Source organism: Oreochromis niloticus, linkage group LG19 (genome assembly GCF_001858045.2).
Source record: "Oreochromis niloticus isolate F11D_XX linkage group LG19, O_niloticus_UMD_NMBU, whole genome shotgun sequence".
In the NCBI taxonomy this organism is placed as follows: Eukaryota; Metazoa; Chordata; class Actinopteri; order Cichliformes; family Cichlidae; genus Oreochromis; species Oreochromis niloticus.
The window spans coordinates 19,161,205-19,628,506 of NC_031983.2; the positions used below are offsets into that span (position 1 = coordinate 19,161,205).

General features: G+C 40.9%; 14 protein-coding genes across 32 annotated transcripts; 6 read left to right on the forward strand and 8 right to left on the reverse strand.

Annotated features, from left to right (window-relative positions):
- Positions 1 to 22,782: 22,782 nt before the first annotated feature.
- On the forward strand, positions 22,783 to 26,908 carry crip1 (cysteine-rich protein 1). The gene is made up of 5 exons (XM_005477282.4): positions 22,783 to 22,957; positions 25,741 to 25,835; positions 26,025 to 26,082; positions 26,460 to 26,504; positions 26,654 to 26,908. Exons 1-4 carry the CDS (start codon positions 22,918 to 22,920, stop codon positions 26,498 to 26,500), a joined length of 234 nt encoding a protein of 77 aa, XP_005477339.1. The 5' UTR covers positions 22,783 to 22,917; the 3' UTR covers positions 26,501 to 26,504; positions 26,654 to 26,908.
- Positions 26,909 to 37,332: 10,424 nt separating this feature from the next.
- mideasb (mitotic deacetylase associated SANT domain protein b) lies at positions 37,333 to 63,080 on the reverse strand. Of its 4 annotated transcripts, none has more exons than XM_005477285.4 (13): positions 62,680 to 63,080; positions 55,849 to 57,619; positions 53,791 to 54,063; positions 52,884 to 53,220; positions 52,568 to 52,634; positions 50,879 to 51,021; positions 50,433 to 50,536; positions 46,958 to 47,033; positions 45,970 to 46,058; positions 44,161 to 44,304; positions 43,646 to 43,768; positions 42,483 to 42,682; positions 37,333 to 40,768 (listed from the first exon to the last, which is right to left on the reverse strand). In XM_005477285.4, the coding sequence occupies exons 2-13, from the start codon at positions 57,328 to 57,330 to the stop codon at positions 40,534 to 40,536; spliced, it is 3,273 nt and encodes a 1,090-aa protein (XP_005477342.1). In that variant the 5' UTR covers positions 57,331 to 57,619; positions 62,680 to 63,080; the 3' UTR covers positions 37,333 to 40,533. The 4 variants fall into 4 exon arrangements, with proteins under 4 accessions (XP_005477342.1, XP_005477343.1, XP_013125513.1 ...); XM_005477286.4 differs by lacking the exon at positions 62,680 to 63,080 and adding an exon at positions 59,674 to 60,109; XM_013270059.3 differs by lacking the exon at positions 62,680 to 63,080 and adding an exon at positions 59,674 to 60,108 and having other exon boundaries at positions 43,646 to 43,765.
- Positions 63,081 to 63,232: 152 nt separating this feature from the next.
- ptgr2 (prostaglandin reductase 2) lies at positions 63,233 to 67,165 on the forward strand. 3 transcript variants are annotated; one of them, XM_005477283.4, is made up of 9 exons: positions 63,233 to 63,365; positions 63,494 to 63,575; positions 63,713 to 63,831; positions 64,020 to 64,211; positions 64,438 to 64,608; positions 64,749 to 64,958; positions 66,158 to 66,367; positions 66,491 to 66,530; positions 66,616 to 67,165. In XM_005477283.4, the coding sequence occupies exons 2-9, from the start codon at positions 63,539 to 63,541 to the stop codon at positions 66,678 to 66,680; spliced, it is 1,044 nt and encodes a 347-aa protein (XP_005477340.1). In that variant the 5' UTR covers positions 63,233 to 63,365; positions 63,494 to 63,538; the 3' UTR covers positions 66,681 to 67,165. The 3 variants fall into 3 exon arrangements, with proteins under 3 accessions (XP_005477340.1, XP_005477341.1, XP_003442939.1); XM_005477284.4 differs by having other exon boundaries at positions 63,260 to 63,370; XM_003442891.5 differs by having other exon boundaries at positions 63,273 to 63,407.
- A 380-nt stretch (positions 67,166 to 67,545) lies between these two features.
- On the reverse strand, positions 67,546 to 76,014 carry tmem62 (transmembrane protein 62). Of its 2 annotated transcripts, none has more exons than XM_013270060.3 (14): positions 75,814 to 76,014; positions 75,452 to 75,656; positions 75,044 to 75,155; positions 74,760 to 74,897; positions 74,302 to 74,347; positions 73,778 to 73,919; positions 73,430 to 73,554; positions 73,003 to 73,125; positions 72,754 to 72,909; positions 72,493 to 72,652; positions 72,028 to 72,226; positions 71,735 to 71,830; positions 71,380 to 71,498; positions 67,546 to 70,521 (listed from the first exon to the last, which is right to left on the reverse strand). In XM_013270060.3, exons 1-14 carry the CDS (start codon positions 75,849 to 75,851, stop codon positions 70,201 to 70,203), a joined length of 1,980 nt encoding a protein of 659 aa, XP_013125514.1. In that variant the 5' UTR covers positions 75,852 to 76,014; the 3' UTR covers positions 67,546 to 70,200. The 2 variants fall into 2 exon arrangements, with proteins under 2 accessions (XP_013125514.1, XP_003443075.2); XM_003443027.5 differs by having other exon boundaries at positions 75,452 to 75,692.
- A 3,748-nt stretch (positions 76,015 to 79,762) lies between these two features.
- ttbk2a (tau tubulin kinase 2a) lies at positions 79,763 to 100,744 on the forward strand. Of its 2 annotated transcripts, XM_025901066.1 has the most exons (16): positions 79,763 to 80,112; positions 84,875 to 85,036; positions 87,952 to 88,099; positions 89,211 to 89,284; positions 90,486 to 90,626; positions 91,015 to 91,119; positions 91,579 to 91,644; positions 91,781 to 91,873; positions 91,955 to 92,080; positions 92,228 to 92,385; positions 92,566 to 92,773; positions 92,873 to 93,096; positions 93,214 to 93,766; positions 94,612 to 94,950; positions 95,737 to 96,704; positions 96,863 to 100,744. In XM_025901066.1, the coding sequence occupies exons 2-16, from the start codon at positions 84,968 to 84,970 to the stop codon at positions 97,299 to 97,301; spliced, it is 3,711 nt and encodes a 1,236-aa protein (XP_025756851.1). In that variant the 5' UTR covers positions 79,763 to 80,112; positions 84,875 to 84,967; the 3' UTR covers positions 97,302 to 100,744. The 2 variants fall into 2 exon arrangements, with proteins under 2 accessions (XP_025756851.1, XP_005477346.2); XM_005477289.4 differs by lacking the exon at positions 94,612 to 94,950.
- A 2,162-nt stretch (positions 100,745 to 102,906) lies between these two features.
- On the forward strand, positions 102,907 to 116,153 carry cdan1 (codanin 1). Its single transcript, XM_025901159.1, has 29 exons — positions 102,907 to 102,984; positions 103,494 to 103,965; positions 104,016 to 104,157; positions 104,251 to 104,451; positions 106,145 to 106,335; positions 106,536 to 106,655; positions 106,745 to 106,823; positions 106,912 to 107,032; positions 107,197 to 107,306; positions 107,582 to 107,671; positions 107,790 to 107,865; positions 107,982 to 108,187; positions 108,326 to 108,464; positions 108,658 to 108,801; positions 108,998 to 109,164; positions 109,257 to 109,338; positions 109,512 to 109,601; positions 109,694 to 109,748; positions 110,728 to 110,864; positions 110,954 to 111,057; positions 111,432 to 111,581; positions 111,686 to 111,749; positions 111,906 to 111,984; positions 113,248 to 113,480; positions 113,717 to 113,824; positions 113,924 to 113,987; positions 114,119 to 114,330; positions 114,975 to 115,088; positions 115,209 to 116,153. Exons 1-29 carry the CDS (start codon positions 102,907 to 102,909, stop codon positions 115,329 to 115,331), a joined length of 3,951 nt encoding a protein of 1,316 aa, XP_025756944.1. The 3' UTR covers positions 115,332 to 116,153.
- A 154-nt stretch (positions 116,154 to 116,307) lies between these two features.
- stard9 (StAR-related lipid transfer (START) domain containing 9) lies at positions 116,308 to 154,265 on the forward strand. Of its 3 annotated transcripts, XM_005477292.4 has the most exons (32): positions 116,308 to 116,615; positions 118,780 to 118,849; positions 121,481 to 121,597; positions 130,847 to 130,963; positions 131,146 to 131,178; positions 131,304 to 131,365; positions 132,118 to 132,230; positions 133,364 to 133,506; positions 133,677 to 133,744; positions 133,940 to 134,037; positions 134,171 to 134,377; positions 134,537 to 134,634; positions 134,724 to 134,801; positions 135,095 to 135,172; positions 135,538 to 135,717; positions 136,502 to 136,553; positions 136,811 to 136,936; positions 137,513 to 137,595; positions 137,795 to 137,856; positions 138,280 to 138,473; positions 138,634 to 139,114; positions 139,226 to 145,993; positions 146,250 to 146,438; positions 146,562 to 146,745; positions 146,920 to 147,084; positions 147,175 to 147,268; positions 147,524 to 147,672; positions 147,851 to 147,915; positions 148,055 to 148,257; positions 150,074 to 150,153; positions 150,518 to 150,676; positions 152,243 to 154,265. In XM_005477292.4, exons 1-32 carry the CDS (start codon positions 116,569 to 116,571, stop codon positions 152,342 to 152,344), a joined length of 10,665 nt encoding a protein of 3,554 aa, XP_005477349.1. In that variant the 5' UTR covers positions 116,308 to 116,568; the 3' UTR covers positions 152,345 to 154,265. The 3 variants fall into 3 exon arrangements, with proteins under 3 accessions (XP_005477349.1, XP_025756996.1, XP_019204369.1); XM_025901211.1 differs by lacking the exon at positions 137,795 to 137,856 and having other exon boundaries at positions 138,305 to 138,473; XM_019348824.2 differs by lacking the exons at positions 116,308 to 116,615; positions 118,780 to 118,849; positions 121,481 to 121,597; ... (14 more) ...; positions 137,513 to 137,595; positions 137,795 to 137,856 and adding an exon at positions 137,883 to 138,172.
- A 316-nt stretch (positions 154,266 to 154,581) lies between these two features.
- Positions 154,582 to 195,180, forward strand: sptb (spectrin, beta, erythrocytic). The gene is given in 38 exon segments (XM_003442890.5): positions 154,582 to 154,924; positions 159,045 to 159,314; positions 170,759 to 170,910; positions 171,016 to 171,189; positions 173,116 to 173,213; positions 174,175 to 174,255; positions 174,380 to 174,495; positions 174,603 to 174,715; positions 174,789 to 174,976; positions 175,214 to 175,331; positions 175,853 to 176,011; positions 176,464 to 176,766; positions 176,846 to 176,996; positions 177,356 to 178,226; positions 178,393 to 178,530; positions 178,915 to 179,674; positions 179,918 to 180,120; positions 180,777 to 180,867; positions 181,244 to 181,390; positions 182,567 to 182,833; positions 183,268 to 183,492; positions 184,002 to 184,091; positions 184,597 to 184,887; positions 185,089 to 185,219; positions 185,449 to 185,653; positions 186,176 to 186,399; positions 186,616 to 186,766; positions 188,011 to 188,255; positions 189,263 to 189,401; positions 189,761 to 189,845; positions 190,212 to 190,408; positions 190,514 to 190,596; positions 190,952 to 191,015; positions 191,172 to 191,422; positions 192,086 to 192,259; positions 194,321 to 194,363; positions 194,858 to 194,936; positions 194,939 to 195,180. Coding segments are annotated over 37 exon segments (7,065 nt in total). The 5' UTR covers positions 154,582 to 154,924; positions 159,045 to 159,166; the 3' UTR covers positions 195,049 to 195,180.
- Positions 195,181 to 197,904: 2,724 nt separating this feature from the next.
- On the reverse strand, positions 197,905 to 211,272 carry snap23.1 (synaptosome associated protein 23.1). 3 transcript variants are annotated; one of them, XM_013270089.3, is made up of 8 exons: positions 210,203 to 210,405; positions 207,001 to 207,115; positions 203,595 to 203,636; positions 203,054 to 203,102; positions 202,096 to 202,213; positions 200,728 to 200,901; positions 200,483 to 200,627; positions 197,905 to 200,095 (listed from the first exon to the last, which is right to left on the reverse strand). In XM_013270089.3, the coding sequence occupies exons 1-8, from the start codon at positions 210,208 to 210,210 to the stop codon at positions 200,033 to 200,035; spliced, it is 714 nt and encodes a 237-aa protein (XP_013125543.1). In that variant the 5' UTR covers positions 210,211 to 210,405; the 3' UTR covers positions 197,905 to 200,032. The 3 variants fall into 3 exon arrangements, with proteins under 3 accessions (XP_013125543.1, XP_013125544.1, XP_005477352.1); XM_013270090.2 differs by lacking the exon at positions 210,203 to 210,405 and adding an exon at positions 211,137 to 211,272 and having other exon boundaries at positions 200,033 to 200,095; XM_005477295.4 differs by lacking the exon at positions 210,203 to 210,405 and adding an exon at positions 210,935 to 211,092 and having other exon boundaries at positions 200,033 to 200,095.
- Positions 211,273 to 216,169: 4,897 nt separating this feature from the next.
- Positions 216,170 to 301,950, reverse strand: efna2a (ephrin-A2a). Of its 2 annotated transcripts, none has more exons than XM_003443023.5 (4): positions 300,785 to 301,950; positions 224,192 to 224,484; positions 219,326 to 219,391; positions 216,170 to 217,828 (listed from the first exon to the last, which is right to left on the reverse strand). In XM_003443023.5, exons 1-4 carry the CDS (start codon positions 300,925 to 300,927, stop codon positions 217,704 to 217,706), a joined length of 627 nt encoding a protein of 208 aa, XP_003443071.1. In that variant the 5' UTR covers positions 300,928 to 301,950; the 3' UTR covers positions 216,170 to 217,703. The 2 variants fall into 2 exon arrangements, with proteins under 2 accessions (XP_003443071.1, XP_005477353.1); XM_005477296.4 differs by having other exon boundaries at positions 216,170 to 217,825; positions 300,785 to 301,947.
- Positions 301,951 to 305,312: 3,362 nt separating this feature from the next.
- On the reverse strand, positions 305,313 to 320,007 carry LOC100701082 (polypyrimidine tract-binding protein 1). 2 transcript variants are annotated; one of them, XM_003442888.5, is made up of 16 exons: positions 319,854 to 320,007; positions 319,116 to 319,169; positions 318,808 to 318,838; positions 315,346 to 315,406; positions 314,978 to 315,150; positions 314,440 to 314,586; positions 314,003 to 314,176; positions 313,667 to 313,777; positions 313,297 to 313,474; positions 313,099 to 313,176; positions 312,768 to 312,925; positions 311,297 to 311,330; positions 310,118 to 310,210; positions 309,622 to 309,838; positions 309,369 to 309,446; positions 305,313 to 309,096 (listed from the first exon to the last, which is right to left on the reverse strand). In XM_003442888.5, exons 1-16 carry the CDS (start codon positions 319,859 to 319,861, stop codon positions 308,964 to 308,966), a joined length of 1,728 nt encoding a protein of 575 aa, XP_003442936.3. In that variant the 5' UTR covers positions 319,862 to 320,007; the 3' UTR covers positions 305,313 to 308,963. The 2 variants fall into 2 exon arrangements, with proteins under 2 accessions (XP_003442936.3, XP_019204346.1); XM_019348801.2 differs by lacking the exon at positions 319,854 to 320,007 and adding an exon at positions 319,279 to 319,557.
- A 3,208-nt stretch (positions 320,008 to 323,215) lies between these two features.
- On the reverse strand, positions 323,216 to 348,048 carry palm1b (paralemmin 1b). Of its 3 annotated transcripts, none has more exons than XM_013270088.3 (7): positions 347,406 to 348,048; positions 335,274 to 335,375; positions 332,368 to 332,410; positions 331,624 to 331,704; positions 327,714 to 327,829; positions 327,384 to 327,454; positions 323,216 to 327,130 (listed from the first exon to the last, which is right to left on the reverse strand). In XM_013270088.3, exons 2-7 carry the CDS (start codon positions 335,318 to 335,320, stop codon positions 326,751 to 326,753), a joined length of 738 nt encoding a protein of 245 aa, XP_013125542.1. In that variant the 5' UTR covers positions 335,321 to 335,375; positions 347,406 to 348,048; the 3' UTR covers positions 323,216 to 326,750. The 3 variants fall into 3 exon arrangements, with proteins under 3 accessions (XP_013125542.1, XP_005477355.1, XP_005477356.1); XM_005477298.4 differs by having other exon boundaries at positions 335,274 to 335,332; positions 347,406 to 348,047; XM_005477299.4 differs by lacking the exon at positions 335,274 to 335,375 and having other exon boundaries at positions 347,406 to 348,045.
- Positions 348,049 to 356,948: 8,900 nt separating this feature from the next.
- Positions 356,949 to 377,877, reverse strand: plppr3a (phospholipid phosphatase related 3a). The gene is made up of 9 exons (XM_019349228.2): positions 377,597 to 377,877; positions 372,872 to 372,975; positions 372,322 to 372,507; positions 369,143 to 369,272; positions 368,234 to 368,429; positions 365,970 to 366,027; positions 363,513 to 363,686; positions 361,853 to 362,676; positions 356,949 to 361,420 (listed from the first exon to the last, which is right to left on the reverse strand). The coding sequence occupies exons 2-9, from the start codon at positions 372,950 to 372,952 to the stop codon at positions 360,469 to 360,471; spliced, it is 2,601 nt and encodes an 866-aa protein (XP_019204773.1). The 5' UTR covers positions 372,953 to 372,975; positions 377,597 to 377,877; the 3' UTR covers positions 356,949 to 360,468.
- Positions 377,878 to 381,860: 3,983 nt separating this feature from the next.
- On the reverse strand, positions 381,861 to 459,685 carry LOC100692877 (glutamate receptor ionotropic, NMDA 3B). Of its 4 annotated transcripts, none has more exons than XM_025901089.1 (13): positions 445,109 to 445,157; positions 444,903 to 444,966; positions 419,514 to 420,214; positions 413,019 to 413,515; positions 411,676 to 411,947; positions 410,789 to 411,025; positions 406,094 to 406,240; positions 404,678 to 404,823; positions 401,778 to 401,893; positions 388,476 to 388,627; positions 387,100 to 387,264; positions 385,729 to 385,796; positions 381,862 to 384,938 (listed from the first exon to the last, which is right to left on the reverse strand). In XM_025901089.1, exons 3-13 carry the CDS (start codon positions 420,194 to 420,196, stop codon positions 383,981 to 383,983), a joined length of 3,441 nt encoding a protein of 1,146 aa, XP_025756874.1. In that variant the 5' UTR covers positions 420,197 to 420,214; positions 444,903 to 444,966; positions 445,109 to 445,157; the 3' UTR covers positions 381,862 to 383,980. The 4 variants fall into 4 exon arrangements, with proteins under 4 accessions (XP_019204683.1, XP_025756874.1, XP_019204684.1 ...); XM_019349139.2 differs by lacking the exon at positions 445,109 to 445,157 and adding an exon at positions 435,138 to 435,293 and having other exon boundaries at positions 444,903 to 444,976; XM_019349138.2 differs by lacking the exons at positions 444,903 to 444,966; positions 445,109 to 445,157 and adding an exon at positions 458,860 to 459,685 and having other exon boundaries at positions 381,861 to 384,938.
- Positions 459,686 to 467,302: the final 7,617 nt, after the last annotated feature.

Sequence of the window (467,302 nt, forward strand, 5' to 3'; positions counted from 1 at the left end):
TGGTTAACATGTAACACCCATATACTGCTTGGACACAACACACAGACACAGATACCTGCTACATGTGTCTAGTATCATTGACTGAGACTAATAAAGACTATCCCTAAAATGGGCCGCTCATAAAATACTTAAATTTAGCGCTCTGTCATTAAAGTACAAACTTCATGGATGGTCAGTACCTCACAGTGAAGTTCATACTTGTGATCTTATTCATGAGTGATAGGAAGGTGGGACCAGTGGATTGGTGCAGTGATTTCCCAGTGTTTCTATGTCCCAACCCTTTCCTGAGGTCATGAGATCTCGTTAATGATCAAAAGTGTAAGGTAGTGAAAATAAGCTGCGAAAATGAGATAGGGTGAGGACCATAGATATTTGAGGGAGCATATGCTCCAAAAGAAGCCAGTTGAGGTAAGGATGCACAACTGGGACAAGACCCCAAGGTAGACTCCGAACCTGCTCTATCTCATCTGGGCTGAGAACACCTTGGGATCCCTCACAAGACACTGGAGAGCATTGCTGGGGAAAAGCCTGCTTGGAATAGCATGATTAGCCTGCTGCCAACGTGATCTGACTTTGAATAAGCAAAGTATCCAGCCATGTATTCATGGCTGGATACTCTATTAACATGAGGGAACCCACACCACAACCATAGCGGAATTAGTGAAGATGAGGCCTGGCAGAAAAAGGCTACAACTGTAACCACACCTGTCAACCACACCCTAACTTTAAACCTTTATGGTATCCTGATGGATGTGTAATATAAAAAAATAAAACAAATCACCCTTGTAGAGTAATTATGGCAGAAACTATCCATGGAGACCGAAAATGTGTTTTGTATCCAGCTGTAAACACGCTGTTAAAGCTGTTTTAACATTAGAGTCTGTGGGGATTTGCCCTGTTTTGGAGCCAGCCTCAAGTGGTCGCTCCAGGATCTAAGTTTTTGGTTTTGGGCACTTTTTAGTTGTTCAAAGCAGCCCTGGAGATTTTTACTTTGCTGTGACCAAATCCAGAGCTAAGGGTGGAAAACTCCAAATAAATAATAATCCTTTCAAGTCTGAATAAGAGAAAAAGTGTTTATTGAATCAAATTAAAAAATATAAATTAAATATCAATTTGCATACATTAGTTTTAATTTGTAACATATTTGTTACAGCCTACTTTTATTGTAATCTATTGCTTTAAAATGTGTTATATAATTTATTTAGGAGGTGGGGGGCATCACACTGATGATGCATAAGTCTCAAAACCTCACAAAAACGAATGCATCAAATACAAAACACTTGGTGTTACGAGCTTAAGCGTATGCTTTCATCTCTTATAGCAAGAAGCTGGTTAACAAAAGAGTTTTTCAGGATGTCTTCAGTGACTCTTAGAAGTCGTGTGTCAGTCTGACTCTGATGCTGTCAAACAGCTGTTCAGCGCTCCTCTGGCTCACATCCACGTTAGATTAACTTCAGTCCCAGTGAAGTGGGTGACAGACTGCATGGGAGTCACAGCTTTGTTTCCCCTTCGGTCAGGCAGTCTGAATGAATTATTGAGGCGCCTTTTGGTAATTACATTTCAAGTTTTTAAATGCCCTCTGATCTCCTGTGATATTAAAGGGAGCAGTTACAAGATAAGAAATGTACACCTCAGTTCTGGTGTTTTTACCAAAAGACTTTGCTCCAACCAAAGAACATCTGATGGGAGGTGCGCGTAATAAGCATAAAGTCATATTAGAAGCCCTGGCTTTGCACCATGGGTTTGGTTTAACTGTACAGCTACATCAGATCCTCTGTATTAGTAAAAGGCGTCAGAGGTTTTATAAGCAGTGTCCTTTTCATTACAGTGACGGTGCTATCTGTACACGCTTCCACTGCCTGTGACGGTTTTCAAAAGACGCTGCGAAAGCTTTTGTTTCAGTTTTCATGTTTGGCATCAGCATCCAGTGTGTTTGTGTGATGCTAATGCAGAGAAGCAGATGTCAGAGTTTAATCACAGCACAGCCATTCGGCCTCTCCCTTCTTCTGCTCATAACATCCTCCCTGTGGCTGCCACAGCTCAGGCCAGCCAGATGGACCCACACTGAAAGTGCGATGACACGATTGCATGCGATGGATAAAAACGAACCCCAGAACCTCCCTGTTACCCTGATAGACCAAAATGATATGCTGTTTCTCCATTGCTTCCCCCAAGCTACCTCACAAGAACAATCAGCAAGCACAGGTGGGCCGTCTGCTGTTTCAAACAGACGAGTACAGCAGCGGAGAGACATGAAACCATGGCGAGCTGCCACTGTCTAGGCCTAGAGCCAAGGCCTTCCCTCTCTCCCTCTTCTGTATCGTTCTCCCACTGTTCCCCCAGGGCCTAGCCCAGCCTGCGATGAAGGGATTTTTATCATGCTTTTGGTAAAGAGAGCTCTATTTTTCACAGATATCAGTGACTCAAAGAGACCAGCTGCCTTTCTAGGTCATATTACAATTCGTGGCAGGGGTAATTGAAGGCTGGTGGCAAAGAAAATGAGGATAACCTTGGTTTTGGCTCACCTTTTGTTTACGCCATCAAAACATGACACAGATTAGTTAACGAGGTATGCAAAGACCAAAGTCCCTTTGGTTGCAAATCCAAGAGCAACAGCAGAGCCTTTTGCTGGCATTTATCTCATCTGTCAGGTCGGAGAACAGATAAAACAGAAAGTGAGATTGGAAAAACAGACTCGGTGCTGATATTGGAGGGATGCTTTTGAAGCCCTGGCTGAACTTCCATGTACCACTCCCACTTTGACCTTCCCATCAGTCCTTTCTGCAATATCTTAAGCAAATAGAAACCCAGTGAAAAGCGTGCTTTTGTGTGTTTACTGATGTCAGATGGGTTACATAATGTTCAGCCACACCCTTCAGACAACCAGGAAGCAGCTGCTAAACCGCTCACATGAAACAGCCGGCTCCTCATCACCACATCTGTCCAGAGTCTTTTCCCTCTTTTGTCCCCTTTTCCTGTTTTTCTTCTCTTTTCAGTTTTCCATTGTGCACAATTTAATTGAACGTAAATACCTGCATGAGCTACAGCAGGGTTATTAAAAGGATCTAATGAGCGATGAAAAGAATAAAAAGGATCTCGAGATAAATAGGGAAAGTTGGGTAGCCTCCTGCCATTAAAAGCAAAGTTGGCACTCCCTTCGGGTTTTAGGTTTTTTGGTTTTTTCATTGTTTTGTTTTTGGGGTTTTCTTTTTTTAATCCAGTTGGAAGCAGAAGTGAGATAAAACAGAAAGATCTGGTGGGATTCACAGGTTACAGGTGGACTTCTGAATTCAGACTTTTACATGATGCCCTCACTGAAAAGAAAGGAGAAGAACAAGGGCTATAATTTCTATTTCGATAGCTGCACAGCTAACAAATGCAGTAGAATCAAACCAGATTCCCATAAAGTCTCTCAAGACATTTTCTCTTCGCTGGCTTTTTAGAAATGCATTAATTAACTGGAAACAACAGAGCTGCACTTTACAAAATTACTTTTATGCTTCTCAATTGAGAGTGGAGAGCTATTAAAGCTACACTAATCAACATTTTTTTTAATTTTTTTTTAAATTATGTGTATAGCAAAAAATGTTGCTGTCAGGGATGAAACCTCTTACGTCTCTGTCTCTTTTTATCTTACTGTTTGTTTTGAGGAAGTCCATCAGCCTTCATCTTCTTTATGATCTTGCCACAATTGTTTAAGCAAATACTTTGATAAAAAGCAGCCAGACGTAAGTCACTAAACTTCACAACACCGTGTTTGTTGGATCTGTAAATAAGTTTGTTGTATCCATCACAAAGAGAGCCACGGATGCGATTTTAATAAAAGTGTCTGAATCTTCAATATCTTGTTTGAGTGAATTTCTTATTAGCAAATACTGCTGCATTAAATGAGAAGGCTGAACTTCCTGAAATGTGTGTGACTGAGTGTCTGTGAATGCAGGAGCAGTCACAAGTAATTCCCTTAATTCTTATCTCTAACCGAGCTCAGATAAAACAATGAGCTAACAGTGGGCCCTGAGCCCCTCTGAGCACACTAACATGCTCAGAAAAATCAGTAGCACATGTGGAACAAGAAGGCAAATATTTAACCGCCATGTTGATTTTGTTTTCATTCATCTTTCTGCACATGTTTACATTTTCGTCATACGTATCCTTAATAAATGTAAAATAAGCCTCGCAGTAAATGCGTCTGTCTGTGTCCAAGGCCGCGCCCGCCGACGTCACAGCGGCTTTCCTCATTGTTGAGTATACTGTAAATGGGGACAACCTCCTTGTGTACAATGGACTCAGTGTGCATGCTGCCAGACTGAGCTGGAAAACAAACGAGGAGGGGTGCTGAGCTAAAGCGCTGCAGAGTTTGTGTCGCTCGTGGAGGAGGACGAGCGATGACTGGAATGTGAATGAGGGGAGATGATAGGACAACAAAGACACTGAGGACAAGAAGAAACTGTGTAAAGCTCCAAAACTAGAGTAACTTCTTGAAGTAAAAACTGAATTTAAAAAATAAAATGCATAAAATAAACAGCTATCTTTTTCTTTTTTTAAGCTTTTGTTCTTAGTTGCTAACAAATTAATTACAAAGAAGTATTTTTCTGCTGTGAGGTTACTGCCACTATTTTTTCATTGATCGAGTAGCTGTGATGTTTGAACTACTGATTCAAAGTCTACACAGGAAGTGAACCAGCTAATACGCCTTCAGTGTTTGTCATGAATCGTTAACATTATCTGTGATCTTATGTGTGTTGAACACACACAGAGACACCAAAAATCTGGGTGGGGAACCACGGCGGAAGCTAGCTGGTCTACTTTCTGAGCATAATTAATAACATATAGAGCAACCCAATTACTAAAAGAGAAATTAAAAATGTTATATACAAAAAACAGATTTATACATTCGCCAGAACACCAACACTAGGTTGGACCCTCTTGTACCTTTAGAACTAGCTGAATTCTTTGTTTTTGTACACAGATCCAACAAGGTGCTGGAAACATTCCTCAGACATTTTTGTCAATGTTGACATGATAGCATCACACAGCTGCTGCAGATTTATCAACTACATTCCACGATGAGAATGTCTTCCACAACATCCCAAAAACGTTCTACTGGATTGAGATCTGTGGACTGTGGAAGTCATTTGACTACAGTGAACACAATTTCATGTTTAAGAAACCAGTTTGTGACGTGGTGGATTATCCTGCAGGATGCAGCCATCAGAAGACTGTGGCACACTGTGGCCATAAATGCAACTCAGTTAAAGCGATGTGTTTGAACGATGCCCAGTTGGTATTAAAGGGCCCAGAGTGTGCAAAGAAAATATCTCCCACCACCAATGATGATCCATGCTTTCGTGTTGTTTACAGTAAATTCTGGCCATGCTAGATATTACTGCTTTCCAGGCAAGGAATTGAGACTCATCAAACCAGTCGATGCTTTTCCAGTCTTTGATTGTAACATTTTAGTTACAATGCCTCAGTTTCCTGTTCTTAGCTGACAGTTGCAGCACCAAATATGGTCTTCTGCTGCTGTAGCTCACTGCTTTGAAGTTCAGCCATGCTCTTCTGCGTACCTTGGTTGACTTCCGCCAGCTACATGGCATTACCACCCAGACTAACTGCATCTCACTGGATGTTTTCAGCCATTCTCTGTTAACAGTGTTTGTGAGAAAATCCCAGCAGATCGATAAGTGCTCAGACCAGCCCATATGGAACCAACAACCATGCCACGTTTAAAGTCACTTATGGTAGCGTTATTCACTACTTTAATGCTCGGGTTAAACTCCAGCAGGTTGTCTTCATCATGTCTATCCGCCTAAATGCATTGAGTTGCTGGCATGTGATTCTCTGATTAGATATTTGCGAAAGCAAGCACTTGAATAGATGTAGTTAACAAAGTGGCTGACAGGTGTTGATGGACTGTACAAAGCCTACTAAAATTCCTCAAGTGGTGGAATTACAAAGAACTGAGCACACCACACCTCTGTAGCCTATGTCCAGGCTGGCAGGTTGAGGCTTTTAGCTCTTGCTTGTATAATACACCCACATCTGCATCCCGAGCTGTAGGCATTGACTTACGCTGCGGGTAATGTAGGTGCCAGGTTTCAACAAGAAGGAAGAATGTAGGAAATAAAAAAGACATCCATGATGCGTCTCACAGCTTCACCAGAGTGCAAAATCAGTGGAAAACTCTCAGTGTTATGAAGTGTTTTGAATCCTTGTACAAAGCACATAACAAAAACAGTTGTGTTTCCACACAAATGTGGGGGGAATTCATATTTCAGCATCCTAGCAGTTTCATGCTGTTTTAATTTAGAAGTCTGTTGTTTTCCATCCAACTGTACTCCCGTATCGCTGAAAAAAAAGCACAAGATGCCAGATGAAACAAAAACCAGAGCAAATAACGTGGGCACTGACAGGATATGAATTGTGCACGCTCAGCCTGCAAAAACCCCAGCTGTTGCTCCCATATTATCTCACAGACTTCTTCAGTGGTCACAAAGCGTTCCCACATAATCAAAGTCCACCACGGGGACCCTCCAGAGACCATCACTTGGGAAAACATTCTCTCCGCTTTGGCCCGTTATTTGCCTGGAGCAGGAATCAAGGTCTGTTTGTGTTATCGGGAGGCGGTTGCCAAGGAGACCTATGTTTCTCAGACGAGCAGCATTCCAAGTTATTTTGAACATCTCTCACTTTTGCACCGTGTCCTTTCTGATAAAGCATGTCTTCATGCAAAAATCTGCATTCAAAAATTGCTCCGTTTTCTCTTCGGTGGTGGACACCACTTAGGAAAACATAATCCAGATGCAAGCATGTCTGATGATTGATACGTATTTGGACTAACATGCTATTAGTGCTTGATTATTCACCAGTGTGTGGCTGCACAAGCTTCTTAGGACTGCCAGAAATGTGGCTTAAATATCCCCCGACCAAAAGAACCTTTATTTGATTTGGCCCAAGCAGAAATTGGTTAGAGAAAACCAACAGATTTTATGCTTCCCTCCAGCCAGAGAGAAAGCAGCTCGCCTTAAAAATAGTCTTTGTTTTGGAAAATGTCTTTTGGTTGAGCATGGCTAATCAGTTCTGCTATAAATGAATTTCAGTACACTGTATACTGTGTATACTGCTGTACTGACAATAAAGCTCTTGAATCTTGAATCTTGAAATGCCACGTTATATATTTGTGTGCAGTATCAGTGTGCACTGGTTTTACAGGATCATATATTAAAAACCATATAGCAAAAAGTTAAGGTGTAAGCAGTGTGCTGATCAAACTAGCATCAGAAGACATTCTGGACCGACTGAGCTTTTCTGATTTCGTCTCATAGATGCAGTTAGCTTTGCAAATATGTGGGCCAAAAGCTCAGGTTTCAAAGACTTCTACATGCTCAGTTTCAGATTTTGTAATCATGTAATGTAATAGTCTGTCTAATTAAATATGCAGATCCAGCTGAAATAAGATAGTTAGGTCATAAGCCACACAGCTCTGGCTGACCACACAGAAGCCACACCCACCTGCTGTTCAAATTTGCTCCTTGTGAGGGGCAGCCAATTGGAAGGAAGCTGGCTTAAAAGGGAACTGCAGTTATTTAACTGGAAGGATGCATGAAGGCCTGTCACATAAATGAGGATTATTTTGAGAGTAATTGTAGCTATTTGAAGTCTAAAGTCCTACATTATCTGATATGACAGTAAATCTGCCCTCAACCTAAAAGCCTTCTTCCTAAAAACGACACTATTTTTTTTTAATTAAACTTAATTTAGCCATAGCTTCCTAACCCCTGCATTAACATTTCCAGAAACCATTTTTCACATAGAGTGATTCAGTAATTGCAGTTGTTTGGAGACCTCAAACTGCGAAATCCTCTGTTTTCATTATGGAAGCGATAAAGTGGTCCAGTGTTTACCAGCCCTGCTTCAAAGCTAAACTCTAAACTCGCTCTCAGATTCTCTCCTACAGCCCAAAGAGATGCTTGCTATTAAGTCACTGCTTACTGTGGATGTGAATGTAAGCATGAATGACACTGCCTGTTGGAGATTTGAAGCAGAAGGTTGAATGCATTGATTACAATTTTTTAATTTTTCTCTTTATCATATATAAAACCTCTCTGGCTCCTAGAAAAGGAAAACACACATGGAAATTTGAACAACTGAACAACAGATTTGAACAATTCTAATGAGCTAGATAGTAAATATTTGGTAAGACCACCTTTATTCTTTAGCATAGCCTGAACTCTTTTTGACAAGCTTCTTGTCATTTCTTTAAGTATTTTGCAGGAATACTTCTCCAGGCTTCTTGAAGGACATTGAAAGCTCTTCTTTGGCTCTTGGCTGCTCAAAATAATCCCACACTGCTTCAATAACGTTGAGGTCTAGACTCCGGAGATGCCAATCCATGACTGACACTGTTCCATTGTATGTTTTTTGCACTGGTAGTGTGTTTTTGATTATTGTCGAGCATTAAAAAAATGAAGAAGTTAAAATCTGACGTTATTTTTCTGTAATCAAACTCTAACAATTTTGACGAGCTCTCCACTTTTAAAATGCAGTCCCAAATCATTGCAGAGCTTCCACCGTGTTTTACAGATAGCTGCGGACATTCACTGTTGTCCTCCTGCTTACATACTGATGACAGTTTGAATCAAAAGCTTTCTATTTGGATTCATTACTCTGTGAGACCTGTTTTTGGTGCCTGTATGATCCTTGAATGATTCATAGATTAGTGTTAAGTGGATAACAAACAAAAAAATACCTCTGAAAATTCCAGAGTACAAGGACTGGACTAAAAATGGGTGAAATAGGAAGTCTGGCTCCTTGGAAACAAAATATAAATAAATGACGGGTAGCTTGAGATTTTTGCACAGTACTGTATCTATGATATCTGCACAAAGCTATGGGCCGAGTGGGAATCTGCAAGTGCAAGTTCCCCCATGTGACTAATGGGGGAAAAAACCTGCCATTTACAGTACAATCTCCCAGTAAGAAAGCAATCCTTTGACTCTGTGTCACTAGTCTGCCCTCAAGCAATGCATAGTAGTACCACCCCTCCAATACAGCAGCCAAAATACAAAACAGCAATGCGAGAGAGTTCCCAGATTCAAATGTGTGTGACAATGTCGCTGATGAAATCGAGAACACACGCACAGTCAAACTTTCCTGAATGCAAACCATCATGAATCTATTTGCATGTTAAGCTTCTTCAGAATCTGTCTACATCCACCTCATTATCCGGTGCTCTGTTCAATGCAACATCCAGATCTCTCCCCAAAAGAGGCCCCTTCTTAAAGTGCACCACATCACACAGGGCAATTGCAAAATCCGCAGCACAACTTTGGAAACGGGGTTATCTTTATCCCGATGGAATGAAAGGAACGGTTCGCTGGAGGTGAGCTATACTGCTCCGTGTGCGGTCAGTCTAAAAGCTGAAAATCGAGGCCTTAATGGCAAACACACTGAGCAAAGGTATTTGCGAGGAGCATATGAGGATTTCTGCTTTAAATCACATAGTTCAGACCCGCCCTTGATTTACAGCCATGTGCAATGGGCTGAAGACAACAACAGCAGTTATAAACAGAAGACCGCAAAGATGGCCGCCCGCCTTACTCGTGGAAATAAATCTTGCAGCGGCGAGAGCAAACAGTATACACAGAGTCAAGTTTCACGTTTCTATAAATTCTGTCACACTGAGTACATTTCATAACAGCTACACAGAATCACTGTATTTGGATCTGAAACGAGATGGTGGTGCTCAGGGGTAAAAAAAAAGAAACAAAATGTCATATTAAAATAATCCCCGTGTTTCCATTACTGCTCTGCAGCCTGTTTTTGATACGGTCAAATCTTTACCTTTTACTGAGTTGCACATAAACTCTCATCAGCTCTCCGTAGTATAACATTTCACAGTTGCTGAACCAGATTTATGAGAGTTTATGGAAACGCAGACAAACAGACACGAGCGCTGGATGATTAATGGCTTTCTGACTACAAGTCGACGTCCGCTGGCATTCACGGATTCTTTCTCGAGGAAAGCCTGATTAGTTTTCCGGTGCAGAGGCATAAATATCATGAGATCTTGTTGTTTTAGTTTTCCACTGGCTTGGTGAACTCTCCAGTCATACGGAGCATACTGTACAGTGGTTGTAATACCAGCATTCAGTCATTTTGGCCTACTGATATTCTAAAAACGGCACATGGGAAAGTGTGAGAGAGGACGAAGGGGAGGTTGTAGAAAATCTAATAGGTTTAATCTTTCCTCCAGGGTGACATTTGATTACTTTGAGTACCACTTATGGCTTTAATGATGACGATAGCTGATTGCACAGCTGGTTCATTGGGTCATAAGTACATAACGTTGCTTCATTATTGTTCGCAGACTTTTAAAAATCTAAACAAAAAGATTAACTTTTTATAAACGCATTCAGCTTCGTACTACTACAGCTCTGATGCACTATGAGCTTAATAAGGCATCGCACTAACTTTTTCATCATCCAAACCTCGGTTATTGATTGTCCGTGAAGTGAGACTGTGTAAAATTTATAGCTTGTCACCAGTCACGACAGCCTCTCCTTAACATGAAATGCAGATAGATGGAGAGCACTAACATATAATTTAGTGCGCGTTGTGAATTATTAGTCCCGTGATTGATCTGAAGTGGGATTTAAGTGGCATTTAAGGGATAAAAAGTGAAACCATTCAAAGTAGTTTGGTTGATGATTGCTTAGTGTTCAGGGTTTAAGAGTACTTTCAGCCTGGGCCGAAACCAACCGTGAAGCTTTAAAAAGAATCAAAGGAAAACAGCTGTGCGAAGAAAACTCCGCGTCAGGAACACTGGATGAGTGGCACGACTTGGGTTGAGCAATTTTCAGACCTGCTGTCAAAACCTGCTAACCTTGCGTGGCATTATTCCTCCTTATTGAGGAAGCTTTGATGATTGATTGCTTCTCTGTTAGTTCGCTGCCCTTGAATAGGATTTCGGGAACCACGTAGTTTCACTTTGTGCAAAGTGGGCACAAAGGCTATGGCTAAAGAAAACCTAGACAAAGGACACTGAAAGAAAGGTTTCAACTAATTGTGCTGACTGTCAGAAGGCAGAATAAACCTTAGGATGAGTTAAACACACTAGAAAACTCAGCTCGACAAACTAGGAACAAGTGCTGTATGTGTAGCAAAGTTCATTCTGAAATGGCAAAAAAGGAAAAAAGATGCAGGACCTAGTCGCTGACTTGACAGATATATTACTTAATTGTGGCTAATTAATAATTTCCCACAAAATTAAGCACAGACATATCATATGCGTCGTTATTGATGGTGTTCTGTTTTTAGCTGGGCTCTTGATGTTGTTCCCCTCACCTCTCTTTAAGGAGTCATGCTGCAAAATAGAAATCAGGAGTGTTTTTTGGTCATCGTTGCAGAGGCATGAGAGAATGAAGTCTTCCCTAGCCTTGAAAGCATTTTTGGCACTTTTACAGAATTTGGGCATTTTTGCAGTGTGCTGCACAAGACAGGGTTATTGAGCTGTCTTTTGTCCAAGTCAAAGCCCGGTGATGCAATGCACCACGGGTCCACCTACTGTAAACTTTAAAAAGGCCAAGAAACAGAAAAGAAAGGGAGCTGGTCAGCTGGAAATGCTTTCAGACTTGTGAATGTTTTGACTGCTTGCCAAGTCTACAATGAGGTGAGAGTAGACCCACTGACTTCCTACAGACTGACAAATGAGTCCCGATCTAGAAAACACAAACCCCGTGTTTGCATTAATGCGTTGCCATTTATACTGCGAATGATATAAAAGTCTCCCTCCTGGCCTTCTCTTACCTTTAATACACCCTGTGCTGCTGATATAAAACTGTACGACTTGGCAGCACAGCTAAGCGTAGGCTCTAATGAGCAGGAATCTTAACACATTTCGGAGGTACCAGAAGGGAAGTTATGAACAACTGCGAAGCTGTCAACAGGTGCTAAATTATACAGCAATGATCAAGAGTTATTTGGCATTTTGAGGTGAAAAGTGGTTTGATCTACAGTGAGGATGGAAGCTGCTCGGCTTTTTTCAGTGGGAAATGCCTTCAGGGGAGAGACTTCATTTGCAGACTGCAGACAGTAGAGGTTGTGGAGGCCAGTGAACAAAGAGGGGATTGTATTGTTTTGACCGCGTATTGAGATGGATGAAGAAACCAATTCCAAGCCAAATAGAGAGTAAATATTTAACCAACACTCACTTCTAATCAGCTGGGGAAAGTAGGAAACCACTGGCCTGAAATCCTAAAAGTAAGCAACTGCTGTATAAGTGATGAAAAAAAAGACCAAACTTCCTTTATTTATGATATTATTACTTAATTCGAACCACACGTGGGTGGGGGATGGCTGTGTCACTCGGTTTGGTCATCCATCACTTGTACAGTACATCAACAATGGATGGCTTGCCATGAAAAGTGGTTCCCCACAGGATAATAATTTAGCATCCAATCTAAGGGCATCATCAGTTCAAAAAGTAACAAGCAAATGTCAGCATGGAAACACAGACTAGATGTAAGCATTATCTTATAAACCAAATCATCTTGGCACTCTAGTTATAGGACAGCGGGCCTTTTAGTTTATACGTTTATTGTGGGGATAATTGAAATTGCCCTTTATCACATGCAACATACAACAGGAGATAGCACAGTAAAGCTTGCAGAGGGGGCTCGAGCTCTAAAAATGCCCATGATGTACTCATACTATATGAGTACAAGTAGTTTTTTACAATTTAGCAAAGCAAGCATCCGCTTATTCACAGTGAGTTCCCAAGATAATTACAGGGCATTACACTGACCTTTTGTGCCTGATCGATCTGCAGGGGACATTTGCGTTCTCGCTTGCACCTCTGTTGTGCATGCCTGCAGTGCATGAGTGAGACAGCCACAGTAATGCACAGCCTCAAAACTCCCTGCCACGCCTACAAATCACAGCAAATCAAGAATGTGAGAGGGGAGACGCAGTGTTTGAGGCACTTATTAATGTATTTGGCTGTTCAGATGAAGAGTGAGTTAAGAATTTTACTTAAGAGTTAGATGTCAAGCAATCTGTAATCACAGCATATAGTGAGTGTGAATGTCTGATGATCGGTTTGGTGAGTTCAGAAACCAAACTGTCCTCAGACCAGCACTCAGGAGATGTGGCTTACCAAGTATTCGTTCAACTGGCAAGAAGCATACTTGTTACATATTTCTATCACCAACAAGCTACCTCTTAAGTATTATATTAAGGGCTGTAGAGAACTGAAGCACAATATAAAGGCATGAGATGAGTGAGTGCTGCCAAAGCAAGAACTCCATAGAAACCCATTTAAAACATGTGGTATTGTTCCACATTCTCACCGCTGCTCCATCTTTCCTCTGCTGTGCTTTCATTCAGAATAATATCCCACCTTAAGCTATTTTATATAAGCAATGGTGGAAAACTGGAGTTACACTTTTTTAGAACAAAATGCTCCCTAATTTGATTCGACATACCTTTCTGCTAGTGATCGTGCAGCTAATGAGTTCCAGGAACAGTAAATCTGAGGCGTTAATATAAACGTGAGGTTTTAAAACTGTTACTGCTATCATCAAACTAATCGTAACCCCTTTACTGGTTGATGAGTATGATAGGCTATTAGTGTCGGTGAATGGCCTTTACAATCCCCAAAACAGGTTTTTACAATTAAGAATGAAATATATTTTTGCTCTTGGTCAGTGAGCAAATCATGTGAAGTAGGTTACTGTAAAATGAACAGGCAAGTATGCGCAACAAATCTTAAGACTCTCGGGAAATCCGTGAGGCTATAGTCTACTGTAGTTTCAAAACCAGATGTTGATGATTTACAGACACTCCCTGGGTAAAATATATTCTGTGATGTTACTAAGCAGCAAGCTACTTCTTTTATTGGCACATACATCCTGAATTTATTTATAGATGTATAATTAATAGTTCCCAAGTTTAACTACTTGATTTTTTTCCTTTATTGTTGCCTGTTTTTTCCCGTTTCTACTACACATGCAGTCCAGCGCTGGAGCAGATTTGACAAAAAGGCAGTACACCGTAGAGAAAACCCCAACGATCATTTGATCCCCTTTTGTCAGCATTTGGCGACGGTGGAAAGGAAGAACTCCCTTTTAACTGGCAGAGAGGATTGTTTTGAGTCTAATTGTCTGTCTCCTGAATCCAAACTGGGAGCTGGTTCCATGGTAGACGGGTCTCATAGCGTCCAATTCTACTTTTAGGAGGATCGTTTAGGACAGGGGTGGGCAACACGAGGCCTCGAGGGCCGGTGTCCTGCAGTTTTTAGATATCACCCTGGGTCAACACACCTGAATCAAATGATTAGTTCATTACCAGGCCTCTGGAGAACTGCAAGACATGTTGAGGAGCTAATTGGCTGTGTTGGATCAAGGACACATCTAAAACCTGCAGGACACTGGCCCTCGAGGCCTTTACTTGCCCACCCCTGGTTTAGGATAACATGACACTACAAAGTCTTTAAAATTGGATGGGGCTTGATTATTAAAGACTTCATATGTGAGAAGGATTTTAAATGTAATTTGAGTTTATGATTTTGCTTTCTCTTCCCTGTCAGGACTCTCTCTGCATATCTTCTGGATATAACTGGAGACATTTCGCAACAACTTGACAACAATAAATTACAGTAGTCCAGCCTAGAAGTAATAAATGCATAAAACTTGCTTTTAAACATCACTCTGAGACTGAATGAGTTCTGGAAACTTGCCAATCAGAAAAGAGTGGAAAAAGTTTACCTCATAAGCCCTTGCAGATGGTCTTATTTTCAACTGTGTTACATTTTTAAAGTTAAGCAATCCTTATGAAGAACAGAGCTGACTAATTCACTCTCTATGAATTAAACCTATTCCAGTATTTTTGCATCTGAACCTAATAATAAAGTAGTTGTATTCCCTTAATTTAACCAACAACTGAACACCAAATTCAAAAAATTATCCCAGATGAGAAGGTTTATTTTGAGGTTGAGGTTTTAGGTTTGTTTGTGCCTCCTTCTCTGGCTCTTAAAGAGGAAACCCTGGGAACAAAATTTGGCTGGTGCAGCATCGTGAGGGTCTCCTGCAAAACAGTTCACCTTACATAGCACTAGCATTAACACATAAGACAAATAAGCAATGTCGCAACCATGTTACTTTTACATTCTAAAAAGTTACAAAGTTACAAAACATAAGATTAACTTGACACCAGTCAGGAAAATATTTTGTATCTTTTTATATATATTGTTCTATGATGTAACTGCAGCATTGTAGAAATGCCTGAGTGTCATCTGGTTATTTTGAAACTATTTTGTCACCCACTAGTGATGTTGCAACCTATCAAATTATGACCACAGGCAGCACTGGGATTGAGTAATGTGTTTTTAGGGAACACTCCTGTAACTTCTTGAGCTGTGTAGAGCTAGTTAGTAGTGGCTGTAATGTATTTGATCCCATTTCTGGCTAATGTAAGGTCACACTCAGTGTTTATTTCAACATAACCAGCCAAAACATTGAACTAAGTGTATTGGCTGCTTACTGTTTGTCTGTTTAAGCGCTTGCTCAGACACAAAAAAGGCAAATGTATGTGATACTTTCACACTGTGTAACATTGTACTCTCTTTCATGTCTTTAAAAGGAAACGATCTTGTAGTAGGCTCAGAAACTTGCAGCCTCTTCACTTCCTGTTATTGAGGAACTCACAGTTGCCATGGCAGCGAACACAACCATCCTAACAAACAATTACGGTTGCTAAGGAAATTGCAGCTTACCACAGTGTTTATTTGTTTGACCTTTCTTTTCCTACTAAATTGTTGAACTGGTGCCCGGTCCCAGCCTTAATGACAGCGGTTTACTGTAGCACACTGATTTGAAATGACTGTTTTAAATTCATTCAGTCTGAATAGTCTTTACTGGAACTTTTTTTTTCTTCTTCTTTATCAAATATCGCCTGCATGTTTTCATCTTGATGATGTCCATTTTGGACTTTCCGCCCTTGACATTTCCCACGATGGACCAAATGCTTGATCTGTAGCATTCCTCAAAAAGCAGGCTTTGCACATGCACCCTGCATGTGTGTTTGTGTGTGTGCGCGCGCACATGAGTGTATTTGTTTTGACTGAGGGACCACAACTGAAAGACGCCCAAGATAAACATGGTTTATGGAACTTATCTGCCATCAGTGACTTCTTGCACAGTGTACTGAATATTTAAGTGGCACTTTGCAACCATGGGAAGAAAATGACGTAAATCCCAGGACTGGAGGGTGCAGGCTCAAATGTATTTGCAATTTTAATATATTTTGACACAACAAGGCAAACGGAAAGACGTGCAAGGCCAATTAGATTGATTTACAAGTGAAAAAAGATCATGCAAATTTGAAGTCTTACACGCCTCCCCAACCCCTACTCACATTGCATTTGCAGCATGTTCCCAAGGTTTAATTGCTAATTGTAAACACCTAACAAAGATAAGGATAAAGGAATGCCTGAGGCAAAACTCTGGGGAGGGACTACTTCTTGCCTTCATACTCTCTGGGCTACATCTTTAGCTGACATTATGAAGTTTTTAAAAAAACAATGTTTTTTCAAACTCTTGATGTCAGCTTTCACTTTATATCACAGCTTGTGAGCCATATTAGCAGGCTAAAAAGAAGCATTGAGAAACACAAACCATCATATATGATACATAAAAAGTTTTTAACTCAGTAGGAAAAGGCAGACCTATCCCAGAGGATCTGGAAGGGTCTGTATTGATCGGGTTTGGCTTGAAGAGCCCTGATGATTTGAAATTCAATGCAAAGACTTGCCTGTAGTGACGTGGTGGGGGATCTGAATTAGCAGTAACTTGTACGGAGGCAACCTTATCTTAGATTTAACTGCACAATTTATTGAGATAAAATCAGAAAGCTGTGTTTGTGCATACCTCATAAGAAAATCGTCTTGCTGGCACGACATCAGGATTCACCTCGACAAGAAGATCACAGGGTGTACATGTTCGAATCAGAAAAGTGCAGCTTGACATGATGAAAGAGAAAAAAAATGCCTCGGAGATAGTATGATGCAAGACAAAAGACAACACGAGCTGAGTGACGATAATCTTTAGGGCATTTGAGGGGAAATTTATGAAGGAGTACAGTGTTATGTGGTATGACATCACTGGTACTACATGCAGTTTGTAATGCATATATCAAAAGGGAGTTTCACTGGGAAAAGATCCCCTTATTACAAGTAATTATGTCTAATTTGCAGTATTTCATTTTGGCATGCAGTTATGTTCCTGGCATCAAGACAGGAGGAGTTTTCTTGTTTTGGTAAGACAGGTGTGGTTACAGTACTGAATGGGAATACAGTTCACCTACAGCAAAGAGTGAGTCAAGTGTTATGGTTCAGATGCGAGGATAAAACCAGAGAACACTAATCTTTCCAGAAACCTCGACAAAGCACAGACAGTCCAGCGTTTCTGTTCGTTTCAGTTCACAGGAAACTTACGTGGAGGCTGAGGTAATTGGCTCATCAAAGGAGAGCAGAGATAAAGACCTAATGTGAGATACTGCAAATGTGATAAAACTGGGAGCTGATAGCAACCCTGGAAAAACCTGGAGTGTGTCTTTGTGAGTGAGCGAGGGGAAAAAAATAGAGTTTGGATCTTTGTCGCTGATTAAAGTTGTGAAATCTGTGAAAGTGAGTCTAAACAATCATAAAACAAAATTAAACAGTGAGTTGAACGATGATGAAATGCTCCACAAGCTGAGTGAAAAACTAATTAAAGTCTCTTTGAATAGTATGTAAATAGGTGTATGTGCAGAACGTTTTGCATACTGAATCCACCTACAGTAAATCAGAAAGGACTTCCTTCCATTGCTCAGCCACAGTTGACACAGTTTACTCCTCCAGTTGGCTTTTGTGATTCATCTGCTCCCCTACTCCACCTCCATCCCCTGGGCACCCATCTGACAGATCTGCAGGAGTGATGGCCAACACCTTGCCATGATTCCTTTTTTCCCTTTACTCCGCGTTTCCCTAAAAACAGATTAAGTTTACTTGTGTTGCTCCTTATGCAGAAACTGATCCATCACTGTGCATAATTACAATGCGCTCACAAAAATTCAACAAAACCCAGAAAAAAAAAATCAAACAAGCAGGGCAGAGGTTATTTTGAGACCCATGACATTAAATTTATTGGGCTCATTTTGCTGCTCTGCAAGTAATTTTGGACTTTTTCCATGGGCCATTAATCTTCCTGCAAATTAAGGGGCCTCTCTAATTTTCCTCTTAATTTTCTGATTAATGCGCATGCAATCGAAATGTCAGATTTTACTGCATCAAATGCACCAAGCAGTGATGTCATGCACCCCAAGAATAACACAGTATTTAGCTGACAGTAGCTTGCAGTAGCTGCTCCGTGCACAGGGCGCTCGAGCCAGAACCTCACATGGATCGCATGAATTCTCTGGTTTAAAGGTCACGAGCCCTATCAGAGTGTTTGAATGATGTGACCAGAATATAAAACAGCACTGTGACGACATTCGAGGAAGACATGACGTAGTTTCAGCAGAAATACTGAATAGACTTTTTCTGTCATAAAATATAAACCTGTCAAACTGACTTCTTTATAAGATTTTACCATGAAAGTCTCAGTTTTCCAGGATTGTACTTTAAAACTGAAGTTCAAGGAAAATTAAATGAGGGAAAAACGCCAAAGGCACAGCATGCAAGGACTTTCACATAAGTAAATTTAGCTGAAATGCTGAGACCTCAGCATAAGTGACGCATTTTATGTAGTTGTGATTCTACATGAATCCAATCCAATCCATTTTAGTAAATATTGAATCCTTAATCATGTTAATGAAATGATAAAACAGTCATATTAGGAATCCTTAATCTGAAATATAAGGTAACTAAAAAGAATTCCAAGTCCTTGAAGAATTTGCCTGGGCTGCGATCAGAGAGGCTATATCACCATGACAACACCCACTGGTTTGTCAGCTCCCTTTTCGAAGTGTCATGTCAGGCATTTTTGTCACTCTGAAGCTTCTTTCATCTGCTCCTTTATTTGCAGGGGGTTTCCACAGCAGGTAGCCCTGCAGCTCTGATCTGATAGATTTTTACCACCAATGAATTATTTTTATTTATTTAGTTTTTGCTGTCTAAAAATCCAAATCTGGGCTTTTATCTCAACACTAAACATTAAACTAAACCCAGAATTCTGACTTATGTATGGCAAAAAAGTTTCAGAAAAACAAATAAATAAATAAATCTGTAAGTACCCTGTACTAGTTGCCTGCAAAACGCATGTAAGTATGGGGTACTTGCACCTTAGTCACTCCATAACACCACCCATGCATCAGAAAGTATAGGGTACTTACAGTGTACTTGTTTCATTGTTTCTTGCAAAAACCTGACTTCTTGCCTGCAAAATGCACCTAAGTACAGGGTACTTGCACCTTATTCGCGGGTTGTGTTATAAAGTGTTACCTAATCCCCAGAGGATTGGTGTAACCTTGCAGAAATTTGCTGAGGATCCCTAACTTCTTAGTCAAATGTGTAACCCGCTACACTATTGAACCTCATGTGTGTTTATCACTCTCATCCTGGATTTCTTGGAGCCAGGAAGCTAGAGGTCTAGCTGGCACTTGACACTCCATAACTTTAGGCATAAAAATAATTTCGATATAATTTGAAGGATAAAAAAGACTCAATCCCCTTGCTTTTGTCACGAAAGGGGAAAATAGCTTTATTTGTATTGGGCTGTAAACACATTAATTCCTGCTGTACACTTCACCATTTTATCATGGGAGTCTATGGGGACTGGCTCAGTTTGGGAGCCAGCCTCACGTGGCCTTTATGCCATCTGCAGCTTTTAATCCTTTTTGGCTCCAAAGACTTTTGAATTTCGTGACTACACCAAGCTGAAAATGGAGTCAGTTATTCCTGATATCATTCAGCAGAGTTCCATCAAAGGTAAAACCTCAAACCAACTAAAACCAGTTTGTCCAAACAATTCTGCCACCCTAAACAGCTTTAACTCTTAAAAAGCTGCAAACTAAAGCTCACATCTGCCTACAAAGCTCAACTCGGCTGATGTGCATGTGTGCACTGTTGTCTTCATGTGGTTCTTGAGTTATTACTGTGCTTGATTAGTGATGTAGAACATAAAACCTCCACCTTAATCTTGCCTATTTAAGGGAGTTGAACTAATCTCTTTTTTCGGTGTAATTACAAGGCAGCAACTCATCAACCTCAATGGCTGGACGAAGCCCAAGCAGACTCTGGAGCAGATCTCAGGACACTGAGGCATAACACCCCTCCCTCCCAGCTACCTGGGTGGCAGGGAGATTAGCTCACCAATTAATCATTGAAGATTAGGCTTCAGCCTTACGTCTCTAATTTAATGGAAACCATCCCATGAAGAAAATTGCGTGGCGATCTTCTCACACCAAGGATTTAGCCAAACCTGCAGGTTAAAACTTCGCCGTGAACCACAGCTAACAAGATTTCAACCATACTGCACTGGATCTTCCTTTTTTTTTCAGCATTGTTTAATTTTCCCCCAGTGCACTGAAATTTGCAGTGCCGAGGACCTGATTAGTCACACCGCTAGCACTGATGGAAGCATGTTGGGTTGGATTTCTCTTTTCTCCTTCTACCTTTTGGTATGTTTCCCGCTGCTGTTAAGTAACACTGCTGCCTGCAGATGAAGAAGAAAATAATTTAATGCCTGACACCTAATATTAGCGGGATATGGGTTGGATCCTGTGTTTAGGGCAATTTAAAATGATCTCAGTGAAACTGTCATCTTGATTAGCTCTGCTATCCTCGTGAATGCTAAAGATAGCTAAAGGTAACATCATAACTGATTGTTTTGTTTTGTTTTTGTTTTGTTTTGGTTGCCACGGTGATCTAATTTCCATATGCTCCTCGGAGGGTTTGAGAAGTCCTTCAGCTGTGGCAGACAACAGGCGTGTCTGTATGCGCAACATGCTAAGGCCCTCACTCATACGCGTATGGATTGTTATGCAACAATGGCTTTTCTGATCAGGTCAAAAGTCGCCCTCGGTTGGGTGTGATCTGCCTCTGCTGAGGTGATTACAGCAAAGAACAAGCATGAGAGTCAACTGACACTAACATTGTCATGAAAGTGATGCAATCTCACGCCAACAGTGACTTCTAAAAGAATAAAAACCAAAAATAAAAACAAGAGACCAGGTGCCGTGCAGCTACCTCCGCACGCAGGTGCACAAACCTTTTGCAACATGTTAAACTGGTCACTTAAACTCACTTAAATTCATTTTTTACTTTATTAATTTTATAAAAGTGAATATTGCTACTTGTCTTTACATCCATGTGTGTTTGGATTACTTCAGGTAGGCTTGCAGCTTGAGTGGAAAACGTTTCAATTTCACCAATTAATTCAACACTTTTAAGCCATTTTCTGTTTATGTTTACATGCTTTTTTCACAGAGATTTAACCCCTTGATTATAATTGTTTTTGGTTTATTTGGAGATTCATCTGCCTTAGAGTCTTACCATAGTCAAAGGAAATTTTTTTTGAGATATCATATGGGTCAGGGTGTCAAACATAAGGCCCAGATGCCAGAATCAGTCCAGCAGAGACTCTAATCCGGCCCATTGCGTGCTTTGGAAAACGTGACGGAGCGCATAAATTTTGGGTAGAAGTTTAGTGATAGAGTAGGGCACTGAAGTAGCTGCCTTTTGGAGCAGCCTAGTCAGAGCCTAAAGCTTAGCCTGAAAGGGGATAACCTCAAAAGAACCAGACATAAGATCTGCAGATAAGAGCTGATCTTTAGTGACTAGAAATTGTTTTTTTCACTGTGGCCAAACGTTCGCTTCCTTTTTCTAATGTTTTTCAAAGTTTAATCACTGTCTACATATAAAGCATGTAATTATTTTTTGTGTTATTAGCTTAAGCACATTGTGTTTGACTGTACTTGTGACTCAGATGGCACTTATTTGCGTAGAGTAATTCCAAAGAGTATGTACATACGTTTTATTATGTCCACAGAAAACCTGCACTCCTGAATACACAAAGCTCTTCGTGCACAGGTGTGTGCACCTCGACTTGGATTATTCATCATGTGGATTAACTTGCCAGCCAGCAGTGAATAGCCATGTGTCAAACAGATCGATGGTGATGACAATGAGGAGGCCCCTTTTACCCTCCTTTTAGAGGAGGTAGCTGAGGTGTGGGAGATTTCTCAGGGTAATGCTTGCATTTTGTTGATATTTAGTTTCTTTCTTATAGGAGTTATAAGTCACACAGTCATTGTTTTTAAAGTTTTAAAATGAGGGAGATGAGATTTAAGTGGACATGAAGATTTAAATATGAATAGAAGATTTTCTGGGATTGAATAATTCAGTGTTTTTAAAATAATTCAGTTATCATACGAAATGCTACACTCTAACTAACTGATCACTGATTAGTTTAAGGAGGAGAGTACAGCAATTTAACATGATTATATTTATTTCATTGCACAACACTGAAACACTGAAACAGAGCAACTTTTGATCGATGTCTTCATGTGACCTTGAAAAGAAGAAATGCTCAATTTGCAGCTCACAATCAGGGACAAAGCAAAACCTTGTTTGATAACAAGTGCAAAAAGAAATGCACTTTATGTGTAGTAAGCTCATTCTTTAATTTCGGTTCCTCATGTGATGTGCTCTGCACGTACACGTCTCTTCAACACAACGTGGTTGAGGCCTCTCCCACTGCAGGAAAAAAAACAGTTGAACTATTTCCTCTGCGCTATAAATGCAGCACGGAGCACGGCAACATCTGCACTTTAGAGCAGGCGTGGTCAGTCAGAGCTAACAGGTGGGCCGGTGACAGCTGCAGGAAACTTTATCAAGACTTTGCTCTCTCCTCCAGACTATCACACACAGCTGCAACAAAAATGCCGAAGTGCCCAAAGTGCGAGAAGGAAGTTTACTTCGGTAAGATCTGAGTTCTCTATTACAACGTTACTCGTGTACTAACACTGTGAGCAGCATCCGGGATTTTCTAGTTTTTAAAAACCGGTGGCTTTTTTGTACAGAGGAGGAAACAGGAAACCAAGAGTCTGACAGACTGACTGAGACGCATGCCTTTCACTTGCATATTAGACGGGGAAAAAAATTAGTAAACCTGTATATAGTGCTTTCCTGGTGTATATTAATAACCTGCTATTAAGTTTAGAAAATAACAAATGGTGCATGTTTTGTATTTTTAGAAGAGGTTAGCGTTAAAAATGCAGTTAAATTGCTCAAAAATACGCAATTTACAGGAAGTCAAATTATGCACGAAGTAGGATGAATTATTAGATTATTGCTAACATCTGTAATACATAATATTATGTATACTGAATACACTTAAGTTTTGACAGTCACAAATAATTAATTAAATATAATCAGATAGTTACACAGATAAATAGCAGCTTTAACAGGTCGCTGAACTCTGGAAGCTTTCTTGCTGTCAGACTACTTTGTAGTTTGAGGTCTTTGCTCCTGGTGGAAGTGGTTTTTCCTCCTTAATGAGAGATGAGCTAGACCCTGTGTTTAGAATAATGACTAGACCGAGGAAACATGTTTCTCCTCTGCTTAAATACACCTCCGTCCATCTTGTGAGAATGCTATCAAAGCGGGGACCAGTTACAGCATCCGGGGAGGAAAAAGGGGGCTCGCTCAGGTTTATTTGTGTCTTAATCCATTTACCACATTGTCTCCTGCTCAGTAGCGCAACAGATAAATCTTCTCTCGGGGAAGATGCACAGAAGCTGAGGCCAATGCAAAATACAAAGACGAGTCTTTGGACTGTCAGTCAGATGGATGGTCCGTGTGACTTTCCATTCTCCCTGCTCGTGGATAAACTCTTCCCTCCTGGCCAATACAAGCAAACCAATTTGTTTCGGCCAGAACAAGCCAGCCAGACATGGGTTGTTTTTTTTCCTTTTTTTCCCCAGTGTAGGAAAAGAAAAAGTTTATTTCCAGCCGAAGGAGAAGAAAGCTAGAACAAAGCTTTGCCTTCTTTGTGTGGGCTCACAGTCTTCTCGTTGTTTTGAACTGTCTGCATAACTGTCTCACTCCTTTCCACATCAGTGTGCGATTGTCTTTATTGCACTTCGCAGCTTCACTACCAATCTCTTTTGCTGATCTTCTATCTTAACGTTAGCAAGCTCTCAGATGGAAAGGATCAGGCTACTGCTGCCTGCCTGAATGATGGAGGTCCAAGTCAAAAAAAAAAAAGAAGCAAATACTTGTTGATGGAAACTTTTCAGACACTCGTGCTTTGTGCTGTTGGGAGCAGGGAGGGCAGTATGTTGATTAGGATGTGTAGAGATTGTGCATTGAGGCTCTACATGGCATTAATATCTTATAAACAGAAGTTCATCAGCTTTTAAGAAAGAGCTGTCCAATAACAGCTTAAACAGAAGATGCATCTTTAAAGCTTAACACTGAGTCTTGTGTGTTTAATTTACCCACATATAACGGATATTTTTAATCAGCCAGAGCCTCAGCTATGCAGCTAGTTATTTTTTTCTGGACGGAAATAAATGCAGGCTGTTATCCGCTTTCTCATCTAACTCGCTAAGTATACTTTCATAAACAAGTGCAGAAAAAAGTTCCCATAACTCTAAGTGCTTAAAATGCCCTGTTTATTTCTCCTTTTTTAGCATAGCAGCCTGTCCTTGAAAATTTGGGAAATTATTTGAAAGTAAAAGTGGGTGAGTCTCCCCTCCCATGGTAGGTTTGTCCATTCAGATTTGCATGTTTGTGTATGCTGGACTTGCTCCAACGTGCTGCAGATTCAAAGCTGAGAGCGAACTTCGTTTTTCTTCTGTCTGGCTCGCCTAATTTCATGTCATATTATGAGGTAAAATAAATACTGCAGCTGTCGCACAAAACAATAAGGCTATCAGATTTATACACGATCAAGGGAGCGTGAATGTGCATCATTATATTCTCCTACATCACTGTCAAGCCACTGTTTGCTCAGTGCATTGGTTTGTTATTTGAAGTTAAGCTCGGTCATTGTTTCAGGGTCGGACTTTTTTGTCCACCGCATTCAGCTGAAAAATTTTCAATGAGTTGGCCTGAGAGAGAGGCTGACCCCACCCTGCATCCACCATCTGTTGCATAATCTCATGCCACATCGGGCTATTCTTGGGAACTAAATAGGTCATTTCCTGACATTTTGACAGTTTCATTCTTTCGTGCATCCGCTGTCCTTTCTCACTTTTTAATTTTTAGAAAATCTGCAGAGGCTAATCTTGTCTTCAGTTACCCCATATGGCTTGGAGGTCTCCCTCGCTGAACCTGAGCAGATTCTTGGCCGCAATTCGACCACATGTTAGCATGTGACCGGTCTTCTCCATACATGAAACATAGGTCTCTGCTGAGTACGGTTGCCTCCCACTTTTACAGTCCTTATGATGGATCATTGTGCAGAACAGCTCTGACAATCTGATAAAAACTGGCTATATCAGGATTTATGAGGGACGCTTCTCAGGGACACTTCTCAGGGACACTGAGGGCTTCGAGTACCACACCCAACTTTTAAACGGACACTGAATTAATATGTATACCTATTATTAATATACCTCATATGCGCCTCAGATCATAACCGGCCCAGTAGGTTATCGTGGAAAGCTTCCGTGTCCTCTCCGGATGAAACTATGTGTGTTTGTGGGGATAAATTAGAATCCGCTGTGATTACATTTGATTTTTTTTGTGCTTTGCAGCCGAGAAGGTGACATCACTGGGAAAGGACTGGCACAGGCCCTGCCTAAGATGTGAGAAGTGCAGCAAGACTCTTTCACCAGGCTCACACGCAGAGGTGAGATAGTCAAATCACATGAAAATATCCTGTAGTTTCCCCTCCCGTGTGCACGGTTTTATCACATCTGCATAACGTTGGAGTGTTTTACTTTACTAAAACCACCTTCTAAATACAGTCATAATGCAGACACGCACAGTAACAGCTTCACTGTTTCCAGATGGTTTGACTTATGTTTGCCTCTTACAGCATGAAGGCAAGCCTTACTGTAACAAACCCTGCTACGCTGCTCTGTTCGGACCTAAAGGTAAGCGCATTCAGCTCGAATAATCCAGATTACACAATAACTGAACTCGCTCTGACCCCTCTCAAGCAGCACAATCAAAACGCCTTGAGCTGTTCAAAAAACTATAAAAGACAGACACGGTCACCTTTGGTACTGAGACTCAGGCGCTGCACCCTGATTGGGGATAATGTTTTGCATCTGTGTTGTTGAGACTGGAAATGGTCCTATCAGAGCACACTTATCACCTGATCGCACATGCAGTAAAACATTTAAACGTCTCTTTAAACGCTCAAACCAAATGAAAGGATTTGCTCTGTCTTAGATTCCTGTAATGTTTAACCATTTAACCAGTGTTTAATCCCTTTTTTTTTTAACATTTCTGTCTTTCTTCCTTCCAGGATTTGGACGCGGTGGAGCCGAGAGCCACACATATAAATAAATAGGTATTCACGTCCATCGTCCTTTCATTCATTTGCTTACATTTGCTCGTCTCCTATAGTTTCCATGCCATTTTCATACACAAAGATAGTAAGCAAATCCCTTCTTGTACTTTGCTCCTTCTGACGTGTGTTTTTCTTGGCTTCTCTGTCAGGTTCAGGGGCCCTGCAGTGAAAATGTTGCCTGGAAACTACATGGAAGAAGCCAGCATGCTCCGAAGTCACAATAAAAACCAGCAAACAAACCGTGCTCTCTTTCAGAGACATTTTGTGTGCGTGTTCTTTTATTTTATGAATTTGAACTCTGTCGTCTGATTTTTGTATTCCCATTATATATTATGAAGTGACTGTCCTCTGGTCTCATCTTTTTATTAGGGCGGTCAGTCTGATTAAACACTTTTTAAAATTTGTGTCGCTTCTTTTGTTGTTGTTTTTTGCTCATTGACTCCCTGCAAACTTTAATTGATCCTATGCATGGAGATCGAACTAGCTGTTGGAAAATAAGGAGAACATATTGGAATAAACGCCAGTAACAGCCAGATACAACACACAGCAGTAGTTATTGCGCGATGATTAACTTTTGTTTGGATTAGAAGATCTTCATCAGCAGACGGAGCTGTCCAATTGTGATGAACTTGTGTATTTTTCTTCGCACTTCTCTCTCTAAATGATGTCGTTTTAAAAGTGTGTGACAGAAAACACAAGACGAGCGGGAACTCGACGGCATGAAAGGTCTATTTCTGGACTCACAAAACTTGCTAATCCACAGGATGACACATTAAAGAGAGATTTATTATCAACATTGTCCCAACCTATGATGTAAAGCCTTACCCACAGCTAAAAATAAATGCCCACTGCAGTGCAGATGCACTGATTACCAGGTCAAGCCAAGAAGAATAACCCATCAGCCTGCTCCTGTTTTTGTTCCGTTTTATGATAATGGAAGATAATGTGAGTTATGACTTCATCCCAGCAGCATTAATGTTTCCATTTTAGTAGCTGTCTTTTGAAAGGAATCGGCACCTGAACCTTGACCGGGCTGTTGGTTAGATGCGTGGTTTGAGTCTTTGCAGATCTGCCGCACGTTTCCGCTCGGTTTCCAGAGTTTTGCCCTTGAAAAGCAGAGCAGCCACCATCGTCTCTCTCCCTCTGCCATCACAGCAGGACGGTTGCTGTGGCAACAGACACAAATAAGCCACAACAGATGAGCAGTGTGTCCGTCAGTCTGGCTGTCACCCTTTTTGTCTTAAACAAAGAGGCTCGCTGTCAGGGGAAAATCTCGAGCAAGGCCTCAGACACTCAGGCAGCTGATGAAGGCATGCAGAGGATGTTTGGCAGTCAAGTCATTTTTTTCAGCTTCTCCTCCAAACTGGCTGTGACATGCGGTGTAAAAACAGCCTGTTCATACATGCTGAAGGTTCTGTCTAAGCACTTGTTATTTTCAGGTTAAACAGCATGCTAATGCCAGTCAGACATTATCAGGGATTGATTGCAATCTAGTATGATATAAACATCCGTATTTCTATGAAGAAGAGCAGCTGATAAATTTCCAGAAGTGCCACCATAAAATTTGTAGTTTTCAGAGTTGCCCCCTTCAGGGCATTAAAAGGAAATAAGTTTTATGGAATTAGCTTTTCAGACCCAGAAGCTACAGTAGAGTGGTCTTTTATTTACAGTCTTGTACTGCACTTAGCAAGCTTGACCATGCTGACAAACTACAACCCAGTTTTAAATAAGTTGAGACGCTGTGTGACGATTCAGACATCTCATAGAAACTGAGAAAATGTACAATTTAAAGAAAAAAATTACATATTTTTGAATTTGATGACAGCAACATGTCTTGTAAAAGTTGGTACAGAGCCATGTTTACCACTGTGTAGGATCTCCTCTTCTTTTAAAAACATGCCGTAAACATTTGGGATCTGGGGAGTCCAGCTGCTGGACGTCTGGGAGAGGAATGTTTTCCTATTTTTGTCTTGTCTAGGATTCTAGTTGCTCAACGCTCCTGCGTCTTCTTTTGCAGCAATTTTTGTACCATGATGCAACAAATCTTTGCAACATTTAAAGATGCATACTACAGGCAGCTCGGCACCTGTATTTCTCTACTATGAAGCCATGTTACATGCAGTTTATCATTTTTGTGCTGAAATATGCAAAGCCTTCTGTGAAAAAGATTTATCTGGATTAATCTGGAACATGTGTATACCTTTTAGCACTGATGATGCCTTTCCACATGTGTACAATGGCACCAATGCACTCCCATAACATTCATTACATGAGAGATGAAGAAGGCTGTTAAAGGTGGATTGCTCGCAGGACAATGATCTACAAAGAATTTGAAGTTCCAAGTCATCAGACCACAAAAGAAAAAAAAAAAAATGGATCTGTTTTTGAACCATATGCATATTTGGCTTTCTCTCTTCATGGTGGAGCTTTAACCTGCATTAGTGGATGGTAGAGTGAATTGTGTTCACAGACAGTGATTTCTGGAAGTGTTCCTGAGCCAATGCTGTGATTTCCATGACACAGTCGAGCCTGTTTTTAATGCAGTGCCACCTGAGGACTGGAAGAATGCAGACATCTCTTTATCCCTACTACGGATTTTCAGCGTTGTACCTTCTTTGAGACATGTAGCTGTCATCAAATTCGAAAGAAGCCAACATTTTTCTTAAAATCTGGTTAATTTTCTCTATTTAAACATCTGATATGTTTTCTATGTTCTATTGTGAATCACATATGAGTTTATGAGATATGCAAATAGCATTGTGTACATTTAACACAGCATCCAAACTTTTTTGGAACTGGGATTATAGCATACGGACCACGGTAAATATAGCATGATGCCAAGTAACAAAGGCCTACTGGGTGGAGTCAGGGATGTAGTAGTTTACCTCAAATTGGGAATCTTCCTCACAGCATTGGCCTTGGTGTGCAGAGCTTTTGTGCCCGCTTATCGAGTTAACAGATGTAAATTTGTGCTGAAATTGTCCTGAACTAGATGCCCGTATCAGTACCGGTTAAGAATTTCCCACCAGTGCATCCTTTGTGCACACAGCAGTAAACATCCGCAATTACACAGTCAACATCCAGATCGAGCTCTTAAACATCAGATTAGCCAGAATCTCTAAAAGAAAACTGGACATCTTTAAATCCATCAAAGATATCAATCAGGCAAGTAAAATAACATGTAGAAAAATGGAATCAGACGTATGCATCAGTAAAGTCCAATAATGATAATGAAGGTATAGAAAAGAACTGATCAAAAGCAAAAGAAACTTTTTATATTAATCAAGCAAATCTATTTAATGCTTATGGGTGTTTACAAGTAGAAAGCGGTGCAGCTTCATTTCTGCATTGGAAAACTAAATTATCTGATTGAAGGGAAAAGGAAGTTGAAGCGGGTTCCCTGCATTTGAATATGTTTATTTGGAAGTTACTAATATGTGGGGTTAATTTTCTTTGAATTGGTATAGTGGGGTGCTGTGCATCTAAATGCCTCCTGTGATGATAATAATAGCTACCACTGTGGCTTCAAATATTTGCCTCTCAGCTTTCTGCACAGGAAATACCACATCTTTGTGGTTGTGATGCCCTCACATGTTTGTGTGAAACCTGCAGCTTTAGTTAAGTTCATAGCTTCATGGTAAACTTTATAACAGCCTTTAGTGCCTGAAATGTGACCATAAGCACTGTAAAAAACAAAAGAACGTGCATCAAATGCAGTCAGTGATGAGCAGACTTATCCCTGGCTCCCAGCGGCACATACATGATTCATGTGGTTGAGGCCTAATTTATTAAAGTACGAATAATTTTGCTGATCATAAAGAAAGCATAGTGCAGGCAGTACATATTCACTAATGCTGACTTACACAACACTTAAAGTGAAGGGCTTCCAGGGTTTTTTTTTCCTGTCACGGAGGAAACCAGGGTAATTTGCCAACACAGACCCGCTGTGTCAGCACGAATAAGAAAATTAGACCCATGAACCTTTTAAAGACTGGAAAATAATTGTCTCACAGCTGTAATAACTCATGCACACACAGACCTGGGAACGCTGCTAGTAAGTTTCATTTAAATAATCACTAAACATCAACAGCACACAACACTAATTACAAGCTCCAGAACAGGTTCTAACTTCTGTTTTTTAAATCTGCTTGAAATGTTTTGACTTTGGCGACCCCTGGTGGCAGAAAAAAAAAAGACTGGGCAGAATCGCACGCTGACCTTATCCCTGTTTAAAAAGCTTTGAAGTAAGGCCCTTTTTTATGATTAGGTGGAGCATACAATCAGCAGGTGAGATCATGGTAAGGATCTGCAGCATCCTGTCATCCACTTGAAAAGGCAGAAAACAGATGACTGACAGCAAATAGTGTAACAACACTTCAATTGTGGTTGAAATCAAAGTGCAGAGGCAACAACATCAAAACAAGACATGACCAGACAATGCTCATGTACCAGTGTTACAATTTTCACCTGATTGTTGTCCTAAAAATATCTGGAAACCTTAAAAATCACGATGATTCTTGCCATATCTGTAATAAACTTCATGGATTTCTTCATAATTTGTTGCTGAACTATGTTATTCTGGAGTTTGACTTGGTTGTCTGAGTGAAATATAAATAAAAAAGGAAAAGCAGCGTATTGCAGATCTCACAAACCCAGCATATCAAATGTTTAAACTGAAAAAATGTTGAATTTTAAAAAACATATTAGGTCATTATGAAACTGATGGAACAGGGCCATGTTTACCACAGCGTAGCATCCCCCTCTTCTTTTCCCAACGGTCTGTAAACATCTGGGAACTGAAGAAACCAGCTGCTGGACTTGAGGGAGAGGAATATTGTCCTATTTTTGTTTTGATATAAGATTCTTGCTGCTCAACAGTCCTGGGTGTTCTTTGTTGTATTTTTCATTTTGTGATGCTGTGACTGACAGGTCTGGACTGGAGGCAGTGCGATTAAGCATTCAGATTCTACTATGAAGCCATCCTGCTGCACAGGACAGTTTTCCACTTTGCCTCAGTCCTTTTTAAATAAGATTTGGCCAAGATAAGATGGCAGTGTTTCTGGGTCTTATTTACATATGGCTTCTTCTTTGCATGATAGAGCTTTAACCTGCATTTATAGATGAGAATGTGAAGTTCACTGATAATTTTAATGGGCTCCTTGCACACAGAGATTTCTCCAGATTCTCTGAATTCTTTGATGATCTTATATACTGTAGATGATGATATACTCTAAGTCTTTTCCCAGTCTTTACTTCTGAGATCCTCCCTTTGAGATGCTCTTTTTATACGCAAAAAGAACATTTTGCCAGTTAACCTCATTAGTTGTGAAGGTTTTCTAGCTTTTTGAATGTTTTTTGTGTTCTTTTGTGAATAAAACATGAGTTTTTGAGATTTACAGATCAATGCATTCTGCTTTTATTTACATTTCATACAGCATCCCAGCTTTTTGGGAATTTTGTACATTACTTGACTAAATCCAGCCTCCGGTTTCTAGAAAGGGGTTTAAAAAGGACAATGCGTGAGAGCACCGAGGGACTGAAGAACAGGAGGGATATTTTACATCCTTGAGCTTAACAGTGAATCTGTATCAGATGTGTGAGGCTATGGAAGTCATAATCTGGAGCTCACCAGTTTATACATAGACAGACCCATGCCTCTGGCAGCACGCTAATATTCCTGCAACATTACATCAGTTTTTCCTACAGGACTGGTCTGCTAAGAAATTAGAAGGTGTGTTTGTGAAAATATTCCTTACACCCACACCGGCCTGTTAACATGTGGTAGAATGTCCGGCCTGCCGTCAGCTGCTAAACCTGTTAGTGGGATTTTTTAAAAGACAAAAAATGAGAACAGGAAATCAACCGTATACTTTTCACTCACTTAAAAAGTGACCCTCGCAGGTAATTACTAATAACTGTTAGGAGTTTAAAAGAGTTGTTCACTTTTTCCCCTCCGTTAGAAAGAGGGATTTCTCTTGCTCTAATGGCAGTAATTCAGTCAAGGTTAGCAATTTTCCTAATTACTTCCAAGTTTAAATATGATACTGCAAAGATGGCTAAAAATGACTATTGTTTAAATCATGGGAGAAAAAACCCTCCTGGAAAAAGAGCTCAAAGGAGCTAAGACAATTATCGAGTCCTTTAGGCCTCTGATTATTTAAACACAGCAATATGAGATTTAGAAATAACCTTTGATTGAACTGCTTACAACTAATCTCTGTGTAAACAGATGGAAAAATACCACTTTCATATTTGTCCAGCTACAGCCAGCAGTCAGTTTGTATAGCTCAGCATAAAAACTGAGGCCTAAAACTTCAAACATGCACCACACAACAAGAAGTCCCCTGCTTCAAACTCCGTTTGGTGTATAAGTAAGGAAGCTAGCTCCATTTCAACAACGGAAAGGCTATTTCAACACTTTTAATGTGTTGTTCATCCTCATTGTTTTTCACTTAAGTCTCTCTGTTTAAGCCCCGTGATAGACTCACAACCTGTCTCTGCTAGCAGCTAAGATGCTAAATTTGATAACTCTAAAAATATATATGGATTTTTTTTTTCAAAAGGTGTTCCCATCATTTTCTTCCTCTACCTCATCTAGAAAAAAAAATCTGTCGTTATTTAAAATTATTTAATTTAACTTGTTTGAGGTATGTTGCAGTTCCAGTGTTGTTTGGGCATAGCTAGGCTAGCAGTTTCCCTTTGTTTACAGTCTTCATGCTAAGCTATGCTAAACAGCTCCTGATTGTAATTTAATAAATTAGCGTATTTCCCAAAATATTGAGCCATTGTTTTCAAAGATAAATTTTCAAGCTTCCCAAATCCTCTAAAAGTATTAAAAGGTTGATTAAATGTGGAGCAGACATTCTTGCATTTTTAATAGCTTTAGCAGTAGCAGTAGTAGCAGGGTGGGGGAGGCTGCACTACTTAAAAAGCCAAAAAACTTCTTGCCTTTTTCTTTTTATCACTTACCAGCACTTCAAGGAAGGTCAAGAAAAATTTGACCTTGAGTGAAATAAACAGCAAAGTATTGTTTGTTATTAGCCTTATTAATGCCACCTAATTTTACTCCTTTTTTATGTGGTCACCTGTAAACACTACAGTTGGACAGTATCTCAATCCCCCACACTCCCATTATCATTTTTGAACTGGCTTTGGCAAAATAAAATCCGGTGTGGGGAGTTTGTAAAATGAGTCTTGCAGAAATCGGGTAAATCAGGGTCATCTCTATCCCCGGAGAGGATCCCAAAGCAGCCTGTTGGCTGTACATGTCAATTTAGAAGTTCAGCTTTCCTTTGAATGACCGTGTAGCAGAAGAATAGCTGGAACAGCTATTGTGAGAAGAATCTGGTCCTTATTTCTGTTACTGAATATTGATGGCTTTCTCAGATACTCTCCCAGTCTTCATCTCCACCTCTTTCACCCCTTGATCCCTTTCTTTCTACCCTTCCCCTCTTAATTTCTTTTTTCCATCCTGCCGCCTCTCCTATTTTTGTCTTCCCGCCTTCACCCTCCTCCTTCCCCTGGTACATTATTCCTCTCTTCCCTCTATCCGCCCTCTCATCTTGTTTACAGGGATTGGGCTGGAGTTGATTAGTGCTGCTGGATGTATCTGTTACCGCTGCAGTGCTCTGTCTCAGCAGATGTGTATAAATAGACCCTCTGGCGTTGTAATTGCTAATAAGGATCCAGTGTGTGTATGTGTGCGCAGAAACGATGAACCGCTGCCATGAACGCTTGTATGGGAGCCAGCTCCCCAAAAACCACACAGAGAGAGGATAAGTCGGCCTTTCCAAGCCCACGAGAAAGCCTCTGCTCTGGGGTAGTTAATGAGACGGGAAGGCCTCCGAGCCTGGGCTTGGATGTTTGGGAAAATAATAAAAAATCTTGTTTTTTTCCATGTGTTTAAGCCAAATGAACAAGTTTAGCAAGCATTCCTCTCTGTTAATATGGCTTCAGGTAGTTTCAGTAACAAGGGCCTCCTTATGAGAATGAAATTCAACTGTATTTTAGTCTGTTTCACACTCTTTGCACCCTCCCCTTCCTCTGTTTAGGAAAGACTAGAGAAAATAAAGTATTTCCGACTGTGGTGAAACAAAGCCATTAATCATTTACAACAATAAACGGGGATTGGAATAAAAGGCCACGGACGTGGTTCTGTGAGGCTGCACTAATCAGCATCCTATCACCAGGTCCAGCATCTTAATTTAGCACATTAGTATGCAAACATTCGCTAATTACGCCTGAATGCAACAATATGCACAGCTGCTTGTGAGGCGGTCAGGCGTTTCCCTCCCGCCCCACCTTGGGGAGTCGCAGAGCAGCCTTCAAACATTTCTGTGACTCTGTGCAACCAACAGTTCACACCCACCTCATTCCATAATTATTAGCCATCTGTACAGCGGTGAGATGGAAGCCAGGGTTTGAATGCAATTTATTTTGTCACTTTTTTGTGCTTAGTGAGTGCAACCAGATGAGAAATGCCTGAAAACACGTTCCAGTGTTCTAATAAGTGGATGTTAAATCTGGAGGAAGGCTCCTCAGAAAGCTATAAGCTACAATAAAATAAGAGCTGGTGGAAATATATTCTGCAAAACCTTTGAGATGATTGCACAGAGAGATAGCTGAGGGGTATATAAATGTCTGCCACAAAATCAGTTTCAGTCAGTCGAAATGTTGCTGAGGTGTTTCATGTTTGACATGGATGGATAACTTGAAAACCTTTCGTTGTCTGCACAAAAAACCAAAACAGATTAAACTTAAATCAATGAACCGAAAAGAGCCCTTTATACTCTTTGTCGTAACCTTGAACTTTTCAGCAACTGTTTGAAAACATTTGTCAGATTTTAGGTGCTACATTTAGGTGGCAGATCCGTCCAGGATTTGGCAGGATCTGGACATCAGGCCAAGAGTCCTCATATCACACCTCCTGCTGGGCTTGGCTCTGATGGTCAGGCACAGAAAGTATTATATCGGGTTTGAGCAACAAAAAAAGTCCCCACATTCATTTCCTCTCTCTCTAACTCCCACACACTCTTGTTCACACACACTCAGGGAGAGCACCTGGCTGTATTTGTCAAGTTTCTCTTGACACATGTTGTCTGAGCCTCAGGGAGGGATTTGGACTGTACGAGGGCTGTTATAAATAACCTCTAGTCTCTCTTTGTTGATGTGATGGATGCTTTGCAATACCAGCGCTGATACAAGTTATCATTAAGTTGCAGGAATGTCTTAGAAGTGTTTTTAGATGTAAAAGATGAGTGCAATTTTTCAAACTCAACCAACGCTCAGAGATGGATGCGACGGAGGTTTTGTGCAATTTTCTGATTCAGTGTTTGCAAAGCTTTGCCCGCCCTGATCTCTAATTTTCTCCAGCTGTAAGATAGGCAGATAAAGTTTTGTGATCAGGATGCCTGTTTCCCTCCTTGGCTCCCACTCCTCCTATTTGTCTTCCTCCTCCGCCTCCTCCGCCTTCTCCTCCCACGGGTTGGAATGAGCAAAAAGAGAACGAGAGGACACATCTGAACAGCATGCTGTTCTTGTTTGCCTTTCCCAGATTGCCCTGCTGCTAGTGGGAGTATTCAGTTCCCCTCATCACTTTATCTCCACTGTCAGATCCTACAGTTATCTCTTAAACATCCTACACAGTCACAGCCATATAGACCCAAGCATCATTGTTACAAAGGCTCAGGTTTTTCCAAGTTTCGTGCTCTAACCTGCGATTTTGTGTTCATTAAGCAGCCATGATATAAAAAGTATTAAGAAGAAAAAGAACACAGTATTAGGGTTAAGACGTTTAAATGTAGCAACAACTGTATATGGGATTCTTTTTTTAAGCTGCAGTGAGAAACCTTTGACACTTTCTCTCAGAAATAAACTCAATAATGAAAATGAAAGTTTTGTATTACACACTTTAGTTTTCACTCTCATCTCACCGATAAGAACAGGAACTTTATCTTTAAGACCATAACATCACAATGAGGATGATGCAATGTTTATTTATCTATGTATCTATATATATATATCTCTCTCTCTATATATATATCTATATATCTATATATATATAGCTAGATAGATATTAGGAAACTGGACTAGACTAAAAGACTAGAACAGATGGATAGTCTCTGAAAGCTGTATCCTGAAGAAATAGGAATAAATCCAGCAAAGACCTGAGAGATGCAGCTGATTGATCTACTGTTCGTTGAAGCCTCAGCAGAAATGGTCTCAGTGGAAGGGTGGTGGTCAAGAAACCATTTTTTAAGGAAGAGAAAATGAGGAAAGGCTGTAGGCAGTACAGTTGTCGTCTAAATTACACCATAACTGTACTGGAAACCAGCAGAAACAGGACTGATGGAGTGATGAACCCAAATGAGAAACCTTTGGTTCAAGTCATTGTAAATATATATGGCGGTTTTTAAGAGATTAAACTGTGTTGAAGAAGAAAGACGGTCATACAAATATGAACAAGCTCTGTTTTTGTCTGATTTACTGTATTTCCATGAATATTTAAACATGTTGGAATAAACTGCTGGACTGACTGGCTGTCATGTCGCATATTTATGATACCAAATAGCGTACAGCTATATGGGTAATATGTGACGTAAGCCAATCAGATGTGATTAAGCCATCACAGAACAGCCTGGCTCTGGGCACAGAACAGCTTCTTCCTCCTTTCCTTCTACCTGCATGAACCGCTGCAGCAATGCTGCCCCCTTGTGTGCTGGCTGTGAAGTAATGCAAACAACAGCAACTCTCACTGTTAGAACTTTCTCAGGTCTGGCTTGGTGTAGTGATCGTGGGGGGTGAAAAAAGTGACTCAGAAAGTCCTGCAGAATATTTTAAAACTTTAATATACAGTGCTTCATAAATCATTACTAAAAACACAGGTGGTAAAAATCAAATCAAAACAAATAAGTTACACTGTAGTAAAAAGCACTTGAGATTCCTTTCCGTTTTCATCATTAGTGTGAACCTCATATGAAAATAGCATAGAAAGTATGCAAACATAGAATTCCATTCTTATATAGATTTCTAATCTTTAGCTAAATAAACCTTTTGTCCCCTCAAAATTCCCTTAACCGGCCAGAAGAAACAAGGAAAGCTCGTGGCCTCGACTTCACCCACAAGTCTGCTTTTAAGAAGCGGGAACATCTTTTTTCTGTCGCAACATCCCCCTCCCCTCCCCCGGCATGAACCCAAATAAAAAGAAATATAAATTAACATATCAAACATGTGAACAGTCTGCAATTTCTTTTCTCCGCACTAACTGGTGTACAGTTAAACATCTTACCTATCAGCAGTCATACACACACACACGCTCTTTTAACACGGTGCCCCCCTGCCACACACATACACAAACACACACACACTCGTACGTGAACAGTCTGTGCATAGACCCAGGTTTAACTTGTGGACTAACCGGTAATTGGAGCCCTTTCTCCCCGCTCCCCCCCGAGCTCCCCCACTGTGGTTTGTCCTTTAAAGGAAAATAACCCTTTAACCCATTTGTTGCCATGGCAACAGAAGCTGGCTCTGGGCTGAAGGGCTTAACACAGATATGCAGCGATAGACGGATCAAAACACACCGTCTCCATGGTCTGATTCAGCGCCTCGTATCAGCAACAAAGTAAACAAAAAATTAGGCGACCACAGATGCATGGATTCCTTATCACAGCTATACCATTAACGTGCATTTTAATCTATTTCTTTTGCACACGTTTCCATTTAATTATCAAATGCATTTGTAAGCTGGGTCACGCTGTCCTTTAGCTGCTGCTGACGACCCCCTCCCCACAGCCAAGCTCTCATTGGAGCGTGTTGGTGCCACAACAATCTAAATGCAGACTGAGACACTTTTCCATGCTAACTAAAGAGAGACACTATTCTTCTCTTCTGTCGCATCACGCTTCAATTTAGAAGCACCAAATATCAGCAACCAGGTGCAAGAACACAAGTTGAATAACGGCACGGACATTCGCCTGCAAAGAAAAAAAAACCAAACCAGGTACTGAAGTAGAGAATGGTCCCTCCCTTTGTCCCGATCTGTATGTTTTATAGTAAACAGTCTGTGTGAAGTGTTTATAGTAAACTTAGGAGCAAAAACTCGAGGGGAATTTGCATGACAGCAATAAAACCCTGTAAAGTTCGAGCTTCCATCTCTCTTAATGCCTGTGTTTCAGCTTTTGCCAGTAAATTATTTACCATCATCAACAGTTTGTGGGGAGCGTAAATAGTGAGCTGTGGCTGACAGGTTTAGCTAGAGGGCATGTGCAAGAAAAAAAAAAATAATAAAAGAGCCAGATTTAAGAATCTGTGAGACAGACGGAGCAAAGAACTGCCTCTAAAAACCTGCAAAACATGACATTTTAGTCTGAATCAGCCATAAAGAAGAAATTTCCTTTTGTATTCAGTCGGTAATTAGATGGAAGTATGAGGAAAAAGCATACTGAGGTAGAAAGTATGTGCTAAAGGCCTACAATATTGGTTCAGTTAGCAGTGAGCAAAGTTTCTGCTGCTTCACCCATTTGTTGATGGAAGTAAATAATTTACTTACACAGGATAACGACAATTTTAGTTTGCTTGAGCCAGATTGTACAAGCAAAAATTTCCACTATTATCGAGACAAATTTAATTGAACTGTCTCGAGTTTGTCATTACCGTTTTCTGCTTCAATGTGTGCATCTGTAGAGATCTGCAGTTTCAACAGTCTGAGTCAATGCTTCCCATCAGTTACAGTGGTGCCAGTGAGGCATCCGGAGCAGCTGGTCGTAAGCTTGAAGGAGAAGGTGGGAGGGGGCGGGTGGGCTTGAACACTCAGGTAACAGGGGGTCAACTTGTTCTATTGCACATACATCTCTGCCTTTTCTTCATTTCATGTTTCCAAAAGAAATCTCACAGTTATAAACAGGCAGCAAGTAGCATTATTTGAGTTTTTTTGTTTAAATTAAAAAAAAGAAGGAAAAGAAAAAAAAGCTCTGGACAAAGATGGGAAAAAGCGCTTAATTAAACTGCAGCCAATACCAGAATATAATATTAATAATAATAATATTAATAATAATAATCATAAACAGGAATATTCACAAAAAACAACAACAATAACCGTATATAGCTACACAGGCAAAAAAGAAAAAAGTAACGTCACCTGTATACATATCAATAAAAAAAACAACAGTGTAAAATTGATTGTCATTTTGAGATAAAAAGCATAACATCCAAGGCATCGACAGTGAGGAACTAACCGGGAGCTATAAAAGGTGACGGGGCTGAAGGTGGAGTAGGTGGAGGGGGGTTCACAGAACAAAAGCCCAATGAACACAGAACCCATTTGGCGCACATGCGTCTGACAAAGCTTTTGGCAGCTTTGAGTCCAGGAGAGCGGCGACACAGAGGCAACAGTTTGCACATGCCATCCATCCATCTGTCCGTCCCGGAGCGGAGAACCTAACAGCACGAGCCTCCGTTCGCTTCAACGCTCCTCCAGCTGTCCGATTTTAATGTCTTCAAAACTTCACCCGATGCTGGACGGTCGAGATGCAGCTTTTAAGCAGGTGCTGTGGCTCATCGTAAGAAGCGAAGTAGAAAAAAAACTAAACAAAAGGGGGTCTGACGAGTTCCACACCAGTCAAAATGATGCAGGGTGAGTTTCAAACTGGCGAGGAAGGCCGCGGCTGGGAGTGGAGAAAAAGGACAGCGCCGAAAGAAGCGGCATGGCTTTGATTTGACCGAGCCCTGTGACCAAGAGAGGTAACACTTGAAAAGCTTTTCAAGCAGAGTAAAGGGGAGTTGGTGAGTTTTGGAAAGCACGTTGTTCCAACACGAATAAAACACTCTCACTCAGTCCACGCGTTCACAGTTAAATGAGGACACGGGAGCTCATCTGTCCCTGAATGTGCCAAGTAACAGAAGTCTTCTTGTTCCACAAAAATTTACAGAAACTTCACGGGAGGGTTTCTTTATTTCTTTTAAACTGTCCTTCTCCTGTCCAGTAATCAAACCTCGCTACCGTTACAGTCGGTGTGTACGGCCTTCCCATTTACTGCCAGTCATCGTCGTCCTCGTCCTCTGCGTCTGAAGAGTCATCATTGGTGCTGTCGCCGCCCACCTGTCGCTTCCCGTTCTGCTGCCGCGCAGCCAGGATGGCAGCGGCCTCGGCTGCTTTAGCCGCCGCCCGCTCCTCAGCCTCCTTCTGCCGCAGAGCTGCAGCCTTCTTCTCTTGCTCGGCGTGGCTCTTCATGTGAGCGCTGCGGCTCTTCACCTTGTAGAAAATCCTGCAGGGTTAGGGAAAAGCAGGTCAAAGATGCGTTTTGCTTTCATTGCTCAGAGTGGTTATACTAATACCTCCATGCTTTACAAACAGCTAAAATGCAACTCTGCATATTCGCCTCATTTAATATGTACGGCTCTATAAATATGCAATCTGCTACTCTTGCTATGAAGAGGAAAGCAGTGCTGTTTGTGTTTGTTAAGCAGGCTCAGTTAAGCTCAGTTTGTAAGTCTGGAGGTTAGGAACACAAAGCTGCTTTTAAGCATCAACAAAAGCATTAATAAAAAAAAAAAAAAAAAAAAAAAAAAAAAAGCTGGTATTGGACGGACACTGGACACCAGCTATGTCCTGGCTATGTGCGTCTGTTTGCAACATGGCAAATGGAGGTGGCTGAGCACACACAGAGACACGTTTAAATAGAGACATGTAAGACATCAGCCTCCAACATCACTGTTATCCAAACAACTAATAATGTGTTGCCAGTGACAGATAAACGTCCTCATCACTAGGTCTGACTTGTTAGATATGAAACTGTGGCTCTCTAGAGTTTATTTTTGAAACAGTCAGTGACACATGGAAGTTCCTCAGCCATGTCATTGACGAGTTAATTTCAGCATATTAAAATAAACAAACAAACAAACAAACAGAACTATCGGGTACCAATGCAAAGGGAAAGACATGCAAAGAAAACAAGGCTGTTTGGAAAAAGGTGGAACCCATTTCAGCTGCTGTTTGCCTGACATGGTCACAGCAAAACAAACCGCTTAAGACTGAATATGCAGAATTTGAATATATTACTTTATGAATTATGGTGTAGAGAAAATGTTAAAAGCCCACTAAGCAAAAAGACATCATTATAAGTAAAAGGGTTCAGCCGGGGGGAATTATTTTATTATTTTAAAGAGCACAAAATGAAAATTAGATTATACGCTCTGGGAACCACCTCATAAAGCCTCTTTTATTCACGTTTTATTGAAACACTGCACATTATTCAACAACTCACACATTTATTCTAAGCTCAGTACTTCCAGACAGCAAAGAATCTGTCTCTCTGTAAAGACTGAGGTCAAAGTTCACTAGCATACACGAACACAAGCTTCTAAACAACAATGATTTTCACTACTTCTTTGTGCTTTCTCATACAATTATGAAGAAAACATTACAACTAAAATTCGATCATTTTAACTCCACAATAAATCTCACGTCATGTGACACAACAGCAGATCTGCGATAAAACATTTCAAAGCTGTGAATCACCTAGCTGGATATCTGTGGTGGAGGATAGTCTATAATGAGGACACTGAGCTGGTGTGAAGAGCGAGCGTAGTGCTCTTCAAGTCATTGGGTAGAGCTGCATTGACAGGAGGTGTGATGTGCCGTATCTACTCTGTGTTTCGGTTGCTAGGACACAGTTGGCAATAACATGGCCGGTGTTGCCAGAGGACGAGTTGTTATTTTACCAAAGCATGACAGGACGGTTTGATTCTTTCAGAGAGACACCATGAGACACTTCCATCTATTTACCATTCATATTCCAAGTGGGCAAAAGAAGTACAAATATTTCCAACAGAATTTTTATTTTTCCCATCTTGTCCTGTGTCTAAGGCTACTTACGCAACTCGAGTGAGCGCTGCTGTCATCTTTACATAAGCAAACAGACTCACCCCAGCCTCTCCGACACAACAGCGGTGACTGATGCCACATTTCTGATCACTGACCTGCCACATTTCTTGCAGGGAAATTCCCCCTCCTGACCAGCTGGGCCTTTGTTGCCTGTCGAAGGAGTTGTCTTGCGGGCGTTGCTTTCGTAGCGCTGTTTGGAGCTGGGAGGTGGCGGATGAGGGGGGTGAATAACCCGAGACAGCGACTGCTCCCTCCCCGCGTCCTCCTGGCCTTTCATAATCAGAACAGTCCCAGGCTGCACACCCAATAAAAGAAAGACGTGCTGTTAACATGAAAGCTCCAAAACACCTTTAACATAGCTGCTTAGTGCAGCTGAAGCCAGTTTACGAGCAACTTTTATGTAGAATAGCTTCACAACGGTATGCATGTGGATGCATAAATGAGGACACAATGAAACTGCAACATACACACAGCCTGAATTCTTCTTTAACATTTAAAAAAGAAAGAAAAAAAGAAAAAGAAAGGAGAAAAGTTTCTTGTTGAGTCACCGTTTCCCAACAAAGGCTACGGAGTTGCACAATGCAGAGCAGAGAGCTGAGGGGAGGACTTGAGTTTTCTTCTCTAAAACCCCAGCGGGGGGCAGCAAAACCAACAGCCAACCAGCAACTCAGGCCAGGTTCAAAAGGACAAATGTTCAACTGATACATTTCTAAAGCAGGAATCAGTTTGCCGTAAAACATTTTTCCATAAAATCTAATCTTATCTTCCGAAACTCTCCTGCACAGTTTCTCTTTGCTTTAAATTAATTTATATCTAACTTATATGTTCAATATAAATCAGTCGAAATACTCGCTTTAAAATATCTTTTAGAATAGTCTGTGTGTGCACAAAAGCAAAAAACTAAAGATGATTAAAATAAATTACATAATTACATTATTTCTACTCTGAAAAATTATTTTTGTAAAAAAGCACGGATAATATACTACTAAATAATACACTGTACGCGATAAGTATAATGAGTATAATAACCACAGTAATGATAGAAATTCAGTGCAACCAAACTAGAGCACCAACCTTCATATTTTGGGGTTGTATTATATTAAAAATACTGTTAACTCATTTTATCTCATCTTTGAGGACAAAGAGGAGAAAACACTGAAAGGAAAGACTTCTGTGCTTGCTGCTCAGCTTTACATGTTTTCATTTAATGTATTCACACCATCATTAATTCATGCAGCTCTTCTAATTGCACACGTACATTCTCTGTGGACGGCAGTGCATGAGACGTCCTGGTAGGGCAGACATCCGGTTTCCTGTCAGCTGACCCTTCCCATTTCCTGCTGTCCTCCTCCCGCTGTGGCTCCAGTCTGTGAGAGCCCTGCTGGTCCAAGAAGAACATTGACATTGAACTTACATCTACTAGTATAAAATTCATTTTGAGAGCTATTTTGTACATGACCACATTCACACTGTGGCTACTTAAATACAATTATAGCAAACATGCTGATATATATATATATATATGCATGCAGCACTATTCAGTTACCATAAAACCAGACCAGCCTGTAGTTGTACTTTTTTTTAACATGCTCTACTTCTATTATCAGTGTGTACGGTTACTATAGACACCATGAACCACAGTTGCAGACAGCTACAGACTTTTACATAGTTCAGTTCAACAGCGATCAGTGAGGATATTTGCATTTATTAACCAGACATCCTTTTATCCGCTATTTTCTGCAGCGCTAATGTGAAACATGGTTTAAGACTGACCTTGTGGTCCATCTCCTCTTCTGTGGTCTTGCTTTCCAAAGGCTCTGTCTCACCGTAGGTTAGCGTACCATTGCGGCCAGTCTTCACACGCTTCTTATAGGTGTAGTAAAACTCCACACACTGGGCCACCGTCTTTGTGGCTACCTGTGAACCGCAACCGTGCTCTTTATTAGTGAATTTTAAACATTTCTCTTTTTTATAGAGTCGACCTACATGTATGAGCATTTCAGAGCTGCTAAAACAAGCAATCGCACCCAAATGACTTCTTTCTGAAAACAAGAGTTCAGAGCTTTAAAAAAAACAAACACATTCTGTGGCGTGTGTGGGGGGTGGGTCTTTTCATTTTTATGCATCATGGCATTTCAACTTCAGCTTAATTATATCCGATTCCCTTGAAAAACCTTGTTGCAAATTCAGCTCAAATGATTCATTTCAATATTGGTTAATCTGCCATTTCCACCAACTCTCTTTTTTTCTTTAGTAGTCAGTGAACTACGTTGTCAATAATGACAAATGCCCATCACAAAGATTGACAATGAAAAAGACAATGTCAGCACTAAATCTAATTCAGAAGTTTAAATTTGATTTGGCTAATGAAGCTAAAATAACCCAGCTAACATTGTGGCTACCACTTGTCCAACTAGGCTTTTTGATGATTATTTTATACTTAATTCAGTTAGCTTAATCAGCTCGCTGATGTGCTTGGTGCAGAGTGGCAAGTAAGGAGCTCTCACTCTATAGTAAAGGCATGGGCCATGCTAGCGCCCAGTATTAGCTTTCTCTGGTTCACTGGCTAGAGAGAGGCTATTTCAGTAAAGCAATAACCTGAATGACAAATGATGCCACATCAGCCTCTTTTAAAGTGAGTGTGTTTCCGTCTTGATGCAAGCCAACGATAGTTTAAGTAACGTTACAGGGGTTATATCACATCCACCATATTGGACGTGCTGCAACATCTTCTGGGGAAAAATGGGTATTCCCAAATGGTTGGCAAGGGATTGCTGGCAGTTGTTGGGTGAAGCTGATCACAAATAGGGTGTTACACCAAAAACATCTTTAGGATTCCTTTGGTCACTAGCAGATATTCGCAGTCACCTGTCGTTGTAGAGACAAACGTCTCTGCAAACAAACTCCAACTACTTTCAGAGCCGTAATAAAACTTGGAAAAATGTGCAGTAAACTGGAAAATGATCAAATTTGCTTTGCTTTGAAAACACATGCCCTAAGTTTCCAGTTCATGCTGCACTTATCACAGTTTCACTATCATTCAGAAAGTAGCTGGCGAGTGCAGACAAGTCTGCATGTAGATGTAGCAATCTGCTCGTGACCAAAGGTGCAGTTGGAGAATATACGTTTTTTTTCCCCTCATGATCCCTGGTTGCCAGATGGTTACGAACCGGCCTCTAGGCCTGTGGAACTAGGGCCTTATTCACTTGACCCTACACTATTACTATGGTTATCATAGCTCCAATATGGCAGATAAGTAAACATCATGTGCAAAATCCTCAGGACCTCAGTGACACTGAAATTTTATTTTTGAAAGAGAATCTCCTTGATCTCTGAAATGGTTCAGACAACAAAACTGTATCACTTTGCACTTTTGAGAAAAACCTGTTGACTATGAGACACCAAAAAAAAACCCCAAAACATCAAACCAAAAGGAAATACTTCTACGAAGCGACTCAAAGGAAGAAAAATATCATGTCTACAGTGATCATAGTAGAAAGTGATCGACAGCTACTAGATGGCCTTGTTCTTCCGTCACTATAGTCTGGACTTCCCTCTCCTTGTGTTTGAAAGGACACATACCTGTTTCTGCACCATGAAGAAGTCTTTCTTGTATGCAGCGATGCCTTTGTTAAACTGGCGTCTCTCAGCTGCTGTCCAACTGTCTGATCCTGTAGAGAGGAGGCACAGAAAGACAGAGGAGGAGGAGGAAGAGAGGTAGAAAGAAAAGAAATGCAGCTGTTAGTTTAAAACACTCCAAAACTATCTGTTTCCATATAAAGGGTGTGTGTGGAGCCTCGTCAAGTTCACTTCCACCCCCACTCTCAACACACACACACTACTGGATAAACAAAGACTCCCCTGTCTCCTGCTTGGGATTAACCACATGCTGCAAGCCTCTCCAACCCCCACCCCCCCACCCAATTCTCCTACTTCCCTCATCACATTGACTCTGACAATCCTCCACAGTCACCGACTACCCCACCACTGCCACACGCTCACTACTGCAGCTGCCACTGCTTTGAGGCAAGGCAGAGGGCTCAAAATCGATCACTGTTTTAATGATGAAAGCACAAAAAGCGGGGCTAAAAAATGGTCTAAAGAATGAAATGAAAAGCCAAAACATGCACACATGGGGTTCATCTTGGGTGAAATCAGAATTCTCAATGATTTATAAGAATTTATTTTGAGTTTCTTGAAGTACCAGCTGTTTGGAGTGTAACAGAAATAGCAATGATGGACTTTTACTTGACAGGGTCACAAAACCAGGATGGTGCATAAATACAGTGCAATTTAATATGAATCTAATCTGATAATCTTACTGTATAGCAACTTGCTTTGTCCAGTCTAAAAACTCCACATTATGAACTTAATATCACTGCAGACCGAAATCAAACAGCTTGGATATGTTTAGTACAGAAAAAGGCTTGAAAGTCAACTTTTTGATAATGAATCCAGTATTTTTTTTTTCAACTTTACAAATAATCTCAAATACCCCTTTTTTTTTTTTTTTTTTTTTTTTAAATCTAAGGTTATTTGAAAGAAAAAGAAAAAAAGAAGCTTAATTTACCTGAGTAATGGTAGTTGGACAAATGATGGGACTTTGGGAAAATTGGATTCCTCAGCATCAGCATGGACAGAGCAGCCTGAAAAACAAATAACATACCATTAGTGTTTGAAAGTGAATAAACACGGCACAGCAGCTGCACAGCAGTGATTGTTACGAGCCTTTATACAGCCAGTCCCTCCTGCTACACAAAGCCAACTCTTGCTCTATTAGGCGCTCCAATTGTGCTTTTATAGATCTGTAAAACACTCTGAGCCAGAGCGTGAATCAGTTTCTCACAGGTAACTAGGGACTGAGATAACCACTGCTCTCACTTTCCCTGAAAATGCCAGGTATCTGAGGGCTTTATATCATAATTGTGCGCGCTCTCTGCCATTGTCAAAATAACAATTAACTTTGTGCTCTTAAAGGAGAAACTGACTGTGCGTGAATGCTGGAAGGCGGCAGCTCGAGCTGGCCCGCTGCAGAGAGTGGGCGCTATGACAGCCCCCTCCCCCTCCCCTCGTGGTTTCCTTGACAACGTTGGACCACTGCTGGTCGCTAGGGCCTGAAATCGTAACCAGCAGCATCATAAAGCACACTGACAGCTCTACTGCTACGCTGCAAGACAACTTCTGCTTCAGTAATGGAAGTATTGACTTAAGATCTGCATTAAAGTCACTGTAATGAAGTGCAACGTAATGCGCAATGCAAAGAGTCTTCCTCTGCTGATGAGTGTCATACATAATTACCATACTATCATCAGTTACATCCTCCTTAAATTGTCTTTACACTAAGCCCATATAAAGTGTGACAGATGGCAGAACACTTGTGTGCTTCAGGAAACAGTGACTGACATTTAGCATTGTTTTTAAAGTCGTATACAACAATAAATTATTATCATTGCCATCACTCTTTTCTATTTCCAATTCTGACCTTTTTTTTTTTTTTTTTTTTTTTTAAATATTCCAGCATCCTATTACAGATGTTGCTCCAACCCTCCCACCTTTTATTTAATTCAAATAATAGTACATTTAATCACACAATAATAAAATATATATATATATGAAAAAGTCACTGGATGTTCAGTTGCTGGGAGTTTAATGGGGTTGAAATGGTGGGTAAGAGCCACTAGAGATGCTGCCTCCTCAACATTTAACAGCAACCACTCTTTGACCTCATTACAACAAGCCCAGAGTCTATTATTTCTCACACACACTGAGGTTTGGTGTGTTTTATGTAAATGTTTTATTATTCTGCTGTTGAACGCAGCTGTGAAAGTTGCGTTTCAGTTGGTGGCTTACATGTTGCAGTATCAGCACTGAAATCTTCACTAGATCGATCTGTTCATGTGCTCAGATGCAACTAGTGGTCTGCAGTAAGTATGAGACACAGGATGCATCATAGCTGCAGTGTAGTGGAACACCCATCTGTCCAGGCAGATTTCTCAGGAACGCCACGCTGAGTGATGGCAAGGTCATAAACATTTATGTCACATGTTGCATTTAAGGCACTTTCTCTTGCGAGTAACGCCAAGAAGAATGTGTGAACCTGCCAACGTGACTGACAGCCACGATACATTTTACTGGCCGTGCTGTCTTTTTCTCTGAGACCAACGTGTGAAACAATGCAAGAAAGCACACTCAAAACATAACACTAATCACCTGGGAATACATTCAACAATTTCATCAACCACTAAAGATATGTTCACTACCACATATGACAAAGAAAAAAGGCAGATAGCTCCAAGAGCATGAGAGCTATCAAAAATGTGGCATATTTCTTTTAAAATCTCCCTTAACCATTATATGTTTATCAACTGATTAAATAAGTGTTTCAGCTCTACAGCCCCCAGCAGTACGTGTACCTCTTTGTGCCTCGATACAGGAGGATCAGTCTGCTTCTGACTAAACGGCCAAACGGTTTAACTATCTCCGTCATCTCAGGCCACCGGGGTTTCAGAACAGAGTAAAGTGAAATTCTACTGATCACTCACTTCCTTTCACTACTCACCAAGTGCTAAAGGCACTGAATGACTACATTAAAAACATGGTCAGCACATGTAAGGGCACTCATCACTAAACCTAGCATGCATAAGCAGGCAGTCAGTATATTCTATAATATACAGTAGTGTACTGCACAAATCTCAAGGCAACACTCACTTCTATCTATGAAAGGTAGAGTATTTTTCTACCAGCACAGTGATTCCCAGTGATTTATTATCCAAAAACTTGGTATATCTCAGCATGATGTGCAGTGTGTCTTTAAAGATTTTGAGGAAACTGGACATGTTGAGCACAACAAGAAGAAGTGGCAGGCCAACAGCCTACAGAAGATTGATATCTGCCATTGTTCAGAAAAGGAAACGGGGAGAAAAGTCTGAGGTATTACAAATTACACGAGAACTGGACTGAAAATCTGTGGCAGTGGGTCCTATAAAGTGCTGAATCCAATCTTGAAATCCAAATCAGTTTTACCATACAACACGATCTGATGATAACAGCTTCATTTTTCAGCGTTAAAATGATCCCAAACACACTCTCAGTTCCATAAATGCATATGTAGTTAAAAAAAGAAAAGAAAAAAAAAGACAATGCAACCCTGTCAGTAATGAATTGGCCTTCCCAGAGGGGATCATCTTGACTGAGAATAGAACAACATCCAAAGAAGAGCTTTGAATGTCCTTCAAGAAGCCTTGTTAGCAATTCCCAAAGAAATTACAAGAAAGCTTACCCAAGAGAGTTCAGGCTATGTTGAAGAATATAGCATTAGAACTGTATAAAGCCTGTGTCTTATATATCTGTATTTCCATGCATGTTTGCACATGTTGCAATAAATCACTGCACCCATTTCCCATATACATTAGGTGATATTGGGTGGCTCAAGATTTTTGAAATAGTGCTGGTCTATTTTCAGTGTACTGAAGATACAGCTTGACATGTTTTCTGCAGGCAGGATTTAATTATTTTGACAAGGACACATCAGTACAAATACTGATTTTTTTCTTCATTCCTCTGCCTTTTTTCTCCTACACTGAACAAGCAGACAGAATTGTTCACATGAGATTTAAAAATAAAATCTCAAGCAAAATTGCCAAATATTCTAGCTATTTAAATTTTAGTAATTTATTAGTGCATTCTTGTCTGCTTTTGTGCTGTGACAAATATTAATCATTCATTCTGTTACATGGAGCACTGCAACAATAAATGAGCATATAAGACCTATGCATGATGCCTTTGTCTCAAATATGAAATATTACCATTTAACAACTTATACCGAATGTTACTATACTGTAACACAATATAATCTGTGTGGACTTTATCTGTGATCTGTAAGTGAAAACAGTCTTTAAGAGGTAAACAGGTTGGTGTAAAGTGTGAGTGGGCTAGAAGAAAACCTGGCTCGAGTCCGACCACGGTGAAGTACAGCTCCCAGTTATGTTTTTATTATTCATGGTAATCCCTGTTGCAGTCAGTATGGATTGTTCTGTTGAACTCACCATTATGTCCCCTTTGCACTCGTACAGACAATGGTGGGCTAACTCCTGGTTGGTGCCTCCTCCACATAAAACGCTGGAGCAGGCCAAGTGCATGAGGTCTTCCACTGCAAAAGCAAGGGAGAAAAAATGATTTTGCATACAGTGATGACAATAAGAAAATGTATTATTAAGATATGCAATACATGGAGACAAAATATGGTTGGTTTCAGTGTTCTGGTATGTTTTTATTATCCAGGACTCAATAAAATTACATACTCCAGCTGTTGAATCAATTTCGCAATATTGCAACATTTATATACTATTACTTGAAATTCTTATGAAGAGAGGTTTTTTTCTTTAAGGCCACTTTAATTTATCAAACTTTTCACTGCACCACCATCTGCGTGCCATTATATAAGCTTTCGGTTTCACTTCATATTCTCAAAAACTCTCAGGCAGTGACTCACCTTTCTGCTCAAGGTCAGGTTTTCCTTCCAGTTCGCTCAGGGGAACCCAGACCAGTTCTGCACGATGATGATCCTGCTCGACAGCAGATCGCTGCCTCAGCTCTGGTACTTCCGCCTGGTACCGTGAGCCAATATTTATGCGTCTGGGAACAGGACATCAGTTTTAAAAACAAGGCAGGAGGTGTTTGATCCATTTAAAATTCATCGACTCTTTCTGCATTCACGAGGCATTTAGTCACTCTTAAATATTTTAGCGAAGACAGCATTTGCTTTATGAGTATCAGTATCAAGTTGCGCTTTACAGTAAAGCTCGTGTTGTTTCTGAGAACGTTTTTATTTTCTTTGCTCGTCTGTTATATTCTTTAAAAGGTCACAGAAAAATTGCTGAGGCACTCCGGCTCTGAACATTGCAGATCTTGTACTGTTAACCCAGCTGAACCGATGGTCTGAATTTAGCAAGAAAAAGAACAAAACCATGCAAAATTAAATGTGAATCAGATACAGTTCTTTAAAAACTTACATATCAATGCAAACCAGATATCTCAGTGTGAAAGTTGTAAAAATTATGCTGTCAACAGATAGCGCTAGGATATCCCCTCCCTCCCTTGCATTTCCAGAGAAACTGCGGTGTACCCAGCTGAGTGTGTGTGTATACTGGCAGCCTCCCCCAGAGAAAGTGGGCTGCTAAAACTTGACCTGCAAAGGCTGTTCTGTGTTTGAAAGCACACCAGATCCAGCTGAAAACATGATTTATGAGAAGCCTCCCTAGCTCATCCCTGCCTAACATCTGAGCAGCTGGCATCAGTGAAGCAACAGCTTGCACAATGCACCCCCATAAACTGCAACTCATCGTTGATGCAACTACAAAAAATGGATTTTCATACACACCCAGCTATCAGTGGCTTTGTTTATTCATGGAGTAACTGCTGACTTTATCTAGAAATGCATTTAAGGTTGTAATTCTTTACATTTTCATTACAGCATCTAGTTTTACTAGTTTTCTGGAGTGGCCATTCTATACATTTACATTCAGTAAATGCATAACGCTCTATACAGTAGTTTTCACTAGCAGCTGTAGCTTATGCCACTCTCACCCTGGATTCAGGGTCTTTCCATCTAGGATCTTACCTTAAACCCTCACAATCTATTACTCGTTCTAGGCATTTCTTTTCCAACAGCAGGCTTTTTTTTTTTAGTTTTTGATTAAATGAAATAACATAATATTGTTTCTCTGTATTTATAACACAGTAAGTGCAACCAGTGAGCATCCTTAAAGCAAAACGCCCTGTTTTACTATCAGTAACGGCTACATGTGCCCATTCTAATCACTTTCCAACTCTGCCAAAACTTTAAATAATATTTGCATATCACACTGAAACCAGGTTTCACGTACAACTTAAAAAAACGAGATGTTCTAGTGCGACATTGGGCCACATAGTTGATTCAAAGAGACAACTTCTGGTAATAATGTTAGCTGTGGATGACAGAGCAAAAGAATTCAGTGGTAACTGTGGTGAAGGGGGAGGCCGCATTAAAAGACGGGATTAGAATTTCAAGAAGTCTATGTTCTCCTTCAAGACGTTTCATAATTCAATTCACTGTTATGCTTTGAATAATTCATTGTAGCAATAGAATTCCTTTCAAAATAGCACTTAACCTCTAAACTGATCGCACAGGAGAAATACTCACGGCTCATTGCTGACCGGAGTGGCTTCGCTCATAGCAGACAAAACTGGTGGTGTGATGTCGCAGCTGTCTAAGGGGGCAGCAAAAACACACACATAACGCACTCACTCCAGCAACAACAAAGACACAGCACAGGAGTACACTAACATGCAGTCCGTCACGATATATTCAAAAAAAAAAATGTACCTGGTCTTATATTCAGTTATTTATGGGGAACTACAGCAAGGTGCTTATTACAAGTGCACAAAACTTTAATCCACAGGAGATCTAAACTGGAAATTCATTCAGCTGAGTTCTATAAACTTCCTTTTTTACTTACTAGATCGCAATAGGCTGCGTGTGGCTGACTTGGGTGTAGCGGGAGGGGGAAGGCCTGGGCCACTGGCCAAAGCAGATGACAGGAAAGTGGAGAAGTACAGTCCGGTGCCTTCACGAACAGGGCTGAGGATCGGCGGTGGTGTATAGGGAGGTATGGTGATAGAATTGTCGGCGAGGCGTACGGGGGAACGTAGGTGGCTTTGGTAGGGTGTAATGCTGGAGTAGACGGGCGGGGCGATGAATAAAGGTTTAGGTGGCGGGATGAAGAGAGGCTCAGGGCGTGGACGGCGTTTGGACTTTTTGCCATCGTCGTCTTTTTCGCCCTCTGCGCCATCGTTCTGGGAAGGAAGGAAAATGTTATTTTAAGAGGTGAGGTTATAGCAGACGTTTTTGTGTCTCAAATAAAAATATGCTAAAATAAATTATACACAAAGCTGGTTTAGTGACTGTAAACGCCTCAAAAAAAAGAGAGAGAGAGAACAGGGACCCCAACCCTCAAATCTTAGGTACATAATGTACAGTACGGCAGTGCTAAAGCCTGCTAATCTGCCTGATCTGGGACAGGGCAAAGAGTTCACCAGCTATCCCCCCTCCATCCAAATAAATGAGAGAAAGGGAGAAAAGGGTACAGGACGAATATGGGGGCAGGGAACGCATGAAGCCTGGCTGGGGGAAGGGAGAATGTGTTCATGGGTGGGACAATGTGGAATAAATTCAAGGATTTATAACAGAAAAAAAACAAAACAAACCAAATGTATATAAAACGTGGGACTCCAATGTATTCTCCCTAACTGCATGGAGACTCCCATGCAACTTCCCTCTGAGATTTTGGTGAATGAGTTCTGCATATAAAAGTGTGTTTTGAGTGTAGAAAAAGCAAAAGCAGCAAGAATTTCATGTGTACCCACCTGCTCTGCACTGTCTGACAAGGAGTTCCTCAGTGAGCGTCTTCGGGTGACGATGACCGAGGGCTTGTGGTCTGTGCGCCCGAGATCCTGGGAGTTTGAAGACCTGTGAGGCCAGTTGGTTGCCAGACTTGCTTCGTCACTCTCGGGAGACGAGGGTTCCTGCCTCCGGACTGGAACAGACACGGGGATGACAAGTGGAACAAGGTTGTCGTCTCGAGGTCGCTTAGGGTTCATAATCTCTTGTTCTGTGGGACTCCATGGCCTGTGTGGCTCCTAATAGAGATGAAAATTCGTTATTGCAATACTCTTTATAAATGGTTTTCTTTTAAAGCATATGACATATCAAAAAATTATACCCATACTAAATGAGTTCTACTGCCTACTTGATAGTATTTAAAAAAAAAAAAAGAAAAAAGCTAATCTGACTTCTCAAACAACAACACTGTGACTGCTAAAGACTCACCAGAAGCAACAAGCAAAAAGGACAACTAATTAAATCAATTGCCAGTAAACAACATCTGTAAACAATGCCACTGCCTACCAACTCCAAGGAAGAGTAGCTTTGTTTTCCAGCTTAGCACACCCCAGTAAATAGATCTGATTAACAGGATGGGTGTTAATTCAGCTGAACAGGCTGCCGAACTCTAATCAGTACAATAAACTGGAATCCCACAAAACAACAATTAAATCAATACTCGAACAGATGCAGGCACCAATCACACTGAAAAAAAAAAAAAAAAGCACAAGAGAAAGTGAACTGCTGTGGAAAGAAACATTTCAAATGCCAGAATTTGAAATATAATAATGTCTCACTCTCAGCCCTTTCACTATCGTATTTTACTGCTAGGTGCAGCACTTTAGTGACATATTTAACATGCACTTCGATGGAACAACCCCCAAAGGCATTCTTCACAGTTTTTTTCCTTCGACAAACCATAATGAGTGGGCCCGAGCAGCCTCTGTGCCGTGATCAACTGAGGAACAACTTCAAAGCCATCTAAACGACCACATTATAGGACAGCTGAAGGCAGATGCATGCCGTCTCTGCACACTGCATCTTCATGGTTAGAAAGGCATGCAGCACTGTGGCTAAGCTGGAGCAGCTCTCATTATTGCTGGTGGAAAACTCCAGCCCTTCCACCAGAGTGGTGGAGAGATATTCTGCTGAGCACTGCAGGCAGGACAACCCTGCACCCCTCCCTGTATAGATAATGGGGGGAGGGCAGGCTGGAGTTTCTCTGCTTTAAAGGGGAGGGTGTGCAAGCATGTAACTAAACACACTGTCTGTACAAGCAGCTAACTGTGAGGGAAATTCAGGCCAAAGCCATGCTTAACTATAGATGTACTGACTCAGCACTGTTTAGCAACAGCATTTGTTGCACAATAAAGACATTCAGCACATAAACACAGATAATTGTATGACTTTGCATGGTACAGTCAGGGCATAATATCAGGTTTGTACATTTAACAAATCCTGTGAGAGGTGTAAAGTCAGACATGGAGGCTTTCCTAGAGCACATTTTACCCCAGTTTAATATTTGCTATGTAAAGTTTTGTCTTAGCTGCAGATTTTCCCCACAGGGCAGAGCTGAGCAGTTTACTTTTGCGGCGTACACTTCACTGGGCTCTGATTACATTCAGCATCTCTTCCAGCAACACGTTAATCACAAACAACACAACTTTTGGCACAGTTTTCCTGGCAGTGGCATTTGTCCCAGTTCCCACTCTTGCTCTGGGAGTAAAAGTCCCAATGCAATTATACCCTGGGATAACGCTAGAAACCTAGACTTCCAGCTCGCACTGAAATATTTGCAATTAAGGCTTCCAGCTTGTAGCGACAAGTTTAGATTTAAACAGCAGTGCAATCACTCGGATTCAGAACATTCTGTCCTTTTATATCAATACTTATTTCTGCCGTCCTCATGCTTGATAGAAAACAGCTGAGAAGCAGATGAGTGAGCAAAACAACATGGAAAACAGAAAGGCACATAAAAGCAAAGGCAAGGGGGGAAAAAAAATAGCTGCATTGCCAGTTTCCAAATAAAATTATGCATTTACCTTAAGATGTGATGGTGGAGACTCCCTTTCTGAGGCCTTCTGAGCAAGCATCTCCAGGTTGACCTCCTGGGAAACCCTGCGTTTCCTGCGTGTGCTTTGGATGACACCTGTCGGGGCTGCCTGGATGTCTCGTGACCCGTTCTGCGGTCCCTGAAGCACTGGTGCCGACTGCTCCAAGGGGACAGGCAGAAAGGGATTGTCTGAAGGCGCGCCACCTTCCTTGGAGAGCCGTCGAGATCTGCGAAGCTGCGTTTGGGATTGAAGCTGGATCTGAGGCTGAGACTGAGTCAGGGGCTCAGACTGCAGAGGGGGTTGCAGCGGGTCTGATGGCTGCTGTGGTTCTGGTGTGATGTCCTGGATGATTGGTTCCTGGATCTTTGGCGGTGCTGGACCAGAGGACTCGTAGGAGTGTACCACAACGGGCTGGGGGTGAGCGTGAGGGTTTGCATTTTGCACACCAGGGTAATAGTCAAGCACATGGGGGTTTTGTTGTTGCAACTGCTGATGCTGCATTTGCTGAATTTGGAGCTGTTGCTGCTGCTGTTGTTGCTGCTGCATCTTTTGTTGCTGCTGCTCATGCTGTATTTGTTGCTGTTGCTGTAGCTGTTGCTGCACATGCTGTTGGTGCTGAAGGATTTGTTGCTGCTGCATTTGTTGCTGGATTAGATGTTGCTGTTGGCGTTGTATTTGTTCTTGCTTCTGCAGCTGTTGTAAGTGATGTTGGGATTTTGCATTCTGTGCAGAGTAGTTTGGAGGGTTAGGTAGAGTTGTCTTGTTACCTTGGAACGTCTGGTAGTAGGCGGGCAGGTGCTGCTTGGGCTGACCAAAGGCCAACTGGAAGGACTGCAGGACTGAGCTTCCTCCTGGGTGGGATGTACTCTGCTGCTGGGTGTTGATCACCCCTGATTTCAAGGTGTCCTGAAAAACTTGCTGCTGCTGCTGTTGCTCCCACTCCATCCCCCGAGACTTGCCTACATCCCTGAACACTTCCACTGTAGGTTTGTCTGCAGCTCTGTTAGGTGGTTGTTGATGTGGCTGCAAGCCAGGGGTCTCTTGCATTGACTTCACAAATACATTCTGGGTCCTTGAGTCAGTTACTCCTCCAATATAACTTGCAAAGTTCTGCCCCCAGTGAGGCATGGTGGTCCAAGGTGCAGCTCTCGACTGCTGCTGATTGGGCTCCTGGTGAGCCCACTTCATGGGTACAGTCTGCTGATAATGACCCCTGCTGTGGTCGCCCTTATCTGGGCTGAAGATGACAGAGCTGAGGTACATATGAGGGCCCTCTGGATTGGATGTCACAGTACTTGCAGCCTCACTCTGTCCAGGCTCTGAAACATTACCACTCGCCACATAGTAGGACCCATCTGGGTGCTGAGAAGTCTCCTTCATTGCTACACTTTGATCGTTGAAAAATGTGATTCGTTTGCCTGTTCTTTTGGCATTAGGTTTCTGCTGCGCCGGTACGCTCATGACGGGCATGAATATTCCGAGGCAGGTAAAGATTTTCAGTCAGCTAAAGTGATAATACTCCACTTGAATGTATCAATCCAGCAATCAAAGATGGGAATATACCGTATACCCTTTTATAGGGAATGTACAATAAAATAAACCAGAAAAATCACACTGACGTCTGAATAAGCAGGAGCCAGGACAAACAAGGTTATCTTCTATCCCCTCTGAAGTTCTTTGTGACCTAATCACAGGTTGTCAGCCGGGAGTGAACAGATATGAAGACGTTTGTGTGTCTTTGTCATTCATGGACAACACCCTGTAGAGAAAATGAGACAGATGTCAAGCACTGAGCTATCAGTCCAAAGGGACTCTCCCCACTGGAGGGTCTCATTAACATCCCCGCCTCAATCATTTAAAAAACCTGTTGTTTGCTTTTTCAGCAATAGACCTCGACCGAAAAGCATGGGTGTGAGAACAGAGCATGCGAGGCGCCTATTCACAAAGCTCATGTGACAAAGGGATGATGTCCTACATGCAGGATAGCATGTATATAACCAGACGTGCGTAGAAAACTGGAACCAAAATAAGGTAGTTGAGAGAGACAGCCAAATCAATAGTTCCTGGAAATGTCACACAGGATATTACTGTGCCGTATTTAATCGCCACTGAAACAAAAACAAGCACTGAGGGAAAAAAAAAAGCTAATTGTTCACTGCACCACTGCTTTATCACCATTATCAAACTTCTCACAGCACACGTGACCTTTGACTAAAAGGAAGCTCTCTTTCCCGCGTAACAGACGGCGGACTGAAAGTGATAGAAACCACTTTTTTTTTTTCTTTTTCTCTTACAACTTGGTGACTCATCAAAGGGAAAAGAAGGGAACCCATGCCCTTTGAACCACGGCCGGAGACTCGAAAAAGAAGGGCAACTGAAAGTGAGCAAAGATGAGTCAGAATGAAACTATCTATGCAAAGGGGGGAAGCAAGGAAAAAGTCAAAATGGCCTTGAAGGCTTTTTTTAGCTTATGGAAAGATCTTGACAATTGCTGGTAACCCATTATTAAAATATTATCTGATGTCCGAGTTTCAAAACAGATTCTGACACAGTTCAGTTTGCCAAAAACATCCTGACTGCTGCTGTTAAAATTTCAAATCAATCCTCTGTCTGTGTAAAACAAACCAAACCTTGTGCAGCACTAAACAACTTCAAGAGAAAAGCATTACAGCTTTGTAATCGCTGCACGGCTGGTCTTGCACACCAACAATTTGGCAAGATGATTACATAAATGAACACGAGAATCTTTACAGGATGGCCTTGCCAAAGGTCCTTTCTGACAACATAGGAAGTGACTGACAATTGTCACCCTTTACTCTGGTGACCTGGTAAGACACACACACACTGCTTAAAATAGACAGCTGCAGCTGTTCAGATCCTGCACTCTCTGCGAGACACCACTGACAGAGTAAAGTGAATCGCCACACTATGTGGGCTAAGAAGCTGTTTCTGCATCAGTAGCAACACAATGTGCTGCTACACATGCATGCAGACACGTTTTCAAACTGTGAAACATCCTCTACGAAAAGCTGCACGTTTCGTGCAGGATGATTAAAATAAACAAATAAATAAATAAATAAAAACGGTTAAGGGTGACCATGCCGAGCATTAACCGCACCATCTGAGGTGAGAGATCATCATGACGCATCACAAGTGCAGCCTTACACAAGCCTTGGGTTTAGCCCAATATACAAACTAACGCGTTAAATGGCTTAAAATAAATGTCAAGCACCATTAGCCGCCCTAATCCATCGCCATTTCCTAATTCAAAATCAGCACCAGCGCTCACACATACACACACACACAATACGCGGCCTGCACAAATAAAGAAAACGCAAGAACACTCAACGTGTTGCCCTGGACCCACTCCCTCCACATCACTTTCTGTTTCCAGCCTGTTTTACGAGAAGCCCTTTGTTGCAGAAAACGGATTATCTACTCACTAATGCCATGTCCCATTGCAACAAACCGAAGCAACAATGCAGCTCCCCGTGACGAGAGAGGAAAAAAAAGTGTGGTGGCACGCTAAAAGACAACGCTATCGATTCAACTTGTCAAAAAAATTAATACGTCACGTTTCTTTCTATGCATTTTCGTTGCGATCCGCGTTCACTGGCACGTTAAACACGTCGCACAGGGCGAGCGGTAAGCCCCGCATGGAGCTCCGATCTGTCGACCGCCCAGTCCGCCACGGGCGAGGTAAACAAAACTTTGTCAGCAAGCTGTGGCCACAATAACGCGCAGTGTCGACCGTATCAACAACGCCACAGTCATCGACAGCGTGGCTCCGGCCCCGTGTTCCCCGATACTTACTGTGTTTGTCATGAAAGCTGCTACTAACGGCAGCTCAGCCCGCAGGATCGCACACTCGCAGCTCTGTGCGGCCAGCAGCGGCAGCAGGCCCGCACAATGCACTCCTGCGATGATGACTGCATATATCCCCGAGGTTGACTCATGCTATGTTGCTGACCTCACTCACTCACTGCTACTTTTCTTCCCTTCACGTCCCCTTACAAAGAGGGAAAATTTGTGGAGAGACACGGGAGAGAGGAGGGGGGCGAGGGTCAACCTCGCTGCGTAAACAAGAGTCCTTCGCGACAGGAAACGGGGTGCTAATCTGGAGAAACGTGAGCGCAGTGATGCCGCTGTCTGTTGCACATTATTGCACTATGATTGCACTAAAAACACACACTGGCAATGCGGCCTACTTGCTGTGCGCGTCTCCGTTCGTCTTGTGATTTCCCCCCTCCCTTAACCCAGCCACCAACCCAGCCCTCCAACACCACCAGCGCGCTGGCCACACCCACTTCCCTGCCCAAATAAGGGGTTTCCTTTGACATGCAAGGCGCCGTAATTTACGGAGCAAGATCCTTCTCAGTCCATGCGGGAAATTCCAACACACATGGGAGGACCGAAGGTCTGAAGGGGAAGGACGTTCACTTTCCTTTCACTACATTCACACTTCTTGTTTTCTTTCTATTGAATATTTTCTCTGTGAAATCTATGTGTAATGTTTACAAGTGGAAACAGCAGAGGAAGATTGTTTCTAGAGGCAAATGCAGAAAGGCCCTTGAGGGTGTGGGGCACAAAGTGTTTATAACCAGGGTTGTGTGATTTAGTTTTCCATATAATAATGTGAAACAATGAAATGCTACTTCATAGGAATCACACTGTCTTCAATTCAATGGGGTATTTTCATTACCTTAGGAAACATTGCAAAATGAACGCCCAATTTCCTGACAAAATACAGATAAGGACAAAATACCCACACTGAATCATAGACTGGAGCCAGAGCATGTAAGGATTTCTAAATGAAAAACAGCTTAAATGGCTATCCAAATAAGTAAACTGTGAAAATAAACGTGGAACTGTGAAATGAGATATACTCTAAGTAGAAATCTGCAGTTTCACAGATAACTAATAAGAGGAAGTACACAGGTGCAATTAAAGGAATGCACTAATATAACAGCTGACTATCTGTATGCTCGGCCTGATTATCCAATGGGCATTCTGGGCAAGTGCCCAGGGGTCTCCACCACCTCCATCTCCTCCAACTGCCAGGGGCACACCTAGGCATTCCCAAGCCAGCCTAGAGTAATCTTTCCAGTCTCTCCAGGGTGTCCTAGGTCTGCCCTGGGGCCTCCTCCTAGTGGGACATGTCTGCAACACCACATCCCCCTAGGATGCCAAACCACCTCAACTGGCCCCTTTTGATGTGGAAAAGTAGTGGCTCATCCTCATCCGATCTCTTAAAGCCGAGCCCAGGGACCCTTTGGAGGAAGCTAATGGAAGTTTTTATTTTTTGCTCAACCAGTTAAGCAAGCTAACAAGAGGATAGCTGTAGCAGCATCTCACAATCGCAGTGGATTTATAACCTGAAACTGTGGTTGGATCTAAATGAAGAAGCCAGGCTGCTCTCACCAGTGGAGGCCTGCTGAACCTCACAAATGAAGAAGCAAGTATCCAGTGAATATTTAATGCCTGCATCGTTATTATTATGTTATTATTATTATTCTCGTGACAAGCAAAAAAAGAACTCCTTTTGTACAAGTGGACACATCTCAAATATGTGCATCGATTTTTATTTTAGCACTCATCCGAATGGGGCAGTGAACAAGTGCAACAGATAGTGATATTGGCAAGTGGTGCTGACAGGAGGAAAAGTAGGAGATCATCATGGAGACAAATAGACAGAAAGAAGACAACAACAGGTGTGTGTGTGTATGACAACAATGACAAGTATTTTTATTATTATTACTATTATTATGAGTATTATTTAAAAACAAAAGTGAAAGAGCCCTGACTGCTTGCTCTAAGTTTTAGCGAAACTGTATTGTGGTGTTCTCTATTCGGAACTATTCTTTGTATATGTATGTACACATTCATGTCAACCATCCACCCCTTTTCTGAACCATATCACAGTTGCAGGGGGTCTGAAGCCTATATCAGCTGACTTTGGAGTTCAGTGAACTGAAACAATTCGATAAACCAAAAGGAAATGTGGGTGTTTTTTCACCAAAGTGCATAGCCTTTTTTTCATATGTGTAAAGGATCAAATTAATTATGGCTGAATCCTTTAATTTCTATTACAACACTGGGCAAAATCACGACAGTGCAGGCCTGTAGTCTCTCCTCCTTCTCTGTGGATCTCAAATTACATGACAGGACTCACCAATATAAGTTTTCAAAGTTTATGGCTGTAACATTTGGTTGATTAATGGGTTAGTCATTAATGTTTGAGGATTCCAGCTCATTTTCTGGATTCTGGATTTTCTGGAAGCAGTAAGAACAAAGTGCAGAAAAGGAAAGCATGAAATCACAAGAAAACAAGCATCTTCCCTCTGTGTGCTGACATTTTAGAGCCCACATTCTTAATCAGTACATCTAATCTAATCTAAATGTACACAACAGGAGATGTTTCTAAACAGTGCACATAAATATCACTGTAAATGCTGACACGCTTTTGCAACGACTGCCCAAAACCGATGCTTCTCCTTAATAAAGTCACGTTTTAGCACATCGCCACATTCCAACCTAACTTACAAGTGTCACTGTTTACGTAGGAGGGACTTTTCAGATAAATGTGACATCGCTGGTATGAATTGTAGTCTGGGGGCTTTCTGGGATTTTTACAACTCGCGTTTGTGAGATGGACGTGGGTTGAAAGGGAAAACAAAAAACAAACAAAAAACAAACAAAAAACAAAACAGCTCGCTGTCTAGTAATGGCACATTAATAGCTTCCCATTTAGCATTCGCCTTCATAAACAAAATACTTAGTAGCATGCACAAACAGCCCTTATGCAGTAACAGTACTTACATTAAACTCTGCCCTTCCATGGCACACAAGCCTTCATCATCTCGCTGTTTCGACAGCGCCCCGCTGCACCTAATGCTGACGGCATGCTAGAATAGTGTAACGGTAGCGACTGACTTAAGCATCAAACTTTTTTTTTTCCTCACTAGGCGTCACTTCCCCAGTCCTACTTTGATTCAGTTTTAGCTAGCAGTCGGTGGTGCAACGGGACATTAACAGTGAATATGTAAATGTCAAACGGACCGACTGAACTGCTAAAATGTTAATTAGCTGCAGTGTTGATAAACTCGACTGTAATAAAATGGGGCTGTTGAGGCCGCGTACCGTTTATATCTTAACGGCTCAACGGCACCTAGTTTATCACAGGCAAGATAGTAAACCCCCGCTGCACCGGAACATCGGTGGAATAATGTCGCACTTTCATTCAGGTATCTCAAGTTAGACCTTATATTATTTCAATATATACTGCATTTAAAAAAAGAATGAATTACTAGCAAATCTAAATGTAGACAAAACTTCTAAAAAACACACACAAAAAAATCCCTCAACCCTAACCCTCAGTCTCGCGGGATTTAAACGAACACGGACTTTAGCAGCAGGGAATTCTCTCGCTCTTGTGGTCGTGACTTTCTTCGTGGTCTCTGTTGACATTCTGCTAGCCTGCAAACTGATAACAAGAAACCTGTTCGGTAATGTAAGCCGTTCGATATCTTCACGTGTTGCTATTGACGGTAAAATACTTTGTCCACATTGTTTTCTCTAACACTGTGACCGAGCTCAACGCTCACAGAAACTTGACGTTTGCTGCCTGTTTTAGTCATTGCTACAAACACAACTTCGGTGCTCGCGATATTTCAGCGAGATGCAGGTGCAAAGAGTCGTTCTTAACTCACGACCAGGTGTGTAACTTTTTTACCCTCCTCTTTTATCGTGTTCTGCACCTTGAGTCTTTAAGTCTTTCATACAGTAACTGATACTGCACCATTACTGCAATCACGTGGCTAGTGTTTACTCAACCTTCTGTTTTTGCATACAGGTAAAAACGGGGCGCCAGTTCCGGAAAATTTCCGCCTGGAGGAGATTACTTTAGCACCTGACCTGAAAGATGGGGAAGTTCTTGTTCGGACGCTTTATCTTTCAGTCGACCCTTACATGGTATTACACAAACACATGACATTGGTACAGCCACAGCAGGCATCAGTCATGACCTTTAGCGTTTCCTGTCTGGAGTAATTAAATGTTGTAATTAAAATTAAAGACTACAGCACAATAAAGTAACAGCTGATGGTTTGTTTTGGGGTTTGTTTGTTTTTTAACTCCTACTAAAACTCTTTCCCTGTCAGCGATGTAGAATGAATGAGGACACCGGCGCTGATTACCTGACTCCATGGCAGATTTCCAAGTGCGTGGATGGTGGAGGTGTGGGAGTGATTGATTCCAGCCGGTGCAATAATTTTGCTGCGGGAGATGTGGTCATTTCATTCAACTGGCCTTGGCAAACCCATGCTGTTATGACCGGAAGTGACTTACAGAAGGTCTCTGTTCCTGTGTGTCACCACTGTTTGGTGAACAGGATCATATTTCCTCTTCCAGACAGGAAGAGGAAACCTGTCTTAATGATATGTACATAAAAATTACACTGTGTTCTGCAAATGTGAAGGAACTGATTCATACCCTGTGTTTGCAAAACACACTGACTAAAAGCAGCTTACCTGCTACAGTATGTATGCTGATGTCATTCAGGTTTTGGTCTCTTTGCAGGTTGATCCACAGCTGGTTGATGGACACTTGTCCTACTTTTTGGGTGCAGTTGGAATAACAGGTCTCACTGCCTTACTGGGTATCAGAGAGAAGGGTCACATAACCAAAGGGGCCAATCACACGATGGTAGTAAGCGGCGCAGCTGGTGCCTGTGGCTCCATTGCTGGACAGGTAAATGCAACAAGTACCAGACAGTTTAGCGTGTTTTGTAGACATTAAACTGTCTGAGATATAGGAAAAACTTGCCAGACTTCCATAAAATTGTAGATCTATTACTCTGCTTGTTTTTGGTTTTTGGTTTTTTCCCCCAGATTGGCAGGTTGGATGGATGTGTGAGAGTGGTGGGGATCTGTGGTTCTGATCAGAAGTGTAAAGCTATAGTGGAAGATTTGGGTTTCTCCACAGCCATCAACTATCACCTGGAGGATGTCCCGACGAAGCTTAAGGAGAGCTGTCCTGATGGCATTGATGTTTACTTTGACAACGTAGGGGGTGCCATTAGTGATGCTGTTATAGCACAGGTACTACATAATTTTTATCTGCATGGATGATCTACTTGATTAAATTTTCATTGTTATGTACAGTTATTCCCAAAATTATTCACACCCCTGTTGAATTTTGAGGGGGGGTTTGTTTGTTTGTTTGTTTGTTTGTTTGTTTGTTTTGGCAGATCAAGTGTTCTCCTGCACAATAACATAAGAAGGTGACATAAGGTTTTAAGAAATGCAGGCACATGAATTTTTAATATATTTAATAACTTGCATTTTATTTGACACAAAAATTCTTTGTCTAAGTCTCTCTTGAAAAGAGATTTTAAACATCAATGAGACTTTTATATTTTATTTCTTATTTGCAATTATAGGGTTAATTATAGGGTTCTTCGTCTAAATGAGCTTTTGCAAAGGCTAGGTGAGTTTTCGTATGCCTGTAACTGAGTGGTTCCTTGGCTGGCCATAAAGACTCCCATCCCCCTTCTAAAATGTTCTCTGCAGTGTCTGTTTTGAAAACTGTAAAAACTTCTGGAGTTGCTGGTATTCTGCAGAATATCCTTGGTTGTGTTGTGTGGGTTACTGTTGGCTGCTGTGAGCTGAGGTGTCCCCTTAGGTATTCTAACAGATCCTTTCCCATTCTTGATGGTGTGGAATACATTCAACTTGTTAACAATGCTCTTTTCTGGCATCAGGAACTTGGAGTCACTTGGATATGGTTTTGTAGCCTATGGCATCCTCATGACTGGAGATCCACACCTAATTCTTTTTTTTTACATTCTGGCGGATGTCCTAGTACTGAGTGTTTATACCAATTCCATTCAATTTATAGCCCCCAGGAATGCTTTAGAAATCAACATGGCTTGGATTTGTTTAAAATTGTAGAGACTTCTGGAAAATACTGAGTGTACTCAAATATCTGTGCAGTAAACAACAATTGGCTTAATAGTGAGGCAGATGAAGGTATGAATAATTTTGGAAAGGGTTAAAAATGCATCTGGAAACTTCCATCACAACTATATTTTTCTGAATATGGGCAAAATTTAACCAGCTAAGCTTTTATGTAGAAGAGAATCATAAAGGAATGAAGTTTTCATAGGGGGATGAATCATTTTTGGGAAGTAAACCGTATGTGCTGTAAAAGAATAGTGTTGGACGTGATGGCTGTAGGTGCAACAGTGTTTTGTGTGCTGTAAGATCAATCTGACACATCGACTTGCGATCATCTCCAGATGAACAACGGCAGCCACATAATCCTGTGTGGTCAGATCTCACAGTATAACAAGGACGTGCCATATCCACCACCTCTGAGCGAGGAGACTCAGAAGAACCTGCAAAGTAAAAATATCACCCGGGAACGCTTTACGGTGCTAAACTACATGAGCAAAGCAGACGCTGCCCTGTGTGAGCTCAGCCAGTGGATTAAATCAGGTCGAATCAAGGTACAGAGGAAATGGTGATGCTGTGTGGTTCACTGTATGGTTCACTGTATAAGCACCTTTGCAAATTGCACACTTCATCTTTGTCTTTGTTTTCATCGCTTTAATCTTGCTTTCACTCTTCAGGTTCTGGAAACTGTGGTGAATGGCATAGAGAATATGGGAGGTATTTAAGTATGAATTTCAACATTTTTGTAATTGTATAAGTTGTTGTGGGCAGTTAATTTTTTTTTTTTTTCCTTTTCTTGCAGATGCATTTTGCTCTATGATGAAAGGCGGAAACATTGGCAAGCAAATCATAAAAATATCCCACTGAAGAAAATCTACAGTGATTCCAGTGGAGGCTGCGCTCTCACCACTCACCATGGGAAATTAACCTTACTGCTGCCTGTTATCTCTGCCATTAACAGTTACTTAATGAGCTGCAGTCAAAATATTGCGCTGATTAACCGAGGCCAGCTAATTACAACTGAATTATAAATAATAAAATCTAGCAATCGAACAAGTCTTCAGTTTTTAATAAGAGTTTGTTTAGTCTTTTGGAAATTGGTGCAGCAGTGAAAGAACCGTAGAGCAGAGTGTTGCAGTACTGACACATGATATTAACCTAAAAATCAGTCTCTTAACGGTGCTGATGTGGGATAAAACCTTGAAATTCCCTGCTTTAGTATAGCAAAAACTTAGCAGGGCTTTTTCTGTTGTACCCAAAGTTACCGGGTACACTGAAGTCATAAAGCGATGGGCATGATCAGTAGCTATACTTGGGTAGGCTAAATGAAGAACATATCCTCCATACCATTACACTACCATCACTAGCGTTAACCACTGAACCATCTATACTTTTATGGTGTTCAGGCCAAAATTTGACCCTAATATCCAAATGTTCTAGTAGAAGTTGAGATTTAACAGACCAGGTAACATTTGGGAAAGTGGGAAATAAGTGGTTTTCAATATAGTGTTTGAGATCAGTGTCATGTTTAAAAAATGCAGCCGTTGCTATCAGATGCTTTCCAGATGGTATTGCATGGTGGATCAAATTCTGACTCTTTATTTCTATATTCGTAGTTCCATTAATTTTAACAAGATATCCAACAACACTGGTTGAAATGCAGCTCGAAACCATGATGGAGCTTCCACTGTGGTTTACAGATGGCTGTAGAGACTCTGACCTTCTCGCTAAATGATTATTTAAACCAAAAATGCCAAATATCACTTTATAACACCAATCACTGCACAGATTTTCACTTTGGTACTTGTGTAATTTGCATACATCAACCTTTTCTCAGTTTTCCTTCTTAAAGGATGTGTTCTTTCAGTCCTTCCACCAAGACCATTTCTGAAAATGGCCTTTCGCTTTTCACATAAATGAACGTTATGAATGAATTGTGTTCTTGCAGCACGTTGCTAGTAACAAAGTGGCTAAAGATGTGTTCAGGTCTAAGGAGTGGACTGAGAATGAATAAAACTTTATATAACCTTCAGAAAGCCTAGAGAACTATTGCTCAAGCCCACTTTAAAAATGACAAAAACATATGTTGGACACAAAACATGAATAACGGGTGGCTCAAGGGGTTTTTTTACATTATTGTATACAGTATTTTTATTTTTTTTTTAAATCTGTCTTTTTTACTGTTTTGCCACCTTGTTCCCTTCTGTGTAACATCATTTGGAAATAAATGAATCTATACACAAAGTTATCATTTACTATAATGAACATTTTTATTTCACAGCACTAGAAACCATTAATAAAATAAAATTGTGGTCGGCTCTAATTTCAGTTGTCACAAGAAAAATATGTGGCAGGTGTAAAATCCTTATCTATTCAATCATATGCTTCAGTGTTTGAACACATTACAATATACTCCTTGTAAGAGATGAAATGGTTGTGGAGTCATTGTCAGTTTTTCTTGTGTAAAGTACAGAACAATCACATCCAGAGTCATTATTAACCATAATCATTTAGTGCCATTAAACTAATAAACCCGTCTTAATAAAAACACAGTTCTGATGCTTTGTTCAAAAACAAAAACAAAACAAAAAACATTCCCATGCATAATTTTAAAGTGAGAGTGAAATGCAGCACAGTCATGATTCATCCAAATTCATTCAACACTGCCTCCTTGTGGACAGATTACACAGCTTGAGTGAGGTACTGAGCATCATTAGAGAAGAAACCCCTAATAACAAAAGTCCAGAATTTCCAAATATCCATCTGTTTCCTGTTTGTACACTTGGTGGTTCTCCTATACAAATGAAGACTTGTCTGTGCAGAAAGGGGTGGAAAAAGTAATTAAACCCCTGTTATCAAGACGGCACATACTTTCATTTATTTAGTGTCTGGCAGCTGTTGTAGTATTAAACTATGAGGGTCAGCTCTCCACAGTTCGTGCTGTGTCTGGCTGAGGTTAAAAAAAAAAGAGAACATTTCTGTACTTCAGATGAGTTCTTGTAGAATCCAGGCGACTGCTACTGTTGACTAGAAAGGACTGAAAGACTTAGTTTACAGTTCCCACAGATTAGCAATCTGAATAACATAGAGAAAACATGTTTGTGCGCACACACACACACGCACACACACGCCGATCAGTTAGATCGACTTCAGACACAAGGAATGCTCTTTTCAACCACATTCATCCCGACAATGAAGAATATTTTCCAGTGCAGATTTAAAACACAAGGGGGGAGAAATAAAAATCACACAATAGAATAAGAATGAATAAATAAAAAACAGCATAGCACTGGCTCATCTCATTTCACCAAAGCTATTAAAACATTCATTTCGTTTTTTAGCCACCACACATTTGGATTGTTTAATACGGGTTTAGTTTACTGAGCTACTCTATGAGTACAAAAACATTGTCCTGAAGTACTACTTGGACCAGCTTTTTGTTCAATTGCTCACATTCCTGAGAAACAAACAGCTGCTTTCTGTAATCATGTTTGAAGGAACATGAAAAAAAGTGGAGGCGGCTTCTCTGTGTTTTGGTAAAGACTGGCATTAAAGTTTTGATATGAATATTCCAATGTGAACATTGACGATACTGGCAGTTGTTTAACTTGAAAACTAGCAGTCACACATCAGCTACAGTACTTGATTAATTTGTACTTCCCTTCATGTGATTATCTGTAATTGTGTGTAAAATTAACTTGAGAATACGATCGTCTAGGTTCCATTACTGGCGTCACCTTCACAAGATGTAAATGGAAAAGGATATAGCATACAAAAGGTGGTTCAATCCTTTCTTATGCACGTGAGTTGTTATCAGAAGGTAACCACAAGGATCATTTTGGCACATCCAGCCTTCATTAGCGTATGAAAATGAGTTTAAAGAGAGAAGAAAAGGAAAGGTGAAATCTTTCTTATTCATCCTTTGGCAGTGGTGAAGTGGCATTTTGGCCAAGGCAACACTTCCAAAAAGTGCTAAATTTGAAGTAAATGACTCAGCTTAAACCACAGGAGAATACAACTCTAATACAGTATACTGTCAACAGCAGCATACGTTGGACTAGTCTGTCACATAGCTCAGATTGGCTAATTTACCCTTATAGTATCCAAGGTATTTTTTGTTTGTTTTTTTACACTGTACACATTGCTATGAATATGGCCAGAAATGTGCTCACCGGTGATTTACAACAACATGCATATTAAGTAAACAACACTATCTAGAAACAGGATAGTGAGTGATGTACCGTGAAGTGGCTTCGGATAGAGGAAAGAAAGAAAGGAAGGGGCTGCTTTGCGGGGGAAACTGAGGCTTGCGCCGTGGATAGAGACAGCAAAATATATCTGAGAGTCAGGCTTGAGGGGAAACAGCGGCGGTACCGTGCAATTACTGTCAAGAGGGAGAGACGCTCTTGCTTGTGTCACGAATGAGAGAGGCGGGGCTTGTCCAGGCGCGGTAGACCAATAGCAGGCTGAGCCCTAACGCCCACGTGCGCACAGGAGACAGGAAAAAGGCCATGGGGCCATAGGTCTCCAGGAGGAAGTAGCAGGAATGGGCCTGCCAGGTGAGGAGCAGCAGCATGAATAGGTGAACAGCCAGAGTCCTCCAGCGGCAGCCCGGCCGCAGGAAGTGGGATCGGAAGGTGTTGCCACGGCAACGGTGGTGGAGGCTCCAGCAGAGATAAGAAGTGAGGGGCATGTTGAAGAAGAGGAGCTGGCAGAGAGGAAAGGAGTTTAGTTGATGTGAACAGAACATGCATTTATGAATGAAGCAGTACCCACAGGTTATATCATCGCTTATAGCTTTAGAGAGAGAATATTGTAATTCCCCCACCCAGCTGCATGCTTTATCCTTCCTCTTTCTGGTTCATGAAGGGTGTAACAGATGAGTCTTTAGAGGAAATATGTTGTCACTCTACTAATTGTTTAAAAAGGATCTTATAGCTACCATTCTCTCTATTTAGTTATTTAGTTTATTTAAGCTTCATTTTGGGTTTAATGTTCTTCTTTTTAAAGATTCTGCCACTGTATATTTACTTTCGGTTTAAATAAAGAGTTTTCAGTTCTCTTCAACTCCATTATTTGCGACATTGCCCAATTATGTCTGACCTTTGATCCAGTTTGTGGCAACATGACCTAACCAGCGATTTTTTTCCATCCTAAAGAGTTTGTTTTCAGGAATCATGATCATCATTATCATTATTATTATTATTATTATTATTATTATTATTATTATTATTATTATTATTATTATTATTAATAAGTATTTTAGGAGAACTTCTGAAATGCTCCCTTCATTTCCATGTCACTGATTTATTTTTCCACGTCCTGAGAAAGCTTTCCACCTTTAAGGGTCCCACAGTGTTCACAAGCTATTAGTTTTTCCTATCCAACAGTCGGTGCTGGGCAGGAAGTTCACATTTCCTAAGAGTTGCTGAAAACAAAATTAATTTAAATTTAAAGCAAATATGTTCAGTTACAGTCTACAGCTGGACATATGACACGTATGTACAGAATCACAGAGAGGCTAATGTGTCCAAAACAAGGGGGGAAAAAAATTCAATGTTCTTACTTGAACAACTCCAACCACATAGGTGAGACTGCCCTCTAGAAAATGTCCATCAATGAACACTCCAAAGGCGAAGCAGGCCCCACTGTGGCCATCAATCAGCTCTCCTATGAACCACGGGCCTGAAGGAAGAGAGGAATGGATTACAGCAACATAGGAGAGATTACTGGGTAATCTTGTAAAGCAAACCAGATGTTATTTGTACACTGCTTTGTACAAGCTTCAAATCTGGCAACCACAAACAACTCTATTGTTTATTATACATGATAGATACAGTGTAGGATGGCAGATAAAATATATTTTTGGACAAAGAGGACGGAAAAAGTTAAATGGGAATAAGGCACAGCATTAAACTCACCTAAGGCCGTGCACAGGTTGAACAGCAGCAGAGAGTAGTAGAAAGTGTCTATTTTACTGACCAAGCGGAGTGACATACACACTTGAGAGGTCAATCCTGTAGACATAATGAAATACCAAACATCTATGATTGCGCACAGTGCAGAGAGACTTCTTATAGTGTGCATTTTAAAAGCTGACATTGAATCCTTATTGAGAACCCTGTCTGTGTCTCAAGTTCAGTGCGACTGAACCTGAACAGTCTGTTACATTATGATGATCTATTTATCTGAAGGTTAGTCAGAGACAGCTCACCTCTGCCCGAGAGAACAGGCATAAACCTGAAGGCCATGAGAACACCAATATTCAGCAGCATCGTGATTATAAAGGCCACCCGGCCCAGGATGTAGTGATCTGTGAGGAGGATGAAAGACTGCACGAAGCCGAAGGTAGGAGTCAGATCGCCCTCCAGAGTAAAGTGCTGCTCCCGCACTGATGACCGGCCTGCCGCGTCCTGACTCACATGCACACATAGAAAGACAAGAAGTTCTTAGTTTTTAGAGAAAGGTAGGAGCATTTTTTTAAAAGTACGAGAGTACAACAAACCCCCATAGCCACCAGTGGGTGTTTTCTAGCTACAATTCCCAGACAGCAAATCTAATACAGCTATTCATAATTCAACAAAGGAAAACAAATCTTCTTAATCTAATAAAAGACCCATGAAATATTCAAAAGTCTCAGAACACAATAAAGTGGAAGATAAATGAATGTTGCACCGACCTCCACTTTAACTCTGATTGTGTGCAGTCCTGTGAGGTAAAGAGACGGATCCCATAGCAGAACATAAAGGGGGCCTCCAGCAGAGTGACCTTTCCCCAGAGGTTCCCCATCTACACTCACATGCACCGCAGTGATTGGGGCCTCTGAGAAGGCCAAGATCCTTCAGAAAAGAAAAGAAAATGAATTCTTAAATATTAGAAATTGAAATTCATTTGCACTGGAACAAAAGAAAACAGAAAATTCAACGCATAGACAAAACACCTGATGTGCGTCGACCTTCGTATCCGACCCAGTGGCTCCACCCCTGGGTGCAGATATTGTGCATCCTTGGGGTTTGTGATGAGCACTGCAGGCCACTGCTCAAACCTCAGATCAGAGAAACTCAGCAGGTCATGGTCAAAGGCCAGAACCCTGTACCTGTAGAAAGATGTTAGAAAAATATGGGCGATAATACGACAGAAACAGAAATACAAGTAAGAAAATGTTGAAACACGTAGTGACTATAAACACCTGCGATTGTCCATCCAGTCACCCAGCTCCAGCTCCAGAGTGCCTTGGGGATGCCGGCTGTGGAGCACAGGCATGAGGCCACCCAGAGTGTGCAGATGGCCGCACAGATATGCAACTGCAGATCTTAACACAAAAACGTAGAAATTTTAGTTAGACTTGTTAAGTGTCTGCAAACAGAGGCAGTTGAATATGTACTTTACTCCACAGCATGAATTTGAAACAAGCAGACAGTCAAAATGCTTCTTACATTTGTTTTTTATCATTCTAAGACTGAGACACAATTTTAGCTTGCAGCCAAAAGGAGGAGGTTGCTGAATGTTTGCACCATGACGTGATGGAAAAAATGTTTCATTTCCTCAGCTCACCCTTAAAATAAAAATAGGAAGAAAAAAAAAAAAGAAGATTCAAAATTGGGGATTGTTCTTGCCTCATCATGTCTCGTACTCCTGAAGAAGGAGAGACGATGGTGGAGGTGGTGTAGTGGCCAAACCAGATCGACTGGTTGCTTTTCAGACTCTCAGCTCTGAACGTGTCCAGCAAGTCCATTTGAGTCTGTCAGATATGACAAAAAAACTTCATGTTTATGAAAACAGACAGCTAAGCAGATACTTTAGTTATTGCTACTCAGAAACTAAAACACTGTGCGTTTACCATTTTCTTTCCTGTTTACCATTTGCTGGACCACATTTTCTAACAGAGGAATGTAGTCCTTCAAAAACTCGCCGCTTTCTAAAGATCTCAGAATTGTTCATGAAGAGGTGTTGCACAAACTCACCTGGTTGAGAATACCAAAGAAATTGTACGGCCTCTTGGGGCCTGGAGTCAGGGTGGCATCCACACAGACAAAGGAGTAGTTGCCAAAGGGGGTCGTGTGAACGTAGTGGAAAGAGCCTACTTTCTGATTGGCTGAGTATTTCCTAGAATAAAAATTGAGAAACCTTAAACATGAGCATCAAGCTACTGTACAGCATAATACAGATTTTTTTAAAAATAAATAAATAAATGCGATCTTTAAAGAATATCGGGAAGATTAAAGACCAGCCAGCGCTAACAGAAGCATCAGCAATGTCACATAAAACATGAAAAAAAAAAACAAAAACAAAAAAAACAGTGTGTAGGTCCTGCTTCTATTTTTGTCGTCAGGATGTTCAGATAGCTGAACTATTAATGGAAAACAAGTCTGCAACTATACTGGTTTATGGGCGTCAAATGCCACAGGATACTCCAATCAGCTTTCTCTTGTTGCTGTGAATTGCAGTAAGGGACTTTACTGGCCATTTACTGGTACTTTGTACTAACCTGTAATAATTGGTGATGCTGTCCAGTGAAATAATGTTGAAAGCATCTGTGAGGAAAAATGAAATAACTGTGAGATTAAGCAGTGTAGAAGCTGTAAGGGAGGTGACCGATGAACTATTCTTGTACTGTATTGTAACAAAGAAAAATCTCCCTTTACTAAAGGACCCACAGATAAACATCCGGGAAACACATCAGCAGCTGTGATCAGCAGCAGAATAGCTGTCAGAGCCACTGCAGATCCAATGAACAGCTTTGCCTTTTTTTTGACAGTTACAAATTCAGGGTATCTTGTTTCACATCCAGTCACAGAGGAAGGGAAGAGGAGGGGTAGAACCACTTCCTGTGGGATGCTTCGGAAAATCTTAGCTGTACACTCAGCACACTAAAGATGTTTCGGCTGAATCAGTGAGCCTTGAGAAACCATAGTAATTTTTGAAAAAAGTGCCATGGTTAATCACCGTGATTTCCGCGGATGTCAATCCACTTGGTGCGCTCCATTACACGTGACCTCTTTAGGATGTTGTGGTACGCCTGCCACTCCACCTCGTGCTGGAGGGATCCCACCTTACTCTCTGTTTTAGCATCCGTCAGATCCCCTGGGGTAAAGGAAAAAAGGGGAGAATCTCTGTAAGCAAACTGTCATCTGATTGCATGAGTCTGGCACTGCATGATCTTGAGCCACACCCATTCAGTCATATTATATGCAAAGAATTTAACAGGAACCAGATAGAGATCACTGTACCTGTTGCAAGCACAAGAGCTGGTTTGATCACCTCAATGGTGTCGGTGCAGAACTTTTCAAAGTCTGGGATGCGCCTTGGGTCATGAAATCGACTAATGTGAATATCGGACACCTTGAATTACACACACACAAATGGAGGTGAGGGGTAAAGGCAAATATTTTAAATGGGGCTCTGTGACATTTTCAGCTCTTGTGGTATAAAGGCTATAGAACAAGAGTGCAAAGTCTGGCTCAAAGTTGCTGTGTTTCTGTGTTGAAACACCTTTTCACCCAACATCGGAGCACTTCTGTGGACACTGACCCCTTTCTGTCAATCATTCAGAGAGTTTAACCTTAACACAAAGTCAAACGCCTGTATTGTATACACACTAGATGTAAATAATCCCTACAGACGGAATAACAGCCCACCTGTACAAACCAGAATATATTGTTCAAGTGTTCGCCGGGAAATGGTGGAGAACTCCCCTTAGATTCAGCTCCATCACCGACAGTCGGGTGGTGAACGCTCCGTTTAGGGTGCCAAGCCGTGTCATAGCTGTCCAGCACCCAGGAGGTGATGCACGCCAGGGCCAGTCCGAGGATAACCAGTGCACCAAACAGCTTCAGCATCCTCCTGTAGTGGCGAGAAAGGGGGGCTAGCTGCCGCCGTCTATCCCGGACAGAAAAAAAGCTAGCTACTGGTGGAAACAGCTAAGGGCACGAATCACACTAACATTAACTACAGATATAACAGACAACTGAGCTACATGGCTAAGAGCTAAGGCTCAGACCGTTTCTGTCGCTGCCATCGCGGCCACACGGGATGCATTGAAGTGCGTGGTTCATTCACGGCTCCGTTCAGCTGCCTTCGGAGGCGGAGGAGGTAGCACGGCAGGTTAGCCAGCAGTTAGCTTCCTGCCTACCAGCTACCAACACACAGCTCTGACCGGGTGGAAGGGGGAACGTCACCAACAATGACGAGGCAGCGTTATGACAGACAGAGCTCCCACTCTGACATTGTTTTTCAGAGCTCCGTAATGATAACACACCTGCCATCGCGAGGAGTTTCGGGAACACCAAAGCACTTGTCAACTTCGGGTTTTTATAATCATTTATTCCCCAAAACCGTTTAAAAAAAAAGGAAATAATTAAAGCTTTCGTACAGTTTTTAATTCTGCCATTTGATATACGGAACTGGAAACGCTTGACATGACCTGGCTGATATTTGAAAGATGAATAAATGAATAAATAGATAGATGAATAGATTAATAAATTTATTTTAAAGACAGAAAAAAGGAAAGGACCCTTTATTTGACATTTTTTCTGTCTTTTTCTGGGGGAGGGGTTCTGTCAAAAAAAAAATTCCATCTCAAGCATCAAAGATACTTTTTTTTTTTTTTTTTTTTTTTTTTTAGCATTTTTAAGTATTTATTTTCACATCTTTGCTCAAATACACCAATTATATAATAATTCAAAATGTTACAAAGGCAATAGATCCAACCCTTGTGAGGTAATAAAAACATTTCTGATCATTTTATCAATCGTGACATGGTAACAGGGTTGCAAAAAAATGACTCGGCTGAATGGATATATCCTTTTATTTGTAGATTATGACATATTTGTGACAAATAAATACTCAGGGCCACAAAACTGTTGTTAATATAATAATATTTTGTATGTTTTTAATATGCATTTCTTATGTTAATTTTATATGATAACAGGGTTGCTAATCAGCACTAATATTAGTGTTTTATCAGTAAAAGATATTATCCGTGGAATTTAATGATCTGTGAAAGTCAAGGATGTAGTTATGTAAATAAAAGGACAGAAACTCTGAAATGAGTTTGTCTTCTTTTGATAACATGTGCAATGGGTTTGCAGTTAGAGTGACACACTCAGTCTTCACTGGAAAAAGACAAAATATGTCAAAGAGGACTGACCTTTGGTCAACCCATGGTGCTAGCACATGACTCAACCATGTCACTTCTTCTTTGTCAGGTCGTCTCCCTGTTTTTGTCTCTTACTCCTCCAGGCTAAATAGGTTTTGGTAACTGGGTTGCACATATGTTGTGAATGGTTTCCTTTTTTTAAAAAAAAAAATGCTGATAGTAAATGGTTTGACATTTCTAAATGAGATCTTTCAACAAAATCAAAACAGAAAAAATGAATTCATAACTTATTTTATATAATATATTATATTTCATATATTTGACATACAGTTTGGCTCAAGAAGTTGGGAGAAGAGAAAAATGCCATTTCTCAGAGGTTCTCAAAGGCCATTTTGTATTTTTAAATAATATTTTTCAAACCAACAATACGTTTACATTTTGCCTCAGGAATGGTGTATTTACACAGCAAATGCATACCTTAGTATTTATGAATTCATTATTTTCAAATTATGGCTGGGACAGAAAATGTCCTGCAATCGTATGTTGACCCAGATATCTGCAAATAGGAGGATACTTATGGCTGTGGCTGATGTTTATCTGATGTGCCACAGCACTTTTGTGCGGGCTAAATTCTCAAAAGTAGTGTGACAAAGAGCTTAAAGGCTTTAAAAAATACTGAGAATTCTTTGATCCCCTGACAGAAAAGAGAGAATAAATAACAAAAATAAAATGAATGAGAGCACACATTAAAAGAAAGTAAGTCAAAGTAATCATTGGAATAAACCCAGTAAAACTGCTGTTCAGTTACAGTGCATTGTATGATACCAATGACTAATCTCGAATGTAATTGAATCAAAGCGGTGCAAAACAGGAAATTATTAAGACTCCGTTTCCAAACAAATTAAATCTTCAGCTGTGCTGAATATACACTGTATAACAATTGTTCCACAGCAATGCACTGTATTGGTGCAAGAAAAATATGGTGCAGTGTGCACACAGCGTGCTAGATAGAATCAAACAGAAATAACTGCATTGCAATCTTGCAGTTTTTTCTGCAGATGGAGCTATATTACAGTAATCTTACATATCTTTTCACTGGATATTTTATCTTTATGCAGATAAAATGGGATAGTCTTTTTACAAACCACATTTTCTTAGGGTTGTATTTTTAGTATTTTCATTTTTAGTATGTTATTATTGTAATATGCAATATATATGTGTAAAAGTAAAGATTTAGAAACTGTGATGTAATCTAACTCTACTCCAGTACTTTACTGACATTAAATTTTCATTATTTATATGTCTTGTGCTGCATTGCATTTCTACTTGTATGCTGCTTTATAACAATTCAAAATGAAGTACTGCACTTTTTAACTGTACTATAACTGCAGGCTTTAGACATTTTAAGTCTATTCAGTGGATGTAATTGAACACCTTCAGTATACACTGAAAATGGGAAGGTGCTGAATGTGTACACCTGTTCAGACAAAATATTTATATACTAAGGTACCACACTTACAGTCATGTAAAAATAAAATAAAATACAAAATATAGCATTTCACAGGACTTTATGAAGTCTTGTGAAAACTAAGTACACCCCATGATTGAATATCTTGTATAAATCGTAGCAGCAATAACTTCTGTATGACTTCATCAGTCTCTCCCATTGATGCAGAGGAGTTTTGGCCCACTTTTTCTTTACAATGTTGCCTCTGTTCATTGAGGTTTGCAGGCCCTTGTATATGTTTAGCTCTTTTAAGATCCACTAAAGCATTTAAATCAAGTTGAAGACTGCCCTTTGACTGGGAAATTGCAACACTTTGATTCTTTTCCACCTATTCAGTTTTAGATTTGTGGGTGGCCTTAGGGTCTTGGTGCCCAGGTCCTGTGGCCGAAAACCAAGCCCATATCATAATGCTTTCACGGTCGTGCTTCATAGTTAGTATGAAGTGTTGCTTTGCTGTGTTTGGTTTTGTGCATTATGGCCACACATGTCCACTTTGGCCTCATCTTTCTAAACGACATTGTTCCAGAATTCGTGTGGTTTGTTTAAATGCAATTTTGCATACCCAACCTGTGCTGCTTAGAGAGAAGAGGCTAGAGAAGGTGGATTTTTTTGCAACTTCCCCTATATCGCACTGTGTAGCATTGTATTAACACACATCTGAATCCTGCAGACCAGCAAACTGCCAAAACCTCTGCTTTTATAGAGATGCTCACACTTGCTGATGATCATTTGATTAGCAACACCTTGCTATTACTTACCCTCTTAATTAGAAGCATTTTGTGTGTACTTTTCACAGGACTCTATGCAGTCCTGTTTAAACTTTCTATTTCACATGACTGTAAGCAGTTTTGAGGAAACTTTTTTACCCAACTCCATTACAATTGTTTTACTAGATCATCTTTCCTTTCTTTAGATTGAACTACAAGAAAATCACTTATTCACTACATGTAAATGTAACATTTTTTGACAATATCTTTGCTGTCGCACTTTTTTTCTGTTCCACTTAAATAAAAACCGTGTATCGTATGTTTTGTATTGTAAAATGCACTTTTCATCACTGAGTGTTGTTGTTTGTATTGCAATGGCATCTTTTGGTTAATGCCGCCCCCTAGTGTTATTGATAAAAAACGGCCTTTTGTGGCCGCGTTCCAAACCAAACCGATTGTATCCTTCATATTATCCTCTAACATCATTTTCTCATATCTCCTTTGTACGTCCATATATGATGACACTCCGCATACTCTTTGGGCTGGGAAAACAAACGCAGACGCGGTGACTGTGTACTGCGCGTGCGCGCAATGCTAAACCGCGGAGACGAGCTTTAAAGAGGGCCCCCTCGCGCGCGTGGCCGAGCTGTTGCGAGGGGCGATCGAATCGGGGCCGCGCGCGCAGGAAGGCTGCTGATCATCACAGAGTTGTCACGTCACGGATCCGCAGCGACAGATAAAGATGCTGAGGTGACAGGCAGAAGGAGAAAACGGACGATCACACTCAGACATATTTCCTTCCCTCCTCCATTCGCTCTTTTATTTTATTTCCAGTCACCGACAACACCACCACCACCTCCGCCTATGGACGCTTCGCTCGCTATGGGATTCCGCTCGTTGTCGTCCCCGCCGCCCCCAAACCAAAAGGATTTTTCGTAACCACACCCGGCTCGTCTTTGGATCAAGGGCTGGCAGCTCAGACCCGAGGTAAGGATCCAGATGATTCAGTGCCTCCTCTTTTTTTTCCCCACCACTCTTAACACCCCCATGTTTGTCGGCGGCAGCTGCGTACATGCGTTCGGTTTGTTAACCTGCATGTTGTCAGAGCTTACAGTCAGGCAGGATGGGCTTGCGTGGCCTGCGGATGGCCAATGTGCGTGGACGCGCCTGAGTAAATCTGCTGTGGCAACCAAATCGCTATGCAACAGCTCTCCACAGCAAAGCCGGGGTCAGTCAATGCAGGCAAGAGAGGGGGTTTCATTTTGCAGAGCGGCGTTACACCTTTGCTGGGACTCGGCTGTAGCTTGTTATCGACACATCCCGTTGAATACGATACAGAAGGCCTGATTGTATTTGCTTGGTCACTGTGGTATGCACTAATAATGATGAAAAAGATGCACTGGAGGCAACTGTAGCTCTTTACGTGAATGCATCTTTGATTCCCTATATAAACACACTTTCTGGTCCCATCCTTCCCTGCTTCCCAGTCTTCTCTTGATAGAACCCATAGTTCTGGAGAGAAGTCAGTCCAGACATTAATTTTCATCCAGCAGCAGTCTCTCCGTCCTACCACTGAACCAGGCCACTCTTGGATTAGGCAGAAGATATTCTCGTTGGATCCAGGCTTATACGCATGTATGCATAGCAAGCTTTCAGGGTCAGGCTTGATTTGTTGTTGCTTTTGTGAATATTCACCATCAAATCACATTCATATTCACTCTCAAGGAGGAGCTACTCTGCGGCAGAATCACTCATTGACATTTCATGATGCTTTTTCTAGCTGTAAACTTGCAGCTTCCAGCAGACCTAAAGGGCAGAGGCGATGACCAGCTGCAGTCAGCAAATGAAAATGGCACTGCACCATCGTCGCCATGGAGATGCTGGGGTCAGGAAGCTTGATGCATTATGAGGCAGGAGCTGGCTGTCATACTTGGCTTTTAATTTTGGGGTCCAAAGGCTGCTTCTGGTGGGCTTGTTGTTTTCTCTCTCGTCATTGGCCGTGTCTGGTATGGAGGAGGAGGAGCAGAACCGTGCCCCCTCTGTAAGGCGTTAGATTAGTCACAGTGTGAGGCAGCCTGGCTGGCTTGTGCAGATGTGTTGATTTGTGCAATATGTGTACAAGCTTATGTTTGAATGAATGCTGGTGTCTTTGTGAGTCAAAGATGGCCTCAGATGAAGCCACTATTTAAAACTTTCTTTCCCCACACCCTATTTGTATGAAATAACAACCTCCAACTTCTGACTAATTTTAAGCAAATTATCTGCTGTGATACCCAGGTGTGACCCTGTGGAAAAATGTCCTGAAGGAAAGCACTGGAACATGCTGTGACCTTGAAGTTCTCACTCAGAGCACTAGTTATTCAATCACAGAGAAAGTTGCTCATCCCTTGAGGATATGAGCATTTTTGTGGAGCACGTTTGATGGCATGCTCTGTGATTTTGCATAAGCAGCAATTAGCTCAACGTTGAGAATTCACAGTTGGCTCAAAGACTTACTGTGTTCATCTCTAATTTACCAAGAAAAATACTTGTATAGAAGTTTAGCCAGTGTGGATTAAAAATAGATTGATTTCATCTTTTTATTCACTTTCGATTCTCTTGAACCAAAGCAGGACAAAAGATTCAGGAGGTATGCTCAGGAGAGAAGAGGAGTTAGAGAGAGACTGGTGTAACAGTGAAGCTGGGGGGAGCGGAGGTAGTGAAGGTGGCTGATTTTAAATCTCAATCTTTCAAAGCAATGGAGAGTGAAGAAGAGAGTGCAAGGCAGTGTGGAGTGGGTGGAGAGTCAGAGGCGATTTGTGACAGTAGAGTGAAAATGAAAGGTTTACAAGATGGTAATGAGACCTGCTATAACATATGGTTTGGAGTTGGTGGCACTACCAAAAAGACAGGAAGCCAAGCTGGAGCTGTCAGAACTGAAAATGGTAAGATTTTAAATGGGAGTGACCAAAATGAACAAGATTAAATATGAGTACATCAGAGGGAGAGCTCAGGTTGAACAGTTTGTAGATAAAGTTAGAGAGGCAAGGCTGACATGTGCAGAGGAGGGATAGATTCTGGGCAAAGGATGTCGATGCAGGTGCCAGGGAGACGGAAAAGAGAAACATCACAGAGCAGCTTCATGGATGTAGTGACAGAGGACACGCAGAGGGTAGGTGTGACGGAAGAGGATGTTAGGGATTATGGGTGAGATGGAGGCAGAAGATTCACTGTGGCGAGCAGTCAAGGGAGCAGCTGAAAGAAGAAGAAGAAGAAGAGTGAATGACCCAATGCTTAAAAGAACTAATGGTGAATGAATGTCAGCACTCACTCTGCTGTGTTTAGTATAGTAATTGGAAAATTCTAGCATGTGAAATGATGACCGTGATCTCTGTTATTCCAAGCCTGCTGACAACAGAATGAGTGGCATAGCTGTAGAGCATACTCTAGTATAATTCGGGATTCTAAAATGTTTTAATATCATTAAATATGGTTTTCAGTCATTTTTACACAATAAAAGGTAAAGATTACGATTAGGATTAGGGTTAGCCTCAAGGCTTCTTCAGCAGTAAATTGTGCTACATCCTAGTTCATAGCAAAACAGTACAATGTAGAGATTAGTGGGCATTTTAAACTAAATCAGAGCATATATACTGAATATTTGCAGTGTTATGAATGACCGCACACAACTTTCCAACCCTGCATTGTCACAAGTCTGATCACTCAAAGCCGCTTCATTGTGCTGCACTGGCCAAAACACACAACCACTTTAATGTCATCTGATATTTGCTGTGCTGTTTTTACGACATTTAGTAAGTCATTGTTGATTTCGAATTATCGCACGTGTCTTGATTTCAGTGAAGTTTTTCCATTATGAAGATATTTGGTTTGTCGTGTATTTTGTTGAGCTCTACCCATGCTCTATGCATGCCATTTGTTACATGTTTGATATGTTTAACCGCTTATAAATAAAGCATAAATTAGCTTATTATCCTCGCTACACCAATGGACCAATTCATGTAAAACAAAAAAACTGAAAAGCTGTAGGAGATGTAGACACATTCATAGTAGGAAGCATATATAAATATACAGCTGGGATCATAATCAAGCCCCTTTTGTCCCGTGAAGGTAAACATTTTAAAATAGAATGTACTGTTAGTGTAATGTAAGTCCATTACAGTAATTGCGAGTCATTAAAAGGGATTTGTTTGGTCCAGTTGTGTCGTTGGATCTGTGTAGCTTCAACAAAGGCCACCTTACTCCTGAGCCTTAACCTTGGGTCACATTTCATGCTCATCACTTCACTGTTATCTGCTCTAACCACACTTCTCCCTCTTCCAAGCCTCACTAGCATGCTGCATGATGGGATTGATTGCCTCCTTGATGTCGGGATCATGCCCTGTAACCAAATAGTGTTTTGAAGGCTCGTTGCGTAACCGTAGATGCTCGGGCGCCGTGTACAGAATGATGAATCAAAGTCGGGCTTGCTGTGAGTGAGTGTTTGAAGGCGGACTAAAGGAAGTATCTAGCGAGTGCTCTCCGGAGGAATGTTTATCTGCGACACGGATGTTGTATAATGCAGGAACACGGACTCGGTTTTTCAAAAGGAAATTCCATTTGAAAGTTGATGTGTGCTAAAGGAGTTTGTGCCACATCATGTCAGCCTAATTAAATGATCAGCAACACTTTTTAACAGGTTGTATTTTATAGAGATTCTATAAATTATTATTAAGTTTATTAATAATTTTTCTATTAATGCATTAGAAGCCAATTTGGCTCCTCTGGAACGTGTTTATCCTCCAGCATGCTGCTTTTCAGACATCTAGTCCAAAAATGTTTTATTAACAAATGATTACCATGTATATATGTAGTAATACTGACACAACTAACTTTATTTAATATGAACTGTAAGTTAGAATTACTACAGAATGATTCAGTATTGTGATAAATGCGATAAAAAGAGTTCATCTACAGCTGGATTTGACATGAATGGTCCATCTTTTCTTTCTTTTATCTTCATCCAATTTCCCAGTTGATGCTGATTTTTCTTTCTTTGGTGTCAGGCGTAGGTATTATGTAAGCTGTAGCTTCAACCTACACATTTTTGGTTTGTCATTTGATTTTGTTTTTTTAATCATTCAATTTCTCGTGATATAAATGAACAGAATAGAAATAATGACTGCAGATATGCATATTTCTGTTGTCTGGAATTAAAAATAAACTTAAAACTGTCTTACAAAATAAAATGAATGAATATGTAACTTATAAGAATAGTTGGTGCTTTGTGAAAATTCAGTTATTTATAAAAATGGGAATTTTTGTGTGGTTTGGTTTTAATCAGTTCACTACTGAGTCGATTTAAATTAAGCAAATTAAACCGACTCATTACATCTGATAATACACTCATAAGGCCTGCCGCTTGGCTTTCATACACAGAAGAGGGAAAATGATACTAAGATGATGAAACCTCTTTGTAATGTAATAGTTTTGCCTGTGAGTTTGTTGGGTGAGCTTGTCTAGAAGGACAGCTGCTGGCAGCAGGTGTGGCAGCTGCTGCAATGGTCACGTATCAGAAAGCTCCAGCTATTGAGGCAGCAGTTGGTCTCTCAACTGAGCGGCATGCATGCTTTCTGTAGTGATTTTAATGCTGTAAAACCTGCTGGATGTTAGCCTGAGATGCTCAAGTGCAGCTTGGTCAAATGTAACCAGATTACAGCTGATTTCCTTCTTCCGCTTCTGACTGCTTTGTTTCTCTCTTGGACTTCCGTAGGGTTCTCCATCAGATCCCAAATGCTCGGCCCAGTGTGAGGCTGCTGGTCGTGGGGGAAGCAGTGAGGGCAGCGTCCCTAGATTTGCCGACGGGATGAGTGGGGGAGCAGAGCAAACTGACATCTTGAGCGTGCTCTCCCTGGTCAAGGAACGATGGAAAGTGGTAAGTGCCGTGTTTTCCAGCTACAATAGGCTTCGTGTTTGTGCAGCCCCATCACTGCCTGTCCCGAGGTCACCCTCTGTTCCACAAACAGGATTTCTTTGTTCCTCAAACAATGCTTGCTCTGCCTATGAGCGCCACCGCTCTCTTTTTAAGTGTCTCACCTGTGTATTCGACAGTTTGGGGTCATGTCTCTCTGTCCAGGTTCTGCTGCTGCAGTACGGGTGATCCAAAAATAGCCTGTATAGCTATTTGTGGCAGTTCATTGTGCTATAGGCAGCAGCAGCAGTGCTCCCCAAAGGCCCATGTCTCTCACTGCTGTGCCAGCCTGGGCTCCGTGTGAGGCTGTTATTCCTAACTGGCTCCACTTCCTGTCATCTAAGGAGTTACATAAGAATGCTGCAGCTAATCCCACAACTTTAGCTCCAAGTGCGACAGAAAACTCTGTGCGAGCATGGAGGACAGTGAAGGGCACATCGGAGCTTAGGGGAAATTAAAGCTGTAGTAGTTGAGATACAAGATGAGCTTGAATACTATTGGTAGTTGAGAAGCAGCTAAAAGAATGAAATAAGGACGATGCTATGCAGAAGTATAGGTGAACTATAAACTGAGTCATATAAATTCCTGCTGGTTAACCAGGAAGAAAATTTCACATTTGCCAGCAGTTTTAATCAGAATCATTTTTTTAAAGTTAAATAAAAAAACAACAACAACCTCTCATTATGTGTTTTCACTCATTCACTGTTTGCTTTAGTAGAAGCCAGTTTCTAGAATTTTTCCCATTAGGGGCCACATCCCAGTGATTAGTTAAGGCAAGGCAAGGCAAGGCAAGTTTATTTATATAGCACAATTCAACAACAAGGTGATTCAAAGTGCTTTACAGAGACATTAAAAACAAAAACAAATAAAAAGCATGATTTAAATTTGATTAAAACAAGCAAACAAACAAACAAACAAACAAAACAGTATATAAAATCAAATATCAAAACAGTAGATAAAATCAGTAGTTAAAAAGTAGGTTTTGAAATTTAAACTTAAGTGTGGATTTGGTGCTTTATTCAAATGCGGCTGAGAATAGGTGAGTCTTCAACCTGGATTTAAATAAACTGAGTGTTTCAGCTGATCTGAGGCTTTCTGGGAGTTTGTTCCAGATATAAGGAGCATAAAAGCTGAATGCAGCTTCTCCGTGTCTGGTTCTGACTCTGGGGACTGATAACAGACCGGATCCAGATGACCTGAGGGATCTGGAAGGTTCATACTGGGTCAGGAGGTCACTGATGTATTTTGGTCCTAAACCATTCAGAGCTTTATAGACCAGCATCAGAACTTTAAAGTCTATCCTCTGACGGACAGGCAGCCAGTGTAAAGACCTCAGAGCTGGACTGATGTGGTCCACTTTTTTGGTCTTAGTGAGGACTCTAGCAGCAGAGTTCTGAATGAGCTGTAGTTGTCTGACTGATTTTTTAGGTAGACCTGTAAAGATGCTGTTACAGTAATCAAGCCTACTAAAGATGAATGCATGGACTAGTTTTTCCAGGTCCTGTTGAGACATCAGATCTTTTATCCTTGAAATATTCTTGAGGTGATAGTAAGCTGATTTTGTTATTGTCTTAATGTGTTTTTCTAAGTTTAGGTCTGCATCCATCACTACACCCAAATTTCTCGCCTGGTTTGTGGTTTTTAGGTGTATAGATTGAAGTTCTCTGGTGACCTGTAATCGTTTTTCTTTGGCACCAAAGACTATTACTTCAGTTTTGTTTTTGTTTAGCTGGAGAAAATTGTGGCACAACCAGTCATTAATTTCCTCAATGCATTTACCAAGAGCCTGTACAGGGCCTCGGTCTCCTGGTGACATTGTGATATATATTTGTGTGTCATCTGCGTAGCTATGATAGTTTATTTTGTTGTTCTTTATAATCTGTGCCAGTGGGCGCATGTAAATGTTAAACAGAAGGGGTCCCAAGATGGAACCTTGGGGAACTCCACATGTGATACTTGTCTGCTCAGATGTGAAGTTACCTATAGATACAAAATATTTCCTGTTTTCTAAGTATGTTTTGAACCAGTTTAGTACAGTTCCTGAAAGACCTGCCCAGTTCTCCAGTCGTTTGAGTAATATATTGTGGTCAACTGTATCAAATGCTGCACTGAGATCCAGTAAAACTAAGACTGTTAAGGCCAAGTTAAGGCCAAGTTGATTTCTATAGCACATTTAAAACCACCTCAGTTTACCAAATGGCTGTACAGATTGTAAATACAGACTTAAATACACAATGAAATATACATCTAAATACCAAAAATGTTAAAACACGAACACTGTAAAAAAAAAAGGGTTAAAAAAAGGACTATTCAGTTCAATTAAACTTTATTTATATAGTGCCAAATCACAACAACAGTTGCCTCAAGGTATTCAGGACTACACTGCTGGCTCACAGAACATGTGACCCATATTTAAACGCGGGATTCAGAGGGACGTTACAAAGGGTTTATTTGTGACGTTTTATGAAGATTAATGGATGGAGGATGGCTGGATGGACTGGCGAATGACTTTTTTCTATACATTCAAATAAGAACAAAAATCTGCAACTAAGGATCAAACCAAATCGCAGTTATATCATGCCACAGAAAGGATAATAAATACTATTAAATCGCAAGGAGGTTGGTTTTAAAGGGGAATCGCCCCCTGCTCGCCATCAGAAAAAGCATAAGTTTGAGGCCTTTTACAAACCCAAAGGCTACATCTGTCTTTTGCATACGGTCTGTGGGCTCATGTGCCATTGTAGTATTCTTGTAGTTGACAAAACACCTAATTGTCATAAACTCTGTGGAGCCTTAAATGATCTTCACCTCTTACTTTTACTCTGTAGAAGTAGAAGTAGTATTTTTATATGCCATATGTGCCATCATCTTTACTCCAGGTGAAGAAGATTGGGGGTGGTGGGTTCGGGGAGATCTACGAGGCGACGGACCTGATGACGCGGGTCAGCGTGGCACTGAAGGTGGAGTCGGCCCAGCAGCCCAAACAGGTGCTGAAGATGGAGGTCGCGGTGCTCAAGAAGCTCCAGGGTGAGTGCAAATGGATTCACTGATATCACTTATTGGTACTGGCCCATTATCTCACACGTGCTGAGTATTTATTGTTATCATCCAGCAAATGTTTAAGAGAAGAAAAAGCATTCAGAATGTCTATCCTTAGAATGTTTCCTTCCAAAAATCTCCTCCTAGGAGAAAATGCTGGTATCGCTTGTTAGCATCAGTAGCAGGATAGAATAAACTCTCCCTCTGAGAATAGATATAGATCTGAAAACAGTTTGACCCAGGGTTCAGCACAATTTGCCTCAGTCCATGCTGTGGAAAAAACATCTGTGGTGGTTCTACTTTTTAACAGAAACAATACAGCAAGTATACGGTTGTCTGTGCTTGGACACTCCCAGGGTTAACATAAAGTTAGATCCTTTAGGGGGACTGTGTTACTTCCATTTCTCTTTCTTTTATAAAAGAAAAAAGGTCCTTCCTTCTCCCCTTTACCCACAATGCTTTTTTACCTCCCCCCTCCCAAGAAGAAAATCAATGTGCTGGGATCATGTTTGCTGTCTAATGGCTTTGGCCTGGAGCATCGTGGTCCTGTTGCTTCCTGAGGGAATCAGCATATAATTTGAGATGGGCTCAACTCCAGCCCCCCAACCATTGCTGACCCGCCCAGCTGTAGAGAGTAAATATCAACCAGCAGATATATAAAGCATAATGGAGTCATATATAACCCACTTTCGACTTTGATGTATTTTTACCCTTAAATAACAATTTTGTAATAACAAATGATCTGAATAGTAGCATTTTAGCATGAAGGTCTTGTCACTAACTATGCATGTAGACGCTGCTAGCTGAAGGGCTTTGGGGTGTGGCTGCAGCCAACCTGCTGGTGCAGCAATGTCCTTCCCATGCATAAACACACACACAAACCCTCAAGGCATCCATGCACACATGTCTAGACCTGGCGTCATGTGCTATATCCCATAAATCAGCAGGGAAATAATACAGTGAAGCTGCTGATGAGAGGACAGGGACATTGGATATGATAGGGTGACTAAGTATGATTCATACAACCACCCCTCAAATAATACAGCACGTGTAAGGTGAGAGGAAGAATCCTGAAACTCTCTTGTCCTTCTTCTCTTAGGTAAAGACCACGTGTGTCGCTTTGTGGGATGCGGCCGTAACGACCGATTTAACTACGTGGTGATGGAGCTTCAGGTTAGTCCCAAAGGAAAAGACTCGTCTCTAAAAAGACTCTAAAAGAAGCTTCTTTTAGAGGCAAATAAATCATTCACCAAGCAAGTGTCAAACATTTGCTAATTTCAGTTTGTACATTATGCAAAGAGTAAGAATAACAACAGAAACAAAGGAAAAACTAAATTAATTAGAAATAAAACTTATAATTGAGCTATTAAACATCCTCATAGCACTTATTCTGCTTTGATCACTAGCTTCTTTCTGCTTAGCGTATTTCCAGTCATGCTGTAACAGTGTCTTGTGGTCATAGCCACCATTCAGTCAATATGTGCTATGTTTGACCATTTTGATTATTTACCCTGACCTTGATTGGACTTTGGGCTGTTGACTTGGAGAAATCATGGTGAGCTCTTACTCAAAGTTACTGTTATATAGAAGATGGTTACATGAAACCGAAGCAAATAAATATTTCAGAAATTTCTAAAAACACTGCTGCATGTAAATAATTCAGCAGCTAACCTACAGTATATGCAAAAAACCCAAATATGTCCAAAAGAACAGTAACTATCTCCACTTTAAATGCATGTAGCAGTTTGCAGAATATCAGGCAGAAGCAAACTCAAGCTGCAAGCTATTGATAGAGTGCATCACATGCTGCGAATTGCAGGTATAAGATTAGTTTTCCATCGACCACATGAGGCTGTGTTACCCAAGACATGATCAGAAATTATAAATGCATCCTACTTGAATTGGAGAGTAGTTGGCCTTGGGGTGTTTTGAACGTGTGATCTGGTTGTAATTTGTTCAACCGTTCCCACAGGAATGTCAAATTTTACTGCACCGCACTGGTTCCCGACCACACCATGTGTTTAAACTGTTGTGTGCAGCTCAGTTCGTGTTGTACCTCACTTTTGGCTTGTTTCCTGCCCACTGAACACATCTGTCTATTGCCCAGGCCAAACATTTCAAACAGCACAGCCTTTGATGTGTATGTATGTTTAAATACTTTGTTCTTTTGTTTCATCATTTTTCAAACATTGTTCACTTTTTTTAGAGCATGATGGATGGATGGATGGATGGATGGATGGATGGATGGATGGATGGATGGATGGATGATTTGATTGATTGATTGATTTGTTGTTCATTAAAAGTGTGGTGCAATGGGGAGATTTATCAGACAACTCTGCCTCTATACTAATAAATCGCTTGCGTGGCCCTTTAGGGTCGAAACCTGGCCGACTTGAGGAGAAGTATGCCTCGAGGAACATTCAGCATCAGCACCACGCTCCGTCTGGGGCGCCAGATCCTGGAAGCCATAGAGAGCATTCACTCTGTTGGCTTCCTGCATCGTGACATCAAACCGGTGAGTTGGGTGCAGGACATTCTTTAAATGCACATATGTCCCTACAGTATATTCAAGGCAGATAAGTAATATAAATATAGTCATATTTTTATTTCTATTGTCAGCATTCGACTCTGCCACTGACATCGTTTTTTTATAATTGGCTGCTAACATTGCTGCTGATTCAATAGTTTGCTTTTTGCTTACAGTAAGTCGGCTCAGCATCAGTGTTGGCTAGATTCCTAAAACTAACAGAATGTAAATATTGTTTGTCTTCTGAGCTGCTGTCTTAAATTATATTGCCTTACTGGAAGACATTTCTTATCTATATATGGATATACTGTAAATAGAAATGACATTTTATTGCACATAGATTTCACTTTTTTTCAACCTCCTGTTTCTGCTGCAGTCCAATTTTGCCATGGGTCGCTTCCCCAGCACCTGTCGTACCTGCTACATGCTGGACTTTGGTTTAGCTCGCCAGTTCACCAACTCTTGCCAGGAGGTCCGACCTGTAAGTGCATTCTCTGTTATGGCTTATATACTGAATCCGAAGGAGTAGTATGTAGGATTTAGTGGCATCTAGCTTTGAAACTGAGGAGTGGAACCATATGAAAGTCCTATTTTAGCTCTATTTTAACTTGCACATTTAAGAACAGGGACATTTCCACTGATAAAGGATCTGCTCTGCTTACTGAGTTTTTGTGTAGCTTATTGTTTTGGTCTGTTGTAAATCCACAATAGAGACAAAGTTAACAAGTAGCTTTTGAATATAATGCATGTTTTGCAGCTATAAAGACAGATACTTTTGTAGTTTCGTGTAGAGTATTGAAATTCAAACCAATTCTTATCTTGTTCTCCAAATCTCTGTTTGTAACAGGAAGCAAATTAAAAGTTTGTCTAAAAATCTTGTGTGAAACTTAGATATCATCAGTATCACGATTTAATGACTATGCCTGTCTTTCTTTGTCAGCCCCGTCCAGTGGCAGGGTTTAGGGGAACAGTGCGATATGCATCTGTCAATGCGCACAAGAATAAGGTCAGTATCTGTAAGGGAGTGTTAGAGGTTTTGTTTGGTCTGTGATGCTGTCCTGCATATGTCTTCCTCTTCTTTTCTTCTTTGATAGTCAGACATTATCCAATCCTGTTAACTCAGAGTTGTTTTCATTCTGCAGGAGATGGGACGTCACGATGACCTGTGGTCTCTCTTCTACATGTTGGTGGAGTTCTTGGTCGGTCAGTTGCCGTGGAGGAAGATCAAGGATAAAGTAAGGGCATTCGAAAAAATTAGCTCTGTCCTGGTGGCTCCAAATGATGACATATAATTGATGTGCATTTGTGTATTTTAGGAACATGTGGGGAAGCTGAAGGAGACTTACGATCATCGACTGATGCTCAGACATCTACCGGCAGAGTTTGGTGTGTTCTTGGATCACATCTCCAGCCTTGACTACTTTACCAAACCTGACTACCAGGTATGATTTACATTCAATAAAGAGTGAAGGTTTTCCTGTATCGTAACTCGGTATTTCAAAGTAAATTTGCTCAGGTTTTGGTGTGCATGTATATTTTCTGCTTCTATCATGATGAATTGATGATTATATATTTTTGTGTTGTTGCAGCTGTTGATGTCAGTGTTTGACAACAGTATGAAAACCTACAATGTCGTGGAAAATGACCCCTATGACTGGGAGCGGACCACTACTGATGGCACGCTGACAATTAGTGCCAGTACCACGACACCTCAACATCACACTCGCCTCACTCCAGCACACATGGGGTATGTTTGAAATGAATACATGTAGAAGTACACAAGCATGTTTTATGGTGTCTATTTTCGGTAACTTCATGTATGGCTGAAATTTCTATGGGGTCCATTTTTTTATATATATATATATATATATATATGTGTGTGTATCGTCAGAGACATTGAAAGTGTGTGCACCTTTTCTTGTTGCAGCATGGCAAATGCGTCCCTGATCCCTGGCGATCTGCTGAGAGAAAATACAGATGAGGTTCTGCAGGATGAGCAGCTCAGCGACGTGGAGAACAACCCTGCTCCAGAGCGTCTGCCGGGCTCTCCCCTCCACCCGCACCGGAACCAGGAGACTGATGTCTGGGAGGAGCTGGATCGCAACCGTAACCGCATCAGGACAGCTGTCTGGAAGGTAAAAGCCACAGGGAATTCAAAGAAAATATAAGAAATGAACTTCGCCTGCTTCTTTGGCTTTTAAGTTACTTTTTTGTTTTAACACTGTCTCCCACAGACGGCAGCGGAGGAGGAACACTGCAACAACCAGGGCAACCAAGGGCACCAGAGCCCCTATGCTGGGCCAAGCCTGGGTTCCCCTGTCAAACTGCACTCTGAGGTGGTGGCTTCAGACCGTGATGGCCCTCTGCTCAGGAAGCTCCGCAACATCCACAGCTTTGAGCTGGAGAGGAGGCTTGGCCTGGAGTCCAAGCCCAGCCCAGAGCGCTTCGTGGATGCCTGGTAAGTCTACTAAGCAACCAATACTTGTATTGCACGGTAATACTTACTTTCTTATCTAAATTCACCTTTAGGTCGATCAAAAGGTTGATTGTTTGCATTTGTCTTGTATATGTTCAGTTCAGCAAAGCAGCAGCTAGGCACTCAACAACAGGAGAAGGAATCTGACAGAGCTGCTATCATCCCAGTAACTCAGGCTCAAGCTGTAATTGCCGGGGAGCGTCCTGATAGGGTTTGGCACTATGATGAAGAGTTCCTATCCGGTGGTGGTTCTCCTAAGCCAGCTTCCCCTGGATCGTTAGAGCAGGGAGAGGGGGCAGCCAGCAGTGGGGGCTTTGTGGCCCTCAATTTGAGCTCTGGGAGGCAGGACTTTGACTCAAGGGAGTGGGTAATGGTGGAACGACCCAGTGGGTCCCCAGGAGTCAAGGCTACCACCAGCCCTTCGGAGGAGGAGGAGGAGCCAGAGGTGCTACAACCAGATGAACAGGATCCTGGATGGGAAAAGGGCAGCCAGAGCCCTAGATCGGGGAAAGCCAAACAAGAAAGCACGGTCTCTTCCAAAGGAAGTGTAAAAATGGACAAGTTGGAGCTTAGTGTGGGCCCTGCAGGGCCTTTGCCCCCAATCACTCCAACTAGCCCGGCTGAAGCTCTGGCTGAGGGAGTCCTCACACAGGTAAGCACTTTCATTTGAATACCATATCATAACATTGCATACATAATCCTGACTATAGTCAGCATTTTACAAGGTTAAAAAGCTGCACAGAGTCAGAGTTCTAGGTATAGAACGTAAATGCTAATATCATTCAACAGAGTGTCACCAGCTGCATCTTGCTGTGGTTTGAAGCTAAATGTTACTGCTTTATGTCTGCTCGCTTCTTCACTTGTGTGTATTTGTTAGAAAAAGATAGTTGTGACACAACTCAGAGCTTTTTATCAGATCACAGCATGGGAGAAAGAGGTCTTATGGCTTTGATTCACTTTAATTTGCACTCAATCTAATTATTTATTTGCAGACATTTGGGTTAAGTGGTTGCTTTTTTCATTTCTTGCTTCTCAAATCAAACTTTTTCTTTCCAAAATATGTTTTGATTTGCTTACCTTAAATTACTTTCTTGCTACTTACCTATTCATAACATCCCAGTAATCTATATCTTCCAGTTCCATATTGCCTCTCTGTCTCTGAGCTTAACTTTGACTGATTTTAACATGTAAGAGAACAGACCTGCTGTCTATCCCCTGACTGTCTCTGCAGTCAGAACTTCTATATGCAGATTGCAAACATGAACTGCCATAACAAAAACTCCCTGACTGGTCTCCATCTTTCTTCACCAGTGTATGCAAAAATTTGAAAACTTCTTTAATTGCTCCTTTCATCACTTAAAGCTCTGCATCCTGCTCCCCGCTAGCGCAGCCTGCTTGTCCCACCTCACAGTACTTCCACTATACTTCCTCAGTCCCTCACAAATCTCACAACCCCTCCTCTCTCCACCTCCCACTTCTTTCCCTCCCATCTCTTAGCTCCCTACCTCTCCTCCATCTCTGCCCGAGGAGGTTGCGGTCCGGACATCCAGCCCCATCCCTCTGCGCTCTCCCAGTCCTCACACCCTCCTGACCACCTTGTCGGACCCACTGCACCAACGTCAGCTGCCGGCCATGAGGCGCAGCCAGTCCGCCGACCAGCAGCCGCAAGAACGCCCCTCCTCTTCCTCCTCCTACCACGCCTCCCTACCTCTGCCACCAAACCCCACCCCCAGCACCTGCTCACCCAGTCGCAGGAAATTGCCAGCCATCCCCGCGGGTGCTGCCAACACCAAGTTTCCCTCAGTCATTCGCATCACCCGTGCCCAGCTTCAGCAGGTGATGAGCCCATCGCAGTCCTGTAAAAAGAGACCTCCATTCAGCTCCCTCTACATCAGTAGCATTACACCCGCTGTCAACATATTTGTTCTTTTTTTTTCATTTAAGTTACTGGTTTTGGCTTCTTTTGTTCATTCGGCTTGCTTATTGTGTTGCTGTCAGGCAGCTCTCTCCAGAAACCATGAGGGCCATTGTGCAGGCCAGACAGAGCATGGGTCAGATGTGTCCTTGTGTCTGGACATGTGTTCTTGTGATCTGAATAGGGTTTGTGTGTTTGTCTGATTGTGGCATGTGTGTTTGGAATGTCGAGTCATGACTACAGGTTGCATGGTCTCTTTTGTTTCAGATCGTCTTTGTCCTCTCTATCTTTCTCTTTCTCTCTCTCTCCCTGTATTTGTTCCTCACCCTCTCTTCGCTGAAGCCCCCTGCGAAGTTGCGTGAACGTTTCCTGTCCTACTTGCTGGTTTAGTACTCACAGCTTGACTGACACTGCCATAGCACTTGTGTGTTTCGGTCTGATAATGGTAGCTATGGTATTGCATGCTGTTGCCAAACTAATCACCATTTATTACCACATATTGTAAAATTGTTCAGTGTTCACACATCTGCAACAGGCTCTTGCTGCAGATCTACAGCACAACTCGCCATGTTGTAGTCTATCAGCAACAGACCTTTGACAATTTAGAATATTACTGCCATTTTTTTAGTGTTTTCTTTTTCTTAAATAATACCTGTGTTTTTTTTCTCTTCCCTCCCATGTCTCCACCTCTTCCCTCCCCACTCCAGTTGACGGCTCAGCGTCCCTCTGGGCTTTCCTCCCAGTCAGGCTCAGACAGTGCTCCACAGTGTCTCCTGCTGGAGAGGCGTGGCGAAGCTGAAGCTGAAGCTCAGCAGGTTCAGGAGCGTACAGTGGATATCAGCTCCCCGCAGGACCATGTGCCCTCCCATCCAGGGTCACCAGTAGACCCCCTGGCTGAGATGCTGGTCAATGGAGACAGCCACACCAAAGCTCAAAGCCCTGCGGCAAGCCGCATGTCTTCCCCACGCTGCCCTCGTTCACCGTGCTCGCCTCCTCCACGCACTGCATCTTCCCCTCGTTCTCCTCGCAGCCCTGTGTTTGCCAATGGCCGTCTTTCCCCTCCTGTTAACAACCAAAGGGATCTAAGTAATGGAAATTTCCTCAAGCTAAAAGACAATGAGAATGACTCTATCCCCACTCCCTGTGTCACAGAGCCTCAGTTGAAGGGGGAAGACCCTAGAGAAGTGAACCTGACCCCAGAACAGATCACTAGCCCAGCCTCCTCCACCCCGCTGGCTGCCCCCCGTAAAGACCCAAGCCGCAGGCAAAGTCGAATCCCTGTGTTGGAGCCCTCAGCCCTCCTGGAGCTCCCTCCACCAGGATCCGCCAAGGAGAAGCTCTTACAAAAGAAAGCCAGCCACCAAGGCCAGGTCCCCTCACCCACTGCCTCGCCATCCCTTTCTGATAGGCGTGGCCCAATGGTAGCCTCCCTCACTAGAGATCCACTGTCCTCCACCTCTGACCGCTCTCAGGAAGAGGACTCTCTTATGGGCTCCCGTTCTGACCGCCAGGGAGACGACGCTCCGTCTCTCTCCTCCTCCTCTAGCCCACTGTCCCGCAAAAGCAGGATCCCTCGTCCCGTTCAGGCAGCTTCTTCTGCTGAGCAACTGGCTGCTCAATTCATGCCGCGTCCACCTCCTGGAAAACCACCGTGTCGCCCCACAGTGGAGGGCAGGTAAGTTGTTGCCTTGCATCTTTTACTTTCATTAAGATACTATGAAGATATTATCTCTTTTATTTATTTAATTTAATAATTTATGCCAAGAAGCTTAATTTATCTCCATTTGAGCTTTACTGTAAAATATCACTCGCTGTTTTTCATGCTTCACTCAGGCTTAGACGTTACCGCATCCGAGCTGGCAGCACCAGTGACTCAGAACTGCTGACGTGTATTGCTCAGCTAATGCATGGCTCCCGTGGCTCCCCCCTTCACCACCGCTCCTCTGCCCAGCACGGGGGCTCCAGGATGGGCGTCTGCAGCCTGACGAGCTCTCCGCACCACCACCGCAGCTCGAGCGCCTCCCCCCGCAGCTCCTCCTCCCTGCAGCGCTCGGTCAGCTCCTCGCCCTCTCGCCACGAGCACCGTGGCGGCGGGGGAGGGGCTGCTTCGGCCGCAGCCGCTCACCCCCTAGCTTCTCCGGCTCGCCGCCTCCCCGCCGCTTCTACCCCCACCACCAGGATACATGCTGTAGCCGGCAGGCGCGCACGAGCCCGTTCCACCTGTCTAGAGGAAAAGGCTGCAGCAAAGAGAGCAAGTGCTCCAGCAAGCTGAGTAGATAGATCCCGACCAGGTTGAGTTGCCATAGCAGAGAAGTTGTAATAGGATAGACATCAGTCAGTGAGTCTTCCTGTATAATCAGTAAAATAGTCTGAACTTTACTCCTCTCACAGTTTCTCAGTGTTCTCTTCGCTCCTTCTGTTTGTGCATAGGCTTTGTCATTCAGTATGTGTCCAGCTTTCAAATACCACCCCAGTGATTGTAGTTTTGCACTAAGGCTGCCGGACTCGTGGAAAACATATTTTAAAAGAGACTTTTATAAATCTTTGTGGCACAAGCCGGGATATCCAGAAATTTTAGTCCACCCCCAAAAATGCTGCCTTTCCCAAAACTCTGAGGACATTAAATACTTGTTCACAAGCTGAATGACGATGCATGACTAGCAGACTGAACTTGAATTGGTGGAGTACGTCCTTTATGATAATTTACCAAACAGGCAATGTTGTGTCAGGGTCTTCTTTTCATTTTTACAATCAATGCTGTAGTTTAAACTGTTCATGCAGCGATTTAAGACATAAATAAGAAGTTAGTTGGACCAGTGGGCACATATATAAAAGTCTGTCCTGCACCGCAATATATTAGAACTTATTTATCCCCAGCATTAATGCATTCGAATCATACTGATGGAATTTGCAACTCTAATTATTGGCCGGGGGGCCTAACTCAGATCAGGCAGGGTATAACATTTTCTTTCTGCTAAATGTGAATGCATAAAAGGCAGAATTTGTGTACAGTTTTATTTATTGAGATATTTATTTTGATGCTTAGCAATGCTTACGACTCCTATCCTCTCGCGTGTGATCGTTAAAGTGTGGTTTTTGTGCATTCGTTTTTAAAATGAGGGGATCGCTCAAAGTGACCCTTTATACAATCAGTCATGTAAAGCATGTGAGGACACACACCTTTTTGTGCCTACTGTGTTGCTGAGAGGGAATCTGAAATGTCACACTGGAGTGAAGGAATTAGAGGTTAGACTTGTGAAGTTTTAGTAGCAGTAGTAAGTTTAAACGACTCAAGGTGCACTGACGTTCGTCTTAGCGCGTGCCTTGGCACTTCGGGCAGCTTGAAGATTCACTTTGGTGTGTTTGTAATTAGGGGAGGAAAAAAAACAACAACAAAAAACCAAGAGCCAAAAAACAGACTTGTGCCAGCGGTTATAAGACAACCCTTTTCATTCATTTATGTAGAAAAGGTAGCAACACAAATGTTTGTTAATCAAACAGAATTTGAGCAGCAGTTTACTTAAGGACAAAGTAGCTATTATTTGTAACAAGAAATATTAGCTGTCCTGTGTACGTACCAGGCCAGTGTTTGAGATAAAACTCTGAACAAATGTGAATTTCAGACCTCAAAAAAATTTTTTTGTCAAATGTTATTGAAAACGGAGGGCATATGTACATATTTCTCACACCAAAACGATGCTCCATGCCTCCATGTGCGAGAATGTTTTATTTCCGTTCCTGTTTCTCCTGCACCGGAGAATGTCTTTTATATAACGGCATACAGCATACGGCTTGTGCACAAGGTAAAGAAGCCAGAGTGTTGTTTGTGTTCAGTTTTTAGTTAGGATTCCTCACTGAAGCTCTCCTCCATAACCTATTCCCACTCCTCTGCTTGTAAGATACTGTAAAATAACTTCAGCTTCCTTCCAGTGCTTCTCTTTGCATGCTCAACAGAGAAAAAAAATCCAAATCGACTACTGAGTAAAAAAGCTGCGTAACACTCATCATCACATTTACCACATTGGCCATTTCCTGTTAGGCGAATCTCTAAATCTTCTTTGCCTCATATTAAAGATTTGTTTTCTTACCTGATGTTAGTTTTCTGCACCGACCTGGGATGATTCCATCATTGCATATAATTGTAGTGACATGCAAAAATAAAAGGAGAATAGACTTTCCTGCATTTTACAGCCTTGCGTTGTACTCACGAGCTGAAAGCCTGATGGTAGTCCCAGTCATAAACCACATTGCCAAATATTTTGATATACTTTGCAGTTTGAGTTGAGATGAGAGCGTCTTGTTTTTGTCGATATTAAACAATTTCGTCTGGCTCATGTAGATTTCGCAGGTACCTACGCTAGCCTCACAGAGCAGCTATGATGACTCATCCTGAAGGCAGACATCGTTCAGTCAGTCAGCCGCCTTAACGTCTCTTCTCTGCCCCTCTGTGCATAGCGAGGGATGACTGAGCCTTGTCTGTGTTGGAGATCATTCCAGTATTAGGCCAAGCCAAGCCTTTCTTTCTCTCTCTTATCTCTCGGTCTATAAATGGCATGTGCTACCATGCAAACCCTCGCCACTGAAATCAGTGCTGACAGACTTCTGTGTCAGAGCCGGAGCGCTCCACTGTGAGAATGTGTGGACCATTTACTGATTGACTGGTTGAAATTGGAGAATTTCAGGGTGCCGTATTCAAGGTGTGTTTGCAGTGTGATAGCTGTATGCTTTCAAATGGCTGTGCAATTTATGCGTCGCCAGCGAGCAGTCTTTGAATTCCCCCTCTTTCAAGTCCCAATTTCAAGGCTTTGAAGTTCAGAACGCTGTTGTGCAGACTTTTAATATATACCTGTAAAATATTGAAAGTAATATTTAAATAATATCATTATCGTACAAATATGACATATATGCTAACGGGCTTCAATGAAAGGGAAGAACAGACACTAAACAGTGTGCTGCTGATTTTAAAAGATAATCAGATTTCTTATCATGGGTTTTATTATTATTATCTCACAAGTGGTGTGTAGTCGTAGGATTAGTGTTACCTTCCAGATGAGATTTTTCTTTGTCACTTTTAAAAGTGGCTCGCTATTAGAAAGTGTCATATTTATAGTAGCTTGTTGGGGTTTTTTGTGGTTACACAAATCCACAGACCAACAGAATAAAGCCAGCTGTTTTGTTTTATTTTGAAAAGTGAGATGGAAACTAATAAAAGCTTTGGTGTGCTCTTGTACACTTCTCATGTCATGATATTGAATTACTTATAAATACATGACAGAAATTATTTATTGTGACTTTTGCTAATTTGCCCATCTGTCATTTTCACTTGAGTTGTTGGGATTTTTTCAATGGTTGATATTTTTGTGTTGTAATGTATGTCGTTGTTTTGAAATGTAACTGTACAGTCTCAAGGAAAGAATGTAACAAGCGGGAGTTTTGCATTGTATATACCTGTAATTATTTATGTTAATTCTATTATTTGTATCATATCAATGCCTTGTACAGTGTTTTGTTTCTTTTTGTTTTCAAATTATTTTGTATTTTATTTTTATAAACTGGTTACAAATAAAATACTCATTCCGCATGCAGAAAGAATTTTGTGACAGATTCCTGTTTATAATCCTGAAATGTTGGACACTGAGCAAGCATACGCATATTAAAATTGCTAATTTATAAAGTGCTTCTTTTTAATTGAAATAAAACCACTGGGCATTCAAACTGTTGTTTTTTTGAAAGAGACAAAAAAAAGCATCCAACAAAACATAAAAAGTAACTGAGTTAATAACATTGTGCTTTTAAGGTTACATTGAGAATTAAAAACAAGTAAAAAGGATTTATTCATTGTTTCTTTTTTATGTAAATGTGGAATTAGTCCCAAAATTAAATAAAATATATCACAATTTTTGAAGATTGCATTCAAAAGTCAGCAATGCTTTGTGTATCTTAATACAATATGCTTTAGACTCAATCATGGGTCTCAAATTTTAGAAGGTCTGGTTAAATAAATAAACATATAGAGATAGACACCCCTTATTTCTCTTTTTCTAGGAACATAGAAAATACACTACCAGTCAAAGGTTTGGACACATATTCTCAATGTTTTTTCTTTATTCTCATGACTGTTTAGATTGTAGATTCTCACTGAAGGCATCAAAACTATGAATGAACACACAAGCAATTATGTAGTAAACAAAAAAGTGTGAAATAACTCAAAACATTTTTTATATGTTTCTTCATGATTCTACAAAACAGCCACCCTTTGCTTTGATTACTGCTTTGCACACTCTTGGCGTTCTCTTGATGATGAGGTAGTCACTTGAAATGGTTTTCCAACAGTCTTGAAGGAGTTCCCAGAGATGCTGAGCACTTGTTGGCCCTCTTGACTTCACTCTGCAGTCCATCTCATCCCAAACCATCTCGCCTGGGTTTAAGTCAGGCCAGGCCATCTGGTGCAGCACTCCATCACTCTCCTTCTTGGTCAAATAGCCCTTACACAGCCTGGAGGTGTGTTTGGAGTCATTGTCCTGTTGAAAAATAAATGATGGTCCAACTAAACGCAAACCGGATGGGATGGGATGGCAGATGAATTTATCCTCAGCAGCAGAGGTGACTGCTGCGGTCCTCATGTGAGCCAGTTTCATCGTAGCACTTGATGGTTTTTGCGACTGCAATTGGGGATACATTCGAAGTTTTACTGATTTTCTGAACTGACTGACCTTCAACAGTTGTCAAATAGGGCTGCCAGCTGTGTACCAACCTGACTTCTGCACAACACAACTGATGGTCCCAACCCCATTAAGAAGGCAAGAAATTCCACAAATAAACCCTGACAAGGCACACCTGTGAAGTGAAAACCATTTCAGGTGACTACATCATGAAGCTCATTGAGAGAAGGTGGTCAACAAAGCAAGTGGTGGCTACTTTGAGGAATCTAAAATATAAAACATATTTGGAGTTTTTTTCCCATATATCTTACTTCATATATATGATGTCTTCAGTGTGTATATACAATGTAGAAAGTAGTAAAAATAAAGAAAAACCATTACCTGAGAAGGTGTGTCCAAAATTTTGACTGGTAGTGTAGGTGCAGTGATTCATTGCAGCTTGCAAACATATGTAGAAATACAGTATGTGAGGCAAAAATACACTTCATGTGAGCACCATTATTTTCAACACACCCTGAGGTTTTCTTGTAATTTTTTTTAAGTAGTTAAGTAGTATTCAGGAATAGTTATTCAGGCTTCTTGAAGAGTATTTAAAGCTCTTCTTTGAATGCTGGCTGCCCTTTCTTTTGTTTTCTGTCAACATGATCCCACACTGTTTCGGTAATGCTGAGGTCCAGGCTCTGGCGATGCCAGTCCGTGACTGATAGTGTTCCATTGTATGTTTTTACTGCATAGGCAGTGTTATCTGGATCATTGTCATGCTGAAAAGTGAAGACGTTGATCAATCAGATGTTTTCCAAAGGGAAGTGCATGATAGGACATTACTTTAGGATACTTTTTTTAGGATACTTTTCAAAAAGTTCTTCCAATTTCCTCAAGTTATTTTAAGGCAACACTGCACACCATGCTATGATTTTCAGAAAGCCCAGAAAACTATTACGCAGCACCACTTAAAAAAATTTAAAGAAAGTCTCCCTCCTTGGAAGCGAAATATTAAAAAATGAGTGGTGACTCGAGATTTTTTTTGCAAAAGACTGTATTTGGGTTGTTATTATTAGTGGGTGGATGACATGTGAAAGCAGGCCCCTCTAACGGTCCTTGAATGACTCTTGACAAGCACACGTGGTTGGCATACGTAATTTGCAACACGCATGCGTACAGGCTAACCCCGCCCCCTTTCCTCTCAGTTCTTCAGCCGCGCAGCGCTTGGCAAGAATGGCGGCTCTTTTGGAATCGCTTCTATCACAGAAAGTGGATATTATTAAGGTGGTGGACTGGCTAAAGAGTGCAGGGGTAAGTCTGAAACGGGTAATACTATCACGAGAGGAGCATTTGTCTGCGTTTTATCTCCGCTTACCCTGTTCTGTGTGATGACACAGCTCGTAACTAATTGTAAACAAAACTTTTAGCTGCTGTGCTAGCGAGCCACGTTAGCTGTAGATCAGGTCGACTACAGACAAGATGATAGCTGTCAGCTTCCCTTTCTTCAGAAGAAATGTTTTCAGTAAAACCTGTCATAATTTACCACAGATACTTAATAATTTTACTATTATTTTCATTCTCCTAAGACAGATGTGGGGTTTTGCCATAAATTAGCCAGCACGTTGTTAGCTAGGTTAGATCATAATTTTTTTTAGGAGATTAACTGTAGCTATCCAGAAGATTTAATTGCGTGCATATCTATTATCTTGGGATGCATCTAGGATTTAATCGCACTGATGTTCTGAGTTATTTCATGGTTGATAGATGTTGATGCGCTTGTCTCGATCCACTTTCCAACAGTTAGTCTCTCTCTTCAACAGGACGAGGAGAAGCTGTCGATTAGTGAACTCGGGCTGACAGTTCACAAAGAGGAGTTCGTCCCTTTTCTTTTAAATTTTCTGAGAGAGCAGAGCAGTCAAGCACTCACCCATGGCCCCGCCACCCCAGCTAAGACCCCCAGCCGCCCTAGGCCTGCTGCACAGACCCAAGTTTTCTCGGAAAGGAGGGGCTGCAAGTCTGCCAGTGGTGGAAGTGGTACTAGGGGTGCGAGCCGCGTCCAGCTGTTTTCTCCTTCATCTGTGTCACCTGGACCTGAAGGATCTCACTGTCTGAGCGGGGTCACTGCCTTCAGCAGCCCCTCCTTTTCTACAACATGGAGCCCTGCTTCCAGGCCTTCAGGATCTGAGCGGCGTGGTGGGCAGAGGATCATGCTTGGGGACTACATGGTTTCTCCTCCTGACTTTCAGCACAGCCCTAGCTTCCAGTCCCAGAAAAGCCGCAAGAAGAGTGGCGGCAACATGTCATTGGGGGGGCGAGGACGTGGAGGGCATTTCGTTGATGAGACTGGGGGGAGGAGATCAGTAAGAGGAGGAGGAGGGGGTATGGTAGGATAATTGAGCAGGTTTCACCTCCGTCTGTAGGTCAGCTCAATTTCAACAACTTGGAGGAGTTCCCTCCTGTTGGCTCCTCACCCATCTCTCCTGCGTGAGTCTGCACAAGTCTAATATAAGTAGAGTCATAAATACAGATTTGAACATGTAATTTTCAAACAATCTGACCACTTCTGTTATTCCTCAGGGCATCTAAGCCAACTAGAAGAATAAACCCGACACCAGTAAGTGCAGAGCGGCCACACTCTAAACCAAAGACCTGCTTCACTTCCACCCCGTTCAGTAAACCATCTAGCCCCCTGTCAGGAGTAGAGCCACTCGAGGGGTCGATGACAGGGGGCAATTCTCTCAGTCTGCAGGAAGAAAGGGAATTACTTAAAAGGGAAAAGTAAGTGCACTTTTCCTCAGTTTGGTCAGACAGATTTGAGTGCATTGTGGGAAAAATGTGTTTGGTTTTTGGATTGGCCAGTAATCCATGTCTGCTACTGGGTGCCATATTACTTACAGATGGGTAATTTATTTCTGTGTTTTACAGGGAATGATGGAAGTGTAATTCATATTTTGTTGGTAATCGTCTGTACACTCTAGATTAGAGTAAAATTCTCCTTCAGGTTCCTATATGTATAACATTCCAGGGCTCGCAAAATCGCTAGCCCGACGTCCCGGGGCTAGTGATTTTTCCAGTCGGGCTACCAAAATCTATCTCAGCCCTGCCCGTCGGGCTATCATAGGAAGGAAAAATATGTGTCAATGCTTTTGCATTTTCTTTCGCAAATGTAGCTGAGTAATTATGTTATTGGCATCGATGAGCCACTGTCAATATGTGACATATCGAAATCGCGTTTGAATTTGCGCTTGTTTTTTGCTTTCACTTTGCGATCGCGCCAACGGTGTATAGAGAGCGGCAGCACTGATTGGTGAGTGACGATTAATTGCGCACCAATTCCTCTGACATCGTCTTATCACTCATTAGCTTACTATTCAAACGTGACAAGTGAAATCTCCCACAGCACGTTTAAACATGTGAGAGGTTGATTGCGCAGAGAATCGCTGACCGTTATGTGAGTGCGTGTGTAAAAGCAGCAGGATTTACGCCGGTATTTTAGTTCTGCTGAGCCAAATAAGACAGGTCAGGGTGAAGAAGGGACAACCAAATAAAAGCCTACCACAAAACGGAAAAGATATGACAAATCAGACTATGAGGCAAAAAGAAAGCTCAGCTTTTTTGGTTTCATGGACAAAAGAATTTATGTGGCTGGAATATGACGAGCTAAATAACATGATGTTCTGCCAGGTGTGTTGTGAGTTTCATTTCATTTGAGTCGACAAGCGCCTTTGTAACTGGGACCAGTAATTTTAAGAAAGACCCCATCAGAACCCATGAGAAACGCAAGAAATGCATTATACTGCACCCAGTCTGCAACACCCAGTCTGCAATATCTTTCCCAGAACAAACGGCAATTGCAAAAAACATACTAAAAATAAACCAAGCACAAGCAGAAGTCCTGAAAAATCTTTCAAAAGCGTACTATGTTGCAAAGAGTGAACTACCATTGGCCAAATTTAGCAGTTTTGCAAACTTCAAAAAGCAAATGGCCTCGATCTTGGTTCCACTTACCCCTTACCCGTGACTTCAGTGGAATTTTCAGATTCAGGATCTGACACAGACTGATTCATGTTCTACACAGTTCTTACAAGTTCATAGAAATTTCTGTTCAATTAGAACCAAGTATTTGAGTTGATGATTGTAATTTTTATACAGTTGTGATTTGTATTTAACAATTTTCTGATTAATTTTTGTTTCTGTTACAATATTATACTTTAATGTATAATATTGTAAAGGAAACAAAACATTAAAAAAATTGCTCTCTTTTTTATTCGGGCTACTTAAATTTATTTTGGGCTACCAAAAACTGAAGAGTGCCTGCCCGAAGGGCTACCAGAGATTTTGAAATTTTGCGAGCCCTGCAGTCTAGGCTGTTTTTGCACCAGCTGAAGCATCTTTTTTTTTTTTTTTTTTTTTTTTTCCACATCTCAGTATATCTTTGCAGTTTTATGATCAGGAATTTCTTGTTTTTTAGGACAAAGCGTGCCCAGCAGGTCGGCTCTCCTCAGCCGTCTTCTTTGGAACCATGCACCCCTACCAAGACAGTGCTTAAAACAGGATCTAAAGTTACACCAGAACATCAGACAACTTGTCCTGAACCATCCAAAGTCACTTTCTCCTTGGAACTGGATCTTTTGGTTGAGCTGTACAGTACCTGCATCTCTGGTAAATGACCACAAGGTGGTGATCATTATCTAAAAGCAATTACATGAGGATAAAATGTACTTGTACAAACAATTTTGCTAGATGAAGTACAGCTATTAGTAAATGCCTGTCAACAGGTTTCTGTTAAGTAATTAATAATGAAAGAAATTTAAAAAAGATTAAACACATTTAAATTAGTTAAAATTTTTATGTGTTTTCAGAAAACCTCGTACCAAACATTTTCCTGGAGCTCTTCTTTGTGATGCAGTTACTAACATCTCGGTCCCCTCACACTCATGACGATGAGCAGGAAAGTTTGTGCGCAGCTCATTCACATTCAGGTGTGCAGTCATATAATATTACAAATACTAGGATTGCATATATCTGTGTGTGTGTATGTTAACGCTCCCGATCTGTTTCAAATTTTCAGATATTCTCGAAAGATGTTATTTAAGACTAGTACACAATTGTGTGTATTTTGCTGTGAAGGTCCTGGAGAATCAGTTTCAGTGAGTGTCTTTTGTTTTCTCCACTTAACAGACTCCTCAACATTCTTACCTTTTTGACTCATAACCATGTCTTCTTGTAATTTATCAGGTTGGTAGCTCATTTGGACAAGTGCACATTGCGACTGCTGGCAGAGAATGAACGCGTGGCATCTTTCTCTCCACATCTCAGGGACCGTCTCACTCAAGCCCAAGATAAAAGCACGGCCAAGGTAACAGAGTTGTATTGTACAGCTGATGAAGTAAATGTAAACATTTATTGTGTTTTTAAATCTTTCCCAGTGCTGTATGCTATGTTATAAACATTACTACCAACCTATGTTGGTAATCCAGATTCTTATTTTGACCCATCTCCACTTAAAAAAATGTATTTCAGCTCTCTCCTTCAGTGTCCACTTTCATCCACTCGGTCCCTTTCCAACCTGACACTGACAACCGGTCCAACTTTAGCAGTGACAAGGCTTTCCACATCTTCAAAAAACAGAGGTGCATTTCTGCTTTTGTCCATTTTATAGAGGTGAACTGCTTTAAATTGCAAACGCAATGTTGTTTGTCGATCGACACAGTGTGAAATATTATAGTTGGATAATTTGTAGATTTAATTGTAAAATTAGAAACTTTTTTTTGATTGTTTCGTGAATTAAGGATTCAACTGTTGAAATAAGTTGATTAAAACCACTGAATTAATTTTATTAATGATCAGTTATATTTTTCCATTCATCCATTTTCTTAATCACCTGATTCTTTTGTTCTTCTCACAGAGATATTTTTTATGAGGTGCTGAGAGAGTGGGAGGACTTTCACAAGGAACCTGGGTGGAGTTTTGACACTGCACTTGGAAATAGGATCAGGTAAGTCCAGTTAGTTACAGCAGCTTTTTATTTATTTATTTTCCCCCTCACGGTCAGGAATTAGGTGGAATTAAGCATTTCAATGTAATAAATGATCATTTTCTGTCTTTTACTTCAGAGGAATGATGAGTCAGATGACCTCTGCAGGAAATCATTCTCATTTTGCGCGTCTGTTCCTGAAGCAGCTCATTCAGGTAAATCATACATTTTAACAAAAGCTATCTATATATCTCATCGCAGAAGCTACCCACCACATGACATTCTTCTTACTTGGCCCAATAAGGTCTCAAATTGACCTTTTTTCCTTTAGATGTGTAAAGGTCCCCGAGTGAACAGCACTTCTGGAGATACTCCTGATGCTGACTTGTTAGGCATGTTGGGAGCTGAGGGTCTGGGGCGCCTGAAGCGTCTTGAAGAGCGTCTCATTCAGCCTCATGGAGTTGTTGGCCCGTGCCCGCCTCCATCTTTTCCTGGTTACCAAGAGTTCTTCAGGGACTTCCTGCAGGCTGCCAGCTGGTGAGACAACAACATTTAAGTAAAAAGATAATAGCATAATAAATATTAAATTTCCTGTGTTCTTACTAGCTAAACTTTTTTTTTTTTTTTTAAATTGACTATGTGTGGTTATAATCCGTTTTGTATATTGTGCACTAGCTGCCAGCTGAACCAGCACCTGCAGGATAGCTTGTGCCAGCAGCTACTCCAGCTGGATGAGGTGTCCATTCTGAGCCCTCCTGCTTCCATCTGTGAGCGGGAGGAAGAGGAGGAGGAAGATGGAGACATGGAGCAGCAGGTATTCTGTTATCTGCATCTGCAGCTTTTTGTGGGTGTTTTGTTAGTTTGGATCAAAATGCTTTACAGCTGTATTTTCCTTTTTTATTTGAAGCAATGTATTTTCACCCGGGTACCTGGAGAGCTCATCTTCTTAAACCTGCCCACTCTAAGAAGATGAGCTCTTATGCTGTTTATTATTTCATCCTTTTTAGGATGAGAAGCAGCGGTTCTCCTCTGTGTTGCTCCTAGCTCGTCTTCTGGCAAAGTTTCTGGGATTCATTTCCTTTCTGCCTTACCAAACATCCGAGAAGCCGTCCAGAGAAATACAGGATACTGCTATAGCCCTGCGCAGCAAGGTGACGAAACAAATACTTAATGCACCAAATGTTCAAGCCTGTTTTTAAATAGTGTATGTAAAAGTCAGCAGTAGTTTCAGAAACTTTTTGATGTTCCTTTTATTTTCATCCTGTACATCTGCACTACAGATATAAATGTATATTTGATGCCATACTTTTTTTTTTTTTTTTTTTTCTTTCCCTCTTGGTCCCACAGAGTGTTCCAGTGCTAGATGTGTGTGCCGTGTTGAGAAACAGTATGAGGAGAAGGCGCACCATCCTCACTGTTCCCTGGCTGGTGGAGTTCCTCTCCATGCTAGACTTTATCGGCCCTCTGCTGCTCTGCTACAGGACCACATTGGGCACACTGCTTCTCCTATATAGGTTTGTCTTCGTATGCATGCATGTAAACTAGTTATGACAGTACAGGTAAATAGTGTATAAAGTAAAATAAAAAGTCTCCTGTTTGCTTGCAGGAGACTGGTTCTTGGTCGATGTGAAGAAATGTGTTACCTAAATAAGCTACTAATGGTGTCAGTATTAGGCTGGCTCTTTCAGGTGAGTTACAATGTGTAGGCAAGATTTGTCTGTTTTATGTAATGGTTTATACAGTGAGCAGCAGACTCACCAATCATGAATCAAAGATCTATTTAACACTTTTATGATGCCTGAGAATAATATTTATTTAATGCTAACATGTAGTTGAACCTGTTGTGTTTTAACTTGTGTAGATCCCAGTGATTCCAGAGGATATTTTCTTCACTAGTGAGTTTACTGAGGTTGCCAAGGTGGAAGAAAGTGACATAAACGTGGCAGGGCTTGTAAGTGACAAATAAACTTTAATAGGTGTTTGTCCATAAAACAGTCACTGCTTGTTTTTATATGCGAGTTGTGCGTGTTCATTTTTTTTTAGGACTGTATTCCTCTGGTGGATCAGCAGCTTCTTTATACTTGTTGTCCCTTTCTTGGTGAGTAGAAATGTGGAATGCTGAATGTAAATCTTATGTGTGAATTGGGTTTCAGGGCACTGTATTCTTATCTTAATTTACAGTAGCTGTTTATTTCTGCATGCCTTAATTTAGATGGTTTAATAGCCGTATTAACATTGGAGTCTTTACCTTCCCCTTTATTACTGAGATTCATGGGAACAAGGAGTCACAAGTTTGGTACAACCAGCCAGCTGATTCGCACATTCATCTACACGTGTATGTTTATCTGTGAGAAGGTTTGGATTTTTTCTGTTCAGTGTGTTTTTACTGGTAGTAGCATTAAAAAAATAATACTAATAAAATGGATTGTCTTGCAAAGTATTTGAATTGCAAGAAAGAATGTCTGTCTCTGGCTGTTACAATTACAGTAACAATTATTACAGTGAATTACTTTGCATGTTATCAGTCACTTGGCTTTTATAGAGTTTTTCTTGGGCTGGTTATGAGCTTTTTCCATAACAAAACTGCTTTGTCATTTCATCTGTAGGTTCGAGGTTGGTCCTCACGTCATTTTTGTGTCTTTTAATTTGCATACGGAGAGCTGGGTTGTTGGACTAGCATGTCCTGGTCTTTTCTTTTGGTTAAAGTGAAGCTCTGTCTTGAGGATGGTAATTCCTTTGTTTTGTTCTACTGGTGCGATTATTCTTAACCATAGACACATTAAATTTAAAGTCTGGCATCAACAGGACTCAATTTTTGCAGGATTTTTTTGCCCTTTGATTGGATGCGGAGTAGCGAGCGCAAGAATGGCACAGTTCTTATAGGTTGTTTGGCCTTTTGTTTGATCTAGTCATTGGTGGACTCGAGTTTCACTAATAAGTTTGAAAAATAAACCGTTCTTTAATCAGAAACTGCACAGCTTTGTTCACGCTTGCTCAACATATGTTCACCACAGATGAGCCAAGGGACAGCAACACGCACTTTCTTTAGATAAATCCATCTTTTTTTATCCATTCAGGTGAATTTCGTAAGCTTTTGGCTGCCTTTGTGTCCGGAAGCACAGCCAAGAGCGGAGGAATTATCCGCAAGATTACTCCCACGTCTGCTGAGCTCAAGGACACGCCAGCGGCTCACAGGTCGCAGCAGAAACTGCAGGTGAATAAGCAAGCGGCACAGCAAATAATACTTAAAATGCAATAATTCCTGTGTGTGGGGGATTTAAACCAGTTGCTTGAATATGACAGGTGGACCTCGAGCAAGCCTTCTTTCACAACCAGCCTCCATCGTTACGTCGCACTGTGGAATTTGTAGCTGAGAGGGTTGGATCCAATGCAGTCAAGCATATGAAGTGAGTATTGTGGAGCTTTGAGAGTAAAATGGTTTTAAGCCACTAGATTGCAAATTAACTGCAGCTTTCACATTCCTTTGTTTTTATTTAACCTGCCTTCCATTAGATTATCCTTTTCCAATTGAAAGTGACTCTGAGAATAGTTTGTAATCAGCCTGCAGCTTTGGTTGGTTGCCTACCTAGGAGGCTAGAGACTGTCCAACAGCTTGTTTTACAGCACTTCAGTGGCAACTGCTGTAAATTCACCACTCTGTGTTTAAATGTATTATATAGATGTCTGCTCAAGACTTACTAAGAGCATCGTTGTTATTTTATTTTAATATTTTAAATGTAATTTTTGTACAGTTGTGTTATTCATGTTGGGCTTCTCGCAGGGCTACCTTAGTAAATGAGTTGGTGGGACGAGGAGAAAAGATGCTGAGAGATGGACTGGGATCGCCAAACTCAAATCCCTCAAAACTGAATGACTCCATTTGTGCTCAATTGTGCGATGCGGGATTGGAGGCTTTGGCAAGAGCCACCAGGTACAAGAGCTTATTTTACAAGTGTCCGGCTGTTTTCTTGTTACGTGAATAGATTTGATTGGGAATTATTACTTTCAGTTAAGAAAACACCCTCTTGCTTGCAGATTTTGCTGTGAGAAGAGCCCTGAAGCCATACGGATATTGCTCCCTCATGAGACTTCGCCTACTGTAAGTCCAAAAATACATATTTGGTTTAAGAAAAAAAAAAAAGAAGCAGAACATAACTACAGCAATATAGACTTTTAGCTAGGAAGAAAAGAAGTGTCTGATAAACCTTTGTGGATGAGTTTGGAGTTGCGTGTTTATGATCGAATTTCTACGCAGGTACTCGCCACTTCGGAAAACATCACCAAACGTCTTGCCACAGAAAAAGCCTGCAGCTGGCTTTCAGCTAACATTACAGGTAATTAAATATAGAGCTGTTTCAGATGTATATTTTCTGCATGTCTGCAGAAGAGGATGATGGATGGATGGATGGAGGGAGGGAGTAAGGAGAGGGACAGCCCCCCCAGTTTGGATAACTGGTTAGAAATCAGGTGTAACCCCAGTTTGAAACATGGGTTACTGTGTAAAGTGTGAAATGCAATAAAACAGAATGCAATAATGTGCAAATCTCATAAGACGCGTGACATTTTATTATTTCATTTAGAAAACATTTTCTTGTGTTTAATTTGATGGCAGCAACATGGGGGTATGGCAGCTGGGGCGGGGGAAGCAAAAGGCTGGGAAGGTGAGTGGTATTTAAAAGAACACACCTGGAAGAAAATCTTTCAACCTAATAGGGTTAACTGATATTAACCTTTGGGCCCTTGGGCAGCACTGCATTTAAAATAGGTATGATTCTGGAGTTCAGGAAGACTTCCAGAAAACATTACCTGGGGAACTGTGTTTACAGACAAATACAAAGAAGAAGCCATATGTGAATATAATCCAGAAAACCTTTTGTCTTTTCTGAGCCAAAGCTAATTTAAAATGGACTGACGCAAAGTGGAAAACTGTTGTGTGGTCAGATGGATTAAAATTGCAATGAGGAGAAGAGAGGGAGCATCCAGCTCCAGGGGTGCATTAGTGTCCATGGATTTTGCAGCTTGAACAGGTGGAAAGGTACCATCAATGCTGAAAAGTACATACAGGTACATCAGTCCCAGGCAGGAGATAGGATTGATGTACTGTTTTTAAAAGATGATGCACAGTGATTACGTGGCCCTATCCAAACTTTTTTTTTTTTTGAGATGTTGGCCTGCCACCCAATTCAATTTTTTTTTTTTTTTTTTTTTTTTTTTTTTTTTTTTTTTTTTTTTTTTAAATGTTTTATTTTGAATAAAATTTTGGTTAGTCATTACTTTGTGTTTTTTCTTTAACTTTTTAAAAACAGTTTTGGAAAGTCCCCACTGCAACATGAATGCATTGATTGCTTTGATCTGCTGAATGAATGTAAATGAAGGAAAGGCTGAATTTTATGGCAGGGCAGTAGTTTTGCAAGCTTTTTGTGCTCGACTTGGGCCCGTTTTTCTACTAACTAAGCCTCCAGACTAAAACATACAAAAACACTGAACTGACCTCAAACTCTCTGTGGTGCCGGTATTATTTTAAGAACATAATTTCCATTGTAGATGAGAGAAGCACTCTCAAGATATCTAATTTCCATTAATTTCTCATTATAAAGCACTCATAAGACGGGAGTGGAAGAGCAGGTATGACCGCGTGATGAAGGCTCTTGGTAGTCCACCTGCTCCAGACTCTACTGATGTGGACAGAAATGTGGTTGAGCTGGTCCCTCAGGAAAAGCCACAAACTCCCAAGAGGAAACAAGGAAGTGAGAGTGAGAGAGTGATGTCCTGTCCTCCCCACTGCGACCACAGTGCTTCACTGCCCTCTGACATCCTCGTTGAAATGAAGGTATTATTTTTTTTTTTTTTATTTTTTTTTATACATGTGTTAGTACTTTTTTCAGCAGTGCTTTGTAATAACATTTCATTTGTGATTCTTTTTTTGCCCCACTATGTCACATAGTTTAGTGTTAAATCACAGGTGTGCCTCACCAGAATGTTAGAAAGTCCATAACAAAGAAGATCTTCGAGATGTAAAAGTCAACGATATATGTCTGAACTCAAGGGGTTTAATTTTTAACGTAGGAGCTGCTGAGCATCGCCGTGGGCCCGAGGACTGATGAGGAGCTGCCGACTGGCTCTCAGCTCCTAACGCTGCTGCAAAAAGTGGGAGAAACATTATCCTGCAGAAAGGTACATCAGAGAGAGACGAGTGTCATAAAATTACACCGAATTTACTGATGCGTCGTTTCCCAGTGTTGATTTCACTCTTCCTTCTTTTTGCTTGCTTAGTTTTTGAATGTATTGTCAGAGCAGATGCTTCTGAACTGTAGTGTCCTACTGGCCTGCAAACTGGGTAAGAGATTCCAGGCTGCTTAATGTTTTAAGTGTTTAACTCTCATCATTCAAAATTGCTCTGCTTCTTAAATGCAAACATTGTGAAGCGTCCTTGACAGACGTGAGAATGTGTTCTGTGTATCTGTTCAGTGTCTGCAGAGCTCCCGGTGCTGCCTCTGTCAGAGTGCAGCGGACGTGGCGGGGTTGCTGTTGGTAATGGTTCAGGGTCAGAGCCTCCTGTCACAGCGCTGCTGGAGCAGCTCGCTGAGCTGTGGGAGAAAGACAGCTGTTCCTCCGCCCCCCTCCACCTGCTCTTCACCCCACTTACAGTCACCGCTGTGCTGAAGGCCAGCGACACACAGGTATGAATGATATAGATGTATTAATAATCATAATATGACAGTCAAATTGCTGTGGTGAACATATATCAAACTTGTTATACATGTCCTAAGATAAACCCTAAAAACATTATAGATTGATGTGTGCACAACATGTGTTGTGTTTTTTCAATTTTTATGTGTTAAAAATCTACAAGACTGAAGAGTGTCGGCAAAATAGAACAGTTCTGTTGATGTTTCATTTCTTGAAAGTTTCTTCACTATAAATTGTTCAAACCTACTTGCCTAAACACTTAAAACATGTTTACACTGGATGGAGACTTTTTTTTTTTTTTTTCCTTCCTGGATTCTTCATCTTTGACTTATTTTCACTGCTTCTCCAGTGGTTTTTACTACTCCTGCTTTCCAGTCTGTCTGCTTCCTAGAGTAAACAGACTGGAAACGAGGCCGAGGGGAATGACATGTGAAACGGTCCCTGTCTTGAATTGAAACATTTGGCCTCCAGCATGCTCTATTCTCCTCCTCCTCCTCCTGCTGTTCCTTAAACACTTTTATTTATATAAATATTTCAAAATTTTAACCTTTTCTACAACCTCTAATTATGTAATTTGAAATCATTTGACACTGAAATCTCTAATTTTCTGCAAATATGTTTTTGTTTTTTTTAGAGGAAGAACTACCTGTTCGTAATTGGCAAACTGGTGGACAGAGGGTTATTGAGTGAAGAAGAGGTCAAATCCCATTGGAAGAGGCTAACAGATCTGGCCTTACCTGTGGTGAAGGTTCATGTTCTTGTCATCTTGTATTGCTTTGGAATTATTTCTTAACATTAATGATCTGACCTCTTTGGCTTTTTCTGCTCTCTTGTTCTAATTTTCTTGTCGTTTTCTTTCTCTCTTTAGGAGCAGATAGCGAATTTTCAGCTAAAGTTAAAGACCGTGAAACCCGTCTTACCTCTGGCTGAGTTGCAAAGCCAAATGGACATTCTGCAGGTCTCGCATCAGACAGTAGAGGGAGCTACATGACAGCAATAGTACTATCCAGTTTCCCCGCCACAACTTTTGTGTTCGCCACAGTGTTTAATGTCACATCTGCGTGTGTTGTTCAAGAGGTACACAGTTCTGAGTGACGTCTTTTTGCTGACCAGCTTTCTGCTACACAGACCGTCAAAGAGGTTCACCAGTCAGCCTCAGGCTTAGGTTCTGTACCTGCAAAGCGAGAGCTCAGGTCCCAAGTAGAACCAGAAAACCCCGTCAGTCAGGGGTAGCATCTATGGACCACACAATCTCATCTTGGATCCAAAGGAATTTCCTGCAGGCAAACCTGGATTGATGCTTGTGTCTTTAGGCAAACAATAAACAAAAGATCGAGAGGAAGCATAGATCCGAGTCACAGTAGATTCACGCTTAAGACTGAAGAAGACTGGGCAATGAAATGGGGAATTTTTGCATTTAAAAAAAGTTGAGTAATTAATATGTATAACAAATACTACAAGTTTCAAAATTAGAAAAAAGTCACGTTTGTGTAAGACACATAATTGTTAATTTGTCTTCATTTCAGTATAGCACTTTCACAATGCCGTTGACCGCTTCACTAGTGACAGTAGTTTCTTTCATAAATGCAAAACAGCATTTGTGATCATGTTTTTGTTCATGTTGAACAAGCGCCCTACTCCCTGCTGCTTTTAAACTGATTTTCTTTTTAATGTTGCCGCATAGTTTAATTTCTAAATGATAATGATGTATTCAGATTTAAGTGTTTATTGTGTATTGTCATGTTTGCAATGAGTAACATACAATTTCGTAATGGAAAAAGAAAAATAAAGTTTATCAGCTTGAATAATTGCAGATTTTTGGGGGTGTTTTTTAATCAATGTAAAACTCAATTTAAAGACCTTTTTGAAATGCAGAGAAATTTAAATAATAACAGACATGCAAAAAAAAAAAAGGATTTGAATGTGGCTAAAAGGGAGGAGTATCCAGCAGCATCCCCTCCCTCTCCTTCCATGTCTGCCCTGCAGGAAGTTTCACTTCTCTGCTCAGACTTTTGGAGACGCGGCGGGCGTTCGGGTTCTCGATCAGAAGTCGGGAGATGGCTTGAACAAGAGCGGGGGGGCTGACCGGACAACTTCGCCCCACTTTATTGGAGAAATCTGAAGCGATGTTCACCATGCTCACATTAAAACCGTTCTTTTACACCAAGTCCGACTTGGACAGCTGCTGAGTTGTGTGTAAAACCCCTCTCAAAACAACAACACACATCATGGCAAACGTAAAAGTTGCGATTCGAGTCCGACCTCTCAACGCGAGGTAAGTTCCCGAGTTAGCTTATCCAGCTAATACAACATAATTTAATAGAGTTTATTATTGTTGTGTTATTGCTTCTTTATGTCTCGAGTGCTGCTACCAGTATTTAAAACCATGTAATTTTGCCTTCTTTTTGGTGTGTACAACAAGGCGTTACACTTCGTATGTTGGCCTCTTTTGCTTCTATTTTGTCCGTTTTGCTGCTTTAAATCGAAATCGAGCGTTAAACTAGCTCGTTAGCTAGCTCAGTACAACGCCGTGGTTTAAACGACGAGTGGTGCACATGTTGAATGATGACAACTGTGGCTGTCAGCGGTGCTGCCTACTAAAGCAGGCTGTGTAGAGCTGAGTAGTAGTAGGAAAATGCAGCAAAGGTGTCTAAATTCAGGCAGGAAGTGAATGAATTACATTTCTGACTGACCCCTGCTTAAAGCCTCGTTTCATGGCTTTTAGCTACAATCATATAAGTCATTATATTCCATTATGTCTGACAGTGTTATGCATATTCCATACAAAACCCTTTTTCACTTTGATCACATGGAAATGTGATGCATATTTTTTTAAGGCATTTGTTACCTTAAACAAGGCAGGAAAATTGGAATGAACACATTGGTTTAATTTTCCGCTTTATTGTTTAGGTGGGAACATTTTGTTTCATTTTATAGTGCTATGAAATCTGCTGGAACTACCAAAAACACGGCAGGAGGTTTTAAAAGCTGCCATTTACATCAACAGGAAATTGCTACAGTATGTTAAATGCAGTTTGTTATTTGGGGGGGGTCTGGAGATTTACTTCATACAAGTTCCATATTTAATTATTTTGAACTCTGGCAGGGTTGCTTAAACTCAGAGGCCACTACAGTACCTTAACAAAGCATTATTCAGGCTATGAAAGGCTGGACAATGATTCTTTCAGCTGGTCTTCCTGGTGTTTTACATAACAAAAGGATTTCTTATATTAAATGTTCACTGTCATGCAAATCTGTCCTTCCTGATTTGGGATTCTGACACCCTCATTTTGCTCATCGCTTTGAAGGATGTATTTTCTTCCTCTATATATTTGAAAAAGGACCTGCTGTGTAACAGAGATAACATTTACACCAGCCAGGTCTGCATTCTTCATTCGACCTTGCATTTGAGCGTGTTGCTCTTCTGTTTTAGTTGACCGGCAGGATTCAGTAGGTGCCCCTGACAATGTGGGCAACATCTCACATATGCAAACAAACAACAAAACATGTCAGCCTATCTGTGCTCATCTTAAGTTTGTATCAAAACACGTTTTTGTGCAAGGTTTACTGTTTTCCAGTCCCCAACCACCTCATGTACACGCTGGTTAGAGCCTGAGATTGAAGGTTGGTGGTTTTGGGTTGGGCCGCTGCTGGGGTTGGCAAAATGAGTCCCACGTGGTGAAGCACAGGGGGATGATTTACAACAGCCGCCTCGTGTGTCCCTAGCCCACCACAGAGATGGAGCTAGATGCCACTGCAGGCAGTATTTGCCATCATTATCACTCCTGGAGATCGAAATCCTCTCAGCTCCGTATTGTGATTGCCTTCAGTTTTGCTTGTGTTGCATCAGATTTGCTTGGTCCAGCTGCTGAAGCACATGCACGCACGCACGCACACACACACACACACACACACAGCGCACACAACGGATGACACAGTGGTCTTGATTACGCTCACAGAACCCTTGTGTGCTCTCTGGACTTTGTGGAAACTGCTCCAGCTGCATCTCAGACAAAGTTTTTGCAGAGCATGTCGGAGTCTGTTTTCATTTGAATCTGAGACTGGTCAGCGGTGCACTTGTGTAGCAATTTCATGGAACACACACACACACTTCATTGTGTTAATTGTCATGTGATGGCCTCAAGGCGAGTGGAGCCAGCGTAAATTTATCTCGACACTCTCTGAATTATATCAGCTGCAGCAAAAGAGGATTTTTAAAACCGATTTGAAACAGTGTATAGAATGATTATACAGCTTCTGAATTTAGAGTGAAAATGTTCTTAAAGCTCTGTCTGGTTTGCATTTGAGGTGTGAGATCCTGGTCAGTACTGATAGCATCCCTTAGAGCCATTTCTCTCTAGTGGAAGCATCGACCTTCTCAGCTGTTACCCACACCTCATAATATTAAGCATACGCTTTTCTTCTTTTCTTACTCGCAGGGAGAGTGCAGATGGAGGAAGGCTAGCTGTTCGGGTGGAGGATAAGTTTGTGAAGATCCGAAATGTGAAGGTGAGTAGCCCTGCATACAAGTGTGACAGAAAGACCCCTAATGGGAGTTGCACATAGCAACAACAGGATGTTTACAGGCTTAGTTCAACTTTTTTCCCCCCTCCTTTAAGCTGCTTCTGTTTGTTGTACAGTATGTGTTGAGCTCACATACATGCACGCTCACACACACACGTGCATAGCGATCCTTCCTGTCAAACACATGCAGTCTGAGCCCTCGGTGCACAAATATAAACAACAGCACAACGACGTCATATTTCAGATACCTCCCAAACATCTCCAAGAAGAAACTGTAAAAGATAAAAACACCATTCAGTAGCTTTACTGTTAAATTAGGAGGGTTTATGTGAATCTGGCATGTGGCTGGGGTTATTATTCGAGGTTTCATTGAAGTTCTTGACATTTGGAACTAATTATTTTGTGAGCTTAGAGTCTTGTAAGCTGATACTTTCACCACATTACCAACCTGCTGTGTCATATAGCTGAGTAGGCATGTCTGATTGGTTGAGCTGCATTGCCTGCACACAGTCTGATGCTGTCTCTACAGCTACAGTATGGAAACTGTTACACTTTGTTTCTGATTTGGAATATCTGTATGAGCTAATATGGAAGTGAGAAAGCTCTATTTAAAGGGTCTAGCCTGTGGAAACAACAGCTATTATTATGATTCAAAATGATAAAGGACTTTCAGCTTGAAACCAGTTTTGAAACTGACATTTAATCTTAAAGAAATGCTTGTCTTTATTTGCATTTTTGTTTTAAATGCATGCTTTCAGGAAGAAGGTTTGGGGGAGGACTAGAGAATCTGTTGCACATGATGTGACAGGAGACAAACCACATATGGCCTCCCTCTGCCTTGAAAAGGGATCGTGAACCCACAGCTCTTGCAGATCTCATGGGAATAATTATTTATGGAAACTGGGACAGTTTTGGAGCGTCTGAGACAGAAATAATAAAGACTGGATTTCAGTCGCAGTAAACAGCAAGTGAAACAACCTATAAAGACCTACTGGAATTAGCCTGTGTAAAACAACAAAGAAGTAAAGAATAATGTTTTACAAGTTGTCAGGTTTCTTTAATATAAGTGGTTGGAGCTTTGTCGTTCAGGAGATTTGCCAGGGGCTGGTGTTGCTCTTAGTTCATCCCTCACACTACAAGTTCATTGTCCGTTTCCTCACAGTGCACAGGGGTTAAGTAGTCATGCTTTCAGGCAACCCAATTGCTGTGAACAAAATTGAATCCCAGGGCTTAGTGCTGCCTAATGCTGCAGTCAGTAAACGATTACTTACACAGATGATAGAGTGGGCTACACCTACAAGACTCTTTTTCCAGCCCCCTTCTTGGTCCTTTTTTTTTTTTTAACCGGCTGTAGTTTTGCTGTTATTACAACTGAATCTGATCTAAACAAATGTAAACACAACATGATGTAATCTCAGCAACTTTCTCAATCTATTCATCCTTTTACCCCTACAAGGACTACGTTCACCAAGAACAGCAGAAAGAAAAAAAATGAGCCTTCCTCAAAGCCACTATGTATGCAGATATAATCTTTAATAATAATAGTAACATGCTATCTTATATACAGTACTGTGCAAAAATCTGACAACCCCTGATTCATTCATATGTTGCTAGAAAAAACATTAAATAGAGGCAGCGATTTATTAAAACACGTGCTCATGTAAACGGAGATACAGTACATAAGGCAGAAACAGGGTTTGTGCAATTCTAATGAACTTGAAAGTCAATATTTAGACTGATCACGTTTATTCATCAACAAACCCAGAACACTCTCAGGAAAGCTTTCTTGTCATTACTTTAAATAGTCTTCGTGACATTTAAAGCACTGGTTGGAAAACGGTCGGACTTATGCACTGGAGTGAAAATGATTGAAAAAGCAGCCAATGTCCACAGAATAAAATTGAAAGTCCTTCAGAAAGCTGGCTGTACCAAAGCCCAGTATAAGAAAATATAATGAGCTTAGTAGGTCTACTTTAAGTTAAATGATATAATGACATAAATATAATTATCACCTTTTCAACCACAGACAAAATATTAAATTGGGAAATTAAGTGCAAGAACAATAATAAAACACACAAATGTTATCATGAGCAGATGTAGCAGAGACTCATTGGAGCCCCAGTAAATTGTAATGATTTTTTTATTTTACATTGCAGGCAGTGACTCAGAAGCATTGTTCTGGTGCTGGACTTTTCCAGTGCAGTTGTTACGCACGAATGAATGCAAATGCTGCTGTGCTGTCTTTCCTCAGTTCAGGATTCACTTGCAGTAAGCAGAAAGTTGTGCAGTGTTAATGCACTGGGGCAAAGAAAGAACTGGAGTAGGAGTAAGCCTGTTGCTAATGAATGGAAAAAGCTTGCTTTCAATTCCACACTGTAGTAGCCTCATAAACAATATCCATAGTACTCACTTCATGAAACAATGTTTTGTTTCATTTTTCTTGTCTTCTCATGTTATTAAAAGCATGCACGCTGTAAAGTCTGTCAGTATGCCTATTTGTATAAGGTAGAATTTAGTACTTACTGACCGTGCTGCTTTACTGTGGTAAGCATTGTTACTTATGTATGTTAAATGTAGACTAATTATGTGTTTTACACTTTTATCTCCTTCCTAAAGTTGGATGGACGGACAGAAGGAGCGGTAGATTCCAGGGAGAAGCTTCTGGAATTTTGTTTTGACTACTGCTACTGGTCGGTGGATCGTGCAGACCCTCACTATGCATCGCAGGAGGAGGTAATGACCTAACTCCCTAACTGACTGTGATTATGTTACTCACCGCAAATAACATGGTATCCTAAGTCATTATTTTTACAAACGTGGTTGCTCACTGACTTATTGGAGATACTTATTTATGTTGTAAGCATCTATAAAGTATATTTAAGCACCAGAGTCTATGTCTATCATTTAGCCTCAAACATAACCTTTCCGTAATGTTAAGCCTGCAGTTCAAACCTTTAAATCCACAACTAAAATTTAACCAAACACAGAGTGAGCATTTTTTTTGAATCCAGTCTAATAGGTAAAAATATCCATGTATTTTTGGTTAACAGGATCTGGTTTGATGTGTAGTTGTTTGCACTGCAGCATTGCCTAAAGCTGTTCCTTGTTTTCGTGCCATATTACATGCACTATTGTGGGTGGACACTGTGTGTGTGCTGATCCAAGTTTTGGCCACAAGTTGACTCTGGGCAAACAGAATCTCCAAAAGAAGAACCCAGAGGAAGCACGGTCCTTGTAGACAAACCACAACAAGAAGGGTGTGTGTTGTTTTCTGTTTTTACACAGACGGCCACTCAGGGGACGTGATATCAGCTCCATCTGTTATCCAGCAGTCTCTTTGCCTCAGAAATGGCATGGTCTAGAGTCAGCTTGCTTTTCATGTCCTGACTGTGATTGGGTGATTAGATATATTCACACTGCTTTGATTGGATAGTGTTACTAGAACCTGAGATAGGTTTGAGATTAAGACAAGGTAGTGCCCTTTTTTTCAAGGAAATTTCCTCCTATGGATTTTTTTTTATTACACATAGGTTTGTCTCATTATGAATTTCATTTTCCATCACGTTATGCTTAGCGCAAAAGCTTAACAAAAAACCTTTGGTTTTAGAGCCAGTCCACTTATTCTGTCCTTTGTTAATGGGGTTTCCTTCTCTGCCACGCCCTCTGTGCTGCACTCCACTCTTGTCAGTACTGCTTTTGTATGTGTTTGAGAAAGACTGGGCTGTGCCGATGGCCCACACACTGCACAGAACGATAGACAACACAACACTTCTTCCTGTCTCTGGTTCTGGCTTTATCCGCTTCTGTCCTCAGCAGAATTGTGTCCAGTCACAGTGGCCTGGTGGCCTAAAGACATTCCTCTGATGGCCTGGTGTGGGAGAAAGGGCACCAGTGATGGACTGAGCTGCTGGATTTAAATCTGACCTCCTTTCCAGAACTAGAATCCAAAACATTGTCTCTTCAATACATTATGTATATCATCATGTCAGTTGCTTACTGATCAGACATTATAGTTGAAAATGTTTAAACTGAGGGTTTCTCTGATGGATTTGATGACACAAGGCCTGATGTAAAAAGGAGAAAAGACTGATTGCATGCTGCAGGGCAAGAATCATGATTAATGGCGCATTGCCAGGTAGACTTTCATGTTCAGAAACCATTTGTAACTATGTTACCAAACAAACTGGCAACTGAACTTTGCAACAATGCCCTGTTGTGCACCTCATTTAACTGCCATTACATTTTGGTCATTGCTCCAACGTCACCCCTATGGATTTTGTTGTTTTTGTTTCCTAGCTTAATGAGCTGATGCTATTTTTTTTGCCAGTGCTGGATTTCTCATAGTTTCTACTCAAGCAAATTATATTTTTGCATGCTTTACTTTTTTCATAGCAGGAAAACAGACTTTGCCTTGCATGCAGTGTAGTTCCCAGGAGACTGAGACAATCTGAAACAGTGGGGAAATGAGACATGGAGAAACTGGATCTTAACTCCTGCTTTTCTAGTCCAGCAGGACTATCTCACCACTCCCACCTCCCCTCTCCTCTCCCCATGGATACATGCCTCCCCCTCCTGCTTTGTGCTGTCCACTGTACATGTCCATTCGTCACTGATAGTTTACACTAGATGCTTGTGGTGTCTTCCAGCTTCATACACAGTTATAGTGAAGAGCGAAGACAGAAATGTAGTGTCTTATACCTGATTATATCTGATTCTTTTCAGTGAGGACTCCTCACAAAAAGTTTACCTTTTAGGTTGGGAGGTTTGGTGTTTAATATTTATGTTTATAGGAGAAGGCTGAGTAGGGAGGAATGAGAATGGCTTTGCCAGGTGATGAAGGGTAAGATTTTGGAAGAGATTTATAATCCGTAATGAAAGCCAGCTGTTTGGGCTAATGTAGCAAAACAAGTGGGACTATTTGTCTAAATGCTGCCTTTGTTTTTGGCTTAGATATTAGGCAAACAAATATTATTTTCCCCTTATTTATTACCGCAAACCCCTCAGCTTGTTTATTGCTTCTGTCTGTAAGAAACATGGAAGGGAAAAATTAAAGAGAAGCAGCAGATTTGAGTTTGGATAGAGACAAATGGCAAGAGAAAGTGATTAGAGACAAAGAGGGAATGCTGCTGAGGAGGAGGGGAAATGGGCCGGGGGGTCCGCTGTGCCTCTGCAGCCCCCAGCTCTCCCCTGCCAAACTCACAGCTGCCTCACTAAGTAATTTTTCACAGTCAAATTTCAGTGTGACAACGTCACTGCTGGGGCTTCAGCTCGGAGCACAAGGTTTTCTGTTGATTGCCAAATGGACTCAGATTGCAGGGGCTTTCCCCTCCCTGTCCTCTGTATCTCTGTGACTTTTGTCAGTGTGCTGTGCGATTTAAATATGGCAGCAGTGTTTCTAGGTCTGTGTGTCAGTGGTGCTGCAGAGCGAGGGGAAGAATGGCTTCTCTGTGCATTGGAATAATCCTTCACACGCATGTGAGCAGTCAGTCCCCCTCAGCACATGGCCGAAGCAACAGCCAACAGCCCTCTTCAGGCTGGTTTGAATTAACTTCAAACAGGGCACCAAATACACCACATGAGGTCAACATAGAAATCTGAGATCTATGCCATATGTGTGCAGTGCGAGCACCTGTGTTTTATGGATACTCTGCCCTCACTTTTTCTATCAGCAAGGGCAGAGGAGGAGAGGAATCATTTACGAGAGTGAGTTAACGTGGGTACATAGAAGCGTACCACGAAGGATGCGGTGAAGTCATTTGAAGACAACTGTAAACTTCAAATGGAGCCTGCTCTGTGTAACATGTTCACTGTGCACACTTTAGTTGCTGTAGAAAGAACCACGTGTGTGTGTGTGTGATTTAAAATGGGACACTTGATACCGTTTTATTTATAGTAGACATACAACATTGATATGTTAGTGTATTATGAAGTGTGGTGTGGACCTCTGGAAGAGCAGCTGATACTCTATAAAAGCTAATGGGGAGCTAACAATATTGGTGTATTTCAAGCCTATCTGTAATGATACTGCATAAGTCTGTTCCCCAGTAAATGAGACTATATACTGTGCCACTCTAACCTACCCATGGGGGATATCACACAAGGCTCCCACCAGTCTGAAGCCTGCAGAAGTAATTCCCAGCTTCCCATAAAGATTGTAATATGCAGGTCCACTGTACAGTGTTCTGCTTTGGCCTATTTAACAGCGATATGAGGGGGAGGAGCAGCAAGTCCCCAAACTCTTTCCAGATATGGTTTTATTTATTTGTGTTAAGCCTTGCCTTTGCCACAGTGTTAGTTGCATCAGAAGTCAAAGCAAAATGAAGTGAAATGCACTGTTGGAGTGCCCCCTGCCTTCATTTTTCTTCACTTCCCCTCTCCTCTGCTCTGCTTTTCTTTCCCTGGTGCCCTTCATTGCCATGTGTAGGGAGGCCTGAGTAATGAAGAGCAGCCTATCTGTTTGGCCTGCACATCTCTGTCTTTCCCTCCTCCCTCTCATACAACCTCTCTGCTCTTCCATGCTAATTTGACCTACAAATTCTGTCCAAGTGTGACAAACGAGAGCGTTGTTGAACTCTGGCCAAACAGCTTCCTCTGTGTCTCTTCTTGCTGCTTGTGATTCAGCCTCTGCTTCCCGTGTCCTCGCGCTCCCTTTTTCCTCTCTGTGATGTTCCCTTTCCCTTTTCTCTCTCTTTCTAATCTAACTCTATAAAGTAACTCTCCCAGATTCCTTGCAGGAAGGACAAAGATCTCCTGTGACCTTTTTTTTTTTTTTTTGGTCCCATGTCTAAACAAAGGCATTTAGTTTTGCTCAGGGCCCAGCTGTTGTGTTTGTGTAACCGACTTGGAAAGTGTAGGACGGGAATTGAGTGACCCTTATCTCTGCTGCAGCTGTCCACCATGGACAGAGAAAACTGGGAGTAAAACCGTTTTCACTTGCAGACTCTCAGCTATGCATTGCTGTTGGTGACGCCCCTCTTGCCGGATCCTTTTGGTTGCGTCACACTCGGCTAAAGCAACGAGAAGCCAAAGTTTTAAATGTGGTTAAATGCTTCGCTCTGCTGGCCGTTTGCCATCACCCTTGACGACATTTACACATATTTACACATAGACACGCTACACATAAATACTTCTCTGGGGTTTAGCGCAAAGCAGGCCACATAAAACCAGACCAGCAGTTGGCACTTCCACACTGAGCGATTACAGGACTTAACTCATTACAGAGGCATTACTCCATGACTTTTTTTTTCACCGTATCGCTGTATTTCTGTGCAGAAATTGCTTTTTCGTCAACTTTTCTCACGCACTTCATTGCCTTCCACCACTTTTCCCTTCTAGTTTGTTACCAAGCCACAAACTAGGCTCTGTGTTTGGGAAAAATTAGTTTTGCTCTGTGTTTTAAAACAAACTTGAACACAGTATTTGCCAGATCTCTGGCATAAAAACCAGCCAGATTCTTGTTTTACAGATCTGCTCCAGCTTACTTTGACGCACATGAGATAACTCAGGATTTTAGGTCTGTTGCTTATATAAACTTTTAGTAGATAGATACTAGACAGGAGTCACCACTTGTGTTAAAAAAAGGCTGTTATAAATATCACGTGGCACCATTTTAATGTAACATTTCTTTACTTAAAAGTTTCATTATAATTTGAGGCAGCAAATGCATTTTATTAGAGATAACGGTGTGCACAGACTAGTCTTGCGCAACCAAATGTTTCACTTAGTGCATCCCTGCGTAGCTGGATGATAAAAATAATATTCTGTGATCTGCATTTTAAGTAATCTTTCCTCTGGAGGCTCTGAAGGCAGTTTTTCTCCATTTTCTTCTTGATTATGTTTTTTTTCCCCCCACTGAAGAGAAGGATTTAGCTTCTGCTAGATCTGGAGCCCTTCTGCTTTGTTTTCTTCTTTCCTGCTTACTCTGTGTTTTGACAGTGACTCCGACCGGTGTTTCCTTCATTTAGAATGAAATCTATATTTTGCTTTTTCATTGTTAGATTGTTTTTCCTCGGAGGGCAAAGCTTTTGTTCTTGTTTTGGTTGCTGTTTCGGCAGCCACTTAACTGGTCAGATGCAGACATGGGCGCGTGCACATGCAGCGACCTTCCTGTTCATTGTGGTGTTTAGTTTCTGTCTGTTTTGAGGAGCTGATCAAGCCTGCACATTTGCTGTCGCCTTGGCCTGGAAATTTCAGTCTCCAGGCTATTTCTTTATTCCAGAAATGCCGTCCGCCTCATATCTCACCTGCTTTGTTAAGCCAGAAATGCATCCTAATGCTGCAGGGTGTTGCAAACTGGGAAAGTAGTAGTGACAGAATGCCATTGTGTTCACTGAAGCAGGTTGAGTACAGTGACACAAATTACAGTCTACTGATTTTAATTTGGTGTGACAATGGCGACAAACAACGGGGTCGCTTTAATATTTCCTGACACTGGCTGTTGAGACAAAACTCACACACAATGTTATTGTGTCAAGAAGCTGAATTAAAGTCGAGCTTCTTCTTGTGGTTTTTCTTCAGAGGTCATTTAAAATATGTAGCCAACTTTGAATAAAAACAGTACAAATGTCTTGGTAGAAACAGAGAAAACAATAGTAACGGTTTACTAGACAGTACAGAGACAGTCAGGTTCAAAGGAGCGAAAAGTTGAAGGAAAGTTCCTGCTCTTTGTGCTAAGCCTGGAGGGACCCTAAGCCTTGTTGTAGCCCCCATAGAGTGAATTTAAGAGGGTCAACTTTAACAAGGGCTGTATTGATTCTCTGTGTTTGAGAGGGGAGACGTTGTCTGTCTGTTTTTCAATAGCACCATGAAGACAAGACAGAGGCGGCAGTGCTTTTTGTCTTCATGTTTAAGCCTTCATTCAGCCAAGAGGCAGGGGGTAACACTTGGTGGTCTGCACCCAAGTGGGCTGCACACTTTGGCATTTGTAGGAATGAGAACCATTATTGAGCTACAGTTACACGGTTAAGGTGCTTTTTACTTTCAAACGATCTCTTTGTATCAAATATTACACTTTACTTTGGCTTTATTCTATTATTTGATCTTTCTCTGTATACAGTATATCATACAGTATATTAAAAGTCAGTTACAAATTATATTCTTACTATCAAGACCCCCAAAAAGTTTTAAGAACAGAAGTTAGCTTAAAGATCTCCTGTGCTAAAGATGGTTAAAATCAATTCCTAATTTGGAGGGAAAATGATGATTGAGGTATTTCTACCTGTGTGTCTGTAGAGTGATTTACGAGGCCATTCAGAAAAACCAGCCGTCATGGCAACACTTTTACAAGCTGGATGTGGCTCTTTCTGTACATTTCTTTAAGCTGCATAAATTTTCATGGTTTTTATTTCAGAAGTGGCATGTGGTGCTAGTTAATATTTGAAGCAGGTGTTTACTATTTGTATGAAATTTTGACAGTTTGCTTTCTTGCGGTTTTTTTTGCTACAATAACACGATATGCTGTTGGTCTCTGCATGAGCTTCGCTCCATCATGTCAGTGCTAAATATTTTACTTGTCTGAGAAAACCCCAGGCTGTTGAATATTACCACACAGCCTCACATAGTCCTAAGAAGAACTAGATGACCACTGAATAGATTCAGAGTACTTTCACAAGGCTCGAGCCTTTCACAAGAGCTTTCAGCCACATCCAACTTAAATCTATTCCCACAATTTTGCAAGGCCAGAGTATACACAGGCTTAACTCCAGGTTCTCACATCTTGTCAAAGGGTTGGTAGTGTGATACACATGTGCACACACACACAGGAGGCATGTTGAAAGTATTCCTTGATCTTTGGAGGTTGTGGTAGCTTTGAGAGGAATCCTCCTCTCTTCTCTGTGTACCCACCACCAGTCTCCATGGTCCAAACTTGAGCCTGGGGGCCTGGGAAAGAAAACCCCTCTCTGATCCCAGGGTGTGGTATGGTTTTTGGGGGAGAATGTGCATCTCAGGTCTGGTCTAGCTCAGGTTGCCAACGCCCCCAAAGGTATGTGTTGCTTTTGGACATAGCTTTTGGGTTGCAGCTGAGGCCACATGTCCTCAGAAACTGGTTTATTGATCGGTTGTATACAACAGACAACAATCAAGTGGTTTATAATTTGCCCAGTTGTTGTTCATCTAACCTGCATGCACATAGTGGTCTGTATAGTACATTTTATAAGTGATAAACAACCACTTTGCTTCATAGAGCCTGTTCCCATAATAGAAGATGTTTGGCTTTGCTAAGAATCATAATAAATATTTGCTGATTTTACACCTCTGTGATGCCAGGGGAAGCTTTTGAGCTTGAGTGGTACTAAAGGGTCGAACGCATTCCAAGAAAATATCCCCCAAATTCAGTATTCTGACCCCACCATCCACATGTTACAGGAGAAATTGAGACTTGCCAGAAAAGGGAGTGTTTTTCCAGTCTTCTCTTGTCCATGTTTGGTGAATCTGTGTGAACTGTAGCCTCAGTTTCCTCTTTCTAGCAAACAGGAGTGTCACCTGGTGCGGTCTTCTGCTGCTGTAGCACATCTACTTGAAGGCTCCACATGTTGTGCATTCAGAGATGGTCTTACACATATCTTGACTGTAATGAGTGGTTACAGCATTTGAGTTGGTGTCGCCTTCCTAGCTTGAAGACGTCTGGTCATTCTCCTGTGACCTCTGGCCTCAAGTACTCGTTGTTTTTGTTTTCCCAGAGAACTGCTGCTCACTGGATGTTTCTCTTTTTTTTAACATTATCTGTAAAGCCTAGAGATGGTTTGAACTGCAGCGGGTCCTCTTGACCATGTCTACATGCCTAAACGCATTGGTTTTCTGCATTGTGATTGGCTGCTTAGAGAGCCTGTGTTCAGGAGCAGTTGAATTGGTGTACTGAAACAGGCTTGTTCACTTTGTATATGTTTATTGAGTTTAAACAACAACTGAGAAGAGCCCAGGCGCCGAAATAATGTCTTAATTGTTTTTGCACAATAGCCATGTGCCCATTGGAAAACAGATTTCTTGTCTATAAATTATGACTGTGTAAGATTAGTATCTTAATAACTGTTGAAAGTGGTCAAGATTAAAATCCTGATTGTTTGCTGTGCTGATCGTAAAGCTCTTTGAGGCCTAATCATGATTTATGATTCTTTATGAATAGAAATGACTTCACCTCATTTTATAAGACTGTGTTATTCAAACCTTATTTGGTATTTACTGCCTATTACTCTATGATTTTAAGACAGAGGCTCAACATCCTGGATTACTGTTATATAGTATATCTGTTTAGATTTTCATCTGTTTTGACATAAGTGCAAGTAATAAAAAGTTAATTTGTAAAAATGCAAGTTGGGATTGATAACAAATTCTCCTACACTACTATATCTCTACTGCAAACACAAAATGATATGACTGCATTTCATTTGCCAGAATAGGTTTCAGGAAAAGTCTTTGTTCTCCTATAAAAATAAGTAGTTGAGATTTGGCCTTGTGCTGGTCAGCTGCACGCTCTGGAGCTCAGATGCAGACACAGTAAGAAGGAAAACAAGAGGCCTCAGTTGATTGTTTTTAGTGGGGCTTTCCGGGATCCCCTGTCCGAGGACTTTGCTGTTAGTCAAAGTTTATTTTCCTGACCCAGCCATTTTTCAGTCTTTTTGCCCTCACATTTGTTTCTCTTACATCTGCGCTCTGCAAAATTGTTTACCTAGAGTATTAGCTGACCTCCATGCTCCCTGCACAAATACATCAGCAGGAAGCAACATTACCTCCCCACCACTGGCCTCATGCCACAGCATTGTGATCAAGAAACCTTGGTGTAAATCTATACTCGTGTAAAACACAACTGCAGTGTAGAGCAAGGGCTTTCAGTTACATTGTAAACAACCCAGCAGACCCTACTTGTTTTATTAGAATTATCTTGGAAGGGATGGAAGGGAGGAATCCAGGTGTGCTTTCTAACTCTGCATACTCTTTATGCATTTGTGGTTAAGGAAGTGTGTGTGTATATGTTAATTTCTTCAGGTGTTCCAGGACCTGGGTGTGTCGGTACTGTCCGGAGCTTCTGAGGGCTACAATGTGTGCCTGTTTGCTTATGGTCAAACAGGATCTGGAAAGACTTACACCATGATGGGGACGCCGGTGAGGAGACTCCTGGAATCACTGCACAATATTAGATGCACTTTTTTCATGCCTTAGTTAATATTATAAAGGATATTGGAGGGTCCAGCTCATGCTACACAGACAGAAAATGCTTGTTTTATAAATCTTTCGGTTGTGGCCCACACGTTAATGTTGGTCATCTTTTTTTCAATTTTCTTTAGGACTCCATGGGCTTGACTCCTCGCATTTGTCAGGTAAGGTGGTTGATTAATACTCAACTCAGGTGGCGACACGAATGAAGTGAGCATGCTGAGCATTCATCTTCCTGAGTATTTAGTATTGTAGGTTGAAGTAACCTGCTGCTGTCCTTTCCTCCCAGGGTCTCTTTCAGTCTGAAGACACTTTTTCAGATGGGCAGAATTCAAGCAGAGTGGAGATCAGGTACTGTTTTATTGCATAGATCTGTGTCTTCTGATTTTAATCAATTTAATTGGGCCTTTTGCTGAAGTTTAATTCGAATTAGATAAGAGTTTATGGCGGGGTTATGCTGAAAAACTGTAGCCAGCAAAATTAAAACAGGATTTATTTCTGTTTTAATTTCTCGGGGAAAATTTGTTAATTTTAAGCTCTTCCTGCCCTTCACTCATAAATGTTAAATGGACTCGCACATCAGTGGAGACGGAGCGCCAGGCTGGAACAACTTTGGGTTCAGTGTCTTCTCCAAGGACACTTTGGTTTGCGGAGGGGCCAAGGATCAAAGTACTAACCCTGCCATTAGTGGACACCTGAGTACACGCCACTTGAGCAAAAGCTGCCAATTGTATGGTTATTACAAGGAAAAATACAGGCTTTTTACAATTTGAAGATTATAATCTCTCTAGCATACACACTGTTTCCCAGTTATTTGACTTGCTAAGCAGTTTAAAACACTGCCCAGGTAGCCATGATTACTACCTGGCTGAACTACAGCCAGCGTTTTTTGTGTTTTCTAAGCTCTCAAAAAATAGAGCAGAAATAAAAACCTCAGAAGAGTAAAATTTAAGACATAGACATACAGATAATGAATGGAGTAGATTTAGCTAGACATGTGGTGTGCATCTAAGTGATGTTAGGGATATAAAAGACTTTAAGCTGAACTTGTATTGAAGCAGATTTTTTTAAACCTCTGTCTCCTTATTTCTCTGTCCTTGCAGCTTCTTGGAGATCTATAACGAGCGTGTAAGAGATCTGCTGAAGGGAGGAGAGCAGAAGAAAAGAGCCACACTGAGAGTTAGAGAACATCCTGAGAAAGGACCCTATGTACAAGGTAAGTTTTCATTCCTTTCCACTGGTAGAGAGAAGAATAATAAATCTACATTAAAAACCCCTAAAATCAAGATGAATGAATTGCATTACAATGTTTAAAACATGACCTAGCAGTTCCAGGTGATGATGCACTAAATGTTGATCTAACGGACCAGCTTTAAGGAGACACAAATCCCTTTGGGGTTGCATCAGGAAGGGCATCCGGTGCAAAAAATCTGCCAAATTAAACAGACAGTGACCCCTTGTGAATAGGGGAGCAGCCAAAAGTATCTTGCATGAATGCACACTCAAGTAGAAGTCAGAAAAAATTCTCCAAGATGTCTTGTTTGTGTTGTTTACAAGTTACAAGTTTTCTTCTCTTCTTGCTTTAGTTGTAGTCACATCTATTTTTAGTTGGGATTGTAAGTTAGATTCCTGTTGCTTCTTTTATTTCACCTTTTCTCTTTTCCCCTTCATCTCTTCATCCTTTCCCTCTCGTTCCCTCCATTTCTTTCTCTCCCTGTCATCCGCCGGACTCTCCGTATTCAGAGCCCCACATCCACTCATTGTCAGGAGAAATCCCACTTGGCCAGAGGAAGTGAAGTCATTTCCTTGTGGTTCCAAGCAGTTCCACACACATCATGTCCCATTTAGGTTTTCCAAATTCTACTTCTAATCCCTCAGTGCTTTTCCATCCAAACACTGTTTTGCTGCCACTCCTGTTTTCCTTAAATAATTTAACTCTTTGTATTGACCAGCTTAGAGAAAACAAAGAGGAAGTGGCTAAATGATGAGCCAAGAGGCTCCATGATGATCTGTGTGCACATGTTTAACAGCTTTTTAAGTTGGTGATTCATGCCTGGAAGTAGAGCATTGTTAGAAACTGTTGTTTCTAGATGCTGTGGGAAATATTAAAAAGCACATGGTGGGAGCAAGGATTGATGCATTTCCTGTTTGTGTCTCTTTTATATTTCTCCCCTCTAAACATTTTAATCCCTGCAAATAATCAAAGCAGCTTTTTTTTTTGGTCTCATCTCCATTCAGTTTCATGTTTTTAGAAGTTTTGTTTGATGCAGAATAAAAATCGGATTGTGTTCAGTCTTGCTCGGGGTTGACCAATACAAATTATCATTCTCTTTGCGTCCCTCCCATCAGACCTTTCATCACATGTGGTCTCAGACTGCAAACAGGCCATAGACCTTCTGGAGGAAGGCATCGCCAACCGCATCACCGCAGCAACCCACAACCATGATGCCAGCAGCAGATCCCATGCCATCTTTACGATTCAGTACACGCAGGTCATCATCTCTCTCAGCTTACATAAAGTCAGACTCTGCATGTTGTGCTGTTACTTTTTTCCAGATATTCACATAATACTCCAGAGTATTGAATTTGTATGACGACTCTATAACTCATCACTGATCAATATGCAGACTTTGGGTTATTTACTTTTGTCTTTTCTCTTTAGGCTATCCTAGAAAACAACCTTCCTTCTGAAACTGTCAGCAAGATTAACCTGGTTGACCTGGCTGGGAGGTGAAAATGTTATTTCCTGTTGTCATGTGCCCTATTTTTTCCCCTTCAGCATCGTTTAAGCCCAAATCGTTGACAAAAGTGCCCCCTAGTGGATACTGACTCTTGCCCTCAGATTGCTGAACTCCCTATTTCACCCATTTTTTAGTCATTTTTTATTGATATGATCTCATACTTTGTTTTTGTTGTGTCTACCAGTGAGAGAGCAGATCCCCACTACTGCAGGGATAGACTGACAGAGGGCTCCAACATCAACAAGTCTCTGGTTACTCTAGGCATTGTCATTTCAGCTCTTGGTAAATAAAATGTTTTAGTATTTTTATTTCACTTGAATAAACTTCCACAAAATTCACATATATTCTCTTGTGCTCTCTTCTGTGTTTGCTTTTTTTGGCACATCCTTCAATCTTTTTGCCACCACCTCCGCAGCTCAGAACTCACAGATGTCAAGCAGCTGCCAGAGTATCAACAGCGTGGCCTCTGAGGGCGATGGCAGCACAGTGGGTAGCCACAGCAGCTCGCTGTCTGGAGGTGGAGGTGGGAGGAGGCACTGCTTCATTCCCTACAGAGACTCAGTCCTGACCTGGCTTTTGAAAGACAGTCTGGGTGGAAACTCCAAAACCATTATGATTGCAAGTGAGTTATTATGTATCAAACTGAGTGTTTCCACTATTAATTTTTATTTTCATATATATTCTAAAACTGTATTTAAGAAAGCTGACCACCTTATGCCAAGTAATGTGAGCGTTAACTGCTGCTGGCTTGCGTGCGTTTCGCGTGTATTTTCTCTTGCAGCGGTCTCACCCTCTGCCAGCAGTTATAACGAGACCCTGAGCACCCTGCGCTATGCTGCCCATGCCAGAAATATTGTCAACAAGCCTCGGGTTAATGAGGTTAGCGGCTGTTTGGAGTCAGATGCCAAGGTTTAATGTTTGATCTAATTGTTTGGATTAGGTTAACGTGCACTTTGATTTCTGTGCAGGATGCGAGTGTTCGACTGATCAGGGAACTGAGAGAGGAGATTGACAGGCTGAAGAGCATGCTGCTCAGCTTTGAAATGGTATGGTGACCTTTTATCGCTAGAGCGTGTCTCTAACTCTCCCAGGGATACACTCGGCTGCGTTTACTCCCTTAAAAAAAAAAAAAATCCTTCTTAGTACTGTAAGGCTTTGTATAAAAGAGATTCCCACATTACACATTTTTCTACCAAATCCTTAATACAGTGTTTTATATCTTGGTGACATTTCTAATCCCCTTAGGTGGTCAGGACTGAATTGCATTGTAATATCTGTGTGACATTTTCCTTTTGCACAGTATGTTGACTGATCATTTCTTTACCCTCTTGATTGACAGCAACGTAATCCCAGTCCATCCTTGAGTGACGAAAGGGATGGAAATCTTTCTGAAATCGTGCTGCAGAACGAGCTAAAGGTAACGCAAGGTCGACACACATGCTTACATCTGCCTGTCTGAGTCTTTGACACGTTAAGCAAGTGTGACTTCAGTGGAATGTTTTTATCAGGTCGCTGCTTTTTCCAATATTTACCATGTAGCTTCTCCAAGATTAGACACCTCCACTAACTGAACTGGGATTGTTTTTTTGTTCTGCCTTACTAGGAGACATTGGAAACTTAAACAGTTAGACAAACCAAGTGTTAGAAATTATTCTACCTGAAGAAGTTTTTTTCAGTACTACTATCTATAGGACTGGACACCAGTAGCAGATGTTGGTGCCAACGTTTTCTACCTCCCATCCTTCCTGACATTCCTTTGCCCTTGCCCATCCTGGGTTGCAGGTGGAGCAGCTGACAAAGGACTGGTCGGACAGCTGGAGAGACAAGAAGGAGCTCCTGGAGGAGTACAGTGTGGACATCAACAGAGACCGGGCCGGCTTCCTCATCAACTCCCTCCAGCCACACCTCGTTGCCCTTGATGGAGATGTTCTCAGCACTGGTGTTGTCTTTTATCACCTCAGGGTATGATGATAAAAAAGGAAATACAGGGTTTATATTCTTTCTCTTTTTATGCAAGTTTCTTTGCAACCCAGGAGATGCGTATTTGTCATTTACAGGCATGCCATAACATGAAAAATTTTTTTTTTTTGCACAAACAACAGAATGCAAACTTTTGCATTTGCTCTACTTTTCTGAAATCTCAAGTTACTGTTTTTGTCAGCTGACTTGACTAAAACCATCTCTGTTTTTCTACTAGATCCCTCCAATCCTCTCAACTTCTTGTACTACTATTTCTCTCTGTACTTCTAGAAAAACTCTTGAGAAAAGGTGCGTTTCTGTTGCCTTTTCTTTTCACTGTATCTTCCAACTGTCCTGTCAACTTCCCCTCTGTGTGTACGTGTGTGTGTGTCTGCGTGTACCTTCTGCAATGCATAAAACTCTGTTGGATAAGAGGCTCTTAGTTCTGAGGCTAGGAGTCAGGGGAGCTTAAGCTGTCCTGATTCTGACAATGACGAGCGTACCCTTAGGCCTGACAGTTACACTGTTTTCTGCATGTGAAGAACTGAGGCCACCTGGGAGCACATGTGGACCTGACACCAAATAAGAAAGCCTTTAATCCCATTAGATAAGACTTCAGATTAAACAAATCACATTTATTTTTCTTCCAGGTAAATGAAAGAATAGACGTTAAAACCCCTTCACGGAAGATTTCGTGTCAAAATATTTGCTTGTTTTTTAGATATTGTCGTATTGTATGTGGATTTTGATTAGAGCTATCATGTTCACAATATATTTTTTGTTACAGGAAGGAGTTACCCGCATTGGACCTCAGGACCAATTTGAAGAACCACAAATAGGTATTTATTTATTCTCTTAAAGCCATGTGATAAGAGAGGTCTGGAAACAGAAATGATACAATACAGACAAAGTATATTTTTATAATATTGAGTTTGTCATGTAGGTTATTGCACACAAGGTGCAGAGTACATTATTATAAGCCCCCTTTTCATTAAATGTTGCATTAGACACTGTAAATGTTGTGCAGTTGAGTAGCAGCAACAGTACAGCTTTCTAAATCAAAATGTGTCACAACATTTCTGCATTCTGTGTGTAGTCTTGCAGGGCAGCGCCAGCTGTGAGATTGAAAACCACAGGGGTGTGGTGACGCTCAGACCAGTGCCGGGCTGCGTCTGCCTGCTCAACGACAGAGAGGTCACAGAGTCCTGTAGACTGGCTCAAGGTCAGCTCATGTCCTCAGCAGAGCACTTTGTTCATACTGTCTTTGGTTCCCAGCAGGTTTGCCCCAGATAATGTGACAGAAGCTGGTTATCTTGGTACAAAAAGGAGGAAAAAAATGCATATTTTAATGTTGGATTTGAGCCGTGCGAGTCCAATTTTGTGATTTGATTGATTATTTTTATGTAGATATTGTAAATCAGCTGTTGGTGAGTTACTGCTTTGCACTGGTGCACGTGAAGGTAATTCATGACTTTAAATGCAGTTGATGCCTTTTGCTTAATTAATGCCGGCCTTAAACGAAACTTGAATTTCATCCAAGAATCAAAAGAACATGCTGTGAGCAATTTGTCTTTCAAATAAGCAGGGGGAAAAATGACGTTCTCGACACACATGTACATTCAGCAAAGCTGATAAAAATATAAATGCACATATGCCTAAAGGTTTACAGAGTTACCTTAAAGATAAAAATGCAGCGTACACACACACACACACACACACACACACACACACAGCTTAGATGAACACAATGCCATGGGTTTAGCACAGTTCATGATGAAAGATTTGTCTCTGTCTCCAGGGACAGTGATTACCTTGGGAGGAGTGCATAAGTTCCGCTTCAACCACCCGGCTGAAGCAGCTGTCCTTCGGGAACGCAGGCGGGTAGGTGCTGATCGTCCCAAAACGAATGTGATGCTGTTGATTAGGATGACAATCATGAAAATATTTATGATGAGCAGATGATTGGGTGATACACTTGAATGCTGATGATACACAGAATTTCCTTTTTCTCCGAGAATTCTCATAATGGCACATTTCTTATTTTGTCTGTAAACACTACAATATAAATTTTTCTTTTAAGGCCAGTGAAGGTGGCATGACCTGCACCTACACAGACCTTTGCCTTGTGACCCCTGATAACAGGTAAATACTGTTTTAAGGCAATGTTTCCCACTCTGTGAATATATGTGGGTAAAACAGGTATTTTCTGTCCCCACTTTCATATTTGATAAGAATTACAAATCCAGTGTCCTTCCTGTAGATTCATGCATAAGTTCTTCCACTTGGTGGAGTGCATGTTTCCATTAGCCCCCACCCTTGTGACAATCCCAGTTAGCTGTTTACGATTCAGGCTCAGGGGTTGCTTAGTTACTCCTGAGACGCTGAACTCAACAGTATCCTTTATTTTCAACCTCTCTGCCACCAAACTGTATAATTCTAGACATCAAACTACACATAGGTGAGGTAAAATGATTGTTTTACTCTCCCTGGTTGTCTTTTTTCTCTCTTATTTCATCATCGTTTCTCAGTCTGTGCTTCATCTGTGTCATGCGTCTCTTTTTGTAGTGTCAAAGAAGTGAATCTCCCACAGCAGGTGGGTGCATGCTTCTCTCCCGGTGAGGAGCCTTCTGCCAGGCACCGTGTGGAGGAGCAGAAACGCTTCGTGGAGAGTTTGCGTCAGGAGATTCAGGCTGAACAGAGACGGGCAGAGAGAGAGCTAGAAAGGGAGCAGGCCTACCTCCAACAGCAGCACACTGAGAGTGAGAACTCTTTGCATTTCATCACTTACACAAGGATTATTCAAAATCCAAGCTGAAATTCTGCATCGTTTTAACAAAAAAAAACAATGACATGCCAAAAGTCATATTGATTGAGATTTCTGGTGCTCAAAATGTCCTACTTTCTGTCTTTAATCAACAGTCCAGCAGTGGATTTTGAAGGAGAAACATCGCCTGACAGCTGTTGAGCAGAGGATCACTCAGGAGTCTGGAGTTCAAGCAGACCTCCTCCCTGCACCCCTGCTGGAGAGGTTAACAAGCCATGTGTTCAGGGATCAGAAAGATGTTTCAGTGGATTGTCCATCCCAGGTGATAAGAGCCAGGAAGAAGGCAGTGCAGGATGAACTGCTAAAGCATCACGCTCTCTGCCGGGCCGAGAGCCGCATTCGGCGCAAAAGGCTGCGTTACCAGCTGGAGAGAATCGCCAGCAAGCAGCATCTGTTGGAAGCAAAGAAAGAGTTACAGCAGCTGGAAAAGACTCTGCCTTTAGGACCAGACAGCCCAGAATCTCCTGAGGCTGGATCGCCCTCAAAGGTCAAAGGACGACCGTTTGATTCTCGTAGACACTCGTTTTCATCCGATCTTTTGTCCCGACTCTACCCACAGAACACACCTATCTTCAGGTAAGGGGACAGTAAAATCTGTTGGTGAGGATTCAGGAAGCAGTTTTTCAGGTTTTCTTAATTATTTAGGTCTTGACTGTTAAAGCATCTGTTTTTCTCCTTCTCCAACAGACACTTCCTCAAGAGAAACAGATCCACAGACCTGACTTTAAATTCACCCACAACGTCCGATTGCACTGGTAGCAGGAAGTGGGTTTCGGATGAGTGTCTTCCTCGGGAAAGGACCCAAAGTTGTTCTGGTTCTATCTCCTCAGAGCAAAATCAGCCCCGCCAGAATGGAGTAACCTCCCCTGAAAAGATCACACAGACTGCCAAAGAGGAACCACAAACCCAGCTCTGCCGGGAAAGGCCAGAAAGGAAACCTCTGCTTCCGAACCGAGACCTGTCTTTTAAGAACAGGTCAGACCAGAAATCAACGGGTACACAGAAGTTGCCTCTTGGATGTAGTTTGCTGCTAGTCGGCAAGGAAAAATTTCAAGGATCATCCAGAGACAAACTCAGTTCTGAGAATGGCCCTGTTATGCATGAGAAAACATCCTGTCATGCAGATAACAGCAGATTAGGAACCATCAGCAAGTCGTTTCCTCGTTCTGTTGGGCCCAGGATAAAAAGAGCTCTGTCCAGAGTGTTCAGAAAACCTCCCTTAGGTGTGAATAGACAACTGCCTAAGCCGCTTGGAAAATTTACAAGTAAATTTCACTGGAGACAAAGAAGAGACAAGAGCCTTAGAGACACCAAAATGAGTCAAAGGAAATGTACCATCAAAACTACAGTCTCGTGTGAGGAGCTTGACCAAAGGACTCTGTTTGAGAGCATCCGACATAGACGGTGGCATAGTACTGAGGCTCTGATGAACAAGACTAGTAGATGGATCGATGAGCAGCAGGGACTGGTTGGATGGGAGGAAGAGCGAGAAGTCAGAGACGATGGGACATCAGACTGCGAGAGCCTTTTCTCTCTTGATTCTCTGTCCTCTGCTTATGCCACAGCTCTAGCAGAGCAGCTGAGACGCGAGGATGCAGCTCAAAGCGAAGCAGAGAGTGAAGACAGTCAAATGTCTAAAGATTCACTCACTTTGGAGAGCACTGTTAAATTCTCAACAGTGAAGAGATTTAGCCAGACACTGGTACCAACTTACTCACTGGTGACGGATTCCACTGATTCATCCAAGCTGCACAATAAGACAGCAGAGACCAGTTTTGAGTGGGACAGCCGTCAGAAAACTCTCGTAATCCCAACAGAGGCATACTGGAGCCATCAAAGCTCCCCGAAGACAAGACAAATTGATCCAACAACGAAGCCTTCTTCTCAAAGCTCATTAGTAGCAGATTCCAGCAGCAGAGACACTGTACATAAATTAACTCAGGACTTTGGGAATGTGGAGGCCACTTTAACCAGTAGCCCACGCTCTCTGAGCAGCTGCAGTGTGAGGGAGCCAGAAAACTCACTGGTTCTTACTGATGCCTGGTCCTCCACGGATGCAGCAGAGAGTCCCAGGATGCAGAGGGATTCTCTACCTTTTCAAAGAAAAATGATGTTCCGACACGCAGAGATCATCAGCAGTAGTCCCAGTCCGACAAGTATGAATCTGTCAGGCTCTCAGGTTGGATCTAGAAGCCATAGCTCTACGTCCACTAGCACTGAAGGCGTAAACATGAACGTGGAAGAACACGACCTTGAAGTTTTGGGGGGTTTTCAGGCCCTAACAACACCAGACAATGCCCTGAAGTCTGATAATCAGAAAGATGTAGGATGTTGTGCAGAGTGTTTAGGAGAACCCGCAAAAATGAGAGATCGACCTATTACAGGTACTCCAAATTTCAGTTACAGTCAGCGTCCAGCGTCTTCATCAGATCAAATGGAGACTGAAATTTCCCAGACCACACAAACAACATCAAATTTGCTTCAGGTGTTTGCAGATTCCTCCAATATGACGTTTGCTGACATTACAGTGTCCTCTGACAATGAAATGTGCAGCTCAGTGTCTCAGTCAGTAATCCATTTCTCCACAAATCCTACTGACCAACGTGAAGTACTGGCTGAGATGCCTGAAGCTGCAGGTCCCTTAAAACCTTCTACTGAAAAGGCAACAGTATGCAGTCTAGATTGTGGAACAGAAAAGGTGAGAGATTTACAGCAGTGTAAGTTTACAAATACCGAAGATGCATTTCTTCTAAGGGATGGAATCAAAGACACTGAGCAGGCCACTGCACTACAGCAGGAAGTTGTTAAATCAACTTGTAAAAATTCCAGGAAGAGGAACAAAGACAAAGAAGATACTTTTATGGGCAGCTTGAAGATACCAAATACACGGGACAGCAGAGAGTTGGTAAGCTTCTGCTGTGCATCAGGTGACAGCCATGAGGAGATTTGCCCTGATGACAATAATAGCACCGGTGATTCTAGTAAAGAAGAGCCTGCAGTAGAAACGAGCGGCAGAGGATGTGATTCTGTTTGTGTTGTTGGCAGCATTACACAAGATACAGTGTCTTCAGTTGCATTGCCAGTATCTGATTGCAGCAGTGGGAAACTCGAACCAAGTCATGGCGTCTTTGAGGACTCTCAGTTTGGGCTTCAGAGTCATGAAAAAGATTCACAGAATAGTATTTCATTTGGCGATAATAAAGTAGTCCAAAAGGGGGGTGTAACGCTAAAGGAACAGTTTGCAGAAACAGAAAAGAGAGAAGCCCGAGTGAATAACCATGGAAAAAAACAGGAAAGGAGAGAACACATATGCAAGTCAGATGCTATTTGCAGTGCTATTGATCTGAGAATCGCAGAAGTGGTGAAAGAGCACATGAAATTGTCATTGATGGATAGTGATGGGGCCAGGGAGAGCTTGAGTCAAAGTCTGAATGCCTTGTCATCATCTGCAAGTCATTTTGTTTCAAACAGTAATGAATGTAGATGGACAGCAAAACATCTGCGAGATGAAAGGAGTAATCAAGCGAAAGAAGGAACAAACCTGAGTGGACATCCTACACTGGAAACTTTACTGATAAGTAAAAATAAGGTGGATAAAAGTGAGCACCTGGCTTCAGCTATGCCAGCTGAATTGAGGAATAGCAGCACGCTTGTATGTACTGAAGTGACGCAAACCGTTGACAGCGCTCATAGCGTGTCTGATGGAACATTAAACAAGCAGGTCTTCAACCCCTGTGTTTTCCAAAACTCACTTACAAATATCCACTCAAGTCTGACTCTGTGCAACCAGGCAGGGTGCGAGCACACTGGCGACTCTTTGTCAGCAAGTGATGCCTGTGTAACACGAAAACAAATTAATGATGCAGGCAAACATGAAATAATAGCTAATCTTCATCCAGTTATTACTGATATTTGCTCCAAAAAAGTGGACAGCCAGACAGATCCCCCAGCTATCAATGCTAAGCAGACATGCCCACAACTTAACCAAATAAGCCCTGAAACACTTTTCACCACTGACTGCATAAAAGTGAATTGTAGCTGTACTGCTATGGGGTGCACTGGTATGGAAACTGCATCAAACGTTGTCAGTAAAGATAATTATTCACCCAAACCAAACTCGCCAAAGATGATTCAACATTTCCAAATCAGTGCCGAAATATCTGGAGCCATGAAGTTATTACCTGGTGGTGGATTGCATCAGTTTAAAGCAGACAGAAGCTACAGCAACCAGAACACACCCCCTGGTGAGGATGTCTGCATGAAAGGATCGGCTGGGCATGATGTAAATGTTGAGCGAGACACCACAACAGGAGACAAACCTTCTGTCACAGCACAGGATGAGTTCAGCTATCGACAGACTGATTCCGATAACTCATCTCAGAGCTGCTGCAAAAACAAACCCCCAAATTTATCTGAGTCACATCCCAAATTTAATGAAAATACTCAAATCATTAGCAGCGGAGATTGCATAATGAAAAGTGACAAAGAGACTTTGACCCAACCATTCGTGCCACACAATCGAGCAGTAACGGCGGAGTCAAAATCTAAAATGCTACAGCAAAACTGCTTTAAAAATGCAAGTTGTTTTAGAACTGTAATCGCCAAAGAGCCCAAGAAAAGCACAACTGGGGGCATGCTAGGAAATTCCACTCTTATGATGCAAAAAGGCAAAACTAAGCGGTTCAGAAAGTCTCACATCAGGACCTGTCCCACATCTTCCTCTGACTCCTCCCTTAAGTCATCAGACGAGGATGAGGAGGACCACGCCGCCACTAGGATGCATCACAGCAGGCTGGCATCTAAATGGGTCAAGCTTGACACTCAGAATAATGTCAAACCTGAAGTCAGACAGCCAAGAAAAAGCAATGCAGGACAATCTACTTTAGCAGCAGCAAACAAATCAAACGTGAAGACTTTTTCCCATGGAAACCCTGGCAAAAACGACGTTAAGCTTAGTAAAGCTTACACGCTGAAAAGACACTCCTTACCTCTTCGGTCAGTGTCACACAAAACGGAACAAATTAGCCCGTATCCAAACAAAAAGGAGCCACAGCATATGCCAAAGTCTCAAGATTCCCCTATTCATTTTGCATCCAGTGACATCAACCCTTACGTTCACCAGTGGCAAGAAGACGACTCAGGCCAACATTCCTATAAGAACCCAGCGTTTGGAAGTGCTGCTGACCTATCCAGTAAATCTCCACTTTTAAACAGCTCAGAGAAACGTATAACAAGGTGCTGCAGTGTCGATAATGGTCTGAATGGGCAGAACTCTCCATTTAATTCTCATCTTAGCACATATGCCACAAATAAGGGACTCTCCAGTACTCTAAGTAGTGTGGAGGATTATAAAGAACAAGCAACTAAAACATCTCAGCTTACACCCTGTCAACAGGCATTTGCGAATATCTGCAGTTGCCCTGCTAATCTGACAGCAGACAGCGGTTCTTCAGTCAACAGTGTTCCTGGCGATCCTGGTAACGCTTCCGGTCGAGTGGATGAAATCATGTTCGTTTACTCATCTGAGCAAGAGTGCCAGACGAGCAAAACAAGCGCGCAAAGGAGGACATGCGAACACAGTACTCAGACTGAGCGTGAGCTTCAGGCGCAGGCTAACGGTAAGAACTGCAGCTCTCTGAAGAGGAAAGATCGTCACAAAAGGAGCAACACAGATGTACCCGCGTCGCAGAAAAACAAGGTGGATATCACAGAATCTCCAACTTGGGCCAGTATGGAAAGCATGTCAGCTCACATTTCTAAGTTAATCAACAGCACCTCGAACCTGCTGGGGGACGTCCAGGGAATGAGGACAGGTGAAGTTCGCAATTCGAGTTCAAGAAGTATTAACTTCTCAGATCTTAGCACATTTTACATCGAGTCTAATGGTGGCGCCAAGAGAAACTGCTCAACTCAGACGGCTGCAGATGTTGGGATCCAGACTGAGAGGCTTGTAGCTCCAGCAGTGAAGGAAGCTGCTGTTCTTCTGTCGCCCAGTGAGAAGTCTAAATCTCATGAAGTCAATGTCATAGTCAAAGTGATTGGTTCTGATGCTGTGAGTGTCTCTCAAGACAAAAATATCCACTGTGTGGTAAAAACAAAATCTAACACAGTTGAAAAGATGCAAAGTATGCCTGACCTGAGGTTTAACACCTCTGTTTCCTCACAGCCTTCGAATGACCCTCTCAAAACAGCTTGTGAAAAGACTGCAGCTGACTGTCAAAGGCGTGTAAGGTCTGCTTCGTCTCGAGTCTCTGAAGCACTGGGCCGCAGAAGTACTGCAGTCCCTGAAATCACCCATAGGTCATCAAAAATCTGCTACCAAGAAAATCACAGCCCTTCAGTAACACACCTCACATCTCCTCATCTGAAGAAAATGGTCACATATACAGACCGTGCGTCATCTCCTATTCTTACAGTGGGAGCAAGATTACGCACGAGGCTCAAGGGTAAACAGTCGGTAACATGTTCTGCAAAATGTAAGGCTCAAAAGACAAACCATCCCTCTGAGGATGACAGCATGACCATTCCTTCTGTTTCGGATGACAATCGGATGTCCTTACGGGATTGTGATTCTTCCTCTGACAAATTAGAATCAGTATCACTTGAGAAAGTGAGTGAAATTTGTTGCACAAGCTCCAAAGGATTAGATAAGTGCTCTTCAAGTCCAAATCCATCAATGGAAACATATGCAGACTCTGATGGGAGACATGTGAACTATCAAGACAAGGACAACCACAAGCTCGGGTCCAAATGGCCGGTGGCATCCCCGCAGTGGACGCCTACTTCAGCAAATGGTTTAATTTTGCAGAACCACATTTCCCCCACATTAAAACAGACCGATGTACACAAACAGCAGGCATCAGACTTCAGAAGACTTGTATCTAATGCTGGGGATTTTAACTACAGTCTATCTCCATTCAGCGACAAGGCGGATCAACCTCAAGAGGATGATATAATGTCACTAGCACCCAGTGAATGCAACACAGATGTGCTCGTGAACATTGAACCTGTCAGCGATGTGTTTCCTTGTCAAGATAATCAGAGAGTCCCAGAGGACCTGCCTATGCACAACAAGTTCACCAACTGGTCGGGGGTCAATCAGCAACAGTCAAAGTGCTCAAAAAACCTGACCACATTTGTGACCAGTGAGCACAACAAACGCAGAGAGTGTGCCGAATGGGGTGAAGTCGGGAGCTTCGGTTCAAATGCAGAATCTGTGGCGCAGAGCGACAGGAGGGCAAAGGAGATAGTGAAGCTGCGACAGGAGAGAGAGCAGGTGATGGCGACGGTCAACCTCAACATGAACCCGACACCACTGACTGTGGAGCTGGCAGAGGCCAAGCTTCATTACAGGCTGGGAGAGACGGACACACTGCTAAAGATGTTGTCCCCGAGGTCCAAAGAAGAGCTTGTGACGCCAGCTTCTGCTTCTACAAAACAGCAGCTGTATGATGTGTAAGGATACAGTTGACGCAAATGCTCTATTATGACATAAGATTTGCTTTCAAATGTTTAATACACACCAAAATGGAAATGCCTAATTAAAAAATCCAAAAGAAATAATAATAATATTCTGACCTGACATTCAATGCCAGCTTTTAAAACATAAAACAGTTTCGTAATTGATACTACGGATACATTGATATTTTCTAAAACTGGTCTTCTCTTAGACTTCATTGACGTTACTGTTTTTTTTAATTTGATCCCTCAGGCATCGCAGGAGTATTGCGGGTTTGAGGCAGGAGAGGGAGGAGCGCCTCCAGACTTACCGGAGAACTCGTAGCCTGAGTCCGAGCAAGCACCCTCGCCTCCGTCCTCAGGAGGCTGCATCTACTGCAGTGCCCAGTCGGCACAAAGAGCATCTTCAAAGGCTTCGGCAAGAAGTGACAGAGAGCGCCAGGTGAGATGCTGAGTTTCACAAAATCAAAGCACAACGGCTCCTTGAATCTCACATTTTGTGCATAGGTTTTCAGGAGTGATATAAACAGAAAATCTATTTGGCTCTTATTTGTTTTTACTGAAGAATCCCAGATGCTCCAAGGGAAGAAAGCCAGTATCCATCTGACATTGAGCAGCTGTTGCGCGACTACGGTCGAGCTCGGGAAGAAGCCAGGACGGAGATCGCAAAGGCACGAGAACGACTGCGAGAACGGACTGAGCTTGAGAAGAGGAGGCTACAGCAGCAGGCCCTATCTCAGGAAGACAAGGTCAGTCAGACTCATATCACAGAGAATAATTAAAGATCCCAGCCAGTGAACTCCAGGGTCTTCATCTTATCATGATAAAAGTGACTATAGAGAGGATGTTGTGAGCTGTGCAGCATTTAGATGTTGTTGTAAATGTTTGGATAAATAGTTTTGTCTGTATGAACTTGACTCTAGGTGACTTGTGCCGGACAGGATGACTTGAGGCATCGGACAAGGATAAGCAACAGCACTTTGTGCACAGGATCCAGTCTGAGTCTTTCCTCTGGACCAACATCAGGGTACAACAGTGGCAACACCACCCAACTACAGCAGGGCAACAGACCAGTTCGAACAGGACAGGTCTGTATATTAATGCTACATGATACAGTAGATTTGAAATAACTGAGATTTAAGACTGAGCTAAAAAGGCTCAACTTTTCTTCTGTCCAGATCATGAAGAATGAAGGGCTGAAGGTTGGGACACGTCCTCCTATTTGTGCTCCACAGAGTGTGAAGACACAGAGAGGGTGGCTGTCAGCCCAGGGTAACAGCAGGACAGTTAATCACCTCCCCCAAACAGACTTGGGCAATAATCATGATTAATTATTATTTCAGTAAGACGTCCAGATGAATCATTGCTATTTCAGGGTTTATATTTGCCTTCTTTGGAAGCTTTGGCAATTTGTTAAATATGGCGACTAATAAATGAGATTATTGCCCAGGTTTGTCACCACTTCTTTACCCTCTTCTTTACATCCTCTGTATCTAAATGTGCTAATGATATCATGTGTTTTATTAGATGTCCAACAGACCAGCAGCTTTGAACCTCTGATGACTTCATCTCCGGCCTGTACGCGCCAGCGGACAGCATCCTTCGGCTCCTCGTCTTCCATATCGACAACCTATCAGGACATCGCATTCAGTCTTCTAGGTCGAGCTCTGGCTGAGGTAATATACCTGAAAAGTCAGCTGTAGAAAAACGTGCTCTAGGAGAGACATTCTAATTAGTATTTTGCATTTGCATTGAAAGATTCACATAGTAATTAATTGTCCTGTATAAAAGTTTTGGGTTTATTCTCACTGGTATTTGTTTTTTGAGTTTGAGTAAGACATTTTGTCTCGACAGGTGCGACTGGCTGCCTCAGGGGATTTTGGCAACCTGGTGACGGGCAAAGCCGCAGCAGGCTGGAGGTGAGCATTCTCCAACCATCTCCCTTTTTCTGGATTTCCTCCGTGCCTGCTCCAGGATAATTTTGAGCAAGTAGACAATTTGCATCACAAAAATCATTTATGTGCTATTAGAAAATGAACTCTGTCTGTCTTTACCCAGTTACCAAGGAGATGAACGGGGAATTCAGGCATACTACAAACCCTCTTCCTGCCCATCTGTCCACGGTTTCCTGGGGGCTGGGGAGCTGGACAGACCACCGGATAGCCTGTGGAACCTAATCTCCCAGCTGTCCAAGAGCCACATGTACAATCAGTCAGTCCGCTCAGTGTGGACACGACCACTAGATGACAGCACTCAGCTTGGTGAGCCAACATCCTCATAGGCAGCAGTTTTAATGTCAGTACATTTAATCTTGACTTAAACTCACAATTTTCAAGAGATTTCTTGCAACTTCATTCCTCTCTATCCATTCATTTGTTATAATGCTAGTAGTTAAAACATCATCTTAAAAAGTAAGATTCTTATTTTCTAATAGAGTTCAGAAAATAAAACACTGTTAAAACGTCATTGCTCAGAAAGAAAAACTGATGAATTACGGTTATGTAAGGTGACCTTATGCAATCCGTTTACCTTGCAAAAACCTTTGTGCTTTTGCTAAAAAGCAAATCTTAAAAATAAAATAAAATATTTACTTTTATCTTGACAGCAAAACTATTTATATTTTGTGCTACGCAGTTAATAGAGCCTGCAAGTTCTTCTCAGCGAACGCATCTGCATCCATTAACTATCTGTACTACAGCGTGGTTCAGCACAGTCTCATTCATCACTGCCAAGTTTGTTTTATTACGCGGCCAGCTCCATTCTCACACCTGCAGTGTGTTTTCATTTAATACCTGCAGCCCACCACGAGGCCTTTTTTACTTCTGCTGGCCTCTTGTTCTCCAAGTTTTCATTCTTAGTACAATTTCTTTGTTTTTTATGCGAGCATGTAGAATTTAAACAAAAGTATCAAGTCACTGTATCGTGAATATGACATTTTTTTTTTTAGTGAACTTTCTTTCCACCAGTCGAGTATCCCAGTATTAAACAGAATTGGTGCTGGATAATTAAAACATCTAGTAGAAAGTAGTGAAGGTGATTTGTTTATAGTGTAGTTTTTCTTTGTTTTTTAAATATTTTATTTATTGATTTTTGTCTTGCTACAGCATACACAATCACAAAGAACAAGCAAGAGTCTGTTAGACACTAAAATATACATAGAGAATTGAAGATAAAGATGCAGCGACCCGAGTTTGAGTCCAACACGAGGCCCTTTGCTGTGTGTCTTTCCACTCTCTCTCACTGCTCTCCTGCCCACGCTCTTCTGTTACACTATCTAATAAAGGCAAAAGGCTCAAAAAATAATATTTTAAGAAAGAAATACAACTAAGAAGATAATCAAAATATATGAAATAAAATCCAGACTTACGTGTGTCACATGTGCTCAGGGGGCGCCGGTGCCAGTTCTGGTATTCTCTGGCAATTGCCTATCGATATGCACGGTACTGGGCTGTAAGCACAGGTGTCACTATCGGGTGTCATGTACTCGTGACGTCCGTTTCTGACAGTTTGGGGCATAAACATGCACAAGTGGCCTGTTGAGACTGTGATGGGAGACGCATCGAAGCTATCAAAGCCATGTGGGGGCTGCAGGTACCGTCTCATGGTACCAGTAACTAGCAAAAAGGAAAACTGGAGGGAAATCAGCCAGGAAGCATAAGAGGAGAACATCAGGAGTGCACCTGCTGTCACTTTCACTTTACAGATTGATATTCCTGCAGTTTAACTGGCTGGGTGTTAAACTGTGATAATTGTGCAGGCCCTTATTTTTTGAGCATTATTTTTATTACCTTTTAACTGATGGAAGTCTGAAACAGGCGACATATGTCATGTGTGGTTTGTTGTAAAGATTATGAGTAGGCTCGTTAGTGTATTTGTGAAAGTCTGAGAAAGAGCCTTGCGCTCAAACATCACACTGCAAATAAAATCCTTGCACAGGAGCTGTTTGGTTTGTCTGTTTCTATAGTAGTAAATCTATTTCCAGTCTTGGGCTTTTATTACATTGCCCCAGTTGTTTTATTTCCAGGTTTTTCTCGACTATACTTGATCATTTTCACGTATCTCTCCATTTTTGTTTAGTTTACATTCTCACAGATCCGTCCACCTGTCACCTCAGCCAGCCGCGAGATTTCTGCTGCATCAGCTCGCAGTCCAAACAGGTGAGCACAGCTTTAACATCAACCAGCCGGCCCGCGTGATTACTGTTCATCTCCCCATCCTAAGGCTCAGGGAGTATGTGCAGCATTTACACGCTTTAGTTTGACAAAGAAAAATCCGGATTACATTGGAGTGCAAACAGCAATTTAACAGCATGACGTTCCTCATCCACAAAATGTTAAACATGCTATTTAGATACTACTCATGCTTAGAAGTCACCGAGCATAAACAACACTCTGACTCAGAGGCAGTGGGTGTGGAGGAAATCGTGTCAGCTGTTGGTTGTTGGTGCCGGTGTACACTTGCCTCTCGGCTGATCAAAAGAGTGCGGCACCTGTTTTATTGATATTGTTTTCTCTGCCGCAGGGTGGCTTGCACGTGCTGGCAATGCAATCTGTGTTTGAGGAGTCTCTCCCTCGGCCCAGTGTGGACGCCATCCGTGGGGAGATGTTGCCCAGTTGCTGGATCCTGCAACCAGTTAGACGTAATGAAAAGGAAGTAACCAGAGTCATCTACCTGCTACAGGTAAAATATGCTTGCTATAAATACATCCACAGGCTCTCATGCATCACTTGCTACTTCATTGGGTGCAAAAGTAATTCGGCCACATAAAGCAGAAGAATAAATCCGACCTTTGTGAAGGTTATGTTCGGTTTCTGTTTTTGTGGTCATTTTGGAGGCTGCAGTTTGTGTTGCTGTTGAATTATATTCCACTTTATTTATCAGGCTAAAATACCACGAAGACATCTTTCAGTGAATTACTTCTATATTCCACTATATTGCTTTTAGATAGATATACTTAATAGATTGGCAGTTGTGTGTATTGCAATACAACCACTTGAAGGGTAGCAGAGTTGAAGTCTATGCATTTTAACTTCCAGTAAATCACAGTCTTTCGAGCTGATTATTGAGGCTGATTGTGCTGATCTAAACAGCAAGATGACTTTATGGCTCTCCACTGGCAGGCCTATCACTATTAGGGAAATTAGTTTCATGGAGTAGAAGCTTTTTTTCCCTCCTTCGTTTCTTGCGAAGTTAAAGTTTACCACAGGAGTAGCTGATACAGCACAGACAAAGACTTTACTCAGAATCCATCTTTATCATGAAAACATAATTGTATTTTTATATTTGCATCTTGTTTGTTTTCTTCTGAAAATTAACTTCACTGTGTTTGAGTAACTTGCTCACTGGACATTTCATTAGGTATACCTATTTAACTACTCATTTATGCAAATATCTAATCAGCCAATCGCATGGCAGCAACTCAGTGCATTTAGGTATGTGAACTACAAACGGAGTATCAGGATGGGGAAGAAATTATTTAAGTGACTTTAAACATGCCGTGGTTGTTGGTGCCTGACAGGCTGTTTTGAGTATTTCAGAAACTGCTGATCTACTGGAATTTTCCCAGACAACCATCTCAAGAGTTTACAGAGAATGGTCCAAAAAGTTCTCAGGGTAAAAATCCCTTGTTGATGCCAGAGGTCAGAGGAGAGTGGCCCGAAGCTGACAGGAAGGCAACAGTAACTCAAATATAACCACTTGTTACAACCAAGGTATGCAGAAGAGCGTCTCTGGTGTACAGCAGCAAAAGATTCACACAGATTTACCAACTTTGGGCTTTAGAAACATGGAAAAATGTTGCCAGGTTTGAATCTCAATTTCTGCTGTAATATTCAGGTGGTGTTGGTGTAAACAACATGAAAACATGGAACCATCATGTCCTGTATCAATGGTTTGAGCTGGTGGTGTAATGGTGTGGGGAATATTTCCTTGACGCACTTCAGGAGGCCTTAGTATCAATCCCTTTATGATCGCAGTGTGTTCCCATCTTCTAATGGCTGTTTCACTGGATGTGCAGCTAACAAATCTGCAGCACAACTGTATGAGGCATCGCTCTGTCATGTCAATGTGAACCAAAAATCTCTGAGGAATGTTTTCAGCACCTTGTTGACTCTTTCCACAAAGAAAATTGGGTCCAGCTCAGAATTAGCAAGGTGCACCTAACAAAGTGTCTGGTGAGTGTAATTTGCAGGCTGTACTACGTGGATGTCATTTGTTATCTCCGTTTCCTCTTCTGTTTATTTTCAGCTGGACCTAGGAACTCCATCTTTTCCTCACCGTCTCATGAACGCAGTTGCCAGACGACAGGCAGCCGTGATCGCCGATCTTGACGCTTTCCTTTCTTCGTAAATCGACGGGACGCGCAAAGACGCATCATTAGCAGCGAGCACTTAGATCCTCTCCATCACGGAGTCGGTCTGTCTTTTGAATTTGCACCTGAAATGTTATTTACTTGATTTTTGTTTAAGGGCACTGTTACATTTTGTATCCAGACACAAAGTTGAAGCAGCTTTTTTTTTTTTTCTTAATGAAGGTATTTTTGTAAAATATTGGTGTTTTTCTATATTTGTACATGCACATGAATATTTTCAAGACTGTTTTACCAAAGATTAGATGTTTTTAAATGAATGACTTGGCATTACAGTTATTGCCAGTTGCTTTTAGGTGCTTTCAGGTTGAGACCACTTAAGTTTCCCCTCTACATCTTATATCCTGATGAGTAGCAGGCATTTTACCTCCTCAGTGACACTTTCTCCTGTGTTTACTTTCTCTTATATGTTGACTGAAAGATACAGCCAGTTCTGTTAATGTTTTAAATCCACCAGTGTACATCTTCCTCGCACATGCACAATAAAAATACCTCCCCCCCCCATTGTAGTGATAGACAAAACAAAATAAGACTATTTTCACAAACTTCTCTTTAGTCCTTTTTCTGCTACATTTGTGTGCCTGCAGCATTTCCTCACATATTCAATAAGATTAATTCAGCAGAATATGAATTTCAAATGTCTCTTAGCAATTCTCAAAAATGGAAAAGCAAGATATGTAAGCTATATACTGTATTATATAGTAGCTCCATGTAGGCAAACCTGGAGGAATGGTAAGGAGTTGTTTTGTAGCTGCAAATGTTAATCAGCTCACTGCAGAAAAACATGAGGGGGAAAAAAAGTTTTGTAGCAAAACAAGGAAGAGGAAAGTTGGGAACCTTTTGACTATTATCAACTCTTAAGGGCATGAGGGCAGATCGGTTTTGAACCAGAACATGATGGTTCATGCCCTCATGTCAAACATGCAACATGCTGATGAGACTTTTAAATATGGAGACTTACCCAGCTCCAGGGTTAAGCTCTCATAGTTTTCAGTACCCCGAATCTGCATGAGGTGAGTTTTTAAGCCCCCCCTCACCCACCCACCCCTACTTGTTTCTGAAGCCTGTTATTTATTTAGTTTCTCTTGCCTTGTGTTTGAAATGCTGTTGAATGTGTTATGTAGCTGTTTTTCGGAGTGCTGTGTTTGCGGCTGCTTGCACAAAACCTTTTATGCATTTAGTAAAATTGAAGAGGATTGTAAAAAGTTTGTTGTTTTAATGTGTACAGGTCTTTTAACTAAGATGAGAAAAGGCCAGACTGCTCTCAGACGTTCCGGGTCTTGTGTATTTGGATATGAAGCCATGTTATGTGGAGTCATTAAAAGACAATGTTGGCTCTGCAACTAAAGCTCAACTAAACCTGTTCCCTGAGGCACCAAAGAAAAAGAGACAAGTGAAAAATGCAGTAGGAGCTGTATGGAAGGTTGAAGGAAAATAAAACTTCAGCAGGAAAAATTAATTGCAAAATTTTAACTTGAGTTAGTCAAAATTTTGAGATGCCTAACTCAAAATTTTGACTTATAGATTGCAATTTTAATGTTGTCAGTGTTTGAAACAAACCTCCGTACAGCTTTTTGTACTAATTTCTTGGTTTTTTTATTGCATATTTTTTATTTCTTAAAAAAAAAAATATATATATATATATTTATGTTTTTCTGGTGTGATATGTATGTATTTTATTATAAGCGCCATACTTCTTGTTGCTAATAAGTTGTTATTAGCCGTTTTTCAAATAATGTTTGTTTTTTATGACACAGAAACTGTGTTACATCAAAACCTCTTGTGTGTTCAGTTTTAGTTACCTTGTATGTAGAAAGCAGAACATTTACCTTTAGTGCTGACTGAAATTCTTTTTGGATATTGTTGTACTGAAAGGTGATATTAAAAAAACAAACAAACAAACATTTCTCCGAGTGCTTCTGGGTTAGAAACATGCTGTTGCGCTATATCTTTAATGAAGTTTCTAATAAGATTATGTCGGTGCAGTTATATCGCTTAAATGGTTTCCAAATGATCTTTATTCCTTTTTTTTTTTATGTGATTTCCTCTGACTCTGACTTCATCACACAGGTGTGTCCACTCTCCATGTCCAGGCCTCTCTTCTCTGCCTTTGAGGTGGCATTTCTGAAAGGGTCTCGATAGGTAGGTGGGTGGTTGCCGTGTGCGCGATTAGAGCCCTTTCTGGGCGGGGTGGAGTGCACTGAGGTGGGGGTGGGAGGCGTTGCACAGGACATCAGAAGTGTCTCTGCCATTTAGAGTCACTAGCCCTTGTCAGGAATGTCCGTCCCCTGCGCGCACAGATCATGTACTGGATGCGCCAACTTTATTTTTAACTCTGCAGGGTGGGTCACTCGCCTGGCTTTCGGGAATGACCGTGGAGCGCGCGGCGCCTTCAACCCCTTTCCCTAGTCCCCAGTGTAGGACTGTGCCCACCTCGAGCTGTGGAGACCTCTGTGCGCTCTGACCAGGACCCCCACTGAGTCAATGGGATTATAACTGGTTTACTGGCAGGAAGAAGACTAAAGATAAACACTTTCGGACAGAAGAAAAACCAGAAGCAAGTAAGTGTAAACTGAAGGCAGAACTAATGTGTCATTGCAAAATTAAATTAATGATCTTTGTGCAAATAGTAAGGGAGCCGTGTTCATTTATTTAGACTACTGTTCGCAGTTGTTTGTTGGTTAAGTTTCCTCCAAAGTACCTGTTGATCCGGGCTGTCATGTTTAATAATAACGTAAAAGCTCTGGATGATTTATTATTGTTATAATATTTACTAATAAAACCGCTAAACATTGTTATAATAAAGCTATATACAAATTCCCAAGTTATTAATTTGTTTTCTTTTACTGTAAAACAGCCAGGGTGGCGTGCGTCTATAAATTTGCGCAGAAATAGGCCATTGCGCGCGATTGCGCACAAAACTGTGCGCTTTCCAGAAGTTATTGCGGAACTATTCAGATAATTTACCAATCTAAAAGTAGCAACACTTAGCTCAAAAGTAGTCTGCTATACTTCAAGTATACTTACGTCACTTAAAGGATCACAATGCTACTGAAACGTGTGCTTAGACATTTCCGAAGTACAAGTACTCAGAAGGTGTCTCCAGTGGGCTCCCTGTCATATTAATACCGGTGCTTTAATGTAGGTAATACTTTAATGCTGCTGATGTCATATTAGTTTCACGTCCAATATATTAGGAGAGATCACTCTAAAGTTGCATCATGGTTCATACGCCTGTCGTTATTTTTTTTATAAAAAGTGTTTATTTTTCTATAAAAGTGACCAAGAAAAGCGCCAGAAATATGTATTTCGTTACATTCCATCGCTTATGTTTGCCAAAGCTTGAAAACATTCCACTGTAGCATGTGAGCTAGTTTTCCCTTTGTTAAAGCACCTTGCAAAGCCTTTTCCACCTTTGATTGAAAGCAGTCTGCTGCCCTTTGAAAGGCAAAGATATGGCACATTTCCTGCTCAAAGAAAGTTCAGCTTTATTCCCCTTAAAAGGACAAGTGAGCATGTGTGGCTCTGTCTGGCCAGGCAGGGACTTCAGTGTAAACACACTCCAGGAATAGTTTATTATCGATTCATCTTAACCTCTTGCAGGATCACAGTCAGTGCTGTTGAAGTCAAAACAACATTGACCACAAGAAATGAGCTTCTTCTTTTAGCTTATGTTTTATGGATTGATATCCTTTCTACTCTTGGTTTCGGTATTCATTCTTTTATATATATATATATATATGTATATATATGTATATGTATATATATGTATATGTATATATGTGTATATATATGTATATATAAAAGCAAGTAATTGTTCTTTACTCCATATTGATCTCTGAGTGCTTGGTGTTTATATCTCAGATTTACTCTCAGCCTACCTCTCCTCAGTCCAGTTGCTCCTGCTGCTACAGTTTCACAAACACACTGTAGGTCACACATCTTGACCACACCCATCTCTTATTTCATCCTCTCCGTCTGACTCTGTGCTGCTCAGAATAATGCATGGCCAGCTAATGTTTTGTTCTGCTCAGAGTGCAGAGCAAGCACCAGCGTAACATTTACTTACAGCTGGAAAAATGATCTGCAGACTTGTAATTCAACTCAGGTGCTGATTTGATGTTTGCATTGGACATACTTGTTCACAGTGTAGTTTTGCTATTTTAAAAAAAAGGGGTCCAGTAAGTCCAGTAACAGGAAGGTTACCAACTAATTTCAGCCAAGCATAAAGGTAAAACTTTCATTCACACCTTTAAAGATTTTTCCAAGATCCTCTGCTGGCGTTATATGCAGAGCTGTTTCCACAGAAGTCCAAGCTCATGTTGCATATACTTACACGCACCCAGGTCATGCAACATGTGGGGATCTGAAGGAATTCCAGCTGACATTCTTATCATCCCTCTTGACATTTTACTGCTTTGGAGAGATTATCCAGCACCTCTTACCCACCAACTCACAGCGTGCAGTCACAAAAATGATTTATATACAACAGGAACGTGTTCTGGGGTCTTTATCTACTGTAGGTGATAGAAATCTATCCACAATCAGCCAAAAAAAAAGATTTAATCAAATTAAGCTTTATTTGTAGAGGCGTAAGAACTTAACTGTGTCAATTTTCCATCATATTTAAACTCAGTAATTTAGTGATATGAGTGAAAATATAACTTTAAACAGAATGCAATCATTTTAGAAAAATGAAAAAGAAGCGAAATAGTGCACACATGCCTTTTATGCATATCAAAATTTACATCTGTGCATTTGTAATTTTTAAATATTTTAAATATTTGCCAGGGTGACCTTCTGTGAGCAAGCAGGTAGATTAGAGTGTTCCCTCTCACTCAAGGACACCACGAAAGGACACCTTGCTATTGAGACACACATGCTGTGGCAGGCAGAGAACTTGTGACCTTTCTGTCAGTGGACTTTCTATAATAAGGAGTTCAGCGTGTCTCCAAATGGAACTGACTGCAGCATCACCGTGTATAAACATGTTTGGATTTGTGTTCAGCAGCTGAATGGAGCGGTCGGTCAATCCCCAAACACGATTAGATTCTCACAGCTTTGTGACAGTTTGTGAATATGAATTTGTGTGCCGTGTTAGAGAGGGTTTGTGCAGTAGAAGTGCGTCGTGCAGTCATGCCGGCCAGGTTGTGCACGAGGTGATAAGGGGATCCCTAGTGGTGGGTGGAGCATCCCTGTGCTGATAACAGCCCTCTGCTGAGGACTGATACTGAGCAGGAGGAGGAGGGACACCTGTAGGATGCCATCACTGCGCATCACTGAGGGCCTCTTCTCTGAATGGACTGAACAAACAAACCACTGTAGTTTGTAATTTGTGTCAAAGTACATTTAGTAAAATACAGTACTTACAGTAAAGACAATTTAAGTTTTTTTAATATATAGGTTTGCCACCTTTTAAAGTAATATTGAACTAATTATAAAGATGTAAAGTACTGATTATCATATGAAATACTGAGGACTGCGACAGGTTAAACTGTTAAAAGCATTACACTTATAATAACATAATGCCATTAGTGATGATAATCTCGTAGAGATGGAGTGCATCTACTGTTTTTAGTGAACTTTAGAATCACATAAAAAACTACAATTATTATCATCAGATTACAGATTATAGCCTTTATCTGTAATCTAGCCTTGATGCCATCCTTTAAAGCTCTAATGTTAGTAAAAGCAAAATGCATTTGTCTTAATTTGTGCTGTAAAGGGGGACTTTGGCATGTTCTTTAACCCCATGCTTCATCTAATGGAGTATTAACCTAAGTTAGACTCCCCGCCTCACTTCAGCTCACATGACTATTCTCACCAACAAAAAGACGCAAACACGAACACGTCCGTACTTCGAACTACGTGAGCGGCATCATTCAAAAGAAGGCGGTTTCGTCATGTTTCTGCAGTACAGAGGGGTTCCCCTCCCCCCGTGTGGCATGATAAGAGAGCTATGCTGCACCCAGATAGAGCTATCTGAGTGGTTGCCCTTCAACCCGCCATTCCACCCGAAGAATACACAGACACACTGCGCTGTGACAGTTGACCAAAGTCACACGTACAAAATGGAGACTGTGGGGAGGGGGCACAGAAACTCATGTGGGCAGCTTGAAAGCTGCCATACATTTGATTTTTGTGTAAAAAAATATCCTAAAACTGCAGCTGATATCACATCAATGCCCCAAATTAAATTCTGGTGTCAGTTATAGATACAGCCTCGTATAGATTGAAACTCAAACCTCCCTCCAAAAAAAAAATGAACTGCAGAGAGAAAGTGCTCCTTACAGAATAAAAGCATAATTTTCCTGTTTTTTTATCAGTTGGATGGCAACTAACTGTAAATATCATCACTGGTTGTGATGCAGATAATAGACATTTAGACTATTAGACTTTATATTGTCCCTAAAATACAGTAAATTAACATTACATTCTGCAACCAACAGCCCAATGATGTACAGTTAACTGTAAAAGCACCAAATTCTGACAATTTTCGGAAAATATTAAAGAAAAAAACATACAGTTTGTAATTTTGTTCTACTAATCATTCTAACTGAAATAATTGGGACAGAGAATAAATGATCTTTTACTTAGAAACTACGAAAGCTGTTATTCTTGTATCATAATCCTAATCAATCATAACCTGACAGCGCTCTGTGTATTTGCCCTCTGTTTCAGGTCGCCTTCAGCATTCCGGGTTCATCCTGCCGCTTTTTCCATCTGCTCATCTCCCTCTTCACCCAGACCACCTGAGGACGCCGCCAGCCGTCCCCCGCCCGCTCGTCACCCTGGCTGCCGCCATGACTTCCACCACAGATTTTGACAATGTGGAGATCACGCAGCAGTACAGCCGCATCAACACCCGCTTTGACCTCTCTGATGAGGAACTAGACAATGACAACAGCTCTGCCAGGCTGTTTGAGCGCTCGCGCATCAAGGCCCTCGCAGGTGAGTGCCTGCATAGTAAACAGGCTGTGTCCTCTGTGACAGATTTTCGAGATGACAGTCTTTATAAAAGCGAAAGAGAAGGGCACAGAGGATGAGCTGTAAAGGCTGAGCACCTGTTTAACTTTAGTGGGGTTGAATAAAACTGTAACCTTCACTCAGATTTCTGTTACGAAAATGACAAAACTCCCACCGCAGGTCAGCTTTGAGTTTACTCCACGGCTTTTGCTAGCACTCTCCAGGGTTTGTTGTGTATGGATGAATCTAACAGTTACACCCAACCAGCAGCTGAGCCCTGACACTGCTCCACACCCTCTGCAAATAACTGGGATCACTTGCACATTCCCTGAATGTCCAGTGTCTGACCGATCTGGACAGCTGCCCTGTCCCTCTTGCTCCCATAGCACAGATCTTTGGGATTTCTGGCTAAGCTGGTAAGCTGCGACCCACCTGTGGGCCTGCTGCTCTGAGTTTTTAAATAGCAGTGTTCCTGTGGTAGCAGGAAGCGAAACACAAAAGGGGAGTGATGGAGGGTCAACACCATGTTCGGAGCACAAGAGAGATGATAGAACACAAATTAATCTCTGTGGAGTTCGGACTTCTGGAAGGGCTTAAGATTTTTAAAGAGATTGTAATGATATTGACACTGAAACATAGTCCTCAATGAACTTTGAACGAAAGCATTTTTTAAATGTTAAAGGTTGTCAAATACACTAGTATTCAACACATCATCACCACATACAGTTTAAATGACAAACCTGTTAGTGGGCAAAGACACCCAGCAGACACTGAGCGACATTAGTTTTTCCCTGTGTCATCTTTGGACCCACCTGACCAACACAAGTCCAATATTTACTACTTCAGGCGGTCGTACAAAGGCAGCAGCGACTGAACCAAAACACCTGCAGGATATAAAAGCAAAAAATATGCTTAAAGACATTTAAAAGGATCCTTTTATTTCAGAAAAGTGAGGGCTAATGTAGAGTTAGCAATCTGACCCACTATAATAAGAAAATAAATATTTAATAGAATGGCTTTAACAATACAGATCAATGAAGCTGATCACTGACACAAAAGCTGACAACTTCAACTTGTGACTGGATTTTGTGTAAGCACACACCGGCTGTTACATTCTGTGTAATATATATTATGCGTGAATGCATGGCATCGTGTGAGGCCATTATGGGTGTACAATTTGAGTCCAGTGTGGAAAAACTGGGCTCACCAACCAACAAGGAAAACCGCTTTAGAGAGAATTATGTTGTAGACACAGATGACTGGTGTCACTTAGCTGCTTTACCGTCATCATGTTCAATCATGTTAATGCTGCTTCTCTCACTGCTGCGGCTCATTAGTCTAACCCAATTTCCTCCTTTTACAAAATTTACAAACAATTTTGCAACCATTTGCTCCAAGCAGTGAACGCGCCAGACAGAAAAGATGGGCAAACACAGAAGGCAAATTCTCTGTAAAATTCTGGACTGGATAACAATGATTAAAGTAGCAGTTTTGCAGATGAACGTCAATCTCTCTCATCAAAGTCATCTTTTTTTGCCGACAGGCACATGTCAGTACATCGGTGCATCCATGCAAAATTTTTACTTGTCATAAATAGTACCGAAATTGTGATTTGAACTTAGATTCAGTTCCTCCCATGCCTGAGTAGTTTTCAATATTTGATACTCAAAAAAACTCCAGAGGTTTGATACCGGCTCCTATTTTGGGTTTCCATGTTTTTTTTCTTCTCTTTTTTTTTTTTTTATAAATAAGCACTACTTTTCTTGCTGTCTCTTTAAGTGATGAAGGCTTCTGTGTGTGGGTGCTGGTGATGTTGTGTTAGAGTGCTGCTGCTGTAATGCAATAAGTGTTTCCTGTCAGAGAAAGAGAGAGAGTGAAGGAGGGACGAAAGTGATAAGAGAAGCAAGAGATGAGAGAGGCTGTGAATGACACCCGCTGCTGATTTACAGCTTGTGAGCTCAGAAATATGCTCTCAGCAAGCCATCAAAGAACATACAGGCCATACTGAATATCCACTAGTTTACACTGCGTCTTACTTCGGCTTAGAAAACACACGTTTCTTTAAGATACGCTTCAGTTTTGTGATGGTTTATTGGCTCAAAAAATAACTACCTCTTCATGTGTACAGTTAACATTCAGCGATGTCACGACTTTGTGGGAGTGTTGGGTACAGGGAGGAGGGGGTTTGTGGGAACACGTGGATGTATTGAAACATAGTGTATGCACGGCTGGAGCTGGAGAAACCACTCAGATCTGAACTGAAGGCTGCCTGAGCTCTCGTGTTGCCTGAGAGTGGAGGCAGAGCATCACCACGGCAGCAGTGAGGAGAGTGAAAAAGTAAAAGGAGGAAGAGGAGGGAGGGAGGGAGCAGGAGTGAACGCGAGAGGGATCTGGAAAGGAGGACAGAGAGCCAAGAGACTGGGAAGAAGAGAGACGTGGAGTGCCAAGCTCCTCTGCTGGCTCCATTGGCGGTGTGTGTTCCTGTTGTTGTTGTTTGGGGGTCAAGATGAGCAGCCCGTGCCTGCTGCGCACTGCCCCTATAAGCCAACCCCGGCTCAGAGAGGTCAAGATCAGCGTGAAGGCCAGCAGCAGGGAGACTACAGCCATTCGGAGCAGCAGCGGAGGGGCCAAGGAGGCTTCCAGCCGCTCTTACATGCCACCTGAAAAGGAAGCACCTGTGCGGGTCAGCGTGAGCAGCAGCCGGAGCAGGAGCACGCCGCCGGTCCACAGGGCCCAGAGACCCGAGAGCAGGAAGTCATCAGGGGGAAGCACCTGCAAGCAGCAGCAGCAGCCGGAGCACCACCCGGAAAAGAATGGCACCATCCTGCATGTCCCGCTTGGCGTGGCACCAACGGGGCTGTCCCCTTTCTCCTCATCCTCCTCCTCGTCCTCCTCCTGCACTCCCAGACGTCAGCGGCCCTCTCGCCCCCATGCTACCCCTACCCCTACCCCTGCCCCTGCCCCCGCCCCCTCCTCCTCTCGTCCTCCTCCTCTTCCTCCTCGGCCAAGAGTATGAAGCGAGCTCGCTGGCTGAGTTACAGCACCTCTAACATCTGCTTCAACTCCATCCTGGACGGGCGCTTCAGGCAGCTGCAAGGTACAGGGTCCTGGTGGCAGAGCTGTGCGCGCGTGTGTGTGTGAGTCTGTGTGTGCTTGTTCACCCTCTTATGCCTCACAGACACTTTTCCAATTATGCCCCTCACTTACCCAACTTGGGTTTCTTGTTAGGCCGGGGTGAGATGGCAGGGAGGTCGAGCTGCGAGTTGAGTAAGTGTGAGGCTAGTTTGTCATCCTGTTGTAAGAACTGGAAAAAGGCTGCAGCAAGTAAGTGCAAACTTCCATAGCAGTTGCCATTTTATTAAATGTATTTGGTTGTAATTTATTTATTTCCAGGAAGCTGTGGCACTGCCCCAATTGTTCACTGACTTGACTTTGAATAATTCATAGGCAAACTCCTAAAAAGGTTGTGATGTTTTTCCCTCCAAAGCCATTCATGGCTGGCTACTGTTACGCATTCTTATGTGCCCTGTTTTTTATTTATAAACAAGAAACATATCTGTCATTGTGCCACCTATTCTCCGTACGGCCCTTTCCACTTATAAACTCTTCCAAAGTACAAAGTATGAGTGCGTTTCGTTCCTAACCTCCTTTTCCCCTGAACGACTTGCGTTGGCGGTGTTAAAAAATAATCAATTTCTCTGATGGTTTTACCTTCTCCCTGCCCGTGTTATTAAGGTTTTAAAAGAGAGGTCTGCCGTCACAGTGGATTTTTGTTAGCTTGCACTATGCTATCCAACTCCCCGATGACAGGAGTGCATTAGTGAGTGGAAGAAAATGGAGGAGACGATGCAGGAACAGAGAGGGGAAATGCTTTTTTTCCCCCTGCCTCTGCTAGATTTCAAGTATTGACTGATTCTGCAGACTGCAGAGGCAACTGATACGTGAAGCAGCAAAGTTTTGAAGCCTCCCCAAATCAGGGATGTGTCTTGAGATGTGTATTGATCCACCAAATGCATTTCATGATATTTTATTTACTTCCTATTTACCTGCTATTAGGGAGATCTGGCCAAGACTGCAGTTGGGCAGAGTAAGATTTGTGCTTCACGTTTATTGGTTTACTTTTGAAATGTACACATGCTCGCTGTTGTCAAGTATTTCTGCTGCCGAGTTGTTTGACTGACCTTTAACCCTTTTAGTTTTCACCAGCGGTGTGTGCACCTCTCTCCAAGCCCTTAATCCTCTGCTGTTTTCTAATTATAAATACAATCTCACTATTGGATTGATTCTCAGATTATTTTTTAATGTCTTCTTTAAGCTTGAGCCAGGCTTTACAGTTCACTTGCTTCTTTTGCATCTGCTCTAAATACCTTGCATCAAGAAACCCTGAGAGCATCAAATATGCATTAATATGATGCTCAGCAGTTGCCAAGTACATGTAATGAAGACTCAGACAATCCACTTGCCCAGTAAGCTAATTTTTTTTAGTCAGTTAGATGTCTAAAAAACATCTGTAGTAGTACTGTAGTGCTTAGATATTTAGGATGACATCTGGTTGAAAGGTCAAGCTTTAGTACATGTACCAAATCCCACATAGACAATGTTTAAACAGCTATATATCTATTTAAAAAAAGGCTTATTTTTGCATTGAGACTGATTGCTTGATGAATGATTTAACCTACTCATCTAGATCCTAGAATATATCTGCCAAAGTATAGCCTGCTTTTAGCCCAATCCAACATTTAGAGATGTTTTTGGTGGTACAAATATGTGATAATAGGAGGGAAGTGTTGGTCAGTCTTGTTAATAAAGCACAGTATAATAGCTGTGGGACAGGTGGAACTGGCAGGGCCATGACTCAGTCATGTAACGGGGTGCTCTAAGACCTTTGGGCCAAACTCAATAAGAGCTGACTGTGGGAAAAGACGGATCAAGCTTTATACAGGGAAACTCCATCAGCATGAATAAGTCATCGGGCTTTCGCTGGAGTCAAAGAGTGGACGAGAAATTACAAAGTAAAAGCATGTGAAACAGAGGAGTGTTTAGTAAGGTTTGCACTGATAGCAGGCGGGAGGCTGGATAAGGGACAAAACGCAGGCGTGACAAGATGCAGCTGCAGTCCAGTGGAAAAAATAAATAAAAGCGGACATACAGTATGACTGCTGCACTTACACTTAATATTTAATAGCATGGCAACAGCAGGGTGATGAACAGCTGAACAGTAAGGTTATACTCAGCCTGTATCACAAATTATTAGTACAGCCAGTTTTATATTTATAAGCTGGACTTAAATGTTCATATTTCACTTCCACCAACATTAATGCTTTCAAATAGCTTTGATTGATCAGTTTGCAAACTGGGATACGTTTGCATTTCACACTAGCTTCACTGATTTTTAAGCTGAACTACATAAATAATGTTAAAATGAAATATTAACCAAAAATTGAATTAATGACCAATAAACCGTCTTCCTGCTCAGTTTCATAAAATCATGGATTTTGGTGCTCCAGTCTTCTTTTTCCTGGTGAGTCCACCAGACCTCAGTTGATGTTACTGTTGGCGTGTCGTTGAACATGGCGCAGACAAACATCTCAATAGCTTTAACACAAATATACAACATATTCCATATTAGTAAGTAATCAGAGGAGGCGTGTCCCGATTCCTGCTCCTTTCTGTGACTGAGTTTGAGCTTGCCTTATTTCTGACGTCTTATTTTTGAAACAAGAGAGCCAAGAAAACTTTTGGACTTAAGAAGAAATGCTATCTTTGTCTCGTGTTAAATATAGAAGGTCAAAAAGCAAATGGAAAACCCAAACCTATGACCCGTAGAGTTAGGGTGTCCGGAGGCTCTGTTATGCAACGTTATGGTTTGGATCACTGCAAATCAATACAGCGCTGTCCTCGGTGACATTCCTCTCCTTATGTGAGTGGTCTCTCCAGAATAAAAGTGCATCCCTTGCAGCAACTATATGTTATATTATTTCCATATTTATTTACTAGGAAACCAAAAAGCTGCAGGAAGTGTCATTGTAAAAGGTTCCAGAGCAAGCACGTACTCTTGAAGCTTATCCAATAAACTGTATGTTACAGTCTCATAGGCAGCAAACTGCTCTATTTGAGCTCTCTATTATTAAGTACTCTCAAGTGTATGAAACCCCTGACTTACATTTACAAATTTATTCTGCTCTCCATCAGCAATTCATGGTGTTAAATTGTGTATTTTTTAAATAATATTTGAAGGTCATAATTCAGCAGGCTTAGTGGCCTCATATTCTCAAAGTGAAGTGCCTCGAAAATCATCAGTGGTGACACTAAATTATTCTTATTATTATTGTTATTATTGTTATTATTATACAGCCATCTGGTCTTAGTCACCCTCCAGATTTCATACCCTCAGTTGCACTTTAGATTTCTTCCTGAGTAATTTTTGACCCCAGGTGTCCTTTTTGTCTTCATCTGAAATGTAAATTATAGTTAACCACTTAACAATTGTGGGACTATGAAATGTCCAGAGGGCTCTATTAATTTTAATTGGATCTGCAATAGATATCTCATTACTTTTAATTGATGTGATTGATTTTTTTCCTTTCTTTTTTTTGTTCGGTGTAATTTGCTACTTTCTGTGATATAAATGCAAAAGCTCCGAATTTTTATTACATTGTAAATCCACTCTGAGACCAGCAAAGAGAAACTCTTATATGTAACTTAATACTCGAATATTAAAATCACAGATGTAACCAGATCTTGAGTCAGTAATCATGTTGAAATTATAATTTTCTGCTGCTCTAAAAAACCATAACTGAGGTTATGGGATTAAACAGAACTTAGTTTCCCAAAGAGGGCTGAGGGCTTTTTTTTTATTTTTACAGAGCACTTATGTCATATTGAGCTTGTTGAACTGTTCATCTGGAGACAGCTCAGTGGGGTGCATGCAAACAACAGCTTCCCTCCCTCACACTCTCCCCTCCTATCTTCCCTCCCCCGTTGTCCTCCCACGCTTCCTAAATGGCCAGGAGCATCCATGTGGGCTGCGTCCCCTCTCAAGGTCTCCCGATGTGAAGTGATACGGCAAAACTCTGTGCACGTCGCAGGGATGCACTGTAATTGTCCTCTCCTCTCTAAAACCCTCTGGAGGCAGCACTCCAAATAGTTCAGAAAGGATTTGTTACAGTTTTTACTTTTATTCGAGCCTTTTGTGTGCGTGTCTCTGCTTTCTGTGCTGCTGACAGATAATGATGTGACCATTTGTGCTAAATCAACACTGACACCACTAATGGAGCTTTGCATGTTTTAATTGTCATTACTTTTTCATGGCGCAGTTATCCATGTGGATGTAGCCGAGCGGTGTGTGCTGTTGTTCTGCTGAAGGGAGCAGAATGAAGCATGATTTATTTACAGTACTCCGCTGCACCTTGTGTTTTACGTACAACAACGCCTGATTTCTTCTCTTTGATATGCTAAAGACCGAGCTGCTGCTTCAAAGTTGCTCACTGGGTGGTTTTTAAAAGTAGGGAAGATGCTGCTGGTGATGTGTCTTGGTCTCTTCTCCTGGATGGGTCTCTTTGGACTAAACCTGAAACACTGCCGTCACTCTCCCCATTACTTTCTTTCAGATCTGACTCACCCTCTTTTTCCTTTCGTCCTCTTGACAGGTTTACCTAGCAGACTCCTCGTCTCCCCCCTCTTTGTCCTTCTTAACCTTTAAATCAATATCTTTAACAACTTCCCTCTACTAGCTCTTCTTTTGTTCCTCCTCTTGAGCTGTTCTTTGCTTGTTCTCGACAACCTCAGTGTTTGAATCATTTATTACACCAGTCCTTAAGGATGCAGTCCTTTGCACTCCGTGGTTTGCAGCTGTATTTGGATTCGGGAATAAACAGGGCGATCTGCAGCAGGCATACCAAAGGGAAGTCATGTGGTGCAAGCTGGGATGACTTGAGGAGAGAATGTCTCATCACTGATCTAAACTTTAGGAAGCTATGTGTGGGATAAAACAAAAGCAGGGGAGAGGTGGGGATTTGTACTGAGTTGTGAGTAAAATCAAGGTCAGTATCATCAAAAAGCATCACCCTTCTGCTTTACTTGATCCAGTCTAAATTAGTGCACCAGGTCTTTGAGCTTCAATTAAATCCTCTGTGTTAAATCAAGTTATCCTTTTACAAATTTCTATTGTGATGCCAAGCAAGATTCAATTTTAAATTGACTTGACTCTGGGGTTTTTACTCTTGCAGAATTTGACAATTTTTTAAATAATAAAATTCTCAATAGCTTAAATCATTTCATGCACTGAACATCCATTTAATCTTTGTTGTATTTGGTTACGCTATGAATGGATTACCTGCTGCAAAGTAATTTGTACAAATGTTTCTGATTTAGGTTATTTTTCATGGGGTAATAACTGCTAACAATGCGATGACCAGCCAGCCATTCTTGTCCATTTATCCTTATCTTAGTTTTACTTTTTCATTGGCTGGTACTGGTACTGATACCAGTACTGGTGACTTATTGACATCCATTCATCCTCTTTCTTAACCAGTGCTCAGAGGAACTGCAAAAAAATGAAAGCTACATGTCAGACTGTTATAAATGTTAAAGTAAATAACCTGAAGGGCTGTTCGGAAGGGTTGCCAGAAAAAAAAGGAACATGGCAGCAAAGCTTAGTTTTGCAAAATTACAAGTGAACAAAGTAGAAGACGTCTGGAACAATGCCCTTTGGATAGACAAGGCCACCATGGAGATGTCTGCCATAATGCACAAAACCAAACACAGCATAATGACAACAAACACCTCATACCAGCTGTCAAGCACGGTGATGAAGGGGTGACACTTTGGGACACAGGACCTGGGCACCTTCCAGTCCTTGAGTCAACAATGAAATCCTCTGTATACCAAAGTAATCTAGAGTCACATGTGAGGACATATGTCCGACTGCTAAAGCTTGCTCCAAACTGAATGATGCAACAGGACAAAGATCCCAATCACAGCAGCAAATCTACAGCAGAATGACTGAAAAAGGAAAAAAATTAAAATGCTGCAATGACTCAGTAAAAGTCTAGACCTCAACCTGATTGATATGCTGTAGTGGGATCTTAAGAGACACATGCATAAACAAATGCCTGCAACCCCACATAGTGTATAAGAGTAATTCTGGCCACATGTTTCTGAAGCCTTGAGTTGAGGATTTCTGCCATCATCACTTTGGTTGGGAAAAAAAATGGATGTGATGAGAAAGTACACATTGTGACTTATGGATAATGGCTTGTGACTGATGACTTGTTAGCCAAAGGTGGTTTCATAACACAGATCATTCATTTTAAACATGGAAAGTATGACTAAAATTTACAAAATAGACTTTTTTTTTTATTTAGTATGGCCTAAAACGAGTGACTGAGTCGGTAAAGTCAGCAGAAAAGTGTTCTCAGAGGTCATGACAGAAAGCCCCTTTCCCATAGACTTCCATGGGAACACTAATCTTTTTGCAACCACATCCATCGCCATCTAGGGGCCTTCAGACAGAATGCAGGCAGAAGGCTTCATTTTTCTGACCCAGGGGCCACATCCATTTTTATACTGTCTGTGTGCAAAAGTGAATGAACTGAAGCAAAATTGTAAAGAATTACTGGCTAAAAATTCTCTATAATGATGTGAGAGACTTACAAAGTTATGCAGAAAATTATTACTTCATGCTAATGATTGATTGATTGATTGATCATACTTTATTCATCCTGAGGGAAATTGGGTTAAGGCTGCCACCCGTGCCAGCGCCGGCTGGCAGCCTAATGCTGATAAAGGTGCTCATACAAGCTATTGAATCGTGGTGCGTGTACTGTACTTTAATACACTGCTTCTACTTTTTGCTTAGTTAGTTGGTTAGATAAATAATGACACTGTAATATGTTATGTTTTAGGTCATTAAGGTAGGTCTTATAGAAACACACTGAATGCCCATTTATAGCAATACACCCACTCAGACCTCCCACATCTCCATTCACAGTGCATTTGGCCACAAATAAAATAAACAGAGTGTAGTACATTGGGTCTTTCTGCCATATGGCCCCATCAAAATTGGTTTTATTTTTGCTGCTGAGTAGGAGGAATATCTTCCGTACATTTTAATATGACGCGCGTGTCTGCGTGAGTGTGATGTGTCACCATGTGGGCAGCGCTCATCCTCCCAAAAACCTCTCAGTGTGCGATGTTCGTGCCATCTTCATCTTTCTGCCTTGCCATTCCCGAGCTCTCGTGCAAATCTCCCGTTGAGCATTTTCAACAAAATTACAACACATGGCATAAATGCGCTGCATCACGTCTGAGGAGGCATTGATAGTTACAGTAAAGCTTTTGCCTTGTGAGCAGACACCAAGCCTCCATTATATGAAAAATCATGAAGAGATATGAGCTGTCATGCTATTTACCAGCTTAAGCGGAAGTGACCGCTAATATCTGCTCCATGATCAAGTAAAAGGTCAAAACTGCCAGTTTCTGAGGTTTTTCAGCATTTTAAGAGGCTTGACGGATGGTTTGATTGACATGCTGTTTGGATTCTAATAAAAGAGATTCACTGTACAAATACAGTGGGGATAATGGGACTGGTCCTTTAAAATTGGCTGTGTCATACAGAGGAGGTCTTCTCCAGAAGGGCAGTATGCTGACGAGATTGATTGTTTAATGAAGATTCTGTTAGGTGGATATTGATGGATTACTGAACCGGCATACGGGGCACAGGCCTGGAGGCCCAGAGCCTGATTCTTCCTTTGAAGTGACATTTCTTGTTGGTGCTCACAGTGTTTTGCACCCGGTTGATCGGTCTTTTAATTCTATCTGCCAATCACATTTAATTAAAATACAGTAAAGTTGGTGAAGGAATATAAATTAGGGGGAAGTGGAATAGTTCTGTTTAATAAACTGCAATGGTTTTCTATGGAATTTAGGTCTGGTGGTGTCTCAGTATTAGGTGTTTCCCATATTTGGAAGGGGTTGAAGTTCATTTAAATGTCTCATTGTCTTATAGTCATTTATGCTGTTGAAGTAATAATATTTCCTGATTTGCAGATTTGATGTATGGTGTGAAACAACATTATTAGCTGAATTGGAAACAATTTGAGTGGATGCTGGCTGCAGACAATGCTGCCAGCTAATTTAGATAACTTCATGTTTTTTAGCAGCAGTGAAGCAGAAGTATACACCTTTGCTTTACCCTGTACTAGGAATTAATTTAACTTGCATGATATCTGTGGCTCTGGAGCAGATTTGCAGATGTTCTGTAACTCCTGCCAGGTTCTTCCTTCAGCCTCCCAGGCTTCCACTCGTCTAACGTGCCCTTGTGCAAGACTGTAAATCCCTACCAGCTCCAGTGCTGCTCCTCTGTAGCTCTGAGGATTTTGCATTATTCATGGGGCTCATGTTCTTTCTTAACTTTGTGCTCTCATCAGACGAGCGAGAGGCGGTTCAGAAGAAGACCTTCACTAAATGGGTCAACTCAATTCTGTCCCGGGATGACTGTCGCATCTCTGACCTCTACCTGGACCTGCGGGATGGACGCATGCTCATTAAACTGCTGGAGGTGCTGTCTGGTGAACGACTGGTAAGAAACGTTTCTGTTTCAGTTTATATTCCTCTTTATATTCTGTGTATTATTTTTCTTTGAAATGCTCTCCTTAAATCGTTTTTTTTGTCCTGGTCTTTGTAGCCAAAACCAACAAAAGGCAGGATGCGTATCCACTGTTTGGAAAATGTGGACAAGGCTCTCCAGTTCCTCAAAGAGCAAAGGGTCCACCTGGAGAACATGGGTTCCCATGACATTGTTGACGGCAACCATCGCCTCATCCTCGGACTCATTTGGACCATCATTTTGCGTTTCCAGGTAAACCTAGGACATGTGATTGTCTGTGTCATGTTGTTTTAGACTATTCTTTCTGTGTACATTGAGATTAAAGAAAAAGAAAAGAAAAACAGAGACCAATTCTTTGTAAGTGTAAACATACTCAGCCAATAAAGCTGATTCCGATTTTCAGTCCAGTCTTTGTACCTGAGCATTTTCAGAGGAATGTTGTGCTGTTAAGCCTCTTAACACTGACCTATGAATCATAATCAAGGCACATAGCTCAAGGGATGAACCAGTCTTCAGCAGCTTATCGCAAAAGCATATAAATGCTTCTCATTTCTTTAGTTGAATCTACGGGCAATGCCACTGATAATACAGACGGACAGGCATAAAACATTTTTTCATGCAACCAAGATGATCCCCAAAGCGCTATTAGTCATATCTCAGCATGGTGTGCAGTGTGTCTCTTAAAAATCTGAGGAAAATCAAAGCTGGAAACCCAAGAACTGGACTGAAAATCAGTGATAACAGGTGTTATGGACTCTTGGTCTTGTCTAAACAGATGGAATTATGAACACAGAAATGTTTGGTCAGATTTGGATCCTCCATGAAATGCCATCTGCATGACAAGGATCCAGAAAAATACACTTTAGAAGACACTCAGTCATGGATTGGCCTCCCCAGAATCTTGACTTTAATATTATTGAAGCAGTGTGAGATCATCTTGACAGAGAGGGCAAAAAACGGCAGCAAACATTATATATTCATATATATAAAATACTAGTGTCATTAATATGTATACTATACTGCAGAAAGGTAATTGAGAGGCGTATATAATTCATACAATAACGTCATAAAAATATAATTATATTTATGTTATTATATGTTAAAAGAAATGAATTACATTTCAGCAATCAAGTAATATTCATGTTTTTTCAGCATGCATGTTAAAGGTTCATCAAACCTGATTAGCTGATCTTATAAGTAGCACAATCACTTCAAGTATGTTATTGTACTTCATATGCTATACTCTAATTATGCTACCACTGACTAACAGCATGCAGTTGCTTTTATTTAAATGAATCTTAATTACATTCTAATCACATTTACATTTGCAGTGAAGTGAAGCCAGGGTATACAGCATATACAGCATGCAGTGTTATACAGACAGCCTCAGATAGTTTCAGCTGGCTGCCTTGCAGTGTTATTTTTTATGTATTTTTTTTTGTTAGTATCTGTTTTTCCTCAGAACCATGCCTTCAGGTTCCAGCCATTATTATCTGCTGCTAGAGGAGCATCCAAAGCATCAGAACATGTCTGTTTGACTCTTTTTATCATCTTGGAGAGGCTGTATATTTATTTTTAATTTGACAGCAACTCTGCTATTTTTAGATATGTTACTTCAAACAATATAGCCCGCTGCATTATTCAGCCTTTTCAAAAGGACAAAAAGAAAAAAAAAAGACCAGGAAACAGAAAAGAAAAGAGTTGACTCGGTCCTGTCTGTATCTTTCAGTCTGCATAAACCAAGGAGAACCAAAGCTGGCTAAATTTAGCCGCCCCTCTCTCAGGGCCTGTCTCTCAGATCACATCACTGCTCTAATTACTGGCCCACTGTGTGGGAAAATAAGAACTTCGATAATTACCACTCGTCTTTCTATCAGTTGGATCCGATGTCTAGTTTTGTGAGAATCCAGCCAGCAGCACTGATAATGTATCGCTTTACATGATTTTTTTTCTTTTCCACAAATAAAACCCCCTTTTTTTCTTCTTAAAGCTGTGATAAATGATGCATTTCATAGTGATATTTGTGCCACTTTGACAAACTGTTCCCTTCTGGTGCAACCCATTAGCAAGATATTAATATTAGTCAGATTTCTTGTTTGTTCTTGTTTGATTGCAAACATGACACATTAGTTAAGTTTCATTATTTACCATCCAGCTGTGCTTGTTGCTGTTCTTCAGATCCAGGACATCATTGTGGAAACGGGCCAGGCGGACCAGAAGGAGACGCGCTCAGCCAAGGACGCTCTTCTTCTTTGGTGTCAGATGAAAACTGCAGGGTAAGAGCTACATGTGACCCCTGGCATCATCAGACTATTGCAACTATCCTTTGGGAATAACTCAATGTGCTTCTGACTTTTTATTAGTTTAAAATCTTACAATTCCCCATTGATATAAGTAAGCACACTTACAAATGCTTTCAATTTTTAATATAATGTTCATTGTAATGTCCCATCTGCACAATGGAAACATAAAGTAATCTTCTTTTTATAACAGTGGAAAAAATATAATAAATGACCAGATATGAAGGCCTCTATTTGCTCCTTGAGTATTTAAAATAAAATAAACGAAGTAGTACTTAAAGTAGATAAATTTGCTGCTGTGTATTGTTCCTTTCTTTTTAAATTAAGCCATAAATAATATTTCTTAAAGGAGTAGTTTGATGTTTTTGGATATACTCATTCAATGTTTGTTTAATGAGTAGACTGGTAACTCTAATCATGTCTATACCAACTAGTAGATGGGGAAAAAGGAAACCCAACATGGCAGAAGTTAACAAAATCCCCCCTGCCTAGTTAACAGAGATGGTGTAAAAGACACTGTAGACAGATTTTGCTACCTTTGTTCACATGTAGCTCGTTTCTTCTTCCGCGACTTACAAACTAAGCAAATCAGTTGCTGTCTTCATGTTTGGTGTGGAGGCACGAGTGGGAGCAGTCTCTTTAAAACAAATGTATCTCCCAAAAGATGTTCATTTGAAGTATGGTTGTTAGCATCCAGCTATTATTAGCATATAGCTGTTATTCTCTGAATCTATGTCGCTATGTCTGTCAAGATCCTTAAAAAAAAGTGTCATCTTTTGAGTAAATAGATGCTGCTGTTCTGAGAAAGCACACGATTTCCTTCAAGGCTTTTAAACTGCAGAACTAAAAGCATGAGAAGCGGGACGAAACCCAGATGCTGATTTTAAACAGCAGCCTCCTCCTGTTCAGTCAGTGACATCTCCTCGCTGTTTTACAGATATCCCAGCATCAACATCACAAACTTCACCACCAGCTGGAAAGATGGCATGGCCTTCAATGCTCTCATACACAAACATCGGTAAGGGGAGATGAATAGCAAAGCCACTCTCTCCAGCTTTAAAGTGTAAACACACATGAAATCCATCTGCTCAGTCTCTCTCTCTCTGCAATATACTCTCTTACCCTCTATATTTCTCTCCCAGCCCTGATCTGGTTGACTATAACAGTTTAAAGAGATCCAATCCGATCCACAATCTCCAGAACGCCTTCAACGTTGCAGAGCAGAAGCTTGGTGTGACCAAATTGTTAGACCCAGAAGGCGAGTGACTGTTTGTGAACATTGTGCTTCCTGGAAAGAAGACCAGTGATAGTCTCTGGTTTGGCTGGGAATGACTTATTTGACTTGTTTTCCATTTTCTTTTATAGATGTTTTCACAGAGAACCCAGATGAAAAGTCCATCATCACTTACGTTGTGGCATTTTACCACTACTTCTCCAAGATGAAACAACTCGCTGTTGAGGGCAAGAGAATAGGAAAGGTGAGTTGGAAGGGTGGTATGCATTTTTTATGCGAGTTTGCCCGGTTCACTTACTTTATCCCTCTTTCTCCAGGTTCTGGATCAAGCCATCGAGACGGAGAAGATGATCGAAAAGTACGAGACGCTGTCGTCAGAACTGTTGATGTGGATCGAACAGACCATTGTCGTGCTGAACAACCGGAAACTTGCAAACTCTCTCAGCGGCGTTCAGCAGCAGCTTCAGGCCTTCAACACCTACCGCACTGTAGAGAAGCCACCCAAGTGAGTCAGTGACAGCTTCAATGCATTATAGTCACAATGGAAACTGGATCAGGAGCTTAAGACACACTCACACACACACAGACACACACTTGCACTCTAGTTTTGATGTCTTAGTGAGGACATCTAATGTACATAATGGTTTCCCTAGCTGTAACCCTGACCCTAAAACCACATTTTGAGTCTCTGATGTCCAGTAGTACTTTTTGTGCAGTTTCTTAATTTCTTGTTTTCTCTCAGGTTCCAGGAGAAAGGTAACCTCGAAGTGCTGCTGTTCACCATCCAGAGTCGCATGAGAGCCAACAACCAGAGAGTTTACACACCTAAAGAGGGAGCCCTGGTTGCAGATATCAATAGGGTGAGATCCCTGGATGCCATTTGGAGACAAACCAGAATCAGAATGCAGGAGATCAACTGTAATAGGAAGATTATCTTTGTGGTTTGGGGTTGCTTGCGTGGACAGAGTTTATTAATTTAGCTAAGTTCATGCTCGAGGCAACAATTAAAACACAAATGAAATTAATTACCCCTGCAAGCCTGTTGTGTGTTTTCCTAAATGACAACATAAAAGCCATTTTATTGAAGAAAATTAAAAAAGAACTTTAAGACAGAAAGGAAAACACAGCTTGGTTTGAACTAAGTTGAAGATTTCTTAGGTGTATCAGTAGATATCTACCCTGTAGTGTCATTACACATAATACTTAAAGTGTACCAGCTCCAGGAGGGGTGCTCTGAACTTGAACTTTACTTTTAAACTCTTTGAAAATGAGGAAAGCTTCCTATTTTCAGATCTTAAAGTATGAAATTGCTGTAGTTGTTATGATGACCGACTAACGCAGATTGCAAATCCTCATGATGATTCCCATCATCTATGTGCAGGCTTGGGAGCGTCTGGAAAGGGCGGAGAATGAGCGGGAGCGTGTCTTGAGAGACGAGCTGATCAGACAGGAGAAGCTGGAACAGATGGCGAGAAGATTTGACAGGAAGGCTGCCATGAGGGAGACCTGGCTCGTGGAGAACCAAAGACTAGTGGCCCAGGTAAACCGACAGCAGCTGAACTAAAGCTGTTATGAAATGTTTTGTGGGGTGACATGGTGGAGTTTTGTTCTGAAGTTTCAGTCTAAATCCAAAAGTATTAAAATAATTTACTCAACATGTATTTAAAGTGAAAGTAGTGGTAATAGTAACATTTACAAAACTATTAGAATAAACTAGACACTTAGAATAAAAATTATAGAAATGTCTACTGAGGGATGACTGTGTAATCAACATTTTTAATGCCGTTTATGGATGGAAGTTAAGCGTACCACTTTTGGATCCCGGGGAGTTTTATTTGATGGATTTGCTGCAAATTACATAATTAAAAAAAATTACATATTTTTCTCCAAAGTGACTAAATCCATATTAAAACACTTTTTACTTTCAGAGTCATACAAATTTAATGTGGCAAAAAGCTGATGAAAGCCCACCCTCCATTCTCTCCTCCTCAGGATAACTTCGGCTATGACCTGCCAGCGGTGGAAGCAGCTAAAAAGAAGCATGATGCTATTGAGACGGACATTGCTGCATACGAGGAGCGTGTTCAGGCCTTGGTGGACATCTCAAAGGAGTTGGATTCGGAGCGTTACCATGATGCCAAACGGATTGATGTGAGAAAAGACAACGTCCTGCGTCTTTGGGACTATTTGCAGGACCTACTGAAGGCTCGAAGGGGGCGTTTGGATAAGAATCTGACCTTGCAGAGGATCTTCCAGGAGATGCTCTACATTATCAGCTGGATGGATGAGATGAAGGTAAGAGAAATAGATTTCAAAAAGAAGAAAGTAAAAATTAAAAGTTTAAGTGGATTAAGTTGCTTCTTTTCCTCTACAGGACCGACTGCTTTCTCCTGACTTTGGGAAACACTTGTTGGAAGTGGAAGACCTGTTACAGAAACATGCTTTGTTGGAGAATGACATTGCTCTGCAGGCAGAGAGGGTACAGAATGCCAGTGCTGCTGCTCTGAAATTTGCCAATGGAGATAGTAAGTCCAAAACTACTTAAAAGTTAACATGAGAAAGTGTGCAGAAGGTATTTTTATGAAGTTATCAATTCAAATAATACCTAACAAATAATTTGGCTAACAACAGAAATCTTTTCTTCTTATTCTTCTTCTTCACCTTGATGATGCTTCTTCATCTTTACTTTCTTCTTCTTCCTCTTCGTCTCTGCATCTTCTTCTTCTTATCCTCCTCAGATATACTTGACAATAAGATGGATTGGACAGAGTATAATAAATATCAGTGACATGCAATATGTGTTAGTACTTACAAGCTGCTCTCTTCTGACATAGATGCACATAGACATAGATGACACTTATGTTGTCATTCGCTCTCTCCTTAGGCTATAAGCCATGTGATCCCCAGGTGATCAGGGACAGGGTGCAGCACCTGGACTTGTGCTACCAGGAACTTTGTGCTCTAGCTGCCCAGCGAAGAGCTCGCCTCGAGCAGTCTTGCCGCTTCTGGAACTTCCTGTGGGAGGTAACAGAGCTGGAGAGCTGGATCAGGGAGAAGGAGCAAATTTTCTCCTCCCTGGATTATGGCAAAGACCTGACGAGCGTGCTGATTCTCCAAAGCAAACACAGCGCTTTTGAAGATGAGCTCGGAGCCCGCCGTGCCCATCTTGAGCAGGTCCTAGCTGAGGGAGATAAAATGATTGAGGCCAAACACTTTGGCTCCCCGAAGATTCAAGAATGCAAAGATGACTTAAAGCGGCAGTGGCAGCAGCTGGAAGAGCTGGCTGCATTTAGGAAACAGAACCTTCAGGACACGCAGACATTCTTCCAATTTCAGGGAGATGCTGATGAACTCAAGGCCTGGCTGCTGGACGCTAAGAGGCAGATGAGCAGCAACGACGTCGGCCACGACGAGTACACCACTCAGCGGCTGCTGAAAAAGCACAGCAACTTGAAAAACGAAGCCATCAAGAATGGAGCCACTATTGATGCTCTGTCCAAACAGGCCAACGCACTACCAGAGGAGCTGCAAAACACCCCAGATATCCAGAGACGACTGAAAGACATCAAGGACCTTTACATGGAGCTCATGTCCCTGGCTGACCTGAGACAGAAGAAGCTCGATGACACTATGGCTCTGTACACCATCTTCAGTGAGACAGATGCCTGTGAACTCTGGATGGGCCAGAAAGAGACGTGGTTGGTGGATTTAGAGGTGCCTGAGAAGCTGGAGGATTTGGAAGTAGTACAGAACAGGTGCACAGACAAATTATATTTCAAGCATTTAATCACTCCTGAATTAGATTTGCATGTCTGATTAAAACTATGTATTTTTTGGAAATACCATTACATCTACTAATCATGTATTTTTATCCAGTAGATTGTGCAGATGCTGTTTTAACCAACCTTTTCTTGTTTTCAGATTAAGTATTTTAGCTCAAGAAATGGGAAATTTCCAGTCACGAGTCGATGATGTCAACAGAGCAGCAAAACAGCTCGAGGACAGCAGACACCCTCGCACCAAAGAAGTCAAGGAATGTCAAACGCGACTGAATAAGAGGTGCCGTTAATGAAGTTCACAGTTATACCTGAGACAAATACCAAAAAAGATGCATATCTGAAGCATTTAATACTGTATAAGGTTTTGAAATTACTTTAATGCAAAGATGACATTCAACAAAATTTCCGAAAAGAAGTCTTTAATTTAGTACTCGAACACAGAGGCAATGTTAAATTCTTCACACTTCCAGTTATGTTTTTTTAGTTTATAACAAGCTCTGCACACCACTTCAAAAATGGGCATGCAGAAATTTGTCTACAGACAAATGAGCCTTCCTTATTTTAAGAAATCACACATCCATAACTAAACATTATCAAAGATACTTTAATAAGAACAGTAACCCACGGAGCATTAACCTCTGTTATATAAAATATTGTTTCCTAGATGGGAGGCTTTCAAGGCGATGGTAGAGGAGAAGAAAAAGAAAGTAGATTCTGCTCTTAGTCTGCACAACTACGGCCTGGAGTGTGACGAGACAGAGGCCTGGATCAGAGACAAGACACGGGTGATTGAGTCCACGCAGGACTTGGGCAATGACCTGGCAGCTGTTATGACCATCCAGCGGAAACTTTTCGGTATAGAGAGAGATTTAGCCGCCATCGACGACAAGCTCAATTTCTTGCGGAAAGAAGCGGACCAGTTGGCCCAGGAACACCCGGAGAATGCAGCAGACATTTTGGCCCGCAGAGGAGAGCTGGACGCTGCCTGGGACATGCTCAAAAAGACCCTGAAAGACAGAGAGGACTCTTTGGGTGAGGTCAGCAAGTTGCAGACCTTCCTTCAAGACATGGATGACTTCCAGTCCTGGCTTTTCAAGACCCAGAAAGCTGTGGCGTCAGAGGAGATGCCCGCCATTCTGCCAGAGGCTGAGGAGCAGCTGAGCCTTCACGATGCTGTGCGCGAAGACATAAACAACCACGAAGAGGACTTTCACCGTGTGAGGGACACTGGCGCTCAGGTTACCCAGGGTCAGGAGGAAGATCCTCAGTACCAACAGCTTGACCAGAGGCTAAAGGGCATGGACCGGGGTTGGTATGAACTCCAGAAAATGTGGGACAGCCGCAAGAACTTTTTGGACCAGGCTCTGGGCTTCCAGCAGTTTTTGAGAGATGGCAAGGCAGTAGAGGCAATCCTCAACAACCAGGTACTGCATAAATAATATGGCTTGTCTTAATGTTGTGTTTAAGTGGAAGAGTCATCAGTTACCACATGGGATGGCTTGCTAATGAAGGGTTAGTGATCCTCCTATTTAAAAGTTTGTGGTGTGAAAGAATGGGACACGGTCAGTTCAAACGCCCAGTGCTGATACACAGCCTTTCTTAAGGTCGTGCATTTTTCTGTTTTCTTGTTATTTTTTTCCAATACAATTATTTTGGATTTATTGCAGGAGTACACTCTAGCCCACATAGACAAACCTGACACATTGGCCGGGGCAGAGAAGGCTTTGAAGAAGCATGAAGACTTTGTGAGCACCATGGAGGCCAACGAGGACAAGATTGACGGAGCGCTGCAGGCCGGACAGCGACTGGTGGACAGCAAAAACCTGTACTCTGGGAAAGTTCAGGAGAAAATGGGCTCGATCCAGGAAAGGTCAGTCAGCATGGTTTTTGGTCAGCATTCATTGAAGTGAAGTGTTGACAGAAGGGCAGTGCACTGGAGAAATACGGTTATGATATAAAAGTATTTGAGCTTCATTTGATTTCAGCAATTCTAGAAGGGATCAAGGAGTTGATGATGATTTTAAAATCCTAATCTGTAGAGTAATTAGTGACTATGAATGTTAAATGAATGTAGTGCAGTATATCCTCCTGAAAAGTCATACAAGTACAGAAAAGCAATGGATACTTAAGCAAAAATATAATGTGAAATTCAGGATTTCAGCAGGATTATAATGTGAAGGATTTTCCTATTTTCAAAATATAACCACAGGTACTGATCTAATCTGTTCAGATCAGCAATTAAAAGACATCAACAAGACGGTGTAGAGAGGGCATGGGAGCGACTCCCATTAACTCCCATAATTCAGCTTGGTAGATGGGCACCTGCAGTAATGGATATTGATCGTTAAGTCAGAGGTATTCTTCACAGTGTAGCAGAGAAGCCGTTTTTTTCAGTGGAGGAGGAGCTCATGTAGATACGTGAGCTACATCTTGTTTGAAATGTGTCACAGAGGGATTTCTTGGAGGAAAAAAAATACTGTATGTTTAATGCATTTTCTTGTTTTTTTGTGCGTTTCTTTACTTCAGGCATGACAAGAATAAACGAAGAGCTGAGGAGGTGTCTGAGAAGCTCAGAGATAACCGTGACCTGCAGCACTTCCTGCAAAACACACAAGATGTAAGTTCACTGACAGTTTACAGTTTATTTGGCCATTGGGAAACATCAATTAGCACATTAATTATTAGCTTAATTATTCCGTCACTTGCACTTGACATCAGTGTTTTCCTCTTTTTATCTCGTGATTATTGGAGTTAATTTGCCAAGCACATCCTGCTGTGCTTATTCTAACACTGTGCTTTTGCCTGTCCTAATGTTTAGAATTGAGGTCCCATTTTACTAATTGGTAAATGCTGTGTTTTGTAAAGATAATGAAGTAAATCCTGCTTGTGTAAAGTTGCTTCTGCATAAACGTCAATAGTTGATGTTTAGATGACTTTCCAGAGTATAGTGGGCATTTTTGCATGGATCTTAGATGTTCTTACTCTTGCTTCAGCTGACAGTATGGATCAATGAGAAGATGCTGACAGCGCAAGACACATCATACGATGAGGCCAGGAACCTGCACACCAAGTGGCAGAAACATCAAGCCTTCATGGCCGAGCTGGCCTCCAACAAGGACTGGCTCAACAAAGTAGATCAGGTCAGTAAAAGTTAAACGCTACCCATTACTGAACTATTATGATTTCTGCTTAAGAGCTGCTCAATCTCTTTATAATTGCATTTTACAACAACTAATTAAGGCTCCCTTTAGTCAATGAATGTTATGGCTATTCCAATAAATAAGTAATGTAAGTGGTAAGATGGCTATCACAGATTACAAATTAGGTTTTATTTATTTAGCATTGCATATTACTTATATTAGATGTACAGTTTTGGAAGATGAGGATGACTGACTGCTGCTCAAATCACAATGAACTGAACCCCCACAGCTCCCCCTGTGGGTGGTGGGCCCACAGGAAGGTGAACCCAGGTACATAATTTGGACTAAGCTTGGCTAGGCGCCATTGGTTAAGGGACAGTCACCAGACGCTCACTACTACCCCGAGGATGTGTCCAGAATGACACCCCAGTAACCCTGACCTCTCTGAATGGCTCTTCATCTGCCGCCTGATCCAGGAAAAATTTGCCATTGGAGATTCTACCATGGTCAGATTTGCCCCAACAACATAGCTCCTAGGGCCTACAACTCCCCTCCACCACGATAAGGTGGTGATTCACTCACAGGAAATGAATCAAAATGCCTCCTAAGTGAGGTGTTTTGGGCATGTCCTACTGAGTGTAGCCAGGACATGCTGAAGATATTATCCAGTGGATGGATGGATTTTGCATATGGCATATATGGTCGGTTCACGGAAAATAGCAACAAAAATCACTTTTTGGTTGCAAAATTTAAAGATTTAGAAATGTTATCTGTCACAATTAATTGAATATGTTCAGTGAAGCGCAGGGTGATGTGCTATTAGGAGCTAGTGTGTAACAAATAATTTTAATTGGAATAAAAAGGATGTAAGTTAAGCAAAGGAAAAGAAGTATGAAGGGTAAAAAGAAGGACACTCAGAGTGTGCAGAATGTACACAGGTACTATTATACTCATGTACTAAGTGTTCCACTTGCTTTAGATAATTTATAGAAAAGCAATACCTGGACCTTTTCTAAAAGGAACAAATGAATTCATATTTGAGGCATTTTACAGTAGGTATTGACATTCCCTTTGAGGTACTTTTTACATGTACCTTAATTAGAAAAAAGCATACGGTGTTTTTTCTTTACAGAAACATTTTGAAAACAAGTTCTTCTGTGTTTTTTGCAAGTACAGGAGGGTCAGGAGCTGATGGAGTTCAAACCAGAGTTTGAGCCAATTGTGACAGAGGAGCTGGCCAAACTTCATGAGCTGTGGGACAAATTGGAGTCCACCACCCAGGAGAAGGCACGGCTGCTATTCGATGCCAACCGCTCTGAGCTTTTCGACCAGAGCCTGGCTGACATGAAGAAGTGGCTGGGTGAGCTACAACAGCAGTTACAGAGTGGAGAGGAGGATGTTAAAGACCTGACTAAAGCCAACATCCTGCTCAAAAACCATCAGGTTTGTCTCTTAATGCACCATGCTCTGCACACTTTAGATTTGTATGCTGTCTTTTCTTTGCAGTTCCCCTTCATACGAGCACCCCACTAAACAGAATTAAATCACTGGGAATGAAGGCTTTATAGCTTTAGGATTTATTTTGTGTGATCATCTTTGTGTTTACTATTTGCATCTAAACACAACAAACTCCAAAAAGCTTAGCATTTGTCTGAAAGAAAAACTGGAACACAAGCTATACTAAATACTAAATTGTAAACATAAGCGCGATCTGTACTATGAATTTATATTAGAAAATTTACATGAATTAAAAACTGTGTCTGAGCTCAGTTTCATACATAAATGGCATGACTAACTTTTACCCTCTGCTACATCCTGATTAGTAGCTTGAAAGGTTATTCATCTTTTTCTCTAATCACGTTTTTTTCCCATGCCAGATGATGGAGAACCAGGTCCGTGACCGAGCTCGGGAGCTGGAGGAACTCCAGGAGGCCGTCAGGAAGCACGGCGGAGGCAGGGAGGACCAGCCGGAACTGGAGGTTGAGCAGCAGGCCCTGCAGAGAGACTTCCAGCAGCTCCTCACCCCACTGGCCCAGCGCAAGGGCAAGCTTGAAGCCGCCAAAGCTGTCCATCAGTTCTACAGAGACTTGGCTGATGAGCTCGTAAGCATGGATCCATTTTCACAGCAAAGTGTTCAAAGTCACTACTCTGACAAAATGACTGATAGCAGAAGTTGAGAATAAAAGCCGTTAAGTGCTAGAGTTACATTTGTGATCGCTTTTGAACGCCACAAAGCTGAGACCTTATCATAACATAAACTTTAAGGTTTATTTCTTCGCTAAAATTTGCAAACCTAAAGTATGAACTAGCAAAAATACCAGCTTTTACTGTGAAACTTCCTCTTAAGGTGAATTTGAGTAAAAAACAGTTTAATCCCTCATGGGTTGCACTGCCTTAATCCACTCTAGTCAGCTGAAGAGAGCTTGAAAAAGGATTTTGACTGTTTAAGACATTTGGTCAAGGGTTAAACATTCAATACAAGTCACTTGGTCACGGATGTTTTTTTAAGTATAGTATACATCATAGATCTATAAATCTCTTCACCAATTTCAGCTGTGTTCTGTCCTCTTCATCATAACCTACTTTTCCTTTATTTTTTTCTCTCTCCCAGCTCTGGATTGAGGAGAGGATGCCCCTGGCAATGTCACAAGAACATGGCCACAATCTTCAAACTGTGCAAATGCTGTTAAAGAAGAACCAGGTAGAGATTTATAGCTGCATAATAACTTGTGGTTAGCTAAAAATTGTAACACTGATTAATTTCATCGATTAATTCACTTTCTTAATTAGTCTATAAATCACAGCTTCCATAACATGTCAGAAAATAGGGAAAATGCCCCTGATTGTTTCCTAGAAACCAAAGCGAGATGGTAAAATTAGTCGTGTTATACTACCAGTGGTTAAAGATAAAAGAAAAGCAACAAGTACTCTCAGCAACTTGAAAAATTATCTCAATAGTTGTAATCATTTCTATAGTTCACGGCATAATTAAGTAAGTAACTAATTGTTTCAGCTCCATCTGCTTTGTTTTTACAGTATACTTGGTGCATAATATGTAATAAATTAATTTTCAGCCGAATATTTCTGAATATATGTTTGTTGGCTGCACAATATATCAAAAGTCTTTGTTTCTGTATATCAAAAAAGCAAATCTGTGTAGTTAAAAAAGCCGTGTTGAGGCCCATAATCTCCTTTTTGTCCCTTAGACTTTGCAGAAGGAGATCGAAGGCCACCAGCCCCGTGTAGATGAAGTACGAGAGCGAGGAAGTAGAATGGCCTTCGCCGCCGGTGCAGAGGGCAAACCTGAGGCAGAACGAATCACGGACCAGCTGAAGGAGCTAGAGGAGGCATGGGCCCGGCTGCAGGATGAGATGGTGAAGCGCCGTGAGCGGCTGAATGGCTCCAACTTGGCCCAGCAGTACTACAATGACGCTGATGAGGCCGAAGCCTGGATAGGGGAGCAGGAGCTCTACATGATCGCTGATGAGAAAGCCAAGGTGAGGCTAAGAGGAAGACCACAGATATATACAAATCTGATCTAATGATCTAAATTAAAACAAGCAGCTCTGCATCCATTAACATAATTACATGGTTTGACTTTTCTTTAATTAAGGTGGCACACTTTTTATAAGTGGCAGCCTCCACTGAGAGTTCATCTGGAGTACTATAACATACTCTTCTTTTCCTTCTCTCTCTAGGATGAACAAAGCGCCATGCTGATGCTGAAACGCCAAATGATCCTTAAGCAGGCGGTTGATGATTATGCTGACTCCATTCAGAAGCTGGCTGACCGTGCCCAAAAGATGTTTGGAGAGGAGCACCCTGATGGGTTTGTACACACTGAAGGAAATCATTTGAACTCTTAGTCAGGATGCTAATTCACTCATGTTGTCCCAGTCAGTTGTGGTTTAGTGTGATAAGACTGACAACCATGCAAAATTGGTATTTTAATCATATGCCTCATCTAGAGTAAACCTAAATTCAATCTCTGTGAGCTATTTTCTCTTATTTCCCTAGATCTAATTTTCTTCTGCTCTCTCCCTTTACCTTTTCTGCAGTGAAGAGATCATCAGGCGACAGAGCCAGGTAGATAAGCAGTATGCAGGCCTGAAGGAGTTGGCAGAGGACCGCAGGAAGAAACTGGACCTCACATTCAACCACTTCCTACTGAGCCGAGAGGTGGAGGACCTGGAGCAGTGGATCTCAGAGAGGGACGTGGTGGCATCCTCCCAGGAGATGGGCCAGGACCTGGATCATGTCACGGTATTTTATACACAAGACATGCAATCACACCTAATGAAAAAATAAACAATTATAGCACAAACGGGGAGGGAAACTGGGAGACAGGCTGGCCACAAAATGGGAAAAATGTTGCTAATGAAATGTGGCTATGGACGTTTTTACGTTTTTACACTCTTCCCAAATTTTTCTGCTTAAGTACTAACCTTTTTTTTTTTTAACCTATTTCAGTCCAAATATAAGGACGTGTTCACAGTGATTTAAAATGTCTTTAACTTGCCTTGTGTGAAAGGGTTTGAGAATTACTATTTAAATCTGAAGATCAAGTTAAAGATTGAATTTATTAAGCTGTGCAATATATTTGATCATACTGGGATTTTTTTGCCACAGCTTCAAAGTTTTTGTTCATTCTTACTTCTTACTGACTTCATTTTCAGTGATTTTAGGCAAAGTGGAAAATTTAAAGTCATTCAAACACTTAAACACATATAAATTCTGATTGTGTTGTTTTGAATTTTTAAAAACAAAACAATCTTTTTCCTTCAGCTTCTGAGGGATAAATTCAGAGACTTTGCGCGGGAGACGGGAATGCTGGGTCAGGAGCGAGTGGACATGGTCAACCAGACGATAGACGAGCTGATCGAAGGCGGGCACAGTGAGGCGGCCACCTTGGCGGAGTGGAAGGACGGCATCAATGAGAGCTGGGCTGATCTGCTGGAGCTCATCGACACTCGCGCCCAGCTCCTGACAGCATCTTATGAACTGCTCAAGTAAGAAAAACAGTATTGACATACCGCTCCACAGGCTGAAAGATGTCCAGTAATCTGAATGGACATAAATAGAAGATTTCGTGTCTAATCCTGTAATGTCACATGCCCAAATAAGCGTCACAAAGAATTAAACTTAACGTGATGACTACATCTGATATTTAAGTAGGATGACAAACACAGAGCTGAAGAGAAAGACATCAATCTGTTTTCTTTAAGGTATTTTGATGATGGAAAGGAGTTGGTGGCTCAGATCCACGACAAGCAGAAAGAGCTGCCTGAAGATGTGGGTGAGGACTTCAGCAAAGCAGAGTCTTTCCACAGAATGCACGCCGCGTTTGAGAGAGACATCACCACTCTAGGCAAACAGGTAATACACACAAAGGGATCAGGCCTTTTACTCTGTGGGAACGCAGCAGGCAGTGGCCAGAAGGTAACTTTGATGATTCATATCTAGAGGGGGGAAGAGAGTGCTGTAATGTTTGGGTAGCTGCGAGGAGTTTTCTCAAAAGGTGAGAATCAATGAAAAGGCTGTGCAAAAAGTGATTCTTAAATTTGTCATCCCTGCCCACAATGTACTGCAAAGGGAAGAAGGAGACTATAACAATTAAAGGTCTAGGAATAAAAATATTTATGCGTGTCAGACCGGTCTATGTAACGTGAAAGGTGTTTCAGAACTATGGCCTCATTCAGCAGTATCCTTTTGATGCCATATCTTTTGCACCTTTGTTTAATTTTAATTTGAAGACAACTAAGGGCCTCCCAGCATTTTAAGATACTTTTGACACTAGATTGGAGGGGAAATGTGAAAAGCTTAAAATTCATAGACATCATTCACGTAATGTCCTTAAAGTGATGTGCTGTGATTTTAAAAGGTTTCATGCTGGCTGCAGAACATCAACAACTGCTCTCTGATAAACAGTGAGGAGAAAAAAGAAACATTATTTTATTTTATAAGGACAGCCTTTCTGTTTTAGTTCGGCCTCTATTTGGTTCAGTAGCACTAACTTTGGAAACAGTATCCAAAGTTACAAAGACTGATAAATACAGTGGAGGATTTGGCTTAAAGAGCCCTGTACTTTTCCCCCTGGGAGTTGGTGGAGGATAAAAACAGAGCTAAAAGCAGTGGATATTTTGCCTGCGTTCTCCAGATTTCTAAACACAACTTCAAATGAATGCAAATGCTGCTGTGCGTCTGTTAGATGTGTAAATAGGCAACTATTTGCTAACCCGTTAACACCACACTGTAGCAACTAATGTCACGGCCTCTCAAAATTCAATAATAACTGCTCTAATAGCACGAATGTTTGGATTTCTTTGGATTTATAATATTGACCAAGTTAAAAGTCACAGCATTACCCCCAGCATACTGTGCAAATATTCATATAAAGAAATCTTATATTTCAGAGACGTGCAATGCAAAAATAAGTGTTCCCTAGTAACATTTATCTTGTGATCTTATCATTCAACCAATGTAAAGATCCCCTCCAGACCTGTTTTACATTTAAACAAGAACAACAAAAAAACAGCCTTGAAGAATATTTTTCGCTGTAATGGTCGTAGAAAAAATTCTGCAGATGACATCCATGATTTGACTTGTACTCCTTCCTCCAGGTTCAGCAGTTCCAGGAAACAGCTTCACGGCTTCATGCCCAGTACGCAGGGGAGAAGGCAGATGATATTCAGACTACAGAGAGGGAGGTGGTGGAAGCCTGGAAGGGCCTGCTGGATGCCAGTGACGGACGCAGGGCGGAGCTGGTGGACACAGCAGAGAAGTTCCGCTTCTTTACCATGGTGCGAGACCTGATGGCCTGGATGGAGAGCATCATCCAGCAGATAGAGACTCAGGAGAAGCCCAGGTGAGCAAGCTTCATTCAAATATGTAAGATGAGGACTGTCCGGCTTTCAGTTAGCTTCAAGTTCCTCTCACACTCAACTTGATACCCCCCCCCTTGGGGGGATGATATCTCCCCCCTGACCTGGCGTCCTGGCTCCCCCTTGCCGTAGCATGTGCGTTGTACCTCATCAATCTCTAGCTGTCCCTGAATGTAGAAGAGCCTACTGGATACAGACGCCCCAGGTGGGAATCAAACCTACGACTCCCGCTCCAAAGGCATGTAGTCTTACCACTACGCTATCCAGCTGCTACATGGGATGCACACTCAGATAAATTAATAATCAAATTTACCTGCAATTTCTGAAATAATGAAAACTCAGATAGAAAAGTATACAAAAGATCAAATCTGATTGTGGCAGCTGAAGACCAAAAATTGTGCCAATATTTGTTTTTAGGAGGTGAAAGGAAAGAAGTGGAGCTTTTTTTCTGGGGTTTATCTCTGCACATGTATTTCCTTTTTAAATAACAGAATTAAAAGAACAGAACAACTTCAACTAACTAATAACATATCTATTTAGTTAATGATTATGAAGTATGTCTTTCACTTAATATATTTGTAAAACAATTTCTGCTACTATTTACATTTGCATTTTACATTTACTTTGTTTACTCATTTGCTCCAAATGGATTTGTTTGTGTTGCACATTAATTCGCTTTAGGATGAATCATCTTAATGAGGAATATTCAGATATTCGGCAAGATATATTTTATTGTCTTATTTTAGAAGAAAAGCTTTAATTTGTCATAAATGGCACTTTGTTCACAAGAGATAATAGCTCTGTCCTATTTATGTGACACAATTCATCTTCCTAAAGATATTCAGCATGACTATAATAATTCTGCAATAGAGAACACTGTAAGTCTGCCAGAGCCGACTGCAACAATGCAGTTCCAGTTGTTACCAACAGAGGTAGGTAATCTTCATGCATTACCTGTTATCACTTAACATCCATCATTTCTCTGCTTTAGGGACGTCTCATCCGTTGAGCTCCTGCAGAAGTACCACCAGGGGATCCGCTCGGAGGTTGAAGCCAGGGGAGCCAAATTCACTGACTGCGTAGACCTCGGCAAAGCCCTGCTGACACGCAAGCACCGAGACTCTGCTGAGGTGAGCCTTCAACAGCAAAGACAGCTCCTTTTCATCCTCAGCTGGGCTTCAAATTGCTGCTTTCATTAGATTTAATTACTTTTCTGGGAGTGATTGTTCTTGTCTGGCTCAATGGAACCAATTGGTTTGCGGTGAAATAAAAAATTCCACTCATCTTACATTCATCAGGGAGACTATAGAGCAAACACTAATTAGAAATGGAAAAGCTAAAAGAATTTAAATGAGCAATTGACCCCGGCCTGAATTTAACATTTGGTTAATTACTCCACAATACTAATTCTTAGAGGATAATGGGCAGTCTTGGGGCTGAGTTGTTTAATAATACTGATATGTAACTGAGACCATACTACTTGTGTCAGATCAAAGAGAAACTGATGCAGCTGATGGAAAAAAGAAAGCAGATGATGTTCAAGTGGGATGACAGATGGGACTGGCTCCGGCTCTGTGAGTAATACTACACTTATCTTATACTTCAACCCAGAAAATATACCCTAACCCTTTACATATATTATCTCTTTAAAAAAAAAAAAAAATCTGTACTTATATCCCGAAGGTCATATGGTTAAAATATGTGAAAGCTCATGCATAGAAAGTAGCTCCCAGGCTTTTGTTCATCAGAAGCCTCCATTAAAAACAAGGATACAAAAATAGTTGCTTACTTCCAACAATGCCCCAATTTGTCACATAATGCACCCCCCAGTCATAACATTCACCTTACAAGTGAGGGATCGCAGCATAATATGAACACATCTAAAAGAAAGACTTTTATATCGTGAACTTCTCATGATGATGTGGCTTCATTGCGTCTAGTGCTGGAGGTCTGTCAGTTTGCACGAGACGCTTCTGTGGCGGAGGCGTGGCTGATCGCTCAAGAGCCCTACGTGACCAGTAAGGACCTGGGTCAAAACGTGGACGAGGTTGAGAAGCTCCTCAAGAGGCACGAGGCCTTCGAGAAATCCACCGCCACCTGGGAGGAACGCTTTTCCGCACTGGAACGCCTCACTACGGTGTGCAAAAATCTTACATGTGGTTTACAGTAATTTGATTACTTCACGTCTCATTTACCCTGCAGCTAGCCAGGTTACTGATCCTCGTTCGCCACTGTGTTGCAGTTGGAGTTGTTGGAGCTGCGAAATCAGCAGCAGGAGGTGGAGCAGTTCATTAAAGATGGGCAACGCTCAGATAAAGAAAGCAGGTAAACATACAACACACTGGCTTTCATGTTCGTACTCTATATGCATGAGGGCATAGTATTAATTGGTAGCAGTGTCATCAAAGTGTAAGTCTGGTGATAAAGTCAGTGTAGTTTTAAGTCAATCCTTCTGTTGTTAAGCCCCAGAGAGAAATACAAAAAACTGCAGTGAGCATCTGTTAAAGGAAATTAGTCTTTTAAAAATCAAAGTATTTATATTAATACCCCAAATTGTGCAGAGCATGAGGCTGCTTTTGCAGACTTTTAATGAGTCGCATTTGATCTCTCTTTCTTTCACATACACACTTCCACACCTGCTGTTCTTAAAAGTCCTCTCATGCTGCCCTGTTTCCTTTAGGAGAGAAGACACAGGCTTTGTGGAAGAATCTTCACAGCTCTATACTGCTGAGGAACAGACTCTGGTTAGTAACCGCACTCAATCTGCACAAGCTTTCTGTGTTTATAATGTTGTCAACTCTGTTTCAGCATACTGACTCAATGAATAAATCAGTTTTCGTCTCTTCTCTAAGGAGACAAGTTCACTTTCTCATGAACTCATTTATTTATTTTTGCTTTAGTCTGGTGCAGCGGAGCCTAGTTCGGGTCTGCAGGAGGGGACGGCCGGTGACTCGACGGTGCCCATAGAGTCAGAAATGAGAGAGAGTGCCTCCCTGGAGCTGGAGCCCTCTGTCTCGGTGGTGACCCCAAAGGAACCAGAGAAAGCAGCCACCATGCCCTCGGACCCCCTCAGAGGCCAGCCTGTGCTACAGGAGGGCATGTTGAGCCGCAAACATGATGTAGAGGGCTCAGGAAAAAAGGCTTCAAATAGGTAGATAACAAATGGACCACAGCACTGTGTTTGCCTCTAATATGGTCTTTACATCATGCCTTTGACTATTCCAGGCATTGTTTCCTTCCTTTATGTTGGGAAAATCTATGAGCCTATTATTACTTGCTTATGTTTGTTCATCCGTCACGGTGAACATCGAGACTTTTCCTTATTTTACTGACCGCACAGTGCTTTCGAAATCACACCACACCTAAAAAAGCGTTACAAAAACCGACCATTCAGCGCAATTTGTGTTCATTGTGATGGATTAAAACAACTCGAGTAAGTTTGAAACTTGTTAAAACAGCAAAAGGAGATCTATACTTTACCTCAAAGTATGGATCAGTTCTGCTTTAAATCAATTTTTCAATAAACAAGTCGCGAAAAGTAGCCCTACAGTAAAAGTGCTTTTTGTCAGGGATCTTGCAGGACTTCATTATAAGAAAATATTATTACTCCTATTTAAAGATATTGCAAAACAGTGGGTTGTTCTAAGTGCTTATTTAAAATTAATGTTCACAAAATGAAGTCTCAATGGAGTGGTGAGGTAGCTGCTCTTTAATGGGGATTAAATGAAATTCATTTCGTGTTATTGCCAGAAATTAACCTGAAATGATGTTAAAGTCATTCTTTTTCCTGCTCCTGCCTCTTCTTCACTGTCAGGTCATGGAACAACTTGTACTGTGTGCTAAAGCCCGGTCAGCTCTCAGTCTATAAGGATGCCAAAAGCTTTGGCCACGGAACGACGTATCATGGCGAGGATCCCCTGCCCCTCACCAACGCCAACTGGGAGATCCTCACCAACTACAAGAAAAAGAAGCATGTCGCCAAACTACGGTAAGAATTACATCATAGGTTCACCTGAGTCATGTTATTCGGAAAGGTAAATATACTATATAAGGGTTTATTAAATTGACTTATTAAGAGCTACAAGAAAAGGTGGTTTGTACTTGTATTCTCCAGAGTTCTTTATTCTGAGAAGCAAAAGGTGCTATAAAAATTAATCCGACTGAATTTTCATTACATTTACTGCAAGTTACTAGAGACATCGGGAATACACCCCTCAGCCCCCAGTCCCATTTACAGCTGAGAAATAGCCCTTTGTCACCAAAACCTCTTCAGCTTAGTAGCCATTACTCAAATGGGGAGTTATTCAATCAGACTTAGAGATACGAAAAAGTGGATTTTCTTCCTTTACCTTTGGACAGAGGTAAGCTGTTTCTAAACTCACCACTTTCTGATTTCAGTGTTATATTTAACAGCGTTATATGGATGTTGGTATTACCATTTAAGATTTGCAAAGGGAGCAAAAAAAAAAAATTTTTCCCAAAGCTACTCCCTTTAAACTGATAAGAGATAGAAGCTAAATGCAAACTCACATCCCTCACGCATACAAGTCTTAATCAATACACGTTGAATTTAGTTGAATAAATTAAATTCTCTGCTCAGAATGGATTGTAGCACTGAAGGTTTACTTTAGCAAGTTTTTACCTTGGTGTGGTTCTCTGGTTTTTAAAAATCAACCACAGCCTCTTGATTTTTTATGAAGGAAAAAACAAGCAGCCAACACAGATTTATATGCAAATTACAAATGAATATAAGCACTGCTCGGCTCTTTGATAAAATGGTCTCAGATCTTAACTGGTTACACATTAATTGTCATAAGGAATTGTCATAGTTTGATAAATTCTCTGACTTTTAAAGTTTTGGTATCACTCAACAGCCATGGGTTGTCCTAAGCAGCTGACTGAAGTTCTGAAACCAAAGACTGCTGATGTCTACAAAGCAGCTAATACATCAATGTGCTTTCAGCTTGCAATTTACAAAACCCAAAGCGCCATTAAAAAAGAAAATCATAGTTAAGGCAAACTGTGGAAGACATGAAAAATATGGGAGACCAAGAAAACCAGAAAAAAAACAAACAAACAAAAAAAAACTACAAATCTGCTTCACACTACAGCATTGATGCACAAACATGGTTCACATGGAAGAGTCCTCAGAGGGATAAACTAGGCAGATCAATTTAAGATTGAGTCCTGTTTGAATCAAAGGAGCATGAAAAAAGCACCTTGGCAACTGTAAAACATGGGATTTAATATATTCTGCTTTAGGGTGGTGCGGTAGTCGTTGGCAGGAAACACTGCACTGATATTAACAAATTCTGAATACGAATGTTTTTATCTCAGGGCGTCAAATACTGCTGCTCTCTGTATACACACGAGGTGGCCTTCAGTACTGATGCCTTGGGACATATGTGCCCCTTTTCCACATTAATCTCTGGCATTGTTAGATGTTGAGAAATAATAGTCTAGTATTGAAGAGCATGTGTTATAAGGATCAAGAGGTGGCTTTGCAGTTTGACATCCATTAGGCAGCAGTTGATTTAATTCACTGTTTTGTTTTTGCTTCTGGATTAGGATAGAAACTAGAAAGTAATTGCTAAAGTTTGGTAAAAGATCATGGTGTGGATTACAGTATCCCCCCCTCGCATCAACTCTAGAGCTAAAAAAAACATCAAGGTCAGCCAGTGTGTCCTTTACAAGCATCCATAAATAATTATTCATCATTATTGGCTAAACCAGGTGCAAGCTGGACAACTGGTGCATAATCTTAATTTTGCCAGCGCCTTTGACAAAATGGCAATATCTGACACCATGGTTTATTGCACCATACGTGCAATAAAGAGCATGCATTTGCTTTACTAATATGAATTTCACTCAGATATCTAGTGGTTGTTAAGATATACACAGACAGGCCAAACTTTGCATGCAGTAAAAGAGTTTTTCGCTTATTTGCCCATTTCAGGGAAATTTCTGGGTGTTAACATGATTTCATTCTAGCGATTTTAATGTAAAACATTAGTGCTTCTAATATTTATATAATTTTAACCTTTTACAGGCTTGGAGATGGCAGCGAATTTTTGTTCCAGTGTAAAGACGAGGTGAGTTGAATTACATCGGACTTTCTCCTGGACTTGATTTATTCTGGTCAAAAGGCATCTCATATAATGGCTGACCCTATGTAAAGCAGTAATCACAGGTTGCAATGCTACAGATAGCAGTTACGCATTTGCATTTAAGTTTCTGAACTGTTTCCATTTAGCATTGCTGTCCATGTCTAAGTAATTTGGCAAGGTTGTAGAATCTGACATAAATGAGGTTATTCGTGTTTCTTTCTGAATCACTATCAGCTAGCGAGAAATTTACCCTGCGGGAATCATTAAGCCTCACAGAATAAGAATGCTGACAGTGAGTTTGTCTTTATCTACATTACCCCAATTTAACCTCACCAGCATTTCAAGTTTCATTGTTAAAAGCGTGGCCACCTCTGCTTGTTTATGCTAATAGAGTGGGAGACCAAAACACTCACTGCCCCTCTGGAGGTGGACTTCCCTTTCTAAGCCGCTGCGATGTGTGCGTGTGTGTTTAATTTCAGGAAGAGCTCCAGCGTTGGAGCCAGGCCATGGAAAAGGCCGTTCAGCCCCTGGCAGCAGAGGAGGCGTCGGGGCCCTCGGGGCCAAAGCCCAGAGCCTGCCCCCTCCCTCCTCCTCAGCTGCACCCCCTGAGCCCAGCTCTGCCAAGAAAGACAAGGAGAAGAAGTTTAGCCGCTTTGCCAAGAAGAAGTGAAAGAGAGGGGAAGGCCATCAGGAGGAGGGGGTTGTCTAGGCAACCTGGGAAGAGAAAGTATTATGTGTACAATCAGAGTATGCTTTTTGTCACTAGATTTTCTATATTATTTTGTGAGAATTACCATAAATATTGTAGTTAAAGTCAACACTCTTTTGCCTGTATTTAAGCCAGTGTATGAGTACAATGGTCCACTGTTTTTCTTTGTTCTTTTTAAGAAATGCCAAATTCAAAGCATTAAATTAAAGCACAGGAATGCTCCTCTTCACACACAACCAAAGAATGTTTGTAAAACTTTTCATTTTGTTAATTTAGCTGAAGTTTTTTTTTTTTTTTGCTTCAGTAAGGCATGCTTTGATATAGCCATGTATAATATGAAGGCCTGTAATGAACATGACTCAAGAGTACTGAAAAGTACTTTTAATAACCTGCCTTATCAAATGGTTGTGAACTGTAATACTGTGCTGTTTGAATTTGGAGCACTAAATGCTACGTAAAGAACCAGAGTTTAATAATCTTTTTTTTTAAGAGCTTTGTAAATGCCATGTAAGATTTGGGGATGAGAAAACCTCAGCATAGTGCTGTACAGTATATACACACACACTCTCCAAGTATATCTGCAGTTATGCAAACTAAATGCTCTATGCACTGTGAATGATTGACTTGAGATTTTAAATTGCTTACCGACATCGCACGAGCGGTCATGTGACACCACAGTGTGTCAGTTTTGAATAAGGACCCATTCAGGTTTATTCTCAACTGAACTGTGGCAGTGTTCATGTCTGTCAGCTTGAAATATATTTAACACTTGTGTAAACTTAAATTTCAGAGCTATCCATCAACATATACCGTATATACATATATATATATATATATGCAGATGCATGAAATATGCTTTACATTAGTTTGATATGGTGCTATTGTCATATTCTTAAAACTTCAAACAAGACCAACTTGACCTGCCTTGTTTGTCTTCAACTTTGGCTTGTAGTGACACACGTAAAAAGTGTTGGAATATCTGAGGGGTGCTTCATAAGCAGTGGTTATTCAGGTTTACATGCATCAAGAATTAATAGCATTTACAGTCACAGATCATCTTAATTACCCTTTTAAAACGCACAAAAAAAAAAAAAAAAGCAGAAATAAGCACAATCACTGCCATGTACAAAAGACAGCTTTTGTTATGGAGTTGTAGGTCAGTGATGAGCTCAGATACACAAAATAGGGATCAAATCTGCAACACTGAACTGTTCATTTGCAGGTCTTTACCTGTAATTATGACTTCACGGGTTCCAATGAGAGCACTGTTTTTCTTTGTGCAGTTAAAGCTAAAACTTCAAGTGCAGTTGAAGTTTCATTGTAACAAAATAAAAGAGCAAATTTATTTATTTTTATAAATCAGAATTCCCCATCTTTGAATTTTACTACTTGGTTTGTATAAGGAAAAACATGATAGTGGATAAATGCCTTCAGGTTTGTACTTTTTAATTACAGAAACATGCTGACCCAAATAAGGCTAAATAAAAATATGGGTCAAGAAGAGAACAAAAGCACAAGCCAAGTATTTAATCTGACAACTGGGTCACGATCAAAGACAAACTACAGGAGCTAAATGACTACACAGAGGTGCAAAACAACTATGAAAATAAAAGACCATGCAGCAGGACAACATGATGGGAGGTTAGGGGCTTTTTACATGTACTGTATTTGCCCCAGAACCCCCGTTATGTGTTCATGCCCATGTACACCTCTCTTGATTTATTAAAAAAACAACAAAAAAGCCTTCAACCAGCAGTCCTTGCTTTATGAAACACCCCTCTAGTCTTGCAAGTTGGATTTTATTCATTACACAAATAGAAATGCTAAAAGACGACAAAATGTTAGCATCAGAATGAACTAGAATTTAAACCAGGTGCTGTTATTCACGAAAGCAGTTTACAAAAGCCTGCGTCATTATTTGAAGTTTTATAGAACTAGCCAAAGTCTAGAAAAGCAAAGGGTTGCATGAGTCTTTCCTGCTTTTCCACACCACAGGACCAGGCATGCTCCCCAACCAAGGTGAGGATCGTACAGTAGCCATACGGAGCTGAAGGAATGTGTTTTTAATATGAATGTAAGGAGTGGAAATAAGTTCATATGGGAATTTCCAACAATAAAGCCATTACAGAAATTTAATTAAAAGTATGTACAGTACATGGATCTGCATTTACACTTTGATGCCAGGATGGGGACTCTGTCAGTCTCACTGCCGTTTTGCCTTGTCCCCGAATTATGATCCAACTCAAGTGACCTCACTGAAGCGATGGAAGTCAAATGTAGGAGGATAAATGTTCAGCTCAAGTGTTTTCTAGGAAACATGGTAGCATCTCTGTCTACAGATTAAAGCAATTGTTAAGCCATGATCTTCTTGTGGCTGTATGAACACAAACTACAGAAGCTTCTGTGCGCCTTGTGCCAGCAGAACATCGTGTCCATGCTACTCAAATTTTTTAGCACCTCAAAATGTTTTGAGACTTGCATCCCACAGATTCACTATGCTTTTTGTTGGTCGATATATCTACAGATTGACACTTCAGACTTTGTCACCTTCATCCACACTGTTATTCCTTCACACCTTCCCTACCTGCCTTTTCCGTTTAGTGGTTTTTAAAATTGCATTTTGTACTTTCCAGGTATGTAAAATATCCAAAAATGTTGACCCTACAAAAAAAAACACAACCCAAAAAACATTTTGAAATAAAGTTAAATTAAAATTATGATACTATACAAGCTTGTTTTGGGTTTTTTTTAACGAATGCAGTCTTTAATTATTGTCACTACATCAAAAAAAAAAAAAGAAAAAAAAAGTGCGTTCAATTGAATTTCAGAATAGATTTATTGAGTACAAACAATTCAACAGTGGCAAGCGTGAAACAGAAGGCATTTTCACTTTGAGCAGTCATCCGTTCACAGAGCTAATTTCAGATAAGATGAGCTCCATATGAACATATTTAAAATACACAAAACTGTTGTATTTACATTCCAGTGGCTGTGGGTGAAACAATGAATAAACAGCTTCCAGACAGCAAGGCAGCTTTAGAATAGACTAATTAGATCCGAGCTCACACGTAACAGGCTGAGGATGATCACTTATAGCAATACAAAGCCCTGAAAACAGTTCATTTCAATCCTTACAAACTGAGTAGGTATATGCCTGCAGCACAGCATACAAATTATCATTTTTCTTCAAAACAAATAAGCAAGAAGATTCATACGAGAGATACTTTGGGCACACTGTATCCCTTTATCATTGGCCAATTTTCTTCAGTGAGCCTTAATACAACCCACCAGGACTTATTGTGCTTCTATGTTTACCCCTTTAACAACTTTCACTTACATGTATACTTTTTGCATTTTTGCTGCCAGCGACGATTTCTCAGCCTGGCGACAGCTTCGACAAAACAAATTTAAATTCTGCTTTCCATCGTCAGATGATATTATACCATAGCTGTGCTGTAAAGACTATTTACACATGTAAGAGGAGCCTTTTACAATGCAGTGGCTGTTACAACACAACCGTACATCGTGTATAAGATTGATTGGGTTCCTACAGATTTCCCCACTTTTTAAAAATCAAAATGTTTTCTGGACTCATTTCTCTAGGTTATTGTTTTTAAAATGCCAAGATTTTAGTAACCAACTGGCCTGAACCCAGTACATAAAGAGCCTTCACGTCAGATTAAACAATGCTCATCTGTGGTTCAGAACTGAACAGTTGCGCAATTATCAAATTTGAGGAGAGGAATTTTCTGCACATTGGACACGTGAAGAAACCCTGCACAGGTTGTTATGTCTCCTCTTGTAAGCTACTAATCTCCATTAACCATTAAGAGGAAACAAAGTTAAGAAATTAGATTAACAGGATGACTACAGGCAATTAAACAGTATTTACATCAACACTGTGATCAAAGTGAAGAAACACTTAACATGGAAGAGAGCAGTTCACCTACTGCCGTTCACCCACTGTTACATTTCCCAAGTTCAGTGTTATTGTGAAGTAAACTAAACGCTTCAGGGGAGGTAATGATAAACATACCTCATGATCCTTGCAGACCTTCCTTCTCATAAGAAGGACGAGTGATTGCTATACAATGTTTCTAACCACAGGTCATCTCTGTAGCAAGTAATTACAATGACCTTAACTCCCCATCAGTCAGAAATTTTAAGTAGTAATAACATCAAAATTCTTTCATTCAGGGACAACATTAGATTTTTTATTTTTATTTTTTAAATAGCCCTTTTATATGAACAGGCATAAATGGCATGGGAACAAAGTGTTAAAGAGAACTTTATTCGCAAGTCATTTCTGCTTCATGAGTAATTAAATAAGCAAATAATATCAAAGCATTACACATGATACAATAACCCTAGTTACACAATGAACCTATAAGGATTTGAGTAAGATGCATTTCAGACCAGAGTTGATGTTTCCTTTTAAACTACATGAGGCTGTATGGAGACAACAGCTTATCAGTTTTGATGAGTTATCGGTCATACATCGACAAAACAGCTCATTATCTTGACTTAGCTGAGAAAGAAAAACAAAACAAACCAAAACAACAAAATGGAAAGCAGCAAATGTGCCACTTCCCTCCCTGTGAAGGTTACATGTATGTAGTTTTGTATCAAACAGCAGTGATAGGCAGTCAGCCATTTACTGAAGTATCTCACACTGTTTCTCACAGTCCAGCATGACTAGGCGTGTGTGTAAAAGGGTGTGAATAGTGGTGGACAGTCTAAGAAGTTATCTTCACTCTACTTACAACTTAGTGCGATAAAGGCAGGCACACTACTGGCAAAACTTCATGAGAGTATTTCTTTTTACTTGCAAAGTATGTTTGCAGATGTGCACAAATATACAGTGTGTGTGTGTGTGTGTGTGTGTGTGTGTGTGTGGCGAGAGAGGCTCAAGGTTGATAAAACTAGCAGAAGCTGGATTTCTCGTCTATTTGATGAGCTTGTTGGCTCTCTGGTTTGCTTCATCAATGCGTAGCTTGTTCATGTCCGCCTAAAGACACAGACAGGTGGAAAGGGGCAGTTATACAGCTGTTTTTCCTTCCCTAAGTAGCAATTTATTATCAATTGTAAATTCATATAAAACAATTTTTTATGAGTAAGTTTCCATTCTCTTCCTCTGTAAGAACATATGCATGTTTGTGAATTTTTTTTTTACAAAAATCAGATATACATGAGGAGGTAACACCCCATCATATGGAGCAATGAGTCAACGCAGACATGAGCATCAACTACATACAATTCAAATTATTAAGGGGGGAGGGTAGAAAAACAAAAAAAAAAAAACAGCAACTAAGTGTTTTATGGAGCAGTAAAGTAAATTTAATTGGACCCCTTTTCACATTTACTAGAGGTTCATGTGATTTTAAGCCATTTTTACCTTGTCGTTGATGCGGTCAATCTGTTTGTTCTGCTTGTCTATCTCACTTCCCATGTCCACAGCCAGGTTTTTCAAGTTGCCAATGATGCTGCCGACCGCCTCCAAATTCTCCTCCATTTCATCTTCACGTGCATCATTGGTTATTCTGTTATACATATGCAAAGTATACATATGTTTTATTAAATAGTTTTGGCAACACCAAAGATTTCGAGAGTTTTAACAATGTAAAATAACCAGGACAATACCTCTGGATGTATGGGCCTGATGGTCCTGCAGCATTAACCTGGGCAGCCTGGCCATTGCGGACGCCTGAAGGCTGCGTTGAGACCACTTTTGGGCCATCTGCATCATTTTCACCTTCAGTTCCTCCAGTACCCCAGGTACGCTTATACCGTGAGTCATTCTCGATTGATGACACTCTAGAGCCAAAAAAACAGCGTGTCAGAATGCACGAACAAATGCAGAAGTACTTCAGTCCCGTCATTGCAACAATTACAGTTGTTCAGTAATAGCAATGAAGCTCAAGAGATTCCCTACCTTATATCTTGATAATCAAAGAATCTTCTTCTCCAAAGTGAAAGCATTTTGGGAAGATTTTTTTTGCCATGTTAAAACCATCATAGGATCTCAATGTGCACACAAAGTGACACTCCAAAATCATAGCTGCATGGAGAGTTTTAAGTGCATTTAGCCCAGATGAGTATGCGGCTCACATTAAGAAGTTGGCTGGAACACCATCACATTTCCTATCTGTCCATAAATGATTGGCAATGCTCACAAATTTAATCAGCAATCTTGTCACCATGAAATGTACATTTGCCAAGCAGAGAGTTTTTTTCTCCTTATGTCACACACAGACATTGTGAGCCACATTTGTGCCACAGCAGCCAATCATGTATTCGTGAGAAATGTTCCTGACTGACCACTGATATTGTGAAGATCTGTAAGCCAATAATATTCAATATTTTTAGAGTTGTAAGCAAGAGGGTCACAGAGCTAAAACATACATTTTCCTAGGGTTTTGTTAATTTTCCTTGAAAATGTGAATGAATAAAGCCCCATGTTCACAACTGAGCTGTATAAAGTTTTTGTTTACGCTCTAGACAGGGACTGTCCAGAGCGTAAACATAAATGTTTAGTATCCTTTCAAGGATTAATACTTAAAATACTTTATAGATTCTCGGGAGAAATGCTGCTTGGCAGACAGCTGCTGCCCTCTCATTCTTAAAACAACCTGCATCTTTGAATTTTTAAAAATTCAACCAAATATTCTGCAACCAAGTTCAGCTTTTGTATTAAGGAGCAAAACTGAAAGGTTTTATGCCAATGCAAACAGTAGTAAAGTATTTCAATTGTCACTTAACATGTATGGAAGATATTGTACAAAAGTAAAAGTTGCACTAACACCAAAATAAAAATAACTGGTTGTACTGTATAATGCACTTTTCAGTTTTACACAGACTCCTTGTGTGTTTGGTTTGTGAACCCACATTTCATAAAAACCAGTCACGTACACACAAGAACAAACAAGCCAGCACAGCACAAAAAAAGGGTGTTATGGATCCAAAAGTCAGTGATTTAGATCTCTCGGCAGCTCCAAGTATACACTATACCTATCACAGGGGCAGACACAGATGCCACAGCACTTGGAGAGGTCGGTAAGGTTTTTCTCAGCCTGTCTCATGTCCTGGTTGATCTGGTCCATGCCTCGCTCCACACGGCTCAGCTGTTCTAAAACAGACAGGCACAGCACACCATGTCAAACTCTGCTTGCTATGCACTAGAAAATGGTTGTAAATTGTGTTTTAAATATCACCTTGATTTATTCATTTTTAGAATAGATTTAATTATACTAAATGATCCCTAGGGGAATTTTCAAACTGGGTCAATAACTGGGCCACTGCAGCAGAAAAGAGGCATATTGTAAAAATACTGCAGTTAGTGCAATAAATAAATACAAATACAAATTTTTTTAGCATGGGACATAAACCTGCAACAGCACTCGAAAGTTAAAGCAAATCTTACTCAAATAGAAAGTATAACAATGGCCATTTTTTATGAACAGTGAATTCCAGTGCGACAATTTATTTGCCTGGATGCTGCAAATTCTGATGTGTAAACCCCCCAACTTAACACAACACTATAGCGTGTCTGCAGCCACTGTTGTTGGTGCAAATTAATTCATCTCAAGTTTAGAAAGTAAATATTTCCACTGGCATAACATTCTCAAGCATCTTTACACATTCTTCTCTTGCAATTGATTTTTTGTTTTGGTTAAATACCAGAAAAGTTTTTGTACAATCATGACTTCCTTGGGCAGAAAAAAATAAATTTTTAATCAGGAAATCTGGACTCTTAAATCATCAAAATTAGAGGGACAAAATTTTTTTTTTAAACTGTCATTAAAGGCTATGCTATTTGGCTGATTTTGACCACCAAGTATTTTTTTTTTTTTTTTTTTTAAATCAACAAACGACTCAGCAATTCCTTAAACTTAATCATTAGCATCCAGTAATTGTCTTGATAATACCACAAATAATATTTAACCCAAAAACAAAAGTCTTCATCTACCTCCTTGTTGGTCCAGCATCACCACTGTGTTGACGCCTGTTTGTTTGCTCTGAAAAACAAGAGTTAAAAAGTCACAAACAAATGTCTACAAATAAATTTATCCATTTTAACAAATGAAAATAATCACGAGTTAGATAAATTTCAGAATTAGGATAAAAGTAGCAGGCCATTTTATCCTGAGTGTCCTTGTTCTGGTCTCCAGCTCAAGCACACAAACCCTCCAGCTCACAGTGGCTCTCTCAGAGAGCAGAACAAGGACCAACATTTCTGGTTTCAGCCAAAAAACTGACAGGGAGTAACAGATGCTTTGCTAAAGCAACAGCACAGTCTAGGTATCCCCAATCAGGGTTTGGGCATTTAAATACTAACAAAAGTATAAATCTGGATGCTTAATCAATCCACAGTTCTTGATCCCACCTCAGGTAATGGCCTACGACAAAAAAAAGAAAAGAAAAAAAAAACCTGTCTGGCTGCTACAGCAAGACTCCACTGAATATATCACAGTGGTTTATTGACAAGAGCAAAATCAATAAAGTCTCACCTCTTCTGCCATCTGTAGCATCCTCCGTGTGCTTTCAAGTGACTGTAAAACAAAAGACAAACAGAAGGCATTAGAGTGTAACGAGAATTTGAGGTTCTAGTTAAAAGTAATCTGTAAACAGACTGAAAAAACTCAAGTAGTAACTGTAGTTACACCTAAGACTTCTTATGCTGCAACAAGGGTTGCTGCAGTGCTTTATCTGGCTCAATTACTTTGCAATCCCATGGTACAAATAAGAAGCAGCTGACAGGGCAGTGTTCTGTGAACTTAAGAATACATATAGTTTTAAAATTTGGATTGCTTAACTGCTAATGTAAACAGATACACTGATTATTGTGCGAGAGAGAGTGAGAACGAGAGAGAGAGGGAGAATCAGGAAAGTGGAAAGATGCAAGTGATAAGCAAAACAGGGAAGATGCTACACATCTGATATTCACAGATAAATGAAAGTAGATACCTGCAAATTTATAAAACCACATTTAAGAGTATGGAGCTGTAGGTTAATATGGTATACTGTCTGATTTAATTTCCCTGCACTCTGAGAGCACTGCTCAGCTGTAAGCTCCTCTGCACTCTGCAGTCATTGGAGGAGAAGTTTATGCACCAACAGCAATAGAGCTGATAGTGAACACTGATTCATTCAGACTCCTTCAACACAAAATAAAATCTGAAAACTCTGAACTGACGGCTTTTTTTTCTTAATTCTTGAAGAAAAACTAACTCATTCCTTGTTCCAGTCAATCAGTTGTGAGGATGTGCTGTATTTCTGTCGTATATGTTGGTAATTAAAATGTGTGAGCATCCTGACATGGCATACTCGCGCCACTTTTCTAATGTGCACACCCAAAATATATATATGTGTTAATTGTCCTTCATCTGGTGAGATGGATAACGCTTACAAAAAAAGCTAAAGATTTCCAAGGACAGTGTGGACAACAATACAAATACACCCACAGACACAAAAAGTGACGGCGGTGCACTGGAATGCAGTCGGTTCAGGTGAGTTACAGCTTTTGTTTCTCTATTAATAGTAAACGCTGTGAAGAGAACAGAGCATCCAGAGGAGTGGAGGACTGAAGCACATATGCGACTTCATTGTTACCATCACTAATGAACTGCTAACGAGAGCGCGAGGACCAGATTCCTCATTCTCTCTGTGTTATGTTTGCTCTGAATACATTAATCAGTGAGCTGAGAAACAGACAAACACAGAATTGGCGAGAGGGATATGATGAGCTCAGCCAGGTTTCTGTTGGCTTAGCCAGAACATCACTTGGGTGGATAAACATTACATTATGTCTCCCAAAATCCTTGAACTTGGCTAATTAAGCTTGAAACCACTGTCTTAGCCAAATTTTCCAGATCGGGGTGCTGCGACAATTCTTTGAGAAACAGATGAATCCTGAGGTGTTTCTGTTATTTGTTAGGAATGGCTTAATTGAAAGTAAAGTTAGGTGAGATGCATGACAGTTGTTATTCTACACACAGAGAAGCATAAAATTGCTTATGGGTATTAACTGGCTGCAATATGGCAGGATTATCAGAAAGTATCACAAACATTTAACTAATTTTACAGCCTCGAGAGTCTTTAAACCTAGTTTTTATGACTGCAAAACAGCCGTGATATTAGAAAGACACCTCATATTTAGCTTCCTAAAGATAATCTGGTCTTATAACTAATTCCTGTGATGCCCTGACACATTACCAGTCCCTGCATGACAGTGTTTCAGGTATGATATGAGTGGTTACCCAAAGCCAGAGCGGTAAGCATTAGCAGAAGGACCCTCCCAAGCCCTGTCCCTTCCTCTTTTCTCCTACGTCAACCAGGCAGCAGCAGACAGAAGAAAGATTAAAAGAAGATTGCAGTTTAAGTCAGAAAGCACACAAAGGGAAAAAGAAACAAAAGCCACAGATAATTAGTACAGTAAAAATTACATGAAGGTGAAGTACACAGCTACAAACTCAGCTAGCAGGTTAATTTGCTTCCATGTGATTCAGATGGCTGATTATATGATACCCTGAAGTGCTGATTAAACAATTATCTCCCTGATAATAAAACACTAAGATATAGCTGACAACATTCACACTGTCAAAACCAGAGGGGTAAGGGAGCTATCAGGTTAAATTAGGCGTAAAGTCTCTCACACACACACACACACACACACACACACACGTCTGGTTTGCTATCCTGGTGGGGACATCCCATTGACATAATGGTTTCCCTAGCCCCTTACCCTAACCCTAACCATTAAAAATGAATGCCTAACCCTAACCCTTACCCTAAACCTAACCATAACCTAATTGTAACCCTGACACTAAAACCCCATTTTCAGTGTGAAAATTGCTTTCAACCCCGAGGGGACCTGGATTTTGGTCCCCACGGTGCAGAAAGTCCCCACCAGTATAGTAAATGTCAGATTTTGGTCCCCACCAGGATAGTACGAACCCGTACACACACACACACACACACACACACACACACACACACACACACACACACTATGAATACTGTTAGCGGTTTAAATATTTCAGATTTGTTGCTTATACTTATGAATACTATATAAAATATTCAACAGCTTTCCTGCCAGAGTTAAAATAAGATGACCAATATCTCTCAGGTATTTATGCCAAATTTGGAGCTATAGCTTATACTGTTTCCAAGGACTCAGAAACATAGGTGCTAACTGGTGGATAGTTTTAACCTTCAGTCAGGACCCTGGTTATTTCTCCTGTACATTACCTAACTGTGGTTTTGCATGCGCGACGTAATAGCTGCCCTGACAAACCAATGCTAGGCTTCTGGATACCCATCATTGGTTTGTCATCAAGCAACACTCAATGAAAATCCCTTTTTTTATTCAAACTGTGATCACTTATTAAATGCTGTCTGGGGATAAACAATTTCTAAGTCATTACCCAATTATTTATTGGGAAGTTTCCTGAAGAATTATGTGATTTACAACTAATTATTAGGAATTCTTGGCTGCTGTAATTAAATGCTAAATTTGAATCCAAGTAAACATTCATTCATTTCTAATTCATCACAAATTTAATTTTTATATAAATTTGGCTTGCCTCTAGGCAAATTTCTACCATTTATACTACACTGACCCTACAAATACATATACTAGTCTTTTATACTGGTAAATAAATGGAATAAATTCAGCAGATGTGTTTTGCCTTGTAGCCAAATTAAATTGATGGATCTAGGAAAATTTATACTGAAAAGCTCATATACAGAGCATATAAGCAAACTTATTAAGTGCCTCCATTTCAGCATAATCCATTTCCCTGCATGATAGTCGTACATTTACAAACTATATTACAAACTCACTATAAGGAAGTTTCACAGTTGGTCAGATGATGACACAATGGGTGTGAGTGTGCATTATTTATGAGTCAGTACCTCATCAGTCACTTGGTTGGCCCTAATCGCCATCTGTTCCACAGTCATGTCATCCATGTTGCTGGTGTCCTGTTTGGAGGCTCCTCCCGTCTTACTGAGCTCAATAGTCTGAGGCCTGCAAGAGGGGCAGAGTTCAAAGGTCACTAAACAGCATCAGAGTGCATCAATTAACATGAAATTGCAACTTATTTTTTAAATTGTTGAGCACAGTTGCCATGTGAACTTTGCAAGTGTTGACAAAATTTAAAGAACAAAAAACAACATGGTTATATAATATGTAATAAGCTTCTTCTACATGAATTTCCTGCAATAAAACAGCTGACAACAGCTGGTATATCAAGGCTTCTGATGCAGCCACGATATCTACAATAGCAGATAAAGGATATCAAGGCCACACTTCTCGTTCACCAGTCATTATCAAAACAAACCAATGGTTTCCGACTTTTTTTCCCCCCGACCTTTTAACCAAAGCCTGTTGAATAGGAGAAGTGGAAACCTGACATTTTCAGGTATCAAAATGATGTTGCTTGCAGATACTGCATATATTGTGCTTACAGATGTGTGCTTATAGAGATTACAACTCATTAAATGTTAGGTCTACTTTGTTTCCTGTCTTGTTTGTAGATAAATCTACCAGAAAAACTGTGATAAGTTGTGGTGGAAAGTTTCCTCACATTGACAAGCCGCTACGAAGTTATCAAATCTGATTTGAGAAAATTTTTTAGAGCAGTGAACCATAAATGTAGAACAATTAATGCTTTAAAAATAATTAAGGATAAATGAATCCCTGCGTTAAGGTTTGGAAAGACCACAAAAAAAAAAAGAAAAAAAAAAGGAGGCTCAGCATTTTACATTACTAAAAATAGAGGATGCATTTAAAAGGTTAAGCATTTAAATGTGCAATCAATGTTCACCTTGTTTGTATCACTCATATGGAGAGGGAAAGAAAAGATGCAAAATCCAAACAAATCAGGCTCTTTTCCTTCCCCTGAAGGAGTGTTGTGAGTCTGGACAGAGCAGGCTTACTGATAAAGCATGTAAAGCTTAGCAGTGGGATGGCTAGTAGAATCATGTATGCCAACAATGAGGGAACTTGGATATGGAGCTTGTGATATGGAAATCAGAGGCGTGAGACTGGATAGTGACAACTGGCTGGAAAAACACTTATCATGCCTGCCTACTATACATAAATGCGAATTGAAATCACTGGTTATTGTTAGACATTTCAAGGTTGCAGATCAATTAAATAACCAGTAAAAGTGTATAAAAACAGATGAAATAAAGTCCTTTAGGAATATTCAGATGTTTAAGATGGTATTTACATTTGTTAACTTATTTGACTACAACTAAGTGATGAGCTTGTGATTTTCTTCGGAATTTTCAAAATGCAGTCAGTCTCAAAGCTACTTTCAACACAGAACTGTGAAAATGAAGTGCATAAATACCTAAAACATAACTGTTATGCTACATTAGAATAATTATATAACAGCAGATGCGCTCTATGGTTGGTTTAACACGAAACTAATGACAAAATGTGATTATAAGATAACAGGCTGTGCACTCACTAGTATCTTTATGGTCAGCATATGTACTGAAACACTAAATCAACTTAATTAGCAGAAGAGTATAACATCCATAAAATCCATGTCCTGTCATATATCCATAAAAAAGGTGCCTTGTAATGTGAATCAAACAACTTTCTTTCCTCTGTGTTAAACACTGAATTCTCAAGAAGCTTCATTGTCAGTTACCCAGTCACCAAAAACTGCTAATGCCTGAGAACAAAGTGACACACATAGCGGTTTTACTACTATAATCTTGGATGTGATTAACTCCCAGAGCTGATCACATCAGGACGCACAAGTCCATGTTTGCCAGCTCAGTGCATGCTCTGTTCAGATCAACATTCAGATTTCATGATCATGCACAATTTGTAAAAACAGCAGGCTAGGCATGAGGCAGCATCATCAAGAAGCTGTGAACAGCAGCAGGAAGAGCTGACCGTGTCTAGCAACTAAAACCCAGAAAGTGTGAAAACTGTCTGTTTTTTGTGCCCTCTGTAGTTTTCAAACAATGCAGAGCATGAATAGTTCAGTCAAAATAAGACAGATGAAAACAGATCAGAAGAAAATGCTTATGTTTGTTAGAGATCTAAAAACAGGATACATGAGGAACAAGCCTTTGCTGCTGTCTGCCAAATTGTATTGTGCATTTCAATGCAATTCATTTAGAGGAACAAAGTGTGTTAATTGTTGCAGTTATAATTCGGATCACATAATGACTGATGTTACCTCGTGCAGGAGTTTAGCAGATACAAATCCAATCTAAACAAAATTACTTTGTCAGGTGACCTTCATGCAGTCTTGTATCATGGGATAGGCTAAAAATGACTGGCGTAATGGCCTCAGACAAGCTTTGGTGAACAAGGCAACATTAGATAAAGCTCATCATAAGCAAAGAATTAAGCTTGTTTTCCTATCACTGTACTGTCAAGGGCAGAAGCAGTAAACTATAAAAACAAAGCTGAATCATTTACTCCAAGGCTAGAGTTTTTAGATGCAAACACTGCTCCCCCCCGCATTTTCCCTGTCATCTGCTTTTCCTTGTTAACGTCCAAGTGGCATTTTCCTGTTTTGCAAATAACCCCTGAACTACAACTTCCCTTTCAAACCTGCAGCCACTAAACATCCTGAGGGGGAAAGAAAAAAAAAGAAAGAAAAAAAAAAAACATGGATAGTCTACTTGGCAGACAGTGCAGAGGATTTAATGTTGTTGACTCTGCTTTTTCCCCTTTTTTGGACAAGAGTGCACTTTATTCACTCAGGCTTCACTGCCTTTTCTGACCGATTATTGGACTTGGCAAGACACTGATGTGACTTTACAACTATAACTATGAAGGTGGACTCATTTACACACGTACACTCTTTAGATAGCCACGACGAGGGCAGATGAACATGTCAGCGATAAAGAACGAAATGTGATAGTAAAAGCAGAGTTTTTTTAAACTGATAGCAATTTTTCTCCGTGTTTAGCCACATATGTGACTAGATTTACCAAATATATGACTTAGATATTACATTTCGCTTGTTTGCACCCCAAACTACGTACCCAACCCTTAAATTCGTTCCACAGTTAATATAACCAGAAAGATGTTAGTTCAGAGGAACAAAGGAAATAATACAACCGAGGCTAAAGAACATACCTATTCATGTTGCAGTTTCTTCACTTGACCAAGCACGAGTGGCAAACACCACACAGGGAAATGCGTTTCTTGTTCTTCTACCCAAACCTGTTCCTCCAGATTTGACTGGAGCACAGGTGGCGTCTTATTCCAATCACGTTGAACACATATCCTCATTTCACTCTTGATGTTTTATTTTCTTTAAACAATCAGACAGAAGCTATTGTTCAACGATTTGTTCTTACAGGCTGTCTTGAATAAAGACAACCTATTTATTTTGCCGAGGAGGAAGGTGTGTCATGTTTTGGGTAGGAGGGTTGACTAATAACAAACAAGGGGACCTATGACATCATACCAGACAAGCAAAGCCTAAACTGTGACATTTGATTCCACTATTTATATACGACAAAAGCAGGTTTTCCTGACTATCAAGACAGAAGACACTGAGGAAAATACGACATGTGGTTAATGATTCCTGCTGTAACACGTATCCACACACCTGACTGTGGTTAACTGCCAAGTGGCCACGTAACGTGGGTCACTTGATAAACAGGTGACGTTAGCCTGAATGAGAAACAAACCAAAAGTATTACAAGAAACCCCCGTAGTTTCAGGCAGTGTCCCACACCCAGTACACCATCGCTGGGGCCGAGAGGTTTCCAAAACAACACTTCTTAAACTTAATGAAAAAGTTACAAAAGAGGGAAAGACAAGTGTCAAACAGTTTATCAAAGCGAATTAAACTTGTCTTACATTGTCTGAAAACTTGCAGTGGTGCTCAGCTATCGCAAAGAGGGTAAAATCCGAGAGGGTAACTTCGTAAACTGGCTAATGTGCTGGCTAGCCTGCTAGTTAGCTAGTTCCGCTTTCTTGTCAACTACCTAACGCTAACACTCAAACAACTGTGTTGAGAGGAAAGTATAGGTAGATATTTATTAAGGGAGTAAATACTTACAGTTAACCCTCCTTGTTTTTTTTTGAAAAGATGACCTGAAAACTCCTCCTTCTTGACGGTATGTGAACTTGGCACTGGCAACTCCCGAATTCCTTCACTGGTTCCGCTGTCTGTCCGAAGATGGTGCTTTCATATGCTGTCGGAAATATGAAAACTCAAAACTTTCAACGATTTTGAGGCGCACTTCAACTTCACATAAAGGACCTTGCATCCCACGGTCACCCAGAACGATTTGAGGCACGGCATGCATTACTTCTCTTCCTATAGGTTTAACAATCTAAAACTGAAAAAGTAGTCTGGTTCTCAGGTAGTCAACTTTACACGAAAAGTTGACTTAAATATAACTGTGAAACTACTTGTGTTTTTCGTCTGTGTTTATCTTTTAGCTGCTGTATACTGATTTAACAAAATCATGAGACAATACAACTTGTGTGAAGTTACTTGGCTTCCACTTAAGATTAGTGTTTCTTTCTTGCTAATCAATTTTCTTTGTGGCCTTACTGTGCATCAAACTGCGACTCATAGAGAAGTGAGCGTTCCGTTAGCATTGAACGCAACACTTAATGATGCGCATGTCCTGTCATATGACTCCACAGAGGAAAAAGAAGAAAAAAAAGCGCTGCTCATTTTCCCCACATGAGTGCAGCATTTACCCTTCACCTGGACCTACCCCCCTCACCCCCGTCGCCCCCCCCTCTTCTGGGTATTTTACATGAAGACACACTGTTGGATATTTTTCATAGTGTTTCTAAGCGATGCTCTGAAATCCGAGCCTCAAGCAAAGAATCTGCTGTGTAATTCCCCAAGTTTTATGGTTTAAACCACAAAAGCCTTTTCAAGGTGACTGCAAAGACACCGGGCAGAGTGCCAGCCACAATATCAGCTGACAGTGTCTAAAAGGCAAGTTTTATTTTTCTCTCTAACTGGAGCTAAATATTTTCCCTGTTGGGTCACCTATAGCTAAATATGTACAAGCTGAAAAGCCTGTAATAGCTCCAAATTTGCACAAGGGATGCTCCAACGCTGCCCTCACCAAACTGGCCATGGTGCCTGAATGATTCTTAGCTCTCTCTGCCCATGTATCTTTTATAGAGTCTACATAGCATGCATTATTCAGCAATAACACACGGCCCATCTGGACTCCTGCAAATGTGTTTGTGCATGTGTCTATGTAAGGGTGTGGGGGTCCATAGTTAACTTTCTTGCTGTGCCATTTCACCATTTCACGCCACATCCAACAGTGCCTGAAGAGCTGAAATTATTTCTTCTGTAATTACAAGTAAGGTATAATGTGTGTGTGTGTGTGTGTGTGTGAGAGAGAGAGAGAGAGAGAGAGAGGAAGGTAAGGGCAAAGAATAGAAAGAGAAATATATTAGGTGAATGTGTAATAGTGACTGCAGATGGCACATTGAGGAACAAGCTCTTTCATCATCCTGTTCCTCATTAATAGAGATGGGAGTGCTGCCCTAATTCCATAATTCCTAAATCATGCTAGTTAGTTGAGTATGAGGAGACAAAAATACAAGGGAGAGAGAAGAATAGATTAGCCTATACCCTAATAATGTGTTTGAGAGCGCAAGGAAGCATCAGAAGAGGAGATGAAGGGGGAAAGGGAAAGAGGGGGGAGAAAAATGGAGATCGCCATCTGTATTTCCTCGGTTGCTTTTTGATTGTTGCCAAAACTAACATCATATAGGCCAAGTTTATTCTCGCCAACTTTTGTCCCATGTGTATGGCAGCCAGTGAAAATAGATAAAATAATCAAGTGATTAATTAGATCTGGAAGAGAATACATGGGGATATAAAAGAGCGTGTCTGAGCATGTGTGTCAGTGACATAGCCCTGATTTCTTGTTTCTCGTGATTTCAAGGAGCACATCTGTTCATTTCTGGCGCCGCTCCAGTTGGATCGTACATCCATCTTTCCTCGCACAAGGACCGAGACGTGGGAATGTTTCAAGGCCTTGCTTGATCGGGCTTAATTTAACATTAGGCTAATTCCGCTGATACCTGATACTTGTCAGGACAACGAATTGGCTGACCAAGCGTGCATCTCAATATTCAGAGATAATTTCATTCCCTCGTCTCCTTTTCACTGCAATCTACTCTTTCTCCATTTGAATTGAGCTCTCATGTGAAGCAATTTGAAGGAAACTAGAGACATCGATAGCCATTAGCCCGCTTTGCACAGGAGGGCCAAACATGGAAAGCCAAGGCTCATCTATTATTCATGTGCCTCAGTTTTCCCCCAAAACAACATTTCTGATATTCTTTTTACATCTCGCTGCCAAAAGCGACAAGTCAGTAGTTTCAAATAACGCTTTTAAAACAAAGCTGATGAATGTTTCAAGCTAGCACTAGCCCTTACAAACCCCAAAAGGAAAAGTTCCTATTGTATGTCTGGCTGTTTATGTCCGGATATGGGGAAAACCTAACGAGCTTAAGGAGGAAAGCAAACATTTCATCTTCACTTGTTAAACATTAAACTTTCTTGTTAGATCAGTCCAGCTGCAGAGACAGTGGAATGGTCACAATCTTCCTCCTCCAACCAGTAAGCATTACATCCATGTTTGTACAGACTTGACCTTTGACCTTTCAAACTCAAATGTTTATGCTTTTAGACATTTGTTAGTGTGTGGATTCTTGATTTATAGGCCAAAAGGTCTAGGAAGGGGTACAAAATAAATGTAGGGTAATAAATTGATGAATTCTACAACAATTCTTTTTACTTAGAAAACTAATTCTCATTGATTTACTTTTTGCTTTCTTTTAAACAGTTTAACAGTTAACACTTACTTAAATGACACCTTGTGTAAAGGGAAAATCATCATCAATGTTGGTGAAAATTAAAACAAGTCATAAACAAACGCTCAAAGTTTCCACTCAATTCCAGCTTATAATGTTATAGAATTTAAAGACAGTCTAAAAATAGAAGTAAAATATTAAGACACACTGTTGTGAAATATTAGGGACTTGAGATAACCCCCTACTGAGATAAACAGCTGTAGACAGTTGGTCAGATGCCATAAAACCAGTGTAGAAGAAGACATCATAAACAGATGGTGCAATTAAAAAGAGCAAATTTCAAGTGAATTTTGTTTGTTTCATGTATTATTTCTTTAATCTATTTTAATGTAATTTAACTCCTTCTTGAGCCACCTATCTGAACATTTACCCACTCCAAGTGTTGGTCTCGTTTAAAGCTTGAGTGTAATATTTCAGCTTCAGTTTGCATTCTCATTCATTTCCACCTTTAAAAAAAGAAGGCAAGTGCACAAAAATGCACTTAGAAATACTTGAAATCTATCTGGACACAGCTTTGTGTATAGAGGAGGTCTTTCTTCTATCTGTGTTTTGCAAAATCAGAAATCTAGTGGAGTATTTTCCTTCTAAAATGTAATGCAGTTTAGACCATGGAGATACAGTAAAGTGCAAGTGCAGTCAGTACATGAGATCTCCTTTTATGCTCATTTCTAGCTCAGTGTTTTTATTCTGGGAGTATGGTAGTGTGAATAATTTAAAGTTCAAAATAATTTATCTTATACTAAGCTACTGTGGAGCCACTTATTTCATCCACTGCCTGAAACGAGCTCTTCTCTCTGAAAGACCATCCTGCTTGAAGCCAGCTTTCTCCCGATTGGCTGCCCCTCCCAAACAAAAGGTTTTAACAGCAGGTCTTCGAAGCTCCTATTGTCATAGCCAGATCTGAGTACCTTAAATGATCATTTGAATGATTTCCCCTCTCTACTCATATAGAGCCATGAGTAGAAAAAGCAGGTTGAAGCCTGATCTGACCACCAACCACTGCTACAGCATTTATAATTACAAAAAGCGTAATAGGTCAACTTCGAAGACACTGCTTGGTTATTAGCACTTGCAGGCCACCCTTCTTGAAATCTGATGGAAACAGAAGAGGAAAGGCTATCAAGTTATTCACTCTCCTTGTTGTCAGCAGTTCAGATTAGCTGTCACATCACTGAGGGAGAAACAGCTGAAGATTGGAGAGGGTGATTTCATCTGAATAATTTCATGCTTTGACTGGCAGAGCTCACTGCTCACCGTCCCACAGCTTTGATGTCAGAGGAAGATAGACTGGGTAAAATAAAGACCCAGGTGCAGTCTAATATATGAATACAATCATCAGCACTTTGGAGGAAGAAAACAAAAAACAAACAAAGTTAATTCACATTTCCACTGAAGAAATTCCACTCACTTGGCTTGATTTCCGAGTAGACAAAAAGACAATCTTTATTTGTGTGTTTCTCTCCTTGCTCTGACTTCTGTGTTTACTTTTGACTGACTTTAATGACTGAGGTCAGCGTCCACAAGAACACAACAAACAGAAAAGGAGACAAACTCATACATGACGCTCAGCCCTGGAGGCATCCTACCACTACCAACCATGGATCACAAACCAGAGAAGAAGAAGAACAATAGAAGGACAGCATCAGTGGAATAGAAGAAGAGAAGACACATTTTTTTAATCTTCCACAGGCTATACCCCATCACTGCTTTCCACACAGGAGTAATTAACAGTGATTTTAAATGCTACAAAAATAAGATGAAGTTGGGAAAGAAGTGCTTCCCCTTGTTTGTGTTTTCTTGCGTGTGTGTGTGTGGTGTGTGATTGTACATGTGTGTATGTTCATGCCATGTCTTTGTAAATGTCTAGATCTGCATTCGCTCTTCTACATGTCTTTACGTGTGTATATCTGTACATGGGTCATCGTGTGTATGCAGGTGTGTGTTCACAGTGCTTACTCATTATGTTCACTTCCCAACATTAAAGAGGTCTCAGTCCCATCATACACACATGCTTTCTCTCCCCCCCTCCCTCCTCTCTTCGCTCTCTCTTTGTGCTGTTCCCTTTATAGTCATGACCATGAATGCTCCCACCATCTCAGAGGAACAGTCTCGTTATCAAAGACTAAACATGTGTATGTGAATACGTGTATGTGTGTGTATACACCCATATGAGTTTTTTTGTGATGCTACCACACACTTACACACACACACACACACACATATCTCGCCTCATTTGCCACAGTCTATGCGCTTCCCTTATTGGTTTAACCCTCAGACCCAGGACCAGCTTCAGTCAGTGTTTACGTCCATTGTGATCTGGCCTGGGCTCTGAGGGCTGATTTCCAGTCAGTTTCACCCTGTGGGTCCATTTATCTCCGGGCCCAAGCTAATCCATCAACGACTGAAAGCCAGACAGGAGAAACCGTGTGAGGAGAGAGGTTAAATTTTCCTTTTGATGTCTGAAAAAGTCTCAGGGAGAGCAAAGGAGCGGCAGCAGGGTGTTTCTGATTTTCCCCATGAAAAAATATATATCATCATTAGAAACAAGATTGATCTGAAGGTTTCACAGTGGTCATGCAACTTAAGTGTCGCCTCCTTTTCTCACCTGTCCTCCGTTCATCCTTACTTCACCCCCCGCCCCAACTCCCACATGTCATCTTTTCAAATCCCCGACTCTTTCATCCTGCCAGTCTGAGAGAAGGTACTGTAAGTGACCACAGTCATAATAATACAGAAAGACAAAGAGGTGGGTGACCAGTGGTACATTCATACATGAGAAAAATCATGGTTCCAAAAGTCACCCGACCCAGTCAACATTAGACAGTGCTGAAGACGCCTGTGCTGGCCAGGCTGTGATAAATGCTTTGTTTAGAAACACGAATAAGACAGAACACATCCCACCTGAAGATCTACATCTCATCGAACCTACCCCGAACACCCCCACACCCTCCCAATGAAACAGGCTATGGTTATACTTGTCATTTAAATGAGTTATCCGAGTTTCTTCTAAAACTGCACGAGTTTCGTATCACATTGCAGTGACTCTACACTGGATCCGAAAATATCAACACGTGTAATATTACATTTCCCATATGGACGTATTCATGTAAATCTGTGCTCGCATTGTTTCCCCCTTTCTTTTCTGCACAGCCTGAGCCACTGTGCTCCTCTCCTCTATGCAATTGCTCTTATTGTTGTCGCAGCTGGAATTGGTCCAGATAGCATAGAATTTCAATTACAATGCAAGCTTGGCCACTTCCAATTCTTGGTTTGAGGATGGGATAGCAATGTGAGCAAAATTCAATTTTTGTGCATCCAGGCCTATCGCTTAATGCATCCTGCCGTGATTGCATGATTGGAATTGCCCCAGAACGACAAGTTTAATCATAGCCATGGCGATATCTACCCCATCAGTGGCCAAGAGTCAATAGTCAAATCAAAAGGACCCTCTGATATGAGTGCAGAGACATTTCTCTTGTGTTTTTCAGCTGAGAGGTGCTTTTCCACCTGGAATTCAGGGACCAGAGATAAACGACAACTTCCCAGACAGCTTAAGACCCAGCCCTCTTAGTCAGGCCTGTGAAGGGTGTCCGTGGCTGGGCCATAAAGGATGCTGGCAGTGGGGGTGGTTGGTGGTTGTATTGAGGTGGCGGTGGGAGCGGAACGGAGACAGAGGGCTTCCCTGAGGGGTGGTGGATTGAGAGGGACAGCCAGCCCAGCCCATTATCCCTGGGCGGGAGCTCCATGAAGAAGGAGAGAAGGGTCACAGCCAGTAGAAGAGTCCCAGGAAGAGTGAGGCCAGAGCAGCTAAGAGGGTCATGCACCCTGCCCTCCAGCTTGAACCTCCATCAGTCAGGAAAGGCTCCGGAGAATCATATCCCGACCCATCTGAAACAAAGAGATGAGAAAGAGAAAAAAAACGACAAAACATCTGAACTGAGAGAGGACGCACAGACAAAGACAAAACAATCTAAAACACAGCAAATGAACGAGGGAGTGGATTTAGCCAAAGAAAAAATAGTAGACAAGTGAAACGATTACGGTTGGGGAGAGGTGGAAAGCAAGCAGCAAAGCACAAAACATCCCTTAACAGCTAAGGAGAGGCAAAGGAGGAAGAGGAAGAGAAGACGACGGCAACTGAGCTCTGCAGGGGGTTTAACCAACCTAATTACAGTTTAATCACAGAGACTCAGAATCTGGAGCAGCTGACACACACACACACTCACAAAGACACATCCACTCACACACATGTACAACTGCTCAGAGCTCATTCGAATGACAACATTTCACAGAAAAGATGGAAGCTGCAATGTCAGATACATTGCTTTAACAGCAACTCAAAGAGGAGCTGGAGCAATGACAGAATGTACATTGTTTCAGTAATTATGAAGGAGGAGAGATTTTCCTTTTCCCTTAGCGAAATATGGAATGATCTGAACCTGGAAAGCTGTGTAAGCTGACTCTCTTTTATGAAGCTCTTCAAAGCCATGTCATTATCCAGGGAGACGTGTAACTACCCAGGTTTGATTCCTTAGTGGGGCTTAGGCTGGGGGGGGGATAGAATCCACATTCGTAGACATACAGGTAGCTTTTCAAGATAACGCAAGTATAAAGTAATGCTTGCCATACTCTGATCGCCATGTATGCTAGGCTTCTCTTGAGTTATTTTTAAACAGCGCTATCATTGGACAACATGGCTCACTAGTGTCAGCACTGCACTCTGCCTATGAGGAAGCACTTTTAGCACGCTGCACAGTGACGTGGCAAGCAAGTCATCCCTCATCTTCTCATCATCTGCCTTGTCAACTTTAAAAACAAACCTGAAACATTAGGAAAACTTTAAATCTTTAAAACTTCTACTGCATGCAGTTGGTTTATTATTAGATTGCTTTCTGTTTCCTATGAGTGATTCAAGCAAGTCTGATGATGTTGAGGCTTGGTAACATTTTTAGAGAGCACTTTCAGCCGGCTCTGTTCTCTTTCTACAAGGACAGAAGGTCTCCCTCACACCCAGTGTGATGTGATGTGATTTGATGTGAAGTGCGTATGCCACTTTTTGCTTATGTGTGTGTGTATGCGGGTGCACTCTTCTCTGTGCCTGTAAGTGTGTGCTTGCGTCTGCGCACGGTCGTGTGCGCTCGCATGTGTGAATGTGTCAGTATGCGCGCGCGCGTGTGTGTGTTTTCAGCGTGCGTGTCTGTGGATAAAGGTGTTAAAGTGTTGCCTGGCCGGTCTGTGAATCAGAGCGAGGTCTGTTGCCGGGGCATTCTATCAGACCTCTTATTCCCCCTAATTTTACTTTTAATAGCCAATCTAGACCTCTGTGTGTATATGTCATTGTGTGTTTGTGAGTGAGCATGTGTGTGTAGATAGAGCGTGACTTACCTGGAGGTCTGACATACACTTTCAGCTTTAGACATGCCCGCCCCACATGGTTTGGGTGAGGAGATGCTGTGAGAAGAGACATTGAAAGTGGAGATTAGTTTAGAGATAACATGATTTTTACTGCTGATTGCAAACCGAATACATTTAATAACCCAAATAAAAAACAAGATTACTTTGTGTTTATGTGAACCTAAAGTAGATTTGACAGAATTTTTTTTTTATAACTGCTATATTGCAGGCCAGTAAGAACCAACAGTATTGTGTGAAAGTCTTGAGATACTCTAAAGCTCTTAAGACTTTGCTTCCAAGGAGCCAAACTTTCTTAGAATTTTTAGAAGTTGTCACGAGCCATAGTTCTCCAGAGGGGCGTACTGTGAAGCGTGATCAATGGCTTAGTGAGCTATGTTGAGGTTAAAGCCAGAGTTTTCAGTGTCATGAAAGTGGCTGTCTTTTTTCTTGGCTAAATCGTGGTAACTTGTGCCGGGGTATGGTCAGAGTTTTGGTTTTAAATTGGCTAGGAGTGCCACGTTTTCACTGATTCTCGTGTTTACAGCATTCTTTATGTGCAGTTGAGATTCTCTGCTGGTGGCATACAAGTCTTACCCTACTAAAATCACTGAATGAAGCACAAACTGTGCATTGCCTAATGCAGAAAATGTAAAAAAAAATTGCCTGATTGCAAAAAATTGTAAAAGTCTCTTTTACACTGCTGGAACTGGAGCTACTAGAACACAGAACACACACTAAAAATACCTGTTCAATCAGTACAATTAAACCATTTGATTTGCAGATAAACTTTCCTTTATTAGGCTATAGGACAATAACTTTGATGATGACCTCCCCTTTAACCTAAATCATGAGGTTTGATACCTCTCTATATATACACAAATACAGATGTGGTTTGATGACCATAGATATAAACAGACATGCAACGATAAAATAATGCCCACATATTAAAATGCTTATTTTACTGCAAAGAAAGAAAGAATGCAAAGAAAGCCCGGCTGTGTTGAATTTCATTTGTAGTAAACCTCTCGAAAAGTTCAAAAGACCTTTAAAAAGGCTTTCAGTTTTTTCTTTGGACATTGTCTGTTTTTTTTCCACTTATTTTCAGTCCTTGTACCTGACCATTTTCAGAGGAATTTTTATTTTTAAGCCACTTAATACTGAGCAATGAATAATTTAGGCGTAAAAAGTCACCTAACTTGAGGAACAAACCAGAGATGTTGTGTCTACACATAAAAGATAACTTAGCAAAGAACCAATTTCAATTTGTATCTTTATGCACTTTGCTACTAGCAGCCTGTATCAAAAACACATCTTTTGTTCATAATTTCTTTAGCTGAGTCTACAAAAATACCAAAGGTAGCAGGGTTTGCAACAGCAAAGTGGTTCCTGCAGAGCTATTATCAAAACCTCGGTATATCTCAGCATGGTGTGTGCAGCCTGCCCTTAAAAACTTTAATTTAAGTGAATATGTCAGATGACATATTCCAAAAGATACATTTACATGTTTAACATTTGTCACAATTTAGCATTAATCCAGTAATTAATGCAACTTATTACTTTCTTAACAGCGTTTAGAAGTTTAAGCAAGTGCAGAGTTTCATATATTATGTCCTCATGCTATGTGCTCCCATAAACACACTAAGCACTTTAGGCAATGTAAACAAGTTTGTAAGGGATCACTGAAATTCATTCACAGTCACATTCCTAAGGGAAATAACTGACTCTCAACTCAACCTGGCTTGAATGTCTTTGGAATGGGGAAGGAAATCCATGCAAATTCCCCACAGTCGCAGGTCTATCTTGCCGTGAGGTAACAGTACAAACCACTGAGCCAGCTTGCTGCCCAGATTGAATGCCAAAAAAAAGAAAAAGAAAAAAATGTTAAAAAGTTAGTGTGATTCAAACTTCAAAGTAGAGTAAATGAAATTGAATCTGGGTTTTTAGTCCCACCTCGCTCCAATGTGAAATAGAGCTGGAGACCCTAAAGGAGATTGTGTCCAAGTCTCTGACCAGTCAGACATGCTGACGAGCACAGCCACCCACGCACATACGCAGATGTGTAAAAGAATGTGCACACGCACAGTTGGTTGCAGAAGTGTGCGTGGAGACCTACTGGCCTTCTCCCTTGAGGAAGCCACAACCCAGTAGTGACCCCATAGAGAATCATGTTCAAGATCGAAAGTGCACAGGAAATAAATCTGACCCCTCATTTGCCCTCTCCTCCCTCTTTTTTACCCCACGACTCCTCCCTCCATCTTTCTCTCTGACCTTCACCTCCTTTACCCTTTAAGGCATACCTATAGTCCACTTCCTATCCATCAATTTTTTTCAGATTATCTCCCTACACTACTTGTAGTGGGCAGAAGAACTTGGGCCTCGCATTGAGGCTTGTTCTCCTAGTGGACGTTTCTGTTTTGGCTTGACTGAAAAAGGCAAAAGGGCTAGAGGGGTTTTTTCCCTCTTCTTTGTTACCCCCAACAATTTCCACCTGTGTCATTTTTAAAAGTCACACCAATTCACCCAGTGACTCATTTTCCCAGCGCATCCACAATCTAAAGTCAACTAAAAACCCATTGAAAACCACTCAGCCTCATCAGATGACAGCTGGGAGAAGCAAGGGGTGGAGCTGACCTGTCAACATGTCAGCCCCATGACAAATACACACACCAGTGTGCACTCACAGGGATGCACTCTCATGGATATGACCACAAATGCCAATCAAATATGTGCTTCACAAGTATGTTCAGAGAGGACGCACACAATAAGGCACTTAGCGGAAAGGCCGGGTGGTTAAAACGGTCGGCACGTTGTCATTCCACATCAGTACTGACCTGTGCATGAGTGTGTTTAATGTGAGCATGTGAGTGACGGTGAGAGGCAAGAATGTGTGTTCGCCTGCCAGTCAAGATGATGGACACGGCCTTTCACGGACTCACAATCGCTTGACAACTGACCCCCATGACCAGGCCTCCCCCCACAGCACACACGCACACACACACACACACACACACAGATATATTGAAACACATTCACAAGCATTCTAGTCATGTGGAACACACACTATCCCTAGGGGTCCGTGAACACAATACCATAGTCAGCAACTAACTAGAGGGGCCCAAACCATCCCTACATGAGACTGAAAACAGAAGAATGTGTGCTTGTGTGTATGTGTGCCAACTGGGAAAAGTGTAGTGGGACATCGGGTGGCTGTTATCGTTGCCTCTTCAGCTCCCTGACTCTCGCCTGCTGTGTCTTTGTGGTTGTGTAGACAACAGACTTGGGTAAATATTAGTAGTTGACAAGTAGCAATTTAAAAAAAAAGTTTCTTTACCTACAAATAGTCTTAAATGCCAACTGTTCAGTAATGCAAAAGTGTTGTATTTTCGCATTGCGCATTTGTTTTTATATTAATTGCATTGCAAAACAGTTACTGTTACTGCATGAGAAATAAAACCTGAAAAAACTAAACCTGTTTCAGAATCTGCCTAACTTTTTTTCTTTGCTTAAAGTCTCCTTGCACTCTCAGAATGAAGACAATATCACTGTAAAATGAGAATCGCTATCCAGGGACAAAAAAACTCCCTCTATAACCTGACCTGAAACTGGTGCTACAGGACCTTCTTCCCATTATGAGTCATGGTGAGAATACACCATCTCCTGCTAAAAAGGTCAAGGTCAGTTTTTCAGCCAACTGTGCAGCGATAATGTAAGGAGAAATGAAGAGACCTGTGTCAGGCTGCATACTGGCAGAATTCCACGCAGTAAAAAAAATAATCTTTTGGACAAAATAAGATTTTTCTTAAGAGAATCTCAAAGGTCAAGTCAGAAAAGAAAACTAATAGGATGACTTTCCTCAGTTGTTATCCAGTATAGTTATCTGCTGGCAAACTGAATCCTGCAAGTGCAAAGTATTTTCCCTAACACTGCTGACTGACGTGTACTTATTAAAAATTAAACTGATCAAAATCTAATGATGAGTTTACATAACTCATCAAATGACTGTATGGTCATTTGGGACTGACAAAAAAAAAGAAATCAGCCAACCAAACAAATGAAAGCAAAAAAGAGAAAAGAAGCATAACACAGCATACATAGTTTGTTCAAATGCTTTTGGTGTCCTTGTAATTGTGAAAAACACGTTTCTTCCCAGGTGGTTTGGATACTAAAACAGACAACTGCAGCTCCTACAGGATAAAAAGGAAAAGTGGTGCTTTCCTGTGTTTGAACATTGACAGTAAAGCTTTCCAAAGTCAATTTAATGTTGCTTTTCTGTGATTACCAACTGATTTTGCACTAAACAGTCCGGATGCGGTAAATCCATCCCACACTGAGAAGTTGAAAACAATGTTTAAGAGTAATTTGAAGCTACTGTATGTCCCACGCCTGCTGGGGGAATGATAGCTTTTAAACTTTGTTCAAAAAAGTCATCTCAGGGGGGGTAAGGCCCATCTTCGATACTAATACATCACTTGTTGAAGTGAGGAGAAACATCAATTGAGCTAATATAAAAATGATTACAAACTACGCCTGGTGACATTTTTACCACTTTGCCGAGCACACCACTTATGATCTCGACAGAAGCAGCGAGATGCGCTAAGAAATAAAGTGAGGGAGAGTGAGAGGGGCGAATAAGAGATGGAAGGTGTATTTGTGCGGGCTGTGTTTGAGAACTCTCTCAATCAGCTTCTGTTGATTGCATATTTACATATTGTTTACAAATGCAAATTGAGCAGGAGCGTGGATACCATGCAAACAGACAGACAGACACACACACGCGCGCAGATAACGAACATCTTTACCTGCACACACAATCTCCCCAAACACAGAGAAACACACTCTACTTGGCTGATAACCTACAGATATAGTAGTACTCGTGTCCAGGCCTGAACTCAAAGCCCAGGGAGAAAGGAGTGAAGAGCTGGAACTTCTCTGAGAAGCGCAGGGGCCCATCGGGACCGGTGGGACGGTTGCACTCCCAGCGCTTAAAGCCACGCATCCTGTGCTGGCAGGAAGTGTAGCCCTCATGGTTGACCATGAACAGGATGTAGCGCTCCATGCGTCCGTGGGATGGAGGACCCTCGTAGTATGGACAATAGATGTCTAGATAGTCATTAATGTTCACTGCAACCCTGTACTCTCCATGCCAGAACCTGTAAGACACAGAAAAAAGAAAAATTCTTCATAAATAAAAAATAATCGAACAGACTCAGGGATATGCGCAGAATCTGTGAGGAGCTGTGCTTTCTGTGGTAAAATGAAACTGTGGAAGTCTTACGTTTTAAGAAAAATCTTTATATTCCTGAAAAACAATCAATATTTACTACAATTTCTCTATGATTGCACAGCACAAAGGAAACTATCTGCCTAGCGTAGTCATCCGGTGCAATGTAACCATACGAAATTGTGCGATTGTTGGAACATTTTTGTGTTTACACATCTTCAGAGGCAAATCAAAGGTTGCAGAACAACACTCCTTAGAGTTATATATTGCTCAAGGACACTGAAACAATTGCTTTTCTGATTTAAACCACCTGAGTCAGTGAAAAGAAAAAAAAAATCATCCTAGAGGGCATTTTAAAAAAAACAAAAACAAAACAATTTATTGTTAAAGCCAGAAAAATCAATGATGATCCCTCCGGTTATGCCAGTTTACATAGCAACAATTTTATTTTAATAAAGCTTGGTAAACTACAAGTTATGGGAATTCTAGGCATGTTTTAAACACAGGTTTTTTTTCCCAGTCGGCGTGCTTGAATGAACCTTGTGGTATGATACTTAAGAGAAGTGGGTCATCATGGTAGAGAGCACACATTGCTGTTGTAGGTGTCCACTTAGTCCAGCAATCATGGAGATCAGTGAGGTTGGCATCATGAACCGAAACAAGTTATTAAAGAAAAAAACTATTGGTATTAAAACGCTCATCCTGGAGTTTCTACACTGCAGCAGTCCCCTATAATATTCATAGAATGCAGGTGATATGGAAACGCATGAGATGCTGGCCCCTTCATCCTTTTTCAGCAACCTCTGCTAGTCACTTTTAATACATTAAAAACATATGGCTGCATATTTTCCCTTTATAATACAGGCTCTATTTATGTTTATATTTTGGTGCCAGTGCTGTTTATAAGAGAACTGAACTTCTGTTTACAATCTTGAAGTCAGTGAAGTGAAACAGTCTCTCTTTAAAGGATGAGGCTGGAGATACTCTATATTTTTGTTATTGTCAACAAATGCCGATGAGGACTAAAACCAACAGCACGCAGCCTGCCTCTCTACACTTCTGGATTTCCCTGCCTTGTTTTTCTATAGACATAAATTTCAAATAATGCAGGGTGCATTTATAATGAATCGTTTGCATTTGTTGGAGGCTATTTTTTTTGTTTGCTGATTAATAAACATGGCAACTGGTGCCGATTGCTCTGGGATGTTTATATCAGCAGGACAGAGTATAGGTTGACTCAGTAGTTAAGTTAAACAGGCAATGAGTTAAGTTGAGTTAAGTTAAAATAGAATAAAATGTAATGTATTGCTTCCTGTAGGAAATTGCATTTAATTCCCTTCTATTAGTAGCCAATACCTTATTAAAGAGCAGAGCAGATGTGTTTTAAAAAGCAGGGCAAAAATGAGCTCTGTAGAGTAAAGGTATAAACATCTATTCAGTAAACCATCTAACATTTCGATGCATTTTTAAATAATCAGTGCAATATCCGTTTTATTCTTTGTGGTCAAGCAAACCTGTCGATGTCTGCAGCCGCCACGTCCTCCGGTGTTTTTCATTACCTTCATTATCATCACCATAGCTACAATCAATTCAATTCCAAATGTACCACCTCAAGTACATTTAAAATTCATTACACCGCGTTATCAAATCTTGTATGTCGAAGCTCGGTAAATTTGAGACGCAGGAAAATGTCTTCAATCAAATAAGCATAGCCTAAACAAAACCAAGCTGTCGTGCAATCTAGTTGTCACAGACAGCACGCACACAGGCGGCTTGGGCTTTTTAAACAAATTCATCATTTTCTCCCTCACCTTGGCAGTAATTGATTGCCTAGAATGAAGACATTTTGGTCTAAGCACTCTTGGTTAGTGGGATATTTAGCTTTGGGACAAATTATCCCTATAACGGCAGTCCTATCTCTCTCCCAGAGGGCAAATCAGGAAGTGAGTTAGATGTGAAATGAGCGTCTTCATGCTTCGGTGCCCTATCAGAGTGCGTTTTGCAGCTTCTAAAGGGATCCTTGAACAGATCATTTAGAAGCATTGATCCACCAGGGAGCTCCTCTTGGCTCTCTCTGCTCCCAATCAACTCTTATTAACAACTAAAGGGGGAAGGCAGAGGGAGAAACAGAGGGAGAGATGTATAGAATGAGAATAAAAAGCCTGAAAGCAAAGAACAGAAGGGGTGAAACAGAGAGAAAAAAGGTGGGGGAGGAAGGGAAATATGTGCAAAGCTAGAACAATAGAGAAGAAAACGCAGAGAGAGGAGGGCGACACTCAAATATGGGGTAATGAGATTGCATGAAATTAGTTTAGAATAAAGCTGAAAAATGAGGAAAGAAAAAGTGGAAGAGGAGGTGGAGGCCAGATGGAAGAAGAGCAGATGGAAGAGGAGTTTTCTATATTTCATTTCAATTTATATGACTATGGTTTTTCATCTGAGACAAATGTGCTTTGCCTATTGATTGTGCGCTGATACATTTATGGATGACTACCACTTGAGCATTAGTACATTGGATATGCAGTAAAGTACGGATGTGTGTGTTCATGCAGGCAAGCATGTGTGTGTGTGTGTGTGTGTGTGGCCGGTTAAATGGTAGCATGGCAAAGTGGGTCTCACTCGGTGAGGATGCTCAATCCAAGAAAGGGCTAATGTGCCAGGATACATTAGGTTGTATCAGTGCCCTGCCCTGCTCCTGTGACACTGTCTGCATTCCTAATTTGCCGAGGCGAGCCGAAACTGCGTGTGCAGGTGTGTGAACGTGCAGGTGTGTGCCACTGCACTGCGAGCTGTTAAACAGTGCATGTTGGTGTGTGTCACAGTTTGTGTGTCCCGTATCTTCCACTCTCAGGCTGAGTGTCATTTGGAATTAAACACACACACTGCACTAGCCAAAAAAGACATGGGAATGCACTCACATATAAGACACGGCTCTTTGAGAAAGAGCTGTGTGTGCGTGTGTGTGTGTGTATGTTATTGGTGTTTGTAATGGGATGTCTTTGAATCTGTATGTGTGTATATTTCAAAGCTGTGAAAGCTGTGATATAACAGTATTGTGCAACATTATATTTAAAGAACTCGTAACATAATAAAAGCTGACATTGTGAAGCTTCATAAATGTTTCTAATTATGATGTAATTTATTTGCAACTTAAGTCTTGAAAATTTCATTTCGCTGAAACTCAGGGCTTTAATTTCTTAGTGTTATGAAAGTGTACTAGCTCATTGTCAGAGCACTGTAACATCATTGTTACATCTGCAATAGACCAGTCTTTTAAACACACTTAATCTCTATAAGCGGGCATCTTCTTGTCTCTTATTGGCAAAATCTGCCAAGAAGAGCTTTATTATGAAATGTTTTGTGGTTTCTGCTTGTTGTTTAAGTTCCATTGCACACCCATGTTTGAGCAAGCCTAGGTTGCATGCAGGTAAACTGTTGGACAAACCGACAAACAACACATAGTCATTTCCCAAATATCTAGGTGTAGCTTGAGTCCCGAATATTAACACCCGAATGGTTCATTGGTTCAGGTTTAGAGGCTTAAACCTCTTTAAATATAGTCATTTCTGCTTTTTTGAAGGGTGCGCCATCAGTTGTGACATCTCCTCGGCACCGTTTTGGCTTGTACCTCTCGATTTTTTTGTGAGACAGACGGTGTTGCTAGTTTGTAAACACAAGTATACAATCCTCCCAGCTTAAAAGTATCAAACTTTGCGAAGTTTAATACACAATATTGTGATGGCTTTGGTTTGCCTGTTTCCACTTCTTTTATTCCTTTAGTGTGGAGTTCTTTTTCAGAGTGTGGACACCGATAATTCAGGAAAAGACTGCAGCAAGTATGGCAAACCTCATGGGGAATTTCTGGCTCGGCTGTGGTAGCACATTGGCAGTCTATTAGCGATCCGTGGGCAGCTTCGGACTGCTCATCTACCTGCAGAGAGCATCTGTTGTCAGATGGGGGCAGTGTCAAAAGTATGTGGTACAACCAGTCTGTGTGCTACTCTTGCTTGTGTTGTTGTTGGCCATTCAGTGGAGAAAATCTAAATTATAACACTTTTTCTTGTGCTTCTCTCACTCCTGATGAACTCCGCTGTCACTGCCGGCCCATTTGTCAACCAATCAGCATTAGATCAACCCACCACCCACACTGAGCAACATGCAGATGGGATTTTGGAGGAATGTAGAGGAGCATGTTTGCATTGGTTGAAAACCCTTTTCTGTAGGCTCTCTAAATAGGCAAAACCTTTCTCAGTACTTAGTACTCAGCTACTGCTTGCAGTAACATAAATTAAGCATCTGCACAAACAGTGACTGGGGTATGCAAAAGGATCTAATTTACAGAGTTAGTGAACTGGCTGCAATGAAAACATCAGGGCTACCTACACATTATACCTACAGGAGCAGCTGCACCATGGAAACCCATGCCATGAAGCTCCTGATACACAGTTTGGAGGCTGTTGTTAATGGCAGAGGAGATTTGTAGCTCTGCAGTTACTAACTCAGCAGAGCTTTGATGACTTTTATGCACTACGCGACCATGCTCTGAGTTTCTGTGGTTCCTAAATGCCTCCACTTCTTGGATCATGGAATATCATGGAGGGAATTTGAAGTGACCGAACAGAATGCAGTATGGATTGCACCAATTTTCATAGAGTGTCTCATTTTTGACAAACAATAACTCCCTCCCAACCCTATTTCATCATAATAATTCAACATTCTGCACAAAAGGAGCTTTAAGGTAGCTTACAACAAAGTACAGAGCAAAATTATAAAGTTTCACTAATCCTTTTTCTCATTCAGTGTAAACTTTTACAACCGGTACAAGAAATAATGTCTATGCTTGTTATTTTACGGCTGAAAAAACTTGATTACCTTTCATTTCCAGGGAAAGATATGTGTTTGTATTACTAGCATATTGATAATTAAGTTCTGAAGGGGTAGAAAGATAAAGATTTAAAACTTTATATTTATGCTTTTGAAATTAAGCAGTGTCTATGAAAAACTGTCTTAAATTATGCCTGTTTAACAGACTGCTGTTGGAGTGCATGTTGTTTAGTACATGGTCTTTTCATATGTTTTTGTTCCGCCGCTTGAAGCAATTTCTTTCTAATATTGTCTGTGTATGAACCTGAGCAATATGATATCATTCCTAATCCTCTGATGCCTCACAAATTCTCCTCACTCTCTCAGTGCAATTGAATTGTCTGGTGAGGTTAGCCAGATGCAGCTGAAAGACTTGGCTTCTGGCTGGTGGCTCTCATCTGGATATAAAAGGATCATTCTGAGGTTTGGACCATAATCAGTGGAAATGGATCTGCGTTAAAGTGTTTTATGGTTTTGTGTGCACGTATCAGGATGAAAGAAAATAGAAATAGGAGAGCTTTAAAGTTGAAATAAAAGATCCAAACAAAAAGGGGACGAGAGAAAACACGTCTTTGAGGTTTTTTTCTGGATGCGCGTATCTGTTGCAATCGCAAATTCTGTATTTTTCCATACAGTAGTAACTGTACTGGGTGTAGTGGCCACTCTTTAGTATTCTGACACCAGTGAGTCATCAACATCCTCTCTCAATATGGCTGTGATCAAAGCCTCTGGTTGGATGTTTACCATACCTGCCTGCGTCCTAAACAGCAGGCTCCATCAACCACCGAACATCAAAGGATGCTTCTCTCTCTCTCCCCCACTATGTCATCCCACTCTCATTCTATAACTTTCTCCTTTTCTTTAGCTTTACTTGATCTGTCTTTGTCACTCCCACTTATGGTGCACTCACACCGTGGCCTGCAAAAAAAAGAAGAAGAAAAAACCCCAGAAAAACCTCTTTCTTCCGTTCTTGGTCTGTCAGTCAAATTCCTTTCCAGTTGCTTTTGGTAAAAATGGGGGCTCAGAGGAGAAAAGAGGCTGGCTGCACAGTTAAGTTTCCAAACCCACAAAAACTACAGGAGGCACCATTTCAAAATACAACGTCTTCATTTGGTAGACATTTCTCTACTCTGGATTTTTCGGCACTTCTTCACTTCTTGAAATAACTTATCGCTTGATTTACTTAAGGGAACAGCTTTCAGACTTCACTGTGCAAACAACTTTGTTTTCCCACTGCATGCTGTTTTTTTTTGTGTGTGTGTGCAGCATCTGTGCCCAAATAAAGTGCAAAGCATAGGGCAGTCAAATTAAGCCAACTGCCAAGTGACAGAACATGCAGTTCCTCTAATGGCAACCTGAGGCTGACTAAGGAATTAATTCCCCATAGACTCCCATGTTAAAATGCCCAACTTACGCCAATAAAATAACACGTTTCGAGCCTTCACGCTATAGTTAATTTTCCATAACAACTGTACTGGGTATGATTATTATTTTTGTTATAAATAATCATGACAGCTGATTGCTCTCTGCTGAACATCATCAGTGCTTATTCAAGCCAACGATTTGAGGCTCTCAACCACATTTGTGGTGTATGTTCATTTTGTAGCATTTTAATGGAATTATCCAACAAAGAAATATGGCCTGCTGGGAGACGGACAGTAGCTCATATTAGTAGTAGTAGCAGCAGCAGTAGTAGCACACAATCAGGCCAACAGGTCTGTGCTTAAGTATTAGTAAGGAAAAGTCTAGTATTTTATTAGACTGTTACTGAGACTAACTTGCAGGTATGTGTCTTAGTGAGTTGCACCCATTCAGCTTATCATTGCTGCTTTCTATCTGATAACTTGGGATCTTTACCTTACAATATAAAGAGCCTTGAAGACACTGTTGTTGTGATTTGGTGCAAATTGAACTGAAGAATTAGGATGAGGATGTTTGGGCTCTTTTAGCGTTACGGAGCAGAGGATTCATGAGTGAATCTCTGCACATGATGCAACCCAATTTGTCTTCTTCTGAAGTGACGGGAATGACCTGTCAACACATGTAGCAACTCTAATGTTAAAATGCGCAACTTACACCATGAAAATAACACAAAAAAGTTTTTGTAGTTACTTTTTCTGTATAGAGGTGATTTTCCTTTTTTTTTGGTTGCAAGCAGGATAGGTGGAAGAGTTGGATTTGGCTCAATTTTTAAATCCAATTCACTGTCACATCTTCAGTCAACTCAAAAGTTGTTGTCCAACTTTAGTTGCCAACTCCTATCTTGAGGCACAGTGGGTGATGCTCTCAGCCAGCAGTTTATCACCATTCTCTCATTGAGAGTAATAAACATCCGGTTTGCTCTCCTCCACACACCAGCACAAAGAGACTCCACCAGTATTGCTGCCTAACCCTGGCAAATTCTGTGCACTGTTGGCCAAATGAATATGTGGAGTCTTTTAAATGTAACATTTCATATTCAAAACAGGCACGATTTCACCTCATTTGGCTTTCTGGCAGGAAGAAATTGCAGGCTTTTGTAGACGTGTGTGGCTGAAAGTAGCCTCAGTTATGTTGCTGTCTCAGTCTCCTACACCATAACACCAGTCACTCTCAATATCTCTCCAATTAACTCCACATTACTCTCTGTTTCTATCTCTCCATCTTCATCTTCTCCTGACTTTACTCGGTCTTTTCCTCCTTTTCTTTACTTTCGTTCCCTCAATCTTCATCTCCAGTCACTTCTGCTTCATTTACTCCCTCTCTATTCTTTCTTCTTCTCCCAGCACTTTCCTTTCTGGAGCTCAGCTCCAGCATCTTTTGACATTCTTGCTATCTCCTCTTTTCAGTCTTCGCGACTGTCAACGCCCCCACCCGCCTCTTTTCTCTTCCTGTTCTCTCCTTTGTCTTAACTTTCTTCCCCCATTATTGTATTTTTATTCCCTCACCATGGCATCGTCTGCTTTCTGCTCATTCTGTTTGAATGTTTAAAATGACTCCTTCGTGCACACAGACAGACACACGCACACATACATCATCCTCTGGCTAGGACTCTTTAGCTGCTTTTTTCCCAGCATGAGGTGTTCCTTTCTCATGCTGTCGTCTCCTCCTGTGTCTCCCATCGCATTGCTGCTAATGCTTAGATACATTAGGAAAAGTAAATATGTTACCTCCCTGGAAACAAACACATTGAGGCTGACATATCTAGACATTTCCAACACATGGATGTATACTATAGTGTAGAGTACAAGCTCATCTCAACAAAATAACACATGTAACACAGAAAGCATTGATGCATTCAGTATAATGTAAAGCCAAATTAACACACATCGAAGTACTGGGATTCATAAGCACAGATGTACATGTTTAATTATGCAGATAAGCTCTTGATCCTCACTTCTGTGTTAAACACATGCAAACAGCATGGAATAGAGCACATGACACACGCATGCACATCTCACTGTACGTGCACCGAAGCAAACATGAAAAAGAAACCATCAAAAGCCTCAACCCACAACCGGCACACACTCCTGAGCAGCTCAAACTGTGTTGTTTTGACAAGTTCCACATCTGTCACTCTGAATAATGTCGCCCATACATCACTGTGGTGACATTCAGCACATCTGAAAGGTTATTATGTATTTCTTCAAGACGGGCAACTTAGCCCCCCTGCGGATTAAGTGCTGCCTGTGTCAATCCCTGGGAAATTCTTACACATATGTACACATACACACAGTCAGACATAAAACAGGCTGCCCATCACTCACATATACAACCCAACGCCCACTGACTGAATTAACATAACAAACCTTGTTCTTGAGCCCCCCACCCGGGAAGGATAATTACCACTTTGGTGATGTGTTTGCTAAAAAATGCACACAAAAAGTAAAGATAGAATAGAGCCAATGGCAGTCAGATACAGAGACAAAGCCACTGATGGATGGGCAAGCAGGTTGAGTTAGTCAGACGGACAAGATGAGAGCTCGGGCACACGCGGTATTTCTGACAAGCTGACAGGCAGAGTGCATGATATGCCTATATCAGTCTCCTTGTTTTCTGAGGGGCATTCACCATGATGCAGCACCATCGCTGGCACTGTCGACAGCACGAACAGCAGTGGGGCTCTATTGGTATCGACAAGGTTGGCTCAAAAAGATGTACGAATGAAGGAGCTGATGGCTGGTGTCCAAATTCGCCAATGGGAATCTCTCAACAAGGGTGAGGAGCGGCAGAAATGTCACGTATCCACAGAGTCAATGTTTAAAGAAGGGAGAAGAACTGGCTGACATTTTTTATTCCATCAATACTCATGCATTCTTCAAGTTTGAGTTCAACTTTTTTATTTGACAGATTGGGGGCCATCTTTGGGTGTCATTAAAACGGACCGCAAATATTTTGTTAAGAATGATGAAAATAAAGTGTTTCCACAAAAATGGCCAGCCTACATCTGGCCAGGGGTATACAGTTTGTCTTCTGGGAGCACAACTACAAAACCAAAACCTTTAACTTTATTTTGTACATTTATGATTTTTTTTTTTTTTTACACCCCATATTGTACAAAAAACCTTTCAAGTCTGGCAAGCAAATAATATCAATTCTCCATGATATAGACTTGGGACAAATGTGTTTACTGTTTTAGCTCAATGTTGGTGTAAGAAGCTTCACTTTAAAAGTTACAGATCAATTTTTTTCATGTTTTTTTCAGTTTGACCACCGAGTTGCATTTAGTCTATGCTTGAGGAATACTACTGTTACTTTCATATATAAACAAAAGGTTTGCAGTGTATTTCCGCTCTCAGATTTCTGCCCTGATCAACAAAGTGAATATGTAACTGACTAGTTTAGCCAGTTTGACTTATTCGCCTACCAGTGGACTGATTATCATCTTTCAGTGGAAAAAAACAGTCTGCCTGACAACTACTTTTACACCAGAATAAACTGATGGAGTGTCAGACTGACTGACATATTAACTGTCTGCCTTGCTTTGGCATCACCCTCTGGCTTAAGGATCTTCATCTAATATGGATGGGTTGATCCAGATTGACGAGGTGAACTAATCCATGTAGTTTGGGTCAAAGCGTTTGAGCCTCTGTGGGTTGCGAGTCACAGAGGGCAGAGAGAGCGAACGGGGAAAGCTGGTGTATAGATTGCTTTGCAGCATCTCTAATGAGTAATTAAACACTTGAATGGAGTCCAATTAAGATACACGCTGTGTATGCTGGCGAGCACGCGCACACATACACATAAATCCACGTGTCGACACGCAGGCAAACATCAGCATGTAAACAAAATCAAACACACATACAGAAGCGTGCACGCTCATACTAATAGTCACACTCCTACGAGTAGATCAAAAATAGAAACACAAACACACACATATATATATATACTAAAGCGCACGCATACACAGACTCAGGTCTCGCCACATTAAGTGGAGCCATATGTGCTGAATGTTGTACGTGGTTCAGCATGGAGTGAAGGTCAACGCTGTCTGACTCTAATAGCGAGCATCTCTTTTCTGATTCCCTCCCTCCTCCCCTCAATTTCTCTGATTCATGTGTGTCTGACTCTCTGCCTTGATCTCCTTCTGGTTCCCTCCTCAAAACTCTCTGGCTCTTGTTATGTCCACTTCTCTTTGTATCAATCTCTCTCTCTCTCTCTCTGTCACTTGCTTTCAATTCAATCTCAGGGCCAATTCCAAGAAGCAAATGACAAAAGAAACCCCCCCCCCCCCCCCACATAGCTGGGTAACTGAGATTGCCCTCACTAGAACAACATCAGCATTGTCTTTTGGATCCATGGTTATGTTAACTAGTCAGGACCTCTAGTTCTCGGGCTAGAGGTAAGGAAAACACTCTGCATTAACTCAAAAGGTGAAATGCTATTTACAGATGTTTCAAGTGGTAGCATTCAGACACAAAAAGAGGAAAGTCTGCTACACACTGAGGGAAAACAGGTGACACTCTTTGGTGGTTTCTTCCTGGGAGCTTGTTTGTACTGGGAAAGTGACACGCTTTGTTGTGTGAAAGGTGAGCTTTAGATAGATTTCTCTCCACATACCTGATCAAACACTGATAACCTTTTCACACCGACGAAAAACAGGTTCTGCAGTAGTTTGATAGCCTAATTTCGAACCATTTGGAGCATTTCAACCAAAAGTAAATTGGTTCAGGTGGGACCAGGAAAATGACAGGTTTTCAAGTGCAGAGCTGAAGCTGGGTGTGTCAAATATGCTGGAGTGAGAGAATGTGCAAAACACCCAACTAACACTCCTTACAATGGTCTAGATTTAAATGGGTGGAAATATGTTAAATAGCACAAAAGTTTCAAGAAATCTGAAAGGAGCTGGAACACAACCAGAGCTGTTTTGAGATGCAGAAGTTAGCCTGAAGCATACTGACACCTTTACAGCATAGCAAAATCTGATGGTAGTTTCACAAAACCTCTGACTTTTGGATGTTCTGGTAAATCTGCTTAAACCAGAGGAAGAGATAAAAGACACATTTTGTGACTGCCTTTTATAATGGATTTTTTTGCCACCCAGAAGAGAAAACGCTCATTTGAGTCATTTGTAAGATATTAACAATAGTTGTTTTTCTGGCCTCTAACACATAACTGGCTAAAGCTCTGCCTCATTTCTCAAAAGAGACACACTTTTTTAATAACTGTAAACACGATTTCCATGTTTTCACATTTCCTATGTGCAAACACCTTTCTGCAAAGTAATATTTAAAACTGGACAAAGAAATCATTTACTGCACTTTATCTTCATTCAACAAATACATGAAACCAGTGCAGTACACTCGAGTCATTACCATCCACACTGCAAGTGCACTCCTACTCCCCAGGTGTAAAAACAAAGCCACTGAATCAGAATCATGCGAGCTCTACAAATAGGGCCATTTGTTTGCCAGTGCTCTGGAACAATGGATCCTAACCGAGGAGATTATTAAGATGATCTATTTCTGATGCAGTATACCGTATCGTGATTTCCTGATTTCTTCTTTTTGCATATTTCTCACAGATATTTCAGGTCATGAAGCAGTTTTTAATATTGGACAAAAACAACCAGAGTAAATATAATATGGAGTATTTAAATTATGTTCTTAAAGGGAAAAAAGCTGTACAAATCTACCTGTGAAAAATGTGAAAAAGTAATTACCCCCCAAAACTAATGACTGGTTGTGCCAACCTTGGCAGCAAGAACTGCAATCAAGCCACTGCAATAACTGGCAATGAGTCTTTCACATCGCTGTGGAGGAATTTAGGTCCACTCTTCTTTGCAGAATTGTTTTAATTTTACCACATCGGAGAGTTTTCGAGAATGAATTGCCTGTGTAAGTCCATCATTTAAGTCTAGACCTTGGCTAGGTCACTCAAAAAGCTTGGTTTTTTTGCATGTTTTTCATGTGGTGCAGGCAGGTTAGGATAGCTTCTTTGCCCAAATAAATGCAATCTTTATTTTAAAAAAAAAACTCAATTTCAATCTACCTAATTCTGATGATCTGGAACATTTAAGTGGGAGAAAAATGCAAAACCTAAAACCTTTTTTCCCAGCACTGTATGCATCTGTATCGGAATGTTCTCATATGCTGGATGATGCGAGGCTGGCTGTTTCAGTGTCACATTCACAAACTTTTATTTTTTTCCCCTGCATTTTTTTCTATTCCTCTATTTTTTTTTGGCGGTGGAAATTTCTACATAAGAGAAAGCCTCTTGATTTCAGTGGCTGAGGTTAATGTGGATGCACTGAAGGCATTCAAAGCTGGATTTGCCAGGGTATACTTCCAGGAGCAGGTTTCACAAAGGAGCATCCTTTGTGAGGTGGATAAAATTTTGAGACCAGATCAGGAACAGAGAAGAGATAATGATGCAGAGTAGTTTTCAAATAGATTTACAGTATAGAATTACATTTTAAAAATCTTATGTACACCTAACCATCTATTCTTCTAACCCCGTGTTTTGCTTTTTATTTGTCCTAGTTGACATTCAACAAGAGGTGGTGTATACCATGGATAGTTTGCCAGTGCATCACAAGGCTAACATAGATTATTGACGCTTTCATCCACATCTAAAGTGAGTTTCAATCAGTGGTTCACTTAACATCTGTCTTTAGAGAGCCAGAGAGAGAACGCTACACACAGAAAGGCTTTTGTTTACAAAATCAGACCACGTCACCACTTTGCTTTTGTGGAAGTAAAGGGTTGAAAATTTTCTGCTTTCTTTAACTAGTGTTTTGGATAATCTTGCAAAGGTGTGTCAATAAAGAAATGTTCTCAAATTCAAAATAGAGCAGATTCTCAAAATACTTATTACTTACTGAGTACTTAATACCTCAGTCATGTGGTCATCAGTAATGTATGATTGCTTGTTGGTGTGTTGTCTAATGGGAAAGACTGATTTTGACTGGAAAGTTAGCCGTTTCCTGAGACTGAAGCTTTGACAGTGTGTGTACGTTTACAAAATGGTGAACGGTTTCATAAGATGTTTCAATTTAGAAAAGAATTAGGCCAAGCAGCTCTTGTTCCCAACACATTTCCATTTTTTAGATAATATATAACCCTAAATTGCTATAAACAGGAAGTCTCTTTCCTCTTCATTTTTTATTTTTTTTATTTTTTACTACAAATCAAAAAGAAGTGCTGCTGTCTTGGTGTCTCCCCCCTCTCTGTCTTTCTGTATTCCTGTCTCCCACTCACCACGTCTTGGAGTAATCCCACTGTGCCCAAACCCTCTTTTCTCATCTTCTTCTTTGCCACTGATCTCCCAAAATTCCACCCCCCCCACTCCTCTTCTCTGCGCTCTCTCTCCTTCAAAAAATTTTCTCCTCTGCAAATGTTACAGCTCTAACCGCGCTCTAAACCGAAAGAAGATTCTTCAGCCCCGAACCCCATTTTACAGCGATAATGAACACTTTTACAAATGCTCTTTGTAGCGTCATACTCGAACCGTTTGCACAGACCCTTTACAACATCGTCATTTTTCTGTAAAAAATTCAAACACTACAAAATCAGCATAGTTAAAGTGTATTTTTAAAGCGCTACTCTTTGATTTTCTGTTTTTGTAATTTTGAAGTCCAACTGAAGTTTAACAGCATGATCTGCTCTAAGAAATTTATTCTGTAACCTCTTTTAAGAAAAATAAATTCCCCAAAAGGGAGAAATCTATCATTTATATACTTTAGCCTTATGACAGTAACCTCGTTTTGGAGCGGCAGCATTGCACTTGACTGTACGATGTGCATGTAGCCAATCACGCCATTGTATTTTAAATTATTTGTTTCGCTGCCATGAGATGATGATAACACTAAGAATCAGACAGCAACACAACACCACATAACACAAGACTAACATTCCAGTGAATTTGAAGCATTGACCTGCTTGTTATCTTCTGTAAGGACAGAGCAAACAAGCATTCGTGAGGAGCAAAGTGCATTTCCAACACCAGTCTGCAGTCTTGAAAACTACCCATCGTACACCCCCTAAATAGCTATAGTTACTAGCTGGCATTTATTTATATATTTTTATGCACTCAAAGGCACCCTGTCGAGTTTGTGATTACTGGTGGACCAGTGTTTAATTTTGTTTTTTGTATCATGCAAGTTCATAATGATATGCATGCATGATACAAGCGAAAACACAAGCAAACAAACTTTGATGTAAACAATGCATAATTGAATTGTGTTTGTAGCGCGTTCAAAACAGCGAGTGCAACATGTTTGTCGGATTTTTCATTTTACTCGTTTTATGTGTAACTTTATCAGTCTCTCACATCATTGTGGAGGAATTCTTCTTTACAAGGCTGCTTCAGTTTATTGATGCTCTATGCACAGCTCTCTTAAATCCCCAACACAGCATTTAAATCAGGATTAGGTCTGGACTTTGAGTGGGTCATTGCAACACCTTGATCCTTTTCTTTATTATCATTGTCCTGTTACATGACCCGGTTTCTGCCAAGTTTTAGATGACCTCACATTTGACTATAGAATATTTTGGTATAATTTTGGTATACAGAGGAGTACATCAACCTTCTACTGCTGTGTTTCCATGAGGTGTTTCTGCTGATATGCTGTGTTTGCTTTTTGCCAAATGTGCCGCTGTGCAATATAGACAAACATCTATATTTTGATGTCATCTGTCTAAAAGATATTTTTCCAGAAGTCTTGTGGTTTGTTTAGATGCAGTTTTGCAAATATAGGCCATGCTGCCATGTTCATTTTAGAGAGAAGAAGGGTTCTCCTGGCAGCCCTTTCAAACAAGTCAACCTTGTTCAGTCTTTTTTTAATTGTCTGGTCATAATATTTTAGATTAAATATGCTAACTGAGTCTGAGATCTAGCTCTTGGGTTTTCTCTGAGAATTGACTGATTTGACTTTGGGGTGAATTTGCTCTTTTTTTCCACTCTTGGTAAGATTGTGGCTTTGTTTCATTACACACCTGAATGTCCCAGACCAGCAAAGTGCCACAATTTCTGTTTTTAAAGACGTTGTCACACTTGTTGATGATCAATTATTTGTTTTATTAGCAGCAACTGACTGCTACTGACCCTCTTAATTCCTATGGAAGCAGTAAGGATGAACTTCAGTTAGTCCTATGAAAAGTTTCTTTTCACATGTAGTGTTTTAAGTCTTTATTTAACCGGGGGAAAAAAATATCCATTGAGATTAGAAAATCTCTTTTACAAGGATGTAGTCTATCCAGAAAACTGAAAAGTTAGGTGTCAACAGGTTACTGGCCAGTGTTTTATATATAACAAAAACATATATATGTTGCTGTTGTGCTGGATGAAAAATTAGAGAATTAAGAACCTTACGCAGAGATGCGTTTATAAATCAGCTAAACATTTACTGTTTTTAATACTGCCTCACATCAGTTTTAGTCTTGCTGAATAATGAGATTTTAACACTTTGGTTATATTTTAATGATTAAGATTTGTTTGTTTTTTAATTGCATAAAATGAATTGAAACAATAAAACAAAAATTACATTGGAATTTGGAAATGTGGCCAAAACTGGATGAATTTGGGTAAACATATTATAATAGGCAACAGTTTCGTAGTGGGTGCATATACACTCAGGATGTAGAATAAACATGTCTAAATTCATTAACACAGTTTAAACGATTATATGAATTCATAGCTGCACTGACTGCACATTTAAAACAACCAAGTTATTCTAATTATTGTTACTGTGGTTTTTGTGTCAGTGTAAATGTACTGATGTAGTTGTCTCTCTGGTTCTACATCTAAGTCATATCATATACCCTGACCATGTTTTTACAGACCTTTTTGTTTTTATTAAAAGATGAATTTAAAAATCAACTTGAAGAGATTCACAAAAATGACTCATTAATCAGGGGAATTTCACAAATCATTGCCAAAGCCAGAATCTACAGATGAATCCACATTTCTTGGAGTGCAGGTTCATTCTCTCATTTTCTCTCATCATCTCCATTTGTTAATGCTAATCTTTTTTTCCCTCACCCCCCATGCCTCTGTTCGCCCTTTTCTCCTCAGTCTCCTGCCCTCTGATCCTGTCCTTCCACGGTGCTGTTCTCCCCCAAATTTCCTTTTCCAGCCTTTCATTCTCTCTCTCCCTCTTTTTCTCTCTCTTTCCATCTGGTGTCTCTCTATGAGCATTAATCAGTGCTCAAGCACCATGACCAAAACAACTCCACAGAGACGAGCTGCTTCTCTCTTCCTTAGTGTCGTTCCTATTTTTCTCAAATAGTCACAGATAGCCCCCACCCTCTACACACACACACTCACACACACACACACACACACACACACACACACACACACACACACACACACTCACTCACACACACAAAGAAATCCATAAACATTAGTCAATCTTGGTTATGATTTCACCCTAGCCCAAAGCTCCTTTGGTTGTGATGGTAGAAGTCTTTCATCCATCTCAAAACTTGCTGTTGTGTGCAGAGAGCTGATTTTCACAGAGTACGCTAAAAAGTACAGGGGACAAATTGTGCAAAGATGTCCTGCAGTAATATTTTTCATAAAGTTGTTTCGAGTCCATCCATCACAGCCGAGTCAATGCAAATCACTAACTGGGTTATGAATTTACGCTATCAAATGGACCTTCAATCTTTTTTTCTTTTTTTTTTTGGCTGGCAGCAGGTTCAGCTGTAATGGAGGCTGGAGCTGAATACGGCATTAAAATTCACAGCTGAGATCACACGTGGATGCTGTGAATCCCCTGAGATTCCAAAACATGGTTGTGCTCTTTCAGCAACAGGTCACAGCTTGTTGATAAGGACATTGCTATTTTAGATGACGTGCTGAGATCAATATATTGCACTGTGTTAGGGCTTGAAAAGATTATCTTAGCATATAAAGGTTTAATGTTATGTCATCCCCTGAGTAATCTGTGGGCACAAATGCATGCAAAGCTTAACTTTTTTTTCCTCCATATTCAAGGGTGCTCTAATTATCATTGTGCTTAATGACATGCCAGCTAGTTTGGGGATGAATTTTGGGGCTGGGAGTCATTATCTCAGGTACAACTGAAATATATCATTAATACCAGGAAATACATCAAAATAAAGCCAGTTCAAACGGCACTGCTCGCTTTCATGAAACTTTAAGGTGCAGTAGAGTGAGGTTTTTTTTTTTTTTGCATTTTCTGAATTTTAGGCCTTTTCAACTTGCCACACACCATTATTCCCATTAAAAAAATCTGCCAGGTTACTCCAGCTAGAGGAATGGGGGCAATTATGCTGCATACTCCACAGAGCATCATAAACAGGGTTGGAAAGTTGACACTATCCGTCATATAAATACTGCTTAGTTTGGGGTTTGTTTAGTATTCTAACAGCAATTATTTCAGACCCTTTATTTTCACTTAAAAGTATGTGTTTGGCTCGATCATGAATATTGATGATGATGATGATCCTTTCTGTCCAGCTCAGTCTGATTCTGCATTCTCTTGAGTTCAAACTCTTATGAGTCAGAAGGTGAATTGTACATTTATCTTTGCCCAGTTCTGTTGCACTACAGAATGAATGCTCATGCAATCTTACTGAGTACTTCTGCAGCTAAAAGTGGAGAGTTTTGCCCCAGTTTCGAAATCTGGCATTATGTTATGTCTTAAAGAAGCATTGTTTGGATATGCATTCTGTCTAGGCCTATAAAGCCTCCCCTTAGTTAAAAATTTGATGTCAAAAAGTCAGAATGCTATCATTACCAATTTATCACAAAGTTAAAAGTGTCATTTTGTGTTCAAGTAAGAAATTGAACTAAAAAATAACTTTTGGTTCTGTCCTTTGCTTTACTCAAACCATTGTCAGTACAACTAAATGGTAAATTGACTCAAAACCACATTTACCCATGCATACACCCCTTTATTCTATGCCTTTAAGCCCTTTCTATAATAGACACAGTCCGATGCATGCAAGGACATCGTCAATTTGGGGCTCAGTATTTGCAGGGGACAGTTCAGCATGCTAACTGGAGGAGCTGGAGATTGAGTTACTGACCTTCTGGCTTTTAAACCACCTACTTTACTTCTACCACTAAACCTTTAGGACAGAAATATGCTCTTAAATGTAAGAGTTCTAATGTTCAGCAGTCATATTTGTCCACCTTAAAAAAAAATCACTTTCTGCTACTGTTTATAACAAAAAAATTGGGTATGTTAATTTTACCTGTTAATTCACCTGCGTTCAGTTACATCTCTGAAATCATATCCTGCCTTGCTCCCTGTGTTTTCTCAGTCAGTCTGTTTGTTTGTTCATTTCAGCCTTTCTTCATATTTTTGTTTCACTCTCTTTAACTTTCAGCTGATTTGTGAAAAATAATTTATAACTTACAGATCATGTGATGCTTAAAACAGGTCTTAAAGGTTATTCTTTCTTTTAATTCTAAGTAGAAATGAAAGTGTCAGAGTGTTATTAATATCTGCCTGTTTAAAGGTTTTATAAATATGGACCCAGGCTTTCACATCACTCTTCAAAAACCTACAAGTGATGTCACCAGTGCTCTAACCCTGTTAATCTATGGTCTAATGGACTTCAGGCCAGGGTTAAGCTATGAGTCAGAGACTGAGTCACCACAATCATGACTCTTAGTTTATAAATGCTAGAAGCAAATCCTAAGCCAAGTGACCAAGGTTGTGTATCATCACAGTTAAGCATATTGAAGGTCTACCGTGTGTTAATCATATTCTAAAAGTTTCAGTATTGAGCTACGAGGCAGGTGAAGGGTTAAAGCGTCAACGTTTTCACTGATGAAATCATAGCTGCATCAATTTGCTCTGTTGCCTCCAGCCTGTGCAAACGAAGATCCATTTGAATTGAAATTTTAACAGCTTGGCTTAATGGTCAGTGAAATGTCATGCATGGCAGAAGCTGCGGTTTTTATCTCATTCCTTTCATAGGGGATCTGTTATCATAGCCGCACTTATGAGGATCTGTGTAGCGAGACGCTATATGGCAGAGCAAGGGTTAAAGCTTTAAGGGGTTGATGTGTGTTCGGACTTCTTTTCATTGTGAGGCGAGAGCAAGAGCTTTTTTTCCCTTTTAAATGGGAACACAGCTTTTCTCCACTGGTGGCCAAACCTTGACCCTCAAACCGATCTAGAAATAGGCATTCGCTAAGGGAGGAAAAGAAAGAAACACATGCACACACATAAAGCCTCCAGCCTTTCCTTTCACCGCACACATTCACTCCCCATTGCCTGAGCGTAGATGGATATAGTGCACACACACACACACACACACACACACACACACACACACACACACACACACACACACACACACACACACACGCACACACACAGCATGGTTTTCCACTTTTTCACTCTGGGGAGAAGGTGAACTCATATTGTCGACTGCTGAGTAAAACGCAGGAGAGCACACAGACACACACACATATACAGCCCCCATAGTCACAGACCCAGACTGTTGTTCTCAATGTCTCTTTCTCCTATTTTTTAACCCAAAGTGTCCCAGGAGATCAGTCTATAGGGGGGCAAATACTGAGTGTGTACTGTATCTTACTGTCTTTTACTCACCAGCTAGATACACTGATCAGGCATTACATTATGACCACTGACAGGTAAAGTGAATAACACTCATTATTCTCCATCATGGCACTTGTTAGTGGGTGTGATATATTAGGGAGTAAGCGAACATTTTGTCCTCAAAGTTGATTTGTTAGGTGCAAGAGAAATGGACAAGGGTAAGGATTTGAGCCAGTTTGACCTGGTGTGATTTTGTGATGGTTAGACGATTGAGTCAGAGCATCCCCAAAGCTGCAGCTCTTCTTGGGTGTTCTTGCTGTCTGCAGTGGTTAGTATTTATGAAAAGTAGTCCAAGAAAGCAACAGGGTCATGGGTGGCCAGGACTTTTGTTGGGAGTGAAGGCTGGCCCATATGGTCGTTTCCAAAAGATGAGCTGCTGTAGCTCAAATTGCCAAAAAAGTTCATGTTGATTTGTATAGAAAGGTGTCAGATCGGTCTACATGTCTGAAGTATGTATTTCTGTGCCGTATGATACAGTAATTTGACAGCAAGAAGATCAAAATAATTATACAGAGACTCTCTCATTACTCATGTGCAATATCTTAAAGTCAATAAGTATACATGAGCATGAAGCAAAACAACATAAAATGAAATGAAAAACAGATCTGCTCAGTTCGGATTCAAATGTTCTCCATCGACGTAGCTTCCTTCCTGGAGACAGTTAACACAGAGGACTGGGTTAATAAAACATTAACAAGTGATGCTGCATATCAGAGATGTTTTGGTGTGCCTTCAACTTGAAAACAAATGCAAAGTTCACTAATACTTTTTCGGCTAGAGGCAGTGAGCCATTCTATAAAAATATGATTCATGCAACAATCTGGTTTTGATGAGAATGGCACTCAGACTTCTAAAAGCATCCAAACAAAGTCCCACTGCTTTAGCTCACAATACTCTCTCCTCATTTTCCTCTGGTTCATCTTCCCAAATCCACTCATCTATCCCTCTTCTCCATAATTCCTCTTCCTTTGTTATCCCCTTGACACCAGGCGTTCCTTCAGGCCAGCCTAAAAGGAAGTGAGTCCAGAATGCGGCAGACTGCCTCTGGCTGGTCGACGGAGTTTACGGCTCCTGTGTGGCGCTGTGTGGCTGTAGCTGTGTGAACAGCTGCATACTGGCAGGGCATGACATCTGTGTTTACCAGCTAAACAAAGATGGAGCCTGCATAGAGGTCCCAACTTCTTTACTGCCTTCATTTCATGCTACACTGAAATACAACTGATGTTGTGCCCCCCTAGAGAAGGAAGTAGCAAAATGTAAATTTTGCTCTGTTGTTAGCTGACTGAGGGCATATTATATGATTGGGAAACACTATTTTTCAGCACCAGCATGCCTGTCGAAATCTATTTAATAACACTGTTAAATAATGAATCTCGGATACTGCAATAATTTAGAGCTTAGAAATTAATAGAGAAGCAGGATAAACGCATGATGGGAATGTCCCTGAGCTTTCACTATCACGACTCATGATGGACAGCACACAGTGCTTCCTAAATGATTAAAATGTGTCTTATCGCGATTTTAATTCAATGTGATTAGAGTAGATATTCAAATTACAGTTAAATAATGAAAAAGAGAATGGATTTTCACTTAGGTTAAAGATCTCCTCATCTCAGAGTTCAGCGACTTTTTCATTTAATTGAAAACCACTTCCTTGAATACAATTAATTGAAAAAGGAATAGAGCCTTAATTTGGAACTAAGGGCCCGTAACTGTGGTCAGCAGTGAGACTAATGGCATTCGGCTCAAACAGAAGAGCCTGAAAAGTGGACTGGGAGTTGTTTGCCTAAAATTCCCTTGGCAAGGCAGGCATTGATCCTCAGCAGCAAACTTTGCAGCCTTGGTACAAACAGAGACTAAATGGGGGCACGAGGAGAAAAAAATCAAGATTTTAGCTCTTAATAGAATGTTGGGCAGCGGGGTAAGCTCCACGCCTGAATAATTCACTTTAGCCAAACTGTTGCTTCGGGTTCCATTCATTTTTAATGCTGTCTTTTGATGTTGATTAATTAAGCAGTGCTAGCGCTGCTTTTTCTCCGCCGTCACTGCCTCTCGCACGCACGCCCTCCGTGCACGCACACAAATATGCCAAACACACTGCTGCCTCTCCTTCTTCTCCCTCGGCTCTATCCCTCTAAACCCTGAAGTCTTAACACCCCCAACCCTCCCCTCGCGCCTCCTCTCCCCACATATGCATACACACACTCATACATACACATACGCACAGGGATGCACACAAACTCCTAGTCACAAACAGACGCACTGTAACGCACACATTTACAGTGCTGCATATCCTCTCACGTACACACCCTCTAACACCCCTAAGCCACCCCAAAAAAGTGTTAAGATCCGTAAGTCTTAAAAGTCTTTTCTTTTAAGGCTGTTTGGGAGGAGGATATATATATATGTGTGTGTGTGTGTGTGTGTGCATGATGAGGAGAGAGAAATGCAAGTGAGAGAGGAAGGGAGGGAAGTAGGAAACGGGGATGCCTCTCAGCAAACACGTAGAGGATTAGCAGAGAAGTGTGTGTGTGTGTGTGTGAGAGAGAGAGAGAGAAGGGCGGATGAATTTATTGTTAAAGTCTGTACTGTACGTTACAGCTTGGGGGTTGGATGTTAATTAGGAGACATGCATGCTAAGCTGGTGGAGGTATCTGTGCACATTTGAGGGCGCGTGGTCGTACTGGTGTGTGCTCGAGTGTGAGTGCGTTCAATAGCATCTGCGTCCGTGTGCATGCTCTCTGATTCTTTCATGTGTTTTTATCCACTGAAGACAAGAGCAACTATGCAGCGGCCAATCAGCACAGCGAAGTTTATAAATAGAGTTTAGCTGACTGAATTCTTACTTGTTCTCCCAGGAATCTTCTTTTTGGATTTGCTCCTTAAGTGACACTAAGAGTGGGGACTAAGTCTACTTAAACCAAAATGCAGTTCCAGGGTAGGTTTCTACTAAGATGTCATAGACATGGCCTGATTTTCAATTTTAAATGGAAGGAATATAGTGGATTTTTGTGCAGAGGTGGCTTAGTGAAAAAGGTATGAAGCGTGATTGGAAGATGGCTAATGGTTGACCACCCACACCTCGGTACATGCTAAGTGTTACCAGGGACAGGCTGAAAAAGCAAGCAAGAGCCAGTGACATTCTTTTCCACTTTCATGACTGGCTCCCCTACATCCCTGAACATGAGCGCACACACTGTGAGCGACTTGATTTGCTCCTGATAATGAACTGTCTGCACGAGAGCAAGAGGCCATAATGCTGTAGTCTATAAATACCTGGGCAAAAAGCTCCCTGTCATGTTACATTGATCTTAGCATGATGGTGTGAGCCTTTCTGATTCCATTAGTAGCTCTGTTACACAGCTCAGCTCTATAATAAGGAGCTGGAAGGAAAGAAAGGAAGTAAGAAAGACAAAAAAGGTATCTTTTTATCAATGCTTTTTAAATTTGCCAGAAAGTAAAGGTCTCACGGTAAAGGTCTCATTTATCTTCGCCAATGACTAATTAAAGCAGCGAAAGAAAAAAAAGGGAAAAAGAATAGAAAGAAAGTCTTTGCACTGTCCAGACTGATTCTTACCTGCAGCTTTTCTCTAACAAGGAGTATACACTTAATGAATACATAATAAGTAGCTATTAGTTATGCTATTCTACACTAGTCTTAACTAAATCAGCTGGGAATCAGGCGGTCTCAGATACACTGATGGCCATTCTGTTATAAAGTCCTCCTTTCCTATCATGTTATTTAAAGCATTCGCTACTGAGACATTCACCAAAGACTAATTTATCAAACAGACACAAAACCAGTTATAGAAGGTTGTGTTTCTTTCCTAATGCCTAAGCACAGAATATGAAACCAAGTACAAAGGCGAGACTCAAAGTAGGACAGAATACTAAACAGCTTCTATTCCAAGATAAAGTGCAGCTACATACCTGACTGTAGTTTGTCTAGCTGTGTATATACATAAGCTAGGCAGAGATCTTATCATCACTGTTGGTTCAAACAACCCAAATGGTCAACATGTGTGTGAAAGAACCACAAATGCAACCATTTGTCAACCTGACAAGTATGACAGCCAGCCATTTTTGTGTGGAGGCTTTGTCAGGTGGCTGTTAGCGGCTATAGCGGTTGTTTTGATACGCTTCTGAGATCAGTTTTGAAAATCTACACCTCAGGAGATCACATATTTGGCCTAAAAATGTCTGTGTGCATCTCAAGTGGATGTAAATATGTGCCTGCTATTACAATGCCCTGCATTACTTGTGGATTATCTTGCAAAATCTTGCCGTTTTGAATCTTATTCACAAGTGGGGGAAGAGGGGGACGCCAGATTGACAGATGAATTGGCGCAGTGTCTGCTATGATACAGGCAGTGTGCTGGTTTGATGTGGTGAAGAGAGAGGCAAAGTCGGTTGGTCGATCTACAGTATGTTCCTACCCGCACCTATGGACACCAGCTGAGAACAGAAACCAAAATTATAAGATTGCAGATGCAAGCGAGAGAGATACTTAAATATTATTCTTATAGATTTCACGAGGAGCTCAATCACTCAGAAAGTGACTCTTCACATTGGGGAGTTGAGGGGGTTCAGACATCTGGCTAAAATGCCTATTCTTCTAAGTGAGATGTTGGCAGGAGACACAGGGCATGCCGGGCAGTTCATCTCTCTTTATTTACTAGGGAATTCCTGAGTATCGCCTTGGAAGAGGTGTAAGCTGTGACTGATATGGAGGAGAAGATGGATGCATGGATGGATGGGTGGTTGGAATTTCAATCGTGCTTCAATTTTAACCTCGTGGAAGTTTTGATGATAATAGTTGGAGAACAGACCTGTCTTGGCATAATTAGTAGTGAAAAATGTTATCAAAGCAGCAAACATGGCCAGTGTATCACTGTTAATGGAGATGATTTTTTCCCCATGCTACACTTACTTTCATCTAACAGATAGCATTGCTGTGCTATGATCTGAACACTTCCTACTGCTGCTTTAACATCAAAGACTTTCCAACAGCAAACCACTGGAATAGTTTTATTGTGCGGCAGCTTCCAGCGCTGCTGGACTGATGCACTTAAAACCTTGTTATATCAGAGATATCGTAATGATGACATCAATACTCAGCATTAATATGATCTTCTAAGTCACAGTGTCTTCTAAAAGCTCTAAAGTATCCTGCTTAGTATTTGCATCTTTCTACAATTTAATCCTCACATGACAAATTCTGTCAACAGCCATCCTGGTGATGCGAAGGACTCGTCCCTCTCTGTTATCCCTCTCACGTTAATGCAATATAAACCACCAAGATATATAAGTGAGCTCTAACTTCTTTAATAAAAGCTGTCTTTTCTAGAAAAGTTTATTAGCTTCAGTTTAAAGAATGCAGGTCTAGAAGTATGTGAACAGTATCACAACTTTGTAATTTCTTATCCCTTCACTGCTACAGTAGAATTTAAATAACTTTTAAATGATGATATAAACAAAACAAAAGCGTTGCATTAACTGTTTAGACATTACAGATATTATATGAATAATTTCCAAATTGAGGCTCAAAAGTAAATGGACAAACAAATAAAATGTTAAATGCAAGGATTGTTTTTCATTCTTGGATGAAAATCATTTGCGGTCGATAACTCCCTGAAATCTAAAATGCATGGACATCCTGAAATGCTGTTCTTCCTTTGAGATACTCTGCCAGGCCTTTAGTGCAGCCACCTTCAGTTGATGCTTGTTTGTGGGTTTCTCTGCTTTCAGTTTTGTCTACAGTAAGCGAACAGCATGTTGGGTCGAGATCAGGTGACTGTCCTGGCCATTGAAGAATATCTGATTTCTTTGCCCGGAGAAACTCTTGGATTGCTTTTGCAGCTTGCTTTGGCTCATTATCCTTTTGCACCGTGAACATTGTCTGCTAAGTTTGGCAGCAATTGGCTGATTTTGATCAGAGAGTATAGCCCTCTGCATTTCACAATTCATCCTGCTAGTTCTATCAGCTGTCACATCATCACTAAACACTAGTGACCCAGTCCCACAGGCAGCCATACATGCCCATGTCATAACATTGCCTCCACTGTGTTTAACAGATAAGCTGCTTTGGATCATGAGCTGTTTCTCTCCTTCTCCATACTTTTTTCTTCCCATTATTTTTCTAGAAATCCTTCAAGTGTTTTCTGGCTAATCTGGACTTTTTTGCACCTTGCTCCAAACTCTCTCCATTTCTATGAATGAATTCTGCAATCATCCACTTTAGTTGCCTTCTGTGGTCTTTCAGGCTTCTTGGTGTTGGTGAGCTTGCCAGTACAGTTCTTCAATTTCAGAAAATACCAGACTGTTGAGTTGGCCTTTCTTCAAGTTTTGTTTTATTTTGGTTTTTCTTCCTAATGACAGCCTCCCTCATTTGCACCAATATCTATTTGGACCTGATATTAAGAGTTCCAGAGAAAAGAGACCAAATAAAAATTCAGCACTTGAAAAATTAACTGCTTAATTTGTCATGAATTAATAAGGAAACAGGCCTCACCTGGCCATGAAACTACATGTCAGTCAATTTTAAAATGACTTCTGAGCCTCTGAAAATGGGGTACTATGTATAAAAATGGCTATAATTCCTAAACAGCTAATGCAAACTCATTGATGACTAATCTAATATCCACTGCACAGAGGCAAAATTTAAAAAAATTCTACCATTGTCCAAATACTTATGGACCTACCTGCAGCTTCCAGTCAAGACAAAGAGAACAAGAGATTTTTATTATAGTCTAAGTAAACTGGAAGCCATCAAAATGACAATAAGGCAAGCACGATGACAGTGATGGTTAGCAGTCTTTGTCGAAACCGCTTCAGTGTGCCTACATGAGTGGAACTGGTCATGTGACTATACTGAATTGGGGCAGTATCAGCAGGACGGTTAATACATGTGCATATGTGCTTAAACAGGAAGAGATTTTATTAAACAGAGCTGAAGAAACCTCCCTGAAATGTTTGCTTTTTAAAGCTTCTGCCAAAGGGCAGGGTTGACTTTCTCTGTTAAATGACTTTTTTTCTGTCTGCACAGTCACTCAACAATGTTGGAAATACCAGAGCTTCTGTTCTTACCTGCTGAAAAAAAAACCCTGTTGGTGCCATTCATTCTTGTACAGTCTTGAAAACAACTTAACACAGACTTGAGAATTGCCTAAGCTGGATAATCTGCCCGTAAAGCCTTCAATTAGCTTTGTCAATTTCGGTGTTTTATCATTTCTGCATTGTGCTGCATCATGTTACGCCCCTTCTTACCCATATTCACCTCAGAGCACATTGTGGTCTTGGCTAAGAGTTCAGAAAAAGAGTGTCAATCATTGTTTGGCTATAAGAACAATAATAATTTTATATAGGTTGTTTGCATACCCAATTAAGCATTGTAATTTACTGCACTGCAATCTGAGTTAGAAAAAAAATGCTATGTGTGAAGAAATGACCAAATGAGTGATGTTTGGGTCCTAACTCATGGTTTGAAAGAAACACCGTCTCAGTGCTTTTAAATGCACAGCAAGAGTGGGAAACAACCCAAACCGCATGTGAAAGGCTGCGTGCAGAACCCAAGATAAATAAAAAAAGCTGTCAGGCTCACAAAAATAAGTTTAAATGCATTTAATGGAGCAAAGCGTGCCTTGTCCCTTTGGTGCAAGCCAGTAAAAGCTCCTTTTGGGTTTGTAGTCCGAGTATCTCTGAGAGTCCAGCGGGCCACTAATGGGGTGGCTTGTGAACAGAGGCCATCAGAGGGGAGCGAACACAGAGATCACACAGGACCGTGTCACCACACACACTCTTCTCGAGGCTGACGCACATCACTCTGCGACGCAGGAAGACACAGAAGCACACCGTTGACTGTTGAATGTTGAAACGGAGAGGGTGTGACATGTGAGAGCGTAGGTGTAGCGTGTGTGTGTGTGTGTGTGCAGTCCCTCAGCAGGGGATAACAGCTGGCACGCTGAGAGCCCCAAGAAGCTGTAGCATAGGGGAATGATCATTATGCAAACACACATGCGCCCCTGCACACATACCTACACACGCACTCCTGCACATCCCTGTTAAATTAAATCTAAAAAGCTGCACATCTAAACTCGCATGTTTAGAAAATACTGTCACAACCACTTAACGCTGAGAACTAATTATAAATATGCGTAAAATTAATATGCATAATAACTATATCCCGCTTGCACTGATAAAGGAAAAAGCTTGGAGAGCAAAAGCTGCTTTGCTGCATATGTGTGCAGGTGTGTGTGTGTGTGTGTGTGTGTGTGTGTGTGTGTGTGTGTGTGTGTGTGTGTGTGTGTGTGTGTGTGCGCGCAAGGGAGCAAGGGTGTGTGCGCGCGTGTGTTCCTCTCCTCTCCCTTTAATCTGCGTATAGGGGCAATGGTGGGAATCTGCACACCATGCTAAATCGATACACTCCCGCCTGCTTTAGTATGCTTCTGTGTGTGTGCCCGTGTGTGTGTGTGTGTTTTGAGTGTGTTTCTTAGTATGCAGCTCAGATACAGATACAGAGAGAGAGAGAGAGTGAGAGAGGTTACATAAGAAGAAAGAGGGACACACTTAAGTGCTTTTGACCTTGGGTACATCTTCCCTTCCTCTCAAACCAGTCTCCCCACCACCGCCAACCCTCACCCCCCCCACTCCCTTTTCTATGGGCTAAATAAATAAACTTTATTTTAAGCCTGAAGTATGGACATGAAGGTTTCAAGTGTGTGAATATGAGGCTGATGCGTTTGTTCATATAGATTAAGAGGCTCAAAGAGAAACGGCATCAAACTGCAGGGACTCTGGGATTCCTCTCCTCCATCTCCATCTTTCTCCACTTTCTTTTCCTCCCTTTTGCTTCACTCTCTTGTCTCTCCATCCTCCCCTCCTGCCAATCTCTCCCTAACTTCCTTTGTTCTCCGCTTGTCGGTCCATTCTTCTGCTCTGCTTAGTTTGGCCTGTTTCACTCCGCTTAAATCTATCTCCCTTCTTCCCCCTCCCCACTCGCATATCTTCTCATCCATCCAAATCTGTCCTTCTCTTGCTTAGATTTTCTTCAACTACACTTCTCCTTTCATTTTGCATTCCTTTTCTGCATCCCTCCTTCCATCCATCCTCATCCCTCATTCTGAGTGACCGCTGGTCCCCGAGGCTGTGAGCACATCAGACTGGCAAAGCTCTATCTTCCATCACCCGCCATCTCCCTCCCCTCCACACTCTCCATCTCTTTCACTCGCTCTTTCGCTGCTGGCAGCATTGGCAGCATGACAGTGCTTTCCCAGGGCAAGGCCTTATGTAAACAGCCCCATAGCACCAAGCAGTGTGTGTGTGGGTTCATGCATGTGAGAAGGAGCGTTAAATTTCCTACTATGTGTGCTTGTGAAGAGAAAAACAAAGGCAGGGACAGAGTGCATTTGTATGTGTGCTGCATTTTGTGTCTGTGTGTGCATGAGAAATGCCCGTTAATAGCCGTGGAGGTCAAAGTCTGCTCAAGTCGCTGATAAAGTATGTGGATAAAGGTTAGGATCTCTCTGTACCCACCTTCTGAGAGAGTGAAGCATGCTCACTAGCGCTTCCTTTCTTTCATTCCTCAGGCGTGTTTTGTCGATTGAAGATGATACGGTGACTGCCGTTTGATTGGTTGACAAAGCTGTCTTTTGATTGGCCCTCCCCCTGGGCCCGTCCCAGCCACGCTCTCGGACGACCTTCAGGAAAGTTTACCAAACTTCGCTTTGATTTACCCCCTCCTTTTCCCTTCCCTCTACTTCCTCCCTCGCCTTGTCTCCTCCCTCCAGCCTCCCACTGGATTCCCCAAATAGTCGACAGCCTCTCCATGATAATGAACAGCAGTAGTCAATCTGTACAGCTGACAAAGCGCGGGAGGAAATCATAAGGCTTCCATAGCAAGCCCTGCTTTACTGCAATCTCATCTCAATCAGCGGCAATCAGACTGTCTAGGGCGAAATATTAGGGTCATGCTGCCCTCCCACTGCATGGGACGCAGCAATCCTGAGCGCACAACTCTAGTCTGGAGTTAAATGTAAGGGTGCTGATGACGGAGATAATTTATGGTGCAGTTTGATGACGGTGGTGATTTTTCTGATTCTGAAACTCTAAATGCTGAGTATGCTGCGAGAATGTTGTAAATCTTTGATGAAGTCATGCACATCATTATAACAGAAGAGCGTGACGCTAAGAATAATCCAAAGAAGAAAACAACACCGTTTTTCTTCCTTTCATTTGTCTCGGTATTTTAAACGTGTGACTCTCTTTATAGTGATGTTAATTAATTACGAAAGAGATACTGACCTCTGTGATTATACTGGAAATGTTTACGAGCATGTCTCCTCTCATTCTCCAATAAACTACCCTTATTTTTCTCCCTCAAGAGCAACTTTGAGTGTTATTGACAGAAAGGCAGAAAGACGCCTACTGGCATCTAAAGATAGCTGGAGAAAACCCATATGCTGCTTTGAAGTGCTAATTGATGCTATCATAGTTAGAATCAGAGAGAAGTCCTCGGCTGCCGCCAATTTGTTGTGGTTTATTTTCCAAGAGGAGTAATCTTGATGTAAGACTTTGATCTGCCTGAACCTGGGTCTCTTTGCTTTTCCAGCTCTGTGTTCTAACACAACTTCTCGCCCAGAGCTTATTAACCTTACCCTTATTTACCTTACCCCTTATTATCTGACTTTATTAAATCTTATAAACTACTTCCCTCTCCTGTGTTCAATGTCAAAAACCCCCAGTGTTCTAACCTGGAGGAAATGAGGGTGATGCTGAAGGGGTTGTCTGTGTGTGTGTATGTGTCTGTGTGTGCATGTGTGTGATGCTTTTATGTGTATATTTGCCTGTGTTCCTGCATCAATTACCCATCTGTGAGTGATTTGATTGCATTTTGTGTGTGCAGGTGTGCGTCTTGGTGTACGCGTGTGTTCCTGCCTCAATTATCTATCTGAACAGATTTTGTGCCTGCAAACGTCTGTGTGTGTGCGCGTGCACGCACTTGCGTGGGTGTATGAGTGCTTGCATCAGAAGACGCGTGAATACCTGTGTGCATAAATAAGTGCGGGTAGGCATTAGCATCTGTGTGTGTGTTTGTGTGACAGAGAGTAGTGCAGTGTGGAGCAGAGGGCCGGCCCTGTCTGAGACTGCTAGGCAGAGTTATTCACGGATCACGGCAGACATATGGGCAGACTGGGACTCGCTGAAGACATGCCCTTACTGCTGGGACTGATACAATGAGATAAACAGATGTGGAGGAGGCCACACACACACGCAGACATTTGACAGACGCGCCCCGAGATGTTTGCCACGCACCGAGACATTCGAGGGGGAGCGCAAACTTTTCAGACGCGCAAATATACACAAATTGCATGCACACACTAAAACATAAGCACACCAAATGATCCACGGTTGTTCATGTGCACCGACACAATCGCAAAGCCTTGTCAGACACATTTTTCACATAAACATTCAATATAAACACAAACAAACCCCCAAACCCTCAAAGATTGATAACTCAACAGGGAGCTCTTCATCAGAACAGGCGTACCCTTATCGTCTACTGTTCCACCTCAGTGGCTCACACTTCACATTTTCAGACTGTAACCTCTCACCAACGGCCCTATTTCTGCCCACTGCCCCTCGGCGTTCTCCGTAGGTGCAACCGACTCGCTTTCTTTCTCTAACCTCCCTCCCCCAGAGCAACTCCCAACTCACACACCTCCCCTACCCCCTCATCCCGTCTCTTCTTGCTTCTTGTCTCTGCGCCAGCTCGGTTGAATAGCGAGGGGTGGGGAGGGGGGCTGGAGGATGCAGCCAAAGGAGCGAAAGGGAGCAGGAGGAGGCGTGTGAGGCTTGAGGGGGTTGGAGGTTTGTGGAGAGGGTTTCATTCAATATGCCAGCTGTCCTGAGAAAAATACACACAGCACTGACTGGTGGAACATTTTCTCCCTGAACAAGTGTCTGAGATATCCATAATCTGTTAGCGAACTTTATAAAAGATGCACAATGTACAGTTGACCTATTGGCAACGTTAGTGAGATGGACCTAAATTCACTTTCCACCAATGACCATAATGAGAGGACTAAAGATATGTCTCATGCCTAAAATTATTAGAGGTACCTATAGAAATGTATGGTATAAATTTAGGATAGAAGAATTCAGTACCTTACTCAGCTCAGTTTGAGCTGTTTTACCATGTTCTATCTATACAGTCTGTACACACAGGGATGTAAATACGTAGAATCAATAGGCAAGTAGAAAGACCGTTGGTACTAGGGCTTTCTGGTTATTGTCTGTAATCTGCTTTATATTTTGCTATAAAAATGTGGGAAATAGGCTGGCTTTCTTGTAATTTCAATAAGTAGTCTCTGGGAATGGTTTTTCATGCTTCTTGAAGGATATTCAATGCTCTCTTTTTGATGATGTTGGCTGCCTTTTGTTTGATTCTCTGTCAAGATGATCCCTCACTGCTTCAGAAATATATAGTCCAGGCCTTTGGGAAGACAGTTCATGAGCGATAGTGCTCCATTGTGTTTGTATTTATTTATTTATTAAATAATCCAGATACACCACTGGCTGAAATGTAGCCTCAAACCATGACAGAGCTTCACTGGGTTTTACAGATGGCTGTAGACACTCACAGTTGTATATTTCTTATTCCTCTGTACATATTACTTAAGGACATGACGTTCAGTGACTGTTCACCTGCTGTAGATTTTTGTTTTTATCCCTGCCAGATTATTCTTTTAACTTTTTTTAAAGTCACACTACACACCATGCTGAGATATGTCATGTTTTCAGCCAATAGCTGAGAATACCATTTCGTATGTCAGACTATTCCATCTTTGGCATTTTTCTTAGATTAGGTAAATAAATGTGAATAAATCATGTGCCTAAGTTGGTGTTATATGTAGACACTACTTGGAAACAAAATACAAAGAAGGGAGGGATGGCACAACACGGTAGTGTACAGATTTATTCATAAAACGAGGAAAAGACCCAGGGAAACCGAGTTAACGATAAAAATAACGATAAAAACCGATAAAAACCGATAAAAACCCTGAAAACCATAAATTTCACACCTGAGCCTCAACTCTTGTGGCCCGGTACCAAACGACTGGTCCGTGGCCTGGGGGCTGGGGACCACTGGTGTACAGTACTATACTCTGAGCTCTATGGACCAATCATGCTTGAGAAGAATTTGATTGCATCTAAAGAGGACACTGATATCTTCAAAATGCAATCTCGAAACCACTGACTATTACCTAACGACAGTTCTTAGCACCTTTAACAAGACCTTATTTGAGTTTTTAATCATCATTCGTAAACAGGAACAAGAAGTCTTGCCTCAGATATCTGAATATTCTCACTGAAAACCCCACGATACTGTCCGTTGTCCCTAGAGGCAAATTCAGCAAACTAGCTGATGGGTATCCATAATTTTTAACTGGTCACCAAGTCATCATGACTGGTGACCTGCTGCATTCTCAGCTAGGGCTGCCACAAATGATTATTTTGATAGTCGACTAGTCACCGATTACTTTTGTGATTAGTCAACTAATCAGATCATGCATCCACTGGATGTAAAACGTACAGCTTACTGGACCAGCATGCATCTGCTCTTATATAACTATCATTAGCTTACAGCTTTAAGTGTTTAAGGTATGTGCTAACTAAAAATAAAGACAAGATGATAGTTTATTAAATTTTAATGAAATTTGCAGATTGTTTTGGTGAAGTTAAATAAACTCAGCCGTCTGCTCCTTGCTATCTAAAATATAACAGGACACCAGTTGTCTGCTTGACGTTTATTCAGCTGTGTAAAAACCATAACTTTAATCTCAGCCAAACCGATTTACTCAGGAACAAATAAAATACTGAAAAAAGCCAAACAATAACATTTTTAAGTTATCTAAGTGACTTACATATCATGTTTAACCTGAGTAGGGAAAGATGGCGGTGGGTTTGAAAACGATTTGCCGGGAGTCCGGTGTTCTCACCGGCTCTAGTGAGCCTTCAACCCCGGCTAGCTATCGAGCTGGTGGGTAACAGACGTCTCAGAAAATGTCAGAGCGCTTTTGAAAATATGTGGTGTCTTGATAAACTGAGCAGATATTTGAAGTTTACACAGCTACATTCTCGCTTGGAAATATGTTAAACATTTATTTTGTGACCCAGAAAGAATAATAAGAGTAATATTAAAACTAACTAACTGCTGCCATTGTTGGAAACTGAGCAGGGCCGCGCTGGGCCGCGCTATGAATTCTGGGATAGGTTGGGCCACGAAGTATACACCCGACCCATCCTTCAAATCTGGGGAAATGAAGGGCGCATTTGTTGGCCGCATTTGTCGGAGTCTTCGAATTTGGACAGTCTTTGTCGTGTCGCTGTAACGTAATCGGCCTACTAATGCGGGCACAGGAGAATGCGGTTCCTGAATTTGGACACAGCTACGATACCGGACACTGCGTCTTCTTCTTCAGGGTTTAACGGCAGCTGACATCCTTGTAAATGCTGTGCTGCCATCTTCTGTTTCAGTCCGTTATTACACTATTAAATACTACTTATTCCTGCATCTTTTTTTTTTCTCCTCATCTTTCCTCATGTGGTGCATTTTCCATTGTTATACCTCTCTGACCTGTCTTCCCCATGTGATGTTTTTGTGTAATGTATGTATGGTCGGAGGGTAAGATGGCGCCGCCATTGCGTGCAATAGGTCGGCAGCCTTAACATGAAATTTCCCCTTGTGGGACTAATAAAGGTATATCAAATCAAATCTTTTGGGATCTTACAAAGCTTTGCGTCGACTATTAAATTAGTTGTCGACGATTTTGATAGTCGACGTAATCGTGGCAGCCCCATTCTCAGCTCAGCCATGATGTTAGTTATGACCTGAAGCAAATAGCCCTTTAATTAACAGACTGACCAATGACAAAAATTAAAAAAAAAAAAAAAAAGATACACTGATTTGTTTCTGATTTAGATGAGATTGTCCCTGAGACTAGACTTCAGTTCTGAAAAGAGAAGATTATCAGGTAAAAATAAAAGGCAGTGTGTCAGTATCTTCCTTTATAGGTATTTATATTGAAACATTATATAATTATACACATGAATGATAAAGACGTGAAAAGGTTTGAGGGAAAAGTTCACAATTTACTCTTATTTTATACCACTGTGAACTTATACTATACCTCACTGTTGCAAATAGATAATTGATCGTCTCATTAACCTCACACGCACACACACTGTTGATATTGGGCTAATAATGCACTGGACTGAGCAAAAAAATCCAAATTTCCCAGACTTAAGACTGTTTGGAGCTTAAGTAATCCCTTTTTATTAAATGAGTGGCGCTCGGCTAGAACACTTCCAAACTCAAGCTTATCGTGGATATTTGAAAAGAAAAGAAAACACGAACACTGAAAAGTAGAGCTCCTTATACAAACAGTGTTAAAAGTATCTTTTTACACAAGCACCTACAAGCAAAGCTTTTTTAAATTTCGTTCTAATAAAGTAAAGCTTGGTTTGCGTATAAGAGCATTAGAGTATCGAAGATGGGGGAAATAAAACTTGTAACAAAAGAAAGAAAGAAAGAAAGAAACTGGATAACAGAAAAAGACAGAGGAGGAACTGGGTATAGCATGCTGTGAGTAATTTGTCAATTCCAGTTTGCGGATTTTTAGTTTTAGCTTCTTGCAGACAAAGAAATGGGAATAAGAGAAAAGAAGAAGAAGAAGGAGTCTGTTTTGATGCAGAGTTGTGCACCTGGGGACCCGCTAAGGCAGCTTGGTTTGGAAAGACAGTTTGAGTGTAAGAGAAAGCCTTTGAGAAAAACCAAAAAAACAACATGTTGTGTTTCCCTGTGTGTATGTGTGTGTGTGTGTGTGTGTGTGTGTGTGTGTGTGTACATATGCTTGTGTAACTTGTGCATTACTGTGTGTCAGTGAATGCTTCTATTTTGGTGTTTATTCTGTGTGTGTGAAAAGGAGATAAAGTTTGTGTGGGAGATTGAGGAAGAGAAATTGAAAGAGTGGAAGAGGTGGAGATGGACAGATATAGAGAAAGGTGAAGAGCTAGAGAGATAAACCGATGGAAATAGATGGCTTTACAGAGCTGGAAAGATGAAGAAAATGATAGATTTGGGGTACAGAGAGAGAAAGAGGGACCTTGGGGAGCCACTAATTCAAGGACCAGCTAATGCACACATCCACGAAGACCTGGAGCTTCCACTCCAAGTACAAACTCGTCTGCTCTGTTTTCCTCTGAGGATGCCCAGCAGCACTCTTAACACTGTGAGGTCTTTGTTTCCCTCATTTCCTCCCCCCTTACTCATCTCCCCATTCTTGTCTTTCCATTCCACTCTCTTTTTCCACATCTGCACACCTCCTAATCCTCACCGCGTTTTTCCGCTGAACTGGCGAGTATATCCATTTTATTTACTCATCTGCTTCTTAACTCCTTCTCCGCCTTTGATCCTCTCCTTTCTCTTCTCCTTTTCTTTTTTCCTTTTCACATCGTGCTTGCCTCTATCTCTCCATCACTTTATGTGTGTCCTGCACTGTATCAGTGTTTGGATTTGGACTGTTTGCTGTGTAAAACATCTTGTTGCCTATACTCTGCAATGCAGAGTGTCAGAGTTAATGACTGTTTACTTTCCTGCAATTATTTATGTACACCAACTCTCCAAGCTAAATTCCTAATGTATAGTGCATGCAGTTTAATGAACACTTTAAATGTTTAAATGATCTGTGTTGTGTAGGCCGTTTTCTTCCAGTTAGGGCCCATCAGGATAGTGAATCCTGCTGATTTTGATTGCAAGTTTATCAGTTAGTTCACTATAGTTCACATTTGGACCTTTTTGTATTCCACTTGGTTTTGCTTTGTTTATGTTTCGTTTTCTTTTTACAATAAATTGCAATAGCTGGTTAGGCTGAGGAAAAAAGAGCCTTCAGAACAGTAACTTTGCAAACATAACACCTTGTGCATGACTGAAATATACAAACTGCTCTGACAAAACGGTGTTATTTGACAGGCTGGCTAAACTGATTACATTGGTTGTTTCAGATATGATTGTTAAGTTGGAGGTTTTCATTTTTTTTTATATTTGGGTTGCTGTTTGGAGAAGCTGGAGAGAAGAACATGCATTGGTTAGCAATGCTGCATAAGCATAGTCCTGGGTTTGAATCCACCATCTGGCCGGGACCTTTCTGTGTGGAGTTTGCATATTTTCCCCATGTTTTTGTGGGTTTTTCTCTGGGTACTCCCGCGTCCCACCACGGTCCAAAAATATGCACTTAGTGGAGATTAGATTAATTGGTCATTCTAAATTATGTGAATATGAGTGCGAACGGTTTTCTGTCTCTCTGTTTTAGCCCTGTGACAGACTGGTGACCGGTCCATGGTACCCGACCTCTCGCTCTATGGCAGATGGGCAGAAAGGCTGAATTGGTTAAGTAGAAGAAAATGGATGGCTAAAGTTGTAGTTGTGAATAAAATGTCTCAGCAACTTGAATACGCATTACCCCCAAATTAACACACAATCAAGTTGTCGAGAAGATAAATGCCCTAATCAGACATCTTACTAATTTTTCTAAATGTGCAAATAGAAACAAAGCAATGGAGTTCTTTTAACCACAGCTGCAGCTCTTGTGTAGTGCTCATTAGCAAATTTAAACATGTTAAGAGTAAGACAAGTGACATAGGTACCACTGTTCCTGCTAAACATCAGCATGTAAGTGCTGCTGTTACGATATTGGGAGGCTGTTTTGCTGACTTTAGCACCACTGTGCCCTAGCACCACCACCGCAAAAAGCGACTAACAAGGGTCTTTTTCTTCTTGCCATATAGCGTTAATTTGAAGAAGAGTTACACAATGAGTATGGATGGTCAAAGTGGGAGTAAAAAGAGCTCTTCTGAATTTTTGTGCGGTCATGTACTCGCAAATATACCTGCTGATTAACCTGATTCAGAGTCCCAGCACCCCTCTTGATTTGGTTTGCTCAGACTGATTTATTTGGACCTCACTGTTTCTCTCGACATCGCTAATTCCCTGTGTTTCTCTCTTTTTCTTCCTGTTATCCTCTGCCTCCCCTTCTTTCCGACTGCCCCCCTGCTTTTCTTGGTAATCCTAAATCGGGTGAAAAGATAGAGTTTTCTCATTCTCTCCCCTGGCCTCTCTCTTTTATTTCCTCACTAAATCTAAAGCTTCCTCTGCCCTTCAATCAGACAGGATGCTTAAGTGAAGCTGCGAATGAACTCGAAAACACTAAATAGACACTTCAAGGAAGATGCTCTGAACATACATTACATTATTCAAACGCATCAACACACACATTGTGATTCCCCTTAAGAGTTCTATAGGGGGAAATCTGCCCAAATTCCTGCCTCATCCCAACATTCCCAGCCAAATATGGAGTACTGCCTGCTCAATTCCTACCGGCATCATCCAATCCTGCTCTCCTTTCACCGTCGGAGCATCACAAGAGCCAATCAGATTAGTCGTGGAGAGGAAATTGGAGAAGGTTTGGCTGCGAGTCATCGAGCCTGCTTTTCCTTTTCATGTTCCTCTTTCACTTGCACTCTTCCTCACACACAGACACACATATGCATACGCAAACACACACTTTCAGAGACACACACACACACATGCAGGGGACAAGAAAGAGAGTTGCCCTGGGAGACAGAGGCCTGGGTGAAAGAAGGATGCTGGCAGTGAAAGGGCCTGACCCATCTTTTGGCAACGTGGAGCCTCTCACCCTCCTCTAATGCACTGAAAAGAACAGTTCAACAATGCAGGGCAAAGCATTCTGGGTGATCCCTGGACCCCTGCACGTGCCTTCATGGGGGAAAAGGAGATAGGCCATGCATGTGTTTGCATGTGCTTATACTGGTGGGTGTATGTGTGAAAGTAGCAAGAAACTTGAACCGTGGGATCCGCTTCTTCTTCTTTTGCTTTCGAGAGACAAAAAGAAGGGGGAGGGAAAAAAAAAAAGAAAAATCCTCCCTCCTCACATTCTCCTCCCTCCAAATTAGGGCTCCAATCATTACCCGCAATTTATATGCAAACAGAGTCATAATCACGGTAAATTAAGAACTTCTTTCTGAGATGTCTTGTGGAAGATGATGAATGGCGACGATGGGCTGTAAGTTGTGGGAGTCAGAGGAAATGATTAGAAATTTTAACTCAATGCCGACAGCTCTACCCCTTGATAGCTTCTGTGGGAGAGAGACTTTACCATGCTGCTGACACCTGTCTGGTCCGCTTAGCTCTCCACATTGTACCGAGTTGATTTGGGAACGGGGGCATCTCCCTTCTGCCCTCTCCCTCCCTCTCTTTATATACAGTAAATATGTCTTATTCACTCCCTCTCATTTCTATCACTCCTCTCACCTTTAGCAGGTTGGACAGCCCTAATCAGTCAAAGCCTTGCAGATACTCTGGGCTTTGCTGCTAAATCCATATGGAGGAACAGGGGCCATATGTAAATCTATATCAGAGAGAGCATATCTGCCGGCTCTGCGCCCCGCCTGTCACGGATCGATACAGTGTCTGTGTTTTATTAATAACTCTAAACGATGCTGCGCGCAGTCAGCCATTTATCAAACACACCCCACCTCTGCTTGCAAACCAGGCTCTAAGCTATCGTTTCTCCACCCCCCTTTTCCTCTGACTGTGTTAATCAGCAACTCCATAACTTCTTTATTAGATGGGCGGTATATTTTTTCTTACAGGACCTTATTCTGAGTTTTGCATGTTTGATCACATAATCTATAAATCATTTTGGAAATAAGCCTAAATGTTCTGCAGACCACAGATGCAAATTGAAGTGTTTCTTGCACAAATGATGTGTGCATACAAAAACATAAACTAATATTTATAAAGGAGGGGTAAAAATACAGACTTGTGCACATGTTTTAAGAGAAGGTGAAGCCTGATACAGTGGGGTGGAGATTAAAAAATAAAAATAAAGGGGGACAGACTGTGATATAAAACAAGGGCCTAAACTTCTTATTATCGTTTTTATTTTTTACCAACCTAAATGGAAAACATTTATTGTGTGCTGTGTTTCCATTTTATTATTATGATTCTCATTAATTGTGCTATAAATAGCTGTGAGTGTGCATAATGGTCTGCTTTTGTTGTGTGAATTGATGTGCTTTTTTTTTCTTGCCTCCTGTTTTTTCTATTCTGACTCTCTTTTTTACCTCTGCCAGGATCCTTTGCTTTGATTCTGCAGGGTTGATAGCCTTAATTATTTTTCCCCTCACATAGTTTTTCTGCTGTTCTTTATTCCAGAACCGAGACCACCAACCACACATTCCTCTTTCTTCACTTCTCCATCAACCATGTCAGTTTCACATTAAGTAAAAATGCATTTATTCTTTTTTTCCCCACTGTGATAACTTGAGGTGGAAACAGCAATTTTATATGCAGTTGATCAAATAAGAAAATTTCTGTAGCCATTCCAAGGTAGAGGTGGGAGTGGAAATCAGATATTTAGGCATGTGTACAATTTCCCAGTGTTTGGGATTTATCAAAGAGGTGATTTGTATGCACACATAGATTTTTATGCATTTGGCTCTCAGGTATCCACAGTTCTTTTTTTTTTTTTATCCCTTTTTCATTCAATATAAAAATGACCAACTAGGCTTGTGCACAAACTTGTGTAGAATATTAGAGTTAATATTAAGTGTGAGTTCAAATATATTTTCATAATTTATTGGTAGATTACATTAAAGTACATTAGATGAGTATTTCCACTTTATGCTGTTGTCATCTATGGTAAGTGGTCATTAACTGGAAAGCTGTTTTATTTTACATATACAACATTTGATCAACTGTTCTGCAGCATTAGAAAATATCAGTCTCTGTCTCTTGCTGCATAAATTTTGACCAGAAATTCATGCAGGGAGACAAACCTACAACCTTGTGATAATGCAAAACTACAGAAGTCCCAGATTAGTCTCGTGTGTGCTCAGTATTTATTCTGTTCACAAATCATGTTGGAGTCACGTTTTGCAAATAGGTGGTGCTCTCAAACTGAGGACAAACAATTCCTACAGATCTCTTGGAAAATAAGTAAGAGGAAATAATCACATCATGTTGCACATTTGTTGTAACAGGCTTCAATTCTTGTTATACAGCTGTTACTGTGATGCCGTTTCAACTCAATCAACCATAATTCGCCATAATTATAGAACAGACAAAAATGATTAGACTTCGATGCACACAAACAAATAAGCAAGTTTTTAAAGTTTGAAAGAACTGGAGGATTAGCTGGGCTACAGCAATGAATGTGGAATCGCTCTGCATTTGAAATTATGTTAAGTCTACATGATTTGCAAAAAAAACCTGCAAATCCTCCACAGGATGGTCTTTTGCTACATGGGGATTGTGATGCTGCAGGATACATCTGTGGTGTGTGGATAATGGGCTATTGGGGCATTGATGTTAAGTTTGCAGATCCGCGGAAGCAGAACATGAGATGCCTCCACTCCTGGAAAAAGTCTTTAGAGAGAATATTCAATTTGTCAGGGTGGAGGAGTGGAGGAAAGTGCATTTGAGAGGAGGAGATGATGGCACAGTTTAGCATCACCTATACTTGTGGGTCTAACGGTGTGTTCACACCGAACGCGATAGGCGCGAGCGAAAACGCCCCAAACGCCCCTAATTTGACGCGTGCACATTCGCACCTCGACGCGTGTCCAACAGAAATCCATCGCGCGTCAAAATTGCATATTTTGACGCGCGTGAACGGGAAATGTGGGCGGGATGTGGGAGGAAGTTGTGCCAGACGGTATCTTGTCAAGATGGCAGCTGTTACTATACGTGTCCCTGAGGCTCTTCCACTTTTTCCTGCAGATGTCCTCTGAATAAACACATTATCTTGTTAGCGGAAAGGTATTTGTACATCAGTGGGGAAAATAGCGGGACAGTAGGCATGCTTGCCAGCTTTTGCGCGGACTCATCGGGTCAGTCTGAAAATTAAAAAGAAAGAAAAAAGAAGAACAAATGAACTTACCAGGTTGCCCGATCTCCTCACTTATGTGCCTCCAAGCTAGGTCCTTTTTATTCCTGTCCCGGTAGAAGTAGCAGCTAGCATCGTATAATTCTGGACGATTAGCCACTGCGCTGATGAGTTTTTCCTCCATACTGAATGAAGAATGAAGGGCTTTGGTTTGATCTGCCCCTTTGACCTGGTTACAGCCACGTCACCAGGCTCCTGATTGGTTGACGCGGCGCGACTTGACGCTGGAGTTCAAATTTTTCCAACTCGAGCGGTGAACGCGAAACGCGCGTATGCACAAAATGCAACACAAAAACTGACGCGCGTGGTTTTTTTCGCGAGTCAAACGCGCCAGACGCGGCACACTGACGCGCGTTTCACGCGTTTTGGCGTTTTCGCGATGCAAATCTGCTTCCGAATTTTCGCCGGACGCGCAATCGCGTGTCATCGCGCTTTTCCATTGACTTTACATGTAAACCTGACGCTCTGGCCGCCTCTATCGCGTTCGGTGTGAACACACCGTAAGAAATGCAGGGGGGGGGGGAACAAGAGACTGAGGAAGGGAGGATAGGAAGCAACAAAATGGTGCGCGCCACTGAGCAAAGAAACATACGGACGGAGACAGAAGCAGAGACAGAGAGAGGAGATGCAGAAGGAGGGAGAGGGAGTTAAGAAGGTGGGAAAGGAGGAGGGAAAGACAAATTGAAAGAACAGGGTGAGAGGTTTTATATCCCTCCTCTCCCAGCTCTAAGACTCTCATTAGCAGTATTGATTCACGGTTTTTCAGGTCTTTAGCAGTCAAATGCTCATCACACACCCACATATGGACACATACACATAGAGGGTGGTGCACACATGTTCAACCTTCTCTTCCTACACACACACTGACACACACACACACCAGACTATTATGGTTGAACGGGTTATGAAGTAGCGTGTGATCCACCCTCGCATAACACTGAGGTTTCAACTCCATAAATAGCAAAGTATGCATTTTTAATTGCTCTCTGCGCCAGCGCACCACAAACAAAACCTGTCAAAAAAAAAACCCCAAATTTAAAAATGTAAACACCTCTAGTATTTGACAATAATTCTTGTGAATATAAAATATTCTGCTGCAGAGACCGTCTTTGAAACAAAAAAGTCTTTAAAACTTGTGGAATTAAAGAGTGTTTTTTTCAGGATGTGTATGATAGTTTTATTTTATTCATTTAAGATGAATAGGGGTTAATTTAGAAGATACCTAATATGTATAACGTAAGGTACATACACACGTACTTTTGCACATGTTGGCAGCTGCACTAAAACATTATTGATGAAACAGCAGCAGGTGAATTCAAGCGGCACCGGTCATTAACAGGAGCGACACCTCTTTAAATGCTTTTCTCATTTTGCAGAGCAGCACACACATCTTCTAAACAGCGCTCTCTGTCTTCTTAAACAGCTCTTGATTGGACATCGTAGCTGACTGGGCGATTTCACTTGCAGCCTCAGTGTGTGTGTGTTTGTGGTTGCTGGGGAGTGCATGCATGTGTTGTAAGGCAATAGCTATTGTGTATTGATTTAGTTTAGTAGAGCTAAAACAGCCTCTAACAAGACTCAAAGTGACAGAAAGCACAGTAAGACCACTAATGCCTTGTTACCCGGCCTCCGTGCTAATATGATGCATAAATACACGCGTAGCACACAAAGATACACACTTGCTGTGGGACGGTGAGATTTATGCACGCTCTTTCTCATTCACACATACAGATTTACAATAATGCATGTTGGAAAACCACTCTTACAATTCATGGTCAGATTTTTTTTTAGCTCAATATATTTAATAAAATAAAAAAATGAATCCATGCATGCAAACATGTTTTGATGTGCTTTCTTCAAAGTGAGGCCAGGCATAGCTGAGGAAATATACCTTGTAAAACACAGGGAAGAGGAAAAAAGGGAAAGAAGGTACAAATGAGCCGCTGATTATGCACCAGCGCCAGCCTGAGAAAGGAGGGAAAGAAAAGGTTAATGTTTGCACTGCAAAAGGTATTTTAAAATCCAGTTTGGTCTCAGATTTTGCTATGACTGCATTTTAAAAAATCTTGTTTTCTGTCACTTTTTAATTTTTCAAAAAAAGAAGAAAAAAAAAAGAAACGGTAAATATTCTGGAGTTGGGTATAAATATTACAGATAAAAATAATGAGCCCCTTAGTCATCGAAACTTCACAAGACACCCACATGCAAACATGCTGGCTCACAAATGTTCGAGCATGCATAGATAAACGCAGTGGAGCTGCATGACATGCAGTTACAGTGCACACACACAAACACACATGCACTCCCCCCAGAGGAGTCCAGAGGTATCTGACAGCTGTTCTGAGCGTTGAGACACAGAGGGGAGGTAGTTTATGTGTGTGTGTGTTGGTTTAGTGAGGCAATGTTCTCTCTGAAGTGGTAGACGGCTCTGACTTGAAGGTCTGGAGGAAGACTGGAATTGTTAGTCCCAGTGGAGCGATGCATGTGTTCCCTTCTTCTTTCTCTGTTGTCTTTCCTTTGCTTTGCTACCGTGTTTCCTGCTACTTCCTCCCCCCTTTTCTCTCACCCCATCAATTTATCTCACACCACACTACTCCCAAACCAGCATACTGTGTACTCCTGCGAGCATTTTCACTGACTAATTTTCCTAGCTTTCTCCTTGTGTATGTGTAAGTTGCAGACAAGCAAAGACTGACAGGATCAGGCAGGTTTGAACTTGGTAACCTTGGTGCACTGCAGATGTGCCCCAGTGCTTTCTAATATAATCACAGCTATAGAGTGAAAATTTGCTTTATTGATTTAATACCTAAAAAAAGAGTCCGAGTCCTTCTAAAAAAATCCTACTATAAAGATACTTTTTAGAGTTTTAAAGATTTTTCAGCATATCCATATTATTGTCACTACTATGTGACAATGTGTTATTCTAATTACTACAGCTACGGGATTTATCCATCAGTCTTTCTTTAAATTTCTTTATTATTATTTTACTTTTAAACAAACAACTTTGATGATTTCGTTTATTTTACTGGTTCAAAATTTGTGTTTCCTGGATACAACTTAACAGCACCACAGTACAGATTTCTGCAGATGATCTTCATTCGTATTAATTTATATATTATAAATGAACTGCAAATTTGGTTAATGTTCACCAGCAATACTTCTAATTTGTCTTCTCGAAGCAGGAAAAGCATTTTAATCAAAACATATGTTGGAAGATGTGAATCCCGGTCTCCATCACTACATTTTTTGCTCAGTTCATTTACCCTCCAAATATTTTTACAAGCCATTGTCGGTGCATGAAAAACCAAATATAGTTGGCTCACATCAGCCAAAGCCCTTGAGTCAAGGTAAATATATATTAATTTATTGTGCAAAACTGACCATGCACAGCCATCATATCAGTGATGCATTATACTTTATGTTTTAAGTTTTACTTTAAAGTACTACAGTGAAGCTAAAGAGGGCATTCCTGCAATTACAGTTAAATGAACTGATTAACTGTGCACCATTTAAATTGTAATAATAACAAAAAACCCCAAGTTACTAAAAATCGTAAAATCTTTTAGTAATTATTAGTTACTAAGAAATTAAAGACCCAGTTAAAAAAAAAAAGCAATCGTCTTTATTCTATTAGATTATTATTCATTACTCACAACAGCCTAACGCTTGTCTCCAAGATGATACAAATATTTCACTGTTTTAAATTGTTAATGTGTGCTTAATGCAGTATAAAAGGCAAAATAAATGGCTCATTTCAGTTTTTAATGAGAGACAAGTGTTAAAATGGTGTTAATACTCCCCCACATTTCTTCTCAGATCACTAATTGAACATCCGCACATTTAAAACATTTCTACCGCTGTCATCGTTTTCCGTGTCGTCTCAGACATCAGCTACCCACACACTGACATTAAATAGAATTGTATGGCTAATATATACATTTAATATGTGTTATTGTACCGAAACGAGACAAGAAGACATATTGGACAGGGCACGCGGTTTTAAACAAGCTAATTAGTTAAAGGAAAATGTCAAACTGGAAAGATAGAAGCTTTCTCCAGGACAGTAATGATTTAATAATACTCAGCGAGTGAATGAGATAAAACGACTTGCCTCTGTGATCTGCCTCTAATCCACATCTGATAGCAGCAGTAAATACCAGAGCTCACAAATGAGGTTGAGAGGATTCCTCCGTCTCCAGCGGCTTGTTTTTCATTCAGCTCATCACTCTTGCATCGTTCTCTCACTCTCTCTTCTCTCCTGGACTTTTTTGTCAATAAAATAGAGAGCTATTTAGTTACAGTGGCTTGGGGAAACTAAATTGACTTGGAGACACTTTTTAAAGCATCTGCCGTGTGTATTCTTGTCTCCGTCTCTCACCGTCTGCTTACTTTCTGTGATGTACAGAGGTGCTGTACAGTGAGCGGCACAGTACAGGGTTACATTTTTCAATATCCAGCCCTATTACCGTGTATCTGTTTCTTCCTTCTCCCCTCTGTTTGCTGTCCATTAAATAGAAAGCTATTTAGTTACACTGACAAGGAAACTCTAAACAGGCAGGAGGACACTTTTTTTTTTCTCTCTCTTTCTCTGACATCTCTTCATGGATGTTTCTCTCTTTCCCCTCCCTTCCCTGCATGCTGCCAGGTACACAGAGCTAAGATAAAATGCGCAGAAGCTTGTTGTTGTTGTTGCCATTTCGCTGTTGGCTGCACTGGGATTTCTTCTTCTAAGAGGAATTGTTCAGATGTTTTTCAGGTCTTGTACAATGCAAGGGCTGTGCACATGTCTTGGGCCAGCCCTTATTTCTTTATATTTTGCTTCCAAGGAAACATATTTTGTTGTAATTTTTTAAAATATACTTTTATATACTGGTTGCTTCCTCACTTTTTTCAGTCCTGTCCTTTCATCAGACCTTTGAGCCATTTAGGCATAAAAAAGGAATCTAATTTAATGGATGAACCACTGTTGGGCCTACATATAACAAAGAAATCAAATCGAATCCTTATGCACTTGGCTATTTGCAGTCTGTCACAAAAATATGTAATTTATTCACATTTCTTTAGCTGATTCTTTAAAAAAATAACTCAGTTTGACAGGAATAAAATAGTACTGCATCAACATGGTGATTTCCAAAGAAATGTTAGCTGAAATCTGAATTCTGAGGTACGCTAAATTACACAAGAACCGGACTGAAAATCAGCGGCATGGAGAGAGATAAAACAGTGACTGTTGTCTGTAAAAGTGTGTGAAACACACACTGATTTAGTACTATTAAAACCTGGCACTGCAGGTTCAGTGTTAAGTATGTAGTTTTTGTTACATTGAAACAACAATTACTTGGAATTAAAAGTTTAAAAAGCTCAGTTTTGATTCAGGAAATCATCTTCAATGACAAAATTTAGTAACTCTGTTCTACAGGTTATGTTTTTGGTGTCATCTTAATTTATGAGCAGTTATTTTGAATTGCAACTTGATTTGATGGGAATATGTATTACTAAAGCACACTACCAGCTTTTATGTAGTTGCTGTTTTATTGTTTACTTTTAAACAGGGCCATGGGAAGTAGTGGCACTGTGGGTGCTGCAGCACCCCCTGTCACAAAAGGCAGACATCACAGCACCGCCTGACAAATGCAGAAAAGTACATAAACAAATAAAGATGTTAAAACATTTCAAATAGCCTTCCTGTTTAATTATCTATAAAACACTTGATTTCATACGTTTAAATAAATATGTAACATTAACAAATCTTTATTATTTCTTAAAATAACTCCAAGCATCACGGTCAAACGATGTTTCATAGCCTAGTCACCAGTAGCTAATTGTGCAAGATTTTTATAACATCACACACTGAGGAATTGTACCTGTGTTTACCCCCATCAGTGGCCTCATCTGTGATCACTCTCCAAATTGAGGTGATTAAAACCAAGCCTACTGTCCATCATGGCACAGAAGGGACTCACACACCTGTACCCTGAAGACATTTTGAACACTTTGGGCATCAATGCCCTCAAGAGGGACTTAATCTCCTTAAACCCCCTGAGCTCCAAGCCACATTTTAAGCATTATAAGTGGAGCACTCAGATGAAGGTAAAGCCTTGGCGTATTATGAGTTGCCACAGAGCAATTTTTCCTATTGATTCTTCTGCAGCAAAAATGTTTACGACTGTGTTGCATGCTGCACAAAGTGGGCCTTTAAGTCTGTTAAAATATCATATTTAGAAATGTTCTAGTCAGCTGTGTGCACTAGGCGTATAGTATGTTTCTGACAGCTGTGTATAAAGGGATCTCATAGATATAATACTGGCAATACCCTTTTTTCTGGTTTCATAAAGGTTTTGCTCACCTGTGTGTGTGTGTGTGTATCGTCTCAAAGTGTGGAAATTTAATTAATGTCGCATCTGTGCTGTTAACATTTTTCCTCGTTTTTCCTCGTCTTTCCTGCAAGACTGTTTATTCTCGTCTGCAAAGTATGCTAGACTGAAAGACTGACATACTTTGATTCATCCTGGAGTTATATAATGTTGTGTATTGATGATACAACTTCAAGGCCCTTCCCAGGACTCTGCTCTTCAGTCTAGGGAGTAAAAAAAAAAAAAAGGCCTCTCTATCAAAATACAGTTTGGATATTTTCAATGCTTGAATACAAATTCTGCTTAAGTTAATATATTTAATCAAAATACCACACAATTTTAGAGCCTATAAGCTGATTTTACAGCCGCCGTTTTGACGCGAAACACTCAATAAACACAGGTGTCACTAATCACATTAACAAAGAGTCTGCTCTATTTAGGTACAGAGCTGTAATTAATGTGATTAGTAACACCTGTGTTTACCTACTATTTCATATTAGAACGGTTGTGGTGAAACAGGTCTCTATTGTTCACAATCACCAGAGAATTGTTTGATGTGCGATGAATAGAAATGAGAAGAAATAGAAATGAAACAAAACATTTGGATCAGTGACGCTATTCTTATGAAGTTGCCATATTGGTGTTTCTAAATTTGGACGAGCATAAACTGCTTTTGTGTGTAGCAGCAAACAACCTACGGGGCATGAGCGATGCTTGCTTTGAGTGAAATTTGACATTGCTTTTCTCAAAATCCGAGTGTGATTTGAGGGAAATCCTAACAGTGACTAAAATGTTTCTTTTGTTCCTGTTTGTATGCTGTGGTGTTGTTTCTTGAATAATAATATGTATATAGTAAAATTTGTCTTATATCCTTACACACACACACACACACACACACACACACACACACACATATATTCATGATTTATTTATATATATTGTACAGTCCAATGTTGAGTAAATGCACATAAACTGTGCTCTGATCTGCACTAACTGGTATTTATTTATACTAACAGGTATTTTATCAGACTTAATCAGACTGTCAGACTGCTGTCAGACTCCCGAACTCTGCCTCCTGACACCTCTCCCACATTAAAACTCATGGACTGAACATACACACACTTACAACTACCCATAACTGAACATACAAGCAATGGACAAATACAAACAAATGGCTGACTGTACCGTCATACACACAATAATAACATGGACTGAACCGCCACTTACAACAACTGACACTTGTGTATATATATAAAAAACACCCAGCACGCCCCTGCGGGCGGTTTATCCTTCAAGCTCGGGTCCTCTACCAGAGGCCTGGGAGCTTGAGGGTCCTGCGCAGTATCTTAGCTGTTCCCAGGACTGCGCTCTTCTGGACAGAGATCTCCGATGTTGTTCCCGGGATCTGCTGGAGCCACTCGCCTAGCTTGGGAGTCACCGCACCTAGTGCTCCGATTACCACGGAGACCACCGTTACCTTCACCCTCCACATCCTCTCGAGCTCTTCTCTGAGCCCTTGGTATTTCTCCAGCTTCTCGTGTTCCTTCTTCCTGATATTGCTGTCATTCGGAACCGCTACATCGATCACTACAGCCGTCTTCTTCTGTTTGTCTACCACCACTATGTCCGGTTGGTTAGCCACCACCATTTTGTCCGTCTGCATCTGGAAGTCCCACAGGATCTTAGCTCGGTCATTCTCCATCACCCTTGGGGGCATCTCCCATTTTGACCTCGGGACTTCCAGGCCATATTCGGCACAGATGTTCCTGTACACTATGCCGGCCACTTGGTTATGGCGTTCCATGTATGCCTTGCCTGCTAGCATCTTGCACCCTGCTGTTATGTGCTGGATTGTCTCTGGGGCATCTTTACACAGCCTGCACCTGGGGTCTTGCCTGGTGTGATAGACCCCAGCCTCTATGGATCTTGTACTGAGAGCTTGTTCTTGTGCTGCCATGATTAGTGCCTCTGTGCTGTCTTTCAGTCCAGCTTTGTCCAGCCACTGGTAGGATTTCTGGATATCAGCCACCTCCTCTATCTGCCGGTGGTACATACCGTGCAGGGGCCTGTCCTTCCATGATGGTTCCTCGCCTTCCTCCTCTTTCTTGGGTTTCTGCTGCCTGAGGTATTCACTGAGCACGCTGTCAGTTGGGGCCATCTTCGTGATGTATTCGTGGATGTTTCTTGTCTCATCCTGGACTGTGGTGCTGACACTCACCAGTCCCCGGCCCCCTTCCTTCCGCTTAGCGTACAGCCTCAGGGTGCTGGACTTGGGGTCAAACCCTCCATGCATGGTAAGGAGCTTTCTTGTCTTTATGTCAGTGGCTTCTATCTCCTCCTTTGGCCAGCCTATTACCCCAGCAGGGTACCTGATCACGGGCAGGGCGTAGGTGTTGATGGCCCGGATCTTGTTCTTACCGTTCAGCTGACTCCTCAGGACTTGCCTGACCCTCTGCAGGTACTTGGTGGTTGCAGCTTTCCTAGCGGCCTCTTCATGGTTCCCATTCGCTTGCGGGATCCCCAGGTACTTGTAACTGTCCTCTATGTCTGCAATGTTGCCTTCTGGTAGTTCAATCCCCTCAGTTCTGACTACCTTCCCTCTCTTTGTTACCATCCGACTACACTTCTCCAGTCCGAACGACATTCCAATGTCATTGCTGTATATCCTGGTAGTGTGTATCAGTGAATCGATGTCTCGTTCACTCTTGGCATACAGCTTGATGTCATCCATGTACAGGAGGTGGCTGACAACCGCTCCGTTCCGTAGTCGGTATCCGTAGCCAGTCTTGTTAATGATCTCACTGAGGGGGTTCAGGCCTATGCAGAACAGCAGCCGGGACAGAGCATCTCCTTGGTAGATCCCGCACTTGATGGTGACTTGTGCTATGGGCTTGGAGTTGGCCTCTAGTGTTGTACGCCACATCCCCATTGAGTTCCTGATGAAGGCTCTTAGGGTCCTGTTGATCTTGTACAATTCTAGGCATTCCAGTATCCAGCTGTGGGGCATTGAGTCATAGGCCTTCTTGTAATCAATCCAGGCTGTGCACAGGTTGGTCAGTCTGGTCTTGCAGTCTCGGCTGACTGTTCTGTCTACCAGTAGCTGGTGTTTTGCGCCTCTGGTATTCTTGCCAATCCCTTTCTGTGTCCCGCTCATGTATTGACCCATGTGCCTGTTCATCTTAGCTGATATGATGCCTGACAGGAGCTTCCATGTAGTACTGAGGCAGGTTATTGGTCGGTAGTTGGATGGGACCGGTCCCTTCTTGGGGTCCTTGGGGATCAGGACCGTCCGACCTTCGGTTAGCCATTCCGGGTGTCTCTCGTTAACTAGCAGCTGGTTCATTTGTGCTGCCAGACGCTCGTGGAGTGCAGTCAGCTTCTTCAGCCAGTAGGCGTGAACCATGTCGGGGCCTGGTGCTGTCGAACTCTTCATACTGGAGACCCTTTCTTGGATGTCTGCCACTGTGATGGTTACTGGACCCTGTTCAGGGAGGTCGCTATGGTCTGCCCTCAGATCCACTAGCCACTGAGCATTGCCGTTATGGGTTGTGTCTTTCTCCCATATGCTCTTCCAGTATTGCTCCGTCTCCGTCTATATATACATATATATATATGTATATGTATATATGTATATATATATATTCTGTAATATATCGATATTATTGCTAAAGCACTTTCTGGATGGAGGCAAACTGCCTTGTACTTGTGACGTGTGCAATGACAATAAAGTTGAATTCTATTCTATTCTATATTATTCTATTGTAAAATTAAAAGACTTTTGCAAGTTTGCAACATTACATTTAAATAAGAAAAACATGTTTCAATCAGTTATTGTCCATTTGTGAATAAAACTGAATGGAGTGAAGAGAAAATTGTCCTAATGATGGATGGATTGCAACTTTTGATAAACTTCTCGCAGTGCGGACTAAAATGTTATGAGGGTTTTCCATTGTCTCTCTCTCTCTCCCTCTAACCCCCTCTGCCTTATGTCCACTGAAGTGAGCACTAAGCAGCTACAGCCAGCGAAAACACTAAATGAGCTCGGAGACACTTTCTCCCACCTCTGCCTCTCTTTGCTTTGCTGTCCATTAAATAGAGAAATGAGGCGCTGTGCAGCACGTATCATTTGCTTTATTGAACAGAATTAGCCACGGTCACCCGCTCTCCTTAGTGAAAAACACCCTCAAAGTAATAAAAACACCAAGATCCCAGGATAGGAAGCAAAAATGTTAAAGCTTTGAAATTCCAAACATCAGGGCAGCGCTTATATCTAATGCATTCCTATCACCAACTGCACTTTGATGTAACTTTCCCTCTCCTCTCCTCCCCTCCTCCACTTGCCTGCCATCTATTAAACAGAGCTACAGCGGCAGCAGCAAGTTACTCTAAATGAGTTTTGAGACTTTTTTTTAATCAAAGCATCTCCCATGTGAACCTCCTCTTCCTGCTCTGTTTGCAATTTTTCAGATAGTGAGCCAGTCAATTCCTGCACCGAGTCCAGCTACACTAAGAACTACAGTAAAGTACATGAATGCACTTTTTTCCTCTACTTTTCAATTGAAACATCTCCCCAAGTCTCTTTTCTAGCTCGTCTATCTTTCCCTGCCGCTCTGCTGGCTGTCCATTAGTGCGTCGGCTGTCTACAGTGCTGTGGCGGCGGGCTAAACTGCGCATGTAAAGCTCCGTTCTAGTTTAGGTTCTTTTCCTCTTGACATGGACTCAGCTGACTGTTCCCAATACTCAGTCACCCATAAGAGGGAGAAGAGTCGATGCTTCCTCTCCCTCCTTTTTGTCGCCCTCTCACTCTCTGTTTCTCTTTTTATCTCTACATGTTCTCCTCTTGGCTTGTGCCTTCCCTTTTGCACTTTTCCACCCCCACCCATCCCATAACAGTTCTCCCTGCGCTTTATGCCTCACTCTCTCGTGCTCTTATCTTGTTTCCTTTACATGCTTTAGGTGGCTTATAGCTCTTTTCCCCATCTTGGCCTCCTTTTTTTCTTCTTTGTTTTTGCTCTACATTACTTTGCTCTCTGCACATATACCTCCTCTGTGTTCTTTTCCTTCCACCCTCTCTCGTTTGCTTCCTCTCTTTATGGATTTCTGTATCTGTATCCACCAGTAGTTGGAGAAAAACTCTGAATTTAAGTTACTTAAGTTATACATTTAATTTTAAAGCGGGTCAAAGAGCTCATTTCTTACTAACTAATGTAGATCTTTTGCAGAGATGTTCTGACTCGTCTCTACAAGAAACACACAGCTGTAATGAAAAACCTTAATGACTGCCGAGTTCTGGTGTGTATCCCAATAATCCACCACTGCCAGGAGCAGGGAAAAGGCTCGCCTAAGTGGAATTCAGTCATCATTACTGTTTATACTTACTCCTCTGCTTTCCCTGTAACGACATGTCAAAATGTCTGCAGTGAACAAGTCTTTCTCTCAGTATTTCCAAACTTCTCCATCCTGTTAATGACTTCCAGTCACTCGTTCCTACCGAAGATCCATTTTCCATCCATTTTCTTAACCGCTAATCCAACGCGGGGAGCTGGAGCCTATCCCAGCTGTCACAGGCGAGAGGCGGAGTGCGCCCTAGAGCAGGCAACCACACACACACTGGACACATAAAACAAATGTAAAATGCATAAAATGTGTTTGGATTGTGGGAGGAAGCTGGGACTCCATGAAAGCACATGGAAAACATGCAAGCTTCATACATAAAAGGCCCCAGTCGGCCTTTTAGCTGTAAGGCGACAGCACTAACCACATTATTAAGAAAAGGTTATAAATATATAATATCTGAGTGATAGTCCAGATGGACACTAGTTTTTAGAAAATGTTATGGAAACCAGAGTGAATCATGCAATTCAGATATATTTTTCTGCAGTACTACAGTACATATCCATATTAAAGTGTAATACTGTGTTTGAGCAGTGAGTCTTCTGAATAAAGCTTTGTGGCACCAATGAATGGGTGAAAAGTGAGCTCTATGGCAAAGGGGAATCAAATAAAGTAGTGCTTCACTGATAAAACTCATAGAATACTGTCAGGAAAAAGGCCAATTTAAAAGGAAATGTCACAAAAGTGGAAGCACAATCAGTCTTCTTTATTTTACACCTTCTTCTTGTCAAAAACTGGCTGCTACCTTTTTGACAATAGAACTCAACCCCTAAAAATTCAGAGAGAGGTTTTGGGGGGATGTGACAGGTGGCCTTATAGGTCTGGTGAACTCCACAATTCCAGATTTCTTTCATTGCTGAATCACTGTGAAATAAAATGTGCCATAAAATGCATTAAATGAACTTGAGCATTAAGCTGTAACTTTTCATTCTGGCAAAGCAGTTAATGTTAATGTGACTCAACTAAAGGTCAGTTTGTGTTATTATACACTAAACTTGATTCTTTTTATTTCACATAGAGCAGTGATCCATAGATTGCTTTCTGCATGCCACAGATGTGCGGCGACAGCACAGCCACGCAGACTCGTGTGTGCCATGTATTTTGGGTTAAACTGAGGAGCTCTGACATTTTGGACTTGTTTTAAAAAAAAAAAGGAGACATTTTCCACTTCAAATACAGAAGCTTGTTAAAACTCAAAGCTGAGATTTTACTTTGGTACCACTGATCAATAGGAGCACCTGCCTCAGCAAACAGTCTAGTCTAGCCTGTCTTCCCAACATACAGACAGCCAGACAAAAAAAACAGGACTAAAAACATACCTCACCTCAGCCTTGGCAGACTATAGCTAGCCAGACATATCCCTACATTTCAATGGGGTATACCCTCAAATATAGTTCAACTTCAACCCATAATAAAGATGTGAATTTAATAGAACTTGAGTTTCCTCAGCTATCCAGATGCTGCTACTCTGACCAATGCCCCTGTTGCTTCTTGTGCTTAGCTACAGTGCAATAGCCCATGCAACTGAAACGATCTTTTAATAGCTTATCCAAGACCTGTAGTGAGACTTTATGTGATAAAGCATTCACCTTTAAATCAGACCTTAGGTATACACATTGTATCTAGTGGAACAGATTAATTCTTGGTCTCTTCAGAGAACTTGTTGACATTTTAAAATATAAATAGTGTAGTAATGTATTATAGCACAGCATTACCAGGCCTTTAGTCTGCACAGTTATAAATTATTCTGATGGTCACAGAAATATTATTAAAGGTGCAATATTTTAATCTCAACATCTCCCACTTGTAAAGTGGTAGTAAATTACCGTCCTATGGAAATACTGGGGTTAGGTTCATCTACCTTAAAATGGGATTTAAATGCATTACTCGAGCAGATGTATCCATCCTCTCTTTTTCTCACTTGCTTCTTCTTTGCTTCTGTCCCTTTCCAGCCATTTCCCTCTTTTCTCCCCTTCCCTCCTTTGCACTTTATACCCCCCTTTCATCGCTTCTCTCTCTCCTTCCTCCCACTCCCGTACCTCGTTCTTTCTGCCTCTCTCCTCCCCAGAGGGAATGAGTAAGTGTATGGTTGAGTGGAGAAGAGAGGTGGGTCTTGCCCTACCAAATTCTATTTCAGAGAAACTCGAGCTCAGAGAAGCATGTCTGCCATCAGAGAGCAAACGCTGGCCTGCTTTTACAGTTTCATAAGCAGTGCGGGAGAGCACGCTACGCCGAGATAAATGTGAATCCCAAAACCAATAAATACACCAAAGGAAAAACAGACGTCAAATGTTTTACCCACGCTCACTCCTTTTAACCCCGAGCCATGTAAAGAAACATACAGCAAAATGAGCGAGTGGGAGTTCCCACGACCATGCAAGATTTATATCAGTGTAAAGACACACAAGTGCACAGGAACACACGGGTACTTAGATGACCCGTTCTTTCCGCTTTGCATCTTTGGGTGAGAAGTAATGGTGGCAGCGCAAACACAAACATGCACACTCTCACATAGACGCACACATATGCACAGACACACACCGAGAGGAGCACGGCTGGCAGAGGGGATATGAATTATACATCCACCCTGTCTCTGTGTATTAGATATTAAAAAAAGGAGAGATGGAAGGAGAGAGAAAAAGAAATGGCAGCAAAAAGTAGGAGATAATGTGTTCCGTATACATAACATGTTACCTTGTGATGAAGAGGAGTGGAAGGAGAAGAAAGAGGAAAGGAGAAAGTGTCTATCACCTCCACTGTATGGCCTTAAGACAGAGACTTTGTGTTTGTTTTGGATGTGTACTAGACGTGTGTTTAATGTGTGTGTGTGTGTGAGTGTGTGTGTGTGTTATGCATAGGTCCACAGCTGGATGTAGGAACCGCTCCTAGCAGCATCTTTCTGCTGCTGAGACGCTCATTGGTTCACAGTTCAGCGAGTTCTTTCCTCTGCAGATGGGGGAATGCTGGGAGAGGAATACACACACACACACACACACACACCTACTCACACCCGCTAACTGATTTGGGTAGATTTTCTTTTTTTCCCTGAAAGCACCGTCCTCGGTTCATATTTGTCCATTTGGTGGAAAAATGGCAACAGTTCGAAGCTAAAGTGCTTCAGGGATGTGAGAGAGAATCCTGCGTTTGAGATGCAAACCAAATCAACTGTGGTGAAAATGCAGGGAAGACTTCCTGCCTGTCACTGCTGTCAAGAGAAATTCCTCACGTCTCTGAAGAGTCAGCTTCTTGGGAATAAAAATAAATTCGCATATTTTCAGATTGAAAGATGTCCAGTTTCTGTTGATCTGCTGGCAGTGCCTGTGATATCGGTTGATGTTTACTGCGGATTCTCGTTTTCTAATTTGGTTTGCCTTTTGATTTAATTTTTTTTTTGGTACCGTTCATGTTTGCTTCATTTGTTTGCTTTCAGAGATGAGAGGGCCTTTTATCAGCTTCTTATGCTTTTGCGTTAATCTCTGCCGACCAAATTGGGTATTTTCTCCTCTCGCATCAATGTTTCATCAGAGCCTTGAAATTCGCGCTCTCTACATATATAGAAGACAAACTAGTACCATTTCCACAAAAGCACCATGTATGTTGAAGAAAGAGTCACTTAATACTATTGCAAATTAGCATTTGAACTCCTCTGTGACTCATCCTCTCTTTGGGGGTTATATTCTAATCTGTTTAATGCTTTATGTTACATTTTCCCTGCATGCAGTGTTTAGTTACAGCAGTCATGTGTTTTTCGCTTGTTCTTGGTTTTTCTAAATTGAGGTATGGTTGACACTGCGCCTTCAGAAAGTTAATCTTCAATCTGGATTTCCATCTTGTCTTGTTTGTTTTTAATGCCGTTATCGCTGCACAGATAAAGAAAAATCAGATTAAGCTTGAAAAAGATTTCATAGCAATTGATTTAAGTCATGCAGCCGGGGATGACAACGGGAAACTAAAGTTTGTATTACTGTTTCTGCCTGTGCCTGAGGCCTGCACTCGATCCGTGTGGTGAATCTGCACAGTGCAGAGGGCTTAGATTTGAATTCTCCAGCAAAATTTGGGCCAGCTGATAATAAATATCTAAATATCTATGACAGAAGGTATCATTGGTGTGCCATGCAGTCCCAGGAGAAATCATGCATAATCTGCATGTGGGTAAAACATGGAAAAAAGCAACTAGTCACCGCCTGCAATTCATGCATGTACACTCATGTTTGAATAATTTCTCCCCTTTTTTTTAGATTTTCACAGCAAATGCCAACAATCTCATTGAGAATAGAAGTGTTTTGAAAGGCTGAGTCTTTGTTACACTCATACTTTCTGATGGTTGTGAGGAGGGAATCACAGAAACGCTTTGAACAATGGGAGTGAGAAAAGAATCATCATTAGAGAGAGAGAGAGAGAGAGAGAGAGAGAGAGAGAGAGAGAGAGAGAGAGAGAGAGAGAGAGAGAGAGAGAGAGAAAAAAGAGGAAGTTTAGTGTTAGAAATAAAATGGATCCCAGAACAAAACGCGTCTGACGATTCACATCATTCAACGAGACAAGCATTCAGTACACATGTAATTGAGCCGATTTGAGCCTCACAGAGTACAAAAACACGGCTTCCTGCGCAACTGACTTTTGTCAATAAAAAGTGACAACAACTTTCCAAGTGTTCCTCTCTCTGTCTTCTGACGACAACTTAAAACTCACCCATAAGCGTGGCCTAAGGGTGCGTGCCTGGTAAGCAAGTCCCTTCCTGGGAAGGATCTGATCTGCAGTGGTTGCCCACAGCTATTTGACTTGGATTATCCCCAAACCTTCCTGGTAGGCATATTCTGCCGAAAATGTGAGCTTTCCTGCCTCTCCGTGGGCACGTATAATTTGGATGCAGATGGTGACAGTCGGTGTCACAGCCGAGAGACGCAGCAAGACAGAAAGCCATCAGCAAACTGGAAAATGGGTTTAAGAAAAGGGAGACCCTCTGCGGAGAGCGATGCTACCTTCCTCATTACTGACTGAGTTGTTTGCTAAGTGGCTCCCAAGATGCTTTGGTCAGAGTGTGTTTAGAGCCAGTCAACAAATGGGGCTTCTAAATAAAAGAGCAGTAACTGACACTCTGGGCCTATTTGTTTCCTCTTTGCAGGGATGAGACGAAAAGTAGTGTCTTTAGATTTATTATCCTGTCACCTTAAAAACTCATTTGAACCTTGTTTACCAACCTTTGCACAATGAGCAAATAATTATAATTATTTTTTTACCATTTAATCATACAGTTCGACTTCTACCTCATAGAAACATATAAAAAGTTATATCTGATCAAAGACTCTACTGCAGTCCATAGTTCCATCCAAGTGCAAAAGTATCATTTAGCTTAAATACGGAGATCTTTTTAAGTTCTTTATCGTCTTATATCTTTTCCATAATTGTGGAGTGGATGAATGCAGTTTATGAGCATAGCCAGGCTTCAGAGAAGAAAATTAATTGCGATGACCTTGGTTAAAAGCGTGGCTTCATCTATGGGCAATAACAATCATTTGAAGCCTTTGTTCTGTTTCACCCGTTTAAAGCTGCACCCTCCAAAGGTCCCCTGAATTACATGCAACATTTGAATAATTCACCCACTCCTTGCTTTTATCCAAATAATTTACGACCACTAAAAAATTCATTCTTGTGATATTGAAGGACATTATGAAAAACAGAAGGAAAAATTGAGCTCAAGCTCTGCAAAACTATCCCTTTATCAGTTTCTCCTCGACAAGTGCCACTGTCGAGTACCTGACAGCTCAACTGCTAATTGAACCCTTTTCCTGTCAGCATAACTATGCAACTTAGCACTTGGCTCTCCTTTGACCCAACCCTCCACGTATGCAGCCACTATTTAGAAAGATAAACACTTCAAAAGGGCAAGAACGCTCATTTTTAAGCTGGGAATATGAGTTTATGAGAGTCGGTGCTTGCTTGCCTCGGTCAAATGCTTTTGGTGAGAAGTCATTAATACAACCTGGCAGCACCGGCGGCACACTTTTCTGTTAGTGGATAATGCAGAAGATGAAGTGCTTGTACAGCAGCTGAAGAGCGGTGACAGCAGACACGGCCTTTCCATCATTTGTCGAGGTGCTCCACACATGACCCAGATACATATTTCCCTAAATGAATTGTTTCCTACAGTTCCATCACACTGCTCAAAGACTTCCAGCGGTCGTCTTCTGCTTTATTAATCAAAACTAAGCTGACTTACAATTTTGGACTGGTGTAGCCTCTTGCCCACCTAAATATTATTTATTGGGGAGTTTTTGTTAAGTGTATTTTATGGTGCATTGCTTTGGTCCTCCCTCTCTCAGTCTGTGTGTGCACGAGTCTGCTTTTATGTGGTTTACCCTTCCAGGGTATATGTCATTTTTAATGTTAATGAGCATGTTTGTGGAATGCTTGATTAATTATGCCGATTGGTCATTTGTGTGTGTGAATATGTGGCTGCTGTTCCGGGCTACATCAAGTCCTACTAATGTTGGTGTTGGTGTCTGTAACCTTACCTCTAAAGGTTTATAAGGTTTATATAACTTAAGTCATTGACCTTTAGGTAAACAGAATGATAGTTGCCTATTTTGGTCACCATAATCTTGACTGGTCTTGGATGGCTGGGGTGGGACTGGGACTTTCTAATAAACATCTTGATGATAAGTAGTGTTTAATCAAGTGCTACATTATATAAATGAGAGAACACCATAATACCCTGCTTTATATGTATATATTAATATGAGGGTGCGCCAGTAAGGAGGCTATGAAAGCCAAAAATCTTCAGATCACTTTGTAGAACTCCAGTTCTGTCCACTTGGACCTGTGCCTGTGCACTCGATCTCTTGTAGCCTATAAATCAAGTCATAGATTCACAGTGTGCCGAAAGTGAACCTTTAACTCGATTTTCATTTTCAAGAAGCTGAAGCAGTGACAGGGAGGCAAACTGTGAATGGTCTAGGTCAGGGACGTCAAACTCATTTTACGTCATGAGCCACATATGGCCCACTCTGATGTAAAGTGGGCCGGACCAGTGAAACTACATGATAAACGTGTAACGTTACAGAAAAGGTTCTGATAGATCATTGCTCAGACTGTAAGGTTTTTTTTATTAATTTACAGAAAATGTCCTTGTAGTTTGGTGTTGTATGGATGACAATGGGCGGTGGGGGGCCTTTATCATTAGGAAAATCTGTAAAACTTATGAAAATACAGATACAAGTTCCAAATCTATGCACGAAATCATGTTTTTTAAGGCTGTAGAGTGGGCCGGATTGGACTCTTTGCTGGGCCGATTCTGGCCCCCGGACCTTATGTTTGACACCTCTAGTCAAGGTGGTACCCAACAATTGTATTCATGTGAGAAAAAGCTATTTACAAGGCACCCTGTGCAATCAAGAGCTGGCACAAAATAGCTCAGTTGATTTCTGCTGAATGTTCACCCTCAGCCCCCTTAGGACGTTACAGTAGAGCTCTGACAGTCGCCCCAGGGAGGATGAATTCATGTGACCTGATTAATGTTAAAAAAAAAATGAAATTATTAAAAAAAACTGCATGCTTCTCAGTCTTCTGCTTGGAAACTGTCGATCCTTTATTTGAAAACTGCTGGGTCATTACATATGATATGAAATCTAGGTCAAATTGTCTGCAGTGAAATCAACACACAGTGGAACTGGTAAGAACGGGACTTCCAGTGAGCGATCTAAAAACGAGATGCCCGAGGAGGTGACCTTGAACTGGAGATTGACTAAATTTTAATCAGGTAAGGCTTTTGATCTTCATGGACCTGTTCCAGAATGTTTTGATCACACTTTATAAATATACTTGTGCTTTGCTAGGTGAGCTTTTAGTACTCCCCTCATGCTCTGGCACTACATCCATGTTTTCTATCTTCTACAGAGCCCTGCGGCTCTGATTGGACAGATGTTTTGACTTCATGGATCCTAGCAGGCAGAGCTACAGATGCAGTCACTGTGTTTTCCCGGAACTTGTAATCATATAAACAATTACATTTTCACATTATCTAACACCTTATCCAGCACATTGTTCACACATCCACCTACAGCTGATTCAACTGACCAACAATTATGCAACTACAGTTGGTATATTCTGTTCACAGTTTTGTAAATTAACATGTTCTATTGATTCTTTGCAAAAAACTGTGGGTTTTGTCTCAGCTTTGAACTGAAGCCTTTTTGCAATCCATGCAAGACTCACACGGTGAGAGACCCTGAAATTGTTCACATCACAGAGCATTTTGAATGATCTTCTAACACAGAATCATTACTGATATACCATCAACCTCAGCCTGAGTTATCACTTACTTTCAAACTGATAAGCATGCTGGGTTCTTCTACTTTTAGCAGATAAAATGCACTTTTTTTTTTAAACAGATGACCACGAACTCTCATATATGCACTCAGCTTCACCTATGCATATACAGTCCCAGGCATATTTTAAACACTCACACAAGCAGGACTTCTTGACTCATGTCTAATCCACTCCCCACAGACTTCCTACCTTGCTGATCAATAATTCATCAATCTAATGTTCAATAATGTTCCTAATCAAACTTTCATGTGACAGGATGACTGAGGTAACATGATTTTAATAGAGGAAAATTAAGGAAATCATAGTGGGCTACAGTATGCACATTATGCAGCATGCATGACCTAAAGGAGGTGACGGGCAAGCAGATATAAGTGGATGAATCAAAGGTTGGTTAATCTGTACTGGAGCTGTTAGCAATATGAAATGAGACAACAGCGAGAGAGCCTAACTATTCTGTGACTTCTCTCTGCTAATGGCTTTAATGAGCTCTCTGGAGTCGTGGTTCTTTAAGACGTAGAGATGCACAGCTCCACAATGGGGGAACATGGAGAAAATGAAGACATGAAATTAAGTCGAAGTAGAGAGCATTTAATGGCGAATAACTTAATAGAGGTGAAAAACGTGACTGGGGCAAAGATAATAGAGAAATAGTGCACACACGTTCAGCTGTGGAAACACACACGCACAGAGCAGTACAACTACACACACACACAGGGTCATTCGTCAACATTATTCACTGAACTGGGAGCCGCAAGGAAACCGCAGTTTACAGCAGTGAACATCTCAGCCACTGTAGTCACTGTGCTTGTTTTGTTTAGGGATGACCCATTTTAGATAAACAAAACATCAATAACGCTTTCCTCAGCAAACACGCAGCCGCACGCGCATTCAGGAGAAGACGCGCGCACGTTCGTCTCCCAGCCCTCTGCAAGAGGAAGTCAGAGAGGGTGTTTGAAGTGTGTTTGATCAAACACAGAGTATGCAGCACCACTAGCGGATGCCACAGCCTATACTCCTCACTGCACCCAGAGACAGCCATACACGCCTCCTGTCAATTTTCTCTCTTTTTCTACATCTCTCACGCTCTTCTCTTCATTCTCATCCCACTTTTTTCCCCTTGTTTCCATCCATCTTTCCCCCAGGTTTTTGTCCATCACATCACCCTTTCTTCCCTTTTAAATTTTGGATCCATTTGAAACATTTTTGTATTCGTTGTTTTAAAAAAAAAAAATCACGGCGTAATTGCATCAGACACTAATCTCATTACGATACATGGCTGACAAAAAAAAAAAAAAACTGTAAAAAATTCTAACTTTATTTAAACTGGAACAGTTCGTTTCTATTTCTTAACACATCCTTATCTCCAAAACGAGGAAGCTCCTTAGAGCCATTTCCCTTATTAGGCAAATATAATTCAGCACTGTGCATGTACTATAAATACATCTCCTACTATCTTGCCTTTACTTCCTGCCTTCCTGTCTTTGACTGAACCTCAGGCTTTGGATGATTGGTGCCACAGCTGGCTTCATGTTATCCACCAGTGTCTACAGTTGGAAAATAAAGACTGCAGACCTTCACTGTTTCTTCACAAGCTCTGCTTCTTCAAAGACTCCTATAAGGAAACACGTGCTCGTAGTCAGTGCAACAGCTATGAAGGATGTCATCGAAAAACTCGGTGAAGAACAGAGCCCTCCTGCAACCCCTTCAGTAATCAGAGATGAGAGTGGGCGGGAGAGGAGGGAGTACAAAAAAAAAAAAAAAAAAAAAAAAAAAAATAGGGAAGGTTCGGAACTACACAAGAAGCGAGAAAATTTTGCCAGCCTTTGATTAGGCTCTTCAAACCGGTGTAAGGACCGTTTTTTGCCACTGACGCCAACACACTTACACACTCCTAAGCTGCACCTAAACACCCACATCAAATGAACAGAGAAATAAAGACCCATGCACGCACGCGCGCACAGAGTTGGCAGGCATGTGCACACACATACATACAACCAAAGTATTAAAAAAAAGGGAGGACACAAAAGAATAAATGAGTAATCTCCCTCTCATTTGTGACAAAACACCTCCCGGCGGCTGCGCGAGGGAGTTAAAGGTGACGCCTCAAAGAATGAAGCATCTCATCAGTGGTGAATCTGCTCATTTTCCCATTTCTATCGGCAGAAAAGACAAAACTGCCAAAGAACTAGTAATGTTCTCACATCTGCCCTCTCCTTCTTCATTTTCCTCAGAGAGGTAACACAAGCGAAGGAAAAGGAATCTTAATGGAGCGCTCTGATTGTCCTCTCACAAACCTGCTCAGTGGGGGGAGAGATGGGGGACATGGGTGAAGATGGTATGCAGTGGGGAGTCTTAAAATTGGACAACAGGAGGGGGAGCAAACAGCAGAGAGGAGGTGACTCATTATGCTCCTTTCATCTTAGTCTTCAAAACCATTACTAATCATACTATCTTCGACATCATCATCATATTCATCATATGCGCACAATCACTGCTATCATCGTCATCATCATTTCTTTTAGTATCAGTGTCATTAATCTTGTTATTGTCAACAACTCAGCTATTGTATTCAGAATCATCACCCTAGTGCAATCATTGGGAATTATCACCATCATCTCTTAGCATCAGTGTAATCCAGCTTCATCATCAACAAAATCACCCCATGAAAATCACTTTTTTTTAAAAATCCATTTCTGCTGTTCTCACTCTCTTCATCACTTCAATTACCGTCATTATGGCTTTTTTTTACCGTCGTCATCATCGTGCCACAGTGCTCATTTTCTTCATCATTTTGCCATTCTTCTCATCAACAATGCCGCCATCGTTCACATTTTTTTTGTCATACCGGTGCAACGACTACCAACATCAGTGTCATTATCACTGTTTATATCTACAACATAGCTTCTTGTTGCATATCACTGCCATCATGATGCCATGATAGTTATTGCAGTATTTACTGTGCAGTACATATACACAATATTCTTCCCATCAGCTTTTGCACATACACCTTTTTTTTACTTTTTATAGACATACCCCGACTGTACACCTGTTCAGCTGCTTGTTAATGCAAATGTTTAATCAGTCAACCACATTTTAGTGACTTGGTGAATCAAGTCAAGCACTTCTTTGGGTGAAAATGCCCTGTAGATGCCACAGGTCAGAGGAGACTGGCTATATTGCTGTGAGCCAATAGGAAGGCAACAGTAACAATGATTTGTTACAACCAAGGTATACAGAAGATGATCTCTGAATGCACAGCCTGATGGACAAACAGAGCTATAATCCACAAACAGACCAACAACTGACCAACAAACTGACACTGAAATAATATTTAGATGTGGTTTTTATGATGTTTTTGAACAGTAAATATCTTTATCTCTCAGTCAAATAGAGTAATTAAAAGACAGTTGTACACAGTTTGAATTGTTGAATGCCAGTTGAGTAAGTGGCTGCATTCCATTCAGGTGTTCCAGAGCTAGCCTCACTGTGCACGCTGCCTCACAGAACCAGCATCATTAACGTGATTAATTACACCTGTGCTTTTCTGCAGGGATGAAGTGTCTGCTAAGAGAAGATCTGTTAGGAATGCTACCTTGCGATATATATAAAATCATCTAACCAAATGTATGACACTCCCTGTTCACAACAATGGTGACCTGTGGTCCCTATGCTAATCTCCTCTGCCAACCACATTTCCTACAGCCTGCTGTCAAAGCATGTACAATTAGAACTAAAATGTTAAGATAGAAAAATATCTCCTTCCCCGCAATTTTATTTCTCAGTGACAGAAATCTCATCATTTCACTTTAGGATTATTTTACTCTTTCTCTTATTAAAGGAGTGGCTTAGAATGATAATCCTCGTCTTAGAAATGATTTCTTTTTCTCAAAAAAAAGGAAAAAAATTCCCCCCAGAGCAAATGAAATCAGACCTTTCCTTTGCATTTTTCACAAAACTCTTTTTCATATTTTCAATCCTGCCCTGACAGAGTCTGTGCTTGGTGGAAAATATCATCATCATCATCATCATTTCATCTGCTCATAGGAGTGTAATGATCTGTTTAGTATGTTAGCAGCATGGCACTGAATCAGTAATGCAATATGAAATGTTTACTTAACTTCCCCCCGCGTTTGATCGTTCATGCAGAGGAGCAGGTTGAAAGAATGAGTAAGGATATTACGCTGCAGAGCTCCTGCTTCTGTTGCTAGCTGCCACTAATGAGGTTTGTTGATGATAATGACTATGGCGGTGATGGTGATGATGATGTAAGTCCCCGAAACAACCTGGGGGAGATCCCGAGAGTTGTTGTTTTAATGAAGAGAATGAAATAGTTGGAGCCAGGAGATAGAGAAACTCAGAGATCCATGGGTCTTGAGAAGGAACAGAGAGGCCAACAGACAGGATGAAAGAATGAAAGCATGAATAAAAGAGGACAAAATAGGGAGATACCAGCCCAGAATATGAAACATGCCAGACTGCACTCAATACATCGTGAACAATGGGCATTGTCATTCCTGCTCCATCGTTGTTTCTGCTTCCCTCTAATACTTTTCCTCAGGTCCCGGCTGGTTGTGCCGATTGTGTTACCCGAGCGGAAGAATAGCACTCTTTCAGTTCTGCCTGCCTGATACTCTGATGGGACCCCTTCTGTTCAGTGTTCATATAGACCAGTTGGAGACTGATAATAACACATATTCCACTGTCTGGCTATATGCCTCGGACTGGCCCTGAGAGACAAAAAAAGACAAAAAATGTGAAAGGGAAACAGAAAGATCTACTTGAAGGATTAGACCCAGAGCGCGGATATGAAGAAGGACAAAAAGTTGAGAGCATAACAAAGACGAGGCCACTTCAGCTTTTTCACAAAGAAGAAGGAAGATGAAAGTTTCTGGAAGAGGACTGAGAATCAAAGCAACGGAAGGGAAGGGAAATCGAAACAAAAGAGAAATTAAGCGAAAAAAGAGGGAAAGTGGTGGAAATCTGTGACGCCGAGAAGATGGAGGGAAGGGGAGTAAGAGTCCAGCGGTGTAGTTGGACGGAGAGCACATGGTTGGATGGTCTCAGCAGGTGAGAAGCTGGTATTACAGGAGGAACAATGGCCTTTAGCATGGTGCTTTGCCCAATATTCAAGATGCCCTCTGGCGCACAGAGCTTTTAGGATGAGAAAATTGGCATTTAGAAAAGAAGAAGAGAAGATTCGTTCATTTTCTCTTTCCACTCGAGGTGAGACTAAACTGTAAAAGCTGACCCTGACAACTTCCACGCTGGTATTCGCCGAGAAGCAGGTTTTTTTTAAAGCCATGCAATTTGACAAACAAATTCATCCAAAAGAAAAAAATCAACCTGTCTTTTGGCGGGGTTATTTTCTTCATGTCCGACTGCACAATAGCATCACGAGACTGTTGGCTAGCATTCGTGTGTGTGTGTATGTCTGTGTGCATATAATACGCGCAGGAGTTGGTACAATTCATCCAAAAATATCCCTGGTAGATTTTCAAACAGCAGGAGTGGAAAGTCAAACAAAAGAAGGAGCGAGTGAATCATTTGCATGTAATCCATCAGATGAAGCAGGGCGAAACTGTCTAATTCCCAGCCAGCTATGGACACCCCACTACCTTTGTTTTATCCAGAATGGGGGCACTATAAACAAACTCCCCATTTTACACTATGCTAATGGGACATAATAAGGCAGAACCAACAGATGTTGCAGCACTCTCGTGATTTTGTCGCTACTTAATTGTGGTTGGTGCTGCCGAGGCTGCAAACTAATTCAGTCCATTGATTCTTATGTCTCTCCAAGGTGTCTGCATGTATTCCGCCTTCTGGTTGAGAGGATTTGAACTTTTTTCTCTGCAGCAATCCTCCTTCTGACCTGCAAAATCATCCTCACCTCAGGTCTAATCCTGCGTAATTCTAATAAAGACTCTGAGGGCTGTATGCACTAATCTGATATGCCTCCAGACAGAGAGGAGAAGAGCAGGTGATGACGAAGGTGGTGATGATATTGATTATTCCGATATGATGAAGGTGATACTGAATGCATTAGTGATGATGAACATACGGATGAGGATGACAATGGAGGTGATAATGATAACGTCCGTCATCATTATCCAATCCGGGCTGGAAATTTGTCTTCAGCCTCAGCTCAGAAACTGTAAACAGATAAATTAAAACTCTACAGCTGATAGATTAAAGATTCAGGAGAGGTACGCATCCATTCACTGCGCGGTTGTAATAGTTCATCTGGTGTTGTCATTGTCCCTGACAGCCCAAAGGACAAAGACCTTTAACAAAGGTTGTTTTGTGGGTGCATTTTCCACCGCCAGGCTGAGGAGTTGGAAAATTAAAAATCAAAAATCATGCAACTACTTTCAAAACCTTTTCTACACCTGAACTTTACTCGGTTATTGCAGCTGTATGTTTATTTTTTCTCCAGGTTAATTTAAAATGCTGTTTGATGAATATCTGCTTTTTGAATTTCAAGATTCCAAAGCAGGTAGTCGTACCAGAGTGTTAAGCATGTGGTTTCTTAACTTTTAAAAAAACCAAAAAACATTTGGTGTTTATTTACATACCTGAAATCAGTGTTGATTATGAAGGTGATGCTAATGATGTCTATGAAGATGATGATGATAAGGATAATGAAAACAGCAGGGAACATAACAGCAGTGATTAAAGTTTTGATGAAGAAAATTAAGGTGGTGACAGTGAGGGCGATGGCTAAGATTACGGTCATGGTTAGTGTTTTCATTTGATGCTGATTATATTAATGTTAATGATGATGATGCCGATGACGGTCACGGTGAATAAGGAGAACATAATAAATATGTATTGTCCCATCAGGGCAAGAGATTTCTAGCTCACTAATAGAGACCACAATAAAAAACTGTTACTAATTCAATAACATTTTCCTCAGTCTATAAAAGTCAGGAGGCTTCCAAGGAAGTCTTTCTGCTGCTATTAGAATTAATTAACGAATTGAGTGAACCTGAAGAAGTTGGAATATGGAAGGTTGTTTCCACCAGTTATTTTTATTTATTTATTTATTCATGTAGTATCTTGAAATGTACTAATAAGAACGCATACTGGTAACACTTTTAATTATATTTCTATCTGGGCGGTTTTTCCATAGTTTTTCATGTATTTTTCAATCATAGTCTTTCAGCCATTACTTTGATCACCACTTTAGTCTGTTTTTTTCTAAAACTAAAATTATACTAAATAAAAGTACTTATTACTTAACAACATAAAGAGATGAAAGTGTTAGATGCCAGATAAAAGTACAAAAATCTTGAAAAAAGTTGCCAATAACACGTAATTGGAAATATACCTTAAAGTAGACTGCTTCACTTTGCGCAACTATTTTTAAATCCCGGTAGAACTGCAACCACATATGGAATCAGATAAGTTGTACTTACATCTTATGCATTCAGCTGGGTCAGCACATATGGCTTTGCAAAAATTGCACAAAAATCACTTGCAGAAACAAAAACATGAAATTCCAGAAACACGCTGCGATCCGATCAGCTGTCCAAAGCACTTCCTAAGTTGGAATAGACGACGTCAGCGCGAACTATCGCATGTGCGGCATTAACTGCCAAAACCGGAAGTGATGTCATGTTTCTTGGGAAACGTAGTTTTTCCCTTCAGGGCATTTATGAACCTATACTGGTGTTTTTAAAAGTCATGTTTGACTTTATGCTTTTCTGTATAGTTTCTGGGATGCTTAGAACTGAAATTGCACTGTTGGAAATAGTTTATTTTGATGCACATGCAGTTTTTTCTGCAAATTTGCATTATAATATTTATTTTCATTTTTTCTGCACTATATAAAAATTGGTGTATCTCAAAATTAAAACTATGAAGACACTCAAAATATTGCATTTACAGTTTTGAGGGATATACCTCTGAAGTGTGTACAAAAAAAAAAGATTTTCAATTTTTTTTTTAGTTTATTGCACTTCTTTGCAATGTATGTATTTTCTACGGATTTAATGCATACATATTATTAGAATTTGGGATATAACGGTTGTATTAAAGTATTGCAACTTGAAATGCTCCCAAAAATGACACTACAGCATGTAAAAATATAAAGATAAGCTCTGGCGAATTTGGTTCTATGGTGGGTCTTACAGGGTTAAGAGATAAATAAAAGCCTATGAGCTAGCTCTGTCGGGAAAATCAACCTGTGATACACATCTTCACTCTTCTAACTTACTATTTTATGGAAGTTTGTTTCCACCACAAACTTTGGAATTATGCATGGCAAAAAACGAAGGAAAGAAAGAAAGAAAAGCGTAAAAAAAGAAGTGAAGGAAAAATCAGGAAACAAACTTCCATATGACACACCAAACACATCTGGTGGTAAATTTAAGCCTCAGTTTCCCATCTCTTCCTCTGACATGTCAATGACACTCCTGACCAGCATTCCCTCCTGCTGTTTCAAGCCTTCCACTACCCCAGCATCCTCCTTTAGGCTCTGGTGAGATAATTATTCATTACCACCTAGATGTGTATCATGCTGTGGGGAGTCATGCACCTGGAAGCTTGATGCTAAAATTTAACTATATGCCTTTGCTGTAATAAATCATTTTAAGTTGTCTGACTGACTATAATAGAGAAATGGTAAGCTGAAACTGGTCCAGATCGAGTCTGAAATGAGTTCAGTTGAACACATTTGAAGATGTCAGATGCTGTTGAGGAATGACTTTTTGTCCATCTGACAGGGCTGTGGGGGTATGTCAGATGAAAAAGGATGGGAACCTCTTAGATATATAAAAGTGTCTTAGCTTACCTCAGATGTTCCTTATCATTACACTGCATGCTGTCTTTCTCTTGGCTTGCATTATCATTCAACAGACATAAAATACCATCCGTGTCATCAAATATCATGCACCCACATTTAAAGCAGCTGTACTGGTAGAGCTTTTAACATCAGCAAACACACTGTTCCACCTCGATGCCCCTGGATATTCAGATGACCCCCTCCTGCCAGTCACTGCATTGAATCTGCTGATGACTAAGATCTGCTACACTAGATCTTCTTATGTAACTGTGTCTCTCCTGCTGAGCTGGGAGAAATAATTTGCGAGGTAGCAGCCCTGACTTTAATTACTCTAAGTATCGTCTTTAGCTCAAGACCAGAGGGAACGAATTCCAAAGACAACTTCTGAGACAGGTTTCTCTCAACATGACCCAAAGCTGTGCAGACATTTTAAAGAAACCCATACAAGGTCATATAGGTCAACGCACAAACATATAACCTGATGTAGTGCAGCTTTAATGTACAGAAAAATGTTGCCTGAGGCAAGGTGGACAGTTCAGGGTCCTGCACAAGAAAAACATGCAAACCACATCCCAATGGGATAAGCGAGAAGTGGTGATAAAAGAGAGAGGAGATGAGAGAGTGGAAGATGGGAGCTTGATAGGGAGACATAAAGATGGAGAGGAAGAAAGATGAAGAGAAAAAGAGGTGGAGTGGGTGGCAGTGGCAGTGGAAGATAGATTTAACCCAAGGGCAAGTTTGAGTCTGACAAACTGTCAGTAACTGAGCGGGGGTGACTACAAGTCTACATGTAAATTGGATGCAAATCTTATGTGTGCGTGTGTCTGTATGTGTGTGGTATGGCTGAGGAAGTGTTAGTGACTACACATATCACAGTACGCCACAGGGGACGCAACGGTAAGACAGTGAGTGTGTGGGGGTTTATGTGCAGGGACTTGTGATGTGCTCGGTGTGAGTACGGACCGCATGTATATGAGGTGAGTGTGTGTTTGGACCCGAGCTTGCATTTTAAAGTTTTTGTGGGCAGTGTATGTGCTCGATGCATAAGTCGCTTCTTCCTCAAAGGCTGTGTGGGTGCGTGTATTTCTGTGTGTGAGTCTCCAAGGAGATAGATTCTGTCCCATGGAATGAGAGTGTCGTCAACCATCAGCGCTTCTCACTGACACGGAGTTCCTCAAAGACACAGAGATGAAGAGAGAGGAGGAACAAAGAAGAAAAGGAAAAGAAAGTCTTTTGAAGGATAAACCATGGGATTAGATAAGGTGCTCCTTCTGGACCATTGAGCCAGTGTACTCTATGTGTGTGTCGGAGAATGTGTGTGTGGAGGAGAGCCCATTGCACTGAGCACATTAGCTGCTCGGGGTGAACAAAGCCCCTCACCTGCGAGCTTTATAATATGGGCCTGGGAGCCAGAAAGGGGCTCAGTATTTGTGTGTGTGCAAGCCAGCAACAGGAAAAAGGATGGGTTTTTACTGAATAGAAAAACCAATCTGGCTGCGCATGTGTGTCCCATATCTAGCTTCCATTGATGTGTGTACGTGTATGTGTGTGCATGACAGCAAGTAAATAGAAAAATGGGGGCTGCCTAACCTTGTATTCAATGGGCAGCCATTCTGCTTGTATGTGATTGTGTGTGTGAGTTTGTGACCTAAATCTAGCTGGTGTGTATAAGTGCACATGTGTGCCTGTGTGTGTGTGTGCTTCTCATACATTCCTTCTTGCATGTGGCATAAATCCCTTTATGTGAATCTGGGAGATTTCCAGATGCTGTTCTAATGTTGCACTATTGTTGTGATAATGTGTGTTATGGTACTTTGTTATTGTGCAGCGCCATGTATCTCATCACAATAGCAGAATGGACAACAATCTGAGAGTGCACGAGTGTTGCTCCCCACCGTGACCAAAAGTGGCCAGAGCCGTTTGAATTGGATTATCTCATACATTTTCTATTATCCAGCAAGACCTTGAAAGAGATAGGCCTGCTGAGAGTCACAGCCAGAGATTTAAAGGGTTTGGCCAATTTGTAGGATGCCGCCTCTCTCAAATAAGAACATTTGTTTAACTTATTTTTATTTTTGTTGACTTATCCAGGTTAGCTTTGTTGAGATCAAGGCACTCCTTAAAAGCACAGCTAACTTACCGGCAGCACAATTAATTAGCAGGTGAAAACAATTAAAAGATGTCAGTGTGGATGGTGATTAATCTCAGAGAAATATGCAATAAAAAAGTAGAGCAAGAAGGATCGGGGTAAACAGAGCTGAAGCTCTTGCTAAAGCAGCTGAAAAATACAGGTATTGGGTAAAAGACATTATAATGATGGCCTCCCAAACTACAAAGATGGGTCAATTCTTAACACCGGTGGTGTTTCACCATGTAGTTCTTTTTTATGTTGAGATTTTGATTTGACTCAAACGTTACTTCAAGGTAAATCCATTAAAGGTCTACAGCCTTTTTCTGTGTAACTGGGACAACATCTCTAGGGATGGCTGCTGCTGTTGAATTGAATGTCATGACATAATTTTATCAATGCTTTAAACACACAGACTATACTTCAGAGGCAGCCGGAGAGCCCAACATAGAACATTTCCTTGTTTTGCAGTTTTGTTCTGCAGAAAAATTTAATTGCATCTTCTCTACCTCATGCTCCACTTCTCTTCCAATTTTTTGTGGAACTTGGGTAAGTAGCTTTAGCATTTAAAGAAATGCAACAGTCAATTAAATTTACCCCTAAGTTCATAGCTGGATGTGTAAAACCATTTCCAGGTAGAAAAGCTCTTCTCATCCTAAAACCACGATGACTAATTTTCTGCTCTTTTTTTTGGCACCACATACATACACATACAATACAAAGCATGCACGACCATATTTCTGAATACTCCATGCAACCGTTTACCAGCGTAATTACCATCTCCAACTGGTTGCTAATTCTGCACAGTGCATGGTGAAATTTATTTGGCTAAATAAAGGGGACTGAAACAAAAATAATCACGTGTTCTGTCGTTAATAGCACACATGGGGTTTAAGATCTTCATTGATTAAGTTTAAAAGCAAAAAAACCCAACAGATGTAATCTTTGTATATTTCAGTATGTATGAATAAAAGTTAGGTTGCAGTTTTTCTTCCGAAGTAATTTGTCACCTCCTGGCAGAAAGTTAAAGCTGCACTTCAGATTGACTGATTATCAGTTCTACAAATTCCAACCCAGTACTTGTGACCTTGCAGAAAACACCCTTCTCGAGCTGTTGTGGTGTGACCAAACTTTTGATGAACATGTGAAGAGGCAACGCACAATACAAGCTGCGTGCTTGATGTTGTGTGATCAATTAAGACACACAGCTGTTCATTTTCCAAGCTGTTTGTGTCATTTCACTGCCTCAGACAATAGCTGCTGCTTGGATACAATGCAGTACTGTTGCATTTGTTCTCTGAGCTTCGGTTATTGGTGACTAAATCACAATATAGGCTATTAATAGGTGAGCGACCTTTTGAAATACTTATCCTAAAATGATATTTTTTATACATAAAGCTGTTTTCACCTTGAAGAACAAGCTACGGTAATACAAAGCTTGTCATCTTTAACATGAAAAAGAGAATCACAAGGAAGTGCTATTCTTTGCTCAAATATATATATATGTGCCTATACTTTATAAATACTTTGAATAAAGAACTTTTAGTAATTGTAGTGGTTTTATATTTTTGCAATGACAGTGGTTACAATAACCTTGATTTCCCCTCCCTGATAGGTTTCTTTACCTGCCTGATCGCCTGATTGTCTGCTCTTGTTTCTTGTCTTGTTTGACTTTATTGCATCCCCCACCTAGCAAATAACTTTGTGAGAAATCCTTAGTTTAACAGGCAAAAACTTTCCAAATTTAACCAAAGTTGTTAAAAAAGAAACAACGCAAATATAAAAAAGGCAGATCCTCCTTTAAATTTTACATAAGCTCCAATGATTTTAGTGTCAGTATTCTCATCTCTTTTCGCCAGTCTTGAGTCTCTCATAAAACTTCCTGTAATCCTCAAAGGATTACAGCAAGGGATGGACCTGCATGTATGTGTGTGTGCAGAAAAAGGCGCAGCATGAGCAGTGACAGAGCCAGAGTCTAACAGGGGGAACCAACCTCGCCAGGGCTCCAGAGCCTAGATTCATTGCTTTAGCAGCAATGCATTTTTGATGTACCCCCTTTCTGCTTCAGCTTCTCCATACGACCCTGACGGAATAACAGCGCCCCCAGCAACCATCAGTATAGCTTAAATTTTCCCTGTGACGTTTGCAATGTGTTGGTGTATGTGTGTGATGAGAAAGCAGGTGCACAGAACGACGAAAAGAAAGACAGAAAGGGAGAGGGAGACATCGAGAAAGGGAGAAAATGTTCCCCCTTGCCTGTTAAATATTTGAGAAGCCTTCTGTGGAACAGTGATGCAGTCAGAGACAGGCCTGTTAGCGCTCTCTGTGTATGTATGCGTGTGTGCACGTTTGGTTTTTGCAGAGAGACAGGGCAGTTAGTTTGGACTAATTCAGCCGTGAGTGAGAGGGAGCACTTTCAATGTTTATTTATCTACCTGGGAGAAAGAAGGAGGCAAAAAAAGAAGAGGAGGAGAGAGAGGGGAGAGAAGAGGAAGGGGTTGGAGGGAGAGAGATGGAGAGAAAGAGGCTGGCCAGGTTGTCACAAACCATTAGACAGACGGACCCAGTGTGCTCTGCCCCATGTCAATGAGAGAGAGCCGGCTAAAGACAACCATTTGTGTGTTGTGTGTGTGTTAATGCGCGTGCATCCTTGTGTGGCTTTGTGTTTATTTATGGATGTGGGTTTTGCACAAGTGCTTGAATTCACAAAGAAATAATGTGCACTTGTGTGACTGGCACAGGAGCCAGAAATTAGCAGAAAGAAAGGTAAAAGCTTTGAGAGAGCGAGAGAGAGAGCGAGAGAGAGAGAGAGAGAGAGAGAGAGAGAGAGAGAGAGAGAGAGAGAGAGAGAGAGAGAGTGTGTGTGAGTGTGTGAGTGTGTGAGTGTGTGTGTGTGAGAGTGAGTGAGTGAGTGAGTGAGTGAGTGAGAGAGAGAGAGAGAGAGCGCTAGAAGGACAGAGGAACTAAGTCTCTAGACACTGATGAGAAGAGGAGGCAGGATGCCCTCATTGTTTAAAACAAAAGGAGCTCCCTGTGCCACAGAATAAAATATCCAAGGTTCACACAAACACACACATCCATTTGCCTCTGTCTGTGTGTGCGTTGTTAAAACATCAATATTGCAGCTCTCTGCCAAACCGCTTCTTAAATAGAAATGAAATGTAAATAAGACTGATGTGATCAGACAGCTTCTTAAAGATTTCAAGGTTCAAGTGTATGTGAGTAATGAGAGTTTTTGAGGGGCATATATAACAGGCAGGTAGCCTAGATAAACAATGTTTCAAACACACACACACACACACCTTCAGGCCGAACTCCTACTAAAACTCACTTGGGGTTGGAGCTATTCCAGTAAACAGCGTGTCTGTCAAATATGATCTTCTCCTCCGCCCACACGGACACCCAAGACAGGATGGCCAGCAACACCACCTCCATCACACACTTCTGCCCGAGCTGGCACAACATCATAGACATCTAGGGGGGAGTCTTTTATTTCTAACTGATATCAGGCTTTCACTGCGCTGCTGCTGCTCCAGAAATCCTTTCTAGATCATCAATGTCCTTCTGCGCGTCTTTTGATAAAATCGGCTCGGCGGTTAACTGGCTTGATGCTTGAAGTTCCGATAACCTCGGGGGTGTTTCAAGTCATACTGAATGTTTGAAATTCACTCTCAAACTTGGCCAATTGCGTATAAAATAGAAGAATTCACATGGTATTTACGAAAGCGTCGTCGGCAGGATGCTGCTGGTGCGTCTCCTCTGCAAGGTCCGAAAGTTTTCTCCCATTACGCGCAGCCAGAGAGAGAGATGCGCTACCTGGATTAGGTCCTGTCTCTCGCTCGCTCGCTCTCTTTCTCTCCCTTTTCAGAAAAATGGTAATCAGACTCCAGAATTCATCCGAGGTTTACAATTCTGTCGGTGATATCGTAGCTCATCAGCAGACCAAAGACAACGCCAGAACCGGCCGTCATATTTGTTTACCCAGATTTCTGCTGCGCCTGGCGCACGCTTTGTTCCGCTCGTTCCACAGTGCAAATCTCTTTGCAGCCTAAAACTGCGTCCACTTGACCTTTTCTATTATTGCAGTTCAAGAAAATGCATTCCGCACACAAAAGCGCGCTCCTTTTCGCTATTTTTTGCTCAAACTTGTCACAAAATAACATTTGCAAGACGGGAGCATCCTTGTTAAACAACCGTAAGCTCTCACGGCGTCTCAACTTGGTGATCCCTCCGCTGCCACTGGCTCCAATCCAACGTAACTCCAGTTACTGCGCGTCTTTCCGTGCGTCACGCTGACCGGCGCAGGCAGGGAGCCGTCGATGATCACAGCTTTAATCCCAACACGCTCCCGTGCAACCTCCACCTATAGCGGCAACATCACTCAGAGGTACCCCGACTCGGTGTAAGTAACCCCCACCCCCTCTCTCCATCTCCCGCTCGCTTTTCTTTCTGAGCGGGCGGGGTCTGGAGCCGTGCTGTGCTGCGCTCCCTCTGGGGACTCGTGGCTGGCTGACTCACTGCGCCCTGGCCATATGCAGCCGGAGATGTATAGAGGAAAGTCTGAAGTCACTTAAACGCTTCATTCTAGGTAGTTAAATGACTTTTTATTGTGACACGAATTCGAAATCTTGGTATAAATAGTTGACATTAAGACCCCCCCTCCAGAGGGAAAGGGTAAATTATAGCTGAAGTTGACTTTGTTATTTTTCACCACAATCATCAATTTGACTAAAGACTGTTTATTTGCATCTTATCGGGGCATGTAAACCGCCCACGAAGCTCACTGTTTGAAAGCCGCTCTCTGATGAATGGAGAGAGAAGGAGGGCGTCTGATGGATCGCTGGAACAGTGGAGTCATTTTCCATCAGTGTCCATTAGGCCCAAATGGCAAGCGGAGGCAGCACCGAGTCTAAAACCTGTGAGCCATAAACCTCCAGATAGCTGTTTGACAGAGCCCTGCCACCCCTGATGCCTCTGTCCTGCGAGGATGTGCAGACTACTCCGCGAAGAACGTATCCATCGCAGGTACTTAGTCTCCCCCCAAAGGAGGACGAAATAGTAACTACACTTGTGGTTTTCGCAAAGCGCTCCATGCGTTTTCGAACACGTGTTGATAAGGCTATGTTGTGCAAAATGAGCTCCAGCGAGGATCAATCCAGTCTCAACAAAATGAGAATTGATTGCAGAAAACAGTTTTCAACAAGTTCATTTGCATTCTTTAGAAGGGCATTACCACGTTAAGAAAATGAAAGGAGAGAAATACAATTTGCAGAATAACGAGCAAGTAAAAGGTTTTTTTTAGAGCGACCTCTAACCAACTTTGATGTTCCTACAAAAGACAGTTTCCCCCAAATCAAACCCAAATTACTTGTTCCAAACTTCCCAAACCTAAAAGGCCCTGTTATATTAAATCCAAGCTTTCTGCTGCTCCATCCTTCACATCTCATTGTGCCTCTTGGTTGGACCCTTTATGCAAAGTGGCCTAGTTTTTCCTCTGCCCTGCTCTGCCTGCAAAGTAATGTCTATAATTTGGGCTTCAAATTCAGGCAGGGAGAGAACCCATGCACCCCCATAACCCAAATACAGCTGCATGTTGTCCGCCTCTGTGTATGAATTATTCAACATCTGTCTGAGGCGTGCATATGTAAACAGGTGGATAGTCTCCTGATGGCTTCCTTAAGAGGAAACACTATAGACCAAAGACATCCTTCACCTCAGTTTCATACTTTTCCTCCTCAACTGTTACACTCTTAATGTGAGTCTGAAGCTCATGTAAGTGACAGACTAAACAGTGTAGAGTTGATTCTGATATTACAGCCTCTTAGGTGAACCTAAATCTAAGAGTGTTGGTCAGAGAGTCAGCATAAGGGTGCATGCCTCCTTAATGTGGTGTTAAATCCTAGAATTTATTGCTGGTTAAGCCTGTGATTGCACTGCAGTTTAACTCTGCTCAAGAGAAATAAATTATAGACATGAGTAAGCTCCAAGATTCAAAAGTCCAATGTGTTTTCAAATGGTTCATTCACAAACCAGCCATTCAAATTCAGCCTTTTCCTGACTTAAATGGCTGTTTTAGGGATTGAAAATGTCAGAAACTGTATACAGAACAGCTCCTTGAACCACTTGTCCACCCTGCCCCCATTCATTAAGCATGAGGTTTTCATTTGTGTGTGGCCTTTATGTTTGCCAGGGCGTGCTTGATTAGAGACCGCAGTACTAATGTAAATAAATGTTGCCAGATGTGGTTGAATTACTACGCCACATGGTTTCATTTAGTCCCATGCACATGGGCACTGGCGGGATCAAGCAAGGGACACCCCAAGGGTCTGTATTTGGGAAACAAATGGGAGAGGAGGTGGGGTATGATTACACAAATTGCACACTTATGTTTAAAGTGCACATGCAGTGCACTTTCTGGGTGCTTTAGACAGTGCAAAGGAGTTGAGTAGTAAAAAAAATAAAATAAAGACCTTCTTTGGTGTCGAGTAACTTGTGAATCAGGGCAATCTTGGAACAAAAATGTTCTGCATGAAAGTTTAAAATTAGATCAAAGCTCCATATTCTGTGAGGTAAGAACATTATGCATCTACATTTGGATCATCTTACTTTGAGTTACCCTTCCACCAAGTATGTAATGTCTTTGTGTTTCAGTATATTCCAAAGAGGTTTCTGTGCACACAGGCCTCTGCTTCAAATTAATCTTAGTAGAGAGGTGAAATGGAAAGATGCTGCAAGCAAACTAAAGTCTCCGAGGCAGCATCAAAAACATGTGTGAACATAAAACGTAAGACTTGTTGCAATTTTTAATGAATTTAAACATGAAAATGCAAGTTTGGGCTAGCACCACCTTAGTTTAGCATGCCAAAACATCATGCAGATTTTTCCCATTTTGGCTGTGCTCATCAAATATTCCGACTGACATCTTTCTTCAATATGACCTTCAAGGCATGCTTTCCTGTGCAATGTAATGGCACGGGAAAAACGAGCGTGAAATTCAAACCAAGCTGGAGCTCGCTATATTTAAGATTGCACTCGATGAGCTGCTGGCTCTATACAACAAAATCCAGGTCTTCTCAGCCACAAATACAGACACCACTGGGCTCAATTCTATTCTCATTTGTCCCCCCCTCTCCAAAGGCAAGGAAGAGCTGAGGTTAATCCTCTCCACTGCTCTGTAAGGAAGTAGAAGAAAAAGGAGGATAGAGAGACAAGGGAAAAAAAGAAAGGTATAATGCCAGAAAGCCATGGGAAGCACTTGAGATTAAGCCACTAACTATTGACATTGTGTGAGTGGCAGGCAAAGTCACCTCTGTTCAAAAATCTTTGATCACCACCAGAGAACAAGACCTCCCCCTAGCGGCCAAAAAGGTGTACACCTAAAATTACTCACAGGGGTGTGGGGTTCACCTCTCCTCACATCCCAGGGCACCTCTGATAAAACATGGATGCCAGATATGCTGGAAAGCTATACTCCAGTTTTTTCTTAATTATTAATTTTACAAGATACAGTACGTTGGTTTTCACAGCAACACCCCTCCTTCCCGAGTTACACCCGCTAAACTTCAAAAGGTCAAACGAGAGCACAGGATTACTCTGAATCAGTGAGAATAGCGAGTATCCAGCACTGCATCGCCAATTAACTCACCACAGTTTCATCAAGGAATTGTAACAGGATTGCGCTGAGTCCAGATGAGCAGTCAGTCAAGTTTAGATGGGATGAGTATGAAGCTGGAAATGCAGTAAAAGGACAAAATACACCCCACCAGCAGTAAACAGGATGAAAAATGTTGAAAATGTTACAAGATGTTAACCGGTACAGAAGGAAAGTGAGGAAGAGACAGAAACCAAATGAGGCCAGATGAAAGAAAGAACAAACTAAAGATTTATTGAAGGCAACAGAAGATGCAAGAGACAAGATCAGAATGGCAAGGGGGGAGTGGGGCACATACAGAGACACTTCTGTGTTCATATAGGTTTAATGTCTTTGTGTTACAAAAGTTTTTTTTCTGTTTTACAGCTCAGGAGAGCTTAATAGGTCTGTGCTGTTTTATCAAAATATACATGTTTTGAACGTATGTGGATATACTCCAAATGATTTTGTGGTACAAAAACATGAATATATACAACCATCAACCCCCTTCATACAATATCCCCACCCCCAGCCCCAATATAAAAAAAAGAAAAGAAAAGTAAAAGCTTTTAACAAAATTGAAAGGCATACAATTTTTCTACACTCAACATCACAGCTAGGACTGCGGTTCAATTAAGTATTCATTCTAAGCGATCTCTACCAAAGTAGGCTCTTTGTAAAGTCAATCAAACAAAAGGGGTACAATATACAGTATATGTTGTTAATCAAAAGACTATTTAAATTAATGTGACTTTTCCCAAGGCATCTGAGGAATAGAAATTGGAACTGCCTCGTATTTGTTGTAACGTGGGGGTGAAAGACGAGACAAAAAAAAAAAAAAAAAAAAAAAAAACTCCTAAGAAATCAGAACGCTACAAAACAGCAGGGGTAGAACATACTTTGGTCCTTAACAGCAATAACCGTCTGCAGCTACATGAAGCTTTGTTAAATCATGCATAAGAATCTTACAAAAATATAGAGAGCACATCTGTATCTGGTCCAAGACAACAGTGGTCAAGGCTGTGGAAACTGGTGCTTGAGGCACACAGGAATGTGACAACGTGTAAGACTTCAGCGTGGTGGATCTTGTTGAGAAAAAAAGTGCACTAAACACACCTGACTGTGGCGTAAGTGTACACAGACAGGGTACTGGGTGAGGACTCTCTCACCCTGCAATTCTGGTATCATAAATTTGAGGAAAAAAATAGATATACTGGGGTTTCAAACACCATTCAAGACTGTTATTACCATCAATTGACAAGTGAGTCAGAGCTGCCCTCTCACAGGTACGATTACCTGAATATAACGGGATAAAGGCATCTTTGTAGACAGGCTAAGACACAAACACCTGAATGAGAGGTAAACAAAATCAACTAATCGTGCCCGTTTCAGCCTTAAATTAAAAACTTAAGGAGTCAAGGCACTGAGATAGCAATCAAACCCAGCCACTACAAATAGCCATCAGTTAAGCTTAGAAGTGATACAAGTAAATTTTAACATTTAAAAGAAGAAATAAATGAATATATAGGTGTCCACATATATTTATATATATGAACGTAATGTGGTTAAATGAGGCTCCAAACACAAATGTCCTGAGGACTAAGTGATAGGAGACTGTAAGACAAAAAGGCTGAATACAGCTCTACGCCTGCAACGATACACCTAACAGAGCTACATCACCTAGCAAGGATATTAAGCATCTAACTGACTTACATTCATAGTTTCTAGATACATATAATGGGGCTATATGTATACAGAGATAAACATTTGTTTTTTTTAAACAAGAAACAGAAGATTAAATGAGCCACTCTTCCCCATTTTAACAATGCTGGTACAAACCAAAGGACAAAAAATAAAAATAAAAATTGAGAGCCATATATTACCAAATTAAGCCAGAGCAAATCTGTCTGGAACAAATTCAAAGTAAGGCACAAGACTGTAGAGAGAAAGACAGCAAAAGAATGCATTCAGACAGACCTCTTTCACAGCAGTGATTTTGTTATGAAATAGGAGGGTGTTACTAATCACATTAACTGTGGCTCAGAACTTAAACCTTCATTAATATCATTACTAACACTTGTGTTTACTTCCATTTCACATTAAAAACAGCTGCTGTTAAACAGGACTATTGAATAACTTTTGATAGTGGTATGGATCCCCAGAAGTAAATAGGTGGAAAGTCACACAGTAAAATAAAAATGGATGCTGGGAAATAAGTTTTATGGTCTCCGAGTCAAAACTAAATCCTTTGTCTCAAACCGTTTCTCACTGGCCAAACAGGTTCAAAGTGGCATTTCAAAAAGGCAAACACACACACACGTATCTCAACACAACTACTGTAATAAAAAGGAATGCTGAAGTGTGTCTGGTGCGGATACAATTCATCCACATAAGCATACATCTGTGGCGGAGGGTGTTTAAGTGATTTGGTCTTAAAAGGACAGTTCAACAGCTGCCTCTACTTTACCTCCAATTTTAAAAAAAGAAAAAAGAAAATACAAACATGTTTCATTGTAGAATGTTGCCTCTTTCCCAGGACCCCATATGCAAACTTATGATGGGGGGAAAAAATTATTAAATGTTAGACTGGATTTGATCCTGACCTCCTAATAAAGCTTTTATAAAGTTTTAGATGAATTGTTTCATTTGCAAGAATGAATGCGTTTCCATTGTTACAAGAGCTAGCAAGTGTAACAAAGCTTAAAGGACAACGCGATAAGCCCCTTTCAGACATGCAATCCCTTCCAATAATCTGACAGCATCCAAAGGTGTCGGGTTTGTGTTAAATGAACACCCTAGCCACTTAACCCACAAAAGCTGTGACAGCATTCTTACTAGTTTGGACCTTATGTAAGACTTTCAACACAGGAGCGCGTGCAGTCACAGCATTATCACTGTGCATGTCTCTAGTACATCTGTTAGATGCACAGCTCACTAGAGAATGCCTTAAACAGCAATAATGTAGATAGTAACATTTTGCATATTTGAAACATCTGTGAGAGATCTCCGAGCGTCTGTGGGAGGAGCAGTGTACAGTCCTATGATCAGCATTGTGCAACAAACACACACACCCTGCTCTTAGTGACAATAGCAGAAAGAACATTCCAAAGTGCGGTTACACCTCGCTGGCATTGTTACTGACAGTACTTGTTCACACAAGTCTTTTGCAGGTATTGTGGCTCTCTCCGTCATTGTTGTGGATTTGTGAGAACGAACGCTAGAGTCTAAGTGAGGAGTCTCTAAATGACAGAATGCTGTCAGATAAACAGATAAATTAAACGGGCAATGTTTAGTAACTCATGAAACGGCCTAAAGGGAAAAACGAATAAAAACTACTTGCTGCTGTTTATAAGGATGCCAGTGTTCAAATTCAGGAGCTTTTCTTTCAAGGATAACGCAGAAGAATAGATGTTTTTCATAACAGGCATTCTGAGTTGTCACAGTGGGGAAGCAAAGGTATAATAATGATTACTGTGAAACAGCTTGTATAAAAATAGGTCCTACCTAAGTGGAGCCCTCATTAATACATCCCTGCTTTCCCCACTTTGAAAAGTCAATAGATCTACGGAAGTCATACCAGTTTATGTCAGTCATTTTTCTACACTTTAATTTAAAAAGCTTTGACATCAACTTAAGACTTTACAACATAAACCAACAAAAAATTAAGTTCTTCCCCCCCATTTTCTTAAGCTTAGAAGAGAATCACAATGAATAAACAATGTTGAACCTATTAATGACGGTGAATGATTTGTTGTGAAAGGAGCAACATTCATCAAAGAAACAGCTATAAATAGGTAATGGTGGCCATTTCCACTGAAGGCAACCTCGAGAGTGGTAGCATTCAGATGGCAACAGACTTGGAGGATGAAAGGAAAGGCACTCAGATGGTGGACTTGGAGAAGGACACTCGAAGATGGTGGTTTTCCCCCAGATCGTGGTTGTGGAACTCGATGAGGGACTCTATTGCCTCCTCGACTGAGCCCATCTGAATCAGAGCCATCTTGCGATCTTTTCTGTTTAAGAAAAAAAAAGGAAAAAAAAATTGTTCTCAAAGCGTAAGATCCAGCCCACTTGTGTGTGGGTTTTTCACCATTTGCTTTGCTGTACTCTAAAAACTAGGTTTAGTTCATGTGTCTAGCAGACTAAAAAGGCCAACACTTTACAGCAGCTCTTGGTTAAATTGCCTGCTTTAAATTAAGGTTGTAGAGTGTTCTGAAGAAAGAAGAACTCAGCCGCAAAAAACAAACAATTTGAGAAAACTGGGTTTAAATGGACTAAAACTTACTGAAAGAACTTGAAGGCCTTGACTGTTGCTCCTGAGCTGGCAAATAGCCTCCTGAGATCATCCTCCACCACAGAAGGCCTGAAAGCAAAACAGCAGAGAAGTTGTTAAAAAGCTTTGTAGGTTTATGTTTGTTTACTAAGCTGCAAGTTTCTGTTTCTGAAGTTGTAAAACAACAAGGCATGATTAAATATAAAAACCACCCCCCCCTCCACATACTTAGAATGGTAGAAATGACGCTAAGGTTAACACTCACGGTATGTTGGAGAGGTGGAGTGTTGCAGAGGGTGGGAAAATGTTGGAGTAGTTTTTGGAGCCAGGCTTCTTAAAACGGTGCAGTGGAGAGTTGCTGAAATCCTTTGTGAGGCCCTGGTCCTCGTGGCCTTCTCTGGGAAGCTGCACGGTTGTGTGTTTTGACAACGTCACACGCATGGCCCTGCCATGAAGACGCTGGCCATTCAGGTGGCTCATAGCTGAAAAACATAAGTCACATAAACATGGTTTCAACACACTATTTTCAAGTTGTCTATCAAATTTGTTAGCACATTCCCCATCACTTAATTTATCTCTAAACAGCCACAACAATAAGCAGATAATCAGCCGTCTATCACAGGAGGAGCTGAATTACCCTTCTAAGCAAAGGCTCTAAACAATGCACAGTATAATAATGTGAGGAGGAAAAAAAGAAAAAAAAAGATCAAAGTGATAGATCAAAGACAGAAAATTGTGTTTTGTAGGGCTGCAGTTGCTACCTAGTTGAGCCTGTGTGCCATCAGACATCTGGATTAGAGCATTCTCCTTTTTATTGAACAGGATCTTCACTCTCATCACATCGCCATACACACCTAAGGAGGAAGGGGAAAAGCATCACAATGCAAGTCCAGCAAATGCTACACGCATCATGCCTAAACCAGGAGCCACACACAGTCAATCACAGCAACAACAACAATTTAAACCATCAAATCAGATATAAATATTCACACTAAGCCTAAGGAAACCGTGTGATTGAAGTTACCGTTAGGCTATTCTATAATCTTTATATTCAATTCTGCATGGGTGTCCTGTAACCATTCCTACATAAGCCCTCTTAAAACTAACTACACATAGCTGCTAATATGCTTTAAGAGGGGAGAAATTGTGATTTGAAGACAAAAAAAAAAAATCAAAGATTAGTAAAATGAGTAGTAGTGATCAATTTGATTGCTCTACTGTGAAGATAAAGTTGATTACTTCCCAAACTTGAGGGTCTAAACAGAGACATGCAGAAATAAACTAAACATGCACATACCTACATTTGAATAACTGAGAAAAACTGCAAGAGAATAAAATGGTGACATAATCCTGAGATTATGTCAACCCATAATCACAAAAAAAAGCAGCAGCATTTCATCATTATAGTGCTGCAGAGAGACTCGAGGGAATCACTGAAAAATCAGCATGTAAAAATGAAATTTGACCACTTTATGGCTAAATTTGGCTGGTGCAGAACCAACAAAGGGTGACTTTTATCCTCTTCTTTATGGTGATGCTTTAAAATTTAGATCGGCCTCCTGCCTCGTTGCCGAACAAAATCATTCCCACATTTCTATTTAGTGGGGCAATATTTACATTGAAGGGCTTTGCTCTTTGAAGATGGAAAAAGTGCAAATGTTTTTTGCCCATGGACAAGTATCATAGCTTTTAAAAATTTAATGAAATGCTGCAGCTTTATGTGACGTTCTCACCATACTTTTCTCACACAAACCCACAACAACCAAAACAGGTCATACAAACCCTCAAAACAGACACCCCCACCCATCATAGCCCTGTACTCTGATGATGAGCCATCAGTGGTTAAAAATAAATAAAAGCCAACAACATGAGACAAGACATGCCCACCTTGCCAGGTAACAGTAGTAATAAAAAAAGGAGATGAAAGGATGATAACGTACCGAAAAGAATAAAGAGGCAGTGTGGCGTAACGCTCTTTAGAGACAGCAGGAGGGAGCAGCGGGGCAGGGGGCCAAAAAGGGGAGAGGGAACAGGGGACAGGGGAAAAGAGACGGAGCGGAGTGGAGGACAGTGGAGTGGAGTCGGGACATGTCCGCAGGCCACAGGCAGCGAGGTCCACAGGAAGGCCACAGTACCATGGAGGAAGGAGAGGCATGAGGGACGAAGAGAATGAAGAGAGGAGAAGAGGAGGAGGATTTGAACAGCATAAGAGGATGAAGAGAAATGTGAGGATGGGGGGGAAGAAAGATGATGGAGAGGTAGATCATGGCAAAAAAAATAAAATAAAATGAAAATCAGGGTGTCAAAGAGGTGCCAATGTAGTGTATGTGTTTTCAATTTGTGGTGGTGGTGGGGATTTCCAAATTAGGGATAATGGTAAGGGGAAGGAAAAAGGGTTGGGTGGATGGAAGGAGGTGGTTGTAGTAGTAATAACAGAGTGCCAGGAGGAGAGAGGGAACAATTGGTCATGGGGCGTGCAGTCAGTTGGCAAGATTTAAGTGAGGGGTTTAAAAAAAACAAACCAACAAACAAAAAAACAAAACAAAAAGTGGGGGACAGAAAGGAGAGAGAGAAAAGGAAGTAAAAAAACAAAACAAGGTCAGTATACACAAAGAAATGTAGTGCTTCAGACAGTAGAACTGGCTAAATTAAAATGCACTGTCACTATGGGAACACTAGGAGAAAGAGAAGAGAAAAAAAGATTAACAATGAAATACAGGAAAAAGGCAGAGACAATATGTACTTTTAAATGAAATGTCATGTTTGTTTAGATTACGTAGAGAATGATATAAAACAAAAATCTGAGCATCAATTTTAATAATTCTCGAAGAACTTAAACAGAATCCTTAAATAACCAAACTAAGTGTATTGACTACATTAACTACATTAAATGTAATGAGCTTAAAGACTACTTGTATATTTATACACTATTAACAAGAATAATGTACATGATGTGTTGCTTTAAAAACAAGAACAAAAAAGTAATATTGTCTCCCCAACAACTCAAGAATGATTTTAACTAATGGACAAAAATGAAGATATGAAATGGTAAGTTTTCTTTAAAGAAAACACAAAAAAAAGAAGTTAGTTTTTTGAATAAACTTAAAATTCACAGTGAGCAAAGTGGCAGGGCAGAAACGCAGCAGGTTTGGTCAAACACAGAGAGGTCCTGAAAGGGAAGAGGTTTTGACTTAATGACCCCCTTGTAATTAAAAATAGTGGTAAGGGTAGTTCCTCGTGCAATCACGTGAAGTGGTAAGACATGAGGCGTAAAAACATTCGTTTCATTTGATCAAGTGGATCCACAAGCCAAAGTGTAAACAAAAGGCAATGTAACTGTTGAATGAAGCTCAGCACTGAACTAAAACAAAAGCAAAGGTAGTAGAGCTGTTTAATAGCATGTGTACTGACCTCAGGGTTCAGATTGCTGACCAACAAGACATTGTGGCCCCCAGCGGCAGAAAGCCCTGACAGGCCGAGCCGGCTAGCGGCCGCTGCTGCCGCCGCCATGCCAGTGGGGCCCATACCGAGGGACGCCAAGGCACTAGGAATACCGGGTACTGAGAGACCTAAGAGCAGTAAACCACAAATTACTCTCAACTCAATGCACTCCGTAGATAAAAACCTGAGAAATCATTTAAGTGTTTTCATAAAGATTATCTGCTATATGTAATGTCTGAATAAACTACTGAAAGACAGACATTCGAATCAGAATAGCAGGAAATATATTTTTTGTACTGACCTGCCTGCTGAATAGCAAAGGTTGGGGGGAAGGCATGAGCGCCACCATAGGGAGAGGCTGAGATTATACCTGGTGCAGCTATAACAACAAGATATAGAAGTAAGAATGTTTTTTTGTTTTTTTTGTATAAATTAAAAGAATGACAGTGAATTAAATCCTGCGAATTCTAATTCAAAAACGAATGGACTACATTCTTACCAAACGCAGCTGCCATGGCCTGGTGGTCAATGGAGGGCTGTGAATCTGCAGTCGGAAGGTCTGGTCGGGTGTAGTCCCTGCTCTTGTCGTTGTTGTACTTGACGTTGAGGCTGGTAAGCTTGGAGAAGCTGATTCTCAGAGTACAGCAAGCATTGTAGATGTTTTGCCCATCCAGAGACTAAAGAAAACAGCGTTCTGTTAAACTTGAGATAACATATCTGGTGTGTTTTTACAGCGGCGAGTTTAACTAGTGACGTCTGAGCAACTGTTTCCAAAGTGTACAAACTGCCCTATAATCATATTGCTTTGTTTCAAAATGTCCTAATCTTAGTCCCATGTTGACAAAAAAACGTAAGTGAACCAATCGTACCATCTTGGCATGCTGCGCTGTCATGGCATCAGCATACTGGATGAGAGCCTGGAACTGGTTGTTCTTGGTAAAAGTGATGATCTTCAGCACTGTACCAAATTTAGAGAAAATCTGCAGGAGAGACACGATTATAAAGGTCATAATTTTAACACACCTAAAATAAATAAGAATTTGAGAACTGAAAAATAGCTTTACACTTTAGTACTAGACAATGAGTGGTCAAATCAGTAGCTATACATCTAAGATTTGAGAGATGTTTTGTTTGGGTGGGGCATGCCCAGACTAGCTACTTAAAACATCTCTGACCAGTCAAAAAACTCTAGTAGCTGCCTTTACCTGGTGGAGTACATCCAGGGTAACAGGATAGAAGAGGTTTTCCACTATGACCCTGAGCACAGGGCTTTGGGCTGCCGCTGCTCCAGCCATGCTACCAGCATCAGCAGAAATGGCCACACTTCCCATTCCTCCTCCATGAAGGGCATTAACTGCCTGCAGAGCTGCCTGGGCACGCTAAGGAGAAACAGAAATACTTCTCAGCATCAGTGGTGAAAGGATAGTACCACTGAGTGAATGTGTGCAGCATAATGTTGTAAAACAAAACGATATTTTTATCAAATGTAAATAAGTTATTCAATATGCATTTTATCTATGTGGAGCCAAAGCTTGAATCCCTGCATCAAGCAATAAATAAAACAGCTGAGGAAGCCCCAAATGCAAACTATTAAAATAAATATAAAGTGCACAGATCTGTGCCGCTGCTGTAAAACCCTTACCACTTGGTTTGGGGAGTTGTCCGTCTTGAGCTCTTTGTGGGTCGAGTACTGCATGTAAATGGGGTGGTTTCTGATGACAGGGGTAACAGAGGAGTAGTAGCTCACCATCGTCTGTGCACACTCCTCGCTGTTCAGTTCCAAGAATGCCTGGAACATAAACATACTAATTTTGTTTATCCCATCACATACAATAAAGGTGACACCCTAATGCAACAAATTTAACATTCTTATTAAATTCTTTTTATTTGTTATTAACCATTATAAATAACACGATTAACATGGTTACAGTACAGTTATAGAACTACTAATAGAAAACAGGTGTCTCAGGATCTGTATTCCTCCAGGAAATCTTAACATCAAGCAGTGTCTATCTACCAACAAAGTCACAAGGATGTAACGAAAAGGTCATTGTGATAATTTTAGGTCAGGACAGAAGGATAGAAAACTGATCCCTCGGCTCAGGCCTGGGAAAAAAATAATTCAACCAAAACTGCAAGTCATACAGTTTGGTAAGCAGACAAGCAACTGTCTTTCCTACCTGGTTTTTCCCTTTCAGCATCAGCAGATTAGTGACCTTCCCAAAGGGCAGCCCTAGGCCAATAACTTCAGCCTCATTTATGTCGTTGGGCAGCTTGCGTACATGGACCACACGTGATGGAACACCAGGACTGCGGACGTCACCTTTGAATTTTTTGCTGTCGTTGCCATTGGCTGCAAGAGAAAACAGAAGCAGATACAATCAGGGAGGCAACAGAAGGCTCCGGTTCTTCCTGAATAATGGATTGATCACCATGGTAACACAAACACGTCAAGCACTTCAATAAAAAAAAGGGAACGAAAAAAAAAAAAAAAAAAAAAAAAAAAAAAAAAAAAAAAAGGATTCACCCCTCCATGGCTACCCCCTACCTGAGTTCATGATATAGGGTCCGTTGGATATGCAGGAAGAAAAGAGTTCGTCGGATCCCCTCTGCAGAAGGAAAGGAAACAATGGTTCACTTCAGTGCGTTCACCCAATGAAGGCACAGCTTGGCAGGTGGAGAGCACGGTTCTCATATTACTAAGCCATTGTGTGATAAAGCAGGAAGTAATCTGATAACCAAAAGAGAACTGAGCAAACACACTTGAGAAGAACTCCACCTTCCTCACTAGGAGGAATCCAGTGAACTATCATGTCAGCAGGAATATCTGACTTCCCATTCCATTAAATGCCTTTTACAGTATTGCCAAACCTCAAGCCACTGTAACAATAGGTCATATTTTTTTGAGACGATATGCAATAAAACAATTATCCATATCACATATAAGGTGGAACAGGTAGTTTTCAGCTTGACGGACAATATTCAGTCAGGTTTTGGCCAAATACCTGTCGGCCAGTACATTCCATCTTCTCATATAATTAGGAGCAGGGATAACACACTGAAGCCCTTTGGATCACAAGACAAGATGGGGACACTTCCAGTCCACACTAGACTACTGTCTGCCTTTTACAGACTCCCTCTCTAGTACATAAAAAGTGCTGTTTCAGGGCTGTTCACATGGTTGTGTGTTTGTGGCTGAGTGAGATGAAGTATTGCAGTCACAAGAAGTGGCTCAGCAGCATAAGCTCTACAACACTCTACAATGAAGGTCCTGTTCAGGCTGAGACTAGGGGCATTGTTACGCAGCAGCACACACATATGTAGCCCGGGGGACTCTCTAGGAGTTGAAGAGCCCCGCAGCACTTTAACAACAACCAGTCATGCAGGTTTGCTAGCATTCTTCTTCACCTTGTGAATCTAAATAGAGGGTGGGGTCAGGTAAGTCTGCATACAAAAACTTAAGAGAAACAACATTTGGTCATGCCTCTAAACAGTAGAACAACACTGCAGTAAGACAGTACTAAAAGCAGTAGTATAAATGCTCTGGCTTCTACACAGCCTGACAGAAATAGTCAGTCTAAAATATAAATGAGTAATAGGTTAGTATACTGTTTACACTTATGATCCAAAAGTTAAAAAATTAATAATAATAATAATAATAATAATAATAATAATGATGATGATAATAATAATAATAATAATAATAATAATAATAATAATAATGATGATGATGATGATAATAACAACAACAAATAAAAAAATAAAATAAACAAGACAACACTGATGACAATGAACAGATAAGAATGGTGTGTTCCAATTTGTGGGAAGAAAATGATCCCGATAATTCAGCCAATAGCAGATGCAAACCATGAGAAATGAAGGAAGTGGCTCCAGCCTGACTCGCTGGTTGTGGGCGGGCAGCGGCACACTTATCACTCAGCAGACTGGTTCCAAACAGGAAGAGCAGCAAGATGAGGCCTGCTTCCAGAGTTTCGCTAAACTTCCTCTGGGGAGACTGTAGGTTACTGTTAAATGTCGACTCCCTCCTCCTTCTTCCTCATTCTAATAATAACAACTGCAGAGCTAAGACAGTCCACGGTGCAGAGCAGGAACATCAAGTCACTCACAAAATGGAGACTTGTGTTACAATTGAGCATTTAAACGGGATGTGTCAGAGTGCTTGCTAAGCCTACAGAAGAAAAACAGACCTGACCACGCATTTGCTTGTGAAGTCCAACACAGCCCAAATAAATATGTATCAACGTGTTCACTTCCTCTGTTTGCTTAGGATGTGGACAGGATAACAATAATCTTCAGAGGGATGACACACTGCTGGCAAACACACCAAAACTTCAGCTTCCTTTCACTGACAACGGCAATACTTTGAACTCTATTTTTAAAAGTTAACATGTAGCAGAAGCAATTTCTGTGTCCCATTCACCAAGTTACACCTAGTTTGCATTGCATCAGCAAAAGAGGGAAAGGGACACATACTCTCCAACTCTACTGCAGCACATGGGAAAGGGAAAGAAAAACAACAAACCCCATTCTCGTCTTGTAAGGAAACTAAACCTGAGGTGATTTATTTGTACGTGCCCTGCCTTTTGCAAACAACCTTATTTAGGGTTATAGGGGGTTGGTTGGTGTATTCTCTCAGGAAAAGTACAAAGGAGAGAAGCACAGGTATAGGCATGTTTGTTCACTGTGATCAGCCTTCACACTTGGAGGGGGCAGGGAGCTGTGCCTCGCCAGGGGGCTGGAGGGGGGAGATTGGAATGTGACCGCGGAATGCCAGACACTCTGCCCAGACGGAATAATTACAGATTCCAGCAAGGCAGGGCTCCATAACCCAGTGTCATCATTACCGCAGCACTTCAAATCCAGAAAACAGGAGTAGTTAAAAAGAAGAAACAATCTCATCTGCAGTTAAACCCTCACTATTAAGCAGCAATCATTCAATCATGTATTAGTGCACATGATGATAAGAAACAGAAATTACTGAAATGATTAGAGGGGGTGGGGTGTGTCCCATGTATTGGGGGTGTGTATCAGAGTGCTTGTTCAAACAGTGTAAAGACCTTTGGCCGGGAGGATGGCTACAGATCTAGGTTGAGCTCAATTAGTCCACCTACACCGAGCTGCTCCAGGCAATGTTACCAAGGATTACAGCAAAAACAGGAATTTTAACAACCAGCAGCATGCAGAAGAAACGGTGTAGTTTCTTCCTGTCAAGTCTGCATGCACAAACATTCAGTTTCACAAGCATACAACAGCTCAGTGACTAATTTATAAGGTCCAATTCTTGCAAAGGATTTAATATTAGACAACACTTTGTGGTTTTGTTAGAGCAATGATGGTTGCATAGCCCTGTAATTGAAACACAACTGAGCAACAACAAGAGTCAGGGCAGAATTCAGCTTTCCCAACATTCCAACAAGACCAACAGACTATTAAGGAACACACAAATAAACAACAGGAAGTTTCATTTCAACAGCCACACGGGCAAACGGAGACAGAACAGGAAAACATGAAAGCCCCACCTCTGAGAATCTATGCTAACATAATTATTGAATAATCCGCTTTCACTGTCTTGCTGTAACCTCTGTGCTGACCATTCAGTTCTATTTCATGAATGTTTAAAAAGCAAGTCAGTCTTCACCTGCAACTTCATTACACACGAGAAAAGGCTTTGGAAAGGTATTCTGTATTATGGAGGAGGCTTGCAAAGTGACACACTACGTGCCACCAGAGCTGGCTCAGTTCTTTTAAATTTTCACTGTATTCTGAAAAAACACACCTTTGTACAATAGTACACATCTCTCTCACACACACACACACAAAACCAAAAGTCACAACTACATATTTTACAAGACCATATTTGGAGTTAAAAACACTACATACTAATTTCAGCAAGTGGGAGTCATTACTTATGCTGTAGTAAAAGAGTGCAATACTGTAAAATAAAAAAGGAAATAAGCAACCAAGAGGAAGATGACTCAAAACTACCTACCTTTGTGCCAGCTGATATGTCATGGACACTGCTGCAAAACAGAAAGAAAGTTCTCAGTAAGAAAATAAGGGAAACCATCCACAAACTACCCTTAAGTCATTGTTATCAATCCGGCATAACATTCAACTGCATCGAAAAAACAAAAAACAAACAAACAAACAAACAGAACACACACACACACACACACACCTACAATACTGTAAGCCCAAAAGGAAAACGACTTCCTTATTTAAAGCCATAAAGAGCAACAGGAACCCAAATTAGTCACACACACAAAGACATGCAAAACTACACAAAAATTTACTTACTCAATTTCAGGGACGTAGCCGGATCCCAGAGGGTACAAGTCAGCGTCTAGGCGGCTATAACGGTTTAAAAAGAGATGCAAGTAAACTTGTGAGTTAAACTATCGACATCAGACGATCAAAAGAGAAGGACACGTTCGAACTAAACAATACGCTATCATATTACCTACTGCGATTAGATAACTCGGTGTAGAAGTCCCTGATTCAATCAAATGTTAAGGCCAGACATCTTCAACATGGCCCTGGCGCTCCGCAGACAAATGAATGCGGAAATGAGACACGTTGCTTTAGCTAGCGCTCGAGTTCCCGTGAAACCAAGTTACAAAGGTACAGTTAGCCAAAAACTAATGTCCGTCGTAGCAAACAAGAAGCTATCATTGTCTTCCTTAAATAAAGGCAAATGTTTATATCACAACTCAAACTAAGTTGCTCTTGCTTAGAGTTACTTACGTTTACTATAATTAAATAAATAAAACAACCGCATTAAAACATTCACATTAGTATTGACTGTTAGCCAGCGCTAGCGATTACTAGCAGCTGCTAGCTAGCTTACGCTCCTGCTAACTGTTGCATGTTTTGATGAAAAAAACTGTTTGAAGTTAACTTTTCTATTTCGACGGTTAAGCGAAGGCACTTCAAACATCACAATATGTCCATAAGCAACCGAAATAAGATAAGAAGTTACTCCGCGATCGGTTTGTCTTAAAAATATAAGTCTTAAGTGTGGCTCTTTTTACTTACCCGTCCATTGCACAAGAAAAAAACTGCAGGTCTGAAGCGAAGGTAGGGCGGCAGACTTGCTTGATTTTCTTACAAAATGGCTGAACACACGGAGGCGAGCGCTGATTAGTCCAGGCACTTCCAAGAGCTGAAAACGGGCGGCGACCTGAGCTGCGATTGGACAAGAAGGCTTTCATTTTGTGAAAAAACCAGGGCCGCGGCAAATTTCCAGTGCATCGTATCAGAGACTCTTTTAGGAATTAGGAGTTTGTTTTGGCTGTTAGAACGATAATAGGCCCATCCAGATAAAAATATCAGCCTAATAAAAAAGTGTTTTAGTTGTACAAATCTACTCATACACAATTTCATCAAAAAAGTGTTTAATAGTATACCCTAACAATCATACACACACTGCTGTTAACACACTGTTAACAACTTTATTAGGTTAACAAGTGTAAGGTTTATGCTGTCCTAAATTAATCGTACTGTCAGCTGCCAGTATCATTTTTAAGTTTCTGTAATAGTCAATCCACCAGTATGCAAGCTTTTTCAATGCTAAAATATAATGATTTTTTAATCCATTAATTTTCAAATGTACTGTTCTACAGAAAAGCAGAAAAATAGTAGTATATATTTCAGTTGAGATGCCAAATTACAGTTAATTACTTGCATGCCTAAGAAGAAATAATTGTTTAATTATTAGCATCCATAAAAGAGCAGAGGACAGCAGCAAAAGCAAGAGACTACACTTTTGAGTCAATATTGAGCCCACGTTGAAGCAAAACAGTAACAGTTAAGTATAGATCTATTGTCAATTTATAATGTGCAAAAGTAAAAGCAAAAAGGTGAAATCTCTCAGCTATATAGGTACTGTAATAAGTAGGGGAGACCGGGGATAGTTGTAACATTTTTGACATTTCTGTCTGTAAATTGGAGCTCTTTTAAGGTAGTGGATTCAAAATGTAATGCAAAGTATTTACATGTCTCGGCTATTAAATAGTGCAGCTATTTTCTCTGCAGCACAATTACCCATTGCATGGTATGGTCTCAAACACAAAGAGTGAAATGTTACAATTAACCCCATAGTCTGGGTTAGTTGTAACATATCCTGGGGTGAAATGTAACACAATGAAATAAGGGTACTGACAAAACATTAACATGTAATCTTTGTTTATTCAACACATGAATGCACTTAGAACCATTTATGTAGCTATGTGTGTGTGACAGAATGCAGAAATCTAGCTTTTGAACATATTCCAACCCCCCAAAAAAGACAAATTATGGAATTTTCTGCAACTGAATATTTCATTAATTTTGGTTGGTCTTCCTTGAGTTTGGCCTCATTGGCTCAGTGGGCATTATAACCTACAACTCTTGCACCAATTTTGAACATAACAATGAAGCTAAAAAAATGTAGTTGTTCACCAGCATCGCAATTCCATTACTTTTTATCATGGCTTACCTTGGTGTGGTTTGCAAAGTGCTTCAGAAAGATGAGGAAATCTGTTTCTTGCACCCATCCTGATTTATTTCCACTACCAATACTTCCTACTGCTCCATCTCTGACACAGTGGTCTGCATAATGTATGTGTGGGAACACAAACAGTGGAGGAATTGTGTTGCCAATGGCATTAACCGCATATACAAAAGCGACCAGTGAACCTCTCTCTGCTGATGTCGTTGCCCCAACTTGTGTAATATAAGTTAAAGTAATAGTATGGTAAGTTGTAACATCTGCATTATTGTTACAACTAACCCAGACTGTTGCTGTTACAACTGACCCAGACTCCTATAGCCATGAACTAGCTAACAATACAGCCAACGGCTAAAACATTAGCACTAAAGACCAACACAGAATATATCCCCATAGACATACAAATAACATAATTTAAGTTTGATGAGTTTAACTGCAAAGCACATAATGCTATTAATTGAAATAAAGTAGAAAAATTTACTTTTTGGCATACAAATTACTTTTTTTCGTGTTAAATTGTCTGTGTTTGACAAAATGTGCTGATTTTTCACATGTGATAGCAGAACTGAATTGGGCATGCACAGGATGAGTCACATCATTTGAAACTTAGCCCTGATTGGAGAAATTGGAAGTGTTACAACTGACCCACGTCACAACTATCCCCGGTCTCCCCTACCACACAAACACACACACACACACACACACACACACACACACACACACACTAAGTTTAAAGTACCTAATCAGTGTATAAGTAAAACAGAATTAGCTCTACTTTATTTAGTTCATACAATATAGCAAATTGTCACGGTTGGTGATGTATGTGCTTTGATTTGTTTCTTGATGATTTAAAACATTGCTGCTGCACTGAGGTTTGCTTTTTAATTTCACGTTCATCAGTGGGATAAGTAGGGATGGCTTTACAATGAAAGGGGAGCTATGTTGTTTTATTATGTTCGTGCACCTTTCCTAATGCGAGGCTCATAATAGGATAGCTGAAGCATCCATTTACCCAACACAGAAGAAAGGTAATTACTGGTGACTGATAGCATGGCAGCAATTAGATTTTGCTTTGTCTTTAGTGTTGATTTGCAAGATGTATTTGCTCCATACTTCAATAGATAATTGAGTTAGAACTCTCTTTTACCATTTGATTTTATTTTCCATGACTTGCTATATCCTTCTGGTTCATTCAGGGACATTGTTTGTTTTTTTGTTTATGCTTCTGTCAGCAGTATAACCTCAAAACAACACGATAGTAAAATTTGTTTCATCAAAGAGAATACACTTCTAACAACCTCAAGTGCATTTTTAGAATTCAATTTATCTGATATAACCAATGTAATATATGTATGCAGGATAAAGCAGGACAATTATAGTTATGCTGAATAATGCATACTTAACCCCCTACTTATGAATGCCATTAAAATGCATCCAACTCTTCCTAGTGTCCCTAATTAACCCTCTTCGCTTTCTCTCTCTCTCTCTCTCTCTCTCTCACACACACACACACACACGCACACACACACACTTAATAAAATTTATTACAACAGTGTAAAATGACGAAATTAAAAAATAGTAGATGTATGCTCCCTAGTGGCATATTCTGTGTAGTGCACGCTACAAAATGATGACGTCACAAGACAGAGAAATTAAAATCCCGCATGCTCAGACTACTTCAGCTGTCTAAATCCCACCTTTAACTTTATTTCTTCTTGCTTCATATTTTTTTTCATAAATGATTGTTCAATTTTATCTTCTTGTTTCTTAATTTTTCTACCCAGTTAGCCCAATAATAAATACATGGTTTATCTCCTCAGAAGGGTGTCCTGTACTCATGTGCCTCCTTCAAATGGCAAAATCTCACATTGTTCAGCTTATATTTGGTTACCACACACTCAATTTGACCTGCTGTAACAAACAATAGTTTTATTCAAGATTAAACATTTAGACGACCACAGAATAGATGAACAGGCATTGGTTTAACACAAGGTTGCTTTTTCTGCTGCTGCCCTGGAGACCCACTATTAAGCAAAGCTTTAGCTCACCAATTTTATGCATTTCTATCTATACAGATGCATACAGACATACACATGTGCATGTATTGTATATACATAGGCTATCAGTTAGTCTTCTGTATAAAGTTAGCATCCCCAGATAATGTTAAACATTGGGTCAAGGTTGGTTTTGATTAGAGTTTCTTGCATTTCTGGAATTAAAAAAAACAAACAAAAAACCGTCATCTGTCAGTTGAAGTGATATCATCAATTTAAAAAAGTTTGTAAGACATGTTACAAAGTTTCTTGGAGACTCTAACAGTAGTTTGCATATTATCAATTGTCCTAGCTGTGTTCATTTATAGTTATCACTTAAAGAATGAGTGTAATATTCGAATATACTAGTGACCCTTCATAGTAGAAGGCAGTGTTTCCAAGTGGGTCATCATGACCAGGAGCACAGCAAGAAAAACCCCGGTCTGAAAATGGCATCAGACAGACAAGTCCAGTCAAATGAACCTGACAAAGGCACCGACAATACACAGATGTAGTAATCTTTTTTTTGTTTTTTAAAAATACACACATCAAATACGACATACTGCCTTGCAAAGAGACCATAGAAAAAAAGGATGAGAGGCAATATAAGAAATAAAGTTGTACAATTATTTTTGGAACTATACATAGACTATAACTTATCCATGCCTGTTGTCTTCCCTCTGGAATGTAAGAAGGGATCATTTCTCTGATGTTAAAAATAGGCAGGACTTGAAAGAATGCATCTGGCACTGAAGGTTGAAAAAGACTCTTATTCATCAAGCAGGAGACAGTAGAATCCCCCTTACCAGCAATTTGAGTAAGACAGATGGGACAGGTTGAACAATAGTTGGTGGATGAAGAGTTTTAGAGAAGATTTTGGATTAGCACCAACTTCAGAGATTTTTTTTTTTTTACTGCGTGTCTCCAAGCATAGAAGGTGTGGCTATGATTTGACAATGACAATGAAACAGTATAGTAAGGAAATAATGGTGATGACATTTAGGTGATTCAGAGACATGGATGACCCTGGGGAAGGAGAAGCATTGGCAGCACAGTTTACTGACCAAGCTCATCCATAACTGCATATGTCTGCCAAACACATCAGATTTTTTACTTTGAATTGCTATAGTGTACATGCATATTTTGTCTACCATTTAATGTGACTGAGATGCTTTTCTTCTAGAATTTAAACTTTCTGTAATAGTGGAAGAAAGCTAAATGCTGAAGTCTTTATAATGTGTCCAAAGATATAATTAATATTTGCAAAAAATCTACTCAAATGCCCTCATTCTCTTTTCTTTCTCTGTAAATCTACTCAAGCACGATTAGGCCCAGGTGTACAAACAAAGAATCAGGGGTTAAACTGGGAGTATAAGCAGAACAGAAACCACCAGCCAACCAAGACACAGTGAAATTACTAATTCATCAAATTTTATTTGGTACATAAAAACAAAAAGCTTTTTTTTTTTCATAGTGAGCTGAGCAAGCCCTCCTCTTCTCATTATGCTAGGCTGAATCCCAGTTTAACCCCTGGATTTACATTCATGTTAATGTGATAGTGTATGCTACAGACCTAACAAGTGACAAGTTGAAACAGTTGCAAGGCTTCATGCAGTGCTACCTCATTAAGACATACATTGATTCTACTGTTGTAAGAAGAAAATTACTTAGGCCTTCCTAAACACTGTGTAATGATCTCATGAATCTAATCATAAAGTGATTTCACCTTACAAGCCTTTTCTAAAAAGGCTGAAACACTTCTTCAAAAAGTAAATAAAATACAATGCAATGAAGAGCAAATTATTTGTATCCTTTTATTTTATGTCTAATAGACCAATTGACGTAGCTTTGTTAGCAAAATACAGCAAATGTTTTAAATTGAGTGACACGCCTAGATGCACTTTAGCACCGGGACTCATTTCCTTTGTAGCAAGCCCATGTTATTGTTATATGTGCACAATGTGTATTGGCAGTGTTTTGCAGAAATAAGCAAGGACTTCTTTAAAAAAGGCCTTGTCTAGATGGGAGCATATGGTACTCCAATATCTGTAGATATCATTCAGCATTAGTGGTGCCTTCACAGATTAAACAAGCCATGTGCAAAAAGCACTCCATGTTACCAATTATGGCTTTTATATTGTGAACAGATTAATACATTCTTTCAACTTTTCCTTGTATTGTTGAACTATTTGACTATGCAGTCTTTTACAGAGTGGTGAACCCCTCTGCATCTTCCCATCTTTTACTTCTAAAGGAATTAGGCACTTTTTATACCCACTCGTGTACTGTTTAACCGTATATTACAGTCAAATTGAGCATACATTTTCAAAAATACAATCATATTTTTAGCCTTTTTTATAGTGTATTATTCAATAACTGTACAGTTTTAATGACATGCAAATCATTGCATTGGTTTTATTTACATTTTGCACAGCGCTGCAACGTTTTGAGAAACAGAGCTGCATTCAAAAAACACAACAGTCGTGATCTTAATGTACATGTGCCACATATAGTACGAAATTAGTGTGATTTGCAACCTAGTTAGTGATCATATTTATCTTTGTCTCCTTGCTGTATTTTTTGACATAATGCATATCTCTAACAATGCCAATTATACTTACTGTTACTGATAGAAAGACTTGTGTGACTAAAGATATGAGCACGTATGAGTCTAAGAAAACACAGACACTTGTATGAGTGTGACGCGACTGTGGTAGTGCTTACAAGCTTACATGCAGTTAATGGTTGAAGATGATACAGAGAACCAAAAACAATAAATACATTGTATAAAACATAATTTCATATCAATATATTAAAATACTATTTAAAATAATATCTTAGACAATATTGCAATATGAAATTGACCGATAAATAGTTGTTAGGCCTAAACAGAGAAATATATATATCTAAGTATCTGTGTCCTTCATAGTTTGCTTTTTTTTTACTTAAATGATTTAAAGTTTCCAGATTTTCCCAACTGAGTAGCAGTACAGTCCAGAGAGCTAATACATTTTCTTTTTTTCCCAACAATAGTAACAATGAACTTACAGTACACAGTCCCATAATAAAGATACACATACTGAATACAATATAAATGTCAAGACAGAAAAATAGAAAAATATCAATAGAAATCAAAAGTCAAATACATATCAGAGAAAGAATATAGAGTAAAGTGTACTTATGAGTCTTTGTGGTTCTTGTTGTAGCTGGAGCTTGGATTGGCTCTCATTGTTGGTATATTGGCTGTGTAACTGTACTTTTTGTTTTTTTTTCCCAGTCCCGATACACACACTTCCACACAAAAACAAAAAGTTACACACATTTGCAAATACAGACACATGCAATGGCACACATGCCTGCAAAGGTGAAAGTGTGTACACACCCACGCGCACATACGCACGCACATACGCCTCACATGACCGTGCAGCATTTGCAGGTCTGTTTCTTCTCCTTTTCCTTCTCTCCCTCCTCCCCACCTTCATTAGGCTTCTCTTTTTCTGCCATGCTTCCGTTAGGTGGAGGCTGCTCTTCTGTGGCTGCGTCTCCGCCCGCTTTCTCCTCCCCATCCTCGATCACAACAAACTCGGCTTTGACATTGCCATCCACCCCGTCCATTCCTAAGGCCGTGCGAGTCTCCTGTTCCTCCTCCACGGTCTTGTAGCCCATGAACACTAGAGTAACTGGGTTGTCTGCACTAGCCTGGTCAGGACTAGGGCCGAGCAGCTTGGCCTCAATCCCCGTCACCTCTCTCTTGGGTGTCTGACCAGAGGTCTGCACTACTCCATTTTCACCTATAGAGAGCACCAAAGCATCGTTGAGAGATTAGGGAAGTGCATGAAAAAGAGCATGGTCAGGGTAAGACAGTAGGACAAAGAAAGAAAGGAAATATTGTTTAAATGACCTCCGGCATGGAGAAACGATTTAACAGAGTAAATCAAGAGGTTATTATGAGCGCACTTTCTCTTTGTGACACTTGCGCTCAGGCTGCATTGCCATGGTTTCCCATGTGATGATACAATATGTTGCCATGGGCACCAAACTTACCTCCATTTTCTTTGGCCACACCCTTATTGGCTGGTACGCCTGTCTCAAGTTCTTCAATCTCTTGCTCAAGCCTGGCTCGGAAACACACACACATACGCACACACACACAGAAATGAAGTATTAAAAAAAAATCTGTGGGTCATTCATGACCACAAATTCTATTATATTATATTATATGAGTACAAATCACAACACCATTAAATCACACCACTACTCGCTATTCCTGTTTTTTTTTTATAGTATCAATTTACCGGTTAATTTCAAAATAAAAGAATAACAATGGATAAACTGCTTCAAAAATTAGACATTTGGGGGGTTTAAAATTCTCACCTGAGGATGACTTGTTCCAAAAGTTTGGTCTTCACCTCGTCCTCCTGCAGACGCTTCTGAGTCTCCTCCTCTGCTGGAGCTCCATCTAACAACCAGCGCTCTCTCAGTGACTTTGACTGCAAGGATAATATACATGTTAAGAACACAGATAAAGTCTAGGTAATCCAGACCATTTAACTTACGTTCTATAAAATGGATGTAGCAATGGTAAGACAAGGAATATAGTTTTACTGTGTATGTGTGTATGTACTTGATGTGTCCATGGGTGTTGATGCATTTGTGTGCATACTTGCTACATTCAAAGGATCTTATGGAAGATCTTTATGCATACATTATGCACAAGTTGAGTGGTTAAATCGTTAGAAGCATCTCAATTTCTCCACATGCTGCACTGAGTCAGCCTCTCTTTGGACATTGATGTACTTTCTTACACAAGAGATTAGTGACACTATCTCTGACACTAATGATGAACTCTTTAGTTAATCTAAAGCAACAACATCTTCTTGCCAGGCAGTCTCGTACTTCTCTGCTGACTGCTGAAACTCAGGGGTTCTGTCAGACACTTTAACTGCTGCCAAATAGTTTGCCAAGTGGACTACATGGCACCCGGCCAATGGATCAGGACTTCTGGTATGAAACTGGGAAATCCAAAATAATATTTATTTAATATCATTATACTAAATGGGTATATAGAGAGGTCACTGGGAGATAAAAAAGGAAGTGGCTCTAATCTTAAACTAGATCAAATATTTCTTAGAGCTTAATTCATTCCAAGTAATATCTTTATGAACAAGCTTAGAAAACTAACAGTGACTACTATTATTCCTTATTATTTTCCAAACAGGCCAGTATTCTTATCTTCACTCCCCATCCACGTTCCATCCTCTGGATGAGTTAATATCAAAGCAAATACTTGGCGTGCTCTGAGGTAAATATAACAGTGTGTCTTACTCGCAGCTGTTGGACCATGCAGCAAAAGACAACCCTGCCTGGCCATATGGAAAAGTGTTAGAAAAAAAAGCTCTTGTTTTCACAAGTTAGGCTGAAAATCTGGACATGTGCTTGATGCGAATTCCTCTCCAGTGATGCAACTAGAATTTCTACAAAAAACAAAAAACAAAAACCCAAAACCTCCCCCTTCCTCTCTCGTGTAGCATATGCCTCTTTGCCCATCCTAAATTTTAGGAACCTAAAAAGGGTTGTAAATGTCAGGGTGTATCTCCCTCAATTTATATCTGTGTTTAAATTTTTTAATCTGCTGTTCTGTTTAAAATCTTACCCTCTCCATTGAGTAATTCAGCTTCAGACATCCAGCTGCAGAGCTTTAGAGCACACACTTAACACTGTGTAATTCAACACTCTTCATTCCTCAGTCCTGCACGGTCTCTTGGGCACCGAATCTAAACCTGCTTTGCCCTCTTACTACTCTCTGAATCTTGCTTGCTCTCATGAGCCACACCCTACTACGCCAGTGCCTGACATCACTTTAATGTGCTCACTCTTGCATATGGAAGCACTCACACACACACACACACACACACACACACACACACACCAGTCAATGTGAACAGTTGAAAAGCTAGGAATGCTGAAGCTACGTCTCTCTCTCCATTGTTCTTTGGAATAAAAGCTGCTAACGTAGCAGACAAAGGGCGGAACTGGGATACAGACATACGCACATGCAGACAAGCATCCATCCACACATGGATATGTTATGAACAGCTGGAAAGAGAAGAAGCTTATTTCAAAGCACATTGTGCATCTATCCAAAAGTCAGTTTTGTCAAAATAAAGTTTCTCTGGTCCGTGTAGCATAAATGTTTGTCATCAAACAGAGGATTTACATTTTTTTTCTTTCATTTTAATTTTGAGCTAATGTCTGTGGTATAATAAGAGGACGGCGAAAGTAACTTAGCTGTCCAAAGCTTAAACGTGGTACTTTTAGCCTTTGTCTCTTGTACAGGTTAAGCAAATGTCCTTGGTAATTAAATGAATGAGGTTTAGATGTGGTTTTAAAATTAAATGCACGCTTGCCGCAGCTGTGTTATTTATGTTTTTATGAATAAGAAAATGAAAAACTACTCCTTTCCCAACTTTATAAAAGTCTGTTAACCGTGAGAACTAATTATTTTATTTTGAAAAATCACAACTTGTACACACCTCTGCTAACTGCTTTTCTCCTTTTAAGAAAACATGCTGACATTTACTGACTGCTGACTCCTGTTTGCATAATCATATCTGACCACATTTTCTGTGTTAACAACGCTAATGCATCATCTTACTGTTTCGTCAGCACTAAGCGTGCAAGTCTGTGTACATATATATGTGTGTGTTTAATCATGTACTGGTGTGATTTAATGGCGGGGTACATGCCTAAAAAAATGTACTGCGTAAGCGAAGACGTTCATTAGGATTTCCACATCGGTCTGCCTCTGAGTAAAGAATACTTGCTGTGGTCCACACAAAGAGCCTTCTAACAACCCTGGACAGCATGATTACACTTCCCCTCTGTGTGTGTGTGAGACGAAAGTGGGGTGCGGTGGGTGTAAGAGCTGTTTCCTGTTGGTGGGAGTGGGACAAAAATCTGTTTCCTCTGCTAAAGCCCACTGCATTGTCTGGAGCTTCTGTGTTCCTTTATGAAGCAACCTACACAAAACTGGACACGACATGTACAGATACACACTTACAATGGTTTGCCTGGAAAATAGAAAAAGTGGGAGCACACAGGGACAACAGTACAGGTTACTTTTAGAAACACACACACACACATACTCATGTGCACATGGCAAATACACACCTCAACCTTTGCTCTTATCTGTGACCTGCTGAATTGTCGGTGGCTGAAATAGCAAATACACACCTCAACCTTTGCTCTTATCTGTGACCTGCTGAATTGTCGGTGGCTGAAATAGCTTTGATAACGCTGACACATACGCTGACAAAAACCTTGGCTCTGATATAATGAGTGTGTGTCTACATGCATGAGTGTGTGTGTGTGTATAAACAGCATGTGGAGGAGCTTTTGGTATTATCTGTTATCCATTCTGAACATTCCGTGACAGCAGCAGTTGGGGAGTATCTCACTACGTTGGACAGATATATTTGAAGGGAACTGCTGATTTTAATGTTGTGTGGGTGTCTAACGTTGCTCACACACGTAAGAGCATGAATCCCAGAAACATGCAGAGGGCTGACTGGCAGTATTTCTGTTAGCTTGTTAGAAGTTCTGTGAAGGGAGAGGCATGTAGGAGTACAGATGACACATACTGTACATTAGTTTTATCAGTGAAGAGCTCGAGTACATTTCAAACAAAGCCAAACCGGCATGTTCACGAAGGATGAGCAATGTGATGCTGGGGTCAAATATCCCAGTTTATGCACTGCAAGCACTCTTTTGATAGCAGATGGAGGAATTCACAAGTGTAGATGGGAGGTGATAGTATTAAATAATAACATTTAAGCATGTGCAACAAAGATAATTAGTACTATGACTACTGTGACTGCAAAAAAAAATAAAATAAATCTATTGCTCAGGTTCAACTAGCTCTCAAGCTTCTCTGTATACTAACTGAATTTCATTTGCTTACTTCAACAAATGGAATAAGAATACTTGATATACAAATACACATAAAAAACTGGTGGATGGATTTCTTTCCTGGAAGAAATCCAACAAACTCAATATGTGCCTACACAAGGTGGAAAAACAGTTAAACTGGAAACATGTGGCCAGCGGCAAGAGAAGCAGGGGAAATGTGCTGATGAAGTAGTGAGCAGGAGGTAACTGAGAGTGCCCTGTGCATACTATGAGATCAATGTGTTGTGGACACCAATACTTGTGTGTATTCTTGTCAACCACCAAGTATTCTTATGGGATACGTGGAAAATGTGTATGCCTGTGAATGTGTGTGTACCTTGAGATGCTGGAGTTGCCGTCGGTCATCATCCAGCTGTCTCCTCTTGTTTTCAATCTCTGTCTGCTTCTTCCTTTTCTCCTGTTATGATATACATGCATTAAGATTGCTAGGAAATGCACAAATGCATATTACAAAGATTAGAAATAGAAATAATATCATAATTTTAAAGAACAATATGAACTATATATTTATTTATGAGGTAATGGTGTGGCAACTTGGGAATTTTGGTAACTTCAAATAACTAGAGCTGCATATACGGCATCTTTAGTAGTCAACCAATATATTTTTTATATCGGCATAGGAATGTAGTACTGGCATTAAACTGATATTATGTAGTAATATAAATGTGTTTCCCTATATCTGCCACGGGTAAAATAAAAAAGAGATTGCAATATACAAAATTTAGCTAAATAGACACCTGGATGTTAAAACAGAAAAGGCAACAAGTGACAATAAAACATTTGTGAAGTATAAAAGATGAACAGAGACAGAGGAACAGACAGAAAAGGGGAGTGAGCTGTAGCTACTATATTAGCTTTTGATGTCCTCTAATGGATGAAGGAGATGGGATCTAAAAGGTTGAGTCATTAAGACTGGCAGTCAGACCATGACAAGCAGCAATGATTTGTTGTTTCTTCAGCCATCAGTGTGCATGATGTGCACTCTGTGTGTGCGTGTCTAAGTGTGTGTATGAAATAGAAAATAGAAAGCAGAATGTGTCTATGTGTGTAGATAACTTACAGCGATGGCCTGGAGTCTCTCCTCATGTGACGCCTCAGCCATCCTGATGAAGGGCAGACAAGTTAAGGGGCAGCATGAGAGAGAGAGAGAGAAGGGAGGAGGGGGAGGGAGAAAGAGTTACGCCTCATAATGACCAGCGACATCAGACATTACACACAGCATCAAGCAATATTCTGTGACCCCAGTATTTGTGCACCGGTCATTTACCTTCCAGTGATTTCTCAGTGACTGAGGTTAAATATCTTTCTGTTTGGCACTAAATCAGAGTCCCTTTCCAGTCAGGAAAAGTTGATGCAGGCATGCTAATGTGCAGGCAGGGCTCTGCTGGAGATTCCTGCTTTAATAAGTTCCAGACAAGAGCTTCAGGATGGAGGATGGACAGATGAAAACTTAAAGCCAGAGGGAAAAGACTGCACACTGTTGCTTAACGGAGATAGGATAAAGCTGTTGCTATAAAAAAGTGATAAATCCTGCACTGAGTTCCAGCTTTTTCTGTAGTAAATAGTTGAGATTATCAAATCCAAAAGGCAGCACTTATTGTGACCTCTAGAACAAATTAAACATAGTGATAAATTCATGATCCCAGACTGGAAAATTTTAATTTATAAAGACTATATAAGACAGAATCGACTGGGTAAGATAATTCAGTACAAGGATTTTAGTATGCAAGCTATAGACACCCTCACTAACAACTGTGAGTGCTATATGGGGGATATTATGACGTTAATACATTCATATACTATATTTAACCCTGACTACTTTCAGCTCTCTAAGGACAACACTTGTTATGTGACAATAATAGCTAATGTCTCCACATATGTTTTATTTGGTAAGTATTATTGTGCTGAGAGGGAATTACTTCTCTTATAACTATGTCTAATGTACTGGGATATAATCTTCCATTTAAAAACTACAACCAGTCAGTTAATTCTTACATTAAATATAACATCTAGGTGAAAAAACTCCTGTTTTAATAAATGCGAGATTTGATTTATGCGACTGTAAACGGATGATACAGTTCTGGCAATTTGCTGGTTTTATTTAGGTTTGTATTCAAACAAAGTCTCAATCTCCCCAGGAGTGGACGTGTACAGAAAATCTGAAGGTCAGACTGTGCAAAAAAAAAACAAAAAAAAAAAAACCTGTGCAAAAAAACCTGTACAAAAAACCCCCCAAAAAAACAATAACCACAAACTCAGATACTTGATGTTAAGTTCATGACAGTACAATTAGGAATAGACTGAATATGTCTGGCTTGTTTGGAAGGGTTGCCAGGAAATAGCCTCTCCTCTCTAAAAAGTCCATGGCAGCAAGACCTAGGTTTGAAAAGACTTCTGGAACAATGCCAATGCTGTGTTTGATGAACACTAAACACAGTATATCAGCAGAAACATCTCATCCTAACTGTCAGGCACAGTAGTGGAAGGATGACGATTTGAGCTTTTTTTGCAGCCACAGTTCTAACACACTTTGCAGTTATTTGCTCAACCATAAACTCTTTTATATATCAAAGTATTCTAGATTCAAATATAAGGCCATGTATCTAAAAGCCAATGGCTGGCCAAAACTGGGTCGTACAACAGGACAATGACCGCAAGTACACCAGCAAATCTATAAGAGAATGGCTGAAAAAAACTGCAGCGGCCCAGTCCAGACCCAATTGAAATGCAGGACTTTAAGAGAGCTGTGCATAAATGAATAAGAGCTTTGAAAAGAAGAATAGACCAAAATTTCTTCACAACAATTCAAAAGACTGATGAAGTCATATACAAGATCTACATGCTCTAGAGGTGTTTCTACAAGCTCTCAAATCCTGGGATGACAGTTTGTCACAGGACTGCATAGAGTCCTTTGTAAACCTTCATTTGACTCTATAAATGATGGAAAATGAGAACAAACACAATACGTCTCATTTAGGTTTTAGACAAAATGACAAATTAAAATATTTTTGTAAAAATCCACTATTCAGGAAATCAGCAGGCAGGTTAATCAATGTTAAAAAAATATATGATAAGTTGCAGTCCTAATTAAGAATTACATCCGTAGGGCAAACTAATGACTTTTTGGTTTTTCATCTCTAATTTAAATTATTACTATTATGTACTGTAAAAACATTTAAAAGATGACATTTAAAAAGGTGATTCACATAAAACCTTAAGGGGAAGTATGTCTCTTTCGCCACATAAAATTACACCCCTGCACAGATATAATTTGCTATAATAGCAGGAATCTTTAGAAACATTACAGTGATCAAAGTAGCCCAGGAATTAACGTACTTATTAAATACAGGTTCTGAATGACTTGGTGTCAAATTATCCATTTTCTCTACTCCCAGAGAAGAAATTAACTTCTCTGACTCTGACTAGAGTTTCTGGTTGCTTAGGTGTTTGATGGAGAACAGAAGAATGTTGTGCTTTCTCTAGACCAGAATGAAAGTTTACTACAACATATATGGGTTCATCATCTTTATACTCATCTTTTAAAAAACAGCTATGACAAAAACAGCTGTCAACCTAACCTACAGCAAGGCCAGTAACATTTCTAAAATTGTTTGATTGTGTTGTTGTTGATGAGGAACGAGGAACAGCATCCCTGCTTGTAATAGATTGTATCATTTCTCAGCTTAGTACATACAAAGGTTGGATTGTGAGTGGAAAAATGCAGCATATCACCAGTTCACATCCCTCCTATCCCACCCTTTTTTTGCGGCTGCATTTTTATTTCCCACACAAAGGCATGCAGGGTAACAGCGCTGACCTAAAAAAGATAAAGAAGCATCTTTTTCATGCTCAGTGTGCAACCATTGATCCTCTAAGACTTAGGCATGCATAATGGAAGGTCAGTCTGTAACATGTCCAATTACTGGCTTTCCTGTGCATTTACACACATATAATCAAACAGCTCACTTCTCTTCCATTCTCTCTTCTGTTTTTCCATCGAGCCTCATCGCCATCACATGGAGACCCTTGGGGGGGAGAAAGTAAGAACCACAATCATCTGATCACCTCCTGAAGTACACACAAACACAGACATATTGTACCGTCTAGACACATTTTTCCCAAATTCTGACTTTCCGCAGTGATCCAGACATGTGGATGTACTGAGTCAAATCAGCCTTTATATGGCTTAATGTGGTAAGATTGCACTCTCAAAAATGAAGCAAATCTTAATTTTGTTTAGAATTGTTTGTTTTTAACAAAATAAAAACATTAATTATGTTTATAGTTTTTTTTTGGCATCGTTATATAGCGCATTTTTGTCCTAAGCCTTTGTCCCTTCCCATCCCTCAGGTTATAGTGGAAGATGGGCCCTTAGATTAGTGCACATCTGGAAACTCATCTGAATCATTTCATCGGTGGAATTTGACCTGGGAGGAGCGGCCGACCTCTGTCGTCTTTAAAGGACCAAACATCTTAATGTGGAAAAGGTCAAGAAGCAGGTCCCACCCGCAGCTGAACTTGACAGCAATTATACAATGAAGACATTACCACTGTTTGATACATTTGTTAAAAATGCAGGATAGAGACACCATTCACTGCTTCACATTTAGAACACCTGAAATGTGCCAAATCACCAAGAAATTTTGGCCATTTCAACTGCTTTTTAGTCACACAAAAAAATAGTTTTTGTTTTTATTAAGTAATTATGCATAACAGTTTTTGGACATAATCTTACTATGTATGTGTAAGTTACAGACTTTTATTAGCAATGTGCTGATCGACCAGCTAGGGACTGAAATCAGTCAATTTTCAGCATTCTTGGCTCTGATTGGTGACCGGCTGGTCAGCCTCATCTATGTCAGATTATGCAACATGCACACTGTGGTGCAGGCAAATGGTTGCATGTGCATTCTAACAGGTTGTTAGAATGGAAGCTCTTCACTATGAGTTAAGGCACAAAGTGTTAGACAAGACTTACTGAGACACTTAAACAATCTTCACCCAGACGAACATGGACAATTTAGAGAAAGTAACAAAGGCAAAGCTGCCTAAGCTACCCAGAGCTCAAAGCCAAAGGATCAGAGCAGTTACGAGGAAAAATTATGGAGACAAGAAAACAGAAAGGGGCTGACCTTTTATCTGGTGAAATTATAAAGATACTGGAAAATTATTTAAGTAAATGACCTTTGTTATGTAAATCTGTTAAACGTTCTTTTGTATCAGAGCTCTTTATTTTCAGTTACTTCAGTTGTTTCAGTGAGAGGACATCCTGCAACTTACTCAAATTTTGGGGACACTATAAAGTTTAATCTTTTTTTTGTTATGAAAATAATATTTAGCATTGAAGAAAAGTTTACTTTTGTTTGAATATGCTGTCATTTATAGTTTTTACAAAAAATATGAAATTAGTAGCTGGAAACTGAAGACTGGAAGTGATACATCTCTTAAATTTTATGCCTGCACTTAACTCTTGGAAATCACCTGGCAGTTAGCATTTCTAAACAGCGGAGCACTAGCATTGCTAATAGACTTCTCTAAGTTCTTCTGTATTTCCCTGTTTACTTTTTATTTTTGATGCTCTTCCTTGTAATTGGCTTCACTGTAATTATCCACTTGTTTACTAATTAGGTTACTATGAAGCGATTAGACCATTTTTTCACATTGTTTGCCATCCATCTGTCTTGTTGACATTTTATCCATTTCAGTCCAAAACTGAAACTGAAAACAAATTTATCACATGATACACCACAAAGTAGTGTGCAGTACATAAGCTGACCATGTTAATAAGAGAACCATGTGATTTTCTTTCCCTGTGATTGCCTGGTGAGCACACTCACTCCACACATGTTTCAGCTGTGTGTGGATCAACTCTACTGATCACATACTTTTAGACACTTAAGTATCTTAATATAAACTGTAAATATGTTAGTATTATCTTGTCTTTTGCTGAAATATTTGCACACATAGCCTACTATAACAAAAATGGAGCTACTGCTGCTTTAAAAACATTTGATTTGCAATTAGTATATTAAACATCAGCATGTAATATAGTTACAGTTTCCATCAAGCTGTCCTAGTTGGATACAGTTCAGCTAAAGCACACTGTAAATAAAGTTAGCTTGGCATAGATATGTGTAATGAATTTTAATTTAAAAGTTGTACAAAGGTTGTATTATGTATTTATCTAAAAACAGGATGGCCTTAGTTGTGATACAGATATTCTGCCCTTGTTTTAGTTACAAAGACAAGAATTCTGTAGCAGTAGTGTCTGAAATGTATCAACAGCTTTCTGCACACTAGTTGGTTTAGCTGGTTTTTAGCAAACAATAAATAGGATAAATGATCTTACAGTTTCTTCTTTGTGTTTAAGCAGTCCAGCCTGTTTACTTTGTGTGGACTTTGCTTCTATCCTGCCAGTATTCATGTAGTGCTTTTTATTTGGTAAGTTTCATTAAAGATAATTGTTTTGCTCAGCTGACTACCAAATTGTGACTGTGAAAACGTAAATACAACAATAATCTAAAATCCAGATTTAGTCAGATGGACATGATATCAGGTGATATTAAAAAGTACTGATAGCACCAGTCACTGTCAGGTGCATCTAAACATCTAAATTCAGCAACAGTGAATAATGCTTATAATCTGTGCATGCAAGACTTAAAGGCAACGGTCCAAAACCAAAGTTTAGTGCTAGTCCTGATTGTCTAACCTCTGGGATAATATTGCAATGAAATTTTAAGGACATATTGGAAAACTGTGTCTACCTTGTTGGAACACTGGGGGCCTATGTCCTACAGCCTCTCTCATAAATTATTGACGCACAGGGAGAAAGGAAAGCAGGCAGCCATCTTTGCCACAGTAAAAAGAGTAATTACATTTATGACAGAGAAAGACATCAAGGGAGGGAGACAGTCACTAAGAGACTGGTTAGCCTGACACAGATAAATGCAAGAGATCAAAAACATCGTTCAGACAAGACTAAGCGATGGATGGATCATAACGGGCGGATTTAGAGACAACCAGCAAGCTAAAACCACATTTTTGACAATATGTAAAGGTAGGTACATATCAGAAGAAGTCTGAGAAACATATTAATGACCAGCCGAATTCCCTATTGAGTGCACCGCTTCTGTAGCATTTCCAGGAACACATTAACTGCCAGTGTACAGCAACAGCATCCTCTCTTCTAATAGCATTGTGCTCATGGTCCTCTGGCACCAGCAGTCACTTTACATACTCTAACTGCACTATAATGCACTGAAAGTAATCAATTTAATGCCCATAAATGTAAATGAATTATAACCCAGTGGTATATCTTTGTTGGCGGTGTTATATTGGCATAAAGTCTTAAAAAAATCCCCTTGAAAGGTGAAGAAAGTATTTTCATTCCACTTAATTATTAAGATACATAAAATCAACATTAGGATCTTCTAATTTAAAAAAAGCATCACATTTCATCTCTTCTTGATCAAACTAATTCTACCTTCTGTAACAAAAACACCACTTTTTAAAAGTTTACATGTTGCCTTTGTAGAAGGAATCAAGTTTGCTGTAGAGAATTTCCAATATGTGATGACAGAGAATAGCTACTCTTTGACTCTAGACAGCAATAGGTCTGCTCTCTGTCAGCAGCGGTGGCAGATTGTGTCAGTCCCCATTACCTCGAATTATCTTAAACAAACACCTGTTGGGCAATCCAACATGCTGATTCTGAACATGCCTCCTACGCTCACACATACTCAGATGCACAAATTTATTTAAAGCTTGTTTGTGCAGCATCTGCTCTTCATTAGGTATTAAACACTTTAATGCACCTATACTGAACTGAACACCTACTGCACATTAGGACCAGGCGGAATCAGGTCCCTTGACAAAGAGAGAAAGACGGATAAGAGCACTTTCAAATGATAGTTAATAAAGTGGAGTTAATTAAAGTTAAATCTGGTGATATTTCTATATCACCTTACTATAAGCTTAGTCATAAAGGGAGGTTTTAAGCCTAATCTTAAGAAGGAGATAGTGCCTGTCTCCTGGATCTAGACTTAAAGCCTTTTGCATAGGAAGGTGGCCTGATAGTTCAATGCTCTGCCTCCCAGTTTGGAAACTCTAGGCACCACAAGTAATCCTGCAGTCTGAGGGCAAAGTGCTTAACAAATTGTCTGAAACACTCAAAGCCAGCAATTAATTGAGCCAAAAAGTATCATTTATATAGTTAAATCCTGTCAACGCTTATTTCTGTGGTCCACAGAGACCCGCTGTTGTTCGAATATTACTCCCCAAACATCAATGAGCCAGCCGCACGCACTGGGTGACATGTTCCACACTGAAATATTTACATATATGTTCATGAACATGGGCAATTTAACTCTATACTCCATCCTCCTACTTTACTAAGCCATGTGCACGATCGGATTGTTGTTGTTTTTTTAAATATGAAATATGAAAACCTCCTATAGTGAGATGTTGATAATCACACCAATGATCTGGTGCCGAAAGCGACCAAACAGAAAAAGAAGAAAGACAGAAGCAATTTTGCTGTTCTTTCTTACACTGTATTGCCACTAATGGCAAGTTACAACAAATAAACAAGACATTTTTTAACTTAGGCTTTAATTCATAACAGCGAGAACCTTTAAACTAATATTTTGCAGCTATAATGAAACTCCTGGGTACACACACACACACACACACAATCACAAAAAGAAACCCAGGGAAAAAAGAAAAGGTGACTGAAACGGCTGCAAGCCAAAAAAATAAGAAAACAGAATACTATTTACTCTGCAAATCTGGAGAAATCCCAGATGTGAGTGAGACTGTCATTTCTGGCTGCTTCCGAAAGAACAAGCATGCCAGACACAGACAAAATAACAGAAAATGTTTCCTCTTCAGAAAGAAGGATGATGGTGAAAATGACTCTTGAGTTAATGACACAGACCCCGCATTTAAGAAACGCTAAAACACTCTGGAAAAGGAAACTGATCTCGAATCCAATCACACTGCTTGTGTCGGAGTGGCCCTTCTTTCTCCTTCTCTCTACTCCCCACTTCCACGGCTTCCTTCCTTCAGGCCAAAAGAGCGCAGGGACAACAATACTCCTCCCAGCCTCTCTGCCCCAGCCACACACTTGTCCCAGGCCATTACACACATATACACACCAAGACTTCTCAACCAACACACACGCAGCTCTGCATCCTTCTATCTCAGGCAGAATACAAATTGTGCCAAATATAAACAGTACGGTGCCAATAAAAACTAAAGGAAGTCCGCTGAGGTCACACGTTAGTATTCAGGAGTCAGAGGGCAAAAGTCCTTTCCCTTTGAGGTCAGCCATAAATAACAGCTCTGTTAGCACAAAAGAGAGTGAACTACTGTGTAACATCCATGTCGAGAGGGCAAATGTGAAGTCACACAAAGACTGAGACACATGTGTTGGGACGAGGGAAACTGGGAAAGCTCTGATGTCTTACTTGTTTCAGTGTCAACAGCATGCAAGAATGAATGAATCCTGACTTTACATATGTCGTGCCAGGATTTCTAGCAAAAAATGAGCAACCACTCAAAAGTATTCCTGTGACCTTTATGATTTTTTTGGCTTTTTTTCTGTACATAAATGGTCAAAGTGGACTGCTTTTTATGTATCACTTTTCTAGTCTTATTGACTGCTCTAAGCACTTTTACGGTTTGTCTGTTGGCAACATTAGGAAAAAGACAAATTTCATTAAACTTGGCAGAGAAGTGAAGCATGAGCAAACAAAAATTCAGCTAAATTTTACTTGAACTTAAAATGGTACATTAGTGAATTAGCCTTGGCAGACCATGTGCTCTTCATGCGGTCTTCTGGTTATAAAAAAATAATTAATTTTAGTTTTTAGTTTGGAAAGTGTTATTTTTTGTATTGTCTAACAGCAATATTAATGAAGTTTATTTATTGGGGCCATTCATGCCACTCAAAGCCAACATACATAATAGAAAATTGTTAAGGAAACATAAAATAAGCAACACAACACTAAACATGAATGAGTTACAATGGGTATTGTGGCATTACAAAGAGATTAAGCTAGTTAAGAAAGATTACCTTAATTTAGGTCACAAAAATAGAAGTTTTAACAGTATTTTGAGGATATGACAGGAAGCTGAAAATGGTAAGATTTTCACTGGGAGTGACCAGAATGGACAGTGTTCGAAATGAGTATTTGAGAGGGACAGAGATTGAGGCAAGGCTGAGATAGTTTAGACATACACAGAGAAAGGACAATGAATATACTGGAAATAGGATACTGAATATGGAGCTAAAGAGGAGGAAAAGAGGAAGCTCATACAGAAGATTCATAGATGTAGTGAAGGAGACAGAGTTTGTGTGACAGCATGCTATGGATGGGGTGAAACGGAGGCAGAGGATCCACTGTGTTGACCCCTAAAGTGAGAAGCCAAAAGAAGGGAAAAAAAGATGTGCTTTGAGCAAGCAAGTTCCATCAGTAGCCAAAAACTTGTTGTCACAGACTGACGTCAGTCCACAGCAATCGTAATGGCACAAAAATGGAAACAATCTTTTCTTGTGTGCAAATATTCTCAAACTTGTGACATAAGGCAGTGGAAAAGGTGTTGCATAACCCTGCCTTATTTTCCCAACCTTCACACTGCTGGCCAATAAGTCAATATGAAATTTTCACTTTGGAAAATTACAGAAATACTCGGATGCAGCCAACTCTAATGTGTGAAAAATCTAGGTTTTCAGGCACTTTTCAACAATGGCTACATTTTTTAGGCATAAAGACAGGTCAGTATTTCTTCTGCTCAGTTCCTAATGTGCAAGAAATCTCCACTCTCACATTCTTTCCACCAATTCCTTCCTCGTTCTGCCTTCTACAAATACCTAATGAAAAACCTTTAACAGAGGCAAAGTCCCTACCCTGTGCTGCTTCTCCCTGGAATCTTCATCAACTAGTCTCATCTGACCGATCTTGACCTTCATTATGCTATGCTGCAAAACTGATGAGTCTTGATCTTTGTTGGTTAATGTTTAGATATCCACAGAGTGCATGCTGAATCCACAACTCCTGTGACACTTTATGATCGATCCGAGTGTTTTGATTATAGCTGTAGAGGTCAGAATGCAGGTTTAGCTTGTCAAAGGTAGAAATATAGTACATACACAGTACACTGGATCTTTAATATCACTGATACCTGTGTGACAGGATATAATGAAGACTGATGTTTGGATCACTGTTTAGATCATCAAAATTCAGGGAGTGGCAATCGGTATAGCAAAAGGTGAAATCTTTTAGCTCTGAACCTGGGAAACACTTTGTTCTGTATTGGAAGCCCAGTTTCGTTAGAAGGAGCCAAGCTATCACACAAATAAGACTGGGATGGAAAAATGCAGATGTTTGTAAATTATGACCTAAAGGTTCATAACCACAATTTTAAAAAATAAAGCAGCGATCATCCTAAATGAATTACTCAGAAGATTATTTGCCATGTGATTTAAACTCAAATCATATTTGCTAAGTTCCAACTTCTCACATTTGAGGATTTGATGCTATACTTTTCTGAAACGTCGCTGAAATTGTTTTATACTGCTAGTTGGATAAAACAAACAATTTAGCTGGTATTCTTTCACTATTTTTACAGAATATTTAACAGACAAAAATCTCTCCTTGAAAAAATATTTGATCAATGGATCTTAGCAGCCATTATTTAATATTTGTAGGTGTGATTGAGGCCTGGTCTTGCTATTGAACAGCAGTCCCCAGGATGAATAATCTTAGAGTTCGGGACAAAAGCTCCACCTTTTTGGATAGAAGATTAAAAGCTAAGCTAGAATGAGTAAAGAACAGGATAGTGATTCCAATTATTGACTTGTTCTTCAGCCTTTTTGCAAAAACAGTGTAACATGACCTGCTGACAACACTGTCTTTATGCTTACAGAAAACCCATTTCAGTAGTGGCCTGTCTCCTGCATCCTGGTGTGTTCTCGTTGGTCAATAAGCAAATTCTATATATCCGGAAACCTATGGACTTGCATTACGGGAGCAGCCTTTCTATGTTAATGCAGGAACCATTAGGCCTAATAGGTGTCTTCCCTTATGGCATGATCCCAATATCTACTCAAGGCTCTCAAGGACTTGTTTATACTAAGTATGTTTGTCCAAGATCAGCCTGTCCAATCTCTTCTCACAAAAAAAACTTTCATTTACAAAGGGGACAAGGACTAATATTCATCCTACTTCCTCCCTTTAAACCATATTGCCATGTGTGCACCCTGTGGATGAGGTTATCAACAGAGCAAAACGAAGGGTGATCTACTGCTTATCAATAGGGCTTTTGATAATATCTCTGCAACAACACTGATGACAGTCATATGAGCATGTGGGAGTGCACATGTTTTGGGCAGTAGGCACACACACACAGGCGCACACACACAAATGTACAAACACATTCTGCTGAGCACACTTCCCTCTGAGATTAAAACGACTTAGTGGCTAAAAATGACAGTTTATCAGAAGACACACTATCCGCTGGAAAGAGATTGAAAAAAACAAATCCTCCCTTGCCTTATCTGTCATGACAAAGCAGCAAGGAGGGGGATTTGTAATAAGAGATAGTCATAAAAAAGAAAAAGAAAAAGTGACTATCCAGGAGGAAAAGAGAAGGCAGAGATTAAGAAAAAGAGAAAAAAAACAGAGACAGAAAAGGCGAGGTGGATTGCAAAGCATTATCTAAGAATATCTACATCATCATCGGCCCAGATGTTACTCCGTATCACTTTGCATGCTTGCTGAGCAAGCTTTCACTTCCACTTCCTCTTTTGCCCTACAATGCCATCTTTCAGCATGGGACAGTAAGTTTAAAGACATTTGGAATGTATGACATTCATTTTCCACAACTAGCTTACAGATCTGATTTTGTAACCACTGCATAAATGGTTTCTTAATGACAGCAAGGTCAGAGAGGGTAATTGGCAATATCCATCACTCTGGGGCTATTTGCTCAGGGCAGGATGTGAACCCATGAGAGGCCTCCTGTCCACTTGTAATAATGCTGTACCACCCAATTCTGGCACAGAACTTCTAGGAAATTGCAACCCAACAGTTGTCGGGGGTTCTACGTTAAATTAGATCTATTTACTCATACACACCGCTCTAAAACAAAAGATTTTCATTAAACCTGCATTAACTGATATTTATACAAACAGTAAGTGTGGATCCTGATAAGATTTTAATTATACTAATGCCAGTATTGACTCTGCTTATAGGTCTGAGTCTTTATTTTATTGATTTGAAATTGGTTTTCTGTGTGTTAGAACAAGCAGGTCTAGACAGGTTTTTTATTAATGACTGTGCAATGACATTAATGACTGTGCAATGACAATAAAGAGTTATCTTATCTTATCTTATTTTATTTTTTTTGCATCATAACAGCTGTTTTATTATCTGAGAATTATCTGAGAGTCTCACAACAGTGTAAGAGCTGCATATGAGTCAAGTGCCAAGAGTGTGACACCACTTTATTGCAATGTTTAAGTGCCAGAAAATAATAAAAGGAATTGATAAGCTTGGAGTCATTAGATTCACATCGGTATTCCTAAGGGAAGACTTATAGCTACTAAATGTTCATCAACTGCTCACTGAGTTCTGTCTGTTTGGGTTGGCACTGGGCAGGTAGTGTACAATTGTTCATCATAGTTGCTTTGGTTGAAAACCTGCATTTTGCAACTAGCTATACGTAGTGACAATGAAGCAAAACATAAAATCTGGGAGGGGGAAAAGCAAAACAATGAGATGAATAACACTAAAATGGTCATGTGTGCCTATGTTAATCTGAAAATGCTGATTATAACCTCTTTAATTTGTACAGGTTATATCATTGTGACTTTATAACTGTAAGTGTATTTTGGATGCTGTTTACTATGACTTGTCTCAATGAGGATTTCTATTATTAGCCTCTTGGCTTCCCGAAAGGCACTTTGATTGCAGTTAGTTGAGAGTAAAGAGTGTTACTCATTCACATTTCACCTCACCTTTTTTTTCACTGACTGGCCATGAATAGGAATGAATGACCTTCCAGTTACCAGGCTCATTTCCCCTAACTAAATTGGTGAATGCAGACCCATCCCAGTACCAAGCCTGCCAGTGCAGGGCACAGTCATCAACACACGCATGAACAATCCATCTGTTTGTTCCATTCATACATGCAAAATGACTGGCAGAAATGCACAAACAAAGCTGCACGTATGCAGGAATTCAAAAAGACAAAGACAGAAATGTGACTGTCCAAAGTCATAATGTCAGATAATGTTTGGGTGGGCAAGACAAGTGCTGTCGCCTACACTGTGAGTTGCTGACACGACACAGAGCAGCCAACTGGATATAGACCCTCCACTCACATGTGGCCTGGCTGGGGCCTTAGGACTTAACTTGCTTATAAAATGAAATGAAACAACAGAGGGCAGGAAGTGCTGCTAATAAACCAAATATCCAACCTCTTTTTAAATGTTTGACCAGATAATTAATTGTCTTAAATCTTATGAATAAAATCTTAGAATATTAAATGGTATAATGCATAATTGATATCTATATTCTTACACGTTTATTAACACTTACGTGGTGAGGATTACATTTTGCGTTATTTTCTATTTACTAGTCAATTACACTATTAGACAATAAAGACTGATGTTCATTGTGAAGCAAACAGGCTCTAGGGACTTGGAATCAATTAATTTTGTCTCCTTTTCAACATCTCTCTGATGGCGATGGCTGACCTAGCAAGAGGATAAAATGTCTGGCTGGAAGTAACCTCAGAAATCAATCCCCCTGATGCACTTTCCCCCCCAGCATTTATAAGAATCAAACAGGTGTCTCTTAAGCTTTTTTTTGATGAACATACCTAAGAGTGTGCTGTATGTCCCGACTGTGCTACTTCAAGGAAATAATGATCCGTTATGTTTATGAACTCTCAGCTATCATGCAAGGGCTGGTCTTGTCAACAAAGGTGTTTTCTACAACAGTCAACAAGCCCGCAGAGCAACAATGAACACAAGACCAAACAAAAACACACACTTTGTCCGTTTGTGCCTATGCATGCTGTGATCAAACGTAATTACAAAAAAAAGAAAAAAAAATCAGGGCAAAAATTAAGGAGCTGGTCCAGCTGACATTGTTCTATTCACAGACAGGAATAGAAGCAGAAGAACACACACAAGCCCGGGCTACGTGATATTCTGGGAGGATGGAGAAGCCAGGTTGTGCCACTGCTGGCAGCCTGCGCCTGGATTAATTTGAGCTAACGTCGTCTATTTAAGAGTTTCATTCGCCGCTACTACAAAGCCAAGTGCACGGTGTAAATTCCAGACACGAGTATGTAATGGCCAAGGTTTATCAGCTCATGCGCGCCATGTTGGAGGGGACTGCTCACATCACAACACACACAGAATACCCTGTTACTCTCCTCTCCTCCAGTCTGTAACCAGTCAGCATCTCTCCACCCGTGCAGTGACGGCCATGCACGGCTGGCTGGCTCCGCTGGAAATTCACCATCGAAGCAGCAACAACAACAACAAATAAAGAGACACTTGCTTCGCGCATCAGATCGATATTACATGATGGATCATCAAAGGCACGCGTAAACACGTCTTCCCATTACACCTGTCGCCCCCATTGGAAGTACAGTAGTGTAAGGCGGCCCTCTAGGCATGCAATAGAGGATGATATGACATAACAATGCAGATGTTCAGTAACTCTCAGCCGCTGACTTAAGCCAAAGCAATGCTATTTTCAATTTGCTCTTATCTGTCTTGAAGGATGCTGCGCCTCCTGTGATTACGAGTTGTAACCTCATAGCATATTAATGCAGCTGCACAGTGCTTACACAGTAAGGAATTTCACTATTACAAAACAGCCAGTATTTTGTTAGATATGCATATTTCATCCGCCCTCTCTCAGCCCTCTGTCCCGCTATGTCAGCCCTCGTGTCCGAGGCACAGGATTGATGCTTAAATGTTCCGCCGCTGCACAACCAGCCGCTGGACAAATCACCAAAAGCAGGTCAGCTACAGGAAAACACATCACCAACCGCAGCACACTGAAAATCACGACTTACTCAGTTTACAGATCCCTTTTTGCTTCCCGCCGCAGACGTCTTCCAAACGAGGTGTCGTGTTGTTTATTTTGCGAGCGTCAATTCGGAGCACTCTCACACCCCTTCCTCTCCTCCCCCCTTCTCTTCTTCTTTTGGATGGCACCCCTTGTGCTATCGCTGAGGTGATGCCGAGGGCAGCTTGCGCGCACGGCCCGGCAATTATAAGACACCGATGGCCTCCTCTCGGGCGAAAAAGACGCACGGCGGACTTGGTTCCGCGCTGGGTGGGAATCTCATGGGTTGTGGGGCGTCGTCTGAAGCAGGTTGTAGACTAGTCAGGGTACGGGTGTATGTGTGTGTGTGTGTGAGAGAGAGTCAGAGTGGTATGTGAAGGGGAGTGCAGAGGGGGAAAGGATACGCCTCCCAGCCCCGCGAAGATAAAGGGGGCCCTGGCTGCGCACGTTGACTAAGATAAGGGTCCTTCTCTCCAAAAACGAGGCCCTGCTGGCTCTGCTCCAGCCTCACCATATGACGTGCAAGGAACCGGGCTATCTGCTTCAGCGGTGCTTCAAAAGTACGTACAGCCTGAGGCTGGGACCACATCCAGGATTTCTACTGGAGGAGAGAGCGCCATTCTTTCCACTTTTACTGTTTCTCCGTCCACTCCATCTAGTGGTGAAAAGGCTCAGTGTCAAGACTCCTTGAGATTTGTTGCACGAGGAATCGCAGGACGAAGGGTGAATGCTTTCACTGCCTCAAGGAGCGGGTTTGAAATGGGATTTCGTCGCCATCTATCTGCTGTTTCTTTATCAAGTCAGAAACACTCGGAGGAATCAGTGTAAACTTAAGCTGTTTGCTCAGTTTCACTCATTTACATTTTATTTCTCCAATTATTTGACATCTGCATCCTTAAATCGTCCAAAACATGTTGCACCTGCACACAGTATACAGTAGGTGGTGCTAGACTTCCAGACATGTTGTCTTGTCCTTTCAAGTTTGCTTTCTCATAGGTTTATGGTTTGCAAATTCATTTGAGGTGGTTAGACCATAAATGTTTGTGTGAAAAAAGTAAACGAGATATGGGTGTCTACATTATTCTGTATTTTCATCTGTTTTAGGATAGATCTCTTTTCAGGAAGCTTAATCAATCCTTTTACACAGGCGAGAAGAACAGACACAAAATCACCTGTGCCTCTGTTAGCTTATTGATACCGCATTGAGACCTTGTATTATAATAATAATACGCTGTTATAATGTATTATAATAATACATTGTTAATTTTGGCTACAGACAGTTTGCTACTGCCCACCACATTTCATCAAGTAACCAAAAGTGTAGAGTGTTTAAGAAAAAACAAGGGCAGAAAAATGTGCTTGTCAAAAGACATCTGTTTGTCTAAATGGAAACTGGGTTAAATTTAATTGGAAAGCAAAAAGGTGAAAGGTTAGAGTACACAGTGGGCTATTTTAACTTAATGCAGCTGATGTGGGGGACAGAGAAAAAGTTGCTGCCCACTCTTTAATGTCTGTACAGCAACGGAAAAAAAAGAACAAAAATAAAGATGCTTCCTTAAAAACATGCAATATTTTTAATACTAAGTTAAACCAGGAAAGTATAAATGTGGCTGGTTATTTTAGGCAGATCCACCACTGTGATCAAATTGGTGGTGCTGCGATGTCAGGCTGATGCATTTCCGAGTTCACTCCTTAGAATTTTTCAAGGTGCAAAAACTGTAGAAGAGTGACTCGGAAGGAGATCAGATTGTCTAGCTATTGTCTAGGGACTCAGATTAATGTCTAGAAATAGGAAAGTGGCTAAGCATTTTTTTTCTTTTTTTGAGCCTGTGAGAGAGAATAAAAAGGAAGCACTAAAACCGGTTTCGAAGAAACAAACACCTCCGTTTCTCTGTCTCTTGCTCATTTCATGCACTTCACGTCTCCCGTCTTTCACACCCTCTAGCAGTTTTACACGTATGCACAAAGCAGAAAGCAGGCAACATACAAACACAACTATATGCAGGAAGGAGGGAGGGTGAAAAAGAAACTCAGCCTCCCATGTGGTATGTGTGTGTCTGTCATGACATCATGATAAACACTGCTGACAGATAAGGGTCAGGCCTGTTTTGGTGCTGACATCTCTAAAAAAAAAATTCTCTCCCTGACAAACAGAAACAACAAAGGGAGGGAGCCGGCTCAGTCGCAGTTTGATAGCGTTTGGGGAGTTTCACTCACAAAATATCTCAGTTTGATCGTGATACGAAACCATACAGGCAAATGTGTGGTTTTGTGTTCTTATGGGCCTGCACCCTGAGAGCTTTCTCATGTGTTTACATGTGTGCATGTGACTTGTGTCATTGTGCATGCAGTGTGACTTGGAGCCCTCACAGCCCTCGGGGCCAGCTCAACACTTGGCTTCTTATCTCTCTTTCAGAACCTCGGTCATGAATAAACATTACTGAAAAAAGAAATGATCCAAAATGAAAATAACTGAGTGGAATTTGGAAAAGCCAGGTTCAATCCACAGCAGGGGAGGAGTGCTGAGAAAGTGAATGGATAAGCGAATGAGTGCTGAGAGAGGGAGACACTGAAGTGTTTCCTCCATCCTGGAATACCCTCGGTGTACTGGCTCCAGAAAAGTAGCAAAATCTTTCACTTCTTCCTCCTCTCTTCTCTTTTTTGCTTCGTCTGCTCTGGACTCCATCTCTGTCTTTCACTGTATGCTTTAAAATACCAATCGTGCCTCTCTGGGCTACTCTAGATTGTTTTGTATTCTCCTATGCTGTTGTGCCAGTGTGTGTGGGCGTGTGTAGGAGCCAGAGAATTTTTGTCTTTTTTATTGTTGCTCTGGCTTATAATGAGCTGTTTCACTGAAATACACAAAACGATAATGTTTCTTTTGAACCCCACCCCCCATTCACACACACACCCCCCTTTCATTTTTACCTCACCTCTGTCTGATTTCCTCTTTTTCTTCCATTTTTGTCATTCCTCTTCACGTCCTTTCTTCTCTCTTGTCTCACTTTCTTTCTTTTATACTTCTCTTTGTACTTCTCTCCAGAATACTGCTGTTAGATCAGACATGAATAATTAAAGACCAGCTTTTTGGTGTCCAAATCAGTAAATCTGTTTTTAATATCATCCTTAACACTTTGGCTATGTTTTTGAATATGCCCACACAATGCACCCTGTTGCCATAAACGTAAGGAATAATGAGGGTCATGCAGTGGAAAATGTGTGAGTGTGAAGCAATGTGTTGGCCCCATTATAAGGTGGTGTCATTAGCTGCACAGCTACTGTCACTGTCCCATCATTGCATCTGCCCACACGCATACACTCTCACTACTTTCATTTTCTGCTCTTTCTCAATCTCTGTCTGTCTCTCTGTTTTAGTTTTATACACATCAACACTATTACCTCCTTTTCTCCCTTTGGTGCAGATCAGGCTGGCATCAGATGCGACAATGTGTTAATCGGTGGCTGTTACACGGGTCAACGAGTTTTGTGACAAAGCCAGTGATCCATTCTTAGGCTCAACTGGGAGCCGCAGTGGAGTGACAGCTCTTTTATTTTCACTCATGAGGTCATTTGAAACTTTTAAAAGAACCTTTTCTCCTCAGTAATCTTTTAGCCATTTCTTTTTTTGCTTCCCTTCTCTTACCCAACCGCCTCTCTACATCAGTTCATCTTCCATGTCTGCCTTTTCTTTTCTCGTTTCTCGCTTTTGCCTTAAACTTTTCTATTCTGTCTTTCATTTGTATTATTTTTTAAGTGCTCCATCTTCACTGCTATCAGTTTATTCTTTTATTATTCCATTTGTTCCTTATGTTTAACATGTTCAGTCATTCCCACATTCCTTCTCTTGTTTTTGATGTTTTTTCCTACTTTATTCCTACACAATACTTCTCATTTTCTTCCCTTCTGTTCATCCTTCTTTTGCTTTTGTTCATTCTGTTTATGCTTCCTTTTCACATCACCCTCACTTCTTCCTTTTTAATCATTCTCTTTTATTTATAATTTCATCCTTCTGTGCACCCCAATTTTGATTAGCTGTTCATCCCTGCATAGGTTTCTTCTTTGTGTTGTGCCCATTTATCCATCATTTATTCCTTCTTTTGATTCCCTCTTTCCATCCTCTGCCCTTACTTGTTCCTATACTCCCTCTTGTGTCATTTTTTTCTTTGTTCCCCTTTTCTTTCTTCCCTGAGGTCCGTAGCTCATCAATTTCCATTATTTTTTGAAAATTGTAATTCAGATCTTTCACCTCTGATCACAGCCCACAAGTCCTGTTATTGCAAATAAATGGAGGATGGGTGCCAGGTTGGAAAATACCAGGAAGCACGCATTTAAATCTAGTCACATACATTAACATGCAGTCATTGTCTCCGCTCCCCTGCTTGTAGCTCACATAAAATAGGATGGATCACAGGCTTGAGTACAGATGAGTGTAGTGCCACAGCGCTCTAATTTACTCATTAAAGTGATGCTCCCAGACCGACTGATTTAGACGGGATTAACGATGGAACTTCTTCTTCTTTCTTTTCTTTTTAAATTTAAGCCACATCAATGTGCATGCGTGCATGTTGCAGATTTGGTGAAGCATATTATCATGGCATACCAACTGTGGTGCAATGAGCAAGCCTTAGCTAAATGTTTGTGTTTTTTGTGTATTATGCATTATTTCCCCCAGCATCTTAACCGTAGGGATGTCAGACCTAAAACTGGGTCAGACAGTTGTAAGAGTGCATGATCCTCTGCCAAGAGCTTCCATAGAAACTCTGACACATCTAAGAGATTTTTCCTGGCTGGAAAAATATTTATGAATATGAGAAGACATAGTAGAGTAGAGGTGATACAGAAGGGACATTTGAGACAGTATATCTAGTCATTATAGATGTGTAAAGGGACGCAAACACAAAGCGCAGACGGGCAATGACATGCATATCCTCACAGTCTTATTTCTTGCCCACATTTGAGAAGAAGTGAAAGGGTCGTGAAGGAGAACAGGCATGCAGTGATGTGCACAAGGTTTCCAATGCACGAAAGGATCACACTAACATATTAAGACATATACAAAGGTTCCCCTGCACACATGTAAATACCCATAGTCCCTGACCCAATTAGTCCGGTCTGATAACTGTGTCAGTGTGTTACTACCAATTCCTAAGCCTGGAGGGTATTGAAGTCATGTACTGTAAAGTCTTACTCATGCATGTAAGGCCACAGCAACATCAGTGCTCAATGCTCATGTACTCCATCCCCCCAATTTTCTCTGTATACATGCAGAAAAAGCACTGTGTATTTGTATATGTATATGTATGTGTATATGTGAATCCATGAACCGTATACATGCAATGCACACACACAGATAAAAGAAACAGACAAATAAATCACTAGAATTTCAGTCACCAAAAAATAGAGCATTTAAAAATGTTCAAAAACACCCAATTCCAGTGAAGTGAATTAGCAAAAGTTTAACTAACAGCTAGCAGCTAAGTTTCCTGCATAAAGACATCTGGTAAAATGAATGCCATGTACAGGTATTCTGTTTCTGTCCCATTGTTGAAACTTTAGTTAAGTTGAAACTTCATCCCCAAAAGATGCTATATTATATGTACATAGTGTACAAGTGCTTATGTGTATGTTCTGTATGTACCCATGTGGGCTACAGGAAAACACTGTTTCCATCTCCATCATTATCTCCACAATTCTCCTAGGAGACTTGTGGAGATGAGGCATGAGCAGACAGCCAAGCACACACATCAACAATGATTAGAGAAGCACAGAGAGGCAGAGCGAATGACTTGCATATATTCTCTGCTTAGCAGAGTGTTTCTTTAAACTGTCACATGAAAGTCTTGCAACTTTGCAGAGTCAACTTTCAAGGAATTTTTAGAATACTGCTTTATTTTCACATTTTTCTGCATATATATTTTTTTAATTCTAGGTGGATGAATTTCACGAGCTTTTAGCTATGCTTGTACTGCATCTCAGGTCAGTCTGCTCCTTTGATCCAGAGTGAAATTTCTCAACAGCTGTTACCAATCATCCAAGGACTCCAGGGCAGTGAAGGACCAGGAGTAGGTCATCATTGGTCATTTTAAGGGGAAATTTTCTAAAAGCTACTAGACTGACATTTCATACAAGCACTCATGCCTCCCCCAGAAGGACTTGTAGTAACGTATATAATGATTATCAGGCTTTTCATCAAATGTCAAGATGAAATTTTAATTTCAGTTTCCCATTGAGTAATCCCCAAATACCTGCTAAAATAATGGAATTCCAGTATACCATTTACTTATTACTTTACACTGTGCTGATTAAAAATAGGTACTTTTCTGAAACATTTTGATGGTGTGGTGCCCGCTGGTACTTCCTGACCGTGCGCTCTGTCATTTGTGGAAAATTAACTTGCAATAACTATGCGACAATCTGTCTGTCAGAAAGTCTTACATAGTTCATCACCACTACAAGTAATGCTCAGCAACCCCCCCCCCTCCCCAAAAAACAAACAAACAAACAAACAAACAAACAAACAAACAAACAAACAAACAAACAAACAAGTGTTTCTCAAGACAAAAGGAGTGGATAAGAAGAATGCGCACCCTGAGGACTTGTGTTGTCAAAGTGTTGTGTTAAAGCCCAAAAGATGAAGTTCTGATGGATTAGTAGTTTGTTTTTGTGTACAGGATTGAAACAGTGTTAGCACTTATTGAAATATGTTGAAAATGTGCACTAATGTGTGCGTGTGTGATATCTAGACGGTGGCCCACGGGAAATTATTTGGTATGGTGACCCAGTCCAGTCAGTCTGTGAGGACCTGTGGTTACTGGGATTCTCTTATTTGTTCCTTGACAGCTGTCTGTATATCACTTTATCCAGGCTACATGTAAACCTGTTTTGGGTTTACATGTAGGGTTTTCCAGCCTCTGACTGTGGTTGTTGTCTGTGGTTCTGAAATGATACTATTGATATTTCTGGTTACTGCTAAGATGTTATTTTTGCACTTACACACTGTAAAAATGTGTGTGTGTGTGTGTGTGTGTGTGTGCTTATGAGATAGAATGTGTAAGGACCCATGTGTAAGGAGCAGTAAGGACCCCAAAATATCTGCCCCTGAGCCTATCACAGAGTTGTGATTCCTGTGCCTTGGAACACCTTGAAAACAGAGGACCCTCTGAGAAAACCCACGCAACACAGGATCCTTTTTCATATCTGTATTAAATGCTATATAAATCTCAAGATCACAAATCCTGGGAGCAGATTAATGATCTGCTTTTAGCAAAAGTAAATGTTAACACCCTAAAATCATAGGCATTGTAAAGACTGCACCTGCTTCATGTTTGCATGGCCATTGTGAACCTTTTAGCACATAGCTTTAACCACTATGATCTCCAGCAGAGTCTCACAGAGCTGCTAGCATAAATGTCGACCTTTAGTTAAAAAAGAAAAGGAAAATAAAAATGATCCTTTCTAAGAATATATAAAGAATCGGTGAGGTTGAAACTCAAGGTCCAATAAAGCAGCAGCTTCCTTGTGAGGTGAAGACGGTCTTAAAAAACATCAGCTTCCAGCTGGACTGTAACAGCATAGTGGGTATCCTGGTAAGACACTTATCACCTTCCATACCCTGTGGGTTAAATAGTAAGACAACTAGCATATATCCTCAATTATATATCCATATGAAGTTTAATGATCCTGCAAGCAAAATCTTGGGAAATTCTTCTGATTGTTTATGCTACTTGCATAACTGTTATGGCAGATTATTGGTCACATAAAACCTGAAATATTACAGATTTTGCTTTCTTGTTCTGGACTCCTAGGTAGAAACAAGCTTTAGAAGTAAAGCTGCTCAGTGAATCCAACCAAGTAGAAATGTCAGTCTTAGCCCCCAGCTGTGGTGGTAGACAGCTGACTGGCACATTAAGGCCCGTTATAGTTGGAGCTCCAAAAGAGCTCGCTACAAGGCCTGTGTCTGGTGGGTCGACAAATAAAAGGATTTAAAAGTCCCTAGTGAGACTAAATTTAATTTTCTGAGGATCCCAGGCTGAAAATTTTAACAAGCATCACACCATGGGAATATAAAAGCATCACTTTCATTTCTTTTTCATAATTGATGAAGCCTTTCAAGTATATTAAACACAGGTTCTTCGAGTATTTCAGCAACGAGTCCTGATGCAAAAAAAAAGAACTCTAAAGGGCCAGGTTCTATTGTCAATAAAGTTATTTCATGTGGATGTGAATCAGAAGGCAATATCTTGTATGTGACAACCTTGCTATGCTACAAAGGAATCAATACTTTATTTCTCAGAAAAATAACCCTCTTTATTGATTGGACTCAAAGTAAAATGATCTTTACGATCCTTTTGAACCGTACTCCCTCACTCAAGCCACTGAGAGCTGAGGAATTTCATAGCAGAGCTGTGGGAGCTTCAAAGCCTTAAATCCATTTTCTCCGTGTGTAAAGGTTCATAAGGAGCTGGGCGAGATGGCAGCAGGTAGAATGAGAGTGACAAAGAGAGTACGATAAAATTAAAGCCGCGGACAAAAGGCTTTTGTGCGTTTCTGCAGTGGTAAACTAGTGCTGAAAAGGATGTCAGCAGCTTCTCCTGGACAGCCACTTTCACACCCACACACACACATACAAAAGTATAAGCATACACAAGCACAGGGTCACAAAAATAGACACATGCATACAGACAGCTCAGTCTGCATTTTCTGTTGCCTCCTGCAGTCACACATACTTACACACACACACACACTTGTTGTCTCGTGCTTTCTGGGCCACTGAGGAGAGAGAGAGGGGAGAAGACAGGGAAAAAGAGCTGCTGGCTTGCTGAGTGTGAGTCATGGACAGGCTGACTGTCCTCAGGCCTCGATACACCATCTGCACCCCCCACTACCTCTACACCCTCATCACACAGCTCAATGCTCCACAGCACCGGACACACACAAATATGAATACATGCAGAGACAGACAGACATGGATTCAAATGAAAGAAACAAATGCCCACATCTGACACATATCTGGAAGGACTCACAACCTTGCTAAATCTGGGCCATGCACTACTAAAACACCCAAACTCTAATTTATATATTAATAATCATCCAATCTGATGCATGTGGATCTAGAAATAAAAAGAAAAGCATCTCAGTTTTATACTGGAAAAATATCAAATATTTTAAAAATGACATTTTTATCTAAAAGTACTCATTTGCACAATTCTTTCTATACTAACACACACAGGAAAAAAAGACCACTGAGCACTGAATCCCTGCAGGTTAACTGGGATTTACCAACATTCTAGCAGAATTCATTATGGAAACCTGACACTAGCCCACAGGAAAGGCGCAAATGTGGCTCTGCTGCATCCATCTGGCTATGCGTATTTGTGTTAGTGTGTGAGCGCAAGTGCATGAATGAGCACGTTCTCGAGGAATCAATGAAAAAGATCTTTTTCATTAGAGTAACAGTAAGCTGCTTCTGCATTGACCCCCTCTTTATTTTCAGCAGCACCATAATACACCCCCCAACTCTGCTTTCAAGTATCACAAGATAAAAACTGTATTTAAGAAGTCTTATTTTTTATTCAATGAGGTTATTAATATTACACATCACAACAGATAGAAAACATTAGTCCAAAAAAGAGGACTGTGGAATAATAAGTATTAATAATATTAAGTAATGGCAAATATTTTTTACAGTCAAAATGGGGCAAAGTAGCATGATCACCGGCATGTCTGTCTGTCAAAAGGTAACATGGCAGACTCGAAGCACAAAAGTCAGGTTATAAAAAAGGACACACTCGTACACACATGCAGCACAAACTGACGAGCAACTTTATCTAACAGCTCCTCGCCTGAGGAGCGCCACTACAAAATACAACTTGTTCCACTTAGCATAGCCTCTTCCTACTTTACAAATTATCAGTCCATGTATCCTTCAGGTGTTGTGGTGCATGGGTGCAAACCAACTTCATCTGTGTGTCTGAGTCTGTATTTGATTAAAGTATGATCAAATAATGGCATAATGTAAAGCACTTGTCATTGGACAGAATATCTGCTGACAGAAAAATGAACTGGATAACAACTTTATACAACAAAGTATAATTACACAAAAAGGGCAGGAGTGCACTGAAGGAACACAAAACTAGTTGTGCTCAGTTTTCCTGCTCACAGATCTTGCTCTGAAGCGTATAATTAGGGCTGAAATTATTAATTTTTAAAGAAATGTTTAACTGACTGATAACACCACAGCCTCTTCTGACTAATCGAGAAAAACGTCACTCACGGTTTTCCAGAGCCCTAAATGACGTATTGAGAGTGCTTTTTTTGAGAAACCAATTAAAAGCCCGCCACATATTCCTAATCCTCATGTTTATGTAAGTGAAATCCTCAAACAACATTTTTTTTCTTGATAAACTGAATGGAGTTAATCAGTTATCGATATGGTTTGAATATCATTTCTGGCACATTAAAATTTCGAATCGAGATCATGTTACCTACCTACGAGGAGGTACCTCAGCGCACCGCCTCACGACCGCTAGCGGGTGGATTTGGAGCGACGATTTCGTTTCGCCGGTCACGTTCTTCGCCAGTACCCGGAACGATTACCGAAGCTAGCCATGTCGTGGAGACCCGCCCGGGGGTCACGGAGCCGCGGCCGACCAAAACAGACGTGGAGACGGTCATTCATTGAGGACCTGAAAGCGGTCGATCTTTCATGGGACGAGGCTGAAGATATGGCTGCAAACCGAGCTCGTTGGCGATCCCTTGCCGCCCAATGCGCCATCCGGCGCAGGAGGAACTAAGTCTAAGTAAGTAAGTAAACTAATTATTGAATGCCTAAACTCACTGAACTGTATTTGACCAGAGACAGTATAAAAATGAAAACTAAAAATTCTATCTTAGGTTGCCCATCAGCTAATGGATGACTGATGTTTATGGGCTCAGTCACTCATTTTGGGACATAATGAATTAAAAATTAAGGCTGTTTTGTAAATTTTGCTTGTTCTGTGTTTTAAAATAGATGATTATCTCTCATATTAAACCACACGCTCATTGCCTAATGAGGTGTCAATTTAAAGTCTTTAGCCAATGATTCAGTTCAATTCAATTTAATTCTGTATATATTGCCAAGCTATAACAACATTCACCTCAATGAGCATGCATTTTCACAGTATGACCTGCATCCATTTTTTTTTTTTTGCAACCACGATGGCGATGGTGAAACACTTCAAAACTGGACTTCAGAAACCAGTGGGTGACATTACTGTAGATGCATCCATCTTTACAACTGTCTATAATTTGAAGTCATTTTTCAGTGTATGGCAGTAGGCAAATCTCACTTCAAGGCCCTCTTGCTCAGTTGTTATGGGCCTTTCCAATGTATTACATGGTTGTCTTCAGCAAATGCATGTTGGCCGTAGTTTATCTGAAGATTATAGTTCTACAGCAGCTATAGAAAATTACATTTGCTGATGAAAAGTCTAGAGGAAGTGAATTTTTGAGTTAAGATTGTTTTACCAACATTTATTTCAAAGAAATCCTAGCTTATCATAGTGCTGGTTGGCTGTTTTTTTTAAACTGGGAAGTTTTTAAATATAAAATAGAATAATTTAGTCTCATATTGTAAAAAGGTATAGTTGACAATCTCTTAATACTGCAAAGAAAAAATGGTATAGATAATGGATAGGTGAAGTCTGAACTTGCAGGTATTAGTAATTTATGAATAGAATGATTTGGGATCTTTCTGTTTGGCTTTTCCTGATAAATTAGAAGCAAAGTGAAAGCCAAAATGCGAGTGAAAAGACTTTCAAGACCTGAAAACTTAAAATCTACTCATATGGATGTTTTTTTTTTTTACTGAGCTATAAAGCCAGCTCGCCCATCCAACTGGTACCTACTGAAGCCACCTTGTGCCAAGGTTACGGTGGGCAACACTACTGGCTGGGCAGCTTGCCATTAACATTCCCTTTACTATTACGATTTGCATTTGTATTTGAGGGCCAAATACAAAGAGTGTACTAGCATGGTTTGATAAACACGTTAATCTCCTTAGCGCGGCTTCAAGCTCCGTTCCGTGGAAGGTTTCATGCACAGAAAAGACAGACCGTCTGTCTGGCTTGCTGTGCTGCGTCCAGCCACATTCTTCATGTTAGGAACAATTCTCTTTCCACTTGACTGCCTCTCATGTTTGCTACAGTAATCCATTCAGTGACGTCTGTATAGGGGTGCCCAACTGTGCACGATCCTCCCCACATCCAATCATTTTTTCTCCTCCTCCTTGCTTGCCTTCCAGAAGCAATGTTTCCTAAATCCGCTTCTTCTCGTAAATGCAAGTGTATCTGCCTGATGTCAAATGTAAGAATTTGTTATGTGGCTTGTTTATTTGGAGGTGTAAGAACTTGTGGTTTTGTCAGTTGTTGCTATTGGCAAGTACTCTTAAACCTGTGGTTGAACTTGACTTTACGGGATCCTCATAGCTTTTGAATGCTTTGAAGGATGATTTTTATAGCTAGTAACAAGAGCAAATTCTCTGTGTGTAATGGTTGGCAACCTCAAACAGTTATTCAACCTCAAGAAAAGCTAGTATTGCCTGTAGTTGTTTTGTTTTCTGAGTCTCATCCCCCTCTCAAGGGAAACTTGATTTAGCAAATCCCAATCCATTCATTCAGCTCTTTCAGCTGCAGCCTCTTCAACTCCTTTGAAACACAGAGGATGTGCGTGCTGAAACCAGAGGTAAACTGGGGTTTTTAATTTTGCTCCCTGCTCTTTTTAACATCCGTTTCTTTTCTTGTCTGTTCTTTTCTCAGTGAGGGCTGCTGAGCTAACACTGTGGGTAGTTTGTGTATGCAGGAGGTGGAAAAAAAAAAGATTCCCCCCACTGAGTTTGTATTCTGCCAGACTTTCACCTAGTCCTCAATCCCATATCCAGGATCTCTAAACCACTTTATCATTTCTCAAAAGTCATAAAACTCTGTTTACCTATCGCTGCCTACTTTTCTTCAGTGTCTCTTTGAGAAGAGTCCTCCCTTGTCTAGTACAATCTGTGATTTTACAATGGTGTCTCTTGTCTTCACGCTTCACTATAACATCCTCTCGTTCTGCATGGCCTTGTAGTAGTGCTCCTGCTCAGCATGGCTTCGGGCGGACACAGACGGCCGACGGGGCAGGGTGGAAGTGCGGGACAGTGACTGGTTGTGGCCGTCTATCAGTAAGTCAGGGTGGGGAGGTGGAGGAAGCATGCTGGAGCAAGACTGGTGAGGAGGTGGAGGCATGGACGAGGGATGCGGTGGAGGAGGCAAGGGCGACGAGGATGGGTGTGGAGGTGGGGGCATTTGGGAAGAAGAGGGGTGAGGAGGGGGAGGCATTTGAGAGGAAGATGGGAGGGGTGGTGGAGACATCTGAGAGGATGGGTGAGGAGGTGGAAGCATATGGGAGGAGGTGGGGTGAATTGGAGGCGGAGGCATTGGGGAGGAGCTTGGTAGTGGAGGGGGAGGCAAGGGCGAGGAAGATGGTTGAGGGAGTGGTGGTGGGATAGGGGATGACGACAGCTGAGGTGGGGGCGGAAGAGGGGATGAGGAGGTGGGAAAAGGTGGGGGAGGCAGATCAGCTCCTCCTTCGGCACTGCCACTGGCCGAGGAGGAGCACAGGGAGTCTGATTTCACTGGGAGTGTCCTGTAGTCCCGGTAATGACTAACATTGTCTTGTCGCTGCAGCGCGGCACGGTGTTTGTCACCCGTCGGGTCAGCGGCCATCATGTTGCCACTGATGGTGTTTCTCCATTCCCACGGCTTGCCATTAGTGGCCGACACACGCACCACCGGGTGGTGAGGGGCATGAGCGTCGATTGTGACGATGCTCCCGCTGCCAGCGATGCTCCCTGGGTTGCTCCCAGTGCAGCTGTCTCGATCAGATGGTATCCGGTAGTATGGTGACTCTGAGCAGTTGGAGCCAGGACCAGAGGAGGAGCCGCCTTCTGATGTTTTAGTGGAAGGAGTAGTAGGTCCTTGACCCTGCTGCTTTGACATGGCTACGCTCTGCAAGAAAGAGACAAAAACCTCATGATAATCCATATATAAGAGCAGCTGCAAATAAATTACACAACAACTATCCAGGAAGAGGGACATTTATTGGTGTGGACATGGCAGAGCATGATAATAACCTATTAAATACCCCTAAAAGATTTTCAGAAGATTTAACTGTAGTTATAATTAGCATTTGAAGTCTTATGAGACTGATTTATATTGGAAACTAATCAGTGAAATTGCTCCCACCAGTGTTGTTTTGATTATACCAGCAAAAATAAATCATAGATGTGTAGTTTACACAGCATATGGCAGCTGTTAAATCTCCGTTCCTGTCTAAACTGAATTGGCTTCATGCCACGTGACAATAAAGTATGAAAAATTATGGTAGGATAATATCGTCGCGATCATTTTTAGGCTTTCATTTTCTAATTTCTACCTCACCTGTGTGACTCTTTGCTGGCTGGGAGGCTGGTTGGGCTGCGTGTTGGGCACACGGGGAGTCGACACGGCAATGGGCCCTGTTCCAGGCTCTTTTAGTCCTCCTCCCTCTGTGAGTGACAGCCACTTTGCCCGGGTCTTGGCACTCTTAGGGGAAACAGGAGGTGGCCGAGAGGCCTCCTCAGGGATGTGAACAAGTGGGGGTGCCACCACCATCCTGGCTCCAGTCGGTGTGGTGGTATTGGCTTGCACTGTTGGATAAAGAGAAGACGGCATTTGTTGGTCGCCCCCTTCCCCTGCAGCTGTGCCTCCTTCACCTCCTCCGTCTCTTCCATCTCCTCCCTCTTCCTCATCTCGTGAGCTCTGGCTGCGGAGCTCCATCGAGCGCTGCTTCCACTCTGACACCAGCTGCCGAGACCTCTGTGGGTCGAAGGGCACGTGGAACGTCATGTGACGCTGGGTGGTGACTGGCTCCTCTGAGGGTGAGATGGGGCTGTTGCCGTTTGCAACTCGAGGCAAGGTGTTGCTGAAGGTTACCATGGTTTCCTTGCCCATGGGACGACTGGTCGCCAGAAGCTCCACATCAGCGCTTGCTCGTTTGAGGGAGGCCAGGGATGCCTTCTCCCTCCTCACCTTACTCCGTGCTCCAGATCCCAACCCCAGCTCCTCCCTGCTTTCAGACACCCTGGGAGTCTTCCTGTACAAGGAGTCATGGCTCCTCTGACTCAACACCCTCAGGCCATCCTTCTGCTGTGCTGAAGCTAGTCTCTGTAAAGACGGAGCATCTTCTTCCGAGGCTTTGAAGTTTCCCACAGCGTACACAGCCTAACAAGGGACAGAGGGACAAAGGAGAAATAAATGAGGAAACAGAACCACTCAGGGTGTTAAATAAAGACTAGAGCATGAAATTGTGTTTTCTTTAATCATTAGGAGGGAAAATTTAGATTTTCATATTAGTGGAGAGAGTTTGCGTGAATAGACATCTCTCTTTCCTGCTATTCTCCTTTGGTCAACATGAATCCTTCTCTAACCCCTCTCTTCATCCTTTAATGACAAGGGGAAAAACTCCCCCTCTTGAAAAGTGAAAGACGAGAGAGACAGAGAAGGCGAGGAGGAGGGGAGCGTGGAAAATGCCAACGACAAGTTTTCTTAAAACGAAGTGTGAAATTGTTCCAGAAAATTCTTATCGGATTATTCATTCCCTCTCCCTTCCCTCCGTAATAGAAAAGGCTATATATAGGCTGCCAGTAAAAAAAAAAAAAATGCTCGGAGAGAAATATATGGAAGCCACACAGGGAGGAGAGGTGATGAGAGAAAGAAGCGTTTGTTAGCACATGCTGTGATACTGTTAGAATAATACAATGGGACAGTTCAGTCACAGCAAAACAACTAAACCACGTTAATAAGAAAATCTATTTATGTGCATTTTGTCATTCCCACCCTGCTGCGTATTGATGGTTAACTACTCCTCATGGACAAACAAATCCCTGAATGGATCCAAACACATGCTGATGCTTAATTCACAAACATAGGCCTAAAATAGAAGATTTGTAGACATCTTCATTAATTCAGATTTCTTTTAGCAAGTTATATTATCAGAAATAAAGTAATTGGGAAAAAAAAGCAGGAGCAAATATTTTTGTGCACTTTGTTGAACTAACCAAGTAGACTCCAATGCCGGCTCCTATAACGTATCCCACGTAGACGTCTATTGGGTGACTGCGGTGTTGAGTTATCTGCGTCAGGCCAGCGAGGCCTGCTGCCATGCAGAAAGCAAAGACGAGCATCGGCTTCAGCAACTTAGTAGTGCTGTTGATGCTGGCATTGAAATACATCTGGAGAGAGAAACAAACACACACAGTATATCAGCAAAGAGCAGACGTTTGAGACATATGAAGCCCGGGATTAAGATTAAAAGGCATTATGATAATTTTACCTCAGGTGCACATAGACAATTACTTTAGAGTGTGTAGTGCAAATGTAGATTTCATTACTCAGTTAATAATAAAACAATATGCTCGTTAGAAGAGATATCAACACCAAACTCATATCTGTTTATTAGATATTAAGCCAAAGTCTGGAGCTTAGCCTAACATAAATGGAGAAACGGCTCTCCAGGCTATATTCTTAAAGACGAATAATTTGCCTGTTACCTCCAAGAGTGAACCTCCAGGACTGAAAAATGAAGCCAACCAGGATGTGCCAGTTAAAGCTGGATGTAACAGCCAGTTAAATAGCCACAAGCTGTCTGTTAGGCACCACTTAAGCTGAACTGAGCATGTGTGCATTGTTGCTACCTTTTGAATTCAATTACCTGACAATTAATACGGCTGGCTATGCAGTAAATTGTATTAACAGGCTAATTAAATACTACGTTCTCCTAGGACACTCCTTGGACCATTCTGTTCAAATATGGTCACTTTTGCCAAAAAAGTCAAGATAACAACAGCAAAAATACTAAACTGGAGGCTTTACTGTAGTGGTTGATAAACCAGTTGGTACTGCCATAGTGGCAATGTGTCAATTTTTTATATACAGTCTATGATCAGCACTTATAAAGTTTTTCAGTATTATCTGTACAGTTAAGATACTGAAATGTTAAAAAAGTATTTTTTAAAGATAAAGGCTTTTCCTCCTTTAATCTCCCTTTGTACTAAGAAAAGCTAAAGTAAAGCGGATATAGATTCATATTTAATAACAATTATTCCAAAGACATCCATTATACAATAGCACTTGTTTCCTGTGCAGCTCAACTTACTCGAAGTATTCTCTTTAATATAACTCACATTGTCTTGAAAAAGGGAAATGAACTTATTTTGATCTTATTTTTATATTTCTTTTTTAGCTCATGTGGTAAAGTAGTTTAGAATTCAAATGCCTTGGCAGTAAAGCAAAGTTGATGGGTGAGAAAGACAGGCTGTGAAAGGGGGAAAATATATTTACAGTTACTGGCCATTCGCATTCTCTGCATGCACACCATATTTCGATTATATAAAATGGAGGACAGCTGAGTGACAGAATGCAGGCTTCGCAAAAAATATCCTTTCTAACAAGCTTGTCTATCTAGTGCTGTGCATAAAAATCCTGCTTTTCTTGATGCAAGAGGGAAAATCTGTCAGCCTGGAGAGATGCGAGTTATTTTCGATGCAGATTTTCTCGGCACTTCTTGAACCAACTATCTGCCTTTTGTGGAGAAATCTCCTTAGGTGCCTTCTTTATTTGATTTCAGTTAAATTTAGCAGAAAAGTTTTTATACTGAACACAATAAATACATGAATGTCTGAATTTGCTGGACAGTTATGACCAGAACTGAAAAAAAAAAAAGACCTGGCATCAGCGCGAAGATCAGACAACATGTTGTAGCGCTAACAAACCCAACAGCTGCTTTTCTCCATCTCCCCTGCCTTATCTTGTCAGAAATCTGTCCAGTGAGCTTTAATGAGCTCATACAGGGCTCACTGAGGCAGCAGTGATATGGCCAGTAGCTTGCAATAGCCAGTGGTGGAGGAGTGTGTGTGTGGGAGGGTGTTACCTCATGGAAAAATGACAGTGCTACTTTGCCGTACAGTTCACATACTGCTGCAGTCAGTGCCAGATTGCAGAATGGCAAAAATATCCACTAGAAGGTAACAATGAACCCCCAAACCTGACCTCAATCTGACAGTTACTGTTATTTTTTATTTGAGTCAGATGTGTGTCCAGCCTGAGGATAATATGCAATCTGAAAATCTATGAACTATGTATCAAATGGCAGTTAATTCCAGTTGAAAGCTGCTGATATGCAGGGTTGTAGATCATACAAGTTGTATGATGCCAGCAGAAATGTTTGTTCTGAATTAGTGGAAGTTCTGGATAGTTATCATGAAACAAAATGAATTGTTGTGCTAGGACAAAGATACAAAATGTTAATGTATCATTCAGGCTTTAGAAAAAGTATCAAACTAAACATGGTTACCTTGTATATAGTTTTTCTCCTGTTTTAAAGTTTCAATGAATCAGCTATTCATAAAAAAAGGCACCAAATAAACCACACGCATATTCACAAGCAAACAAACATCATGCAGATACACAACACTTAAGCAAACACATGCGGCAATTAAGGCGAAGGGAGTGCTTACAGAGATATATACAGCAGCGAAGCCAGAGAGCGTTGCATGCTGGGATGGGAATGTTTTCCTAAAGGGAGAAAAAGGGAGAGTTAGAAGCGGAAGAGTAAAGACAAAAAAAGAATTAGATTCCTGTTTTCATAAAAGGCTTTGTGTATTCTGAGAGCGTTTATTGCCTCTTGAATAAACCTGAATAAAACTGTCGCGGCTGCTCTTGTTGTGCCAGGATTGCATTTGACATTAAAACCTGTGTGTCTGCTCAACTGAGAGTTGTCAGACTGAGTGCGTGTCCTTGGATGTGAACATTAATAAACACAAAGAGAATACCACTGGGCATTAGTGGGAACATTAAAGGGAGAGTGATTGAATTGAGGTCAAATTTAATTTAGAAATACCGAATCAGAAATGTTATTTAATTTTTAATTTTTTTTTAAATGAAAGAAATCTTGTGTTTGCCCTTAACTTCCACTGTTGTGTTATCATTTCCCACTTTTTTCAGGCTAAATTTAAGGAGCATTCTTTAAAGGCCATGTTTTCTTTTAGACCTGGAGTCTGAATACACTTTGGCTGGCCTAAAGGTCTATTTTATGAACAGATTTCAGTCATATTGCCCTCCAGGCACAGAGCACTGGGCAGAATTCAAACATGCAGGTCAACACTGGACACTCCATAGAACTCCAGCACAGGCCTGTCAAATTTCCTTCTGTTTCTGTCTGTGAATATTGTGATCACTTCTCAAAGTAAGAAAAAAAATGTAGACGCACTGCCAGTTTTGGACACATCAATCCACATGCAAGAGCCTCTGTGGTATTTCTAGCACAAAAAAAAAAAAAACCCAGCCAAGTTTCTGCCAGAGCTGCAATTTACTGATCTATAGATTCCTCCCTGAACAACCCTTTCCCTTTCACGGCCAACAGGATGAAAGCACAGAAAAAAATCACATTACATTGTGCAAATTTTGCTCTGGATGTGTAATTATTGCTGCTTTGGGAGGTAAAGGACATGAAACTGCTCCCTGTCAAAGCAAATGTCGGTTGTAATGTTAGCAAGCTATATAACACCGATCCACCGGTTGTTAGTTTCAGTTGGAGTCGGAGTTACAGGGCAGTAGTGGCAAGCCAGTAATACTGTTAGATTATTACAAATGTTATGACTAATCTAATCAGGCCTTATTTCTGTATCAGTGTAAATGACTGAGCACTGGTAATCTGTGCTGGTGAGATTTTTCCACTGTTCTTGTGAGCAGGTTTAGGAGAAGCATTTTCACAAGAAATAATTGAGAAGCAGTGGAAAAAAAACACACATCTTGCCCTCTGGGTGGGCATGCGTATAATGACGTGATATTAGGTGAAAAGGATGAATTTGAGGATCAAGGCTGGAACTATATTTAGGTTAAGATGATGTTAGTTTTGGCAAAAACTGCAAGTGTGTTATAGAACATGTCTTGCTAATCCTTTAGACACCGAGGTGAGTAGCAAGTAGAATGCATTGTGTCAATAAGAGTCCCGGCAAGTAAAGCAGTACTAACATATGCACTTGTACTACAAGGATTATCCCTGTATCAACTCTATTTAGCTATAATCTTTCCTGTGTGTGTGTGTGTGTGTGCTTAGTGCCTCTCATACCCATAGATCGGAGCTTATTTGTCTAGCCTATGTCTGCTTGTTATAAACTGCACTGCAAAAGAGCATTCACAAAACCCAAACTTAGCCAGAGCACCTGCGAGGGAGATTCTGCAGCTGAGTGGCAGCTCTTCCTATACAAATAAACATTTGGCTTTACTATCAAGTATGCCATTAAAAAGAAAAGCCTAATTATTTTAAGTAACCATTTCTATCTATTTTTATCTTTTTATCCCCTTCGAGTGCAAATAAGTTGTCATTAGTCCTTGTCTGCTATACTCCTGCAAGACAGTGATGTTTCACCCTATTCAGTAAAATCTGCAACATTATTGTCACAATACACTGGGTAACATTTTCTGATAAAGGATGTATAGTTATGAGCTGTACCCAACTGCAGGTATGTTGACAATAAACTAGGTAGCATAAAGTTGCCTTATTCTTATTGCAAGGCAACAGACCATGGAGCCAGAGCGCTGACAAGACAGGTAAGACTCTGTATAAGTACACTGATGATTTACTTTAACGACTTCATTAAATCTGTTTGTCTTATTAGCGTTTATGTTGTTTTTATATGTGCAATGATGCAAATTTTGATTTTAAGCAGATGGAGACATTCTGTGTTTATTCTCCTTTAGTTAGAAATGAATGCCTTACCGAGCTGACATAATAGCATACTGGTCTTTGCCCATGCAGATGTCCTGTGTGATGTAGGCATTGTTGTCACATGACACTCCCGGGGCTGTGTAATTAGGCTGGCAGACAGTAAGGAAGAAAGGGGCGTGGTAGCCAGTAGCTAACTGGATGACATCTGTTACCAGGGCTGTTGCCAGGAGACCGAATACATGAACACCTGAGGGAGAGAGGTAAGAGGAAGAGATAGTAAGGCAACCTCAGTAAATGAACTAAAAGCCTCTGGTGGTTTCCGGACATTGAGATGTTCATTTATGAATGTGTGTAGTTGCGCAAACTACGCTTAATTTGCTCCGACCTTAAGTGACACCAAAAGCCTTCAGTTTGTCACATTTTGAAGCTTTCCCGCAGACAGAGAAATTTGGCAAGGTGAATTAATTACTGTTTTCACTTCAAAGCTCAAAGTCAGCCTCAAGATATTTCCTGTAGAGTATGATATCATGCCTTTTTCACTTTAAGCCACCCTTCATTTAATGCATGTAATTAGCTTATTTCTCTACTCTAAAACGGGGATAAAGTTGCAGGCTCAGAAGGATGAATAATTTGTCAGAGCCAAAACTGATATTCATCTTAAGAACAACAGGATTTTGCTCTAACTTTGTGGTTTGCATAAAGGACAAAATTTAACCTACACATCTTCCATTGACCTCAGTTTGATAAACTGTTCATTGTATTAATATGACTATTTTATTTTATATTGCTTGTTTGGGTAGTGACAATACAAAGAAAACCAGAAAAGCAGAGTTCTCACATGTGTCCTCAGAGATGCCCTTCAACTATTACACCATGTAACTAACTGGGCTTTGAATAACAGTGTGGCTTTAACTCCTGCAAGCAGCCCAAACACTCAGAAGGACTGGCAGTTATACGCACCGACGAATCGCACGGTCCTGCGTAGGAAGGAGTTGAAGCTGCAGCCTCCAGCATTTATGCTGCCTTCTGACTTTGGACAAGTCTTCAGTTTGGACTGCATGCAGTACATCAGGCCTTCCCCCATCATAATCTGCAGACAGAGGGAGAGAAAAAAAAAGGAGAATAAAAGATATGGAGTCTTTCTTCGTTACACTTCAAACCACTAAGAGTCTAAATGAAAAAGAAAAAGATTTGGAAAGTTTGAATCTATCATTGTCAGATGCAAGATATTGTGATCGATGGAAAACAATGCATTGTAGAGAGAATGGAGCAAAGGTGCTATTGAACAGTGATCACTTTCAGTCAGAATGATAGATGAGTTTTGGAGAGGTCTGCTGAAGGATTAGGAATGTGTGCGTCTGGGTGTGAGTGTGCATATTGATTGGAGGGCCTGTGGCGTGTTCGATGATGTGCATGGGAATGTCGGGTATATATTTAGTGTCTACATTTATCCTGCTTTGTGAGTGTTTGACAAGCTGTACATTTGTGTGATCTATGCATTTGTCTATATGCACAAGTGTATCTGCGGGATGTACATGTGCAGCACTCACAAACCCTCAAAGCATCAGACATATAATAGGTCACTGAATCTGTGACAGGATTATGTTCTGGTAGAGCTAATCAACACTTTCATATAAGGAGTTAATTAAATGTTAATTAAATGCTCAGTGGAAAACCTAAATATAATTATTACTCAAACTTTTTAGGTTCATTTAACATGTTGTTTTAGTTCAGCCTGTAAATCATGCTCTAATAAGTTTTCAATCAATTTTCAAATTAAAACAATCCCAAAATACCAAAAGAAACTGGATGTCTGGAAACAGGGCACCAGAGTATTACTATAACAAGTCAAATTATATTACATAATATCTAAATATGGATAAACTTGTGGCAGAAAAATATTTTTAATTACAAAAAGGTTTTACAGAACTGCTCATTAACACAAACATCTAATCAGACAATCACATGGCAAATAAAAGCATTGAGCAATGTATTTACATGCGTACACATGGTCTAGACAACTTGCTTGAGTTCAAACTGAGAACTCAGAATGAGGAAGAAAGGTTATTAAAGGCTACGTTCACACTGCAGGCGAAAGCGCATCAAATCCGATTTTTTTGACCCTATGCGACCCATATCTGATCACGGTATGACAGTGTGAACGGCACAAATCCGATATTTTCAAATCTGATCTGGGTCACTTTCGTATGTGGTACTGAATCCGATACATATCCGATGTTTTAGAAAGCGACTGCTGTTTGAACGGTCATGTCGCATTAAATCCGTCTTTTACGTCACTGACACAAGACAGACGCAAATTATCAGCGCCGGAGAAGCGCCCGAGAAGACATCGCGAACGCTTCCTGGCCACCCAGTGTAGATGTTAGTGAAACTGTTGGGAAGACAACGTGAACATTTTATTTGTACTGTATAATCTGCAGATTCTGACAGAAATCTGCAACTATCCTTTGAAACACCGCCTCTCTAAAACAGCAATAAGGATAATTATTAGATTATTTACATTATTATGTAAATAACAAAATAACTTAAAGCAAAAATTGGGAAACGTAAAGTCCGAAGTCAAACAATATTGTTTGCTCTGGGTCTAAACAGAGCGCGTTGTGTGTGACATCTTCTTTTGCGCATGCGGGCCGCTTTGAGCGTTCACACTAGAGCGCGTTTGCTGTTGCATTTTATTTGTAGCGTGAACAAGCAGACAAAAAAATCGGATTTGATCAAAAAATCGGAATTGAGCATTAAGACCTGCAGTGTGAACGTAGCCAAAATGTCTCTGATTTTGGTGTGGTTTCTTATGCCAGATGAGTATTTGATAAACTGAAGGGATTTTCCTGCACAAACATCTTTAGGGTTTACAGATAATGATCCAAAAAAGAGAAAATATCCAGTGAAGGGAAGTTCTTTGGACGATAATGCCTTGTTGATGCCAGAAGACAGAGGAGAATGGACAGACTGCTTTGAGCTAATTGGAAGACAACAGTAGCTCAAATAATGTGAATATGTCAAACCTTGAAGGAGATGAGCTACAGCAACAGAAGACCAGTTGCCACTCGCATCAACTAAAAACAAGAAACTGAGGCTACAATTCATACGGGCTCACTAAAATCGGACAGTGCCTGGTTTGATGAGTCTCAGTTTCTGCTGTGTTACACATTTGGTTGGTGGGGTTGTAATTTGCTGTGAACAATATGAAAGCATGGATCTTTCCTTTCTCAGCAGTTCAGACAGTGTATCCATCATCTATTGGCTTCTTCTGCTAGGAAACATATGACACACAGCTCTGATGATCTTCAAATTCATTTCTGTAATATGACAATGAGTTTAATTCTTTCATTATTTTTAATTAAAACAGGACCATGTATAATATTAAGATAAATGTTGCCATTTGATGCATTGCACCTGAAAAGCTAATTTACATCTGCAGTCTCTTGGCAGGTTATATGCAGAAAATCACAAAAATGTCACATAAAAAGAAAAAAAAACACACAAAACATTCACACACCCATAACCACCAAGCAAGAAACAAAATCAATCAAATTGCCTCCACAGTCACCAGATACACACACAGTCTCCAGTAGAGCACCTTTGTGATGTGGTGGAGTTGATCATAGATGTGCAGCTGACAAATCTGCAGCTGCTACGTGATACTATCATTTCAGCATGGACCAATTTCTCTAAAGAATGTTTCCAGCATCTTATTGAATCCATGTCATTAAGAACTACGGTCAGTTCTAAAGGCAGAAGGGGTTCAACCCGGTACTAGAGAGGTGTAGCTAATGAAGTGTCTGGTGAGTGTAAGCCGAAAGTACTGCACAGATTGTAGATAGTCATTGCACTGAATGCCATAGAAATATATGCTTAAGAGAAACTTTCAATTTTAACCTATTTATTAGGTATCACTAGTATAGAATAGTTATTAAAGTATAGCATGTCACCTATTTTTATACAGGCAATACTGTGGATGGATGGATGGATGGATGGATGGATGGATGGATGGATGGATGGATATTTTTATACACAATCCAATGAAGATACATGAATCGGTCTGAAGTAACTCTGGGACTCGGTTATACAGGAAACTAGCACCCCAAATGATCCTCACGTGTGTCATATAGACTTACAGAAGCTGCAGGTCCAGCAAAGGCCAAACTCAGCAGCATCAACAGAGGGATGAGCTCATCGCCTGTCTCCACATAGGGCATGGAGAGGTCGCGGTCATGGCAACGGAAGCCCACCATCGCCGGGGACAAAACATCTGTCAGCTCCAGGAAGTAAAGGGACACCAAGGAGGATAGGACGATGGGGAGCTGGATATGCATGCACGCACACAAACACACACACACGAACGCGACCAAGGACATAGCAAAGAGTGACTCGCAGTTAATATTTGCTTGGAAAAAGGTGATTCATCCAATGTTTCGTCTTCAGTACAAACAAATACACACTTTCAAACACACACAAAAGGGCAAGTTATACCCGTCTCGCTTGCTTTACAACAGATGTCAGATGCCTCCAAATGCAATCAACACAAGGCAATCACTGTTGGTATCATTGTACAGAAAAGGAATGATTCAGTAGGGACTAATTCAATAAATGCAGTGAGAAATGTCAAACAAGCATCTGTATTTTAAAAAGGTGACTCATTCATGCATCTGATCTAGTGACACATACCTCTACAAAATAAAAGCATGGCAACAGTGTCATGCTGTCTTTCGGTGGTTTCTTCTTGGCTTTATTTTTGGGGGATGTCATCTTGGGGTGGGACCAGTCACAGCCTGTTGGGATAACAGATTGCAAAGAGATGTCAAAGTGGAGTTTCAGAGCAGGTTCATGGATTTCCACCATCAATCATTAATCTAAAGCTTCAAAAAGATGTTTCAAAAGTCTGCCAGGCCCTGACTTATGAATGAAACAACAGGTGAAAAGTTGTCAAAGACTGGTTGGTGCTGCAAAGTTTTCTGTATGAACTAGAAAGCATTATAGTTTTAGAGTATTGTACTAATAAAACACACAGACATTAAAGGTATTCTATGCAATTATGGTATAATGTTGCTTTATCAATGCAAGTACCACAGAAACATTCAATAACTCAGTCTAATTTTTTGCACACTTAATATCCAAAGTTATTATTTTGATTTTATCTGAATACACGTTGTAAATGGGCTGGTTCTTATATAGTGCTTTTCAAATCAAAACAACAGTCACCTCAAGGCACTTTATATTGTAAGGTAAAGATCCTACAACAATGGAGAGAAAACCCCAACAATCGGACGACTGCCTATGAGCAAGCACTTGTTGACAGTGGGAAGGAAAAACTCCCTTCCCAGTGTCAGGAAGAAACATCTGGATCAACCAGTTGCAGGAGGAAGGCAAGACAAAACAGATACTGTGCAAGAGAGCCAGAGCTTAATAATACCTAATGATTAAATGCAAGGTGGTGTATGTTCACATACACACGAGCACTTTTTTCTATGCTGAAGTGCTTTCTGTCTAACACTTGCACACCAATGGATACATCGGGAATAACTTGGGGTTCAGCATCTTGCCTAAAGGTACTTTGGCAGACAGGAGCAGCCAGGGTTTGAACCACCGATCTTCTGATTAGCACGACTGTTGTCCCTCCTTAGCTGCAGCCACCCAAAAATGCAGGGAGACAACAAAACACACAAGACTGTCAACATGCTCATATTTTGAAAAGTGATTTTTATGTCACTGGGAAAATAAACAAATAGGGAAAAATAATTAGAAAGAATTAGAATGAATTGATTAACTGAAAAAAGCCTCTCCTAAAAGAAGTCCAGTTACCATTAACTCAAGTGCTTAGTATTTATAATAATTCTACATACCTGTTACATTTCAAATTAATCTTCCCCACAAAATTATAGACATGCATATATAGAGATATATCCTTCCATCAGTAATCTGCAGGCAATCAAAAGGCCTCAGAGGCAAGCCAACGCCAAAGGCAGGAATGGAAAACTAAACAGAGTGAAATATTCACAGCTCTCTCTACAGAACCCCATTCCCCCACGATAAGTGCCTGTCCCCTTTCTCTGTCCTCTACCCAATTCTCCCTTTCCCTCCCTCTCAATCTTCCCTCTCTCCTGGCTCTGCTTGTCCCATTTTGCTTATCTCTCCTTTTCAATCGGTTTCATTTCCCTACCACATTACTAACACTTTCCTCTTGACCTCTTTTCTTTGGGAGTAGTTCTTTATATACCAATATTCCTGTTCCTATATGTTACTTTGCCTTTGTTTTATCCATATTTATCTTCATTACAATCCATGCACTGACTAATATGATGAATGTGGAGATTTGGCCTGTGGCCACTTGCTCAGTGGCCCCATATGCAAATCTACTGCACCTTGTGTCAAAGGCCTGCTGACCCAACTGAATGGATTTATGCTTTCTCAAATGAGTTTCAGTGGAGCGCTTTGGTCTTTAATGGAGGTATGAACATTTTGTACTTGTAATATCCTTCTTTGTCACAGAAATAGTCCAGTTTAAAAGAGAAGAGAAGACCCAGGTTTTTGTGAAGCTTGAATCCAAAAATACCATCCCACCCTTCAACAAACTCACGTTTTCTGAAAGCTGTCATGGCTTCTGTAAGTCTTTCTACCTCTGTCACCTTCTACATCTCAGTACTTCTGCTGAGCTCTTGTTTGTTTCTGTCTCGCTGGTCTCTCCTGTATCATTTCTCAGCACATCCCCATCTCTGCCTTTTCAGCCTTCTCCATCATTTCACGTTTCACCACCTGTCCCTCTTTCTGCACACCTCTCTCGTTCCCCTTTTTAATCTCCTCCCTCTTTTATTTTTTTTTCTGTCTTTCTGTTTCTCTCGAAGATAAGGGGGGGGGGGCTGACCCTGAGGCAATGTAAGGCGCAAAGAATCAAAGACTTCTACAGTCTAATTTCCATGACTGCTAGAAATGTATTGGAAACGAGAGAAGAGGACAAGATAAGCACAGATCAAAGAAAAAAAATATTTCAAAAAGAAAAAAAAAAGCCAAATGTGTGTGTGTGTGTCTCTGTGTGTGAGTGTGTGTATTTGTATGTCTGGTTGTGAGGGTAGGAAGGGGGTGAAGATCATAGACGAGGGGGATATTGAGATGGATGGATTTCAGTGTAGCTAAAAGCAGCTTAGGAAGACGCTGGGGTCTGGGTCTCACTCGCCCAGCAGCTTGGGCTCAGTGACCTACTCCAGTCAGCACTTAAACCGCACCCCAACTCACATTACACACACAAACATGCACCGAATGAGCCTCTTGACTGAAGAAATGGGGGTCGTTTATCTATTACACCAGCATTCATCCTCTGAGGCGCATCCTTTATGTGTGTGTGTGTGTGTGTGTGTGTGTGTGTGTGTGTGTGTGGCTGGCTGCACTGTTTGTAGTTTGAGCTGCTATGCTTGTGCTTGCAAAGTGTCTGAGTGTGTTTATAGTTTAAGCGATTTGTGTACATCTTGTCTGTGTGCATGTCTGTGAATGAAGTGGGTTGTATAGCCCATGGCATGCAGAAACAGTCTGCCAGGCATTGAGGAAAATATATGACTCAGGGAGCATCAGCACAGGGGTGGGGTTAAAGATAGTGAGCTAATGTATGGATGGGTGACAAATTAAAGGATAAACCTACAGTACTGAAAAGGTCTTGGGTGACTATAAAATCCTCCAGGGCAGCTACTATGGTATATTTGTAAAAGCTCTTGGAGAACTGAGCTTAATTCTTCTAAAAAAGACATCCTGTCGTTGTTTGTTTGATAGAAAAGAGTGTTGGCTGACAGTTTGAATTAACTGAGAATGAACTTATTGTTTTATCTTTGTGTCTTTTGTCTAAATTGGCCATTACATTCTCCCAGAGCCCAGTTGGCATCTTCACGTCTCACTTTCATGAACATTAAGCCAACTGGCTATGCAATGAGATTTGCTAAAAACATATATAAAACAATTAACTGGTTAGTGATCAGATCAAATTTATTTTCTATTTACTGACTGATAAATAATCACTCAAGCACTGTAATATAACCTACTTCTATACTACAAAATAGAACAGTATAGGGGACTCATTCAGTAGCGTTCATGAGATGAGGGATTTTTTGGTGGGGATTAAATTGAATCAAATGGGAACAAAAACAAAAAATCAAAGCCAGCAGTTTATTTCTCAAAAGGGAATTTTTTTTCACATACTTCACAGCATCAGCCACAACATTAGACCACCTGCCTATACTGTACACACCGCCCTTGTGCTGCCAGAAAATGTCAGACCCATCAGGGCATGTACTCTTGACCGCTGAGAGTTTCTTGTGATGTCTGGTATCAGAACATTGGCGGTGGATTTCTGTGGGTTGCGGGAATTGGATTGTGATCTGGGGAGTTTGCAAGCTGGGTTGGTGCTTTGGGCTCTTAGTACTGTTCCTTGGGCTGTTTTTGAGCAGCTTTTGCGGTTGCCGAAGGGTACTGCTCTGCTGAGGGAGGCTGCTGCCATTGGGGAGTGCCTTTGCAGGTAAGGGGGTTTGGGGTTAATTGAAGGGGCTGGCACATGCCAAAGAAAGACAAATCAGAAGCAGGATCCAGTTCCAAGCAAAGCAAAATGATTTTAAGCCACTTCATCATCAGTGGTTTTAGAGTAATGGCTGATCCATGTATGTCTGCTTGCAGAAGCAAAACATCCCTATAGTTACTACACTGTTATTTAAAGTAGAAGAGTACAGGACAGTACAGAATAATATAGTGACATAGATTTGTGGTGTCTCCCTACTCGTTATTCATACGTAGTTTTCACAAAAATGAACTTGGAAATTAATTAATGAGATGAATATGAAGTGGCGAACCACAGCTCACCAGTTTTCCATTCACTGTATTCATGGATTCAGCAATAAAGTTGCTGTGTTGGCTAATGTAAAGCCATGTCCACTGCAGGGCCCTTAAACAGAGATACGCAAAGGGCTATTTGCTCGACTTTATACCTTGGTCAGTTTAACTCACCTGCTTTCACAGCGAAAGAAACAGCCGTCCTTTAAATGTAGCTTTATCTTAATAATATAAATTGAGATGGATGTAAACGGTGATACTGATTTCATCTTTCATGGAGAGGATCCATGGGTTTTTTGATTTTTAAAAAAAGGCTTTCATTTGTTTTAGATCGTCTACTGAAGGCTCTAGTAACCAGAATCTGGTTAAACACTATATTAAAATGACCACTGGGCAGTTACTCCTCCACATGCAGAAATCAGCAGATTGCGTATGATATCATCAACGATGGAAACGTGAAAACCATGTGCTAATTTTTTCTTCTGTCGCCTCTCAGCTCCTGCCAGCAGGAGACGCATATATGTTCCTGAGCTTTCTTTGGGTTGCGTACGGGAGAAGAGAACCTCTATACTACCGGACAGCACTCACCTCTGTCCCGGGGGCTCCGTGAATTCACCGAATCCCGTCGCCCCCTTCCCCCTCGGCGTGGTCGTGCGTGCTGCTCCAGTTTTGCGGTGCACCGTTCCTTTAATCCATCTCCAGAGTCACCCCGAAATCCAAAACCTTCACTAAAATTTAGAGAGAGCTCCGCCGTGAGGCTATTCTGGGATCATAGGAGGTTAGAGGAATGATGGAAGTAAGTGAGGAGACCTACAGAGAAGGAGCAGGGATGGCGAAAGAGAGGAGAGAGAGAGAGAGAGAGAGAGGAGGGTTGCTGATGGTGGAAAGTCCAATTTGCCGCACTTGCTGGTAACGCGTTCCTTTCCTTTAAATTTCCTGGCTTTGAATAAAGTGAGAGATTCACGTGCGTCCACCCGGTTCCTCCCCTTTATTTGCCCAAACAGGTTCCCCCTTTCCTATAAAATACAAAACAGTAATAAGTAAGAAATTCCCCCCAAAAATTAAAAAAATAAAATCTGATTTTAAATGCACAGCATCCGTCACACGGTTTTCGGGTTACGCAGTCAGCCTCACAGAGCGCACATACACACACAAAGGCGTGGGGGGCGAGCAGGGGTGTGGAGGAGGAGAGGTGGGGGTACAGGGGAGGAGAATCGTGGTGTGTGCGTTTACAGTGGGGGGAGGAGACAGTCTGGTCCACACACTTGCTTCTTTCCCCGCTGAATTCCTGTTTCGGGGCTACCGCCGTGAGGCGACCAAGACAAAGGGGTAGATTTTGGTATGTGTACGTGTGCAGTGTGTGAGAGGAGTACACGAAACTTGCGCATGTGTGCGTAAAAGTGAGGGGGCGGTTTGGGAGATAACCTCTAATCTATTAGAACGAGCACGTTTCACAAACAAATATGATTAAGGCTCAGCATCAGCAACGCCCCGTGCTTCTGTAAATACCATCAGACTCGTTTGTTGGCCCTGAGATTTTTCGGTCATCGCCCAAGGATCTTGGCTCAGTTGTGTCCGCCTTTGTTTACTCTAAAGGGTGTGGCAGGCGGATGACCACCGTGGTGCATTTAAATTCCCCCGAAGGAACCGGTGCGGTGAGGATCGTGGACACGCGCTCACGCACTGTGTAATAGCTCTACCGACACCTCTGGTTTACTGACTCATCATGAATGACATTGCGGCAATTAACATCAAAGACTCGGCTGTGCGTACACACGTGCGTGCATGTGTTGTGTCGGTGGCACATGTGCACCTTTGTGCTTGCAAAAGATGCTCTCTAAGAGATCTGTAAGAGTCTAAGAGTCTTCTGTTCTCACGGTTATCAGTTCTCCGTGGAAGTGAAAACTGAACTTAACCATCCACACCCACAGCACCCACACACCTTCCCTAATTTAAAGAAAAAAATTATTTTATTCCACGTCTGGCAGGTCAATAATTAAGTGTGATACATTCAGGGACACTGGCATCCCATATGTTAATATTGTGGCAGACTAATTTGAGTAGGTGCAGTTCAGGAAGTCTCCTGCTGACCAGCCTCCAGTGGCTTACACTCATTCAGATATTTGCACCCCCTCCACCCACCCCTTCTCTCTCAATCTCTGTCATTTGGCTGTGTGACACTGCTTGGTGCTAGATGAATGGGGGCGCCCCATTTAGTGTTTATCCTGTCTCCAGTTGCCAGGGAGTTTCTCTGGTTCTCATGGGGTACTCCCCCGTCTCCGCCTCTATCCCCTGCGCCCCTCCTGTTCCCCTCCTGTTCCCCCTGCCCTGCCTGAAGCCCCCACCTAAACAGCATCGCACACAAACCATGCAATCAACCCACCAATAATACCCAAGGGCTGGTCACAGCTGGCAGGAGCTAATAAACTCATCACTCACACTCTCTGGCTCGTATTTACCCACTACACAAAGCACTAAAAGGAGGGGGGTGGAGGTGCTTGAACGCTCTTTTCTGCTTCCCACAGACACTTACACTTTTCTCAAGGTGGTGAATTTTGATAATTATGAACACAGTTATAGAACTTGTGAAAGCCACACATCACCACAATTGCATTTTCTCTAGTGGAGTTAGTGCACTATCAGCACTCTTTACCATTAACCCCAGTTGGATGGTAATTGATTGCTGGAGGGGATGTACAATGGGGGATTCTTAAGTTTGATTAAAATTCTCCTCGACTGGTGTTCACACATGTGACCCAATTATTTTGTCTGAGCAAAAGGGCAACCATCTCTGTTCAGATACAAACATGTATGTGTGTGCACATTCAGACCCAGACTTGCAGCGCATGTGCATGTTTACATGGCTAATGCATGCACAGAGCTTCTTGCAGTGCGCACATAGCATACACATGTTAATACAGTAAATGCAGACTTTCATGTCGATCAATTTAAGTGCACATGAAAGATATTAATTCTATCATTGCATGCCAGCACATTTACCCATCCATCCATGCAAACCCCAACTTTACAACTCGATTCTGATTGATTTTTTTTAAACAACCTATTCAGCTTACCCTGCGTGCTTTGAAGACACCTGACACAGAGGCCATGCTTATTTTATTATAAGGGAGAATCCAACCATGTGAGTGCAGAAAATGAAAGATTGATCTTCACTTTATCCAGCGTGGTCGACGTAGTGGAACTAAATCAGCGCCTGCCCCCATCCATCTATCTATCATCTCTTTCAACCAACACACAAGTTGTTATTGCTCTTCTGTGTTAGACAGTTGTGGTATCAATATCAGCTTTGGCTTCACTAAGTGTCAGGTTTCATATAAGCACTCAATTTTCAGTGTCAAATAGCAAACGGGATTTTAAAAGAATATTAATATAGCTCTGATTATGTTCCCTTGTAATTTGAAAGACAATCAATAGAGAAATCTGAAACAGTGATTTGTTTTGGCATGTTATGTAGGCCAGCGCTTCATGGGGTGGTTGATGTTTGACTGACTAGCAAATGAACATGGGGATGCAGAGATAATCACATAATATAGGATGCACTCTCACTGAAGGTGGCTTTTCTTTTCCCAAAAGTAAATAAGTGCACGTCTCTGTCACACTGTCAACATAATGTCCTCAGTGGCAAGTCATTCTGTGCAGGTAATGCCACTCCACAGTCTATGCTCTTGTGCTTAGGGACAGCTTCAAGTGCCACTGTGTGGCTAAGAGCTGTCATTACATGACAAGTTAAACAAAGCCATTATACCCTGAGGTGAAGTAGTGCTTAAACCTTTACTTGAGTAGCCTCAGGAACACTGGCATTTGTTTGACAAGTCTCTTAGGTTGTGATACCATTGATTCTCTGCTCTTTTTGTGTTTCCAGACTGCACTTTACTTTGATAGGGCTTGTGGCAGATAAGAGGAGGATTTCACTGTGTTATTGGCTCCAGCATGTTAAAATGTGATAAGGATATTGATTGAGGGTTTACAAAGTGTTCACATTTTATCAACATTTCGACAAGCCAAAAATCATAATCACCCACAATTCTCACACAAATCGAATGCTTAAGTGCTCCATGGTAATTTGCTATAGCAGAGGCACAGTGGTTAGGATTTGTTTGATAGAACAGATATATTCTGCAGCTTGACTTTGACTCTGCAGTCCTATGCTGTCAGTGTTCATTCTTCTTAATGCATTTGTTGTTGTGACTAAAATGGCTTTCTGCTACTAACATTTTAACAGTTCTGTCAAGAGACCAGATACGCCTCAAAACGTCATTGTTTAATGGAGGACTGGGAACACTGTGGCACATTAAAAGGAAAGCGTGCAGGTTTACTGCTTTGTTTACCACAGTGGCAGACAGCCCAGACTATCAGTCCAGAAAGAAAGATGGATCTTCCGACCATTACACTAAAAGGTATAAAAAGTCCTCTGAGATAAAATTTTGGTCAGTAAAAACTGTCCAAAAAGTAACAATATATATAGGATTCTACTTCTTTTTTTGCCCATCAATGATGCAAAACAGACCAACAATCCTTTAAGAACCTGCTAATCATTTACTGGGTCGTGCCTACTCACACCGGATAGTTGTTCTAAAATAAAACTAATTGGTAGAAAACACATGTTGAGTCTGATGTGCTGATATGCTCTTACACCTTTAGAGAAAATGTTGTTTACTGATTACAAAGTTTTTTTATTGGCATTTTTGGTTCTGAACTTTTAAATCATTAAAGTAACTTGCTTACAGTGTTTACTGCTGTTTCCTGTCCTTAAATAATAAGAAAAGCTCGACATTTTTTGCTATCCTTTGTTTCGATTCAAAGTATGAAATAATGCCAGAAAAATAAGTATATAAATGTTTATTTCAAAACATGAGAATGACCATTTATGGTAAAATTCAATAATATGCCCTATATAATTTTTATGAGGGATAACTTTAAAAGTATTTCTTTAAATATCCAGTACAACAAGCTCTTTCTCAATAAAGATTTAAAATGTTTTTTTCCTCATAGACACCATGGGATGTGAACACAACCACTTCACACCACAGCAGATTTTGAAAAATTTAAATGTACATCAGTACCATCATCAGCCACGTTAACTTTCACTGCTATCAATTTTTCCTTAAACTTGCTGTCAAATCCCCAGTGCTTGCTTAAAGAACTGAGAGACACACAAGACTGACTATCCCAATACAGTTAGGTGTCGTTACATTGTATAGTGCTGGAGCGAGTTCGTAAAACCTTATTTCCCAGATCCTCTGCTCTCCATGAGAACTGCATGGCAATATTCAGTTTCTGTCTGTCATTGTTTCTTCAGAAGTTGATTGCTTAAATTCATCTGTTTGTCATTTTTCTGGAATAAAACCTGAATCCACACACTCGCCAGTGTCCATAGCCGCAGGAAGCAGGGATTCAGTGCCATCCAGTGGTGGACTGAGTAACTGAAAGCGAGTCCCACATGCAGCCAGTTTCTGAAGAATCTCAGATCTTCATAGCTCCCAATGGCTGATTTAAAGCATGGAACTTAATTTACGTTATAGAAAAAAAAATAATGAAGAAGTGTAAAAGCATACATCTATTTCAAAGATATGTTAAAAAGATGAAATCTCACCTATCAGATCTGCAGGTACTGAGTAAATTGCAATCCACACTCAGTGTTTTTTACATGATTGTTTTAGTAATGAAAAATAGTGGATATATTTATTCCAAACCCGTACCCCAGACACACGATTCAGAAAATTAAAGGGGTTTTTGATTTAGTATTGCACTTTTATAAAGGTGGTGTAGTCACGCGAGGCAGCTTGTAAAAAACAGATGCTAAAAACTTGAAGCAGCAGAGGCTGAGATGAACAGCTCTAGCATTGGCCAAACTAGAAAAACACAACACTAGAACCTTCATTGTCCCGACTGCATCTTTTTAATAGACCTTCTGTGGCCTTAAGAGCTAATATTTGTGGTACAAGGTTTGCTGAAGCTGAAGCTGAAATGCCTTATGTCTTTTAATCACTGGGTCAGGGGAAAGTCACCTTTTTTTAACTAAACTTTTCAGGACATTTGGGTTTAATGGCTTTAAACTATTTCACTCTGCAGACTTTCAAATTATTGCAAATTCAAAAACAGTTTGTCTTTTTAAAGTTACTAACAGGAGAATTACCATCTCACAAAGTGACGTGTTGTAACAGGAGAGAAGCATATAAAAATATCCCCAAAAAAGTATTGGACTCGTTGGGTATATCTATTGCAGAACAACATACGCAAAGATGCAAAGCGTCAATGCACGTAAGGCTTGCTTCAGTTTCATGGGATCTGGATTGTTGCCCCAAAAGAGAATTGTTTTGGGACTGTGCAACACTTCTATTTTCATCATTCATAATTTTAGGAAATTATTATATTGGTTAATTGAAATATGCTATTTTGTTTCTTTTTCATATCCTATGTATTGGATGTGTATGTGGATTCATTCAATTTCGTTAAAGTTAACTGTGATTTTTCTGTGCTTTTGCAATTATCCATATGTGCTTGTAGGGCTTTTCAGCCAGCACAACACACCACATTTTTGATTTATTATAGTTCATACAGCGATTCCTCATGTGACCTACTGTTTTCCCACAGTAAGCAGTGTGGTTTCTGGATTCCCATTTCAGTTCGTCGGATCTGGTATGTTGGGATATTAATGGGGTTATGTTCTGCTTTTTATTTAAATATTACATTGCTTAATTAATATTTCATGGATGACATCAGCTCTTCACTTGCAGAAAAATATTTTTAGTTGCATTTTTAAGTAAGTGTGGAAATAATTCTCAGCATGAAAATTATTAGGTTGCAGTAAGTAACATTGTGAGTAAACATGTACTGTAATAGTTCAGCAAACGCCACATAAATGTAACCCATACCAATAAAGCCATCTTCCCGCGGCTATGCAAGCAACACCTCACTAACCCTGTTGCAGTCCTACAGGTCAGGAGTTAATCAAGTCTCACTGCTTACAGTCGACTGGTTAGCTTTTGTCCTCTCCAAAGTGTTCAGTGCGCGTGATAGGTTAGCCTTCTGTCTGTCCAGGCTAGAAGTATTCCGTGTTTGGATAGTTGTATTTCCAGCACCTTGTTGGTTGGCTCGACTTCGCTCCAAACTAGTGGAAGTGCGCGACTGGACAGTCCTTTCTCCTGTCAAAGTATTAACAGGGCGCACTTGGTTGGCTCTGCCTCTGTCCAAACTGTTAACTGTGTTTAACTGGCTGCTTCTCCCATGCTCCACAGTCCCAGGCCCACCTGACTGGTTAGCCCGCCCAGTCTGCTGATTATTCAGGGTTTGCAGCTGGCTGGTCCTGTCTCTCTCAGGGAGTCTGGGCTGAGTGGAGCTACTTCTGTCTGTATTAATAGTTTGTATCCTCTGTCTGTCCCTGTCCCTATCAAGACTAGTATCCCTGCGTACCAGTCCACTCCTCTCTCTCTCCAGACTGCTCTGGATCTCAGCTCTCCTAGCCAGAGCCTCTCTCAGCTGGGTGCGGAATATCTCAATCTTTGCCTGCAGCTCCTGGAGCTCCCCTTCCCATAAGCTGGTCTGAGCACCTCTGGTTCCCATGGGAGACAGCACCAAGCCTGTGGAAGCCAGAGTCGAGACAGGGCCCCCGTTGGCATGGAGGCTAATCTGTGGAGGAGAAGTAAAACTCCCCAGGTTGGCAAGCCCCAACCCTCCGAGGCCGAGTCCAGGACGGCCAACCATCCCAGGCCTGCCGCGCACTGAGGCGGTGTGTGTGCGCAGGCGGTAGCTGTGAAGCGTTTCCAGGTCAAAGTGCACGCGTTTCTCCTTGGGTTCATGGGATGGTGAGGAGTTGCCCGTGTCCCCAGCTGACGTGGGAGGGGATGGTGGAGGAGGCTGATGCTGTTTCCTGTGTAGGGTGCAGTTCTCTGAGATACAAGAGGAGGGGCTGGTGAAAGAGAGAAAGATCACAGCAAAGGGAATACACAGAATGAGATATGCTGTACTGCAATGCAAGGACTTTTATATATAATGTAGGATAATTACACCCAGTAAACCAAATGTAGAGTGTAGTAATATTATCTGACTTAACACTAAATCTTCTTTTTTAAATTAAATAAAAGGTTTAAACCCATTACAGGACTTTCACAAAAAAAAAAAAAACTCCTTCACAATTAATTTTGTTATCAAGTCATAGAAATGTAATAATCTGCCACAGTAGCATGAAAGGTCTAACCTGTTTCTAATACGATTATTTAAGAAAAAAATAGTTTGACGTTTGGGCGAAATATGCTTATTCATTTTCTAGCAGAGGGTTAGATGATGAGATTGATAAGACTCTAGACTGTACATATGAAACTGTCAGCAGCTGCCAAGCGCAGATTAAACAAGATATAACGGCTTTAATTACTGAGCTTTGCTGAGAGGTGCTGGTAAGTAGATTTTATTGCATTTGGACAGAGTCTGCCTAGCCGTTTCTCTCCATTTCCAGTCTTTATGCCTTTATTTTTAGCTTGCTGTTTCATATTATTGTTATTATCTAACTTAAAGCAAGAAAACAAATAAGCATTTGCCTCCTAAAAACCAAAAAGTCATATTCACTCATATCATTTTTTTATTTTTATGAAGTAAAATAATCAGTTTTTGAGCTAGCAACAACAAAGTGACATCTGCTAAACACACAAACAGAAGAAAATAGACAACATAATGGTGCATTAATCACTTAGTGAATTCATTACTTTTGATCAAGGCCGGCCATTTCCTTTCCAACATCCTCATATGTGGTGTGCAGGGCTCTGTGAATTTTCTGCAAGCAGAGAAGATGATTAGTAACGTGGAATCTGTTAAGACGCCATCAGATTTGAAATAAACCAGGAGAGATGAATTTGCAAGGATTATTATTCTATCCAGCTGCAGAGAACATCTGTGACAGCCGTTCCTGCTATAGTGCGCTTTTGAATAATTTACTCTAATAATTGTAATTCAGTGAGAGACTGTTCCTTTCTGCTTAAAGTTAACGCGTCAGTTCCTTGAGGCCTTTTTCATTTAAGTATCAAAATGCTTAGGTTAGCATGATCAAAAAAACAACTTTAAAGTGTGACTATGCTTTAATATTTCCTGCGGGAAATGAGGCTTATTCTAAAGATAAGAATAATATTGAGGGTCTGACACAGATGCCATCGCCTCATAGCGGAGCTTCTTTTGTGATGAATGCTAGAGGCTGCCCGCGAGTGGTTGCCCTTTTAGAGAGATCTAGCAAACGAATATGAGCAATATGAGCAGTCTTGATATTTACACTGCTAGTTCCATTATTCACTCAAAAAATGTTGCCACTGGCACCTCATTTGGTAATGGCCAGAGCTTCATAAAAAAACCCAAAATATGACCTTTAAATATTCAATTTGTTGTTTCTTTGGTGGATGTTGTCATAAACACACATTTGCTGTCAGAAACTTTCTGCAATTCACATTTATACACTGACTTTGTGAAGAAAATATAACATATTTGAATTTTATGAAAAATAACGAATATTTTAAAATTATTTTGCAGATGGAATCTGTATAAAGAGCTTCATATAACGATCTGTCTCTTCATCTGTCTGAGAAAAGGGTAAACAAACAAAGGCACCAATGCATAATGTGCCTTTATACATCAATTAATAAAACACTGCCAGTGGTGAGATTTATTAACTTTTTACTTCATTTGTAAAGCATATAGAAACAAATTGGGTATTCAAGAACCTAATTTGTGTTAATTAATGTAATTAACTTAATGGAAAGACATGTTTAATTGAATATGTCCGCTATCACAGACAATTCAGCTTTAGGAACATTTAGTCTAATTTTTGACTTTTTAATTTTTAACCAGTAGAGGGCGTTGGTTATCTGCAAGAAAAGTGTGAGCTCCAGGGGGTAAGGATGTCTCACCAACAGCAATATACATATGAGCACACATATGAGTGCATATTGCCTTTGACTGTGCTCCTATGCGTGCCTTTGGTGTGCATGAGAGATCATGTGAGTTTTAAATGTCTGAGCATAACTCTTTGTGCTTAAGTGCATGGCATGTCTTCCTAGCATGAAAGATGGTGTGGCCTTATGTTTACTCACCTGGCTGGTGTGCAGCCAGTACTGAAGTGTGTGGCTACGCCGGAGGCGAGGGATGACCAGGTGATAGAAAGTGTGTTCACCTGCCAAGGTCAGCAAGGCTCCACCTACCCCCATGCATAGCAACACGAACAGGCCTGAGAAATGCTGGATTCCCATCTGTAGAGTCTGAGTGGGCGGTGACAGAAAGAGAGCATGAAAGAGAGAGAGTGAGGGAGAAGTTGGGGGAGTGACACAGATTACTGAAGACTTAAGCCGACAGAGAGGAAAATACAGAGATTGATGATTTATATTTACATAATTACCATTTAGGCCACTTTTTTTGTAAACGACCACTTGATATTCTGCTGTTGTGTATCTAGTTTGGCTGTGTAAGCCCATAAGAATATTAGTCAAGAGAAGAGGACAACAGCGTAAAAGACATTTTTGGAAAGAAAAGGGTGTAGAGCGGCGAGGCAGCGGAGAATACGGGGGAGGCATAAAAGAGAGTAATAGAAAGAAACAGCAGTTAGCACAGAGATGGTAAAAAGAGACGATGGTTAATTGAAGAGCAGCTTTTCCCTATTTGATTTGCCTAAACCCACCCTGACATAATGTCTATCTCATATGAGGCATTCATCGGCCTGGAGGAAGTGGAAGAGGCAGGGACAAGAGTAATGCTCTCTAATCATGTTTCCTCCACCCGACTCATTTCTGCACTGTCTCCGATGGCAATTAGCCCCATGCTGACACCACAAATTCATCAGTGACAACACTGACCTCCTTTTGCTCCTAATCCAGAGGGCAGGTTCACACCAACGCCTACATTGTTAGAAAGTAGCCAGCTCTCTGCGCTTCAAATGGGATGAACAGTAATAGCTTTCCGATGCAGGGTGAAGTTAAGGTTTTCGTTTCACTGGAGAAACCTATGACTGCATAATTGCATTTGTTGCTATATTATGGTTTAACTTTGAAGTGGGATTTAAAAGAGATGGCCAAAGGGAGTTGAATAGCTTCTCTATTCGCAAACAAGAGATATAGATACGGACATTTTGCTCTGTCTAGAGATTTCCAGTTCTTTAAAAGGAGTGCAAGTAAAAGGGAGGGTAAGAACTCAGAGTACTGTAGCACTCACACGATACAAATAAGAATCGACACTCAGACAGTGCGTGCCTGTAACTCTGGTTAAGGTCAGTAAATAGGCCTGAGTTTATGTGATTGTATGTCTTTGTTTGTGTGTGTGTGAAAGTGTCTGTCAGTGTATGTGTGCCTAGCTGGCAGGCAATCCAGTCTGTGTCCCAAAGGGAGACTCATTTATAGAAGTACAGCAGCAGAAGGCTTTGCTTAACACACAACACACGTACACAATTCATGAACACACACTCCCACAGATGACTTACCTCAGTGACTGCAAAGACTCTCTTTCCGCAGGGTACAACCTTATACCATTTGTCGTGTAGCATGTCCATGAAACCGTCAGACTTGTAGCGACTGACGAACTCTGACACATTACGGGTTAGAGGTGAACCCTGGGGAAGGCCAATACCATAACCTGAAAGAGGACACAGACACAGATGTAAATACGTGTGCTAAAGGTAACCAACCTGAGAGCTACAGTCATGCCTCAGGAAGATAGTGTCGAACTCGGTGGGTTTTTTTTGCAGTAAAACCAAAGTCAGACAGTTGCACTTTGCCAAAGGGCAGATGGCCTCTGGAAAAAGAAGATTTACGGTTTACAGTCTTCAGATTGAATCATAAATAAACTATGTTTTCTGGCAAAGTATTTCCACCTATAGAGTGCAAATACAGCGTCCCAAGATTCACCTGGACAACAGCTGTGTATAAAAGTGAGAGAAAAAAACAGCTAAAGCTGTTGGAGGTTGTATTACAGAACACACAGTGGATCAACTTCAAGTATTGTGTGGTTTGAAGCTTCTTTTGATATTGCCCAAGAAGTTTATAACTACAAACTCTAATCAGATCTAAAGCATAGATAAGATTAGATGTTATACCCAGAGGTATAGCAATAGGTGATCAAGACATACAACCAAGTGGTCTTTCATGACCCGTGTGACCTTGCAGGAGAATGTAGCAGTCGTTCTTCATTAGTCTTTCCTTTTTTAAAGTTCCCATTCAATTAATTTTCCCTACTAGTGCTTGTTTTAGATGCAGAAAGAGCTGCCAACCATCAGGGTTTCAAATAATTATTCTTAAATGTTCTAATTTAATATCATCCCCGCTGAGACGTCTTTTCTACTCTTTTATGTTTGTTTGGTTTCAGACTTCAGGGTCAGAGTGTAACAAGCTGGCAGCTCTGTCTGATATCAGTCTGCTTCTGTGTCTTGAGTTTGGGGAAGAAACCTGCCTAAATGCGCATGGATGATTAATGATTTTATCTCAATAACTTAGAAAGATTTCCGCATATGTTCAAAACTTCCTGTGATTTCAAAACATGTCAAACACATCAGTGATGAGCGTATGGAGCGAGAATCGAGGCTGATTTAAGATAAAAATTATTTTCTTCTTATACTGAGAGTAGTTAGTAAACTGGGAACAACCTTTCTAAACTCTCAGCAGTGCCTTAGAACTTGGTTTTCAGACATTTTGAGAAAAGAAAACATCCTCATGTTGGAACTCTTCCTCCTTTTCCCATCTGGCTGAGCTGTATTAACTCATAATCATATTTTGGTGGATTTAACAAATACCCAGCCTTATTAGAGACTTCTTCACTCAGTAATGGTGTGGAGTTTTCTTTCTTTTCATGTTTTTATCAGCGGGATGAATGCATGTGTTCTGTCCCCTTCTTTGCTGCTGAAATAAATATACCTGTGTGACACGGTATGAGATTTTTCTATGTAACAAAGTGGTTCTGGTGAGAAACCCTAACAACATGAGAGTGGAAAGGAAACAAATATAAGATTATATCTCCACAGTCTACTTTACTTGCTTACACAGTCTTCATCAGTCTTGTAAGTTGAAAGCTACGTTGCTGGAGAGAAAATATGCTTCTCTCAAACATAACTCAGAATGGAGTTTGCAGCTGTATAGGAATGTCAGTTTTAGAAACATGTATGATTCTTTGGATGTTTAATTCTATTTATGATAATGTAAATAGTTAGGTCTGCCTCTTGAGACCTTATAAGGTATTCTAGACTTGTACTCCATTATGAAATTTTATATGTCACATCTGATACTCATTTCCATTCCAAATGCTCCGACTCCACCCCATTCTCTGTCAGCTCAGGCCATTTTAAGGCTCATATCAAGTAGTCTGATCCCAGCTTAAGGAATGGAGTGGGATCAAATCTGACTCCACCCTTTAGAGTTCCTTCAGTGGAAAATATGCAAATATACATATTTTACCTGACTGCTTCTTATGTCGGTTAGATTCCCTTTGGCTACAGTCACATGGCAGTGCTCAGACTGAATTACTGTCTTGTAAATGAAATTCTCTTTATGAGGTCTTGGTCCAACACAACATCTTGGACTTCTGGTTCTGCTGTGAGGAGTAAATGTAGTAGATGTAAAAATGTCAAAGTTAACTCCTTGTGTTATTATTCTTCACTTGTCCCTCTGAATGAATGTTAATGGTGTCTTTTTTCCATTTCATTTCCGCTTTAGCCTTTTCTCCCTTAAATTTCACTACATTGTGCTCCACTGTAGAAATAAGATTTATAACACTATAGCATATTACTTTAGAAAACTGTCTTTATAGGTTTTACGCCATTTGCATATCCTGTTTGTATTCACTTTAAAGTATATTTCAATCTTTCTAAATCTGTAACTAGACTTACAGATTCTGTAAAAAAATAAAACACCTCCTTCCTCTCACCAAGCCTCACCAGAGCTACTAGTTGCAAAACACTTTTCAAAGCCTGATGCTGATCATCCACTCTGTGCTCACTTCACATTCGTACCCTCCAGTTACAGATACAAGACCTTATTTTGTTGAAAGGCCAAACAAAGGTTGGTTCCACTCCATGTGCACAGGAAATTGATACCATACTGATATTATAGCCCTTTTATGAATCCCGTTCTTCTGATGACAGTAAAAAAGAAAGAAAGCTACTTTAGCTGCTCCCTTATTCACGAGGGGTCGCCACAGCGGGTAGCTCTGATGATAGTGTTCCTTTTTAATTATGTAAGTGTAGCTTTCTGTCGGAGGTAGTTATCGCATCACTTTCTTGACAGTATTAATAAGTACTTTTCACTTTCACATCATGGATGGTGAAGAAAAAACATCTTGAAGTGAAAAAAATACAGAATAAATAAAAGCATGTCTTTTTTATCTGATTAAATATACAAAATGTCAAGATCAGGTATAGTTTTAGAGTAATTTTTCATACACTTCTTTTCATACACTTCTGTGGAAGAGACTTAAGCCATCCTTCATTTCTTTATATTTTGCTAACAAGGAGCCAGAATATATATTTTTAAACTGGTGTAGAACATAGTTCTTCAGGTTTTCTTTGACTCATTTTCAGTCCAACCTTTGTATCTGACATTTTCAGATGAATGTTGTTTGTTTGTTAAGCCACTTAACACTGACCTACAAATCATTCAAGCATAAAAGGAAATTGGACAAGTGGAGGACAAAAAAAGGGGGTAACTACAACACATGAATACTATCTGAAAGTCATTTCCTCAAGAAATAGGAAAAATTCCAGTAAAGAACTGACTGATGCATCTGGTTGATCAGTTGATCCATGTACTGTCTGTAAAAGCCTCTCCGGAAATGGTCTCAGTGGAAGGGCAGCTGTGAAGAAGCCATTCTTAAGAAATGGAAACAAGGAAAAAAGGAATTTGAAATCTTTGGGTCAGATCATTGTCAATATGATTGCAGGAGGTCAGAAAGAGGCAAAACATGGAGGAGCTTATGGTTTGGGGGTGAATTTCAGCCAGTGGCAAGACTGTGGGAAGTAGAGGTCCTGGGGATTCATCATGCCAAATGCAAAAATAGATACATAAAGGTGTTGACTGCTTTGTCTTAAGATACCTTATAGTTGGAAGATACTACGAGGTTTCTAGTACACCTCAACCCCAGCTGTGCTCATGCACACACACGCGTGAGTGTGCATATCAACACCCTCAATTCCAAGGACTTTTCCACAAGTCTGGCCAGTCATGCACTAGCATCTGAAAAGAACTAGACTGGCAATGGCTTAATTTTTCAGCATGACAATGATCTCACTGTCATTGCAGTAAAAGCATACCTGGCTAGAAAAACACATAATGGAACACTATCAGTCATAGACTGGCCTTCTTAGAGCCCAGCCCTCAACAGTATTAAAGCAGTGTGGGATCATCTTGACAGAGAATAAAAACAAAAGGCAGCTGACATCCAAAGAAGAGCTTTGAATTTCCTTCAAGAAGCCCGGGGAACTATTCCTGAGGACTACCTAAAGAAATGACAAGCTTGCCTGAGAGAGTTCACGCTGTGTTGAAGAAGAAAGGTGGTCATACCAAATACTGACATCCAAGCTCATAAGAATTGCGCCAACTCTGTTTCTGCCTTATATACTGTGTTTCCATTTATTTTTGCACACTTCATCACCATTTCTTTTTTCCCTAGTAAAATATAAAGAAATGAGGGGTAGTACAAATCTTTTGGCCATTACATGCTATATACTGATGCAGTCATTGTTATGTTCCAGAATGCTGTTGTAATGCTGCCAAAACAAAGTTTAAATGTTCTGCAGAATATGAAAAGAATAGATGCAATCATTTGCAAATAATTTACACCCTATTTTTAGTTAATTTAGTTTCAAATATTGTTTCAAATATTGAAACAAAATATTGAATTTTGTTCATTTTATTTTATTAAAAAGAAAGCTAATTTTAAGTTTGATAGTACCAACATTCATGTGTAACATTGTTTGAATGGCTATCATGTAAATATGGAGGTCCATATTTACATGATATGGAGGTATGTCTACTGTGGTAGCAAATGTGTCCACTAAGGTCATCAGTAGTAATGGGAGTTAAAGTGGCTGCCTCTTTTTCATTGTTGTGCTGATGTCGCTGATGCTGGTGGAGTCCAAAGGTGATCTTCAGCCACACCATGTTTTCCTGTCTATGAATTGTAAATTGTTTGGGGTGAATGACTCACCGAATGGTTGGTCTGCACCATAGTCTGCCTCTGTCATTTGAATCCATCTGCTCAGTGGTCATTCATCACCTAGTGATTTCCACTTCAGAATGGTGCCTGTTTTAAATGCAGTGCTGCCTCAGGGTTCGAAGATCACGGCCATTCATTACTAGTTTCAGCCTTATCCCTTTCAGCCTTATTTCTGGATTCTCTGAATTTTTAAATCCTATTTTGTCAAGTATTTTCCCATGCACCGTTTCAATAGTCATGTCCTAGATAAAATAGATCGTAATATCCTCTGTTTTTCTTTGTATGCCAAATCATCTTAATTATCTAATTAAAGTTACTGTGTGTAAAATTTTCGCCACTAGATGTCAATAGATTGCAGATTGTTGCTAACTGAGTTCTGTTTTCTTACCTTGCCCAATTCGAGTGCATAATCCCAGCTATGGTGGCTCCTATTAGGACAAACATAGACTGTGCACAGACTGTTCGGCATAAGAGCTGAGCTGAGACTAGCCAGTGTATTTGTACTAGCCTACTGTCTGGACCGAATCTGGATCAACCCTAGATTTGTTACCTGACTGTGCAGGCTGTCGATCCACTGTTTACCTCAGCTGCCAATACTGAGTGAGAAGCATCCACCTTTATTTCCTCTGTTGGAAGCTGTAAAATCTTGTGACAGGAGTCCAGTACGGGTCCAATATGAGTCAGAGATGCTCATTCTGACCAATGACAGCGATACTGAGGTGAACTGAGGATATGCTGAACTTTTCTGTCAGTAAGACTGCTGTTCTAGCTGCTCGTAGCTATAGTTAGCGGACTTTTTGGACACTCAAGCCTAATATTAGCTGGCATAATGTTAGCTTAAAACCAGCTGTTGTTGTTTAGCCAGCTCTTGTCATCTGTCCAGAAGAGGGTTGCATGTCTAATCTGCTCTTCTTTGCCTTTGGTGTACTATTTATAAGGGTAGTCTCTAGCCACATTAAGTAAAAAAAAAAGACTTATTCCATCAAATACGATTAGTTTGAAGGGAGATGTCCTTTTTGGCTGCTGCATTCAAATTTAGTGAGGAAAATGGTGGCTTCCACAAACCCGTCCCTGCTCCTACTATATGTATTTTTTAACAGTTTATTTGATAAGAAAAGATAAGACTTTATTGATCCCACGACGTGGAATTTTTGGTACAGATATCAGAAGGAACATACAAAAAAATACAAAAAATACAAATAAAATACAAACAAATAAAAAATAAGTAAGATAATACACTATATACAACGGTAGCATACACAGTATGTGATTATGGATATGGTTGTGGAAATATGCAAGACATAAACTATATAGCTTAACATAACTATTTTACCACTACTATTCCTATGCATAGACATGTACATGCACACACACATGTACACACTTGAGACGGCATCAGTTTGTTGGATGATGTAATTACACACTAATCTAAGTATATTTGTGAGCACAATATCTTTTTTTCCTATTAAATAACCTAAATAAAAATTACTAACTGCACCTTTAAATGGCTGTAAGATACTCCATTAAATGTGTTATTTCTTTTGCATAAACACAACTTATTCTGTTTTTTTATTACCCTTTTACTACTTCCCGAGGTTTAATGTGATTTGTTGTGTTTGTACAATTTTTAATGACTGCATGATTGTAGTTATATTCATTCTTTTACACATCCTCCTAGCTTTGCTTTTTTTTAGACAAACCAAGGGGTGTACAGTACAGTGCAACTAGAGTTAAGTGTCACAGATGTGAAACGATAGCTTAAAAGGTCTATCTAATTATGCAGCCAGTAATGCAAATCATTATTGTAGTGCATTAAATATTAATCTGTTTTTTATTTATAGAAATTGTTTCTTCGTCATCATCATCAATTGTTTGGTAATGCCTTAGAAGTTTCCCCTTTTGCTTAAGGTAAAACACCACCAGCAGCAGTTGGAATAATGAGAGCAGACAAAGCAATAAAATACAGAGTAGTTACAGCAATAAAATTATATAACTCTAATATTTTTAATTAAGTCACAGATTTAAGTACAATCTTCCACCAGTGTTTATTGCTTTAATTTCTATAGCAGCACATTCAAGTGTTGTTTAATAGCTGGAGAGAATTGCCTCTCTGCCCTTCACAAACTTACTCAAAAGGCATCTGTTTTGCATTACGACCACTATTTCTACAGGTAAAAAGTGAAAGAAATGTGTCCCTCAGCTTTGACTCAAAAGAAAAGACCCTCTTTAAAATTTATTGCTATACAAAACCTCCAGGGATTGTTTGTTTCATTTCATCTGTACTGCAGTCACAGACACAGTCATACCAACAGGGGTTTTGTGTGTGTCTCTCTGTGTGTGTGTGGCTGGCTCAGACTTGGCAGCTGTTTGTCAGTGTGTTTATGTGTGTGTATGTGTGTTATGGGGCTGTCAAGGTGTATGAGCCCGATGGGGGTTGTGGACAGAAACAGAGAATAGCGAAGGTTCACGTAGCTGTCACACTCTGCTTCCTACATGACAAAGACTGCCAAAGCCTCCATCCCTTTGCTCTTTCCCTCCTTTACCGACCCTTCCTTTCTCATTTTTCTTCCTTTCGTCTTCTCTTCCCCCCTCATCCTTTCTCTTTCCCCATCCAAGGTCTTTTCTCTCCCACCATTGCCGCTGGTCTCTTCCTCTGTTAGTCCACTCTTTATCTCTGTCATCCCTTCGCTTTCGTTCAATTTCTGCTTCAGTTCATTCTTCTCTTTATCTCTCGGCTCCTCTCCCGAGTCCACTGCTTTGTCTCTGTATGTCTCGCTCCTCATGCTTTTTTTTTTCCCCAAGCAGACAGAGAGCATTTTTCTGTCATCAGCATATCTCCATCCACAATTCTTTAGAGCACTCAGTCAAATACTGAAATGCAAGTGGGCAGTCACTTGTCATTTGTTTTGATTCTTTCCCCCAGACGTTCGCATTTTCCATCACAAGCTTCATGTCCCAAAGCTGTCACTCAAATCCCCCCACACACTCAAAGACACACCGGTGCCCGTCGAGTTTTACTTAAAAGCACTGGGTTTGTAAAAAGCTCAGCTTATTTCAAAAACACAGATGATCCGTTCCAACTTTAGAGTTACATTTTTTGTAAAAAGTGCATCTAATATGGGGTTCATGTTCCCCTAAGAACACCAGCTTATTAGTGAGTATGGCCTGTATTAAGTCATTTTCATTGCTCATTGCCTACATTCATTACTGTTATTGAAGTTTGACTATTTGCAGATGTTTTACTCTTACATTAGTTACTGTTTGAAAAGTAAAGCACATATTTTTTTGTGCACAGGTGGATTTTCTTGCTACTTTGTAGGTGTAGTTTTTCTATTGTGTGAAAGCTACTAAGAAGGGAATTTAGTATCGTTAGAGGAATATTATACAGTATGTTTCAAGGTGAAGTGGGCGATCGTGGCTCAAGAGTTGGGAGTTCGCCTTGTAATCGGAAGGTTGCCGGTTCGAGCCCCAGCTTGGACAGTCTCGGTCGTTGTGTCCTTGGGCAAGACACTTCACCCGTTGCCTACTGGTGGTGGCCAGAGGGCCCGGTGGCGCCAGTATCCGGCAGCCTCGCCTCTGTCAGTGCGCCCCAGGGTGGCTGTGGCTACAACGTAGCTTGCCATCACCAGTGTGTGAGTGTGCGAATGGGTGGATGACTGGATATGTAAAGCGCTTTGGGGTCCTTAGGGACTAGTAAAGCGCTATATAAATACAGGCCTTTTACCATTTACCAAGTAATAGATGATCCAAATGAGTAAAATAGAGAAAGACTGTGACCAAGATGCTAAAGTTTAAGCTTCCAAACAGTAGCCAATGTCATGGTGCCTACAGCCATCATTTATATAAAGTCTAAGAACACAACCTAAAATTTCACTGAAGATAAACAAATAGATTTGGTGTAAATTTGACTTGTGTTACATTAAACATCAAAGAGCATACTCCCTATTTCATGTTTTTTTAATGTACTTTTACTTCAGTTTTTTGGAGATACAGTAATTTAATCTAATATAAAAGTTTTAAATACGCCCTACTCTCCAAGCAAAACTTGAAATGTGGACTCTCTAAATAAATGTATAACCTTGTGTAACCCTGCATGAGTTAGGCAGTTACAAACTCAGGTGCTTCTGTGAGAGTGGTTGCATCAATTTAGTTTTTCAGCAGCATCTCCTAGGCAACATAAATAGTATGTGTTATCCCACCAACCTCTTAAAATATGAGAAAAATCCTGTTTGGTGCATGAATATGTGACCTTCAAGTGACACTGGCTTTCAGCTTTAATCTGTAATTTTGTTTCTTCAAATTGGTAAGAGATGTGCAGGTAAAAGCAACAGGGACAATTTTTAAAAGAAACAACCAGCACATTTCGAACTTCAGCTATTTCTGTGTTTAAGTCGATTTTAAATAGCTGCCTGAGAAAATAGGTTTTCAGACACTTTAAATATTGCTGGTTTTCAAAGTCTGAGGCCACGTTTCTCTGCTGGAAAATGGGTTCTGGTGAGAGAAGCAGAAAGGGGAGTTCAACTATCCTGGGATCTTATTCATGAGTGATGGAAAGGTGGAATGTGAGGTGGACCAGCGAATTAATCCAGCATCTTTGTGGTTGTTTTGGGACTGTTGTAGTAAAGAGAAAGCTGAGCTAAAAGGTGAAGCTTTCAATTTACCAGTCCATCTAGATTTCAGTCCTCACTGATGGTCATGAGATCTGGGTAATGAGTTTCCTCTGAAGGGTGTATGAGTTCAAAGATAGGCTGGGGAGCTCGAAGTAGAACCGCTGCTTCTCTGTGTTAAAAGGAGCCAGTTGAAGCCGTTTAGGCATCTGGTTAGGATGCCTCCTGGGTGCCTCCCTCTGCAGTGTTTCTGCACATATCCAAGTGGGATGAGATCCCAGGATAGACCCAGAACCCACAGGAGAGATTATATATCTCATCTGGATTGGGAGTGCCTCAGAATGCTCCAGGAGGAAATGGAAAGTGTTGCTGGGGAGAAGGACATTTGGAATATCCTGCTTAGCCTGCTCCGACCACAACTCAACTTTTGATAAGTGGAAGATGATGAATGGATGTTTGCTGAAGCTTCTGCTTATTTATACCTGTTAATCTCATGGTGTGTGTGAGCTTTTATTTCACTGAATTCCAACTTAGGCCATTTTTAACATTTTTTTTGTTATTGACTGGTAAAAAGTGTGGGCTAGGAGGCATGAATTTCTAGCTTTTGAAAGAGGGCAAAACTGGATTCAATCAAATATTAATCTTTTCAGGTTGGATAAAAAATTCTTAAGGTTTGTGTCTATGTGTGAACAAGATCCACAGTTATAGGGTTGGATCAAATATATATTTTCATGATTATTTTTCTTGATTAATCTCTGCTTCAATAAACCCCCCCCCCAAAAAAGTTAGTCCTCTAAATATTTCAGAAGATGACATCTTTAATCAAAAAACTGCTATCACATAAGATAAGACATCAAACTGAATTATTATTAATTAATCACAACAGTTGCCCATTTCTACTAATCACGTAATCAAGTCAGTAATGCTTAATTTTGTTTCAGACTCTGCCACATTTCTGCATGCACGCACACACGTCACACACAACCACACACACAGAAACGTGTCTGTACGTCACTCCCGTCAGACGTGAGCTGCCCGACCAACAATACTTTCACCCCGCCAACAGGATCCTCTGCCATCCTCGTTTTGATCTTCAGACATGCTTTGTTCTGCTTGACTGAGCTTGTGCAGACCACTTATGCACGCAGGGACACATGCTCCACATGCACACCAACCCCATACACACACATGCGTGCGGGCAGCTAGTAGCTGCGTGTTCAGTGGCAATATTATTAATGGGGTGTGTCTAGGCTGTCGTAAACATCTCCCAACAGCACTCAGCGAAAACAGACGCACGGCGACACCCCCGCATCTCCCTCCACTTAAGCAGCCTGAAGATTTCAGCAGAGCACCTTGCCTGGAGCGACTCCACAGTCCCAATTCCAGCGTCTCTCTGTATCTCCTGACCACAAACTGCTCTATAAATCCCGCCTGCATCCACATACAGACCAAATAACACTTCCTCTCTTTCTTTGCTCCATTCTTCCACTCCATGTCCTTTCTTCCCCTCCCTTATTCCATCTGCTTGGGGTGAAGGTTTGTCTTGATTAGGAGACTCTGTTGGCTGCCTCTTTTATCACTAGCTGTGCAGAAAGGAGCAAACTGGCAGTGGGCAAATGAAAGCCCTCTATCTCCTTCTTATGCTCAACTCCCACCTCACTCACTGGCCCCTGATTTCTTTACTTTTGTTGTTCTTACTTACTTTTTAAAATCTTTTATTCCGTCTTGTGTTTTTTTTCTTTTCTTCCTCTTATTTGCTTTACTTGTCTCATGTTTCCTGTCTGGGTCATTTCCTGTTCTTTCTTTATTTAGCCCCATCCTACTCTTCCTCACTCCTGCAAAATAGCTACTCAAACAAGTGTAGATTCTTTGCGTGACTTTTTTGTGTAGACGGTGAATCAAGTAGTCATCAAACTGACACGCTCTACATATCAATGAGACCTGCTTTCCCTTCTTCACATTCATGAGTAATGGCTCAGCGCTGTCCCTGGGCTCATTTTGTACAATGCAATGAAGAAAGCACTAGATAATCTCCAGTGAACAAGGATTGTACAGGAAGTAGTGAACGTGGGAGTGGGGTCTTTCTGAGGTTACACTTTGACTGACAGAGAAATAGTATCAAAGATAGTTTCTGGTCCCATGTGGCACCCTTACTAGTTTCTATTTATCGCCTGTGTTTCTGTTTGTGCCTTTATCAGTGATATGAGGAGAAAAGAAGTCTGATATGAATCAAATGCACAAATGCTTGCACCAGCACACAAACACACACCTACAGTAATATGCATGGACATAAATAAACATATGTGGTCATGCGTGAGCACCCAGTGCCAATTCTATCCTAGTAAAGAAAAACCTCCTGGTGACTAAGCTACATTGGGTTAGAGGTTACATGTTTGATATATCCAATAAATGTGTTCCGCTAGCAGAAATTTCACTTCAAAGTCACCTTCAGAATGTGTATATGTGCAGACGGCATGTGACTCGAATACTGTAAAACTTGCTATAATGGCTAAAATGCTTTATTTATCTCGGTGAAAGGCAGAACCTGAGATTTATTGGCGCTGGGACATAATTTCTTTCGGCAGGTCGTCAGCAGCGTTTATTTCTAAAAGTGTTATAATTTACTCCTGTGTGTGCGTCTGTGTGTGTGCACATCACTGCAACTCCTACTACTGCTACAGTACTGCAACTTCTTATGTTGTTACTTTTTCCAGTATACGGGGCCACAATAATCACGTAAAGTAATCATTTGCTTGGCCAAAAAACATGAGTTATTGTTGATATAAATGATCAATGGCTACAGTACACAGTGTAATTTGTCTGGTATTAAACCCTCCAGAAAAGAATGATATAAGCCCTTTAGACTTTTTTGCAAATAGGGGCAATGCTGTTTACCTTGTAAACAGATATATTATATATTTCTTTGCATACATCAATCTTATTTACAATATTTAAAAGCTTCTATTATTGTAATATTTCTTCTTTCCCAACAGCTTTACCTCAGTGACACGTGCAGAAGGAAAATGCTGGAAAGAAGGGAAAAAAATTCAAATTTAGCTGCACATGTTTTCTGTGCACATCTCTGAAAATATGATGGTTTTTGGGGCAGAAAAATAAAGTGTAACAAGAAAAGAATCACGCACACACATCAGTGCCAGACTCTCAGATATAAGCATGCATAAGCCCACATATTCATGGAGCAGTGTGCAAGAACTTGAATCTGATATCCCCCTGTGAGGGTCATTAGCTGTTTTCTGATTGGCAGTGGATTTTTCTTAACATGTTTTTTAAATGTTCTTGGAATGTCTGAGCATCGAAGTCCAAAGTGTTCTGACTGGGCAGTCTTGTTAATAATAGATGGTTGAATACTTTTACCCTGGAGCGTTATAAGTTCACACAGTGAATCACCGTGTTATTCTGTCAGTCATGTTGTTTCCTTAGCTACTACACGACTGACTACAGCATTTGAAATGAATCTGTATATATCTATATGGGTCTCCCATTGCCTTAAATTCACTTTGACCTGCCTTGAACTGTCAACTTGACCAGTGATAACATAGCAAGGAGGAATGAGCCTTTTAAAATGCATGCATTAGCTAGGACTCTATCCTCACAGCATTGACTCTGGAGAGCAGGATCATGTGGCCCACACCTCATGTGTGGCCTTCCACACATATCCTGTGGATATATAGTATAAGCAGTCAAAGAGCTAGACTAGCAAAGGTCAGTAGAAAATTTTAATATATCCCCCAACCCTGAGTTAAAGTCCTGACCTGAATTATTGTTTCAGTGGACCTCTAAGTGTGTGACTACATGAATAAATGTTACTGTTTTATGGAGTTTTGGGGTGTGCGTGTGTATGCATGAGTGCTTTTCAACGCCTTTCAAGTTGTTTTTTAAAAAACTGGCTTCAAAGACAACCACGGGCCCTCACAAGTGATAAAAACAAGTGTGTGCGTGTGTGCTAGTGTCTGTACCTTCAATAGCAAATGGCTTTCCCACAGTAAGTAGTTTGCAGTCTGCATCGATAGAGACCTCATAGTCCAACAGGGCTTTATCCATGATGAATGCATCCAGGGCAGGAGGATCTGTCCTTCACCACCAACAACACACACACACACACACACACACACACACATCACAAGAAGTGGGAGAGTAACATTAATTGAAGACGATTAATCTTCGGTTTTACAAATCAGATTCTGTTTCCCACACTATTCCTAAATCTCCAGACCTGCTCAGGAACCTTGGATTTAGGGCTGTCATGCCACTGTGTCATTTATACAGGGGATGAGATTAACTGCATTCTAATACGCTATGTAAACACATACATCATTACCTAAACCAACATCCTCTGTCGCGGACTGATAAGGCATTATACACACTGCTGAAGACTCTCCTACTCTGGCACTATCGATCCAATTGACCCTGATTGACCCTTAATTATAGACTGTTCCTCTGTGTGCAGCCTCTGCTGCTGACCATGGCTGGCAGAGGATTAGTTCCAGGAAATGAAGCTCAACAGACAGGGTCTGAATGATAGACCTACACACAGATATGTATATATGTTCGATGCAGAGACTTTCAAAGTCATAATAATGAACAAATAAACACAGATTTGAAAGGCATAAAGAAGGCATGTACAAATATATTCAGTCCAATCGAAAAATAGACAAGACTGATCAAATTACCTGAAACTTGTTGTTATTCAGGACATTTACCACTAAACACAGGCTGACTTTACAAAGTCTTTGCAGTGCTGGAAAGAAGGAAAGTCTGCTTTTCTCTGTCTAGACCTGTCAAATACTATGCACAGGGAGAAAAGTGAGGATAGAGAGTTCTTTTGGGACTAAAGAGGTTTGGAAGCTACCCGATGCATGGCCTTGGAATAAGAGCTGTGTGTGTGTGTGTGTGTGTGTATTTGAGCATGCCTATAAATATATAGGCATGAGAGTGTGCAAGTACAACTGTAAGCTCTAAGCTTGTGTATGTGCACACGTGCGCACTATTTCCTCTGAGCTTATAGGTTTGTGTGCACCTGCATGTGTATCGTGTCTCTCCAGGAGAAGGCTTGGGATTTTTCTTCTTTAAGATTTGACTGCAGTATTGGGGTCAGTAGTTCTGCCAACACAGTATTTTACAGCCTTACTCCAGTTCTCTGCACTGCTGTGACTTCCACTTCTGCTTTGCCTCACACGCAAACAAATGCCGCCTTCATCTTTTCTGTTCTCATCCTCTTTCTCTGAACAAGCGCTTTCTATCTTCCCACTTGAATCACAAAGTCAGCACATGCACCATCTCAGTAGCTCTGCTGGTGCTCTCTGGAGTAGGCATTGTGTCTGAGAAGTGTGTGCGTCGTTGTGGTTGTGCTTGGTACAGTACATGGGCAGGATAGAGTTATTTTGTTACTATTTTTGTACTCTGTGAATCCAGTCTAGTGTTTTTGATGTGAAGTTTAACGGGTCTAACGTACCAAAATGCTCTGATTTGACTTAAAATAAAATGATAAAGTAAAATTTAAAAACCTGCCTCAAAACAGAATCTTGTGCCCAAACATTTAATCTTTCTGTCACAAGCCCTTTTCTTCATTCAACAGCAAAACTATGAGTGATGAGATGCCACAAAAACTAAATGCGAATACCAAATGTATTGTCACTCTCATCCTCGATTGCTGGTAATCTGATGGAGAAGCTAAATCCAGAAGGCTGAAGGCAAAACTGTTTAGGCTGCCAGAAACCAAAGTGGGTTCATCCTCAACTGCTTAAGGAAAGCCAGCTGGTTCGGAAATAACAGATTTGCTAGATGTGGAGGAGTGAAGGACATGTAAAGTAAATAAAAAAAGTAAATATACAAAACCAGCATAATGAATGACGAGTGTGAACATACTCTAATTAACTGGTTATTCAGAATGATTATTTCTTGGATTCCTCTGTATGACCTTTTCAGACTTTCAGATCATCTTTATAACTTGTGTAATGAGGTTCATTTATTTCATCCATATCCTTTGCATGAACCTTATGAACAGGACTACTTTCTGTCACCCTAACTTTTTTTTTTTTTTTTTTTACAGTTTTCCATTCATTTTTATTTTCCCCATCACTAAAATTTGTTTTTTAAGTGCAATTTGTTGGGGCTCTTTCTTTTCATTTTCAATGATTTATGTAAAGCATTTTCAATTTCCTTTGTAAATTAAATGCGATACAAAAATAAACTTGTCTTCTGTGCTTGCTTTCATCTGCTTTCTGTCCCCATTCGACATCAGAGTGAATAATTTTTTCTCAGCACTCCCTACATCAGCCTGCCCCTGACCCTTATTCATCCCTCATTAAAAAAAAGTCTAATTATTTCTTTCTTTATAAACTACAAGGACTAATGAAATATAATTTATGTGTTTTTACCTCGGTTACACCTTATGCTGAAGTGTGTCTAGATAAGGAAAAGCTCATGATTATGCATGGTTTAAATACATGCGGCTAGAGCACTTCTTCATATTTCTGTCACATGCACTTGCAAAACAGTGTGTTCTCTTAATAAGAAAACACTGATAAATGGGTTGCAACAGCAGCACTGCAGGTGTAAAGAAGGCAGAAATCATCCCCAAAGCAAAACTTACATTAAGCTTGTAGCTTGTTCTTCATAATAATTCAAAATAAATATTTAAGCGAGAGAACGAGTAACATGCAAATTGTTGGTGCAATTAGTAGAATTGTTTTGCACAATGTGCATAGAAAATAAGTCCACTGAATATAGAAAGCTACAAATACGAGATGTGAACGTGACTAGATTTTTTTTAGGTTAACATTATGAAAGGAAAAAGGTAAAAATGGTTATTTTCAATATTTCAGATACTGTTTGCATGGATTTGATTGTTTCTTACTTTAACATGTGTACACCTTCTGGAGTGGTGGGTTGGTTGAAGCGCCTCATGTAGTCGTGCATCTCCGGGAAACTCTTCTTCATGTAATCCTCAGCACTGCTCTCCCTCACGGTACCAAAACGGAAGCCCAGTGACGGATGGTGCAGCTGTGGAAATGGAATAGGAAGGCATGAGTGGGTGGATATGTAATGTAAGTGATAAATTCAGGTGATATCATCCTATTTAGGAGTTTAGATAAGGCACTCCCTTATTCCCAAGGGGTTGCTACAGGAGATGGATCTCCGAGGTTGATTTGATATCAATTTTTATACCAGATGTCCGTGCTGATGCAACTCCGCAACCCTCCCATTAATCCAGGCTTGAGACCAGAAATAGCGTGGAACATCCTGAGTCTGGGTTTTTGTCTCCTTCAGGTCTTGAACCCAGGATCTTTCAGGTGTTAGCTAAAATAAGTAAGATATCTAACTTGAGCTGATTTTCTTGACTACTGTTTTGATTTAAGTATTTATTTACTTTGATTCCTCTCTTGAATAAGCCCCTTGCTCCACCAGGCGCCACATTTTGCTCTGATTTCAGGGTTGAACAACAAGTTTCCTTGAAGGATGGGAAACAGTGTATATACCAGGCTTTAAGGTATGTTTTTTCTCATATTGGTGAGTGTGTGAGAAGTGCTACCCAGTCAGCAGTGACATCTATATTAAAGCCCAGCAATTTTAAAAGAGGCAGTGCACACAATGGATCAACTGCCATGGGTGTGTTTCTTGCACAAAACACAACAAACAACACGGCACTGCATCCATTTAAATAATGGTTTTACTACATTTTGCTGGGGCTGAACACAGCCCTATTGTCGGCAGTGGGTCTCCAGTGGGAGTGGAAGGAAGTATTTTTCCCTTATTAAAATTAAGTCTTGGTTGGATAGTTTGTTATATAGATATTGTGCATATTCAATGCCTGAATACAATAAATTCTGCATAACTTTAATTGTCTGTTTTAATTTACCCTTGCCATTAGCGGTATAGTTTGGGCACGAAGCTTTTAAAGTTATTGTTTGATTCATGTACCTTTTTAGCTGTGGGCAGGGAACCTGCCTCAGTGAGTTTCCTTTGATAGGATTTCTTCGATGCATGTTGATGTTTGGAAACAACAACAATTTTGGTTCTCCAAAACTCCCAGCTCCCATTTTGATCATCTTTAGCCCAAGAGAGGGCAGCTATCACGATGGGGCACATATCAAATTCACAGTAGCCCTGAACTCCCTACAGAGTTTAGGGAAATGGAAAGCAATAAGCCTTCACAAATATTTCACTCTCTTCTCATTAGTTTGTCCTTGTGTAAGATTATCGTGTGTGAATATGTGTGTAGCATGCTAACATTTCTGGAGTTGCATGTTTGTGACCTCGAAAGTGGTCTAACCTTGTCATCATGAATTCCTGAAACCTGCTCGAACGTCTTCTCCCCCACCATTACTGCAGCAAGGTTGGCCGTATAGCTGGACAGCACCAGTAAACAGAATATAGCCCAAAGGTTCATCAAGAAGCGTCCTGTCCAGCATTTAGGGGTCTGTAGAGTGGAGACGTATGACAGGTGAAATTTGAGTTTCGGTTGCCTTTGACAGAAACTAGATTTGAAAATATATATGTGAGAAAGGACAAAAGCAAAAAAAAGAAAATGTGTTTAAAAAGGTGTCCCAGCTTCAGATATGTATCCTCTTCATCCTTTTCCCAACAGAGCAATTCTGCTCCCCAAGGAAAGGCAATCCCATTTATTAAAACAGAGCAAAAGAACATCTAATGCGAAACACAAAATCTAACAAAATGTGACTGTTAGTGTGACACGTCAAAAATATCTTTCCGTGAAATTGGCTGCTTCGGGGAATGAATCCACCTGAACACTGGGATCATTTATTTATTCCACCAATTAAAATCCACTTAAAAGAAGAAAAGAGATGAATTTCCAGTGTTGTAAGGGCTCGGGATTAATGAGATATTAATTATACAAACAAGGTTGTAACCCATTATAAAGGTTTCTGAAGTGTTTCAGAACTCTTTGCACAATTAATTGGGGAATTCAAAAGGGAGAAACAGAGAATGGCATGCACAATGCAAGCATAAATTCTTGTTGTTCTCTTTGTTGAGCTTTTTGTTCTATAAGCCTGTCGCATAAGGGCAGAGTTACAAGTGGAAATTTTGAATAAGGATCATCTCAAATATTTTTTTTAACATTATCATTACCTTGACAGAGCACTTATGCCCTGGAATTGTCTTAAAACATGGATTCAGAGAGTCACAGTTTCATGTTTAACAAACCTAAGGAACCACTGCCATTAACCTGCAGTGTGGAGCCAACGGTCAGGACGAAGTTTTATCAGTCCTTAGCCACACGTAATTAGCTGCTTAATAACTTGGTCAAAACTCATGTTGTCTAGATACTCTCAATTCACTTCACAGCTCAGGCTGAAAGTCTTAACAGCATGGAGGTACGCTCCTTTCTTTCTTGTTGTTGTTTCCACTGCTGCACATGTGCATGGAGCAGCACAGAATAAATGCATTACTCAGTAAATTATGGTACTCAAACTAACACTACTAGTGGCTTCTGTTAGTGCAGTAAAGGGTTCACAACAAGTTTCAACTCTACTACTGTAAATGCTTCATTTGTGTTCTGTGCTAAGTTTAGCTCTGACTGAGCGAAAGTAAACATAGAGCTGTCACAAGAGCTTCAGGGATTATATTTTTTTAAGCTCTGTTATTCTTTTCTTCCCCTGACACAACAGAGCTGGATTTTCATTCTTTGCACTTTTCATGGTAGTCAAACTACATGACACCAGAGAGATACTGCACATGTACAGGTGCAAATTGATTGTCATAGTCCACAAATGTGCGTGAGTGGTCTCTTTGATAAAGAGTGACTGTTGTGATCAAGACAATTACAAAGTACCATCCTGAAACGAATCTCATTTGTCAAGCATATGATGGAGCGAGACATTTGAAATGCCAGTATGCATTGTTTATTCACTGTCATGTGCACAAGTTTAACTTGGCTCTGCCTCAGGGAACAAACAGGAATTAAAATCTCTTTTTGCCTATCGTTACAGCTTTCACAACTTTTTCAGCTATTCAGATAAAAAGACAGTGCTATTCACTGAGGCGGACAATAATACCCGAGAAGATGGTGGAACATAAGAAACCTGGCTGTGCGAGCCGTACATGAGGTTTGAGATAATAAAGAAAATTGCTTTTAACATCATGTGTTATCATTAGGCCTGGATGGGATCTTTGCCCTGAAATAAAAGTGGAATGACTTTGATTTCATTTTCATGCCTGAGGTTTTTTAAACCAGGTCATTCGTGTGTATGCCCGCTTTTACAAGCTGCTGGATGAGCTGCTGGAGACGTTCATAAGAAATGAACTGACCGCTGCTTTAACTGAAGTGTGCAAGCTGCTGAGGCTGATGCTCACCATTCCTATTACAAGCACATCTGCAGAGAGGTCTTCTCCCTGCCTGAAAAGGATTAAAGTCTACCTAGAAACACCTGTGGACAGGAGAGACTTGGCAATGAGTTCAATGAAACCTTTTGATTTCATTGACAGAGTTGCTGAGAATTTTTGCCAAAGTGAAAGATAGGAGAATGCCCTTCATCAAAAAGTAGAGGTGAGGAGCTACAGATACTTACATGGCCTGTCAGATCTATGTTCCAATATTGTGAGTTTGCTTGCTAGCAATCGACTTTGGTTGTGAATGTTTAGCTGATGGTGAGCTTTTTAAAATGTAACTGTATTTGTAAACTGAATACCTTTTGAGATTTTCTGTTGCCCCCATGAGGCTACGCTAGCAGCCTTTTGCAGCCATTGCTGACAGATTGGGAATGTAACAGAGGGTGGAAAAAAATAACTTTAAGAAATAACATACATTGGGTGAACATTGACAAAAGCATTCTTCTAACTGCTAAAAATGCAGCTTTTACTGACATTTTAGCAGTACTGGCTAGAAAACTAATTAAGCTAACATTGGCCCCACGGGATGGCTGACTTCTGTGATGTTTCTAGCTGACTGGTTTTAAAACATGAATCATTTAAAGGAGCTGTAACTGAAAGTGAACTTGATGGCTACAAAATGACACTATGGACTACTTGTGATTTTATTATTAGCCTATATAATAAGGCTAAAGCTGTACTTCCTAGGCAAAACATTACAATCCTGCAAGTTGATAAAATAAACCCCTGCTCAATTTAAAGGTCAAGTATCACTTAAAAGCGACTGCTAATTCATTCTAAAAGCAACAGTTCATCAGCTAACACACTTGTTTCCAATCTCAAATGGCTTTTAAGGTAAGATATGTTGACAAGCACATTGCTATCTCGGTTATTTTTACCTGGGGTTGTTCGAGTGTAAAATCAAAGGAAATGAAGAGCAAAACAGAGCACCTAATGTTACTCTAAACTCTGATAGGAATGGCAACTTCCTATAGTACAATACAGTGAGGTCCTTGTTGTGAAACACAACCACACAGATTAATGGTTCTTGTGCTTGGACTCGGAAGTGATGCTCAGTTATTACTATCTGTAGTAGTCAGGTATGTTGAGGATAACAGCTTATGTTAGAAGAGGAAAACCTAAATATATCCCTTAAGCATTTGTATTTTAGAAAGACTAAAAACAGCCAAAATTTTTTCAGTTGGCTTCCTTGTCTTGACATTCTCCTGATCATTTAGTCAAATTGTAAAATTCAACCCAGCAGTAAAGGTTTAGCGGTCAATTTATTTCCCCCTTTCTTTCCCATAGCCCGAGTAAACCTGACTACTTGGCTGTGACCCAGCACACAGAGGTTCAGAGAGTTGCTCAAGGACATTTTAACAGGTCACAGGGCTGCTAATGAACACAACCTGTTAATTGACACATCGCCAATGCGATGATCAAACCTGTGACCTTTCAATAATGGGAAGGTCTTTCTAATCACTCGACCGCTCTTCCACTTAAGTCGTTTTCTCAGCTTGCTTTAAGGGTAAAATGTGGTTTTGTATTTATTTAAATATTATGAGCGACAATCTCACTATAAGGACAGGAATAATTTAAGGAAAAGATGTTACTGCATGGAAACTTGAAAAGCAAGCAAGTTATCTTAATGATTGATTCTGGAACAATGTAAAGCTTTATAAAACAAAGAATGCAGAAGACAGAGTCGTTATTCACTGGCAAATACATTGAGATTGTGTTTGTGCACCAGTGTGACTGTGGGTGTCACACAATCTGTTAAATCTGACAAGTTTTTGAAGAATGCTGTTACTCCAAAGGTACATTTAATATTTGTAATTTACATTTTCATATCAAACAAATGCCATGAAAATAAGTTGTCCTTTTTCTTTTTTAAATCTCTGAAGTAACAGACATTGTTTTTCAAGTTGCTTTCAAGTTATTAGATAAATTTGCCTCAGTCTGAGGATTTGACTTCCATTTATCTTTCGCAATTCTATTTCTCCCTGATACTAACCTGTGTCAACTTTGCCCGCTCGCATACCCTCCCTCCTTACATCATCCCCTTTCTGCCCACCTCCACGCCACTGTCAATCTGTTGCTTTTCTCATCCCTGCTTACCCACTTACCCTTTCAACCCCATCTCACCATCCCTCTGTCAGCCTTCCTAATACCGTCTTTTTGAAACCTATTTCCTGATTCGCCTTCTCACCTTCCTATCCCCCTCACTGGCCCTCTTCTCCGTGCCTTCTTATTTTTAACTTTGGGTCTGACTGCGTTGGGGAGCTAACCTCAACTTGCTCCCATTTTCACCACCTTCATTGAGCCCCATCATCCTCACCATAACTCCTTCACTCTCTGTCACTCACTTACCCTTTCCCCTTTCTGTCCCTGTATGCGCATTATCCTCCCTGTACCTTTCTACTTCATCACTGCCTACCTTTTTAACCTCTCCCCTATCAATCTTTTCTTTTCCCTAGCCATCTCCATCATTTTTCTCTCTAGCACCCTCTTTCAACTTTCCTTTGCCATTGGCGTACACTTTCCCATAAAGCATCCCCTCCCCCTCTTCTTTGCAATGACTTTTCCTCGCCCCGCCCCACATGATGCCAATTAATCACAGAGAGAAGAGCTTTCTTACCTTGGTGGCGACAGTGCGTCCAAACAGTATGGCGTAGCAGAGATTCAGAGCAGAGGAGTAGGAGAATACACGTAGTCTGTTCCGGCCATGGGGTGTCATGCCAAAGGGGCTGTTCCACTCATACAAGGTGAGGAAGAGCGCTGTGAGATGCAGCGTGACAAAAATACCCACCCACATGGACCAGTGGAGGGGCCACATGAAGGCTCCAATGGGAGCTGCAGTGTCCCGGCTACGGACCTGTTGGATCACATGCAAACACAAGAAGCTGACTTGAGACCGTTGATTGCCATGCATTGTTTGTATAAACTTCTGTTAATGACTCCTCTGCAAATTAGTTTAAAAAAGAATTGCACACATTGTTTTTATTCCGTGCTATTCATCATTCAGCCAGGAGAAGAAATCACTTGTTAAAATGATGAATATCTCATTTTCAAATGGAGCTGTATTGTCAGATCATATCATGCGTTGCAGATTGTCAGCTATAGAGGGAAATGCTAACCAATCAAAGAATAACTACAGCATGTTTGAGGGCTCTGTCTCTTAAATGCCTCTTAGACTCATTACACACTCTTAAACTGCATCCAATTTTGAAGTTCAGTAATTAACATACACTCTCAAAACTCCATAAACTAATTATTCCCCAACTAATGATCTCCCGCTCCTTACCACGATACCAAGGTGAGGGGGCTTAGGGTGAACAATAAGTAGCTGCAGGCCAAATGATTAAATCACACCAACAGAGGCATAAAAAGTCAAAGTAACACTGAGGACTGCAGTGCTTTCACTTAAGATAGAGCACATTTTTAGGACATGCCCCATGAATTCTACAGTCGTAAAAAATCAAGTTTAAACCTCCAACAATTAATGATGACTTCAAGCAGTTGTACCAGAATGCCCAGGCTGGTGGAGTAGAAGGGTGAGGTGAAATCTATGACTCTGCTCCTGGCAGAGTTAATAGAGAAAGAGGTGACGGCCATGTCGGCAGTTCCGCTCAGCAGATCTCCTACTAGTCCCGTCCAGCGTCCTGTCCCACTGAGCGCCCCATACTTTCCATCTCCCACAATATATAGGTCGAATGTGAAGCCCATGTCTTCTGCCAGCTTTTCCAACAAGTCAATGCAGTACCCATAGCAGCACTTTCTCAGGTCCTCTGGTAGTTCTGAGAGGAAAGAAATGATGATGATGTGATATCCATTCAGACATTCATATCCATGTCTGAATTTGGATGTGGTTGCACATATGGGAATTGTCCACATACAACCATGTCTCAAGGAAAATGTTGATGGATTCTTACATTACACTTCAGCTGGGACATTTTTTATGACCTGGCATGGGCTACATTTATTCACATTAAGTACTGGGATAAAAAAAAAATTAACAACCCTCAAACTCATTAAAAAAAGTAGAGCTGGCAAGATGTAATGGAGCTACTACAATATGAATTTTTAAGTTCTTGCCATGTTTGCCATTTTAACTGCTCTGGCAAACATTTTCCTTGCAATATCGCTTAATCAACATCAGCAGCATCCCAGTTGCTCTTGCTTGGCTTCTGGACTTCTTTTACAAATGAACCATCGTGAATTTTATTTTCGATATTTTTTAAAGTTATGTAAAGGAGGTAGTACCCCTTTGCATTGAAACGATTAATCCTATCAATGGCAACTGAATAAATTCACATTTTACATCAACATTTAGTACCTGCATCATCGTGAAAAAATATAGCTTCCTATAGCTTCCATATGCAATCGGCTGATTAAAGTTAAAGTCAGGATGACTTTTCCTGCTATACTGTGGACTGGATGTATAGCTGCTAGATAATCTCCTGTGTGAAGGAAAGATAGTAGTAGTACATCTTTGAGAAGGTAGTCTTGATCTCTTATTGATTTAATTCCTTTATGCTCTTCATTCATGAAAGATGTAGCTGGTGAGTGTAGCCCTTGACCTTGACCCTGTTATATTTTCAACTAAACTGACCTGGTGCAATCCCTTATTGATTCTACCTCAAATTTCCACATGTGCTCTAGAGACATGGCCAGCCAAATACAGCAACACTGAAAGTGAAGGGAAAAGATCTGAGGGCTTATGTAAGAAAAGCTTGGAGAGGCCATAAATTAGAAGTCATAGATGCTCACAGTTCACGTTAAAATGTTTCTGACAAGTATTACACTTCTACAGTATAATAGTTCTATAATGACAGTATTCTATGGACAAATGCCAAAATAAAGCTCACCTGTGCCATCCCAGTCTACTGTTGTAGTATTTGAGTTGTGAAGCTGGTTAAAAAGGCCATGTATTATACTAGACTGGTTAGTTTTGGGGTCCAGACAAAGCTGTCCAGCTGGACACAATCCATCCTCATCCACCTCCCGTGTGAAGACAAATGGGTGTTCCACCAGGGTCACAACCCTGAGGCGGTGTCCTTCAACCGAAAGTCCCGGCCTCCAGCGACCTCCAAAGTTACCGTCACCCTGGCCATCCCCTCCCCTCACCCCGGCTCCAAGACCTTGTCCCTGGCTGGTCATGAACCCTCCCACCAGTCCCAGAATGCCCCCTTCCAACTCCAGGCGACCTCGGGTCCACTGGCCTACAGTAACCCAAGCAGGCTGCCCCAGAGCACCTCTCTTCAGACTCCATACATGAAACAGTTGGGAGGACAGGATCCGAGAAACACCAGCATCGACCTGGATCAGGCCTGTGGCCCCGGTGAAGGAAGTGTTGGAGAGAAACCTCGAGGGACAGAGGAAAAAGAACGGATAATAAGTGGAAGCCAACAAAATATAGAAAAAAAACTTGACATCCACGTTAAAAAAGTGCAGCCTGCAATATTATACAGTTGACACTAAACATAGTCTATGAAAAAAGGCTTATGAAAAAAGGAAAATGGGGCTAATGCAAGAAAAAAGTTACAGTGTGGTTGCAGAGCTTAAGCAAGTCTAGTCTCTAATGGGTAATTGCATCTTCCAGAGAGTCATAATTAAAAGTTAATGCAGTGCAGTGAGGGTCTTCTCCTCCTATCTGCCAGTCCATACAGACAGTCATTGCTATTCGGCTCACTCGTCTCCACACATTAGGAGGAGCAATCCCCATTCGCACATAAATCTCTCCTGGCCTCTTGAACCACGCAGGGATTTTTTGCTCATGTCTTAGCAGTCGATCACGCGGACATCGTCAAGCCATACAAGTTCTGTTTGATCATGTCCTGATTAGTAAGGGATTGTCATGTAAATCATAGGGGTGGTTGTTTAAATGTTAAAGTATGCAGGGATCACTGCATTCAGTATGGGTGTTGAACCGTGCCGGGACTGTTGATGATGTCTGGGTCAAGGCTAGAAATGGCAAGTTTTCCTTCCGTATAATAGAAACGGGTGGTTGAGCCGGAGTCCTTTCACAAAACAGAAAACAGGTTTTTCCTCTTGCGCTTAATTTTTTTTCCCCCATCTTTTCTTCTTTTCTCACTCTCATCACTAGGTTATATGCATGCATTAGCTTAGATTGTGGCAGCTGAGAATATTCTTCATTAAATATGGAATATCCAAAGGATAATGAAAAGGCTAAATTTATCTTGTGGGTCATTAACCTGTCCTCCAAGCTTAGCCTTTACTAAAGCCTGTCTGCCCCACACAGCGAGTGATATAAAAATGTGAATATATGTAAGGTTTTATGTATTCTGCTTTTGTTCCTAGCCCTATATCTTCTCATTGTGATTTACTATAACATCAACATAATTGTAAAGAACTTGATTAAAAATGCCTCTGATTGGAAGCCATCCCCATTCCCTTTCACATTAACTTATGTTTCCTCATCGGCAGCTCCCTTCTGTCTCTGTGGCCATAAAGCGAAAGTGCTAGCCTTGCCTTGAGCTGAAATCACTCATGGTAATAGCGCGGCTGAATCATCATATCCAACAGACAGCAGATTCATCAAGCCAACCAACTCCAGACTCTTAGTCTAAGCTGGCCAAAGAAAGGAAAAAAAATAGCCACACTGTAAGCTTTACATCTTTTATCCAAGGAGAAAAGTGCAAAGTCTCAGAGGGTCCTCTCCCACTGTTTGTGACACGTTTGGATTCATGCCAGAGATAAGAGGTGAGATAGGAGTGTGACATAATATAGGGATAAGAGCAGTGGTGTAAAAAAAAAAAAAATGTACTGCACACTTTAAAGCTGCACCACCTTTTAGTTATGGGTCCTGCGGATTGTTTTTGTAGCATCAGGCCAAAGGCTGTATTTAAAGGATGACTCTGGATTTCACAGCAGGTTGATAAGTCACCCAGCTATGTCAGAGAGGGATGGCTTCCTTCCCTAACACCTGGCCCTGGTTTACGCACTCAGAGTAAATGTCAGTGGAGTGGTCGGTAAATGATGACTCTATAAGACTGTCCCAAGCATGCGTCTCAATCTCTTGTCAGTCCACTTCCTTCAGTTTGGAGGAAAGTTTACTCCCTTCGTCTTTTTCTGCCCGTCTGTCGGGAATGATACAAGGCCTGCTTGTTTCATTGGTTTTAATCTCTTCGGGGGAGATGGAATCAGCGTGGCAGCTGTGTTGAGTGAGATGGCACTGACTGGCAGATTTCACTCTGATAACAACAACCCGCTATCTTTTTCCCTCCTTTTTCTCCTCCCTCACATCCTTTTCCACACAAGTGTGTCCTTCCTTCCCTTTGTTTTTATTTCTATTTTGCTTTAGCTGTATCCTACTTCCTCTCTTTTATCTATCTGTTTGTCTTTGACCACATTCTCCCTTCTCTCTAATGTATTTTTGGGAATAAGCACCTAGGGATTCTGTGATTCTGGACACTCGGAAGAACAACATCAAAAGTGGCTAGGTTCTCATATTTTTATCTTCATTGCTTTGAAAGAGTAATTTTGTAACTTTTATTTTTGTAACCTCTCATCCTCTCATACCTTCTTTACTTGCTAATATCTCAAGACATCCTCCCTCCCTCCCTGCTTTCCTCACTCTGTCCCCAGGGCATTGAGCTGTTAATTGCCTTTTCCATGTGGAAGTCTCTCACTTCCTCCAGCTTTGTTAAGGCTCTCTGGAGAACTGGCGTGTCTGGCTGTTGCAGGCGAGGGATAAGAATCAGGGAGTACAGGGAGAACAAGTGCATGAGTTTGAATAGTGCAATAGAACAACCCCTTTTATCAGTCTTTCACTGGCCAGGAACAAAGGTCACTGAGACTATATTGTGGAGAACTCTATTATAAATAGTTTATTCTGATAGGCTAGACCATGTGCCAATTGGTCGTCCACAGAAAGATTGCATTTTTCCCCAAGAGTCCTGATGAAGTTTGAGTCATTTAAAAATGTCTTCTTTTCTTTTCTTCTTTAAATAAAAACAAAGCAAAACTTATATGTTCATGGAGACATGCTGAAGTTGAACTGATAAAATATATACTTTGGCTGCAGTCTTAGTTTAGCATGCTTTATTAATTGTTCCTAAAATATAGTGTAATAGAGAGTTGCTTGAAATGATATTCATTTGGCACATGGGAAACAACTAAAGTGTTAGGCAAAATAAAATTTTGACTTGATATAAATTTAAGATTAACAACCATGGTGTTAAAATTCATACAGTCGTACAAGAAGAGAAAAAAATACAACATACTTCAGCCAATAAACCAATAAAATATAAAACACAAAGAACAACTTATAGAAAATCAAAGATTTACTCAATAGCCATTACTAGTCATGTTGTGATATCTTGGTGTGATACTAAGATGAAAGTAATGTTGAAGTCCGGTCCCCTGGGAGGCCTGTCCGTGACTTACAGCATTCTGCTGTGTGTTTTTATATGATGGTATGCTTTTACTACATTGGCAGTGTGTTTGGGATCATAGCCATCCCGAAAAATGAAGCGGTTACCAATCAGATGCTTTCCAGATGGTATTACATAGATCAAAATCTGACTGTACTTTTTTGCATTCATCAATTTCATTTCATCAACCCCACCCCCCCAAAAAAACCCCATACCACTGGCTAAAACACTGGCCCAAACCATGACAGAGTGTTATACAGATGGCCGTAGACACTCACAGTAGCACTACTCTCCTGACTTCTTACATATATGTTGATGATTATTTGAACCAAAGTTTCACATTTATATTCATCACTCCTTAAAGAACTGTTTCAGTCCAGTTCTTGTATAATTTGTCATACCTCAGCCCTTTCTTCCTGTTTCCAATCCTTAAAAATTGCTTCTTGAAAGCCAGTCATGCAATTTCTAATGAGGTTTCTGATAAACAGTAGATGGATCATGTGAAGGGCTAGATGCATCTCTCTGGTCCCGTGTCAGGTCATTGCTGCATTTTTTCCTTTTTTAAGGATATTTTCAGTCCTGCCACTTCTTCTTTTATCCTCCATTTGTCCATTTTATTCTAATTTTTTAAGGCGCACCATGCAGGGATATGACAAGTTTCCAGCTAATAGCTCTTTGGAAATCACCTTGATGGTGAAAATGTAATTTTACACCTGTCAATCTGTACTATTTTTGCCAGTGTTTTGCAACTTCAACTGAATGAATAATTGATAGGCCAGCGATAAGTGATTCAAGAGTGAAAATGAGTGAAAAACCTTGAAGACGTTCAGCAGCCATTCAGAACTTTTGCTCAAGACCACTTAACAAAAACTGACGAGTCTGGCTCCTTGGAAACAAAATATCAAGAAATGAGAGGCGGCTAAAGACTTTTGCATAATACTTTACGGCATATTAAATATATTATATACATATGATAATATCATAAACGGTCCATCAAAAGCGCAGTTAGGGTTATAAACTCTCTTTCCAGTTTACCTCTTCAGTCTCTTCTCTTTCAGTAACAGCCTTGCACTAAGTAGGACTACACTACAGCCTCAGCTTATCAGCGCATTTCATGCCTGACTAAAGTAAAGTGACTACCACTGTTGCATGTTTTCTGTCTCTGCAGCTTCTCTGTCACACATCGCCTGAGTCATTTAAAGCTGGTCTGTTAAACTGCACTAATATCTGCATGGTTGCTGGCTTGATTGAGTCGCTACAGTTTGGTGCTCTTAAATTCAAATTTTGTATACATACTGGCCCCTGCTTTCATCAGCGGCATTTGTTTGTAGTGGTTTAGCCAAGTAATTTATCAAAATGTTTGTCCTATTATCATTATTGTGAGTTGTTTTGGCCACAATAACCATGAAGTGAAAAATCTATCGTGGCAGCGCTACTCTGAACCTAATTAACTTGTTTGAAACTCTAATAATGGATGTTCAATAACACAACTTCCACAAAAGCCTGTGGCCCTCCATGCCCCATGGTTCTGAGATCCCAGTGCTCAACTAAACTGCTTTGCGGACAGAGTGCTGTGAGAATCCAGCTTGTGATTATCTGGCTGTTGTCTATGATCACTCTCAGCTGGCAGGCACCATGTGGGCTCAATATTTGCTGTGGACCCAGCTCCTACCACAAATCCTTCCCTCACCAGTATCACATGACTTGGATGCGTGCTGTTTCATCCATTGTACCCTTTGAAGTATATCCATGTCAACTGTTAGAGCAAAAATATTTAACTTATTGCATCAGGCTTCAGTGCATCATGCACTATCAGCCACATATTGCTTAAGAGGGTTTCTAGAGTATGCGAGTGTGACGGGTTTTTGCACTCCATGTCCAAATGCGAGGATTTATGTTTTTCTGCTTTAAATGAAAATGTTTAAGGTTTAATGTGTATTTCAATCAGCTTTTTTTCCCCGTGTTTCTGTGGTTATCATCGTAGACCACACCTTGTCAGACCCGTGAAAGCTGTCAGAAGCCTTTTTTTGAAAGCTGCAGGAGTTGGAGCAACAGCAAACAGAAACACACAAAACCCCTCTGGTGTCAGTCTGCCAATCTGTATGCCATAAAGACCTCCTCCCCACCTCCAGTATGACAGTGCTATTCAGAAATTACCACCCCTATGGTGCAAAGGACAGACAAGGGCAGCAACCAGAGCATACAGTACCACAAGTGGAGCCAGTAACTCCTCACAAAAATGTCAAAATGTCACTCAGAAAGCTAACGACCTAGCATGTATTTCGTGATGTGACCAGAGAATTTTAAATGCAATTTTTCACTGTCTTCTATGAATCATTTGGTGATTTAAATAGTAAAACTATGTGCAAAAATTCAGAAACCCAGGAGTCATTTAAGGTGAACCTGTAGCTGCAGGGAAGTATAGAGTGTAGAGAGTATAGAGCTAGTCTTATGCCATTTGAAACAATACATTTTATTTTTAGAGGAGGTATTACTATCATCTCTAAACCAAACCATACCACTCTGGAGTTGATCTCAGTGCATGAACATTGACAGAGAGTGGGGTTTAATGATGATCAAGTAACACTAGGCACTAATTCTAGACTTTGCTCAACAACCAAATTGCGATTAAAGTAAATGTGGAAGCTTATAGCCAGCATCAGCATCATCAAATCAACCCATACCCCTGACTGTTATCTGTAAGGGTGCCTATATCAACAAAATACACTGCATAGGACTAATAAGAATTACCAGTTCCTGCACTGTCAGTCTGTATACCAAAAAAATTATACTTGCTGTCTCTGTCGTGTGTACTCACTAGTCAGATCAAAGCTGCCAAATAGAGTAATTTGTTACAAAAAAACCCCATATAGCTAAATATTATTAGAGGTCGAACAAAGACATTATTTTAGCTATTTTTATGTGAAATAACCCTTTAATTAGTTGGTGTATTCTGTACATTCTTACCTGGCCAGATATTGTCCAGAAGAGGGCTGTTCATGTCGGTTTGGTTTGTCATAGCAATTTACCATGTTCTGAATGAGTGCCAAATCTGGCCTCACCATGGTTGCTGCAGTGACCGCCCGGCCAATCAGCTGCAAAGCATCCCGTATATAGAAGCTTATTGGCTTGCGGCCGACCTCCCCATAGGCTAACAGTCCAAGAGGACCTCCTAAAGTGTGCAGCGAATCTGGAGACAAGGGATATCCCATGATCCACTGCAGTGCTGGTAGTGATGGTGCGAGGCGCTGAGCAGCCCGAAGGACGGAGGATAGACACTCGGGGTCGGATCCCAGGAGGAGAACAGAGGAAACAGGTGAGGGGGAGCGCAGGAAACGGGTGGAGATGATCTTCAAAGCCTCTTCTTCCATCTGATCCTCCCTTCTCTCCTCACTGCTCCCCCCTCTTCTATCTCTACTCCCTGTGATGCGAGTCAGGTTGATTATGTCCCACAAATGCCAGGTTGAACCACTGTACTTCTGAAGGTGGGTCAGTAAGCCATCACCGCCTTCGTCCCAGCCTGGGCAGATCACAGCTGCTCCTCCCCAGCTGTCCCCCCGGCTTCCTCTATCCCTGTCCCCACCATCTCCCCCCTGCAAAACTGCAAGGAGCAAACTTCCCAGGGTTGATGGAGGCACACGGGCTGACATCTGCAGGTGAAATTGGTTCTGTGACAGAGGATAGGAGTAAATAAGAAGAGTTGAAAGAACCAAAAGAAAAAAGTAGATCAGTGAAAGAGGTGAAAAAATACAAAAATATAAAAACAGAATAAATAACAAAAAGAGAAAGAAGAAAGATAAGAGAGGAAATAAAAAGCAAGATCAGAACAGAGATTAATAGATATCACCAAAACTAAACACCTCAGGGCTGAATAACATAAAATCACATTAAACATAGCTTTTGTATGCACCAGAGCTCTGCAAAACAATTCCTGATGCGGCAGTAATTTACAGCAACACAGATCAGAAACAATCAGTCACATTTGTTCATTATCTCTCACTCTGAATGAGAAGAGTCGCACTGATACAAACAAGGAGTCAATGATTCGCATCTAATCTGCAACATCACAGTTGGCTTGGCAAGACAACAGTAGCATCCACAGTTCATCCAGAAGCCCACATTTCCAAACCCCACTGAAAACACTAGCTTGTTTCATACTGTTCCAAAATGGATAACACTGTTGTCCTTGAATGCAGCTCACAGATGGACCTTCCCCCTCCTTCCTTTGGGGTTTCTATCCATTTTTCATCCTATCAGTGCTCCAGGCAAGGTTGAGGGGGGAGACTGCTTTTATATAAAGAGCTCAAAGTTTAGCTTAACATGACCTGAAGTTTGCTTTGAATGGCTCCACCCAAATGAATAGAAGAACATCCTCTGGCACAAATGCATACACATTTTCAGGATCTTTGTAACATATATCCAGAAAGACATCTGTGCAGTATAAAATATAACACACACAGAAGTTACCTAATTGAATCTGTATACTGTTAATCTATGAGCTTAAGTCCAGCAACACTTGTGGAAAGCACACACATGCCTGTGTATCTGAAGATAAGCTATCTGAACACAGATGTAACCCACACTGAGACACATTTATTCAAGTGGAAATATCCCACCCAGGAGTACAGAGTAAACAGAGTGACCCTCTGCTGAAAGTCCTTGAGTCTCTTAAGAGAGTCAGAGAAAAAATATTTGAAGTCTGCAGAGACATGGATGAATTAATGCCGTATGTTTGTCTTCCAGGAAAGGCCCAGGTGTGTGCAAGGGGACAACTGAAGATAGGTCTCCTCGTTTGAACTCCACAGGGGGGCTAGAAATGTGGGGGTATCTGGTAAGTGGGGGTTGTTGGCGAGATGGTAATGGACGACACAGACTAATAGAGATAGGAAGGTAGTGCCTACAGGTGCAAGCTTTATTCAGCGTATTTCTGATAGGAATAAAACTAATATTATGCATATTTTGTCAAAGGAGAAAATGTGACGATAGAAGATCAACAGAGAGCCTCAAGGCAGCTGGAGGAATTAGTATGTAAATCTATATCTGCTCTCATCCTAAGTTCCTCTGAGTACGATCTATCTAAGCTAGCGCTTAAATATTAATATTCGACTAAATGTATGGTTATGTTATGATTCTGAGTCCTGAAAAAATTGTCAGAGGCTACAAAAATCTGATCAGACTGAGTCTGCATAATGGAGAAAAAGCTGTAAATTATGTTCCTTGTCTACATAGCTTGTTAGAAAACGAGAGACGAATTGTTGCTGCATTTATCACTGCCAGATTAATTGTGATAATGTTCATCTGCGGGATATCTCACAGCTGCGTCAGCTGTTTTTGTACCAGCATTATTTTATTTTTTTTTCCTAGCACAATCATAGATAGCTTGTTTGACTTTTAAAGAGATTCTTTTACAATTTCAATTACATTTAAGGCATTTAGCCTGCGCTCAAGATCAATTTACAGGGAGCACGACAGCAGAACTACTTCAAGGGTGAGGACGTGAGAATAATAGCAAAAGCTCAGCAAGGCGTTAAAGAAGTTGTGTTTGTAGTTGCTGGTGTTAGAAGAGAAAGCAAATTAGAGAACTTGGAAGAGGCAGACATGGGGGCCGTGATGTGATTCTGGAGAGATAAGGTGATATGAGCCATTTCGAGAGGACGCGAGTTCCAGCCCATAAGATAAGGAAGCACTCTGCTGTTTTGACTTGAGAGGGAAGACTTCTGAAAATGTTTTGTAGGCAGTCAAATGTGTGATCCACACAAGTGGACCCAGTGAGAAAGTTCTTAAAAAAAAAGAAAAGAAAAAAGCACATCAGTAAGGCTTATGCTGGTTATTAATCTAATCATTTCTTGTCTCTATTTGAATGTTTCATCACAATTGTGGTATTAGAGTAAAAAAGACATGTTTTTGATGTGCGTATTGGTGCAAAGGTGATGTAATGTGACATGAAACAACATCAAAAAAGAAGGATCACCAACAAACACACACCTTCAGCTTTGTATGCTGAAAATACTCTAGCCTGATATAACACCATTTTATCTCACCAACTCCTTTTCTACTTTTGCAATAAGATCAAGAAATTCTTCTGTAATGCAGTTTTGCTATACCCAATCCCGAGGAGAGATCTCTCTCTCTCCCCCTGAGCCTGTGTTCAAGGGTCAGGTGTAGCAATGACTCGCTGCAGAACACACACAGACACACTGCTCTTAGTAATAATTGTGGAGAGAACTAAAATTTTAAAAGTGCGGTTACACTTCGCTGGAGTAGATAACAATGCTCATTTCCACGGTCTTTTGCAAAGTGGCAAAAATAAACATGGACAGCTCTAAACACATCTAAACAGAGCCTGGTAGCGACTAAACTTTGGCTTTTAGGTAAGGAAAAAATCCAGTGTTGTAAAGGAAACAGTTGCACTGGATTTACAATGCAGGAATGAGAGCATTATTGTGAAGCAGAATGTAGCACATTTTTCTAACCTCAATTATCCTGTTTTCAGAAATTTTGGAAGCCAAAACCTTAATTAAAATTAAAATGTAATTGTGATTGCCAGCCTTAAGGACTCAAGCAAACAAAATTCTTCGAAAACTCTTAGTAAGGTAAGTTGGCAAGGCACTGCACTGGCCAAGCAAATACATCAAACACACCTTGCTGCGTAATTCTTTTGAATGTCATATCTTCCTGCTTATGTCACAGTGTTGCAGTGTAAGATAAAATGATTCAATGACCTAGCTGCTGATGCCAACTCATAGTAAGCTTCTAACAGCTTACTGCCAGTCAGCCTTTTATTCATCATTATGCTTTTCTATTAAACACACATGCACACTGTGTTCTTTTTTGGATTATAAAAAGGAGGCATTTGCCACTCATTCTCAAAAAAAAAAAAAAAGCTGAAAGCTCTTCAAAACCCTATATATAGCATTTTTAAGTATTGCAATGTATCCAGAACAATGAAAGCTCTGCCAGTCAGCCATCGCTCCAGCTTAATCCAGCGTGTCTTCAAAATAAGCTGGAAACATCAGTGTTTATCCCAGTGACACACCAGATTTAATGTATGCATGTGTATATGTCTGCATTCTGGCTTGTGAATGCTTACAACAGTCTTCACTTCGAGCTGTCTGCATGAATCTGTGTTGTTTTTGACATCCTGGTGTTCTTGCCTCGGGTTGAGTCTCATTTTATTATTTTACTTACCAGACTTTGAATTTAGCGGACCTGAGGACACCTGAGTCATTATCTAGAGGAATACATGTGGCATATTTGCTATGATGTCAAGATTAAAAGTGGCTGTGCTGTCTGGAACTAGGAAGTTTAGCGTGTGTTGGCAGGCTTCTTCCGAAACACAGATTCCCTTCTGTGCTATTTTGTGGAATTTGCTTTGGAGTGCAGGGACCAGCTGCAGACAAACAGTCCTGATCTTGCTAGCTGTAGTTCTGGGCCCCTCTGTGCGACTCAGGTCCAGACCCAGGTTTATCTTTTTTGTAAAGTACACAGGACTTTTTCAGGCTGGGTTAGAACTGTAATGGATTCGCTAAGCAGCGATAGATTTTCACCTGTAAGGACCTCCAGTGTGCGTATGTGTGTGTACTTTTGTGCGTATGCTCTTATCTTTTTCTATTCTCAGGTAAAAGCTCTATCCACAAGCATGAGGTTAGAAAGACTCAGAACTAAGGATGCAAGATAAGCAAAGCTAAAAGAGTGTCAGCATTATTCCAATGAAATATAAAATCCATAGCCCCTTTCACACATCTGCAAATTAGGATCCTTGAACTAAACCTTTGCTTCTACTTAACAGTTCCAGTGTGCTGTTGGCCAATGATTTTCAGGTCTTCAAACAAACTGCAAACCCAACACTCCCAGGCAGCAGAGAGGCGCACACGCAGTAGGCAAAAACAAGCAGACACAGATACAGTGCAAACACACCAAGGTGTGAGAATAAACCCAGAGGGATCTTTGGGCAATGTGGAGTAAGCAAACCGACAGGAGTGCGTTGAATCAGAACAGGAGGTAGCAGCTCTCAGTTAGTTAGCTCATTCCTTATTTAGGTCTCCATAAGAAAAGCTGGGAGACTCAAAGGCGTGCACTCAGTTGTAGACTTTCGAGAGCCAAAAATGGGAGAAAAAAAAAAAAAGATTTCCCTGAACAAAAAAATAAATAAATGAGCACAGAAAAAACAGCAACACCTGCAGTTTCAAAGCTTATTAAAAGTAAGTTGGAAGGAAAAGCAAAGGGGTGGGACATGGGAGCAAGTGCATTTTCTGTGTTTGTATTTGAGAATTTGGTTTGTTGAAGGAGGCAAAAAGGCCCAAGCTGAAGCACTTAAAAACCAGATGTCTCTGCTTGTCCTTCCGTCACTGCTTCAGGCAAGGGATCACTTTACCTTGCTGCAGCTTGATTTATTGCAAAAGCTCACTCTAGCTCTAGTTGGGTTTAACATTGCGGTCATGACTCATTTGCATTGAGCTAAGCAGTGGTGGATAGAGTGAGGCCCTGCTTGGAGTTGTCCTCGCTGCTACATCCAGCTGCGTGGACCTCTGCCTGAGCCTCTGAATGGCTGCTTAGCTTTTTCCTCTGTCCAGGAACAAAGCTCATGGTCAGGGCAGCACTCCAGACAACAACACTTCACTGAACACATTAATATTTTACCCGGACTGTCACCAGGCGAGTTGCCTGTATATGGGGAGGATGGAGTGAGAGATAGGAAGGGAGACAGAGGAAGAGAAATTCAGATGTAGATGGGAATATATGTTTGAGATGAAAGCGGGAAGAGAAATTGATATGTGGTTTAATATCCGTGTTTGTGAAAGGAGGTAAAAGGCGATAGTTTGCATCTGAATGTGTCTGCAACACAAAGGAACAAAAGAGATAGTGATGGTAGAGTGCATGCGTCTATTGAGGAAGACAGAGAAATATTTTCTCTGCAGGATGCCAGCATTACATTTCAAACACCTGAGATGAAAACTGAGGATTGAAAGCTGAATGTCAGACTAAAATGTCAGCAAATGCAGGCTTACACGCACACATAAAATAATCTAAATCCAACTTAAGCGAAGTGATTTAACCCTCAGTGCAGAACTGGCGAATGAAAACATGGGCACTGAACATCATACACTTGCATTAATGCATACATAATGAATATAAAAGCTGTTGAATTTGTGCAATTTTTTACCCTCACAGTCCAAATAACATCCGTGACTGAATAAGGCCAGTCAAAGCTGTTTGCATAACTAATGAAGCAACACTGACAGCCGCACTTTTTAGTTGACCAGACAGTGGCTAACTGGGCTGTTTGCTTTGCTCTTGAGTAATTGTATGCAAATGGCATTGTTTAATTTTCTCCTAATTTCCTTACGTCTCCTGGCGGTAAGTGTAATATGGGTGACTTTAATCTTACTCAGCCATGCTGCCGGGAACTGGAGCTAAGCTTGGTGTTGGAAAGAAGCTGGCACTGCTACACAAACATATGCAGCTGAGGCACAAGTGGCAGTGTGTGCACACCTAACTGCAATACACACGCAGGCGAGCAAATTACATTTACGTGCTCACACATGCATGAAAGCATGGCACACACTCACACATGCACGCAAAACACGACTGTGAAGCAATCAGCCACTTAACACAGCAAATGACTATGGTTATCTAAGCATAACAGCCTGTTGGCTCAGAGAAACAGTGATAAGCAGTAAGATACACACTATTAGGCTCCACCACGGGACTGGCCACAGACTAAAGGATGGCTAAATCTTGTTTCACAGTTAACTGTTGATGGAGACAGTGCCATGTCTTTCTGATTGTCACCACTGAATTATATATGCAAAACCCTGACTCCATCCAATTCCACCCACCATCTTCAATACGGTGATCGAGCGGAAAAGTATACAAGAGACTGTGGCCCTTGGGGGAGCAGGATGAAACAGCAGGCATAAAGTGTAAAGCACACTTTGAATTAGGTTTGATTAGAGGGAAATGGTTGCTCATTGCTTGGGCAGCTCGTAGCTATGACGATTTGAAGGCCGCTGGAGGTATGAGCGTGTTGAGCCCATTAAACATAAGGGCCTTGTTAGTTTCCTTGGTGGTGTGGCGTGTTAGGAGAATTGGGGGCTGTACTGCAACATCATAAAAATACCACTGTAGTCCTGAGCGATTGTGGGAAAAGCCATAAAAGCCTTGACAGGCCATGTCTTCTCTTTTTCTCCAGGCTCTCGGTTTATGGGAATCGTTCTGCGTGGGGGAGAGAGAGAAGTGAAATAAAAGGGGTTTCGCTCATTGTGAATGTTGGTGTCAAACCAGCTGTAGCAGCGTGGAAGTGTTTGTGTGCGTTAAAACGTGTATATGTGTACAGGTATGCAAACTATTTGTCTGGGCGTGAGGGTGTCTGCAAGAGTATTTGCGTGATAAATGTGAATGTCTATAATTTACAAACCATTTGATGGAATATTGTTCTCAGCGTGGTTTCAATTTAATTTGAATGATCAAGACACAGAGCACATCAGCGTTTGTTTTTTTTTTTCCATTCCCTGAAGCCTTGCAAGCTACTGTAGAACAGAAAGGACCAGGAGGATACAACGCACACACAAGCACATTATGACACACAAACCCAGACAGACTGATCACATACTCAAACCAGCCAAGTGCTTTGGGCTTTACTCATGAAGAAGTTTTTGCTACATGATTCCACAGTTTAATCAAATGGCGATCCAGGGGGAATAGCTAAAAAGCAAGCACATATCAAAGCATGCAAATTCTTCTGTGCTAGTCGTGTTGAGTAAATTAAGTAATCCAGTGCAGAGTGTTCACTTTCATTATCAGTTGACTTCTGATTTAATGAGCCTCCACGGGCTTGCGAATGTCCTGATGTCATCAATAATAATCAGATAGAGGAAACAGCAGGGGGGGACTAAATGTGCTGTTCTGGACTGGTTAGTCAGGTCTCTAGTCAGCCAATGTTAGTGCTGAGTGCACTTCTAGCATTGGTGAAGGCTGTCATCTCAGCACGCTGCATCTGCGCCTCTTTTGTCAGGAGCTCCTTTGATCCCCTCAGTTGCAGAGATACAAGCCCACAGCAGAAATATGCTGAATGGATTCATGTATCATCCTCCCCCCTACAAACAGCCTCTGGCCCCCTCACTATTTATGATCATAATAGCTGCCGTTATTTATTAAAGAGAGCGATTGTTGTCCTTGCTCTATAGACAATGTTGTTTTCTCTACCGGAGAGAATAATATTTGTCCTTTTGGTGCGGCCCTGTGTGTGATATGAGGCAGCGTAGTGAATGTGATGGTGATTGATTCCCGTGTTGAACAGTGGAGAGAGGTACAGAGGAAGGCTAATCTGAGTTATGATTGCTACTGTAATCGCATTTTTCCCCCTGCCTCATCCATCTGCCCTACAGTAGCGCATACATGCTGTATTCTGATTACGCCGCACATCTGTCAATAACCAAAAGGAAGGAGCGGCAGCGTGCGCCTGCTCTTTCATGAACACCTTTCACTGGCTTCCCATCACCATGATTTCCAAGATCATGACTCTCTCACTTCTCGCTGTCCAGTTTCATCTTCCTCGCTCACTGATTTGCTAACCTGCCGGAGGTGGCGTCAAGCATTTGGAGTAATCATGCCATCACGTTGGGGGTAAACTAAGCTGTTTCAGATGCAGTGGCGCGGGGCAGAAAATAGCCTCTCGCTTGGCTGTAATTTGACCAGCAGGCAGCTGGACTTGTGAGATGGGAACATTATTTAGTTACCAGGAGTATGATACTAACAGTTTCCCAAGTACAGATGCAGAATGGCGCGATGTCATTAACAGTCAGCCCACGGGGAGCAGAGCTGCAAACAGCAAAAACTTCAGGAGGGACACATTCATTCACAATACCCCAGCGGTGAAAGCACACCATGCCAGTAATGAGATGTCTAGAGCTTTGAGCACGGGGTGCGTGCCTGACTATGTGTGATATTTCTTAGTCTTAGAGCGTGTGTGCATTTTTGTTTGGGTGAACGTGCATGCTCAAGATGTGTGAAAGAACAAATTCCTGATGGAAAAGATCCCTTCGCTCCAGTCAGCTTGAATATTTAAACTCTGGCCAGGCTTCCTAGGAGTGAAATAATACACCTAGAGAGATGGAAGTCATTTAGGCGCAATGTGTTTGTGGGAAAGTATGAGGTGAGTAAAGGTGTGTGCGCGTGTTTTTAAGTGGGTATGTGTGGGTTTCAGGATGGATGGGCTTGTGGTGAGTAAATGACCTGCCTTGATTCAGCCTATCAGCTGAGCTCTCCACCCAGGCTCCCTGATATCCCCTTTCATCCATCTCTATAAGAGAGAGATGACGGAGAGATGGAGAGGCAGTGGCAGACAGAGTGTGGGGATGAATATGCACAGAAGAGAGTGAAAGATTTCAAGTGCAAGAGCAAGTATAAAGGGGCTAATTAGAGAAGAGGGAAAAATTTGGGAGCAAGTGTGACAAAGGCGGAAGTGAACAAAAAGACTATTAGCCTCAAGTATAAATCTGGAGTAATATGTATGACAAATGGCACCCTGCTCGCACCAGAAGTGCCTCTCTAATATGACTCTGAGTTCCAGTCGATTAAGGGATCATTTGGGGTGAGTTGATTTGGGGCGCATACGCTACTGTGCAAAAGTCTTGAGCCACATTTCTTTATATTTTGCCAGGAATATGGGAAATAGCTGCAGTGATTCAGTGAATGATTTGCAAACATAAATGGAGATATACTAAGGCAAAAACAGAGTTTGCACAATTCTAGCAAGCTTGAAAGTCAGTATTTGGCATGACCACCTGTTTTCTTTGGCAAAGCCTGAACTCTCTTAGGCAAGCTTTCTAATAATTTCTTTAAGTAGTCTTCAGGAATATTTCCCCAGAATTCTTGAGGGACATTATAAAAGTCTTAGTTGGATCCCTCACTGCTTGATTAATGTTGAGGTCCAGGCCCTGGGGAGGCCAATCCATGACTAATAGCGTTCCATTGTGTGTTTTTCTATCCAGGTATGCTTTTACTTTTCACAAACACTGTGTGTGTTTGTGATCATTGTCATACTGAAAATTGAAACCACTAGGCGTCAGATGCCTTCCAGATGGTTTTGCATTCTGGATTCAAATCTGATGGTGCATTTCTGCATTTATAATTCCATCAACTTTGACAAGATCCCAAACACCAATGGGTGAAATGCAACCCCAAACCGTGACAGAGCCTGTGTTTAACAGATGGCTGTTAGACACTCACACTCTCTTCTAGCCAAAAATTTCAAATTTGGATGTATCACTCCATTAGACCTGTTGACACTGATTTCTCTTTCCTTAAGAATTACTGATGCTGTACATACTTCTTTTGTCCTCCACTTGCCAAGTTTACTCAAATGTTTTTAAGGACACACTGCACAGAATCACCTTGTTGGTACAGAAAAAAGAAGTTATGCCTGTCAGATGTGTTATCATTGATGTCTTGATGCATGGTCTGCTCATCTGGATGTAGCTTTTTCATCACTCATCCAAGAGACTTCTTCAGTCTCATTCAGCCCATTCAGTGGGCTGGTTTCAGTGGACAATAACTGAAACCAGCCCACTGAATGGGTTTCAGTTTTTGTGCAAATGCACTGTCTATAAGGTTGGGGAAACCTGCAGTCTGCTGAGACTGAAGAAGTCACTTAGATGAGTGATGAAACGTTTCTCCCACTGAAAATGCTACATTGAGATGAACCGAATCAATGTTTTAGGAGACACAACATTAGTTCAACCCTTGAGTTATTGCCTTTTTAATGCTTGATTGATTCATACATTAGTTTTAATGAACCTAACAAACAAGCCAACAAACAAAACCACTATTCTGGTTGGATACAATGACCAGACCGAAAGTAAGTGGAAAAAAAAGAGTCAATGTCAAAAGAAAAACTCAGAAATCTGAAGAACTATTGCTCAAGAAAAGCAAAATATAAAGGGCAAAAAGGGGTATGGCTCAAGACATTTGCACAACACAAAATGAGTATGCTGTTTGACCTCACACCACCACTTGTGCTACATGTTCAGACGTACAGTATTAATTTCAGAGGTAGCGAGAGCAGAATGAGCAAAGGAGAATTGGCTATTTGGAAAAAGAAAACAAAGAGGACACTACCTCTATACTATCATAATTTTACCATGAACATGAGTCACCTGAATGCCTTTGCTTAGAAAATTGTTTTGTTTACTAAATGAATACAAAGTAATTTAGAAGGAAATGCATCCGGTGCTGAAATGTCCTTGCTTATCCAAACCAATCTTCTGGTCCTTGTACCTGACCCACCCACCTACCCGCGGAGGTACGACTTCGAGAGTTGTGATTTGTTCTGAGTGTCAACTTTATTTTTAAGTTGGAGACAATGACTCAGAGAAAGTAATTTTAAAACACATGAGCTCTATATTAGAAAACTGTGGACAAGGACGGCGATGCGTATAAAAATTCAAACAGTATGGTTGCCCTGATAACACAGAGAAGGAAGCTCAAAAGCAAAATTGCAGATTATTACAGGTTTTTCCTATCAGTTCTGTCAGTTATACAATGCTCTCCTAAGTGAGGTCTGAGATTGGGGAGCACAGAAACCCATTTACAAAGTCTGATGGAGAAAAAAAAAAGACAATCAGACAGACACAGAGGTGACAAACTGACAGTTTAACTAAACGTATCTAAGACCCTGTTGTCTGGTAAAACTTAAATTAAGCAGGCTTAAACTGACATTAATGATCTTTCATTGTATAATAAGCCCACACCTAAATATCACATTGAAAAGTTTCATTCAGTAAGTTAGTCTAAAAAATGGGAAGTATGGGTAATAATTTGTGTAAAAATGTGTTTTTTCTTAGACATAAATTTGGCCAGTCCAACAGCTGAACATTTGAACAAGTGAGATCAACCCAGCTTGTATTAAAATGGCATTTCCTTTGAAATCAGAGCTCTCCTTTACCGGCTTTCCTATCCTGCCACATGGGCAGACATAAGGCACATAGCCACATAAATGTTGTGCATCTGTGCCTGTCATTAGCTCAGCCTGCCAATAAACTGTGAGTAAACTGTGCTAATGTTGTTCTAATGAATAACTTTCGAGAGGGGATTACTTGCAGTGCCTGCTATAGTGCTAATTCAAGATAGATGTTGACATTTTTCTACAGCTACAATTGCGATATCTATATTTAAGCCCTTATTTATCCAGGGATGATTTGCAGAGCATGCTGAGACTGCAGGTTCCTTTAAAGCAAAGCACAGCTGACACACATTCATACACCGAGAGCTGCACAGCCCAACCGCATCACAAGGGTCAAGAAGTGTGCATTCACTTTCCAGTCTAAAATACTGTGGGATTCCAACCAGTGACCTTGACCACCAGCTGCTTGTGGCACTAACAGCTGTGTTATAATTATATATCCCTTACACTATGGTTTTCATCAGAGAGTAAAGCAGAAAAGATAAACTACAGCACTGCAGCTGTCAAATGCAGATTTCAAACTACAGTATTTGTCTCTACAGTATTTTTGTCATGTTAGTCTTTCCTTTGGGTAATAGCAAGCAGTCATATTTTTAAAGGTTCCTTGATTACTCATTCAAACACAGGAAGGAATGCAGATTACTCCTCTTGGTTTCAAGGTCAAATCTCTGTAGAACAAAGTAAACCCGCATATATGGTGCTTTTGTAAAATGTGTGATGTTGTTAAGAAACTAGCTTTTTATTTATGCACCTAGAGCCCCAGTGACTACAGATTAACGCTACACAATTAATCGAATTTTAATCTCGATTACAAGTTGAGCTCCCCATAAATTAAATAAATGTGACTGAGCGATACTAAAAATGCATGCTCCACCAGTAGAATGCAAAGCAAAAGCAAATCAAGCAAGATGAAACAGCAGGCATAAAGTGTAGAGCATACTTTGAATTAGATTTGATTAGAGGGAAATGGTTGCTCATTGCCTGGGCTGCTTGTAGCTATGACGATGATGATGCGGCTTGAAGTTTCCCGGGCTAAACTCGATGAGTAATGCTATGTTAAAAGATATACAACAAAATTTAAATGTCAGAAGGTGAAGAACATCTCCCTCAAAGCAGGTCACCATCTGCTGCTTGGGGCAAGTGATGTTAACCAGGAACAAACCATATGCAAAGAGTGCTGTCGAGGTGTGTCTGCACTGCAAAGCAACACAACTTATTAAATCCCTTGAGAATACACCATACACTACAGTATAATTAATGCATGAGGGCCAAGAAAAACAATGCAACGCTTGCTAACGTGAATCATTCAACGTCAACTCAGACATCCATAAAAGTGAGCCTGTACAGTATGTCAGGGTATTCATGCAGCTCACAAAGGCTTACTGAAATCTCCAACGCAATCCCATTCCATTTGGGCAAAGATTTGTGTCCTCTAAAGACGGTGAATAACGCAGACAACTTTCACGACAAAGGATATGGTTTCCCTCTGATCAGTTGTTTTTTCAAAGTAGCAAAACGTTCTCTGTATGCAAAACGTTGCATGGGAAATGGAGAGGGATCTCACACCTCTCCAGTAATTTGCTACATGTTTAAGTCATGACCATCGTGCAGGTGCAATGAATGGAGTGAAAAATATTATATTTTATGCTTTTAGCAGATGCGTTTAGGCCAGGTGAACAAACTTCGTTATTTGTTTGCAAAGATTAATTTATAGAGCGGCAGCTCAATCTATGGGTGAAAGCAGTGGTCTGTTGATTTAATGCTGTGCTAAATTTTGGTTCATTTTATTAAAATGTATATTTTATTTTGATGCAAAGATTTGTACAGATGTGAAGATGTGAAAGCAGTTTTTTGTTTACATGACAGTGCAATAATGATTCCCACTAAAATCATTGAATATTCATGACAAATGATTGTAATCTCAATACTGATCAAAATAATAGATATATTTTATTCATTTTAGCCATAATTGTCCAGCCCTACTACAAATAAGGCCATTATCAGAGGAAACAAATTCTGGTGCAGCCAAATCCTAAATGGTAGATGTAAATGGTGGAAGTTCAGCAGTATTAGAAGCTGTCGCTGTGCTCACTGTGGGAAGCTATTAAATAAACAAGGACTTTTTCAGGGCTAAAGTGGTGTAGTTAGCATACTCTGGAGAGATGAATGAGGTTAAAAAAAGTAATATCATAAGAACTATGCACTTAACATAGCCCCTGAGCCCCTTTCTCCTTGTGAATGTGCCATTAGTCATTTTGATGATTCATCCTGTATACAATGGTCTAATTGTCTGTAGCAACCGTTCCCTTTAGATGTGACCTTTATGCAACCTTAAAGAGGCAAGCACATGGATTTATTTATAAGACACAAATGTGCCATTGTTTCATTCCTGCCCATAACACCTGCAGCAAACACCATAGACGAAATATACCCCAAGGAGAATGCCTAAAAGGACATTTCAGTGCTGTCTCTTTAGTTATGACGTATCATTACAACTAACCTTGTTTGGTTCATCCATGGTGGCTAATGCACACACTAGGGGCAGAGCTAAGTGACCTACTATAGGGGCTTTAGGCTCATTTGGATTCACAGATATGGAGGACACGATACAGTGACTATCTGAGGTTAACAAAAATCAGACTTCAGCACAGGAGGGTGTTGGTCGACCGTTTCCTCCTGACATGCACAACTGATTTCTGTTAACCTCTGACATGATTATCTCTAACAAAGCGGGTGGGTAAAGTGAGAAATGATAAAGCAACACCTCTATGTGTAATTATGCAGGGCGATGACAAACGATGTCTTTTGTCATTTAATATAGGAGACTTGACGTGGCTGTCAGCCTATAAAAGCCAGCTTCATTATATTTTGAGTTATCTCATCTCTGCCCTTGGTTTCCTATTTTCCAGTTAGTTGTGGAACTTGATTAAGCTGTTTATCCAGGTATCCCTGTGTTCTTTGCTTTGTATCTGCAGGAAACCCGAGGGGGTGTAGTGCTGAGTCTGAAGTAAATTGGCTTTTTCTTTTTTTTTCTTTTTTTCCTTTTTTTACACTATACCAGTTTTTAACGTGGCTTGACTGTTCCCACAATATGAGTTAAAATGAACCATTACTAAATTTTCAGCACTGCTTATAAAATATTTTCCTCTCTTCTTTCTTTCTTTCTTTTTTTAATCCTGCATTGAAATTTTATTATGCTTTAAGATTGATATCTGCAGGGAAGGTAAGTGAGTAAAGGAGTCTGTGTCAGGCTTCTGCTAGTTTCCTTCAGGCACGATCTCATGCATCAGTTTTTCTCATGCTAATCTGTTACTGGCCAAAATACATAAAAACTGAGGAAGTTCTACCTAATCAGTCAATGGTGAGGATAATATGTAGACATGCCATTGCTCCAATGATAAATTGCAAATTTTAACTTAAATCTGTCATAAGCTAGCAGTCTATAAAAAAACATAATAAAATTAAAAAAACCTTAAATGCTTGATTTCATTCAAGTATTAAAAGTATTAGTCCAAATTTCTTTATTTCAAATTTTGGTTTTCCTTTCTCTTATTGACACATTGTATAGCATGTACATTTGTTAATACAACAATTAAGCCATAGAAGACCTGAAGGATTATTAAACTAACCATAATGGATTGGGACTTGGGAAGCCAGCAGTGGCAGGATGTGACTGGAACAGATGGAAAGCTTCCCTCTGCTACTGCTGACTTTGGCATCCCGTGCTGCTGCACTTGGCTCACTGGAGACTGGGTCCCAGTATGGTTGACTACCTGCTGCACACGCTGCACAGAATGCATAAAGTTTTGGTTTTGCAATGACTTTTCTCTTTTTCTAGAAAGATTAGATGCAACACCAGGGCTCATAAAAGCTTTGAATCCATACCCCCAATGTACAGAGTCAGAACAAACCAGCTCCCATGCAGAAAAACTCATAACATACTTAATTTTGGCTAGATATTAAATTTTTTCCTATTATAATAATACCATATGAAATTCTTCGACCTTCATTCTGCTCTGCTGCTGTTATGTTCTGTGATGTTACATCAGTAAACTGTCTACTTTAAAACATCAATTTGGGTTTCTGTGTTAAAGACTTATGACACATGCTGCTCTAAAACCTGTGTATACCTTTCAGCATTGATGGTGCCTTTCCAGATGTGCAGGCTGCCAATGGGCACTAATGCACCCCCATACCATCTGAGATGCACGCCTTTGAACTGGATGATGACAAGTCAGATGGTTTCTCACGAGAGGTCCTCCAGATTAGAGACTAAATATCAGTCTTCAGTGTAATTTTTTTCCAGAAAAAAGACCAAACCCAGAAAAAAATGTACATTTCAAAAGTTTTCCCATGGTGCATCAGTTTAAATGAGCTTGGACCCAGAGAAGACAGCAGCATTTCTAGATCATGTACACATATAACTTCTTCTTTGCATGTCAGACCTTTAACTAGCTTTTTCAGGTCCTGAAGATCTAGTATTGATTTTTGACCCTTCCTACAGAGATTTCTCCAGATTCTCTCAATTTTTTGTCAATATTCAAATTTGATAATATATGTATGTGTTATTCTGTAATTGTTCCACAATTTGTAGATGCTGTTCTTTCAGAATTTGGAACCTCTAACCAGCTTTGCTAAATAACCAATTTACCAGTTAACCTAACTGAGCTGTTTTAGTACCACTTACTTTTCCAGCCTTATGTTGCCCAACATCCTAACTTTAGAATAGAATGACAGCAGTGACAAGAAAATTTGATTGGATTATTCGATGACTGCAAAAAAAGTTAAAAATTTTAAATTTTATGATTAATTTGACCAAAATGATAGTGTTTATTACGTATTATAACCAATGTTTTAACAGTTGTAATTTATGTAACAGTTGTTACATAAATCAACTAAAAAGAAAAGAACTGTTAGATTAAGTTGGAAAAATAGTCATTAGGTGGTGCTCTAGGCTATGTTATATGCGTCGAGAGAGGGTCATATTTAACCTTCTCTCTCAGCTGTGCTATACATTGTCAGCTTATTTGAGTTGTAATGTTAGCGTCTTGATGACCCCAAGCAGTCAGTGTAGTTTTAAGCTTGGATGAGCAGTAAGTCAATAATATTGACAAAACTGCTATCAGCAATACTGGAGGGTAAAAGGCCTGTTTTAAACAGGCACAGACCTGGTCTGTTGTAATATTCGGAAATATGCACTACGGTAACATAGTTAGCACTGTAACACTTGTGCTGATTAAGTCGATAAAACTAGATTTTCACAAACCTTCTCAGCATTCTTTTCACAATAGTCCCAAATTGCCACAAAGCCTATATATCAAACTGTTATGTGGGACAAAATCCCGGAAGGCTGGGGAGGAGGTGGGTGGAATTAGCCTGCCTTTCTTTTTCCAGTCTTGATCACGGACTAAATATCAGTCTTCATTCATATATGATTTGTAATGGAATTTCTATTGATCAAGCATCTTTTCTGTATTTTGTACAGGCCAAATTCACTTGCCTTTAGTGTTTCCATTTAACATCTTTGAATGCAGAAATGGGAACAAACAGAAAAGAAAGTTCTGGCACAATCAGCAAGATTTTGAGCCAACAGGACCCCCCCCTCCATTTATGTACAAATGTAATCACTGTGCCATTTTTGTCATTTTGCCTCCTCCATTTGGGCCACAGGAAAATTAAGTAACTAATCTGTCTCTCTCTTACCTCAGTTTTCATCTTAATTGCTGCATCAAATAAATAGGACAAATCTCTGCACCAGGTCCTAATCACTTATCTGCCATTAGTACGTCTAGCCAGGGGGTGTAATTGGAGCAGAGGAAAATAACTTATCATCAACACAGGTACAAGGGTGGCCGGCTATGTGCAAAGCAACTATTGTCAGTTCAGAGAAAAATAAAGGGATTACCCTGCAATTTCTGCAGTGCTGTAAGCTAAATGTGCTCTCATGTAGGAATGTTTGTGAGCTCTGTGTTAACTTGTGTGAGCGGATGTCCACGCGCGTGCGACTTATCTTTAATATTTGTGTGACTATATCACAGGATCTCAGCGCACTGCGTGGATGCTGTGTGTGCCATCATTTTTCGTGTATACTGAAAGCCAGTAGATACATCCAGAAACAAAGTCAGCCACAGATAAGACGCCTTGGGGCTAGAAATTTCGCCTGTCTCCTGACAAAACCCATTGATAACTATAGCTCAGCTCCTTCAGGCTGAAGAGCAGAAAAGAAAAGGAAGAAAAAAAAGAGAGAAAGCAATAATCTTTCTGTAAATGCCAACTCAGAGTTTAACACTCTACAAAGTCACCTCTAATTTAGATTCATAAAAAAGATTGCATGCGTCAGATCTTTCTAAGTAGATAGACATTTAGGAGCCAAACTTAATTTCCTTAGTTGGCAAACACCTCTGCAATGTGTGATCTTTCAATTAAAGGGAGCAGCTGTGAGTCTCAATGATTTGTGTCTGCGTGTGTGCGCGTGGTGTGCGCAGGTCAGCAAAGTTACTTCGGTCTACAACATTTAACCCTATTATGTTGCAAGTGAATGGAAAGCAATATTCACTGATGTGTGAATATTCCCTCCCTCCCCCTCAGCAGTTGTATTTTTCATTCTCAATTAATATGACGAGCCGCATTCCAAGTGTTGATTGATGTTGATTGAAACATGTAAAGGGCATCAAAGAGCAATGAGAGCTGAATTGTCAGCCCACATACGCACACACACACACACAGTGGGCAAAGTGAGTTTCTCTACACTGTGTGTATATGTCTGTCAGCTTGCGTGCATGCTCCAGTGTGCACCCCCTTGACTCAGTGTGCCTGGGAAGGAGCACATAATTTACAAAATATCACAGATAATCGTGTCGAGATTAACGATCTCATTTTGATTAATGCTTAATGTTTAATTAACTCAACTTTAGGTCTTCGGCTTGTCGGAGGTTCCCCTGCATAGCAAATAGGCTTCTTGCTCAGTGTCAGGTACACCACGGGAATGAGTACATGCCGGTGAGGAAGTGGGACGGATAAATTTCATATTAATCTTCTGGGATGATATTTGTGGGTGCCAGTAGCAATGAATAATTAATATTACCTAAACAAAATGAAGAATAACAAAATAATAAATAGTACGCGGCGGAATATGTACAGTAGGTGAGAGATTGTGTGCATACTTCTATAAAATATGCCCCACATCTCTGAAACCATATTTTACATTTGAACCCTTCAAGCACTGACATTCTATGTCTAATGTGAAACATACATAATAAAAGTTTGCACACTTGAGTGTGCAGCCATATGCCAGAGCAGGGGAGATTACGCCAATACTGGGTATAGTATGCACGAGCATGTGTGAGCGCATAGTCTGCTGGTGATTATACGCTCCCCCTTTTATCTAAGACTTTTCTTTGAAGCTTACGTTGGCATACAAAACAAAGTAACCATGAAATTGACACGCCATCCTTTGGTCGGACCACGTGCACATCCAAATGAACCATTTGGTTGTCTGGAAGTCCTTCTAGTAATAATTCATCAATGTAAAATCTCTACCTTTCAATATGTGTTATGTTCCGTAGCCAGGATATGAAAGCCTACAGTTGTCTCAGACATTTTTCCCCCTCCTGTCTCTCAGCTCCTCCTCCTGCTGCTTTCTTCTCCCAGCTGGCATACCCTGCACCAGTCTGATAACGTGATTTCACGCAAAAGTGAAATCCTCCTCATGTCTGATGTGCGCATCTCTCACTCAATTCCCTTCTTTCCCCAGCATCAACCTTTCCTCTTCCTTCACCTCCTGTTATACCCCACCTGACATTTTTAGGGAGTCTGCTCAAAGGGAAAATATGCTTTGTGGCACTGGCAGGTCAAAGTGTGTGTGTGTGTGTGTGTGTGTGTGTGTGTGTGTGTGTGTGTGTGTGTGTGTGTGTGTGTGTGTGTGTGTGTGTGTGTGCACGCACGCGAGAAAGGAGGTGGTGGAGAAATCAGTGCCTTTGGCAGGTGTGTCCCCATATGTATAAAATACTCAGCAAGAGAGCAGTTGCAGGGAAGAGAGAAGAAGGAGTGTAATTGGCAGGTATGCATGTGTCTTAGTGGTAAATGGGAGCTCTGAAGGGTAGTTTCGCATTTGGGAGTATCTTTAATATCAGATTAAGCATCTGACGGATAAAGGAAAGCGAGGGAGAGAGAGAGAGAGAGAGTGAATGCGTGCAAGTGTGTCTGTGAAAAGCTACACCCTTAAGAGAGACAGAAAATGAATTTTTGAAAGATAGCCAAGAGATAAAATGACATTTACGGATCAGAACTTCACAAGTCTTCCATTCTTGAACATCAGGCAGTCTGTCCTTTCCTTGGGAGCGATCTGTCACCTCAGTTGGGCCCCTGAGCTTGGTAAAAATCATGCAGATGGAAATGGTGTGCAAAAGCAGCTCTACTTTGTGCCAGCTCTTCTGATTTACAGAAAAGAGTGGTTGTGGTGAGGAGAGCCTTTTCAGAAAAGTTTTTCTTCTTTCTAACTGCATTTTTTTCCGGGAACCACATTCAAGCTTTGTCACGTTCGCCCTATTTCTCAATTTGCCTCTTTCACGCCACTTCCACTTTGCTTAAGAAGATCCTTACACTTTACTCCCAACACATTTTTTCCAAGCAGTAACAGTCCAATTCAAACTTGTATCCATGACCACAAGAGTGGTACACCTACTGCTTTACTGAAGCATGAGCAAATCGATCCACGGGGGTGTTTATGGTTCTAGGACTGGCATGGGATCCTTTCAGAGTGTGTGAAATGTTTGGAAGTGAGTATAAAAGCAATGAAATCGGGACCTGTGATTCCTTTTCTGTTTGATAATAGAACACTGAGTTTAGGGGCACCGCAGGGAGCATAATCTACTTTTTGTTTTTATGAGTCGGGGTGACCAACTTGTCTGTTACCAAACAAACCTGCACCACGCTAGAGAACGGAGATTTGGCAAAAGCATGAGCATCGCAGACCAAATCTCTTTGGATGCAACTTCAAAAGCCCTTCTTCTGGTTTATCTGCAGCCATTTCGAGAATGTCAAGACTTTTTCAAGTTAGCAGTCAAACTAACTATATTTTTACTTCTGTGACTCTTTTTTTTCTAGTATCATTGGTTTGCAGCATAGCATAGCTACAAACTGAGCAGCTGTCCTTTCTTTTCTTGATCAAATACAAGAAAGTTTTAAGAAAAATGACCAAAACCACCACCCGAGGAAATTCCACCCCATGAAACATTAATCTAATAATGCTGAATTATATTACAAACTGGCAGTAGAACACACAGACAATCAGTCAGTCAAAATTAGGACTGAGTTGCCATAAAAAATGAAAAATCTATTTAAATTAAAACCAAATTGTTCCTTTATTTTAATATATTTCTTAAAAATTAATCTACAATCACAATATTAGATAGTTAAAAACAACAGCTCCACTAATCCAACAACTGAGGAGTGCCATCGCCATCCATCCATTCTCTTCCGCTTATCCTTTTCAGGGTGGTGGGGGGCTGGAGCCTATCCCAGCTCTCTTAGGGCGAGAGGCAGGATAACACATACAGACAGACAACCATTCGCACTCATATTCACACCTATGGGCAACTTAGAATTAATCTATTCCCACTAATGGCATGTCTTTGGACTGTGGGAGCAAGCTGGAGTACCTGGAGAGAACCCACAAAAACACGGGGAGAACATGCTCCACACAGAAAGACTCTGGCCTGATGGTGGAACTGAACTCAGGACCTTCTTGCTGTGAGGCAACAGTGCTAACCACCGTGCTGCCTCAAGGCAAAACAGTATGAATCTATTCACTGTCAGGTAATAGACAGTATTTCTTTCTGTACAATGCTGATGGGCCAGCTGAAACCAGGCCTATCCTAAAACCAAACTGACAGTGGTATATGAGTCCCTAAATCCAAACCTGTAAATGAATTAATACATTTATCATCATCTATTTGTCAGCCAAAAGCAGAGTCGTAGTTGACTCAATATAATATGTGATACACAACAGTTTTAAAATATTTATAATATATATGTCAGGCAATGCTGGAGCGATGAGAGAGAGAGAGAGGGGAAGGTGTTTTTAAAAAAAAATTCATTCCAAAACACCACTGCAGATAACATTCATCAATCCCCCAATCACAATAGAGAACTTCTGCCTAAGTGAACGTCTGGTGGACGGCTTTTACAAGCCAGTGAGAAGGTGGCAGCTGACTAAAAATAGCCCTGCAGCAGGGTCTCATAAATGGGAAGGAGAAACAGTAAAGGGGAACGAAACGAAAAACACACACACACACCCAAGTGGTGATTTCATTTCCCTACCTGTCATATCGCGGCTAAATAACTCTGGTCAGGGTATTACAAGCGCTGGGCTCGATGGCTCTGAACAGCAATCCCATACAGGTGGGAAATGAGTAGGAGGAAAATAGGGGGAAGGAAAGCGATAAGCAGGAGGGAAGGGTGAGTGAGGCAAAAACAAAAAGGGAGAGTAGAGAAGATGGATAGACCGAGAAGTAGAGGTGGAGAGGGGAGGAGAAGTGAGAAAAACGATGTTGCGAAAGGAATGAGGAAATGGAGAGGAAACTGAGAGAGATGGAGAAACAGAGAGGTGAGAAGACAAGTCTTAATAAGAAAGAGAAGGATGAAAATGGGACGAGGAATCGGAATGCCCGAAGGAACAGGAGGGAGTCCTGCTGTGCGTGCTCGTGCGCGGACACACACGTAAAACACGCACACACACAGACTGAGGTAGACTCTGACAGATGGAATTACACACTCCTATAACTCTGTAACTGTAGTGGAACACACACAAAGGTGACAGTTGACTTTCTGCAGCCAGAATTCTCTGGGCAAGGTTACACCCTCAGCAAGTTTACAGTTGTCTCTCTATCTCTCACCCTCACACAGACTCTGTCACACACCCACGCACAGATAGAGAGAAACAAAGGTACTCTCACTGCTTCCAGTACCATATTGTGACAAACTGCAGTGGTGTCCTGCCAAGAGAAAGATGTGTGCATGAGAGTGGTAGAAATGAGAGGTGGAGGTGGAGAGCAAAAAGTGTGGGAAGGAGCAGAAGAGAGTGAGGCTCACTTAGAGGCAATGACAAAGAGAAAAAAATGAAAGTAAATGGGGTACATTTTGTATTTGTGCCAAAGCACAGCAGGGACAGGACACTATTTGCTATTAAATGACAGGACTAGACTGACAGTCATTAAAATCTGTGCACACAGTGGGCAGTCCAGGTATTATTATACTTAAAGGTATCCCAGTCTTCGAGCCAGGATAAGAGTGCATGATCTGGGTGTATTTAGGCTTCAAGGACACTTGATTGAAGTCATAAAAATGAAAGATGACTTGTTGGAACGGAGTCACTGCGGAATCTCTCCCTTAACTTCTCTTTTCCTCCCACCCCTCCTGCCTCAACCCTTCTCTTTCCCCTCCCCTCTCCCCTCTCTCTCCTCTGCGGGCTCTTTATCCTGCCAAAACAGTGCCTTCGTCCCTCACCCTCAGAGGTAGAGACAGGGATAATTGAAAAAGTTCTCACACTGGGAGTTTAGTAAAGGAGATAAGAGGAGAAGTTGGAGGGTGTGAAAAGTGCACAACAAATATACAGGATGAATGTGTTTGTTTGAGAGGGAGGGAGACAAAGTACGAGGAGCAGGAAGAGAATTTCTCTGCCTTGAGTAAAAAAAGTCAGTAAGCAATAAATGGAGAGTTTGTGTGTGGCAACCGGGCAGGGGAGGGAGCGAAAGAGAGAATGAAGGCATTATCTTATCTACTTTAGCCATCGCTACTGTCCACTGGCTCAGAGTATAATACCCACTTATGCAAATACATCCACATCTCTGTTCCCATGATACAGTGGAAGCCCTAACACCAGTTTAACAAAGTGTGTTTTTGTGTCAGCATGTGTGCAAATGCACCTCTTGGGTCTGTGTCTAGTTGTGTGGATTCTGTGTGTGCAGGAAACTGCCGTGCCAAAAAAGACGCCAACATCCCCTCCTCTCTCTCTCTACTCATCCCTCCAGCCATCTATCCAAGCCTTGCTTCCCTTCATCCCTCATTCTCTCTTCCTGGCTCCATACAGTACTTCCCTCCCTGCTGATATCCCTCTCTCCGCTTTCCTTCCATCTTTTTCCTTTCCAGCCCCCTCTCTCCCTGCTTTCTTCTTCTCCTCCTCTCTCATTCCCTCCTTCTGTAACTGTCTTTTTTCTTTTCATGGCCACCTCAAATAGCTTCAGATCAATCAAAGGCATTCACCGGAGTTTGTTAGTGAGCCTCTTTTGTGAGAGAAAGAAGCCATGCACCCAAGGGTCTGTTGCCCTCATAATTAAATAGCTAGAGGACTGAATGTTTTCCCTCTTGAGGACCTCCTGCACTCACCGCTGACAATCTACTTCAGAGCGATTTGTGCTGCTGTAAAACTAATCACTTAGGCTTGTACAATCCCAGGCATGCTATAGAGAGAAACCAGCAATATTATTAGGTTTTGGAAATGTCCACTGTTAATAAAAGCTCTTGGAGAAGCAACTGATGCTAATTTGAAAGCAGGGTTAAACCACTGGTGGGCTGGAGAATGGATATAGGTATCAACAGTCAGTGGGATGGACAGCTATGGGTCCAGAAACTGTCAATCACAAACTGATTTACGTAAAGCAGGAAAATAAGTTGTGTGTGTTGCGATCAATATCTCATTCTTTAAGTGCCACCAAGGAATAAGAATTGACCAGCATTTCTTTTAGTGTATGGCCTGCTGTACGTATAGGACATCCACAAATATGTGCACTGACTTTGTTGAAGCAGAAAGGAGCCAGGTGAAATCACGATGGTTCAAAACTCTGAGCTGAAATTAATTGTTAAATGTGAATACTTCTGAATCGTTCATGGAATACATTTGGCTTTCAGCAATTGTAACCGAGTTAGAAATAAAGTTATCAGCAGTGGATCAAATTAGTATGTGAAAGCTGTCACTTGTAGTGACAAACCGAAAGAGAATTGTCACTCAAATCTATTCTCGTTTGATGCCCATTCTCACGGAGCATCAAATACTGGTGTTTTTTAAAAACTGCTGTGTCACAGATTTGTGCATGCAACACACTGGGTTAATGCAATATTAGATCTCTGCTCCTCTTGGCGGTCACTCACGAAAAAGAGATTTTTAATCTCAGTGAGAGTTTTACCTGGACATAGTGATAAGATAACTGACCAACCAGGAACCATAATCTGTGATTTCTAGTGAAATTTCCAATTCCAAACATGCACACAGCAACTCAGGTGTACACTCACAACCACATGAGAACACGTCATTAATGTGGGAGCTCTTTGTTGTTAACGAAGACCCCAACACCGTGAAAATATTTGTAACAACAAATGTAATTAGATACTTAACTCACCTTCACCAGGTTGAATTGAACATGGAGATTTTAATAAAAGCTAACAAAAGTAAAGTGGCTAAAGCTAAAGCTGTGGAGACAAGTGATAAAGAGAAAAGGATTGATGTCCTTTATCTGGTGAATTTGAAAAAAAAAAAAAATTGGGAAATTATGCAAGTACATGACATTTATTTAGTTATATAATTTTGTAATATAATTTGTTGCATCTTCTCTTGTTTGGTAAGGTAAATGTTACGGCCCTAGCAGGGCCTCCTCCTGAAGTTGTCTGTGTGGGTGTGTCCTACCATCACTTCTGCCTTAGGTGCCACCTTTTTCTTTTGTGCAGCTGACTCTCGTTAGTAATTAAAGGGATTTAAGCCCAGAGAAAGGTGAGCTCTGGGCCAGAGTGCCATTAGTGTGGTTGCAGCTAGTGAGCTGTGTGTTTGTGTGATTGCAGCTAGTGAGCTGCTCTCTTTTTGACTTACTTTTTACTGTATTGACCAACGTTTGAGTTTTGTTTGTTTTCCTTAAATGGTGATAGCGGCTTGTCCGTCTCTTTTAGTTGAGCTACTTTAATAAAACTATTTAATTTAACCCTTTTGCCTCCTTGACTCCTTTTTCTGACCCGGACACTTTTTGTTACTTCCCCCTCACCGCCTAGACCCCTCAGGGGAACGTAACATAAAACATGTCAGATAAATGTGGGTGTACAACAAATCATATTCAGTGAATTATTTGTACCTCTTTCCTGTAGCAGAGCTCTTTATTATCCAGTGAAAGGACATCTGGTACCTGAGATTTTGGCTAAAATTGTAAGGTTTAATTATTTTTGTGTTTTGTATTATGAAAATAATGTTTTGCATTGAAGAAACAGTGTTTTTCTCTGTATATGCTGCAAGTTAGAGTTTTTAAAAGGAAAAAATCAGAATCAGGAAAAAAATAAGTATCAGCAGGGTACACTTCAGCCATGAATATTGCAATCGGTGCATCTCTACCTGGATAAATAAAGGATATATGGATCTCTCATTTCCACCTTGCTTTAAATATAGATGCTTGCAAAGAACTACATCAAGTTGTGAGTTAAGAGACACCAGTAGAACACAACCAGTTCAATAAGGAGAGGTCATTTGGAAGAACTGAACATGATTTATTGAGACAGAGAAATGTATGAATGTATTTGGCGATTAGAATCCGATGACCCATCATGGCAGATCGGTATCCCAGGGGTGACAGGACAGGACACCCCCTAGATGCAGAGGTGTGGTGAAGATGAAGACTGAGGCTTGGATGGAGCTCTGAGTGACTTGGTTGAGGTGGAGATGGGAGGAGGTGGGTTGCACAATTCTGAAAGGGAGAGTGACGGAGAGCACAAATTTAAACCATGCAGAGTGGAGGCTGATTGATTCAACGAAGGCAGGCAAGAAGATGACTGGACCAGAGTAATGGTGTTAGCACTGAGACTGACAGCATGGGAAAGTGGTAGTGATGTAGAGAACAGACTAGCAGTCAAAAACTTAGGAAATATCTTCCTTCCTTATTGAACTTGTGCATACACGTCATTACACTAACATGCAGGATTTATATTTTAACACAATATACTTTAACCCACATCTTGATCTTTTCCTTAACCTAACCAAGCACAGTGTTCCCTTCATCCAATGCAGCCAGCCTAGAGGAAACACTGAAGTAGTGTTTGGTGCCCAAGCAGTGAGTGAAAGCAAGTAAAATAAGCAAGCAAGTAAAAAAGCAAGCAACAGTCACAATGAATCAGCATATGAAAACAAAATGCAAAACACTAAGGTCCTTAATAGGCTGTGAATTGCGATACCCTGGTGGGCAAACAAGTAACTTGGCATCACCCTTTAAAAGAGGACCGTTATCGCTCTGTGTCTAAGACACAGACATCACAGGGCATATCTCGCTGTATTTCTGGAACACCAGCACAAGTGACAGAACATCTGTGACATTTTAACATCCTGGAATAAGAACGCTTTGAATTTTTACTCTTTATTTGTTAAATCTTCCTTTCCAGACGCTGAAAACAGATTCTGATTAACCCACTGTACTCCACCTGTCCATCACTAAATACCAAGCAAATAAAATTTGGAACTACTTGTTCCAAACAAGATCAAACTACACGTATGCAAAGAGTGACTGTTAAGCTTGCATTAGTTAAAAAGCCATTAATCCAGATAAATGCTAAGTGTAATCTTTAGTGTCTGCTGGGCAACTTAGTGTTCATTTTCAGCTTGTTCCTATCTCTCTGGGTGGCTAAAAAAATCAATCTTTTCAGAAACAAAAGTGAAAGTCAGCCTTAAATCCAAAATGAACACGACATCTACAAAGGACTCACAGAAATGAACAAGTAAACATTATTATTTCAAAAGACCCAGGCAATAAAATCTGCAGAGGAAGCTCCTGTGAAACTAAAATAAAACCTGAGCTCAAACTCAACTGTTTATACGGTAAAGGGAGGACAGCGCATTCATGCCAAAGCTGACACAACAAACATTTTTCACACCCAATATAACAACAAAAGACACAGGCGCACAAACAGTGCTGTTGGCAGAGCTTCTGCCTTGGCAGTCAACTTGTAACCCCCTCTGTTGATGCAGCGGCGATGGTTGGATTGAGACTGACACAGAGTGGACAGGGAAGTGGAATGTACAGATCAAGCACGTACTGGTCTATCAGGCATCCTTTAACCACAGCTGACAAGCGTGCCAATGAACTCTGCATCTGTACTATGGTGCCATTTGGAAAATTAACACTGTTAAACAAAGTCTGAGAGTGACTGCTGCGGGAATGTCCAATACCATGATTGCTTTGCTGACTCATAAGCTATGCTTTGTTTCTTTGTGCCAAAAAGGAAAAGCAAAACACACAGATGGCAGGAAAGTCCCATTTCTCCTTCTTGACTTGCATGTAAATCCAACTATTTATTAAGTATGAGTAAAAATAAAACTCAAAACTGTAATTTCAACACTTAACCTCTCTTGCAAAATGAACCCTATTTGTTCACTGCCAGCAGGAGAATTGTGGGACTTGTATTTTAAGTTAGCGAGTTTCAGAGCATTACATTTATAATGCCTTATGTAACCTTGGCCCAACTTTGCTGTTTCATAATCATTTAATTAATTTGGAAGCTTTAAGCCTGCAATTGATTATTTCGATGTATAATTTTAGATTGCTATTGATATTCAAGCGCAATGAGCCTTTTGGACAAGGACAAAGTGTGACTTCTATGCCTTTCCCATTTTTTCTGTTGAAGGAGTCATTTGATGAAAGCTAATTTTCTTCTTCTGTGCACTGCACTAAAGAAGGAATTCATATTTTCAGATACTGCACTGCCTTCCTTTGCTTTTCATACCCAGCTAGGTGACAAAAGGCAACATAAAATGCTTCTACTCTGGTGAAACAGTTCAGTCGTTTCAAATGTGTTTCATTATCACACGTCGTATGCCAATCCTCCTAAATGAGACTTTACATTTTTAAAGGACAGATTTCGATCCACTCGTTCTGCAGCATCTCAACTAAAATTGAGATATCGCTCCTCCAGTCCAATTTTATACCTGACAAGTCTCAGTCAGCAGTAGTCAACGGCGGGCTGCCTGAAAAAGATATATCCACCCAACCATTTTGCCCAGCTGTCCTGCCTGAAAAGGATCTTTCTACCAAACCATTCCACCTGCATGCCTCAGTGCCAGTTCACTCTGGTGTCATGAGTTGGGAAAATATAAACAGTTGGTTTCCAACAAAACCTCATGGCCACTCTACTGCTGAAACACACAGAAAAAAATAATGCCACAAGCTTCTTTTTTTCAAAAACAAAAGAAAGAAAACAAAAGAAGAAAACAAAGAACAACGCAATTCAATGTTTGTTCATTCCCTTTTTCTCAATTAAAAAATCTTGACTCCGTTTCCTTGCCTGAGGTACTTCACAACTTATTGATTCTGCTCAGTCTTGTACTGTTTGCCGGTGCAACAACCTTGTTACATGTCAGGGAATCTGTTTTTTATAGAGCATAAAAATGTTATGACATGACAACCCAAGTGAAGTTAGTTGACTGTTCACACCTACACGCCTACACTGTTGTACCGGGAAAATATGGCACTCGGGCATAAAGTTATCAAACAAAAAGATTTGTTTTCTTGTCATGATATTTGTCATTTTATCTGAATAAGTGTCCAAACAGTCCACATTTTGGTCATATAATTTATCTTGAAAGGTTTTACAAATAGTAATTTTATGGTGTTCTTCAGTTGTCCCTCAACCACAACAAAGAAAATGAGCAGCTAGATGCAAGATATATGCATGCTACTACCTGAATTAGAGTGAAATATTGCACCGCTCTCTTGCGTGACTTGGCAGGAGATAAGTGCGACAGGGAAGCTGCTTTAGCGCTATCTGGAGGACGGTCTGTCCTCTGTTGTGAAGGACAATGAAGAAGGAAAATTGATCACATCCTATTTTCTTCTCTCTATCACACTTTTTTAGCTCTTTATTTCTCCATCTCTTTTATTTTCTTGTGGGTCATCCCATTTAAACTCACTTTTAAATTCACACATCACTTGCCTTCAGTACTCGCCCTTTTAAATTTTTCCCTGCTACCTTGTATATTGTAGTGACTTGCTCTGTTGTGCCATGTCTGCATGTCTCTTCTCATCCAATAAATAGTATTTATGTGTTAGATGTTGTGCAAATGAATATCAGACGAGGATATCACTGAGGATTTATCTGTCGTTCCGCTCTGCTCTACTTTATGGAGCCAGCTCAAACGCGGAGGTCAATGCAGAAAGGGAGAAGGTGAGAGAAACATGACTTCCCAAGAAATGACAACTGCTTGTGTGTGATGGATGGTCCCAGATACAGTTTGACTGAGACATTCCTGTCCACGTATGTGTGGGGCAGAGCTGTAACTGTGACTGCCGTGTGTGTATTTCATGGCGTTTGAACACTAGAGTTTATGTGTGTGAGCATGATTGGATTTACATCAGTAGGTCCCTGCAATCACGGGATAGGACATGCGTTTTACAGGAAGATCGTGTCAGTATTAACGTAAATGTGGAATTGTGTGAAAGTTTTAGAAAAGTCAGAAGGCATGTGCCGTCATTTTGCATTTCCAGCTGAAACAAGTGACGAGTTTACGTAGCTTTAATTTGAGGGTGTTTTCACTCACGTCAGACATGTAATTCAGATTTATTTATTTTTGGTTCCACTTTCCAGTGCAGCTTCCAGTGATAATGTGGTAATAGGAGAACAATATGGTGGAAACAAAGAGGCAAGAATGTGGAAATTAAGTGGTATATTAATACCACTTAATTGCCAAAATTGATGGTGATCCCAAGTGACTACCGTGTACAAACAGTGGTTTCTACCTGAGTGATATTACACTGAACTCTATGTAACTGGTTAATAACAGGCCAGAAACTGAGGGTAATGATGTGAAAAAAAGTATGCCTAATTTTATACACTGATGTTTTGACACCTTGACACATTAGGATGCTATTATAATTTTATGTATATATTATCATTTTATTGTAATTACATGGTAATAACATTCTATTACCAAATTAGTTATTAACCTCTTGTTCCCACCTTATTACTCCACCTTTACCACATTATTTCTAGGCTTTAATAAAAAAAAGTCCTACCACAGTTATTTACATTTTTTATTACAGTCAAGCTAAAAGCAATAATCAGCAAACTTGAAATATTTGACTTTATGTGACATGAATATAAAATATAAAAAGCTCTGCCTTTTTAATTAATTTAACAAAAATCAATTTTTATAATATTTCAATTTCTTGAGACATACTAGTACAATTTAACCTGTATTAGTTTTTTGTTGTTTCTGCAGTCTGACCACTTGCAAACACCACATATTGATTTGAAGAAAGTAATGGTAGTTTGACACCATGAATATACAGAGCACTAAACGTAGCATCCAAGTCTTTTCAGGATTTGTAGTAAAAGCATTGTTTGCCCAGTGGCCCAAACCAGTTTGATGGAAAATCCATTATTCAAAACAATGCACTGGAATATTAACTATGATAACAGTTATGAACTGTGAACTGTGTTCACAAATATCGTTAACAAAATTTTCCACTTAAAAAATAAAAAACTAAACCTGCAAGGTAGTTACAGGAGCCCCACTTGAGTTATCTGCTGCATTTAGAAAAGCAACACTCAACCAAATGGAAAGGCCCTTTCAAAGCTCATGTTCGACCAAGGCCAATTCCCTGATTTTTGTAAATTTTAAACACGATAATCCAGATTTATGCCTAATTTTAAAAGTTCAGTTTTGGCCATGCTCCATATACTCCTCCAGGTTTCATAAAATCCAGTTCTGTAGTTTTTCCTGTTGACAAACAGACTGACAAGCAAAAGGCAGCGATCACATACCTCAAGAAACCCTTTCAATCACAGCGGTGTACTTAAGCTGTCAGTGCTCTGCTCATTCTTTTGCTGCATGCCTGCACACACCAACACAAATCCCTTCTCCCTGCTGAGATGAGTAGAGTGTTTCCTTGTGGGGAGTGGCGAGGTCAGAGTGTAGTGAACAAAAATGCTGCACAAATTCCAGATTTCCGTAATCATCATTCAATTCTGTGATCTGGCTAAAGCTATAGTAGGCTTATAGTTTTTATGGTCGTGCTTCATTACATAAAGATTTTTATTACTTTAAACAAGGTGATCAGGTTTTCCATCCACAAACATAACTGGTTTCACTTTTTTCAGTGCTGTGACCTGCTATGCAACCATTTTCATTTTGCCCTTACTCTGATCTTTAGCATCCAAAACATACACTAAATTGGACCAAGATCTAAATTTACGATATAGTTTATGTTTAAGATCATGTGCATTGCCCTAAATCCCAGCATTTAAACTCAAATTTAAAGTGCCAAAACTGGAGGAGAGCCAAATCGAGGGAAATGGTTCCATTTCTACACATGTAACTGATGTAACGAAGCATGTTTGCGTGTGTACACAAGTGCCACTGGTGCACTGTTGTATGTCTCCTTACAGACAGCTTTTCCTCTGTGGGCAGGTGGTGTTGAAGCCTAACCAGATGGGCTCTAAATCATGCCTGTTTTCTTGCCAACTCCCAACATAAATATCCCAGAAGGAACACAGAAGTTACCTTGGGGTCTACCATCCTTCAATCTCCTGTCTGTGCCTCACCCGCCTCTCAAATAACTTCATCCCTGACAGCTCTTGGCTCTGTCACACTTTCTCTGACACCTCCTGGTCCCCCCTTTCCTTTTTTATCTCTAACTTACTTGCTCACTTCACTTTGCTATTTCTTTCTCAGTTTTTAATCTTTCTTTGTTTCCCACCCCACCCTGTCGGAATTGCTATCTGTCTAACTCTGTTTGGTTCTCTATCTGTTTCTCTTTCCTACTCTTTTGCTTTTATTACTTGAATTTTGTCTTACCCCTTTCTGGACATTTACCCCATTTTCTCATCTTCACTCCTTGTGTTTGGCTAACCTGTCTCTCTGGCAGTGGCTCAGCTATGCCCCAACGCCATCTGTCAGCATCTGTTTAATCTCACATCAGCGCATGTCTTTCTCACCTTCTCTCCCCTGTCTCGCCACTTGTCTGCCTCTCCCGTCTGCTTGTCTTTCACCCCTGACCTATGCCTATGGGATCTTCTATAGGGTCCTATGATGTGTGTGTGTTGTCTCCCGATGTGCCCTTATCACTGAAGCCCACCTGGCCTAGATTTGTGGTGTTCTGCCTCAGTTGCCACATAATGAAAAACTATAACACACATTCTCATGTGTGTATGCAGGCAAACAACTGCTGCACAATCGCAGGTTCTGCAGAACGGGAAAGATGGCACTAACTTTTGGTGGATGGAATAAGTTTGGGAAGTTGAATAAGTTTGCATGAGTACAATCTATATGTGCACAGTGTGTGTTAGTGTGTAAACAGAATGTGTGTGTACATGTGCGCATGTCCACGTGTGTGCACGTGTTGGAGTGAAGGTGTTTTTCAATCACAGATAACTTTTAGTTATCACTCACTAATCCTCTAATGAACCGGCACAGTGTAGATAAAACTGCCTCCATCAGACTGTGCAATGGAAGAGAAAACACAAGTCGTGGGACTGCTGTCAGCCTTCCCCACCATTACCACCTTCCCTCCCTGCACCTCCACCCTCTCTTCTTCATTTATTTCAACCTTTGAACTCTCCTTCCTCTGCTGATCCCTCCTCTTTTTTTCCACCCTTCACTAGTTTTTCTATTTATTCCTCTATCCCACTTCCCTCCTTTTGCTTTCCTTCCCTTTTTTCAAAATAACCACTTTCTCCCCATGCCTTATTCTTTAATTCCTGATTCTTTCCTGTTTATTTACAGTAAATTTATTCCCTTATGTCTTTACTTTCCTTGTTTTCTACCTGGTGCCTCCCTTTTTCCATAGTCACTTTCTTATTCTCTGAAATATACTTCCTTTTTTCCAAGATTCGTCCTTCAAATGTTCCTTAATTTTTGCTTGATGAGTAGTTTTTTCCTGCGGTTTCTAATTCCACATATTCTGTCCATTCTCATATTTCCTCCTCACTTTCCCCTACTTCCATATTCTCCCATTCAACGTTTTCCCTCTTTTCTGAGTATAGAATAGACCAATTCCTTCTTTCTTTATCCCTATATACCTCCATCAGTTCCTTTATTAACTCATTATAATGAAAACCACATCTCCTTTGCTTGCTGATATATACAGCCATTCTGGTGCTTTTTGCTTCCATCCATCACTGGTCTACTTCATTTACTTTTTAGCTCCACTGAGTAACATAAAATTGGTGTGGAACTACTGGAGACATTTGTTTTACCAGAGGCAAAAACACAAGACAAACATTAGAACACTAACTTGAATGCCATAGTGAGCAGCTCAAACAAGCCCAGAGTCCTTTTGGTAATACATACTCCGCTGTTTCTGCTCTGCTCAATTAATCTGGCTCAGTCAAGACCGCGCTGAACTGTCATCATAGTACTAATAAAGAAAAAGCTTTGAGCTGTTTGCATTAAGTGGCCTGCTTGTCCCAAGCTGTCAGTTTCCCTGCAGCGCTGGCTAGGCGCAAGTTTTTGTCCCTCTCTTTCCACTCGTTTATTCCACTGTGGTTTTACGGCACAAATCCCCTCCTCATCTCAAAGAAAACACTAAAGGCAGCATGGCCTTGCAAAGCCTCATTAGGCTTAATAACCTTTAGTGAGCACAGGGCAGACTCTCTGTGCGTGCGTGAATCTCATATATGCAAGATACATTTTTTGCGTGAGGCCAGTACTTGCATTTCTCTGCAGATGTGCACGCGGGACTGCAGATGTGTGTGCGAACGCATTTGCAGCATGTGTGTCCTCTGAGAGCAGGGCTAGCTCCGAGCCACAATGCGTCTTATTCAGCAGGGTCCCGGGATTAAAATGTAATTTCATTCAAAGTCGCAAATTGGGTTTTTTACTGTACTAATCTTCATTTTACTAAGCAGAATGAGGTATGTCATTAAAAAAAGAAGAGACTTAATGAAAGAATGCGGGATGGATAGATTGCAGTAGGGAAAGTAGTTCACCAACAGAACGATAAAGGTTGTTTCAAATCATAAACAGTAAAGACCTCATGAATTATACACTGCATTACTTTGTGGTGTGTATTGTGGTAATTACAGTTTAGGGATAGTGGTAATGACATCAGCATTTGCAGTTATTGCGTTCTGTTAATGCTGCGATTCCGTGGGACTTGAGGTTCAGCAGCTCAGTATAGATTGAGATTTAATTATCAGCATCACTAAACACAGCGGCAATGTAACAGGTGCAAGCTGGGTCAAGAAAAATATGCCTTTGTACTCATAATGCATGTATACAAGGCTAGTACAAAATAGGCTTTGTGAAATAGGAATAAAACACTCTTCTTTATTGAAAGGAATATAATAATATGAGGAATGTCTTGTGGAAATAATTGAGGTAAAGGAACTACAAAGGGGAAAAATATGAATGTTAGTCAGGATTAAAGTCTGTGAAATAGACTTCTGTACATTCCACCTTATGGGGGAAAAAAATCCAAGGTTTATTTCAATGGCAACTGGTAGTAAAGTGAGCTGCAGGAACTCAGTTCCACTTGTGGAGAATGACAAATAATGGATTCACTTCATACCACCCCTCTCACCTAATCACACTCAGAAATCAGCAAAACCATTTCCTTTGGCTCTCTCCGCTAATACACTTTCAAAAAAAGAAATCATGATCTCACTAAATAATTCCTGTGATATTATCAGCAAATCCAGAATTGTTTGGTAGTACTGTGCATGAAAAAAGGCTGGCCACATTAAAAATGCATAATGTTCTTTTTCAATTATATCTGTTGGCAAATTGCACCAACTTTTAACAAAAAAAAAAAAAAATTAGAATTAAATTGTTACTATTACCAACACACCCCAACATATGCATAGAATACCAATTTCAAACCCCATCCCATTTATTATGGGGTTAATCCAGGCTATTTTTGGACTTTTTTGCTTAAATATCAAATATGCTCAATTTCATTACTTACTTTGAATCAATGAAAAGCTACTGATGAAAAAATCAGCTTCCAAAATGCCCATAATGGCCCTAATGGGAATTAGAAGTCCATTTCCTTTTCGTTCCCCACCCCTCTCTGTCCCTTCTTCCTTGCTCCTCTCCTCCCATTCTGCATGCCATAGATGGATGAGAGAGATTTACAGTTAGGGGTCATACAGTGGTTCTAATTAGCTTAAGTAGGTTGGAAGAATAAGCACTTCCTTACTGAGACACATCACATAGTCCCAGAGCTCTTTCTGACTAAGCAGGGAGAGGAGAACGCAGACGGACAGACGACCCCTGTCTCTGGCTGTCTTTCTGTCCCCGTGTCTGTCTATGCCCTTTCATGTCTCTGTTTCATCAGTGGTGCTGAATATTTTTCAGTCTTGTGACACGGGAATAATTGACAATAGAGAATTTCATGTGACAATTTGTGGGACAAATTTGCATAATGATGACAACCCTTCAACCCCTCAGCATCTGGTTGGTTTGGGTTTTTTGGGCGCACTTAAAGGTAGTCAGAAAAATCTATCATCACAACCTCCAAGAAATGTCACACATGCTACATGACGCCCCCGACATGGAAGAGTATTTCTTTTGTTGTTGTCGTCAGATGAAACATGAAATATGGCGAATTAGCTGTCACGAAAGAAAAATAAAACTGTGCCACACACTAATTAATTTGTGAAAGACTGTATTTTTTTCCCCTCATTGACATTTTCTTTGACCTTGAAGAAGTCTGTTTAGCCTGAGAAGAAAACAAGTCAACAAGTTGCCTTTTAGTTTTCTGTGGTGTTTTAAAATTGATGTAGTATTCTTTTGGCAGGTAAAGGGAACAATCAGTTTGTTTTTTTTCTAAATGTGCATGAACCTTTCTTTCTTTCTTTCTTTGTGTCTTTCTATCCCTCTCTGATGTCCAGGAAAGGTATCTGTTCACCAGAAAAACATGGGCTCAATTCCCAGTAGCCTGCAGAATTTCCACAATTTAAAAACCCCAGGAGGAAAGACTCTCTTTTGAAAAAACAAAACCCCTCCCCTTCTCATTTGGATCAATCTGTGACAGATTTTTTTTTTTTTTTTTTTGGCCAAGCCGTTTGTTTTGTCTCTGCTGTTCTCCAGCCCACCTCCCCCATCTCTGGAGCTCTCCGCCCTCCTGATGCTAGAATGTAAATAGCATCTTTAATTAGAATAATATCTTCTGATTTGGGTTTTTTCCCTGTCAGCAGTGAAACCTGTGCACTGTTCCCTGTTTGTACAGGCTAACAATCGGCCTCCCTGTTGACCTAACCCACTCGTCATTGCCCTCTCTGTGTGTGTTTAAGATCCTGTCCCACCTCCTGCCAGCGTCCTTTAATTTCCCACATTGCTCCCTTTCTATAGAGTTGCACCCTAGGGTGTGAGAGAAAGAAAACACACTACGATCCTTCACAGGCCATTCCCCTGAAATTCAAACTGTTTTTGGGCTGTGACTAAAGGCTATTTTATCGTCACCAAACCAACTGTATTTTTTAATGGTGAAATTATCCTGATTTTAGTGTCATAATTCAGGAAATTTGAAAATCTGACCTTTCAGATTTCTTACAGAGTCCCAAAATTGCTTAATTTGTCCACCCACAGTCCAAAATCTATGACAGTAATGAGAACACATATATAAAAACATGAAATCACAAAAAAAGAAGAATCACAATAAACAAGAAACCAGCTATTAACTAACGAGCTAATGTTTTCAGCAGTCTACCCCATTGGCATGAAAGTTCAAAAAAACAAGATCATAAAGGAGGTTGAAATGTTTTACATGCAGTAGATGCAGGTTTTTTAAATAAGTGTTTCAAAATGGCTGTATTTGTCTTTTTTTGTTTTGGAGAGCACTTATTGGTCACACGCTGTACTCAGAACTGTTCTCTGGGGAATAATTTCCACTTTCTGGTCCTTTTTTGTCTGTTAGCCATCATAAGATTGGACATTATCTTCAATAAAAAAGAAAGATTAGTCTGACACCAAGGAGAAAAAAAGAGAAGCTTTTGTGCAGCATTAAACACAAAAATTAACCAAAAAAGGCTTTCATTTCACAAATGTCTCTTGAAATTATGGCTAAAAATACTGGAGCGCTACGACATAGAGAGACAAAGAAAGAGAGTGATGATTGTTGTTTGCCCTCTGACTGCTTGGCACAGTTCTATAGAAAAAAAGAACCCTGTTCTCTCTTCCAGTTCACCCCTTCTATCCCCCCCCCCCCTTCATATCTCCTAAATTTCTCTCCTTTTACTCTCCTCTGCTTATCTCCTTGCTTTGCCGACACATTCATCAAGTGGTTTGACTTCTCATTCATGCAACCTTTATTGAAATCGAATAAGCAATCCATTGTTGGCAAAGAGAGGTGGCAGGACAAAGATTTTAGACTTACCCCCACCCCACATGATGGTGATAGTTAAATATGTGTTGCAAAGTGCGTGTATTCATATGTTTGTGGTGACTTAGAGATGCAGTTGGCTGCTCAGTGGGATAGAGACATTTTTATGTAGGCAAATGTGACAGAAGCTGCACTGACTGACTGGCAGTTCTGCTGGGAATACTAACATTGCACACACACATAGATCTGTGTTGTCTACCTAATTTTAATTCTACCACATTTACACACATAAGCATAGCATATATGTGATCATACTAATAGAATGAGCCACACTTCTCCGTGACATCTGTCTATCAGTATTTCAACTGCTGGAATGGGCTCAGAAAGGTGCCAGAAGCAATCTCTAAGTACACACATCCTTTCTGGCACAAACACACACATACGCACATAGATTCACAGAGAAAAGAGCTTAGAAAGAGAGAAATTTTCACCTCGCTCGGGGGTTCAGTCCAATACCAAGTCAAAGTGACCAGATATTAAACATGCATGTTAAGGGCCTGCAGGTTCACCAGAGCTCAGCTAAAATCAGTCTGAACAGCAGACTTTGCTGGAAGAAGGCAGCAGTGGTAGAAGTTAAAATCTGATACACTAAAATGTCTCTTTTTTAAAATTAATTATCCGTGTAACATTATCACCATTTCTGTCCGTATTATTTTAATCATTCTTTAGTATAACTGCTCTGATGATCACACTTCTGTCCAATCCACCACTGTCCATTTGCCTTTAGCCTGCCTTAAAATCTGGCTAGTAGGAAGCATTTTGCACCAACTCAGATAACAAAATCCATGCCACAGGCTAATGGGTCAGTCAAAGACTCACTGGAGAATGTCAGCTCTTGGAATCAGATGAAATTATGTTAGGTCATGGCATGCTGCTAATTGAAGTGCAAGATGCTGGAAAGATGAAAGCCATGATATATACACACATAACCATTTTTCACTGTCATCTTTCAAAGATGATCGCTACAGGTGCACAGTGACGGCCAGGAAAGACACACAGCGTCAATCCCTACCTTAGTCACAAGGGGTTCTGTGTCCTCCAGGATAGATACGAAGGGGATCTCCAGGAAAGAGGAGAGAAACTCCACCTGGATCAGCTCCTCCCTGGAGCGGGGAAAGGCGAGCACGGCTGACACACCCCTGACCACCAGGTCCTGGCAGGCGCTACGGGACAATGACTCAGGGTCCCCTCCCGCGGGCGATCGAGCCACCATTTCCAAGCTCAGGTTGTAGGGCAGCAGTGGAGGTGGCTGAGAGGTTGTTGTGGAGGAGTCTGCCCCTCCGCCTTGATGCCGGAGGCTGGCCAGGGCGCGGTTGAGCGCGTTTTGTATCCGTGCCGGCTGTCGGGTCGGCAAGAGCGCACCGAGACGCACGGTGTGTCCTATCCGGGCGAGAATGTGGCAAGGTTGTGGGTGAGGGAAGCAGGCGTCCGGGGAGGAAGAGACGGTTAATAAGAGAAGCAGCAGGAGCGTTCTGGCAGAGAAGAAAAAGAGATGAGTTCTCCCCGGGGCGAGGCAGTAGGTCCAGAGTCCAGAAAGAGACACCATGCTGCAGCTCCGACACACAACACTGGAGGACTGGGCTCTGCTCGGCGGGAGATGGCATAGCTCCCTCTTTCTCCCGGCTCCACCGCTTTTCTCAGACTTGATGGTTCTTTTCTTTTCCCCTTTCTTCTTTGTTGATGCGCGCTGTCGACGGTGATTTGTCGGCGTTTTGACGTTTCGACTCTCACCTCTTCAAAGTTTTTATGTCAACAGTAAAAGACGCGCTTGGTGGAGGAGAGGAGAAAAGAGCGCTCACAGCTTAGTGCGGTCGCCCCGCTTCTGTCAGTCTCTGCTGGAGAAAGGCACACCAGCTGTGAAGTGTGTGTGTGAGCGTCTCTCCAAGTGTGTGTGTGTGTGTGTGTGTGCGTGTGCGAGAGTCTGCCCGCCAATAATCTAACCTCTCACGGAGCTTGCCTCTTGTTGAATTTTAATGAAAATTCGTCGGCTAACATTTCCTTCCGCTTCTTCGGGTCCCGGGGAGAATTTGCAGGTAATGTTTTCATTCAGTATCTAAAAAACATCGGATTTGTCTTATCTGATATATATATATATATATATATATATATATATATATATATATATATATATATATATACACACACACACACACACACACACACACACGTATAGTATTAAGTATTACAATAGTATTAAGCCAGCCAGACAATCAAATATAGAAATAAGTTTGCTGCTTCTAGATGACTTAGATTTATACAGAGAGCTATTGATGGCACAGATCTTTCGAAAATGCACAAATTCCGAGCACAAAAAGTATTAGACTGCTGTAAGTGTCATAAAGATTGATTCGAAGCAAAAAGAGGACTGAAAGTTGTTCTTTTTGTTTTTTTGTTTCAAATTGAATCCTTTTTGAAAAGGTGGCCATTCATTTTCTGATGTAATATGCCACTTTTAAGCACCTCTGCAGGCCGGATCGCGATGTTCCTGCCAGGTTGGGCAACACAAAGCTAATAGCTCGCTGAAATCTCAATTTTCCTCCGGGATTTATACCCACTTTTTTCCTACCGTCCAAGTAGAACATTACCCGTTGTGTAACCACGTCTTTTCAGCACCACGGACAGCGCCAATGCCATAAAAGAGATCTACTGTGCATGCTAATATGGCTTCATGCAAGGGACAGCGCTCAGTACTCCTTTCATTCATTCTGCCCTCACTTCTCTGTCCCCCGGATCTAATTTGCCATCGTTAGAGCGGAACATTCAGCAAATCTTTGTGTCCACCGGGTGAATTCTGGTCTGGTGGTGCTGTGGTTCTCATAGTCCCCGCACACCCTTTTTTCTGATAATTCCCTGTTTGTCAAACACCAGTGATGCCTTTAATGTCCCGTCTCTGCCTTTCTTTCTTTCTCACTCTCTGTGGCTTTGGCATGGGGTGAAGTTGCAGGGCCGTTTCACTGTGAGGTCTGGCTTGAAAAGGTTTCCTTGGCGAACCTGCAGATAAAAGTATCACTGCCTCTCGCTGACTGTCTATCACTAGCGCACACACACACATTCCCGGGATCAACAAGTCATTTCACAGCCTGCTGGGTGACCTGATGTGATACCAGTGCGATTTACTGACAAATATGAGACAGTTGGGGGAAAAGAGTGTTTTCTTACCTTTCCTCCTTCGCCTCATGCTCCACTAGCTCCAAATAGAGGAAAGATGAAAACCAACACTGTGGGCTTTGTTGTACTGCAGAAACCGGCAGCATTAAACTTGCATGGCTCTTCATACACTCTCCCTCTGGTACCTGTTGAAGCTGGGCAGAGGAGAGGGAAAAACGCGTTTTTCCAAATATATTTCTGTTTGTTTACGTAGTGAAATGTGATAATGTTTGTATGGAAACCGATTTCATTATAATGTGGAAATCTGAGCGCACCAGGGTGTTGAAGCTGTTATGTAACCAAATGATATATTATCAACTTGAGCAAACATTTTTCTCTTTTCTTTGGTTTCATTTTACATTGTTACTTAGGGCTATTTGTAGTTACGTGCAATAGATAAAAAGAGAAAAAGAAATGATAAAAATTATTTTGATATTTTGATTATGTATGGCTTCTTGGCACTTATGAGACATATATTCTTCTTGTTAGGCGTCACCAACCACAGTGGCTCATCATCCTTCATCGCACCCTATTCTTAGCACCCTAACCTCCACTGTCCTCCTATGTGGTCATTCTCTTTTCCTTCTGCCTGACAGCTCCATATTCAACATCCTTTGTCCATTATATCCACTATCCCTCCCCTGCACATGTCCAAAGCATCTCAGCCTTGCTTCCCTAACTTTGTCTCTTAATTGTTCAACCTGATCTGTCCTTCTAATCTTGTTCATTCTGGTCACTCCCAACAAAACAACTTAACATTTTCAACCCTGCCAACTCTGCTTCCTGTCTTTTTGTTAGAGCCACCGTCTTCAAACTGTACATTACAGCAGGTCTCATTACCATCTTGTAAACCTTCCCTTTCACTCTTGCTGCTATCCTTCTGTAACAAATCACCCCTGACACTCGTCTCCACCCACTCCACTCTGCCTGCACTGCCTGTTGCTTTGACCCCAGGTATGTAAATTCATCTTCCTTCGCTCACACTTGATCTACTCCTTGAAACCTTACAGTTACACTTGTCTCCCTCTCATTTGCTCATGTATTCTGTCTTGCTTCTACTGACGTTCCTCATCTCTTCAGTGCATACCTCCATCTTTTAAGGCTCACTGCCACCTGCTCCTTACTCTCACTATAGATCACAATGTTGTCTGCAAACATCACAGTCTCCTGCCTTACCTCATCTGTCAACCTGTCCATCACTCTTATAAACAAGAAGGGGCTCAGAGCCGATCACTGATGTAATCCCAACCCCACCTTGAATTTGTTCTGTCACTCTTACTGCACACCTCACCACTGCCTCATGTATGTCCTGCACTATCCTCACATACTTCTCTGCCACTCCTGACTTCCTCATGCAGTACCACAGTTCCTCTCTTGGCATCCTATCAGATGCTTTCTTCAGCTCTACAAAGACACAGTGCAACTTGTTCTGACCTTCTCAATACTTCTTCATTAACACTTTCAAAGGAAACATTGCATCTGTAGTGTTCTTTCTTGGCATGAAGCCACACTGCTGCTTGCTGAGCATCACCACTCTTTGTAATGTAGCTTCAACAACTCTTTCCCATAGATTCATGGCATGGCTCATTAACTTTATCCCTCTATAACTTTATCCCTTCATCCACTTTTTGCAATATATTGAGTACTATGGTGGCATTACAACATTGTAGGCAATTTAAAAGTAAGAGGGAAACAAAACATGCTGGGAGAAGGTTTTGCCATACCATATGTAAATGAGACCAGGGATGTTTCTAGGGTTGTTTCTCACTTTGGGTGAAACACAAAAATCATAAAATGGGTCAAAATTCAGCAAGTGCAGTTGCATACAAGTACCCCATGCCTACTACCTTGTAAACATGCACTAGGAGACATGGCTGCCCCGTAACAATAAGAAAAACAAGATTCAACCGGGGAGGTAATGGAGCTAACAAAATGCAGGCTGGCTACAAGCGTAAATATGTTTTATTCTCATGAGAGTTAGAAGCAAACAACAATGTTGCACACATCCTGAATTTTAAGCTCATCTTTGCAACTGGACCAAACCACAATAAGTCATATGAGGAGGATTCCATTTTTCAAAGCCTAAAATGTATTGTTTTGCATGTATAGTTATAAAAAAAAAGTTCCAGGACGTAATTTTATATTATTATAATATAGTCTTATTAACGATGCATTGAGGAGGGTTACATTGTTATTTACCTGGAAAAAGAGGAACTGGACTCTCCCAACTTTAAGGGAGGGGTCGTACAAATAAAGGCCCTTCCTGGTTAGGTACATCCCATATGTGTGGTCCTCCAGTCCTCTCCTCTGCCCTGTCAGTGTTTGTTGTTGTGCCTCTGTTTCTCTCTCTCTCCTCCTCCTCACTCCTCCCCTGCCTGGGCGGTACTCTTTTTCGCAGTTTCCCACCTTTGGCCAACACACCTGGCTACAATTTATTCACCTGCTGCTCATCATCTTCATTTGGGCCTACTTAAGGTGGCGGCTGGGTGATGTTCTTCACTGGATCGTTGTACTTATCACAGTTAGTGTAGCCCCAGCTCTCTTTGTAATTCCTGAATCCCTCATTGTGCTATGCTGATTCTCTAATGTGTGTTAATAATTAACAATGAAATATGTTACATGAATTCTAGGTATAGAACACTCTAGAGGCTAGTAAGTGGCAACATGACAAACTAAAACACTGGGAACATGAGTGAGAAAGAGTATTTTTTTCAAAATTGGCACAAGCAGAGCTGATAAACAAGGTCCCCAAAATGGATTTTTACTTTGGGGCAAGTTGACTTATTTCCACTTGTTGCTGTTTTGCATGGATATAAACCATTGTTAAAGAATACAACAGTGATACAGTTATATTTCATCAGCACAATATGTTCCTGGGGCAAGATGTTATTTAGAGTCTCAAGTGTGATTCCAAACTCCATTTGGTGCTCAAAACACTGCACGGGGGGAAAGATGAATGAGACATGTCCTCAGTGTGTCCCCAAAGGTTGTATACAGGTGTCCCACATGCACTCTTTATCTGCATTACGGTTTCCTGTTAACAGTTTCTCCCCGTGGATGTATTTATTATGATTATGTACATTGTAAGGGATTAATATTGAGGATAGGATTAAGCAGGCATCAGAAACCCAATTAAGTACCCCTTCATCTTTGCTAGCGGAGCTGTGTCTCCGTTTCACAGTGTGAGATCGCTTCTCCTGTTCGCTCAACACCTACTGCCCTCTGTTTGTTCTGGCCCTCCTTCTACCAAACCCTCTGTCTCTGCATTTTAAATGTGCACACATCCGCTCTTGATCCGTTTCCTTTTCGTTTATCTATCCAGCTCCACCCATTTCCTCCTGCCTTCACCTTCATCCCGGTTTTCCTCTGATCTTTTCCTCCCACTGCCTTACTCGTCCTTTCAAATTTCATGTCTCTTTGAGGTAGACAGCAAATTTGCCATTTTGCCCCCAAACATACAACCCACACTATTAAACCACATCAATGATTCATTCCCGAACCGAAACTTCAATTACACTGGTAAAAGACTGCGGGAGAACATAGTGGTTCAACTGAGGGGTGAGCCAACAACGACTGCCAATTTGAGTAAGGGTGAGTGCTCTTCTGTGAGGAGAAATGGTTTATGTCTATGCATGTGTGTGTGTGTGTCAGTGTGTCATTGTGTGGCTGTGTGCAAATGTAATCCTAAGTAATCTGGCAGTACAAACCCAGGTAGCACAGAGAGTGCTGAAATGCTGGGAAGCTGTGTGTTAGTATTCCTGGCACAGCTCTAAAGGCATTAATATCACCTTTTAGCACAATATTCACAAACAAGTAGCAAGACAGTGACACGAGAGGAGAAGAACGGTGCAGAAGAAAGAAAAGAAAGAATGCAACAGAAAAAAATAAAGACAATCGATTGTAGCAAAGCTGGAAAGGCTGTAGGGAGTACACAAGTGTGGAGAAGTGCGAATGTTTACGTGAGATTTGGGCTTGGCATGCGTTGTGTCTTTGGAGTTGAAACAAATTAATGACATGAGTTCATTTCTCTGACTTCCTCTCACCCTCTGCTCTCTCCACTGTACAAAGACAGTGGTCTATGGAGAGAGACTTATCTAGAAGCAACAGCAGCACTCTGCATGTGTATGTACGCCCAGTGTGTGTGTGTGTGTGTGTGTGCCTCTATTTAAAAAGTGAGTGTGTCTGCTTTTGTAATTGTATATGTGTACAGTCTGGCAACATTCTGCACATGTCTGGCAAATCCACATAGTGTGTGTGTGTGTGTGTGTGTGTGTTTCATTCTGTGAATGCGTTTTCTTGATTTATTTTAAGTCATGAGTATATATTCTGATACATTTATATGTAAACTCATTGGACACTTTATTAGGTACACCTTGCAAATGTTAGGTTGGACCCACTTTTGTTTTCAGAACTGACTTAACTCTTTGCGGCACAGATTCAACAGGGTGCTGGAAACATTCCTCAGAGATTTCAGTCCATATTGACATGATAGCCTCACACACAGTTGCTGCAGATTTGTCAGAGGCACATACATGATGAGAAGCTCCCATTTCACCACATCCTAAAGGTTCTCTATGGGATTGAGATGTGCTGATTGTGGAGGGAACTCACTGATGACAGTGAGTTCCCTCCACAATCAGCACATCTCAAGATACCAGAGATGATCTGAACTTTGTGAGTTTTATTCTGCTGGAAGCAACCATCAGAGGATGGTGTTTAAATGAATATAAACTAATGCTAAGGGACCAAAAGTGTGCCAAGATAATATCCCCCACATCATTACACCACGACTCTGCACCATTGATACAAATCAGAATGGAGCTGTGCTTTCTTACGCCAAATTCTGGCCTTCCTATAGTAAATGGACTGGTTTTTATATTGTGCTTTACTACTCAGCTTAAGCACTCAAATCACTTTATAGTACAAGTCTCATTCACGAATTCTCACACACACACATTCGTGAATGCACTTTTTTTCTATGCCTAAGTGCTTCTATCTAACATTGACATATTCATCAGATTCAGACTGTGATGAATGCACAGAGAAACTAGGATTCAGTATCTTGCCTAAGGGTGCTTTGGCATGCAGATTGGAGCATCCACGGATTGACCCACCAATCTTCCAATCAGTTGACCACCTGCCATAGCCACTGCAAATGTTCAAATGTCACAGCAGAAATCAAGACCCATTGAAGCAGGCAAAGTTTTAACAATCTTTTATTGTCTTTTGTCAAGCTTGTACAATAGGGGTGAAACCTGGCATAGGCTTCTGGTATTGTGGCTCATCCCCTATAAGGTTCAACGTGCTGGGCATTCAGAGATGTTGTTCTGCATACCTTGGTTGTAATGAAAGGCTATTTGAGTTACTGTTGCCTCCCTATCAACTTGAAGCAGTCTGGCCACTTTTCTATGCCCTCTGGCATCAACAAGGCATTTTCACCCAGAAAACTGCCACTCACTGGATATTTTCTATTCAAATACACACCAACAACTATAGCACATACAAAGTCACAGAAACAAAGTTTCTTCCCCATTCTGAGGAATGGTTTGAACTTCAGCAGATCGTCTTGAGTATGCCTGTCTGCCAAAGTGACTTGAGTTGCTCCCATGTGATTGACCAATTAGTTATTTATGTAAACAAGCAGTTGAACAGGTGTACTTAAGAAAGTAGTGAGTGAATATATATGGAAAACACACTAGATCTTTGAAAAGTCTAAATCTTTATCTTTAAAGCAGCTGAGATTTGCTGGGTTGTTATTTATTTTTATTTTTTTCAAACATCTAGGTATTTCTGTATTGGTATGTCAGTGCTTTTGTTCACTCAGTCCACAGCTATGATTCATAATTAAACATTTCAGTATTTGTACCTAAGACCTATTTTCATTTAGCGTACATGATTTAAAATGAATTTTTATAATGCCAAATGTTTCTGATAACCTCTAGATTATAATTACTTCAGTGGGTTTTTCAGACAAAAATGTAGAAACGGTAATGTTATGAAATAACATAGAGTCTTCGCACTGCATTTGGGGCAAACAAATATTGCTTCCCTCAGGCTGAATTGTGAAAACGTTCCATGGAGATGCCTTAATTTTTTATCTAGTAACATCACTGAGACAAGACTTTATTTGTGCAACAATGTGGTTTCTGTCTAAATACCTGCAAAAACAGTTGGATTCGCATCAGTGTTAACAAGGCTTTGTGATTATTGTTAATTAGCCAATACTAGCTAAAGTAAACAATGAACAAGGCAATATTAGAGATCAGCATGATCAACTTTCTGCCCTTACCGAAGTCAGGATGCAGATT

Excerpts from the sequence above, each read along its gene's own strand:
- crip1 (XM_005477282.4), top strand. The coding sequence starts at position 22,918 with ATGCCGAAGTGCCCAAAGTGCGAGAAGGAAGTTTACTTCG. Across the intron at positions 22,958-25,740 it reads CGAGAAGGAAGTTTACTTCG|CCGAGAAGGTGACATCACTG; the intron begins GTAAGATCTGAG and ends TGTGCTTTGCAG. Across the intron at positions 25,836-26,024 it reads CACCAGGCTCACACGCAGAG|CATGAAGGCAAGCCTTACTG; the intron begins GTGAGATAGTCA and ends TGCCTCTTACAG.
- mideasb (XM_005477285.4), bottom strand. The coding sequence starts at position 57,330 with ATGCCCGTCATGAGCGTACCGGCGCAGCAGAAACCTAATGCCAAAAGA. Across the intron at positions 53,221-53,790 it reads TGTCAGACAGTGCAGAGCAG|AACGATGGCGCAGAGGGCGA; the intron begins GTGGGTACACAT and ends CTTCCTTCCCAG. Across the intron at positions 46,059-46,957 it reads GTCCAACTACCATTACTCAG|GATCAGACAGTTGGACAGCA; the intron begins GTAAATTAAGCT and ends TCCTCTCTACAG.
- ptgr2 (XM_005477283.4), top strand. The coding sequence starts at position 63,539 with ATGCAGGTGCAAAGAGTCGTTCTTAACTCACGACCAG. Across the intron at positions 63,832-64,019 it reads TTTCAGTCGACCCTTACATG|CGATGTAGAATGAATGAGGA; the intron begins GTATTACACAAA and ends TTTCCCTGTCAG. Across the intron at positions 66,368-66,490 it reads TTAAATCAGGTCGAATCAAG|GTTCTGGAAACTGTGGTGAA; the intron begins GTACAGAGGAAA and ends TTCACTCTTCAG.
- tmem62 (XM_003443027.5), bottom strand. The coding sequence starts at position 75,851 with ATGCATCCCGTGTGGCCGCGATGGCAGCGACAGAAACG. Across the intron at positions 75,693-75,813 it reads CGATGGCAGCGACAGAAACG|ACGGCGGCAGCTAGCCCCCC; the intron begins GTCTGAGCCTTA and ends TGTCCGGGATAG. Across the intron at positions 73,126-73,429 it reads GGAGTACGAGACATGATGAG|ATCTGCAGTTGCATATCTGT; the intron begins GCAAGAACAATC and ends TTTTGTGTTAAG.
- ttbk2a (XM_025901066.1), top strand. The coding sequence starts at position 84,968 with ATGAGTGGGGGAGCAGAGCAAACTGACATCTTGAGCGTGCTCTCCCTG. Across the intron at positions 91,874-91,954 it reads GGAGGAAGATCAAGGATAAA|GAACATGTGGGGAAGCTGAA; the intron begins GTAAGGGCATTC and ends TGTGTATTTTAG. Across the intron at positions 92,774-92,872 it reads TCAGGACAGCTGTCTGGAAG|ACGGCAGCGGAGGAGGAACA; the intron begins GTAAAAGCCACA and ends TGTCTCCCACAG.
- cdan1 (XM_025901159.1), top strand. The coding sequence starts at position 102,907 with ATGGCGGCTCTTTTGGAATCGCTTCTATCACAGAAAGTGGATATTATT. Across the intron at positions 102,985-103,493 it reads ACTGGCTAAAGAGTGCAGGG|GACGAGGAGAAGCTGTCGAT; the intron begins GTAAGTCTGAAA and ends TCTCTTCAACAG. Across the intron at positions 110,865-110,953 it reads GGTCGCAGCAGAAACTGCAG|GTGGACCTCGAGCAAGCCTT; the intron begins GTGAATAAGCAA and ends TGAATATGACAG.
- stard9 (XM_005477292.4), top strand. The coding sequence starts at position 116,569 with ATGGCAAACGTAAAAGTTGCGATTCGAGTCCGACCTCTCAACGCGAG. Across the intron at positions 130,964-131,145 it reads ACACCATGATGGGGACGCCG|GACTCCATGGGCTTGACTCC; the intron begins GTGAGGAGACTC and ends AATTTTCTTTAG. Across the intron at positions 147,916-148,054 it reads AAAGCCGCAGCAGGCTGGAG|TTACCAAGGAGATGAACGGG; the intron begins GTGAGCATTCTC and ends GTCTTTACCCAG.
- snap23.1 (XM_013270089.3), bottom strand. Across the intron at positions 200,902-202,095 it reads TGTGTCTGCCCCTGTGATAG|AGTGTCATCAATCGAGAATG; the intron begins GTATAGTGTATA and ends TTTTGGCTCTAG. Across the intron at positions 200,096-200,482 it reads TTGACCGCATCAACGACAAG|GCGGACATGAACAAGCTACG; the intron begins GTAAAAATGGCT and ends CTGTGTCTTTAG.
- efna2a (XM_003443023.5), bottom strand. The coding sequence starts at position 300,927 with ATGTCTATGATGTTGTGCCAGCTCGGGCAGAAGTGTGTGATGGAGGTG. Across the intron at positions 224,485-300,784 it reads TGGAATAGCTCCAACCCCAA|GTTCTGGCATGGAGAGTACA; the intron begins GTGAGTTTTAGT and ends TGTGTCTTACAG. Across the intron at positions 219,392-224,191 it reads ACACGAGTACTACTATATCT|CATCTCCTCACCCAAACCAT; the intron begins GTAGGTTATCAG and ends CTCTTCTCACAG.
- LOC100701082 (XM_003442888.5), bottom strand. Across the intron at positions 314,177-314,439 it reads ACAACTCCCCAAACCAAGTG|CGTGCCCAGGCAGCTCTGCA; the intron begins GTAAGGGTTTTA and ends GTTTCTCCTTAG. Across the intron at positions 309,097-309,368 it reads AAGGCCTTCAAGTTCTTTCA|AAAAGATCGCAAGATGGCTC; the intron begins GTAAGTTTTAGT and ends TTTCTTAAACAG.
- palm1b (XM_013270088.3), bottom strand. The coding sequence starts at position 335,320 with ATGGCGATGAGGCTCGATGGAAAAACAGAAGAGAGAATGGAAGAGAA. Across the intron at positions 332,411-335,273 it reads GAAGAGAGAATGGAAGAGAA|GATGGCTGAGGCGTCACATG; the intron begins GTGAGCTGTTTG and ends GCCCTTCATCAG. Across the intron at positions 327,455-327,713 it reads TTGGAACAAGTCATCCTCAG|GCTTGAGCAAGAGATTGAAG; the intron begins GTGAGAATTTTA and ends TTTCCGAGCCAG.
- plppr3a (XM_019349228.2), bottom strand. The coding sequence starts at position 372,952 with ATGACATCCCCCAAAAATAAAGCCAAGAAGAAACCACCGAAAGACAGC. Across the intron at positions 366,028-368,233 it reads TATGCTATTATGTCAGCTCG|GAAAACATTCCCATCCCAGC; the intron begins GTAAGGCATTCA and ends TTCTCCCTTTAG. Across the intron at positions 362,677-363,512 it reads CCGGCATTGGAGTCTACTTG|GCTGTGTACGCTGTGGGAAA; the intron begins GTTAGTTCAACA and ends GTCCCTTGTTAG.
- LOC100692877 (XM_019349138.2), bottom strand. The coding sequence starts at position 459,393 with ATGGTGTCTCTTTCTGGACTCTGGACCTACTGCCTCGCCCCGGGGAGA. Across the intron at positions 420,215-458,859 it reads CAGAACCCCTTGTGACTAAG|AACCAATTTCACCTGCAGAT; the intron begins GTAGGGATTGAC and ends CCTCTGTCACAG. Across the intron at positions 411,948-413,018 it reads AGTAGACTGGGATGGCACAG|AACTACCAGAGGACCTGAGA; the intron begins GTGAGCTTTATT and ends CTTTCCTCTCAG.